The sequence below is a fragment of the Thamnophis elegans genome, chromosome 1 (assembly GCF_009769535.1).
Source record: "Thamnophis elegans isolate rThaEle1 chromosome 1, rThaEle1.pri, whole genome shotgun sequence".
Lineage (NCBI taxonomy): Eukaryota > Metazoa > Chordata > Lepidosauria > Squamata > Colubridae > Thamnophis > Thamnophis elegans.
This window is the reverse complement of record NC_045541.1, coordinates 31,062,917-31,546,382: the sequence shown is the minus strand read 5'-3', so window position 1 is coordinate 31,546,382 and position 483,466 is coordinate 31,062,917. Positions and strand designations below refer to the sequence as shown.

General features: G+C 40.1%; 3 protein-coding genes across 5 annotated transcripts; 2 read left to right on the top strand and 1 right to left on the bottom strand.

Moving 5' to 3' along the window:
- Positions 1-3,684: 3,684 nt before the first annotated feature.
- On the top strand, positions 3,685-23,702 carry GCA (grancalcin). Of its 2 annotated transcripts, none has more exons than XM_032215540.1 (8): positions 3,685-3,882; positions 8,847-9,023; positions 13,897-13,966; positions 16,116-16,159; positions 17,916-18,063; positions 18,420-18,533; positions 19,093-19,151; positions 21,799-23,697. In XM_032215540.1, the coding sequence occupies exons 1-8, from the start codon at positions 3,859-3,861 to the stop codon at positions 21,823-21,825; spliced, it is 663 nt and encodes a 220-aa protein (XP_032071431.1). In that variant the 5' UTR covers positions 3,685-3,858; the 3' UTR covers positions 21,826-23,697. The 2 variants fall into 2 exon arrangements, with proteins under 2 accessions (XP_032071431.1, XP_032071440.1); XM_032215549.1 differs by lacking the exon at positions 3,685-3,882 and adding an exon at positions 9,817-9,918 and having other exon boundaries at positions 8,936-9,023; positions 21,799-23,702.
- Positions 23,703-31,098: 7,396 nt separating this feature from the next.
- Positions 31,099-386,206, bottom strand: KCNH7 (potassium voltage-gated channel subfamily H member 7). The gene is made up of 16 exons (XM_032225757.1): positions 386,131-386,206; positions 382,616-382,846; positions 196,581-196,736; positions 173,699-174,127; positions 171,118-171,138; positions 167,539-167,753; positions 124,846-125,271; positions 107,754-108,153; positions 90,541-90,740; positions 74,475-74,727; positions 73,140-73,345; positions 68,117-68,216; positions 59,907-60,155; positions 54,224-54,392; positions 34,495-34,684; positions 31,099-31,365 (listed from the first exon to the last, which is right to left on the bottom strand). The coding sequence occupies exons 1-16, from the start codon at positions 386,204-386,206 to the stop codon at positions 31,099-31,101; spliced, it is 3,588 nt and encodes a 1,195-aa protein (XP_032081648.1).
- Positions 386,207-469,372: 83,166 nt separating this feature from the next.
- LOC116503991 lies at positions 469,373-476,585 on the top strand. 2 transcript variants are annotated; one of them, XM_032210831.1, is made up of 3 exons: positions 469,373-470,667; positions 472,596-472,863; positions 476,292-476,585. In XM_032210831.1, exons 1-3 carry the CDS (start codon positions 470,331-470,333, stop codon positions 476,311-476,313), a joined length of 627 nt encoding a protein of 208 aa, XP_032066722.1. In that variant the 5' UTR covers positions 469,373-470,330; the 3' UTR covers positions 476,314-476,585. The 2 variants fall into 2 exon arrangements, 1 of the variants encoding a protein (XP_032066722.1); XR_004254765.1 differs by lacking the exon at positions 469,373-470,667 and having other exon boundaries at positions 471,805-473,257.
- Positions 476,586-483,466: the final 6,881 nt, after the last annotated feature.

Sequence of the window (483,466 nt, the reverse complement as noted above, 5' to 3'; positions counted from 1 at the left end):
AAGGAGAGGAGCAACTTAGAACTGAGGAGAAATTTCCTAACGGAACAATTAATCAGTGGAACAACTTGCCTCCAGAAGCTGTGAATGCTCCAACACTTGACATTTTTAAGAAGATGTTGGATAACCATTTGTCTGAAGTGATGTAGGGTTTCCTGCTTAAGCAGGGGGTTGGACTAGAAGACCTCTAAGGTCCCTTTCAACTCTTTTATTCTATTCCATTCCATTCCATTCTATAGTTGGTTAACAATAACTCCAGATATTGCCTCCATCAGATGTTTTAGTCTTAACCTTTCCCAGAATCCACAGCTGGGATCATCTTGGAGGCATCGTTCAAGTCTCTTGGAGGCTAGTGATGAGGGAAACTTTGCTCAATATATTTGATTTGTAAGCCAAGGTTCAGAACAACGTTTAATACTGAAATCATGAGCGAGGCAACCACCCGCCCATCATGTTTGACATTTGAGTACTTTAGGAAGTTTATTGCAATTGTGGTTTTTTTTAAAAATTACTCTTTATATCTTTTTAATTATACTGAAGAGGGTTTTGTAAGCCACTCGGAATCTTAATTGATTACAGCAAAATATACCGTACACCCAAATATCTACTGCTTACAGTTGTAAGTAAACATCCCAATTTGTTAATAGTAACTACTGTACCCAAGAAATTGCAGTTGTGCAGATATTCAGATAGTTTTATGACAGCAATACAGCTTTCACTGGATTCCTAGGATGTAGGAATCTGGTGTAGTCTGATGTACAGAGACTGGCTTCCTCTTGATTCATAGTTTCATTTCATGTCCTCCCTCCTCGCCCCACACTTTTTTTAAGCCAAGGAAATCAATAGAAATCTTTGTGAGAAAGGCATCTTTAAAAATAGGAAATGTGTTTGGGAAGAAGTCATGAAATATTCAAGCTGTGTTCTAGATTTCCAGGTTTAGATTTAGATTTTTTATTATTAGTGAAATATAAATTAATACACTACCACTACCATTACCAATAAAATGAAACAGTGGCTATGTTATTTAAAAACCCAATAGTGAATAAAATAAAGGAAATGGAATAAGAAATAGAATTAAGAAAAAAGGAAGGGATAGATAAAACTAACTATAGCAGGGTGTCAAACTCGATTTCATTGAGGGCCACATCAGGTTGTGTTTGACCCCAGAGAACTGGAGATGGGGCACTGGGCATGACCATAGTGGGCACGTCATGGAACTTGTGCTGGGGGCACCTGTGCAGGACTTCCCTGAGACTCTCCCTCACTCTTATTATATTCTCCTTCCTTCTCTTCTTTTTCCTTCCCTCTTCATTCATTTTTCTTCCTTCCCCTTTCCTTATTTTTCCTTCCTTGCTCTCTTCCCATCTTTCCCTTTTTCTTTCTTTCCTCTTTCCCTTCCTCCTTTCCTCTCCCTTCTTGCATGCTCAAATACAAAAGGAGAAACATTTCTCCTTTTGTTTTGTTTTTAGTTTGATAGCCCTCTGCCAGTGAAAACTGAGCTTTGGAGGGGGGCACGCATGGCTCTTCCATGCCCCTTATTGGCCTGGACAGTCTCTTGCAGCCCTCTGCCAGCAGAAATGGAGCTTGGGTGTAAGGGTGCGCTCCCCACCCCAACTCCATTTTCTCTGGCAGAGGCTTTGCTGTTTCCCGCCCAGCCCCACAGCCAGATCTAAGCACCTTGAGTTTGACACCCCTGATTCTACAGTATATCTAGAGACTGTATCAGTTATAATGCTCAGAGTCATTGACATGTGTGCAGTATACAAGTTCCATAATTTATTATTATATATCCCCAGCATATTTTTCTTGTGTAGTGTGAGTCTGTCATTATTAGTGTTCTGGCTGCTTGCTTCTTAGGGAAAATTGGTACAGGGTAAAGTGGAAAACAATTATATTACATTCACTATTCAGAGTTTTTTCAGAGGCCACATCTTACATTTGTAGCACCCAGAAAAAAAATTAAAATTATTCCTTAAAATAATAAACAACGAAAAGGAAATGGGGGGGGGGGGGGAGGAAATGTGCCTCCAACACTGAGATGGATATTAACCATATTCAGGTAGTCCTTGAGTTACGACCTTTCATTTAACAATAGTTCCAAGTTATAGTAGCACTGAACAAATGGTACTTATGTGGGTCCCCAAAGTTATGGCCATTTCAGTACACGGCCATAAAATACAAGGAATGATAAACCAGTTTCAGAAAAGGCAGTGGAGACTGGTTAACACAATTTTAATAATGGTGAGACTTAAGGGCCTTTGTTTTGTGGAATACAACAAAATCTTTGATTGTATTGTTGGAAGAAATGTGCTTCTCGGTTCAGTTCCAAATGGGGAAAAAGACACTGGAAACATGGAGGCTGTTTGAAAAGATGGTTTAATGGTGGACAGGATCACATGCCTTGAACTCCTAAACAGAAAAGGGGGATTACATACTTCCAGATGTTGGATGAAGAAGAAAAGAGGGCCGAGATGCTGAAAGTCCCTGGTTTTATGCCCTCTCTGGTCTTTGATCTTGAGGTTGTATGCTGATTGTCAGACTTCCATTGGGTCATGCAGGGGCAACTCTGTGGGCTGTGCTTTGAATCCAAGTTTGGTTGCTTTGCTGGCTGATGTAATTTTACCAGGAGCCTTGTGGTCAGTTTCTGTAGAGGGTTAATCATACTTCGTTATGTAGAGTATCTCAGGCTTTAATGACTCATTGACAAAGGTGGGGGCTATTAAGAGTGAGTCTGTTTCCTGTCTAAAAACATGTTCCTCCATTTCTTATCCAGGGAAATATAATATTCTGCCTTTTCAATATTTCCCAGATTTCATTTTTCTAGGAGAGGGGTGGGTTTTAACTTCCTACAGTATGATTCAAACTAGTTAATCAGTGTGCAAGTATACTGATTTTTAAAAAAGAATCTTTACAGTGAACAAGAGCATCAAAGTCCTTACAGCAATAACCAAAAGTGGCGAAACAGTGGTTGATAATACAAAAAAGAACTAGGCACGGATCTATATCATCTCAGTATTTGGTTTGACTTTCAAAAGTGCACGTATTACATGAATTGAAGCAATGAAACAAAATCAAAATGGAAGAATAAAATTTTTGAGATATCAAGAGTAATACTTTGTTGGCCGAACGTAAAGTGGACTTTTCAGTTCATCATAAACATTTTTTAAAAAAGGATCCATCCATCCATTTTCAGATAGAGAATACTCAGGAAACTCCTGCAAGGAAACTATTCCCCCAATAGAGGAACGATTATTTATAGGAACGATTATTTATTTATTTTTTTGATTTGTCAATCGTTTACAAAATAATAGGCACAACACAAGCAATACTATTGTCAAAAAAACTGACATCCGTCATTCATCTCTTTCGTTGGTATCATTGATTTCGATAGCCGACTTAACTTTCTCGCATAATCTCTTTATCAAGGAAATACACACTGCGCCGCTGCCTTATAAGGAGAATACGGCCACGCTGACTTCCGCTCTTTTCCGAAACTACAACCGCGCCTTCCTCTTTTTCCTCAACGATCATTTCCGGAGCAGGCGGGACTTCCTTCTTAACTCCTTCCCCCTCCCCCACCATATACACCTCTTCCGCTCTCCCCGCTTCCTCATCTTGCGAAACGGCCCCGAGCAGGAAGTGGGTGACGGCCTTATCCAATAGAGGAAGGCGATACAAGAGGGCTATCGGGGGGAAAGGAAGTCCCGCCTCTTCGTAGAGCGACTCAAGGAAAGAGAAGGCGGCGACTGCGGCCTTTTGGGGGGGAAACTTAAGAGGCGTTTGTGGCGGATTTAGAACCCCCGCCGAGCTTCGAAGTCGGCTGTGACCGTTTTTTAACGGTTCGTCTCTCGCAGATTCGGCATGACGTATCCGGCGTTTGGAGCGGTGAGTAAGGCAAACGGGAAGGCGCGGAGCCCGCCGAGCTGCTGCTGCTGCTGCTGCTTCTTTCCGTACTTAGTTTGGAAGGCTGGTTGCCCGTCTTTGGTTTTCAAAAGCCATTTTCGCTTTCTCGCCTTTTGTTGGTGGGTCTCCTCGCTTGGGTTCCCTCGCCCTCAGAGACTCCAGGTTCTATAAAATGTCTTCCTTCTTCCCCACAAACCCGACCGGTGCTTCTTTTCTCCCCTCCCCCCCCCCCCCCCCCCGTCTTTGACTGGGAAATGTTATGGCGGCCTACGAAGGGAATGGACTTACAATATCATTTTCCACCCAGTAGGGTTGCAGGAGGTGACTAGGTTGGGAGTAAATTGCAGATACCGTATATACATAGGCTGCACAGGTGGTCCTCGATTTATAACGGTTTTGCTGAGTGGCCAAACTTAACAAAAAAGGATGTTCTTTTTTGTATTTTAATTGAAAAGACAGTGACATGTCAGGATAATAATTACATATAAAGCAAAGCCAATGAAAAGTTAGTAGTAAATCATAACACACAAACTAGTAACTATAACAATAATATAATAGTAATTATTGTAGTATGACCAAAAAGAGTAAAGAAAAAGATCTTTAACTAAATTTCTACTTACATTAGCCGATTTACAATTTTTCCCTTACTATAGTCATAGTTTTATGCATCTTTATTTTCCATGCTAACAATTATTGACATTTGTAAACTTATTTTCTCTCTCATTTCTTCTACCCCTTGTCTCTATCCATTCATAAAATTTATTCCACGTCCAGTAACATTTTGAGTCTTCTTTATCTTTAATTTTTAAGGTTAATCTATCCATTTCGGCACAGTCCCAAATTTTCATAATTATATCCTCATCCAATGGTCCTCAACTTATAACGGTTCGCTTAGCGACCAAACTTAACAATGAAGAATGTTCAAACGTGTATCTTCCTCCATTACAGTGTAAAAGGTAATGGAGTTAAGCAAGTTAAGGAGTTCTCTGGGTAGTACCTTGACTTAACAACAATTCATTTAGTGACCATTCAAAGTTACGACAGCACTGGAAAAAAGTGACTTACAACCTGTTTTTCACGCGGGCACGTGATTTACATTTGGAGGCTGGACGACTGACTCACATTTATGATGGTTGCAGCATTCCAGGGTCATGTGAGATTGCCTTTTGACACTTTCTGATAAGCAAAGTTGATGGTGAAGCCAGATTCACTTAATAACTGTGGTGAATTCACTTAACAACTATGGCAAGAAAGATCGTAACATGGGGCAAAACCCCCTTAACTAATTTCTCACTTAGTAACATAAATTTTGGACTCCATTATGGTCATAAGAGTACCTGCATGAGCCTCTTCATTTTTATCCTAGGAAATAACCTTTTAAAAAACGCTTCTGTGCCTATTAGAATATTCTTTATTGGCCCAGCGTGTACCCACAAGGAATTTGTCTGCAAAGCATAAGCTTCAGTATACATACAAGCAACGAAGTGATAAATCATAAGATACAGGTAGCCCTCAACTTAAAACAGTTTGTTTAGTGAATGTTCAAAATTACAACGGCACTGAAAAACATGATGTACAACCATTTTTCATAGTTAACTACCTTTGCAGCATCCCCATCATTATGTGATCAAAATTCAGATGCTTGGTAACTGGTCCATACTTATGACCATTGTTGTGTCCCAAGGTCACGTGATCCCCTTTTGTGACCTCACAAGCAAAGTCAATGGGGAAGCCAGATTCATTTAACAACCAGATTATTAACTTAACAGCTGCAATGATTCACTTAATTGTGGCAAGAAAGGTCATAACATGGGGCAAAACTGACTTAAATGTTTCACTTAACAATTTTGGGCTCAATTGTGGTCCTACGTCAAGGACTACCTGTATAACCAACAAATTTATAGTCATACCGATAGAAGTAGAAAGGTGAGAAGGTGAGGTGATGTGTTTCTACAATATTCCAAACAATTTTCCTGCCTCATTTCTAAGGCTTCTAACAAACCCATTTTGAGTTTGTCAACATATCTGTGTTGTTCCCTTGACACCAGCAATATGGAAGCAATTTGCCATTTACCAAAATTATTTGGTGGTACGGAACTCTTAATTTAACGAAGAAAGTAATAATATAGGAAACTGATTATATACTAAGGAAAACAATGGAAGTATTTTTGAGTCAAGGTAACAAATCCATGCAGTTTTCTTGGTAGGAGAACGATAGGATTTGTAGTTATTATTTTCTGAGATATTTTATCAAGTTCCCAATCTAGCTTATAACTCTGGGATTTCTGAGTGGTCTTCTATCCAAGCATTTACTTGATATGGCCCTGTTCAGCTTTTTTTATAGTTATGTTGGTAATTTGCTGCCACATGTTGTATCCTCTGGGTATTGATCTAATGTTAAATGAAGGAACAGGGTTAGTACAGTTTTATTTGTATATTTTAAACATATTTTAACGTATTATTCTTAATATATTAAATACATTAAGACTTGTTTCCTGAAACAGGGAAACCAGGTTTTATCCTACATTGAAATGGGAAGAAAATTTGTTGTTATTACACTGATCATTTAAGAGTTTTAATATTTAAGATTTTTTTAATAATACAAAGATACAAAATATAAACAAGAAAAAAAAAGAAAATGCAAAAAGGAAAAAAAAGAGAAGGATAGCAAAAGGGGGAAAATACAGTGCATTCAGAAAGTATTCAGATACCTTTCACTTTTGTCAATTTTGTTATGCTGCAGCCTGATTCTACAGTTGTTGAAATTCATTTTTTCTCATTAATCTATACTCACTATCCCATAATGACAAAGTGAAAACAGAATTTTAGAAATTTCTGAAAGTTTCTTAAAAAGAAAAAAACCTGAAATATCACATTGGCATAAGTATTCAGACTCTTCACTCAGTACTTTGTTGAAGCACCTTTGGCAGCAATTACAGTCTCAAGAATTTTTGAATATGATGCAACAAGCTTTGCACATCTGGATTGGGGGATTTTCTGCAATTCTGCCTTGCACATCCTTGCAAGCTCAGTCAGGTTGGATGGTGAACATCGGTGGACAGCCATTTTCAGGTCCTTCGAGATATATTCACTAGGGTTCAAGTCAGGGTTCTGGCTGGACCACTCTAGCACATTCACAGAATTGTCTTTCAGACACTCCTGTGTTATCTTGGCTGTGTGCTTAGGATTGTTGTCATGTTGGAAAGTGAACCTTTGGCCCAGTATGAGTTTCTGAGTGCCATAAAACAAGTTTTCATTGGGGATATCCTTGTACTTTGCTGTATTCAGCTTTCCCTCAACCCTGACCAGTCTCCCAGTAACTGCTTCTGAAAAGTGCCCCATGGCATGGTGCTGCCACCATCATGCTTCACTATTGGGATGATATTCGGCAGGTTTCCTCCAGACATAAAATTTAGAATTGAGGCCAAACAGTTCAATGTTGGTTTCATCAGACCAGAGAATCTTGTTTCTCACAGTCTGGGAGTCCTGAGGTGCTTTTTTTTTTTTTTTGCAAACTCCAAGTGGGCTTTCATGTGTATTGCACTGAGAAGAGGCTTCCCTCGAGCCACTCTGCCCAAATTGGTGGAGGGCCGCAGTGATGGTTGTCCTTCTGGAACTCTGTCTCATCTCCACACAGGATCTTGGGAGCTCAGTCAGAGTGACCATCGGATTCTTGGTCATCTCTTTTATTAAGGCCCTTCTCCCCCAATTGCTCAGTTTGACAGGGCAACCAGCTCTTGGAAGAGTCCTGGTTGTGCCAAACCTCTTCCATTTGAGAATTATGGAGGCCACTGTGCTCTTAGGAAACTTCAGTGCAGCAGAAATTTTATTGTAGCCTTCCCCAGATCTGTGGCTTGCAATAATCTTGTCTCTGAAGCAGGCAGTTCCTTTGGCCTCATGGTTTTTGCCCTGCTACAGTCTGCCTTTGTCAGATGTGAGGCCTTCTATAGAGAGATGTGTGTGTGCCTTTTCAAATCATGTCCAATCAATTTAATTTATAGCTAGACTCCAATCAAGGTGTAGAAACATGTTCAACAATGACCAAGAGAACTGTGAAGCAAACAGTCTGAATTCTTATGCCAATGTGATATTTCAGTTCCTTTTGATAAATTTACAGAGATTTCTAAAATTCTGTTTTCACTTTGTCATTGTGGGGTACTGAGTGTAGAATATTGAGGGGGAAATGAATTTCAAAAACTGTAGAATCAGGCTGTAGCATAACATAATTGACAAAAGTGAAGGAAGTCTAGATACTTTCCGAATGTGCTGTATATAAAGAAAAAAATAGAAATATTCACTCTCCCTTTCTTCAAGACAAGTATAAGCATTTTCAATAGCCTAACACCTTCTCTAATATTTAAAAGATATGGAATAAAGAGTCTTTGGTTTTATCTATTGGCAAATATGGGTAGTCCTTGACTTACGACCGCAATTGAGCTCAAAATTTCCATTGCTAAGCAAGGCAGCTGTTAAATGAACTCAGTTTCCCCCATTGACTTTGCTTGTTGCAAGCTGGTTGTGAAATACACAAATGTGAACATGTGACTATAGGACACTGCAACAGTTGTAAATATCTGCTGGTTATGAAATGTTCAAATCTCAATAGCATGACTGCAGAAATTTTGCAATGATTGTAAGTACCTGTAAAGTTACTTTTTCAGTGTTGTCCTAATTTAGAATGATTGATAAACAGGAATATCATTAAGTGAGGACTAACTGTATTGTGAAAGCTATGTTTTATTATTATGTAACCAATATAATATATTAGTTACATAGTAATGAAACATAGCTTTCAAGCATGCTTCACTGGATTTTGAATATTTAAAAACTGATATTTTTATGTTATATTTGAGAGGGTGTTTTTGCACAGTTGGGGTATGTGTGCATACATGCTTTGTGCTAGGCTGATGAACATAGTAAAATATATCTCTTCTTTTTGTTAAAAGTATGGTGCTTACCATGGTCAGATGCCAATGCAAATGGCAGTGGGACAACCGGTCCCTAGAGGGGTACAAACTGCTGTAGCCCATGATGGATCTACTGGATATTCTGTTTATTCTGGTGCTTATGCTGGTGCTGCTGTTGATCCCTTGTGGGCATTCTTCAGTGCTACTGCTGGACAGGTAGGTCAGTTTAAGTAATTCTAAAGTTTTGAAAGACAGTCACTTTTTTTTCCTGCTGATCAGGGTTAGAAATATCCCATCATCTCAAGAGTTTTGTTTGGCAATGGATATATTGACAGTATTATTGGTATTGCACCCTTATAGATGACCCTATAGAATTGCTTGCCTGTAATTTTTTAATATGACTGGCCATAGAGCACAAGATAGCTTTTCATCTACAGCTACTACCATGTAGATTGCTAGCTTTTTAGGCTTGTTTCTAAAGTTTTATAGGTATTAAACAGCTCAATAGCAGAAAAGGAAATAACTTTTTCCCCATTTGTGACCAACATAATATCCAGCTGGACTGAGAGGAAGAATGGAGAAATTCACCTTCAACTAATCTTTTTTTTTGCATGGAATCCATAATCTACTTTTAAATGTAGATAAAGGCAGGCAATATAAAGCTACCTTCCTATGGTAACATTGTACTTTCTGTGTAAGAGGAATGGGGGGGGCTACTGTAAATTTGATTTTTGACCTCATTAATTGGACTATGATCTTCAGCCAATTTTATTTGTAGGGCTATCTGGCAACCTAGAATAGCTACAGTACATCAAAGTTTATATAATAAAAACTTAGTGAATCGGTTTTTAAGTGAATGTCCATCCAGTTTCAGTTTGGAAGAGGTCTGTACATTATATGTGATTAGGTATTGAGAAATACAGAAGCCATATCTGTATAATCTGGGCGAAAGGACTGGTTAAAAGGTTATAGTAAAGATTCATCAAAGGGCATATGCATGGCCCCACAGGTCATTGGTCTCTAGAGCGTTTTGGGAGTTATGATGCCAATTTGCATTCTCTCAAGAGTGTGGAACTGCAAAAGCAATATTCATGAAGAACTCCAGTTTCAGGTGAGTAGCTTTTCATTACATTTATTCTTCTGCTTGCATTTTATTTTTTATACTCTTTACAAAGAATGCCTTACAGTAGTAGTAAGGCATTTTCTTAACAAATCAGTTAGCGCCTCCACAATAAAAGCAATAGTAATATTGTATTTCTAGCAGTAAAAGAATTCATATCTCTGGCACAACCCATTTGATGCTATATTCCATTGGAGGAGTTGATAAGAGAGAAATTACCTGTGACCTGAGGCAGGGACCGTGTAAGAACTGCCTTCTTAAATAGTCTCCTTTGACCCTGAACGTTTTATCACCCGCAGAGAGTTTTTTTAATACTGAGCTAATTTGAACGGATTTAATGGTACTTTCTATTAAAATAGATTTTTTTTGTGTAGGATATTCTTTGATCCATTTTAGTTGCTTATTGACAAGAACAGTAAGCATTCATTTCAGCCAGTTCTAAATTCTGTTTGCTCTCTGATAGTCAGGGAGCTTATGGAGGTAAAGTTATTTATTGCCAGAATGGTGACAGTTATTTAAGTCTCTAAGCTTATGTGAATGTGATTCTAAGCTTATGCTGGCAAAGTAAATTTATATTGTAGAAAGCTGGAAAATACATGCAGTTCAACAATTGAGTATGACGCTTTTGGAAGCTAGGATTGTCTCTTACTTGTGATTAAATTGTGAAAGGAAATAGATGCCAGGATATTCTCTAACCTAAAAATAGATTCTGTTGATGAGTGCCTAAAGATAAAAAGAGTGGCCACATTGGATATTCATTCTCAGATAAACGCCTAATTTCAATTGTAAAATGCTGTCCTTACTAACATTTTCATGGAAGAAGAAATTAGTTTTAACTGTGAAAGTATGGCACAGTATTTGCTTTCCCTGTAGACTGCCTTCTGATACAGGACAGGAATAACAAGAAAGGCATTTCAGAACAACATTTGTTTCATTAGAGCAGCAACTGCTTGAAATAGTATCCAGTACAAGTGTGGGTCAATTAATTGCTTCTTTTCTCTACAGGCAGGGAATGAACCACACATTTTGTCTAGAAAGGTGACCAACTACTTCCTAAAGCAGATTTCTTTGTTATAGTTGTAAATGAAATGCAGTAATTTTTTTAATGTTCTCATTCTCAGCATTTCGCTAAATTCCACTAAACTCTTTTGGGCATGGTTCAAAATTCAATCTTGTGACTTTCATTTGAAGTTGTTAAGACAGACTTAGCAAAGAATAGCCAAAATGGAGTTGATAGTGTGAGCTACTAAGACCCCAAGAAGAATAGGGTTTTGGGTGGAAAAGATAATTTTCCAAGCAGTATAATTTCTTGGAATTATAAGGAATAGCGTATACATGTTTTTAAAAAGATTACTACCCAAAATAAGTTAGTATAGGCAGGTAGTATAATAATAGTTGTAAAAATATATATCTAAAAATAGATACAAAACAGTTTACATAGTGCACAGTTCTTAATCATATTTAGTACTTTTTCATCTCAAATATTGACTGCAACTAAAATCTACATGTAATCCTCGACTTACGGCCACAAACAAGCTCAAAATTTCTGTTGTTAAGTGAGACATTGGTTAAGTGAGTTTTGCCCCATTTTACAAACTTTCTTGCCATAGTTGTTAAATGAATTGGTGCAATTGTTAAATTGGTAACCTAGTTGTTAAGTGAGTCTGGTTTCCCCATTGACTCTGCTTGTCAGAAGGTTGCAAAAGGTTACATGACCCCGAGACACTGCAACCGTCATAAGTATGAACCAATTGCCAAGCATCTGAATTTTGATCACATGATCTTGGGGATGCTGCAAAGGTTGTGACTATGAAAAATGGTCATAAGTCACTCTTTTCGTTGCCGTTGTAACTTTGAACGGTCGCTAAATGAATGATTGTACGTCGAGGACTACCTGTACTAGGTGATCAATTTTTGCAAGTGAGGAAAACATGAAATACCATTGCTTTTTCATTTTTTTTCATTGCTTTACAGCAGGGTTTTCAAGCTCTGTATCTTGAGAGAAGTTTTTCTTTGCTGAACATGCTATATATCGGCTGTAGAATTCAACTGCATAGCAAAGGATTGTGCAGTGTGTTCTGGAATAACATATTCTCAGGATCAACCTATATGGTTTTGAATAAATGGGCTGGCATTCTAAGCACAATTGCAAGATCTGTTTAATGTAGCCTAACATCCTCAGATGTAAAATGCTGACAATTGAACAGAGCATAGCCTAGAGAATAACCCCAGCGTTCTATTGCAACTTCTTCTACAGTTCTAGAGGAGAAGTTTAATAGCATAGATAGTACAGTAACCTATATTTTTTTTGGGGGGGGGGGTTCGTGGAAGGAATAATGTGACTGATTATATTGAAGATTACATGATCAGTTTCTAAGGAATTCGGGAGTTTTCCAGAACATAGTTTGAAAACCACTGCTCTAAAGTAGCTATCTGGAACAGGGAGTTTTTCTGTGTTTTTAGTTTTTCATAAGTAGGATCGTCATTGCTGACTTCCATATTTTTCTTAATTCTCAACTGTAATATTTTAGTAAATTTAGTTTTTTATAGGAGGAATAAACATTCACTCCTGAAGTACCAGTCAAATAAGCACAATGTCATCTGCCATATAGCAAGACCAGTGGGGTGATGGAAGCGTGGGCCTTTGACACTCAAAAGAACTGATCAGGTAGAAACTTGCAGTAACATGGGCATTGTTTTTGGAGGGGAGGGTAAAGAAAGGCAGTGAAACAGTTTCTGAGTGTTCTTGCATTATGAACTGACGATGAGACTCAGAAATGTCGAAATCAAGATTCATTTAATCTTTTCCTTGTGCCCTGTGAACTTATCCAGTGAAAATCCTTTTGCTTTGGTGGTAAATGCAAAAGTATGTTTGTGTTTTGTACAATCATTATGAACAATACCCTTAATTACATAGGTCTAGTAGAAAATATGTACTGAATACGTACTGAATTTTTGTCAATATGAGTAATATTTTCTTTCTTTCTATGGAGAACTTTATATCAGCATGATCCTATTTTTTTTAACTAGCCGGGAAAATGATATGCCCGTTCAGTTTGGAAAAACACTTCTGGGAAACCTCTGAGAAGTCTATACATGATTCCCATGTTAGATTAAGGAATTTTGCTTAAGGCCAAATCAAGCAACAGGATTTTCAATATCCACCATTCCTTATGCTTTCATTGGCAAAGCTCACAATTTTTTTTTAAATCATTGCTGCAAAATTAACTTGGAGGTTAATAAGATATATTTAGATTGCTCACTTTTATGTTGTAATATATTTTAAGAAGCCTTTTTTGTCATTTTAGCAAGATAATGCATCATAATGCAATGGCACGGTAGCTGAAAGGCTGCATTTCATGTCTTTTTGAATGAATATTCTCCCATGTGAGAATTTGCAGTTGCTCAAACAGATAGCAAATTGACATGGATATCGAGGTAGCTTGACAAATTAATTTAAAGGCTTTCATTATAGAGATTATTTTGTTTGGATGAGCTTTATGTTTGTATTTTATAATTGGATATGGATTTAACTTTAAGCTTATGAATTGTTGGATTTGTATATTTTTGTATAGAGCTGGATTTGAACTAACCTGAGAAACTCTGTAGGATGTGCCTGGAATGAAGAAATAGGGAGAGAAGTTTTTTGTTTATTTTAAATGGTTTGTCTCATAATTTGCAAAGCTTGCACATAAAACAGTTTTTTTTTAAGTTCAACATTTGTGAAAACTAATTTTTATGATCTGTCCTATTTGTAAGATGTCACAAATGACGAAGTTATAGTTTATTTTGTGATTTTGAAAACATGTCCCTTGTGATTTACTTATGTAAAATAACTAGTATAGCAAATATATAGTTGAGGTACATTTGTGAAGTATGTTAATTGTATAGAATGCATGAATACTTGATTTTCTATTACCAGTTTTGCTAATCCCTTGAACCTCAAATTTGTACGCATTCATTTTACAGAATGGTGAAGTGGATGCAGAAGAACTCCAGAGATGTCTAACACAATCTGGAATCAGTGGAACATATTCTCGTAAGATTGTCATTACATTTATTATTCTGTACCTGTAATTGTTTTGTCTGGACACAGTGGCTCAGACGCTGAGCTTGTCCATCAGAAAGGTCAGCAGTTCAGCAGTTTTAATCCCTATTGTCACGTAACGGAATGAACTCCCATTACTTGTCCTAGCTTCTGCCAACCTAGTAGTTCCAAAGCATGTAAAAATGTAAGTAGAAAAATAGGAACCACCTTTGGTGAGAAGTTAACAGCACTCCATGTGCCTTCGGCGTTTAGTCATGCCAGCCACGTGACCACAGAGACGTCTTCGGACATTGCTGGCTCTTCAGTTTAGAAACAGAGATAAGCACTGCCCCCTAGAGTCAGGAATGACTAGCACGCATATCCGGGGGAACCTTTACCTTCACTGATCCTTTTTTCATCTGTAATGGAGAACTCAATTTTTGTCTCCAGAGACCATATTTGGGGATAATTTGATGGATTTACCTTCAGATGTTTTGCCAGTGACAACTCAATGATGTCCCCAAGTCAAGCAGGATCCAAATAGTGGAATAATTTCCCCCTAGTTTTGAAATGCATTGAAGAGAGAAGGTGCACACATATTTTTAACCTCTGTTGAAAATAAATTAGTATGCTTATTTATAAAGGCAGGTGGAGGATCCTTTCAAAGTTATAAAAATTAATCTAAGTTCTCTATGTAATCTGTGTTGCTCATTCCTCATTTTTTTACATATTGCCTCTTAGTTCATTTGCTGTTTACTGACTGCATGTAGTAAAAGAAAGATGATAGTGAATTCAAGTTGAACTTTCCCATCAAAAGGAAAACAAACAAGCAAAAAAAAATACTGGTTTTGTTCCTTTGCTAATCTAAGATTACCAGCAATAATTGAAATTATTCTTGAACATGGCCTCTTAATTAGGTCATATGATACACTTATATATGTGCGCATGTATCTATATAGATAGTCCTTGATCTGTGACCACAATGGAGCACAAAATTTCTGTTGCTAAGCAAGTCAGTTGTTAAGTGGGTTTTACCCCATTTTATGACCTTTCTTGCCACAGTTGTTAAGAGAAAATCACTGCAGTTGTTAATAACATGGTTCTTAAGTGAATCTGGCTTCCCCATTGACTTTGCTTATCATAAGGTCGCAAAAGGGGATCACATGACCCCGGGACATTGCAGCCATCATAAATATGAGTCAGTTGCCAAGCGGCTGAATTTTGATCACATGACCATGGGGATGTGGCAACTGTCCTAAGTGTGAAACATGGTCATTGGTCACTTTTTTCAGTACCGTTGCAACTTTGAAGGGTCACTAAATGAACTGTTGAAAGTTGATAACTACCTGTATAAGTTAACATTTATCTCTGTCGGAAGCCACATTCTTAAAAAAAGGAAGGTTCAGAACAAAAGCGATATTTGTTATGCTACCCAACTTCCAATGACTTTGGCAGCAGTACTTATGGTTAATTCAATTAATATTAAACATTTTCCTTACATTCATTTTCCTGTAATTACATTACAAGATCTTTAAACTAATATAAAATTAATCTTCCACTTGCACATACCAAACATGCTGTTATGTATACCAACTTTTATGCATAGAAACACATATCCCTTCTCCACTCCTTTAAACAGAAAGAGCAAATGAAAAGCAAAGCACAGCATGATAGATATAGGGTGAATGGAAGGAACAGGGAAGAGAAAAAAAACTAGGCTGATTATGTGCAATGTGATCAAGGAGGGATGTCTAGCATAGGGAAAAGATAGAAGCCATATTCAGACATTATAAGTGTTATTTCTTGAGCAACAGAATACCTCACCTCTCTGTTAATACTTCTAGTGAATTTTAATCTCTTTGTATAATACATGAAGGGTAACTGGCTCTCCTTGTAGTAGTATTCTTGACTTGGCTTCCAAATGTCACCTTTCCCCTCTTAACTACCATTCCATCTAGGAAAACTGTGTGAACAGAGCCTTAAGTCCAGCTGAGAAATCAGATTTCAATTGGTGCTCTGTTCTCAACAAGTTGATTGCTACATTCAGAAGGTTTTAATGGTAATCCTTTAAATGAGATTTGCTGTTCCTGTTTTGAGCACTAACGGTTACAACTGAAATGGATGCGATGCTTTAGAATTAATACTTTGTTTGCAATTTCAGCATTCAGCTTGGAGACCTGCAGAATTATGATATCGATGTTAGATGTATCCTTTTAAATTCAGCTAAATATGTAGCTGAATTGTCTGTTTCCAGATGTCTTTTTTTAAAGTAAGTTCCACTGAATTTAATGGAGCTTATTTCTCCAGTTCCATAATCAGTGTCTCTTGAAAAACATCAGTATGTAATGCAGATGAGAGTATGTATTAAGAAAGTTTGAATCACAGAGCAAGTGGAATAATATCAAACGAGGAACAAGCATCAGGCTTCCTTCCAAAGTCTCTTCCTTGTCTTCATCCTGCTTAGCTGGAAACACAATTGCTAGTTTTAGAAATTTATCAAGATTTACAGGTGACAAAGTATGTCTGATGCCAGTCTTCAAATTGAGTTCTAAGTTGGGCAGTGTGTCATGGAATTTAAAACAATAACTTTGGGTTAAATAATTTAGGATACATTTTTATTTGTTGCCTGAGGTGCAGGTCACCTGATGGAGACTGTAATTCTGTACATAAAGGAATAGAAATGGCAGGATCCATCTGATTTTACTAAAGAACATGTAAGAAATTTAATTGGTTCATTTAATGATTAAAATATATGCAACTAGCTTTTCTGGTTGCATATATTCTTAACCGGTCCCATTAAAGATTCATTTGTACTTGTCCTATTTTAGATTACGATCAGTCTTTTATTTGCAGCCCACTGACAACAATGCAGAAAGCAGCTTAGAAGGAATGTCATGTTACAGTGCAATCATGAAACAGTTATCAGTTGTCAAAAGAGCTAAACAAAGTAGGAAAATGTGTCTTAGTGTTTTTACACATTAATGATACAGGGATACAGAGAGGTCAGGCTAGAAATTATGACCCCTTCTAATTTTGCGGGACTACGGCTTTTACCAAATGGATGCATGAAGTTTACAGGGGGCTCACTTGTTTTTCTTATTTTATCAAAACAAATGGAAATTATGTTACACATTCAGTCAAGTTTTTCAACTAAACTTCAGTGGCACAATAGGCTGCAAAAAGGGCTTAGGTTCACATTGAAAGCTATATGTTGTCTATCCTGATTTTAGGGACTCTGTAAAATGTTAGAAGTTACATAATTAAATACATTTCTGCATATGTGAAATGTGAGATCTGAGCTACCTCACATTGATTTTAAAATAAATATGTAGGAAATCTCTTTTCCAATTCAGATTGCTTCCAGCTTCATAAATAATAGATTCCCAGGGTGGTGTTGTTGTTGTTGTTGTTGTTACAATTCCTCTTTTAAAGGAAGGACTTATATATGTCATCAATTGAAGTCCAAGTAGGAACCCCAAATAATTTTTGTACTGTATTTATATATGCCCAGCAGGTGGCAACAGTAAGCTATCCTTTGATGCTTTCAAGAATGGTTAGTACTTAAATGCATGACTGTAACAGACTGTAAGTGAAATTCCAGAATTGAAAAATACATCCTAAGGGAAGACAGTGGCAAACTGCTTTCATAATATTGCTTAAGAAAATTAGAGGTATTGCTATTGGCACCAAAGTCAAGCTTAATTTGAAAATTGCTTAGATACCAATGTTAAAAGGTGTAGATTGATAAGGTATTGTTTTCTAAAAGAGCAAAGTAAGAAGAAAATGGGGTGTGGTTTTTTGGGCTAAATAATTTTTATGACTTATCTGTTTAAAACATGAGCAAAATTGGAGCACAAGTGTGCAGAACAGTAACAGAATGCATACAAGTAAAACATTTATCTTTTTTGTTCTTTTAATCACCTGTCCACAAGCTGGTATGCTTCTTAACACATAACGCTAGAGACAGAATACTGGAAAAATGGGCTATAATGAATTTAAAGAACTTTGGACAGCTCTCAGTGCTTGGAAACACAATTTCATGTTGGTTGATCAAGACCGAAGTGGAACTGTGGAATTTCATGTGCTGACTCAAGTTATTGTAGCTATGGGTAAGTAAAACTGATTTAGAAATCTAACTTACACAGGTAAGCCAGAGTTTTCTGCATTCAAATCTAGTGCTAGTTATCTAATTTAGGTTAGAAATTTATGGATTGTATTCCTTTTCCTACATCTGGGAAAGTTAGACTTTTGTAATTGCACAATAGAGCAATATAGTACTCTTCTTAAGGGGTAGTCTTAACAAATTACCTTAACTTGCTCCATTTTATTCACTGTATCTTTGTTGAACTTCTATCTCAGATTGGTTATGACTACTGTAAATGATTTATGAATACCCAAATATTGGCAAAATTCTCCTAAGCTTTCTCTCCTGAAAGTGTGTTTTTCTTTCTAACTACTTATCTAGGATACAGACTAAGTCCACAGACTTTAATTGCTATTGTAAAACGTTACAGCAAGAATGGCAGAATTTCTTTTGATGACTATGTGGCTTGCTGTGTGAAGCTTCGTGCTTTAACAGGTAAGTGTTGGATTTGTATAATATATTCTGATTTTACAAAGCAAGCATTCACTGCTTGGATATAGACCAGTTTGCATAAGTAGAACATATTTGCTTAGAAGAAGCTTTGAAAATTTCTTCTATTTTTTCTTCTTGCAACAAATTTCTTTAGCCATTATGTGTAATTCCAAAGGCTTTTTTCTTACTGAAAGTGGGAGTACTCTCAAACAGTTGTCAACTTAAAAATCAAGCCTCATTTCAAAGTCCCAATGCTTTGATTTGTACTATTGACAAGATGGCAAACATTATTCTTTAAATTACTTTAGCCTTACAGTACAGTGAACATGGCAAAATATTTTACAGAGTGGCCTTATCTGGAGTCTGGTGTAATTCCATTGTATTGCTGGCGATTTTATAGAATGTGCTATTGTCTGATGACTGTAAAAATAAATGGATAATGGACATTATGTATTATGGTTGTGCTTTACTATTTTAAAATATACCACATAGATATTTTGTGTGTATATCTAAACAAGTTCAGAATTTTTATAATATAAATCTGCAAATCTTTTTTTTAAAGATTTCTTCAGAAGAAGAGACAGCATGCAACAGGGCATTGTGAATCTTCTGTATGATGATGTAAGTAACAATACTGTTAATTGGTAATAAAAATGTTTTTAACTAGAATTGTCTTTCTTACATTTCCTTTTATAATCCCACTCCCATTATACTCGAGAATATTTTAGGAAATGACATCTCAAGATAGTGCTGTACCTCCTCTTGAGATCTCAAACAGATGGCAGTTCCTTTAATTCTTCACTGGGTTCTTGATTTTTCATGTTCATTATTTATTTGCTTATGCAGGATTTCATTTGATACCTTCCACAGCTTACAGATTGTTTTGGTCCCCATTTGTACCACATGGTGTGACTCCCATCTCATTTTTCCATTGGTTTTCAGTCCTTGTTTTTTTTTTCCTTTTATCATAGTTGTTTATTTTTTCCCTTTATTTATTAATCTCCTTAACTTGCAGTTGTTAGCTTGGTTTCAGAAAACCTAACCTGAACCTAAGGGCCCCATTTGATGAATACCAGTCTTGTGGGTGCAAACCTAGCTCTTGACTAGGCATAAATGCAGTTTGTTTGCTTTGCCATCATTCTTCTAGTTGGCAGGCCACTCTCCTAGAAGAATTGGGAGGCAGCTTTTTAGAGGTGGCAAACTAGCTGCTTCATTTCTCCCATTCCTCCTAATGTGTTCCAGAAATTGTCTGATGACTGTCCTGTCTTTGAGAAATCAATCAAATTCTCCATGTTGACAGAAGATTCATACATATCTGCTATCCCATTAATGGCCTTTCCCCCTCATTTATTCAGACAATGCAGTAGTGGTTTGCAAAGAATTTGCTGTTACTCAGGAGTTCTTTGCACCTCTTGGAAAATTATATGCCTTGCTCCAGCTGATTTTATTTGTTTTGGACAATATAGAGCCGAGGTGGCGCAGTGGTTAAATGCAGCACTGCAGGCTACTTCAGCTGACTGCAGTTCTGCAGTTCAGCTGTTCAAATCTCACCGGCTCAGGGTTGACTCAGCCTTCCATCCTTCCGAGGTGGGTAAATGAGGACCCGGATTGTTGTTGGGGGCGATATGCTGACTCTGTAAACCGCTTAGAGAGGGCTGAAAGCCCTATGAAGCGGTATATAAGTCTAACTGTAAAAATTGATTCTGGGAAGAGTAGCAATGTTAATTGGATTTTCTCCATTTATATACCATCTGCCTATCCATGGACTGATGGACCCTAAAACCCTTAGCAACAGATTTGTAGCCTTGTCTTGCAGAGATTGTTAAATCAGGGCATGATTCACTTTCACTAATGTCATGAAGAACAGACTCCAGAGATGGAAATCAGTGTGTCTGTTCTTAGAGGAAGCATCAGCCTCATACCCTTAAGTGAACTAGTTATCCTAGGCTTTAGATAGTTTCAGCTAACAATTACTGTCTTTATTAAGCACACGTACAATATGGATATTGTACTATATCAAGTGATGGCAAACCTTTTCGGGACCAAGTGCCCAAACTGGAAAGCGCATGCATGTGCGCCCACCAGAGCACTGGAAACCCAAAGACCACCTGACTGGCATGTGCATGCCTGTTTTTCGGCTGTTTTCAGGGCCACTTTTTGGGCCATTTTCAGGCTGGTTTTGGGCTAGAAATGGCCAGAAAAACGTCTGGAAAATGACCCTGAACACGGACTTGGTTTTTCAGCCATTTTCAGGCTGTTTTCCAGTGCTCCGGAAATGGAAACCAGAAGAGCAGCTGGTGGCAGTGTGCATGCCCATAGAGAGGGCTCTGTGTGCCACTTCTGGTACGCATGCCATAGGTTTGCCATCACGATACTATATTGTTTTGTGTGCTGTTTAATCAGATTTCCATTAATAGAACAAAGACGAAGCTGTGATCACACTACTGTAAAACTAAAAGGTTTATGAACTTAAAATTTCTCATCATGCCTTGTAGCCAGCTTTTCCTTTTCTCTTTTCTTGGGTGGTATTCATTTTTGCTGTAACCAGTTGATAAAGCGCTATGAAAGGCCTACTGCTTTGGACTTAGAGCATCTCTTTTGTTCTTTTTGATAAAATCAACAGACTTTGAACCTATAACTACTTCCATGTCGTGGAAACCGCTCTGTTTTCTCTGTCTGAGTTCGGCTTTTGTAGAAAGATAAAGTGCACTGAAACAGAAAATGTTACGTGCGACTGTCAAGATCAAAGTTTTTTTTTCCCTCTTGGTAGTGATCTGTCAGCTTCCCAGTTGTAGGCACTTTAAGAGAAAGGGAAAAACAGCTTAAAACTCCGTAGAATCACCTGCGATCTGGCACATAGGTTTCAAAAGAAAGAAGTAGAAAAGAAACCACAGAAAGGTGATGGGATGGGGAGTGGTTTCTCCAGGTCGGCAGGCGAATCCACAGTAAAGAAGAACCAGGAAGGAGCTTGAGGCAGCTGAAAACAAAAAAGAACCTGCAGAATAGAGCCAGCAGAAAGAAAATACAACCCTGGACTCTAGACAGTGGCAATTTACTTTGAAACATATAATCAAAATAGTCATGAGTAAAACTTGCATTTATACAAAATTATTTTTTCTCTGAAACATTTAGCACAAGCTTCAGAATTTCTTTCAATTCTTAATTATTTGATAGATACATTTTGGATCATATGCAAATAATAGGAATGAGGGGATTAGGATGGTAAGTACCCCCCACCAACTCTATTAAATTTGTTTTTGTTTTTCAGTTCTTGCAGTGCACCATGACTATCTGAGTGCCGGCTGTGGATGAAAAGTCCCATGCTTAACTTCACCTACGTAGAATTGCTGTGAAAGCAAGGCTGTCATTGATTTTCCATATTTCTGCCTGCTAATGTACCATTTTTGACCTTTAATGTGTAGTTTGAAATAAATAAGTATACAGGTTGTACAGTAATTGTTAGAGGTGTCATTCTTTTACATGTGGATGATAGTCTTTTTTTTTCTATTTGGGGTTACGGTCTTAGGATGGATAAAAGGAAACAATCACCTTTCATGTAATGATTACAAACAGGGCAGGCTGCATCTTGTGAAATTGTAAATGCCTAAGAAAACAGGAAGCCATGAATTGGTGGCTGTCAAAAAGTATGTATAAACATTTGTATATTTCTTCTGAAGTTTGATAAATAATTTGAATGCAAACTAGAAGAATGTGTTCATAGTAAAGATTATACTCTATGGTAATAAAACATAATCTTCTGAGTGGTTTATCCTCTTGACCAGGGGTCCCCAACCCTCAGGCATACTGGTCCGTGGACGGTTAAGAACTGGTCCGTGCAAGCGGGTGAGAGAAGCTTTATTTGTGCATGCGTGGGATCTAGGTTGTGTGCGAAACCACCACCCCGCCCACCCCGGTCCGTGGAAAAATTGACTTTCATGAAACTGGTTCCAGAAAGATTGGGGACCACTGCTCTTGATGTAATCTTCAAAAGAATACAGGTGACTTTATGGAGTTGACATTTTCCAGATGAAGCGTTGATCGTCTAGAAAGGTAAAAGAATGGGGGCATTTGCAACTGGCTCATAATTATCACCTAGAATGCCAAGAGCAGGTGAAGAATCCATGAAACACATGCCTATGTTGATGCTTTCTCTGCTTTACTGCACTGTGGTTACTGCCTGAAAATAGAATTGTAGATGTGGTGGGAAGCTGTTAAAATAACACAGCTTCTCATATTGTAATAATTACATGCCAGTTGAATAGCATCAGCAGATCTCTTGCTCTCCTCCAACTCTCTGCAAGTGGTATTAGATAAACAGGGCCTGTGGCAAACCATTCCTTTATATGTTTTTTTAAATACAGCGGCTGCTGTTTTCTATCCATTTATAATTTGTACATTGTAAGGAAATGTCAAGGTTAGAATTTGTAGATAATGGTCTTGGTTTACCGGCTTGGTTATTGCCATGTTTTGCAGATTTAAACATTTTCTTTCTGCGTAGACATCTCATTATACATTGTGGATGAATCATAAAAGCCTTGCTTATAGTGAGCTGTTGGATATGTTCTGCTGCCAAAGGAAATAGAATTAAGTCCAGGTAGTGTTTCACGATTAACCTAGCAAGTGGGTGCATTTGTTGCAATATTCCCCCGTGTTGCCATTTCTTGGTATATCGAATAGCATGATGCAGCTGTGTGATCTGAGCACTTGGTAAGAGGAAGATATATTTGCATCACATCAGAGTTCGGTCTCACAACTAAAATGTAAGAAGTCATTTTGTTGAATATTGCAGTAAGCTGTACTCTTGCTAAGAAAGATAGTTTTTAGCCTGGAGACAACAATGCATCTGTGAAACATTTCAGTTATTTGTGTCATCCTGCACCTCCCTCTATAATTATGCCATTATATTTATCTCCTTTAAAATGGCTTTTACGTTATATTTGAATTTCTGTAACAGTGGTGATATCAAATCAAAAGTTTTTGAAATCATTGACACTATTCACGTGGAAATTTTGTGTTCACCATTGTCAAGTAATAGCTGTAGATTATTTGCAATCTTCTATAGAGATTTTGTACCTTTTGAAATGGATGCTGTTCTAACTGTAAAAATGTTCTTGTTCTATTTTCAGTGCCATTCCAGGCAATTGTTTGAAAATAAAGTTAGAGCTTGCTTTGTATTTTTTTCTTTCCTAAAATAAGTACATATGAGCTCATATTCGTGAGTGCTACAGTAATTTTACGGGTTCTCTAGTATTTCATATTCCAACCTCTAAGGTGAGATGTGGGTGTGGATGCGTGCAATAGATTCGATAAGGGTGAGAGAAACCCTGCTGTGGCAGTGCTCTTTGAATCTTGCATGTTCCAACCACGGGTGTAGAATTTTAGCATATGCAGAGAGAAAATGGGCCATCTTTCTCACAATTCTTAGTTATAAACGTTCACACTTCTTCCCTTAAATGTAATGCTGCCTTGATGACTGAGGCATCTTTTAACAATAGGCCTATCCCCAGTGAAAAGCGAGGTGGTTTGCAGGGGCCATCCGGTATACCTAACAGTATTTATAGTTCCTGAGGTAATTGTAAGGATTAAATTGTCAACGCTGCAAACCATACAACATAGTATAAGATTGAAAGGTTTAGGTTTAGGTAGTTTATTTATATGCCGCCCTTTTCCCTGGGGGGACTCAGGGCAGCTCACAGTTCAGACGGAAGGGAAAACAAACAGATTAAACACATAAAACAGTACATTGTTAAAAGCACAACATTCATACAATTCGGGTGGGGTTTAGGTCTTTAGCCCCAGGCCTGTCGGGACAGCCAGGTTTTAAGGGCTATGCGGAAGGTCTGGAGGGTGATGAGGGTATGAATCTCCACGGGGAGTTCGTTCCATAGGGTCGGAGCTGCCACCGAGAAGGCTCTCCTCCGCGTGGTTGCCAGTCGGCATTGACTGGCTGATGGAACTCGGAGGAGGCCTAATCTATGGGATCTAATTGGTCGAGTGGAGGTAATTGGCAGTAGGCGGTCTCTCAAGTACCCAGATCCACTACCATGAAGGGCTTTGTAGGTGACAAGTAGCACCTTGAAGCATACCCGGAGATCGACAGGTAGCCAGCGCAGCTCGCGGAGGAGAGGTGTTATGTGGGTGAAACGAGGTGCATCCACAATCGCTCGCGCAGCCGCATTCTGGACTAGCTGAAGTCGCCGAATACTCTTCAAAGAATTTATGGGAGAGAAGGGGGAAAACTAAAAATTGATAAGTTGGGGAGGGCATGACATTCTGGGTATGAGATAGTGTGATTACACGAATCCCATCACTTCCCTGCACTTTTGGAGATTTCTGTTGTTTTGCCACTGGAGGATGGTATTTGCCAGTTCTGCCTCCTCTTGTGCCCTTGGTTCTCTGTACCACCTGCCACACTGTTTGATATATTCAAGGTTTGGTGTATAAGTTACAATGCTTAGGTTTAAATTGGGACCACCTGTGCACTATAGTGATGATGTTCACTCAACATATAAGCCAGAATTAAAACTTTTCTCTTTAGGGTAATACTATGAACTCTGTCAGTCTTCTATGCTGTTATGGGCCACTTAAAGGTCAAAACTTTACAACTCCATAAAAAAAAAGTAACCTTCCAATATTGTTGGATTGTAGCTCCCACTGTTCTCACAATAGAAATGCTTGCTGGAATTGATCACAATTGAGTTCCACAATTTTTCCTGGATTCCTAATGACTTACCTTGTCCATCACCAACTCTTCTATAACCATATGTGTTTTAAAACCTTGTTCATTACACTGATAATCCCAATGCCTTTGAACTGCAACAACTCAAAGCATTTCTTTACCATAGCCACACAGGTTGGATGTTCCTAATAAAACAATGTTTGGAAGGTCTATGGCAGGCGGTACACCCCGGTATGGGCATATCAGAGCCTACCCGGAGCACTGGGTACCGTTTCAGTATGGTGCTCTCCGGAGGGCCCACCCACCTGCCCATGTTCCTTACCTGTCTTTAAACTCTTCGATGCTTACGCGCACAGCACGTACAGCACCTGCGTGACGCTCTGTCAAGCAGCTGGAGCTTCATGGAGGTGTCGCTGGACGGTAAGATGCATACGCGCACTGCGCGCGTTCATGTGGAGGATGCCAGGCCCCATTGCAACCATACCGATTGCAATGGGATCCAGAACCCACCATTGCTCTATGGTACCTATTGCATTTTAAAGAATGTATTTAAAGCATAACATACTGTAGAGTTGTCAAAGAGTTGCCGATAGCAGGAGAGTTAGGATATTTGCTTAATGTTGCCAGGCTAATTACTCAACTAAATATTGTAATGAGACAAGCTGATGAATAAAGAAATTGACAGGAGGGAATCACTCATGTTTGTTTTAGGATCTGCTACTTCAATCACAGGGTGCAGCAGAAATCACAAGCTCAGAAAACACACCAAACTAAATGGATGGTCAAATAACAGACTAAGGACCTACTGGATTGATAATCACCAGGACAAAGCAAAGCAGAAAAATTGTTCCCAGCAATCTGGTTTGGTTTAAATACTCCACGCAGCCGATGTGTTCTCCTGCTAAGACTTAACAGCTATCTGAGACGTCATGGCAACACTGCATTGTGCAATCTCCTGACCTTGTATTTGGAGTGCATTTTTCCCAAAGGGTGCCCTAATTCCAAAATCAGGATCTGGGTAACGATTCAAACTGCAGGGTACCTAGGGTGGAAGTTTCTGGCAAGGCAAAACTTGGTCTCTTAGGGTTGGGACTGCTGTAGCTCAAAACCTTTAGGGAGACTTGCCTCCCACTTTTTTTCCATGTTTGAAGATTTGTCTTCTTCCAGTGGCATGGTAATTCTTGACAAAGTCCATCCACAATGTTCATGGCCATTTGGAACAAAGTCTAAGTTCTGTTTAACAGATAGAGAAAGTTTAATATCAACTCTTAAAAAAAGATGAGGAAAGCCTGCAGCAATTTCTGTAGAGGCTCTATTAAAAGCTGCTGAATAATTTCTGCGTTGCAAACACAGCTTGGAAGAAGTATAAATTAGAGGGCCTCATAAAACAAAGGTTGATATGGTACTGCAATTCAAATTGGGGAGGGCTTAATTCATAAAGAATCCCATTGTTAAGAGGATGCATCCATTCACTTGGCAACAATGATCTAGATTTCATTATGACTCAATAGTATCACGTAAAGCAAATTGACCCCATACTCCAAGGTCTGAATAGCTTCAATTAATTATGTTTCCCCAAGCAACTTCTTTTACGCAATGGCACATTTAGAGGGGAAAAAAAATCTAGTCAGCGCTCTCGTCATTCTACCAGTAGATCATTATGAAAGTAAGTTCAGCTTACTTTTCTAGTTAAAACACTTCTAAGTTGTTAGTGAGACTCATGATGTTAGGAATGAAATACTTCGTTGGACAAAGAAACATTCTGCTTTAGTTAAGGTTGCAAGAATTGGATATGTCTAGTTTAATGAAAAGTCGTCCAAGGGGCAACATGATAGCAGCATTCCAATATCTAAGAGGTTGCCACAAGGAAGATGGTGTTGACTGTTCTCCAAAACCCCTGAAGACAGGACAAGAAACAATGGAAGGAAGCAAGGAGAGAAGCAACCTAGAACTAATAAATTTCCTGACAGAATAATTAATCAGTGGAACCACTTGCCTCCAGAAGTTGTGGGTTCTCTAGCATAGGGGGTTTTAAAAGAAGAAATTGGACAACCGTTTTTCCGAAATGGTATAGTTCTCTGAAATGCTTGAGCAGGAGGGTTGGACTAGAAGACCTCCCAGGTCCCTTCCAACTCTGTTATTCACCCTAGCCAGTTTCAATCTATCATACTTACCTTTATTAGGAAACATCTAATACACTGCCACTCCTAATTTGTAACAAATGGTACTGAAAGAATACGTTTATGAAGGCTGTGGTTTGCTGGTTACTTACACCATTTTCTGTCTCCTAAAAAATACCAAGCTAATAAGCCAAGCAGCTCTGATGATATGTCAAACACCAACTATAGGTTGCTATCAAGTTTATTACTTTGCTTCAGAATAATTCTACAGGCTAGCCGAAAAGGTACTTAAAAGGGGAAATGAACAAAAGTATAAATGTAAGATTTATTTTGTTCAACTGGAAAACTATTATATTTTTCTTCTAAACAGAAACCATGGAAAACCAGAGCAAAATGGAAGGCTGTAGGGTTCAATATAAGTTGGAGGTTGGCGATGAAACTGCTATCAATCACTTGATTATTATATAAGGCCTTTGAGGTGATATATTAGGTGAGGGAGCCAGGTGCCTGTTTTTCACATCAATTAAAAATTACATTAAATAGAGTTGATATGCTTAAGTGCCACATATTTAAAAATCTGTTTTAGATCACAGCAAGTCACAATTTCCTGGAAATCGTTTGCTGCATTTTAGAGAATTCCTAAAACTCTTTTAAGCAGGGCTTCAGCCCTGAGCTCTGTTTTCACTGGCAGCAGGCTGTTGCAGCCGAAAACGGAGCTCAGTGGCCCATTTTCGTTGGTGCAGCGCTCGGGCCTACAGGCACCCCCCCGACACAAGCAACATCAAACTGGCCATGTCCACCCCAGTCCTCCGAGGTCAAACTGATGTGGCCCTCAATGAAATCGAGTTTGACACCCTTGTTCTAGTGAGTCAGACATATCATAGCCTTATCCTTTGCTGATCCTGTTTGAAAGAGCAGCAGAGATTCTTATGGCGATACAAGTGAAGTGGTACTTTTTTATGTTTAAATTTAAACATTTTGGAGCACAATTTTCAAATCAATGTACGTTTAAACTGTGTAAACAAAAGACCCACTCATCAGGCTCCTTTGAGAATCTAAAGTGATTTGGGGTTTTGTTCCTGGGGATGGGCAATTTTTTTTGTGATTATAAAAGCATCATCCATCTATGAAATTGAGAGCAACTCTGTGAACTATGGTGTTCGTTTTCTGTTGCAGTCTTTCATAAATCTCGGGCCTGATCGTCAGATGATGTGGCACACTGATATGTGTCTAAGTAACCGCAGAAGAACATTGTGGAGAATGTCATCACTTTATGGTGACATTTCCATCACACTGATTCTTTTAAACTCTCCCAAGTTGAGCAAAGGTTGTCTTTAGAGATATAAGAATTCAAAGGGCTTGAAATAAGAAATCTTTTTTTAAATTGACATCAGAACAGCTGAAGAAAATAAAAGTCAAATGTTTCAGTTTAAAACTTTTTTATTTTTGCTTCATTAGTCAATCTGTTCAGTTGTTTCAATTTCCCCCTTTTTTCCTATAAACAGCCACAGCCATGCAAATGCTCAGAATTAGGGAGGTTGTTTTGAATGTAGAGGGGGAACTCTATATTCTTTGCCTGCCTGCCTCTATCTATCGTCTGCCTGCCGATATCCATCCATCCATCCATCCATCCATCCATCCATCCATCCATCCATCCATCCATCCATCCATCTAGTCTGTCTATCATCCATCTATAATCTATCATCTTTCTATCATCTCTAATCTACAGTATGTTCATCCATCTATCTTGTCTATCATCCATCTATATCTAATCTAATCTAGAGCCGAGGTGGCGCAGTGGTTAAATGCAGCACTGCAGGCTACTGCTAGATCAGCAGTTCAGCGGTTCAAATCTCACCGGCTCAGGGTTGACTCAGCCTTCCATCCTTCCGAGGTGGGTAAAATGAGGACCCAGATTGTTGGGGGCAATATGCTGACTCTCTGTAAACCGCTTAGAGAGGGCTGAAAGCCCTATGAAGCGGTATATAAGTCTACTGCTATTGCTATTGCTATCAGCTTTCTATTATCTCTAATCTACAGTATATCCATCCATCTATCTAGTCTATCTATCATCCATCTATATCTAATCTATCAGCTTTCTATCATCCATCTAATCTACAGTATATCCATCCATCCATCCATCCATCCATTCATCCATTGTCTAAACATGTATCCAAACATAAACATTTATAGTTTATCCCCTCCCCCTAACTCAAACAGTGCATCTTGAGAGAACCTCTTTTCAAGAGCTGCAATGTTTCTGGATTACGGTAATTTGAGGGGGGAGAGGGGGAATCTGCTTTGGATGCATATCTTCCCATTACAAATTTAGAATCTGATACCGGACCACTCTAGAAAGAAGGAAGTATACGTTTAACAGAAATCTGTTTTTCCTACCATCAATGTCTACATACTCTGTCTTGCTGGATCTTTTGTTACAAAATGGGCAGAAAGCTGGCTGGCTAATATTCATTTATAATTCTGCATATGCTGCCTCCCCTAAGGAACTGTAGGTAAAATATGGCAGCTATATCTGGATTTTCTTATTTCTGCAATGACCCAGATTGCTGTACATGGATGATGTGTAGTCGATAGACCAGGCAACCATAGAAAATTGATCAACCCCTTCAGTTCAATGTTACTTATTGAAATAATTGTAGACACCAGAAATGTTATATGAAAGGATTCTCTAGTGTACTTATATTGGATATGCACTCAAGCTTACAGTTCTGTGTTCATGCATATTGGGGGCTAGAAAGGGAGCAAGAGAGGTATCAACGGATTACAATGAATTTTTTTTAGTACTCAGGTTTTTTTTTTAATGCTTCCATTCAACTAAAAAAAGACAACATTTTCCAGTTTATGTAGAAATTATGTTTATTGCATTGTTTGTATTTGAGTGTCTTGACAGCTAGCTGCCTTTGAGGGTGGCAATTTATAGCAACGATAAAATTTCAGTAAAGAAAAATAAATTAGAACATTAAATGATTCAACTATTGTAAACTGAAGTCACAAATGTGGCTTTCCATTATGCAGCCGAGTTACAGGTTTTTTTTTTCTTTTCTTTTTTCCAAAATGTATTTGTGTTTTGCTAATTGGGTTTTTACATGAATGATGTTCAAACTACAAAGTTTCCGTAGAAAAATCTATGTTTTCCTTATGTTCAAAGCTAAAGGAGGTTGCTTTGACTGCAAAATGCTCAATCCTAGAAGGGTAATTGTAGTGTTTTCCCAAAAAATAAAATAAAAAATAAATAAAATTAGAAGAGAAAATTGTTGGAAGGTAAAGTCGTTCAAGAAAAGCAAGTCGTTTTTGTTTTTGGGTCATTCTCATCTTTTTTTTTTTTTTGAAGGCATGTCCGCAATAAAATAGTTTTTAATTGAAAACAGTAAACAGGAACCTCCATGCAACAGAACCATTATCATTTCCAAGCATGCAAGGTGCTTTTTAAAAAATTAAAAAATAGAAGGTGCCTCGAGAATGCTGGCAGTTTTATATTTGCAACATACCGTTTTTGTTTGTTTGTTTATATATGTATATATCTATATATTTATATATTTACATTTGTTACTGATCAACTTTCCTTACAAGCTTCAAAGATAGGAAAATATACAGTACTTTTGCATATAATGGTATATCCTTGTAGCCCCTGAGTCAAGTATTGAGATTTTGATAGAAAAAATAATAGTAAAGGAAGAAAGAAAAAAGAAAAAAAAAACCAGACGTTAAAAGCACTTACATTTTTAGGTGATGTAATAATGCAAAAGGGTCATTTCCCAGGAAGACCAGGATCAGAGACATGCCTATGGAGACCCAACATTCCTGTCGTGCTTAGGGGAGATTCGGGCAAGGATGGGTGCCTATTTGGGTGGAGGTAGGTCTTACGGAGTGATGGGACTGGCTCTACAGAGCAGTCGTGCTCCTGTTCCAAAAGGGAAGCCAGGTTATCTTCCGAGGCCAGGTGAAGATGCTCTCCACTTGAGAGGGATTCTTTGGATTTCTCTTTCAATTTGTCAAGATCCAAGAATTTGGGACCCTGAGAAGACACAACAACAAAAACATGGCTCCGTGGTGTTTATTGGCATTAAAAAGCAGCGCAGAACATTTGTGGGTTGTTTTTTTTTAACGAGTTTACACTACTGGAGAATTTATTTAAAAATCATCAGTGCTGAAATCAGAAGCTTAATAAAGGTGCTTCATCTATAAGACCCATGGTGGCCCAGTGGTTAGAAGGCAATAGAATAGAATAGAATAGAATAGAATTACAGAGTTATAAGCGACCTTGGAGGTCTTCTAGTCCAACCCCCTGCTTAGGCAGGAAACCCTACACCACTTCAGACAAATGGTTATCCAACATCATCTTAAAAACTTCCAGTGTTAGAGCATTCACAGCTTCTGGAGGCAAGTTGTTCCATTGATTAATTGTTCTAACTGTCAAGTGTGGCCTTAACAAGGCATTATAAAGTGGCATTAACACTTCACGTGATCTTGATTCTATCCCTCTGTTTATGCAAACTAGAACCATGTTGGCTTTTTTGGCAGCTGCTGCACACGGCTGGCTCATATTTAAATGGTTGTCCATTAGGACTCCAAGAACCCTTTCACAGTTACTACTATTGAGCAAGGTACCACCTATACTGTACCTGTGCATTTCGTTTTTCTTGCCTAAATGTAGAACCTTACTCTTTTCACCATTGAATTTCATTTTGTTAGATAGCATTTGTCAAGATCCTTCTGTATCTTAAGCCTATCCGTATTGCAGGCTGACTGCTCCTTCCAGCAGTTCGATCCTAACAGCTCCCATCTTCCTAAGGATGACTCAGCCCTCCATTTTTCTAAGGTTGGTTAAATGAGGACCCCTATTGTTGGGAGCAATATGCTGACTCTGTAAAACCTCTTAGAGAGGGCTGTGAAGCGGTATATGTCTAAGTGCTATTGCTATTAAGTAATCCGCTATGTTTCTGAGCAACAGATTAATGCAATCGAAATGCAGATAGTCCGTGACTTACATCCACAATCGAGCCCAAAATTTATGTTGCTACGTGAAACAGTTGTTAAGTGAATTTTGTCCCATTTTATGACCTTTCTTGACATAGTTACTAAGTGAATCACTGCAGATCTTAATTTAGTAACATGGGTGTTAAGTGAATCTGACTTCTTCCCACTTACTTTGTCAGAAGGTTGCAAAAGGTGATCATGTACATGGCAACCATTTTTGATCACATGACCATGCCGGGAATGTTGCAATGGTTGTGTGAAAAACATTTGTGTCGCTTTTTTCAGTGATGTTGTAACTTTGAACAGTCACTAAGTGAACTGTTGTAAGTCGAAGACTACGCTACCTGTAATACAGTGGTGGGTTTCAAAAAATTTCGAACCTACTCTGTGGGTGTGGCCTCCTTTGTGGGAGTGGCTTGCTGGCCATGTGACCTGGTGGGAGTGGCTTGCCAGCCATGTGTTCTCTCTCTCTCTCTCTCTCTCTCCTTCCTTTTGTCTCTCTGTCCCTTTTTCCTTTTTTTCTTTCACCTCTCACTTTTTCTTTCTTTTTTCTTTTTTATTTCTTTCTTTCTTCCTTTCTTTCTCTTTTTCTTTCTCTCTCTGTGTGAGTCTGTGTGTGTGTGTCTGTCTGTCTGTCTGTCTGTGTCATCAAAGAATTTTGGGACCCTTTCTGTAGGTGTGGCCTGCTCTCCGGGTCCACTGGTGGAACCTCTTCTAACCGGTTCAGTAGATTTGACGAACCGGTTCTACCGAACTGGTGCGAACTGGTAGGAACCCACCTCTGCTGTAATACTTAAGACATTTAGGTGGATTTCTTCCCCTTTACAGCTTTTGGAATGCAGATGCCACTTTTGTAGTTGAAGGAAGAACTTCTTCTCCCAGGTCACATGCAGGCGAGCAAAGCAGAGAGACAGGAAGGAGGCCTCCCTGAGTTCAGCCTTCAAAGGCCAATGAAGGAATTCAAACAATTCAATGAATTCAAACAACTGCAGGGATGAAAATGCTACTTGAAGTCTGCTTATCAAAGTAGCCTTTATTTGGGCTCTATTTCTTTTACAACCAAGGCATGACTCTTGCCTTCAAGTCAGTGGTGAAATTCAATTTTTTTTACGACTGGTTCTGTGGGCATGGCTTGGTGGGCGTGGCAAGGGAAGGATACTGAAAAATCTACATTCCGACCCCACTGTGGGGCCAGCCAGATATGGTATTTGCCAGTTCTCCAAACTACTCAAAATTTCCGCTACAGGCTCTCCAGAACCTGTCAGAACTTCCTGAATTTCACCATTGCTTCAAGTCCAGCTAGTCCACCTCCTGGATGAATTTGCCAATCCAGGAAACAGGCTCCTGTCAAGCTCAGGGAAATCAAGATATTCAGGCAGTTCAAATGTGTATAAAGATGTATTGTGAGCTTAAGCGTTGTACAAGAATCTGAACTATTCACAGTCAACGGAAATTAGCGGGAGTTAGGAATAGAAGGAATTCAAGATGGGCTGGTCATAGCTCTCTCATGGGCACAAAGGGACTCCGGGCTGATGACATGTTTTATCCCTCCCTTGAGCTCAGCCTGATCATCTTATACAGCTGGGGTGTATAAGGGTTGTGTTTGACCTGAGCGCTGCATCAGGGTTGTGTTTGACCTCAGGGGGGCTGGGAGGGTGTGGCCAGGGTGGACATGGTCGGCTCAATGTCACTCATCGAAGGCCTGTTTTCTCCACGACGGCCTCCTGAAGCCCTCTGCCAGCGAAAACGGAGCCTGCGTGTGGTTTCCTCGAGGTCTGTTTTCACTGGCAGAGGGCTCCAGGAAGTCATCGCAGCTGAACACAGAGCATGGGTGGGTTGTGCGGGGCCTCCCTGAGCTCCATTTTCACTAGCAAAAGGTTGCAGGAGGCTATTGTGACCCAGTGGCCCTCCCAAGCTCCATTTTTGCTGGTAGAGGCACCGTGGGCTGGTCCTTCGCTGTTTCCTGGGTGGGCACACAGGCCAGATCTAAGCACTCCACAGGCCGGATCTGTCTGGGGGCCATGAGTTTGACACCTCTGTCCTACAGCATCTGGTCCAATCCACTTGTGCTGCTTTTCCCATACGGATTTCTATGAAGAACATTTTGTTTCCCACGAGAGGATAAAGCTTTAAATGATGTAAAACTATCCCTTTGGAAATGCCTTACCTGTGAAGGACTGAAGCTTCGATCTGTTTTAATTGATGCGATGGGATGAAGACGTCGCAATAGCCGGACAGCTGGTTTCTGGTAATCTGCATTTGCCATCACCATGCTATAAGCAGGTGGGATGAGGGCTGACTGTCTCTGCAACAGCTGTAAGATGGTTTGAATGTCAGCTGTCATTTGGGATTCAAGCCTGGAAAATAGCAGGAAATAAGCAGTCTATCAGAATATATATACACTCCCATTTTCCCTCAAGCTCTCAGAGCAGAGCGCTATAGATGGTATGCATTAGGTCATGCCCCTTTGAACAGGGTTTCACATGACTTTCCCCTTCTTAGTGGCAGGAGAGAGTTTCTCAATTTTTACACAGCTTATATAATGTGTATTGGTTACATTTTCATTGCCCACTAGAGGCTCCATGGGACTGTTTTTATCCTATTGGGACTGATAGCAATAGCGCTTAAACTTATATACTGCTTCACAGTGCTTTACAATCCTCTCTAAGCGGTTTACAGAGTCAGCATCTTGCCCCCAACAATCTGGGTCCTCCTTTTACCGACTTCAGAAGGATGGAAGACTGAGTCAACCTTGAGCCAGTGAGAATCGAACTGCTGGCAGTCAGCAGAATTAGCCTGCAATACTGCAAAACAATTAAGGAATTCACATAATTTGAACCCACGACCTAGCAGTATTTAGAACACGGGTGTCAAACTCGCTGCGTCACGTTGCTGTCATGCTGACAAATCATGACGTTTTTCCCCTTCACGGAGCTGGGGTGGGGGTGGCCTGCATGTGATGTCGCCAGTTTGACACCCATGATAGAGGAAGAAAAAAGAGAAAGTTCATTTTTTTATGGGGGACATAAAGACGTGTGAAACAAAAGCTCATAGCAAAGTCAGCCCTGCAAATTAGCTACCATAAAGATTTCATGTAGCGTTTGAAAGGTTAAGAAAGACTCACGGAACAGTATTTTTAAAATTACAGCCGCCCAAAGTAGCTCTTGTGATATCGGCATTGCATGACTTAGCTCATTAAGCTCACTAAGAAGAAATGATAGGGACGGGTTTTCTAAAAATAAGCTGGGGAAAAATTGGAATTGATGCTTCAACTTCTCGCCGGGAGCTTTTTAGCAACAGAAAAACTAAATTGGCATCAGAAATAATGATAGTGATTGGGAAGAAACTCTAACCATACATTTTTTGGCAGAGTGGAAAAATGGAAGCTTTATGGATTTCCGAAAAAGAAATTCTCCTAAATACATTTCCCCTAAGGTTGGTTTTCAAGGAAACATGCTAAACTGTGCAGCTTTCCGTTAAGTTCCAGCGTTTGATCTGATTACAGTTGATATGTGAAAAATTGCTTCCTTTAAGTAACCACTGGGATGTAGCAGTGGGAGAAGAACAGAGATGAGCTCTTTATTTAGGCTTATCATGCTTGCTTTTCTCATATCCCTCTAGCCTCACCTCTACGGGACCTGTGGGATAACAAGACAAAACCATTTCTGGAGAATTCCCTGACATGACATGAAGAACACGCTTTGAATTTTCATTCTGAGTTTAGGAAGTTGCCTCTGTAACTGAGCCTTGCAATTTATCACATCAGCCATCAACTTGGATCGCAGCTGCTCTCTGGCATGAGATTCCTGTGAGACATTGCCTGCGTAAGACAGTTTCACTGGGAAAATCAGAAATCTTCAACAAATTGTACCTGGGCCCCCAGAGCAATGGTTTCCTCTCCCAAATGTTTTCTAACTGGTGAATGGGATTCCAAAATGCAGATTATGAAGTTCTACCTACTATTTATTCTGATCTATTTCAAGGATGTAAATTCTTTTTATCTATATAGGTGGTCTTCAATGAACAACTGCCGTTGGGATTGGCAATTCCATTGCTAAATGACATGGCCGTTAAATAAAAACCACATGATCATGTGAGCGTGCCCAACTTATAGAAATAGCAATAGAATTTAGACTTATATACTGCTTCACAGTGCTTCAGAGCCCTCTCTAAGCGGTTTACAGAGTCAGCCTGTTGCCCTCAACAATCTGGGTCATTTTACTGACCTTGGAAGGATGAAGGCTGAGTCAACCTTGAGCGCGTGAGAATCGAACTACCAAACTGCAGTCAGTCGGAAGTAGCCTGCAGTACTGCATTCTAGCCATTGTGCCACTACGGCTCTGATGTCAGAGCTTATGATGTCAGCTCTGCTGTGGTCGCTAAGTGAATTATCCATGGTCATAAATCATGTCACGTGATTCCAACGTGTGACTTCCTGCTGACTTTTCCTTTAATTTTGCTGCCATCCAGGGGGACCCTCTCCATCACCATGCCCGCTCAGCCATGCTTACACGCCACTAACGCTGCCACGTTGATGTTGCCTCTCTGATGTCGATTGAGCCTGTAGCTGCATGTGGCTCTTCTACTCGGGTGCAACTGCCTACTCTGATGTAACTCTTTTGCTCAGATGCGGCTAACCAGGAAAGAGGCTACGATGACACTGAGTGGGGGTGTGGCTGTGGGTGGGGGTCATGGTGATTGGTGATGGTGGGTGGGTGTCATCTGGGTAGAGTTGTGGGTGGAGCTGGGTGGGGTAATGGTATATATATATATCCCAGTAAGGGTATGGCTAGCTGATGAGAGCTAAATAGCTTGAAATAGATCTATACTAGTCTCCCTTTATTTATTTATCAGCACAAATACACACACACACACACACACACATATGGATGATGGTGTTAACATGGTTAGAACTGACTTGGATTTGATTACAAAGCAACCGTGAGACTGTAGGAGCAACCACTGCCTATGTGTATTGGTTGTCAAGGGCCTGAATTGCAATCACATGACTGCTGCGACAAGTACAACTTGTGTGTAAAAGAATCGGTGCTAAGCCTACCTTTGCAGTGTGACCCTTAACAGCTGTTAAACCGGATGGCCGTTACCCAAGGACTACCTATAAATTATGGTATTTTTTGGAGTATAAGACATTCCGAAGTATAAGACGCACCTAGGTTTGGGGGAGGAAAACAAGGGGGAGGAAATCTGCTTCTGCCTCCCAGCAATTTGCCTCCTTGCAACAAACAGCAAACAGTACAGACGATATACACTGTTTTTGGTGTTACATTTTAGACTATACTTGTACAGATGCTGTTAAAATTGATGTGGTTTTCTGGAAGCATAGTTATTCTCTGCTATTTAAAAGGAGATACAATAGCACTGGGCCTCTTCAGATCAAGCATTTATTTTAAAAAGTTTCTTCATTTTGTTAAGTTGTCTAGAACAATAATAAAGCAGTCTAATAATTCTATAGGCATTTATAGTTATTGACTTACCTCCTTGCAGCAAACAGCAAACAACCTGATTAGCACAAGAAAAAAAATCTGCCTCTGCCTCCCAGCAATTTGCCTCTTGCCAGCAAACAGCAAGTTTCACTTTCAATTTCAGCATGGGCCTCCCTATTATCAGGGATTGCCATAGCCTATTGCTGCCTCCCCAAGCCCCATTTTCCCCACTTGCTGCAAGGAGGTAAATTGCTGGGAGGCAGAGGCCAAAGGGTGTGAGCTAGTGGGTGGGTGGGGCTACATTCAGTGTATAAGACGCACCCAAATTTTCACCCTCTTTTAGGGGGGGAAAAGGCATATTTTATACTCTGAAAAATACAGTAAACTTTATCACAGGTCTTTTCCAAAATCAGTATCGTCATCTGCAGGTTTTTTTTTTTGATGGAGGGCTGAGTCTAAGAAAAGAGTGTTTGATGAAAGCAAATTTCCTCTTCTCAAAGGGTTGGGATTGCTAATTCCTGGGATTACTAGATGGATCCATGGCCACCTAAAAAAGGTTCTTCTTCTGGATCCCGACAGATGGATCCAGATTCTTTGACCGATGGGATCCGAAGTAGACCCTCCTTGTTGGCACGAGTAGGACGGCCATAAATCTTGAGTTGAGCCCCTCACTGTTAATGATTACTGGAAGCCTATGTAAACATTATCAATCTATGGAAAGCTGGGATATCTGCATGCATTGTGTTACCTGCTGTAACTGCTGTAATATATGTTTTAATGCAGTATTTTATTTTTCCTGGAAATTAGGCCATTGCGATTCAGGCTTTATTGGCTCGTAGACTGCAAGACAAGTGGCTTGCCCTTATATTGGCTTCAAATTGCTTGTTAAAATGTAGAGAGAACATGCCCAGGAGCACTTACTATCTAATATGGACTGAATTTGTCAATTCAGGATTAAATTGGCCATTTGTCAGGACAAAAGTGATGACTGTAGTAGAATACCGGGGAGATGATGATGATGATTTTTTTTTTTGAAAAAGGTTACAGGCCTGAATAAAAGCCAATTTCCAATTAGATGCAGCTTTGCCTGCCGGCAAGTCCTTTTTTTATCTTTGTGCAGAATTTATTCTGGTGGTTTACGGGGTATGATCCTATAAATACCACCGGAGCAATGGTAAAGGGCAGTGCCAAAGGCTGCCCTTTTGATATCCCTTTGGGACTCTTTTTGAATTTGGGAAAGCAAGTATGATTTTCTACTCTGTTGAGAGGTCTGTCTTTAGTAACTAGCTCAGACTGTAATCGAACCCCATATTTCTGTTGTGAAGTGAGACGTTTGTTAAGTGAGTTTTGCCCCGTTTTACAACTTTTCTGGACACAGTTGTTAAGTGAATCACTGCAGTTGATATGTTAGTAAGCCAGTTGTTAAGTGAATCTGGCTTCCCCTTGGACTTTGCTTGTCAGAAGCTTGCAAAATGGGATCACATGACCCTGTTAGGACACTGCAATTAATGTGAGTCCGTTTCCAAGCCTCTGAATTTTGATCATGGGGATACTACAAAGGTTGTAACTGCAGAAAACAGTCATAAGTCATATTTTTCAGTGACATTGTAACTTTGAACAGTCAGTAAAGGAACTGTTGTAAGTCAAGGACTACCTGTAGTTCTATTATTCAATTGATACCAAACCAGTCATTTTAGTTACAAAAAATCTAAATCATGTCTGCAGACACAATAGGAATTTCCTTCCCTCTCCCCCCATCTGCACCTTTCTCTCTAGAACACGGGTGACAAACTTGCGGCGTCGTGTTGCCGTCACATGACGTATCGTGACATTTCCCTCCTTCACTGAGCTGGGATGGGTGTGGCCTTCATCCAGTTTGACACCCCTGCTCTAGCATCTCCCAATTTTAGGACTAATATTTTTGGTAGCAAACATCTGGATGACCATGAGATGCATCTGTCAGGCCTGCAGTTATATCCCTTTTAGGATCTTTGGCCTGCCACACTCTCTCTTATTTCATTATGCTGTTTCATTAGTGTAGTAGTTGGGAGGGGGGAATAGAAAGGAGTAGAATGGTGGAATGTGTTGTTGTCATTCTTTTCTAGAAGCCCAAGGTCATCTTTTGTCTCCGCACCTCTGCACCTGACCAGAAGCAGCTGGGTGGAGATGCCAGCATGGAAGAAGAAGATTGGACCATGTGATGGATTTGTGGGTGTGGGGACAAGATCATGAACTTTCAATTGGGTGGGAATCCGATGTAACGTCCAGAATTGGGATTCCACAGCACGATGCCAACATGTCTGTCTTATTAAATTGGAACTTTAAGGATAGCTCTGCCTTGGACTCTGATTTAATTCTGCATGATATTTGGAACGCTGACAGTATCTTTTTACTGCAGTCCTATGCTGGTAGCTTCACCCAATCTCAAGAGAAAATTGGGAAGGGGTGCACAATAAATGAAAGTTTCTTTATTTAGAGTTTGATAGTATACATGTGTGTGAAATGTTCCATGCATCAACAAATCTGGATGGACTAATCTGGATGGCCCATGTCTGAATTAAATTAGATAATTATTATTCCTTCCTAAAGGGAGACTCTGATTTTTTCCCCCTGTTTAAAACAGACCTATTTTTTTCTAGTGATTTTTCAAACAAATGTAAGTTACATTTTTTACTTGTTAGAATTTGTTGTAGGGAATAAAATGGTACAAATAGTTTTAAAATGAACCTTTTCCTTCTAATCTACAGTAATGAGTGGGGATTTTTCTAATTATTGGAATGTTATTACAACATCTTGCTCTATTGGACCATTTCAGATTTGTTTTGACAGTGTGCATGGAATTTAGAATATTTTTTTTCTCACAGACCAGTGATAAGTTTTAACCAAGGTTATTAGAGCAAGTAATTTATTTCTTTTGGCTGATAACAGTTTTCCCTAATGGCATGGCTGCCTATTAAGTTAAATGTTATAAATGTCCCAGCAACTCAGTTCCTTTGAATCGACATTTAGATTCAAAAATTACTTCATGAATTTAAGCAGATAAGGTTTAATTTTATTTTGCAATCTAACTGCATTGCAGTAGGATCAACCATCTGATCTGTCCTGAAGGATTATACAATTTTTTTAAGCTTCCGACATTTCCCCTCCTAACAACTGACTAAAAGTAGTCTCACCTGGACATCACCTTAATGATGAAATAATTCTCTCTCTCTAAACCCATTTAAATGCCTTTTCTATATTAACACAAAATGCAACTAGTCCAAGAATTCTAGTTGTGAAACAGAGGTCTTGGACGGTGGCTTAAATTATGCAGCCAAAGCAGCCTCAAACTCTACTTCTGATTCCTAAAAATTTAAGCAGATGAAATCCACTTCTCAGAATTTCAAGAACAGTAGCTAAAGGTGATTATTACAATGACAGAGTAAATCTATTCAAGAAGGGGTGGGTGGATAAAATAAAAAGTTGAGATAGAATCCACAACCTCCTGACTGAAGGCTGAAGGTTCAATTGTGTGGCTGCAACCAGCATCTTGACTTTTGGATCCTACTGCTAATACAAACCAAAAAGTTTTGAGAACAATCTTTGGATACCACCTTTATACACATAGGAGAAACTTCCATTGAAATCTGGGGGACGTATATATAAACAGACATACAAAATGCAAACAAATGGAGAATCTCACACAGTTTGAAAGCAGAACAGATATTTAAAAACAATGTTATACTTAATAAACAATCTTTTTAATAAGGGAATTCATTTATATGTTGATGTACTGCAGTGGTGGGATTCAAATTTTTTAACTACTGGTTTTGTGGGCATGGCTTTGTGGACGTGGTGTGGCTTTGTGGGCATGGCAGGGAAAGGATACTGCAAAATCCCAATTTCCTCCCGACTCCGGGGGGAAGGTTACTGCAAAATCCCCATTCCCTCCCCACCCCATTAACCTGCTTTCCAGCTCCGTTCTCCTGTTCAAGGAAGATCGGCTGGGAGGCAGCAGGGGCAGGGGCAGCTTATTTGCTGGTTCTCCGAACTACTCAAAATTTCTGCTACCGGTTCTCCAGAACCTGTCAGAACTGGCTGAATACCACTTCTGATGTACTGTAGATAATAACCATCCTGATAGTTTTGGAGTCACATATTAATTCTATGCCATCTAAAAAGGAAGAATCACAGCAGATAATTCTCATTACTATCTAATGGAAACCCTACTAGATGGAATAAGTAGATGAAGTTTTCCTGTTATTTCTTGGAATGTTGCTAGCTAGAACACTGGTTTCCTTGGGGAATGAATGAATGAAAAAAAGTACTTAGGGCACACAATATTACCTGCTTACCTAAAATTTGGACTGCCACTATTGGATCAGATGAATATTTTTCCCAGGATAAAAAGCTAATATATTGGCCGAAAAAGAGGACATTGCCCTCTTGTTAATAATGATCCTAACATTGAAAAGTGAAAAATAAACTTGAACACCATTTTCCATAATGATTAGTACAAAGGTTAAGTGTGTTTTTTCTCTTTTAATAGTTAGCATGTATATTATTTCACCACCACTGAACCTTAAATTCTATATCAAATTGTCTTGAAACAAACTGTACTAGATGGGCAGTACAGAATTCCATGCTTGAACAGAAAAACTGGTGTTGATTGCATATCAATATCAAAATCACCCCTTAAACGGATTTGCCCAGGTTTGCTAAACAGGTTCCCTTAAGTGCCTTATTTTGCTGGCAAAAAAACTTTGTTTTGCAACAAAAGGGAGAGAGATAAGTGAGAGCTGAAAGGAATCTGATTGCCTGCAAGAGATTGGAGGAAGAAGATCTGGGAAAAGGAGAGAGATTGCTGGAAAGGAAGAGACAAGACAGAAATCGGAAACAGTCTTGTGATCTAGGAGAAGCACAGGCTAATCTACACAGGTGGAAGGAACTATGATGAGAGCAAAGCTGAACAAAGCTACTCCCACAATGAGGAGGTGAAGAAGAGTTGCACTTGGAAACAAAACAACTGCCTGGATGGCGAGAAAAAGGAATCTTAGGTAGGGATAAGTCAAAGACTCTAGGCCGATACAATAAAACTTGACTCCATAGAAAGGAGCTGAGGATCTCTGGGTGGGATGAGAGAAAAGACCCAGAATCATGTCCCAGAAATCTCCAGGGAATCAACTGGAGTTAAGAGTGGCTCCTAAAGCTTCAAGCAAAGTTTGCAGTCTATATGAATCAAGGATTAATCATCTATTTGTTGGAGAAGTGAGCTTAGAGGAAATTCCTCCTTTCAGAAGTAAAGTGAGGTTTTTATGCTAAGATCTATGTTCAGATTACATTATTTTTAGGTATGCTAGTCTGCCGCTTGGAAACAGTCTGTGACTATCTCATGGTAATTACCTCTGATTTTTCTATCAAAATGAGATTATCTTTCAGAAAACTTCAATCTTATGTGTTTTATCCTATCTATCTATATGTTACTTGAAATCCCACATCTCTTCCCATATCATTCTATTTAAGAACGTTGTTTCAAATGCTATTTATACTTTTATTAGTGCTAAATGCTTTATATCATCCACATGTTTGATATTTTGGTAAGCTAAAAGGAAATTTTCTTTTTCCTTAAATTCAGTAGAATTGATTTTTAAAATGATGCTTTACTTCTTACAAGGGAAAAGGCTGTTGCTCAAAGGCCACATACCTTAAAACAATTATGGCCAGGATATGATGCTGCTGGGTTTGTTTGCTTTTATTCTTATTATTAGTATTACTATTAACTATCCTCACCATCACCATTGTGCCCAGTTTATGGATAAGTTGCTTTGGCTGTGAGAATCCTCTCTCTATCACAATGTAGTGTCAAGAAGGAAGAGCCTAACAAGGACATCTCAAGCCAACTCACTTCTAGGCTGCATAAACAGAGGGACAGAATCAAGATCATGTGAAGTGTTAAATACCACTTTATAATGCCTTGGTAAGGCCACTCTTGGAACACTGCATCCAGTTTTGGTCGTCATGATGTAAAAAATGATGTTGAGACTCTAGAAAGAGAGCAGAGAAGAGCAACACAGATGATTAGGGGACTGGAGGCTAAAACATATGAAGAACAGTTACAGGAACTGGGTATGTCTAGTGTCAGGCCTGCAGCCAGTTCCTTTTGGAAATCTTTGGCCTGCCACACTAATGTTTTATTCTACTATGCTGTTTCATTAGTGGGGAATTGGGAGGGGGAATAGTAAGGAGTAGAATGTGATGTTGCCAAAATAAAATTCCTTTCTAGAATCCAAGGTCATCCTTTGTCTTTACACCTCTGCACCTGACTGGAACTGGATGGGTGGAACTGCCAGCATGGCAGTGGAAGATTGGACCATGTGATGGACTTGTTGGTGTGGGGCAAGATCATGAACTTTCAACTGGGTGGGGAAAACTCAGGAAGCTCAGATTTGGGTTTCCACAGAGGTGCCAACATGACTCTCTTAATAAATTGGAACTTTGAGCAATACTTTGCCTTCGACTCTGATTTAATTTTGGATGTTATTTGGAACCATGACATTAACCTGAATCTCCCTTAAAATATGTCACCAGCTACCCTTGCACGGGGTGCTGGGAGGGGTGCTGACTCCCATCACTGACCCGACCCGGGTCAGTATCAGTGAAGATGAAGATAGAGTCCATGTAATAGAAGCAGATGACTGGTCACTTTTCTGCAAACCTTCCAAAGTTGCAAAGGAATCTGTGGAGGAGGAAAACTGGACATTTATGGCTTCTGGAGACATGCGGTCAGAGCTGGGTGGGTGTTGAAAAGGCTATTTCAACACGGCTGGAGAGGACAAAAGCAATCACCCAGTAGCCGACCTGATGATTGGAGCCTCCCAGACCAACGTGTGCAGCCAAACGTGAATGAACCCACCCTCCTTCCCTAGCAAAGGCTCTGCACCATACTGGAGTGGAGATTTTTACTCCTTCCACACAGCGATAAGTGAAATGACCCATTATCCTGCAGCTGAGCCACAGACAGATCCCCCATCAACATGGGGAAATCAATCTAGCCAGCAGAAAGAGGCTTGGGCAACATGTCTCCCTAGCCAGCCACCGATGTTTGGGCTGCAGCCTGTGAATCAAGCACCACCGGGATGGGCTTTCTTCCCAGGTCATGGATGGGAAAAATACCAGTGGGCGTCTCCCTTCCCTCAGCAGATGGCACCATGTCAAATAATTGGGCAGGGGACAACCCAGAGATTGACCCCCCCAATTGAGTCCAGTCCCACCTGCAATGCCCCAACAGGCTCTTACTCCACCTTCCAACAGAGAAATGTTCTCGACAAAGACAGAAGGGATGAATGAGGAGGAAGCTGCAGGATGGATAGCGGAACAACATGACAAGGCGGTTCCTAAGTTTAGAGATACAAATGGGTTCCTTCCCTCAAGGGGGGGAGGGGCAATAAATGCCACCATTGCTGTCAACTTGGCCACAGAGTGTCAGAGTGTCTGGCTCCACCCCCAATCTCACAAACGCATGCACCAACTGCCAGTGCAGTAAAGAGAAGGCCCCAGAAGCCACCAGAAAAGAGTCATCTGGGTCAACAACCTCTGAAAGCTGATCCCCAACCTAAGGTGATGAAAAGTCCAACCAATGGAGAAACCTCAGAGGAAAAGAATAGTGTAGATGACCCGATGGTGAGTGCACCCATCTATCCCTTTGCCATCCAAGCCAAGCTCCAAGTACCCGAAATGGGGGTGAAAGGGGAAGTTGAAGCAGTCGTGGACACCTGATGCTAAATCAGTATGTTGAATGTAAAGCAACTAGGCATACGCACAAGACCTCTAGCCCATCCCATTTGGGTTGAGCAGGTAGATGGAACACTAGTTGGGGGGACCCCGGCCACGCTAATGACCAAACTGGTAAAGTTACAAGTAGGCTGCCACTATGAGCTCCTCAGATTCATCAAAGATGCCAGAATTAATTATCTTGGGGCTTGCATGGCTTGACAAGTGAACACCTATGATAAAGTGGGAAGACGGTGGTAGGAAATTGATTATCACATTTGGGCCGCTACCACCTGTGGAGCCAAAGGGCCAACCAGGGATGATTGAATCCAAGAGCCCAGAACCTGCAGCACCTGCAGCAGAGACAAAAGTATCCAACAAGCAAAAAAATTGGTGGTGGATGTTTTGTCGAGAAAACCGCAGTACGACAGTAAAAAGGAAGAAGTTGTTCACCCCATCCTTTCATCCTCCCACTTGGTGGCCCAAGTGACCACCCGAAGCCAGGATAAGCTGATGACAGTGATGAAATTGGCGCTCACAGAAGACCTGTGCCTCAACAATAACAAGGATATCCTAACAATGAAAGATGGCTTAGCCTGGAAGGGGTCCAAACTGTACGTCCCTGCGGGGTTGAGGCTGGAAGTTCTACAGTGAAGCCATGATGCAAAACTAGGAGGCCACTTTGGATTCCTAAAAACACTCCACTTCGCCAGGCATCAATTTTGGTGGCCAAAGATGAAATTGGAGGTGGAAGATTATGTAAAAAGCTGTGTGACTTGCACAATGATGAAAACACGGCCGGGGAAGCCCCATGGGCTACTACAACGAGTGGCCAGCCCTAGCCGACCATGGGAAGAGATCACAATGGACTTCATCATCAAGCTCCCAGACAGCAGCGGGAATAGAGTAATCTGGGGTTATTGATTTGGTTTCCAAGCAGGCACATTGGATGTTATTTGGAACCCTGACAACTAGTTTGATAAAAAGGACATTGTAGGAGGGGGGGGGGAGACATATCTCACTGTAGGAGTATTCCAGTATCTCAGGGACTGCTACAAAGAAGAGGGAATTAAACCATTTTCAAAAGCACCTGAGGGCAGGACAAGAAGCAATGGGTGGAAACTAGTCAAGAAGAGAAGCAAGTTAGAACTGACAGTTAGAACAATTAATCAGTGGAGCAACTTGTCTCCAGAAGTTGTGAATGCTCCAACACTGGCAGTTTTAAAGAATATGTTGGATAACATCTGAAGCGGTGTAGGGTTTCTGCCTAGGCAGGGGGTTGGACTAGAAGACCTCCAAGATCCCTTCCATCTCTGTTATTCTATTCTGTTCTTTCTTCCAGGAACATTGATCATGTCAGCTAGAAAGTAGTACATAACATATAACCAGAAGTTAGGGGTAGGTAGGGTTGAAGAGCATGATAGGGAAAACCAAGACCCTTTCCATCTACAGTACATTGTTACCCCTCCCTTGACAGCCATTCATTACAAATATAATTACTGGTAAATCTATATTGCATCAAATCTTCTAATAGTTTTATTTGAAGTGGAATGTTTTGATTACAGCAACTGCCAACTAGTCAACTAGGTTCAAAGTGGTATATCCATATGTGTACAAACCACAATTGCAAAAAATGATACAACATTCAATTGCAGTATCATGATCCAATTCCTGGCCTTCTGTACTTATGTCCCACTGGACACAAGTTCATAATTCATGTAGCTTGCAGAAATGTTGGCATATACATTTCATCATTTCCCCCATTCCCAGGGATGCCTATGAAATCATCATGCCATTGGAAAAAAGGAAAAGACTTCCAGAATATTTGCAAACACAATTCAATGTGAAGTTGAAACCATCAAAACATTCTTCCCCCCTTTGCAAATGGACGTGGATTAAATTTAATGTTTTTGCCTCCTTATTTTATTCCTGGTAAACAACTCGGTTCTGTGTTTCACCTAGCTTCAGTTTTTCAAAGTTTCTTTTGATCAAATGAAATGCATGGTTGGCATACTGAAAAAAAAGGTGTCATCTTCCAGGGTCACCTCATTTCAAAGCATACCTCTAGACCTCTACAGCTTTTTACCCAATTTTAAGGATGAGGTATTGTGGAAGAAACTTTCAGAATGAATACTGCCAATTTTCTTTTCTTAGTAAATATGCCATGTATGAATAAAAACAGCAGCATTCTTCTGAAGGCTGTTCTAGACCATCAGATTTTCCATTTTGAGGCTGTCAGAGAGCAATTGTATACCAACTTACTACAATTTTAACATACGCTCTTTGCTACTTGTGTATCTATTCTGACAATAAAACATATACAGCTTCTTTATAAATTGTACATTCTGGTAGGGCCATTGCTTACTTGGACTTTAAGACAAAGGCATTGGATTAAATAGCACAGATCTGATCAGTTTTTATCATTGCTCAGTAACAAATCTTATTGAAATAATCTGATTTGTCTTGAGGCAGGATCCAAATAACCATTTTAGGAGCAGAAAAAGAGTTTAAAACTTGAGTGGGGGGAGTGTATCCATCATAATCTGCTTTTGAGAAGTTCCCTTTGGTCAAAAAAAGTGAAATGTGTTAAGGAGTTGGGTAAAGACTCCGAAGATGAGGCTGCATTAGGCACGTACAGCTCTTTACAGAACTTTGCATTCCAGCCAATCTGTGCCCTAAGGAAAGCTTTTTCCATGGTTGTAAGAAAATGATCTCTCTATATAGTAGCTTTCATTCTTCAGGCCATGATGGCATTGCAGTCAGATGGATGCTGGCAGCCTGTAGCATTCCTCTATAATTTATATCCAGATAATTGCTAGGTTAATGCTATTACTAGAACTGGGAGCAGGTGATTACAGGATCTTTGATTATCAGGAGGACTTTCTTGGTTACCTGCCTGGAGTGTGGCCAAGAACATTTTTGCACTTTCGCTGAGAGGCATGTCGGCAGTTGCCAAGACAGATGTGATGACTGTCCTTCTCAAGAGCATAGAATATAGAAAGACTATTAAGGGCACTATTATTAATGTTATACATTCTGATGAAGCCAAGAACAGAATATCTTGACCAGGTGGCCCAGAGGAATGCAGCATTCCCTAACTGACTTGCTAAAGATACTTAAGGATAAAATGTTTCTGGGATCTCACTTTTGCTAGGTGAACATATTGATTGTAGGAATTCTGGAGGAAACTTGAGAAAGGCCAGACAGTTTGTTTTGATCTGGAAAGCATTGACTCTCCTATAAGATTATAACTACCATACTTTTTGGAGTATAAGACACACTCCTCCCCCCTAAAAGAGGGTGGAAAGGTTGATGCATCTTATACACCCGAAACCCACCCCATGAGTCCCATTTTAGCCAAAACAGGTAGGGTGTGCAGAGGGTTTGGGAGGCCTGCAGGGTGCTCCTGGGGGCTGGGGATAGCAAAAACGGGATGAGTGGCAGGTTTGGGAGGCCAAAAATGGGCCCATTTTTTTGCAAAAACGGGGGTATACAGAGGATTTGGGAGGCCTGCAGAGTGCTCCCGGGGGCCAGGGAGGACAAAAACCAGATGCACGGAGGTAAAAAAGTATTGTTTTTCCTTGTTTTCCTCTTCAAAATCTTGGTGCGTCTTATACTCCAGTGTGTCTTATAGTCTGAAAAATATGATAACCACAGAGGTTCACTACAAACAATGAAATGAAATATGGCCGATATTCATGCATAGTCACATGTGCAGGGGACAAAAATATTATGATATTTTGTTTCCTAATTTTATTAAGGACATGATGATGTAATCCATTAAAGTCATGTCTGACTCTTGGCAATTCTAGGGGCCCGATCTTGAAATCTTTCTTTCTCTTCTTTTTTTCTATGCACTGGCTGATGTGAACTTTAATGGTGTCCAACTATCGTGTTCTTTGGTGGCCTGGTTTCCTTTTACCACTAACTCTAGACAACATAATTGCTTTCTCCAGTGATATTAAGGACAATACACGGGGAAAAATAGTGTGAAAAATATGGCTTGACAGGAAAATCCTGATCCCGTCATCAAGTTTCTGTATTTTCTATTATGAGTTTCTGTATTCTGAAATTAATCAATTTTGTTTAAAAATCATTTCATAATAATGAGGCAATTGAAAAATATTTTACATCTTTATGTTCCTGTCGAAAAAAGGCACTTTCAAATAGAACAAATATCAATTGTCTCCAAGCAAGAATTGGTAGGATATAACATAGACAAAATAATGGAAAACGAAGAAGCTAAAGTGTTCTAGGACTTTAAAGTTTGGACAGATAAACACCTACCACATAAAACCCTGAATTTAATAAATGTTGAAAGGAAAGAGAAAAAAAGTTTGGATAGTGGATGGGGCAGTACCTGAAAACAACAGATGAGAAGATAAAGAAGTGGAGAAAAATAAAAAAATATATATAATGACCTATAAATAGAAGTAGAATGATTATGGCAAAAGAAAGCAACGGTAGTACCAATAGTAAAAGGTGCCTTGAGTGCAATCCCAAAATTTCTGGACCACCACCTATATGGCATTGACAAAATCATAATTATTAGTCTATTACAAAAGGCAGCGTTACTTGGAACAGCTTACTGCCAGCCATTCCAGCAGCTGAATCAGATGAGGAGGAGGCATGGGGGTCAGGATAAACATCAAGGCAACCTGAGAGCTCTGAGAGGAAGGAGGGAATGGAGGGCGGAGCCTGGGCCATCCACCAGCCCTCAGATGGAGAGTCAACAGCACCCAGGTATGGAGGTGGCTGATGAGGAAGAGGAGGAATAGCTGGGTCCAGTGCCTGATGCACGGATGCGCAGAAGGCAAAGGAAAGGAAAGCAGTGGAAATCTATGGACCGATCCTTGGGATGGAAGAGCCACCACTGCTACAAAGCCCCACCCTAGCTCTGGCGATAAAAGGCGGGGGGGGGGAGATGAATAGATGTGGCAGACAACTATTCATCTCCCTGCCAGACAGACCTGTGGTGAGAGAGAAACATTTTGCTGGGGCTGCTGGGGCTCCTAATAAAGGAATCTTTGAGTTAACTTCAGGTTGGTCATGTTTGGGGAGCTGGGTCAGAACAGCTACTTCTGAAGCTCCACAAAGGCTGTGCAGAGAATTTCTCTAGTTTCCAAGTGAATAACTTTCTTAATAAATAGTTAATGCAGCTGATATTAGCTGTTTACATGAGCTTGAATGTCCTGTTCTAATAAATCAGTAGAAGCTCAAATTAAACAAAGTGTACGTAATTAAGTTAATACAACCAACTTCTTCTTTTTTTGTGCATACGGGACAATTTTTTACTCAGGCACATTTTTTCCCTTTCTTTTTCCTGTTTAATTTTTTACTGCTAGCTTATTAACTTTGTGGTTATGCTAATCTGCATTAATGCATTTATAGCTTTCAATTAATTGTGCCAATTAATATAAATTATAATTAAATCAGTTTCAAAGAATGCTATCTTCTGTATTAATTGACTGCATAAAAGAGTTCCAAATAACTTCAGATACTTTGCTTATGCTGAGAAAGCAACAAAACATTACCGTATTTATTTACCAGAAAGATGTAGATTGGTAAAAAAAATGTTTCCAAATATTTTTTGTATAGTTCTTGGGTATATTTGATTTGGATGCTATGAAACATAGACAAAATATGCTAGATACTCATGCAATTGGTAGTAAGCTGAGAATAAACATATTTTAACATGCCTCATACTTTCCTGGAGATTGTTCCATATTATTATTTTGACCATAATAGCCATTAAAAAAAAACAATAATGCTATTGGATGAAACAGATATGTGCTGAATTCTCTGAAGCAGATGCAAGTACACATTGGACTAGGCTACATGAGCATTCAGCATCTCTTAATCTTACTTAACAGAAATATTTAGCAGAACAATAAGAGTTGGAAGGGACCTTGGAAGTCTTCCAGTCCAACCCCTGCTTGACCAGGCAACCATTTCAGACAAGTTATTCAGATTTGAATAATGTCAAATGCATGGTCCTTAACCAACACAGCCTTAGAGTAATGTATTAGACCAGGGGTGTCAAACTCAAGGCTCGCAGGCTGAATCCGCCCCACAGGGTGCTTAGATCTGGCCCATGAGGCCACCCTGGAAGCAGTGAAGAACCATCCCGTGGTGCTTCTGTCAGTGAAAATGGAGCTCAGGAGGGCTGCGGGCGGCCACTTTTGCTGGCAGAGGGTTGCAGGAGGCTGTCACAGCTGGAAACAGAGCTCAGGAGCCCGTTTTCACTGGCAGAGTGCTTGGGCCACCACAGGTGCCCCAGACACGAGTGATGTCGAGCTCACCACACCCATCCTGGCCATGCCTACCCACACACCCCTGTCCCCCTAGGTCAAACACAACCCTGATGCGCCCCTCAATGAAATCGAGTTTGACACCCCTGCATTAGACAAAGAGAGACGATGGAAAGTAGAAATTATATAGAAAAGAAATCTAATCTAGGGAATATAAAGCCCTTCATGGTACAGTATAGGTCCGGGCCTTGTAAAGTACTTGTCACTTATTGATTCTATCCATCCCATGAGATCCAAGAGGGTGGACATAGCCTGAATCCCCTCTATAAAACAATCATGTGGTGGACCCAGGAGATATGCTCTTGTAGTAGTACCTACCCACTGGAATACTGTAGTCTTCCCGTTAAGATTTGGATGGTCCTGATGGCATTGGTCATTGGTCTTGAAGGCCTTGATTTTTCCCCAGAGAGGGGCCACATGCCAGATGAGCCCATCTATGGTGATTTTAAACTTGATTTGACTGTGAGGTCAGTCTTTGTTATGTTACTTTTCTTTTGTGTTGTTTTTAATCTGTTGGTTTTAATACTCAAATGTGTACATTGGGTGTCATATAAATTGATTGTAAATGCAAGCACTTAAAGTTCTATTCTGCTCTTCTGCTTCATGGCACTCAGGGCAGCTTTCAAGAATAAAATTACAATTGAAACAATAGTGTTAATAATCAATAAAACATGATTGATCCGATTGCACGTAAGATACTGCTTGACAAAAATTTTCAAGAGTTGAATTCTCCTTGGTAAGCATTCGAAGGGACATCCCAGTGAGGGGCAGGTACAACAGCAAAATGGCAGGATGAACAAACCTTATTTATGTTGACAGCAGCGGTGGGTTTCACATTGTGTTACCACCGGTTCCCGCTCACTTCATGGGTCCATGTGCCACTTCCACACATGCACTCGGTTTTCCACGCATGAGCTTTGCTCTCTCTTGTACCTTCCGGGCATGCTCAAAAACGTACCTAAATAGGATGGCATAGAGCCGGGGCAGGTGAGCAGGCCCACCCATGATTTCCACTACTGGTTTGGCCGAACTGGTCCGAATTGACTGAATACCACCTCTGGTTGACAGGAATATTTTCTAACCACTCCCTCCCATTCTGTCTTCTCCTGATATGCCTGTGACTTTTTTTTCTTTGAAGGATTTTTTTAAACAATCTGCTGAACAGATGTTATTGATGTACACTCACAATCACGTTGCTCTACTCTTTTGGATTCGCTGTCATTTTATACTGCCAAGAATGAATTTATGCTGGTCAATAGGGTTTCTTCCTCAATAACCCTGTCAACCAATGTAGCAAAAAACAGCTTTAATTTCATTCATTTGTAACAGTTTAATTTACGTATTCCCTGACTTCCCCTAATAAGTCTTTGAGTGCACTGCTGCTAACTTGGAAAATCTGCTTTGTTGTCTTTTCCTAGATGCATTTGCCACAACCTTTATTTCAAATGTTTTTTTTTAAAAGTGAAAGCATCCAAATTTGACACCAGAGCCCAATTAGAGATCTCCACTACAATGTTAGATCACCAAACCATTCAACTGAAGCATGGAACTGTTCTTACTTTCCATAAAAATGTTTATTTAATTCCTCTATAAATGGAACAGCTTTGGTATATTTCCTCAACTCAGCCAAGAATCCTTCAGAATAATGAACTAAACTTTACTTTCTAATTCAGGATCTTTCAGAAGCTCCTTCAGCTAGCAGCTGTCCAAGTTTTGTCCTAGTTTTGATGAAGTTAATATGTGAGATCACTGTGGATATGCTATTTTTTTATTCCCAAGGAATGTGGGTAAAGTGGGACTTCAACTGAGAAAAATTTAACTAGGACACAAGTGTTGCTCCTTGCTGATAGATCTGGAAACAAATCAAGAGTTACAAAAAGTGCCAAAGGATCTTCGACAGCTTACCAAACAGTAGAGGAATTCCATGGAATACTGAAGACCTAAAAAGCACACCATAAAAATGTTCAGGAAGGTAATACCAACCAGACACATCATGGCTTGGGAAGATGCTTAACAAGAAAAATAGGCAAATGTGTGTGTGTGTGTGTGTGTGTTTATCAGTGAGAACAATAGATTGATTGCTGGGAAAACTCTACCCATGACAAGCCAGGTTAAACTACAGTACGTGCTGATACAGAGCTAAAATTTTCACACTATAAAGAAAGAAGTCCCCAGTTCAAATATGATGTATGCGCAAAACTACATTATCTACTGGTAGTCACAAGAGGATGTTTCCTATCTTCATCCTCAGGCGCATTTTGATTCTACATAACAGTGTTATATTATTCAGTGGAATGGATCTAGTTTGAAAAAAGAGAAATGCCAACATTGCTGTCACGTTCAAAGCTATTGAAAACCCAGTTCTGCTTTTTCCTTCATGCTCTTGAGTTACCTGCTGAGTTGCTCTTGAAGTAGATCTAGCCTCTGCTCCACTTCGCCATAGTTGATTTCACTTTCTGTTTCAGAGATCCCCCAGGTGACAGGAGGTAATGCGGATGGACAAGAGGATTCTTGGTGACTTCTGCTCTGCTCTTCCTCCCAGGTTCTCCTGTCCCTGATATCTGCCAGTCAAATGAGAGTGAAGGTTAGCCTAACACAGATAGCCTATTTTATGCCTGTTTCTTATAGTTCTCATCCATGCGATATGAAGAGGTTGCTTATCTGTTACTGTAGTCTTTCATTTGCCACCAGCACACTCCCCCATAAGGCTAATTTCCCGGTGCAGAAGCCACTCTTAGAATTTTGCAGAGCTAAAGCGAGTTTTGAAAAGGAAAACACAATCCTTTATCCATATACTCCTGGGTTTATTATCCTGCCTTGCTCCCTCTGAATGGTTGAGATTCTCACAACATCTCAGATTACTTGCCATGGTAGGCATTTGATGTGGGGAAGGTGCATGGATTGTGTGAATGCACAGACTACCACACAACGAACTATAGTTACAGGAGAATAATTTTATTTCATGATCTCTGGGCATCAGGCATTCTCAGTGAATCTGAGCAAGTTTATTGATAGAGATGCTGGGGCTAATTAAGGATGACAGACAACAACAGCCAGAATAGCTGGCTTGGGATTAAATATCCAGATATTAGCGGCTAATTGAGGTGGCAGTCTGAATCAGATTATTATCCTACAGTGTTTCTGTATAGAGGGGCCTGCACAAAGCAGCTGATGCTAGAACCACCTGAGCCGAGAGTGCCTGAATAACCACAGTTTAGGATAAACCCAGATAATATTGAGCAATGCTGCTACTAGAACTTTTGAATACATTTGCAAGTAAAGGGAATAAGGCAGGGGTGTCAAACTTGCATCATCACAGTGGCATCACGTGACATATCACAACTTTTCCTGCCTTCACTAAACCGGGCATGAGTGTGGCCAGCGTCTGATGAGTTTGACAGCCTTGGAATAAGGAATGGCTGTGAAGGACAATCATCTCGACCAAGACAATAATTAGATAAACAGGAATTGAGCTGGTTCCAAGAAACTAATTTGGGAAAACGTCTCAGACAAACTCCTTCTTAGTTCAGATGAAGATAAAGTGAGGGACGGGGGAACATTCAGACTTGCCAAATTTTATAACAGTAAAAGTAATCTTGACCTATATGGCATTTGTTTGTTAGTCCGGTCTACTTTGTAGGGTGACAGTACTACAGAAGAAGCACCTACAGAAATAACAGGAAGCAGGGCACACTGTGTGTTGATTGGGGGAAATCTGGAAAAAAATAGTCAGATACTCACTGATTTGTCTTCCTAGGTTATTGATCGATCAACAGCAGTTGCCCAACAATGCAATTTTCAGCCTCAAGAAACAGATGTAAAATAATAGCTTTTCTCTATTTATCTTTTTGCTCTGAATCAATTCCTTTGCATTATTTTCATTTCCAGGAAGGAAAAGGAGTAGTACAAGGAAGGAAAATTTGAAATTCCCCAAACAAAATCCAACCATACTCTTTAGGTGTATGGCAGGTGGTTAGAGTGCAGTACTGCAGACTATTTCAGCTGAATGCTAGCTGCAGTTTGGCAGTTCAAATCTCATCAGGCTCAAGGTTGATTCAGCTTTCCATCCTTCTGAGGTGGGTAAAACGAGGACCCAAATTGTTGGGGGCAATATGCTGACTCTGTAAACCACCTAGAGAGAGCTATAAAGCAATATGATGCGGTATAGAAGTCTAAGTGCTAAGTGCCATTGCTATTAGTTATACTCTTTTCCACAGACTGTAATTTCCTAGGGTTGCGCTTGCTTTTATTCAGTAAAAGCACTTTATTTATACTTTTTTTTAAAAAAAAACTGGTTTCTTTATATAAATATTTGCACATTGAGCTCTCAAAGTGCAGAGCCTTTTCCTTCTGTTCTCTTCACACCTTAAAAATATCATCAGAAAACAAATGAAAAACAAGATTGAAATAAAAATGCTCAACAAGATTAACATCATCAAGAGCTGATCCTATCTGACCTGCAAATACCTGAATAACTCCTAGATAGCAGCAAAAGGTACAAAAAATTCTCTGCTGCCATCTATGGTCAAGAAGTAGAAGTCAGGTCATCAAAAAACCCGTTAGCTTCATGGACTGTTCTAAACCAAGTAAAATAACTGTAAGCTACCAGGCCTTTCAGACCTTTTAAAAAGCAATTACGAAGAGTCTTAGGTACACATATCAAAAACAGGCCCTTCTATAATAGTAGCAGTAGTCAGGATATTACCTCCAACAATCTGGATCCTCATTTTACCCACCTCGGAAGGATGGAAGGCTGAGTCAACCTTGAGCCTGGAGAGATTTGAATTGCCAAATTGCAGTCAGCTGGCAGTCAGCAGAAGTATCCTGCAGTACTGCACTTTAACCACTGCGCCACCATGACTCATCTCAAAATAGCCCTTGGGATTAAGTTTATCACATTTTAGTAGTTAATTTCTTCCAGCCTTAGAGTATTTCAACAGATTCAGTATTCTCTTCAATTGAACTGCCAAATTGCAGCTAGCAGTCAGTACTGCACTCTAACCACTGCGCCATCTCAGCTCTTCTAATAGAGCTGGAACTATGGCAGAAGCTCACTCGTCCGATTCATTTTTCTGGAAGGATTTTTTATTTTTTTTGCAAAGGCTCCTGAAACTGTTCAGCGAGTTCAAGCAAGGTCACATTAATGCAGGTGGTTTTCCTTCACGAGGAGAAGATTTTCACTGTAATGCCAATATTCCTCATTACATTGGATATTAACAATGAGATATCATATCTTTAGGCTCCCCCCCCCCTCCTCACAATCACTAACACTGATAAACCTCTCGGTATCATATCTCCTAGCACACGTATATATTGTCACACACTGTACACCTGTATGTTTAGAAAACATCCACATTTTGTTAATTAATTCAGTTAACAAGAACAAAGAAGAAGGCTGCTGGTTAGATGGAACATTATTAAAAGCAGGCAGATAGAAAAAGGATGATTACTTCTCCAGCGCCCCAAACAAAGAACAAGGACATTTTATTTGGGTTTGTGTGTGACCACAGTGAGAACACTCCTGAAAGAAGCTAAATATAGCCCAGAGAAGATTGTTTGGCTAGGTTGCCTTGGAAAAGGTTTCCATAGCTGCGAGATATATTTCTAGCAACCAAAAGGGAAAAGGTGACCTTCCAAATTGCAAATATATATTGTAGTATTTATAAAGTTCTGAGTCAATGGGAATTTATGGGTAGATGAATGACATTATTCTCTCTCTCTCTCTGTCTCTGTCTCTCCCTCCCTCCCTCCTTCCCTCCCTCTCTCCCTCTCTCTGTGTAGCTCAGGGGAGGGCAATTAATTTTCCCAAGGAACCACATGAGAAACTGACACTGCTGTGGAGGACCAAACCAATATGGGTGTGAAGGTGTGCAGCACAGACACACAAAAATTTGCGGGGGAAATAACAGTTGCCTTCAAAATAAAAGCAATCCACGCAGGCTGGACAGACATAGACAAAGGTCCAGACGTGACCCGAGAGCCATAAAATGCCCTGACGTAACCTGATATTTGATGAAGAGATATGGGAATAAAAACTGTTCTGCATTTCCTTATGCAGAAATAGGAGAGAAATCAACAAAACACATATCAATTGTGAGGTGTAGAAATATTCCAGTGATAGAACTCTTGATGTTTTGCATATCCTTATGCATTTCATTTATTCCTAATCGACAGTCATAAAGTTCTGGCAATAAAACGCCATAGTGAGATGGCTAGGAGATGATTTATATATCTGATTAATAGCGAGGCAAAATTTATTCAGTACTTATCTTACGTGGTAAACGTTTGTTACATACTAACATTTGGAATGCTGTCTGAAACCTAAATTCCAATATTTGAGTATCTCCTGCTTAATTCAGAGTGAACCCCCAAACCCCCACAATAACTACTTATAACTCTACTATTTCTTAAAACAACAGCAACACAATATCTAGTTTATACAACGGGATGGTAGCATGATTCCTTCCCAACAGGTGGAGCAATACAACTGTCATTAATTTGGGTCAGAGCTATCAAGATTTCAGGCTTCACAGGAACAGGCTAATTTCAGAAACCGAAGACTCAGCACCAAATGAAACAAGACATGAGACTTCTGTGAACAGATCATTCATTAGTCTAATCTTAGTTTCTTGAACAAAACTCACCAGTGTAATACCAGGAAGGTTTGAGAAACTGCATAATATAGGAAGTTCCAAACTTTGTACTGCATTATACTTTATGGGCAGATGGTTTCCTGTGGTCTCTTATCTCATGTGGTTCAGCTCCAATCCAATGATAGAAAAGCTGGCTTTGAATAGCAACAGCACTAGCACTTAGACTTATATACAGCTTCACAGGGCTTTACAGCCCTAAGCGGTATAAAGAGTAAAGCATATTGCCCCCAACAATCTGGGACCTCATTTTATCCACCATGGAAGGATACGGAATATTAAATATCATGTCTTGGTTCAAATAAGCTTTTTTTATATGGCAGATTTGTTAAGACAGGATAGTTTTCTTCTCTTTTTTTTGCCTGCTCTACAGCTTTTGGGCAATTTCTGAATATTTTGTAGATATAAATAACTCAGTGGTGGGTTGCACTTACCTTCATTACCGGTTCACTGATCGCACATGTTCCGTTCGCGCGCATGCCTGATTCGCGTTGCATGTGTGCCTGCAATCCACTACCCCTGCAGCAACCAGCTGATTATTGGTGCTCGCGCAGGTGTCGCACGATGTGCACATGTGCACAATTTGCCTTTTGCCATAAAAACAGGTATGGGGTCCGGATGGGCGGGCCAAAAGAGCCACAGTACCAGTTCACTCTCAGCTGCTCCGGGCCAGTTGAACCGGGCCAAACCAGCAGCAACCCACCTCTGAAATAACTCCTTTGACTGGATGAAGCTGAGCATTTACTGGCTGGATTCCCTTCCTTATGCCTATGCAGAGTTCACAGTGGATTATTTTTTCTTTGTGCCCTTGGAGAGAAACATCAACTACCAACTAGGATTGAACTCTCACTGGGAGGTGAGTATTTTCACCCCTAGACCACTACGCTGGTCATCTTTTGTAGATAACAAAGAGATTAAAAACCCCAGCTCTTTGCTGTTGGGAGTTATATGGTCAGCTTAAGGATGACCATTCTGCCATTCTCTATTGAAGAGAATACCGAATCTGTTGAAATACTCTAAGGCTGGAAGAAATTAACTACTAAAATATGATAAACTTAATCTCAAGGGCTATTTTGAGATGAGCCATGGTGGTGCAGTGGTTAGAGTGCAGTACTGCAGGCTACTTCTGCTGACTGCCAGCTGCCTGCAACTTGACAGTTCAAATCTCACCAGGCTCAAGGTTGACTCAGCCTTCCATCCTTCCGAGGTGGGTAAAATGAGGATCCAAATTGTTGGGGGAAATAGGCTAACTCTGTAAACCACTTAGAGAGGGCTGTAAAGCACTGTGGAGCAGTATATAAGTCAAAGTGCTATTGCTATTTTCAAGGAGATGTTTGATTAGAAGGTTAAAACTCTGACTGCTCTGACCATGTCCGGTGACTTCTTAAATCTGAATACCTTTGGCAAAGACTTTGTTGGGTTTACCTTTACAGGAGTGACTTCGTCGATCACTTTGGAGTCTTTCTGTTGCATTCACCATTTCCTCAAAATCCAATACTGCAGCCTTGCCTAGTCCAGCTGGGTAGCCTATGATCTCAGAAAAAAAAGGTTTCTGCTCATCATCTGTCGATGACACAGAAGATGATGACCTGCTTCTCTTTTCCACATAATGTTTCTCGATGGCCTGACAATGCTGGTTGTTGTCCATGGAATTCTCATCTTCTTTGTCATAATCTGTTAGAAAAGAAATTATTAGATTGATGCTATTTATTCTTGTCCTTGGGGAAGTGGGGAATACTGTACATTATGATGGCATTCAGAAAGTTTGTTCTGTTCAGAGAATAACGCTCCTTCAGTGCCTTTTTATAGAACTTGCCAGTAGGATTTACATCTATTTCCTCAAGCAGATCCTGCGATTCATATTTCTAGTCCCGAGGGGCATGGCTGAATTTTTTTTAAATAATGGTGAGTACAAATAAATACATTAAATGAGAACAAATTTTATTTGCATACAGGATTACTCATCTTTTTCCGCAGCACTTAATACATTCTGATTTTTTTAAAAAAAATCTAAATATTCCTAGGACAGAAACACATGACATTTTTTAAATAGACCTATTTTGAATGTCTATTGCAGTTTGATAATGGTATACCTGTACTCAAATTGTTTCTGCTTCGCACAGGTCGCTTTTGGACAGTGAGGGGAGGTGAATGTCAACCCATAAAGTTGCCATGGTGAGGAAAGGCGGGGAGCGCATTCCATTCATACTTTCAGCTAGAGTCGGATCTCAGACTACAGCAAGCTTGTGAGGCATGCCCCTCATTGGAGAATGTGATTTATGACACAGACTGAGGGGAGGGAAGAAACAGGGGCAAAGTTCAGCCATAATTAAAATGAAGTCAGATCTGACTGCAATGGAGTATTGCAGAAATGACTGGATTTCTTTTGAAACTTGGCTTGAGGCTTATGAATTAATTAGGGCATCTTTCGGAAACCTGACAGATACCTTATCCATTTTAATTAGGAAAAAAATGCAGGATCTAGATTGAAATTGGGAAACTAATGTATTGGGCTGATTTTTTTTTCCTCTTAACTTCCTTGGGCTCAGAATCTTTGTTTACCTCCTCATACACAATTATGTAAATTTTCAAAACAACTCTGTTGTTGAAAGTGAAGAGATTTTTTTTTTGAAACAAACTTCTGAGTCTAGGAATAATGGTATCTAGAGCCTAGAGGAGTATTTAATGCAAATATGGATAATATTCCCAATCCATGGCGTATCCTCTTCCTCTAATTAAAATAACATGAATCAGCTTCATGTGATATATATATATATAGTAATTCCTAAACACAAATAGACAACCCTGAAAATATGAATAAGAAGTCAGCCTTAAAATCTCCAATTTATAATCAGTTTTTATCCACAAACATAAACAAATCATTTCTCCCTTATTTATTAAAATGGCTATTTTATAATATACTAAGCAATCAGTAGCTAATTTTGTCAATTTCTGTGCAGCTGAGGACTGAAGCAAATAACTCAAGCTGGATGGTTATAGCTTACATTTGTGATCTCACAAGTCTTATTCCCATGTTTAATAGAATAATCTTCATCTAATAATTCCACGAATTCCAATTGGATGATCCAGGATATTTTGTTCCAACTTGTAATTGCTACAAGGACTTCTACTATATAGCCCTGATACTAAAAATGTAGTTATTAATTCATTTAATAAATAACCATTACCAACCTTTTATTATCCCTCAATTTTACTACTTGAGCTATCAACCTCATTCTGCCTAGCCGTATGGCCAGCCCTGCTGGAAAAGGATTATCACAGTCACTTTGGGATCAAGACAATACCTGACCTACATTTTCCTCCTTAATCATGGCCACCAGGTATGCGATAGGAAATGATTGCACTTTCTGCTCTGAAATGCCTACCTTAATTAGTTTTGTATGGGCAGGTTTAAATAGCTATGTTTCCACTTTATCATTGCTGTTTAAGCATGTAGATGACGCTCTACAGCTTTGCCCTTCGTCACTGGTAAACTTAGAATACTACCATTGGTTGCCTACTTATCTACCCAACGTTTAAGCACCAGTTCTACAATATGTTTAGGACAAAATATTTTATGGCAACTCATATTTATCTTATGTATAAGTCCTGATTCATTCCAATCAAAGGAGACTGGATGCGGACTATGTTAAAGATCATCAATGTCCATTCATTCATTCGTTCGTTCATTCGTTCGTTCGTCCATTCATTCATTCATTCATGTAGCTGTACACCTTACACAATATGAATATGGGTGGTGTAAAAACCAACTATTAATACAATTCTATGAAGAAGATCACCAATTGGGATTACTACTACCAAAGTAGCAGAGAAAGGTATGATTATAGGCCAGTGATGGGGAACCTTTCCTTATGGAGTGCCAAAATTGTGCGCACGTGTGCTATTGCACATGCATGCATTCTCACACAAATTCAATCCTCCCCATCCACCTGCACATGTGCGCATGACCCTCCCCAGCTCCGGAAGCTTTCCTGAAGCAGGGGGGGGGGGGAATGGCCTCCCCTGGCCCCCCCCGAAGCCGGAAATGGATGATTTCCAAACTTATGATTGGCCCGTTGGGGACATTTTTCACCCTCCCCAGGCTTCAAGAAAGCCTCCGGAGGCTGTGGAGGGCGAAAAATGGGCCCAAGGAGCCAACTGGAATTTTGGAAACAAACTTCTAGTTGGCCCGTTGGCCATGTTTTTCACACTCCCAAGCCTTCGGAGGCTTTCCTGAATCTTGGGGAGGGCAAAAACGGCCTCCCTTGGCCCTCCAGAAGGTTGAAAATCAGCTGACCGGTGCATGTATGCACACTGGAGCTGACTGCTGGCGTGCCACCTGTGGCATGCGTGCCAAGGATTCGCCATCTTGGTTATAGGCAATAATATTATAGCGTTTTCTCTAATTCACTATTTCCTTGAAATCCTCTTTTACTTTCTGTTCTTCAGTACTCAGTACTCACCCTAGAACCATATATAAAGGAACTGATTGACTGATTATATACCAATGAAGCTGGTTTTGACTTTTAGTAACCTTATAAATATTCTTTCGGAAGATCAGTCCCTAACCTGGTTCTTCAAGTTCTGTATCAAGAAATAGGAAGTTTGTTTTTTGAAATGACGCTATCTGAGATAAACTGCAGGATAAAACATCCAAAACAAATAAAATCCCTTTAATGAAAAGTTAGAATAATTTAATTAAGAACAAGCTGAAGGGTACATGAAATACGAGAAATTATACTATTGCTAATATAAGAAACAATATTTCTTTTGTGAAAGATGTTTGATTAAGATTTTTTTATACCCTTCTTTTAATGCTGAACAAACATTTCTTATGAAGAAAATCCGCAATGCTGAATTAATTGTCTTGCTTGGAAAATTTAGTGGCCAAGATACCAGAGGTAAAGGATAAAAGGAAGTATGCATTATCAATGTTTTATATGAAGCCAATGTAGAAACAGTTGCTATAGAAACTACCGCAGTGAGAAAAAAAGCTAAGATCTCAAAGAGATACTACCCCTATTCAACTTCTGATACTTAAAAAGAAAAGAAAAAGACCTCATAACAAGGGTATCACAGGAATGGAAGAAAAACACCTATATCTGTTTTAACTAATTAAATCTAAATGTTGTTCATTGACACAATCACAAAGTCTCCCTTTCTGGGTAATTCCCTATTTTTGTGGTCTCCTTTATGCCATTTTTTTTAACAATTTAAAAGTTAATGACCCTCTTGGGTCAAGGATCTATTCCATTGTAAAGTTAAAAATGACTGATTGGCTCAATAATATTACATGATATCTGAGATTCAGATGTCCCCCATTGTCTGGAAGATTAACACCTGGCTTTTCCCTCAGGCCTTGAGGCCAGGATGGGAGATACAGCCAGCATTGTGATTTGGGAGGATAGTGATATAAAGTTGGTGGAGCATGATATATAACCTTGTATATTTTATTATTTCCGTATCTGATGGTTCACTACCTAGGATCATTTTACCCTAATATAGGCAGCAGTATACCTTACTACGTGATGGCAACATGAATTGAACAAATAAATCATTTCCCTCAGGATTACAAGGTCACTTAAAAGGGGGAAATGCACCCTTTTAGCTTTCTGTTAAGTCAAGAGTGTTCTCTTCCAAGGGAGAAGCATTTTATTTAGCCAAGTATATTTTACTTTTAATATGATGTTTGCTTTTTCTTGTGGACTGGATTCATTGATGGACTAATTGATTTAATTCCATGCGGCAATCAAAAAGACTCTTGGTGGCTTATGTATGAAAGTTACAAATTAAACCATCCACAGTTGAAAAATAAACAGAATTATAATATGTTCATGCAAAGTTAAAACCGTGTAAAATAAGACAGGAATAAAGATAAAGAAGAGCTGAAATGGCAACATCAAATCAGGTGAAAGCTCTATGGAACAACTCAGTTTACAATAAACAGGGAGCTAGCCTGACCTCTAGGTAAAGGTAAAGCTTCCCCTTGTACTTATGTGCTAGTAGTTCCCAACTCTAGGGGAAGAAACACTGTTCCCTTCCCACCAAAGGCAGTTCCGATTTTTCTACTTGCATTTTTACATGCTTTCAAACTGCTAGGTTGGCAGAAGCTGGGACACATAATGGGAACTCACCCTGTTATGTGACACTAGGGATTTGAACTACCGAACTGCCGACCTTTCGATCGACAAGCTCAGCGTCTTAGCCACTGAGCCACTGCATGTCTACAAGATGGCTATTTCACCATGCTGCCTTGTTTCGTCCCCCAAAACCTTTTTAGAGTCCTGAATGCCTTGCTTTTTCCTGGCTGATCTAATCAGGCTGGTCAATATTGAATGGAGGAGAAAGTCCTACATGTATCTGAGTATCAAACTATAAAGGGCTTTTATAGGTTAAAACCAATATCTGATTATGTTATGTAGTACCCCACTCTGATAGGATCTAAAGTGATGAGAATTGGTCTAGATGTGAAATACTTCACTTTGCAGTTTACACGCCTTGTAGACAAAAACCAACATGAGAATAGTAAGACTGAACTTCCTGGAGGCAGAAGACAGCAAGAGCAGTTTTGGTATTTATTTGTTCTCTGAAAAGAAAGTGAAGGATTGCTCCCCAAAATAGTGGACATATAGTTCTTGTTCCAACAGAGTCTTCATGGTTTCATATTGTTTATTTGTTTGTTTTACAAATGAAACGTGTCTTTGCTTTTACAGATGGGAAAGCCTATCAGAGAGATAATTTTTGCTGACTTCCAGTGTTCTTAGTAGATCAGCAGGGGTGTAGCACTTGGAGAAGTGAAGTCATAGCAGTAATTTATGTGGCATCCTGAAAAAAAATTCTATTAAAAATTCATAATGGATACAGGCCAGAAAGTTAGTTTTTCTTTTTCAGCATGCTTTAATATTTATTTCATTACTGGGAAGAAGGCGGGGCTTAGCAGTGAGAAGATGGAGTTTCAGGCTACTCCTGAAATTCCTCTATACCAAAGGATTTTTGGACGGGTTCTTTGAACTCTAGCTGTCCCGGAGACGACAGTGAAGGTGGGGAGGGACCCAGGACCCCAGAGATATCCGCAAATCTCTGGGGGGGTGGTATTAACTCCTCGTGCCAATTCCTTTTTGGATTAGCTGCGTGCTAACTGAAACTGCAGGTTGCCCCTAAGAATGGAAGAAGTGATGTCATCTGGTAAGCTGATTTTATTATCCAAGAGAGACTGTTCGTGTTAAAAAATTAAGCTAACTGAAACCAAAGAACAGGAAGATTTAGCGGCGAATTGGCTTTTTCTAATGGATTTATGACTGGTGGTTACTTTACTTCTTAAATGCTTCAAGAAACTCCGCGACATCCTCCCCCCTCTGAATCTCCCTAAGTGGATCGTAAAACTTATCTCCTACTAATTAGCCCGTCACGATTCGACATTTTTATTACTTTACTACCTAGTTCTGTTTACAACTAGATAAGATTGACAGCCTGTAAGAGACTAAAAAAAAAGTGCTTTGAAGCCTGTGGGGAAAAAAAAAGAGAGCTTCTAATTTTTAACTACGACACATCATGGCGTCCCAAAATACCTCTAAGATTTCATTTCAGACTCTTTTCTCTGCGTGTAGAGGACTCTTTGATTCTTACCAAAAACTGGAAAGAAAACTGGATCAACTGATTCTAAAATATGAAGTTAAAACTGAGATCGTTGAATGCTTAAATGTTCCTGAAACACAAATGGAAAATGTGAGAAATGGTGTCTGGTCTATCTCAGAGGAAGAAAGGAGGGGGGAAGCTATAAAGACGACTCATTTAAAGAGACAGTGTGCAGGAGGAATGGAGAATCCACCCTTGAGAATTAAAGTTAATTTGGGAAATTTTATAAGCCTAGGACAACATTATTATTTCATCACCGACATTCAGAATCCAAAGGTGCCGAAATATTTTTGTTTGGATTTGCTTATGGAAACATTTGGTAAATTTATCCAACGAATGGCTATTGGACTGAGGAAATCTCGTTGTTGGAGGGACACAGGCTGACAGATGGGACAATACAACCTAAAATTAGCCAAATCGGATTACTTCAATTTGTAATAGATATAGCTGAATAATGACTGATATGGATAGCAATATATATAATTTGGAACTGGCTGATAGATTGATGAATACAATTGAAAACTAGTTAAACCTAATTGCTTTTTCTTGTAACAGATATTGCTGAATAATAATTGATATTGATAGTAATGTATATAATGTGGAGTTGATATGATAACTAACAATTGGATATGAGAAAACACCTTTAGATTATACATAAAGAGTATTAACTATAATAATTAGCACTATTAAAAAACTAAATAAAATTCATACAATCAAATGTTAATCAATACTGGGAAAATGTTATGATATATGATATAATTGAATATTATGGATGTTTAGCTAAAATAGGATATGAGGATTTGATGATAATAGAGGATTTTACAAATAAGTAAATGAATTGCCAGCATGTGTTATGGACTAATTCTTTAGCATAGCTAAGGATGAAGGATGTTTAAATAACCATAATAATTAAAACTGGAGGTATAATGATGTTGATATGGTAAATATTTGAGTTAAGATATCTGAATTAATATGAACTAACGGAAGAGAAGCACCAAAACATGTTGTAACCAGTTGATATACTTCTTTTTTTTTCATAATAGACACCTGTGTTTTGTTTTGTTTCCCTGATTGTCGTTTTTGTCTTTTTTTGTATTATCTACTATCTTTTATTTTAATTTTTATTTTCTATTTGTCCTTTTTTCTTTTTTCTTTTTTCTTTTTGATTTTTCTCCCTTCCCATCGGTGTGGGTAGGTATTGTTTAAGATTATTACTCCTACCAATATTTCTAAATAATAATTACAGTTAAATGAAAATGGATATATAATAATGCTTGAGTTAATATGAGTTATGTTGGTTGACTGTGGAGGAGATGTACCAAAACATATCTGTAATTGATTGATATATTAAGAAAGATGCTGTACCCGTTTTAAACTAAAACTAAAAAACATTTAATAAAAAAAAAATATTTATTTCATTACTGAAGGTCACCTAGGGACATAATCTCAGTCGACAATTTCTCAATGGAGAAAGGGCAGGGAAGAGCCGTGTAAATAGTTTATGAAGGCATTTTCTTGACAGATTTTGTTGCCTCTTTTCTTTTGGCTTCATGCTTTAGAGAGGCCCTTTGATGAAACAGATAGCACAGTACTTATCAACAATAAGATCCTGAGCTAAAAGTTTCTTGTAGGATACAAGCCACTTGGAAAACATGTTTTTTTACTGTATCAACCTTTTAGAAATACATCAAATTAGATTATAGGGCAATAAGGGGAAATCCCTAATTGTTTAATTTCATTAACCTTGAAATTGCACATAATGTCTACTTAGCTATAATCACCACTGAATCCAATGGGAGTTATTCCCAAGTAAACGTGTCTGGAAATGCAGTAAAAGAAATCTAAGTCAAATAGGCATTTTGGTCAGATGAAAAGATATTGGTTCTATCTGTGTACTAAGAGCAGACTGCGATGATCTCTGAGTCTTAGGACAAATTTAGCATAGGTTTATGTGTTTATCTTTTCAACAAATATCATTTAGTATATAAAGGCACCCTTACCTTTATCCATGTCACTTTCAAAAGACAATTTCCTTCTTCGGAGTTTACCACTGTCTCCATTCGAATCATTTGTGGTCTGTCGCCTTATTGCAAGATCAGCCTTGAAAAAGAAGACGTTCATACATTATATGATAGATTTAGAGACTTTATTTATACAACTCTTCATTAGTTTACTTTGAGATGGATTTTGTCCATAGATGGAAGAGTTCCTTCTACAGCTTTTGAACCATGAAGAGCTATTGATCCTAGAAAGTGGGGAAGGAAAATTAATCTTTCTTCTTGGCCCCAAGTATAGTTCTACTCCAGGAGTGGGTTCCGGAAGTCACTATTGTTAGTCTGCTTGTGGGTGCGCCATGCACGCACGCATGCACAGAAGCAAAAAACAAGATGGCGGCGCCTATGCCACCGCCAGAACTGGTTTGGGGGCATGGCAGACCTGGGTCGCTGCTGGTTCCACCAACCCAGGGCACCAAATTACTACCGGTTCAGCTGAACCAGTGGGACCCCACCATTGTTCTACACTGTTGGAGGGTCATGTTAACCCTAGCCTCCACAAAGAAGTCTCCACATAGCAGTGGTGGGTTCCGGATCCTGTTCCAACCGGTATGGTTTGAATGGGCCCGGTGTTGCCTATGTGGACGTACGTGGTGTGTGCATAAGTTGTGCCTGCCAGCGACGCTTCCACAAGCCTCCACGGTGCTCCAGCTGCTTGTCAGAGTGTCGCACAGGTGCTATACGTGCCATGTGCATGCGCATAAGTGCCAAAGGCTTTAAAGGACAGGTAAGGAGCTCGGGTGTGTGTGTGAGCCTTCCAGAGCACCGTACCAGAACGGTACCCAGTGATCTGGGCAGGTTCCGGTACGCCCGTACCAGGGTGTACCGCCTACAACCCACCACTGCCACATAGGGTATGGAGGATTCAGAGGGCTGGTGAAATGTTTTCTCTTCTACTTCTCTTAAAAAGAATAGAACATTCCAATGCCCAGGATTTTGTCTATATGCAAAAAAACCCCAAACCAATAGTAGTAATTCCTTTTCTGAGTAAGACTCACAATTTATAGATGTGTGGGTGATATTGAAGAGTTGTCTCTTTAAAAAAAGAATGTTGATATAAGCACTAGAATGTTAATTAAAGTTCCCTTTACATCTTGTTCTCTGAATTACTATTTAAAGTTGTTTATCCTTTTTAAAACAGTGTGTTCTCAGAAATAAGCTAGGGAAGAAAAAATGGAAAACAATCTCTTATGGATTGTTTATTACTTCAGACAGTAATGTAGTAGTAAATTATAATTAGCTATGATGTTTAATTACACAATAACAGTAATAAAAGTTGATCTACATAACAATAAAGCAAACAAATTATATGCTCTTTTATCTCTCTCTAATTTTTCCTTCTAACATTGAGCCAATGACAGAGATGTGACTTTCATAGCTGAAAAAGCAGCTTTTATTTGGGTAAGTGCTGTTTCTTCTAATAATTATTTCTGCTCTTTGTCAAGAATTTCCGAGATATACATAGTCATTTTTCACTAAACAGAAACAGAACAAAACAAGAAAACAAAGGAGAATAGAAGATAGAAAGCAAAAAACTGATCACATCTGTCTTCTCAATACAGGAAAGACGTAGGCTTTAGAGAAGGTCTTAAAGATGTTCTTAGAGAAGTTTAGCATGGTTTGCCCTTGCCTCCTTTCTAGGGCTGAGGGAGAATGACTGGCCCAGGTCACCAGCTGCCTTTTGTGCAAGGTAAGTCTCCCAGTTCCCAACCACTATATTATACTAGCTTGGTAGATCACTGGTGGGATTCCAAATCTTTTCCTACCGATTCTATGAGAGAGTGCTTTGCACACGTGCACAGCACTCAAAGACATCCCTTGGTGTCAGCGCTGGTGAACTGAGCTGTTTTTTTTTAGCTCAGCTACGGTGCGGCAATCCATTCTGCCACACAAATCACCTGAGCTAAAAAACAAGGGAATATAGGACCGGAGGCGGGAGGGCTGGCTCAACCAGAGTTGATATTTATGGGTTATCCGAACTACTCAAACTTTTCACTATCAGTATTTTTCAAACTTGACAACTTTTAATATGTGTGGATTTTTAAGATGAACTCCCAGAATTCCCCACCCATCTCCAGATGTAAGGACTTCAGCTTCTAAAATTCCCTAGCCAACTAGGAAATGCTGAGAATTTTAGAAACTTTTGTTTAAAGATATGGACAGAAACCCACATTGGAGAAAGCTGATGTACAAAATGGTTCTTGAAACTAACTTTTTTGTCTGACACTTCAAAGTGCTCCTCAATAATGGGTTTTTTAAAAAGATATATAATTTAGCTCTCACTTTATGAGACCTTCATTCAACATGTCATTTGCATTTATATTGTAAATTCACTCTACTTCCTTTTTGGATTGACATGAACCTTATAATTCTTTATATTCTTCCCCTTGTTTGGAGACTAAAAGGAAAGTTAGCCCCTTTTTCCTCCCTAGAATCTTTGTGCGATTTGTAGAATTAGAAGAGGCCTTTTAGATTCTCAAGGATCTAAACACACCCTAACCCTAACCCACACACCCTAACCTAACTCATACAGGATGCATCCTCAATACATGGTTGACTAGTATCTGCCTAAATGAATCTAATGACGGGGAGATTACCTATTTCTAGGTTATTGGTTCCACTGTCAGCCTGCTTTTACTGCTAGGTACCATTTTCTATAAGTCTTCTGGAATCTGCTTTTTTGTAATGCAAATTAAATGTTTTTGCATGCTGCATGCTGAAATAAAAAAGTCTTGATCTTCTATATGACATTACATTAGAAGAGGACTATCATACCTCCTCTCAATTGGCTTTTCTATAGCTAAACACAGCAAGTTCCTTCAATTACTCTCATAATTTCTAGGCTAATTGCCTTCAGTACCCTTCTCCTATTCCAGGGCTGTCAAACTCCCAGCCTGGGGGCCGGATGCGTCATGTGCTGGCCACGCCCCTGCCCGGTTTAGCGAAGGGGAGAACACTCCCAATACGTCACATGACACCGCTCTGACAACGGGAGTTTGACATCCCTGTCCTATTCCAAATTCCACTGAATTCTGCTTAAATGTGTGATGCCAAGAACTGGACACAGAGCCTAAAATGGGGCTTTCCTCAGGAGCTGGTCACAGATGGAACTATAAGCAGCTTTTCTTTTGCATTCCCACTTAATTGATTACCAATGGGCATTAAAAATGTATCTGTCTTCCTTTTTTTCTTTCTGCTTTCAAGTAGCAGGGGAAAAAGTTGGGAAATGGGGCTATGACAGGATGTTGAAAGGAGAAACAACCTCATTCAGAAGAGGAAGTTCTATCCAACTGGACTCCAAGGGCTGATAAAAGTAAAGCTGGCAGGGAGCAAGGAACAATGCCCCCCCCCATTATATATGAGCAGAAGGTGTTTAAATTGTGGGTGTCTAAGGAAAAACAGCCAAATACCGCTTAACAAGAGTAATATTTTGCTACTACCATATTTTTCGGACTATAAGACACACCAGCGTATAAGACACACCAAGATTTTGAAGAGGTAAGTAAGAAAAAAAAGTTTTTGCCTTCCCTCAGCTCCCAGCAGCACTCTGCAGGCTTTAGCAGGGCTGGGGCAAGGCAAAAAACAAACAAACAACCAAACCCATTTCTGAAGCCTGCAGAGTGCTGCTAGGGGCTGAGAGAAGGCAAAAAAGTCTCAGTTTTTGCCAAAAACGGCCTGTTTTTCGCAAAAATGGAATGTGGGGGTGGGGCTTTGGGAGGCCAAAAATGGCTGTATTTGGTGTATAAGACACACCAACATTTCCACGCTCTTTGGGGGGGGGGAGTTGTATCTTATACTCTGAGAAATACGGCAATTGCAATCCAAATTTGACCACCTAAAACATCTAAGGTACTATGCTGCATGGATAGAAGCGTTGGGGATACATCTAGCCTGTATTGGGGCTAGAAACTGAGATGATGGAAACAGAAAAGAAGGAGAAATGTACTATACGCAAACTGAAGCAGAGACTACAAGCAATGAGAAAAAATATGGCTACTAGGATAATTTAGGTAGTAATCTAGCACTATTACATTATAGATAAATTAGAGAGGGAGACAGCCATTGTCTTTACTGAGATTGAATTTTAGATTGTGGATACATTATTTCAAAAAATTGAGGCATGGAAAATCTTATTTATGATGTGCTTAGTTTCTAAATATGTCATGTAATAGAATTGCCGTTATTTTCTCTGCTGGATATTAATATACTGTATAACTGCTTTTTCCTACATGTATCTATGTATCAATCTATGTATGTATCTATGATCAATATATCTGTGATCAAGCAGCTGTCCTTCATACTCTAGTTCCGATCACGAAAATAAACAAGCAATGCAAAAGGAGAGAATTTTACTAGAGTTTTTTTCTTTGCTAATATTTATCTTTCATCATCAATTTTTATTATGGTGATGGAACACATTTTTCTTTCTTTTACCTTTCTAGACCAGGGATGTCAATCTCAAGGCCCAGGGGCCGGATCTGGCCCGCGGGGTGCTTATATCTCAGATCCTGGAAACAGTGAAGGACTGGCCCACAGTGCTTCTGCCAGCAAAAATGAAGCTTGCACGCGGGCCTCCTGAGCTCCGTTTTCATTGGCAGGGGATGCAGGAGGATCCCCCCAGCCCTGCCCGGACCACCACAGGTGCCACCAACACAAGTGATATTGAGCTGGCCATGCCCACCCTGGCCATGCTCCCCTCGCCCCTTCAGTTCAAACACAACCCTCATGCAGCCCTCAATGAAATCAAGTTTGACACCCTGTTCTAGGCAATTTGTAGATGTTGTTTTTGCTCTAATTTCATCCAGCTAGGAAGGAGGGAATGACAAACCACTTCTGAAAACCTTGTCAAGAAAACTGCAGGGACTTGTCCAGGCAGTCTCTGAGATTGGACAGGACTGAACAGAATAAAAAGAAAAACCTCATTTTTATTGGGAAATGAAAAGATAGCCAAACACTGTAATTAACATACTTTTGCGTTTTCATGTCTCAAGTTGAAAGTGAGTTCTAAATTGGTGAGAAACAGGTCTGAAAATTCAGGATACATATCCAAAACTTCTAACAAGTCTTCTCGCTGGATTTTATGTAAGTCACAGTAGGTTAGTGCTCTCACATCTGCATTTGATTTTCCTGGTTTTGCATAAAGATGGACCATTTCTCCAAAAATATCATTTTTGCCTGTAACAATAATGGCACAGAAAAGCATGGTAAATACAAGAATTCACATTTCTCTCTCTCTCTCTCCCTCCCTCCCCCCCTCTCTCTTTCTCTTCTTAAACAAGAAGGCATAAATGTCTAAAAATGATTGTTTAACCACCAGTTATTTATTTTTCCTGTTAAAAAAATAATTTTCCTCTCTGGAAATCTCACTAACAAAACAGAATAACACAATCCTCTGTCATTATAGTCTTTCCCATATTGACTTAATGGATGCCGTTTTCTGCCTAAACAGAATTCATTGGGCTTTTACTTCTAGAGATAAAGCTGCAATTATTTATGATCCTCATAAAAGAACCTTGTAAAACTTTGCAAGGAGCATATGATGATTTAAACCCTTGAAAGTAAGGATGGTTGAGTTCTGAGGAAGTTGAGGTGTGTGCTGGAAACAAGTTCCTACCATCAGGCATTCATCAGGTTCTTGTGGGAAATTATGGCAATAATTGTTGGCAATCCCTAAAGGATGAGCACTGAAGTTTCATCACTGCTATGCTTTTTCTCTATTTTTGTTATTTAGAATATCTAGACAGTGGAGATATATTATTCTACTATCATAGTTGTACTGCACATCTGAATCTAATATAATTTAAGATTAATTCTCTTTTTGCCAAATTACAGTAGTTGCTTTTCTAAGAGTCAGCATCTAGCGTTGCTTTAACTGCTTAATGTAAGACAAAAGCAGGCATAGTGGGGGGAGTTAAATGTGTCATAAGCTCAGAGTACTTACACTGCCACATTCCAAGTCCAACCTCTCTTAAATTCTATTGACTCTGATCTGGTGCCAAATGAGGAACAAGGGAATTCAAGGGAAGTTGGACTTAGATCGTTTGTGACAATGTAAGGACTCTAAGCTGATGACATGCTTAACTCCACCCCTCTGCTCTGTCTGCTTTTCTGCACTTGATGACATATTCCTTTTCTCTAAATTTTGCAGAATTTACATTTTATGAAAAGAAAAAAGGGTTCACATTGGATCCAGTATGACATTGATTCATTCTAATATGCAATACAAATTCTGCTCTTAGAAAGGAACAATTGCTGATCAAACCATTAAACATTTCCAGAATTAATGGCATTTCTGAATGCTTACCAAGAATTGCTACAACCATGTCATTCTTGAGGATTTCAATGGAGCCTCGGGAAAGGAAGTAAAGTGCAGTCAGGACATCCCCACAATGGACTAGTGTGTCCCCAGGAGGTGCATGCGTAGTTTTAAACTTCATAGCCAGAGCCCGGAGACACCCTTTACTCGCCCCCTCGAAAGCTTTGCAATTTTGAAGTAAACTTTGGTTGAGGTGGAGACATATATCAGCTTGCAAACATTCTGGAAACCCCTTTAGGACCTGATGAAGATAATGTAAGAGTTTAGTACAACCAAGCTGCTTGGCCTATGGTTTGGGAATATCATTTCCTTGATCAATCAGGTGCCAAATAAATTGGCACTAGATCTGTAATACAACAGAGATCAAAATATAATCAGAAATGTGATTGGCAGCATTGGCATGGGTAAAGGCATTCATGTTTGATATAGGTCACCGGAGGTTCTTTTATTTAGCTAGATGGATCAAAATCATCAGAATTGGATCTCTAACTACATACTAGAGCTCATTAGAAAGTGATTATGTCCAGAGTTGGATTCCTAATTTGATACATCAGTGGCAATAGGCTTATCTTTTGGAGGGTAAGACATGAGTTCTGGTTATGCTGAGATGGAAAGTCTATGCTCCCCAAGGACATTGGAAAGAGAGAAGACTGAACCTTATGGGGTGCGATGTGAGAGGAGTGGGATGAATCATGAGTCATGTGAAGGGAGTAGGATGAAAAAAGATGTATGTTTCAGTGACTCAAAGACATGAAGCCAGCTTGTGTTGGAAGAAAGATTCCTCTAGTCTTATTAAAGGAAACCAGCTAATGATGCTGAAGCCATTCCTCAAAAAGTCTGTCTTACTTTTGCATTGGCTTCTGAGGAAATCCTCCCATTATGTCCCTCTTTCTCCCGGGTAACACTGATTCAGGCCAGGTCCAGGAAAAGCTTCCATTTGAGGTTGTGAGGGAGTTTTTTCCTCCTCTGATGTAGGCAAAATGTGCAGATGGGGAAGGTCCAGCATTGACTTCGCTTAATTGGAAGGTTTATGGAAGCAGTGGGACACCTGTCATTTGCCACAAAGAACCTACATTGATGTAGGTTAAACATCTCGGCTTTTAGTAGAAGCAAAGAATGCTTTGGCTTGTGGTGGAGGTGGATCTTGATTAATGGAACAGCGGCAGGTAGGATCAAGGAATCTGGTTCTTCCTTCCCTTGCAACCTTGGCACCAGCAGTTCCTTTGATGCTGCTAACCTGCACTGAGACACTTCCTTTGATTGCTAATGATCGCTTAACATGAATTATTTTGCTAGGTCTGCTTCAAGGGAAGAACCTCCCCCCCCCCCCACACACACACAACCTGCCTTCTCTGATTATGAAAATGATCGATCCCTCTCTGGTAACAACTCTTCGATGTCTCTGAAACCTGGTAGAGTCAAAGAGAAGATTCTACCAGTCATTCCCTTCCTTTGCATATCCTGTTAAAAAGTATGCTTGCTGCTGGTTGTGAAGTTTTGAGGGCAGCTGAAAACCCTTTTCGGTTGTTTTACCAGTGGTTTGCTTTTTTTCTTTTTGATTTTTGATATTCAAAGTTCTCAAACCCCATTGCGGGCTCTCCAAAGGCAGAGCTGTGTTCCTGAGCCCAGAAGAGAGGGATTGCAATTCCCTCTCAAACAATAGCTGAACGATCTAAACCTTGTTCCTCTTCCTTTCTTGCCTATATCACCTGTGTATTACAAAGGAGAGCTCAATTGAAGCACAAAAGCTGAGAAGTACTTTTCAGCTTGTGACCTAAATAGAATGAGATTTTACGTACATCTGTCTATCTGTCTGTCTGTCTGTCTATCATATCTCTCTATCTCTCTATCTCTCTATCTCTCTATCTCTATCTCTATCTCTATCTCTATCTCTATCTCTATCTATCTATCTATCTATCTATCTATCTATCTATCTATCTATCTATCTATCTATCTATCATCTACCTACCTACCTCCTATTTATCACTTTAAAGGAATTTGATACCTTCGTATATTCACATATTATATTAAAATGCATATTAATTAAATAATATTATTCCACTGTTTAAATATTTAGGTTTTTGTTCCATTTCAGCACAACAAAGTTCTGTGCAGCCATTTATAGATTCAGAACCAAAACATTGATCCTATTCCTCCAGTTTTAACAAGCACGATATGGATGGTTTTTACTTTTGATAGGAGAACATCATTCCATCGACGCAAAGCTATGAAGTAAGAAATGACTTTACATAAATTAGACTTGTGCTGCAAAAGAACAAAAAAATAATCATATATAAGTTGCAGAATTTAAAGTCTTATGGCCAGGAATGCCATTTCAATGTTCAGGAACATGACGCTAAGAGATTTCTATAGGTTTAGTGTAAATCAGGATTACATTTTTAAAAAATGCACTGTTTTTGGAGACAGATAGTCCTCGACTTACAACCATCCATTTAACAACCATTCGAAGTTATGACGGTACTGAAAAAAGTGACTGTTGACGATCCTCGTACTTATGACTATTATGCAATGGCAGTAGACCATGTCATCAAAATTGGGGGTGCTTCACAAACAGCATGTATTGATCATGGTCATAGTATGAGTATAGAGCCAAGGTGGCGCAGTGGTTAAATGCAGCACTGCAGGCTACTGCTAGATCAGCAGTTCAGCGGTTCAAATCTCACCGGCTCAGGGTTGACTCAGCCTTCCATCCTTCCGAGGTGGGTAAAATGAGGACCCAGATTGTTGGGGGCAATATGCTGACTCTCTGTAAACCGCTTAGAGAGGGCTGAAAGCCCTATGAAGCGGTATATAAGTCTACTGCTATTGCTATTGCTATCTCAGGGTCATGTGATTGCCCTGACAACTTCCCCAGGGGGCTTTTGACAAGCAAAGTCAATGGAGGAAGTAAGGTTCACTGAACAGCAGCACAATTCACCTCATAACTGTGTCAAAAAGGGTGTCAAATCAGTCCTGACTGACTTAATGATGGCATCACTGAGAAACAGAGGTTCCCGTTTCAATTGTGGTCATAAGTTGAGGACTACATGTATGTGCTGCAATAACTGAGTTCTGACTTTGGAACCTGAAGGGCAAAAAGCTCTTCCTCTTTCTCTCCCCTCCTCCTTTCCTGCTGAAGGATGGACTGTGATGCTTTCCCCAGTAGCTCTTTCCTCCTTAAGTCTCTAGCACCAAGTCTTGCACTATTCAAAAGGCAAGCGCAATACAGATTTTCAGGAGACGTAAGGGCTATAAAGTGGAGCGAAAAAAACAGTTAAAATGATCTTCCACCTGCAGAAGACAGTCTGATTCCGGTCCAGAGAAATTTGGATCCAATTCAATGAGTTTTGTATTTTTAGAGTTCAGGCACCCTTTAAAACATAAAAGGGTGTTCGATTCATTCAACTGTTTATGACAAACTCCTAAGGATTTTTTAAAAATCCTTTTCTATCCTAAGGATAAAGAACCAATGAAATAATCCAAAGCATGAGCACTCCAATGAAGTTATAAAATGGGGCCTGAGGCAGAGTTCCTTTCAATTTCTCATCTTTGCAAAAACTGGTTTATCTTACTTTTCCTTAAATTTTAGATCTGCTCCTTAACTTGAAAATTCACTTAATTTTCCTGCAACTTTTTTCTTGATACTTGGAATATATGAATGGGAAACTATTACATATGTAATTATTTTGCTAATAGTTTTATTAAATGCAAAATCTTTATATTTGTTTTAGTAACAAACAGACTTTTTTTCTGTGTATTTTATACTGGATGCTAGATTTGCTATGATTTTTGTAATCTTTTTACACATTGCTCTTCAAAAAGAGAATTGCATTGCCAAATTCAGGGAAAGGCAACTTTCTTTGAAAGCAATGTTAAGTAATCTCACTTTCAAATCCAAAAGAAACAAATGCGATTCCCCACCCCCATAATTTCTTCCTTCTCATCTCGTCTGCCCTCAATGGCAATTCCTGCTCAGAACATTATCACCAAGCACAAATCAGCAAAAGGGAAGAAATAGCTTCAAGCTAGGAGAGGCAACGAGGAGTCAGTTATATCTAATAAACAACAGATGTAATTAACTTGGTTCGGCTTCTCTAAGCAATTAATCTGCGCTTTTTTTAATAGTTTAATCCTAAAAAATGATAATAAAGGCTCAGCATTTGGGATTATAAACTTCTCCAGCAACATAATCTTATTTATTCTTTATTCAATTGTAGACATCCAGACCAATTCTAGCAGCATAACAGTTTTTTTAAAAACCTTTGCTCAGTTGTCATCACTTGTTTCAACTGAATGTATGGATGTTTGGAATTGATCCCACAAATGACATATAAAACACTGGACATTTTGCAAAGTTATCTTTCCCATTAAAAGACCTTTTTCCTTATAGAGTATTTGGATGTATTTATCACATCGATATACCACTAAATCTTGTGTTTTAAGATGGGGTTTCTTTTGTAATAAAACACAAGGCATAATATAATTACAAAAACATATCAAATTATTGCAGCTAAAATGATAATCCTACCCAATTCCAGGTGACATCATCCCTCAAAAGCTCTCTGGAGCAGTTCTCTTTTCATTGCTTTTCAAATAAGGGTCAGGAGAAGGCTGTTTTATCAAGTGGGACTTGATCATCGAGAAACACTGGCTACGGATCACTAATGATTTATTTTTTTTTAAAAAAAGGGGGATACACAGCATTCCTAACTAGGAGGACCATATTGACTGGATCCAGGCTACCTGGAGAAGGAAATCATATACTGTAGGTATCTGGGAGTGAAAACGTTCAAGGTTAAAGCCATCACTTTTACAGTATGCAGAAAAATCTCTTGAAAGCCAATGCAGTGCCTGCAGTTTGGATGATATATGGCTGCAAAAGGTCTCTCTAGCCAGCACAGACAGCTGTATTCTGACTTACTCAGAATTACACTTTCTGAGTGGTCTTCAGGGGGATTCCCATGCAGAGAACACTACAGTAGTCTATTCTGATGGTGATTGAGGCATGAGTTACAGCTTCTTCTCTCTCAGAATAGGGATGACCGAGTCTTTCAGGGAGTGTGTATTTGCAAATTTTAAATGGCAAAAGATGAGTAAGGAAGACTGTAGTCTTAAGCATTTTATAAGAGAGTAAATTGCATTGATTGTAATGGTTCTGCCATTACCAAAAGCCATACTTTTGTGGTCCTTCCTTCCTCTCCCTTTTTCTCTCTCTCTCTCCCTCCCTCCCTCTATCCATCTATCCACCCATCCATAAATATTTCATTCACTTTCCCTTCCCTCTTTCTCCCTTCCCTCCCTTCCTATGAAGAACCCCAGAAGGCCTTTGGTAGGAGGAAGTAAAGCCAGATGTTTTGAAACTGAGAACAAGCCCATTGATCATCTGGCATTCTTAGAGCTCCATGATTGATTAGCTTAGCCTGAGCAAGGATAACTAGCAGCACTTTCAATAAGCTCTCAACTCAAGCTCCATGCACTTGTGGATCCCCAAACAGTGAGGATTTCTTTCTTTCTCCCTTGAAGCCCCCCCCCCCAGCCCATTTTTGTTTCCAGGAGGCTGCAGTGAGGTTTGCTAGGCATCCCCACATCCTGTTTTGGGCCTAGCAGGCTCTCTGAAGCCCCCTGGGAGCCAAACGGGCTCGTGGAGACTCCTGGAAGGGGCAGGGGAAGGTAAATTTTTGAGCCTGTTGGGGACAGTGGTGGTGGTGGTGCAGCATGCTCAGAGGTGGGTTCCTACCAGTTTGCACCTATTCGGTAGAACCGGTTCGTCAAATCTACTGAACCGGTTAGAAGAGGTTCCACCAGTGGACCCGGAAAGCAGACCACACCTACAGAAGAGGTTCCAAAACTTTTTGAAACCCCTCACAGGTCCTTGGATATGATTATTATACACTATCATGCTCATATTTATAAAACTCAGTGCCTCTGTGAAAGGTAAGGATGACTACTGCGTTTGTGGTGCAATCAGAACATTGCGTGTGTTGAAGTTGTTTTAACGCAAACCAAAGATGCCTTTTAAAAAACAAGTTTACATCATATTCTTATGCATGCCAGTGCTGTGTGTGAGGTAATTTAAGGTGGTTCTGACAAGTGTCGTCGGCATCTTCATATCCGGTCACATGGGCGGCAAGCCACTCCCATCCAGTCACATGGGCAGCAAGCCACTCCCACAAAGGAGGCCACACCCACAGAGTAGGTTCGAACAATTTTTGAAACCCACCACTGAGCATGCTCCAGGAGGGCGGGGGGGGGGCTAGCGAGACTTACCTGTAGGCAGGAGGAGGCAGCTCAGTTGGGGCGCAGGGCAGGCACCATATGGCAGCTAAGGCAGGCAAGGCAGCTTAAGAAAGCAGGCTGCGTGGGAGATGAGGAGTGACTGGGTGGGGGGGGGGCAAGCCACAAGGGAACCAGTTCAGAGGTGTGGCAGACCTGGGTCACTGCCAGTTCCAGGGACCCAGGCCACCAAACCATTACTGGTTTGGGCTGAACCGGTGGGAACCCACCACTGATTAAAAATTACATTTGGTCTGGACATTTTCTCCCTATAAATAAATACCCTGGTAACACCGAGTTATCAGCTAGTGTGTGTGTGTGTGTGTGTGTGTGTGTGTGTGTGTGTGTGTGTGTGTGTTTGTGTAATCAGATCAGACTTGTATTCATAATTAACTGCTGTAGTGATGTTGGGGATAGGGGAAATAGCAAGAGATTCAGGCACTGAAAAAGGTAAAGGAAAACCTACATCCGTCAATCCAAATAAAGCCATAGAGAAATCCACCAAGAATAAATCCCTAAAGAAAACCTCAAGGTAGTGGCAGATATTTCTCTCTGGGTGCGAAAAGAGAACATAATTTTCAGCTCCATTCAGTCACCCCTACTTCACCCCAATGCAAGGGATTGCAGGGTAATTAAAAGGAAAAAATATTTATTTATTCATATTTTCCCTCAGAGAGGGGCTCTGGGGAGTAACTTATTTCATGGACTGCTATTGGAGTTGGGGAATTTCATTCTGTGTTTGTTTATGAAACATTCTGGCTATGGGCATGGAGGATGAAACCACCCTCTTCCAAAATCATTTCTTTCCTGCCTCTCAACTTCCTTCTATAGTTCTTTTGTTAGTCTTGATGAGCACGATCAAGGCTTGAATGCTTAATGAATCAGTGGCTTTCACTTGGGAGGGAGAAAGGAAGAATAGCCTTTAGTGCACATGTATTCCCTCCCAGTTATAGTTTCCAAGTTACTGTTGGAAAGAGAATTGCCACTTGCCCCCTTCCAAGTAAACAGGGCAGAGAGGGATTTTTATTGGGAAAGGGTTGGCAGTAGCATCTTCCTCTGAGTTGTTCCAACACCAAGGGTTGTGGAAAAGAGTTGGAGGTCCCCTTATAGGAACCCAAAGGATCCAGCCTGCCACATTCCATGGATACGTACTCAAGGTCAACTTGCAAAACATCCCTGGTCTGCTCTTGAGTTGCCGCAGGGAGGAGAGGGGAAACAGGGTCATAGTTGGGCTGTAAATTACATAGGGGCAGATCTGGCTTCACTTGGGTATGTGCCAACATGTTGCTCCTAATAACTGGATTTCTTTTGAAGCTTGGCTAGAGGCTCATGATTTAATTAGGGCATTCGTCGTAACCATGACACTCAGATGCACCCCATTACAAATGGTCATTCCAGATTGCTTATGTTCAATGTATACAACAGTGTATCTTCCTGCCCTTCCCAAGCAAAATAAATCGTTCAAAGCGACTAAGAAATTGATTTTTGACTCTGTGTGTGTGTGTGTGTATAAAAGTTATCATAATTAGCACAAGATTGTCAGATGAAAAAGAGTATAGCAGGGAAAAGACAATTTAGATTACAGCGACGCTAATGTTTTTAAAAAAAATGGTATATAGAAATGTTTTTCTGAGAAGACTTCACAGAGGAAAGGTAGAAATGGAAGAAGAAATCCTAACTTCTTGGGGCAGAGAGTTCTTTCTTTAGGGCTCTGCAGAGAGCACTTGCCATTGACATTGTATATAGACTGATTTTATGAGAAATATATTGCAAGGATCAATAGAGGTGATTTGGAGAGAGGAAAGCAGAACTTTTGTGCTATATTTTAGCACTCCTTAGAACAGTTCGTTGTTTTTTTTATACAAATAAGGATTGTATCACTGCTATTAAGTTCAATACAATCGTATTTCTCAGTTGCAATAACGCTGCACTGCAGAGGAAATTGATTTTTTCGGTCTGTCTGTCTGCCAGAATTTAGAAGGCTAATTCAGTGACCAAATTGAAAACACCAGAGGTAATAATAGCTGACTCTTCATTCCATCTGAATCTGATTCTATAAAACTGGAAGATGGCATATAGAAGGTGATGATGGAGATGAAGACAGATGTCCATAATGCTCAAAGGATGAAAATTCGGTTATACATTGAGGTAGAAAAATGGCTTACTTTATAAGTTAATAAAAAGGAAAGGAAGAATTGTTAAAAGGGAACTCTCATAAGGAATTACATTTACTTTGAATTTTATTTCAGTGTTCTTCTACTGCCTTCCAGTAGTGACACCCATAGAAACAGTGAAGGCTGGAAGAAAGGGCTTGAATCTTAAACAGTGTACTATCTACCAGAACTGTCACAATATATTTGCATTTTGATCATAAAATAAATCTTGGGGTTTTTATAAAGTTTTCTTCATAAACATTTCTATAAATCAAATCGTCTGTTTTTCAAATTACATTGATTTGATTGTGGTATTTGAAGTAAACACTCATAAAGGTAAAGGTTCCCCTTGCATATAATGTGCTAGTCGTTCCCGACTCTAGGGGGTGGTGCTCATCTCTGTTTCAAAGCCGAAGAGCCAGCGCTGTCCGAAGACGTCTCCATGGTCATGTGGCCAGCATGACTAAACGCTGAAGGCGCATGGAACGCTGTTACCTTCCCACCAAAAGTGATTCCTATTTTTCTACTTGCATTTTTTTTTGTGCTTTCAAACTGCTACGTTGGCAGAAGCTGGGACAAGTAATGGGAGCTTACTCTGTTACACGGCACTAGGGATTCGAACCACCGAACTGCCGACCTTTCTGATCGACAAGCTTAGCGTCGTAGCCATTGAGCCACATATAAACACTCATATTTACTTGTTAATAAGCCTTATCCAATCTCTATGGATTTACACTCAGAATAGAATTTAGGAGTGCAGCCTTAGGTAGCAAGGTGAAAATTTTCATCTATTTATTTAGTGGTTTAGCTGTAAAATTCAATGTTTATCAGTTCTTTTTAACAGAGAAGATACTTTTGTTACTGTTAAAGAGTCATATGCTATTTGCCTTCAAAATCTGGATGATGTGGCACAGTCATAAGGGTATAAATGCAAGCATTCCAATGACCATAATTTTTTTCTCCACTTATCATTTCAATTGTTACCCAATATGGTTTTTCTGTTCGATATTTGTGAGAGGTTCACTGGTTTGACCATATTAAACTTTACAATATCTTATTATTCTTAGTTATTTTTGCATTATACCATACCAGAGAGCCTTTTGGCATCAAAAGATGGTTATCTAAGCCTTTTGAAAGATAAATATCATTTTATAGGAATATATTCAGAAAATCAGACAGGTCTAAAATGGGTTATGTAAAATTGTGCTATTGTTGTATATCATTCAGCACATAGGTAAGTGTAAAAAGGGATTTCTAGGTAGTAAAGGTGGGTCAAAATTATGAATTATAATAGATATTGCTGTATCTGTTATATAAAACAATTCACAAACCAGCATGACGAAGGCATTTCACTAACATTTAAAAAAAACTAAAACATGTTCAGAATCTGCTAAAGGGTATTTTACATTTTAATCTTCCTAAAAAGATTAAATATCAGTAATATCAGTTTGGTTGACTTGATGTATGGAAGACCATGGAAGCATGAAAATTAGGAAAGGAAACACACATGTGACTCTCCTCCAGATTGTGTCTTTATAATGCACAGCATGCAAACTAATCAATGATGAATGAATACAGCAAAGTAGACAAGATGAAACGGAGTGAATTGGAATTATAATAAACTCAATCTGATATACCGACAGAGAATTAGAAGGAGAAGGGCAAACATATTTGCATTTCTTTGATTTAGGCCCACCTGACTCCAAATGCAGCTCACAATTTGACAAAGAAAATAAAATACAATGCCATTCAAAAATGGTACAACAGTTAAAGAAAACCTATATCAGTAACAGCAGATAAAAAGCAAGATGGTGCATCCAGCCAACACAGTATGCGTAAGAGGCTCCAACCACTTTACCTTAAGGCCTGGGAGAAAGGTCAAGTCCTCTAGAAAGTTATCAGTATGGGAGGATAGTTTGTCCTTGGTGTTCTCTGAGCTTGGTTATTTTCTTGTAGATGTTTCATTAACAAAATAGGTTAGCGTCATCAGGCACTGATGATATCTAGTTTGGTAATGAAATGTACATCTGTTTTTAAAGTTTTTGAAGAATGGTATCATTTCCTCCCTTCGTTTCCTCAGTCTTTCTTCATAGGAATTAACTTGTAGTTTCCTGATCAAGCCCATTGCCCTTCTCAGAACTTGTTCTGGTTTGTCGGAATCCTTCTTTAATCTTTTTAAAAAATATGACATGTAAATGGGGTCTAATCAGTGTTGAACAAAGTGGAAATATTTCTTCTGGTGTTTTGGAAAGTCTGTTTCTATGGTTCTCTGTTCTTCACGCTATTGGTTCACCTTCTGTTTGCAGTCAATCACTGTTCCAAAATGAATTTTACAGGTGCTGTTATCAGACAGGCATTCCTCAGCTTATATTTGTGTGCATTAGTCCCTTTTCATATATATATATATATATATATATATATATATATATATATATATATATATATATATATATATATATATATATATATATATATAGTTTTGTTTGTGTCTGTGTTATTTCCCCTCCCCCCTTGATCATGTCTCTAATCTATTCCAAATTTCACTTGTCTTCCAGAGTACTTGATAATTTTATGTCATCCGAGAAGCATTTTTCATTAAAATACTAAATAGTGCAGAATGTAAGATTGAAAAAAAATGCACCTCATTAAATATCTCACTTTATTTTTTATGAGAAATTTCTGATGAGAAACTATTAAGAATGACTTTTATGCCAGCTATTTATTCACTTTAATTGGCATGCCATTCAAGTCATGATTAAATAGCTTGTTAATTATAATATTGTGGGATACTTTATCAAATGTTTTGGTGAAATCAAGGTATGTATACAGCATGCCCACGGTCTGTTAAATAAGGCCAGTCTGTGAAGGCTTTTCCATGATAAAATTTTGTGTGATGAATTTTAATGTTTGCCTTGTTTTCTATGAACAAACCAATTTTTAATTATCTGCTCTACAGTTTCTCAGGTATTTTGGTAGACTGAATAATTCTAGTTTCCTGCATTCTCTCTTCATTTTGAAGATGGGGACACTTGTTTTCCATTGGTCATCTGGTAGCAGGTCATCTACTCACTAGTGGTCCTCCAAATGAAAACCTAAAAAATCTGTTATTGTTTGGAATTTGGACTGTGATTAAAGTAAATCCCAAATCCTGTTCATCCAAACATATGCACATAATGTTATTGGTAGCACAAACTTTGAAAAGTGCCTTCTACATTGAGATATATAACAAAAGAAAAGGAGAGATGAAGTAAAATAAAAGGTGTTTAAAAATAATGAATTATATTCTATGCCTAGCTCAGTTTGAAGATACCATTCTTTCGATCAATCAGTCATTTGGAATAAAGTAAGGAAAAAGCATTAACTTCTCTATTTACAATAAATATGTCATAAAGCTTTATTTTCATAAACCTGTTGTACCTAATCCAGTATTTTATTCCTTTTTAATTTTTTTATTCCAATGTAATAATATTAACACGTTAAAAAGCATTTTGAATAACCTTTCATAATATTAACAGTGAATATAATCACAAAAAGCATGCATTAACTTTTCACCGCAGGAACTAATCTTTCTTTAGACTAGACTAGATTCCATTTTCATAATTCATCCTGGCCACAGACATCTTGGGAGATCCCTTTTGAATCTCAGAAAGTCTGCTAATTGCTACTGATGAGAGGTGAGAGATTCTTCATGATTAATTACAATGCATGCTCAAATGATTGAAAGAACACGTGAGTTTAACTCATCTGCAAATGGATCGAAGAGAAAGAATTTAAAAAAATGTTTGCTACTAACATGCACATAGTGGGAGTGGGGAAAAAACAGTAACACAACCAAAAAGCATAGAGTGATAGGCATGATGGCTTTATTCAGAACTGTGGGGCTAAACCATAGACCATGAGTATGACACCTTCAAAATATTTTTCAATTTAGATTTCAGGTTGGGGTTCTTTTTTGGGTTGCCCAAACCTGATTTTGCCCTTCAATTTATCAATCACATTGCTAAATAAGAAAAAAAGCTATTTGAAAGAGAAATCATTGAAATAAATTTAATCTCAACAGTTAACATGGGAGATTCAATTTTACACTGGAATTAAATTGGATATAAATACCTCCTGCTCTTACCAGTGAGTGGTGTTATTCCATGTATTAAGGTATGAAGCAGACAAGAAAAAGATAAATCTTTCATAAGTACAACATATAAAAGACAGTTGGTACAACAACCTTGCATTAAAATTTAATTGGTTATTTTCCCTAAATATATGGAATTTCATGGGCGTAAGAAGTACCATATTACAAAATGCTGCTGAATTATGTTTAGTGCTGCATTTGGATTTGAAGCAGGAATCTCATACCTGTTCACGTACATGCAATAGCAACTAGATTGGTTAACTGACATACCACCCAGCATACTGATGAATATGAGATGAGAAGCCATTTAAGATTGCTTTTCGATACACCAAATCTTACACCTTGTACTATTCAGCTGAACAAATATTAAGCAATTTAGCAATGTTAATTGGAGTAACTGGATGTCACTTCTTTTAAATGTATACTAAACATGGCTTTGACAGAGACAAATCAGTTATTTAATAACCTCACAAATAATAGGATGGTTTCAAACCAAGTCAAATAACATCTTGTTGTCTCCAACCATTTCGTGAGAGCTTTGACAGTTCATTTGATAGTTCAATTATACAGATAGTTCTCGACTTACAAAAATTACATATATACAGGTAGTCCTTTATTTACAATTATTCATTCAGTGACTGTTTGAAGTTACAAATGAACTGAAAAAAGCGATGTATGTCTATTTTTTACACTTATGACCATTGCAGCATTCCCCATGGTCATGTGATCAAAATTCAAACACTTGGCAACTGAACCATATTGATGACAGTTGCAGTGTCTTGGGGTCATGTGATCATCTTTTGCAACCTTCTGACAAGCAAAGTCAATGGGGAAGCCAGATTCACTTAACAACTGTGTTACTAACTTAACAGTTGAAGTGATTCACTTAACAACTGTGGCAAGAAAGATCCTAAAATGGGGCAAAATCCATTTAACAACTTTCTTGCTCAGCAACAGAAATTTTGGGCTCAGTTGTGGTCTCCTCGTAAGTTGAGGACTAACTGTATTCTTTTAATAATTCTCATCATGTGAATGTTGGTACTAACAGTGAATTCTGCCATTTTAGACATTGGCATAGAAGTAAATTTCACTGTTTTCTATACACCTTCTCTCAAGTATAAACTAGGTATATTAACTGTTGCAGAAACTAGACTAAATTAGGATGTTTACTGACAAAAGGTGTTTTTGATGTTAAGTTTTCCTGATTTGGCATATTTATTGTTGCTTTCATATTGACAGCACAACTTAAAAAAGACACTGTAGGTTGAAAAAAAACCCTTTTGATATTTTTTTTCCCTTTTCAAATTTTAAGCCCATCGCACAAAATCAGCCATTCCATTAACTGCCTTGGGGAGTCCAAATTCAAGCATAGGGAATGAAACACAACACCTCCCTGAAAGTAATTTGTATACCTGCTGCTGAATTCAACCCCCCCCCCCCGCCCCCCAGCTTACTGGTCAATCTTCTAAAATATTTTATTTTCTTGAATGGTACCTGCAGAGGAAGATGTTGGTTGTGCAGTATTTTAGTTCTGATTCCCAGAAAAACAGCACCTCTGGGTGGCTCCTTAATCTTGCAGGGACTCGGGATGGCACATCAGCCTTTTGCACTTCCCGGGCAATCCCAGGTAATAGTGCAGATGCATTGAAGGCTTGCAGGCACTAATTGTATGCTCCCGGGCCTTCTAAAGAACCTTTTGGAATCAGATATGAAACACTGCACGGTTCCAAATAGCTATTTCTGTTTATGGCTCACGATAACATACAGCTTCAATATCTTCCATGTGATCTTGTTTAAACTGATTTTTTTGTTGCAGTATTTATAGCTTCAAAGGCAGGAGTCAGTACTGTAGTCTGACATGGAAGGCCTTGTGGGATATTGGGTTTTTCTTGAAGAAAGTGAATTGTGAGCCTGCCTTCCCACAATGATGGAAACAGTGGCTCTGTTTAGAATCGTAGTTGATTAGATTGACTGTGAGAACAGGGCCGTTAAAACACATTTCAGCCATGGCTTTATATCAACAACAATGTAATAATTGTGGTTTAAAAGGTGATTTTCAACGCACCCAAGGATTTAGTGGGTTTGCCTGAAAGTCTCATGTGCTGTATGGCAAACAGCTTTGGAGACCTACTTCAACTTCGGAAATGGATGGTTGTTTTAAAAAAGTAACTTATGACTCCGCTTTGAGAAAAATACGGGCATGGCTTCCCTCATTCATTCATTCACCCATGGACTAGATGACCTACAAGGTCCCTTCCAGCTTTGTTAATCTGTTAATTTACTTTTTATTTAAACCAGAATACAGTTATTTTATCAGGGTTTTTGGTGCTCTCTGAGCTTGTTTGTTTACTTGCAGACTTTTCATTTCATTAGGTAACATCATCAGTACTGGACTACCAAGCTCAGAGGGCACCAAGGACCCCTCATTTCAACCCTGAGCTACAAATATTATTCTTTATTGGTAACTATTTTATCACCTTGTTGGATCCAAATCTTGATCAGATGGATCGATTTTACCTCAGCAAAGTCCTTTAGTATTGGTGGCATTTGGATCAGACTTAAAGCCTCTTAATTTAGAATTAAACTGTATATTTTATGAATATGTAGGCTCCTCTTCTCTGTGGGAATATTTGACTGTACTGAAATACACACTTGGATGGGACTAGATGACCTCCAAGGTTCCTTCCAAGTCTGTTACTGTTAATATGTGAATATGGTTAAAAAGGAAGAACACCAGAGCATGATAGATATTTTTCTGCCTGTTTTTTTTTAAAATTAAAAAATATTGCAAGCACATATTTTTGTGTATGTATACACCCCTAGAGGCTACTCTGGAAAAACAGCTGTGTGTACTATGGCCTGGAATGAGCAAAAAGGAAGAATTATCTCCTTTGGGATTTGGGATTCATCTTTCAATTGCTGCTTTTGAGCTGGCTTTCCATTGAAAAAAAGAAAAGGTAATACGTAATTACAAATTATATGGTATAATTTGATCTTCCTTAAGGCATGTGGAGAATGGTATTTCCATTATCCATGGAATATATTTTGGCACTTACTATGTATGAAGTTGTGTTACTTTCAGCAAAACAACAACAACAACAACCCGGCCCTTATCATTTTATGGAGCAAGGCTTGATTTTTAAGCAATTCTAGAATAATTGCTCATGCAATCTTTGTCAAGAGATTTTGTATACAGCTCACATTTAAATATCTACAAGTTACTTCCTCCAGTCAAAATTGGCTGTTTTTCAAAGTATTATGCTACAGTGTCTTGATATTTATTTATTAAAACAATGCATACGGCTGTCCATCTTCCAATACAATTCAGGGGCAGTGGCTAAGAAAACATAAAACCACAGAAAACAACATTAACGAAGAGTTAAGTGTGGCTATGGTTGGAAATAAAGCCTTCTACTACCATCCAGCTTGGTTTTCTTTCTTTTCTAGTTGGGTTTGTACATGTTTGAGTGCAATGGGTGCTATAAGCAAATGTACATACCATGTTCATGTCAATGCCATTGGTGTACGTCCACGCATGCTGGAAATATTCTTCGAGCCTCTGCCTCAGTGGGTTGGGAATCTGATGAAAGCGAATGAACTCTTTCACACGTAGCATCTGCATGTGATACCGTGCCGTTCCAGAATATAGCCTTTGGATTATTGCAGATACGTTTCCAAAAATGCTTGCATACATTAATGCTGGGGTTAAAATAAAACCAGAAAACAAGCGGTTGGCTAAGATCATTGTACCCATACAAAATGACTTACATAGCTTAAAATATGAGTAATACAACAGTATTTTTTTTAAAAAAAACTCACATTTTACAGAGGAGGTCACTGAAAGGGACACATGCCTCTTGCCACTTACCGTATTTTATGGACCATAAGATGCACAGGTGTATAAGATGCACCAAGATTTCGAAGAGGTAAGTAAGAAAAAAAAAGTTTTTGTCTTCCCTGTGGAGCACTCCACAGGCTTCAGCAGAGCTAGGGGAAGGCAGAAACATCCCCATTTTTCACCAAAATGTGGGCATTTTTCCCTTCCCCCAGCCCTGCTGAAGCCTGCAGAGTGCTTCTGGGGGGTGGGGGAAGGCAAAAATACCCCCGTTTTAGTGAAAAATGGCCTGTTTTTGTCCCATTTTTCACATAAATGGGATGTGGGGGTGGGCCTTCGGGGGCCAAAAATGGCTGTATTCGGTGTATAAGATGCACCAACATTTCCACACTCTTTTAGGGAGGGGAAAGATGCATCTTGTATTCCGGAAAATATAGTACATAAATTGCAAAAACTAGGAAACAAGGATTGTCCCAATTAAGTACGCAGCCATGGCCACTTCTCCAGGCGCCACTTAGAGGCACTGGATCAGACATCATGGAATGACAATCTAATGCTCCATTTCTAAAAATAGGCCAGGTATAAGGAGTACCCAAAGTTGTTTACAATTACTGGATGAATCACTCTGCCTAAAGCCAATGGGACAATTCCTACAAAGCTGCAATTTACAGGACTTCTAACGTGTTCTAACATGCATCGGTAACAAAAATTCAGATATGCTATTAGATATTGGATCAAGTTGTTTTTTTTCAACAACACTGTGAGAGAAAAAAATATTTTTTCCTCCAGATATGTGCCAAAGAGTATCTTTATTTGGATGTCTTATGTCAAGAATGCTGTTCTGCATCCCCCCCCCCTTGCTCCTGGCATGGACCTGCTCAATTATGCCAACTACTCAGATCAAGGTTGGCTAACCTCTCTCACCAGTCAACGATGATGGGCTGTGATATTACCCTGGCTTGGTTTGTAATAGTTTAATGATGAAATAAATCATATGAGAGGCCAAACAATATTAAGTATTTAAAACAGTTGGTCAGAAGAAAAGTTCTGCTTTTCATTGGACTGCATCCAACAGAGTTCTGGCTGTGGATTTTTCTTTAGTTGCTCTCAACTCTGCTTCAGAGGAATCTCCTAAATGGAGTGGAGACAGGGCAAGATGAATCCGTTATAACCAGTCCCCAATAGATACAAATTGCTGAAATGCCATGTTTCCCTGAAAATAAGACAGGGTCTTATTTTCTTTTGGCTCACAAAATAAGTGCTTGGCCTTATTTTCGGGGAGGTCTTATTATTTTTGAGGTGCAAGAGGCAGCAAGCGTGGTCACCTCATGGCTGCTGCTGTGTTGCAATATTTTTGGGGAGAGCTTATTTTCGGGGGAGGGTTTATTTTAGCGCATGCCCTCAAAAGCCCGACTTGGCTTATTATCCCAGGAGGTCTTATTTTTGGGGAAATAAGAAAATTGGAGCAGGTTATTTCTAGTCTCATGATATACACTTTACCTACAAAATATTTTGGGTTCAGTTCTTGCCATCAAATATACCTGATAGCCTGGAGATTCTTACATGCTAATCAAATAAATGTAACCACTATTTATTCCAATCACCTAGTTGCCCAAGTCTGCATGACCACAAACAGCAAGACATATGCCTGGCTCAAGAAATTGTTTCCTGATTGCTTATTTGTACCCTATGATTATCATTGTTGTACCTTATATCTTGTCTTTTTATGTCCACTGAGAGCATATGCACCAAAGAAAAATTCCTTGTGGGTCCAATCACACTTGGCCAATAAAGAATTCTATTCTGTTCTGTTCTGTTCTATTCTATTCTATTCTAAAATATACAGTAGATGACCTCATTTATGATCTTATGATTGTTCTGCAAACAATTGCACTGACTTTGTGGATTGGAACACATACTTGGAACACATACCCATTTGCACTGAGTTTAGTTTCACCAGACTGACATCTACCTTTAAAGCACTTAATGTTGCTTGGAATTAAAATGCCCCAAAAGAGCTAAACAGAAAAGGATATAAAGGGGGCATGAATCACAAAGAAAGCATTTAGTGCTGTGATTGTGGAAAGTTCTTTTTTTTAAAGCCTCCTGTGGAACTTCTCCACAATTGGTTTGGATAAAGGCAATGGAAGAAAAGGTGGCAAGCATACATGAAACAGCACACCACTTTGCAATATTACAACAGTTGTATGATGTGTCACCGCTGAGACAACACATTTTAGGACTGAACCATTTGTGTCATCTTTTTAAAACACATTCTAGTTCCATTGATATTTGTAACTGCCCGCCTTTTTTTTTAGATCAGGGTGAGCAATTTATTTTTGGTTTGCCTGCCCTGGTTAAGGGCAGTTGTGGTATAACCAAACTTTTTATAAAATTACTTAATGTCAATTCCCTAAAACAGAGACTGGTATAACAGTAATATTGGTCAGCTTAATTTGCCTCTAAATTCTCACAAGTAGCGAAAAATATTTAGGGAGTTCAAGGGGTGTCACAAGTCCTTTTAAACTACCTTCCAAGCACCCCTGCCACGCTTGAACCACAAGATCTACATGTAGAGTTGAAACTAGCTACTTTATTATCCTATGCCCTATTCACAGGAATCTTCCCAGGCTGGCAATTTGTCCCTGGGAAAGGCTAGATAAAGTTTGGTGGAGGATGTGTGTATGTTAGACCTTGCCTTCTTGTGCTTATGTAATGATTACAGACTAATTCCCTGTTTGACACTTTCTCCCAACTGGGACAGTTGTTCTCCAACGCTTCCCAATGCAAAAAAATAAATAAATTTGAATAATTCCTTTTTTTTTTGGAGGGACGGGTGTTGTTATTGTTCTTGAGAAATAGAATTAGGGTGCTAGGAGGTCACATGTGGCATAGGGACCATTTTAAATTTTAGAGATATAGGCAATGAATATAGGGGTGTCTCCTCTAAGACAGTCATGATGTAAATATTGTGGCATAGAATTATCATTCTATAGGATATAAGTGCACATACATGATCTATGCAAGGCACCAAGGCCTTTTTTGCATTTTCTAGTCTCCTCCCTTCGACTCTTAGTTAAAGTTAGTGGATTTACATCTGAATAATATGAGTGGGTAGAAGAAGTAAAGACTCAATTTAAAGGGGAAAATGGATGAAGTGTAATGTGATCACTTCCCCCATGCACAACCCTTTTCAGTCTTGATCACACCTATTTCCTGATTCCTCCCAGAAAACCTCCTCCCTAAGTCCTGCTGAATTGTGGTGGGAAGGTGGGATCCATTTCTGTTTTCTTTCTCTCTTCTTTCAACTGTCAGGTTCCGGGAAATAAAAAACAGGACACCAATGCTGTATCTAATCCTTGTTTATGTAACTAGTACTCACTGACCACCCACTGTGATTACAATGGAAAAAATTGTTGGCGCTAAAGTTCCGTGCTCCCCACTATTTTATGAACCTTTCCCCTGGCCCCACACAGGCTCCTTGTGTGAAACCCCTTGCCCAGCACTCAACTAGTTATTCCACCCAATTACTAAGCTGCAGGCCTTCTAATGTCCCTAGAAAACCCCTTTCCCCCTTGTTAAGTCCTCCCATCAATCATGATTGCTCCAGGCTCCACTGCCTCCATTAGCCGGCTTCTGCCCCCCTCCCCTTTGTGTGTCGGTTAAGGCTGTTGGTAATGGCTGCTGCTCCCAGCAGAGAAGAGCTGGGGGGTGAGTCACCACCCTCCTGTTGGCAGCCTGAATGCCCAGGCTGACATCAACAAGAGGCAGTTATATGATCACATCTAAGGCTGGCCTAATTCCCATCTGTGTTTGGAGGTATGCCAGAAGTATGAGGAGTCTTGAATTTGCAAATCTTTAGCCATTTCTACATGTCCCAGGCTCATCCCATTTTGGGGTTTCTCCTCTGGAGAGGCCTCTTGTCCCTCTCAGAGATTTTTTTTCTTTGTCCATTAAAGGATACACCCATAGTATTCAAGACCTTTTGATATTAGAGAGTGCAGGATTACGTTATTTATTTCAGTTTACAAAATTTGATAGACTAAATAAGCAATAGCTGTAATATTATTTTATAATTCTTGTATGTGGGTACAATTTTGGACACAATGGTATAAACAATTCTTGTATTTTCAAAGAGTAAGGTGGAGGGAGCTACTGTTCTGCAATATTGTGTTCAAGCCAGAATATTTCAGTGAAAGATTACCTTAATTACAGATACCTAATTTTACTATTATTAAAATGTACAAGGATTGCATAGGAGCTATAGGGCAATGCTTAGAAAATATCAACCACTTAGAAAAGTTGCTTCAAATTCTTCAATGGAAAGCTATAAAATGTGGGGTATATTATATAATGATCATTTGTAATCTATGGTATCTAATATAACAAAATGAGAGGATACTATTTTTATTGCCTTGCAGAAATGAAAAAGACAGAGGAATGCAGAAAATAGATTCAAGTTGTGTCAAGTTTAGAGACGTCATTGACTCAGAGTTATTCTTGAGGGTTATTTATTTATTTATTAAATTAATAATAAAATTAAATAACAGGCTTATTTATTTAATTCTTTTAATTTATTTGCTACCTACCTCACCCGCAGGGCAACTCTGGGAGACTTACAATTAAGACTCATTGTGTTAGAAGGGTCTATTAGTCCATTGAGATCAATTTCACTGTAGATTTTCAATTTAAAGCATCTACCCAATAGATGGCCATCTAGGTTCTGCATGGACACATCTACTGAAAAGAATTTCATCAGTGGACTTCAGTGTTGAACATTTTTACCAACATTAAATTGAAATCTGTCCTTTATTCTGTGTTATACATACAGTTACCTTGATTTCATTTCTGTGTGACACCATTTTGGGTATTTGCACACTGCTATTACATCACCCTTTATTCTTCTCTTTCCTAGGCTAAACATGACTAGGTGAAGCTAGGCAAATTCACATCAGACACCTGTACAATTAGCACAGGAGCCCTCCAGGGCTGTGTGCTCCTCCACTTCTCTATATACCAATCACTGGTTTGGTTCTGCAACCCAAAAAGACAGGCAGAGACTTCAGAGGATAATCAGAACTGCAGAAACAACAATTACTGCCAACCTGCCTTCCATTGAGGACCTGTACACTGCACAATTCAAAAAGAGGGCTGTGAAAATATTTACAGACCTCTCGCATCCTGGATATAAATTGTTTGAACTCCTACCCTCAAAATGATGCCATAGAGCATTGCACACTAAGACAGCTAGACACAACAGTTTTCCCCCTGAATGCCACCACTCTGCTAAACAAATATTTCCCTCACCACTGTCAAACTGTTCACTAAGGTTGTATTACTATTACTATTAGTCTTCTCATCATTCCTATCACCCATCTCCTCCCACTTATGACTGCAGGACTGTAACTTTGTTGCTTGTATCCTTATGATTTATATTTATATTTATTGATGATTTCCTGATTGCTTATTTCTACCCTATGACTATCATTAAGTGCTGTACCTTATGATTCTTAACGAATGTATCTTGTCTTATTATGTACACTGAGACCATATGCACCAAAGACAAATTCCTTGAGTGTCCAATCACACTTGGCCAATAAAGAATTCTATTCTGTCCTGTCCTGTCCTGTCCTGACTTATGGAATGTAGAATGTTTTCTTCCAATGTTCCAGACATAACAACGATAAGGCTCCTGAGAACCAAGGCCAAATCAGGGTGCCCTAGCAACAGCAGGAGGAAGTGCTGAGAAGTTCATCACCTGCTTGGTTGGCTAATGTGACCTTTGACACATGGGGCTGGACAATATCTATTCTTTAATTACACCAAAAATGTGGAAATTATTCAGTGTTGGCTTCACCTTTGACAGTGCCAATATGATGTACCCAATAAACAGGATTTTTGAGGAAGCTAAGGCCTCAGAGTCTTGAATTGGTTGGGAGCATGACTCGGAACAATGGCATTGTTGTGGCCCAGCAGTGACCGGCTGAGCTGTTGGTGGAATCTGACAGTGATGAACACTATGGGACTGCCCTGGAGGCTGAGGATGACTCTGGGAGGTGTTCAGAGTCAGAGCAGGGACTAGAGAGGCCTGTTGGCCACCATGTGGCATCTGAGTCAGGGAGCAGTGAGGAGGAACAGAGGGAGGTTGTCCCTGACGTGCAGATGCATAGAGCTGATAGGAGGAGGGAGCAGCTTTGGAAACAGACTCACAGGAGGAAATAGGAAACAGGTGGTTACTGAGTGGCCCCTCCCAGAGAGCTTATAGGTGGAGTGATGGGAGGGGAATTTTGCAGGAAACAACAGGTATTTATCCAGGTGTAGCGAACGTTTGAAGAAATTTGTGAGTTCAGGCCTTGTTTTCCTAAGAGATAATTTTCTGGGCTCCCAGTCAAGGGGTTGCCTATCTCCCTCCTTAGTCATGGCAGACTGCCAAGCCAGCATCAGTATAAGTTAGAGGATTGGGACAGAACAGGCATTAACCTTTTTTCTAAGCTAGGGAAAACGTGTTTTTTTACAGTCCCAGAAATTAATGCTGTGATATCCCAGTTGATACATAGCTCTCCATTAATGAGTACCCTTTGAATAAACATTAAGCCACCATATTCATCCATTTTATCATGCCATCCAGTCCACAATTAATTGGTTTGTTAATAGGTCAGGGTATTTTATCAAATGTTCAGGCAACGGGTTTCTTGTGAGGCAGTTTGGAAGTGAAAGTGATTTTTAAGAAATGGGATAGAAAGTGTCTTGATGCTTTTGGACTGTAGTGCTACAGAAGACTTCTGAGAAGGTCATGGATAGCCAAGAAAACAATAATTGAACAAATTAATCAGGTTTCTCACTCAAGGTATAGATAACAGTCTCAATTATTATACTTCAGACACATCACACAAAGAACTAGCTCTCTCAAGAAGTCTATACCGAAAGGTGAAAGAAAAGAGCAGAAGAGGACAACTAGCAAGGTGGATGGATTCAATTACAGCAATATTGCATGTCTATTGGAAGATCTGAAAAACTAGGTTAGGGGATAGATCATCCTGGAGAAAAGAATGTGGTCGTTAGACATCAACGCTAACTCGATGGCATAATCATTTTATTAACTGCTTTGATGAAATCAAGCTCTATTGCATTTATCACACTCCCAACAATTTATTAATAAATAGTTAATCAAAAAGTCAATGTCAGCAGTTGCCTTAAGTTTTTGATAAATTTATGCTGTCATCTGGGAAGTAATACATTGTTTTCAGAGTTTTTAAAGATTATTTTTATGATTCGTTGCAAATTTTTTAGGCGTCCATGTCAGAGTAACTGACCTCTGTTTCCTTGGGTCTTCCTTTTCTCTCTTTTTAAGATGGGGGACAGTATTTGGCACCTCAAATTTCATTATTTGTTCTCCAGGATTTCTCAAAGGTAATGGAGAAAAATCCAGCCAACTCACACAAACAGGCTTTCAAAGTTCTGTTACTGTAGCCTATTTCAATAAAGTAAAATCTCCAGCGAAACTCTACAACCTGATTTGGCCTAGTTTGAGCAGTGGCTGCAGGCTGAGACATAACAGTCATAATGAACAAGGCCTATGTTACATTGGAGGGTCTCATTTTTCCAATAGAAATGAGCAAAATTACTGGAAAAGCTGGAGAGAGAGAGATGCCTCCTACCTATGGCATGGTGCTTCTGACATTACCTTGTGTTTCTGCAGCTTCCCTACTGCCAAAAGAGCAGAAGGTCTAAACTTTTATCTTCCCTTCACTAATCAGGGGAGGGATGCTTGAAGCAGAGTAATTAACTGCAGGGATATAAAGAGATTTTCCATTAAGCTCATCTAATCCTTCAACCTTGCTGGGGAATAAGGTCAGTAAGTCTCACAAGTTGCCAAAGAGTTCTTTGCACTCGGCAATGTCCTTAAGAGGAAAGCCACGGAAGCTTTGAAGACTGCTACCCCAGTAGCCAAAAAGAGGCCAGCAAGGTTCGGTCTCCATAGGAAGGCTGATCTTGAGGGACGTAAAAGTAACAGCAGGTGCAATGAATTGGAGAAGAGCAGGAAGGGTTAAAGATTCCAATTTCCTTAGGTTTTTATTTTTCTTACCTACCTACCTACCTACCTACCTACCTACCTACATACCTACCTAAAATGGCTATGGGTGCGTACGTTCCAGCATAACTCTGGAACGCCTTGAACAATTTCAACCAAACATGGTACACAACAGAGGTGGATTGCTGCCGGTTCGGTCCAGTTTGGCTGAAACGGTAGTGGAATTAAGACCTGGGTCACAGAACCAGCAGTGACCCAAGCCTGACACCCCCACGAACCAGTTCTCTGGTGCCTTCTGCCGTTGCCGGCATGGTTCTGCGCACACGCAGAGCAATTTTTAATCAAATATGCATGCGCAAGCAATGAGCGGCTGGCGCGTGCAGCAAACCAGTACTAACTGGTTCAGGAACCCATCCCTGGTACACAGATGACTTACTCTCTGGAAAAAAAAGTAATGTGGAGATAAGACACCCCTAACACCCCACCGTGTGTGTGTTCTGTTAAAATACAGCCTGTTGGGCCTTAAAATGGCTTCTACTGTACTGCTGTAAAATGGCTTCTACTGTACAGCGCAGTGGAGTAGCCATGGTAATGGCCTCACAGTACTCCACAAGGGGGCTCCCAATGGTAATGGGGAAAATCCAACCTTAGAATTTATGTTTGGTCCAGCCATTTTGTCCCTATAAATAAATACTGGGGAACACTGAGTTATCAGCTAGTATCCAATAAATGTGGACTCTTGCCTAGAAGAGCAATATCTTGCTACTTGAGAAGAGAAAAGCAGCAAGGTTCTTTTCTTCTCTAGCAAGTCTTCATACATCCTGGAGAGGAAAAAAACAAAACAGGGAGATGGGGATAACCTGAATGGAACCAGCAGCAAGGTTAGCGGTAGGCACAGCAACTCTTTTTTGGGAGTCAGTTTTGATTCTTGGTGAATACTTGGACTAGTTAGTCCCCGTAGTTTTCTTGTCAAGATTTCAGAAGTGTCCTTGCCTCTTTCCTAAGCAGAGATTGACTGGTCCAAGGTCAGTCAATGGGTTTGTGCTTAAGGTAAGACTAGAAGTCACAAGTTGTTAGCTTGGTGCTTTCACCACTATATCAAACAGGCTTTCCGGAACAGCAACTTTCTTAATAGGACTTTCTATGACTTAGTGACTTGCATACACTTAGGAGCACATTCTCTAAAAAGGACTCTTGTTGAGCTGAAATCCCCAACAACTTTAGAGCCAGTTTTCTGAGGAGGGTGAAGGTTCATTCTCCAAGCTTGTGGGTTGGTTTCCTAACGTTTCATTACCAGGCTAGGCAACATGAAAGCAGCTACCAGGCTAGCAGAGTTTAGGGTCTGTCCTTGTTAGTGTTCTGTTTATAAGGTCTTTAGGTGTGGATATGTCAAATGAGGGTCTTGTGATGGGTCAGGTGTGAGTCTTCAGTGAGTCTTGTGATGGGTCTTCTGATAAGGAGTTTACATCAGGTCAGGGTCATTGGGAGGTGAACTGCTGGTCAGGGTCTGTGTGTATTGTGTGGTTTGGTTTTGATCCTACCCATCACAAGATCCTCACTTGACACACCCACACCTGAAGCCCCTATAAACAGAAGAACACTAAACTCCAATGAAGATGTTACCTAGCCTGGTAACTAAACATTTGGAAACCAGCCTATAAGCTTGGAGAATGAACCTTCACCCTCATCTTACACCCAAGCTACAGATATTTGCCACTAGAATACTGACTATTCTTTGTTGTCTATCTTGTCAACAGCTTAATTAGCTGTATTTCACTCATGAAGCTTCTGTTGTTAGCTAGTTACTGAATGAAGGGTTGAGTTTCTGGAGAGGTGAAATGTATTGCTGTGCTTGATGTGAAGTCTGACATAAAAGACTGCATTTGCCAATTCTCATAAATGTGCATGTTTCATAAATGAAATTAACACCAATATAACGGTATAACGATAGTGGATTATGAGAGGATTTTCTCTTGTCATATTCCTAGCATTTCAGAGACAAACAATCAAACTGATTGTCAGGAAATTCAGTGAAAAATATATAAATAAGTATATCCTGAAGCAATATGTACCTTCAACCCTATCTTATGGAATTGCAAATAGAGTTTGCATTTGTTGTTGTTAGTTGAGAAGTTGTGTTCGACCCATCGTGACCCCATGGACAACGTTCCTCCAAGCTTATCCTCTGGAGTCCATTTAAGCTCACACCTACTGTTTTGGTGACACCATCCAGCCACCTCATTCTCTGTCGTCCCCTTGTTCTTTTGCCCTCAATCTTTCCCAGCATGAGGCTCTTCTCCAATGAGTCCTCCTTGACTCAAATACTGTATTACTGGAATACCTTTTGCTATGGAAAGGGGCAAATTCAGATATGAAACCTGTTTGTATAAACTACCCCTACAAGTCTAGCTAGTCACTTTTGGAAACATAATATAGGATTAAACAGACCTTGGTCTGACCCAGAGAGATCCTGTTTACCCAGGGCTTTATCTTGAGGTACAGTTATTATATTACTCAGAATGGCTTATTGCCACTTTATTGCCTCTCTGAACATTATAAGGCACAAACTTACAGGATCTATCTCCTGTACCTGATCATTACATTTCAGAACTTAAACCTACACCTGAACTTTGTTATGGAGAATGAACAATTGAGAGCTCCAATTTTGGGCTGATTCTTAATTCCCCTTTGATCATTGAGAGGTACTTCCAAGATGGAGGGCTTTTGAAGTTACCAATCAAAATGCATACTGTTATGTAGTTACTCACTTTTACCCCTCCTGGGCAAATTTTAACACATAATGTATGGTGATTGAAAAAAAAAATAGGGTTACAAGAAGAAGAAATTTTATGAATCAGATAAGGTGACTGAACAAGTGCCTGATCTGGAAGTTGGCTACACTGGCAATGGTATCATTAATGTTTCAGTCCATACATTTAGTAAGTTGTTCTTCCTAAATTACAGTTTCATTTCATCCCAGCTTCTAATACGGTTGCCTTAAATATGCTAATTTAAAAAAAGTTATTTCTGCAGTCTACCAAATTTCTCACTTGTTTATACCACGGATATAAGACTGAGCATCAACTTGAAAACCTAAGCTACAGAAAATAAATTTCCTCTCCTGCACAAATAGCCTTTCATCCTTTACAAAGTGTAATGGAGATGGCATTTTTACTATTGGTAGTATTACTAACAATATAAATGAATAACAATAATATTCAGATAGAACATTAAAGTTTTAATTTGGCTTAAAAATAAATTTGAAGGTCCTGAGAGTTTTAGAACTTGCATCTTAAAATATCCAGGGTTTTGGGCGGTGATTGTGGAGATTCAATCAGTCAATTATCACGGCAGAGAAAGCGTTCCCTTACATAAACAGGGATAACTGATAAGTAATTTATTCTATGGAATTACAGAATTGATACAAATTCTGTGTCATTGGTGGGCCTGTCATTCTTAGCTGTAACTTCCGTGTAATTTTATCAGTGATGAAGATAGCTGGTCACAACTATGTACATATGTCTCTTCTTCTCCAGATTATAAATTGGAAACAAGGAATTAACTAATAAAGTTAGCTGATAATTCACTTATTCTGCATACAGTATAGACAATTAGGGTTAGCAAAAGAAATCTGTGGGTTAGTTTTTCATTTTGCCCATTTTTGTACATTCACATGTACTTTTGCAGCAACTCTTTTGAGAAGGTTTTCCAGAAAAAGTCTTCCATGGGCTTCATAAGGAAAAACTTTTGTTTTTGTCAGTAGGCAAAGGAGCAACTTAGAAGAAACGATTGTAATTTTTCATTCTTACGAGTATTTTAACTGGTAAGACATACCCACACAATTAATTGTCCTGCCTTGACAAGGAAATTCACAAAAGGCTTTATCTAATAGTGCTTGATGGATTAAAGGTGCTAAAAGGGTTTATGAATAAGGATGAATTAAAGCGAAACGAAACAATTTCTTAATCAGCTATTCAACAGGTACACATTTCCCCCTTCAATATCTATAGTGGTTGGAATTCAGAAAAATAAAGTGAAGTCAAAGATAGGACACAAGCTGTCTTCTGCTACATATCAAGCACGCCAAGCCTGCCCTACTTTTCCTGCATTTTTTCCAGTAGAGCAGGGTTGATACACAGAAGAACTAAAGGACACTATAGGACTGTAATAGTGTGTCCTCTTTAAAGCTTTTGAGACTCAGAGTACTGGCTTGCCGTCTTTATGTACCTCTTTCAGGGATTCTTGAAATGAATGAACTATTGTCCCCAAGCAAAAACATTTTGCATGCTTTTTAAATAGGTTTCCCAAAGCAAGTCTTGTGGTTTGCATCATCTGTGTGCACAATGTGACTGGGAGTTGCTTACTGTCCCAAAGCATTACTTTTAAGATGTTTTTCCTAATTAGTGTTTTTTAAAAAAATCAAATGGTTTCCTTCCTCCGGTGGCATGGATATCACAAAGCCAGCTGATGGTGTCAGATCTTACAAGTTGATTTTTCTCTCATACATGCTTAAATGGTTTAAAATAATACAAGAAAATCCTACTTTAGAAGTTCTCTCCTTCATCCTTTATGGGTATGGTAAGACATTTTATTAAGGAAACAGTTTATTTAATGAGTTCTTGCCTTCCTAATAGGATCCATGTGGATGGCTGCAGTGCCAAGAATGCCCACCTATTTCTTAAACACAGTTTAAGAAGGGCTCCACACAAGAGAAAAGGTTGTTATTTCCAAGCACTGAATAAGTTTGGTTGGATTTTGGGAGGAGGTGGAGAAACAGGAGGAGGAGGAGGAGAGGAAGTGGAAGGGCAAGAGGAAGAAGAGGAGGAGGAGGAGGAGGAGGAGGAGAAAGAGGAGGAAGAAGAAAAAGAAGGAGGAGGATGTCTTCTTCTTCTTTATTTAGTTGTCCATTCAGTTGTGTCCAACTCGGTGGATTGGATCAGATCAGATGGATAAGGGAAACAAAAGCCAGAAGTAATAACTAGACGTGGCAACATCCTGCATTAGAAGAATACAATGGAGCCCTCTTCATTTTATGTCTGCATGATAGTCTGAAATAGGTTGGATTGAAAGATCATGACTAGTTTAGAGCCACCCAGAGAGTTTTCATGGTTAAAAGAGTCGATGTGGCTCTGATTCTTTTCAGGACTGAGCTGCACTTCCTTTCTTAACCCAGAGCGAAGGTCGCCACCTACTATTTTAGAAGGACAGGGGAAATGACATAATCTTCAGCCTGTTCCTAGGGAAAATAAACATTATGTCTTTTTGCTCTGCCTCCTTTCTCTCACCACTGGTGCAAACATGGCCTTTTTCTTCTACCTTACAACAAATGCCTCTGTTTCAATTAGCTAGTGTGTGCTCTCTTGGGCATCCCTCAACTCCCTCAGTTTCTGCATTGCCAGACATTTCCTACTGGGCTGGTGGCTTATTTCGTATGAAAGGATGAGAGTTTGGGATTTTATGCTCAAGGGGAGGAACAGTTTAAAATTAAGGAACAGGATAAAATTAAGAGTTCTTCTACATTTTTTCTTCAACTCCTTTAACAGGAAGGATTGTAAAAAAATGCTATATTTTCTTCACCAGTACTCAAATCCTTGTCCACATAAGGGAAAGTAAGTAATACTACTTCCCTGGCATGGAAGGGAGAGGGAGAGGAGGAGAAGCAGGAACTGTGGCAGGGGTGGGTTTCAAAAATTTCAGCAATGAGTTCTCTGCCCGGTTTCTGAGTGGGTGTAGGGGGTGCTTTTACCTTTCCCAGACTCCGGAGGCTTTCATCGAGCCTCTGGGAGGGAGAAAACTTCCTCCCCTGGGCTCTGGAGCCCTCCGGAGGCCGCTGGAAGGCCCATTCCCCCCCCTTCCTGAGCCTCCGCATGGGCCCTGTACTTACATCCAAAACAGGCCATGTGGAGACTCCTGGAAGGAGTGGTGCAGGGTGGTATTTGGAGGTTCTCTGAAGCAGCTATAATGTTAGCTATGGGTTCTCTCAAACCCGTAGCAGCCCACCCCTGGGCTGTGGTAACTCTAGTCTGGACAGAATACCTGACCAGTCCTGTGGCCAAAAGGGAAGAAAGGACTGAAATCTGGAAGTACTTCTATTAACATCATTTCTCAGTTAATTTACATGGAAGATAAGGAATTGAAGGCTGAGGTGCAGAAAAGCCCTATATCCTAGTCCTTCATCTCAACCACAACACCACACTAATTCTCTCATTTTGAATTTACCTCCTAGTGACTATGCAGACCCATCCATGAGATTTTCTTTACAAGTATTTAGAGGCCTGATTTGCTATTGCCTTCCAACCTACTGCTCTGTTACTTCCTGATGTTCCTCTGCTTCCGATTCTAACCAGCTTAGCTTATCGAGATCAGCCAAGGTTGGATAGAAGTTATAACTACTGTAGATACTGCATATATGAAAGCAAAAATAGAAATTACAATAGTTTCAGTAGATATGAAACACTTCCCACTTGGGAAGACTTATGACAAGGTGACCTAAGTGTTGCTATGTAACTCTTACAGTTAATGGGTAACTTCAAGCTCCCTGTTCTTTCTTATGTCCTTGAAACTGGATTTTGTTTGAACAACACTTCAAAGGGAGGATGGCACAGATTGAAGATATCCTCTGCAAAGAAGGTCTCCTTGCCATGCCCAAGATAGACCTAGTTAACATAAACTTTTGCAGAGTAGTGGTTTTTCAATACACTGCACATATCTGAGCCATTCACAAAGAACGTCTTAAAGGCCCAAGAATGTCAGTGCAGAGGAATGGTCTTACTTTCTTCTATAGGGTCTTATAAAATAGATAAGGAATAAGTGAAATTCATTTGGTAAATTGTTTAAAGCTGAAATCTTGAAAAGTTTAAGAAAAGACAAGGGGCAGAGGTTATCCTGCATATTTTATACTAATTTTATATTGGTGACTTATATTTATGTCATTGGAGTTTTAATTATTGGCTCTGTTAATACTTTTATGATGATAATTATTTCTTATTGAATGTTATTGTTATTACCATTGTATTTACATATTATTATTAATAATTTTTGACCACAGAGGAAGGAGGTGAACCATCATAATACTAGATCTCCTACTCCTAAACCCTCTAGGTGGTCCCGAAGGATGCCATGCTTGATGGTATTGAAAGATCAAAGAGAGTAAAAATGGATGCACTATCATCACAGCTCTACCAGAGATCACCAGCAACCACAACCAATGCTGATTCAGTGTTAGGTTTCAGTCTGAAACGTGATTGGAAAGGGTCTAGTTCCGTGATGACGAACCTATGGCATGCGTGCCTCAAGTGGCACCCGAAGCCATGTTGCCTGGCACGCATGGCGTCGCCTGTTCCTCTTCCAGGTTTTTGGTGCACATGCGCACACACCAATCAGCTGGTCTTTGTGCATGTCGTAGTGCCAGAAACCAGAAGAGCTGGTCTTCCATTTTCTGGTGTGAGTATGCATGCTGGCCAGCTGATCAGTGTGTGTGCATGCACTACAGTAACCGGAAGACTTGCAGAAACAGGAAGTTCATTTTCTGGCATGCGCATGCCCCCTGGGCAGCTCCTCTTCCTGATCGCGGCCCAGATGATAAACCTCCCCGAAAATAAGGCCAAATGCTTATTTCGGGGGTCAAAAGAAAATAAGACCCTGTCTTATTTTCGGGAAAACATGGTACACAAGTCCTTACTGTTTTCTTGACAAGGGTTTTCAGAAGTGGTTTGTCATTGCTTCCTTCCTAGGCTGAGGACCAAGGTTACCCAACTGGGTTTGTGCTTAGTAAGGGACTAGAATTCAGTCTCCTGCTTTCTACCTGATTCCTTTACCACTGCACCAAATTGGCACTCTCACTGATAATAATAGATTCAGCTAAATATCTACTAAATTAACTTGAGCTATACAAAGATCAACAGGGTCTATACATTTAACATTGTGCCACAAGATTCCAAGTTGACCTTTAAAATGATTCCGTGAACAGTTCCTTAAGAGATACTATAAATAACCTGAAAACAGTGGCTAATTTTTAAAAAGAAAAGTGCTACTGAATCTCATCTGGAATACAAATTGTGCTGGAGGCGTTGATTCCTGGTTTAATGTACAGAAATTTGTGATTATTTTGTAATTAGGCAAATGCATCCTACAGTATATTATTTTTCCCTTTGAAATGTCCCAAGTCCTTCATGTCAGTAGATTACAAATAGCCAAGAAGAACAATTCTTCTTTAATATACAATGATCAATTTAGAAAACACAAACCAATAAAAGAACAAGTCTAAACTATATGAATTAACATTCCAAAGTTGAATCTCTAAAGTGATTGCAATCAATTCTTATGAAACATTCTTTAAGCAGTAATCTTTTTTAAAGCAATAGTAAACCAGTTTCATACATTGTGATGCAAACCTTCCATTTTCATATGTTGTAAACCAACCCTACCAAGATTGGACCTTCAAGCTCAATAGTCCATAGAGTGCATAAATAACTAATATTAATTTCATAATTTTTACTATAAAAAAGAATAGGCTACTGACTTAGGAGCAGAAGTAAATTTGCCTTAAAATTCTAATGATTGTGAAACTTCAGAATGAAAAACATCCAGAATTTTGGATGAGATTTTTTTCAGAACCAGATAATTTTGCAAGGTGAAGTTTGAAATGAACAGTAGCAAAACCTTGGAGTGAAAATACACTTAAGAGTGCATATCTTACAGAACTTTTGCCCAGTCTTCACTTTGCAAAAACTCTCTTTGAATTTTTTGAAGGTTTCAAGTACTTAACAAGCCAAACAGTTCAGAAATTCATCAGTAAATTAGTGAGGAAGTAAAAAATTGCAAAAAAAAAACCCTGCTTACTTACAGCCAATCAGCATGACGCAAATAGAAAAGATTTTCTCTGAGTTGGTATTTGGAGACACATTTCCAAATCCTACACTGGTCAGGCTGCTGAAGGTAAAATAAAGTGCGGTGACGTATTTGTCTTTGATGGATGGTCCTGAGCTGCCGTCACTCCGATTGTAATGTTTTCCCAGCTGCTGTCCGAGGGAATCCAACCAACCGATTTTACGAGACAAGTAATGCCTTTCAACATTCCCAATGGCATACCAAATGCAAGCCAGCCAGTGAGCAATGAGTGCAAATATGCACATCAGTAGCATCAAGACAGCCGCACCATATTCCGAGTATCTGTCCAGTTTGCGGGCAACCCTCACTAAACGCAGTAGACGGGCTGTCTTCAGAAGGCCAATGAGAGTTGTTGTCTGCAGAAACAGAAACCACAGTGCGTATTAGGCATTAGCTCACATGCGAAAGAGGAGAATAAGGAAAACAGCTTAGGTGGACTTACTATTTATAACAGGGGTTCCCAACCTTTTCTATATCCCACAAACCTAGAACGTTTCTGATATATTCTTGCAGTCCTTACAAAAGTAAACAATTATATGCATATAATTATGCATATATGCTATAATTTTGAAACTTCTAAACCCAAATTTTTGCACCCGCTAGAATATCGTCTCACACCCCCGATTGGGACCCCCTGGTTTATAAGTATGGTCTCATACCAAAGGGTCTTGTAAAGAATAGCAATAGCACTTAAGACTTATATACCGCTTCACAGTGCTTTATAGCCCTCCCTAAGTGGTTTACAGAGTCAGCATATTGCCCCAACAATCTAGGTCTTCATGATGCCTACTAAGAAGATTTAAGTTCTTAGGAACCATTAGAACCTCATTAGATATGCTGAATTTTACTTTGGTACAGAAATACACATGTCTTTCATTTATTAGAGTTACTGCTTCTTTCATACAGTACAAAGCTAGCATGTATTAGATTCCTTAAAGAGCTAAGAAATGATCAGACCCAAGCTTACCGTGGGAGTTGCATCACACATCTTTAGACCAGAATGCAGCACATACTTCATGGATGGTCAGTCAAGGATGCAGTAACTCCCATCACTGATCTCTGGGGGTCTCTTTCCCTACTTTTTGAGTCATGGTGACACAGTAGTTAGAGTGCAGTACTGCAAGCTACTTCTGCTGACTGCCAGCTGACTGCAATTTGGCAGATTGAATCTCACCAGGCTCAAGGTTGACTCAGCCTTCCATCCTTCTGAGGTGGGTAAAATGAGGATCCAAATTGTTGGGGGCAATAGGCTGACTTTGTAAACCGCTTAAAGAGAACTGCAAAGCACTGTAAAATGGTATCTAAGTCTAAGTGCTATTGCTATTGCTATTTTTCCTACTTGGATCTAGGAAAGGTGCCTTCTCCATTAATTTTCTCTGCTCTGTGGAACACTTTTTTTCAGAGACCCGGCAGAAACCCAGTTCCCCTGCTTTCCAGAATGCCTTGAAGAACTAGCATTGGGGTAGGATGAAACCAACATAGGGGAGAATGTTGCTTAATGCTTTGATGGTTGCTGTTTTTTGTGGTTTTAATTGTTTTGAGAGCCATCCAGGATTACAGTTCAGAATACAGATAGCCCTCGATTTACAATCATTTTTAACAAGAGTTTAAAGTTACAAGAGCACTGAAAACTGACATGATCATTTTTCACACTTACGACCATTGCAGCATCCCCACTGTCACTTGATCAAAATTCAAAATAAAGTGGCCAAAAATTGGCCACTTTATATAGTTATGATGGTTCCAGTGCCTGGGGTCATGTGATCACCAACAAGCAAAGTCAATGGGGTAAGCTGGATTTGTTTAATGACCGCCTGATTCACTTAACAACTGCAGTGATTTGCTTAACAAGTGTGGCAAAAAGGTTGTAAAATGGCGTGTCAACTGTCTTGCTTAGTAACAGAAATTTGGGACTCAATTGTAATTTAAGTCGAGGACTATTTGTATGGGCAGCTACATAAGTTTGATTAACTAACTAGCTAGCTAACTAACTAGCTAGCTAGCTAGCTTGCTTGCTCACTCACTCTCTTTAAAAATCAGTTGCCAAATGAGCCTTGGAATGAAGGAAACTACTAAGCTAGGAAACACAACAACACAATAAGTGCTTCATAAGGTACATATAAACTTTGGGAGAATCTCTGGTGTCTTGAGCATTATCTATGGCCAGGGGTGGGTTCCTGCCAGTTCTAACCTCTTCTATAGAAGAGGTTCCACAAATCTACAGTGCCATTTAGAACCGGTTCCAGCTCCCTCTCCCTGCCCATCTGCACATCATCAAGAGGAGGAATTCTGGGAGTTGAAGTCCACAAGTCTTAAAGTTGTCAAGTTTGAACACCCCAAGGGCTTTATTTTCTAAAGGGTTAGGGGTGCAAGAGTCTTGTAACTTGACAGCTTTAAGACTTGCACACTTCAATGCCAGAGTTTCTGAGCCAACATTTTGGTTGTTAAGCAAGAGTGTTGTTAAGTGAGTTTCACCACATTTTACAAGTTGGCCACTCCCACCCGGTCACATGGCTGGCAAGCCACTCCCATCCAGTCACATGGCTGGCAAGCCACTCCCACAAAGTAGGACATACCTACAGAAGAGGTTCTAAATTTTTTTGAAACCCATCACTATCTACGGCCATTGTGTAGGCTGTAGAAAATGCTCAAGGCAGTCCAGAGAATTAACCATAGTAACTGTCCCATTATAATCTATTGTTTACACTATAATAAGTGTAATACAACAACTGCCCTTTTCACTGGTGAAAACGTGTCAAAATAAATAGCATATAGTAAATAGTACATTTGGTACAGAGTAAATAGCTGTAAATCCGAAGCACATACTTTATGCTCGAATTTAAATTGTCTCTCTCCAAAGAACCATTGAATTGGATTTAATTTCTAAATGAAACCCAAGATTTGGGGCTTTATGCAAGAGGCATTTAAGGTAGAATTCTTAGGAAGTATTTCTAAATATTCCCACACTTAGGAATCAGCATATCTGAAGCTCCCTTATTCTGAGCCAGGCATTTGGCTGAATAATGTCTGTAATGATTGGAAGCTTTGTCTATCACAGGTCTTTCCAGTCATTCATTGCCAGAGATTGAATTGGAATTTTCTGCTTTACTACTAGTACTGCTGCTGCTGCTGCTGCTGCTGCTGCTGCTGCTGCTGCTGCTGCTGCTGCTGCTGCTACTACTACTACTACTACTACTACTACTACTACTACTACTACTACAAACACATATCCTGCCTTTCCCTTCAGGGGTTTATGTGGGGAATACCCTTCAAATTATTTATTTGCCAAGACATTTCTCTATAATTGAGTGACAGTTTTTTTCTTAAAAACTTCAAGACCTTTCAGAGAAATGGAATTGAATGGGGAATTATAATTGAATGGAGAGCAAGGTTGGTGTAGTGGTTGTGGCATCAGACTAGAAACCAGGAGATTGTGAGTTTTAGTCTCGTCTTCGACAGGAAACTAGCTGGGTCAATGACTGTCAGGTGCAAATAATCAGATTTATGTGTGACGGGTTTAAGTTGACTAATTTATTGTATTCTACCAGTCATACATGACTGTTTACTTTCTCTTGGGAACAAACAAATAAGGTCCCATGGAACTTAGGGGGGCGGGATTATCCCTAGGTCACTTGCATCTGTGCAATGACTCATTGGGAAGAAAGATGACCAGCATTTTGTTATCCCTCTCCAAACAAGGAAAGGATTTGAGATCATTCACAATAGCTCTAGACCAGTGATGATGAAACTTTTTCGCCTCTGGTACCAAAAGCACGCACGTGCATGCTATCACACATGCTCATGTACCCACTCCCATAATTTAATGCCCCCCCGTGCTGTGCACTGCGCATGCGGGCGTGACCCCCCTGCTGCCCCCACATGCGTGCACAGCTTTCTTGGAGCCCAGGGATGGCGAAAATGGCCTCACCCACCTCCTGGAGGCAGAAACAGCCTGTTTTCTGACTTCTGGTGGGCCCGGTAGGTCTGTTTTTCACCCTCCCCAGGCTCCAGAGGCTTTCTAGGAGCCTGGGGAGGGTGAAAAATGGCCCAACACACAAACCAGAAGTTCAGAAACAGACTTCCGGGTTGCCCATTGGGCTGTTGTTCTCCCTCTGGAAGCTTCAGGAGGCTTCCCTGAAGCCTCTGGAGGGCGAAAAACAGCCCAATGTGCAAACTGGAAGTCTGTTCCCGAAAAATAGCTTAAAATCAAGGCTGAAAATTAGCTGGTCAGCATGCACATGCGCACAGGACCTGACAGGAAAATGCCTCACATGCCCTCAGAAATGGCTCCATATGCCATCTGTGGCATGTGTGCTATAGATTCGCCATCACGGCTCTAAACAGTTGCTCCTTGTGAGGAGATCACAAACACCAGTCTCCAGTGGATTTAGAGTTCTGGGAGATCAGGAAAAAGCCATCTTTCTCAAACCATTGGATACTGGATCCACATATTTTCTTTTAAAATCACTCTTGGAAATTACCTGTTAACTAGTGGTTTTTGTTGTTGTTGTTATTAGGTATCCTGGATGAACAAATCTAATAGCTGAATTTCCTTCAATTTCCTTTAGTGAAAAGAGTTTTAAGTACAGATTTGACTTAATTTTTTTTTAAATAAGCAGAAAACAAGAACTTTGTTTTTGCAAAGTTACAAATTGACGAAGAGTCCAGATGGGTTTGAAATAAGATTCTAGAATTTATTTTAAGAAGCCTTCCCATAAGAAAATGCTTTTGTTTTGAATTATTTTTGGGGAAAAAATCGTGATAGTTTGAGACATTGATAGTTGGACACGAGGGAACCAGAAACAATAAAAGATTACATTAAAGAAGAACAAAATATAAATTTGACTTGCTAATACAAAATGAAGCAAAGTATTTTAACATTGGATGTATCAAAGGATGTATTTGAACAAATAGTCCCAATAGTAAATTTTGAGAATGTCTCGCTTTAAAGACAGATTGTGTTTAAAAGGTGTTACAGAAGAGGAATGTGTTTTATCTGACACGATTGAGGCTGATCTGAAAGTGGATTAAAAAATAACAGGCTTAATAATTAAATATTAAATTATTTAAGAATTAAATTCTTAATAATTAAAAGGGATATACAAGTGATAAACCGAGACAGTGACCTGGATAATTTTTCTATATGGGATTTACTGTACAAAAGAGGCTTGTTAAAGCTTTGAAGAATTTTGTGTGAAGGGACAAAGAAAAAATGGGGGAAAAACAAGTTCTATTACATTATTTGATGGGACAAAAGATCAAGATTGTTAAAAACAAAAGGAAGGAATATAAATTTGGTTCACTTGATAAAGGTTAACATCGATATCTTTGGTAACCCTTAATGGATTTTGGAAATGACAGAAGCTTTATGAATTTCTTTATAAATAAAAGATGGGATATGGGAACACGAGATCATTTGTTCTTTTTTAAGAGAAGGTGATAAGTTACTCAAATTGTTTATTCTTGTTGTAGTGAAGGAGGATGTCATTTATTTATATATTTCTTTTGCTTTTCTTTACTATATTCTAATTTTTCTTTCTTTTCTATTTTTCTTTCTATTTTTTATTTTTTCCACCTATTTTTCTTTTTCTCGTTTTCTTTTGCACTAGTTTTTATCTTTACTATTGTAATTTTTAATAAAATTACTGTTCAACAATGCAGCCTCCCACAACTATCCCTTCTATTTTCAAGATGGCATATATAATGCATAAAGTTTAACAGCTGAAAACATGTGCAGTTTTAATGAGAGAAGCCATTTCATCCTGCTAAGTGCAATTATAATGTTTTATTAAAACACTGCATGTTTTATACATAGATCATAGGAGCAGCAATTTGGAAATAAGTGTACCCTTCTTTTAAAGTAACTTGAACATAGCTTACTCGATTTATACCAGTCTTGTAACTTTCTCCCTGCAACAATGCAAGATGCTAACAATGTATTGTACCACTGCTACATCAGGGCAGTGCCATAAATTAAGATAGAGGAAGTGAAGTCAGCTGTCTGTATTAAAAAAGATTGCTACGTTTCATTTAGGTTTTTATCCTTTAGAAAAGGGCTTTCCAAACCTGAGAAAATTACCCAAAATTGAGTAAAAGTGATTTTATTTTTGGTAAGGACACATGTTGTAGCCATTGCCAATTACAACAGAGGTATTTAAATTGACTTAAAGATAGCCTTGTGTACTAAAATATATTGACAAAAATTCCCAAAGTATTCCTATAAGACAAAAATGGAAGAAATTACCAATATTAATTGGTTGACACAACATAAAGATCATTTAGTAATGAACACGGATATATATAATACATATACATCATATACGTATATATTCATATACATATAGAGCGGTGATGGTGAACCTTTTTGGCACTGAGTGCCAAAAAAGGAGTGTGTGTGCGCTCATCTGGGCTGCGACCGAGAAGTGGAGCTGCTCAGGGGACATCCGCCATGCATGTGCGCAGGCCAGCAAGTCTTTTGGTTACTGGCGTGCATGCGCACATGCCGATCAGCTGGCCGCGCGCATGTTCACACCAGAAAATGACTTAAATTGACTTAAAGATAGCCTTGTGTACTAAAATATATTGACAAAAATTCCCAAAGTATTCCTATAAGACAAAAATGGAAGAAATTACCAATATTAATTGGTTGACACAACATAAAGATCATTTAGTAATGAACACGGATATATATAATACATATACATCATATACGTATATATTCATATACATATAGAGCGGTGATGGTGAACCTTTTTGGCACTGAGTGCCAAAAAAGGAGTGTGTGTGCGCTCATCTGGGCTGCGACCGAGAAGTGGAGCTGCTCAGGGGACATCCGCCATGCATGTGCGCAGGCCAGCAAGTCTTTTGGTTACTGGCGTGCATGCGCACATGCCGATCAGCTGGCCGCGCGCATGTTCACACCAGAAAATGGAAGACCAGCTCTTCCAGTTTCCGGCACTGCTGCACACACGAAGGCTAGCTGATCGTCATGTGCACATGTGGGCCAGAAACCCGGAAGAGGTACGGGCGATGCTGTGCGTGCCAGGTGACATGGCTCTATGTGCCACTTTGGGGATGCACACATAAGTTTACCATCACGGATATAGAGGATTCCTTCTATCAGTAATTGAGATGAGGGAGAAGACACCATTATAAATTACAAGTAAAGTTGAGAGAAAAAGAGAGAGAAAAAAACAAGTAGGTTAAGACTTGATATATTTCTTGATATATTGATATATTTCTTACATAATTCTGTACCTATTTGGAAATGCATACCAGTTTGGTAAATATTTTCACTTGTATATATTATTAGAACAAGCTATTGGCTCTGGGTGTGTCTGCATTGACTCCTACGCTGACACTTTCTTCAAGAGGCTTACTACTATTTTACTATTAAGTACTATATACGGTAATATAGTTTTAAACCAGGGGTTGCATTTAAATTTTTATCTTTTGTAAAGGAAGTTGGAAGTCACTTTCTTTTTGTACTTTTCTCCTATAGTTCTTGTGTCCTGCACTATCACATACCTTTCTTTTTATTCTGCCCTCAGGTGCTGGACAAGAAGCAATGGGTGGAAACTAATGAAGGAGAGAAGCAACCTAGAACTAAGGAGAAATTTCCTGACAGTTAGAACAATTAATCAGTGGGACAACTTGCCTCCAGAAGTTGTGAATGCCCCAACACTGGAAGTTTTTAAGAAGATATTGTATAGCCATTTATCTGAAGTGATGTAGGGTTTTCTGCCTAAGCAGGGGGTGGAATTAGAAGACCTCCAAGGTCCCTTCCAACTCTGTTATTCTGTTTTCTATTCTTTTATATATTTTTAGTTTTTATCCTTATGTTCTGTAAAAACTGAATAAAGTTATATTTAAAAAAACAGAAATAAAATACACCTTCCTTTCACTGTCTGTTTGCTTACCTTCTTGCCTATGGGCAACTTCCCCCTTCTTATAGGTCTTAATCTTTATATCAAGACTGGGCAGGAAGGCCTTTTGAAAAGGAGCTTCCTCTGAAAGGAAGGAACTTTGTCTGAAAACTATTTATGCACCTGCAAAGAAAATGGCTATTCAGCACTGCTAATATATCTAGCTATGTCTATGTCTATGTCTATGTCTATGTCTATGTCTATGTCTATGTCTATGTCTCTGTCTGTCTGTCTGTCTGTCTGTCTGTCTGTCTGTCTGTCTGTCTGTCTATCTATCTATCTATCTATCTATCTATCTATCTATCTATCTATCTATCTATCTATGTTTGTGTGTGCGCATGCATAACTCTGGAAAGCCTTGAGCAATTTCAACCAAACTTGGCACACAAATGACTTACTCTCTGGAAACAAATACTGTGGGGGTAAGACACACTTAACACCTCTCGGGGTGTGTGTTCTGTTAAGATACATCCTGTTGTGCCTTAAAATGGCTTCTACTGTACTGCCATAAAATGGCTTCTACTGTACAGCACAGTGGAGTTGCCTTGGTAATGGTTTCACAGTACTCCACAAGGGGCTCCCTCTGCTAAGGGGGAAAATCCAACATTATAAGTTACGTTTGGTCCAGGATTATTTTTGAGAACAAACGTATGGATTAGGATAAATAAATACCTGGGCAACACTGGGTTATCAGCTAGTATATAAATAAAACTGGATTAAAATTCTCCTTATTGAAACTTGGACACTGAGAATTCAATATTCCGCAAAGACTCTGTCGAATATAAGAGGGATCTTTCCCAGAGATCTAGAATCCAGGTCTATAGTAAAGTTACTTCTGACGGGAGGTAGGTAATTATTTGTGAATGTGTGACAGAAATCAGTGACTGCTAATAAGCTAAGTACATCTAAATTAATTTGGTCCCAATTTTTTTCAGACTCTTTCTTGCTTAATAAAGTTGTGTCCTCGTTAATTACATCGTTCTGTTTTCTCGTTCTTCAACGAAGTGGGGGTGGGGGAAAGCAGATTTCTCCTCTTTCTTTGGAAGATAAATGTCTTATATAACAAACTGAAGACCTTTCACCCCAATGTAATTAAGTTTATTAAAAGTTTCCTTATAATGCTCCTAACCAAATAAATAACAGCACCAGAAATGATCTGTAACTCTGGGTCTTTTGAATTCATTTTATGCTAACAAATATGCCCACTTTGAAAGCTTTGTATTGTCTATAATGAAATTTCACCTATCCCCAGGGATTCTTACATGTTTGTCATGGAGAAATAAAAATCATCTTTGTGAGTCACATAACTTAATCTTATTTTTGTAAAGCTTCCTAATGTCTAAATCTAGTTAGTTTAAAAGTGATTACAGATTCTGGATATTTGAATACTATTTCCCCATCCTTGGAAACCCCATTCATGTTTCCATCTTACACAATAGGGATTAAAAAAAACATTATATATAAAGAAGGCCAGATCCTGAAGATGAAACTCAAATACTTTGGCCACCAAATGAGAAGGAAGGACTCACTGGAGAAGACCCTAATGCTGGGATTGATGGAGGGCAAAAGAAGAAAGGGACAATAGATAATGAGGTGGCTGGATAGAGTCACGGAAGCTGTAGGCGTGAGCTTAAATGGACTCCAGAGGATGGTAGCGGACAGGAAGGCCTGGAGGAACGTTATCCATGGGGTTGCGATGGGTCAGACGTGACTTCGCAACTAACAACAACATATAAATATTTATCCATCTTGACTTTATTATTTTTACAAATAACTCAAGGTGGATAACAAATCAGACACCCCTCCCTCTTTCTATTTTCCCTGAACAGCAAACTCATGCAGTGGGTTGAGCTAAGAGAGTGACCGTCCCAAAGTCATCCGGATGGCTTTCGTGGCTAAAGTGGGCATCCTTCTCTGTTGCCCCTTTTATGCAAAGATGCAAGAAAAGTCAGTGACTTACGTTGCTTGGGGACAAGTTTTTAGTGCAGGGTTTTTCAATTTAAACAATTCTATTTTTAATCAGAATTGAAATATTGTGTCTATCACATCTTTAAAGTATAAATGATGTTATGCATAAGATAGATTTTATATTTTTGAATTGTACCTATACAGCAACTCACTGGCCTAAATAATAGGTTATACTAGCTGATAACCTGGCATTGCCCGGGTATTTATTTATCCTAATGATGAAAAGGAATGTATTATATCTATAGTGTCACTATAGATATAATTGATTCCTTTTCATTTCAGCAGCCCAGGCATTCCAGAGTTATGCTGGAACACACACACACACACACACACACACACACACACACACACGAGAGGGGTGTTAGGGGTGTCTTACCCCCACAGTATTTGTTTCCAGAGAGTAAGTCATCTGTGTACCAAGTTTGGTTGAAATTGCTTGAGGCGTTCCAGAGTTGTGCTGGAATATATATATATATTTCTGCTTCATTTAAAAGATATAGTAGGTATATATATATCTCTAGATATATACAGTACATGCAATGACACTATTAACACTCCTTTCTTCTACGTATTGCTTCTATTGTTGCTGTGCCAGGCTGCTGACTACCAAACAGCTGATCACTGTAGCAGGGACCCAACTCCAGACTCACTCCCAACTCTCCACATAGACTCTTTGTCATCCTCCAGTCATTTGCCTGTGCCCCATTATTGACTACAATTTGCATGTACAGATCGTTATCACCTCCAAAGTTACGTCTGTACTTTCTTTGATACCCAAAAGATGATCATAGATGCTGGACTTCAGTCTGAAAGTCCAGCATCTATGATCTGAAAGACAAGAGTTGAAGGATTCTGCCTGGTGGAACTTTATTTCTTATGAACTTTTGAAGAAGTTCTCCAGTTCATTTCCAGGATTTTGGCTTACTTGGTTGTACGTATTGTTTCTATCGAATTGTCTTAGCCGCCTTAAATCAGAGGACAAATTCTATGACTTTCTATTCTATAGTTTATTTGAAAACCTGAGGCTTATATTTTGGAAACCTTATCAAATTGGTTAATATTTCTAATGGATTAGCACAATGACAGGTGCGCACTCTCAGCTTCTCTACTTTATTTTATTGGGAGTTTTTTAAAAAAACATTCAGAAGTACTTAGCAGTGTACAATAATCGGTAAACTTGCATCAAGGTTATGAATAAAATGAACCATTTTAAGAAAAAAATATTTAAAAAAAGATTGTTATTTACTTCAGTTTAAGGTATGTTGGAACTTTCATGCTGGTATAATTGCATTTCTGTTTTTAATGGTTTTACATTAAATCGGAAGGAGCCCCAAGATTTTGCGATATTTAAATAAGCAAATGAAAAAATGAAAAAGTTAGTCTGTTGGTTAAAGAACTAATTCAAAAGGCAAGAATCCTTCTTAGCTAGATAGAGTCCATGCACAAGTTCCCGGTGGATATCTAGTGCCCAAATAACTTTTTAAGAATCTATCTGGATATTTCTACCTACTACGGGTAGTCCCCGGCTTATAATCATTCTAAGTTACTGAAAAACCTAGGACTGTTTTCTACACTTATAACCATTGCAGAATCCCTATGGTCACATGATCAAAATTCAGATGCTTAGTGGCTGGCATGTATTTATGACGGTTGCAGTGTCCCAGGGTCATGTGATCACCTTTTGCGACTTTCTGACAAGTAAAATCAATGGGGAAGTTGGATTCACTTAACAACTGTGTTACTAACTTAACAATAGCAGTGATTCACTTAGCAACTGTGTCAAGAAAGCTCATAAAATGCGGCAAAACCCACTTAACATCTTGCAATGGAAATTTGGGGGTTAATTGTGGTCATAGGTCAAGGATTACCACTACATGCCCTGGCCAACTCATTAAAGTTATATGGAACACAACTGCATGTAACTATGTGGGTCCCTTTTTGACTATGCTTTCTCTGAGAGCAGAAAATGCTTCTGCATGTTTGCATTAGGAAGGATTTAGTCAGGAGCCTGTTGAACGAAAATGACTGCTTGGAGGAGACTGATCAGGGCTACCCTCCAGTGGTGGGATTCATTTTTTTTTACTACTGGTTCTGTGGGTGTGGCTTGGTGGACATGGCTTGGTGGGCATGGCAGGGATACTGCAAAATCTCCATTCCCTCCCCACTCCAGGGGAAGATTACTGCAAAATCCCCATTTCCTCCCAATCAGCTGGGACTTGGGAGGCAGAGAATAGATGGGGGTGGGGCCAGTCAGAGGTGGTATTTACCAGTTCTCCAAGCTACTCAACATTTCCACTACCCGTTCTGCAGAACTGGTCAGAACCTGCTGAAAACAACCTATGTTACCCCTGCTCTTTCCATATATCTTCTTCTCAGTTCTGATTATTGAAGCTTTCAGGAGTGTTAATACTATTCAACTTTCAATTTCCAAAATAAAGATGTTACTTTGATTTATAATGATGGCTGCTAGATTGAAGGGTAGCATATATTAGGCGATGCTAATGCTGTAGTCTGATTGTGAAACTTATTTTTAAAGTATTTGCATTTGGAGAAATGCATTTAATTTTTTAATGTAGAGTCTAAATCATTTTTTTATTTACAAAGCTTATTTTTTAATAAAAATATCTATTTTAATTAGCTGATTTTTATTGCTTTGCATGTTTGTATTGATGTAATATAGGGACACGGTGGCTCAATGGCTTAGACGCTGAGCTGATAAACTTATTGAATTTCACAGCTAAACCACTAAATAAATAGATGAAAATGTTCACCTTGCTACCTAAGGCTGCACTCTTAAGCATTCTATTCTGAGTGTAAACCCATAGAGATTGGATAGGGCTTGTTAACAAGTAAATATGAGTGTTTATAGGTGGCTCAGTGGTTACGACGCTGAGCTTGTCGATCAGAAAGGTTAGCAGTTCGGTGGTTCAAATCCCTAGTGCTGTGTAACCAAGTGAGCTCCCTTTACTTGTCCCAGCTTCTGCCAACCTAGCAGTTTGAAAGCATGTAAAAATGCAAGTAGAAAAATAGGGACCTCCTTTGGTGGGAAGGTAACAGCATTCCGTGCCCCTTTGGCATTCAGTCATACTGACCACATGACCACGGAGATGTCTTTGGACAGCACTGGCTCTTTGGCTTTGAAATAGAGATGAACATTGCCCCCTAGAGACAGGAACAACTAGCACATATGTGCAAAGGGAACCTTCACTTTTACCTTACTGGTGTAAAGCTGGGTTTTTATGATTGCCGGAAACTGTCCTAAGAGCCAGATGAAGTTTTGGTTTTCTAATCCAAGGATAAAAAAGGAAGATCCAACTTCAAAAATTCTCCCTTCCAATTACTGTAGATATTTCAGTGGCGCAAATTATTATAATGCCGTTTCTGTTAAAAACATGCTCTTATGTGAGCATGTCAGGAAGGAATCCAGAGAAGAAATGGAAAAATGTAGCCCCTTCCTTTCTACCTGGTAAATGTTATTTAACATTGCTAAATTGTTAGATAAATATGCTCCCAGGTCAAGCTTGACTCCTGATTTTTTTTTTCAATCTCAGTGTAATCTATAGTCAGAGTATTCCCTTAGCTGTCTCCGATCCAAGTACTAATTCAGTCTAAACCTATTTTAGTCTATCATCCCACAAACTCAGCCAGGCGCTTAATTATTAGGAAACAACAGTTCTTGCTGAGCTATGCACAATCAAGTTGATATTTATTACTAATTACTGATATCCCTTAGCCATCCTGTTCTATAAGTGCCTCTACATTCTCCAAAATGTATAGCTCTGTACTTAATATGTACTAGAAACTGTTCCTTGTAGGTAAAAAGTGGGTCAAGTTATGTCTACATCTGGGTCATGCTTGGTTCATGTGCTGTGCTCAAAATTATTTTCCATGTTGATTAACAACTATCCATGTTAATGTTCCACTCTATATTATTATTTTTTTAAAAAAATATGCATTTGTGTTCTTTGAGGCTGATGATACTGACTTATCACACAATACAATTTGCATCCCAAAATTATTATGTGGGATCTCTGATTTGGTATCTTATTGTTAAGTAAAAGCAGATTTTGGTGCGAACGAAGTGAGATCTTCCACCAAATGAACTGTCAACCCTGAAGCTGACCTGACTGAAGCCATTTTTGATCGCTCCAGTGTTGCCACACTGGAGCTGCGGGATAGGGAGGGGGGAATTGAGACAGAGGGAAATCTGTAGCCACAACAACATATTTTTGCGGGGGGAACCAAGGACATTCTCAAACCTGGTCGAAGGAAGGCGGAATGATGCTACCCAGTTGTCTGTCTGCACTGTGATTGGACAATGTAACTGATTGTTTGGAGAAAGGAGAAAAAGTTTTACTTTTAATGAGTTGAAAACCATGGGAGACTTCAGAGTCGGTTTTCATCAGATATGTGCCAATATGATCATTCCAATAAATGTATTCTTTGACGAATCTGCATCGAAGTATTACTTGCTTGCTTCATTACTTGGAAGCCTGATATGAACTTTGCTGAATCACAGATGGGTAGCAATGAAGAAGCTGAGAGAAGACTCTCAGTGGGAAAGCTGCTTTAGGATGGAGCATCCATTTGGAAAACCAGTGTTTAAAAAAGGAGATATTAGGGCAGCTGACTTTTTAGCAAAACTATGCCATATATTAGGAGCACCTCAGTTTTTTTTAAAAAAAAACTATGTTTAGGAGTATTGGGTAGTAAACTGTTTATATCAAGGAAAGTAGTGAATATTAGGAATATGATTTTCCAGTCTCTTTTTAACTAGTTATTATAAAATGGAATAATTAGCGTATTCCTAAAAAAACTGAGATAGAGCAAATTAAGACTGATTCATACATTCTTACAGAAAGATACTGCACAGCCACAGGGAAAACAAGCATTATCCTTTGAAAATGTCTATTTAATATCTTTGCCATAAATCTCATAATTTAACAGTTGTATGTTAGCACTAATATTTTAAAATTAGAGGTTTTAAATGAATCCACAGGAGCCTACCACCACTCTGCCAAGAATTACAATCGGTCATCTTATTTTTTCTCTCCCCCTCCAGCATGCTGATATTACAAACAGAATTATACACATAGTGTGGCTGGTAGCATTCAGCTTATTATCTTGTGGCCTTTCTAAAAACAGCTTGAGGTCAAGACTTTCTGAGTCTTGGAGAACCTCCTGGTGAAGCCTCTGAAAGCGATGCCATTTCACAAAAAAAGACTGGTTGACAAAGTTGTTAGCAGGGGTCTTCACTCCATGGAGACCTTGTGACAATAGGGATTTCAAAAAAAGACTCAATGACTAAGGTGGTAATTAGAGTAAGAGATAATACTGCTGACCTACATCCACAATCATTCTCATGATAGAGGCATCATGAGACTATTAAGCTGATCAAGAACAACATAAGAAGCAGCATCCCTGAAAAGGAATAATTCAGAAAGTCGCCAAAGCAGTAGAATAGCTATACTAATAGTAGTAGTAGTAGTAGTAGTAGTAGTAGTAGTAGTAGTAGTACCGTGTTCCCCTGAAAATTAGACAGGGTCTTATAAGATCTCCCCGGATAATAAGCCCAATAAGATAGGGTCTTATTTTCCTTTGATCCCTGAAATAAACGCTTGGCCTTATTTTCAGGGAGGTCTTATTGTTTTTGAGGTGTAGGAGGCGGCAAGCATGGTCACCTCTTGGATGTTGCAATATTTTCACAGAGGGCTTATTTTGGGGGGAGGGTTTATTTTAGCTCATGGGCTCAAAAGCCCAATTGGGATTATTATCCGGGGAAGTCTTACTTTCGGGGAAACAAGGTAGTAGTAGTAGTAGCAGCAGCAGCACCAGCAGCAGTAATAATTTGAGGAGGAGGAGGAGGAGGAGGAGGAGCAACAGTAATAACTGGACATGCATTTTACAAGGAAAGAGGGAAGACTTTCCAGACCGTGTAAGCTGAATCGGACCCAGATAATGTACTAACTTTCTTCAGGGATGTTGCTTACATAGGAAGGGGAAACACAAGAAAGGATTCTTTTCCCTACCTTTGCCTATACTCTAAAATTTAATTCTGGAAATAAACAGTGGAGGTCCAGGCCCCGTCTGACATTGTTCTGAGGATTCTCCTACCTCTTGCTTGCCAAAACCAGAAGAAGACCAAACATCCTTGTTGTTTGGTGAGCTATGAGGGTGAAGGTCTTCTCCAGCAATGTTCAACAAAGCTAGAAAATGGATAGGTGCTATGCTGGACAAGCAACCATGTCACTTAGAGACGTGGTGGCGCAGTGGTTAGAGTGCAATACTGCAGGCTACTTATGCTGATCACCGGCTGCCAGCAGTTTGGGAGATCGAATCTCACCAGGCTCAAAGTTGACTCAGCCTTCCATCCTTCCAAGATTGATAAAATAAGGACCCAGATTTTGGGGGGCAATGTGCTGACTCTGTAAACTGCTCAGAGAGGGCTGTACAGCAATGTGAAGCGGTATATAAGCTTAAGTGCCATTTAGCTGTTAGCTTTAGCTTTACTAAATAGCTAAAGCTATTAGCTTTAATAGCTTTAGCTATTAAAGAAGTAGCTTGGGAGAGTGGGGAATGAGCATTGGAGGGACATGTGTCCATTTAGAGTGGACAAGGCTGCTTCTGCAACTTGCTTTTCCTCTGAGGAGTTGAGGTCATTTGTCACAGTCCAAGTCTTTTAATGCAGTTCTTCATTATGGATAGACACTGATGAAGGCTTGAACCTGAATCTCTCCAGTCAACATCCAACACATAGTAGACATTCTTACACAGACACAGTGGTCACACACATGCATACTCCACATTGTTGGTGTGGCAGAAAAATATTTTGTGCATATTGGGGTTTGTGGCACTTGTATAAAATGGGAAACTATGATTTGCTGTGAGCTAAGTGTACACAGTTCTCTTCCTTGTGCTTGCCAACGAAGTGGGGAAAGTGACGAACAATCATGTGTTGGGATTAGGTCTGAACCAAAGGTGGGTTGCTCCCAGTTTTACTACTGGTTCGCTTCGCACGTGCTTCGGGCGAACCGGGACTGAACCGGGAGCAACCCACCTCTGGTCTGAACTGAGATGAAGCATATGGCATGTACATATGGGATGACACATACATTAAAAAGCAAGCGAGTTGCGTGCGTGCTTCGTTTGGCTTACCTCATCCGAGCCCGATCCAAAGATCAGCAGGTCAAAAGGTATTGCAGCAACCATGTCAATTAGGAACCAGCCTTTGAAGTAGTGAATGGCTATTCTCGCCGGGTCACTTACCACTTCTTCATTCTGGTTGACATATGTCGTTCGGAAGTTTATGAGAATGTCAATGATAAACATAATATCCACAATTAAGTCTACCATGTTCAAGGGGTTGCAGGAATAGCCACACACCCGCCTCTTCTGTTCTTCGCTGTCGTTGAGAAGGAAGGCAGCCGAGTAAGGGGTGAAGATGGCAGTGTAGATCACAAGCAGTAAAATGAGCCAATCCCAGACGGCTTTGAAAGGACTGTAGTGCAATATCGTAAACTTGTTGATGCGGGGTGTTTGGAGCTTGTATTCTGGCAGGACGTCAGCACCCAAAGAGAGGACCTTGGGAAGTAAGAAACGAAACAACCAACCCATCCAGTGAGTCAAGTAGAAATGGAACAAACATATTGGGAAAAATTACAATTATCTTTGTTGGGAAGAATAGCAGCAGTGAAAATGAATGTTCTACCTAAATTTTTATTTCTTTTTCAAATGATACCAATACTTTAAAAAGATGCAAATTTGCTAGAATGGCAGGAGGGCATTAATAAATTTGTATGGGCAGGGAAGAAGCCAAGAATAAAACTAAAAATAATGCAAGATGTGCGTGGGAGAGGAGGTTTGAAATTATATTATGAAGCAGTAGTTTTATCGGTAATTAGTGACTGGATTAATTAAATTAATTAATTAATTAATTAAACAGATGATAGAATACTTAATATCAAAGGGCATGATTTGGTATATGGTTGGCATGCTTACTTGCTATATGACAAAAAGGTAGATAAGAATTTTAAAAGTCATATTTTAAGGAATGCTCTATTGCAGGTTTGGAAAAAATATCAATACAAACTAAATGATAAGATACCCATGTGGGCAATTTCTAGACACGCAATAGAAAAAATAAATATAGTACAAAAACAGGATGTAATTAAATACCGACAGCTTCTTACCTTAGAAAGAGGTGTATTACAATTAAAACCCTTGAATGTACTACAAGAGGAAAAGGCAATTCAAACATGGTTTCGGTATGGGCAGTTACAGGCCAGATGGAAAAAAGGTGGGGTGGGGAGGGTAGGGGGAGGAAGTAAACATTTGTAAAAGTTGTTTTTTTTTTCAAAATTTTCAATAATAAAAAAAAAAGAAATGGAACAAACAAACTATCAAGCAACTACCTCTCTTTCTGAACAAGGTTGCCAAAAAAGCAACGCAAGATAATTGTGCTGAATTTAGAAAGGGCAATGTGACTTTCAAAATATTACAGGTAGTCCTCGGCTTACAACAGTTCATTTAGTGACCGTTCAAAGTTCAGCAGCACTGAAAAATGTGGCAATTTTTACAGTTATGACCTTTATAGCATCCCCATGATCACATGATCAAAATTCAGATGCTTGGCAACTGGTACTTATGACCATTGCTCTGTCCCAGGGTTGTCTGATCCCCTTTTGTGAACTGCCTAGAACAGTGTTTCTCAACCTTGGCGACTTTAAGTCCTGTGGACTTCCCCAGCTAGCTGAGAAACACTGGCCTAGAAGCAAAGTCAAGGGGCGGGGGGGGGGAGCCAGATTTGCTTGCCAAATGGGCTACTAATTTATCAACTGCAATGATTTGCTTAACAATTGTGGCAAGAAAGGCCGTAAAATGGAGCAAAACTCATGTAACAAATGATTCACTTAGCAACAGAAAATTTGGGTCCATAGAACTCGAGAACTACCTGCATTGTTATTTATTACTAGTATTTATATTAGAGAGAGACAGTGCTAAAATTCCTGAGTCTAGAAAGCAAATGAGATTAGGAATAGAAAAAAAAACCCCATTCTGTATAATTCTCCTGCTGTCTAAAAATCAACAACCACTTATTCTCTTTTCTGAGGAGCATTTCTGAAATGATAGATGGATAATGAACCTAGGTCAGAGATGGCTCCTGGAGACAGCCAAAAATCTAGTTTGCACTCATAAAGGATCTTCTCATGTCAACTATCCCAGTGCTAACTCCTAATTTCCTTGGGAAACAAATATTTTCCTCTTGATTATATATTCCAACTGCCAACTAATCAGTAGAGTCCCACTTCCTGTTCATAGTTGATTCAATGGCTTGGTCTACATGGAGCACTAATAGTAATATTTTTCTGTGGCATATTGAGCAACCAGAATGGTTTGGTTCATAAACTATACTATGCTATACTATGCTATAATGATTAGCTACTACTACACCTTACACCAGTGGTAGGCAATCTGGTCCCTATCGCTCACTAGTGGGCATTCCAGCTTTCATGGTGGGCGGTAGGGGTTTTGTCCGATACTGAAGCACTTTCCTTTTTTTAAATTTAATTGACTTTTTAAAAAAAATCATAGCATTTTTTTTTTTTAAATCATTAGGTTTTTATAAAATCACCATTACTGTGCAACTGGTGGGCGGTTAGAAAATTTTACTACTAACAGAGATACCAAAGTAGGCTGTAGGTATAAAAAGGTTGACTATCCCTGCCTTACACCATGATGCAAACTGCACTCTCCTTATCTTTATATGTAAGCCAGGCTAAAATGTGATGCATTTTATAAATAGATAAGCTAGATAAGTACAAGATGTTTTAATATCTGAGGCAAGGACAAGACAGTGTCATCCTCTTCAGGGTCAAAGCTTTTGGAAGCCTCCCTCCCCCAGACCAGGGGTGGGATTCAGCCGATTTGGATCTGTTCGGGTGACCCAGTAGTTCTGGTGACCATTTGGCCCCGCCCACCTGCCCCTGCGCTTTCATGTCTTATATTTCTCTGTTTTTTTAGCTCAGCTGATTTGTGCGGCAGTGGATTGCCGGGCATCAGCGGTTTCACTCACAGGGACTGACGTAGAAGGTAAGTTTTGAAGCTTAAAAAGGTCATTTTTTGAATGCAATGGGCGTGCACTCACCGGTTGTTAAACCGGTTGCATCCCACCACTGCCCCAGACTACCCTGCAATATTAGCCATCAGTTAAAATGTGAGTGGCTACTTTTGAGGGGAAGCAGACCTGTTTAAATGCTGGGGCTCAGGCACACAAGCTGGGAGGAACAAAATGCGCATGGCAATCAGAGCATGAGTATTATGAGCTCCTAGAGTCGCAAGAGTCTGAATGACCATTAGAGAATTAGATTGCACTGAATCTCTGCCATCTAGTGGTCAATCTCAGTACATTCTGTTTGTGAGGCTGGCCTGCTTCCACCTGTTGCTCAGACTTCACCCACCCTGCCACTTCCAAACGCCTAGGCCGGGGGATGGTGAATCTGTGGCACGCGTGCCACCCGTGGCACGCGGAGCCATTTGTCAGGGTACGCGAGGCGTTGCCCTGTCAACTGGCCAGCACGTATGTGTGCGCTGGCCAGCTGAGTTCAGCCTTTTTTAAAGCCATTTTTCACCCTCCCCAGGCTCCAGAAGCTTTATAGGAGCCTGGGGAGGGTGAAAAGAGCCTCTCGTGCCCCCACACGGAGACCCTGAAGCTTCCCTAAAGCCTCGGGAGCATAAAAAAAACGGCCCTATGAGAAAACCAGAAGTTCGGGAACAGACTTCCGGTTTGCTCGTAGGGTCAGTTTAAGCCCTACGGAGGCTTCAGGGACCTTCAGGAGGCTTTTCTGAAGGCTCCGGGGGACTAAAAATGGCCTTATGAGCAAACCAGAAGTCACCTCCTGAAGGTCCCTGAAGCCTCCGGAGGGCCTCCAGGAGGGGCAGGGGAAGCTGTTTTCGCCTTCCCCAGGCTCCTATAAAGCCTCTGGAGCCTGGGGAAAGTGAAAAAAGCATGCAAAAATGGGGGGGAGGGGGTCGCACCTCTCATGAGCACTGGGCGGGGGTGTGTGTCGCGCATTGCATTATGGGTGCGGCACGCCTGCGTACGACCTCCCTGTGCTCCCCCCTTATGGCACGCAAGCCAAAAAAGGTTTGCCATCACTGCCCTAGGCTCACATTTAATCCTGTGGGAAACTGGGATGGGGGAATTATATGGAGTATGGCAGATATATAGTCAAAATAACATTCCTTTCTCAGAGAGTCAAGGACATCTTGCCCTGCACCTGGAGAGGTGACTGGGAGGCATCTACAGTTTTGGATGGTGCTTGACTGGGCCATATGATGGACATGTTGGTGCTGGGCAGAAACTTGGACTTCTTTTGGGTGGGGAAAACCTGGAAGCTTTCAGATTCGGGTTTTCCCAGACGTGTCAATATGACATCTCTAATAAAATGGAACTTTGAGGAACTTCAAGCCTCGGGGTTTTCTTTCGCTGGGAGTGTAGCTTGGAAACCTGACACTAATCTTCGGACCACTGAAGGAACTGGAATCAAAAGAATCAGTCCTAACAGATCAGAAGAATCTATTTTGGGGGGGCGGGTCGTCTGTTGCTTTGAATGGTTGCTAAACAACCAGTCACAAGTCAAGGACTACCTGTGTTTTATGTAAACATACATAAAAAATCTCATGTTCAGGTGTTTTCAAAAAAAGGCTCCAAAGACTCATTTTCTTCTGCTTATCTTTAAACGACAGCATCTTGGATAATTGCTTTTACATTTTTTTTAAAAAAAACCCTCTATATTTAAGTAACATTTTTTCTCCAAAATTATTTACTTTATGGTGCATTTGTTGGGAAATTGTAATCAGGATACCTAAATACTATGAATAATTTTTATTAAAATCAGGCTTGACAAAGATTTTTTTAAAAAATTAAAGACGCATAGAAGAAACAGAAAAAGATCATAAAGGGTTCAAAGGGGGGGGGGAAAGCAAAGAATAATAAAAAAGCAGGAAACAGAAAGGTAATTAAAGAAGCAACTTCCAATCTTTGCAGCAGTTTCAAACGTAGTTACCATCTCCATCCTCCCACATATTGTAGCTACCTTCCTCCCATAAATAAACCTTTAAAATCAATCAATCCCCAAATCAGCAATTCAATTTTGTCTACTTTCAGCAAAAAAAAAAAAAGTGAGTCAGTGTACCTAAATACTAGAAGGCTACATGCATTGAGGGTAACACAGAGTAGCTACCCATTATAGGAAAAACTAGGGAAAATGCACCAGTAAAAACAAAAGAAGATAGATGGATACACATGCACTCATTTGAAAAGTGTAATTAAAACCAATACATTTTGTGATAGTACTGTAGGTTGGATTGTATTGACCTTCCCACTTTGACACTGTTTCGAAGGCCCTGAAGACCTAGTTTTACCAACAGACCTGGGCTCTAAAGTGGGATGGAGCTCATCAAGTGGTCTATTTTATTGATTGTTGTCACTAGGGAGTGGAGGTGGGACATTGGAATTGGAATTGGAAAGTTTATTTATAGGCTGCCCTTTTCCCTGGGGGGACTCAGGGCGGCTTACAATTCATGGGGAGGGGAATACAAATAGTGAGACATAAAACAATACATAATTAAAAATAGAACACAACATTCATCATTCGGGTGGGGACGGATTACAATCTAACCCCAGGCCTGACGGGATAGCCAGATCTTAAGGGCTGTGCGGAAGGTCTGGAGGGTGGTGAGGGTACGGATCTCCACGGGGAGATCGTTCCAAAGGGTCGGAGCTACTACCGAGAAGGCTCTCCTCCGCGTAGTCGCCAGTCGACACTGACTGGCAGATGGGATTCGGAGGAGGCCTAATCTGTGTGATCTAATTGGTCGCGAGGAGGTGATTGGCAGGAGGCGGTCTCTCAAGTACCCAGATCCACTACCATGAAGGGCTTTATAGGTGGTAAGTAGCACCTTGAAGCGCACCCGGAGATCAGCAGGTAGCCAGCGCAGCTCGCGGAGGATAGGTGTTATGTGGGTGAACCGAGGTGCACCCACAATTGCTCGCGCGGCCGCATTCTGGACTAGCTGAAGTCGCCGGATGCTCTTCAAGGGCAGCCCCATGTAGAGCACGTTGCAGTATTCCAGCCTTGAGGTCACAAGGGCACGAGTGACTGTTGTGAGAGCCTCCCGGTTCAGGTAGGGTCGCAACTGGTGCACCAGGCGAACCTGGGCAAATGCCCCCCTGGTCACAGCCGACAGGTGGTAATCAAAGGTCAGCTGTGGGTCCAGGAGGACTCCCAAGTTGTGAACCCTGTCTGAGGGGTATAATGTTTGACCCCCCAGCCTGAGTGATGGAACACTTGCCAAATTATTGGGAGGGAAACACAACAGCCACTCGGTCTTATCCGGGTTGAGTACCAGTTTGTTAGCCCTCATCCAGTCCCTAACGGCTTCAAGGCCCTGGCTCATCACGTCCACCGCTTCATTGAGTTGGCACGGGGCGGACAGATACAACTGGGTATTGTCCGCGTATTGATGGTATCTTATCCCGTGCCTCCGAATGATCTCGCCCAGCGGTTTCATGTAGATGTTGAATAGTAGGGGGGATAAGACCGAACCCTGTGGCACCCCATATGTTAGGGGCCTAGGGGTCGATCTCTGCCCTCCAACTAACACCGACTGCGACCTGTCCGAGAGGTAGGAGAAGAACCACTGCAAAACAGTGCCTCCCACCCCCACCTCCCGCAGTCGTCGCAGAAGGATACCATGGTCGATGGTATCGAAAGCCGCCGAGAGGTCAAGGAGAACCAGGATGGAGGCATGGCCTCCATCCCTGGCTCTCTAGAGGTCATCGGTCAATGCGACCAAAGCGGTTTCTGTGCTGTAACCAGGCCTGAAGCCGGACTGAAATGGGTCAAGGTAACTAGTTTCCTCCAAGGTGCGCTGGAGCTGGGAGGCCACCACCTTCTCAACAACCTTCCCCACAAAGGGGAGGTTGGAGACTGGACGATAATTGTTGAGAACGGCTGGATCCAAGGATGGTTTCTTCAGGAGGGGTCTCACCACCGCCGCTTTAAGTGCGGAGGGGAAGAGTCCCTCCCGAAGAGAGGCGGTAACAACCGCCTGGATCCAGCCCCGTGTCACCTCTCTGCTGTTGGCAACCAGCCAGGAGGGGCACAGGTCCAGTACACAAGTGGAGGCACTCACAGCTCTCATGGCCTTGTCCACATCCCCAGGGGCAACATCCTGAAACTCAACCCAGCGATGGTCTGCCAGATTATCCTCCTGTGCCTCGGCTGGATCTGCAAATGCGATAATACAGAAGTTCTACAATAACAGGCTGCGAATCGATGGACAGGACTTGATTGTTTTTAAAGAAATACCATCTCAAATATTAAGAGCAAGGAGAGACTACACTTTCTTAACTGAAAAACTCAGAGATTCTCAGATACAATATAAATGGAAAGTGCCATCTGGTATCACAGTCACATTTGAGAACCAAAAATATCGTCTCAATTCTGTTTGCGAAGCCCAAGATTTTTACTACAAAACTCTGAAGGCGGGACTTCCTGATTCACCCGGACTTGGAGAAAGACAAGGAGAAGGAGAAGATAAGCAGCGGGACACGTGGCTACAAGGCGGAGGGTGTTGCTTTCCCCTTCCGGAAGGGCAGAAGAGTAAAGAATAAAGATCCAGCTATGCCTTTAAAATACTTCTTAAATTTTTAATTTGATGTACGATCTTTTTGTTGTCCTAAGTGCCCTGATATACTCCTTGGTGCAAGATGTTAAGAGTGTTTGGTTCAATTCGGATTTATCGGACCTCCATAGGTGCTCTAGGCGTCTCCTCCGGCGCTTCTTCTCCTGGAGCTCCTCGGTAAACCAAGGAGGCCTCCGGGATCCACCGCCTCGGAGCGGCCGTAGTGGCGCAATCCGGTCAAGAGACTCCGATGCTGCCGAGTTCCAGGCAGCAACCAGAGTCTCCACCGGACTGTGGGCGAGGGTATCAGGAATAACCCCAAGCTCCGTCTGGAACCTCAAGGGGTCCATAAGTCGCCTGGGGTGGAACCACCTGGTCGGTTCCTCCTCCCTACAGTGGGGGTTTGGCCTCTGAAAGTCGAGCCTCAGTAGGCAGTGGTCTGACCACGACAGGGGTATGATCTCATTACCCCTCAGACCAAGATCATAAATCCACTGCTCTGAGAGGAATACGAGGTCGAGTGTGTGACCCGCTGAGTGGGTTGGACCCCGAATTACTTGGGTCAAGCCCATGGCTGTCATGGAAGCCATGAACTCCTGCGCCCCATCAGAGTGTTCACTGAGCGAAGGCAAATTGAAATCCCCCAGGACCATAAGCCTGGGGAACTCAATTGCTAGCTCAGCTACCGACTCGAGGAGCGAGGGGAGGGCTGCTGCAATGCTGTTGGGAGGCAGGTACGTTAACAGCAAACCCACTTGACCCTTGAGGTCCAACTTCACCAGTAGGGACTCACACCCGACAAGCTCCGGAGCAGGGATCCTACGAGGTGCTAGAGACTCCCGGATAACAATAGCCACACCCCCACCCCTTCCCTGGGCTCTCGGCTGATGAAGCACCTGAAATCCTTCTGGGCACATCTCTACGAGGGGGACTCCTCCCTCCGGGGCCAGCCAGGTTTCAGTAATACATGCCAGGTCTGCCCTCTCGTCTAAAATTAAGTCCCGGACGAGGGGAGCCTTGTGAACTACAGACCTGGCATTTAGCGACAACAGCCTGAGACCAGGGTCCTGATTACTCGCGCCATCTGGCCTCAGAGTGGAACTCATAGGGCCGGAAGGAGGGATCTCTGTGACGTAGCAAGCCCTCCTTCCCCGGTAATGGCCAGCCCTAAAGTCCCCGCCATATCTGCCCCTCCCCGTTACGACCGTAATGCTCCGGCCCACTCCCGTGTCCATGGTCCCCCCGACCACCCCAGTGACCCCCACATTCCCCGGCAGGTCCTCCGAATCAAACATACTCATTCACTCACACAAGCAGTCCCCACGTAATAATTAAAAAACACAGAAAATACAGCGGTAATAGCAATAAAAAGTGGGATCATTCACTCAATCACATGCAATCCCATGCACTCACCATACCAGATTAAAAATTGGGCGGGCGCGCAAAGTCCATACAAGGCTTATATTTTCTTTCTTCTTTCTCTTAACGACCCTGTAATTCCTAGAGTTAGGGTAGAGTTGAGGCAACTGAATGGAGCTGAGCATTTACTGTCTGGATGCCTTTCCTGATCCCTATGCAGAGGTTGCAGCAGACAATAACCCAGAGCAATACCTGCGGCTACCTAGAAGTGAACTCATGGCCTCCTGATGGTGAGGCAAGAGCTTCCCCTCTAGGGCACCGCGCTGCTTGCTTTTTTATTTTGTATATTGGGGTTTTTTATTTTTGTAAGACGCCTAGAGGGTAGGCCATATACATTTACTCAAATAAATAACAGGACAGCGATCAGGTGAGCTCTCTACCTGCCCAATCTGCTGCCGCTTCAAGATCCTTACACAGCATTCTTCTCCCTTTTGGTGTCACAAAGTCCTTGCTCTGGGTAGCAGAACTAGGCCAAGCACTTCAAAGAAGGGCTTTTGATGAGTGTGGGTTTAGTCCAAATAAAGAAACTCTTTTTCAAAACTTTAAAGCGCTCACATCCTTCCAAAGGGTGAACTTTGTTGCAGTAAGTTCATGTTTTGTTGTGGAATAACTTGCAATTAGGCTACACTGATAATAGCGCCCCAGCCTTGTTTGATGGCCCACAAGAGATCTTTCTTTAGGTCAGAAGTATATTTTAAGGGTTTCTTTCAGATTAACAGAGTCGGAAGGGACCTTATAGGTCATCTAGTCCAACCCCCTGCTCAAGCAGGAGACCCTACACCATTTCTGACAAATGGCAATTCCGTCTCTTCTTGAAAGTCTCAAGTGATGATGCTCCCACAACTTCTGAAGGTAACTTCTGTTTCACTGGTTGATTGTTCTCACTGTTAGAAAGTTCTTCCTTATTTCCAGGTTGAACCTCTACTTGGCCAGTTTCCATCCATCGTTCCTTGTCTGGTCCTCAGGTGCTTTGGAAAATAGCTTGACCCCTTCCTCTCTGTGGCAACCCCTCAAATATTAAAACACTGCTACCATGTCTCCCCTGGTCCTTCTCTTCACTAGACTAGCCATGCCCAGTACCTGAAATCGTTCTTCATTTGTTTTAGCTTCCAGTCTCCTAATCATCCTAGTTGTTCTTCTCTGCACTTTTTCTATAGTCTCGACATCTTTTTCATAGTGTGGTGACCAAAACTGGATACAGTACTCTAAGTGTGGTCTTACCACGGTTTTATAGAGTGGTATAGTACCTCACTTGATCTTGATTGAATCCCTCTGTCAATGCAATTTAGGATTGCATTGGCATTTTTGGCTGCCACTGCACACTGCTGGCTCTGTGAGAAGGCTTCTGATAGTTGCAGGCTGATATTGGGTACTAAAAGCCGCAGCAGGTAGGCTGATGAAGCAAAATGGAAAGACCTTTCTATGGATAGACCAGGCCTTTCACTCTTTTCCCCTTGATTTTCTTAGGGATCTTTTTTTTTTCATTTTATACATTATGTTAAACATGTTTTATTGCTTACAATCTACATTTAAATATTTTAGTCTCTTCCAAAATCTACTAGTTTTCAGCCACTCTGATCATATCTGGCTTCTTGCACAAAAGTACTGAAGGATTTCAGCTTCAGAATGGGTTTTCTAGAATTGGAGGGGGAAAAATGGAAAAAATGCCACCATAATTACTTTTAAAAAGAAATTCTTTAAGCTGAAAAACAGGTTGATCTTCTGCTGTTGTTTTTGTTCAAAGGTGAAGATTTTGAATTGAACTCAACTCCTGGTGATTTTCGTTTCTTGGCCACAATGCAGAAGTTTTTCAATTGTTGCCTTCTGAAATGTTTTTGTGATTTTTCAATCTAGCCAGATTCAATTTTAGTCTCCAGCCAAGCAGTAACCAAGCACAATGCTGGTTGGCTTTTAAGTCCAGGTTGAGCTACTTGCTGCTGCCTCATGCTGAGCTTACCATTTTCATTAGGACCTGTTTTCTTTGGATCAGCTGATTGTCTTACACAAATCAAGAGAAGCCACAATTATTTTCCACTTTGCCTCCACTAAAATCATCAAGACTCCTCAGCCAGGCCAATTGTTATTTTTTTCTGTCAAAAGAACATGATTAATAGCTGCACTCACCCTATGTCCTGCAGGAAAGCCTGATGTGCAAATTCTGTTGCTAAATGTATAACAAATTCCGGTGCATACGTGAAAATTAAGCTAACAGTAGCTTCCACACACACACACACAGTGATTGAGGCAGGGGAGAACTTTAAGATTATATTAACTTTAAAGAAAATAATTTCGATCTTTATTGTATTTTACTTGAACTCCAGCCTTTTTCCAATACAAAACACATTTAAATTTATATATAGAACTGCAAAATATGCCCAACAGTATTTTAATAGTAGCCATCCCTTGTTTAGCTGCTTAGCTGCATTCGCACACAAAACCACAAGGCAAATCTGTTGTAACTCATGTTCCAGTTCCAAAACAAAATAGTTCCAGCTATACTGAAAATACCATGAGATCCATTACAGTAACACTGACTATATTTAAGATATTGAATTTCTTATAGACTCAACTAATGAATCTGCTGACAAAATAGCAATAGCACTTAGAGCAGTGGTTCTCAACCTGTTGGGTCGGGACCCCTTTGGGGGTCGAATGACCCATTTGCAGGGGTTGCCTAAGACCATCGGAAAACACATTTTTTTTAAAAAAATATGGAAAACATAAAATAATTTTATGGTTGGGGGTCACCACAACATGAGGAACTGTATTAAAGGGTCGCGGCATTAGGAAGGTTGAGACCCACTGACTTAGAGTCATATGCTGCTTTATAGTGCTTTACAGCCCTCTCTAAGCAGTTTACAGAGTCAGCATATTGGGTCCTGATTTTACCCACCTTGGAAGGATGGGAGGCTGAGTCAAACTTGAGCCTTGTGAGATTCAAACTGCCAAGTTGCAGGCAGCCAGCAGGCAGCAAAAATAACCTGCAGTACTGCATTCTAACCACTGCACCACTGTGGCTTATACAAATTTACAGATGTGTAAATATGCAATTTGCAAAAAAAACCCATACATTCAAATACGTACATCTCTTTTGTTAACTCCTAAAAACAATGGCATTCTAATGCTTTGATGGCGAATCTATGGCATGTATGCCAGAAGTGGCATGCAGAACCCCCTCTGTGGGCACGTGCACCATTGCCAGCTTCTCTTCTGGTTTCCAGCACACACGTGTGCCCCAGCCAGCTGGTCTTTGTGAGCACCAGAAAACAGCCTGAAAATGGCCAGAAGAACAGCCTCAAAAATGGCCAAAAACAGACATGCGTGTGACAGCCAGCTTAGTCTTCGGGTTTCCGGTGCACGGTGGGCACGGTGCCAAAAAGGTTCGCCATCACTGTTCTAATGAATTAAAGCCAAATGGATGACTAGAAGACCATTAATTTAGATTCCCATGAGACAGTTTCAATCCCACCAAATATAAGTACATTTCACACCTGTAATAATAGGTAGAAATACAGAGGGGGGGGGGCTTGGATTAAATTAGATGTGGTATAGATAGATTAGATATAGATATGACTAACCTGCCTCAAAATGATTTCAATGGAATTACAGCATTAACAATTAATCTGGATCCAACCAATATTTTGATGTGATTGCCATAATCCTTCATTCAGCTTCCAAAAGCATTACTTACATGTATTATGGCAGAATATAATCACGTTTTGCAATCAAAAGAGTTCATACATTTCATTTTTCTACCTGCCCCCAAATCAAGCTTGTGATATATCAAACAGCAGAATGAATTAGTTTGTATGTATTAAATGAACAGTGTTTAGCTACTTCAGAGAAGATATGGTAGTGGTCCAAAGGAGGTGAGACATTCTGATCAATCTGACTAAGAGCACACATCCTTTTTTTCCCCAATCTTCCTTGCCACATGGGACTCAATGAACAATACTGGCAAGCGCAAATAATCAGGTCCAATTCATAAAGTTGAAACAGATTATTTATTAGTCAACTAACAACACTAAATTGATACTAGATAAAGGTCAATTGAATTTGCAGGGGGATAGACTTGGATCACTTGTGGTAATGTAAGGACTCTAAACTTATGACATGTTTAACCCCCCCCCCCCAGCTCTACCTGCTCTTCTACAAATGCCTACTTTTATCACCTGGGATTCTGGGGATGTTCCTTGAATTCAGAGTATACCAATTCTAAGATGTTGCCCTTGGAGAGTATAATCATGGCTTTAGTTTAGTTTTCTTTTTTTCCTAGTCTAGTTTACTAGTTACCATAAGCCCAAGCAGGTACCAGAAGGAGCCACCTCTTCATTCTAATTACGTTATGAATTCCTGTTCTACTAAATGTTTAGAGGATGTATTAAAAGCATTATTTAAAAAGTTCATTCAAACGTAGGACTGATTCCAGTATTATTAGAAATGTACTATTATAATTACTGGGAATCTCAAACACCCTTAATGTGCATCTTATTATCTCCATATAAAAAAAAAGTTCAAAGAAGTCTCATATTAGCATTTTTGGGAAGAGACTAAACCGCATGTCAATAGTACTGTACTCTTTACATGAAATTCCTTTGGGTCAAGAAAGAGTAGGACATAAACTGATACTCCAGAATTTATTACATTCTCAGTAGTGGAGTTAATTAGCTAGTATAACCTTTTGGGGGAGAGGGATGAGGTCGGGGAGCAATGGCAAAGCTGCAGGAGAAAAAGACTCTCATTATTGATCAGATAATGTTCCCAACTTCCCAATTAAACTGCTATTTTGTAGAGAAACTGCATTTAAGATTTTCTCTGTAATTGCACGGGGCTTAGCTTTCAAATTGGAGCACTGGGTAATGGGGAATGATGTAAAGCCAAAGACATGAGCAGCATGAAGCGTGTTTTCCCAACATGCTTTGCTTGGAGCAGAGAGACTGCCCCAGATCTCTGCAACTGTCCTTTCATTGAGAGTTCATATGCATTACTAGGGAGGGTTTTATTCAGTTAGCTAGTTTGTTGAACTTCAACAGCTTTCAAATAACAAAAAAAGGCCCAAGGTGGAGTTAGATGAAAATTCAGTAAAAATACCAGATTGCAAAATTGCACCATAGGATGGGAAAGTTCATAAAATGTTCAGCGTGAACATCTTGGGCCTAGACCAGGGATGAAATTCAGCAGGTTCTGAAGAACCAATAGCGGAAATTTTGAGTAGTTCAGAGAACTGGCAAATGCCACTACTGGCTGGCTCCAGAGTGGGGTGGGAATGGAGATTTTGCAGTATTCTTCCCCTGCCAGCCATGCCCACCAAGCCACACCACGCCCACCAAGCCACGCCTACACAATCGGTAGTAAAAAAAAAATGAATTTCACTTGCTTGAAAGCCCAGCTTTCAGTGGATTTTTAAAACGGAATAGGGATAGGGCTTTTAATAGCTATCATGGAAGCGTTATCCCTTAAATTCTTATTTAGCCTCTTGGTGCCTATGTATGCAGTCATTTTCAATATTTATGCTGCTGGAATTAGCACAGAGAATGAAATGGGAGGATTATGACAGACTGATCATAGCCCTGGCAGTTACGTTTGGGTGACCCCTTAGAAATATAGCATAACCCCCTGGGGATCCTATGGCCCACATTGTGAATCACTATTGTACAGCATGGTTTACATGCAGGCAGACTATGGTTTAGCACAGTGATGGTGAACCTTTTCAGCCGAAAAGGGAGCATGTGTGTATGCTTGCGTGGCACCGAGTGCCGAAAAGGGAGCATTTGGTGCATGCTTCATGGGACTCCAAATGCATTGAGGAGATGCAGTCATCTATTTAATTGCATGTAGATACTTATTTTTTTTAAAAAAAGCAGCAGCCTGTATTACTTATTCCTTACCAATGTTCAACAAAAAACATCTATTTGGGAAATGAGAGCAGTATCACAATGGCAGCTATCATCTCAGCATAGGATGTTATACGACAATGATGGTGAACCTTTTTTGGCTCCCATGCCAAAAGCAGGGGAGTCGTGTGCGGGCATGCCACATCCATAATGCTATGCGTGCAAGCCCCTTCCGTGAGTGCGCACGCGACCAGCGCCGACACCCCCCACATTTGCCATGGGTTTTTTTTTGCCATCCCCAGGCTCCAGAGGCTTTTAGGAGCCTGGGGAGGGTGAAAACAGCCTCCCTTGCTCCATGGATGCCCTCCGGAGGCCTCAGGAGCTTTCCTGAAGCCCCCGGAGGGCAAAAAAAAGGACCTATGGGGAAACTAGAAGTTTGGGAATGGTGACTTCCAGATTGTCTGTAGGACCAATTTTCAACCACCTAAGCCTTCAGGAGGCTACCCTGAATGCTCTGGAGGGCAAAAAATGGACCAAGTCACTTCTGGTTTGTTCATAGGGCTGGTTTTTGCCCTCCGGAGCCTTCAGAAAAGCCTCCTGAAGGCCCCTGAAGGCTCCGGAGGGCAAAAAATGGACCTACAGAGAATCTGGAAGTTCAGGAATGGTGTCTTCCGGTTTGACTGTAGGGCTGATTTTCGTCTTCTGGAGCCTTCAGTGGGCCTTCCTTAAATGTTTGGGAGGGCGAAAAACAGCCCTACGAACAAAGTGGAAGTCCGTTCCTGAAGTTCTGGTTTGCCCATAGGGCTCAGTTTTTCGCGCAAAACAGCCTCAAAAGAAAGCCGAAGTTAGCTGGCCAGTGCGCGTATGTATGCGCACTGGCCAGCTGACAGGACAACGCCTCATGTGCCCTTAAAAATGGCTCCTTGTGCCACCTGTGGCACGTGTGCCATAGGTTCACCATCACGGTTGTACGATATACTCAGAAATGTCGCCCGTACGGGTGCTCGTCATGGCCACAATCTGGAAAAACTGACCTTCTGGGTTCTAGCAAGCATGCATGCCTGCTGATCAGCTGGCTGGCACGCATGTGTCCACTGGTTTTCAGCACTGCTGTGCGAGCAAAGGGATCATGCTCTAGAAAATCCGACGTTTGGGGTTCTGGTGCACATATGCACCTGACAATCAGCTGGCCTGTGCGCATGTGCACACCAATTTTCGGCACTGCCACAAGCGTAAATGGATTGCACTCTGGAAAATTCGAACTTCCAGGTTCTGGCACGCATGCGCATCCAACAATCAGAGGGTCGACATGCACACGAACATTGGTTTTTGGCATGGCCGCATGTGCGAAGGACAGCTGTTGTTGCACGCATGTGTGCCCAAAACCCAGAAGGCAAACAGGCAAGGCTGCATGTACCAGGCAACATGGATTCATGTGCCATAGTTTCGCCATCAGGGCGATATACAAACCTCAGAAAAGGTTTACACCCAGGACCTTGATCCACATTTGTGCAGAGAGTCTCTACAATGCATCACGAAGGAAGCAAAACCTGCTGTTGCAGTGCCCTATTGCTTGCACATTCGCTTTATGCAGACTGAATAATGCAGAGATTTTGTGTGGGCGCATTTTAATTTTTCATACAGTGTTCCCTTTATTAGCCATTTATCGATTTTAATAAACCTCAAAAAGCAAAATACATTTACTGCTCATAATTTTCCTTGCTCTTCGGATGGTTTTTTCTTCTTCACAATTTTACTTTGGATAATTATCTCTTTTGTACTAATTCCAATGGTAGCTGAGGTTACACTCCGTTGTGAGTCTATTGTTCCAGACCATTTCATAATAGAAAAGTTCCGTTTCTCAGTTTAACAAGCTGTCTGTCTTCCTACCTAGTTATATTCATGCTCCTGTTTAACACACTTCTCTAAAAATGAAAATTGTCATGTTTTTGCACAAAGATGTGGGTGTATAACATCACATAACAATTTACTTCTTCTAAATAAATGGTTCAATTTAGGGATTTGATTTTTTTTTTGTTACAATTGGCCGTGTTTGCAAATATGGAGAAGGCTGCAATTTTGCACGTTTATCTTTTAGTAAGCTCTTGACAGTGAATCTTTTACATAAACATGTACAAACTCTGTTAAATTCTATGAGACGTAATCCTCCCTGAAGTAGCTGCATTTAATCTCGGTTAAGCAAAGGCAGGATTGTCGCCTTGAAACATATTACCAGCTGCACGTTTGAAATTTCATTATCTCTAAATAACATGCAAGTAGACCTCGACTTACAATCGTTCATTTAGTGACCGTTTGAAGTTACAATGGCACTGAAAACAGTGACTTGCAACCAGGCCTTGCACTGACGACGCTTGCACCATCCTGACAGTTAAAATTTGGGAGCTTGGCAACTGGCATGTATTTCTAATGGTTGAAACATTCTGGGATCATGTGGTCACCATTTGTGAACTTTCCAGCTCGATTACAAGTGAAGCCAATGGGGAAAGCAGTGGTGGATTCCGGATCCCGTTCCAACCGATACAGTTGGAACGGGCCTGGTGGCATCCGCATGGACATGTGCAGCACATGCATGCATCTTACCGCCTCCGCGATGCTCCAGTTGCTCAGCGGAGCATCACACAGGTGCTCTACGCACCATGTGCATGCACGGAAGTGAGGAAGCCTTAAAAGACGGTAAGGAGCTCAAGCGGGTGGGCCGGCCTCCGGAGCACTGTACCGGAACAGTATCCGGTGCTCCAGGCAGGCTCCGGTACGCCTGTACTGGGGTGTACCTCCTGCAACTCACCACTGTGGGGAAGCCATATTCACTGAGCAACTGGGTGGCTCCCTTAACAACTGCAGTGATTTGCTGAACAACAGTAGCAAAAGAGGTTGCTACTCACTTAATAATTGTCTTGCTTAGCCATGGAAATTCTCATCCAATCGTGGCCTTACGTCAAGGACTACCTGTATCTCTTATATCTAGTGAAGCTGTAATGTATCTTTGCACAATCTCAACTCACAGCAACATTTCTAGCTGAAGCGTTTATATGCAGCTGGAAATATCCAGTGATTTGGATTAAAAGATCAGTACTGAACTACAGGAGTTGTTCTTGGGCTGATCTAAAATCACTTTACTGCTGGTGGGTAAATGCCATTCAAGCAATGGCTTTAAGAAAGTACTGCTCTGGATCCCTGATGGTGAACCTATGGCACGTGTGCCCAAAATGACATGGAAAGCCATGTTGCCTGGCACACACGGCCTTGCCTGTTTGTCTTCTAGGTTTCTGGCACACATGTGCATGCAATGATCAGCTGTCCTTTGCTCGCGTGGCAGTGCCAGCTGTTGGGTGCGCATGCATGCCGGAACACAGAAGTTGGGCTTTTCCAGAACATTATCCCTTCGCCCGCAGGGCAGTGCTGAAAACCAGCTTGCACATGAGTGCCGGCAAGCTGATCGTCGGGAATTCATGTGCACTAGAACCTGGAAGTTCAGCTTTTCCAGAGTGCGGCCCCCAACAAGTGCCTGCATGTTGTTTCTGCATGACCAAGGATTGTCATCACTGTTCTAGATAGTATCACAAATGACAAGCTGTATTCTAGAGGCTTCCATAGCAAACTTCAATGATCTAAAATGATAGCACATGTGATGATGACACCATATAAAATGCCACGTTTGCATACCTACATTAAACAACCTTTTTCTTAGAATTTGCCTGATGATGTCACCAAGCATGTCTTCATTTTGGCTCTGTCATAGTTTGCTGTGGATACTAGTACTGCGATCATTCCCTGGGAGATTTTCCTGACTGCCTTGGATTCTCCATCTTCTGTTTACTATGATGTAGCTAATTTAATTCAATTATTCCCCAACTTGATGCATCTTTCATCTTTCATGTTTGAAGCAGGTGTTGGCAGTGAAGAAACTTTCACAATGTTTATCTGTCTCTTCATTATTGCATTTGCCTAATTCAATCCTGTAATTTTAGGTTCATCCATTTCTCCAATCATTGTATTGCAACTCTCTTATTAATAATAGTATTGTGTCCCTTCAAGATACTACATTTTGCTATAGAATTCCTGTCTTCCATCCCTGCGTGTACAGTCAGGACGTACAACTGTTGTAACACTGATGTTTTACTGAATATTCACTAATTCCAGTAAAACTATATTACTTGGACTGTCATTCCAAAGCACTTTGAGTATTACCACCTTTATATTCTTCTGCAGTCTAATAGAATTATTAATTATCTGATTTACAGTGACTCATTCCACTAAGTTCACTCATTCATAAAACATGCATTACAATACACTTCATTTCTGTTTTGTTTGTATCCTGTCTTTCCTTCAAGAGCTCAATGTAGACTTCCTTCCTGCTTTTTCTTGTAATCATCATCATGTGAGATAGAGAGTATATTGTCCTAAGAAGCATCAGAGGTTCTACTGATGAGGTTGGGTTTGAACCTAGGTCTCTCTTCATCACTATACCATATTGGTTCTGAGAGTGTCAATTTTTCCTTGATTTGTGCATGTTCAACTGCACATATCCTTGTCAAGTGAGAAACTTTTCTTCCAATCCTGGCAGCAACCTCCGCGATTTCCACTACCGGTTCGGGTGAACTGGTGCGAACTGGCTGTATACCACCTCTAACTGAAATACATATGAACCATTGTTCTTGGCCAAAGAACAATTATGGTTTGTTACCACTTTCTTTCAAATTTTACTGATTTCCACTTTTTATCTGAACTGGCTTTCCTCAACAGAGACCATTACTTTTTGGATTTCCCCTCATTTCACCACTTCCATTTTGACCTTCCCAGCAAGAGTGACTTGCCAGGAATTCTAGGTACACATTGTTTTTTTCCCCTTCATAATTATTGAAGCTATTGGGCCCTCCTATCACTGCAATCTGAAAACCTTCTGCTAGTTGGATAATTAATCTAGCTCTGTTTCAAGTGACAGTTAAATATAAAAGCTTCCTCTTTATCCAATTATCCAATCAATTGTTCATTTATTTATTAATTTTATTCATACTAATTTGCTGTTCAATTCACACAATTTTAGATGCTTTATAAGATTAAAAATGGGGGGAGAAATCAATTATTTAATCATGCAAAGCATTTAAAAGCCTGCATTCTGGTATAATTCTGTATATTGGTAATGTAATTAGTATAATTTCAGCACACTTTTGAATAATTATAGTGTGTAGTTAGAAGCAGAGGGACACGGTGGCTCAGTGGCTAAGACGCTGAGCTTGTCAATCAGAAAGGTCGGCAGCTGGGCTGTTTGAATCTCTAGTGCCGCATAACAGAGTGAGCTCCTGGCTTCTGCCAACCTAGCAGTTTGAAAACATGTAAAAATGCAAGTAGAAATATAGGGACCACTTTGGCGGGAAGGTAACAGTGCTCCGTGCGCCTTTGGCATTTAGTCATGCTGGCCACATGACCATGGAGACATCTTCGGACAGCACTGACTCTTCGGGTTTGAAATGGAGATGAGAACCTCACCCTGGAGTCAGGAACGACTAGCACCTATGTGAGAGGGGAACCTTTACCTTTAGTTAGAAGCAAAACAAAACTGCCTTGAAGTTATGAGAATTGTAATCTCAATATAATGTACTGAAGTCCTTCTAAGATTAAAGCACCAGATGGCTCATAATTTCTTAGATTTTTGTTTGTTCTTTATCGTATCAGTAAATGGCATGATTTGCTTAACGATTGTGGGGAAAAAAAGTCATAAAAATCAGGCATGATTCACTTAACTGCATTGCTTAACAGTTTAAGTTGCAGTCTCAATTGTAGTTGTAAAATGAGGACTATCTGAATATAGTTCAGGAAGCTCAGCAAGGCCTGAGTCAAGTACTAAAAGGTTATATTAACTAATTAATAAAAATTGCTCAGGTACCTTGATCCCTTTGCTGAAAGTATATATGGCAAAAATAGTCCCAATGTTAACTTATGATGCAGAAATGTGGGGTCTTACAAAACCTATCTCACTTGAACAGGTGTGGTATTCACCTACTTTCACAAATGTGAGCGTCCACGCAGGCGCACACCTTGTGTTTTGCCTAAAAAAAAGTGCATAAATGGGGCAGGTGGGCCAACCGCGATTTCCGCTACTGGTTCGGGCAAACGGGCCACAACCAGCAGAATACCACTTCTGCACTTGAATGAGTTCAGACCCGTTCTTTAAGAAGTATACTAAGAACTGGTAAAAACCTATATTCAGAGCAGAAACAGGTATCCCTTCCAGACTTAGCCAAAGCAATCCTGAAAGTTTTCACTTACCAGCACAGAATCCATTCAATGGACCCAGGTGGACTCTCCAAAATATGACAGGTATGAAAATAGCTGTCAGTGAGTTTGATGCAATTCTTAAGAAGGGCCTGCTCTAGAGGAAGATCTGTGTTGTTGTATTCCATGGACAAATATGGGTACTTCCAGCATTTGACACAAAGCAATTGCAATTTGCACTTAGACTTATATACCGCTTCATAGTGCTTTACAGCCCATTCTACGTGGTTTGCAAATATCAGCATATTGCCCCCAACAATCTGGGTCCTGATTTTACCGTCCATGGAAGGATGGAAGACTGAGTTAACCTTGAGCCTGTCAGGATCGAACTGCTATCAGTTGGCTGAATTAGCCTACAATACTGCATTCTAACCACTGCGCCACCCCACTTATATCATGAGAGGATATGTGCTGCCCCAGCCATTGAAGATTTTGCTCATGTTTTGTTTGATTGTTAACTCTGTGCCCTCTTAGGCTAACAGTAAATATTTGATATCCCTACGTGAAAGAATAGCCCACTGTGATCTGAATCACAAATTGCCTATTTCCTCCTGGGCTTTGGTATATGCAGTGTAAGCAGAACTAAGTTTATAATTATGGCAGTTCAGCTAAGAACCCGTTATATCAAACAGGATGGGGTATCATGCAAAGGCAATGTATTTATCTTTTCTTTGTAATTATTGCATATGGTTTTTTAATACTGTATCTTTTTTCTCTATTTTATCCTAGAGTTAGATTCCCCTATTTTATTTTTATTTTCTTTGATATGGTTGTAAAATTAATCAATTAATAAAGCAGTATATCGTTTGCGTCTCTATTTTTGCTTTTACGGTTTTTGCAAAGAATATAGGAATGATCTATTCAAAAGCTTTAAAGTTTTCGATAAATTTCCCTGTATGGATACAAGGAAGGCAAATATAGTATTTGGAGAGAAAAACAAGAGGACGCCTAATGTTGTGTGAGACATTAATAGAGCAAACAAAATACACCCTCAAGGATCTTTTTCAGACCATTGTTTTCAAATAGTATACGTGCTGGGGAACAGACAGACAGGTAGACAGATAGACAAACACACACTTATTTCTACTTCTTACCAAGAGATTAAAGAAATTTGCTCATAGCAAGAACCAGAGGTAGTATTTAGCCGGTTTGGACCGGTTCAGGTGAACCAGTAGCAGTGAGCCGTGGCTCTATGCCATCCTATTTAGCCACATTTTCAAAGCCATGCACATGCGTGCAAGCCACACACATGAGCAAATTGCATGCATGGAAGGCTACACACATGTGTGGAAGGTGTGCACGCTCACGAAGCAAACGTGCGCACCAGTGGTGGGTTTCAAATTTTTTTTGAACCTACTCTGTGGGTGTGGCCTCCTTTGTGGGAGTGCCTTGCTGGCCATGTGACCTGGTGGGAGTGGCTTGCCGGCCATGTGTTCTCTCTCTCTCTCTCTCTCTCTCTCTCTCTCTCTCTCCTTCCTTTTGTCTCTCTGTCCCTTTTTCCTTTTTTTCCTTTCATCTCTCTCTCACTTTTTCTTTCTTTTTTTCTTTTTTTTCTTTATTTCTTCCTTTCTTTCTCTTTCTCTCTCTGTGTGAGTCTGTGTGTGTGTGTGTGTGTGTGTGTGTGTGTGTCAGTGGTGGGTTTCAAATTTTTTTGGAACCTATTCTGTAGGTGTGGCCTGCTTTCCGTGTCCACTGGTAGAACCTCTTCTAACCGGTTCGGTAGATTTGACGAACCAGTTCTACCAAACTGGTGCAAACTGGTAGGAACCCACCTCTGGTGCGCGCATGTGGTGAACAGGTGGTAGACTTCTGTAACACTCACCTCTGGCAAGAACCCACATTTTGACCAACTCTGTTATCCCACCTTGCTATCCCACAATTATTACTTTGTAAGTAATTCAAGGTAGCAAACCTATTGAGCACCTCTTTCTCCTCCTATTTTGCCCGGAGAAAGCAACAGGGCTGAGAGAAAGAGAGAGCAGCCCAAAGTCACCCAGCCAGCTTTCATGCTTGAGGTGAGACCAGAAGGTACAGTTCCCTTGTTTTCTAGGCCAACACCTCCACCACTACACTAAACTGGTTCTCTAATATATCCAAATGTCCAAATCTGGAATTTCTATTGATGTTTTGTTCAAAATATATGTGAACAAAGTGTCAGTTTTGCTAAAGTTGTCTCACGGCTGGGAGTGGGCCATATACATCCACATTAATTTTGGTTCTGTAAAAACATCAAAGGAAGATTTGCACTTATGGATCAGTACTCACACATTCTTTGTTGTGAGGCAGAACTTTTGTACAATGAAATACCAATGCCATATTTTTTCAAAGGGAATTGCTCATACACCAGGCTGAGAATGATTAATCGTGACTCAGTTATGAGTCACAATTTAGTTAGTCGGATTGAATCCAGATCGAGTGAAATTTATGCAACTGAATATTGCCTTGGCTAACTGCTTCAGTGAATCTTAAAGCACAACAAAGTCTGGGTTCAATCTGTAGTAATTCACACTGTTATCTCCTCCCCTTCCTATATGCCTCAAAGCAGCTGACAGGGTGAGGAGTGATACATAATAAAAATTAACTAGAAAATCTGAGTTACAACCTCATACATTCTATAAGGCAAATCCAATAACCACTATTCAAAACAAATGGCAGAAACAGTAAAAAATGTTCAAACATGAAATTAGTACCAGAAGCCTTCATGGGACAACAAATTCTAAGACAACTGTAGACATGTATGTATTTTTTTTTTTAGAAGTATAGTGAAATTTATTGTAATTTCTCAGTTATCACACTTTCCTGACATTGAGATTTTTTTCCATGCACATAAGCACACTTTTTTTTAACAAGGCTATTTAAAATACAGCGTGAATGAATGTCTTTATATGCATTTTAATTGCATCACAACATTTAGATATCCTTCCTTCCTCCCTCCCTCCCTTGGGGACTGGGTAGCAAGATAGCTATCTTGTCTAAAAATATATGATTCACCTACTTATTTGTTGACTCCTGCTTATTGGGTTCACCATTGGAAAAAGGTAGCATTTTATTTAAAATCACTGCAAACTTTCACTTCTTCATTAAAATTGTAGACAGATATAACTATTTAAAAAAATACAAATAGAGGTGATTTCTGACTTTTTTTCCTGATGTAGATTTTTTGTTCTTCTTAAAGGTTTTTTTTTTTTAAAAAAACCTAATACAAAACCTCAAAATAGATGACAATCGCTCCTAATTAATCTTCAAAGCAGATCAGATTTTTTTTCTTTAACTTAATCCATGAATTTAATTTGAATTAATTCATGAATTAAATTCCTTTTCAATAATCTCCAATCTATAGTTAATTTTGTTTGTTTAATGCACGCATATATTAATTCCGCTTCACAACAGATCCATTTTTTCCCCCTTAACTCACTGTTCATGAATTAAATTCCTTTCGATAATTTCTAATTTCTAGGAAATTTTGTTTGCTTAATGCACATATATATGAATCCCACTTTACAAGTTATAATTCAACAGCAATGTTGAGAGTGATGTGAAGATCATAGCCAAGATGTTGTGGAGTGGGGAGAACAGAATAAACATCTTTATTGACCAAGTGTGACTAGGACACACAAGGAATTTGTCTCCAGTGCATAAACTCTCAGTGCACACACATACAACCACAAAGTGATAGAGCATAGCTTCCACATCTCAAGCAACCTGTTTTCACCTAGCGGATGTTGAAGGACAATCCAGCGCTAGCAAGCAGATTGTCCCAAAGATGCTTTTCTCAGGAGGCAATCAGACTCTCTTGTTTTTTTTCTTTTGAAGACATTTCACTTCTAAATCCAAGAACCTTCTTCAGCTCTGACAGGATAGTTGTCAGATTACCAGCTGCCTGCAAGGAATATAAATCCTCCCACTCCCCGCCATCCTGTCAGAGCTGAAGAAGCTTCTTGGATGAGAAATGAAATGTCTTCAAAAGAAAAAGAAAAAGTCCAGTTGCCTCCTGAAAAAAAAGCATCTTTGGGACAACCATGACCTGGATGACTGAGAATCTCTACAGGCTTCTAGAAAGCAGGTTGCCTTCTCAGAATTGTGGGATCACTTTGTCTGGAGAATGGAAAAGCTACAGCTGCATCAGCAACCCAGAATTTAGGATTTGGCAACATGTCTAATCCTAGTTGCCATTATGAAGAAAGAATTGTAATAGGTCCCCATCTTTTTTCTCAAAAGGAAAAAAGTAAGTTCTAATTAGGCCAATCTTCCACTTCCTTATCCCTGACATTGGCTTTTCTCTGCACACCTTTGTGGCTTGTTCATATTTGATTTCCTTTAATGACAGCACAGATGTGAGGCAGTAAAGGAATCATCCCATTGATCTTGACAGCTGGTCCCATCATGGTAACCCCCCCCCCCCTTTGTTCCAACAATCCAGCTGTTTTGCCACATTTACTTTATGTAAATTACACTTTGGAAATGATCATGTAATTAGCGACACTTAAATCATTACTATAATTAGGACTGGGGTCGATGTAAAATATCTACATACATTTTACTGAAAGTAATCACAGATAAGTTTCCTGGATGGTAGATCCATTAGTTTTCTATTAGGCAAAAGAAGACATGGTAGGGGAAAGAGAAACTACAACCAGAGCACACTAAATAAACACTAGCATAAAATAATATGAAGTTGCGTTGTCCTAGTAGAATCAAGATTATGTATTTCCCTGATTTAGACTAATGATAAAGAATTAACATCAGATGCAATTGAGAAGTTGAGAACTATTCACAAGTGTCTTATAATATGACGGGGATTGTTTCCTCCAAATTTTGCTATAATTTTTTCCAAAGAATTTGTCGAGACTGCTGTAGGTAGAATCCAGTAATTTTTCAAGAGCCACAGGAATGGGACTCTGCCTGTATTGCACAATACACAATACACTTACGTAATAGTTGTGGCTATATTGTACAACATGCTAAGTTTGAATAATAGGGTGACCTTGACTAAGTTTCTGTAGCTTAGTAGGTTAAAATGGGTTTAATTCAGAAACCAGATAAAGAATGTAGGATAAATGTAGCCCATGATTGTTGGCTGACATTGTTACCAATACAACATAGCTGCTATTTCCAAGCCTTTCCCTAGTATAGGGGAGTCAAACTGGTGGCCCATAAGCTGGCCACGCCCACCCCCAGTTTAGCGAAGGGGGGAAAAGTTGTGATGCATCTTATGATGACATGTCATCACAAGTTTGACACTCCAGTAGTCTGAGTCTAAAAATTCTCTAAAGAGAGAAAAAGTCAGAACTTAAAGCTCACAAATCATCTCCTTCCATTCTTACTCTTCTCCTTTATATTAAAAAGACCATATTAGAACAGAAGGATTTCCCAAAAAAACCCAAGTAGTCTCTCTCTGTCATGTTTTTTTCCCCATTTTGTCATTTTCTCCTGTAAAGACAATCACTTGTCAGTGTGATAAAAATGTCCTACACGAGATTCATATCTTTTTTCCTTTATCCCAGTCTTTCCCCCCGCCTGTTAATAGATAACAGATTGTTCTATTTATTGCTAAATTGTAAAGACAAATCCCAGGCAACCCCAGGCTCTTAGGACGAAAGATGACCTCTCAGTTCACAATAGATTTGTTGAGAAGGAGCCCCCTCTATTCTTCACTGCCCTACTATCAGCAGCAGAAAAAAAATCTTAGCCATTTCTCCCGTCTCAGGATGATCTTTCACCATCTCCTCCCAGAGGACGTAGACTGAATATTGAACTATCTGCCAGCATAAAATAATAAAGGTGGGATACAAATCAATAAAACAAGTGATGCACAATGGAGCTATAGAGATGGTAAATTCCATTCTGAATATTACGGTAAATAAAAAGAGAAGGAAGTATAATTAGAAGTCCTCTTTAACAATTCCTTCTTTCACAAGTTTTTTTTTCCCCTTTGGAAATGGGAGAATACTGAGAAAGCTTGGCTCAAATAAAGTCTTAGAGACTCATCCACAAAAACCTCTTGGGAAAACTTTCTTCACACCCTCTGAACACATTTAAGTAGAGGAAAAGGATTTAGGGCAGTCTATAAGCAGTCAGAGATCTGAATAAATGGATTATTTTTAGGTTTTCTACAAGCCCTGCTTGTCCTAGATGTGATTGCTATCTTGCTTTGGTTTAGATGGAAAAGTTAAGATAAAGACTATTTTATCTTTCTGTATCTACTGGGCTTTGGTAAATAGTTGGGTAGAGATACTTAAGCCTCTGGGGCAACATGGTTTACTTTAACTAGCACTTCTTCCTTTAGTGCTTTAGGTAACAGTTGTTCACATTGCCTGTAATGTGATCGTCCTTCTAACTCAGGGATTGAAGCAAAGACATTTTTCATTCAAATCAGAAGACATGCAACTCAGGAGTAGAAGATCAATGGCTGTATTTCTTATGGCTCCAGAAAGACAAGACAGTAACACTATCAGAGGTGGTATTCTACCGATTCGCACCAGTTTGGACAAACCGGTAGCAGAAATTGCACGGAAGGCTGTGTGCATTCGTAGAGGTGGTCGCGCTCACATTTGCGAACTGGTAGGGAAGGTAAGTGTACACCACCCCTGAACACTACATATTACTTGGATATCTGGAAATGATTAATATTGTACCCATAGAGAAGTTGCAATGCTCCCGAGAATAAGACATGAAATGTCTACCTAGTTTAGAAAAAGAGGATGCCAAAGGCTGTTCATGATTTTGTTAGGAGAATCAGGACCAGATCAAAGCGCCAATTCAGATATCAAAACCATCTTGCATTTGTGTAGGTTGGTCATCTCCACTGAATTCAAAATGAATGCATGAATCTGAAATGAGGTAAATTAGGAGCATGGCCAGTGGTGAGGCTCAGCCAGTTTGCACCACTTCAGGAGAACCAGCTGTTAAGTTTCTGAGCAGTTTGGTGAACTGGTTGTTGGACAAAATCATTAGGGCATAGAATCGGTTGTTAAATTATTTGAATCCATCCACTGCGCATGGCAGAGGGTAAAGGGTTAAGTTTCCAGTGCTGTTGTGACCCAGTGGAATCAAACTTGTTTCTGTGGTTATTGGGGGGGCGGGAGAAAACCCTTAATTTTGGCATCATTTCAGATTTTCCTATGATTGTAAAAAACCATGATCATGGTCAAATAATTAATATATTTTTCTTCCAAGCCATAACCCTATGCTCGCTCAGTTAACCATGTCTTTCCTTGCTTTGTTCCAAAGAAATACCAAGACTAAATGCTAACCTAGGAGAGACATGATAGCAGTGTTCCAATATCTCCGGGGTTGCCACAAAGAAGAGGGAGTCAAACTATTCTCCAAAGCACCTGAGGATAGGATAAGAAGCAATGGGTGGAAACTAATCAAGGAGAGAAGCAATTTAGAACTGATGAGAAATTTCGTGACAGTTAGAACAATTAATCAGTGGAACAGCTTGCCTCCAGAAGTTATGAATGCCCCAACACTGGAAATCTTTAAGATGATGTTGGATAGCCATTTGTCTGAAACGGTATAGGGTTTCCTGCCTAGGCAGGGGGTTGGACTAGAAGACCTCCAAGGTTCCTTCCAACTCTGCTATTGTACTGTATTGTATAAACCAATTCACAGTATGAATATCATGTCTTTAATTTTTTTAAAAAATGGTTTTCTGCCTTGATGATGCCAGTACAGTGAAATTAGACTCAATATAAATTCATGTGAAAAAGAACATTGCCATTGTGTGGAAAAACTGGCAAAATGCTTCAAACCATATATTTAAGCCAGCATCCAACAACCCCTTTTAAAAAGCTAATAATGCTGTGTCTCCTCCTTAGAGGAGAATCCTCTTACACAGAAATTGAAATGTAAGCTTTTCTTCAGCAATTAGAAGGTTTATAGTAATTACTCTGCCCTTTTCATTTATTGAAACAGAGAAGAATTGGTCAAGTCAATGAAAGGCCACAGACAGAAATAGTCTTCCCTTCTGTTTGCATTGCAAACAGAGAAAGTTTCTGTCCTTCCGATTAGCTTCTGCCTACACCACTGCTACAAAACAGATCCTACCAGTGGTGAAATTCAATTTTTTTTACTAGTGGTTTTATGGGCGTGGCTTGGTGGGCATGACAGGGGAAGGATACTGCAAAATCTTCATTCCCTCCCCACACTGGGGCCAGGCAGTGGTGGCATTTGCTGGTTATCCGAACTACTCAAAATTTCTGCTACTGGTTCTCTAGAATCTGTCAGAACCTGCTGAATTTCACCCCTGGATCCTATCCCAGTTCTGTGTCTGAGACTACAGTGAAGAATTAGGTTGACATGAAGATTTCCCCTATTTAATAGCTTTTTATAGATGAGGGATTTTTTTTCACTTGATTCGAAGTTTTGAACCTTTTGAAAAGCACTGATTACACTCTCCTGGTTCTGAGAAATTCTTGTTGGGTTTGAGGAATCATGAAATGTTCCAAGCTATTCTTAAGATACTCTCATTTTTCATTCTGATCAGTAACAATAAGCTAAAAAAAGGAAGGAAGGACGAAAATTTGATATGAGTCCTGCCTCTACTGCATCCTTACATGTGAACAAGTTTTAGTTGCTTGCTCAATCAATCTAGTCAAGGCAGATTTAGCAATTATTTTCTGTAGTTGGACTATCTGAGTTTGGGCTAACTTCATGAAGCTGACCTGGTCTGAATGGAGTGACCTGAGACCATCCAAAACTATTTTTTCCTTGAACTTCTCAAAAGAAAAGTGGCTAGGGAAACTGTTGGGACAGAATGCAAAATGTAATTTCTAAGAAGGCTTTTGCCTTGGAGCAGAGCTGTCAAACCTGCAGCCCACGGGCCAGATGCTTCATGCGTTGGCCATGCCCATGCCCAGTTTAGCAAAGGGGGGGAAGTCCCGATATGTGATGTGATGCCGCCATGACGACGTGAGTTTGACACCCCTGCCTTAGAGACAAATAGGGGTGAATTCCGGCTGCTGCTATTGCCAATTCACTCAGGGACGTGCTGCGCGCATGCGCAGTACAGAAGCCAAAAACAAGATGGCAGCACCTACAGCGCCACTGAGAAAACCAATTCTGACATGCCCTAGAGAGAACTCGGGGGCATGGCAGGCCTGGGTCGCTGCTGGTTCCAGCGACCCAGGCCACCAAGTTACTACCTATTTAGCCGAACTGGTCCAAACTGGTAGGAACCCACCCCTGGAGAGAACCCCTGCTAGAACCTCTGCTTCAAGGGAGAAATCCTTCTTTTCAGTAAACCGAAAGTGACTTCTGCTCACCCAACTGCCATTTTCTTGAATCATTATGGTAGTGCATCTCTGCTTAGTCTCAACAGGATAGTGAAAACCCACAAACCAGGGACCTCTGGATGAACTATGGAAAATCCTGCCAAGGACACAGAGCAGGCAGGCATAAAATCCCCTGATTTCGGATGTAATGCTCTGAGATAACTTTTAAAGTAGAAATGTTCCCCCCTCTCTATCTGATGCTACCACAACCATCATGTAAGAGGAAAAATATAGCTGCATTGAATTTCACAGTGCCCATTTCAATAGGGCACTGCTCTTCTTGAAACTTGCAGTAGCTCCCATATTCATTAAAAAGACATCTAGTGAGAAATTCATGTAAAGGTAATATGAGAAAATTAACTTCACAAAGCATCTGTATATCATACTGCTAATTTAAATTGTTATCTTGCATGATCCGGGCGAGACCAATATTTCCAGTTTCTTAATCATCATAATAAACTGGAAGCTGCCTTGAGATTTCAAATCCATGTATTTCTTATGTAAATTATCCCATCTTCTTGTTACCAGAACTAGTCTTTGTGCAGTTTTAATCCAGTCACCATGGCTAGTTTTATGCCACAAAATAGAACAACTGGTATTTAATGTTAAATGCAATGGGGCAGAGCAAGCTTCCTTGCTTTGCTTTATTAATTATTATAAGCAGCTTACAATACAGAGAGCTAAAACCATCCATAAAAGCAACTGAAGTTTAAAGTAAAAGCCAGTGCCATCCTAATTCAAATTTTACTGTCTGAATGTTCTTAGGAACAAAGCTATGTTCACTAGTTTCCAGAAGAATAAAGAAGAGGCATCAAATTCATCACACGTTGCATATTTCAGAGATAAGAGACTGCTTTAAGAATATCAGCCTCCAACTCCCTACAAGGGAAGGGATAGACATAGTACCTTCCCTGCTAGGCTGGGTAGGGCAGATTTTATCTGGAGAAAATGCCCCAAAAGTAACACCTCCCCCCCCCCCTGCTGTATAAGGCTTTATAGGTTACCACAACGTGTACTAGGCCCGGTAGGCTATTGGCAACTTTTGCATCTTGGAGCGAAGGGAAGGGGACGCGACAAGCGGGTATGCAACAGCAACCTTTATTGAGAACAGAGTGACTACGATTCAACGTGGCGTGTTTCGCGCCAAACATTTATACCCCCGGGTTTGAATGAGGAGCCAATGGGGCGTCGAATTAGCTCGACCAATCGGGGCGAGGATTGAACCGGCTTCGCCCGGGAACCAATCAGAAAGGGAGTCCTTTATCCCCGCGCTTGTATTTCCCGCGCTAGTATTCAACACCCCTCCCCCCCCTAGTCAAAGAGTTCCCTTAGGAAGGGCAAACATAGTCTTGTAAATAGGTGGGACGGCGACGCTCTCGTCCCGACCTTCGTAGCTCCCCGGCGGTTGTCGTCGGGGGGGGGGCGCCGGCGGAGGTGTGTCTGTGGCGGGGCGGTGAATCTGCGATGCGGCCTCGTGAGATGGCGCTGGCCCCCAGCCCCGTGCCCAATGTCCATTTGTTCGGGGTGGCGTCTCCGTGGCAACAGGAGTGTCCGACAGCGGCCCCGCGCAGTCTGGTTGGGGTGTAGGTTCCGAGTCTCGATAAGGGCTTCGAGGAAGGGAGTAGCCGGGTGAGGCGCGTCTGTCCGAAAGGTTCGTATCGGCTGGTCCCCCGTTCCCCGGGTGGAGGCGGTCCGTTGGGGGGAAGGTCATCGAGGGTGGCTCGTGCTGAGAGTGGGTGTCTGAGGGGCTCGGGCCGTCTGTTTCCGTGGGGAGGCGTCGCCTTAATTGGTCCACGTGGCGCCTCCATTGTGTTCCGTCGGCCAGACCGACCCTGAAGGAACAGGGGCCGGTCAGAGCTGTGATGGTTGCGGGAACCCACCGTGGATCCCCGGAAAAGGAGCGGGCCCATACAGGATCCCCTAACTTAAACGCGTGGGAAGGGAGGGCCCCCAGGTTGCTCGGCAGATCCCCTGCGTAAAGTGGATGGAGCCTGTCTAGGGAGGTACGCAATCTCCTACCCATCAAGAGCTCCGCGGGACTTTTATTAGTCGTTGGGCAGGGTATGGAGTGCTGGCTCAAGAGGTAAGCTGCCACTCTTTCTTGCCAGTCGCCCTGGTCCATGCGGCCCAAGGCTTCTTTGGCTGAGCGAACTGCGCGCTCCGCCCGGCCGTTACTAGCTGGGTGATAAGGGGCTGTGGCTGCGTGTCTGATTCCTTGTTCGGCCAGGAATTCTTGGAACGTGGTGGAGGTAAACTGGGGCCCATTATCTGAGACTATCACATCCGGTAACCCATGGGTGGCGAACATCTTACGAAGGGCCCTCACTGTACTCTCTGCTGTGGTGGAGGTCATGATTACCAGCTCCACCCACTTGGAGTAAGCATCGACTACTATCATGAAGTTTCGGCCGTGGAAGGGGCCGGCGAAGTCAATGTGTAAACGGGACCATGGGCCTCTAGGGATTTCCCACTCCCGGGGGGGGGCTGTGGGGGAATTCGGCCTAGAGTTTTGGCAGATCCTGCAGCGGCCTACGTAGTCTGCAATTTCTGAATCTAGCAAGGGCCACCACACATAGCTACGGGCTAAGGCTTTCATTCGCGCTATGCCTGGGTGGTTTTTGTGGAGTGCGGGCAGGATTCGTGCCCGCAGGGCTGTGGGGATCACTACTCTGTCCCCCCAGACAAGACAACCCCCGTGTAGGGCGAGTTCTGCTTGTCGTGCTTTAAATGGTCGGAATCCTTCCGCTACCTTTTCCGTGGGCCAACCCCTCAAGACCCATGAAGCTACTTGGGATAGGACGGGGTCGGCCTTTGTGCAAGCTGCGACGTCCGCGGCTGAGACGGGGAGGTCGGATTCGGCGATGGACAAAATAGAGAGAGCGGGCACGTGGGCTGTGTCCGTCTCTGGCAAGGGGCAACGGCTCAGGGCATCTGCGTGCCCTAGCTGCTTACCCGGACGGTATAACAGCGTATACGAATACGCCGTTAGGAACTCCGTCCAGCGTGTCATGCGGGGAGACAAAATGGGGGGGGGGTTGGCTTGTCGCCTGCCAGTAGCCCCAGGAGTGGCTTGTGATCCGTGACAAGGGTGAAATTCCTACCATAGAGGTAGTCATGGAATCGCTTAATGCCGGACACTGCAGCCAGGGCTTCTTTATCGATTTGGCTGTAGTTCCGCTCCGTGGAGGAGAGTGTCCGGGAATAAAAGGCTATGGGGGCCTCTGAGCCGTTCGGGAGGGCATGGCTCAGGACCGCCCCTATGCCATAGGGAGAGGCGTCGCAAGTCAGAACTAGGGGCATCCTGTCGCTATATTGAATTAGGACTGCCGACGAGGTCAAAATGTCTTTTATAGCCGCGAACGCGTGCGCTTCACGGCTACCCCATTGCCAGGCCGCTGACCGGTCAAGCAGTCGGTGTAGCGGCTCAGCTAGCGACGCCTTGTGGGGAATAAACGGGGCGTAGAAATTTAAAAGCCCCAGGAACGCCTGCAATTCCGCCCTAGAGGTGGGTGCAGGTGCGTTTTTGATGGCGGCAACTTTGGAAGGAGTGGGGTGGATGCCTTGGGCATCAATGAGGAAACCCAAGAATTCTACTTTGGGAACAGCAATTTCGCATTTGCTGCGCTTTAGTTTCAGTCCTGCCTCCCTAAAACGTGTGAGGACCTCCCGCAGTATTTTCAGGAGTTCCGAGTGGCTGGGGGCTGCGACCAGGACGTCGTCGAAGTAGGGAACGACGCCTGGGAGCCCGTGGAGCAACCGCTCCATGAGGCTCTGAAAAATCCCCGGGGCAACCGAAACGCCGAACTGGAGGCGGCGGCAACGGAAGGCCCCGCGGTGGGTGACGATGGTCTGGGCTGTAGCCGCATCGTCGTCTACGGGAAGCTGCTGGTAGGCCTGTGCCATATCTAGCTTGGCGAAAATGCGGCCTTGCCCTAAGGAGTGGAGTAGGTGTTGCACTACGGGGACCGGATATGGATTTGCCTGCAGGGCCAAATTGATGGTCGACTTATAGTCGGCACATATTCTCACCGATCCGTCGGGTTTGACCGGGAGGACTATGGGGGTTTCCCAACGGGCGTGATCTACGGGCTCGATTACCCCCTGCTCTATAAGCTTATCAAGTTCAGCGTCTACCTTTGCTCTCAATGCGAAGGGGACCCTGCGTGCCTTCAGCCTAATGGGAGCGACCTGGGGATCGAGGCAGAGGGAAATGGGGGTGCCCTTATAACAGCCCAATTTCCCATCGAACACATCTGCGAACTCGTCTAGAACGCTATCTACGGTGAGGGGAACTACCCTGTGCACCCCCTCTATGGTGAGGCCCAAGGCGGGAAACCAATCCAACCCAAGGAGAGCGGGCAGATCGTTCCTGACGATTAGAACTGGGAGTTTCCCCTTAAAGTCTCCGTATTCCACTCGGATGTGGAATATTCCTGCCGTGGGAATCCCCTTCCCCTGGTAGTCTAGGAGGGAGACCCCGACGGGGCGCAATTTGCTCTGGGGAACCCCGGGACAAAGGCGGGAAAACAGGGCCCAAGATAGGAGAGAACGGGAAGACCCGGAGTCCACCTCCATTCGACAAAGCTGACCTTCGAGACGGACGGCGGTGCTGATTTTGCGATCGCCGGCGGGAACGTGGGAAGCCTGGTAGACCACGCAGTCGGCGCTGGAGGGCTGGTAGATTGAGTGGCAGTCCTCAGCTCGCCTCGCAGGACGTGGCTGTTGGCGGCGTTGCGGTGCCTGGCGCTGGTCGCTGGGCTGCATGAACGATGGGGCTGGCACGAGAGCCCGGCAGACCCTGGCGAGGTGTCCTTCTCCTCGGCAGCGGCGGCAGACGGCAGAACGGAACGGGCAGGATGTGCGGCTGTGGCGGCCGCCGCATCCGCGGCAAGGTGCGTTTGAGGCTGGCTGAGCTGGCGTCGGTGGTTGCTGGTGTGGCCTCCGCTTCGGCTGCGTCCTCATTTGTCCGACGGTTTCCTCCTCCTCGTCTTCAGCAGGAGAGAGGTCGTCGACGAGGTTCGTCTGGGTGGAAGGCCCCGCGGCGGTTTGCGCGGGGGGTTTCAGCTGGAGGCGTTCGATGTCGGCTGTGGATTGTTCGGAGAGCTCCGCTGCTCGCGCGGTCTCCACGGCTTGCACCAAGGTGATTTTGTGGTTCCGGAGCATTCGGCTGCGCAAATGCGCGTCGCGGACCCCGCATACAAACTGCTCTACGAGGTTCTCCTCCAGGTCTGCAAAATCGCACTGGGCGGCCACGGTGCGCAAAGCCTCTAGAAACTGGCTGATGGATTCGTTGGGCTTCTGCACTCGGCGGCGGAAGGTGAAGCGGCGTGCGATCAGAGAGGGTGAGGGAGCGTAGTGGTTCCTCAGCCTGGACATCAGCTCGTCCCACCCGAGTTTGTAGGCTGGCCTCAGGGCGGCCAGGGCTCTCGCAGAGGCGAACATGGAAGGCTCACAGCAGGACAAGAAGAAACTGCATTTCTCCTTGTCGGTCTGTGCCTGATTCCTCGATGCGATTAAGTAGCACTCGAAACGCTCCATGAAGCCGTCCCATGATTCTCCGGCGGATCCGAATGGCGCGAAGGGAGGAAGCGCTGATGCCATCGTGGTGTGGAGCCAGAGAGGGGGAGGAAGAGGGCGGAGAAAATTTTGCGTTCGCTGCCGGAGTTCTCAGCCTGAGGTAACGTTCGTGCTGATTCAGGCGCGGTGGCAGCTGGCTTGTTCTACTCCGTGGTCGCGGGAATCGGTATCCCACCTTCGTCGCCAGTTTTGCATCTTGGAGCGAAGGGAAGGGGACGCGACAAGCGGGTATGCAACAGCAACCTTTATTGAGAACAGAGTGACTACGATTCAACGTGGCGTGTTTCGCGCCAAACATTTATACCCCCGGGTTTGAATGAGGAGCCAATGGGGCGTCGAATTAGCTCGACCAATCGGGGCGAGGATTGAACCGGCTTCGCCCGGGAACCAATCAGAAAGGGAGTCCTTTATCCCCGCGCTTGTATTTCCCGCGCTAGTATTCAACAGCAACCATTATAGATTCCACAAAATTTGTGTGATTCTGCTAAACTCTGGTCAAGAAGCAAGCAGCTGCAGCTTCTGAGGCATCTTCACAGGTAACACTTTGTAAATTAAAATAGAGGTGTTTATTATACTCTACAAATAGAAAGGAGCTCTACTCAGATCCTGCTATGTTGCTTCATCCTGGTCGTGGTAATAGTGAATGTGTTCCTGAGTAGAATTAGGGAAGAACCATGGGAATATTTGCCAAGAGTATCTAGTATCTACAGTACTTCCAGAAGATCCACCCAAAATGTAAAGGTCATCCCAGCTAAAGCTATCAGGCCAGCAATGATATAGGAAGATGCTGGGTGAGGAAGATTACTTTACTGATATCACTGGGAAATCTGAAAGGCCAAGTTAGCCAAGATCAAACTGGAAAAAGTCTGCCTATGTGGTTGCAAAGAGCTGAGATGGACATGATGGCACACAATCAGGTAAGGGAGACAAGCATATCCTCAATACCTCTAGCTGCAGATGGAATATCCATGGAACCAGAATTAACTGCCACTCTATTTTGCTGGGATTCAGACTCAATATGCTTTGTCTCTCATAATTCACATCCAAGACCTTCTATAGTAGTAATAGAACCATAGTTATGGTTCTCAAGAAATCAATATGTTTGAAATTCAACTTCCACATTTATTTCTATGTTCTCTTGGCCTGTTTTTATACCTTATATTAGGAATGAGGAGGACAAAGAGAAGATCTGAAGAAATCTGGAGGAAAGACTTGGTGTTTTTCAGCAGACTTGTAATACGTGCAGGTGTTCTTTGAAGATGTGTTCTACAACAGCCTGAGATTAATGTAAGACCAATTAAATTAATACATTTATTCTTCTGTAAAAGAAAATGGACCTAATTAAATGCATGAGGTTTACACAGTCATGGGATTTACTAAAATTCAAGATTAAATTTATTTTTGATCCTGGCTTTGTTCTTTTCTTTGTCCTCCTAAGTGTGTCTACTTTTGAGTGGCATGCTAAAAGCTATGCAAACCTAGATCTGAATAAAGCAACCTTTACTATAAATGAAGATGTACACAAAAGGAACATTCAAGGAAATGGCAAAATGAAAATAAATGAAAAGCAAAAAAAAACAAAACCCTTTCATCTCGATCATAGTTTCAAGGGGATCTGCTAATCAGGAAAATAAGGTAATTTTCAGAGCATGAAACTACTTTTTTATGCTTTGTAAAGTTCCATGCAAACTGATCTCTCTGTTTTTATGTATGTGTAAGGGGGTCAGATGTTTATGTTTAGGAAATGATAGATAAGAAATTATAATGGGAAGGAAATACAGAGAATTGATTTTCTTCTCATTAAAAATGGTGAACTTGTAAAAGCTATTCCTGCAAATTGTTCAGGAGTTTATTAAACCATTAAGAGAACAGAAATACAAAGAAATGTCAACATTCATTGGAAGCATTCTGTAAAGAGTTCTTGACCCCCCCTGGCAAACACTTCAAATTTAATTTTGAATGCAGAGAGCTGTAGAGTTCCTGGCATGTTAAACTACAGATTGTACCTGGAACTCTATGTAAATGTGTATAAAAGTGTAAACGTTATGCCTATTAATTTTTAAAATATGCAATTTTATTTTGTATATTTCTCCCTAATATAGAGTCACTAATAAATATAAATGACATCTTGTGGCATTAAATTATCTTTAACGCCTTCAGAAAACAGAATGGAGCTGGACTTACGCTATTGTAAGTTGCACAAGGATTTGAAAATACTAAAATAATTTCCTTGTTAAACACAATTTAATATGTTGACCCAGATTTATAAAAACAGCTATCAGATAAAGTACAGTTATACTAATATACACACATCTACATGAATAGAAATACTAGCTATTTTGTTTGAGGGGAAAAGTCTCTTTTTTCTTGCTTTCTGATAGGTTGTTGAACTAGGTAGGTACTTGAGAGACCGCCTTCTGCCAATTACCTCCCACAGACCTGTTAGATCGCACAGGGTCGGCCTCCTCCGTGTTCCGTCTACCAGCCAATGCCATCTGGCTACCACACGGGGGAGGGCCTTCTCTGTTGCAGCTCCGGCCCTTTGGAATGAACTCCCCGCGGAGATTCGGACCCTCACCCCTCTCCAGGCCTTCCGGAAAGCCGTCAAAACCTGGCTGTGCCGGCAGGCCTGGGGTTGATGAGTTCCCCTCCCCTCTCGACTTGTATGGCTGTATGACTCTTGTGTATTTTAATTATATGTATTGTGTTTGTATCCCCTTTCCCCTTTTGAGTTGTTCGCTGCCCTGCGTCCCTCCCGGAGAAGGGCGGCATACAAATAAATTAAATCTTAAATCTTAATCTTAATCTTAATGTATTTCTTGAAACTGAAGAGAAATTTAGCAATAATATTATAACGTGACTGGAGAACCATTAATGGAGTAGAATATTTGTGCACATGTGTAAATCATATGTGTTCCTGTTCCGAATTAGACTCTTGTAGAACAATGGTTGTACAATCATTTGCCAATGGAGCCTCCATAAAAGAAGAAAAGCAGTAGAATAAGAAAAAGAGAGAGGAAAAAAAATCAGACTCTTAAGCAAGCTCACTAACTAGCTTCTAAACATAATAGCAATGGGACGATCGCCATTGCACATAACAGGGGTGTCGTCACGTGATGTACCACAACTCCCCCCCCCCTTGCTAAACCTGGCATGGACATGGCCAGTGTGTGACATATCTGGCCTGTGGGTTTGATATCCATGGTAATAGAAATCTTTCAGCAAAAGTTAGCCTCACCCCATTTCTTCCTTGTGGAAAATGTAAAGCACCTTTCAATTTTGCTGCTGAAAATTTAAAGGACCTTTGAAAGGTTCCTTCAATTGAAGCTCCAACAAATAAAGAGACCCTTTGAAGATCTGCCAAGCCCTAATACTCACACGTTGGCAAAAAGAACAAAAACCTGAACTGTAATAATGGAAAAGAGAGCTGAACAACCAGAAAATATTAGTATAATTTCAATAGAAATGCAGTCTATTATACTGGAGAAGAAAAACCGAGAGGAGGAAACTTCAAAGACTAGCATACCATATATTGTATAATAAACTACAATCAAGCAGACAAACATAAATAAAATATGAAAATAAAATCGATAAACTAACCCAAATGACTAAGCCTATAGCTCTATAAAAGGCTAATAACCTATAAAAATGATCAGAATCTGAGATCTATTAAAACTAAAGTACGAGACAAAAGACTGGCCAGCTAAGCTCATGGTTTGCTTAGTCTGCTGCTCGGATATTCACAACTGCTGAACAACTTCAAGGCCGCTTTTCTTAAAATGGACTTGAATTGGTCAAAATAATCACTTAACTTAGGAACATTCTCCTCTGAGTGTCTTCTGAGATCTAAGACTATGCTATGATCCATAAAAGAGATAATTTCTTCTGCTATGTTTGTTCATTTAAATTTATCAGACTCAACGCACACACATTGCTTTTTAGATGATGATGCTCACAAAATGATGTAGGAACAATAAAAGGCTTTTATCTTTTAAAGCTCTTATAAAAACCTTACTAAGCAAAGATATCGGAGGATTTTAGAGACGCTATTTATCAAAGGGGGAAACCCAGAGATGAATAATTCAGAGTGAAAAATATCACAGTAGCATCTCTGAATTTCAGTTTTACGGTAGGCACGTCTGAAGGATATTAAAATAATAAACCAAAGCTTTTATTGAGGATGAGGAAGAGAATGAGAAAGAAGAGTTAAAAACACAGCATCCATAGCAGATAGTGTGCCTACCTCTGAGATAGCATCTGAGACAGAAGAGAGGAATCAACCAACCCCTTGCCCCCCCCCCAAATAATAATAGAAGCAGAGCATCTGTAGCCATAACTCCTACAGAAACAAGTTCAGACCAGTACTCGGAAGAATCATTAGCAATAGCACTTAGACTTATAGACCACTTTACAATGCTTTACAGTCCTCTCTAAGCAGTTTACAGAGTCAGCATATTGTCCTCAACAATTTGGGTCCTCATTTTACTGACCTCGGAAGGATGGAAGGATGAGTCAACATGGTTTTGACTGCCAAATTGCAGGCAGCCAATAGTCAGCAGAAGTACTGCACTCTAACCACTGCGCAGTACTGCACTCTAACCACTGCACTCTAACCACTGTGCCACCGAGGCTCCATATGAAGGAGCCATATTGTACTAAGTGACACAGGAATTAGAGTAGAAAAGCAGAAAGATCTGTTTACTTGACTGACCAACTTTAACAACTAGGAAATAGTTATGACCATGTGACTTGCCTGGAAATTGAATCTACAAGAAATATAAGTATAGTAAGATCTCCCTGATGGTGTACTGGAATCAGTGCTCAAGTCACCAGCCTGAACTTCATGTCTTGATTTTGTTGTCAGGCCTGCAGTCATATTCCTTTTAGGATCTTTGGCCTGCCACACTTTCTATTATTTTTTCTATGCTGTTTCATTAGTGGGGAATAGGGAGGGGGAATAGTCAGGAGCAGAATGCGTTGTTGTATAATAAGACATTCCTTTCCAGAAGCCCAAGGTCATCTTTTGTCTCCGCACCTCTGTACCTGACCGGAACTAAATGGGTGGAAATGCCAGTGTGGCAGAGGAACATTGGACCATGTGATGAACTTGTGGGTATGGGGGCAAGATCTTGAACTTTCAACTGGGTGGAAACCCAGGAAGCTTTCAGATTCGGGTTTCCAAAGTTTGTACCAACATGTCTCTCTTTTTAAATTAGAACTTTGATGAAAGCTATGCCTTGAATTCTGATTTAATTCTGGATGATATTTGGAACGCTGACATTTGTCTTTCTTAAATAGTCCGACTCTTGTAATGTGATGTGCATATACTTCTTATAGTCTATGTAACATATGACAACTTGGATATTTGGACTGGAAGAAAGTGCTAAATTTCACTCGTTAATTTGACTTCTGTATATTATTCACAGTCAGGTAGGTAAATAGAATGAATCAAGGCCATCATAGAATAGTATCTGTACTACTATATCAGATATACCTGATTTATTTTATCAATGGCTAACTAGTAGAAACAGAATCTAGAAATGTAGAAGCATAAGAGAATGATTAATTATATATGGAAGGTTTATTGAAATAGATAAACAAATATTATTAAGTGATTAATATGAAAGTTACTGTATATACTCAAGTATAAGCCTAGTTTTTCAGCCCACTTTTTGAGCTGAAAAAAGCCGCCTCGGCTTATACTCGAGTCAGTGAAAAAATTGCCCGAAATGGAGGAGAAAAAGGGGCGGGGCCATGCTGCTGGGTGACGCTCGTGAATGGCCCAGCGCCCCTGAGTTTCCCCTCCCTCTGTGTCAGTTTGCCACGCAGCGTGCACCGCACCATCCCCCCTCCTCACGTTCTAATGTAATGCAGGGCTATCTTACGATTCCCCTTCCTCCCCCTCCTGCCGCTCTGCAACGATGTCCCACCTCCTCCTTGTTATGGCAAGCAGCCACATAGCGATGTCCCACCTCCTCTGGTACAGTGATCCAATGATAGGAATCACTGTGCCGTGTGTCATAGGAGGCGGGACATCATCATCACAGCGGGACATCAGCATCATGAGGTGAGTGAAGTATTTCATTGAATACACCAGTATTGTGTGATAATAATTTGTTATGCAGAGCAAATTTTTACAATGGCTACTGTATATTTAATGGGCACAGGCAGGCTGTATATGTTATTCAATGGGCAATGGCATTATTGGTATCTATTTTTATTTTTGAAATTTATCGGTAGCTGCTGCATTTCCCACCCTAGGCTTATACTCGAGTCAATAACTTTTCCAGTTTTTTTGTGGTAAAATTAGGTGCCTCGGCTTATATTCGGGTCGGCCTATACTCGAGTATATACGGGTATGAATATTATTGTTATAATTGCTATTTCTAAAAATTAATTGTACTCAGACAACACACTGTTCATATGAGAATGGAACGTTTTATGTTAAATAAAAACTTTTTAAAACATGAAGAAAAAAAAGATATAACCGAGTTAAACAGATAAGTCTGTGATCTTCCACAGAATTCACTTACAATAACATAATGCACTTTCCCTCAGAGAGCCCTTTCTCTGAATAATTATAGGTGTAATCTACATTAATTTTCCTCTGTGTATGTTGCTAGAAGAATTGTGGTCATTCTATTTCATCCAGAAGAATCAAATTGCACAAGTCTAACAAAAGCATGCAGACATGAAGAGAAGGATTGGAGCATTCACAGAAATTAGAGAAGAGGCACAATTACATATGAAAAATCTCTCACCTGGGTAACCTTTTCAGTGACATTGTGTGTTCTTTCTTTCACTTTGGGTGCAATAATTGTTTTCTCTGATGATGGAGGTGATGATGCCTTTTTTTCATTTTTGATATCAGAAAAGTTTAGAGTGAGCTGGGGAATCTTATTGATGGTGCTGTATTTGTTGAGGTTTGAATCAGATGTCGATCCTAACAGACTTGACTTGATATGGTTAAAAGGACCTAGAAGAAAAAGAAGGTATCAGCTGATATAATGTCTTGAGCCACTTTCCAGATAACTAAAAAAGTAAATTACCTTTATTGTTATTTTTGTTTTTCAACCAGACTTGATAACTGTCTAGCTTAGAATCTGCCAACACTTCAATTGTGGAAGAAGGGCAGAATATACCATGTTTCCCTGAAAATAAGTGAGGGTCTTATTTTCTTTTGACCCCTGAAATAAGTCCTTGGGCTTATTTTCGGGGAGGTCTTATTATTTTTGAGGTGCAGGAGGCGGCGAGCGTGGTCATCTCATGGTTGCTGCTGTATTGCAATATTTTCAGGAAGGGCTTATTTTAGCCCATGCGCTCAAAAGCCTGATTGGGCTTATTATCCCGGGGAGGTCTTATTTTCAGGGAAACAGGGTAGTGCCTGGAAGTAGTAAATAATTCAGTGGGAGGTAGGGGTGTGTGTGTGTGTGTGTGCGTCCTGTGTGTGTGTGTGTCCATTGCACACACCATTCTTGAATCAGGACTTCTCATGCTTTCTACTGCTGTAAATGATTCTGTTACCCAGTCTTTGTAGGGTCCTTCAACTACTGCTATTGCTATTGCTAGAGGAAATTTTAAAAAGAGAGAAATTATAGAGAAAGCGGGAATCTATTTCTTCAGAGTTTACAGATGTCTGAGCTGGTTGAGTGAACACAAGTGGAAGCAGAAATCCATTAGTGGAGTAATATCTTGGATTTAATCTAGACACTCTTAGCCCTGAAAGCTTTATTTCACGCTAGATTGAGAACGATGGGCTTTTAAAGTCTGGAGCCCATGAACTTTTTAAATTATGAATTTAGAAGAAATCTATAGTTATTATTGTATGAGAATTCCAGATTCAAAGGCAGTGTACTTGTAAATAGCATATGCTGAAGGAGTGCAAGTAAAAAAAAATCTGGTTTCTTGGATTCCTGAAGATTTTAGATTCTGGATTCTTTCTGTGGACAGCAGATTTTTTTCATTATATTCTAAAATACGCAACTTTCCCCAAATAGTATGTTGCTTCTGTTTAAGGTGCATATATCTGTGCTGAAGGGGCAAATAAGATGTTATTTATTTACCTTTCCTAATCCACTGAAAAGGATCCAAAAATTTTAGGCCCACCTTCTCTGATGTCACATTGCCAGCCTTGTCTCCTGGTGCCTTCAGGCAGGCAGAAGGGCAGCTCTAAGGCTGAAAAAGGATCCTTGAGCATATTACCTTCTGCCAGCTTCTGAGAGTTGTTGCGACAATAGAAGAAAGATGGACCACAATTGTATCCCATACATAAATACTTCCTGAATAGCTAAATGTCCAAATTAGGGAGAAAAAAAGATTGCTTAATTTCAGTGACACATGTGCTCCTGAATTACTCCAAAACCTGGATAATCCTGGGTGTCTTTTGAGCCATTGTTGCTTGTTTTCCATCTGTGATTTCAAAAATGGAAGAGCAGCACGAGTTAGTGCTCTGCTCTATACCTGCTTTTCTTATGTTCATTATTCATGCAGATTTAAGTCTTACTTTGCTGAAGCAAGTTAACTTCTAAGGCTTCTAAGATCAGCTCTGGAGGCCCTTTTCAAGAGCTTATTCACAAGAACTACTAGGCTGGCAGGCACAAGAAACAGAATATTTCTTTATGGAAAGCTTGTTCCTATGGAATAGGCTTCTACCAGAAATATGTTCATTTCCCTCTGAGAATCTTAAATTGGCTTTAAAGATTATGGAACACTGATGTGGATCTATAGCAGGGGTGTCAAATACGATTTCTTTGAGGGCCGCATCAGGGGTGTGTTTGATCTCGGGGGGAGATGGGGGGCACGGCCAGCTCAACACCACTTGTATTGGGGGTGCCTTTGGTGGCCTGAGCGCTCTGCCAGTAAAAATGGTCTCCCAGCTCCATTTTCAGCTGCGATGGCCTCCTGTAACCCTCTGCCATGGAAAACAGAGCATGGGAGGGTCATACTGGCCCACCAGAGCTCCGTTTTTTCTGGCAGAGGCACTGCAGGCTGGTCCTTTGCTGTTTCCAGGGTGGCCCCATGGGCTGGATCTAAGCACCCCACCCGGATCCCTCCACAAGGCCTTGAGTTTGACACCCCTGATCTATAGTTACGATAAATAGAGAAATAGACAGAGTCTTAAGTACTTTGAGCCAGCAGCAAGTTCATTTACAGACACTTGTTCACTTACAACATGGTGCCACACAATATCAAAACCACCGCTGATGGAGACAAGAAGCAAATGAAGACTTCCTAGGAATGGGTCACTTGTGGGCATTAGCTCATGCACATCATGCAGCTTTGATGGAGACATTTCATCAAGTATATTCAATGACACATTGAAGAGGAGCAAAAATGAAAGCTCTTCCTTCATCCTGCCTTCCTCTTAAATTTAGGCTATAAACACAAATTTATAAGTTTGTTACGGGGAAAAGATATATATGTGAAAAGGATTCTACTGTACTTAGCTAGAGAAAGGAATGTCTCCATTTGGCTAACTTTGCTTTACATTGTTGTCCCAGTGAAAAGGACCAATACTAGCATGTAATCAATATGAACAAGCATGTTTTCCACATGAAATTGCAAATGGAATTCATGCAAGCACACCTGAAGACTACAGTAAGCTTAAACCATACCCCCTGCCATCCAGGAGCGCGAAACTAGTTTTAAGGAGACAAAAGAGGAATACGTGAAGGGTCCAGATTATTTACTGATTGCCTTGGTGTCAGAATGATAAAACTGAATTGGATTTAAAATGAATCAAGGGCGGCTAGTTTCAATCATGCAAAGCTCAATTTGTAATACTTTTTTTACAACATGGTATTATCTTGAAAACGTCAAGTTATGGTATCTGCGTCGGATTGGCAGCATCCACAGTCTACCTTCTTCAACAAGTTGACATAAGTACAATCCAGCCAAAGTTCAAACTTTTAAGCCCTCCTGGGGGATTTGATGGGAGAGAATTAAGCAGATGCTCAACTCTCCCACTCAAATCAAAGGGGCTTGGCAGGATGTGCTGCTCGAATCAGTGACCAAGGAAAAAGCCCCAGAGAAAGGATGGGAAGTTTCCTTTGGATAGACAAGTAGAGGATTGCATTGTGACTAAGTGAAGCCAATGGCTTTGAAAGAACATACTGTGCATCCCTTCACAGCTTCCTCTGAATAGCCATCTATCATCACTCCCAATTGAGAGCAAAGAGAATTGTGATGCATCCATCAAGCAAAAAGAACAGTAATTCCTATAATGTGCCCAGCTTCATAAAGGTTAGCATGAGTATGATGCATTTGTACAGTTTATATAGCATGCCAAATAATGTGTCTCTCAAAAGCACCGAACAATAGAGGTGATAAATTTACATTACCTTTGACATTGCGACCATTGTCTGTTATTCAGCAGAATAAAGAAAAGCAAAAGGGGGGAAATAAACTGTGTATCCAAAGACTCCAAACTGATGATATTTTCCCCCCTTCTTGGTTCCCCAATACATTTTGAGGGAGCCAACATTAAATTTGGGTGAATCAGCTAATGTAGTGAACGGGAGACTAATTTTCTCTTTTTAGAATTTACAACCAAAAGTTGTCCTCATTCAACTGCTCTTCAACATTTCCCAGAGTGCTCAAAAGTGTTTTCAAATTAGCTGGAACAGCCATTTAAATGGATGTGATCTATCTCAGGAGGGGCTGTTCTTTAAATTTGGAGGCTAATTTGACTTAAGAAATTGTAATTGATTATGCAATTTTCCTGGATTAATCAATAATAGAATGCAGTCAACCAACTGCTCAATTAGTCAAATACGCATTCTAATCAATCAGTTGCATGAAGATGAACAAGGGTTTTATTTGTGAAGCAAGGAATATCTTTCTCTTGAAACAATATGCATACATGTTGCTGATTCAGACTGCCAGGTTGGGCAGGCAACTACTGTATCTTTTGGAGTATAAGACGCACTGGAATATAAGACACACCAAGGTTTTGAAGAGGCAAATTTTAAAAAGTACGTAGGTAGATAGAGGGATAGAGAGGAGAGAAAGAGAGAGAAATACAGTAGGTACGTAGGGAGAGAGAGAGAGAATAGGTAGGTAGATAGGTAGATAAAGGGATAGAGAGAAATTGAGATAGAGATAGATAAAGAGATAGATAGATAGATAGATAGATAGATAGATAGATAGATAGATAGATAAACACAGTAGATAGATAGGGAGAGAGAGTGTGTAGGTAGGTAGGTAGATAGAGGGGGGAGAGAGAGAGAGAGAGAGAGAGAGAGAGAGAGAGAGAGAGAGAGAGAGAGAGAGAGAGAGAGAGAGAAAGAAATACAGTAGGTAGGGAGGGAGAGAGAAAGAGTAGGTAGGTAGATGTTTCCAGGTGTATTTATCCATGTGCTGGAGAAGGAAATCGCTGACAATCTGAAGCACGTAAGACTTTGTTCCTGCTGGCACAGCACTTGATCAATGTAATTCTCATCAATCAATTAAAGAGCTTTCCAAAAGGAAAAAAAAGTTTTTGCACTATGCAAACCTCCCCAAAACAGCCCATTTTTCGCAAAAACGGGCCTGTTTTTTTCAAATAAAAGGCATGAATAGCCTTGCGGGGGGGGGGGTTGCAGAGTGCTCCTGGGGGGTGGGGCAAAAATGAGCCAGAAAGGCCCATTTTTTGCAAAAATGAGCCTGTTTTTGTCAAACAAATTGCATGCATAGCCTTATGGAGGCTTATAGAGTGCTGTTGGGGGCTGGGGAAGCCCGTTTTTTGCTTATTTCTGCCCTCCCCAGCCCCCAGGAGCTCTCTGAAACCTCCATAAGGGTATGCACGGCCATTTTGGTGAAGGGGACGGGGCTTCAGGAGGCAAAAAATGCTGTATTCGATGTATAAGACGCACCCAGATTTTCAGCCTCTTTTTTGAGGAAAAAAAGTGTGTCTTATACTCTGAAAAATATGGTAGTCCCTTCAGTTAATGCAGTGTCACCTTTCAGATTCAGGAATCACACCTTTATGGCACCTGCTCTCTGGGATGCAATTCTCTATGAAATCTGGGTGGTTTCTACCCTGTCATGGAATGTAAGAGTAATCTTGATGGACAAAAGGAAGACATGCTACCCATGAAACAATCAGATAAGAGAGGGGGGATCCTCCAATCCACTAATGGTCAAAGGAAGAAACTTGGGAAAGATCACCCTCATTCATCAGGCAGCTTAAAGTGGGAAATTTGTTAAGGTAGCCTTACAATAAGGTAGAATTAGCTCATCTAGTCATGTTTCCTATTTGGTTTACCCTTGGTGGCTTTCTGGAAAACCTTAAAGACCTGGCCGTGCTCTCAGGCTCTAGGCTAAGATGGTTGGAGCCAGTGATGGGAGTATAATATTTTTTTTAATGTGTTGAGCATATCTGCATCCATCTTCTGTTCGGTGTGTTATTAGGTATTTATGTCACCATCTATGAACCCCTTCCCCAAGTCAGTCTGAAAACAGGTGGTACCTACATTGATTAAATGAATGAGTGAGTGAGTGAGTGAGTGAGTGAGTGAGTGAAGCATTTTCTGGAGGAAGGATTCTTGGATGCTCTGGATGAAGACCTTCTGAATATGAAAGTGGCCATAACAGTCAAGAACCATTCTTGTATTAATACCACTTTACAATAAACAGCTACCCAAATAATGAGAGAACCTTTATTAGAACTTACTATCAAATTAATGCACCGAGACTTATAACACAATATGAAGCATATTGATTTGGAAATAAGTTTCCCTTTGCATAGGGTCACAAATGATGAACCACAGAGGGCTTAATGTCATGCTAGAATTTCCTCTTAACTCTTAAAGATAAAGAGACTTCAAAAGATCTTGTCCTAGTTGGATTAAAAATGGCATGCACATATCCCATTTTATTCCCAGCCATTCAGTTGACATAATTCATGAATATTGATCACCCTCCCCTTGCCCAATACTATACCTTCACTAGCATGCCGATCTCTAAACATGTTCTTCGGATGGATGGTAAATCCTTCTATGTTGTGCACTGAAGATGCCCTCCTTATACTACTGATGCTCTCTTTTGATTGAGCAAGAGTCAATGCTGCGCTGGAATGCAGCATATCCGGGTACAGTCGATCCCACTGCTGTTTTGGTGATGAATGATCTAGAGGCCCAGATATATTCACTGGAGGCGAACACGTCCTTGGTTGAATGAGTGCCTTGGTGTCATCTCCTTCAGAGGGGCTGCAGCTTTCTTTCGTAGGATATTTAAAATGCTTCATGGCCATGGAGTTGTCGCTGTGCTTTGATGAATCAACAATCACTGCATCAGGATCTTCTTGTGGCAAAGATTGCTTTCTGTAGGAAAAAAGACTCCATCCAGGTAGCCTGAATCCAAAAAGTTTGCCTAAGTAGGAAAGATCAGATTTCAGAAAAGAAACCAATCAGTTAACTATGAAATCATAAGCTGTTGTTCTCATGCTATTCTGTTGACAGTGGCCAGAAATTAATGATTCAAAACATGATTCTCAGGCTGCTTCAGATTTGAAGGTAAAATGCTACTTTAGATGTTCCAAACACTGGGGCAGCAATGACAAGTCTAAATAGTTATCTAAATAGGGAACAGACATCCCTCACTTCCAATTTTGCAATGGAGTATAAATTTGGAAGCTCACACATTAGGGAATGGTAGCAATTAAAGAGGTTAACCAGAACCAAGGCAGGCATCCCTTTCTGATTTCTCCTGTCACTCTTTCTAAGTGTGTGTCCAAAATATAATATAATACCTATTTCTTGAGAAAAGCACTGATAACTGATATTCGTTCGGATACAAAATGCAGCAAATTTTGGTTCATGGGGAAAATCTATCCTTGTGGGCTGCCCTCTCCCCTTTTCTCTGATTTTAATGGATTAAAAAAATAAATAAATTTAAAGCCTCATATTTACTTAAAATTTATTATCTCTAGATTTCTTTTTATTTTGAAGATTTTCATGGCCACTAGGTGTACTACTATGGCTCATATCAGATTTTTTTAAAAAAATTTTTATTTGTTTTCTCTTTACATACAATATGTGCATAGTGAACAACGTACTGTCTGGGTCAATTCATTTACATAGTAAGTAAAGATAAAGGTTCTCCTTGCACACATGTGCTACTTGTTCCCAACTCTAGGGGGTGGAACGCATCTCCGTTTCAAAGCCGAAGAGTCAGCACTGTCCAAAAATGTCTCCGTGGTCATGTAGCCGGTATGTCTAAACATTGAAGGCACATGGAACTCTGTTACCTTCCCACCAAAGGTGATTCCTATTTTTTTACTTGCATTTTGACATGCTTTCAAACTGCTAGGTTGGCAGAAACTAGGACAAGTAACGGGAGCTCACTCTGTTACATGGCGCTAGGGATTTGAACCGCCGAACTGCTGACCTTCCTGATTGACAAGCTCAGCATCTTAGCCACTGAACCACTGCATCACTTTCCGTTTACATAGTAATACTTATTAAATTCCTAATTCCTATCCCTTTTGTCCAACCATTGATAAAACATATCATAGTTTTGAAACACTGAAGAAAGAATCGCACAATTATCCCAAAGTTATTCAGAAAAAGTCACCTTTTCAGAGGATGAGCAAAGAGAGCACTATTGTTGATTTGGTTTATATTTATATTCATCAATTCTTTTAACGTTGAACCTATCTTTAGGGCAGGGAATTATCTGCTGACAACTTGATTCAAGGGTACAATAGAACCGTTTGGAAATATTATGCTTTCAATTTGAAACACCTTAGAATAGTTAATTTGGGAAAAATGGCTTGCTAACTAAAGGTAAAGGTTTCCCTCGCACATATGTGCTAGTCGTTCCCAACTCTAGGGGGCAGTGCTCATCTCCGTTTCAAAGCCAAAGAGCCAGTGGTGTCTGAAGACGTCTCTGTGGTCATGTGGCCGGCATGATTAAACCCCAAAGGTGCACAGAGCACTGTTACCTTCCCACCAAATATGGTCCCTATTTTTCTACTTGCATTTCTACATGCATTCGAACTGCTAGGCTGGCAGAAACTGGGACAAGTAATGGGAGCTTACTCTGTTATGCGGTGCTAGGGATTCAAACCACCGAACTGCCGACCTTTCTGTTCAACAAGCTCAGCGTCTTAGCCACTGAGCCACCGCATCCCTTGCTCACTAATAGCAACATCCAAAAGCCTTAAAACACTAGATTTAAACCCAATGCATAAATTAGGTGTTACTATTTTATCTCGATGAAACCTGGAGGGAGCCATGTATTAGATTTCCAGGCACCACCACCTGTATATTCAATAATGAGGGAGGGGAAAGGAGAGGATGGCTACTTGCTATTATGTCCCAAAAGAGAAAGGATTTCTGATGTTCCTCCAAGGTTTTGGATTGCCTTACTGAGAGTTTTCAAAACAATAAGCCTGCAACATTCTATCGCTCTCCAGCTCAGCTCCCTGAATCCTCTTCTCTCCTATTTCCATGGACAAATCCAGGCAAAGAGAGTTAATCCAATGACAGCCAAACACTTATGGCTCTCTCTGGTGAAAATGATTCATGCATGAGTGATTTGGGAGGGTAGGAGGAGAAAAAAGTGCTAAAGATAGCAGTGCTTGAAAATTGACATTTGTTAATTCAAGTCCAGATTGGCTTCCAACATAAACTTATTGCACGCCTTGGAACAACGTATCAACTGAAACAAGTTACATATTTAACTTTACACACAACTATAACTTTGTTAATAGTTTTCATATATTCAGCTCAAACAAGATCTCATTATCTGTCTGTCTATCATCTATCATCCATCCATCCATCCATCCATCCATCCATCCATCCATCCATCCATCCATCCATCTATCTCTAATTTATATAGCCGCCTATCTCACCCAAAGTGACACTGAGCAGCATATAACAAAGATAAGAACAATGAATAAATATATAAAATAGCTTATCGCTATAAATTATAATAAAAACATTAAACATTATAAACAGGATAAACAAGAAAATAACAGACATGGGGGATGTTTACAATAAGCGGCAGTGGCTAGAGTGCAGTACTGCAAGCTACTTCTGCTGATCACCGGCTGCCAGCAGTTTGGCAGATCGAATCTCACCAAGCTCAAGGTTGTCTCAGCCTTCCATCTTTCCGAGGTGGGTAAAATGAGGACCCAGATTGTTGGGGGCAATAGGCTGACTCTGTAAACCACTTAGAGAAGGCTGCACTGTGAAGTGGTATATAAGTCTAAGTGCTATTGCTATAATGGAGGACATTGTAAGTTTATCATCTTTTGGGGTCCCTAGGTTTGTGGATACAACCAGATCTTAATAATATTTTAAAAAATATGTGTTGAGAGGAAATAGACGTATAAATATACATTTTGGAAAGGAAAAAAACTACAGTTATATTTGCATTGCGATACCAACTTATGAAATGTTCTCCATCTGGAAGCTTGGCTGGTACTTACATGGGTTTTAAGCCTTTAGTCAAGGATTTAATTGATTGCAACTTAATGAAGTTTTATCTGTTGGTTTAATAGTACAACTCTGCATTAATAATAGTTTGATAGATTGCCACAGTTTGGTGTTTTATGATTTATGGTAGTTTGTTTTATTAACTGTAGCCAGCCTTGGGATCTGTTAATCCATTGATATCTCGGCTTCTTAAATCTGGCATCTTCCAGATAAGTTGGATCTATAACTCCTAGAAGTTGCTGATAGTTAAATTGTAATCCCAGCACATTCGGAAGGCTCCAGGCTAGTAAAGATTGCTCTGGATCCAAATACATGTTTTAAAGGGGTATTAAACTTCCATACTTGAAAAATATATTTTGGATAAAGTCCTAAATTCACTTTCACAAACGTAAGTTAATATTAATGTGGCCTGAATAGATTATCAAAATGCATGTGTGTAAGCTATATAAATGCTTAAAAATAAGTGGAAAAATAGAGCAAAAAAATAGAAATATAAAATATAGTATACTGTTACAACTGCATAACATAAATGGTTTCTCTGTTTCCTATAGCTAAAAAGACTGACATTGGAACATTGGAAAGATAAATGTGTGACCCGATTTATTCAATGGATTGAAGATCTGGTTACACTTGCTGACTATAAGCAGTTTGCTTGTAAATGTAAACTTTGTATGAATAAATATAATGAAATATGGAACACATCTAAACAAAACACAGATTTTAAAAAAGCAGATGGTAATATAACTATCATGTAATCCTTTCAAGTATCATGTAATACATTTCTAAGTGTTTTACAAATATATGTATTTCTAAATACATTATACACACTTACATAATGTTTGTGCTAGATAAGTATATATAGAATTATAACTTTTCACTGTTGTAACAAGATATTTATTTATTTATTATGAGTAACTCAAAGTGGCAAGCATCTGGTTTTACATATACTAACTGCAATTGTATTTGCACAACAATGGAAAAATGATGAGATCCCATCAGATGAGAGTGTAGTTAAGAAAATACTAGAATGCGCAGAAATGGACAGATTAACACTTATTATTAAGGATAAAGAAGAAACTGAATATTTTGTATGTATTTTACCAATGGTTAGACAATAGAAACAGAAGATAGAAAGGAGGAGATATAAAAGAGAGGAAATGTTAATGTGGAGAGAATTTGATGATGAAGATGTTACGTATTATTGTAATTATATTGATATATAATTATATTATTAATATTATTGTGAATAATATAATAACAAATATGTGGATTATGACTGCTTAAATAACTGTACTCAGATCACACACTGTTTGGTGGAAATGGAAAGTAATATAAATTAAATAAATGAAACATTTTTAAAAAGTGTCAAACATCTTTTTTTTTTTTTTAACAGAACTTTTTTATTTTTCTTTAAAAAAAACACAAATATGTCATCATTTGTCAATCATTAAGACATTGAAGTACAATTTTTGTTGTTGTGTGTACCCCTCCCTCCCTCCACCCCCCCACCCCCCTCCTCCTTCCCCCCCCCCCGACTTCCCAGAACCCGTACACGGTATGGATTTTTAACTAACACAGTCTAAAATCTATTGAGAAAAAAGAAATAAAGAAATTAATGACATTCTAGATTGACCTTAGCTTCTTCTTACTGAACTGACTTTTAACAGTTTAAATCATTTCTGATCTTAAGCATAGGCTAACTGGAATTTCTTAGTCCCGTATTTATTTTGTATATAGTCAATCCATTTTTTCCAGTCTCGTTTATATCTCTCATTTGAATGATCTTTGAGATATGCCGATATTTTAGCCATTTCAGCTAAGTTTGTTACTTTCAATGTCCATTCTTGAATTGTAGGCAAGTCTTCCTTCTTCCAATATTGCGCCACCAACAGTCTTGCTGCAGTTATCAGGTGCAGAATCAAATTGGTCTCTACCACTGTAAAGTCAGTACATATACCTAGTAAAAATAACTGAGGACTAAACTTTATCCTTCTTTTAAAAACATTTTGCATGACCCACCATATTTTTATCCAAATGCCTTAACCTTTTGGCAGGTCCACCATATATGATAATATGTAGCATCGAGAGAACCACACCTCCAACATTTAGGCTGTACATTCGGATACATAGAAGCCAACTTTTTAGGATCTAAATGCCATCTATAGAACATCTTGTAAAAATTTTCTCTCAGATTTTGAGCTTGTGTAAATTTCACATTTCTTACCCAGATTCTTTCCCATGTATCCAACATTATTGGTTCCTCAATATTTTGAGCCCATTTTATCATACAATCTTTAACTAATTCTGTTTCCGAATCCATCTGTATTAATACATTATATATCCTCTTTATATGCATTAAGCTTTGATCTCTTATTTGTTTAAGCAGATTATCCTCAACTTGAATAAAACCAATTTTTTGATCTAATTTCCACCTAGCCTGTAATTGCCCATACTGGAACCATGTTTGAACTACCTTCTCCTCTTTTAATACCTCTAAAGATTTTAATTGTAATACCCCCCTTTCCGAGGTAAGAAGCTGTCTGTAGGTAATTCTGTCCTGTTTTTGTGCTGTATTCATATTTTCAATTGCGTGTCTAGGAATTGCCCACATGGGTATCTTGTCATTTAATTTATATTGGTATTTCTTCCAGACCCGCAATAAAGCATTTCTTAAAATATGACTTTTAAAGTTCTTATCCAATTTTTTGTTGAATAACAGGTAAGCATGCCAACCAAATACCAGATCATGTCCCTCAATGTTCAATATTCTATCATTGGTTAAGTGAATCCAATCACTAATTACAGATAATACCACTGCATCATAATATAGTTTTAAATTAGGTAGTTTCAATCCTCCTCTCTCACGTACATCTTGCATTATTTTCATCTTTACCCTCGGCTTCTTTCCTGCCCACACAAATTTGTTGATACCCTTCTGCCATTCTAAAAGGTTCGCATCTTTTTTAAGTATAGGTAACATTTGGAAGAGAAATAAAAATTTTGGTAAAATGTTCATTTTCACTGCTGCTATCCTACCCAGCAAAGATAAGTGCAATTTCTCCCATTTTTTCATCTCTGTCTGTATGCTATGCCAAAGTGGTTCATAATTATGCTTATATAATTTCCCATTTGAAGTTAAAATGTTAACTCCAAGATATTTGACTTTTTTAACTACCTCACATCCTAGCATCACTCCTAATTCTTCCTTTTGTTTAATATTCATATTTATAGCTAATATTTTGGTTTTTCCTAAGTTTATTTTAAAGCCCGACACTTGACCATATTGATTAATCATATTCATTAAAACCATACTAGATTCCTGCGGTTGTTCCAATATTATGACCAAATCATCCGCAAAAGCGCGGACTCTATATTCTTGCTGCCTAATCTTGATCCCTTTTAAACCATCCAAGCCCCGTATTTTATTCAACAATACTTCCAAAGTTATAATAAACAATAATGGGGACAAAGGACAGCCCTGTCTTGTACTTTTTCCAATTTGAAAAGAGTCTGTTAGACTTCCATTGACTATGATTTGTGCTGTTTGCTGTTGGTATATTGCTTTAATTGACTGTAAAAATTATCTCCTATCTGCATTTTTTGCAGTATCTTCAACAGAAATTGCCAGTTAACTCGATCAAAGGCCTTCTCAGCATCCAAAAATATAAACGCAGCAGGGATCTGGTTGTTCTTTCCCAAATATTCTAATGCATTAATAATTAATCTAACATTACTTTTCATCTGCCTCCCTTGTATAAAACCTGTTTGGTCCGTATGTATCAATTGTTGAGTGACCAACATTAACCTATTTGCTAATATTTTAGTAAAAATTTTATAATCTACATTCAGTAATGAAATAGGTCTATAATTTTTGGGTTGAGTAGTATCTTGATCTTCTTTGGGTATCAAAGATATAAACGCTGTCTTCCAAGATGGAGGGACTTTACCTTCCGTTTGAATCATATTAAATAATTCTCTAAGAGGTTCTACCATTTCTAACTGTAAGTTTTTATAGTAAACCGCTGTCAAGCCATCTGTACCTGGTGCTTTCCCTGACTTTAATTGCTTAATTACCTGCAGGATTTCCCCCGAGGTTATTGGTTGATTCAATTTTTGCCTGTGTTCTTCTCTAACTGAAGGTATTTCTCTTTGTCTAAATATTTGTCTATGTCTAAACCATTAATTTTATCCCCTTTATACAGTTCTGTAAAAAATTCCCAGAAAGCCTTTTGAATCTCTTCCTGTTGAAATACCTCCTTCCCTCTGTAAATCAGTTTAGATATATTTCGAGTTTTCCTTTTTTTCCTAATCTGATAAGCTAACCATCTGCCAGGTTTGTTTGCATTACAAAAAGTATTGTGTTTTGCATATAATAGATTAGTAGCCACCTGGTCAGAGATCAACATGTCAAATTGAGATTTTAATATGTTAATAGCTTCCTTAACCTTTGTATCGTCTGGGTTCATTGTTAACTCCAGCTCTTTTCTCTTAATTTCCTCTTCCAGTTCTGTTCGTTTTAACCCTTGCTTATTTCTATGTGTTTTATTTATATTCATCAAAACTCCTCTCATATACGCTTTGCTTGCATCCCATACAAATTCCATAGATGTACCCTTATTCATATTCAAAACAAAATATTCAGATAGTAATTTTTACAATCATTAATATACTTTTCATATCTAAATAAGTTTTCATTCAATCTCCAAGACCTTCTTGCCTGCACTACCCTTCCCAACTCCATCCAAACTGGGTTGTGGTCCGAAAGGACCCTAGCTGCAATCTTTGTTTTCTTGACCCTAGAAAGCAAATCATTAGTGGTTAGAATAAAATCAATCCTTGAGAGGGATTGATGCCTGTCCGAGAAGAAAGTGAAGTCACATTCCTCTGCATTTCTTTCTCGCCAAATATCTCTCAATTCAAATCATCCATAATGTCAAAAGATGTCATAAACATCTTTAATACTCCTCTCTCTTCTATTTTGCTCACAACAGTGAGGTAGGCTGGCTACGAGAGAGGGACTGGCCCAAAGTTACCCAGCTGGTTTTTATGCTAAGGGTGGGACAATATTTTTTTTATTATACTAGCATAACCAATTAATGCTTTGATTTCTTTTCTCATCCTGAAATATGATGACATATAAATATGTACTGATGTATCTGTACGTCTAAAGTACATCTTCCAAGAGCTTACTTGCTCAGGAGGCGTTATTGGATAGAAGAGATTCTCTATTTCAGTTACCTTGGAAAGAAGGACGAGAAGTTTGAGAATAATGATTCTCTCTTTTTCCCTGCTCCCCTATTGTTAAAAGTTTTCAAATTGTAGAAGGGGGGCCTATGTCTACATAGTGCTCTCTCTCTGTCTGTCTGTCTCTCTCTCTCACACCATACACACACACTAAACTGAATATTCTGTAATTAGCTGTTGTTAAGAATGCTTTTTTTTTGTTGCACGCTTTTCAATCTAATCACATGCAACCATAGATTTTACTGACATTAGCTGTAGATAATAATGAGTCAAATATATTAAAATATTCTATAGCTTTTATAGTGCCTTTGAAAGTGAGTTAAAAAGTACTCCATTGCTAGCTAATGACATTGAAGTCTGAACTATGATAGCTCATCCCAACCTCTCTTTCCCATCAAAGGGGGTCTTTCGCCGCTTTCCTCACATTCTTGCATAGAAAAAGAAAGTAGACATCTCCACATGCTCTTGTTCTATTTTAGAAATATTCATGGTAGAACAGATGGTATTTTCTGCTTCACTGGTTTAAAACAGTCATGTTAGAGTCTGTTGCTGATCAAGTTGTCTCTTAATTCAGCTGGAAAGGATATGCTTGGAAAACATCCCTCATTGCTGATATTTTCAGGCACGAAATAAAATAACAGCAGCGGCAACATATGACTATCTTTTCCAGCTTTTTTTTTAAAAAAAAACAACAAGACAAGACATAAATTGTTCCAAACTTTTGGTTGCCTATTTTATTTTAAAGGAACAATTTTTTTGAAAACAAATTATGCATGTGCGATGTGACAATTAGCAACTGGACTGGTTTCCTGGCTTTTCATTCAATAGGAACGGTATTTCGTATCACGGGAAATGAAGTTGACGAAACACAGATTGCAAAGATAGTCTCGCATGTTACTGGATTCCCTATGCCTGTGTGCATGTATGCATGAGAAAAAGAGGTAATGAGAAACTTTTTGCTTAGAACAATTCCCATGGTTTGCACAAAGAACAGCAAAAACAATCCTATTCCAAGTCCCATTTAGTTAGCCTTTTAATTTCCTCTTCTTCTTTTTATATATTTGTTCTAGAGCAGGGGTGTCAAACTCAAGGCCTGGGGGGAGGGTACTTAGATCTGGCCCACAGGGCCACCCTGGAAACAGTGAAGGACTGATCTGCAGTGCTTCTGCCAGTGAAAACAGGCTCCCAAGCTCCATTTTTGGCTGCCACGACCTCCTGCAACCCTCTGCCAGTGAAAATGGAGCTCCATTTTCACTGGCAGAGGGTTGCAGGAGGCCGTGGCAGCCAGAAATGGAGTTCGGGAGCCTGTTTTTGCAGGCAGAGCACATGGGCCACCACAGGTGCCCCCGACAGTAGTGACATTGAGATGGCCAGGCCCACTTTGGCCACACCCACCCCATCCCCGCAGAGGTCAAACACAACCCTGATGTGGTCCTCAATGAAATCAAGTTTGATACCCCTGTTCTAGAGGGTTCTGCCTGCGGTTAGCAATGATGCTGGGTTGATAAACTGATGAAAAAATTGATAGCAATTAGGACTAAATGGCATTTTCATATTCACAGAGAATGTGACTCTTAAAACCATTTGCTGGAATGTAAAAGGATAAACAGCTTCCATGCAACAGGAAGCACAGCAAATGGTGATGGGTGCTGGGAGATGTAGTTCAGGATCAGCTAGAAGGGCACAAAGAAGCATCTGGTTGGCCACAGTGGAAATACAGATGTGGTTGCATCTTCATCCATTGCTGATTTTTCAGAAGTTTTTCATAATACCTGGTATCTATCTTAATGTATTTTGCAGGTTTTTCTCTGCTAACTTAATGCAACATTTACCATCTTGCAATACTGCATAAAAATGTTACTTCTGAATCTGATAAAATCTACTGGGAAGAGCAGGTATCTGCATAAGTCAGAAGAAGCAAAGTGTCATAAACAAATTTAGGATTTTTTTAAAATACGTTCATTTAGAACAAAGATCAGGGAATCAAAGGAATTATTTTCTTCTGTTTGCTTCTTCTGTTATTCCCTCCTGTGCCATCCCTACAGAGTGAGGGAGATGAATATTTCCCCAATTCTTCAAACGATAAAGTATGAAATATGCCTAAAAGGAATATTGTTTCTCAGCTGGATATGTTCAACACTTCAAAAATGATAAACCTGTCGTCACATTTTTTGATGTTTTGCAGATGGAAAGTAAATAGGAATATCTTTTCAACCCGTTTGCTGCATTTGTTTTGCAAAGGATTGCACCTATTTTGCAATTATTATTTTTTAAATTAATATCTTTTCATTTATATCCAGAAAACTTTTTATTATAGGTTGATCAGTATGATATATAGTTAAAGTAACTAAACTAAACCCCTATACAATATGGTTTGTGATGAAGTAATTACTGAATAAGGAATATTCAGGAATCTATGGAGTACTATCCTCCAAATTTTGAGAGAGAGAGAGAGGGGGGGGAGGGAGGGAGAGAAGGGAGGGAGGGAGGGAGAGAGAGAGAGAGAGAGGAAGAGAGAGAGAGAGAGAGAGACTGTGACTATATTAGGACAGTTGTCTGCTGCTTGAAATAAAACTTTTCATGTCCTTGGGTAACCGAGTATGTTGATATAACTTCTACACTATGGAGGATCTCTATGGAGATTCTCAGTCTTTCAGGTCATGGTTTTGTAGGAAGGTAGCACCCACTCTTCTCTTAGAAGAATGAAATATTCTAGGAAATATTAAAAAGGCAGAATATTATATTTCCCTAGATGAGAAATGGAGAAACATGTTTTTTTAAAGGCAGGAAGCAGACTCACTCTTAATAGCCCACATCCTCCTCAAGAGCCCACAGCAGATGTCAGCACTTAAGAGATAAAGATATAGCTAGGTCTATTCGTAAGCAAATACCCTAACCCAAGATCCAACAGAAGTAGGATTAGCCCTCAGCCATAATAGGAAATGCCCAAAGCCCCTTCATTACATCACCCAGCAAGATTCAACCAAGCCTAGGACTCAAGACTACCTACAAAGTTACCCTTGCATGACCTTATAGGAGTCTGACAACCAATCAGAATACATTTCTTTTACAGGAATGGGAAGCAAGTTTCTATGCCCAAGAGAGGGTGCGTACACACACACACACACACACACACACACACACACACACACACAACACACACACACCTACCTACCTCACCCATGTACTCGATTGCCCAAGACCTCAAACCATGTGGTCCTGTCCACCATTAAACCATCTTCCCAAACAGCTTCCATTGTTTCTAGTCTTTATTCCCACTTGGAACTGAACCCAGATGGACATTTCTTCCAACAGTTGTCCCAAAGGTGCTTCCCCCTCCCACCTCCCAACAGCAACTGGAATTTCTTTATTTTTCTTGCAGACATTTTGCTTCTCCTCTAAGAAGCTTCTATAGTTCTGACTAACTGGTGAGGAAGAAAAGATTTATTATTCTTTTCAGTCAGCCAGTCCCTAACTCTCAAAATATTAACGATTGACTGCTTGACTGACTGATTGACTGACTGACTGACTGACTGACTGACTGACTGACTGACTGCAAAGGGTATAATCTTCCCTTCCTTCTTAGAACTGTAGAAACTTCTAGGAGGAGAATTGAATGTCTTCAAGAAAAATCAAGAAAGCCAGTTGCCATTTGGGAAAAAAAGCACCTTTGGGACAACTTCTATACTTGGATCGCTGTTATACAATCAATACATTATTATGAACTGAAAAAAAATATTTGATTTTTTAAAAATTCTGCGTTTATTATCTTATAAATAATTCAAGGTGAACATACTTAATATTCCTTTCTCCTGCTGTCCACCCCATAATAGCAACCTTGTGAGGTTGGATGAACTGATAAAAAATGAATTTTATGCCCAAACCTGGATTAGAACTCACAGCCTCCTGGTTTCTAGGCCAGCACCTCTGGTTAAGGAAACATTGGCCACAGTGGGGTTTTTTTCCAGGAAACATTGGAACATTCTGCACAGTTTTATTTCAAACTTTACCAATCTGCCCTTCTGAAGGCAGTAAATCTGCAAAAGGAGATTAGTATCACGGTACATTGGATGTAATCTGGCCTTTTTTTCTGGGAAAAGTGCTGAAACATCTATCAACATGGACTGGAAGGAAACAGAACACTCTGGTGTTTTCCAGAACATTCCATCTCGCAATGATAACTGAGCACACCCTTACTTCTTTCGCATATTTTCTTTTAATCAGAATTGCTAAGGTTTGATCTTCAACGTAATGTTGTACATTGAAAAGTAAGGATTGACCCTGGTCCAATCTCCTAATTTGAAAAAAAAAAATGGTATATTTTAAAATATACATTTTCATTATACACATACTAAATAAAATCATTTATGGAAATCTTAGAATATGATTTTGCCTGCAATTATCACCAATGAAAATACAATATGAGTAAATACTAAATAGAAAATCCCATTAATATACTACAAGCACTTAACATCGTGTATAGAAGTATTACGTGATGAAATGTGCCAAATTCAAAATTGATCTTTATAGTTCTGATAGTATCAGTTGCAATTAAAATAGCAAAATAATTGGATCCTCACATATCTGGCACTAAAAAGGCAGATTGCATATATACTGTAGAAAGTGTTGCTGAACCCATTTTTAAACATTATAATCTTGCCTCAAGTGTGTAAAACACTCTTCCACATGTAGTATATGTGCATTTCAGACAGCCCCACACTGCTTGCGCGTTATACAGCTCTTCTGCAACTGCGTTGATTACCTTCTGACTCAGCTTCAGTCAAGAAGAAAAATGCTAAGATAACACTTTGGTGACCACATTTTGTTGGAGCTGCAAAACAGGCAGCTTCCCACTGATAAAGAACTTTCATTTCATCCCATTTCCCTAGCCCATCACTTTCCTTTTGCCTTCCTGAATCAAGGGCCTATGGCACTTAGAACTTTCACCAGGCATTTTTTTTCCCCTGCTGTAAAAAAATAGTGCTATGAAGTAACATAAGAATGGGTGGAGCACTGGCTGGAACCTGGTTTTTAATGCTAAGAATATTGCATTGGTTGATGTCAGAATATTCATGAACTGGCAGAGACATGGTAACAAGGTCAGCCAATGTATAGGCATGGCAACTGTGTCAGCCAATGGGAACTATTTGGTGACTGAGAGCCATGCCAGATGGCTCAGAGCCTGGGCGTGGTTTAGGCTTAGCTTAACTGCCCTGTATAGAGGAGGTTCTCTTTGTCTGTATTAAGCTCTGAACTGAAACCAAGCCTGTAACTACTACCACGTTGTGGAATCCACTATTGGTATTGTATATTACTCATGTGTTATTATGTACATATATGAAGAAGTTAATGAATTCTGCTGAATCAGTTATCTGTCGGTGCTTTTTGGATACGATTTCTGCAACAAATGCTGACAGTTGACCTATAGAGAAAATGGGCCATTGTAAGGAAGATAATATGAAGAATACTTGTGAGAAGCTTCTAAGGACTTCTGGGGAAATGATCACCAACACATTTCCACTACGACACCGTCTATTCTGCTTGGGAGCCTTGAAAATGGACCTGCTGAACCATTGGGTTTATCACTGAACATGTCCACTGACAAACCAAATCTAAATTTTCTGCTAGATTGTCCTAGAATTATATTTGTTCTTTCTGATGAACTGACAACATTTTTCGTGATAAAATGGAATCTGTGAACTTTTCCTGTGAAGTTTAATTGGATTGATGTCTTGTAAGTGACAGGTTCATGTTGTGTTACGAATCAACAGGATGCAAGAAAGTGTGTAAAATCTTGTCAATGTAATTTATTCACTAACAATAGATATGCTTGTGAATATGGAACACATCAATTGTGCCCATCCCACTTGATCAGTGTCTTGTTGGGAAAATGCGAAACAGATGGAGAAAATCATAGTGATTCTGCCTGTGTCACCGTACCCATTACTCATGCAGAGAGAACGGTCCGTAGAAAAATATTGCTGGAAAAAATCCCTCACACATGCACAAAAGGGGAGCACACATATGGTTTAATGAAAATGTGCAGAGACAGTTAAATAAAAGCAGGTTAGGAAGCTATTTCTAGCATAAGTGAACCATCAAACAGCATCTCTAGTGGGTGGGTATTTAATTCATCATTGTAATTCTAACTGATGGTGTGATGAGATAGAAGGATAGTCCCAATAATTGTTGCCTGTGAAGAAATAGCTTTTTACTAAGCCACGTCAAATAGCTTCTGATGGCACTTTTGAGGGATAAAATGAATACAGGATGTCTAATCTGAGTACAAAGTCAGGCATAGGAGAAATTGAAGGTAGAAGGATTGTGACTGGAAAAATTGAGCCATGTAACAGTCCTTATAGCTTTAAAGGATTAGAAAGAAATGGAGAAATCACTCAGAACCATGAGTGTAGGCAGATGATCCAACCACTTTAGATTTTACTTAACTAGTCACATAAAAAGAGCTTGCAGTATTTATGGAATCATTGCATCTTCACGTTAACCTGAGATAAAGGCTACATGGACACATACAGAGTGGGTTCTGGCAGGCACTACTGCCGGTTTGCTCATGTGCACGCTGCACACATGCACTTGATGTACAACTAAAATTGTTCTGCGCCTGCACAGAGCCGGAAACAAGATGGTGGTGCCTATGGCGCCACCCAGAGAATTGGTTCAGGGGCGTGGCAGGTCTGGGTCATTGCCGGTTCCAGCAACCCAGGCTGCCAAACCATAATCTTTTTGGCCGAACCAGTCCGAACCAGTATGAACCCACCACTGGACACATACTATAAAGCTAGGATTTTATTATGGTTTGCTAATTTGTTCCGCAGATAATTTGTTTTCTCCCTTTCTTCTACCAGGACCCAGATTCTGGACAGCACAAAAATCAAATAAAGAGTGAACTAGAAATAAGATGCAACAATAAAGTCTGTTGACACTATATCATAGATCATAAACCCGAAAGCCAGGGTTCAAAATGGCAGGAAGGCTAACTAGAACTCTGAGCCCCCAAAATACATTATAACTTTGAGTTATGAGAAAACCAGATTCAAATATATATCAGGCTAAGCTCCATGTTTCCTCTCGTGATACTGTACATAGTAGTTAACATTCAATGAATAATTGTAGTGATTCTGATGCACAGATCAATTGAGTGAAGTTATATTGAGACTGATAGTTCAGATTAGTGCATCGATGATGTTTTTATTAGTTCAGCAAGCAAGCAAGGCTTTTTTTTGATTTATGACCCACAACATTGAAGGAAGCTCTGCCTAAATCAGTGTTTCTCAACCTTGGCAGATTAAAAATGTGTGGACTCTTAACTCCCAGAATTCCTTCAGCTGGCATAGGATAAGGAAACCCTTACTTTGGGGTTTTTGTTGCTGAATTTCAGGAATGAGGTCTATTAAATATCAACAAAAGAGAATATTAAACATCAATTAATCCTCTCCCCATTGTGGGTGAGGGATAATTTGATGAGGGAATCACTCAGCACTGATGCTTGAGATGACAATAGAAAGGTCTTCAGATCCAATCAATGTTTTGAAACAATACTCAGAAATCTGAATATTTATGTAGCCTGCTCTATTAGCAGCGTTCCCTGGATGGATGGATGAATGGATGGATGGATGGATGGATGGGGCCTTACACCTGGAAATGGGGATAGGAAGAGCCCCTGAGGGAAGTTTGATTTTCCTGGGAGATATAGTCCCCAGGAGAGGGAGTAAGAGGAAGTTTCAGGGAGCTGAGGTAAAACAGGATTGAGAGGGAGGGGAAAGGAAAAACTGCTAGGAGAGACTGCCCTCCTTCAGAAAGAGACAGAGATTATGATATTACCACTCCAGGGAAAGAGTCTGCATCCTGCACCCTGGCTGCCATGAGAGGGAAACTGGATAGGCCTCTCACTGTGCCTGATGTTAACAATAGCATGTAGACATATATACCGCTTCACCCTCTCTAAGTGGTTTACAGAGTCAGCATCTTGCCCCCAACAATCTGTGTCCTCATTTTAGTGACCTCAGAAGGATGGAAGGCTGAGCCAACCTTGAGCTGCTCAGGATTGAACTCCTGGCAGTGGGCAGAGTCAGCCTGTAATACTGCATTCTAACCACTGCGCCACTATGGCTCATAATGAGACTTAGGGTTAATGAGACAACTGGATTGGTGAGGGGCCATTTGGCCAGAAAGGACAATTGTTGGGACATCTTGCTCACCGGTTCAATGTTTAATATTATTGTGATGCTTAATTTGATTTGATTTTTATCTTAACAGTCATTATTTTAATTAAAGCCTCCAAGGGGGGGATGTTGCTATGCCTGTACGAGGTAGGTTGATCACCTGGGAAAGGGCTTAGAAGGGCCCGATTGCCAGTGGGGGAAGTGCCACACATAGGATATCAGGAAGTTGAACTCTGCAACTCAAGTACCATAAAAAAAAATGAAGGAAACAAGTGCAAACCGTATTTCAGTAGACAGAATTACCTGATGAAGCTCCTCTTGAAAGGTTGTTACTATCTGAAATAAAAGTAAAACTACACTTACAGAGAGCATTTGATCACTTCTTTTAAATCATTAGGTTATTAAGATGACAGTTTGAGGTTAGTCTTTAAGGCATGAAACAGCAGAATACACACACAAGAACATCTGTCTCAATATGGCTATAGATCCACCAAATAGTGGCGTATTAGGTTGTTTTCAAAATCAAACAGCTGAGTGCTTTGCCAATTTCAGTGGGATGTAGAAATCCTCTGGACAGAAGAGAATGGTTGACAATGAAAGCCAAGTCATTTTGCCCAACCCCTTTCGCGCTGCTAGATCCAGAATCCAGATTGTACAGATCAGAAAAACTCTTGTTGCTAGGAATTATGTGTGAAAACAGTCACCATCATTATTTTGATTCAAACAAAGCTTTCTAAAAACTCTGTTGCTCAGAAGGGATGGCAAAATGACTCGAGATGAACTGGGAGAATAGCAGTATAGCAGAAATAAACATTGGGGTTGTCGAGGGGATGTAATTTCACTCAATTAATCTATGCGTCTGAATCACTGCAAATCATTTATTTGATGAGTGTTAACTAATAAGCCGCACTAGACTAGAACTGGGAGACTTAGTTTCAAATCGTCGGTCACATATTAAAATCAGTAGGTGATCAGTGTCACATAATTTCTCACACTAAACCATATGCAGCACTTGTATTATCTAAGGAAGAGGAGAAGGAGGTCTTTCAAACTGATAGCATATTTTGCACATTGGATAAGATTTAAGACTGTAGGATATCTAAGGATCACTTCTAGATTGTGTGGTAGAATCAGTAGATTTGGTGAGAGTTGAGCCATTCTTTTGCCCATCTCTTTAGGGCAAGAGTGTCAAACTCGTATAACACATTGTTGTCACGTGATATATCACAACTTTTTCCCCATTGCTCAAACGGGAGTGGGCTGGCCAGCATGATGTACACGGCCCACAAGTTTGAACACATCTGCTTTAGGACATATGGCCAGAGCCATGGTGAAAGGATGAAGGGTGACCTGTGATACTAGTTTGGGGCTCCAACAATGGGTCATGGCAGAGATTTAAGGCCCAGTCCAGCTCCATTGACAGTACTATGGTATGGCCTTAGTTCATGCTATGCAGGGAGATTATTTTTTTCTCCCCAGCTGGCTGGTGAATGATTAAAAGTAAAGGTAAAGGTTCCCCTCACACATAAGCGCTAGTAATTCCCAACTCTATGGGGCGGTGCTCATCTCAGTTTCAAAGCCGGAGAGCTAGCGCTGTCCAAAGACGTCTCTGTGGTCATGTGGCTGGCATCACTAAATACAAAAGGCACAGGGAACACTGTTACCTTTCCACCAAAGGTAATTCCTATTTTTCTACTTGCATTTTTACATGCTTTCGAACAGCTAGGTTGGCAGAAGCTGGGACAAGTAACAGGAGCATTAAAAAGGCATAAGTACTGTGGAAGAGATGCACAAAAGCCTTTTTGTAACCACTTTCTACAGTATATAAAGAAGGAAGATTTTATGTGTTGTGTTTGTTTTGAAAATAAAAAAAATATTTTAAAAAGGCATAAGTGAATGATAATGCAGCCACTAATAAAGTTGTCCCTGTAAAGAATTTGGATGCAGATCTTATCTTCTGTAACCAATAAAATTGGGGCCAATATTTTCACACTTGCTAGGAACTGTTTTATTTGCTGTAACCTTCTTTTGCTTCTGCTTCTTGGTCTAGTTTACAATATTCAACAGCACGGGATAAAAAGGGTTGGTGGAGATAGACAATCAATACATATCCAAAGGGTAACACCCGTCACATTACACTTACGGGTGGAGAACTGAGAACCTGAGGCATTCCTAACCAGACAGGCCTTTGAAACCAGATATACATTCCATTTTAGAATCAATCATAATATGAAGTGGAGGCAGATTAATTATTTACAGGTTATTTTGATGTAAAGCTTAGATCTGTAAGGTCAAGTCCTATGCTAAATAATAAAACAGACTAAGTAAGCAGAATATTAATAATATAATATTTTGCCACGTAAGGCTCACAAACGTTTTACAATATTCTGTTCTACACTTTTACATAACTTTTGAAGTAACTAATATTTTTTTTATTGTTCAAGTGTAATAGATTATAATGGCTGTTTAACACGGTTGTTTATGAATATGTTAACTGTATCATTGCAACACATTTCCCACACTTTTTTTTCTCTTCCAGAATTCTCTTTCTTACACAACGTATTCATAAGCTCTATATTCAAAAGTGAACAATACTTGAATTTAGAGGAGTTTTTTTTTCTGAGCAGGATTTGTGACTAAATAAACAAAGCAAAGATAGGAAGGAGCTAATCATGACTTCAGAAACATGTATCACTTGGCAATTGCCTTCCATCTTTCTCCAAGATTCTCCAGGAGTCGGTGTTTACTGCAGAGCATATGACTAAATAATTAATCACGTTCACTTTTTCAATCTGCAAATGGTAAATTTGAATATCTAAACACAGGTTTATCAAAATAAAGAATGTGATGAACTTCTGGAAAAGGAAATCCTTTTTTGTAATTTTGAGCCACAATTAAAGCAGCTCATCTAGGTACAGGCATCTGTACAGCGCTGCACAGTTTTGCGTGAGCCATGTGTAAATGTTGAAAAAAGAGGTGAAGCAAAAATAAATACATAAATAAAAGTAAATATATAGACAAAACCAAGACTGTAAATGGTGATATTATGAAGTAGTTTTCATGAAATTGTCAAAGGTTCATATTTTTGGTGAAAAACTATGATTTTTCTCTCAGTGACTTTTTGGTCTGGCATCCATTTTTAGTACATGGGTTATCTGGTTATAATTGCTTTTTGAGTTGTCAGACATTCTCCCTCCCCCAACTCTGCTTGGGAAACTTTCATTTGATATTTTTTGCAAGATCAAAGAATTATTGATCTGTGTTTATATATTACACAGGATACCAGTTAGTCTCTGCTTTCCTATACGTTTCACTAATGTTTTCCTCAAATATTGTCCCCCAACTGTATATTCAAAAGGAAGATATCATAATCAAGGTAGTCAGGGACAAAATTGACAGCAAGATTGGCCAGGCCATTTAATGACCATATCCTGACTAGCTGAAACTCTAGATCAGGGGTGTCCAACCATGGCAACTTTAACACTTGCGGACTTCAACTCCCAGAATTCCAGGAGATGAAGCCACAAGTCTTAATGTTTTCAATGTTGGACACTCTCCTCTAGATGGTTTAATAACTCTATTAGCTCATTGACTAGTAATCAGTGTTCTGGACTGTTGATTTTGGTGTCAGAGTAGTGCCTGAGGTTTTGTATAGCAACAGAAAAGTTAACTAGATAATTAAAAGCTAGTAAGGAAGTAGAGAATCTCCAAGATATGTTCCAGCTAGGAAATCTGGGGAACAAGAGAGCTTAAAAGGTTCAGATTTTATTACTGTATCAAATATGTGTCCTTGTATTCCTGCTCAAAGTTAAGAATCCAAAGGCTCATAAAACTGTTTCTATACTTTCGGACAAAAAAACCCAGGGCCAGAAATGTACAAGCTGAAAGCTATATTTAATGCTGCATATTTTAAGGGTGGCAAGACTGGGTTTTGCACAAAAATGGAAAAAATAAGGAGATTCCCCCCCGAAACAAGAAATAATAAATAAGATACTGACGTGTGCAGAGATGGACAGACTGACTCTAGAGCTCAAAGACAAGGGTGAGACAGAATATTACGAAATCTGGGACAAATGGTACAATGGTTAGAAATGAGGGAAAAAAAAAGGCCCAGGACAAGTTAAGATTGGAAAATATGGTATAAGAATGTGCGAAAGGTAGGAATTGAATATGTATGCTTAGTAATTACATAAAGAAAGGATCAATGGACAGGTAATCAGACTGTCTACATATACCTATATAATGGATATAAAATATAATTGTTGTAAGATCTAATTACTATATAGAAATGTTGCACTATCTCCAATGTTTTAATGTTGATCTAATAAAAAGCTTACAGTCCCCAGTTTCCTTTGGTCATCATCTGACTGTGGTCACTGAAAACTGATGGAACGGCTTTTGTCCATTTTGTTGCCATTTCCCCTAAATTAATGTATTTGTTGAAAGGTATGATTTTCCACACTCCCCCCATTTTTGTCTTAAAAGTAGTGATCTCCAGGTTCAGGCTACACCGAAGGGAATTCTAAATTGTATAAGATGTTTTGCTATACTCTAAATTTCTTGGTTCGCTAAGCTAAGACATTTATGTAATCCACACTATAGAGACCTGCTCCAGTAAGCAGAACAATGGAATTGCTATTTTAATTTCCTATTCCTGTCCCATAGCTCGTTCCAAATAGGTCTAGTACCTGATACACGGATATGTAATTCTGCTCCTTTTCTGTTCAAGGCAAAAGTCTTGAAATGTAGCCCTTATGGCACCTTACTTCCTTTTGGCTGGTTTCTTTTTCCTCCCTTTGTTCGTAATTTTTTTTAATCGGTTAACCTTTTATCACTTACTACCTCACTCCTTAAAAAAAAAAAAACACCATCTCCCACTGGAATCTGTGGAAATGCCAGTACACATTAATTCATTAGAAGGCATCAAGCTGCCTGTTTCTGGAATGGAGGATAGGAGGGAGATTCAGGATGCTAGGGGCTTTTTATTCTTTCCTTCCGAGTAGAACAGCAGCTCCAGGCAGATGGAAAATCTTTCCCGCTGATCCTCCCAAGTGAAAGATAAAACTGCGGTTATTTGAATCACATAATGAATGAATCTCTAGCAACAGAAGCCCACAGTCGGCAGTGCCTAGCCAGAAGCATAATATCTTGTGTTCCCAGAGGCTGGGTAGCAAAGAAGGCTTGTGACTGTTCTGGAATCACACAGAAATCAAATAGCACAACTAATATGATTGATTATAGACCAGGATATACCAAAGCATTATATCCCTAGGATAAGATATTTGGAGGGTTGTTCTTGCTTATATCAGTCACAAACTCCAGCTCTTCGCTCCCTCTTTTCACCCTGTCATATAGAATTTGGATATGAAAAAAAAAAAAACCTAGCTCTTTGGATGTTATGGCCATGCCTCTATCCCTCTGAATTGCATTTGGCAATTCAGTTGGGCTCTAATTTGGATTTTGTTTAATTTGGAGGCAAAGCTTCCCCCATTCTGAACTGGTTGGCACACATTTATCCCTGAATGGAATTCATTAAGCTATCATAAAAATGAACGCTGAAGCTTAAAATTACTGTATATGAATCTGTATGAAGGCATGTTTAATACTATTAAGATATTGGCAGTCATTTATATGTCAGTATAGACCATTAGGTCACAAAGAACAGCAACGGCTGAGCAATTAAACAATAATCGTTTTGAATTTATGGCACATATTTTTGAAGCGGAAATATAATAATTGAAGCTAGGAATTGTTAAGAAAAGTATCTGCTTCTCCATAAGCTATGCTCATTCCATTCCATAGATTTTCTTTCCAATGAACGTGCTATGATCATTACTCAATTCTAAAAGAATAACAAGAGTTGCAAGCCACCTTAGAGGTCTTCTAGTCCAACCCCCTGCTCAAGAATTCCACTTCTCTTACCCCAGCGATGCCCCTAATAAAGATACATATACTTACGGTTTGTAACTTTGGCTGTTAGTATCTGGCTGAATTTCTCTGGAGACTCCACATTTTCTTCATCAGTTACATATTCAAAGCTAATAATAAACATCATAGCCACTCCTTCTTGGTTTTTCACTGGGATGATGTGGGTGTTACAAATGAAGGTAGACCCTAGAAAGAAGAGGGAAAAACATCAACAAAAGTTTCTATGGAAATAATTCAGTTCCAATTACTTCCCTACAAGTGATTCCAAAATGGTCACCAATCGGAGAAATACAGGCACGCTTGTATATTTGTTTAGATGTGGGTCCCCTCTGACAATTCAAGCACAGTGAATTGGAGCACACATTCCAGAACATTTGCATTGTGGCTTCTCGCTCAATTGTGTTTTGTGCATCACAAAAGCTTTGGACCCGTGTAGAATCCCTCCAGGGAAGAAACTCAGCATCAACAACCAAGTGAAATGTATTCTATCTTTAGACCCATGCAAATGATTGAGAACTTTATTTATGGCAATGCCACAAATAAAGCCCTTTTGGTCCCTAAAGTACTGAGGCAGACATGGTTTTCCAAAGGATCATATGCGGTCATATGAAAGGTTTTTCCTGGTCATTTACACACAGATGTATATATGCACAGAACCTTCTGGGATTGCTGCCAAAATAAACCATGTTAGGAACTGGGTGTTGGATCCTGATAACCCTTCAGCCAAAGCCAGGATGGTCAAAATGTAAAACTGTATTCAATTAGATAGGTTAGGTTAGGTTTATTAGATTTATATGCTGTCCTTCTCCCAAGGACTCAGGGCGGCATACAACATTAAAAGAAACACATAAAACAAAAGTTAAAAAAATTAAATAGAATATCCCAAACCCAATTAAAATTGACAATGAAATATAAAGATAAAAGACAAGATAAAAACTGAAGTATTTGTTTGACAAGTATGCTCAATCCCAGGTGGTCATTCTCTTTCTCTGTGCAGACTCTAGAAAGAGTGCAGAGAAGAGCAACAAAGATGGTTAGGGGACTGGAGGCTAAAACTTATGAGGCACAGTTGCAGGAACTGGGTATGTCTAGTTTAATGAAAAGAAGGACTAGGGGAGACATGATAGCAGTGTTCAGTATCTCAGAGGTTGCCACAAAGAGGGAGTCAAACTATTCTCCAAAGCACCTGAGGGCAGAACAAGAAGCAATGGGTGGAAACTAATCAAGGAGAGAAGCAACTTAGAACTAATGATAAATTTCCTGACAGTTAGAACAATTAATCAGTGGAACAACTTGCCTCCAGAAGTTGTGAATGCTCCAGCACTGGAAGTTTTTAAGAAGACGTAACCATTTGTCTGAAGTGTTGTAGGGATTCCTGTCTAGGCAGGGGGTTGGACTAGAAAACCCCTCTCTCTCTCTCTCTCTCTCTCTCTCTCTCCTCTCTCTCTCCTCTCTCTCTCTCTCTCTCTCTCTCTCTCTCTCTCTCTCTCTCTCTCTCTCTCTCTCTCTCCTCTCCTCTCTCTCTCTCTCTCTCCCCACCCTCCCTCTCCCTCCCTCCCTCCCTCCCTCCCTCCCTCCATATAACGTAGACTGTTCTGGCTAGAAGCAGAAATGTAGGAACTTACAAATGCTGATTTATCTTCCATAAACTTCAGGCAAGTCCTAACTGAAGTTACTTAGCCCCCCCGACACCCCCCCTCTAAAAAAAACCCAGGCAGCAATCTTCCCAATGGCTCAGCAATCCGGTTTAAGTTGAGCTTTTGTTGGTGCAGCCTATGAAAGCAATGCCAGAGTTCCTGCCAGCGCATTCACTTCTCTCACACGGAAAACATGCAGAAAGCATCACAAAAATAGATGTAGGAAAATGCCCTTTGGTTTTCGAAGTCCAGCGCATACACTGAAGTCAGCAAAAAGGGCACTTTTCTGTACCATTTATATTTAGCTTGCTTTTTTTATATTTAGCTTTTAAAAATAGATACATAATCGACTGAAATCTGGTCCTCACCCCCCCCCCCCAGAATCTTCTACTTATTTAATTTACAGTACAGTAAATTTTAGGACTCCTCCTCTGTCTGGGAGTCTAGGTTGATTCTCGGAGTAAAAAACCAAACAGCTGTAAAGCCTAGGAATTACTATCATCAGAATAAACCTTAAAGCACTGCAACAAAACGAGCCAGATAGGCTGCTGTATGATGACATCCCATTAACCGCACTGGGAATCATCTACACTGTTGACTTGACCACTTTGTGCACTCAATCTACAGGACTGGGTTGGGTTCCAAAAGAACTACCTGCATTGTGGTGACCCATCCTGGATGTTAATTCCTCCAGGGGAGTCCTTTCTAATGATAGCTCCCAACGCCGTAGCCTGCTGGTTAGTCATCTGGCCAAAGGTCTTTTTCTGTGTGGTTCCTGAAATGTCAAGGGACCCTCTTTGGATCTGTAGTTGCTTTGACATTTCTCTGCTTTTAGGAAAGGGGTCAAGATAGACCTTTATTTTTAGCCTTTCAACCTGTCCTTCTTGGCTACTGCTCCTTGTCAATATTGGATTAGGCTCATACAGTATAATGGTCCTAAATGAATTTTTCATCCTTTTGTTTATGTTGCTCTTCCTATATTTAGTCATCTTGAGTGCCATACTTTGATGGGAGTTATAGTTCAATATATCTGCATGGTGTCAACTTGGGAAGACTGTGGCCCTCTTGCATACATCACAAAATGAAATTTATATTGTTTCTCCTGTTGTGTGTCATTTTACGACTGCCCAAGCCAACACATAAAGACTGACAGGTCTTGCCTCTCAAATGTTGTAGCTGCGGCTTCAATCCATTTAATAAAACAGTTAAGCGGTGACACTTGCCACGGTTTCCATGGGAACAAACAGGATGACTTTAGTAAACAGAAAATAAGCAATTTAAGACTCTTCCATCTGGGGTAAAAATAGAAGTGCTGCAGGCTGTGCGCTGAAATTGAGCCTGGTTAATCAGAGTATTGGAGAAGAGACTAGACAGATCCATTATGCTTTCAGTTAATTAAGAAAAATAAATATTGACTTGAAAGCGCAATTCCCTGATTTATTGGAAAAGGCAGTTGCACCACGTAGTTTGGAAATGTTTGACATCTTTTGCATCAGGTTTATAACATAGCGACATGCAGATTGCTTGGCCTCTGATGTCAGGGAGGGAGAGAGGGAGGGGAAAGGAAATGAAATACAGACCCAGAGCACAATGTAAACTCAGTTGCAATAGGCTTTGGAAATGGAGGACTTTGCACAAGCGTTCCAAGATTGGCACTATTTTGGCAGAAAGCCATTTTGGAAGCCTGGAGTTTTCCTCTTGGTTTTTAAATCCATGGCTAAATTTGGAAGGCAAAGCCACTCAAGCATGTTCTAATGTTTCTTCATCCCAGGGCTGATCTTTAGCTTCCTTCTGGACTATGCTATATGACTTCTGGAGTGTTGTTTATTGCAGCTGGTTATAGTTCAACACATCGGCCAGGTGTCAACTTGGAAAGGCTTATGCACAATCAAAAAAAGAGGAGAAAAGTTTGCATGAAAATTGTATATATTGACTCATCTGGCTTGATGTAAATGTAGGTTTGATGGCCATCACTGAAACGGGAAAACCAGATGGGCCTAAGACACTAGAAACACTGTGATCAATTATCCCATGTGTCTATATAGGCAACTTTAAGACTACTTTTGAACTAGGCACAGCATATCTGGCCTTTGAATTGAAGCCTTTGAACTATGGTGCAGGAGAAGACTCCTGCAGGTCCTTTGGACTGACGATCAAACCGGTTAGTCCTAGAGGAGATCAACCCTGACTGCTCTTTAGAAGGCCAGATCCTGAGGATGAAACTCAAGTACTTTGGCCACCTAATGAGAAGGAAGGACCCACTGGAGAAGAGCCTCATGCTGGGAAAGATTGAGGACAAAAGAAGAATGGGACGACAGAGAATGAGGTGGCTGGATGGAGTCACCAAAGCAGTAGGTGAGAGCTTAAATGGACTCCAGAGGATGGTAGAGGACAGGAAGGCCTGGAGGAATGTTGTCCATGGGTCAGACATGACTTCGCAACTAACAATAATACGCATATCTGGGTTGCAAAATCCCAAGTGGCTCCCAGAAGGCTTACACGTTTCTGATGGAATGTTATCCCTTGAGTTGGGCTGGAAAGAACTATTTCCTCAAAGGGACAGAATTATCCTTTGGCACAGGCTACGGCCCCACCTAGCGTCCACAGTTCTGCAAATGGGATGTTTTAAAGCAGTGATGGGCAACCTTTTTGGCGTGGTGTGTCAAAATCGGCAAAAAATCGAGCATAACTCGCGTTGTGTGTCACTTCGACAAAAACATAATTTTGCGCAATTTATAGTTTAAACTACAAAATATATAATTGCAATATAATTGTATTTAATAAACCAAAAACAAATTATTTAACATAGCTGCTTAGTAACTTCTTTGTTCATCAGTCGATTTCGTATGTTGCCCTTGATATTATTATCAGTATCACTTACCAACGGTCCTGCTTAGCAACCAAAATGTTGGCTCAGAAACTCTGGCATTGAAGCGTGCAGTCTTAAAGCTGTCAGTTACAAGAACCTTGCACCCCTAACCCTTTAGGAAAAAAAAACCCCAGGGGTCTTCAAACCTGACAGCTTTAAGCCTTGTGGACTTCAACTCTTCAACTAAAAGAGAGACTGATAAATATTAAAAAAAATAAAACCAAAAAGCAGCTACTGCAGTGGCTTAGAATTTTACTCAATTACTGTTGAGCCCATGGAAAGTTCTGCAGCCCCAGGAGCAAAGGAAGGGGGATGGAGAGAGAGAGATTGGCTGTTTGGGGTGCTTGAAACCACCTGGCCCTCCCCAAAGGAAACCCTCATTTGCAGGATGAGCCTCGACTGGCTCTGCCCAGCGGGGTTACCCCAAGCGCCATTGGGCAGCGACGGATGCTTATCCTTTTTCCTTCGGCTGCTTCAGCTGGGACTTCAGACACCCCAAGGGAGGGACTTTATCGGGCCTCCCCCTCCCCACCCTTTGAATGAAGGTGTGATATGGCTCCTCCATCCCTGCTCTTTAACCCAGCCAGAATTACAGGAGGGCTGCCCCCGTTCTGCTTTCCGGGGTGGATCTTAGCCGAGGGACACCAAGACCCCAGAATGGGTGGGGGGTGGGGGAAGAGCTTCTTGACGGAGGCCACGATCGACTTTTGGAAGTTGTGTTTTCGTAAAATAAGATTAACCTTTGGATGTGTTTGTTCGCCTCGGCCAGCGGCGTTTTCTCCCACTTAATCCCGGCGGATCCTGATATCTGAGCTGGAAAACTGCAACCCCCCGGAAATGATGACGCCCCGCTGAGTAGCTGGGACTTGCAGAAAAAGGCTGCAGAGAGAGAAACGTTCGATCCGTAATCCGTCTGTGGGGGGCGCTGGGGACAGGCCGGGCCCCTTCTTCCCACCTCTATCCCCCCCCACTCTTGAGGGACAAGCCCTTTCCCCTGTCCCAACGGTGGAATTTGAGGCTACCTCTGCTTTCCCTCTCCCTCCCTCAGTTGTGCGGCAGCGGCAGCTCTCAGCCTGGGCGGCAGCGTCACGCAGGCTGTGGAAGGAGGAGGAGGAGGAGGAGGAGGAGGGAACCAACCAAAGAGAGGCTTTTACCGAGTCTGCGCCCCACAGCCAGGACCGTCCTGGCGCCTCAAGCCGCGTTTCTTCCTGCAAAGCCCTTCTGGCGTCAAGCGAACTCTCGGGTTGCCCGAAGGGCTTTGCAGGAAGAAACGTGGCTTGAGGCGCAAGGACGATCCTGGCTGTGGGGCGCAGACCCGGTAAAAGCCTCTCTTTGGTTGGTTCCCTCCTCCTCCTCCTCCTCCTCCTCCTTCCACAGCCTGCGTGACGCTGCCGCCCAGGCTGAGAGCTGCCGCTGAAACAAGTTTGGGGAGCATGTGCGTGTCACCCGAAATGGCTACGCGTGTCAGCACTGACACGCGTGTCATAGGTTCGCCATCACTGTTTTAAAGTAATGGAAGGGAAAAATGAATTAATATATGAATTTGGCATCAGCATGTTACCTATATGGAATTCATTATGTAGAAATCCTGCAGTTAAAGTAATGCACTGCTTACATTCCTCCTTGTTTTCCTTCTCATGATTTGAACATTTTAAGGATTTCAATGTCCACTTCTAAAGTTAAAGCTTTTAACTAAAGTCTGAATTACCCTTGGCTTATCTTGCATTATGCTATATAACCTTAAATACATTCTTCCAAATTATTTCATCAAACCACAGATTTGCTAAAAAAAATAGCATTTTCAGCTTGCCACTATCTACATGACGGTCTAATGTCACAGCAATTTGTCTATGTTCCAACAGATGGTTTTATATGTGAAAATGAAAACGTTTTTTATAGTACAAGACCTTCAGGGTACCATAACTCCATTAATTTGAAACTGAACATGAATAATCCAGATTTACAGTTATCTAACTAACCAGGCACATGCAGAACTTTTAAAATTCAAATCAAACATCTGATTATGAGTATGAAACATCCTGTTTTGGGTAGTGTGCTTGGCACTCAAAAGAGGCTTTTGCATTCAGATTGGGCCATTGACCTCAGAACATGTTGCTTTTGGATTTGAAATAGTTTGAATACAAAACAATTTGCATGTCTGGATTATCTATGAAGAACTTCTGCTTGATGTCAGGCTTAGAGTCAAGCTCAGGATGTTTTGAAAAGATTCCAAAACACAATGAAAAATAAACCCATTGATCACCAGGGGTAGAATTCAGATGTAGGCATCATCAGAAATTATCTTCTTCTTAAGCCCAATACTGAAAAGGGGTTGACCATGGACTTTCTGATAATATCCCATACAAATACTAACCTGGGTTGAATGACTTAGCTTTTAGCAGATCATGAATAGCTGATTAGATGTAACCACATACTATGGCAAGATGTAGCAATGGCAAGAGCATTTAGGCTTATATTCAGCTTCATAATGCTTTACAGCCTTCTCTAATTGATTTACATAGTCAACCTATTACCCATAACAATCTGGGTCCTCATTTTACCATCCATGGATGGGTGAAAGGCTGAGTCAACCTTGAGCAGGTGAGAATCAAACTGCTGGCAGTTGGCAGAATTAGCCTGCAATGCTGCATTCTAACCACGACTCTTTTGTAAAAGTAAGTCCTATCTAATTTAGTGGAGTTTATTCTCAAGTAGAATTATGTATGAATGCCCTGACTGCAAAACTGGAATATATTCAGGGTCAAAAGGCAATGATGGAAAACTTGGATAAATGAATATTCTTTCCTTGTGACCAGAAAAAAGAGGATTTAATTATTTAAAAGTACACTCTGTAGGTAACAGAACCAGGACAAAGCAAACCTGTGTGCATGCAATGTGATAGAAACTGAGAATTGATTCCTGCTAAATAAGCTCATAAGTTCATAGTTTGCTTCATTATTGTTGTAGAAAGGAGGTGTTAGCTTGATACCGCAGATGTGCATTAAAAGTGGCATTTAGCACTTTGGTGCTTCAAACACTTGAAATATAATGTGAACAGACATTATAAAAATGTTTTTAAAATCCCAAGCTTTTACAAGAATGTGAGGTTTTGTATCATCAGAGATGGATAAATCCTCCCCATCCCAGCGGGCTTTCTAAAGAATGAAAAGAGAACATCAACAGTTTATTATATAGCCAATACCAACTTGAAATAAGGTATGGAAGCATCTTTAGAAGACTGAAGAATAAATAGGCAAAAACAGGCAAGATTGAAGCCCACAGTGATTTCCTCTTCAGCATCACATATTCTCTGTCATTTCCTACTACCCATCAGAGCCGAGGTGGCACAGTGGTTAGAGTGCAACACTGCAGGCTTCTTCAGCTGACTGCTAGCTGCAGTTCAGCAGTTCAAATATCACCGGCTCAAGGTTGACTCAGCCTTCCATCCTTCTGAGATGGGTAAAATGAGGACCCAGATTATTGGGGGCAAGATGCTGACTCTGTAAACCTCTTAAAGTGGGCTGTAAAAGCACTATGAAGCATATAATATAAGTCTAAATATTATTGCTAAGTGCTATAAAGAAGCAGATGATGAACAATAACAACAACACTTCTTCAAACCATCCCCTTTCTTCAAACCTATCCAACAAATCATTTCTACTAATCTGGCCTATGGGCATCATTGAGAACATTCTGTCATTTTCCAATTATCGCCTATACTGAGGTTTAATTTCAATAACGTAAGCGGATTTCATGAGCACATTCCCATTTAAGGTTGTTGATTAGTATTGATTGAAAGGGCCCCCAAAGCTGAGTCTTGCACAAACTTCACTAACAATTTGCTCTGTATCGCATTGTTCAATAAAGTACGGTGCTTTCTTTCTTTTCCTCTTAAACTTTCTTCATTAATGTTGCTCTCTTGTTCAATTCCCCAAATGGCATCTATCAAATCCATTGCTGAAATACTAGGTTATTTTCCTATAAACAGATATCAGACTTTGAATGGAGTTAAACTCAACTGAATCAAATATGGTACTGTAATCTTGCAACATTAAAGACTGGCAGCTCAAGAAAGGCATTATTCAAGTTCTGTAAGTAATGATGTCTGTCTGCTAACATAGCTTCTCAAGTCAAGGAATTTATCTTCCCACTTGCACTTCTTGTGCATCACAAAATGAGGTCAGTTTAGAGTCTATTAAATACTGTATATGGGGATGAAATTATGAGAAGAATGAAAGAAATTTGAAGTGTCTGAGCAATGGTCCAGATAATGAATGTGGGCTCCTTGATGTGCTCTGAGTTTGGTAGGTTTTTTTTTTGCAGATGTTTCATTACCAAACTAGGTAACATCATCAGTCCAAGGACTCCATTGTTGAACTCTAAGCTATAAATATTCTCTTTTATCAATACATTGAATGTTCCTTGTAATTAGAGAAACTATCCAAGAAATAATGGACATGGTAATAATAACATGTTTATAAACATGTTCAAATTAAGATCTTCCCATCATTGGCCCCTTTTATTTACAATATTAAGGCAAGTTTTGCGTGCATGAAACCATGTCTAAACACCTGCAAAGATTCAAATAATTTTTTTCTAGAATTTGCAAGAAAAAAAAAGTAAAAACAAAGCTCACAGTTAATTTATCCATTGTGAAAATCTGAAGAACCCTAAATCAACCGATTCAGAAAAATGGATAAAGATGAAAAAAAATGAATTTGTGCTATGATTATTTGTCCATTTAGTCTTTGCTGAACAGATTGCGAAGGGAGGAAACATATTTAGGAAAAAGAAAGGACAATAAAAGGATAGTGAGTTGTATATTAAAAATACCCATCCAACCAAGTCTATAAATAAATAGAAATAAGTACTTGCTTTATTTCAGTAATGATGTGGTCCAGTGCTTGGTCTTCCAAAGAAAAAAGGCCCTGCTTTTCCTTGTGATGCATCTTTAATACTGGAGATAGGCTATATAGCCTTTCAAGTAGGACAAGGAAGCTCAACCAATGACCCTAAGGTTCTGCTTTTCCAAATGAAGAGCACTGGCCTAATTTTCTGGTAAAGTTAGGTGAGACACATGTATGCTTTCTGTTCTGAGAAGGAACAGTCAGATAGCTCTGGATTAATTCAAACTCTTGTTGGTTTTGTGGCATTACAATTCACCTAACAAGCTGGGACTATTTTTTTTAATGCAATTTCTGAATCTTGCCAATGCCAACAATTAATTCATTCAATTCAATCTTTATTGATTAGCCCTTGGGCAGTGCAGAATGCCAGAAACAAATGACTAAAATTTGATAAAAATGGAATTGGAATAAAATACAATTTAAAATGGAATTGGAATAAAATGCAGTCTAAAATGAAATTGGAATAAGATACAATAATTTAAGATATAGAAAAAATATGATAAAAATTATATTTCAGTGTCACTCCTGCAATCTACCCCAATCAGTCCCACATATGCAGATCCCAGCCAAACAATTTTGCTTAAGTACTGTGCTGTGTTAAATGTTATTTTCAGATTCTGTCCACACATAAGGTAAGTTGTTCTGATATGGGAATCCCAATGGGTCATTCGTTTGGTATATAGACCGCCAACAATTAAGATAAAGAGCCTTTGGTCCAGAACCACTGCACTGCTTTGCAAAAGTCCTCATTATTTTCTCTAATCCATTTTAGGGGTCCAGCAGTTAACCTTTTAGTAATACATTGTATTCCCTTCTGCAGATTCTGCAGACTGGCATCAATATACTGCTTAATAAATATGGTATATGAGCTGTGCAATCTTAAAAAAAACATGTATGCCTTAAAATGAGTTAAATATATTGCAGGAGAGGAGGAGGAGGAGAATTCCTTCTATATAGGAATGCTTAAATTGTAAAGGGCATGCCTTGATGTAAATCTAAGGTAGGTTTTAATACTAATTAGAAATGATATAGATTTGTGCTGCATCCAAAATTTGGGTTTATCTCTAGAACTATATTTTATGAATTGATAGCACCTATACTGACCCTTGCATGGTTTATAGCAGGGGTCCCAAACTTGGGAACTTTAAGACTTGTGGACTTCAACTCCCAGAAAATAGCTATGCTGGCTGGAGAATTCTGGGAGTTGAAGTCCACAAGTCTTAAAGTTGCCAAGTTTGAAGACCTCTGGTTTATAGTTTTGACTTTTGTTCTGTACTGTCTTGATCAAATATTTTCATCTTAAAATTCAACATTAATATTTGAGTTTTCTTTAGAGAAAGGATATGAAATATTGCATACAGTAAGAGCCTAAGTTCTTAATTATATATTAGATATACAAGATTTTACAGTACTTGAGACCCATTGTTTACCCACTCGTACTGTTGTTATTATTATTTCTACTTTACTTCTTACTTTTTTAAATTTATACTCTTTTTATAGGTGCCAATCTCAGACATGCACAAAGAGCCTAATACAAATCCACCCACAGGAAATTCATGAAAAATGAAATAGAATCAACCGCTTAATCATGTCCATCAGAATAACCTGGGAAAGTACCTGCAAATATATCCGTAAAACAAAGTCCATTTAAAAAAGAAGAAGGAAGAATGGGGAGGCCGATTTGAATACCAATTTGAATGCATCTTAATTCACGTGCAATGGCTATAATAGGCAATCAGTTCCATTCAGGAATAATAACCTGAAAGAAAGTAATTGGTATAAAGAGTGATGAGGTCAGTGCTAGTAGTTATTTGCCTTTCTGTTTTTCAGCATACAGTTTGTCCCTCTGGAATCAATTATTTCTCCATCAATTAAATGAAAGTACTGGAGTTAAATAATGTAATGTAATGTAATAATGTAATTGAAACCAGTACTCCAGACCTAACATATTTATGGATCACTTCACTCATCCTTAAAGTAGTGGACTGTTTAGGCTGTATAGGTGAAATAAATTTTCCTATCTTGGTTCCATCATAATGTAAATATTACATCCAGGGCTGCAATATTAATCCCTTTCAAGGCTCTGAAATGTGATGTTAGTCATCATCATCATTTAATGGCCCCATAATCCTTTGCAGGGTAGAGTCTGGGCAACTGAATGGAGCTAGCAGAGCATTTAATGGCCGGATGCCCTTCCTGTCACCTGAAATGTGATGTTAGTATATACTACAATAGCTAGATCACCCATTAACATCTGTTTTCTAATTCAGATTGTTGGTTTGTTTGTTTTTATCATTGTAAACTACCTAGACATTCAATGTTCAAGCCATATACAGTACGTTATATAAAGGAATAAAATGCATGCCTTCATCGATCAGGCACAATCCTAATTTCTGGTTATTTTTTTTGCAATTTTTTTTTATTTTTAAACATAAAAAACAACATAAAAAATTCTCATCCATTACATACAGCTTTGGTTTGGTTACAAGTGTTTTTGCATCCATATTCTCAATTACATATACAATCACAGATTTCCCATCTAATATAACTAGATACTTCATTTTCATTGTACAACATATATTCAATTACAATTAATATTTCTTTCTTTTCAATAAACCTAATTCCTTGTTGTGGCCCGGCAGGAGCCGTTGGAGCTGCCACCAGATTCCGACAGCGAGGGGTCTTATGAGTCGGCCCTGTAGGAGGTGGAGGACCCTGGACAGGGTTCCGACTCCAAGCAGGGCACAGAGAGATTGGTTGGCCACCAGGTGGCGCCTGAGCCTTGGATCAGTGGGGAGGAGACAAGAGTGAGTGATCCAGAAACCACCTGTGAGTTGTTCCGGGATGCACGCCATCGAAGGGCTACTCAGCATCAAGAACAACTACGTAATTACAGGAGGTAATTACCCTCAGCTGATGCTCATTAAGATCCTCTCCTGATTATAAAAGAGACTGCTTGCGCCACACCCTTCTTGCAGAAGTCAACGTTAAGGACTAATGAGAAACAAACTTGGCAGGCTGGATTGCTGCCAGAGTTTGTTTGCATTGCTGCCAAGCTTTGTAGGACTTGCTGCCAGAGTGCTTATCTCTTTGTTTATGTGGCTTTCAGCCAATGAGAGTCTGGACTGATTACAAAACATCCTCATTTACGTTTGTTTTTGGCTTTCGTTCCTGGACGGAGAAGGGGGGTCAGAACATTCCCTTACATTCTTGATTGTCTGTTTAATAACAATATACCTTTATGTAATCACTTATCTCATATTGAATATTTTTACAGTATAAAAGAATTTACCAACTGTTTATGTTTATATATCACTATTTTCAATTATGTATAATCCCACCAATCATCCATCGAGTATTCTTATGTTCATTATTGTCCTTGTACATCAAAAATTCAAACAAAAATTTTATTCCTTCATTTTTCAACAAGGTATTCTAAATACTCACTTCATATATATATACCAATTTTTTATTACTTTCTTATTAAAATTATTTATCAACAACAGGATATCTTTATAATATACACTTAAGGTTATACATTATATCACCAATCCTCTATCAAATGTACATAGATTCATTATTATCCTTCATTTTAAAACAAAAAATTCTAAATTATTCTATACACACACACACACACACATATATATATATATATCAGTCTTTCATTGTATCATTATTAATCTATTTAACAACGTAATTTATTAATCTATTTAACAACGTAATTGTATTAATTTCTGGTTATTTATATATTTGTATCTTAACTCGTTCATTATTTACATGATAGGCTTAGATTGTATATAATTGTCTTTTTTTTTTTCAAATTTTGTCACACTATGTTGATATAACGGGCAGTGAAAATAACCTTGATGAACAGTAGGAAAATCCACAACCAAGGTAAGGGTCCGATAAGAGAAATGTGAGTCCAAAGCAGGAATGAAATTTGAGGAAAAACGCTCAATTTTGCATCCAGTTCACCGAACCGGTTGTTGCAAGGACTGGCTGGCCACGCCCACCACACCCCACCCCTCCCAGGAGTCTCTACGTGGCCCGTTCATCATGCCAGGTAAGTGCAGTGCTAACATGGAGGCTCTCGGAGGGTGAAAAACGGGCCTCCAGGAAGTCCGGAAATGGATCCGTTTCCAGCCTCCAAAGGGACTCTGGAGCCTGGGGGAGGCCGTTTTCAACTTCCTGGAGCTCAGGGAAGCCTCCGGAGGGCAAAAAATGGCCCTACCAGAAGTCTGAATAAGGCCTGTTTCCAGCCTCCAGAGGACCTCCGTAGCCTGGAGAAGGCCATTTTCACCCTCCAGGAGGCTCAGGGAAAGCCTGGGGAGGGCAAAAACGCCTCCCCCCAATAGTGCAGGAGGCCAAGTAGGCCATGCCAACCATGGCTATGCCCACCATGGCCACAGCAACCTGGCAGAGAAAACAGTTGCTAACATTTTTTAATCCCACCACTGCCTATAATGGAAATAGTCTTAGCATTCAGAACTTGGGTGTTCAAGTCTGGTCTCCTTCAAAGAGCTGACAGATATGACCATATAACACCACTGCCATCCAAGCTATACTTATACTTATCCCAACTGATTTCCAATAAAATTCAAGGTGCTGGTTATCACCTAAAAACGCTACGTGGTACAGGACCTATCCCACGTTAACTATAATCCATTGCTCCCTTTGGGAAGGCTCTATTTTGTTATTTATATTTATTGAGGATTTTACATAGGTACAAAGCGAATCTAAAGAAAAAGAGAGAAAAAAAGGGAAGAGAAAAAGTGCAAAAAAATAAAACGCATGAAAGAAATTAAATCAAATATAATTACTTCTGATTGTCTCTTCAACAGATACTAACAAACCTATTGTCTCCCTTCCCTCTTAACTCTTCAGAAATCCCTTCAACTGCCTATTTAATTTTCATCTGATTAAGTGATTAAATCCATAAACCATCATTTTGGGGTTTTTTTCTTCTTTTAGCAAAACGTCTATCAAAGGTTTCCAGATTTTTTTAAAAAAAGGTCAATTTTGCCATTTCTGCTAGTTCTGATATTTTTACAATCCATTTTTTAAAATTGAATTTCCTGAATTTTTGATTAAAAAAAGTTTGGCCATATTTTGATTTGATTATATTTTTTCTTTATTAACCTCTGGGTTTTATTTTTTAATTAATTTTCATTTAATATTTTTAAAGAAATAGACTGACTTGTACAGGGGAATTCTTGGATAGGAGAGAACCTAATAAAGAGTTTCCATGAGTGAGAGGCATGCATCTATTTTTCACCCTGCAGCTCAAAATATGCTGCAAATCCTCCCACCCAGACAAAGCAGATTTTGAAAGAATCTAGAAGGCTGCAGGAAGAAAATAAAGGGAAAATCTCAGTGCAAAAGCCCAATAAATGTGGGTTTCATCACTTGCTCTGAGTGTTTGTCTTATTTCTACACAGAGAGAACTGTCTTGTAAATGCTTAGGCTGTGAAGAATGGGATATAAATATATCATTCACTAAATAATTTAAACCTTTAATAACATAGTGAAAACTGGAAAAGTACAAGGTTGCTTCTATTTTTATCTGTGAAATATTAGAGGGTAAATATTTTATATCCTGATAGGTCTCCGAAATAATTTTTCTAACAATGCTGCAGAGATGGAATATGTTCCTTGCTGCAATAAATATTATTTTTCAAGCTTTCGTTTCAAGAAAATGAAAAATAAAGTCTTAGAAGTCTTTTAAATACAGCCAACCCTTCATTTATTCTAAACCACTGCAAAACCATGATGGCACAGTGGTTAGAATGCAGTATTGCAGGCTAACTCTGTCCACTGCCAGGAGTTCGATCCTGACCGGCTCAAGGTTGACTCAAAGTTGACTCACCTCCTTCCAAGGTGGGTAAAATGAGGACCCAGACTGGTGGGGATAATATGCTGACTCTATAAACCGCTTAGAGAGTGCGGTAAAGCACTGTGAAGCGGTATATAAGTCTACTGCTATTGCTATTGCTATTGCTAAGTGCTATTGCTATTATCAATTGGTCTATACCCCATTTTTTGTCCCATTGATATATCAGCAGAAATTTCTCAGAACAAATTTCTGAATCACAGCTTACCAATAGGAGTATATTTAGTTGTACAGGTAGTCCTTAACTTACGACCACAACTGGGACCAGAATTTCAATTGCTAAGCAAGGCAGTCATAAGAGCCAAGGTGGCGCAGTGGTTAAATGCAGCACTGCAGGCTACTGCTAGATCAGCAGGTCAGCGGTTCAAATCTCACCGGCTCAGGGTTGACTCAGCCTTCCATCCTTCCAAGGTGGGTAAAATGAGGACCCAGATTGTTGGGGGCAATATGCTGACTCTCTGTAAATCGCTTAGAGAGGCCTGAAAGGCCTATGAAGCGGTATATAAGTCTACTGCTATTGCTATTGCTATTGCTTATGATCTTGTTGCCATGATTATTAAGCAAATCACTGAAGTTTTTGACGGAATCATGAGGCCATATGTGAATCTGGCTTTCCGCATTACTTGTTAGGAGCTGGCTGGGAAGGTTGCAATGGTGATCATGTAATCCTGGGATGCTGCAACCATTGTAAATACATTGACAGTTGTCAAATACCTGAATTTGGATTATGTAACTGGGAACAGTTGACATTTGTAAGTGTGAAGACTAGTTGGAAGTCACTTTTTTCAGTGCCACTGTAACTTTGAATGGCCATTAAACAAATGGTTCTAAGTTGAGGACTTCCGATAACTATTACTTATTTTCAATAAATTACTATGTCTTACCGGGCATAATGTCAAAGGTAATATCAAAAGTCTCTCTATTAAATTGACTTACATCAGGGGTGTCAAACTCAAGGCCTGGCCCACTGGGTTCTTAGATCTATCCCGCAGGGCCACCCTGGAAACAAGGAAGGACTGGCCTGTGGTGCTTCTGCCAGTGAAAATGGGCTCCCAAGCTCCATATTCAGCAGCCACGGGCTCCTGCAACCCTCTGTCAGTGAAAATGGAGCCCAGGAGGGCTACATGGCCTGTTTTCGCTGTCAGAATGTTCAGGATACTACAGACGCCCCCTACAGGAGTGACATCAAGCTGGTCACTCCCACTCTGGCCCCGCCACCCGACCCTCCTGAAGTCAAACACAACCCTAATGAGATCCTCCATGAAATCAAGTTTTACATCCCTGGCTTACATGGATCTCCCAAGTCTATTTATCCCTTTAAAGATTCATTGTCAAGGAACTACTGGAAGTAGCCTGCATGTTGAAATGTGCTCTGTCTCCTTTTATATCCCAATGTAGTTCCTTGAGGAGTAGAAATGTTAGTTGAGGATACAAAGGAAGAATAAAGAAGAGCAATGACTGCATTTGGTTAGGTATTTATTCGGAATTTAGCTTACGGTGATTAAATGGGAGCTCTTTCCCTTGACATTTCCTCCCCATCCCAACCCTGCATCGAATAGACATTTATCCTGTCACTATAGCTGCTGCTGTTACTCATCCACTTGATTTACTCAGTGGCTGGAGGGCTTCCAGGGCATTTCCTTGCCTCATTAGAAGAAAGAAGAGCAACTCCATAAAATAAAACCAACAATAATAAAAAAAGAACTCTCCGAGAGAATAAGCACAAATATATATACCATGTGTCCATTAGCTTGAAAATGACTTAAATGTGAATTTTCTGCTCAACCTTTTCTCTGCCTACCTTTCCAGACAACTGGAAATAAAAATCATTGACCCACGCTTACTTCTTTTTAAAAAAATATCTACTACATGGATCCTGGGACTACTCAGCTCTTTGTCAGATTTTAATGATTATAAAGGTAAATGTTCTCCCTTGCACATATGTGCTAATCGTTCCCGACTCTAGGGGGCAGTGCTCATTGCAGTTTCAAAGCTGAAGAGCCAGTGCTGTCCGAAGACATCTCCGTGGTCATGTTGTAGCAGAAAATGAGACAAGACCAGTTCTTTGTCAGAGGGAGAGGTTTATTTGCGCAAAAGTTCAGTAGCAATTGGTCAAGCAAAATCTGAACCCCGAAGGGCAGTTGTTTACAGTCTTTTATACTCTTAGACAACTTATCGATCATCCCAAAGTACCTGGCTTTCCTGTGTCATGTAGACCCCCTTCCTGTGTCATGTAAACCTTGTACACAATCTCCCAAAACAGAGACATGACATTCATTACTCATTTACCTCCCCACAGGGGGTATTGGTACCAATATCCTGTTTCATTTGTTTTAGTTAGGTGAAGCAAACAGAACAACTAATCTTAAGGGTAATTATTCCTTTTTCCCATTCCACATGGTAAAGAAACTTAATACCCAAATAATCTGTCTAGTTATCAAATTCTCTTTTAATGTGGCCGGCATGACTAAACGCCAAAGGCACATGGAACGCTGTTACCTTCCCAACAAAGGTGGTTCTATTTTTTCTACTCATATTTTTTACATGCTTTCGAACTGCTAATTCGGCAGAAGCTGGGACAAGTAACAGGAGCTCACTCCGTTACGCGGTGCTAGGGATTTAAACTGCAGAACTGCTGACCTTTCTTATCCCCAAGCTCAGTGTCTTAGCCACTGAGACACCATGACCCTTGTTTTAATGATTATATACACATGTACTGCATATTTAGAGAATTTGTCATGAATGATCTCATGAATCCTTGTGAAGGTTCAATTGTAGATCAATCTTAGTATCCCCATATTTCTATGTTGTATTTCAGCTGGGATCTGATGAAACTAGAAGCATTACCATTTATTTGTGTAACTCACAAGAATCAAATTATGAAAAAGAACAAGTCTTAAAAATAATGTTGCAGATTTAGGGCTGAAGCTCAAAAAAAGGACCAGCAAGTATTGCTGGCCTATATATACTCAGGCAATCATGCCCTCTATCTCTTTCCTGCTGAAGTGCCCAGCTCTTGTATAAGTCACCACTAGTTTGTTTCATGTTTTAATTCTTATCTATTTTAACTTTGAGAACCATAGAAATAAACCTAAATTAGTCCCAGATATTAACAGATTAACAGATTTGGAAGAGACCCTGTAAGTCATCTAGTACAACCTTCTGCCCAAGCAGGAGACCCTATACCATTTCTGACAGATGGCAGTCTAGTCTCTTTTTGAAAGCCTCCAGTGATGAAGCTTCCACAACTTCTGAAGGCAACTTCTGTTCCATTGGTTGATTGCTCTCACTGTTAGAAAATTTCTCCTTATTTCCAGGCTGGATCTCCCCTTGTTAAGTTTCCATCTATTATTCCTTATCTGGCCTTCAGGTGCTTTGGAAAATAGCTTTACTCTCTGTGGCAGCCCCTCAAATCCTGGAAGACTGCTATCATGTGTCCCCTAATCCTTCTTTTCATGAGACTAGCCATACCCAGTTCCTGCAACCATTCATTGTATGTTTTAGCCTCCAATTCCGTAATCATCATAGTTGCTCTTCTCTGCGTTCTTTCTAGAGTCTCAACATCTTTTTTATAGTGTGGTGATAATAATAAAGAAGCTTGTAGTTCAAGAAGCATGCAAGATAGAAAGAAGCTAACTACCCTGTTTCCCTGAAAATAAGGCCTGCCCAGATAATAAGCCCAATTGGGCTTTTGAGCACATGTGTTAAAATAAGTCCTCCCCTAAAATATTTAAACGTATGCGCAGCCAATCCCCACGATTTCCTGGGTGGAAAGGTGGGAACATGCCCCATATGAACCTGCCATTTATGTGGCAAGGCCTCGTGGAGGCCGCTCCCGCAAACCCTAGGTACCACGCTCCTTCTCTTACAATAGCAGTTAGACTTATATACCGCTTCATAGGGCTTTCAGCCCTCTCTAAGCGGTTTACAGAGTCAGCATATTGCCCCCAACAATCCGGGTCCTCATTTTACCCACCTCGGAAGGATGGAAGGCTGAGTCAACCCTGAGCCGGTGAGATTTGAACCACCGAACTGCCGAACTAGCAGTCAGCTGAAATGGCCTGCAGTACTGCACTCTACCCACTGCGCCACCTTTTAGTGACAGCCATAAAAAGAGCAGCAGGCCCAGTGACACTAGGGTTGGCAAGAGTGTGCCAGAAACAGTGACAGAACCTCCGCCCCTGTCTTGAGCAGCTGATCCGTGGGCTGTGGCTGAAGTTAAGGGCGGCCCTGTTCCTTAAAAATAATAAGATTTTCTCCAAAATAAGGCCAAGCGCTTATTTCAGGGAGGGGGGAGTCAAAAGAAAATAAGACCCTGTGTTATTTTTAGGGAAACACAGTAGTAATAAAGTTATGTTTGATGTTTTATCCAAACATGGTTGTAATTACTTGCCTGTTATGAGTAACATGAATATTTTATGCTATGATTACTATTTTTCAATATTAAATATGCTACAGGTACTCAATAACAACATATGCTTTACCTATGATGGGACATCTTCTGTTTTCTGATGAGAACAGAACAAGGAAATGGGTGGACACAGCTGCGTACATCACTGTTGAAAAGTATGAATACCTTTGAAGATTAGCTTGGCAATTAAGAGTTATTTTGGACAGGATGATTTCCAGCTGATTTAAAATGTCATTTTTTCCAATGGCCAAAAATAGTTTCTCTCCCTCTCTGTCCTCATCTTCATTTAGTTTCATTCATTCCTTTTCTTTCCTGTAGCCAGTGTGTTGTGTGTATGTGTGTGACTGGTACATAGAGATGAGAGATTGATTAATTAATTATATACATGGAACAAACTTTTTTTACAGGCAATTGATTTTAATTAATAGTTATTAATTCAACTGTGTTATTTTTAAACCTGCCTTTCCTTTATCTGGTGTCCTGACTTTTGACAAAGAGATGGGTACACTGCAGACAGTCTTCACGCCTAGCTATTACCCCCACAAGTTGTCAAAGATTTTCAGAAGGCGTTTGCCCTTGCCTTCTTCCTAGGGCTGAGAGAGAGTGACTGGCCCAAAGTCACCCAGTTAGCTTTGTACCCAAGGCAAGATTAGAACTCCCAGTTTCTAGCTTGATGCACAGCAGCACCAAACTGACTCTCTGAACAGAAGATAGAAGCAAACATTTGACCAATTTTCCTGGGAGCTGCATGGCCCAGCAAAACTGGTTCACTCCCAGGTTCCAGCAAAACAAGAGATGTGTCTTTCAGTCAACACTTAGGGTGTTCTGAAATGAACAACAAGAAATGAACTAATGCTTTATGGTGCCATTTTTCACTTCTATTTCTATTGTCCGTATTCTCGTGTTTGGCCGGTGTTATTTTAATGTTATAAGGAAAGTCTGGACACTTTGATTGGTTTATATATCGCTTATATGACATAAGCTGCCAAGAAACTTTAAGTTGCAATAGGATGAAAACATATTAAATAAACACATCAGCATATAGTTTCTTGTAAAATATGAGGCATAAGGTAGTACGTTTATGTACTATTTTATATTAAAAAATGAAAAGTAGAACTAAAAGTAGTTCATTCTCCTTAGATTATGAACTGAATTTTCAAATGCTATCTATAATTGGAATTATAATTTTAGCATTTTAGATGGCATTATTTTAATGCCATTTAAAATATTAAAAGGAATGAAATTGTTTTTCCCCCTTTAATAGCTCTATTGTTGATGTCTTTATGAAAAAACTTGAGAATATCACATTCTGTTTGCAAATGTTTGGCTAGAGTATTAACTGCCAACAATGTATGCTTGATTAAGGATAAAATGGAAGTAATTATGCTGCCTTCTAATACCAAATTTAGATGGGGGATGTTGCCAATATTGTAACTCAAAGGCCATGGAAGACAAGGAAGAGGTCTTTGAATGCTCATCAGAATATAAAAATGCAGCAGGAGGTGTCCTGCTGGATCAACTCAACCCAATAGCTCAGTGTTTCTCAACCTTAGCAACTTGAAGATGTCTGGACTTCAACTCCCAGAATTCCCCAGCCAGTGAATGCTGGCTGGGGAATTCTAGGAGTTGAAGTCCGGACATCTTCAAGTTGCCAAGGTTGAGAAACATTGCGAATAGCTCATCTAGTCCAACATTCTGTGCTATGGTTAAAAGTTTCTGGTGCTCTGTGCGCCTTCAGTATTTAGTCATGCCAGCCACATGACCACGAAGATGTCTTTGGACAGCGCTGGCTCTTCTGCTTTGAAATGGAGATGAGCACCAGGGTCGGGAATGACTAGCATATATGTGCGGTGGAATCTTTACCTTTACCAGCTTCTTAGTGCTTTTGCTTGCTACATCTCATACATCATGTGGAAGAAATACAGCTCTTGGGAGAAAAACAGCTGTCCATTCTTCTTCTAAGAAACTGATCAAGATTTGTAGATGAAATCAGGCATCTCATACCAGTGTGGACAATCAGTGTGATCTAGTGTTTAATTTCTAGACTAAGACAGGACAGGGGAAACCAAGGTTCAAGTCACTCGTTCACTATTGAGCTAACTTGATAACTGTGGGCCAGGCACCATTTCGCAACTTAATTTATCTTACAAGGGTGTTGTAGAGATAAAATGAGGACAGTGCCTTGAGTTCCCAATGAAACTGTGTTACATAAATGCAGTCCACCCTTCCCTCCCTCCCTTTATCTGGCATAGGGATTGGAGGTTTAGAATGCAATGCTTTTCATCCGGTATGGATCAGTCACCTCTATATTATTGTAAATGTAATAATAACAATATTTCATTTAAAGATCTCTGCTTTGATCTAAGATGAAAATTAAAACGTGGAGTAAAGAGAACCATTCTTCTCCCTTGCAAAATAGCCTGGGCGCAAAAGTGCACATTGTACTCTCTTACATCTGAAGAACATCTTCTGTGTTTTATGTGACTCCTGTAGAAATATTTCATGCAAAATTCTATTACAAGGGGAGATTCAGCTAACCGAACAAAAGACTAAATATGCTTGAAACAATTTATTCATTCTTTGATCTATAAAAGGAAAAGAGAGTTTTGAGCATTCATAATGCCCGAATCCCTTTTTTTCCTTGACATTCATAAGGGCTTCTGGTAACTGATTGAGAATCAGAAATTCAAAAGAAGTCCCATAGGATTAAGTAAAATGTTTTTGTCAGTAGTAGCATTTGTTGAATTTCTGCCTGCTATCTAACAATTACTGGAACAATATTGATGTCAAGAAGAAAACTTTAGTTTATATAAATTAATTTACCTGCAAATACCAAAGGGTAGGAACTGGCTCCATGTTCAATATGCTTTCTCTTCACCTACCAGATCCCAGATTATACTCAATGATGAGATTTGAGATAAGGTAGCCTGGAAAAATAGTATCCTCAAAACCCAGGCAGCTGCCACCGCCCAGGGGAAACAGACCTTAATTACTGAGCTAATTTAATGATTGGCTTGATTTGAGAGAAAGCAGCTCTTTATAAGGATGACTTCACAGTTATTGACATTTGATGGAGACAAATAGAATTATTAGTGAGGAATGAAGGGTGGATGAGTAAATACATTCTCAGTGGATCTCAGTCAACCTCCTACTTCTCAAGTCAACTCTAGGATCTGAGTACTACTGCTCACCCAATCCCAACATTCAAGGATTCTAGACCTGCCCTGCATGGAATTATTTTATGCATTCTTCCCAAGTTACCAGTATGGAAAATCAAAGTACTCTTCATTTTTAACATTTAGTTCTTCCAATTCCTCTGAGTCATAATTTATATCCACCGTGCTGTTCTCCATCTCTATGGGTTTGTATTTTAGAGAGCGATTTTGGGTGCTTTGTGCATTCGATGAGCTAGTAAAATTTTGAAAGACTAATATAAACACAATTTCATTGTTTTATACAATTTGCTTCAGTAACAGAAATGTACTTTGTTAAATTTTGGGGGGTAAATGTCATGATTTTCAAATATCTTTGACATCTTTTGTTGTAACGCAAGTCTTATTATTTCTGATCAATTTAAGAACACTTTCTTGTTGAAAGATCACTTCCACAGCCACAAATTAGGATCTATTGTATTTATTTTTGGAAAGTTTACAAAGGGATTTCAAGTGGCCAACCTCCTTAACTTGCACAAAATGATTGGGTGTGAGCCGCCTTTCTATGATGTCATAAATATACCATATGAACTGAATGCAAATTTATCAGATTGATTTCCCTCCTTGGGAATGTTAACCTTCTCAATGATTATAAGGAATATGAATATGGGGTTTCAAACTGGAGGCCCCTGAGCCGGATGTGTCCTACATAGGTCATGCCCACTCCAGCTCCATTAATGGAAAAAACATCACGAAACATCACATGACGGCAACAGCACTTGGCACTTAGACTTATATACCACTTCATAGTGCTTTACAGCCCTCTCTAAGTGGTTTACAGAATCAGCCTATTGCCCCCAACAATCTAGGTCCTCATTTTACCCACTTCGGAAGAATGGAAGGCTGAGTCAACCTTGAGCTGGTGAGATTTCAACTGCTGAACTGCAGCCAGCAGTTAGCTGAAGCAGCCTGCAGTGCTGCACTCTAACCACTGCGCCACCTCGACTCAATGTGACGGTGTGACTTTGACATAGATGGAGCATTTGTCTAGCTCAATAAAAAACACTCTTCTGTTCTTAGCAGGACATCTCAGATGCTTGCTTTCTTGTGCTACGAAATTGCCGAACAAAAAAGAACAAAAATACCAGTGGCTTTTCTTAAAATCACCACAGGTCTTTTCATGTTAAAATAGGTAAATACTTCCATTAAGAGAAAAAGAGTAAAGTAAGTTGTGTTTTGGGTATCTCTGGAAATCCCCAAATAATAGACTTTTCTAGAGGACTTAGATTGCAATTCCTCTGTTTGTGGGAAAGAAAGGAAGATGATTGCAACACACATCTATAGTCTACCAGGGCTGAGGAAAGTTGCCATAAAGTTGTCAACTTTAATTCTGGCTGGGAAGGAGGAATGAGGTGGCCACATGTCATTGCTGCCAAACATTTTCCTTTAAAGCAAATTTAGACATTGGAGAATCATCTAGAGCTTTTCCAAAAACTGCCACAGGACCTCCTCATTTACTGTGAAGACAACTTAGCCTTTAACAAACACTAGTACAGCACTAAGCCGAAGGACTCTTTTGAGCCCTACATTTTGCTGGGTTTATTGTGGCAAAATAATGTCACTTTAATGAAGCATTTTGAGATTTGTTTCCCATTAAAAAGAAACTCGGGCTGTGGAAGTAGAGCACAACGGACCATGGCAACATGTTTGTTATGATCGCTTACCGGAGCTCTAGAAATGACTTTTAAATGGATATTATTAACCTAATGAGCAGTAATGGCTGCTCTGAAATTATCGAAAAGCAATGGGCAATTTCTTTATTTAGTTGTTGGATACTATGTACTTTCAGATTTCCCACTGCAAAATGTCATACTAAATATAGTTTTCAGGGTAACGGCACTTCTACTTCACACTTATTTTTGTCACTATTTAAAGGAATGTCCCTGGGAAATTAACACAAGCCTTATTTAAGGATGTTGGGAAGGGTTGAAAATTATGGTGAAAAGAACCTTTTGTTAGTATTGTAACCTTTACATTTATAGGTAGGCATGTAAGAGTTTGCCCTGGTTAATATGGAAATAGGATGGGGAAGGAAGATTGATGGCCGGGGAGGGGAAAGGGATTACCTCCTGACTTTAAGTGACAAATGACAAGGTTGCTGATAATGCCCTGGTTTCTTCCCTTCATTGCCGCAAGGAATGAGATGGTTCAGGTCTTCTTTATTATACAGTGTGTATGGAGTGTTCAGGGAGGGGTAGCACTTCTGGTGTAGCGGCATGTCATGTCCTTTTAGGGCAGCTCATTTTAGGGCAGCTTTAGGGGCAGCTCTTCCACCTTTGGTCCCTACCTGTCACTCAGCTCTCACCTGTGGCTCCTAGTAGCTGTAGCATGCACAGCGGCCACACCCTGGGCAACAGCTTCGACGGGCTGGCCAAAACAGGTTGAGAGTAGCCTTTGGTTCATTGAACTTCAGTGAGTTAGGGACTTTTCTATCCCAAGCATGTGAAGACAGATTCCAGCAGATTGAGCGGATGAAACCTACTAGAATAGGACAACGGTCATGAAGGCAGTCTCTGCAAGCGATGTGGTACGCTAAGAGCATGGCAAGATACGAAAGATGCCCTGGTCAACCACTGTGCCCAGTCCATCTCCAAATGTCTTGACTCTTGTCCTGCTATTGGAACAAGATGGAATCTGAGAAGAGAGAGTGAGGCTAACTCTGCACATCTCTCCCTCTCTTTAATCCAATTCACATGCAGGTCTTGACATCCCAGATGCCAAGGTCCTATTCAAATATGATGGACAAACTTCCTTATACAGTATCATCTTGTTGGACGCAGGAGTTCTACCTTCTCTGTTGCAACACCTGCCTTGAGCAACATATCTGTACAACCCAGACCATACTAGCCTAGTGTAAGGTCTGAACATCTGTATGTTTCCCCAGGAAGTTAGGCAAGCTCTGTTGCTTATTTTTTGGGTGGGGAGGTGGCTTGGAATGTATTGTTGACCATAGGTGTCATAGCTATTGTACTGAATTTAAAGGGAAATGGGTGGCTTAATATATGTAAATGCTAAGTCATCCCTTAAGATTCCTCCAAGTATACTTAAACACAACAGGCTTGGTTTTGAAAAGTATGTGTGCACATGTGTATGTGTGTACCAATTCTATTAGGCATCCTTTGTTAGCTAGTGTTTAAAAGAGCTTCTGGCTCTTTTATGAACTCGGTATAGTGTGCATGTTTTCCATTGAAAAGAAACTCGAGCTGTGGAAGTAGGGCACTATAGTCCATGGCAACATGGAGATAGTGTCAGTGTATATTCGTGAACTGGAATAGGGCTTAGTAACAAGGTCAGCCAATGGGAGCTGAAACAGTTTGGAGCCCGGGCATGGCTTAGCTCTGTAGCTCTGAGTCTCAAAACTAGTCTGCTGCTCTGAAACTGAAAACTGTTCTCTGCCTGTGTTTTGCTCGTATTTGCTATCATGTTGGAAAAACCTGTTCGGGTATTGTATACTTATTTCATGTGTAATATTATATATAAAGAGAAGTTAATGAATCCTGCTGAATCAGTTACCTGTGTGTGCTTTCTGGATTGATTGCTGCAACAAACTCTGACAGATAGCAATAGCACTTAGACATATATAGCCCTCTCTAAGCAGTTTTAAAGAGTCAGCTTATTGCCCCAACAATCTGGGTCCTCATTTTACCCACCTCGGAAGGATGGAAGGCTGAGTCAACCTTGAGCCTGGTGAGACTTGAACTGCCGAATTGCTGGCAGCTAGCTGTCAGCAGAAGTAGCCTGCAGTACTGCATTCAAACCACTGCGCCATCACAGCTCCTGTGGATACTGAGATGGTGGATACTGTTGCACATCCCGGCATGTGCACCTTTCCTTTTGCATATGCCGGGATGAAAAAGGTTTATATGATCTGAAGATTAATGTTTTACTCACAAGAACAGATGTAACTTTGTTGTTGCCCAGCTGGAGAGATGAAGTCATCACACATTTTCCTTTGCATACTATTTTAATAATGCCCTTGTCATTTAACAATCCCAGTAGGTTGTGTGAGGAAAATATTCTTTTTCTACTAACAGATTTAACCTTGGAAATTTTCAGGAGGGTTCTGTTCATATTCTGTCCCATTGCCACTATTGTTTGGAGGCTCTTAGTATAGTTCTATGATCTGAATTTTGTATACTTATTACATGTTTATTTATTTTTAATTTATTTACCATGTTTAGAAACTGCCGATCTGCCTCACAGATCAATTTTGTGTTCTGTGGAAATCTATCATTCAAAGCATGATTTCATTTAAGCTTTTTGTATATTCTTTTTTGTTATCACATCTGTCTATCAGAGGTAGACCACCTCTGGTAGAATAACAGAATACTAGAGGTGGTATTCAGCAGGTTCTGACCAGTTCTGGAGAATTGGTAGGAAATTTTTTAAATAGTTCTAGAATGGATATTTTACAGTATTTTTTCCCTGCCATGCCCACAGAACCGGTAGTAAAACATTTTTAATCCCACCATTACTGTCTACCATATCTATAGTACCTCTATCCATCTTTCATTGTTACCTACCTACCTACCTACCTACCTACCTACCTACCTACCTACCTACCTACCTACCTACCTACTTACCTAGCTAGCTAGCTAGCTAGCTAGCTAGTCCTCTCTCCCACCCTCCCTCCCTCCCTCCCTCCCTCCCTTCCTATTATATGTAAAGTATAAAGAACTTCTTGTCTTAGATTCTAAATAAAGGAAATTATTAGCTATGTATGTTTCATGCCTACACTAAACTTAAATTTTAAGAAAAAATCATTAAGCATGTGTAAGTATGTGTATGTGCTTCAGCTCAACTATATTGAAGATAATACAATAAATGGAATTGAAGAATGGACCAGAAAGCTGAAACATATTTAACACCTTGTTGACTTTGTTGTATATCACAGCTGTAAAAGATCTACTACATATCATAATTCCCTAAAGTGGCATCCACCAAGTCTGACCGCAACAGCTGTTTCTGTGCAAAAGATTATCTGAACAAAGTGTATGAAAAATACCCAGTCTCCCAGCTTAGCACTTTAAAGATGTGTTGGGTTATGTGCAGCCCACAGAAAATGGGATGTGTAGCCCAATACATCATAGAGGAAAATGGTTTGAAAAGACTGACACTATTTAAAGCAAATTTCATTACTAAATTAGGAACCAGCATGACGGCTGAGATGGCTGAGATGGAAGTAATCTAATGTTAAATTCAGAGCACAAGGCCATGCTTGTATTCTAATAGTCTTTGGCTTACTATAACTAGCAGAAAAAAGGCTTATCTAATGCCTTAGCTTACTTTTTTTATGAACTAATTTTTTTCATTGCATCCCATATATTTTTCTGCCTTTCCAACTGTATAAAATGCATTTCTTAAATACTGCAGATGTTCGGCTTAGTTGTGGTGTCTTCCACCTTCTATGGAGATAGAAATAGTCTTCTACAGTCTAGATCAGGTCAACTTCACCACCATACATGTACACTGGAGGAATTCTAGTATTATCATTGTAATTGATATACTATGATGGAATTACTGATCTAGGCGGTATATACAAAAACCATGTACCCAATGGGGGGCGGGAAGGCCTTGCTACCATTTCTTCTTCTTTGACTACCATCCAAAATTCCCTTTTTGCAAGCCTTGGAGACCTTTCTGACTATGATTTCTACACATGGATAGAAGAGCTTTCTACCATTTTGAAACAGAAATTGCATTTATAGCCCTAAAGGGGGAATGTGTGGTTAAACATCAGAGGAAAGCTCCAAAATTCATCTTGATTATCCAAAGAGTATCCAGAATAGCAGAGTTGGAATGGACTTTGGGGAGGTCTTCTAGTCCAACTCAAGCAGGAGACCCTGTACTATTCCAAAAAAGCAGCTGTCCAGGTTCTCCTTAAAAGCCTCCGGTGATGGAGCACCCCACAACTTCTGAAGGCAAGCCGTTCCACTGGTTTCTGCCTTGATTTACTTACCTATTTCAGAGGACAATTCTGTACAGTCTAACAGAGAGCTTTAGTATTAAATGGAAATGCTCTTTTGCCCATAAAAGCCACATGTATAAAGACATAAAGGAGGCATTCTTGATGGTTATCATGTTCTGGTTCATAAAAGGGTCCTGGAAATCTATCAAAGTATGAGCCTGCATTTCTTTAGAAATACTGAGAGTGTGTCAAGGGAGTCAGAGAAGATAAAAGAGACTGTAAACAAAGACTGATGCCATCCCTTCAAGATAGCCCAGGTCAGAAAACAGACTCCACAAGGACTCTTAGATTCTGACTTAGGGTCAGAATCTTGAAAGTGGCTCTTGAAAGCTTGGCATAGTTTCTTTCTCTCTAATACCATGCAGAATTACGGCAGGGTTATGTTAAATCTCTTTCTTACGCTTACTACTTTCCTAGGCCTGAGATTTTGTTTACAATCGCTTTTCTCTATTGGTGGCTCTTTCATTTCTTTGCCTAAGTTACCTTTTCCTTCAGGGTAAAAAGCTCTGACAGCTAGGTAGAAAGACAGCTAAGGTGAAACCATAGTCATGAACATCTAGATCAAGGGTGAAATCCAGCAGGTTCTGACAGATTCAGGAGAACCGGTAGTGGAAATTTTGAGTAGTTCGGAGAACCGGCATATACCACTTCTGGCTAGCCCCAGAGTGGGGTGGGGATGGGAATTTTGCAGTATCCTTCCCCTGCCACATCCACCAAGCCACACCCACAGAACCGGTAATTAAAAAAATGAATTTCACCACTGATCCAGATATCTAGTTTGCTCGCACAACTTCCTAAACCAACAAGCTCTAGCCATTTCTGGATTGGACTACTGTAATGCGTTTTGCATGGAGCTGCCCTTGAAGAATATTTGGAAGCTTCAGCCAGTGCAGAATGCAGCAGCCTGGGCCTCTATGTGTATTCCTAGGGCAGTACATACTATACTTCTCCTCTACAGGCTCCAGTGGTTGTCAGTTTGCTTCTGGGTCCAATTCAAGGTGCTGCTTTTATCCTGTGCAGGATTCCTGCACAGGATAGGGGGTTGGATTAGAAGACCTCCAAGATTCCTTCCAAATATATAATTCTACAGGCATTTTCACTCTTTGTCCAGAAGGCAAGGTAAATACATCTCAAGGTTCCAAAGGTGAGGACCATCTCAATATTCATTCACTGATAATGATCTCATTTTTCTTTAAGAAATGAATACATTAAAAATAAGATAGATGATGCTCCTTTGTTCCATTCAGTGCATCCCTCGCTACTTTTGATTGTCAGCACATTCTGAACTCTCATTAGTCATTATTCTAGCTATGCTGCAATTACTGGTTGGCATGAATAATGGCGGTGGAAACTTGTATTTTGATTATCATGATTATTTTCTCCAAGGACAAATCATATGCAACTTGCGGGTTAATTGGAAGGTCCCAAGGGGAAAGCAGGGGAAAAAAAATCAGATGAAAACAGGATTGAAAGATGCATGCACCCTTTTATATGACAAAAAGTGGCAAAACCAGAGGCACAAATGGTTTTGGAGAGCAATCCATGAGTCGGTGGAAACAACACGATATATTGATTTCATTTCGCCAAAGACTGAAAATGGGACTGGACCTCAGAAGGGAATTGGACATTGGATACCCTTTTCCTATCTTCTAACCAACACTTGAGGCTTTTTTGAGCTCCAAAGTCACAACAAAATCAGGTGTTCTGGGAGCTGCAGCAGGGATACAGAAAGAAGCGTTCAGATTCAATAAGGAGATGGAATTTGGACAAATGAGGAACAGGTGCAAGACAAGACAATTTGCACAAGGTTCCACTCTATTGAAATATATTGCTTTCTGAGCAGGTCTGTTTGTTCCTCTCAATTCCTATGGCAAGATAAAAGGCAAAAGCAGAACTGCTGTAACACAGACATTTCTCTCTCTACCTGAGAATCTATGCTAATAAATTTTCTGCAAGTACTCTTTTTTGGTTATTTAAAATATTTCATTTCTGAAGATTCTCTTACATAGTCTCTATTACTTTCAGCATATCTATCTATCTATCTATCTATCTATCTATCTATCTATCTATCTATCTATCTATCTATCTATCTATCTATCTATCTATCTCTGTGTGTGTGTGTGAGTGTGTGTGTGTGTATGTTCCAGCATAATTCTGGAACACCTTGAGCAATTTCAACCAAACTTGGTACACAGATTACTTACTCTCTGGAAAAAAAAATACTGTGCGGGTAACACACCCCTAACATCCCTCCGGATATGTGTTCTCTTAAGATACAGCCTGTTGTGCCTTAAAATGGCTTCTACTGTACAGCACAATGGAGTTGCCATGGTAACAGCTTCACAGTACTCCACAAAGGGGGCTCCCTCTGGTTAGGGGGAAAATGCAACATTAGAAATTACGTTTGGTCTGGACATTTCACCCCTATAAATAAATACCCAGCCAATGCCAGGTTATCAACTAGTATTTTATAAAGCGCAAGTGTTTTTTGTATGAAACACACATATACGAAGCCATCAGTCAGTGAGACTTCAGCCAGAATTATAGTTTTAAAAAGCATTTTCTTGTCTCTACATAAGACACAAGCTTGAAAGAACTACAACTCCTTCAACCGGGAATCTTTGGAAAAAAATCCTGTTTACCCATAGGAGACTATTTATGGTTATGCTTCTTTAAGGTCTTAATGATTCCTGAATGCCTTTGTTACTTCATGAGACTTCTAAGTGTCTGTTAGCAAACCAGAAACACATATAGGATCATACTCTATGGACCTTGCTATGAATATGAGTTCTCTATTCAGCTGGATTGTTCTATCTTTTCTCCTCTTTTCTCTCTCATATTCATCTGATCCACCAGCATCACAAGATGCTCATAAGTAGGTTCGGTCACTGCCCTTAGAATCCTCTCTGGGGAGAGAACTGGAAGCGGTAAAGTATTGATCTATTTTTCTCAATGAAGAAAAAAATAGCTTCCTCCAGGCATATTCTTGGAGGCTTTGAGTATATCAACAGCAATAGCTCTTCCATAAATCCTTAATCTGTCCTGTTTAAAAGATATTTAAATTTAGTAGCTGGAGCAGTGGGGTTCTCCAGTGAGCCAGAACATACAATTGTGTTTGTTTGTGTGGAGAAATTTGGCTCCTGCATGAGATAATCTGCGCTGTGATTGGTTGCTGTAAGCGTGGAGGGGGAGTTTGCTTGCTTGTCTTGTTTAGTGTATATATAGATGCAAAATTTATTTATTTATATAAAACTACAACTTGGTGTCTGTGTCTCTGACTTCATTTGGACGCCTGCTGCACAACTCTCTGGCATGTCCATTGAGGGAGGGAGAGGGAGAGCGAGAGAGAGCAAGAGAGAATTTTGCATTCCCCATCTTCAATCCAAATTAGATCCCACATCTCTGCCCTAAATAGAGATTAGGTTGCCATGGCAATTTTCTGATAATGGGCTGTATATTCAATCTCTGGAAGCCATACAGGGGAAAAAATCCCTTCTGATAATCTAGTAGCATGAACCTAGTAAAACCCTGTATATGGGGACATGACATAATGTAATATCCATATCCCCCTGCTCTGAGAATTTAAGGAAGTGTGGACTGTGTATATCATTCTCATTGATTCTTTCTGATAACTTTTTCCCATATGGAACTAGGATCTCTGGCATCCACAGCAGGGATGGCTTCTGCCAGGCACTACTGCCGTTTCACTTGTGGGCTCGCTACACACGCTGTGTGCTTGATGCATGCTGTGCATGCATGATAAGTGCAATAAAAATTGTTCTGCACATGCGCAGAAGCAAAAACCAAGATAGCGGCATCTATGGCGCGTCCCGGAGAACCAGTTCGGGGACGTGGCAGGCCTGGGTCGCTGCCGGTCCAGCGACCCAGGCCGCCAAACCACTACTGGTTCAGCCAAACTGGTCCAAACTGGTAGGAACCCAACACTGATCTACAGCCATTTTTATCTGCAGGGGGAAAAATTGTGATGAGCTGGGTTTAAATGTCCACCATAGCAATGTATCACTGAGTAGAACCTCCCAACAGATCTTTTCGTTCAACTGTTTCCTAGATTATTGATACCTCTTGATAAAAGAGTGTGAAAGTTAAGGTACAAGGCCAAATTCTATACAAAGAATGTACAGTTCTTGGGATGGACCCAAGACTAAACTATCCTCACTTCTCCCTTAACACTCCAATTTAACATCACAGTTTACTTGTTAATTTCATCCCTTTATAGGAACCATGCCTGCATTTTTTTAATTAACTCTAAGCACTCCCAGAGTAGTTGGCATACAGCAGCTTAATTACAGAAGCATTTTTTTTTAAAGGGAATAATAGAAGGTGCTGGAAGATTAGCACAGCAGGGCTATAATAAGGCAAAAAGCCAGAATGATATTGTACACTTGAAAAACACAGGGCTATAGAAAGGCTTTCACCTGGCACCTGTAAAAGGAAAATGAAGATGGAGTCAGAGACAACCTGTTGAATGAAGAATGGGTTGCCACAAAAGAGAAGGGCTTTTCTCATTGCTGGTCAGCCTCCTAGGTAAACCACACAGAAAACATGACTAGATGGGCTAATTCTACTTTATTGTAAGGTAAGAGTAACAGAGTCTGAGAGTGCAAACTTTTCACCACCGGTTTTAACTGTTTCACCCATTAAGGTGAGCCCTTCCTAAGTTTCTTTCTCTGATCATTAAGCCACTGGGGACTCCTGCTTCACTTGTATGATTGCTTCCTAGGCAGCATCTGTTTCCCTCATTTCACCAGGTTATCCGCACATTTTTTACATTGACTTCAGTGGTGGTGTTCAGCCAGTTCGGACTGGTTCAAGCGAACCAGTAGTGGCGACCTGCAGGTGGACCCAGGCCCATCCACCCACCAGCCCCAGCTCTATGCCATCCTATTTAGCCATGTTTTCTAAGCAGTGCACATGCATGCAAGCTGCGCGTGCAAGCAAAGTGCATGCATAGAAGGCACATGTGCTCCTGAAGCTCACAATTTCGGTGCATGGCGAACCCGTGATAAAATTATGTGAAACCCACCTCTGATTGACTTTCTCACCTCAAAGGAGAGTGGGAACATTGGAAGCTTACCTGGAATGTGTGTTCCTAACTTAATGCAAATGTTCAGGTTTACACAGTTCTTATAACTGGATTTGGAAGTAGGCCTGGAGCCATTGTTTCAGCTGGAAGAACTTACAGAATGCATTCCTTGCATCTGGTTCCAATTAAAACCCTGTACAAGCAACAGTCCTTAAATGCAAGGAAGTGTAGCATTTGTTATACTCATGAAGTGGCAAGTCACCAAGACATGTTGAAAGCACTCACTGGGGATTTTAATTCTACTCTTTCTGCAATTAATCCATTCAGACTGATATTTTCCTCCTGTCAAAGCCACTGTTTGAATCTTGAACTTATGAGCAATGAATGATTTCCAGTTGCCAGGAAACCAATGAATCTTTTTTCAGCGTTTCATTTTAGAGTACCTTTGTGTTGAAATTCATCATACTTAGAAGACACAACTTACTTTAACATTAAAATGTACCCAAACTATAGTCTTTTTTTTCCTGAAGAGAATTTCTGTAAATCTCCTTTCACTTCCTCTTTATTGGTTGATTGTTTCTTTCATTTACAGGTAGTCCTTGACTTACAACAGTTCATTTAGTCACCGGTAAAAGTTACTATGGTGCCCCCAAAAAGTGACTTATGACTATTTTTCACATTTATGACTGTTGCAGCATCCACATAGTCATGCAATCAAAATTCAGGTGCTTGGCAACTGATTCATATTTATGATGGTTGTCATGGCCTGGGGTCATGTAGCCACCTTTTGACAAGAAAAATCAATGGGGAAGCAAGCCACTGAGTTTAAGACTTAAGAACTGCAATGATTCACTTAACAACTATGGCAAGAAAGGCTGTAAAATGGGGTAAAATCACTTAATGACTGTCTCATTTAGCAACAGAAATGTGGGGCTGAATTGTGGTCACAGGCTGAGGATTACCTGCATCAAAAATTTCCAGAAACATATCAAACATTTTTTATTAAGTTATAAAGTATTATAAATGCAAAATACAAAAGTAAATAAAAGAGCAGTGAAAGGGGAAGGAAGGGAGAGAGAAGGGAGGAAAGGTAGAGAAAAGAAAAGACTTCCAACTCTCTGTTGCAGGAGAATAGGGCATTAATATCAAATCACAGCTTTTTGTTTTTCCATAATAATTAGAACAAACCCGCCATCCTGGGCCCAACGTTTGGGAAGCCAGGCTATGCCTGTCACAAGCCAGGACAAAGGGTGAGTGATGGAGGAGTAACACCTCCTTAAAAAACCTTGGTTCAGCTGGCTCAGCTTGTAGTACCTCATAAGCGTTCCTTTCCAGGGTTACAGGAGAAAACAATCACTGGTTTTGAAGGCGGAAGAGGGCTTTACGCCACAACAGTAGATAAAGCAACAGAACCCTCTTCTAGGAGAAGGGAAACTCTGATTACAAACCTCCACCGCCTTGTGGCTATATCCACTACTGGAAAAGGCTTCAGGAGTCAACCTCGAGGCAAAATCTGGAGCCGGAGTCCCAGAAGCAGTTCGTGACTGTAACTCCTGTAACCAATCGTATCAACTCTGCCATTCCATTGGACTATTTCAGCGATATGGAGAGGGGGGAATCTGCTGCTTGGGTAACAGTCTATCCTCCATATTAATCTACCCAGGCCTCACGCTCTGGAGAGGAGACTCCAGCTTTGACCTCATTCCAGAGCATGATACCATAGTCTTTGAGACTAAATGATGCCAATGCAATGTAGAACAAGTCATTTCTGTAAAGATCTATCAATCCAATCTGTAAAACCCAAAGTCTAAATTACATTCTTTTCCACATCACGCACGGACTTCAGAAGTGATTTCCGTGTGGAAACAAAAGTACTTATTTTCTTTTCTTTAATTAGAGTAGCCAGTTTTGCCATTTCAGCCAACTCCATTTCTAGAAACAATATGATAATGGTCCTGATTCTTGCCACATAACAAGATCTGATGAACTTGCCTCGGAGGAGACTTAGCACCAAAAAGACCCAAAGACAAGTTAAACAGCAATGCTGCAGCTGAATCGGAGACAAAGAATCAATTGAGGAAGAGGAAACCATGAAGATAAGGTTCAGCAACTAGACTAGCATATTGATCAGTTGGACATTCTGCATTTAAAAACTGTTTTTCAAGAACATTGAGAAGATGTTCTTCAAGAACGTCAAGAACATCTTCTCAATTCGTAAAGGAAGAAGACCCCAGATTTCCACATTCCTGAGGATGGTCAGACCCTATTTTCCCCTAAATTACACTACACAGAATTATCCCCTTTGGCTTTGCTCTACACTGACAGTTGAGGAGGATGGGTTAGGTTAGCTGACTGGGAGACAGGCTAACACCATACAGGATGAAGGCAAAACAAAATACTTGGCTGGATTAATTTATTATAATTAAAGATTTTTCAATGACTCTCAGAAGACGGCAGCACCTAGCTGACCCTGAAAGATGTTGGATTTTAATCAAGGTCAATTCAGTTTAATTCCTGGTTGAGGCAACCACACTCAAGAATTCCCAGAGTGTTGGATTGACTGGGAAGTTGTATTGAAAATGGGATAGTAGTCTTGATCTCATGCCCCTCCCACTTTTTGCACCTATAAGATTTAAATCAGCTCAGGCATTATGTGCGTAACTTAACAAACCAGTACTGTAAGTTTCTCCAAACACAAACCTAGAAAAAATTACTTACTATAGCAAGCTTTGCGGGTCCTATTATTTGAATTATAAATCAGTTCACCGACAAAAGCACGCCTGATGAAACCGCGGCAAGAAAACCGCGAGTTCTAAACTGCACCGATGAATGAGTGCAGAAGCGCGCCGACAACAGCGCGCCAACAGAAGTGCGCTCTAAACCTAACCCTAAACCTGAACCTAACCCTGAACCTAACCCTTACCTTAACTTAAATAGCACTTCTGTCGGCGCGCTGTTGTGGATGCGTTGATGATGTCGCGGTTTTCACGCCACGGTTTTGTCAGTGCGCTTTTGCCGTGCGTGCATTTGTCAGGTCATGTTATAAATCATGTATAAATCCCAAGTCTTTTACTTTTTTTACTTTTTACTTTTTTTTTTTTAACTTTTGCCTTTATTTGTATGCCGCCCTTTTCCCTAAGGGGACTCAGGGCGGCTCACAATTCAAAAGGGAGGGGGAAACAACAAACAATAAACAATACAGCATATTAAAAGAGAAAAACGCAACAATCACACAATATGTGTATTCCTATTTGTAATAGCTAAGATTAAGAGGGCAACCTGAAAAACTTAATCTAACAGCGACTAAGAGTAGGCAGAGCAACTGTCATACACTAGAATCAATGTTTCCCATATCTATATAGCCAAAACTCTATACGATAAAATGGCAGCTCTATGGAGGCTGCAGTTGTCATTTGGTGGCTGCTGCTAAACTGAAGACATATGGGTTGGTATATTTTCTCTCTAGATCTTCTCATATTTATTCAGTAAAATCCTTTTGGCATTCCACACTGGATGTTTTGGAGTCCTCAAGAATCAGCTGTTTTCTGGCTGTATGCTGGGGGCAACACAGTAAATGTGCTGGAATTCATCACACATTTACACATTGAGGTAAAAAAAGACTATGGAAGAAGCTGGTAGCAAACCATCTCTAGCCTCTTCCGAGCATCTTTATCTTTAGAAACACAATAAATTGGTCAATCTATGATGCTACTAGCCTAATGATGCCTTCTACAATTTCTGACATGATGTTGTTTTGTCCCACTTAGGGACCCCAAGGACTGAGTATGCAGAGTACACACTTTATACTTGAGCAAACTTCCTCTTGCCTCTTTTATTGCTGCTTTTAAAAAAAAATTAGCTCCCTTACAAGATCAGAATATTTGGAGTTCTGCAGCCTTTCAGTCTACTGGGGTGGAAAACACAAGCCTGCATTATTAAAGAGTCAGTATTTAGAAAGTGTTTTAAGAGGCTGTTGAAATGTCACTATGATGATGGCTGAAATGTGCTGCAGTCAGTATATTATATATCAAGTCCCTGAAAATGAGAAGAAGTCCCGATCAATTATGATCTGTCACATTGCAAGCACAGTGTCTGATAAGCATTTACTATATTTACTGTCTGAAAATAAGCTAGACAGAATGTAGCTATTATAGTAAGAGAATAAGCTAGATGGAATCTAAGTGAGACATAGCACATTGAATTAAAGTACTAGGCCAGGGGTGTCAAACTTGGGGTAGTTAGATATGGCCTGTGGGGCCACCCTGGAAACAGCGAAGGACCTGCTGCTGATAAGCAATTTTAATAAGTGAACAAATGAAAACTGGTACATACATGCAGCGACGTCTTGTTGAAAAATGAAGGAATAAGATCTCTGTTTGAAGGTATGAAATGCAAGGACAATAATGAATATAAGTATACTTTCTGGGGAAAATAATGCTAATGTTAACTGAATATATATTGTAGAATGAAAATGAGGCTTTTAGTTATACTAGATGAAACATTTGAGACGGTAAATATTATTTGAAGATGTAGATGTTAAAACACTTGTAACCAAACGACATGCTGCATGTGATGATGGTTTTTTTTTTTAATCCTAGGTTATTGTGGTGTCTATCAAATATATAACAGAGAGATACGGGGTGTGTGTATGGGGGGAAACGTAGTAGGAATGGATTGCTACAGGCAGGGGAATAAGAAACGATACGAAATTATAATCTATTAAATGAAACAATGACTGTATAAGAATGATAAAGGTTAAAACACCTGTAATCCAATAATCCATCCTTTTTTTTCTCTGCCTTTCTTTTTCTATTGTTATGTGATTATAACAACAATAACAATAACAAAACAAAACAACAATAACAACAATAAAAAAAATTCTATTAAAAAAAAAAAGAAACAGCGAAGGACCGGTCCTCGGTGCTTCTGTGAGCAAAAACGGGGTCCCGAGCTCTTTTTTTGCTGGAAGAGTGCTTGGGCCATTACAAGTGCCCTCAACAGGAGTGACATTGAGCTGGACAAGCCCAATCTGGCCATGCCCTCCAACCCCTTCCCCCAAGATCAAACACAACCCTGATGCAGCCCTCAATGAAATCAAGTTTGACAAAAACTGTTCTAGACAGTTTTTGTTTTTCATTTAATTTTAATTATATATGAGTGTTCTTTGTTTTGCATCCCTTTTAAGTGTCTTGCATTGAATATTTTAATGGTTGGGATATTATTCTTAGGCTTTGTATTTAATGGTATTGTTGTTATTTTATTTGTATAGCAGCAGGGATTGTTATTTTCAGTATCTTCAAAATTAATTTCAACATTATCCTTAACCAGCCTATAAAGGTCTTTGATTTAACATAGATAAAAATATAATAAAATACTGCAAGGAAAACCATCTAACTCAACGGTAACATTATTATTAAAAGTGATATAAAGAGATGTTTGATATGCACATGGACCTTTATATATACAAGATGATTCAAGTTACTTGTGACTAGGAAATAAATAAAGAACACCAGAGCTTGGTGTTGCTCAGATAAAATAACTGTGATATTTATTTAACATAAGAAATAACTGTGGGACAAAACATTGTTGGCCACTCAATCCATCTGTGTGTGTGTGTGTGTCTGTGTGTGTGTGTGTGTGCGCGCGCACATGCGCATGTGTGTGTCTGTCTGTCTCCCCCCTCTCTCTGTGTATTTGTCTTCTATTAGAGACAGAGTCTGTTTCCTCACTGAAAAAAACTCACATTCTTCACAGCCATGTTTGATTCCTTCCCATCTTCTGCTTCAAAGCATAAAGTCATTGCCTATAATTATGAGACATCATGGGACCAATATAACTTGTCCTTTTGCTTACTTTTCCTCCTGCTGTCTTTCCCATTTCTAATCAATTTAGTAGCTTTGCTTTTCTCCCATATAGTTCCAATGTCATTTGGGCCAGGAATAGTTTTATGGCAACAGCTATTAGTACAGAATCTTGCAGGTCAGGTGCACCTTCCACTCCCTTGCTTTATATTTCTGTGAACTAAGAAGGGGCTGAAGAAGATGTTTCTCAAAATTAATTTTTTGGAATGGGCTCAAGCCCCGTTTATCTGATTGCTGCCTTAGTAACGCTCCTTGTCCTTCAAGGCCATTCCCAACATCTCACAGCCGCAGTATACAGATAGATCTGGTCTCCCCTGACAATTCTTTCCTTGATGAGCAGGCCTAATGTTCTAAAGCCCTTTCACCTATCAAGTAGGCATTTTATAACACTTCAGGGATCCATTCAACAACTTGCAAGATCAGTTTGCATTACCCTTCCAAGTGTGTGTGTGTGGGGGTTGCTCACTGAGATTAGGCCCTAGGCATATTTATCTGAGAGGGAGATTTGGTCAGATTTTCTATATCGCAGTTCAGATGCTTTAGGCACTACGCTAAACTAAACGGATAGTGATACCGGAGGGTTCAGAATAAAAGAGAAGGAATATCACATTTAATTTATGTTCTATAAGCTTACTCTAAACTCTTCCTGCTGGTTGGAATAACCTTCTGGAATGGAGCCTCAAGAATCAAAGGGATTTTTATTCCTAAAAATGAAACATGTAGAATCTCATTATGAAGCATGTGAGTCATGCTTCTCCCCTTCCTCCGCCAAAGTGTCACGCTTTTTGTCTGAAACGAAAAGTTTATTTTATCTATAGGTCTAGTATTAGAAGCAGGTCAATAGCTATTTCCATCTTGTTTTCCATCAAACTGTCAGTGGCGATTAAACATATCTAATCGCATTATGCAATCTAACTGCTGCTCTGATCAGGTTACTTACTACTGTATTTTAATGGAAGCATTCCTGTTTCCAACCACTGGCATGGCAATTTTACCAATGCCAAGGTCATGAGTTCAACTGGGTTAGAAATGGGAGCAAAAGTTTATGTTGTTTCCCTATTATGGCGATAATATGATTGCTCCTTTTGCCTGTCTTTTTTCAATAAATCAATCAATCAGCATTTTTCAATCTTTATGTGCCAAGGGGCTAACAGAACCTGAAGTCTAGGACTATAGCAGTGGTGGGATTGACTTACCTTCCCTACCAGTTTCCAAATGTGAGCACACGTGTGCGCACATTTTGCTCACACGCACCACATCTATGCATGCACACCATCTTCTGAGCATGCACAGTGCATTATGTTGGAGCGGATGGGTGGAGCCTCTCGCTGTCGCCGCTACTGGTTTGCCTGAACCGCACAGAACCAGCTGAATATCTCCTCTGGACTGTAGTCTAAATCCAGATTTCTATCCTATTGCACATGAGATAATAAATCTATATGTTGGCTCCACAATTTTCCTCTACATCTGAAAGGCTGCACAGCTGACTACTTTCTGTTTACCCATACATTCATACCAATGGTGGGTTCCAGATCCCGTTCCAACCAGTACGGTTGGAACGGCCCCCAGTGTCAACCACATGGACGCACACGACGCGCGCATGCATTGTACTTGCCTGTGACACTTCCACAAGCCTTCGTGACACTCCAGCTGTTGGCGGAGCATCGCGCAGGCACCGTACATGCCATGTCTGTGCACAGAAGCGCCAAAAGCTTAAAGGACAGGTAAGGAGGTCAGGCGGATGGGTGGGGCCTCCAGAGCACCATACTGGAATGGTACTCGGTGCTCAGGGGAGGCTCCAGTAGGCCCGTACCTGGACGTACTGCCTGCAACCCACCATTGATTCATACACATTATCAGATACAGTACTAGGATATACTGTAATTTTCAAACAGCTAATGGTCTGTCTTAAAGATGAAGAATGTTCAAGCATGCATCTTCTCCATTAGGACTTACAGTGTAAGGTAATGGAGTAATTCATTTAGTAACCATTCAAAGTTACAATGGCACTGAAAAAAGTGACTTAGGATCATGTTTCACACTTACGGCCATTGCAGTCATGTGATTTACATTTGGATGCTTGACAAATGGTTCAAAATGAACGACAGTTGCAGTGTCATGGAAACTATCTGACAAGCAAAGTCAATGGGGGAGCAGGATTCATTTAACAACCATGTTACTAAGTTAACAACTGCAGTGATTCATTTAAAAAACACGGCAAGAAAAGTTGTAAAATAACAAACTTCTCACTTAGCAACATAAATGTTGGGCCTGATTGTGAAATCGGTACAGTCTGGGCCTCCGTTTTAGGGAGATGTGGGTTTTCATATCCACCTTTTTCATGATGACATACGTAAAAGATAAATGTGAGATGGAATTGAAATAGTTTTGGCAACTTTTGGATCGTTCCTGAGCAGATCCAATAGTGTTTTAAATTGAAGATTCAAAAATCCTGTTTATTTTTCCACCAATTCTCCCACTCTCTCTCTCTCTCAGTCCAACTCACCTCACAGGGTTGTTGCTGTGGGAAAAATAGGAGTAGGAGGGTATGTTGAGTTATTTGTAAAAATAATGAATGAATGAATATAAACATAAACAAGATAACTGACTTCTTGACAGCAGTGATGGATGCACCACTGGAAACCTGAAAGGTTAAAGTTGGGACATATTATCCTGAAGGAGGTTGAGTTATGGGTCTGTTAAGCTATTAAGATTCAACACTAATTGATGTCACCTAAAGAATTAATGAAAATTATACATGGTCTGGGAAGGGGGGTGGAGAGAGATCTTATTATATGCTGCTACAAGTCCTTTGGATGAAGTATCCTTTCCTTCCATTCATTGCATGAAGCATCCTATTGTAAGTATAAGATCACTGTTCTTACCGTTTGATGCCCTGACCCTTTTTTACACTGCCATTAAATATAGATAACTCTCGGGATTCAATTGATGAGTTGAAGACTTGCTGGGATTTGCCCTAATGGCAAGTTAGCTTTGGCAGTCGCCCTCCCCCCCCCGCCTTTTTTTTTTTTCAGTGAATAATTTACGAAGGCTCTCAATGCTTTCAAGCACTTCAATATAAAATTGCAGCTGACTACTAAGGAGAATCATATAACGGCTTTGCCTGCGGTTGCATGGCAGCTTAGAATTAAAAAGCACTTACGGTTGGTTAATCAATGTTGTAATGTTATAAAACGCAGCTTGGTTTTTAAAAGAATTCCCACATGATTGGGCTGAAAATGTGATTACAGACTCAGAATTAAATGTGTAAAGAAGGGCTCTTGAAACGGCACCCAAAACACCCAAGGAATGATTACTCTGCAGATGCATTTTACCTCTTGAGTTGAATAGCAATAGCACTTAGACTTATATACCGCTTCGCAGTGCTTTACAGCCCTCTCTAAGTGGTTTAGAGAGTCCACCTATTGCCCCCAACAATTTGGGTCTTCATTTTACCCACCTTGGAAGGATGAAAGGCTGAGTCAACCTTGAGCCGGTGACATTCGAACTGCCAAACTTCTGGTGGCTGGCAATCAGCAGAAGTAGCCTGTAGTACTGCATTCTAACCACTGCACCACCGCAGCTCTGAATCCTACATGCATAGCTGCTATCACAACAGCAGTAAACATTTCCTAAATGAATAGCATTATGAAGACCACATTTTTACATCTTGTCACCCTCGCTAAATTGCAATGCTCAATGCACACATTTGTTTCTGAGCAGCAAATGCATCGCAGGCAGGGCGGTTTATTGAGAAAACAGCTGATGTGGATACATCTTTGTAGGTGAGCTTATCTTTCATATTCATCTGCCAATCAAGAGTCAGGAGGAGGAGGGTTTGCTTTCATTTGTCTAAAGACTTCAATAACTTAGCACTTGATGGATTCCACTTCCATAACCCTACCAAGCATGATAATTATGAGTGTTATGGTCCAACAACTGGAGAGTAACTAGACAACAGAAAGTTGAGTCAATGATTAGAGGTTCTAGCTATGGCAACAGAATTAAGGACTGTCTTTGTTGTGAGGCTGTTTTTAGTGCCTTTTTTGAAAGTTGGGAAAAATTATACAAATTTAGGCAGTTGTTCTATTGGAAGGCTCCCCACCCCAACTCTTTATGTTCCAGAGTGAGATTTCACTTGGTTCCTGATCGTAGATTTCTATATCCTTTATTGTTTTACTCATCTATTTCATTGCACGTATTTGGGGGAAGGGCATCCACCTAATAACAACATTTAAATAAAGATGTAAAGGTGAGTGTAATTCAGTACTGCAGCAGGTTTCAGCCCTTTACAAGAAGCTAAATCAAGAAGCTAGCTTTGCCATGTTATAAGCCGCGCAAGCGATATCGGGTGTACCTAGATACACCCATGTTACACCTATCCTCCGCGAGTTGCACTGGCTTCCTATCGGTCTCCGGACGCGCTTCAAGGTGCTGGGTATTACCTTTAAAGCCCTACATGTCCTAGGACCTGGCTATCTGCAAAACCGCCTCCTGCCACATACCTCCCAATGGCCGATAGATCTTATAGGCTGGGCCTCCTCCGGGTACCGTCGACCAGGCAATGCTGGCTGGCGACTCCCTGGGGGAGGGCCTTCTCTGTAGCTGCTCCGGCCCTGTGGAACGATCTACCCGCAGAGATCGGACCCTTCCCACTCTCTCGGCCTTCCGAAAAGCCACCAAAACCTGGCTGTTCCGGCAGGCCTGGGGCTGCTGACCCCATAAACGAGGTCCAGCCCCATCTAGATTTGAGTGCATGGTGTGGTTGTTTTTAAATCTGTTTTTCTCTTTTCCCTATATTTTAGTTTTATTTTATTCTTGTATTTGTAAGCCGCCTGGAGTCCTACGGGATTGGGCGGCATATAAATTTATTAAATTACAATTAATTACAATTACAATAAGGAACATCCTTTATTGTTGTAGGGAAGAATAACAGAATCCTGAACGCTCAACCAAATTTCTTTCAGCTGCATCTTATATGAAACACAATCAAGATCGAGTTGAGTTTTCTTTCTCTCACTTCTCTCTAATCCCCCTTTAGTAGCTCTTTCATATCTTCCATAATCAGCATTCTACATTTTATTTTATTTTATTATAATCTATAATATTTATAATATTTATTATTATATATCTTATAATATTTATTATTATAAATATTTATATTTATTATAATCTCATCTTTTTTTAAATAACTCAAGGCGAACAAATCCACCATACCTCCCTCCTCCTATTTTCCTCACAACACCCCTCTGAGTGAGTTGAGCTGAGAGAAAGTGATTCGCCTAAGGTCACCCAGCTGGCTTTCATGGCTAAATGGGACTTGAACTCATAACATCTTGCTTTCTAACTTGGTACCTTAACCATTAGACCAAGCTCACTCTAACATTTAGGAGTGTGAATACAATCTCTTTAATCTGGGATTGGCCAATGGAATGCATGATTCTTGCCATGTATTATGCAATTTGAGCTTAATCTCAGTCAGAAAAGCTGGAGACAAGATTCAGCATTTTGTCTGGGCTTTTGTAGCCTAGATGTTCTCAGGAATGTGCTGGATTCCCTAGCAGTGCTCATTAACAGTTGTGTTATGGATTAGCCAGAATTTTCCTGCTCTTCGCCCCAGCAGACTGTCTGGGAGAACGAATTTGCTGAAACCAAGTCAGTTATCATGCTACCAGGGCAAGAATGGCAGAGAATATACCTATACTCACTTCTTCTTACTAGTTCAAAACCATTTGCCATTGCTGTTGAATTCAGCTATTGCTGAATATACCATCTGCAAAAAGAAAAAGAAAAAAAAAGAACACAAACTCCAGGGACCAAAGGAATGTATTTTATTAGATATATTCTAATAAGAACATATCTAATCTAATAAAATAAGAGACATGGTGGCACAGTGGTTAGAATGCAGTATTGCAGGCTAATTCTGCTGACTGCCAGCAGTTCAATTCCCATCAGCTCAAGGTTGACTCAGCCTTCCATCCTCTTCCAGGGTTGGTAAAATGAGGACCTAGACTGTTGGGGGGCACTATGCTGACTCTGTAAACCACTTAGAGAGGGCTGTAAAGCACTGTGAAGCGGTATATAACGTATTTTCCCGGAATATAAGATGCTCCGGAGTATAAGACACTAGGGGAAGAAAATAAGAAAAACAAATTCTGCCTCTGCTTACCAGTATCCATGGTATTCATCTGGCTAGCGGCCTGACAGTGTGTGAGAGAGTTGAGGGCTGTTTGGAAACAAACAGTATTTCATGTGTGAGCAACAAGGAAAGAGACAGCAAGGAACCTGGGCATGGCTTGTCTGTACTAAAGCTGCATGCCTGTGCTGATATCTTAAACTAAAACTGAAAGTGAAACTTCTCTCCTCTGCTGAACTATGTTGAAAAAACCTGCTTTTGGTATTGTATATTTACTTAACGTGTTATATATATAAAAAGAGAAGTTATTGAATCCTGCTGAATCATTATTTGTGTGTGCTTTCTGAATGTGATCGCTGCCTACAAACTCTGACATGTCCTTGCAGCAAATAGCAAACAGCCAGGTCAGTTCCAGCACATTATGCAGCCTGATTCAGTATGAGCAGCTGATTGGCAGGTGGATTGGCCTTCAAGAACACCCCAATCAGCTGTTCCAGGCTGCAGGGATTGCCACAGACAATGCTTGTTGTTTTTGGCTATATTCGTTGTAGGAGACTCACCCTCTTTTAGGGGGGGAGTGCGTCTTATACTCTGAAATACGGTAAGTCTAAGTGCTATTGATATTAGAAATCCTACATTAAAACCACCTTTTCTTCAAAACTCCTGCAAATTTGGCATCACATTCTATGCATTGTAATAATAATGTTTAAGAAACAAGGGACCTTGAAGAAGGATATGTATTTAGATATGTAATGGGTTATATAATAAAATATTTTTTCATAGCACCTGGACTTTTATCCTCTTCCTCTACGTTTAGGCTAATCCTTCTTTATTGTTTTTCTTTTCTTTGATTTATTTTCTTGACCTGTAATCCAGCAACCTTTTTATAGCTAATATATGGGATACAGCATGAGTCTTCCTTAGTTGCAATGGCCTTTATTCAATGTTATTTTTATGTTGCCTTTTTGTTTAATCTGCTGTTTTATGCCTTTAGCCTTAGTCTAATCCTAACTTTATTCCATCAGCAATAAATTATTTTTGTTTGATTCAACATAATTTTGATTTTCTTGTTGCTTGTGTATGTACCTATGTATCTGATTTGCTTATTTGTATCCTATGACTATCATTAAGTGTTGTTCCTTATAATTCTTGACAAATGTAGTTGTCTTTTTATGTACACTGAAAGCATATGCACCAAAGATAAATTCCTTGTGTGTTCAATCACCCTTGGCCAATAAAGAATTGTATTGTTTTGTATTGTATGTATTGTATTGTATTGTATTGTATTGTATTCTATTCTATTCTATTCTATTCTATTCTATTCTATTCTATTTCAATCAATGCTATCCTGGCACAAAATCTTTGTCCCGAAACTTAATATGGAAGAGTTAAAAAAGAAGAATAGCAAAATAACTGGTTTCAACTGAAGGTTCCCTTTAAGTAGCTCCCTTTTGCTCTTTATCACTCATTATTTGTTAAGCAATTAATTGTCACATTCATTCATTTATCAGATTAATATATTTCTGCATACAAAGGATGAACAGCAAATAAGGATTAGCACAAATGAAGAGCAAACATGCTGATTTAAACTCTGTCACTTTTCTCACCTGTAAAAAAAATGTCCTCTTATCCTAGGCAGTCATTTGCCAAACATTTACCTTGGTATCAAAAAGGCATTTGTGCAAATGCCAAGAAGGGTGAAGGGAAAGGGGCATTGACATAGTTAAATGTTCTCAAAAGAGATCACCTGTTCACCTGGCTTCAGGATTCATGGGAGAGATGGTACTAGAGTTGACTTTGTCCCCTTTGAAAGACTGGAGAAGGGGTGAGCGCTTTCCGAGGTAATAGGTAGTGCTCGATTTATAACAGTTCATTTAGTGACCTTCAAAAGTTACAACGACACTGAAAAAAGTGACATAGGACCATTTTTCAGAGTTACACATTTGCAGCATCCCCATGGTCATGTGATCAAAATTCAGACGCTTGGCAATTGGTTCTTACTTATGACAGTTGCTGTGTCCCAAGGGTCATGTGATCACCTTTGGTGATCTTCTGAGAAGGAAAGTCCACGGGGAAGCCAGATTCGCTGAACAACTGTGTTACTAACTTATCAATTGCAGCAATTGACTTAGCAACTGAGGCAAGAAAGGTCGCAAAATGGGGCAAAACCAGGGATGAAATTCAACAGCTTCTGACAGGTGTTCTGGAGAGACCGGTAGTGGAAATTTTGAGTAGTTTGGAGAATCAGCAAATACCACCTCTGGCTGGTCCTGAGAGTGAGATGGTAATGGAGATTTTATAATATCCTTCCTCCAGGAGTGGGGAGGGAATGGAAATTTTGCAGTATCCTTCCCCTGCCACCCCCACCAAGCCATGCACACCAAACCACACCCAAAGAGCCGAGGTGGCGCAGTGGTTAAATGCAGCACCGCAGGCTACTTCAGCTGACTGCAGTTCTGCAGTTCGGCTGTTCAAATCTCACTGGCTCAGGGTTGATTCAGCCTTCCATCCTTCCGAGGTGGGTAAAATGAGGACCCGGATTGTTGTTGGGGGCAATATGCTGATTCTGTAAACCACTTAGAGAGGGCTGAAAGCCCTATGAAGCGGTATATAAGTCTAACTGCTATTGCTAACTGCTATCATGCCATGCCATGCCCACCAAGCCATGCCCACCAAACCACACCATCATGCCCACCAAGCCACACCCACAGAACCGGTAGCAAAAAAAAATGAATTTCACCACTGGGAAAACTCACTTAACAATGTCTCACTTAACCACAGAAATATTGGACTCAATCGTGGTTGTAAGATTATCAGTACCAGTGCTGAGAATTACAATGAGAAGTGGCTCTGCCCACCCGATCACTCGCTTGCCCACCCCCTGGCTCCCCGCAGTGAATTGGCTGTGTTGAATTGGCGATGGTGTGTTGATAGAGGTGACTTGGCGGTGGCGAACTGAGCACACCAAACTGGCAGCGCCAGAGTCATCCTAGACACAACCCCCTCTCTGGTTACATTTACTGTCCCATAAGGTCTGGCAGAGAAAGCCCATCATGGGTCTTGTCCATTAAGGGATGACATCTGATGGGATACGGGAGGAGAGACTTTTTGTACCGCAGTGCTGTTTTGGAACATTAGCCTGATCCCTCACTCCAAGAGACTAGATGCTTGCCTTCCGAAAGGCTCTAATAGTTATATCAATGTGCCTGGGGATTTTTGGAGCCTGCCAGATGGCTTTACTGATTGATTCATGACTTTCACTTGCCTGTCTTTTATGCTATTAGGTTTTATTTTTTTTTTAAAAAAGGCGCTGGGGCATTGTGTCTGTTACCGATTTCTGTATTTTATAACTTCTTTGATTTAAGATATTAGCTGCTTCCGAGCCTGTTTTTGTAGCAAAATACAAGGCTAAACTATCCTTAATAAATGCATAACACGAAATGGAATTTTGGAATATCACATTCCCAATGGCAGACTGGGCAAAAGTCCAAAGAGGAGGTGGGCGTGAGGGTGTTGCAAATGCTGCCATGTATACCTTGCGTCAGACATCAAGAAGTGCGTAAAGGTGTGTTTGCATCATGACAGCCTTATGTACATGTCACCATTTCGGCATTGTGGTGATTGATTATGCAGGCTGCTGACTCAAGATTATTATCTCAATCTAGTGACAACCTAAGGGACACGGTGGATCAGTGGCTAAGATGCTGAGCTTGTCGATCAGAAAGGTCAGCAGTTTGGTGGTTCGAATCCCTAGCGCCATGTAACAGAGCGAGCTCCTGTTACTTGTCCCAACTTCTGCCAATCTAGGAGTTTGAAGGTATGTAAAAATGCAAGTAGAAAAAATAGGAACCACCCTTGGTGGGAAGGTAACAGTGTTCCGTACGCCTTTGTCATTTAGTCATGCTGGCCATATGACCACGGAGATGTCTTCGGACAGCGCTGGCTTTTTGGCTTTGAAACGGAGATGAGCACTAGAGTCAGGAATGACTAGCACATATGTGCAAGGGGAACCTTTACCTTTACCTTATATCATTGAGATACACTAATAGGAAAATGCTCAATGAAAGGAAATTTTATTTCTTTTTTCCCAAGGAAGTTTTATTTTGCAAAGGGAAGCATATTATAGGATGTACTCATGTTTATTCTGATTTTGGAAAAGATTTAAACTCCATCAATATTTCTTCCTGGAGAGAAGAAAGAGAAGAAAGGGGGGTAGGAAGGAGGGAGGGAAGGAGGGAGGGAAGCAAGGAGGGAAAGAAGGAGGGAAGGAAGGAGAGAAGGAGAGAAAGGAGGGAAGGAAGGAGGGAAGGAAGGAGATAAGAAAGGAGGGAAGGAAGGAGGGAATGTAGGAGAGAAGGAAGGGGGAAGGAAGGAGGAAAGGAAGGGGGAAAGGAAGGAGAGAAAGAAAGGAGGGAAGGAAGGAAGTAGGGAAGGAGAGAAGGGGGAAGGGGAAGGAGGGAGGGAAGGAAGGAGGGAAGGAAGGGGAGTAGGAGAGAAGAAACAAGGGAAGGAAAGAGGGAGAGGGAAGAAGAAGTAGGACCGTTGTAAGATAAGATGGATATGGGATGTTAAAAAAGCAATCTTCAAGTATATTGTCAACTGTAGGGAAAAATTGTTTAAATACATTATTAATAACAGTTATGAGATCATATAATTGTGAATGTATATATGAAATTGATAAAATAAATAAATAAATAAATAAACAAACAAAAAAAATAAATAAATAATAAATATTCCTTCCTTTTAGAACAAAGAGGGGGAAGTGGTTTCCTGCAATAGAAATCTCCCTTTGCATCAGTTACATATGAGGTTTTTAATTTTAGCATCAGTTGATTTGGTTTCAAACGTCACCTTCAGTCGTTGCTTTCGTTTTCGTATTTTTCCACAGTGAGAGCAAGGCAAATATACACATATTGATCTGTTTTCACAATGACATTAGCTTTCACATTTTCCTATAAGGATCATGAGTCACAGCTTTAGGGTTCAGCAATTCGCTTGGTCATGTAGTCCTCTGCGTCAAGAGCTGGGGACTGCCCTCCCTCCCCCACCACTATATTTGTAAGTGTAAAAAGTGAATCTTCTTTTACAAATTGCTGCTGTCCTTTCACATGAAAGCATGTCCTTGCCAGTTATTTACAGCCTCACATTTGTTTGCCATTGGAAGGATCCTTCTTTTTTCCTGTCGGTATTTTTATAGAATTGCAGTACTGATATTGAATTATTATTCAGTTGCTCCTCTATTCAAACATCTACTTGCCTTTCTTCTTTTCCATCAATAAAACTGGGTTCTTTTCTTCTTCTTTTCATGCAGGGATGATAAATGTGAATAAATAAACTGCAATAGGTTGTTCCTACTTCTCTGCCTTCGTTGATGAAGAATCTCTACACTAGACTAGATCCTTAAGTGCTGTCTAAAAAATCAACAAATCAGAAACTCACTCGACAGAAATTTGAGTTAGGATTTGCAGAATTCTTTTGTCCTTTACTTCTCCTTATCAGCAAAGTTTTGGGATGGCTGTAAACTTAATATTGTCTGCTCCTGTTGATCTCTTTTTGAGACCAGACAATCAGACATAACTAGCTAGGATTGCTACTCCATCCATTTATAAATCATAGTAAAATAAGTGCAGAGGAAAGGCAACCATTGGCGGGAGAGTGCAAGACTTAATACAGGTAGTCCTCATCTTACAAACACAATTGAGCCCGACATTTATGTTGTTAAGTGAGACCTTTGCTGAGTAAGTCTTGCTTCATATTATGACTTTCCTTGCCACATTCGTTAAGTGAATCACTGCAGTTGTTAAGTAGTAACCTGGTTGTTAAGTGAATCTGGTTTCCCCATTGACTTTGCTTGTCAGAAGGTTGCAAAAGGGGATCACTGCAACTGTCATAAATGTGAGTCAGTTGTTAAGCCTTTGAATTTTCATGACATAATCACGGGGATGATGCAATGGTCGTAAGTGTGAAAAATGGTAATAAATCACCTTTTTTGCTGTTATAACTTTGAACAGTCACTAAATGAACTGTTATAAGTTGAGGACTGCCTGTATATGTGGATATGTTTCACAATGTAATGGTTATGGCAGGGGTGGGTTTCAGGCGGTTCGCAGTGGTCCCCGCGAACCGGTTGGTCGGCGAACCCGGAAGTAAGTAACTTCCAGGAATGCCGAAGGGTCCTCCCGCCTGCCCGCATTTCTTACCCGGTTTTGACGAGTTGTGCGCTTCCATGCATGCGCAGGACGCATACAGCGCCTGCGCGATCCTCCAGGAGCAGCTGGAGCGTCACACAGGCGCTAGTACGCATGCGTGCACTGAGCGTGTGCACGAGGACGCCGCTGTCCCCGTTCCAACCAAACCGGTTGGAGCGGGGCGAGAAACCCCTGGGTTATGGACTATGCAATTTCAAGTTGACCTTCAAACTCATTGTCACTATGTAAGCGTCCCATTTATCAGCTTTTTCTAGTAGCATGATGGTGTGCACGGTTAGGATAATGCAGGGGTGTCAAACTCAAGGCCTGGGGGCCAGATCTGACCCATCTTGGTAATTAGATCTGGCCCGTGGGGCCGTCCTGGAAACAGCAAAGGACTGGCCCACAATGTTTCTGCCAGAAAAAAGAGCTCCGTTTTCACTGGCACAGGGTTGCAGGAGGCCGTGGCAGCCGAAAACGGAGCTCAGTATCCTGTTTTTGCTGGCAGAGCACTCGGGCCACCACATGCACCCCTGACATGAGTGATGTTGAGCTGGCCACACCCACCCCAGCCCCCTAAGGTGAAACACTACCCTGATGTGGTCCTCAATGACATTGAGTTTGACAACCCTGGGATAATGGGTTGGAGGTTAGCAAGCTTGTGTTTGAGACCCAGTGCTGCCATGGGGTGGGATGAGCTCCTGTCTTTCACTCCAGCTCCTGCTGTGGACATGGAAGGAGCCCCCAACTGGGTGTCCCTGGGGCAATGGTGATGTCACCAGCTAATCCTTTCAACCTGGAAGTATGTCAATGCTTCCAACATGAGTGCGATGCAATCAGATTTTGCTTTCTATCACAATAGCACAAAAATAGGATGCCAAGAATGATAATGGGATTAAAAAATCACCCATCCTGGATTGAAGGAGAAGATGCTTCAAAGAAAAATCAAGTTAATCACTCCTAGGGTTTGATGATTGCATTCACAGTGTTCCCTTCTTTTGTTGAGATTCATCATTCCTTGATCGAAGTTCAAAGTCAGGTTTCAAATTATGTAAAACTGACTGAAATGGAGGTTCAAATGTTTTATAGTGAAAGAAACATTTTTTTTTAAAAAAACAATCCTTTTCATCAAGATGGAACAAACAAAAATTAAAAACCTTTTCACAAAAATATTATCAACAGCCTTTCCTATTCTTTTTTTCCTGCAGTAAAATGTATTTAGTGTTAAATAAATTCTTCCTCTGTCATGTTGGTAAGAATTAACTGCAACTTCCTAAAGATGGATTTTTTTTTACTTGACAAATATTATATAGCTATATACATATATAATGGTTGTTTATAGCTGTGGCACGGTTCCATTAATTGCAATGCCAAGGAAACATTGGTGGCAGATTTCTTTATTATTCTGTATCTGCTCCTTCATTCCTGGTTACACTTTTCTTCATCAACACGAAATCAAGCTCATTCAAACTCTCTTCTCTTCTGTTATTTGAATCCAAGGTGGTTAAGAAGATAGCTTAATCTTACATTTAAAAGTTGGTGACAATATTTTAAAATGCTCCATCGGCTATTCAAAATAATCCATCTCAATGATGAATTACCATGAGGAACAGTGTTCACACATAAACACACACGTGCCTGCACTCATTTCTCTCTCTCACACACACACACATGCACACACACATGCGCGTGCACACACACGTGCGCGCGCACACACACACACACACACACAAAGCTTTCTTCACCTTTGCAGTAGGCAAGGTTGGAAAAACTGTCCTATTCTTGTATATATTCAGTGGTTTTCACTACACTATTGTATAGAATAGAAGTGGAAATGAAGCCATACAATTATCATGTGTGATTTAGAGAACCATTTAGATTCTACATCTTGCCCTGCTTTGGTCGAAACTTTTGCATTTCTTGCTTCAGTCATTAATTATTTAAATGCATTGCCCATCCAACTCCAGTGGATGCCAGCAGTCATTAGGATGTGTTGATTATCTCAGGTCAAGGCAGTAATGTTTCCTTCAAACTCTTTATTTTTCTTTCTTAGTTCAGTTTTTTTGTCAAAAATATAACAATACTGTTACAGTTCCTTCCTTCAAATACTGTGTAGGCTTCCTTCCTTCCTCTTTCCCCTCCCGATTTTACAAATTTCAAAAACATTAAAAAATGTGTAAAAAATCTAACTAAGCAATAATTTTAAAAAAAAGAATTACAAAACACATCCCATATCCATCATCAAAATCAATTATTTTAAAAAATTCTTAGATTAAACAGAATGAATTATAATTATTGTAAAATGCAACGAAAGCTATGGCAAAAGAAAACATATTGCATCTTTTTTTAATTGTCTTTTCAATAAACATCTTCTAAATTCATTTCTTTGACTGCTTCTTTAAGATTGCTTGTCTCCTGGCCTAGACAAGATGCAGCCTTGTTTTCAAGCGACTGTTTTAGTTTTAAAAATCTATGCAGGGAAATCGGGTGTCTTTTCAACCTCAATTTTTGTTGCATTATGTCAGATATTTGTTTCTTTCATGTATAAAGTGGGTAAGTGCATATTTATTACTTTGATATCAAAGAGATGCAAAAGTGTCATCTCCTTAACTTTTGCAGTCCATCATTTAATTCCTTTTTACCACAGCTTGACTTTATTGTTGGCACTAAACCAAATTAGGAGGAAAACACAATGAAATACAGAGAGCATGTTGATGAAGGGACTGGTTTCCATTGTGATGTATCGCTTTATTATTTGAAACATCTACACCCTTTTTCTCTAGGAACAATTTCATCATGCAATGTTTGACTGATAGATAGACTGACTGGCCCACAATACATGTTTTATGGACTCCAGGTGGGGCTATCTCCCAAACAGTGGTTCTAGGTGACATCCTTACAGTACTAGGCAACAGATAGAAGAACAAGTAAACATGGAATTGTCTATTTTAGTTTTCTCTTGTAAGGAGACTATTAGAGAGCTTTTAATCTCTTTCCTTTTCACGCTCTTCACTCACAAAAAAGAAAAAACCCCTCCTGCTTTCTACTGCTCTAAACATTGAAAGGTGACTCAGTGGCTAAGATGCTGAGCTTGTCGATCAGAAAGGTTGGCAGTTCAGCAGTTCGAATCCCTAGCGCCGCATAATGGAGTGAGCTCCCGTTACTTGTCTCTGCTTCTGCCAACCTAGCAGTTCGAAAGCAGGTACAAAATGCAAATAGAAAAATAGGAATCACTTTTGGTGGGAAGGTAACAGCGTTCTGTGCGACTTCGCCATTTAGTCATGCTGGCCACATGACCACGGAGAGGTCTTTGGACAACGTTGGCTCTTTGGCTTTGAAACGGAGATGAGCACTGCCCCTAGAGTTGGGAATGACTAGACCATAATATGTGCGAGGGGAACCTTTACCTTAAACGTTGATGGATCCTGCCTCAGCCGGGAATTCACCAAAGCTGCTGAAGTCATACGTTGAGCAGATAAATAAAGGTTGATAAATATAGAGTTCATGTTTCTGGATGGGAAATTTCATTAGAGTCTATTTCCATGATCAATTATTAAATACATTCACCCGAGTCTTTTCCCTTCTGGCCTATCCAGGACTAATATACACTAATCTCTTGAAATGCATGAGCAAATTGTGAACAAAGAGCATTATATTACTCTCATGTCCTGAAGATTTCTGAGAATGCTTTCCTGAAATATTGTGTGTTGCAAGCACTTTGGGGGCTCTGGTTCCTAAGTGATCCTAATCCAGCACAAAGAAACATTAAGTAGAGTTTATCTGAGTGGAAGTGGAGGTAATTCTTTCTCTCCTTTAAAAAAAAAACCCTGTAAAGGAGAGCTCATCAGTCGACATTAGTGCAATACAACCCACCTTTTTGGATCATACTTAGCCCACATAAATTTGATTTGCATTAACACTACACTGGGATGTAAATTACAACAAACTAATGGCCCTGAACTTAGCCTGAATAATTTAGCTTTAGCTTTGTGGTTTGGAGAATGCTGCAACACAAATTCTTACAGCTTTTCTAGTCTACAAGAAAAACGATGCACATGTGGTCCAATAGGCTTTCAACTCAATGCCTCAAGTCATGTGACATTCAGTCTGGAAACATGAAACACCTCAGTAATGTGCAATTCTCCAACAGCCTGAGATATGTTGACAGAATGATTAAGAAACAAGTGAATAGTACTTTAAAATAAAGCCTGAACGTTCCTTGGTCTTTGATCTGTGTCTGTATGTACATTGGAAGGAGGGAAGGTAGGACTAAGATCGATCAGCTTCAGAATACATCGGCATTTTGGTATCTGACAAACCTGTGAAGAAGTATTCTTCCCACTTTGCAATATATATATTGTAGCTTTGCCACTGAATGTTGTCAGAGGTTCATGTGAGCCTTTACTGGCTCATAGGAAGGATTCTGAATGAAGAAATAACCTTGAAGTCTGGTGCTTGTTTAATTTATTTCATAAACAAAGGACAACATGTCAGTGGGGGGAAAAACAACCTCCCATTGATTCAGTTGCATTATCTTTGCTGTAATAATGAAAATAAGCTGTTTCCTGTAATTGGGGTTTGCAGTGTTTTTGCCATCAGGACAATGTAATTAGTTATTGGGCAGTCTCTTTGGATGTTCTAAAGTATCTTCTCTTGTTATCTCCATTTACACTATTGGTTCTGATTCCTCCCTGAGAAAGTCAATATGGGCTCAAGCATTTGTCATATAGTTCTGTAGTAATGTTTCCTACAAACATTCTATCCTCCTCCATATCATGATATTCAGCCAGTTCTAACCAGTTCTGGAGAACTGGTAGTGGAAATTTTGAGTAGTTTGGAGAACTGGCAAATACCACCTCTGGCTGGCCCTGCCCCAATCTATTGGCTGGGTCTTTTTTGTTGCCCTGCACAGGAGAACGAACCTGGAAAGCAGGTTAGTGGGTGGGGAGGGAATTGGGATTTTGCAGTAACCTTCCCCTGGCGTGGGGTCGGAATAGATATTTTGCAGTATCCGTCCCCTGAATTGGGGAGGGAATGGGGATTTTGCAGTATCCTTCCCCTGGAGTGGGGTGTGAATGGATATTTTGCAGTATCTTTCCCCCAGGAGTGGGGAGGAAATGGGGATTTTGCACTATCCTTCCCCTGCTATGCCTACCAAGCCACGCCCACAGAACCGGTAGTAAAGTATTTGAATCCATCACTGTTCCATATCCATATATTCATGAACCAGGATGATTCCTCTGAACAAATAACTATCATTTGGAGCTAACTTTTTGTTTCTATTAAAGATCTTCTCTTATTTTTATCAGTCTGCTCCTATCAAATAACCCGACTTAGTAATATTTGCTAACCAAATATGACATCACCATCGCAGTACCCAAATAGAAGAATTAGCTATGTTCAGAAACCATTACAAAAGCCCTCAACATCCAACAACAATCCATTTTAATTCCTTAAAAGCTGACAAAATCCTTTTTCCTCCTTTGCTTTTGGCACTTTCCACTCTGTAACCTAGGGTCAGCTTGCATTGCTACGCAGCAGCCAGAGAAAAATCAATTCATTCCCAAGAGATAGAAATGCTATCGCGAAAGGTCACCATACCATTACAATGCTTGCCATTCGGCACTGAAACCTTGAAATGGTGCGCCTGTATCAGGTTCATCCAGACAGAGTTAGCTGATTAAGATAAGCCTTGCTTTGTTTCTGTCTTCTGTGCTGTTTTGTGCTAGTACGATAATTTTGTTTGTCTAGCAAAACATGGATATCCATTATACTTTAGGTCACCAGGCTGGGTAAACATGATCACTTTCCCTTTACTTCAGCTAAGGAGAGCTGGGACTGCCTGATCTTGACATTTCCACTATATTAGTTGGTTTGTATTTTTTCAGCAGACCTCCAAGCAGTGTTCATCCATGGGAATGAAGCTATGAAGAACTTCCTTATTCAATATTCTGTGGTGTGGTAATCATCCCCATCCCTACTTTTATGTCTCCCATTCCTCAGACTGGTTAGAATTCCTCTCCATCTCTGAAGAACTTTAGCATGCCTGGAGATTCTATGATAGACACCTTATCATTTATTGCCCTAACAAAGCTAAGAGGGAGAAAACATGTCCTTTTCATTCAAGGACTCGGGCTTATGTTTCTGATTTAGAAATACTTGCATCATGGAACCTCAAAAGGTCTTTCCCAGGCATTTAGGTTGTTGATGTGCAACTACCCGTAGGAAGATAAATGATGTGGGTCTAAAAATAAGCTCCACCAAATTGTCCACGACTCAGTTCTTGATTTTGCCATGTTGGTGGGAGAAGGCTGACTGAAGCTTCCAACTTTGTTCAAAAGTTGCTTTGAGAGTAGGATTTGCCAAAGTCCCTCCTCATTTAGAGACAATGGTGCTTCTACAGAAAATACTAGCTAAAGAGACATCTGAAAATGGCAGGCGATAAGGACAGGGGCAATGAGGCCAAGATTTGGGGTGTGGACTGACAGAGATTTGACAGGACACATCATCTCAGCATCATTTCTTTCTTAATTTTTTAAAAATGCCCAGCAAATATATATCTGTTGTGTCAGCAAAGGGAATCAGTGAACACATTGTCTCAGCATTATTTCTTTCTTAATTTTTGAAAGATGCCCACAACAGCAACAGAACTTAGACTTATATACCACCTCACAGTACTTTACAGCCGTCTCTAAGCGGTTTACAGAGTCAGCATATTGCCCTCAACAATCTAGGTCCTCATATTACTGACCTCAGAAGGATGGAAGGCTGAGTAAACCATGAGCCAGTCAGGATCGAACTGTTGGCAATTGGCAGAATTAGCCTGCAATACAGCATTCTAACTACCATGCCACTATGGCTCTTGCAAATATATATGTGTTGTGTAAGCAAAGGGAATCAGTGAATGAACAAAACAATCCTTTGCTATTATGTCACAAAGCCAAATTATCATTTTTTTCTGCTCCTTCATCGTAAATGAGTAGTTTGAACTTTGCCTTTAAGGCAACTTACTTGGCAGGAAGCCTTCCTCTTTACCACATAGGAAAATAAAACAACAGTACCTTCCAGCTGTTCCATGTGCTGTCCTATATTTAGTGGGGGAGGGAAACTGCTCAAGGATAGTTGGGCAACCAATTGAGAGAAGAAAGAGATAACTGAAGAAACAAATCAAAAGGTGTTTTTTTCACGTTTGATGCATAAAGTACAAAACAAGTCCAGCCAGCCCAACATTCAATAAAGTGAACTGTGTTAAAAAAAATGGAATGGATTACAAACAAAAGAGTTTGTGATAATGAAGAAAACCAGAGCTGCTGAATAGTGTGTGGTGTTGAGACATTACTGAACAACATGTGCTAGTTGAAGGTTGTTTCTAAATTTAGTTCAATGCATTATTTTAATCTTCAGAACCACAAACAATTGTAAAGGGCCACCTGTTTTGTTAAAAAACTTTATGGGGTACCCTCTTGATACTGACTTTATGATGGAAGAGAAAATGTTTCACACCTAGAGTTGCTTGTTGAGTTTTCAAAATGCACTTTGAATAGTGTACACTATTGCCCTTATTTACTATTTCATAATAGAATAACACAGAAGAAAAGAAACATTATTTTCAAAGATAGCTCTATCAAGCGGGCAGTGCAAACTAATGGGCATGGTTCAGATGGACTTCCATGGGACTTGTTTTATGTCTGTCCCCAGACTGCCCAGTATACTTGGAAAAATATGTTTTAGATGGTTGAGTTTGTGCCTCAACCCCTTCAAGGTTTGTTGTTCCATGAAACTTTCTACCAAAGTTTTTTTTATCTCAAATCTGTTAACTTTTGTTTAAAGAGATGCATAGGATAAGACCTAAGATTCCTCCACTATGCATTTATCCTAAATCTCAGGTCACTTTTTGTATTGATCATACATAATGTTTAATAAATGAGATCCTCCTCTGAATCCAGAACAGAAAGGTGAAGTCCTTGACCAAGGAAACGGCTTATCTGAACAAGGAAGCGAATATTACACAGGGATCTGCTCATATCATATGATCATTGCCAAGAGCTACGTCATTCCTGTGCTTGTTAATAATTTATAGTGATCAAATATAGCATTTGATGTCCCCATGCCCTCTAGGTTATGGATTTGTTTCTTTGGATGAGCTTTTTACCTTCAAAACTCTAGGGTTCGATGTCAGATTTCCCTTACTTGGCCTATGATATTCTCAAAATTTGGGGAGAAAAGCAGCGGTGCTCATGGATAGCCTTTTCAAGATGTTTAGGATGGAACACAAAATTGCTGAAGTCTTGAAGGAAACTCTCTTAGATTCAAAGAGATTTAGAGCGATTTACAAAGTAATAAAGAAGTAAAACATGTGTTTGCTAACCATTGCAAACAATTACATTTAAAAGTGGATCCCAGGTTGCATCATCAAGAAAGGGGATGAAATTTGACATTAAGGAAAAAGAAGTGGTTGGAAATGATTAAAAACAATTACATCATGTGGTATTGCTGTGGAAAAGATGATTAAAAATATAATCCATTTTTATTAGGATAAGTTTCTGAGAACATTCTAGTTAACTGTTGCAATATTTTGCCTAAGCATAATGATAGTCTAAATCAGGGGTCTCCAACCACAGGGCCACTCATCCACTACTGGGCCATAGCCTATATGGAATTGGGCTGCATGTGCAGCTCAATGTGCGTGAGTGGCACGCTTGCGGGCACTTACACGTGTGTGCACTGGCCCACTGCTTGTATAAGTCGAACTGCACCTCTGCGTATCAACCCTGTTTTCCCCTCCCCCCTGCTAGCCGGACCACGAAGCCACAAAAGTTGGGAGGGCTGGTCTAAAGCACATGTATCATTTTTCTATTCAACTATCTAAATGAGTATTCTCGTATTTTGTGAGAGTACATGAAGATGGGGAGACAACTGAAGTTGAGAGTACACATACTGGCACTTCCTAGAGTCTGAAGGTGCCGATTAGTGTTTATCCTAGTTTACATTATCTTATGTCATTCTTTTGATCCAAAATTGGTCTACCTGTTTTAATCTATGATTTATTCCTAGTCTTATACCTGGGACTAGAACACTTACTCTTTAAAAAACGATATTATCTGAAGAGTGTGTCATACCTGAGTGACTACAGTATTAGCTATCTTTTGTTTACTCTTTTATTATTGCAATTTCTAGTCTCCTACAATTGGCTTTGACTTTTTGAGTAGGGAAAGTGTTTATTGTTAGTTGCTCTCCAAATTCAGTTCAGCTTCCTGAGGTCTAGGTCAAATGATAGATCATGGTCCAATTCTAATATATCACCTTTCAACTCACATAAACACGTTTCTTCCAAACCTGTCTAGTGAAGGAGTTCAAAGGAGGAAAACATGTATTAATCCAACTTCAAGGACGATGTGGTTCAGGCCAATTAATGCTTTGAGAAGAGTACAAGAAGCGAATCTAGAATGCAGCCAAGAATCTTACCACTTTGTCAAAGGAATGACACTTGGTTTGCCCTTACTATTATGGGAAGTTATCATCCAGCCATCTCCCAGAAAAATGAAATATCCTAGGAAATATTGAAAAGGCAGAATATTTCTCTAGATGTGAAAAGAAAGAAAGATGTTTTAAAAGGCAGAATAGTTGCCTGTAGCTTCCTGCCCATCCCCACCTTGTTTAATGGGCCACTAAGAAGGCCACGCTAGTCCACTTTACATAATAAAGACTTCACCAGCAGCTATAGGAAAGCATGATATTGGCCTTTACTCAACTGACCACATGGCATCTGAGAACTCATCCATACCTGGATTCAAAACAGCTTAGAGAGTAGCCCCTGCATGGCCCTATGGGAGTCTGACAACCAATCAGAATACATTTCTTACACAGGAAACAGAGAGGTGTGACTAAACAGGTTATAAAAAGCCTAGCAAGCCCCTCCTTCAGCCCTTCTCTTCTTCTCCACCAACATTGAAGCATGTGATCACCTTTTCTGTTCAGGGCTCAAGCCATGTGGCCCTGTCCACCAAAACCATCTTTCCAAGCAGCCTCCATGTCTCCAGTGTCCTTTTCCCCACTTGGAGGTGAACCCAGAAGGACATTTCTTTCATCACTATTCTCAGAGTAGGGTGAAATAATGCAATTAGAGTTTAAAAACCAGTAACAACTAAGTATTTAGATATATTTAATCTCTGAGAAAGCCACTTGGGGAGAGATTTAACAGGTTGCTAAAAAGATAGCCATAAAGAAGGGAGAGGTAAATTACTCCCTAAAGGCAAGGAGAGGCTAAGCAAAGGCAAAAGGTCAACATTAGTAGTGTAGTTTTCAGTGTCACTTTTAACATACATACATAAAAAAGGTGACGGACTTCAAGTGAGTTCAGTCCAAATTAGACATTAGAAACAGGGGCAATTGTTTCAGCCTTAAGAAAAGATGAAGTTTCTGGAAATATTAAGCGGAAATATCCTCCCCTTAAAAGCTTTGCTATTTTCATCCTCAAAATTCAAATAAGAACATTTTGCTCTGCTGTATTCAGAATTCTTTTTTTTTTCTCAGTATGTTCTGCTGAAGTTGGACTTTCCGGTATCTGGAACAGGGACATTGAAATTCATGCAGAAAGACATTTATAGGATTATGACGTGCTTTTGTATCACCTTCGCCTAGTTACAAATCATTATTATTCTAGCGCATAATATGAATGTGCCTGATGGATTACTGCCAAGAGCTACCAGTTGCTATTTTTCTATAAGTATAGCTCGACATACTGTCAGCCAGGTGTTTAGACTGGATTTATCATTTTTGTCCACCTATTGAATCCTTCCCCAAGATCTGGGATAGGCAGGTATTGTTGTTTAATACAATCAAAGTTATTAGATGATGTAAGTTGTTCCAAACAAAGCTGCCTTTTGCAATTGGCTGGTGGGAATTTTTTCAGTGTCAATGGTATTCCAGTGGTGCTCCAGATGTTTTGGGACTACACCCAAGGTGCCTATTACTAGTACATCATTGCTTTCTTTTGCCACAGTTGCTCTACATTTATTTGCAGATCTTTATATTTGTGATTTTCTCTATTTTTTTCTCTTCTACTCTGCTATTTCCAGGTGCTATCACATCCATTATCCAAACTTTTTTTTTTTTTTTGCTAAGGCTTGCATATTATGCAGCAGGTGCTTGTCTATTTGAATTCTAAAGTGCCAGAGTTACTTTTCTATTACTTCCTCTATTTTGTGCTCCCCCACACCCAGTTCTTTCATGCAAACAAATGGTATTTGTTTATATTCCAATGCACCATTGTTGCTACATTGTTATGCCATGGTTGGAGGTCAGCGTGTGTGAATTTCTTGCTAACTAAGTGGGCTACTGTTTCATCAGCTTCTTTGCAGTCATCATTTGCTATCCGTTGCTGTTTTCTCAATTCTGTTTTTTATGTATTTGTTCTTAAGGCTTGGTCTTGTGCTGGCAGTTAAGGATGGTGCAACCAGATTATTATTATATTAATAAATTTGTATTATTCTTTGAGATTTAATCTGCAATTCAATTCACAGTCTGGGACTGGAAAAAACTTACCAGTTCAACTCCTAACCAAGGACCTAAGAGTTGTTAAGGTAATGTCTGAGTACTTAGGCATTTCTGAGTAAGGTGTTGTTGTGTTGTTGTTGTTGTTGTTGTTTTGCTATTTTACAGTATAAAAATTGGCTTTTAATGTTTTAAAACGTCCATAGAACAAAAGCTTTTGCTCCTTATTCTATACAAATTATAGGAATGTGTAAAGAATGTGTTAGATTCAAAGTTCTGATCTGATGCTCTAAAGACTGGAGTGCTGACAAGTATTTCATATTGGGTTTTTTTTTTCTTTACTTTACTTTCTTCAAGCATGATTATTGAAATTTTAGACAAAACTGGTTTGTCAAATACTGTGGTTTTTTTTGTTGTTCCAAACAGTCTCAGCAGACTGTTAATAATATTTTTGAATCTTAAGGTAACTCCCCTTAAATGCATATCGGTTTTTTTTTTTAGTTCCTTAAGTGAAACTGATTGTGCCAAGATGTCCTCATGTTCTGGAAATAAATTATTCCAATAGGTTCTAACCCAGAGAGTGTAACTCTATATTAACTAGAAATTGAGTTACTTAAAGCAGACAAATGGGTATAGCAGATTAGCAAGAGTAGGGCACCAAGGTTACTACAGAAGCAAAGTGGTAGACTGAATCAATATCCTATTCTTTGCAAAATTGAAACATTCACAATACTTTACCATTCAACTGTTGTTTCAACATGTCAGTAAAGAGGAGGCTGTTAGCATTCTAGATAAATGTTGATTAATTTTTTTACTGTTATGAAATGCTTCCTAACATTCAGCTGGAAACTGTCTTCAAACAGCTTAAATCTAATATCTCAGAGATTGCCACAAAGAAGAGGGAGTCAAGCTATTCTCCAAAGCAGCTGAGTGCAGGACAAGAAGATTAGTGGAAACTAATCAAGGAGAGAAGCAACTTAGAACTGAGGAGAAATTTCCTGACAGTTAGAACAATTAATCAGTGGAACAACTTGCCTCAGAAGTTGTGAATGATCCAACACTGGAAGTTTTTAAGAAGATGTTGGATAACCATTTGTCTGAAGTGGTGTAGGGTTTCCTGTCTAGGCAGAGGTGGTGCTAGAAGACCTTCAAGGTCCCTTCCAATTCTGTTATTCTATCATTCTATCATTGTAATCTGCATTCTGCACTCTGTTGTGAAAGTAAACTATTTGTGATATCCTTTCAGATATTTAAAGAGTCTATCCCTTCAATGTTCAACAATACCGGTTCCTTCAACCTCTCTTTGTTAGACTAAGTTTCTAGTTCCCCAATCATCCTCATGACTTCTTTCTGTATCCATTCAGATTTATCCAATCCTTCTAAAGGAGGAGCATGCAGAACTACACATAATACCTGTGACAGAGTCTGACCAATGTGCAATTAAGAGAGAACATTTATTAAAAAAAATCACCCTCACAATTTTTAGAAGTGATGTAACTCATTGGTATTAATGACACTTGTAAGAAATCTTAAGTATATCAGATTGTCAGGCCTGCAGTTATATTCCTTTTAGGATCTTTGGCCTGTCCCACACTCTATTATTTTACTATGCTGTTTCATTAGTGTAGTAATTGGGAGGGGGAATAGTAAGGAGTAGAATTATAGAATGTGTTGTTGTCATAATCGAACATTCCTTTCTAGAAGCCTAAGATCATCTTTTGTCTCCGCACCTCTGCATCTGACCAGAACTAGATGGGTGGAGATGCCAGAGTGGCAGAAGAAGGTTGGACCATGTGATGAACTTGTGGGTGTGGGGGCAAGATATTGAACTTTCAACTGGGTGGGAACCCAGGAAGCTTTCAGATTCGGGATGCCACTGATGTACCAACATGTCTCTCTTATTAAATTGGAAGTTTAAGGATAGTTCTGCCTTGGACTCTGATTTATTTCTGGATGATATTTGGAACACTGACAGAGATTATATGAACAGAACAAAGAGGATGATATAACTTGTTAACCACCCCACAAATCAGTTTTGAGAAGTAATGATTAAATGTGATGTGAAATCCAAACTTTATTATAAAAATAGTTGTACTTGTTAAAAATAGTTTGAAACACATGTAAGAATCAGATCTGGGCTAGCAGTTGTATGATGTGAGCCTTCTGAAGGTCTAAAGAGTTCTCACTTATTCAGTTCACAAATTATACTTTAGGATTTTATGTCACTGGCATTTAATCCCTATGAGAATCTCCAATATAATGTATTTTACTCTATGAAGTGCTGAATATACATATTAACTCTAATCTTTGGCAGCAATGAAATTTATTTGACACGTATTTACAATCTGCCCCAGGGTCATGTGATCATCATATGTGATGTTCCCAGCTGGCTTTTGACAAGCAAAGTCAATGGGGGAAGTCAGATTCACTTAACAACATCATGATTCCCTTAATAACTGCAGTGATTCATTTAACAACGGTGGCTAAAAAGATAGGAAAATTGGGTATGACTCAACAGCCACCTTGCTTAGAAATGGAATTTCTGGTCCTAATGATTGTAATCCAAAGATTATATATACAAAGGTCTATAGGTCTATATCTATACAAAGAAATTGCATGATAATAAAAATGCCAGCAGTACCATATCTGCAGAAGAGAATTTCTACCTGTTTTCATGGTTTATCAAGAATTAAATATTTTCAAAAGCCAACTGAGGATATGAAATCAGGACTGATCTTTTTTATTGGCTGTTGAAAAGGAGATCATAAAAATAACAAGGGGATGGAAGCAGATGGAAGCATGCAATGATACCTCCGCCAGTTGCGTATTATTTCCTAACCATTGTAATCCCATGGACTCAGCCCAGAGTTCATTTTTGTAAGGGCAAAGATACAGCAAAAAGATAAAGTTCTTGTTATATCTGATCTATTCTCATCTTCCTTTATTTTCTAGTCAAATCCAGGCTTGTGGACGTAGAAAGGGGATATTACCGTCAGACTTGTGTGTTACATTTTAAAAAGGAAGAAAGAAGCAGAACTATTTTTTGAGCAGTAGGGTGTGAAGAGCTTTTTAAAAAAACCAATCTATTCAGAAGCTAAGCATAATAACTATCAGTTTATCACTGCCAAGAACTGCATCTACAAGACAAGCAATTAATGAGCTTAAGGTCAAGATTAGATTTTATAGATTTTTGGATTAAGATAGGGAGACATTTATTATTTTTACAGAAGAAGATGGCATAGCCCACTAATGTTTGGATTTGATAGCTTGTGTCTTCAGTGAGTTAGTTTGCTTTATCAACAAGTTGGGCATGCTTTCACTACCAAGAACATCTATTAAATCGAAAAGCAAACTAAAACTTACTGAATATTCAACTATACAGTCGAGAGAGAAAAGCACCATTCAAATCCCAAGGTTTGGTTTTTATTTATATATATATATATATTATTTATATTATATATATATAACATCAATATATGCAGTGTGGCTCTGAGTATGGTTCATGTTAATACATATAAAAAAGTCACTTGTTACATTAATCAAATTTATATAATCCTAATATTAATGTATTTGATTATTTTAAAATAGTTACTCAATTTTAACGTTCCATTCTAATGTCAATAATCTTCTTGAACATACATAATACCATCTTTCAACCTGTCATCTTCCATGTAATTATTACTTATATTCAAATTATAAAAATTCTAACTACTAATACCATCCCCAATTCTTATTTCTACCTCTATTTTGGCTTCTAGTCAGGCCACTCTTACTAATTCTAATGTAATACACATACTTATGTTATATAGTCCTTCAAAGAAATTCTTATTTCTACCCTTTTTAATCAGGCCATCATTATATTAAAAAAGAAGAAAGAAAAAAAAAGAGAAAATAGCTCTATTCTATCCACCATCTCTTGCCCATTTTAATACTTCAATTCTTATTTGTTTTTGGCTTTCTTCCCAGTTTCTCTTGCATCTTTGTCTCTGTCGGCATCTGTATCTTTTTATTCCATCTAAAATTTTTCCCATCTCTTTCCTCCAAAACTGCCAAGTCTCCAGAATATCCACCCATACTCCTATGTCCCTTTCAAAAACATCTTCCAGATTATGCAATTTCAATTCCATTTTTATAGCTCTCAAAAAGTTTTTCCTTATCCTCTTGTTTTATTTGGTGATTTGTCTGTTCTATCTTTTCCTCCATTCTTTTTGCCGCCTCCTCTCTTTCCTGGACTCTTTGATCTTCATTCATTGCCACTTGTATCATATTTTCTACTTTGTCACTTATGTCTTGGATTAAATCTTTTATCTCTCTTTGATTCTTTGTCATGGTATCCCTAATGCTTTGAAACATCCACACAGTTTCTCTTGAAATCTGATTCATTTCCCTCTGGAAGGGCATCTGTCTTAGTTTAATAAGTCCACTTTTAGTCAGGGCCACAAACAATATATTCAGTTCCAGTTTTGCTCATCAAATAGTTCAATAATCATAGCTCTTTACATCTCAGGTTTATTGATCAATTACACTTAAATAGTCCAGACAGTTTCTGCACAACAAAAATCACTTTACTTCACTTAAAAGTCTCTTTATTCTCATAATAGTAAAGTAATTAATTATAGGACAGTTAGTATCACAATCCTTCAAAAAGATGTTGCTTATTTCTTCTGTCAAAGTTGTCCTAGATTGTAGGGGTGTAGTATATTCCATTTACCAGTAGATGGCAGCATCAACACAGGTTTCAGCGTTGTTTCAAACGTGGTAAATTAAAATCCAAATTTAATTCACTTTATAGAGACAAAATTAAATACTTGAATCAATTCAAGTACATAGTTCCAGCATATTATAATGCCTTTCTATAACAACACCTAACCAGTTTAAAATCCATTTTTTATTAAAAGGTATTTAGCTTTTCTCCCATCAGTTCAATTCATTCAGGTCTAGGATTTTTCTATGATGTTCACTGCTTTAAAAAAGAGTCTGTTTTCTTCTATGGGTTTTCTTCTTTTTTCCTTTAAGTTTAGGAACTATATGAAAAAAAAAAAAAACCTTCTCACCCAGTTCCAATCACTGTTCGCTAACTCCACTCCAGCACCAGTCTTAGGTGTTCCTCGGCTGTCCCAGCTTTGTGGCAGCCTCTTCTCCTCATCATGGCTGAGAGGGAAAGAAAAACCCCCGGTCAGGCAGGAGAGTTGCGGCTCTCTGCGACCTCACAGGATGCCCCTCTTTGCTTCATCACCCCTACATAGCGGCTTTGGCTTTTTTCAGAGCCCAACGATGGAGAGAACCCCGCATAGGAGTGTGGAGACCTGTTCCATATGTCCGATCCCGCCGCAATGTCAACCGGAAGTCTCACCATGCAATAATCTTGTGGGATTATGTCACAATAGTAGCATGAAATCCATTTAATTCTTTTTGGAATGAACTAAACTTATGTGAAGGTGAGTGAGATTCTGTTAGCAAGGATTACCATCTTTTTCAGGACCTGGATATTTTTGAGGCAGAAAGCTTCCCCTGTTTAGGGTAGTGATTGCTCTCTAACTATTTAGAAGATGCATAATTAGGATTTAGAACTACTCTTTCACTTCTGGCGTCTACTTTATTGGAAGGGTTGCAAATATGGAGAACATGATTTCTCAAATTTTACCTGTCTGTCTGTTTTCTATTACTACTTAGAACAAACAAATAAGGCCAATAGAGAGCTAGTGATTAGACATTATTCCACCAAATGACAGCCTAGAACTGAAGGGTTTTCAAACTTGAATACTGAAACCAATTCCATTCAATTGTCATTGGAGTAAAGTCTCCCTTGAGTTGATTTTCACTTCTGGAAAACTCATAGACATTATCATTTTGTTTGGCAACAAGTATACTTTGACTGCTTTTTTTGGGTTCTTCCCCCCCCCCCCTAATCTAACCTGGATTTCGGGGATGTGGCCATCCACACCAGAGGGCAAGGGCAGTGAGTAAAGAGATGAAAAGTCCGCCCTTTATGTACATGTGTGAGAATGTGTAAGCTATGAAGAAGAAGGAGTTTCGAATCCTAAAATGCTCCTTGCTTTCGAGTAAACTATTTGAATGCATGCCCTTTCTTTAGGACTTATAATCAGAGCCATTGTATGAGCTGCAAAATTAGAAATGAACTTTCTACAAAATAGGCAAAGGCCATACAATGCTGGCTGACTTTCACATTATTGGGTATCTGACATGAGAACTCAGACATGCACTTTGGTGAGATGCATTTCTGTTCCATCTGTAGAGATCCTGTATTCAAAATAAACCAATCACAGGTGGTCAAATGTACCTTTTTTTTAAACAAAAAGCTTGTGTTTGTAGAAGCAATGGTATTTTAGACAAAGTTTTATATAGGTACAGATCATCTAAATACACCAATATCATCCAATTACTCCATTACATACAGTATTTATTAAAATATCAGAAAATATTTCAATCATGAACCCTGAAGAAGACTGTCTCACAGTTAGCCAACCCATAAGGCATCACTGTGTATCATAGCCCTCTTTTATGCTGATGGAATTCATTATGCCTTTCAAATCCAACTTTATGAAAATGCATGACTTTTGAAGATGGTCCCATTCCATGCTCTCACTGAATCTCTGGATTATGGGTTTGCAACCAGTCAATCGCCAGGACCATTGGTACAAGCAACATAGAACTGCAAGATTCCTGTATGCTCCTTTACTGTCAGCTGTAAAGATGTTGTGCATTGCAAAACAGGACTGGCATGAGGTACCTGCCATACATCATTTCCACAAACATAGGTTCTGCTAGCAAATCTGTGGGCAATTTAAACTGTTGTTGCACTGTGTTCTCATCTATGAAATTGTTAGTGGAACCTGAGTATAACCTATAAGAGTTATATTCAGAACCTGCGGAACTAAGAAGAAAAAGAATATAGTATAATATACTCACCTCTTGCTGGCTGAGTTCTTTTTAATTGTCTGAATTTCCCCCAAATTCTCAGAGGTCAAGGTTGCAAAGTTTCCCTGAACACATGGCTTTGAAACAACTTGGGCACTTATTTGCTGTATGGCCTATACTTTGACAGGTGCAGGGTTTGTGGCTGACTCAGAAGCCTATACTTCAGCAGGGTAAAATTACTCCCTTTAAAGTAGCAGAGAACAAGTTTAAATTGAAATGTGTTTGAATATTAGTAGCTCCGGTTGGTAATTAGGCTGTTGGTTTGAGCTCCAAGCTTGGCAATTTGGTTGCAAACATTTTGTCACCATTTGAGGAGACATCATGTGTTCTGAGTTGTGCTTATCTGTCAGAACACAGGCCTTTTAAAAAAATGTTTTGACAGACTAGCACAACTAAAAATGCACTGACGATGTCTCCTTGAATGTTGACGACCCATTTGCAACCAAATTGCCAAGCTCACAGCTCAAACAACAGCCTAAGAAGTTCAAATTGACCATAGAGTTATCAGTGGAACCCATGATTGAGGAAATGAAAGATAGAAAGCACTTAAAGTTGCTACTGGTAACTGTTGGACCTCTGAGGTGGTCACAGGTGGAGGCAGGTGTGAATAGAACTGTAGAGTCTCCTCAGCTCTTCCAATCATCTTTCTACTATTAGACAAAGTTGGAACAGTTTTCCCTGAATTCTTTGGTGTGCCTCATCCCACTAATTCATCTCCCAGTTTATCAATAAGACTTTCATCAACCAGAGCAAAATCATTCCAACTATCTGTAGCAAATAATTGGAAATTTTATAGATATGCATGGAACCTCTTGTTTCAACTTGTAAATCTCGTAGTTTGCCATTGCCATTCATGACTAGCTGAGTCATGAAACGCAGCTCTAAATCTTTGCCTGAAATTCTGGTAATTGTCCTGTAACAAATCATTGCCCTCAGTGAGGGATATGGCTGCCCCTTCCTTCACCAGAATCAGAACAAATGTCACCTTAAGGTAATCTGCGGGGAACTCTGTTGGCTGATACACGATGAACCATTCACAATGAATTGTAAAAATCAGAAGTTTTTACTGAACTCCTTCAAGCTTCTTTTTAGTTTTATTTTAAAAAGTCTTTAGTGGTAAATAAAAAATGCCCCTAAAAACATCCATAGAGAAGCACCATGCCTATTAAGAGCTAAAAGGCCTAGTTGTTTATGTAGTTCCTGACTGTACAGATAGTCCTTGACTTATAACAGTTCATTTAGTGATGTTTCAACGTTACAACGGCACTGAAAAAAGTGACTTCCGACTGTTTTGCAAACTTACAACCTTTGTAGTATCCCCATGATCATGTGTTCAAAATTCAGATGCTTGCCAATTGATTCATACTTATGACCGTTACTGTGTCCCAAGGTCATGCAATTACCTTTTGCAACCTTTTGATGGGCAAAATCAATGGGGAAGCCAGAGTCACTTAACGACTATGTTAATAACTTATCAACTTCAATGGTTCACTTAACAATGGTAGCAAGAAAGGTCATAAAATGGGGCAAAGCTCACTTAACAACTGTTTCACTGTACAACAGAAATCGGGGCTCAATTGAGATTGTAAGTCAAGGACTACCTGCAATCTGCATCTGTGCTTTACATAACTCTCAAACCTATTGTGATTTGCTAACTACAAAAAGTTTTTTTTTTAATTGCCTTGCTGACTTGCTAACGGTGAGCATTGCCAAGCTCTTGCTGTGCCCAATCTGCTTATTCAGGCACTTTGCTAGCAAACAAGAATTATGAGCTGCAGAACTCATCTCAAAGAAGAAACATTTTGAAAAATAGGGATGCCTTGCTAAAAACTGAGCAAAAAATATTACTGAGAGGCATTTTTGCCCTAATCGCTTCTCCATTGAGAAAAGACTTTGATGTATGTTTGTAACTCCACCATAAGTGGAGTCAAACTTAATGATAGGTTTTATTGCATGTTTAAAGTACAGTGGATGGTGCCATTTGCAAGAATTCCACATGGCAAAACAGATGCAGTGATGATTTGGAAGAGAAATGAATGGACAAGTTCTTGCTGTTATTTCCCATCCCAAAGCAGTCTTTTCAGCAAGTATTTCTCAGTTCCCCAGTATGCAAGGGAGACTTTTGTTTTAAAAGGGTATAAAAAGGCTACCTGTGAAATGGTGATGAATTATGCAGTTACAATAAGTCCCCCACCCCAAATGAATGAAAGGAGGCTCACAGGAGATTACTACTCTACAGAACTGACAACGGATCCTGAAGGATGCACGAAAAATGGTTTTCAAGTCCTTTCTAACACTTAAATTGGAATAGTGAGAAAAAGGAATCTGGGTTTACTGGGCAAAGATGGTGAAGGAAGTTCAAAGATTGTTGAAAGCAGAAAAGGATACACGGAGACTGGGGTAAAAGGGAACAGAAAGCAGGATAAGCACAAAGTATGATTCCCATTCAGCTACCATATTTTTCGGACTATAAGATGCCCCAAGATTTTAAAGAGGTAAATTTAAAAAAAGAGGTTTTGCACTCTGTAGACCTCCTAAACCCTCTGCATGCCCTGTTTTTTCATGCAGAGAATTTGAGAGGCCTGAAAAGTGCTCCTCCTTTTTCCAGGAGGCGGAAAAACAAGCAAAAAAACCCCCTTTTTACAAAAATGGGCCCTTTTTTTTGCAAAAAACAGGGCATGCATAGGCTTTGGGAGGCTTGCAGAGTGCTCCTGGGGGCTGGGGGGGGGCAAAAAGGAGCAAAACATGACCCGCTTTTCACTTGTTTTTGCCCTCTCCAGCCCCAGGAGCACTTTGCAGGCCTCACAAACCCTCTGCACGTCCATTTTTGTGAAGGAGGCGTGATTTCCGGAGGCCAAAAATGGTGTATTCAGTGTATAAGATGCACCCAGATTTTCACCCTCTTTTGGGAGAGGAAAAGGTGCGTCTTATACTCTGAAAATATGGCAATCCCAGATTTACAGCCTGAGTGAGGCGAAGTAATAACTGACATCATTATTTAAGAATAGTGCTAACATATGGGAGAAGACAACACCATATTAAACCAGTTATGCTAGCTATTCATCTGCACATTTGTAACCCTGGGTTAGAGTTAGGAGTTGGTAGTGAACTGTCTGCAACTTTGCTAGCCCTAAATCCTAACCCTAATCCTACAATGACGCTGAGCGCATCAAAGCTTTATCATGTACAATCGCAACAGAAAACAGAAAAAGCTGTAAGGTACTAAATTGTCTCAGTCGTTCATACCTTCTATCACTAGGATTCTGAGTGAGAAGTCATCCTGGTTCAGAACGTGTTCAATTTGGAAGTATCGTTTGCATATCAGAGAGAGAATAACAAATTCATCTAGATCAAGGCACTCATATTATGGAATGACTGGGAAGTGGGATTTCAGTCATCACATCTTTGTTATTTCCCCCAGGGCTTTCATTGACTCTGAAAATCATAATCATAGGAATGTAATATACTACGTTTTCAGCTGTAGAGCTAAACCATGCCCTTCCCTAGCTCAGCACATTAACAGAGAGTAAGGTCTGTCTCACCACATCACGAAATCAGGGGGCCAAGAGTCAGACTTTCAAGGGAAATGATTTATTTGAACAATGCTTTATTTATAGTTGTCCTCTATTTCGGGAAAAGTTCATAATCCACAGAGCTGCAATGAGTCCATTCAGGCTGCAATGAGTCCCATTCAGGCAGGCACAGAGGAGATCTCTGATTTCTTACCGCTTTTAGCAGTAATTTTGAACAGGGAGGAAAAAGGAACAAGGCTACACACCTCCCCTTATTCTGCTGGGTTTTACTGGGAGGGGAAAGGGCTGGGTACCCTTCTCTGTCCCCATTACCATGCCTGACATTGTTGGGCTCCAGAGAAAAGTACCACAAAAATCACAGAGGAAGATCTGCCTCTTTTCAATCTCTGCTACAATCTTTTTAAGGTTGCTAGGGGGGAGGGAGACAAGCAAAGAAAAAAAATTAAATAAAGGTGCTATCTGTGTGATGTGTAAATTGTTTCTGCACATATGTATTCGTAGATAATTTGTAAAAATGAAAATTAAGTGAAAGCAGTATCCCAGATGGAAGCAGGAATGATGGATTGGAAAGTTTAAGTGGATGGCATGAAAAATCCTCAAATACTTAACTCTACCCAAAAATGAAATGAATATCTAAGGGAAATGGAAGGAAAAGGTTTGGGAAATTGCAATCGTGGCCTCTGTCTTTCTTTCAGTTCATTGCCAAGAAAATGTGTTCTCTTTTGTCCTTGTTCTTCCTATGTCTTTTTTTCTCCCCTGGGTTTATATTATGCTTTGTAGCTTACTGTCCCTGATATAGAGCATCCTGCTCTTTCCTTTAGGCAGTCGGGAGTTTTCATCCATGAACCTCTCACACAAAGACATCTTTCAAATCCAATAATTACGCTTGGCTCCCAGACACAAGGCAACAAGGATTTTTATTAGTTTACCAATGCATTGTGCATTGTGAAAAGACTTTTCACTGTGTAACTGGAGAATTACAAGTTACGTGGTTATGGGAGAAGGGATTAAGAACACTCTCATAGAAAAATTCTGCATTGGTTTGAAATTCACTTTGAACTTTTCTTATGCCGCAAAGCCGAATGGATTTCTGGCCTAGCTACAGCGTATTTAAAATGAGTAAAACATGTTTTCCTATTTACAACAATGGCATTCTGTAGAACTTCTTAAGTCATCATTTTTCTACTGGTGATCCTTTGTGCCTGCTGCCCCCTTCCAGTTCCCTAGCTTTAGCTGACCTAGCAGGCCTTTTTAAGGGGATTATATACAGCTATGCATTCAAACACTTTGATTTGGGGAGGGGGAGAGCATACTGCCAAATAAATATATATCACATGAAGGTTGAGGGATTTTGCTTATTTTGTTCCAAAGTGGGGTTGCGGTTAGTTTAGAATCTGTATACAGCTGGGAGGGGCAGTGATTGATAATGCCATTTGTTTTCCCTTCTCATCTGCTGGTAAAAGTGAAGAGGATAATAGGTTATCTCCAAATGGCTTTTAAGAGTTTGGCAAGTGGAAACGAGAGTAGTAACAGAAGGTTAAATTCTCCAGTGTGTTTTGAATATGGCCCAATAATCTAGAATTGTGGATTCACACACAGACAAAAAAAGTAAAATATGGCAAATCACTTTAATTGTTTAAGATGTATCAGGTGCCGATTAACAGCAAACTGGAGTCTGTTTTCTAGGCTTTTTGACTGTTTAAGAGTGCTTTACCTGTTAGAGCAGGGGTGTCAAACTCACGTCGTCATGGCTGTGTCACGTGATGTATCACAACTTTTTTCTTCCTTCATTAAACTGGGCATGGGCGTGGCCAGCACATGACGCAGGTTTGACAGCCCTGTGTTAAAGGGTATGAAAACTTTTAAATGTAGTCTTTCTTCTCTTCATCGTTTGGATCCAACTGAGCCATAGAACAATTCCCTAAAGCAAAAGAAAATTGTGTTATTTGGTACTAAATTAAGTACCATGGATTTTAATACATGATTAGATCTTAATCTATTCCGATGAGTAACCACTATGATTTGTCTAATTATAAGCAGTTCAATTTAATTAAGCTGAATTAATTATTGAACCTTTTATTTCATTCCATGTATTGGGGGGGGGATCCAAGAATCCAAGTATATATTCCTTCTGAATTGCTACACTCTTGAGAACATAGCACCCACATCAATTTTATACATGTATGTTATTTTAGGGATAAAGCAGTGGTGGGATACGACTGGTACATCTCCGGTATGAGCGTACCGGTGCCTGCTGGGAGCACCGGCACAGTTCTGATACGGTGCTCCGGAAGGCCCACCCACCACGCCCGCTCTCCTTACCGCTATTGAGCCGCTCGGGGCTTTTGCGCACACACACGGAGCATACAGTGCAGGGGTGGGTTTTTTCCCTGCGAACCGGTTGGTCGCTGAACCCGGAAGTAAGTACCTTCCGGGAACGGCGAAGGGCGTGCCCGCCCGCCCCGCGGTCCTTACCCCAGTTTTGATGAGTTCTGTACTTCCACGCATGCGCAGGACGCATACAGCGCCTGTGCGATCGTCCAGGAGCAGCTGGAGCATCGTGCAAACGCTAGTACGCATGTGTGCACCGCGCACGTGCACAAGGACGCCGCCGGCCCCGTTCCAACCGAACCGGTTGGAACGGGGCGAGAAACCCACTCCTGATACAGTGCCTGTGCGATGCTCCACCAAGCAGCTGGAGTGGGGGGTGGTAAGTACGCATGCACGCACTGTGTGCATGCTGCACTGTTCATGTGGGAGACACCAGGCCCTGTTGCAGCGTACCAGTTGAAACAGGATCCAGAACCCACAACTGGATTAAAGGGTTGGTCTAGGAGCGGGAAAACTCAAGTTTAACTCTACCCTCAGCCATGGAAATTAATTAGTGATCTTGGGTTACTTTCTTTCTCCCTTTCAGCTCACTCCATTTCATAGGATGGTTGTAGTAGGAAGAATCTTAAGGAAATTCCTGTATAAGCTATCTGGAGCTCCTGAAGATATGGCGGGTTTTGTGACTCAGCAGTTCTGCTGAAAGTCTTTTCGGGATACAAAATTCAGTATGCAGCTGGGGCTTGTGGGAGGCAGGTTTGGAGATAAAAGGACGAAAGCACTTTCTTCCTAGCTTAGGAGCAAAATTTGATCAATTTAATGCTGTATGTGGGTATACACCTCCCATTTCAATGGGGTGATAATTAGCTTATTATATGTATTCAAACATCCAAGGCTCTTCTTTCTTTCTTTCTTTCTTTCTTTCTTTCTTTCTTTCTTTCTTTCTTTCTTTCTTTCCTTCATTTGCCCAATTTTCTTAAATCTCTACATAAAATTGGCATTTATTTATTTATTTCCCATTTTTATTATTTTTACAAATAACTCATGGTTGTAACCAACACATTTTCCTCCTCCTATTTTCCCCACAACAACAAGTCAGCTGAATTGCATTGAGAGTGTGACTGATCCAAAGTCACCCAGCTGGATGTCATCACTAAGATGGGACTAGAACTCACAGTCTCCTATTTTCTAGCTGGATGCCTTGATCAATAGACCAAATTGGTGTTTATCTTTTCTATAAACTTTATCCTTGAACCTAAATCTCCATTTTTTTATTTTTTGTCTATTTCCCTTCTTATAGTTGTTATGAGAAGACAGCTGGTCAAGACAAACATTCAAATGTTATTTTTGATGTTTTATGGCTTGTCTTAATTATTTCTACAGATTTCCAGAACATGACTTTTATTTTCTTTTTATACAGAGAAATGGAATATTCTGGATTGTAGAAGAAAGGTCTTTTTCTTACCCAGAAACTGTCCATCACCATTAGTTATTCTGGTCTCTTGAAAGCTCACCATTGGAACTGAGTGTAATCTATTATGAAACATGCTGTTAAAAATAAAATGTTAGAAATAGCATGTTTCTACCTAACACCGAACAAGATTGATCACTGCAGTAAGAGGGGGGGAAAGGAATGAAAGGAATGAAATATAACTTGGCAAATTTGTGGAATTAGAAACGTGTGTTAATTATGGTCTGCTTGTTATATAAGGGTACACATTGGAGTATATATTAATAGCACAATTTCACATGGATTATTTTAATTAATGATATATTTGTGATATATGCTGCAATGCAACCTCTAATTTTACACAATTTCACGGTGCAGATAACTCAGCAAAAATTCTGAGCCTTTTTAAGGCGTATTGCATAACATCAAACAAGATGTTTATCGTACTTGTGTCTCAATTCCTTCCCTGGAGTCTCTGGCTAAAATATATTCTAACTTGTCACATTTATCTAACTTGTTTTGCAAATTCTTCTTTATTTAGAAGAGAGAGAAGAAAAGATGGTTTACCTATATGAAACCAGAGATTTGTCCTAGAACTCCTGGAACTTTGAGTGTTTTGCTTTGAAAAGGTGACAGAGAGAGAAAATGAAATTTTTATTGGTGTACTGGGGCAGTTATTATGGGTTCAGAAAGTACAAAACTATGATGTTCTTTCTTCATACATAGCTGTATCTACAATCTTCAGTTAAGACCAACTCCACTGTGCCTTGTTGAAGTTCATACTTGGGTTAAGAAGACCAGATTTCTACTACCATTATTACATTAGTGACACCGAAGGAGTGTGTAAATAGATGAGCTTTGTTGCCAAACTAAGTGAGATGTTGTTCCAAGACCCGTTTGGAATTTTGCCGCTTTGTGAAAGAAAGAGAGAAAGCTGTAATGCCTTCTTTAACATCTCAGTTATTTTTGTATGATGCAGCCAAGCAGGGTGGTGGTGCACAGTTAGTTTAGCACATAACAATCCCAATTATTAATTAACTAGTTTAGGCTGTCCAAGCAGGAAACGTCAATCCCTCAATCATGTTGTATGAGAGAGAAAAAGATTGGAAGAATTTAGAGCTGAAATGGTATTCAGCCAGTTCTGACAGGTTCTGGAGAACCGGTAGCAGAAATTTTGAGTAGTTTGGTGAACTGACCCCATGTTGTCTCCCAGCCGATCTTCTTTTGTTGTCCTGAACAGGAGAACGGACCTGGAAAGCAGGTTAGTGGGTTGAGAGGGAATGGGGATTTTGCAGTATCCTTCCCCTGCCATGCCCACAAAGCGACACTCACAAAGCCACACCATAGCCATAAAAGCCATGTCCACAGAACCAGTACCTCTGTGTGGAATAGCAGCGCTCCAGGATATGGACAACGAATTGGTAGCATCAATTCAATTCACACCTTTATTGTCAGAGTACAACATGTGTACTATGAGATTGGCTGAGCCTACCTTCATTCACCCCCCTCCCATCACAATACAACTCACAGTGAAGGACAGAAAATCCCTAGCCCAGTGAATTCTGCTAAAGAAACACCCAGTCCTATTGCACCATGTGAACTTATTGCACATTGTGCAGGCCCTGCAAGTCAATCATACTATGTTGTTGTAGGGTTATTTTTCATTCAGGAGTCTGACAGCCTACGGATAGAAACTGTTCTTCAGCCTGTTTGTGCAGCTGCCTATGCTTCTATATCTCCTTCCTGATGGTAGGAGAATAAAGGGCTGACCAGGGTGTGAGTTATCCCTGAGGATTTTCCTCACTCTTCTAAGGCAGCGGGCCCTAGCGATGTCATCTAGTCATGTCAGGGAACAGCCCACAATGTCTTGTGCTGGGCTCACCACCCTCTGTAGTGTCTTTCTATCCATGGCTATCAGAGCAACATCAGAGAATCAGGCTGCCTATGGGGAACAAACTTTGGCTTTCTTGGAACATGAAACACCCAGACCCAAACTGCAATTTTGTCAAACCCCAATCAAAGACTTGGACTTCATCCTAGGACTACGAACTAAATAGTTAGACCCCAGAAGAGTTTAAGATGGTGAAACTTTGATATTGGCAATCTCCATAAGAAGCCTCCAGTCTTTCTTGGTTTCCACTGATTTTGTGGGCACAGCTTGAGAGGGTCTTACAAGAACTCCTACACAGAATTGCAATGGATCCTGGGATCCCATCAAGCTTAAGAAGCTTCAGAAGGCCTTGCTATCGGAAGTCAATTTTAGTCAGGTTCAGCTTTAGGACTGATGAACTATAGCAAAGGTATTTCAGCTTGTATTGCCATGAGGAAGAGAAGATACAAAAGGACCCTAAAACATGACTTGGTCACCAGACCTGTGAGGTATTTGCCTTATAAGATGAACCATGTGGTAGAACCCTTGTGGAAGTAGCCTTGCTCCATGCTACAGTGGCCTAATGCAGGGGTGTCAAACTCGATTTCATTGAGGGCTGCATCAGGGTTGTGTTTGATCTTAGGTAGGCATAACCAGCTTGATGTACTTGTGTCGAAGGACCGGCCTGTGGTGCTTTGGCAGGCCCACTGGGCACTGATCTACAACCTTGTGGCAGCTGGCAGCATGCTGGAGGAGGCTATGGAAACCAAAAATGGAGCTCAGGGTGCCGCCCACCAGGTGGCAAGATCTAAGTACCCCGGGCTGGATCTGGCCCGCGGGCCTTGAGTTTGACACCCCTGGCCTAATGTCATAACCTCATTGGCTGCCCATATGTACAGACGGCATGCAGAGTTTTACTTCCTGCTCTTTAAGGCCCCATGTACTATTAACAGAGTAGTTCTCCATTCAATCCAGCACTCTTCTCCCTCTCAAAGGGAAGTGAAGAGCCTCATGATGAGAAAGGCTTTTGTAACCTGGCCTTGCAGCTTCAAACCCAAGATGTGAACATTCAAGAGACTCCTGCTATCAAATGCTAAATCAGAGTTGCCAACAGATGGGTCCTCTTATGTGACACAAAAAGAGACCAGAGTTGTCAAATTATGCTGTGACCACAGAATGCTCAGTGCTGGAGAGCGAGAAGCTGCTCTCAACTTCATCATCACAGATGGCAGAAGTTTTTTTTGCTTCTGTGAGCAAGTTAAGTTGCCAGTTAACTGGGAGGATAAGTAACATTAAAGGATAGCACAATATGCTTTTGGAGCAAACATAATTTTGGACGAACAGAGAGGCTTTTTCTCTCTGTTAGGAAGGAACTCCTATATCAAGCATAAAGTAAAGGATGAAGCATGCTCGTAAAGGATGCATTTGGGGCAGGGGTGAAATCAACTTACCTTCACTACCGGTTCACAAATGTGAGTGCACGCACTACATCTGCACATGCACAAAGTGGGCAGAGCATCCCACCACCATTACTACCGGTTCCCCCAAAACTGGATAGAACTGGCTGATTGCACCACTGATTTGGGGCCATTCTCTTCAACATAATTAGCTATTGTTAAATTGAGGTTCATCCTTGAATGCAAGGGGATGAAAAGCCTGATGGTGAAGCATCTCTGCTGGGAACTGACCTGCCACAATTATTGAGATGGACTCAATGGGGATTAGACACTTTCAGGTCAGGAGATTCTGATTTATCGTTCAGGATGTGAAAATGAAGGAGGAATGATGATTTTTTAATAGTTGCTTTTATAGCAGGAGCAGTATCTGGTTACAATTCAATTGGTAACTAAAGTGATATAAAATGAAAGTTTTGGGACAACCCTTTCAGGTAACAATCATTCAAATAATCACTAACGCACAAAAAAGGCCATTGATGAATTTTGTGATCAAGCTCAATATGAAATCAACAGAACATGCAAGTGGTTACAAGCATTGCTTGAAATTGGAGGTTGGAATGCCAAAACTGGAAATATTAAGGAGGAAAATATAGTTGGATTTTCTATGGCTTAGGAAATTGAAATGAAGTATCTTCGAACAACCAAAAGATGCCCGTATACATGGACATCATCAGAAAACAATATATTGGACTATATTGCTAAAAGTCTGTGGATTCTCAGTCGTCCCTGTCATAGTTGACCTCAAAGGTGTTTTTTTTTCTTCTTCAAAAGGCAATTGACCTGTTTTTTTCCTTGAGAAGGAAGAAGAAAAGGTTTCACTACATACCAAAGAAGCTTCATCAGTTCTGATGGTGAGGGGATGCATTAAGGCACCGACAATCGAGCCTAATGGTGGGGGAATGTAAGGATTGCATTTCTTTGCAGTCATCTGGTCATAGCACTTTCTGAGAGCTGCTGAGACTGCTTGGGGGGTTTATCTGTGACCTCAGGGTCACCTGAATTGGGTGAAATTGGCTTGTGGACTATCCTTGGAACTGCTGCAAGGACTGCATTATAAACTGGAAATAGGTGTATCTTACTCTTCCCCTCTGTGAGGGAAGGGTGTTCAATTCTAACATACATGGATCCTTCACCCCTCTTTCAATTCTTAATTTTACTTCTAATTTTTAATATGATAAAAGGAAGTGGAAGATGTCAGTTACAGCAATAAAAACCCAGCCAGCTTCTCGCTGTGGAAATAGATCACGAACTGCTCACACATAGGGTCCCAAATTAAACTAAAGAAGATTATGGAAAAGCAAAGCCACAATACAATCTCCATTTTCAAGGAGAACACTGGAAGTGCTGAACCAGAGTAAATATGGAATGAACTTTTAAAAGATGTTAAGGATGGATATGACAAAAACAACCACCAAAGATGAAGAAATGTAAGAAAGCAACTAGATGTCAGAACAAACCATGGAAATCACTGAGAAGCCAAGAAAATAAAAATCCCAGAAAGAAATTTAACAGGGTTCAGACAGCTGTTGGAAAAGATAAAAAATAGTATTACATCAACATCTCTAAAAGCACAGATGAAAACCGGAGCAGGAAAACAAGGAAAACATTGTAAGAGTTCTTGGAACTCTAAATGAGGTTTCAACCTTGAACTGGGACGTTGTGTGTTGTTGCTGGTTGTGAAGTTGTGTCTGACCCATCGTACTCCATGGACAACATCTTCCAGCCTTCCTGTCCTCTACCATCCTCCGGAGTCCATTTAAGTTCATGCCGATTGCTTCAGTGACTCGATCCAAACTGGGACATTAAAGGATGCCAATGAAACAGGTAGTAACCAACTCAAAGGTGATCAAACAAAGATAGAAGGAGTACACTGAAGCACTGCACAGTAGAGATGTGATCATCCAAGACACCTTAGAAATATTCCCTACTTCCTGACTTACAAGAACCTCTAGTACTAGACGATGTAGTTACATCAGCATGCCTGTCATTACCCAAGTTGGAAGGCTAGAAGAAACAGATAGAATATCCACAGAACTATGACAAGTTTAGAAGGAGTTTGTACAGTTTCTTTGAAGTTGCTAGTGGCCAGCATCAGATGTTTTCTGAGCAGTAATGGGGTGATGGTTGGGAAATAACGATTTCTTCAATATAGAGATGAGAAGTATAGAGCAAGTTATGATGGTTGTTTTGAATCAATCCTTTGAAAATATATTACAGTATTGAAGTTCTGATGCCTATCGGTCCCACTGGCTGGATGCTCCCTCTTCAAATTGCCTTTGAATGTAAAAGCATTCAACACTTTACCTTAGAATTATGTGAAATTCTTTTAGCTAGAGAAATATGTGAGTTTCCCTTTAATGTTTTATTACGGCACTAAAAATGGAAAAAGCATGAGTAATTTAAAGCACCTTTTCCTCTCTTGCTAGAATATTGGGAACAGTCTTAGAGAAATAAAGGAAGTTTGACAATAATCAACAAAATGAGGACTTGCTGTATGGGCAGTACCATTCCAAGTATCATGGTTGGAATCCAAACACCACCATAATGGAAGAAGATCTGTGGAAATCCTCAATCATCTAGCTCATGGCTGTCCCCAAGGTGCTTTTTCCAACTGATCCTTCTTGTTTTTTTCCCTTTGAAACAATTTGCTTCTCATCCAAGAAGCTTCTTTAGAAGCTAAACATTTCCAAAGGAGGCGTCTATGGAGATTCCCAGCCATCAGGTTATGCTGTCCCAAAGACAGTTTTCTCCCCAAATGCCATCATTCTGCTAAACAATTAATTCCTACAACCAGTCATATTACCTACTAAGGACTGTATTACTATTATTCTTCTCTTCCTCCTAGTACCTATCTCTTCCCACTTATGACTATAACCATGTCGCTTGTATCTTTACAATTTATATTGTTTTGTTTCCTAGTATAATTTGATTGTTTAGTAGTAACCTATGACTATCACAAGTGTTGTATCTTATGATTCTTGATGAATGTACAATATTTTATTTTTCTTTATATACACTGAGAGTATATGCACCAAAGACAAATTCCTTGTGTGGCAAATCACACTTGGCTAATAAAGCATTTTTCTATTCTATTCTCTTTATTCTATTCTACTCTACTCTACTCTACTTACAAGAGAGGCTTAAGAAAGGGGCATAGACTTGCTGCTAACAGCTATATTCTTTTTCCATGTTTGAAGGCCTAAAAAAGCAATGCCTAAAATAATACCTTTTAGCATTAAAGCAAGCTAAAAGGCTTCAGGAAGACTTAGTGGGAAGGAGACGCAGTAAACCAGTACTGGAGGCATCAGCTGAATGTAACTTAAGCCAGTCAAGATTTCCTACTTCTGTTAAGAAATGTTTCAACAACACTCCACCTAGGTCTCTCTATGCATCATTTGTTTCGCTGTACTTAGGATTATAAATATTGATTTAGAACTTAATTATATATTGCCCTTGGTCATGAGCAACCTTTCTCTACAGATTGTTCTGATCGTAACAAAATGCAAGCATTTAGTGTGGACGGCTTATGTGGAAAGAGGGAATGTGGTGAATTTAGAGAATAATCCTTCAGGGTTTTTTAAATATTAGAAGTAGGCATAATTAAAGGACATCACTACAAGCTGCATCATTCCCCCTCCCCTTCTGGACTGAGTCCCTAAAGTGTATGAGTGGGTGGAGTGATTAGAAAAGTAATGAGATAGCTGCTAACTCTGCCTTTAAGATAGCAATGGTCATCAGTCATTCCCACTGAGCAAATCCCTCGGGTTCCATGGAGAGAAATGTCTATTAAGACAGATAAACCTGTTGTGGAACTATACCCTAAAGATCTTTAGCATTATTCTGAACCCCTTAGGTGTTTTTTTTTTTGTTTTTTTACTCTTCTGAGCAATTCTACTGAGATAATTTTCTCTTTCACACATTTTGCGTCAGGGATCAAACGTTTGACTGGAGGTATTTCTGGAATCTTACTGCAGGAGATGCTAAGCTTAGATGTGTATGCATTCTGTGCACAGTCTTCATTTTCAATGACTTTGAAATTTAGGATGCCTATGTAGTCAATATGCTGTTTTTAAGGCATTCCAAAATTTCTATAATCAGTGCAATGCATGTTTAGAAGGAGCTACAGTTGTTTTTTAAATCTGAGAAATACAATCATAAACTGTGATGAAAATGATAAATGGGCATTGATGTAAAATTGAGGTTTTTCATGTTATTAAATATAGATATTTAAGCAATGTTTAGAAGATTGATACATGTCCCAAAAGTGCTTATTCTGGAGGCAACTGGACTTCTGGTTTTTTCTTTGAAGATGTTTCACTTCTCATCCAAGAAACTTCTTCACTTTTGGGACAACCATGACCTGGATGACTTTTTACAGAATCTTTACAGAAGATTGATACATATTTTTTGTCCTCAAACTTTATACTGTTAAGCTGGCCTGACCATTGCATTCTTGATTATTATTGAAGTTCCCCTTCCAATGCTGAATTCATCCAAAATATTCTTTAATACCCCTTATAAAGTTTCAGTCAACATTGAATTTCCTAATTTTTAATACATATTTAAAATTCCTGCATCATGTCTATGCTCATGAATTCCACAACAATCATGTACAATTTTCTTGTGAATATGGTATCTATTCTTCAATGTCTTTGTGATTACAAAGATCGTACCTCTTAGAACCTTCTTTGCAGGTTAGCCTAAATACATTTAGTTCGGAGGTGGTATTCAGCAGAGATGGTATTCTGGAGAACTGGTAGTGGAAATTTGAGTAGTTTGGAGAACCAGTAAATACCACCTCTGACTGGCCCCACCCCCATCTATTCTCTGCCTCCTGAGTCCCCGCTGATCGGGAGAGAATGGGGATTTTGCAGTAACCTTCCCCTGGAGTGGGGAGGGAATAGCGATTTTACAGTATACTTCCCCTGGTGTAGGTGGAATGGAGATTTTATGGCACCCTTCCCTGCCACGCCCACAAAGCCACATCCACAGAACCAGTAATTTTTTTTGAATCCCACATTGATCTAGTTGTTCTTTCTACACCAGTCCTTTTCCATGAAGATATTACATTAATAAACTGGCAAATATGATATATGTGTAAGAGAGAGAGGCAGATTGGCCCAATCTCCCTCTGTGGGATATTTATTGAAAAACAGCATAATGTGCACAAAGAGTCTTTTCTAAGAGAACCAGTAAAAGGACCAGTTGTATGAGACCAGTATGCATCTGAATATCTCTCAGCAGACCCTGATCGAATTCTTTTGGACTGAAACATGTTGGGTTCTCAGAAATATTCTGAAGCATTAGCAATAGCACTTAGACTTATATATCACTTTGCAGTGCTCTACAGCCCTCTCTAAGCAGTTTACAGAGTTAGCATGTGCCACCAACAATTTGGGTCTTCATTTTACCCACCTTGGAAGGATGGAGGATGAGTCAACCTGAGCCTGGTGAGATTCCAACTCCCAAATTGCAGGCAGCCAGCAGTCAGCAGAAGTAGCCTGCAGTACTGCACTCTGACCACTGCATTACCCCGGCTCATTAGGGAAGACTAAACCCTGCTCTATTAGATTTTGTGTGTTTTATGGGTTGTAAAAGAAAACAGGGCATGGCTTTTAATGGAGGAGAAATTGAGACACATAATTGCACTGGGGTGATGCTAAGGAGTGCGTCAAGGATATTGGTGAGAATCCTGGAGTAACAAGAGGTAGGAAGAGAAATACCAATATAAATCATAAGGGTCACACAAAGACTGTCCGGAAACAACTAGACAAATTGCAGTTGCTTATTGGATATAATTTAAAAGCACTGTACATACGTTTAAGTCCCAAACACGCTTGGACTCTAGTTTTAAAGGACATCTCACTCTCCTCTGAACCTGTCCAATCGTTAAGATCTGAAGGAAGAATTCTTTTGAAGATATCTTTGCTGTAAGAGGTCCAGGTGAGAAAGGACTTTCTTCTCTTTTGTTCCCAGGTTATGGAACACTCTCCCCTGGGAACAGTTTTAGGCACGTCTACTGCCACACTTTCAGCATTTTAAAAATCTGAATGATGCATATCTTTTACTTGACTTCTCACATTTATTTATTTATTATTTGTTGTTTGTTTATTTATTTAAGGATTAATTATAGTGGAAGCCTCTTTTGGATTCTGTTTCATGTTTTTTTACCTTTTTCTTAGCTGTCTTAATGGTCACGAGAACAGAATATAAATCAAATAAATAAACATTGTAGAAAGAGGCATACAATTATTGCATCCCTTAACCTCACTGAATGATACAGCACATGAGAATACAACTGTTCAAGCCTCATTGCATTGATGTTTTCTTTTATTCCTAACTTTATCAAATTAAAAATATACAGCAGAAAGTTATGTCTGACAACTGATTTGAGGGTTTTTTCCTTACTGTCTTGAGCAAGAGCAACTACATTTTCTCCTCACCTTTCAACTCAACTCAAACAAAAAATAGAAAGGTTGAGCACTTGTCAAATATACCCGCTCACTTTCATTAGTGAATATACAGTGGCTGCACTGTACATTCAGATATCGCTAGTATCAATTTAACGATACAAACCATCACTATCCTTTCCATTCATGCAATTGTTACTAATTATTAGGAAATATTGCAGAGGTTAGGAAACTGAAATCTCAGCTTCTAAGATTCAAAGTAAAATTACATTATCCGTTTAACATTTTTATTGAGTTATAAAATATGATAAGATACAAAATACAAAAGTAAACAGAAAACAGTGGGAGGAAGAGGGGGAAGAGAAGTGAGGAAGGATAGGAAAATAAAAAGAAGCATTGACTTCCTACTCTCTTTCTCGCAGTAAAATAAGACATTATCATCAAATCACAATTGGTATTGTAAGTTCTGAATAGTGGCATTAGACAAGATGATAAAATAATAGGTATAATTATTAAGAAAGAAATCTATAAATTGAGGGCTTTCGCTGATGATCTGGTTATATTTTTACAGAAGCCAAACAACAATATAGAATAGTTCGATGAGGAAATTGAATGAGTATGGGGCTTGGCAGGTTTCAAAATAAATAACAGAAAACAACAATGGTGATCAAGAATATGCTTCTCAGGATAGTGATATATTGAACAAAAGTTGGGGTTTAGGGTTGAGAAAAAGGTGAAATACATAGGGGTTATATTGACAAATACAAGAATAAAACCATTTCAAAACAACTATGTCCCTCTTTGGAGGGATGTTAAACAGGATAATTTACAAAGGATTACAAAGATGGGATAAACTGCATTTATCCTTTGGGTATAATTTCTGTAATCAAGATGAATATTTTACCAACATGGTTTTTTTTTTAAATTTCAGATGTTACCAATACTTACAACTGACAATCCATTTAAACAATGGCTGAAGGATATTTCTAAGTTCATATGGCAAGGGGAAAAAAAAAACAAGGACTAGATATGAGCTACTGCAAGATGCCAGGGAAAGAAAATTACATCCCAAGGACTGCATATTTGATATGAACAACTACTCAATGAGAAATCAATAATATATAAAAATTATGAATGCCTATTGGGAAAAGGAGAAAAGAGTAGAGAAGGTGCATCACTCACACACATCATTTGCAACTAGTCTTTCAGAGTACTGGTATTTTTGACTGAGGGATCATAGACATTTCATTATCCAAGGTAGGTAATATAATCAGTGCACTCAAAGAGCATCCCCATTTCATCCTTGAGCTACAAATATTCTCCTCTACTGATATTTTTAACTATTTGGCACTTATAAAGCTGTTACCACAAAATTACATGAAGGGTATGTTTTACCAAACGATCTCACTTGTATTTCCAAAGCAAGCTTTTAAACCTTAGCATGGAATCTGTTCCCCTTTTACTCAAATATTTCTCCAGCCATGAAGCTGGAAATGGAACCTATGCAGAAAGAATTAATTATATTTCCCTATCTGTTTTAATGTCATTGTGTCTTTCTGTTTACTAGTATTAATACTGAAAGAACAGGAAAGGGGGCTATTTATTCACTTTATCATGCTCATTTATTTATTTTGATGTCCATGGAGGCCTCATTTCTAGCATATTAAAGACCAAGAAGTAAGAATCTCCAAAACACAACTGAATTCACGATCCTTCATGGTTTGTAATGCAATCCACTAGATATGATAAAACTTTTCATCATCTTATTTTTGGGGGGAAACTGTCAGAATATATCTCTGGGAAAGGGAGAAAGTATTTTGGTTTTTTCATTGCTTTAAAATATCAGAACCTCTTTTTAAGTTTTCAAATTTCAGTGCAAACAGCTTAATTCTCCATCTACATGGCTTGCTTAATTTAAGCGCATACAGCCCCATGCAGCCCTGTTCTATAGGTTGTTTCTAAAAACATTTGGGTGATACAGAACCACTGTTTGCTTCCAAGAAAATCCTGCTAGAATTTAAATTAACCTCACTGCTGATCCTCCTGAACACTGGGTGGTGGAGTCTTTGGGCACACAGACAGTATAAACCAGTTACATATCAGCAGAGACGAAGGCAAGGCTAGCTAAGGGGCAAATAAGGTGAAAGGGAGGCATGGTTGCATAGTTTTATTGACAAGAGCTGCTCTCTCACTTATAGCCAAATATTTATAGTGCTGGAGATCCATTCTTGCGTGCACTGCCTTGTTCCATCCTTTCATTCTACTGGATGCAGCAATTGTTATGGTCATGTATAGGAATTCCCCTTTCTGAGCTGTTTTACGTTTCTTTTGACACTATTTTTGAATTGGCTGGACTGATATTCATAGTCTGTCATCACATCTATTTGTCTTTGCATAAACTATCTTTGCTAATGGACTTGATATCGTGCTGGGTTTCACTGCATGGCTTTTAATTTTTTTAACTGGATTACAGCTACCATATGTCAGGTATGCAGGTCTTCTCTCTCAATATAGTTTCTTAATAATTGTTTTCTTTTTTTTAAGGAGAGATGGAAGTATCCATTTCCAGAACCCCTTTTGTGAGTTACTTTTTTCTCTGCACACATATTTTCCTGCATAAAGCTACTTGTACTAATCATTGCCCAAAGTGAACAGTCAGAGACCCAGTGTGAATGAAAGAACCTGTAGGAAGGATATTCATGAAGATGATGATGATCAATGATGACATAGAAAAGTTATAATCACACCCTAAGCAGCCATTGAATGGAGTGGGAGTGGGAAGTGAGAAAACATCTGATGCAGTGGTGAGATTCCAAAACGTTTACTACCGGTTCTGTGGGTATGGCTTGGATTGGTGGGCATGACTTGGTGGGCGTGGCATGGGAAGGATACTGTAAAATCTCCATTCCCTCCCAACTCCAGGGGAAGGTTACTGCAAAATCCCCATTTTCTCCTGATTAGCTGGGACTCGGGATACAGAGAATAGATGGGGGTGGGGTCAGTCAGAGGTGGTATTTACCAGTTCTCCGAACTACTCAAAATTTCCTCTACCAGAACTGGTCAGAAATTGCTGAATACCACCTTTGATCTGATGTTATAACATATATATTTGAGTCCCAGCATACAAAAAGCTGACATTTGTGCTGTGGCATCACAACACACTGAATCATTTGCCTGAGGCTACAACTGGAACGGGACAATAGAACTATTACCACTTTCTTTACACCGTCTGTATAGAATTCCCTTAGTCTAAATTATTTTATAATGCAACAAAGGATTGTACCTTAAGCTTTACAGCTCCCCTGCATTGTAAGTTGCTAGGCATATTATAGTTTATAGTTTTATAGTTTTGTTGACATTTATAGGCCGCCCTTTTCCCTGAGGGGACTCAGGGCGGCTTACAATCAATGGGAAGGGAGTGTAAGACAAAACACAAGAAAGAAAAAAAAATGTGAATAAAAAAAATAAACCGATAAAACACAACATTCATTCAGCATTCGGGTGGGGCGAGGTTCGGATCTTATCCCCAGGCCTGACGGGATAGCCAGATCTTGAGGGCTGTGCGGAAGGCCTGGACGGTGGTGAGGGTGCGGATCTCCACGGGGAGATCGTTCCAAAGCGTCGGAGCTGCAACTGAGAAGGCTCTCCTCTGCGTAGTCGCCAGTCGGCACTGACTGGCGGATGGAATTCGGAGGAGGCCTACTCTATGCGATCTGATGGGACGGAGGGAGGCAATTGGCAGAAGGCGGTCTCTCAGATAGTCACATCCACTACCATGGAGGGCTTTGTGAATGGTGAGTAGCACCTTGAAGCGCACCCGGAGATCAACAGGTAGCCAGCGCAGCTCACGGAGGATCGGTGTTATGTGGGCGAACCGTGGTGCGCCCACGATCACTCGCGCGGCCGCATTCTGGACTAGCTGAAGTCGCCGGATGCTCTTCAAGGGCAGCCCCATGTAGAGCACATTGCAGTATTCCAGTCTAGAGATCACAAGGGCTCGAGTGACTGTTGTGAGGGCCTCCCGATTCAGGTAGGGCCGCAACTGGCGTACCAGGCGAAGCTGGGCAAATGCCCCCCTGGTCACAGCTGACAAATGGTGGTCAAAAGTCAGCTGTGGGTCCAGGAGGACTCCCAAGTTGCGGACCCTGTCTGAGGGGTATAAATTTTGACCCACCAGCCTGAGTGATGGAATATTGGCCAAATTGTTGGGAGGGAAGCACAACAGCCACTCGGTCTTGTCCGGGTTGAGTACCAGTTTGTTAGCTCTCATCCAGTCCTTAACGGCCTCAAGACCCCGGTTCATCACGTCCACCGCTTCATTGAGTTGGCACGGGGCGGACAGATACAACTGTGTATCGTCCGCATATTGATGGTATTTTATCCCGTGCCTCCGAATGATCTCACCCAGCGGTTTCATGTATATGTTGAATAGTAGGGGGGATAAGACCAAGCCCTGCGGCACCCCATAAGTTAGGGGCCTCGGGGACGATCTCTGCCCCCCCACCAACACCGACTGCGACCTGTCCGAGAGGTAGGAGGAGAACCACTGCAAGACAGTGCCTCCCACTCCCACCTCCCGCAGTCGTCGCAGAAGGATACCATGGTTGATGGTATCGAAAGCCGCTGAGAGGTCGAGGAGAACTAGGATGGACGCATGGCCTCCATCTCTGGCTCTCCAGAGATCATCGGTCAATGCGACCAAAGCGGTTTCTGTGCTGTAACCGGGCCTGAAGCCGGACTGGAAGGGGTCAAGATAGCTAGCTTCCTCCAAGGTACGCTGAAGCTGGAAGGCCACCACCTTCTCAACAACCTTCCCAACAAAGGGAAGGTTGGAGACTGGACGATAGTTATTAAGAACGGCTGGATCCAAGGATGGTTTCTTCAGGAGGGGTCTCACCACCGCCGCTTTAAGTGCGGCGGGGAAGTGCCCCTCCCAAAGGGAGGCGGTAACAACCGCCTGGATCCAGCCTCGTGTCACCTCACTGCTGTTGGCAACCAGCCAGGAGGGACACGGGTCCAGTATACAGGTGGAGGCGCTCACAGCTCGCATAGCCTTGTCCACATCCCCGGAGGCAACATCCTGAAACTCAACCCAGAGATGGTCTGCCAAGTTATTCCCCTGTGTCTCGGCTGGATCTGCGGGGGTGGAGTCCAAGTCCAACCGAAACCGAGCAACTTTGTCCGCCAAGAACTGGACATAATCCTCAGCCTTACCCTGTAAGGGGTCCCCTGCCTCCCTCCTATTAGAAAAACATAACAAAAAACCCTGATCACACACAGTAAATATTTAGTCATTTTTAAGACTGCCTGATTTAGACTATAAATCTAGTTTGTTACTAAGTGCAAGATGGATGCTTTTAATATAGAAATTATTCTTCTGTGCATTCTTTGGTATAAACGCCTTGGAAAAGTATCTCTTTGGAAAAATACTAGGATAAATAAGTATAAGAGGCCTTGTATTTTGATATTATTGTTAGGCAATCTCAAATGTGCCTGCCTTGCTGTATCATTGCAGCTTACAGAATGCAAAGTTATCAGTTTCCTAGTACAGAGCTTTGTTCTCTCTCCATCTTGCACAATTTATTGTGAATATTTAATAAGAGAGTACATGTTTTTCTAAACCAGGCATCTACTCAAATAGGGGGCTATAATAAATTTAAATAAACAATAAACTCCCACATAGAATCTCTGTAAAAAAAATAATGCACTTCTGAAAAGTGCTAATATTGAAGATGACAATACTGCCTACTAAAAGAACACAAGCCCTCTAGGCAAACGCATGGCCTATTTGCTTGGCTCTAAGCAATTGTGGTTACAGGTAATACATACATTAATCTATAATCAATTGTGTTTATCGCCCCAGTGAATAGAATGGAATTATAGTCCAGGATTGAATGATCTTTGAGGTCAGTTTAGAAGTAAGTAAAATGATTTTCAAGTCCAGCCTGACTTCTGGTAACAACGCAAGTGGTTTTCTTGGCAGGGTTTGGAAATGGTTTGGTAATGCTTTTTTCTAGGTTGATTTTTCAACTTCCTGATTTGTAGTGCTAATCCAGATGAACATTGTCCAAGCTCTAACTAAGACCGAATGTATATTGCTTTTTAAATTACATAAGTTTGGTGAGCCATTGCTGCCTAACTGAATGGGACATTCTTAAAGTGGGGCAAGAGGCTTACTTATGTGATCACTCCAGCTATCAGCGAATCGGAATAAATGAATTAGAACAGTGTTGATTCTGCCTCCAGAGTTGCAGATTTCCTTTTTAATAGTTGACACCTAGGTTTATACCTAGTTCTTTATGAATGCAAAAAATAATAATAAGGATTCCATTACTTTATCAGCAAACATCTGCATGAAGGATAACCATTAGAATTGTTTTGCCAGAGTAGGCAAGATATATCAGTAGGTGCACATTTAAAAACCATTACTTGTCAGAAGCTGTTCTGATATTTTGTTAAAATTGGGAAGGGAACAAGTATGTTTTCTCCAGTGAGATGGCACTTCAACAGCCATATACAATTCTACCAGCATTCTATTTGTGCTCACAGTGCTTAGAGTCCGGTACTTCAGGCTACTTCTGCTGACTGCCGGCTGCCTGCAATTTGGCAGTTCAAATCTTACCAGGCTCAAGGTTGACTCAGCCTACCATCCTTCCAAGGTTGGTAAAATGAGGACCCAATTTGTTGGGGTCAATATGCTGACTCTGTAAACTGCTTAAAGAGAGCTGTAAAGCACTGTAAAGCGTTATATAAGTCTAAGTGCTATTTGGTCACATAATTTCCTCCTCTTTTTTCAACATTCCACATGAAATTGGAGAGAAGACACCTGAAAGTACCATGGGCAGCCAAGAAAAAAAAAGTCAGTGACAACATCAACCCAGAGTTCTCACTGAAGGCCCAAAGGACCAAGCTCATATTATCATATTCTGGACACATTAGGCAAAGATCTAGTTCTCTGGACTCTAGTGCTCCAAAAAGTGGAGAGAAAGAAAAAAAGAGGACAACCAGCAGCAAAATAGATGTGCTCAGTTACAGTGGCAATTAATATACTATTGAGAAACCTAAAAGACCAGATTAGGAACAGATCATCATGGAGCAAATCTATGTATGTGATTGCTAAGAATCAGCAATGACTTGTTGGCATCTAATCATCAATCAGGAATGAGATAATTCTGAGAGGCAAATCATCTCCTTTTGGAACCGTTAACTCCTTCACAAACCACAAGATAAAGCATGAGAAAAGTTGTCCCTTCTCCTTCTGTTGACTTCCTTTGATCACTGGATGGCTCTTTGCAACCAAAAGGCAATTGTTCAAGGGCACTTCCCTTTAGAAGATGTCCATTCTAAATTAAAATAATCCAGATACAAAAAAAAATTGACCTGCTGAACCAGGCTAAAAGAGTATAATATCTTTTTTTCCTTCTTAGTGGTCACCCTTCGGTGGCCCCCAAAGTCACAAGCAGACTGCTGATATGGAAGCCATACCCCTCTATTTCTTCTGCTCCTCCCCAGCTGGAATTCAGAGGCATGAAGGCTGTGATCCTGGTGATAGCATATCCCACTGAGTCATCACAATTAGGGGATATATAATGAGATATACAATTAAAGCAAGTACCAGTGATATGTACTTTCTAGTGCTTTTCCCTCTAATGCAGCACCCTGGGAGTTATTAGACAAGCACCATCACTAACTCTAAACAAATCAGCATGAATTCAAGAGAAGGGAAGGAAGCATAAGGAAAATAAGAAGCAGGGGGAAAAAAGAGGAAAGAGAGAAACAAGATTTGTGTGCTTTTCCAGTGCTTTTTATTTCCGTGCTCTAAATGATCTTGCAATACCAAATGGCAATGCCATTATTTCTACACTGTACGTGTGCTTTAGAAAAGTACATATTATATATTACATGCAAGCAATCCAGCAACATTATTAGAGACACTGTTCCCATATATACAGTAGCACAGACTTATGAACAAATATTTTTTTACTACTCACTAGAGTGATAAATAAGTATTCAAAACTGGCGACGAAGACAAGTAACATCTACTTTTAAACAAGTGTCAGATCTGTAAGAGTTTTTAGCAGCAATCACATCCAGAAAGCACACATAGGTAACTGATTCAGCAGGATTCATTAATTTCTCTTTATATATAATATAACATATGAAAGAAGTATACAATACCCAAACAGGTTTTTCCAACTTGATAGCAAATACAAGCACACATAGGCAGAGGATAGAACAGTTTCAGTTCAGAGCAGCAGACTAGTTTAGAGTTCAGCACAGACTCAGAGCTTTAATACAGAAGTTAAGCTAAGACACGCCCAGGCTCCTTGCTGTCTGAATCAGCAAACAGCCCCCATTGCCTGATCTTGTTGCCATGTCTATTCCAGTCCATGAACATATTCTGACAAGATCATGGTCTTGACCATACATTATCAAAAGGAAAGATTTACAACAATAGATTGGAGGTGAGGACAGATGGTTTGGAGTTCTGATTCCACAGAAATCCAGAACTTCTGTTGACATTGGCTATGTTGGCTGAGGCTAACACAGCATTTCTCAACCTAAGAAACTTTAAGATGGGTGGACTTCAATTCCCAGAATTCTAGAAGTTACAGCGCACCCATTTTAAACTTGAGAAACACTGGGCTAACAGGAGTTGAAGTTCTTGTCAGAGGGTGAGTCAGGACAGGATTCTATACAGGCACACCTACAGTCAGTACATAAATGAGATATACTTTATTCTGTATACCAAGATACTTATGCTAATAAAGTGTGAGCTATCATTATGTACAAGTGACAGTGTAATTTACAAAAGGCAGCCTGAATAAGATAGTACTTATAGATGTAGAATTTAAGAAATAATCTACTTAAATTCCTCCCTCTCAATTCTCTTTCCCTCACTTTCTGCTTATGCTTTATTTCGGGTTCTTTTCACTCCTTCTTGTTGTTCAGTTACTAAGTCGTGTCCGACTCTTCTGATATGAGAATGTCTTTCTGTTATCTCCTGGCTGCTTACTGCCAAACAAAGCCTTTAACTCATAATTCAATTCAATTCAATTTATTGAGTTTGTATGCCGCCCTATTCCCGAGAGACTCAGGGCAGCTCACAATAAAAAAGGGAGGGGATACAAAAAATAAAATAAAAACAATAATTTAAACTTCTACAACAGCCATAACCTCGGATGGGCTGAATAGTTCACCAGCCCCAGGCCTGCCGGAACAGCCAGGTCTTAACCGCTTTGCGGAAGGCTGGAAGGGTAGTAAGGGTCCGGATCTCCACGGGGAGATTGTTCCAGAGGGCTGGAGCAGCCACAGAGAAGGCTCTCCCCCGAGGAGTCGCCAGCCGACATTGGCCGGCAGATGGAATTCAGAGGAGGCCTAATCTGTGGGATCTAATAGGTCTTTGGGAGGTAACTGGTTCTACTTAAATAAAAGTTCTACTGTCCAGAATCTGAATCTCCATTAACTCAACACAATGTGTTCTCCTGGTCTTTCTACTTTTTCTTTACAGTCTTCCTCCTTTTCTCGTGGATTTGACAGGATTTCACATTTATCAGGTGATGTCCTCTCCAGCAGCATGTCTTGCAGCTCAGTTGAACCAGTAATGGAAATCCTGGGTGGGCCTGCCTACCTGCCCAGGCTCTATGCAGTCCTATTCAGGCGTACACACAAGCAAAGTGCATGCATAGAAGACTGGGTGTATGCGCAGAAGGGGCGCCTGCACCTGCAAAGTGTGTGCCTGCATGGCAAACCAGTGGTAACAAAATGAAACCCACCACTGGACATATTATATATATTACACAGATACCTTCTAGCATTTTCACCTCCTCTGATTTATTTATTAAATTTGTTTGCCATCAATGTCACCGCTAGTTGACTCTTGATCTTCTGCTGAGTCATCTATCATAAGTAAGTAAGTAAGTAAGTAAGTAAGTAAGTAAGTAAGTAAGTAAGTAAGTAAGTAAATGGATAAATAAGTGAATGAATGAATGAATGAATATTATGACCATGTCTCAGACCCAACAATTTCTTTCAGACAGATGATTCAACCTGCAACAGTCCCAATCACCTGAAGCACACTAGATGACTTACACGAACTTTGTATGGAGAAAGACCCAGATTTAATCTGTGTTATTTATTTCCAGACAGGACTCCAAGAACTTTCTGTTTGAAACTCTGTACCTCTTTTTGGTGGTCTGTTTAGAAATGAGGGCTCTGCATGCTTTTTAAAGGTTCAGAATTGGTATTCAATGAGCAAAGCAAACAAAAATCTTTGCAAAAAAGATTTGCAAATCTTTTTTGTGTTTCAGATCTCCCTTGCCATAACCAGATGGAACCACTGAGTCAATTAGTACGTAGGTATCTGGAGTTTATTTCCATCTTAGTTTGATCACAATTGATCACAATACAAAAAAAAATACATTATTGGCAAAGACCCAAACCAGAAACTTAGATTCTCACCAACTAGAAAAGGGCTCAGAAATACCTTGGGTCACAAATACTTTGTTTTAAAAACAGCCTGTCCCCTGCTCTATGTTGATTTGTCTGGATTCAAATTAAGTTGGGTCTCCCAATCTGCATGGAAACTTACTTCATGTTATTTTTCCATTAGGAGGCAGAATGGTGGATTTGTTGAATTTCCACTGTATCTTTTTTAGAATGCATTACAACACAGAAATAGTCAACACACCTCTTTGTTAGAATATTTTTCTTCATATGGAAGAGACAGCATTATGGAAGGCTGAATTCATAAAGAAAAAAATTAACAGCGCCTAAAATAATGAAATGGAACTACGAATGAAGCTAAATTTGGTGCTGATTGATTGATCGATACGAGATTGATATGAGATGATGTATACCAGTGGTTCCCAAACTTTTTCAGTTCACCGCCCCCTTGGTGCTACAAACTGATCCTCAGTGCCCCCCCACCCAGTGGTGGAATTCAAATTTTTTACTACCAGTTCTGTGGGCGTGGTGATGTTTACCATAATCACTTCTTTTCATTTTCCTCTTTAAATTAGATTCTGGGAGAACCTAAATCGTTTTTAATCACAAAACATCACCGAAAATGCAATAAAGAGATTGGCACAAACTGAGGACTATTATCACACAGGAAAATTCAGTTTTCCACTTAATATTAACTTCCTTTCCAGCCTTCAAAAATATTTGCTCTTTTTTATTCAGTAGCATAATGCCAACTGTCTAGATGGCAACACATATAATATTTTAATATTTATATTCTGTCTTTTTGCTTGACCTGGGCCTATAAAAGCTGCACACTAAAACAAGCAAAATGCTAATGGACCTGAGCAGCTTTTGATTATGCTCTATATTTTCCACATTCATTCTAACGTCAATAGACCCAACTGCTGGAAAATACACACATTTACTCTGCTTTAGCATTAGAGATTACAGAATGTATTGTAACAGAAGAAAGGGATTGGGAGGGACCGTGTAGGTCTTCTAATCCAACCCCACTCAAGCAGGAAACACTGTAACATTTCAGACAAATGGTTGTCCAATCTCTTCCTAAAAACTTTCAGCATTGGAGCATTCAGAGTTTCTTGAGGCAAGTTGTTCCACTGATTAATTGTTCTAACAATCAGGAAATTTCTCCTTACTTCTAGGTTGCTTCTTTCCTTGATCAATTTCCACCCATTGCTTCTTGTCCTACCCTCAGGTGCTTTGGAGAATAGCTTGACCACCACTTCTTTGTGGCAACCCCTGAGATATTGGAACACAGCTATCATGTCTCCCCTAGTCCTTCTTTTCATTAAATTAAACATACCCAATTTCTTCAACCATTCTTTATATGTTTTAATCTCCATTCTGCTAATAATCTTTGTTGCTGTTCTCTGCACTCTTTCTGGAGTCTCGACATCTTTTTTATATTGTGGTGACCAAAATTGGATTCAGTACTCCAAGTGTGGGTTTACCAAGGCATTATAAAGTGGTAGTATCACTTCTCGTGATCTTGATTCTATCCCTCTGTTATTGCAGCCTAGGATTGCATTGGCTTTTTGGCAGCTGCAGTACACTGCTGGCTCATATATAAGTGATTGTTGTTTACATCTCCTAGATCCTTCGCGCAGTTACTATTATTGAGCCAGTTCCACCTAGTCAGTAGCTATGCATTTGTTTTTTCTTGCCTAAATGTAGAACCTTATCTACATACACATCCGAGTTAACAAGTCCCACCCCTCCACCATTTTTAAAAAAGTAAAAATTGTATTTTTCCAAGAAGCACCAAAATTACGTCTCATCTTTATATGTTCCTGATGAATTATACCATCATAAAACCTAATAATGGTCTTGTGTTGAGATATACAATTCACCGTGAGCCACCCTAACCATTCTCTTGCATTCACTGTCCTCTTAATGCCATGCCAAGCAACCAACGACTCGCATTTTCCCCACAGAAACTCAGTTGCAATAAGCTATCCTCTGGATGGTATAACCTTCTGTGCTATTTTTAAGCAACTCTATTAGAAGAATATCAGAATTAAGGAAAGGATGAGGAAGATAATAGACTAATTATTTCAAACCACTCCAAGTTAATAGCGAAAACAATCCAGTGGCTTGCTTCCCAGGAGGACCTGTGCGATGAAAGTGACGATAACAAAGCTTGCATTTCAAACAGAACATCATCTAAATGCATAAATAGCACAGAACAGAACCATTTAGCTATGCCCTTTTTGTTAACTAAAAGGGCTGTTCCTGCCTCATCTCCATGTACATATAGGAAATAACAAACGTCTGACTAGCACAGCTTTGGACATGCACTGATATCTTCTGTGGGGAACTATGAACAACATGTGACCCTTGACCAATCCCTCTGCCCTATTTCCCAAAGCCCACCTGCCCATAAATTAGCAGGAGAAATAGAGAAATATTCTTCTTGGTGCTATTAGGATCTAGGACCATGATGGTGAACCTATGGCACGCATGCCAGAGGTGGCACGCAGAGCCCTCTCTGTGGGCATGTGAGCCTTCGTCAGCTGGTCTTTGCGGGTGCTGGAGTGCCAGAAAATGGCTGGAAAATGGGCAAAATACAGCCTGAAAAATGGCCCCGAAACAGGCTAGTTTTTGCCCTGAAAATGGCCCAAAACAGGCCATTTTTTCAGGTTGATTTTAGGGCCAAAAACAATCTGGAAAACACCCTGGAAATGGCCTGAAAAATGGCTTGTTTTCAGCCGTTTTTCAGGCCATATTCAGGCATGTTGAAAATGGCCTGAAATGGGAAAAAAAAAAAAAAAAACCCGGCCCAAAAACAGGCAGGTGTCTGCCGGCCAGCTGGTCTTCGGGTTTCCAGTCCTCTGGTGCACACACATGCATGCAGGTTCTAGGAAATCTAAAGGAAGATGGGTAGGAGGGGAGTGAAAAGTATAAAATCTCTCAATGAACTTGACCAAGAATTTTTTCCACCAATAGCAGCAAAGAACTGGTGATCTGATATGACTGCCAAAGAAGGACAAATTCAAAACCCTTCCCCTCTTAATGATTGGGCCCATTATCATTGTTTTTTTCTGTGTCTTCTGAATGTATAGTATTACCTCTTAAGGAGATAAATGTTTCCTTTTCTTTGAACATGTTGCCTGCATTATCAGTTAATCAACCTAGATTAATATATAGGGTCCTCTTCTAGGACCGAAACTTAAATTGATCATTTTCTGCCTTTTCTCTCTCAGTTAGTTTACCCCTGGATAAGTAAATGGGCTTCTCGCTGCCAAATTAGTCTCTTAAACTCTTCACCTCATGAGGTTAGGTAGATAATTTGGCTCCCTTTTATGGCATCTTCAACTATCCTGTTTGCAATATAGTGATACATGTAAACAGAGCACAATAATTAAACTACTTTATGGACTAGTTTAATGGATTTTAATAAGCTAACTCTGGTACTAAGAATTTTGAAGTCGATTATAAACTGGGAAAACAACACCATTTCTTTCACTGTGCTTGGAAAATGCTTGGAAAGAGGGGGGGCAGGGGACTTTCTTTGTGTAGAAAAAAATCCCAAGGTATAATATGGATGTCATGGTTTTCTACCAAAGGGATTCTACAATTTGTTTTTTTCCCCCACATTCCTGCTTGTGTAAATGGATGTATTTCCAATAAGAACATGAATATGATTGGAGGGTATGTTTCCCCGATCTTAAATGGGCTGGCAATGACTTATTGCTTGAGGAATTGCACTAGCAGCATCACAGGGGAGACTATAAGGGAATTAACTTAGCTTTCAAGCTTCAAAGGGATATAATAATACAGCTAATGCCTGCACTTTGTAGGCAAATGAGATTGGTGAAACAATGAGACACCAGCCATTTATGGATAATGGATTCATTTATTCCCCCCCCCCCAACCCTATAAAGAGTATACACATTAAAACAACACATATCATGAACAAAACAACTTGGGTCACAAAAAAGTAGTCACCTGAAGATTTGTTAACAGTAAAATATAATCTCAAATTCCCAGCAATGGGCTGAAATCTAATTTTTTCCATGAAATGCTGACGCCATTACCGAAGCAGCTTCTATAACTTAGGTGGGCTCACCACCAAAACCAAAAATCTGGCTCCTTTACATGCTATTAGCACTTAGTGTTAAGCAGGATTTAACTCAAGAGATTTGGGGGATTCAGCAAAGCACTCTCTAATGAATCTTCCCTTATAATAATGCTGATCCCACCAGGTTTAATGGGAAACAGCAGAAACAGTTGTTGTATTAAACTGTTGGTTCACCGCTTAGCACAAAATAAAATTGAATGAATATACATCATGGCACTGCAGGCCATTAAGATGAAATAGCCTAGGATACATGTATCCCTTCAATTGTGTAGATACTACATATAAAAGCAGACCTGGATTAAGTAATGTGTAAAGACAAAGTGATGTGCTGGATATATTAAACTTCTCTATAGAGGAAGCTGATAATTTTCACACTGCAGGTTCTAAAATATTCTCCATTTTTTTGGCAGTTGATCAGAAATTTCTTAACCAGAAAATCATTAATTAACTTCTCAGAGAGGTCAATAGCTTGCAATTGCTACCTTCTGCCTGCAGAATGGTTTGGGCATGTTAGTACTTTTAAGATTATTCCACTATTTTTAAGACGCAGAAGCCTGGCCAACAAATCCTTTATCATTTGAGATTGAAGACCAGCATTTTGTCTGCCATACTGGTTTTCTATTTATTTATTTTATTTTATTTATTCGGTTTGTCAAACACGTACAAAATAACAGGTATAAGTATAAACATGGACATGAACAAAGGAAATGAGTATAAATAAATGGGGACAGTAGGACAGGGACGGTAGACCCGCTGGTGTGTTAATGCACACCCCTTTTTGGACCTCTTAGGAATGGGGTGAGGTCCACGATAGACAGTTTGAGGTTGAAGCTGTTTGGGTTAGAGGATGTAACAACTGAATCAGGTAGAGAATTCCAGGCATTGAAACAGAAGAAACAGCCTGTTTCTCTCTAGATTTTCAGACCTATTTGCCCTAGCCACAATCACTAACAGCAAAGAATTGCCTGAATTTTCATCCAAATTATCTGGAGAATGCTGCATCTTCTGTCTCTGATCAAAACGATTGAGCAGCCATTGGAATGTGTTCAATCCATTTCTATCACTTCCGCGTCTGTTACTTCACTCTGGTGCTGCTCAGGTCATATATTGACAAGGCTGACACCATTACTGTAATTATCAACTCTGGCTTGGTTGAAGAACCTCCCCAGGGCTCCTGGCAGAGTCTTCTGGCTCCAGAATTTGTTATTCAGCACAGACAAATCCAGGAAGGGGTATCAGCTCATCTCCCCAGCTTTTCTGAGCTCTGCACTGCTGCTGCTCCCAAAAGAGTGTGAGATAACTGTTTCTCTCCTCCCAAAAATCGAGGGCCAGCCTGGCAAACTTTCTAATAGCCCTGGGTCATCATAATTATACTGAAGTGTCTATCATCAATGATACAATTCTTTTCCCACTCGGTGTTTATCGAATACAAAAAGTATTCCTTTAGGTCTATATCTTTCCTTTATATATTTATATGGCTGCTCATTTACCAAAGCACTCGGTACAGTGCAACAAATGCAACCATGGTAATCGTAATCCATCACATTTAAAAGTGCATAAAAAGAAATATTTATAGTAGTCCAGGCTTTTTTAAAAAAAGGTCAGAATAACAATAGATAGACCTGCCTTCTCCCTAAGTTAACATCCTAACCCCAATGCCTGGAAGAATAGTCAGGTTAGTATCTTGTGGGGAGGTTATTCCACATATGAGACACTATGGCACAGTGGTTAGAGTGCAGTACTGCAGGCTACTTCTGCTGACTGCTGGCTGACTGCAGTTTGGCAGTTCAAATCTCAACAGGCTCAAGGTTGACTCAGCCTTCCATCCTTCCAAGTCAGTAAAATGAGGACCCAGATTGTGGGGGGCAATATGCTGAGACTGTAAATCACTTAGAGAGGGCTGTAAAGCACTGTGAAGCAGTATATAAGTCTAAGTGCTATTGCTATATAAAAGATGTGACACAGAAGGCAAACTCTGGGGGATCCATCAAGGGACATTATTTCAACAATGGGACTCAGAACCAGATCTCCTTAATCTGCTGGGAGGGAGAGGTAGAAATAATCAATGAGAGGCATTACCAAACCTATGGTAATGTGACCCCCATGCCAAGTGGGACTTTAAAGTTGGCAACGTCTTGAACTGCACCTGAAGAACTAATGGGAACCAGTGCAACTGACAAAAGAGCCATACGGCCTTTTAGGGTTGAGTTGAAGCTCTCCATCATAGGGCTTTGGGGAACTGGGAAAGTACCTCAACCGCATCACTTGGACAGTCTAAGAACAACATAGAACTCTTAAGCTGGCTATGGTGATGTCTATTAAGAAAAGGCTTGAAGGGACAAGAGATGGATATTATTTTGGGATCCTGATGGTCAGAATCTTTCCTAAGATTGAGACTCAGGTGCACAAATGCACTCATGTAAAAGAAAAGTCATTTTATAAAACAAATTAAAGTATCAAGGACTCTTCTGTATTTTGGAAGGTATAAGAAGGTATTGTATTTATTTACTTTTAGTAAATGAGCTGTGATGGTGCAGTGGTTAGAATGCAGTACTGCAAGCTACTTCTACTGGCTGCTGGCAGTTTGAGTCTCACCGACTCAAGGTTGACTCAGACTTCTATCCTTCCAAAGTTGGTAAAATCAGGACCCAGATTGTTGGGGGGCAATAGGCTGACTCTGTAAACCACTTAGAGAGGGCTGTCAAGCTCTGTAAGTGATATATAAGCACAAGTGCTATTGCTATTTCGATCTTCTCTCTGAAGCCCAGACACGTTTGTCACCCCAGTACAATCTCAGTGCATTTGAAACACACAGAAGTGGATAGGTTGGCTATGAAAATGCCATGATTTTGCTACCAGATACTAGCAGGCTGTACATATCACATGTATCTGTGCTCAGGTGGCATTTCTGCTTATTCCTTCCCTTGTTAATAGCCTTGAAATCATAGCATGGGCAGGTGGACAGAAAGAAGAGGATCCAAAGTGAAATATTATTTGCCTCTTTACCATCATTTATTGTCGTATCTGCTGCAAACACCACATGGCATCAGAAAGGGCATTCGGCTGGTAAATGCTCAGCTTCGTCCAGTCACTGCAACTCTACCCCCAATTACAGGGTCATGAAAAAGGATTTTTATTGTCAGGTTTCAGTTGTTATTAATTTCTTCAGGCTAACCATAAAGTGCCACATTTTAAATTTCAGGGCTCTAAATCTGGCTTAAACATACATTTAAGCAAAACAATTTGTGCCCTCTGAACTCAGCCACAAGATAACTACCAGTAAAGATTGCTGCATCACAGTGTCTTTTTATAACTTGCAGAGTTAAAAAAGGGGGGGAACAGTTGGTGAAGAGTGGGAAAAGAAAAGGAGGGAGGAGAGACAGTCTGAGCTATAAATAGATTCCACTAGCAAACAAGATTGAACAACTCCAGCAAAATTCATTGCTTTGTTCTGCTTGCATATGCATGCTTTACAACATTTCATTTGTGTGGGCAGATGTGTGACAAGAAGAGGGAGCCGGAGTGAATGGCACACTCAGAAGACCAAAGCTGGATTTCCAAATGAAAATGCTCATAAACAACTTCAGTGGCAGCACAGCTGGTCTCAAGAGTGGGCGGGCGTCTGTAAAACAAGTAAAATTTCTAGGCCAGATGGAAATGGGGGAAGATTTGTCTTGGTACTTATGAAGCATGCAAGGAACTGGCTGTTGCGCAGTGCACAACTTCCCAAGAGGGAAGGCACAACTCTGGGGTCTGCTGTTGAAAGAGGGAGTAAATGTCACCCAAATAAAACCATCTGTGTGGTAAAGAAGACCCTAAGTTGCAGCCAAAACCCCTTTTATGAAAAACATGTGGGGTTTTTAGTCAGACCTCAACAATCTGAAAGTCTACGATAAGTCCAAATATTGAAGCTCCCCATACCTCACCATGCATAAAGCAAGTTGAGTTCTCTTCCCTAGATTCTTCCCTTTCTCTTAGTTATCTGGTACTAGCCCAATTAACTACTAACTCCAACAGTGGAAGCTTTAAAGAAGAAATTGGATCACCATTTGTCTATAATCATTTGGGGTTTCCTTCCTAAGCAGTAGAAGACCTCCAAGGTCCCTTCCAACTCTGTTATTCTGTTCTGTTCTGTTCTGTTCTGCTCTGCTCTGCTCTGCTCTGCTTTACTCAACTCCAACTATACTTGAAACTTCAGTTGTTTTGTCCCAATTTAAACGAGGAATTTTCTCCTCAATCAGCAAATGGAAATGCTTTTACCATTTGACTCTCTGGGTAGGGTTTACAAAAGAACAGAATAGGTCTTCGAGAGGCAATTTAGCAAGGAACTAGCCTTCAAAGAGCCGGTAAATAAAATAACCTTTATTGTCATTTTTTTTTTCCTGTGGGCACACTGGCACACATTAAAAATGAAATTCTGTTGCCTGCTCTCAAAAGTGTACACATACATAACACACACATAGATATGCCATATATATATATGTATGTATGTATGTATGTATGTATGTATGTATGTATGTATGTATGTATGTACCTACATCCTAACATATAAATATCAATCAAGCACTGTAAAATTTATTTTTATTTGCAAAATGTGTATCTTCAGACCTGAATAATGTTTTGCAAAAATGATTGTTTATGAGAAATCTAAGATGCTCAATAAAAGATAAAAGATCCTCCATAGAAGCATTCCTAGTCCTATTCAATTTTCTCCTTCTTCTCCCAGTCATCAACTCTCCCAGTAACCTGTCCCATTCTTCCAGTGTCTTCAAGGTAAAGAGAAATAATAAACTCCCTTCAGTATTATAATCTGAACCAATAAAAAAAAATCCTGAAGCAGCATAGTAGATTGCTTTATTGGAAGCAGAAAAGGATATATGGGTAGCCCTCAACTTATGACCACAATTGAACCAAAAATTTATGTCGCTAAGTAATACAGTTAAAGAGTTTTTCCCCATTTTAAGACCTGTCTTGCCACAGTTGTTAAGTGAATCACTGCAGTTGTTAAGGTAGCAATATGGTTATGAAGTGAATCTGGTTTCCCCACTGACTTTGCTTGTCAAAAATTCGGAAAAAGTGATGATCACGTGATTCTGGGACAAGTCTCTTTTTCATGCCATTGTAACTTTAATCACTAAACAAAAGGTTGTAAGTCAAACACTACCTGTTAAGTACTAAATAACTAACTGAAGGGAACTTCTGCACTCCCCCATACATTAACCCACCTTTCTCCAACCAAGCATCTTCTAAATGGATTGGGCTTCGACTTGACAAGCCACTCTGGCGAAGGAAAATGGGAATTAATGTCCAAGACATCTGGAAAGCTGGGATGGTTGCCCTGGTTTTTAAAAGCAGCCATATGTCCATTAATTAATTAACTTATCTTTTTAGAATATTTCTTCACAGCTTTTCTGAAAAGCATCCAGATGGTGTAGATGAATTCAACAATAAAAGAAATCCACAACATTAAGCATTAAACCAGTGAGCATTAAAGACCATTAAACAATGAAAACTACCTTATAGTAAAGTAGAGCAAAATACTACCTAACCCACATCTTTATCGCTAAAAGTAGTTAGCCTTGGAAAAACCATAAACAGGATAAGTGTAGCTATCCTTAATGTTTCTCCAGAGCAGCTTGCAGATTGAATAATTCATATTGCGTAAGTAGTCTTAATATTTGCAGATTGCCATGGAATCTGCTCAGGAAATTAGTCTTCAGTCAGCTGTTCTTTTCTAAGTCCCTTATTGTTTGACCCATAAAGATGCAGGAATCTAATGTATAAAAGTAGGGGAAGGAAATTTCAACCTGTTATAAGGCTTACAACCACAAATAAGTAAATACTATGTATTATTTAAGGGACATGGTAGTTCAGTGGCTGAGGCACTGAGCTTGTCGATCAGAAATGTCAGCAGTTCAGAGGTTTGAATCCCCAGTGCTGCATAATGGAGTGAGCTCCCATTACTTGTCCCAGCTTCTGCCAACCTAGCAGTCCAAAAGCATGTAAAAATGCAAGTAGAAAAATAGGAACCATCTTTGGGGGGAAGGTAACAGCATTCCGTGCATCTTTGGCATTTAGTTATGCCGGCCACATGACCACGGAGACGTCTTCTGACAGTGATGGCTCTGTGCTGGATCCACAAAAGGATCCAGTAGGAACACCCTCACCACAGACAGAGCAGAAGAGAACAACAAACGGAGCAAAAAGAGTTCATTTGGTGACTGCAGTTCAAAATTACAACGGCACTGAAAAAAGTCACTTATGACATTTTTCACAATTACGAGCTTTGTAGCATCCCCATGGGTCATGTGATCAAAATTCAGATGCTTGGCAACTAGTCCATACTTATGACGGTTGCTGTGTCCTGAAGTCATGAGGTCGCCTTTTGCGATCTTCAGACAAGCAAAGTCAATGGGGAAGCCAGATTCACTTAACAACTGTGTTACCACATTAATAGCTGCAGTGATTCACTTAACAACCATGGTAAGAAAGGTCATAAAATGGGGCAAAACTCACTGAACAAATGTCTCACTTAACAACCAAAAATTTGGGCTCAATTGTGATCATAAGTCAAGGACTACCTATATTCCAGTATTTGAGGGCCTGCCACAAAAGGGCCAACCAAATTCTCCAAAGCACCAGAAGGTGTAGAAGACCAGAAACAATGGTTGGAAACTAATTAAGGAGAGAATCAACCTAGAATTAAAGAGGAACTTCCTAACAGTGAGAACAATTAACCAGTGGAACAGCTGGCCTGTAGGTGCTTCATCACTGGAGGTTTTTAAGAAAAGACAGTACAAATGGTATAGGGTCTCCTGATTGAGCAGGAGGTTGGACTAGAAGACCTCCAAGGCCCCTTCCAGCTCTATTCCGATTGAACATACAGTACATGCATGCTTTAAACCTAATAATACATTAAGACAGAAGCTTGTTTTGTCCTCAAGGACAAAACACCTAGACAAAAACAGAGCAATGTTGTATATGAGTGCAATGCAGCGGACATGTGCAGATCTCTACAATGGGGGTGGGGGGACAACCACTTCACAAACACATGCTACAACACAGGAGAACAAACTCATCAGGACAGGATTCAGCAGTCTATCTGAATCCAAAAGACAGGGGTCACTCTTTCAAAGACAGCAAGCTTCACATTCTAGACAGAGAGGACCACTGATTTGAAAGAGGGGGTCAAAGAGGCATTCTATGTTAAAATTGAAAATCCCTCTCTCAGCAGGGAGAGAGGGATATGACAGCACCTATCTCCTGTTTACAATGCAGTCCTTTCAACAAACCCAAGAAGGTTCCACACCTGTTTGCCCTCTGATTCAGGTGACTGAGTCTGAGAAAAACAGATTAACCCCACAAATGGCCCTAAAGATTGTCAAAGTGCTAACAACAGAACGTCAGAGCACATCTGAAGCCAGAATCCAGTCTTTTGTTTCTTTGCCCCTATCTCTATCCTTCTAAAAAGTTTAAAGCCAGATGGGCCAGGAAGTGTCAAATTGAGATAACCACAAACTAAAATATAAACACAATTCTCGATAAACTGTCAAATTCCAAAGCTTTAATAAACAGGTACTGAATTATTCAACATTATATCAACCCAATTAACATTTAAAGATGTTTCCCATAATCCTACTGTTGCAGTCGGCTATGAATTTAGATTGGATTTGGCATTATTATGCACCTATCAAGTCTTTCCTAATTATTTATTATTATTAACTAGCTGATAACCTAGTGCTGCCCAGATATTTATTTATCCCAACCCTCCTTCCATGAACGTCGCCGCAATTTCTAATGTTGGATTTTCTACCTTCCCGGAGGGAACCCCCTTGTGGAGTACTGTGAAGCCATTACCATGGCAACTCTACAGCGCTGTACAGTAGAAGCCATTTAAGGCAGTATGGTAGAAGCCATTTTAAGGCACAACAGGCTGTATCTTAACAGAACACACACTCCAAGGGATTTTAGGGGTGCCTTACAGTATTTGTTTTCAGAGAGTAAATCATCTGTGCACCATGTTTGGTTGAAATTGCTTGAGGTGTTCCAGAGTTATGCTGGCACATACACACACACACACACACACACACACAGAGCCATTTTTATAGGTATACTATACTGAAAAGATAATGAATGATCACATGACCATATCATATGGGTCAGTGAACCCTCATACTTCTAACACCAAACTGTTTCTTGGTTTATCTAGCCATTCTCATTGCCAAGGTTCACAAATGGCACTAAGCCAACTGGCATCAAACAACAACAAAAATATTGCTCAAGTGGTTGATGCAGCTGCAGACAGAGTGTCTTGTGGGAACTTAGTACACACACACACCTCATTGTGGAAATTGAAATTGATGTAAGATTCTTACTGTGAATCTATTATAAGAAGTTTAATCCCATGTCATCACAGGTTGCAAATGACAAATGCTTTAAATTATGCACAACTGATATCAGCACAGGAAATGATATGCCTTGTACATTGCTTAAGTGTTTATCTTGGATTGGATTCAAATTACTGTCAGCCAAATGGTAGATTTGAATGCACCTCTGTCAGCTGTATTCTGACAAGGTAGCGATCTATCACCAGAGTGTGTGTATTGTGATTTCTAATCCACTACATTGTAATTGTTGTTCTGGGTTTAACTACTTACTTAGAGACAGTGCGTAGCTGCTGGCATCTCAAGCAAAGTTAAGCTTCAAGTCTATAATGGAACACTTAAAAGTATAGCTTCAAGTATGTTTCCTTGAAATGATATGCCAATATAAGTAGAGAAAATTACTTTCAGGTAAATGGACTTTGGGCTAAGAAAGCTTACTAAACTCAGTCTGAATCAACTTGGAACTACCATATTTTTCGGAGTATAATATGCACCAGAGTATAAAACGCCCCAAGGTTTTGAAGAGGCAAATAAAAAAAAGTAGGCAGGTAGAGGGATAGAGAGGGAGAGAAAGAGAGAGAAATACAGTAGGGAGACAGAGAGAGTGTGTAGGTAGATAGGTAGAGGGATAGAGAGAGAGAAATATATATATAGAGAAATACAGTAGATAGGTAGGGAGAGAGAGAGAGAGAGTAGGTAGATTGGTAGGTAGAGGGATAGAGAGAGAAATAAGGAGAGAGAGGGAGAAATACAGTAGATAGGTAGGGAGAGAGAGAGTAGGTAGGTAGGTAGGTGGGTAGGTAGGTAGGTAGGTAGGTAGGTAGGTAGGTAGGTGGAGGGAGAAATACAGTAGGTAGGTAGGGAGAGGGAGGGAGAGAGCAAGTAGGTAGTAGATGTTTCCAGGTGTATTTATCCATGTGCTGGAGAAGGAAATCGCTGACAATCTGCAGTACCTAAGACTTTGTTTCTGCTGGCACAGCACGTGATCAATCTAATTCTCATCAATCAGTTAAAGAGCTTTCAAAAGGAAAAAAAAGTTTTTGCACTCTGCAAACCTTCCAAAAACGGCCCGTTTTTCGCAAAAACTGGCCTGTTTTTTTTAAAAAGCATGAATAACCGGGGGGGGGGCTTGCAGAGTGCTCGGGGGGGGGGGCAAAACAAGCAAAAAATGGCCATTTTTTGCAAAAAGGGGCCCATTTTTGTCAAAAAAATATGTATGCATAGCCTTATGGAGGGTTATAGTGTGTTGCTGGGGGCTGGAGGGGACAAAAATGGCCCATTTTTTGCTCATTTCTGCCCTCCTCAACCCCCAGGAGCTCTCTGAAAGCCTCCATAAGGCTAGGCAAGGCCATTTTTGTGAAGAGGCGGGGCTTCAAGAGGCAAAAATGCTGTATTCGGTGTATAAGACGCACGCAGATTTTCAGCCTCTTTTTTGAGGAAAAAAGATGCATCTTATACTCCAAAAATATGGTATATGGAGGCTTGTGCTACAAGAATTCACATTTTCTTTGGAATATATTCTTATTTAACCATGAACCTTAGCTGAATGAGATACTATATGCTTAAATTCCTTGGGATCTCTGAATTGTATTAGGAAGGACTTCTATTTGGAATTCATATGATCAAATGATAACATTCTTGACACTTCCTCATTCTATGTCTGTTTTTAACATATTATAAATTACGTGAATGCAGGATTTTTACAATACGGTATTATTGTATGAATGCAATTCTGTATCTACAAGCCCCATTTAGCACAAAGGAGTTGATTTCCCAGTTGTACAAAGTTGCTTACAAAGATTGATTTATTAGGTTAAACTATCAGAAATATAGTTATTTACATTCATATATTTGTTCTGCATTTGATAAAAGTAACTTAGCTGCTATACTGGATTTTAATATTTTTTTAAAAAAAATCCATCCAAAAGTGTATTTTCTACTTTATATTAGGATGGACAATGGTGTTACTTATGAAACATGTCTTCTCACAACTGTTCAGATATCCTGAAATGAAATGCTCCATAAAGTAGTATTAATTTTCCAGTCAACATTTTATCCTTCATCCTAACAACTTAAATGAAAGGTTTAAATTAAAGCATTGTACACCTAAGCAACAAAAAATTGATCTTGAGATACAAAATACCAGATCCTTCATTCTGATCTAATCTTGAAAAATTGTATCCAACATGTCTTAATGTACCAGCTTGGGGATACAAGATATTTATTACTGCAGTGATAGCAAAAGAATGATTAAGTATGGTCCTTTCTATAACTGGCAAAAGAAATATTATTTGATGCTGGTTTGAGAAAAAAAATGTTTTTCAAAGGTTTATGAACTTTGGGGGGGGGGGAAATAAAATATTAAAACTTTACTGTAACTGCAGTCTTTCCATGAGAAAGGAAGTTTATTTGAATAGACGAGGTAATTCACACAATAACATTCAATTAAACTTCACTCTACTTATTTGGATTTTTTTTAAAAAGCACCTTATTGTTTTTGTTTCAATTACTCTACTGATTTTGATTTTCTGTCCTGAGAGCCTTTATTATTTTTCTCAGAAATAAGGTATCTTTTTTATGTATATAATTATGACATATTTATGATGACAGAATCAGACATAGATTATTATGTTTCTCTTGTGATTCTCCTGAAAGGTCTCTGATATGATTATAACATCATGGTAACTTAAGGCTATGGCAGAAATAGTTTGCTTTGAATGGAAATGTCTATTTTATTTTTCCCTCTATCATGGATATGAAAAATGACTGGAGATTCTCTTGAATTTAATTAATCTTCTAAGAAAAACATGAATATGGAAATGGTTACTCACTTCCTCTTCTAGGAAGTTTTCAACTCACCAGTCTATCCCAGAGCCCTGTAACTCCATGATATTCCCTCCAAGTACCAACTTGGCCCAAACCTTCTTAGCTTCCTATACTAGACAAGAATTCTCAACCCATAAATCAATCATATTTGCCAAAGAAACCACACATTGTATATATGGATACAGAGTAGTAACATGTCTTTTGCAAAACAGGTTCCACATATTCTTTCATAAGCAGGCCAAATAAAACTTTTGATTTTAAGTTGATGAAGCAGAAATATCGATCACGAAAAACAACAGAAAGCGCAGCAGATGTATTAGGGTAGCCTCAATAGATATTGTTTCCTGCACAGTGCTGTATATTTCAAAATAAATCCAGTAAGCTATCTTAGCTACGTCCCAGAGGAATCGACACAATTATTTTCCTGCTAAAAGCAAGCAGAAATTGAAATTATTAGGTACACGCTGCACAAGCCCGGCTGTAATGCATTCAGTTTTGATAACGAAGAGATCATCAGCATCCATTTGGGATAATGATGCAAAAATAAATGGAAATATAAACATAGTTCACTCTGGATATTGTCCATGAGGATTTCAGAACACCGTGTTTGAAACAAGTAGAAACAGGGAGCATAATATTTCCATGAGTCAGACATCATTTATGACTGAGTGAAACTGAGATTCCATTTGATGGAAATTGCTGTAACCTCTGCTGGACCTTACAGATTGTCTTCCGATAATTGGCCAGAAATTACTTCATGTATTGAGAAATGCAATACACTAAAATTGAATGTGTGGACTTATTTAGAATATTAGTACCAAAATTAATTTATTACAAAATTCATCTCAATTTTCTTCTTAGCTAATACGCTCGCTTTGCATACTAGCTGAATTTTTTGAATATATCCACATACAGGCAGTCCTAGACTTACAACAGTTCATTTAGCAACCATTCAAAGTTACAACAGCACTGTAAAAAGTGACTTATGACAGTCTTTGCAGCATCCCCATGGTCACGTGATCAAAATTCAAACACTTGGCAACTGACTCATATTTATAACGATTGCCGTGTCCTAGGATCATGTCATCAACTTTTGTGACTTTCCGACAAGCAAAATCAATGGGGAAGCCGGATTCACTTAACAATTGTGTTACTAATAACTACAGTGATTCATTTAACAACTGTGACAAGAAAGGTCGTAAAATGGGACAAAATTCACTTAACAAATGTTTCACTTAGAAACAGAAATTTGAGGCTCAGTTGTGGTCGCAAGTCGAGGACTAATACCTGTATTGTGGTTTTCACATTGTCATGGTGGGACTGAATTGTGATGACTTTGGAATTACATCAGAGAGAATAATCAGCAAATACAAAAAGCAGCCACTCAGCAAACGAAAATTAATTTACAGTCATTTTTATTTTTTAGCCATCATTTATATATATATATATTTATCTCACCTATTGAGGACTACCTGTATTTATTTTTCAGAGCTTTTGAGAGTAAACCACTCTGTGTGAAATTTGATTTTACAATTATTAGATTTACAAAAATGATTTATATTTTGAACTATAATTATGTTTAAAATGTACTTTTTAAAACTTTGCATATTTTCAGTTTAGCTTTAGTTTAATCAGATTAATGCATTATTTCTATGCACTCATGCACGCACACATACACACATTATAGTTTTATATATATACAGTATATATAAAGCTGTATATAAATAAAAACATATTGTCTGCTCACTCATTACAAGTAAATTAAATAATTAATCAGAATTGGGTTTTGCAAACCTATGTCTAATTTCTTTTTAAGCCAGAGCTGATATTTTAATGGGACTATACATTATTCTGGTTATGGGGCATCCATAAGGATGGGGCTGTCACAATCTGCAAAATGGTGGGCGTAGTCTGGCAATTTTAGCCCTGGTCCTTTTGTTCAGTCCTGTGACATCAACACACATATATTAAACAGGCAGGGTATGGATCATCATTTCGTGTTTGCCATCTTCCAGATTTTTGTTGTCCTTGAGGACACTGCTGTTTCCATTGGAGACGAAGATTGTGCCAACCAAAATGACAATTGTGTAATCAACAAGTAGATGTTGTTCCTCTATACTTACTTACAATATAGCACAATCCAATCTTGTATTCTCAGAAGTATATCTCCTCAAGTTCGGTATGGTTTTTTTCCCCAAGAGAAGGGCTATAGGAGCCCAGGCGTGCTTTCCTCGCTTTTTTGGCATTATTGTTCCAAAATAGATATTGTATGCACAAGACAATGAGAATTCATGTGCAGCTCTATATTAAATTCCCCGCACATACAAAATGCTAACACAGCAATAGAAAGCCTACCTTAGAAAACGTTTCCCTGGCGTGCTAGCTCATACATTCAGCTTTAATACGAAGCATATGTCTATTTCACGGTAAAGAATATGGAACAGAAAGTAATCTTAAGCAATGCGTCCATGGCCATGATATAAAATCAGAATTCCTACATACAATTTGACAATGGGATACTTATGACTGTATGACCAAAGTTGTATTTTAACAAGCATCAATCGTCAAGACAGCTCAAGCAAAAAGACAACTTTTTGCTGAGTGGTTAGCTGCTATTCTTCATTTTAAAAGTGAAAAAAAAATGGGTCTGTGACTCTTTTAAGAAAACCGGACATTCTTTATATTTTGAATCAAGAGCTCAACATTTCTCTGTTGCAAGGCATTCTTCGCTTATTTCCAATCTGTCAGCAAAGATCTATGTTGCATTCTAGTTCATCAGCCAAGCTGAACTGTCCAAGAGGCATTAGGATGGGAGAAAAAGTGCACTTTAATCTTTAGCCATAGTCTGCAATTTCACACTGCACAACTAAAGGAAAAGCACTAGTATAAGAGTGCAGTGTGTGTGTGTGTGTGTGTGTGTGTGTGTGTGTAGTGCAAACTTCACTACATGGACAACCCCCTGCATTTTTCTTGGCAACATTTTCAGAAGTGGCTTGCCACTATCTTCATCTATGGTGGCCCAAGTACACCCAGCAGGCTTTTGCAACTAAGGCAGGACCAGAACATGTGTTTCTAAATCCAACACCTATAGCTACATCAAAAAAGGAGAATATTTGAAGCTCAGAGTTGAACTGTGGAAATCCTTGATGCTCTCTGACTTGGTTGTTTGCTTGGAGACATGTCATTACCCAGCAAGGTAGCGTTACCGGTGCAAGTAAATATGGGTTTGCTGATTTGTCTACAAATACTCTAATCAAAGAAACAGTAGAGAGGAAAAGGAGGGAAATCACAACCCCACCAAAACTGCCAGGGCAAGTTACTACACAGTATATAAACAGGCAGCAAAGACCACACTTACTCACATAAATATGAATGACTCATCATGGTAAGAAGTGTGGGTGTGCGTCTGCGTGCCCCTGGAATGGATGAGTGAAGAATAATGGGAGTGTACTCCAAGAGGATTGTATGATAACCCTGTCAGGGTCACCCAAGGTGAGAAGGACATCCTATCTGCCAACTAAAACAAGCACCTATATTGCCAGCAGCAAAATCAAAATATGCTAGAGGCAAGTATTCACTTTAGTAACAACAGCAAAGACGCCATTTCATACTGTGTGGGAGAAAACAATGATAAATTTATCTTGAATTTTACTAAGAGACTGCATGGATTGTCAGTCCAAATTAGAAGATATAACAGTACTTCCCTAACCAGGGTAATCAAGCCCCCCAAATGTTTAGGTTTGCAGAGCATGTGTAGCAAAAGCCCTTCAAAATCTTCCTTCATCTGTTCAATAAAAAGTGGATCCTTTATAATAATGATGTGTTTAAATACCACCTTGGATAAATAATGACTTTTTCTTATTGTAATTGACACGACTACTAAAGCATGATTAGATATTTGCATGACATTGTCTAGCAGTCAAGAGTAAGGATCAAGATTCCAAAATATAATAAAATTGGGAGCATGTTTGATGTAGAGGTGGGAAAAATACATTCTTACAGATAGGATATTAAAAAGTTGCCAATTTACACTCTATTATATAAATTTTTAACACTTCCATATATTAAATCTAGCCGGAACTGAATTGCAGTCTAGCAAAGGATCTAAAATCTCCAGCCTTAATTATGCACATGTATACATCCAAACTAGACTGTGTTGTTTCTCTGTGTCATATAGTATATATGGGTATATGCATATTTATTTATTTATATTTTTGTCATATTTATGCAGTATATACAGTAGGTGGTGGTGACTCTTTGAGAACTGTATGCAACAAAATTTCATTTTAATGTATGCCGATTAGTGCACATTTAAAGCAGTGGTGAGATTCATTTTTTTAACTACCAGTTCTGTGGACTTGGCTTTGTGGGCATGGTGTGGGTTTGTGGGTGTGGCAGGGGAAGGATACTACAAAATCCCCATTCCCTCCCCACCCCACTAACCTGCTTTCCAGCTCCATTCTGCTGTTCAGGGCAACAAAAGAAGATCAGCTGGGAGGTGGAGCAGCTTATTTGCCGGTTCTCCAAACTACTCAAAATTTCCGCTACCAGTTCTCCAGAACCTGTCAGAACTGGCTGAATACCACTTCTGATTTAAAGTGACAATAAAGTTTATTCTATTCTGCTTTGTTCTGTTCTATTCTATTTCAAATTCTATTCTATCCCCATCTCAAATAAAATGCAAAGCGTTTGGATGGTTCTTAGAAGGAACATATAAATTAATACATACAATTCAATCTCTAAACATATAATTATTACTTATCCTTCTGAATTACTTAATTCTTGATCCCTACAAATTGTGGAATACTTTCAAAATGTTTAGTTGAAAAAGATGACCATAACTACAGTAGATCCAACCTCTAAAGTTTGTCAGCCTTTCTCAGGCAGTTAATCTTGTGAAATTTGCTCTTCTGGTCTGGATTGGAAAGGACATAACCATGTTTTCTTGCCCATAATGGTCAAGACAAAGTCCTGGTAAATCTCTGGTTAGATGTCCTTATATGGCTTGGTCCGCAGTGAAGATTCCCATTTCTGCTTTTTACCCAAGTAATTTATTATTCACAGCACATACTTCATCCTTTGAGATGCATGTTGCATGATGAATTGCATGAGCTTCAGGCTGCAAGATGTAGGGTTAGGGGATAAATATAAGAGACAAGCAAGTAACACAGCCACTTACTTGCAGAACAGGCTGGCAGTTAAAAGCACAGATGTAACACCAAAAGAGAAAGAAGCTCAAACTATAGCACATGAAAGTGCTTGGTTCTAAAATATACAAATAAGTGCCAAAAGAAAAAGGGAGTGAGGAGTAAGCCGAACTGCAAATGTGAGGAAGGAGTGACAATTGCAAGGATATAGGTTCAATATTCTTGATATTGCAAGGAAAATAGGATCCTAAATCCGACCAGCACACCAGAGGTAGGTTGCTACCGGTTTGGCCTGGTTTGGCCGAACCGATAGTGGAATGTTGGCCTGGATCGCAGAACCGGTAGCAACACAGGCTTGCCACGCCCCTGAACAGTTCCCTCGCCACTGCTGATGTTGTTTTCTAGTAACTGTGCATGCGCAGTTCACTGTAAATTGTTCTGTGCATGCGCGAAGAACAATTTACATAGAACTGTGCATGTATGCGCAGCGCACATCTGGCGAGAAGCGAACCAGTAGCAAAACCGGCAGCAACCCACCACTGTGACACACTATTAAAATATTCAACATTACTTGTTTGGATGAAAGAGAAAAAGAATGCATGAGGTGTCAGATTTTATTGCTCATGTCCAAGCAAACTACAAGCAAACAGCGCATGTTATAAAGGAGGTCTTCATTCCTTGCCACTCTAGCAGACAAAGTAAATCTAAAGAAGACAACATCGAAATGAGTACCATCATGTGCAAGATGCTCAAGAAAAGGAATTCATTAAACTGAAATAATGCTTACCAGAAAATATACTGGCAGTTCTACTCACTAAAACTTTAACCAGAGACTGACCCGGAACAAGAATCATGAGAGTTGCAGATTGGATATGAACCAATAAGAAGGGCTGCTGGATGTGTCAAACCAATGATATTAACATTTCAGCACCTGGTGTAAAAGAGGGAAGTATGTTTTAATAGGATTTACCGGTACTCCTATTATGCCACACTTGGAATACTGCATCCAGTTTTGGTCACCACGATGTAAAAAAGAGGTTGAGAAGAGGAGCAACAAAGGTGATTAGGGGACTGGAGGCTAAAACATATGAAAAATGGTTGGGTATGTCTAGTTTGATGAAAAGAAGGACAAGGGGTGACATGATAGCAGTGCTTCAATATCTCAAGGGTTGCCACAAGGAAGCGGGAGTTAAGCTATTCTCTAAAGCCCCTGAGGGTAGGACAAGAAGCAATGGATGGAAACTAATCAAAGAGAGATGCTTAGAACTAAGGAGAGATTTAGAACAATTAATCAGTGGAACAATTTGCCTCCAGAAGTTGTAAATGCTCCCGCACTGGAAGTTTTTAAGAGATTGAATAACCATTTATCTGAAGTTGTGTAGAATTTTCTGCCTAAGCAGAGTGTTGGACTAGAAGACCTCCAAGGTCCCTTCCAACTCTGTTATTCTACTCTACTCTATTCTACTCTACTCTACTCTACTCTACTCTACCCGATCCTATCCCATTCCATTCTCTATATCCCACCTTTATTAAAGAGATTGCTAATCTTAAATTACTTTGTTCTGCCTTTCTTCCTACAGAGTACTTGCTCTTAGACTCTCCTTTTGGTAGAAAGTAGCTTGTTATGTATCAGTCTTTCTGCAATATATTTTCTACAAATAGATCTATTTTTCACATTGCAGCTATAAAATCTATTTCAGTGATAATTTGCTCCTGTTTGATTCCTACTTAGATATATGCACAGAATGCTTTGACATAAATAAGCAAACAAACAAGAATCCCAATTTACCATAGGATAGAGGTGGATTTTTTTTAATCCACTGCCATCCAGAAATATCATATTTGTGGATTCTATACTATCAGATTTATACCGTAAATCTGTGCAAGAATAGTAAGTTTGTGGCCCTACATACGTTGCTGCAAGTCAGCCTGTCTGCCAAAGGCTGTTGAAAGTTTTTAAAGCAACATTTGAAGGAGTCCAACTTGCTTCCTCCTGATATATAACTTTGTTTGAGAACCACTTCTAGTTAATGTGCTCTGAGTAGACCTATAATGTTGTATTTATCAGGCAAAATTTCCTACATAAGAATACTCAATCAGTATCCTAAAGCCTATACAACTACACACATTGTGAATCCCAAGTCATATAACTGAATTTGGATGGAAATTAGTAAGAAACAAGTATGTTTCCTGTTTTTTTATCCAATGGAAAACAGTTTAAACATGACAGCTTTCATTTAGATTGAATTGCCCAGAAATCCCAATTTCACCTACTGTTATCTTGACCTTGATCACTCTATCCAACAATCATTCCTACCCTTTTGCACTCTCTATGACTTTTGGGCCAACTGAGAAGGACAGAGAGAAGCATTGCTTCATCGCAAAACCTGAATTTAAGTACATCCACCCACCTGCTTCACTGCGCTTCCCTTTCATTCTTCAATCTTACTGCTTCCAAGTTACATCCTAACCCTGTCCCTAGAACAGCTATGTGCTGTTCTGCTCTGCAAACAGGTAGTCTATGCAACTTTGCAACTTTAATAAGATTTGTATGCCGCCCACTCCCCAGGGACTCTGGGTGGCTCACAACAAAAGCAAAGACATAAAAAAATTAAAAATACAATTATTTAAAATAAGATATCATCCATTCAATCACGTGGGGCTAGATTTCAATCAACAGCCCCAGGCCTGCCGGAACAGCCAGGTCTTGGTTGCTTTATGGAAGGCCGGGAGAGTGGTAAGGGTCCGGATCTCTGCGGGTAGCTCGTTCCATAAGGCCGGTGCAGCTACAGAGAAGGCCCTCCCTCGGGGAGCCGCCAGCTGGCATTGTCCAGTCGACGGCACCCGGAGGAGGCCATCCTGTGCAATCTTATTGGTCGTTGGGAGGTGAACGGCAGGAGGCGGTCTCTCAGGTAGCCAGGTCCAATACCATGTAGGGCTTTAAAAGTAACGACTAGCACCTTGAAGCGGGTCCGGAGACCAATGGGAAGCCAGTGCAGCTCGCAGAGGATAGGTGTAACATGGGTGTATCTAGGTACACCCATTATCGCTCGCGCGGCTGCATTCTGGACCAACTGCAGTCTTCGAACACTCTTCAAGGGCAGCCCCATGTAGAGTGCGTTACAGTAATCCAGTCTTGAGGTGACGAGGGTGTGAGTCCCCAATTTATGACCAGAATTCAGCCCAACAAATTTTGTTGTTAAATGAGTCTTTTGTTAAATGAGTTGTCCTCATTTTATGACCTTTCTTGCTGCAGTTATTAAGCGAATCACTGAAGTTATTAGGTTAGTAACCTTGTTGTTAAGCAAATCTGGCTTCCCCATTGATTTTGCTGGTCAGAAGGACACAAAAGGGAAATCACATGACCCCGGGACACAGCAACCGTCATAAATATGTGTCAGTTGCCAAGCCTCTGAATTTTGACACGATCATGAGGATGCTACGAATGTCATAACTTTGAAAAATGGCCCTAAGTCACGTTTTTCAGTGCTGTTGTAACTTTGAACGGTCACAAAAATGAACTGTTGAAAGTCGAGGATTACTAATACACCTTTAGCATACAACATTCTAAGAACTGGGATTGATGTGTCCCTGGATGGAAGTTCAGACTCTGCTCAACATAATCCAGATTTAAAAAAAAATATCTTCCAATTGTAAAAGAAGTTCTAGCTGTCACATATGCTATTTCCTCCTTATTCTGGTTGACCATCTGAATTTTTTTAATTCCTTGAAACTATGGTTCAACTGGTCATTCTTTCAACCACTAGATAGCAGCAGAGTTATAAGGTTTTTTTTAAATATATATACTTCTTGCCATTTAGTTCAAAGTAATCACAATTAGGATCACAACATCATGACTGTAAACTCAGAACAATTGTTTCACTGAATCAGGATGACTAAGGTTTTCACTGAGCGTATAGAATTCACTAGCCCTGTTGAAGAGAGGGGGAACAGATCTCACACGGCATTTCCACTATACCTGTTATTATGTCCACAATCACAACAGAACAATTTTCTATTCTTTTTTTCCCCACCCCTCCATTAGTAACGTAGCATTTTTATGTGTGATTTTTGATAAGCTGCCCTTATACTTTGTACTCATTTCCCCCCTTTTTTTCCTATTTCTTGTTTTTTTTTCTTTATCTCCTTCTCACCGTGCTTTGTTCCTGATTCAGCCACAAATAATTCATTTTCTGAATAAGTGTGATAATGAGGGTTGTCTCATTATTACAGTAATTATTATTTTTCTCTTCACTAAATATTTCTTTATAAGCCTTAAACTGCAAGACAAAAAGCATTTGCTGAACTGCCAGCCAACAAAAGTAAAACAATCAATGGGCAGCTTTTTAATTATTATAATTGTACAAGTCTCTGAATTGAATGTTGTAGAGTCCTTTTAGTGTCTACTATACTGTCATTACTAAGCAGGACTTCAGTGAATACTTCTGATGCAGGAAGGGAGCTGGAATTTAGTTACCAAATGTAAGGCCACTATTCTTGATTACTGGAATGCATTCATTCATTTTTATGAAACTTGGTTTACTAAATACATGTTACAGGAATTATGTATTGATCATGTTTACAATATTTGCTAAATACTCTGAAAGAAGTCACTTGGAATCAGTGGCATATGGATTATTCATTATTATTTGCAACAACAGAATTGTATTACAGCTGCCAGTTATTTTGCCGGATTTGGCATTGATTACTAGTCGGGCACCACCCAGGGGCCTAGGACGTCGTAACGTATTTTCGTAATATCTATGCGGATCCAAGCAGTGTGGCTTTTTGCATTTGACTGATGGTGATTTTGTCAATTTTTAACTGTTTTAAATGTAATTCCAGTGCTTTTGGAATAGCACCCAGTGTGCTGATTACCACTGGAATTACCACTGCTGGTTTGTGCCATAATCGTTGAATTTTGATTTTTAAGTCCTGGTATTTCGTGATTTTTTCATGTTCCTTCTCGGCGACCCTGCTATCACCTGGTATTGCGATGTCTATGATTGTAACCTTATTTTTCTCAACCAGTGTGATGTATTATGCACCAATATTTTGTCCGTTTGTATACGGAAATCCCACAAGATCTTGACCATCTGATTTTCGGTGACTTTTTCAGGCTGATGTTCCCACCAGTTTGTTGCTGTTTTAATATTATAATTTTTGCACAAATTCCAATGGATCATTTGTGCTACTGAATTGTGCCGCAATTTATAATCAGTCTGCGCGATTTTTTTACAGCAGCTGAGTATGTGATCAACAGTTTCATCAGCTTCTTTGCAAAGTCTGCATTTGGCATCATCAGAGGATTTTTTGATTTTGGCCTTAATGGCATTTGTGTGCATAGCTTGTTCTTGCGCAACCAGGATTAGTGACTCTGTTCCAGGATTAGTGACTCTGTTGTTGTTGTTGTTGTTTCGTCGGATTTGGCATTGGTTACTAGTCGGGCCCCACCCAGGGGCCTAGGATGTCGTAACGTATTTTCGTAATATGCGTGTTAATTATCATCATCATCATCATCATCATCATCATCATCATCATCATCATTCCATGGCATGCAGAGCCATTTCTTAGGACACACAAGGTGTTGCCCTATCAGCTCCAGAGCGCATACATGCAATGGCTAACTGATTTTCAGTCTTGATTTGTGGCCGTTTTTCACCCTCCAGAGGCACCCAAGGCTTCGTCATCACTGTGATAATAGATAGAGACTATAAGAAATCCCTCACACATCCTGCTAACTATAGGGTTCATTCTCTCTCTCTATCTCCCTCCCTCTCTCTATCTCTCTTTCCCTCCCTCCCCCCTTCTCTCTTTTTGCTGGATCATGTCTTCAGGGCATATGCACTAAACCATCCTTTCATCAAGATGGAAAAATACAAATTGTATAATCCCAATTCTGTACTATACGGATGACGGTATCACAGTATTACAAATCACATTTCATACTTGCTCCCATCAATGTCCAATTCATAACCTTATGATCTCTGCCTGACTTTATCACTGTGATATATCATAGACTCTACTGCCCATATTTAAGCGTATTGCTGTTTTAGATGGCTATTAGAATCTGTTTTATTTCCAAGTCATTCTGAAACCTTCTTCTATATATCAATGCTATTTCCAGTTCATATGGGCACTACCTCTCTGGATGTTGCCAAATCCTGCGATGCTTCTCAGCAAGATAAGATCCAAGTTGACTCACTCCACATCTTTCAACTTCAGCACATCTGTAGCTAAGCCTTGAATAACTATGAATAGCAATCCACAAGGCCTCTAAAATGGTAATGACACAGCCTGAGGCCCAACTTCTATTGTTCATCTGTGAGCATGCTCCTTCGCTTCAGCTCCTTCAACTCTGATGTCTATGGCTATTCTGTTTTTGGAAGTAGGAGTGTGTTTCTTTTAAATCAGGTTCTCCCCCATATCAAAGATCCGTGGCTTAAAGGGATGGGGGTGGGACAGGAGGAAGCATTCTTTAGGTATCAGTTTCCCAAATGCAAGGAGATGATCTGCAGCCAATATGGGAGAACTGACAGTTAAAGACTTGCCACCCAAGTTTCTATCCCCAACTCTGGGAACTTCTGCCACTTCTCTGTTGAAAGAGGGGCTGATCAGTGGGTCTGGTACCTTTCAAGCAAGGAAAACATATCAAGAGAAGCTGGAGGAAATAAAACTGGAGGGAATGGTTCTTTAGCCACTCACCTTCTAATTTCATGCAGGAGAAGAGGAACCCTAACTTGTTTCTCTTGTCAGACCAGATGAGGTGGAAAAGAAGAATTCTTTTTCCAGTGAATCTGCAATTACTTGGAGCCTCTTCTGGTTTACCGGGAAATGTCAATCACACATTAAATTGGGGTTTGACAATTGTTGGCCGCATCCATGTGAGTTTCTTCCCATTTCAATGCCATACTCTTGTCTGTCTTACCCATCTGGAAGATGGGCTATTTTTTGGACTCAAGTCTTAGTGAAAGGCCCATCACCAAAAATAATCCAAGAAATGGGTCACCAGAGCAATGCCAGCAATCTGTCACTTGGTCAACTGAAGAAAAAAATACCAGCTAAAGTTTCTATTGGTGGGAACTGGTTCTCCATCTGTTAAGACGTTTAGTAACCATTTCTAGAACAATCAGCCGGGGCAGTCTGCCTCTCTTTTACACAAGAACTTTATACAAGTTCTCAGCCTGTACATTAAAAAAAGCCTGCTATATTTTGCCTATGTTGTTGTTGTTAGTTGGGAAGTCGTGTCCAACCCATCCTGACCCCATTGACAACGTTCCTCCAGGCCTTCTGTCCTCTACTATCCTCTGGAGTCCATTGACGCTCATGCCTACTGCTTCGGTGACTCCATCCAGCTACCTCATTCTCTGTCGTCCCTCAATCTCTTCTTTTGCCCTCAATCATTCTTTTGCCCTCAATCATTCCCAGCATTAGGCTCTTCTCCAGGGAGTCCTTCCTTCTCATTAGGTGGCCAAAGTATTTGAGTTTCATCTTCAGGAACTGGCCTTCAGGATTTTGCCTATATATAATTCTTATTTGAATGCACCACATTCCCCAATATTCTTATGTAGAAATGTAATCATTTTTTAAAAATGTACTAAGCTTTGAGATATTTATCCTGGCAATGAACTGCTGCAAGAGAAGTCTGATACCATGCTGGACACCAGCCCAGGACAGCCCATCACAGCAGTTGGTGGTGTTTGCCCCACTGATGGGTCACAGTGGGTGGAGGAATGATGACATTGAGGAAATCCACTAAATGTAGACCTTGGGTTGCCTCACATTAAAAATGTCAGGACAGTACCAATTCTTGGTCTCATCGCTGAAGCAGAATAGGACCTGGCAAAGAATGTGCCACAAAGTAGAACAGCATAGTTGTTGACCAAGGGAAGACACGATAGCACTGTTCTGATATTTGAAGGGCTGCCACAAAAAAGAGGGAGTCTTTTTTTACATAGACCAGAAGGTAAGGCAAGAAACAATAGATGGAAACTAATCCAGGAGCGAAGCAACCTAGAACTAAGGAGAAATTTTCTGACACTGAGAACAGTTAACCAATGAAACAGCTTGCCTTCAGAGGTTGTGGGTGCTCCATCACTGGAGGGTTTTAAGAAGAGACTGGATGGTCACTTGTCTAGAATGCTTTAAAGTATCTTGCTTGAGCAAGGGGCTGGACTAGAAGACCTCCAAGGTCCCTTCCAACTCTGTTAATCTGTTATCAACTGGATGACATTAATCTGGCCATGAGCGAGAACCTTAAGTAGACAGAGGTAGCCCTTAGCGTTGCCCAATTTTACAACCTTTCTTTCCACGGTAGTTAAGTAAATCACTGCAGTGATGTGGCTGTTAAATGAATCTGTTTTCCCCCTTGACTTGTTTATCAGAAGATCACAAAAAATGATCTCATATAGGAAAGTGCAATTGTCCTAAATGCATGCCTGCCGCCAAGCATTCAAATTTTGATCACATGACCATGGAGATCCTGTAGTGGTCAGAAGGGCAAAAATGGTCATAAGTCACTTTCTTCGGTGCTGTTGTAACTTCAAGCAGTCACTACAAGAATGGCAGCAAGTCAAGGGCTACCTATACTGATGCATATGTATAATGTGTGTCCTCAGTTAAAGTGGAATTGCAAACACATTCATTAGTATCTGGCTAAGCCCGTCCCCCACTAACCAAACACGTAGAAAACTGAAGCCCTTTGGCGATGAGAAGGAAATGCTGCTCTAAATAGCTTATTTCTCTTGGGAAAACTATGTAAGACTACTTCTCTTCCAAATCATTTAAGCAGTTTAAAATATTAGAGGTTTATAGCATGTTATCTAACTGCTGTCGCATCTCCCTATGATCTGAGGGGGGTGGGAAATCCACAGTGCATACATTTGTTTATTAACAACATGGCTATAGAAACGAACCAGCAACTGGGGAATAGGCATATGCTAGGATTTGCATTTCACTGCACAGCAAACTCGGTCTCTTTTGAGGAGAAAGCATTAGGGCAGCAGTATAATCAACGCTTATTCTCAGAGGTAGCCAAAGGATTTAGAAGAAGTTTTTGTTCTTGTGAGTGGAATCTGTTCAACCACACCAACATGTCTGAAATTTGTAAAATCTGTCAAACTCCAAGTTGTAAACATGGCTGGATTTAGGGCATTTTAGAAACAACCAAAACATGAATCTAATATATAAATTCTGTCTTACTGCCCACTTCTATGCCCACTAAGGATTAGAGAATTTTTCTGAGAAACATAGAATTTGATTCAAGGAGCTGAACTGGAGAACAGTTTTTAAATGAGAGAAAATAAAGTTGTATCATGTGGGGTGCTTGAAAAACAGGTCTGGTAATCTAATCCAAAGGACTTTATAATGGATATGAAGCCCGCTTTAGTAAAAGAGAGCTTTAACATCTACAACAGAGTAAATGCCAAAGTAATAAACAAATGAAAACTAAAAATACTAAGAATATTTGAAATCCATGGCAATCATAAATGGTCACTGGTGGACCATTATTTTATTTACAATGATTTAAGCCGTCCTCATCCTTCCAGCAAGAAAAACCAAGGAAATATGCAACCAAGAAAATGATCCACGCAACCGATGCCTATATATATATATTGATTTCTTTTGCTTCAGATTTAAAGTTCAAAATTGTATTTTTGAATTTCTGTCCAGCTAAACAATTCCTTCACTTATTATTTATTTATTTATTTATTTATTTATTTATTTATTTATTTATTTATTTATTTATTAGACTTATAAACAGCTTCATAGGGCCTTCAGCCCTCTCTAAGCGGTTTACAATTTTTTTAGCAAATTGAGTCAGCAACTTGCCCCCACAGTCCAGGTCCTCATTTCACCCACCTCGGAAGGATGGAAGGCTGAGTCGACCTTGAGCCGGTGAGATCTGAACCGCTAAATTGCAGATCACAGTCAGCTAAAGTGGCCTGCAGTATTGCACCCTAACCACTGTGCCACCTTGGCTCTTAGTAAAATAGTTGTTTAGGGAAAGAACTAGGCTAACTTAGATATTGTTTATATGATGGAAGTTATTATTTCTTTGGTTCTCATTTATAAAGGTAGGAAACTCACAAGGCAGGGACCAATATTGCATCCATATAAATGTGGAACTTCCAAAAAAAAAGTGGGGATTGGATAGAATGTTTGCAAATGCTTATTAAATCAGGGAAGAAATGGGGAGAAATGGAGTAGGGGGGAATGGAGCCCAACATATATAAATTAAACCCAAGTTAAATGCAGAGACAAGGGTCACAGTGAATGCCTGAGTAATGTCTTCCCCAAGTGCCAATCAACATCAACAACAGTAAATACCACTGAACCCTTCGATGGAGGAAGGAGTACCATGATACAGGCTGAAAAGAGAAAGACTGTTCAGAAGAATCCTTGGTACGATTAACATTTGTACCAAAGGTGCTTTTTCAACAGGCAACTGGACTTTCTGGTTTTTCTTTGAAGATGAGTGCAAATGACCAGGAGTATAAATCCTTCCATTCCCAACCATACAGTCAGAGCTGAAAAAGCTTCCTGGATGAGAAGTGAAATTTCATCAAAGAAAAACCAAAAAATCCAGTTGCCTTTTGAAAAAGTACAGTACCTTTGGGACAACTATGACCTGGATGACTGAGAATCTCCATAGACAATCAACATTTGTAGTTTCTGTCTTAAACAAGGAACACTGGAACAATTAACCACACTGTCCTTATCTAACTCCCATCACAACCCCCCCATCCCAAAAAAACCTAGGATGAATCACAATTTGGTTGGAAAATTCAATCACAAAACTAGAATGAATCACAATATGGTGATTTAGGACCAAATCACAAATAATGCTGGATTATAAATGAAAATAAAGCATTCATATAGATTTAAACCATGCAACCCTAAACCATATAAGGAACATTTAATGGAAGAGAAGGAATGTATATTTCAAATGTACTGTGACAATTTTTTTTTTAAAAAAATAAGGAATGATGAGAGGAAGAAAAAGGAAAAAATGAAATGTCTTAAGACTTATTCTAGTTCTTTGCGAGTGACACTTTAATAAGAATAACTGAAACACTCTGAAAAATTATCATTCCTTTTTAAAAGAGAAAAATGAGAAAACACTCAACAGACCATGGAAATGAAAAGAAAGAAATATGGCGTAAAAATGTTTTACTTTAAATTGTTCTAATTTGTTGTTAAGATTTTTTTCCTCTATGTTTCTTATTAACCGCAAAAACAATTACTGTATATTTTTGTTCCATTATTTTGATATTTCTTTTATGTAAATTAATCATTGAAAAGACTACTTATATGAATCTCAATTTCCCTAAAGAATAGGAATATTCTATAATATCCTATAAATTGTTTTCTTTTCTCAGAGGATTGAAACTCTGGAATATAAAATATGTGCACTGTAACCTTTTCTTTCTATGTCTTTGCATCTCCCCACCCCCCTAATATTCTACTGTATGAGAGCACAGCAGACAATCCAAAACTTTAACTCAGTCCCTTTCAACTCTACTTTAAAATGCCTGTTGTATTTCAACTAATTGGAAGGTGCATCCTTAGGGTTTTCTATCAACAGGAAGAAGGTGGAGGGATTAGTCTGGGTAATTTTTCATTATCTCGTCCTATCCTATGTAGATTTTTTTTTAAAGGTTGAAAGAGGGCTGTTTATCACAATTTTGCAAGTTTGTAAATTTTGCTGTTGCTTACATTTGGCATAATTCGTGAAAAAGGTTCTGTCCCCATATAATCTCTGGCAGATTATTCTGAACCCATATAAAGAGATCATATAAATGATCACATAAAATGATATAAATGAGAGAATCATCTGGTCTAAACAGTTTGAACCACGCTCAAATCTACTTAAATAATTGGGTATTAAGCAGGCTCACTCATTCCTTTAAGAGAGACTAAATTGTCACTGAATTGGTAGATTATTAATGCATAGTTTTATTTTATTACCTTTTTATTACCAGGAATAATACAGAAAGTTCTCTGTATCACCACTCACATTACAAATGCAAGATATGAAAAATCATTGGGGGGAGGGGATTTGCTACAGTTCCCATTCTTCCTTGTTGCATATATGTGTAATAAAGCAAATGTGTTAATAACTATGGAAAAGGATAAATAACCACAACTGGGACCTAGAACATCCGTAGCAGTCATTAAGCGACTCACATCCAATTGTATAATCTTTTCTTTTTGCTGTGGTTATTAAGCCAATCAGACATCCTTAAGGGAATCACATGGTCATAAAGCAAATCCGGCTTCACCCATTGACTCTGCTTGTTGGAAGCCCCCTGGGAAGATCACAAAAGGCAATCATGTGACCCCACCACACTGCAACCATCATAAATACTTGCCAGTTGCCCGTGACCCGACAAATGCGCGAATGGCAAAAGCGCACCGACAAAACCGCGGCGCTAAAACCACGATGTCAAAAGCGTGCCAACAACAGCGCGCCGACAAAACCGTGCCGACAGAAGCACGATTTAACTTAAGGTAAGGTTTAGGGTTAGGTTTAGGGTTAGGTTTAGGATTAGGTTTAGGATTAGGTTTAGGGTTAGGGTTACAGCGCGCTTCTGTTGGCGCGCTGTTGTCGGCGCGCTTCAGCGCTCATTCGGCGGCACGGTTTTGTCACTGCGGTTTTGTCACCGCGGTTTAGCCAGGTGCGCTTTTGTCGTTCGTGCATTTGTGGGTGAACCCCAGTTGCCAAGGGCCTGAATTTTGAACATGTGTCTGTGTGGATACTGTAACTGTTGTAAGTGTGAAGACCGATTGTAAGTGAAATTTTTCAGTGCCATTGTAATTTTGAATGGTTGCTAAACACATAATTATCAGTCAAAGAATATCTATATCAAACTCAATTTCATTGAGGGCCACATCAGGGTTGTTTTGAACTGAAGTGGTGGGGGAGGCCAGCTCAACTTAAAAGCTCCGTTTTTGCTGGCAGAGGCACCATGGGCCAGTCCTTTGCGGTTTCCAGGGTGGCCCCATGGGCCACCTCTAAGCACCCCATGATCCGGATCCAGCCCATGGGCCTTGAGTGTGACACCCCTGATCTATATCATCGTAAGAGTTCTCCAAAATACCTGGAAATAGAGGCACTACGAAGTCCCTGAAGAGGTTTTCTAATAGACTCATAAAAAAGTAAAAGTTCTCAGGAATCCTTAGTCAAGAGTCAGTTTTTTTCATTTTCTAAGCGAAAATATCTCCATATGGAAAATGTTTCTTCAAAAGATCTCATATACCCAAAAACAGAGAGATTTAAAAATCAGTCTCACAATAGTTTGCTTATAGATTTTTTTCAGATTCCAGTAACTCTTCAGTCAACCGTATTACAGGGTTTATTTGCAATGCTTGGAGTTATGAGAACTAAGAAACCTATTATTTGAGAACAAATAATAGGTGCTTCACGTTAAGGATGCAGAAGGTAAAAGCACTAATGTACGTACAAAGATTTGCAAAGGGTCCCTGATACACAATCAGTTGCTCATATACAGGGGTTCCACCACGTGACTAGAGCCATCAGATAACCTTGTCATGCTGAGAGCCTATTCATGTGCAGCTGCTCACACACTAGAGTTCCTTGGCAAACAGTTGATGGCCAATGGCCAGATGGAGGATACTGAAAAGGTGACACTGGAGATGGAACTGAGTGTGCAGTATAAATACTTTTTTGCCTAGTGTGGTTGAAAACATGACAAAGCTACTGTTTCCAATCTTAAAAGCGCAGAATCAAGAGGCAGCAGCAGTGTTAAACCCTCACATTTAGAATACGAAAAACAAATTTGGTTGCTCGTTACAACAAGAACAAATTTGAAATCTAAAGATGAATTTCTGCATGACAGACTAAAATTAGACAAAATGCAAACTAGAGCCTTTGGGGATTTCCTGAATGTTAACTTAATTGAATATTTCCTAAATATTAAGGAAGGAGCTAATTTTACATTCTGAACGTATGGGGGAGTTGGTGAGAAAGCTCCACATATCACATCAAAAGTGTCAGTAGCAGAAGGCGATATCCCCCAGGCCTAACAATCTATTTTGTCCTAAGGTAAGGATGATCACCCTGTCAATAAAAGTGCATATAGTCAAGACTATGGTTTTCCCAGTTGCAATGTATGGCTGTGAAAATTAGACCATAAGAAAGGCTGAGTGCCAAAGAATTGAGGCCTTTGAACTCTGGTGCTGGAGGAGACTCCTGCAAGTCCCTTGGACTGCAAGGCAATCAAACCAGTCAGTCCTACAGGAGATCAATCCTCACTGTTCTTTAGAAGGCCAGATCCTGAAGATGAAACTCAAATACTTTGGCCACCTAATGAGAAGGAAGGACTCACTGGAGAAGAGCTTCATGCTGGGAAAGATTGAAGGAAAAAGAAGAAGGGAACGACAGAGAATGAGGTGGCTGGATGGAGTCACCGAAGCAGTAGGCATGAGCTTAAATGGACTCCAGAGGATGGTAGAGGACAGGAAGACCTGGAGGAACATTGTCCGTGGGGTTGTGATGGGTCCGATACAACTTCGCAATTAACATCAACAACAAGGATGATCTGTGTATATTGGATTTGCAGAAACATAGGGCTGCAAGAAACTAACATATACTAAACCAGATAATTGGCTTATCTTGACCAGTTCTGTTCGTATCGGTTGCAGAGCTTCGCCAACATTTCACATCAGGGATATTTCTGTACTGGAAAGCCTTTGGTCTTCCAATGAACTATGGTATTGGATTAACAGAGTTGGAAGGCACCTTGTAGGTCATCTAGTCCAACCCCCTGCCCAAGCAGGAGACCCTACACCATTTCTGACAGACTGCAGTCCAGTGTGTTCTTGAAAGCCTCCAGAGATGAAGCTTCCATAACACCTGAAGGCAATCAACACAACTCTTCATTGAAGAGTTTAGTTTGGTACATAAAGTCTAAAAGAAAAGTTTCCTAGACAGAGATTTTTTTAAAAGCCTCGCTTGTGTTTGCTTTAATCTATACTCTCTAAAATCTGGTGAGTTTGACTTCAAAATTATCATACGCATGATGTTCTATCTACAGTCTGCCAGCTCAGTCAGCTCAGTTTATTCTGTGAGCTTTGAAAAGATGACAGGCTAGGGTGAATAATTTGTGCAATCATTTCCTAAGGAATAGGGATTTATTTTGTCCTTCAAATTTGAAAGAACTAATGGGAGAAACCTTGGCATCATTTCTCTGTATAAATTAAAGGAGCTACCTATGATGTCTGAGCATGATATTCAAATAACAAATATCATCTACACTCAAGTATGATTTGTATTAGACCATGTTGTGCATTTTGGATGGAATGATCCAGGTTTCATGGGGTTAGAGAGTCTTTTTACAAAGACATCACATTGAAAGTTATACTTTTTGATGCTTGTGCTATCGGTGCCCTGCTGGTAACACTGACAAGGAATGCAGCTGCACAAGCCCCATTGCAAGGACAGGCAAAGATGCTCTGGACAGCATCACAGAAGTCAGAGATCAGACGTGCAAAGGGTCCCATGGCTTTGCAAATCTCCCAGGAATTGGATACTTTTGCATTTTGCCTGGATTCAGGAATATGCAAAATGCTATATGCAAAATGGCAAAATCCACTGTGAACTGCTGGCCTCCTGTTCTTTCTGTTTCTCCGTTGCCTGCATTACATGTAACAAAGTGCTGGATGTATGGAAACGTGTGGTACAAATGTAACCATAAAGGTAAAGGTTCCCCTCGCACATATGTGCTAGTCGTTCCTGACTCTAGGGGGCACTGCTCATCGGCGTTTCAAAGCTCAACCGCCAGTGCTGTCTGAAGACGTCGCTGTGGTCATGTGGCCGGCATAACTAATAGCAATAGCAATAGCAATAGCAGTTAGACTTATATACCGCTTCATAGGGCTTTCAGCTCTCTCTAAGCGGTTTACAGAGTCAGCATATTGCCCCCACAGTCTGGGTCCTCACTTCACCCACCTCGGAAGGATGGAAGGCTGAGTCAACCTTGAGCCGGTGAGATTTGAACCACTGAACTGCAGATAACAGTCAGCTGAAGTGGCCTGCAGTACTGCACCCTAACCACTGCGCCACCTCGGCTAAACACCGAAGGTGCACGGAACACTGTTAACTTCTCACCAAAGGTGGTTCCTATTTTTCTACTTGCATTTTTACATGCTTTCGAACTGCTAGGTTGGCAGAAGCTGGGACAAGTAACGGGAGCTCACTCTGTTACCCGGTGCTAGGGATTAAAAACCGCCAAACTGCTGACCTTTCTGATCAAACTCAGTGTCTTAGCCACTGAGCCACCGTGCTCCTAATGTAACCATACATCTATCAAAATCACCTTACTTAGGAGGATAATCCTAGAGAAGTGACTGAAGTTGTTGTTAACATTACCCTTGTTTTTTAAAAAATCTGGCTTCAATACATGTCATGGTAGATCTTACATCGTAGCCTTTGTCCTGTCTGATAATATTGCAGACAAGAGAAAATGGAAGCCTCGGCCGTACCAATCACGTTTACTGCTGGACACGGGGGTCTTGCTGCTTTTGTTGCTGGTTGCCTTCCTGTACCATCTGCTTTTCTTGTAGGATGCTGGGGCTTGTGAGAGGGCGAGCAGTGGCTGAGTTTGGCAGGGGAGATTACCACAGAGTGCCAGGCTATTGCCGATACTGCTTTCCTTCCAGAGACCACTTTTCCTTCCCTCTGACTAGCCCTGTGAAGGAAGAAGGGGATGCGACTCCAGTGGTTGAGTTTCTCATTGTAGGTTGAAGACCGATTCCTCTCTCTGAGCAACAGCCAGAGAAAGAGGGAGGTGACTGAAAAAGGGGCCCTATACTAGTCGGTGGAGGCGGCAGTGGAGGGTGAGGGTATTAGTGTGTATGTGTGTGTTGTGGCGAGAGTCGTAGTAGAGTGTGGTGATGGAGTGGGAGGTGGTGGCTGGGTACCTTGATGACAGTGAGAGTTAGCAGCAGTAAAGTGATTTAGGGTGCCCAGCTTCTGCTCCCAGGGATGGTTGTAAGAGGGAGTGCATTTTTGGGAATGGGGACCTACATTTGGGGCTGCTGCTAAGGAGGTTGGAGTATATAGAAAAGTGGAGATATGGAGGGAGACAGGGAGAGGGTTGGCCTCAGGTAATGCAGGACTATGTCTTACACTAGTGTTTCATTGCAGCCACTTGATCTCAGCCTTGGTCAGCAGGCCTTCAGTGTCCCTTGCCTTCAGCTGCTGCTTTTAAATACCAGATTGGTCTATAACTGTGATGGCGAACCTGTAGCACGTAGAGCCCTCTCTGTGGGCATATGCACTGCTGCCAGCTGCTCTTCTGGTTTCCAGGTTTGCCAGCTGATTTTCGTGAGTGTGGGAGCGACGGAAACCCGAAGACCAGTAGACTGGTACGAATACACAAACTGGCTACCTGGTCTTTGGGTTTCTGGTGCTCCAGCATGCATGAAGACCAGCTGCACAGTGTGCATGCATGTGCCATAACCAAAGGACCAGGGGGCTGGCACATGCATTTCCAGAGCTCCAGCGCCCGCAAAGACCAGTTGGCTGCGCAGACCAGCTGGTCTTCTCGTTTCTGGGGTTCTGGCATGCATGCATGTTCCAGTTTGGGCACTGGGTGCCAAAAAGGGTGACCATCAATGGTCTATAATAAGACCTCCTTCGTTAGTGATTTATACATTGATGAGAGGGCCAACCTGGCATGGTGACTGTCATTTGGGAATTTCTTACTCATTTCAGGTTGCCAGATGAGCTTTTGTTCATTAAGTTAAGTTGATGATCCTGATCAAAGTGCAAGAGAGTGACAGATACTGGCCCAAGCTCATCAGCAACGTAGAATTTGTCCATTTGTCCATTCCTGGTTCATATTATCATACCATAGCCTCTCTCTTTGGCACACATGCATGTGTTATGCACATCCTAAACCACTTCCTTTCTTTTAGATAAATAAATATTACACATTGCAGGTCCAATTTTGAATCTATTCTGTCTCCAGTCTGAATAAAAACATGTCATTGCATAAAAGTCTGGGAAGTTTTTAAAAAAAGAAATCTTGGATGAAAGCAATGGACAACTGCTTCCCTGCTGTTGCCAGGAAAATTGCATGGACATGGCCAGGAAGTGGCCAGGACTTTACTGAATAGATAGTAGATAAATTGTCACATGAAAGCTCTCTTGCGCTCTTCCTTTCATCTGGTTCCATGGTTGCTATAGAAACTGTTCCTTTTGTTTGCATTTATTCAAAGTAGCCTGATCTTTAGGCTAAATAGCACGGAGTTTTTTTTATATGTGAACAGAAAAGAAATACTATCCCGATTCAAGCCTTTCAATGCTATTCTCTGTATATGCCCTTTCTCTATGTACGCCAACTCTCTTTTGGTACTTCTCTTGCTCCTTTGTTGAATTCATGAAAATGAGAGTGAGGATTATACTAATATCATTATGTCACCACTCCTGGGCAACAATCCCAAATGTCACGTGACCTTAAGAAAAGGAGAAAAAAAAACCCATAAGGGGTATGAAACAGGAAGGGTCTCAGAGCTTGCAATTTTGGAGCATAATATTTTAATGACAGATCTAGTTAGGTCACCAAGCCAGGGCATTGAAAGTGGCAGGTATGCTCCAAGCATATCTTCCCAATCTGTTTCAGCTGTTTAAAAGGGCAAATGAATCAAAACATCCAGTTCATATGCATTGCTTAAACCTTCCAAAACCTGTTGCTTGCTCTTCTTCAATACTGACTGTCAGCAGATGGAGTAATAAGCAATTGTGCATACAATGCTGGGGGTTTTTTTTCCCTGTTGGAGGACAAGCTGTTAGGAAAGGAGAAAATAATCCCAGATTTCCTGAAGATCAGATGGGGATATTAACATTATTATTATTACTGTGATGGGTCACACAGAGAGCCAGATGTTTGAGAGATTGGATTTGGTATTTCTGTCCACCTACCGAGTCTTTCCTATGGACAGGGACAGGCAAATATTATTGTCTAACAATATTAAAGCTATCGTCTCAGGACTGTTAAAAAAAATGCTTTTCCAATTGACTGGTGATAATTTTAAGAATGCCAGTAGTATTCAAATGGTGCTCTAGATGTTATGAAATTGTATCCAAGGAAACCCATTACTATTATTATGATTTGTGCCAGATGTTTAGACTAATTTGGCATTTTTATCCACCTATCAAGTCCTCCCCAAGGATCTGGGTTAGGCAGATGTTGTTTGATGGTGTTAGAGGTATTGTCATGGGATTGTTATTATTAAAGTAATGCTGATTGTATGCATAACAGATTCACCCAGCTGCAGATGTTCAAAGACCACTGAAGAGGCAGAAACACATAGAAAGTGTTTTCCTTCACAAGCAAAACAAAATGTGTTACTTTTGGCAGGGTTAATTCCCTTTTATGACAATTTAACATGATCATCTTCTTTACGCAAAAATGCAAGGCTTGTTTGTCATAAATAGGGTATATGAATGGTTTTTTAAAGCAATGATTTATGTTCCCCATCCTAAAAAGGAGTCAAATGGATCTTTAAACAACTCTTTATATATGTGAGGATTATTTTTATTTATATATTAATTAAGTTTATATACCACCCATTTTATTCCTCAAAGCAACTAATGATATAAATGATACAGGCAGGATAAAAGAAGTCTTACCCATTGATTGTTCTGGTACCTGTCTTGATAAGGGAAAGGTGCCCTCATGTTTGAACCAGCCCTTCCTCTCAGGGCCTTCATTTCTGAGGTAACCAATGCTTGGAGATAACCAATGAGTGGAATTGAGGTTCTTCATTTCTGGGGTAACCAATGCTTGGAGATAACCAATGAGTGGAATATGAGACATTCTTGCTACCGCACCCCTTCATTAGAAACTGGTTTTTTCCACCCCACCAGCTTTCTGGAGGACCAGGAGAGGATGAAAGGAGAGAGTCTACTCTCCCAAGTCTGGTTAAATATGGAAAGCAAAACAGAAACTTAGAGAGTCTATAGCAGTGTTGGTGAACCTTTTTGGCACTGAGTGTGCCGGAAACCGGAAGAGCAGGCACCCAGTGCACATGTCCTGGGAAGATGATCTTCTGGTTTTCAACACATGCATGTGCACTGGCCACCTGGTTTCTGTCATGCATGTGTGCAAGAAGACCAGCTGGCTTGTGCGCATGCACTTGCCAGAAACTAGAAGATCATCTTCCTGCTGCACGCATTTGCACTGGGCAGCTGCTCTTCCGGTTTCCAGCACTTCCACGCACATGAAGACCAGCTGGCTGGAACCCAGAAGATCAACAGGCAACAGCTTGCCCAAAAAGATGGCTCTGCATGCCACTTCCATCAGTTCTGAGGTGTGTGGTAAAAGGCAATTGAAACAAAAATTCAACTTTAGAAAAGGCACAAAAGGAAAATAATACACACAACACACAGTTCAAACACAAAAAGGCCCAACGCAACTCTAACTATAGTTAAATAACTTTCTACTTTGCCTGAGGGTCATCCCTCATCCAGGACTCCAGACAAATCCCTCCTCAAAGACACCCAAAAATTTTCTTGCCCCAAATTCCTAGTCTTTTCCTCTGGAAAACATGACAGAACCACCTTCTTTTCCACTGTTGGCTATCAGAGTCAGGTAACTCCTTCTGGGCACATCGGGCTGGCTTTTGATTTAAAAGTCCAGCTGCTTTAGAGAGAATGCATAGACACTCAACTCCTTCCCACTCCTTCCTCTTAGATAATTTGAAGATGAAGAGAAACCATGATTTAGTTAAGGAAATGCAGGAATTGAAGCTTATGAATTTTGTTACATACTTGATCTTGGGTATCTTAACTGCAACTAGAATTGTATTTGCGCAACAATAGAAAGATGACGAGATTTCATCTGAGGGGAATGTGATCAAGAAAATTTTAGTCTGCGCAGAAATGAATAGATTAATATTTGCTATTAAGGATAAAGAAGAAACGAAATACTTTTTGATATGGGATATATTTTATCAATGGCTAAATAATAGAAGTTAGAAAGGAGGAGATTCAATTGGAGGAAATGGCAAAGAGGAGAGTTCTTAAAGATGATGTCAAATGTTAAATATTTATGTTACTATAGTATTATGTTATCATATTATTAATATGATGGTGAGGAATTATAATAACAAAAATGTATGATTACTTAAGCACAATTGTATCCAGAACAAACATTGTTTGATGAAAATTTGATGTTACATAAATAAAACAAATAAAACTTGAAAAAAAGAAGTGTGTGAATTTTGTTAATAATTTCCATAGCAAGTGCTGATCCGGGGCTACTTTTCTGAAAAGTTGATAAACTCAGAGAGGGGGGGGAACTACTGGCCCTCAAGTAGTTGCTGTTAGAGGTTTCTTGCCATCAGCTCCAGTCACCACAACTAACAATTAAAGACAACTGGGAGCTGCTATCCAGAACTTCTCTTGTAATCCAATGTGATTAGAGTTTTTCTGTTTACCTATTATTACAACTTGAGCTAAGTCTCTTATACGAACCACTAACAAAGCTTGAAAGGAAGAATAAGTTGCTCTTTCTGCTTCACTGGGCTCATGTCCAGCAAAGCAGAAACAACTAACTTTAATTTGTTTATCTGCAAGAAGCCCACCAGTCCTGAAGGAAGTTATTCTCTCTCTCGCACACCCCTTCTGTAAGCCGGCCGGAGTCCTTCGGGATTGGGCGACCTATAAATAAAATTAAACTTACAAACTTACACACACACCATACTCCTCCTCTCTTCCTCATGGTACAGCCCTTTGAATAAAAATGTTAATCTACCGTTGAAATACTTTATAATAAAAATCTGGATGCAATGTAGACTTCTGCAGAGGTCTACATTTTAGCCACATCTGCTGTTTTGCAGGACTTCTCAATTTGCATTGGGTTTTTACCTTCACTGGCTCAAATGTGCTGCTGTACATTATTAAAATGTGACAGCATATGACCTAGACTGAACTATCCTCACCACTCTGAGAGGAACATGTAGATTTATTATAATAACATTTAAAAACAACAACCGCCAAATCCTGCATTTACCTTCAACTAGCATAGAATCAGATAAAGGGATGGGGGAAGAGAGAAGGAAGGTCAGGAAAAAAAAAGAGGAATTAAATATTTCTGAACTATCTTTAGATCACAGATGCTAATATTACAATCCGATTAACTTTTGTGTCAGTATTTTTTACTGGACTGTAGAAAACGAGAGGGAATGCAAAACCTCTGAGAGAGAGAATGAAGAAAAACTAGCAAAATAAATTAATGGAGAGAACAGAAGGCAAGGGAATCCCCCGCCTCTCATTGGGAAAACAACAGAACAGCAGGGGAGGGAATTCCTGGGTATTCATTGGGGGGTGGGGGGGGATCACTCCCAGTGCTGAACAGAAGGGAGAAGGGATTCCTTCCTTGTAATGAAACCCTTTGGGGAGAGCAAATTGATGGAAAGGAACAAAAGGGAACTGTAAACATTTAGGAGAGCACAGGCAGCGGGATCAGTCTCTGCACTGTCTCTTCTTATCCCCTTGGAGGTAATCAGTCTTGAAAGGTTTCCACTAATTACATCAAAGCAACTCTGTGTGTCAGCTAAAAGCTTCGCTCCTTTGACTGCATCATGAAATCACATTTATTATTATTTTAAATTTATTACAGCCACTCATTCCCATAGACTCTGGGATGCTGTGATCCTTGTGAGTCAAAGGTCCTGGCAGGGTTTTTTTTGTTAAGACATTGCCATCCTATTATATGCCTGTATGCTTTTTCCAATCTGATGATGGCAATCACTTCAAGCTTCCAGGTTGGTTGGTTTTTGTTTATTCAAAAAAGAATTGTTATAGATCCATGATGGCAAATCTATGGCACGTGTGCCAGAGGTGGCACATAGAGCTCTCTGTGTGTGCATACGTGGTGTTGTCAAATTTCTGAGGCGGCATGCATGCCAGCCAGCTGGTTATTGGGTTTCTGAGGTGTGCATGCGTGCTGCCAGTTGGTCATCAGGTTTTCAAGGCGCGCATGTGCGCCAACCAGCTGGTTGTTGGGTTTCTGGAGCTCTGGCACACCCGCACATGGGCCACCTTCCAGTTTGGGTGCTCTGTGCCTAAAAGGTTCACCATCACTGTTATAGATCCTTTCGCACCACTGTAGAGATGGTAGATAGGGAAATTGCTGAGAGGGCAGCCAGAGTGCCCAGTAGAAGAGGTTGCATATATTTCTCTTTAAAGAAGCTGCTGGGATGAGAAGTGATATGTCTTCAAGCAAAAAACAAAGCGAGTCCAGTTGCTCTTTGGGGGGGAAAAAACACTTTTGGGATAAACATGATCTGGATGACTGAAAATCTCCATAGATGTTTCTCTTTGAAATAAAAATAATATTACTTTCAGTATTCATGTTACTTATTTACAATTGCCTGAAGCAGAAAGAATCTATTTAATCGTTTTGTAATCAGACTATCAAAGGTAGTAAAGTTCTAACAGGGTGATTTTATTACCATAGTTTACAGTTTGCAGAAAAGAACATGGTTCATTCATGGTTTTGATTTACAACTTAAACACCACACACACACACACACACCCCTCTTCCAGTTTTATCTCTAAATTAAGCTAGGCTTCAGAATCAATTTCGGTGGCTGAATGTGAATTGAAACCGGTTTCTCAATCAGCTCGTTGCTATGCCATTCTGTCTTGTCAGTTTCTCTTTCTGCAATAAAAAATGCATTCTACTGAGGTTTAAATTCAATGTTTATTTAAAACCCTTATTAGTGGCCTTTAAATATTACTAGCGCATTGTCCAAGTGGAAACTTGTTTTCTTTTGGTCCCTTTCCCAAAAGTTAGTTTTTGTTTCAATTGACTGGATAGCTTTCTTCCACCTGCCTCAGGTAGGCTGAGCTACTGATTCCACAAAGTTTTTGCTTGTTTTCCTTTCTGTATATTAGCCAGATCTGGATTTCCCTTCCATCATCTCCTGGGCTCCTATATTGAAAGGATGGTATCAGGAAGACTTCATATTCCAGTAACTGGTCACCCATAGAAGTGGTTGCTTCAAAATCAAAGTACAGGTGGTCCTTGATCTACTACAGTTCATTTAGTGACTGTTGGAAGTTACAACCACAGTGAAAAAAGTGGCATGATCATTTTCCACACTTATGACCATTGCAGCATTCCCATGGTCATATGATCAAAATACAGTCGCTTGGCAACTGGCTCATTTATGACGTTGCAGCATCCTGGTGTCATGTAATCATCTTTTGTGACCTTCTGACAAACAAAGTCAATGATCCACTTAACAACCATGCTACTAATTTAACAACTGCAGTGATTCACTTAACAACTGCGGCAAGAAAGCTCATAAAATGGGGCAAAACTCAACAACTGTTTCACTTAGTGACAGAAATTTTGGGCTCAACTGTGGTCCAACGTCAAGGACTACCTATACTTCAGACAGGGGCTGGTTTGATTCTGAGAGCACCTTCCCCCCCGCCCCATTATATAGAATAATAGTCATCAAAAGTGAGAAAAGATGGCACAAATTTACACCAATTTTGCTGATAACTGGCAAGTGCAAAATTTAATATATCAATACTTAAATAGAAATGCTGTAATAAGAACACATGTGCAAACTTTCACTCTCCTGTCTATGTCCATTCGCAGCTGATGGGCAACTTCAAAAGCTCTGTTATATCCTGAGTTTTTGGTCTTTAAGTGAGAATACCATGACATCACATTTCACTTTAACTTTCTTTCTTTCACTTTCTTGAGAAAGATTATCTTCTGTAAAGGAGAATACCTGGCCACCCTAACCTATTTTCACAAACTCTTTACAAATAGAAAGGATGTTCAGATGTAAGATATTGTCAGATGACAGGTGAGCATCTGACAAGAGAAGCCACCTGCTCACACTGTCATTCAGCAGAGCAAAAACTTTACCTGGGATGCCAAATTAATTCTGGGCCTTCTGGTGATCTGTCACAGCATGCTTTCCACTGACTTAACAATCAAAAAGAGTTTTGTGTCACCAGAAGCGATTTTTCAGGGGTCAGAAGAATAAATTTCTTACAACTAATATGCATGCTATACTTTGCAATAATTGCATTTTCCTCTGTACCATATGGAAATGTTTATATTCCTCTCTTCCCAATGATTATGGCGGAATGGGGAGAAAATGAATACCATGATATCAATTTTGCAAATACATTATAATAGATGTTATAGAACTAGACAAGTGATTGCTTCTCAGTCACAGTCAAATATATTTTGTACAAATATATAGATGCAAGAGAAAAGCATGTCCTGTAAAAACGCTAGTTGGGAAGATCTGAGATTCAGAACTCCAGTCAGTCATTAAATTTATTAAATGACCTTGAATCCATTCCTCTTACCCTACCCAAAAGGTCAATAGAAATTCTAAACTTCCTGTATTATTTCTGAGGCAAAATCCTGGCATCCCAAAAGAGGCCTGGACTGATATTTTCATTCATGGCAGCTAAATTAATTAGAATAGAATACAATTGAGTTGGAAGGGACCTTGGAGGTCTTCTAGTCCAACCCCCTGCTTAGGCAGGAAACCCTACACCACTTCAGGCAAATTGTTATCCAACATCTTCTTAAAAACTTCCAGTGTTGGAGCATTCAAAATGTCTGGAGGCAAATTCTTCCACTGATTAATTGTTCTGTCAGGAAATTTCTCCTTAGTTCTAAGTTGCTCCTCTCCTTGATTAGTTTCCACCCATTGCTTCTTGTTCTATCCTCAGGCGCTTTGTAGAATAGCTTCTCTTCTTTGTGGCAACCCCTGAGATATTGGAACACTGCTATCATGTCTCTCCTAGTCATTCTTTTCATTAGACTAGACATACCCAGTTCCTGCAACCATTCTTCATATGTTTTAACCTTCAGTCCCCTAATCATCTTTGTTGAAATCAAGGATGATTTCAGCATTTATTTTTCCTGACATACTTATCTAGACTCTTTGGTAGACAAAGTCATCTATGACTTTTTATGTAGTGAGGAAAAAATGGTAGTGGGTAGGGAGTGGGAGAAGGAAATCAAAGTATCTTCCTGATTCTCCTCACCTTTCAAAATTTAAAAAAGGCCTGGGTTTTATTTTATTGCATCAGAAGCAAAATCCAAGAAGAAAAATATTTAGTATTTAGTATTTTATTAAGATTTATAGGCCGCCCTTTTCCCTGAGGGGACTCAGGGCGGCTTACAATCATTAGGGAGGGGGTGCAATACAAAATAAACAATATGTAAACAAAATAAAGTAATAAAAACACAACTTGCATTCAACATTCAACACTCGGGTGGGGCAAATTAAAGACTTATCCCCAGGCCTGTTGGGAGAGCCAGGTCTTGAGGGCTGCGCGGAAGGCCTGGACGGTGGTGAGGGTGCGTATCTCGACGGGGAGATCGTTCCACAGGGTCGGAGCTGCAACAGAAAAGGCTCTCCTCCGTGTAGTCGCCAGTCGACATTGACTGGTGGATGGGATTCGGAGGAGGCCCAGTCTGTGCGATCTTATCGGTTGGAGGGAGGTAATCGGCAGAAGGCGGTCTCTCATGTACTCAGATCCACTACCATGAAGGGCTTTAAAGGTGGTCAACAGCACCCTGAAGCGCACCCGGAGATCAACAGGTAGCCAGTGCAGCTTGCGGAGGATGGGTGTTATGTGGGCGAACCGCGGTGCGCCCACTATCACTCGCGCAGCCGCATTCTGAACTAACTGCAGTCGCCGGATGCACTTCAGGGGCAGCCCCATGTAGAGCACATTGCAGTATTCCAGCCTAGAGGTCACAAGGGCTTGAGTGACTGTTGTGAGAGCCTCCCGATTCAGGTAGGGTCGTAACTGGCGGACCAGGCAGACCTGGGCAAATGCCCCCCTGGTCACAGCCGACAGATGATGATCAAGAGTCAGCTGTGGATCCAGGAGGACTCCTAAGTTACAAACCCTATCTGAGGGGCATAAAATTTGACCCCCCAGCCTGATAGATGGAACATTGGCCATATTTTCCAGTATGCCTACAATTTCCTTAAGAATGCAGGAATTCTCGATTCCAAATTACATTACGTATAAATATGTCAGAATCTTCCATGCTACAGTAGAAATCAGCGACTCAGGAAAATGAGATCTGCTTCAAACACCTTCCTACTACTGTTATTCAGAGAAGAAAGAAACATCATCAGTTAAGCAAATGAAGAAACTAGATGAAAGTTCTGGCATGGATGGATGGATGGATGGATGGATGGATGGATGGATGGATGGAAGGAAGGAAGGAAGGAATCTGCATACAATATAAAATATCTTACTTGCTCCCTTTAGTGCTTGCAAATACAAAAATAAAAAAAAATACAAAAATCATCAACTGCTGAGTCAGATTTAGCTTTATTCCACATATGGAAGATAGGCCCAGGATATAGTTTTAAACCAAGGGGCTGGAGTTCAGAGGTTCAAATGAGACTTTAAGTATTTGCAAGGCTAAAGACACCTGTGATGCCTAAACATCCTTCTTCTGCTATAGGAAGTGGGGAAATGGGCCTACTCAGAGAAAAGGTGAAAGGGAAATAGAATGGGTGGAGTAAAAAGGAAATGTTTTTTTTAAAGATTATTGTTCAGTTTCCTAGCTCAAACCATAAGGAAAATGCATTATAAAGTAGCCACACTGGATAAGCACTGTTGTGTATTTCCATGACAACTAGAACCTGTCCATAAGTACAGGTGTTGTTTAGTATGGAGAGAGTGTGATATTTTCTTCTCTAGCCACAATGAATTCCTGGACTGGATTGTGTTTTGTTTTTCTCAGCCCATAATCTTCTCCAGCATTTAAGTGAAGTGAAATAAAATCGCACTTCTCTCCAGGTAAACCTTTCGGATTCCTAACCCAGAAGCACAAAGCAGCCATGATGAGAACAGATGTGGTTCTGCTGCTCGCCACCTTTATTCAACAGTTGTCTGAATGCTGGGATGAAAATTCAAACAGCTCTTATGCAAGTTATGTTTGCAAGGAAACAGTTATGCCATGACAGCTTGTATCCAGCCTTGTCACGCCTACTCCAAAGTGCTATTTGCAAGCATTTCACCCACTGCAATATGGTTGTTTGACTGTAGTACAGAAGCATAATCTGGATTTGTGTAGAGATAGGAAATAAGAAATCGAAATTCATAGAGCCAATTTCCCAACTGTAGAAAACTGAGGGTATCCTATGGATGACACTAGGTATATGAATGCATCTATGTACCGCATTTTTCAGAGTATAAGATGCACCGGAGTATAAGACACATCAAGGTTTTGAAGAGGCACATTTTTTAAAAAAAGTTTTTGTACTCTGCAAACCTCCCAAAAACGAGGCATGAATAGCCTTTAGTAGGCTTGTAGAGTGCTCCTGGGGAGTGGGGAGGCAAAAACGAACAAAAAAGGGCATGGATAGCCTTTAGGAGGCTTATAGAGTGCTCCTGGAGGGCAAAATTGAGCAAAAAACATGCTGTTTTCTGCTCATTTCTGCCCTCCCCAGCTGCCAGGAGCTCTCTGAAAGCCTCCATAAGGCTATACACGGCCATTTTGGTGAAGGGATAGGGTTTCAGGAGGCAAAAAATGCTGTATTCAGTGTATAAGATGCATCCAGATTTTCATCCTCTTTTTTGAGGGAAAAAGCTGCATTTTATACTCTGAAAAATATGGTATGTATGTATGCATATACACATTTTTATATAGGTGCAATAGTGAAGGTACCAGACTAGGACCCAAGAAACTGAGTTCTAGTTTCCCCTTTGGCATAAAAGCCAGCTAAGTGACTTTGGACCAGTTCCTCTGTCTCGGCCCAACCCACCTCATAGATGGGTTATTGTTATTGAGGAAATAGGAAGAGAAGGAAGTACTATGTATGTTCTCCACCTTAAATTAGTTATAAAGTAATAACAGTGGAATAAAAATATATAAACATGATTAAAAAATAAATATGACACTGACTCTGTAAATTCATTTTTGTTTGCTGAGTGGCTGCTTTTTGTATTTGCTGGTTATTCTCTCTGATATAATTCCCCACAACTCAATACTACTGTGACAATGTGAAAACCACAATACAAGTATAGTCCTCGACTTGAGACCACAACTGGGCCCAAAATTTCTGTAAATTAAATATTCAGTTGTTTAAGTGAATCACTGCAATTGATAAGTTAGTAACCCAGTCCTTAAGTGAATCATGCTTGCCAGAAGGTTGCAAAAGGGAATCACATGACCCTGGGACACAGCAATGGTCATAAATGTGAACCAATTGCCAAGCATTTGAATTTTGATCACTTGATCATGGGGATGCTGCAAAAGTTATAACCGTGAAAAATTGTCGTATATCACTTTTTTCAGTGCCACTGTAACTTTGAATGGTCACTAAATGAACTGTTGTATTGTTGTAAGTCAAGGACATGTAATCTCTGGAATCCTGCAGCCTCCTTGACCTTTCATGCTTTAAATTACAAGGTAGGATGAAAGACTTCACAAAGATTTCCCCCCTCCTTTAATTATGGTACTAATATTTCCACTAAAATGGGGGGATTGTCCTTGAGAAAATGTTGATAATTTTTTCCTTCTGGACAAATTAGGGGTGTCCATCAGTTTTATTACATTGGTAGGAAATGTATAATGCTGTAATGCTATTTTTTTTACCTGCCTCTCTATCTGAAACTGAAATATTATCCATATTTCAATAGATAGTATTGTGTTTGAATTGGGCTACACAGCCTTTTTTATCTTACAAAGTTATTACAAAGATTAAAATGAGACCTTCTATTTATTTTTTTGTATTTCTTAGTAGAGGATTGCTCTAAACATTTATCTAAAATATAGTAGGTGAATAATCAAATACAATTGGTTGCTTGTAAAACCTGCGATCCCAAAAGCTGTGACTAGATTCAACAACTCTAAAAAGATTGTTTTGCACACCTTCATTTATAAAACCTGGTACATTTCGAATATTCATGTGATAAGGACACATTCTACCTTGCTTCAGGAAATGAGAGCAAAAAGTTGAAAGGATCCACATAGTTACCTAGTACAAATATTACTGCAAAAGGCAAATTATCCAGCTGGATCTTTTGGATCAACTGATTAATAATCATATTCTGAAGACTGTCCTTGACTTCATTCTGTCATTAGAGGCACAGGTGATTCAGGCTCATGCCCCATTAAGTAATCTAAGTTTGCATATCAAACAGTTGCAGTTAAAATATAAGGTGCAATGCAAAGGCAAAGTGCAATTTTTATCGAATTGAATGTCTGACTCTCTGAAAAGAGTCCTGAAGAACTAACTTATATTCTAATCATTCATGAATTAAATATATGATGAGCCCATTTTAAATCACATGATGGTGAGCCATTTGTGAATGGTGGTTCATTAAACGTCCTTTAATGTGCTTTGGCCTATGCCAGGGGGTGGGTGAGGCAAGCGCATAATGCATCCAGCCCTGGACCGAGAGTTTGACACAGTGGTGGGTTCTGGGAAGTACGGCCCAGTAGGGGCATACCAATGGCAGCTGGGAGCAGCGGCCACTGTACCAGAACAGTGTTTTGGTGGACCCACCTGCCCGCCCATGTTCCTTACATCTTTTTGAGGGAAATGGGCCAATTGCACCTGTCCTCGGAGAATACGGCTCCTGCGCGATCTCGCCGAGCAGCTGGGGCATCGCAGGGCAGTAGCGTGCCCTACATGGACGGACAGCCCCATCACAGCATACCAGTTGCTACAGGATCCGGAAGCCACCACTGGTTTGACACCCCTAGCCTATGCCATTGGGTATATCCATCTAAACAAATGGGGTGATTAAAAATGACCTCCAATCAATGACCAAAAGAGGGACATGGTGACTCAGTGGCTAAGACGCTGAGCTTGTCGATCAGAAAGGTCAGCAGTTCAAATCCCTAGCACTGCCTGCTGTTCTGTTGTTTTCCCAATGAGAGTTACTTGTCCCAGCTTCTGCCAACCTAGCAGTTCAAAAGCATGTAATAATGCAAGTAGGAAAATAGGAGCCACCTTTGGTGGAAAGGTAACAGCGTTCCATGCGCCTTTGGTGTTTAGTCATGCCAGCCACATGACCACTGAGGCGTCTATGAACAGCACTTTGGACAGCGTCTTTGGCTTTGAAATGAAGATGATCACCACCCGCTAGTCGGGAATGACTAGCACATATGTACAAGGGAAACCTTTAGCTTTACTGTGACCAAAAATATACATTAGTCTGGAACAAATCTTCACTAACATACATTAGCTCCTTAATAGCATATTTACCATAATCTCAAATATTTTCCAGTTCTTTAGAGACGAACAACTACTCATTCAATTTGATACCTGGGTTTTATTTAGTTTGTTTTACTTGCTTGATCATACAATTATGACAAATCATGGCTTGAACTATCTTGCTTTGCATGTAATGAGTCTTATCTCATATATCAGTTTTTAAGTTGCATTACTGAAATAAATGAACTTTTGCACAATATTCTAATTTTTCAAGTTTTACCTGTACATACACACACAAATGATGCTTATATTTCCTATGGATTTTTAATGTTGTTCATACTTTAGAAAACCAAACAGCTGGAACTCTTAACGTTAACTCAAACTTCTTCATGTCGTTTCCCTCCATAAATGTTGGATTACAACTCCCAGAGGTCCAAATCATCATACTTTCTACTCTGGAGTAGGTAAGCCGGTGACAATCATATGAGCAGTTTGTTAGGTTGGAGTCAATTAACATCAAATTTATATTTACTGGCAAGCTAAACTGGCTTCCACATATAAGAAACTCTAATTTTCCTGCCTGCAAGATTTGTTCCTTGATATAATAATCATATCCTTTTAAAGCCATAGCAAGAGCCATTCGTCTTTTTCTATTCCTTGGGGTAGCATTTCACATGTTGACATAGCTGTTGGTTCCTTGCTCATAAAACTGAACAATTAGCTCCAAGAAAAAAATCTATATATTGAACCATGCTATTTTATGTGTGTGTAGCTGCATTAATTAGGGAAAGGATTAATTGTGTTTTGTTGCAGTATTACATAGGATTAACCATAATGTAACTTAATCACTATGCTGTAATTGGAAAGCATTTTTCCTTAACTCATCTCTGAGAAGAACTAGATGAATATGTTGCTATTGCAACCAAAATAATTTTTAAATAAGACTGTTAGAAGGAGAACTATTAGTATTTTAAAACATCAAAGATTTGGAACTATCCTCTACTTTCTTGTGATCTTAACCAACATTTTTCCCACTTTTGCTTTACTAAGGAGCTTAGATATTTAATTCTCTCCATTCTATGTCCTTCCTTAAATCCTTATTTTAAAAAAACGTTAAGCCCAATTTAGGACGGTAATACATTACATACAGAAAAGGCATCGTTACATTAGTATCTTATTGCCAACTAAAGCAGCAAATTCTAAACAAAATTGCTTATCATTTTAGAAACTAAGTAGTTCTTTGAAAGTTATTGTCACATGTGTGACCACAGATCCCATGCTTCTCCACAGCATTGTGAACTAGTGTAGCTGCATTTTCAAAATAAAATTATGGTACATTGCTTGCCATGAAAGAGCAAATATTTCAGAAACTTGGAACAGAAATTTAAACTGGAAAAAAAAAATCATAGCAAACGATAACTATTCAATTTAGATAAATTCTTCAAAGGGGTTCAACCTACTGTTGCCAAATAGCTTAGACTCGAAATCCTATAAGCCTTAGGCAGTAATCAGGAATTATGGGAATGGTGATCCAAAATCCCCAAAGAGTAAGTTTGGCTAGCTTGCCTCTGTGAGAGTTAGCATCAGTTGTTAATTGCAATGTAAAGACCTTACTTGGTCAAGTTAATCAAAATCTTTCCACTAATAATACTCTAGTTTTAAACCAAGCTGGCTAAAAATCTGCCTTATGGTAGATCAGACTACTAGCCTGTAATTATCAGCTATGATTGACAGCTACTCTCAGGCAGAGGCTTTCACATCATCTGACCTTTTCTTAAACTGAGATGGTAAGGATCGAAACTGATACATTCTACTCACAAAGTGTGTGCTTTTGTATCACTGAGCCATAGTGCCTTTGCAACAACTAAATTGCTTGCATCGTTACAAAGGAAATCCATATTAGCAAGAAAAGGTACTTGCAGAAGGAAGTCAATCTCGTTGGTGCACAGAATATCAAGGTAAGCAAGACAGTAATTCACAACTTACAAACAAGAAGTGAGAAGTTATTGTTAAGGTAAAGAAAATTAGAATGAATATATCTAACATAGAGGATTTTTGGCTGTCTGATAAGTCTGCCTTCTAAATTCCATTTGTTGATGAGCACCTTCAAGCAACTCTTCTTTCTTCTGATTGTTTTTATCTTTAACGAGGACTTGAAATGGGCATTCCTTCAAATAGAAAAATATCCTCTGAAAACTACTCTGCATTTGATTACAAGTTGCAGTGCTGTTTTTCTAAAAAGCTCCTTGCATCATGATCATGATGATGAATGCAATAGCACTTAGACTTATATACCGCTTTACAGTGCTTTACAACCCTCTCTAAACGATTTACACAGCCAGCCTATTGCCCCCAACAATCTGGGTCCTCATTTTTACCAACCTTGGAAGGATGGAAGGCAGCCGGCAGTCACCAGAAGTACCCTGCAGTACTGCACTCTAACCACTGCACCATCGTGGCTCATAACAATGACAATAATAATAATGATCAGGGAGAACCTTCTTTTTGCAATTCTAGTCTTCTACTTTAAGGACTGCTTTTAAAAAACATTGGAAGAACTGGCCAATATGTTACACATTTTCACCCTAGGATTCTACCAGGTTTCCGCTGTATTAAACCAGCCCAAAAGGTTAGTTTTGATGGTAATGGTCAGTTTTGATAGTAAGAGATACTGAAATCTCTCTTCATGCAGATCCTGACCAATACTGGCCCAACCCTTGATGATGGCAAGAACAAATATTTACCTACATGATCAGAAGAAGGCCCATTGCCTTAACAGTGCTGTGTGGAATATTCAAATGTTTTAACAAAGTAACACTTCCTTTGAACCCCACTCAACTTCATAAGTACTGTATGTCAGACAGCTTTTGTAGCAGTAATGCAGAAGTCTTCCCTGCCTTCTTCTAGATTTTTTCTTTTCTTTTTTTTTAGTATCCCAGTCTACCCTACAGGCTGGAGATTTCCTGGCAGTCTCCCTCAAGACCTAAACAGGTCCAACCTTGCTTAACTGGTCAAACAAGTACTGCCACCTACTGAAAACATTCAGGACTTGTCCTTGGAGAATCTGCTGTTTGAATGCTTTGCACTTCCCTGACAACCTACAAAAATGCACCAGACACATCTGATCTAAGAACATGAAGGATTCTTAGATCAGAGTCTTAATCAGGCCCCTTGCAGGCAAGACTGAAATAGTTTTTCTTCTGATAATAGTTTCTAGAACCCCCAGCATGAGTTTATGTGAGGGAGTGGATGGACTTTTTTTTCCCCGAGCTTCAGTGGATTGCCTTCTTTTTCAATTTCTACCCGTGTGAAAACCTAGTTCTTACTCTATTTGATTTTCTTGATATTGGTGGTACTTAAAAGACAATCTCATGAGAACTTCGAACATAAAGTGGTTACAGTCTTCTCTGGCAGAAGTGAAAGTATATTATCTTCTGAGGAAAAAATTTGAGAACAGCATTTCCCATCCACATGCTAGGTGGAAGTAAAATGAATTCTTCAGATTTTTGTTAGTTTTTTGATGCCACACTTAATGATAGCCTTATATTTAAGCAGTGATTCCTGTCAAGATGGACTGTATAAAAAAATTAATTATCTTTTATCTCAAACAGAGCAATAACTATGGTACCAGTTGTGGGGGGAAAGTGGGCCATATGCTTTCTGTAGTCTTCCATCTATCCAGCTGAGTAAACTCTTTAAATGAAATAATGAAAATAAAGCCGCACAGATGGCAGGCTGACGACTAAATGGGACAAATTCTCACCACAGAATTGTGTTCATTCAAACAGAGCAAAATGGCTGAGGACAATCTTTTTATTATCAAAGGCCACCTACAAATAGTTGGCATGGCTGAGTGGCCTTATTCTTTCTTCTTTTTGCCACAAACATTTGAATACTTCACACATCGCCCCCATATTATCTTGTATGAACAGGAAGGAAGGTTCACATTCACCCCACCCTACCCCAGCTGACAAAAGTACAACTGCATTTCCCCAATTTTCTCTGCTATCCTGCTGATTAGAACTGGAACTGGCCAACTAGCATATTGATCAATGTCCTCTCAAGTGTTACCAACATAAATCAGCTGAACAGCATGCAAGAATGAAAGACACACAATGACAGGGGAGTTTGTGTGTCAACATTCAAATTGGCAAAGGCCAAATGTTACATATGATTTTTGGGTTGCCCGTATGTAAAGGAAATGTGATGTGGTAACTAACCCCTAAAACTCAGGAGAAAGGTCCTAACAGTGAGAACAATTAACCAGTGGAACAGCTTGTCTTCAGGAGTTGTGGGTACTCCATCACTGGGGCTTTTTAAGAAAAAGACTGGACAGCCACTTGACAGCTATACACTTGACATGTATAGGGTCTCTGTTTGAGAAGGTGGCTGGACTAGAAGACTTACAAGGTCCCTTCCAACTTTGTTATTCTGTTACCATCTGTTACTTTATCCAGTATATTGCCAATGTGATTCCACACATTTTTACCATGATGAGACAAATGTTATTCCAGTGGTGGGGCTTTGTTCGGGCAAACCAGTAATTGGGACCTGGGCACAATCCAGTGGTGGGTTATGACTGGTACGCCCTGGTACAGGTGTACCAGTGTCTGCTGGGAGCACCAGGTACCATTCCGGTACGGTGCTCCAGAGGCCCCACCTGCCCCCTATCTCTCATTACCTCTATTTGAGCCAACCGGGGCATTTGCACATGTGCCCAGAGCATACAGCACCTGCACAACACTCCGGCAAGCAGCAGGGGACTTCGTGGGCAGTGGGTAAGCACATGCATGCATGTGGTGGATGCCCAGCCTCATTGCAGTGTATTGGTTGCAATGGGATCTGGAACCCACCACTGGCACAATCCCATCCTATATTACTGCGTTTCTTGATGCTGCATGCATACGCAGGTGACGCGTGCAAGCGAATTGCCATGTTGTGTGATGCCACACACATGTGTGGACAGCACACGCTCACATTTCCAGTCAATGTTCCCTCTAAGCTGTGCGGCCGCGTGACAACAAAACACCGCACAGCAATTTCCAACTGCTACGCAGTGGTTTTTGTGAGACGCCTTCCCCGATAATAGGAGAGGAGAGCCAGCCTGGAGACAGCAATCAGTTCTAGGTCCACAAGGCAGAAAATAGCTGAGAGAAGAGATGTGGGGGTTGGGAGAAGGCATGGGACGGGCTCCCAGCAGCGGCTGCTCGGATTTGCCATTTGAGAGAGAGAGAGAGAGGGAGGGAGGGAGGGAGGGAGGGAGGGAGGGAGGGAGGGAGGGAAGGAGGGAGCGCAAGCGAGTCATTCAATGGGAAACTTGCCTCTTGGAAGGAATGATCCGGCTTGGCTCCTGGTTCATCTCTCCTGCCTCGTCTCTCCTGCCTCTTCGCTTCTCCATTCAGTCGTTGGGCAGCAGATCAAAAGAGGCAAGTTTCCCATCGAATGACTCACTGCCCTAGACTTGGGGAGACCCTCTGCAGTCCCTCTCGTCTGGCGGGGATGCCAGAGAGAGTGTTGGGCTGAAGGAAGGAGGGATACTCCCTCTCTCTTTCCCTCTCTCCCTCTCTCTCTCTCAGTCAGTCAGTCAGTCAGTCAGTTAGTTAGTTAGTTAGTTAGTTAGTGGTCAGACTTAGCATTTTGTTAAGTCTGTTTCTCTGTGTGTTGTGTATATATACATGTCTCCATGGATGCAATTGTACAACCATTTTTTTCCTCTTTAAAAGAATTTTTGGATTTCTCCTCACCAAACCTTTAAGATTGAAAGAGTCAGACTTGAAATATAAAGAGATTGTCAATCGCCATACTGTTAGATTGATAGGCAATTATGGACTATCTTGATTATATCCTCCTTAGAAAGAATATGCTACTGTATGGTTGAGAAAAAGATCAAACTTCATTCCATGGAAACCCAGCAAAGTTCATAGGGAGGGTTTCTTTCTCCAATGGGCTTCTTGGGTCAACAGTGAATATCAGTTATCAAAAATGTAGGTAGAAAATTAAGCAGACAATAGGCAATTACAAAAAGGGAAGCCAACTTTCTGAATTCTGTTTCTTTGCACTTAGTGACATAAATAGACTAATGTTCTGAAAACCTGACCTAAATTATTATATTTTAAATAGCTGTAAAGCTATGCTGAAAAAGTTGTTCTCAAGGTATTGTGATAAATTCAATAAAAAGAAGGGAATTCTTGATGAACTTAAGGAGAAATGAGAGTATTGGATAGTAAATGGACAAATAAAATTACTAATCAAAGAGAATATTTGCACCTCAGGATTGAAATGAGATGTTTTCTTTTACTCTTTCCTCTTCCTCTCTTCTCTCTCTGTCTCTCATCCTCTTTCTCTTTGTCTCTCTTCTTTTTCTCCTTTTCCATTCTTCTGTCACTTTCTCTCTCTTTCTCCCTTCTCTCTCCTCTTTATCTCTTTCTATCTCTCTCACCCTCTTTCTCTTTGTCTCTCTTTCTCGCTCCTTTCCCACTCTTCTGTCACTCTCTCTCCTTCTCTGTCTCTTTCTGTCTCTCTTCCCTCTTTTTTCTTCCTCTCTTCCACTCTTTTATCACTTTCTCTCTAACGCCCCACCTGTCCCCATACTTATCTTCGACTGATCATGTTTGCAATAATTTACCTTTTCTAAATAGGCGTTGTTCCCTTACCAGATCCCTCACTCACTCAAAACACACACACACACACACACACACACACACACACATTTTTCTCCATTCCAATTCGGATCCTATAAATCAATTGCTCTGTGAAACATCTATGAAAAAAATTCAGGTGCTCAGGCATGAAAATGTGCTGCTGAAACACTATACTTTTCTGCACACACTGAAAAAAAATTCGAGGGAACATTGTTTCCGGTGCTGGGTGAACTGGTTGTTACAGTATGTGAGGCCCACCTCTGGTTATATCATCTATCACATATGCATTTGCTTTACAGATGTTCCAGATCAAGTGCTGGACCAAGAGTAGAGAGAACTAGGTCCAAGTCTATTGTCCACCGTGGAGATTCACTGGGTGAGTTTGGACCAGACTCCTAGTGTGAGCACAATCTACCTCATACATTGTGGTTGTTGTTATAGGAAAAATTAGAGGAAGGAATTCTGTATTTGATATCCTGAACTCCTAAAGAAAAGGTGAGATACAAATGTAAGTAAATAGATAATTCTACTAGATCTGCTATCAAAATATTGCAGTGTCAATTCATACTTTTCAGATGGGCTGATGCTTTAAAATTCCAGAGCTTTCTTTTCTACAGGAAATGTCAGGATGTCATTAAAAATCCATGGTTACTAGCTAGATGTATTCGTCTTACAAGAAAGGCCCACCTCAGCTCCTTGTTAATGACCTTTTAAATGCGCCAAGAGTTCCTTTTTTAGGAACACATTTAATATGCCATTGATGTCTTTTGAATATTTTAAACCTTTTAACTTCCCTTGTAGTTTTATCACCTAGTTCTAGCCTTGCATTTCAATGTTTGGTGAGCTTTGTATTAAACTGTACTTTAATTGTGAATTTAATCTATCAAATTAAAAGTGTTTCGATTGTGGACTACAAAGGGCTTTCAATATACATAAATAAAAATAATGGACAATTTACCCAATACTTCTTCAGCGATGTATTTCTCTCTCAATTTTGTCTTTCCCGGTATTACTTATATTTGTACTTATAAATAATATAAGTTTAAAAAAATGTGATTTTACTGTCTAGTTGCTTGCACATGAAAAGGAATACTTTTTATTGCTGACTTTAATAGTCATGAAAAAGCTAGATCTTTGTCCTTCCTGTTCCCAATTTTAGAATAATTAGAATAATTTATTTAAAACGAAAATGTAAATGGTTGAAGAGAAAATTCTAAAATAGAAAAGGATGAAAACATCCAAGAGCATATATTCACAGAAATAATCATCCTAGTTTTGCAAAAAGAAATGAACATTTAGTAGAACATTTAATTCCAGGAATTGCCTGAGACAACTGAATTTATGCTAAAATAACAACCAAGTTGAGATTTGCTAATCACGGGAGAATTTCTGAGCATGCTAAGGTACATTTTTTAAAAAGCAAGTAAAACAGAATTTAAACTCATCCCCCCCCCCCCTTTCTGGGTATTTATTTTGGTCTCTGTGTTTACTGTATACTTTCTTCTCTGTTCTCCATTATTTGTCCTTAAAGTACCTTATATCACAAAAACAGAACTGAGATCTCGATAGGCTCTACAAAAGTATACAGCTGGCAAACATTCCCCAAAAAATCTTTAGCTGAAAGAAACCCTAAAGATTACAGAAGCCTCCCAAAATAGCCCAATGAGTATTGAGCAGGCTAGGTAGCCATATTGAAAAAAGAAAGATGAAATCTGGAGAAAGGGGAAAAGATCACATTTCAATGTTTTTGATTCCATTCAATTGCATGCTACACATGCATACAAAAAGGATTTGTATGACACTACTGAGCAGTGATCGACTATAAGCTACCGTACTTGGGGGGAAATGGATCAAAATTGTCTAGATCTGATAATGAAATAGCTGCACTTATCTCAGATCATAACAAGCACTAGTTAGCTGGTGCAACAACAATGATAAAGTCAATACCAACTTCTGTTTCAGTAATTCTGATTTTCCAATTATGTCATGTTTCTGATGTCTGGCCTGCCCACCCACCTAAAGCCTAGTGTAGCCACAGGAGTTTGAACCCATTTTATTTTCTGTAATAACTTATTTGGCTCTATTTTTTCTTACTTCTTCATTTCCTAGGAAAAATTGCTGAAGACATTAGTCTAAGGTACTCCTCATCTATTCAATCAGTTAAACTCTACTGACTTCCTAATAAAATCTAAAAACGTATTCACTTGCATGAGGAGAATTAAAACATCATGGATTTATTAAAAGAGAAATTAGAAGAGAAATAATTGTGGTGTGGATTAGATTTGATCTATATCTGCTTAGAAATTGGGACAGTGACTATGACTATTGGGACTTTATTGCTCTTTTTAGTTCAAAGTTCTTAATCTTCTTTTACTAGATCAAATGGATAGGATACACACATTGGGGCTATCAAAGATTTTAAGGTAGAAGCAGTGGACATATCTAAATATTGGTATCTAGAAATATTTTGGCTCATCATTTTGCCAAATAAAAGAGCATATACTATGCAAAAGAGAAGTCTATTGATACCTAAATTTTTAGCATGCACTTGAGCTAGACCCCAGAATCAAATTTACTCCATCAGTATCTCTAGCTGTTTTTGCAAATGTTTTGCAAATAACATTTTGCAAATGTTATCTTATAAATGTTTTCTTATCCATATAGTTAGTATGGATAAGAAAACATTTATAAAATCAGATGTAAATTGGGCCTATGCAAATTTTGTTGTCAGATATAGATACGTAAATCTAGATTGCCCTTAAGTCTGATAGTAAAACAACTTAATGTAAATTGTATTTGCATCTGGTTGTCATTGTAGTTGTGATTCATTTAATTCTTTGGAGACAAATTCTTAAGTATATTAACCAAAGCACTGCCATTTGAAAGAGTAATCAAGACACACACACACACACATACATACACACACACACACACACACACACAAATACACACACTCACACACAAGCCTCTGGGAGGGCAAAAATTACCTCCCCTGATTTCCGGAGGCCCTACAGAGGCCAGAAATGGGCCCGTTTCCGGCTTTCCGGAACTTCCAGAAGGCCCGTTTTTCCCCCTCCCTGAGCCTCTGCATGGCCCCTGTATTTACCTCGCATCCAAAATAGGCTGGGTGGAGACCCCTGGGAGGGGCGGGGTGGCAGGGGAAGGGCTAGCCAGGGGTGGAGGTTCTACGAACTGGCCATAACGTAAGCTACAGGTTCTCCTGAACCCGGGCGATCCCATAGCAACCCACCCCTGGGTAAGCTACTTCACAAAAATAAAAACTGAATCCTTTTAACACTGCATTAAACCACTGTAAACAATGGATTGATCAAATCATAGATGGGACTGTAAAAAGAAGGTATTTCAAAAGCACTGCAGCTGAAGAGGTCCTCCCTTAGGCTTTCCGTGTGGATGGGACCATAACCAAGATCTTCTCGAAGCCTTGCAAAGCTTGGGATAGGCTGATTATGTGAAGACATTCCAGCAGCTCCTTGAATCTTAATCCATTTAGGGTTTTTAAATAAAAATTGTACACTTCAACATGAACAGGCAGCTCTCTCCATTCAGAGTTGAGATGTGATTTCAGTTATGTCCAAGATTCAAACATTGGGCTTCAGTTTTATTTGAAAGCCTTTTTCTTGTGTTCCTGTGGCCAAAAATAGCAACTATTTTTTTTTCTTATGAAGCTTTGTATAGGATGAAAGAAGGGTTCAATCTGGTCCTCCAGAGACATGCACTTTACTCCCACACTGGAGGAACAGGGTTAAACCTTCCCTATTCAGCAATTCAAACGCAACCAAAATCTCAGTGTTTGTGTGTGAATAGGAACATGGGGTTCAGCAGAGAGACAGATGTGTGCTTTCATTTGCATATGTGTACATTCAAGGACATTAGGGTTGTGATCCCTGACACATCAATAGCTATAAGAACTGATTGTCACTTAGTAACATGAGACGAAACCTGTTTTATGTAAATCATGTATGAGAAACGGAAGCCATCAGTCTAACTATAAATACAAAACCATTCCTAAGATTTGATTGCAGGAAAATGAAGCTGGCATGAAAATTGATTCGATCCTGATTGGTGTACTATAGTTACAAATATGGCCACCTCTCCCCAAAGGGAAGCCATGGACTTTGTTCTTACTGCCACAAATGTTTGAAAGCCATGTCAGGTATCTAAGACAGGACAATGTTTTTCCTGTTGCCAGTCAAGACGTGGGTGTGAGCAAAATCCCAAAAATTCCAAGTCTAATTCATTGTATCAGCAATTTAACTGTTACAAACATTTGGAATCTCATCTAGTTGAAACTGAAGAGTTCTTTTAATTCCTCATACATGTTCGTAGTATTCATAGAATCATATTGAGAATGAATTGGGAAGGACCTTAGGGACCACTTATTTTATTTTCCTGCTCAGTAAATCATCTAGATGAGGGGTGTCAAATTCAAGGCCCGGTGGCCGGATCCAGCCCGTGGAGTGCTTATATCTGGCCCTTGGGGCTACCCTGGAAACAGCAAAAGACCAGCCCGCAGTGTCTCTGCCAGCAAAACCACTGCTCCCAAGTGCTGTTTTTGCTGGCAGAGGGTTGCAGGAAGTCATGGCAGCCAAAAATGGAGCTTGGGGAGACCATTTTCACTGGCAGCACTCTCAGGGCACCACAGACACCCCCAACATGAGTGATGTCAACCTGGCCATGCCCACTCTGGACACACCCACCCTGGCCCACTGAGGTCAAACACAACCCTGATGCAGCCCTCAATGAAATTGAGTTTGACACCCCTGCTCTAGATTATCCAGATTCTTCTTGAAATCTACTGTAGGATTCTGTTCTGCACAAGGAAGATTTTCTTCTGCATGCATGATATTATTGTTGTTGTTGCACAAGAATTATTGTTATTGCTACTACAATACATCGTTGTTGTCATTGTTATCCTACCCTCTCTCCAAGTCAATGGCTTATAGGAAGAATAATCAGTCTGATGAGGTTGTTGACTCGAAGGAGTGTGATTATCCAGAAACGTCTAATAAAGTGGTGATTTGAGTCTTCCTGGTTTCATTATGACACCTTAATTGTGGCACTACATACTCTTAGATCAAATATAACGTATACAGTTTTATGTATCTAGTATGTGTGTGTATGCGTGTATATATGTATATGTATGTATATACACATACTTACACACAAGACATTTTACCGTTCAAAGTAAAGCAGCTACTGTATTTTTGTCTTTCTATTGCTTGAGCTAAAATCGTTCATATCCAATCTAGAAGTAGGATATGCTTCCACATTGCCTGCTGTATATTAAGTTGTTTTTCTTTTTTAGTATTCGTTTTCAGCATCGGTCTTATCTTCCTTATTTGTGAACACTGTGGAACCTGGAATTAAGAGACATAAGAACTGTCTTTCAAATACGTTCCTGGCATCTCATCAGATAAACCAATGCTTCAAAGAAGCTGAGAATCTCCAAGCGTGAGGGGGTGTTGAGTGATTTTGTGAACGAAAGAAATAAGCAGATGCTAAATAAGGGATAAGCGCTTCCTAGCTCTATTCTCATCTGAGCAGAAGGAAGACGGACAGAGAAAAGCGCCTAAGTCCTTTAGACGGTGGGAAGATGCATGAAGGTAGCCTGTGATGAACACCAGGGAAAGGCTGGGTGGTCTGTAGGCGTGAGGACATGCAAGGCAGAGGCATGGCTCAATAACATTTTGCTGTGTAACATGAAAGTAATGACAGAAGACGTGGAATGGATGGGGGGGGTCAAAAATCCTCCCTCCTCCTTTTGAGCCAGATAAGGGAACCAAGGCAATGAACTTTTTCTCCTAATGTACAAAAGAAAAGTGATTTGGTGGGTTATCTCAAGCCACTCTCCCTGACACTCCAAAAAAGAATGCCGCCCTGCATGAAATACATTCCTGCTCATTAAAGACTTGCTCTGTAGATCTTCAGCAATAGGGATGGAGTGCTGAGTAGATGGACAGAAGACATACTGTGATTGTATGACAGCAGCTCCAGGGCTGGTTATCTCTCGCTTTGGGGGAGCTATTGATTAATTTTGTCAAAGAAAGGGTTTTTTTTAAAAAAAAAGAGGGTGGGAGGGAGGGAGGAAAGAAAAGGAGGAAGGAGGCAAAGAAGGAAGGAAGGATGGATAGATATACGGGAGGGAGGGAGGTAAGAAGAAAGGAAGAGAGGGAGGAAGGGGGGGAGGGAGGGATGAAGGAAGGAAAGATAGATGTATGGAAGGGAGGGAGGGAGGAAGAAAGGATTGCTTTGACATTATTTAACTCATTTTCCAAGATTCATACAAATGTCATTCAAATTTTCTACAAGACCCAGAGTTTCAAGTAATTAAAAGTTTCAGCCTTTCTCAATTTGGTGTCCTTTACATATGGCATGGCATCCCCATGATATATGTAATACTTTTGCTCTTCCAAAATCATATTACAAATAGATGATGCATAGGGATAATTGTTCTCCCTTAACTGAGTCCTTTCATTTTCTTTATTGCTACAGTATAATTAAAATCTAATTTCTTGTTTATATTTAATTGATACCAGGTTCATGAGGAACAACATGTCTTTGTTTTCAATGATATATTTTTAGTTCTGTTATAAATTATTTTTATATTGGTTATTCTTAAGACCCAATTTTCCAGCTAAAAAACTGGAATAAAGAGACTCACTTCATCCTTACTTTTTAAATAAGAGTTCTGCATGGGATAAGATGCTATTTCCGTTTATTACATTTCTAAATCTTGTAAACTAATAGAATTCCCAGTCAGCTTCTATCATTTTTCAATGTAGACAAGCATGAAATAATTTCCAACTATTTCCATTTTTCTCTATTACAATCAAAGCAATTAAATTGTTACTGTTACTTCCCTCAGTTTTCCTTCCCTTACTGTCTAAAGGTATACATTGTTTTATACATTGCAATAAATTTTCAAAATTTTGGAGAGATTTTTTAACAAAATAATTGCAATAACTAATAAAGAATTGAATTGTTGTGAAAATCGGGCTTATTACCTATAGAAGAAATAAACATTTACAAACCAAACAATGTTTATCTGCATTTAGTGACACAGTCTATCATTCCCCCAATTTAATTATTGGATAATCACTTGAAAAATGATTCAGTGAGATTTGCTCCATTGCTCTGCTTAATCTCTGATAAAAATTCACATGCTTAAAAAAAATGAGGTGGGACATTACTACTGCATTCTATCAGAAATGACAGAATTTCATCTGTTTTATAAATAAAACAAAATGAATAACCATAAAGATGTGTAAAAAAATTAAATGGCCTGTTGTATGCAATGTAGGTTGATGATGATGATGATGGTGATAGTGATGATCATGATGATTTTCACTTTGGATAAACTAATTGTTTATAAATAATTTATTTCCATGAAAGAGGCAAGTGCGTGACTCACTAATGTTCTGAAAATAACTGCTTTGCTTTGGCAAGAATATGCCTGATAATCTTGTATTAAATACCCTTAATGGGAATGACTAATGTGGTAAAGAGGGCACAGCAGCACCTGAATTTTTGGTGTCACATAAGAAAAGTACATCTTCCTTCCCCTGTCCTTACCACTTTCTGTAGTGGGACGATCAAGAGCATCCTGTCATAATGTATTACTGTCTGATTTGGAAGCATTACTGCTTCGGACAGGAAGGCAATACAGAGAGTGGTGAGGACAGCAGAAAAGATTATTGGTAGTTCACTTTCTTCTATTCAGGACATGGAATATAAGCACTACTTGAGGAGGGTATGCAGGATTGTCTGGGATGTTACACATCCTCTTCAAGATCTGTTTCCCCTGTTACCTTCTAGGAGGAAGCTTTGTGGGATCCGAAACAGGACATCCAGATTCAGTCACAGTTTTGTCCCATGTAGCATCAATCCTGTGTACTCTCAAGTTTCCTCTTCCCGCTAGGTATTCAAAATGCACAGTGATTAATGTGTGTATATATGTGCATGTGTATGTTGTGTGTAGATGTATGTGTATGGGTAGATATATACTTTCTTTTGAGAGCAGGCAACAAAATTTCATTTTTAATGTGGGCCAGTGTGGTCACAGTAGAAAAATGACAATAAAGGTTATCTTATCTTATCTAATGAAAGAGCTTCATTATGTATCTGTCTAGGCTACTTTATTTATTTATTAATTAGACTTATATACCACTTCATAGGGCTTTCAGCCCTCTCTAAGCGGTTCCTGTCTTGTCCTCCATTACTTTTAAAGGCTGGATGTTCCTGCAACATTTGCTCAGTCCTTGTTTCCCACTTTGTCCCAACAACTGTAGAATTTTCTCAGAACAGAAATCAGACTATTCCTCCCTGTGCTAAATGGTTCCCTTCAAGGCTCCCTAATCTTTCCAAATAATCCACCATCTTTGAAACATATGCCTATAAAGAAGCAACAACAAAACACCCCTTTTTCTGAAAGGCCATTTATTGGGCATTGGGCAAACTGTCATAATTTAATGAGTGCAAAAAAAAGGAGTGCAGAGAAGAGCAACAAAGATGATTAGGGGGCTGCAGGCTAAAACATATGAAGAATGGTTACAGGAACTGGGTATGTCTAGTCTGGTGAAAAGAAGGACTAGGAGTGATACGATAGTAGTATTCCAATATTTGAGGGGCTGCCACAAAGAAGTGGAAGTCAACCTATTTTCCAAAGCACCTCTAGGCAGAAAAAGAAGCAATAGATGGAAATTAATGAAGAAGAGAAATAACCTAGAACTAAGTTAGAACAATTGATCAGTGGAACAACTTGCCTCCAGAAATTGTGAATGCTGCATCAGTGGAAGTTCTTAAGAAGAGATTGGACAATCTCTTGATGTCATTATCTTATTCTACTGCAACAAAGGGACTCAGAAGTCAACACCTTCTCTTTCTTTTCCCCCTCTCCTCTACACTTTTCCCTTTCCCTCCCCTAGTTTTTCTATTATTTGTTTTTTTATTAATAAATGTTTTTTAATTTTAGTTTAAAACAGGTACAGCATCTTTCTTTACATCTGTAGAAAATGTATCAATCAATTACAGATAAGTTTTGGTACATCTTCTCCACAGTCAACCAATATAACTCATATTAACTAAAGCATTATTATATATCCATTTTCATTTAACTGTAATTATTATTTAGAAATATTGATGAAAGTAATAATCTTGAACAATCCCTGCCCACACCGGTGGGAGAGGAAAAAAAAAAAAAAAGAAAGGACAGATAAAAAATAAAAATTAAAATAAAAAATAAAAAATAAAAGTAATACAAAAAAAGACAAAAACGACAAGAGACAAGGCAGGAAAACAAAACAAAACACAGGTGTCTATCATGAGAAAAAAAAGAAGTATATCAACTGGTTACAACATGCTTTGGTGCTTCTCTTCCATTAACACATATTAATTCAAATATCTTAACTCGAATATTTACCATATCAACATCATTATACCTCCAGTTTTAATTACCTATGGTTATTTAAACATCCTTCATCCTTAGCTATGCATTACATAATTAATCCATAACACATGCTGACAATTCATTTACTTATTTGTAAAATCCTCTATTATCATCAAATCCTCATATCCTATTTTAGCTGGACATCCATAGTATTTAATTATATCATATATCATAACATTTTCCCAGTATTGATTAACATTTGATTGTATGTATTTTATTTAGTTTTTTAATAGTGATAATTATTGTAGTTAATACTCTTTATGTATAGTCTTCCAATTGTTAGTTATCATATCAACTCCACATTATATACATTACTATCAATATCAATTATTATTCAACTATATCTGTTACAAGAAAAGGCGATTAGGTTTAACTAGTTTTCAATTGTATTCTTCAATCTATCAGCCAGTTCCAAATTATATATATTACTATCCATATCAGTCATTATTCAGCTATATCTATTACACATTAAGGTAATCAGATTTAGCTAAATTACGTTTTTCCATCTATCAGCCAGTGTCTCTCCAATAGCAAGATCTTCTCCAGCCAATTGCCACGCGTTGGATAAATTTACCAAATGTTTTCATAAGCAAATCCAGACAAAGATATTTTGGCACCTTTGGACTCTGAATGTCAGTGATGAAATAATAATGTTGTCCTGGGCTTCTAAAATTTTCCAAATTAACTTTAATTCTCAAGGGTGGATTTTCCATTCCTCCTGCACTCTGTCTTTTTAAATGAGTCTTCTTTATAGCTCCCCCCCTCCTTTCTTCCTCTGAGATAGACCAGACACCATTTCTCACATTTTCCGTTTGTATTTCAGGAGCATTTAAACATTCAACGATCTCAGTTTTTACTTCATATTTTAAAATCAGATGATCCAATTTTCTTTCCAGCCTTTGATAAGAATCAAAGAGTCCTCTGCATGCGGAAAAAAGAATCTGAAATGAAATCTTAGAGGTATTTTGGGACGCCATGATGTGTCGCAGTTAAAAATTGCAAGCTCTTTTTTTTTTTCCACAGACTTCTTAGTCTCTTACAAGCTGTGCAATCTTATCTGATCGTAAACAAAGCCAAGTAATAAAGTAATAAAAGTGTCGAATCGTGACGGGCTAATTAGTAGAAAATAAATTTTACGATCCACTTAGGGAGATTCAGAGGGGGGAGGATGTCGAGGAGTTTCTTGAAGCATTTAAGAAGTAAAGTAACCACCAGCCATAAATCCATTAAAAAAAGCCAATTCGCCGCTAAATTTTCCTGTTCTTTGGTTTCAGTTATCTTAAGTTTTTAACGCGAACAATCTCTCTTGGATAATAAAATCAGCTTACCAGATGACATCACTTCTACCATTCTTAGGGGCAACCTGCAGTTTCAGTTAGCACGCAGCTAATCCAAAAAGGAATTGGCACGAGGAGTTAATACCCCCCCCCCCAGAGACTTGCGGGTGTCTCTGAGGTCCTGGGTCTCTCCTCACCTTCACTGTCGTCTACGGGACAGCTAGAGTTCAAAGAACCCATCCAAAAATCCTTCGGTATAGAGGAATTTCAGGAGTAGCCTGAAACTCCATCTTCTCACTGCTAAGCCCCGCTTTCTTCTCCTCTATTATTTGTTTTTATATTTTTGTATTTTATATTATAAACTAAAAAAAGGAAAACTAAAAAAAAAAAAAGAGACTGGACAGTCATTTGAAATAATATAGGTAGTATATTAATGTTTGGATCATAGTATAATCCAAATACAATTAATTTTTTTAAAACATTTGGCATTATTGCTAACAACAATAAAAACAACATCACCAAATCACTCTGTCTAAACATTTAAAATAGCTTCTTCAGCTTGCGCAAACATAATCATTGATATACTTAACAATTAGTGGCTATTAACTAGTAGAAACACCCATTCTCCTTGGATTTAATCTTGATAAAACCACCTGGCAATTATAAAGCAGCCAACAGAAGAAGAATACTAAAGACTAAGTTCAAGATTAAAAAGTACACAAAATGCTTTCAGGGACCTGGAAAAAATGAGAATGGGTCAATCTACATACATAGCCTGGGTCTGCAATGTACTATGTGTGTGCTTCATTCAGGGCAAGCAACATGATGTCTCTCGGATATCTGAAATATACTGAACTTCTATCAGATATATTGAACGTCTATCAATAAACATAATCAAGGGGTAAATGTGGATGCTATAGCATAGTGATGATGAACCTTTTTCTTACGGCATGCCAAAATTGTGTGCATGTGCACTATCATATGTGCATGCCCACTCAATCTCCCTGCCCACCTGCACATGCATGCACATGTGTGTGACCCCTTGCACATGCACACGTAACCCCTCCCCAGCCTCTGGTGGCTTTCCTGAAGCCTGGGCAGGGCAAAAACAGCCTCCCCCGGAAGCTGGAAATAGATCGTTTCCGAACTTCCGGTTGGCCTGTTGGGGCTGTTTTTCACCCTCCCCGGCTTCAGGAAAGCCTCCGGAGGCTGGGGAGGGTAAAAACAGCCCCAATGGGCTAACCGGAAGAGTAAAAAATCAGCTGACAGCTGGCATGCCACCAAATATATCTCCATGTGCCACAGGTTCGCCATCACGACTATAGCACAAAACAACTGAAGAACATTAGATTGCCTACATCATAACTTAATCCTTTTACTCCCCCATGAACTCCATTACCAGTTTCACTACTCTTGTTCATAAAAAAAACATATGTGCTTAAGTCAGCTGTATCCTTGTGGCAGAACTTTAAAGTAATGGAGATATATTGGTGTGTGGATTCTGTTTTGATCCTATAGCCAGAAATGAATCTTAGGTAACTCCAAGAATTGCCTTGGGGAAGAGTAGGATTAAGCTACTTGAAACAATATTATTTGAGAAATTAGCATGGATATAATGTACAATTTGGACAATACACATGCCCTCCCCACACATACACCCAAAAAGTAGACACTATCCCCATAAAACAGATACCACCAAAAACCTCTATACTTTCATATTGTCATTTCATAGACCTCTGTTTTAGGAAATTGTCTTTCAGTTGGGAAAGAATATATACAGTCATGTATATAGCTTGGAGATCCAGATAGGACATAGTGCAGTATGCAGTGCTTCTCCAAGGTGATCAAAATACCTAGTCAAACTGCAGGTGAGCAGGAAATGAGAGTAGTAGCAGCAGCAGCGAGGAAAGCTGCTTAGTTTCAAATCTAGCTCAGTCTGGAACCTTGGAGGATGAAATTACAGAATAGGAACAGCGCTGAAATTCAGCTTCTTTAGGAATGCATCTGATAACCCTCAAGTGATGCCCTGAGGTTTGAGCACTAAATTTATAATCAGAACAGTGTATTTTTTGGGGGGAATACACAAGCTGGTTTGCTGCTAGACAGTTTTAAAAAGGAGCATCTAATGGCATCAACAGATCTCAGATACCACTTCATTTGGCATCATATTAATGCATCCAGAAAGCCATGGGGGCCACTAGCCACTTATCCCTCTTGAACTCATATGAGGTTAAAAAACAGCTATGTATAGAGTAAAATAGAGACCCAACAGAATATATCAATAATGGGTAGGAAACTGGGTTTTTTCCTTCAAGCAATAAACCTTCAATTTGGAATTGCTTCTGTCCTTCAAACTGAGTGTCCTGGGAGTGTGTCCACTGAATTGCTGTGGCATTTTCAGTGCCTGGTAATTATTCATATGTATCATGGACAACCGGATTGCCCATGGTGCTGTCTATAGTACAAACACTTTTTTTGGTTTCCACAGAGCTATTCTATGTTTTGACTTTCTAACCATTGCCTTTGTGCATTATGGATGGAGAGAAGGGAAAGAAGGAAGAAGTATTATCAGACATTTGTTTGGGAACTAAATATAACCCATTCTGAGCTGCCCAGATGAAGAATGGTGGAACACAACTAATAAAAGGAATCTGAGTTGGCAGGTGGCCCTACAGTAATCAATTTTATCACCTCCGGAGCACAAGGTCTGGCCTTCAAACTTTCATATATTAAGTACAAGATGTAAGGAGCCTCAGTGTCAAATCTCAGCATTTGTTACAGGGGTGAGAGAGAAAGTGTGAAAATTTGATAGGTGACACCACCACCGAAGTGGAATCTTAATAATAACTATCTCCTTCAGCTGGGAGGAAGAGATTGTAGTAACGTCTCCCATCCTCCGATGAAAATACTAGAATCGCCACTCACTCCACTGGCAATTAACCTCTGAAGAAAGTTGGCTTCATTACAAATATAATGAACTCATAGTATAGAATATTTGAGTTAATTGAAATCTCGTTCGCTCTATTCATTCTGCAGTTCAAAATCTTATAGCAGCATTAGAAACAAATGCAACATATTCTATCTCCAATTTCTTTCTTTATATATAACACATATATTTTACATGTTCTCAGTGAGAAAACTGGTGGTGTCTTATCTGTGTGGTTTGTGATGCTATTAGTAATCGCTGTTGAAAAACAAAGCATATATTTACAAGGGCAAAAGGGATTTACATTGGTGACCTTTAAAAGTTTTTTAGTGAACTGGGTAATAAACAGGGGCAGGGAGGGGGGTAGGAGACAGAGGAAACAGACCTATTCTTGATATTAAAAATCAACATGTGAAAATGAAAGTGCTGGGTTCTGTCAAATATTATGTGATTGCAAGTTTCTTATAAGATGTAAGAAAAACAGCTAGCTATTTTTATTCCATCTTTGCCTATGGTTTGTTTCTCTGTTTTTATAATATTTACTGTTTTTATAATATTATACGTCTGTCTGTCTGTCTGTCTGTCCATCCGTCCGTCCGTCCATCCATCCATCCATCCATCCATCCATCCATCCATCCATCCATCCATCCATCCATCCATCCATATTTAAATTGAAAACAGATTGATTGTTTGAAGGAACCAGAGTGGTTAACATTTCAAAGACCATCATACTGAAGCCCTGAAGTAGGGTAATTGAGCTAGCAAAAAATATGATTAATGAGATAGTGTATTTATACACATATACACACATATAAACACACACACATACTACATTGTGTTTGTGTGTGTGAATTTCAGTATTTTTGATGAGATACTACAGCTGACAATAGCACTTGGTAACTTTTAATCTGATGACTCACAGTTTGTCAATACTTCAGGAGGTTTTTAGAATGAGATTTGTTACGGACTGTTAACTTTTGTAGAGAGTTTGACTGATGCACCTTGCACCAATTATTAAAAACAAAATAAATATGACAGGCAGAAATGAAACTACGGTTCCACTTGTTGAGGTTGCTCTATCACAAGAGAGGGATTCTTGTAATTATAATTGTTTAATAACACTCTGAGGGCACTGTTAGGAATTTTGGTTTCCATTCCAAGAGACCTTTTAAAAAATCTTAGGACTGGGGTAAACAATCCTTTACTAACAAAAACTACATTTGGGGGACTAAAAACCATGCAGTGTGTGATCCCAAGCCTTTGTAGTAGGGCTGGGTTTGAGGAACGTTCTTTTATCATGAAATGCCTACAATTTTCATGTGTCTCCCATTCCCAAATGGAAAAATATTAGGCCACCATTTTCAGTAATAGCCAGAGAGCTTCCAAAAGGAAACCCAGGATTCCTATGCAGTCGAAAATAGGTGTTGGCTTACCTGAGATGCCCTTAGGACAGGCAGAGACAGTCTCCATGCATGGGTAATACTCGTGCACTATTCAATAGGACTGAGTCTGATATCTTTAAGACATGCCTTCTCCTGCAGCCACACCCGGCTTTTTAACGAAGACGAATATGATAACAGACTGACATGTGAAACTCTAGGATGAATTAAACAGTCTCTCCTATACTGGACTGGGCAGATGAAAATAACATCAGAGCGGGGCTGGAGTCTGTCTCCACCTGTCCTGAGGAAGGGCGTCTCAGGTAAGCCAACGCCCATTCTCCATGGTTGGTGGAGACAGCCTCCATTCATGGGATGAAGATGTCTGAGCTGGAAGAATCCGACTCTCCGCAACCTGTTGTAGCACCCGCTTACCACATGTGGCCTTGGTCGATGCATATTGGTCAATTTTGTAATGCCGAATAAAAGGAGAGGGTGAAGCCCATGTGACAGCTCTATACACCTCCTCCAAAGAGGCCTGAGTAGCCCAGGCCGCTGAAGTAGCTGCGCTACGTGTGGAATGGGCCATGATCTGCACTGGTGGATCTTGTGATTGCACAGAATAAGCTTTTGCAATACATGCCCGGATCCAGCGCCCCATGGTTATCAACGATGCTTTGCGTCCTAACAACTATGGATGGAAAGAGGTGAACAATGCCTCTGTGCATTGAAAGAGAGCGGTTCTATGGATGTAGATATGTAGAGCTCTACACACATCTAGAGTGTGCCACTTGCGTTCTCTGGGATGATATGGGTCCAGGCAGAAATTAGGTAGAATGAGTTCTTGGGAACGATGAAAAAACAAGTTTACTTTTGGGATGAACAATGGTTTAAGACTCAGAACCACCCTATCCATGTGAAAAACACACAAGTCCTGTCTGATAGACAGAGAGGCCAACCCCAACACCCTTCTGGCCAAAGTGATGGCTATCAGGAAGACCATCTTGAATGACATGTAATGGAGTGATGTCTCGAATGGTGGCTCTGTGAGTGCTTGGAGCACCATGGGGAGATCCCAGATCGGATCCCAGGTGCACTACCGGAGGGCGAAGGTTGGTGGCCCCCCTTAGAAATCTTTTAATGAGGAGATCGTATGCCAATGACGTGGGCATCCCACAGCAAAGAACTGATGAAAGAGCAGCCAACCCTAAATCCAGACCCCCCTGCAGAAATTCCAATACCTGTGGTGTGAGAGCCCGTGATGGAGTGATGTTCTTGAATGGCACCAACTGCAGAAGGCCTTCCAGGCCTTGACACCTGGATGGTCTCGATGACTGCTGGAGACAGGCCCATCGAAGTCATGGTTTGCCGCTCAGCCGCCAAGCAGTCAGTTTGATCTACTGGGGGGTCTGGATGGGTGAAGGATCCCTGGGTTAGAGACAAGGCTTGAGCTGGGAGATGCCATGGGGAAGCCATGGAGAGAGCCTTGAGGCCCCCAAACCAGGGGCGACGTGGCCAAAAGGGAACTAGGAGAATTAGCTCTGCTTCTTTCTCTAGCATCTTCTGAATGACCCGCTGAATGAGTGGGAGGGGGAGAAAGGCATAAAGCAGGCATTTAGGCTATGGGCATCCGAGTGCATCTACGCCCTCTGCCCCCGGGGTCTCGTACCTTGTGAAGAAGTGTGGAACTTTTTTGTTGTCTCTGCTGGTGAAGAGGTCAGTTGTGGGTGGGCCAAAGCGTCTGACAAGTGACCGGAACAGGTGAGGATAGAGGGCCCATTCTGACTGGTCCAGGTGAGTTCGACTCAGCCAATCAGCCATGGTGTTGGCCTTGCCGAAGATGTGCTTGGCCCGTAGAGATAGGAGATTGGTCTCTGCCCAGAGACCCAGGCACATGGCCTCCTGCATCAAAAGTTTGGACCGTGTCCCATCCTGTCAATTCACACGGGCCTTGGCGGTGATGTTGTCTATTAGGACTAGCACATGCCTGTTGACCACTGCATCCTGTAGGTGGAGGAGTCCCAGCCAAATCGCTTGAAGCTCCAACCAATTGATGGTGTTGCACTGTTCCAACTGAGACCAAAGACCTTGGGCCACTTCCGATCTCAGGTGTGTGCCCCACCTGGACAGGCTGGTGTCGATGGTGATTGTCACCCGTGGGGGTTCTGGGAATAATGATCCCTGCTGGAGAACCGGGAAACCCCACCATGCTAGAGACTTCAGGACCTCTGAGGAAATGTGAATTGACTTGGTTGAGCAACTGGTGTTGTCTTTTTGGTACATCAGCAGGAACCCTTGGAGAGGCCTGCTGTGGAGTCTGGCCCATGGTATTATTGAAAAGGAAGACACCATCTTGCCCAGCAGCTGAGAGAGTACAATTAGCTGGGTCCAATGGTGTGCCCTGACCTGCCTGACGCTCCTCAGATAGAAAGACCCTGCATTGGCACCTATCTATGATGGTTCCTAGGTGGAGCAGTCATTTTGTTGGTGTCAGATGGCTCTTCCCAAGGTTAATGGAGAATCCATGGTCCCTCAGGGTCTGGAGAGTCATCTCCAGATGCCGCGAGGCCTGGATTGGGGACCTGGGCGGTCAGAAGGATGTCATCTAGGTAACACAAAATCCTGATCAGGTAGGCCCTTAGATGAGCCATGATTGCCAACAAGATCTTGGTAAGCACCCTCAGGGCTGAGGAGAGACCAAAGGGGAGAGCCTGGTATTGGAAATGTCTCTTCCGATAGCAGAACCTCAGGAACTGCCGGTAGTCTGGGAGAATGGGGACATGGAGGTAGGCCTCTGTAAGATCCACCGAGGTCAGGTAATCGTCCCTCCGGACACCCTCCAAGATAGTCAGGAGAGAGTGCATCTTGAACCGTCTGTAGATAATGTGATAGTTCAAGGCTTTCAGGTCCAGAATTGCTCTCCAACCCCCCGAGGCCTTGGGGATGATGAACAAAAGGGAAAAATACCATTGTACCCATTGATCCTCTGGTATTGGTTGAATGGCCTGGATGTCCAGCAGGTGCTGGATGGCCTGATCCACAAAGTGTCTCTTTCCTCCGTCCTGCGATATGGGGCAGAGGAGGAAATGCCTCGGGGGGTGGGGGAGGAGAAAATTTTTAGGGAGAGGGCGTGTTTTACCGTCTCCCTGACCCAGGCGCCCATTGTGACCTCCTCCCACCGGTCGGCAAAGAAGGCTAATCGGCCGCCGATGGAAAGCTTGTCCTGGTAGTCATTTTTGATGACGGAAGGGCCAATTGGATGCAGTTCCTCAGTAGGAGCACTTGGGCTGGTAACATTGCCCTCCTCTGACTGACCTGTCCTGTTGCTGATTCTGTCTGCCATAATATTGTCATGATGGACAGGGGAAAGTGAATTCCCCATCCGAGCCACAAAAGGGCGGCTTATGATGGTAGGGCGAGGCCCTGGACTCCGGTTTACAGAATTGGGAAGTAAGGATCTTTCTCTTGTCTTTGGACTTTGTCAACATGGGCTCCAAGGGAGCAATGAACATCTTATCCTTGGCAAACAGGGTGGAGGCCAGGCGCCACTTGTGTTTGGCATCTGCCTGCCATTGTCTGAGCCAAAGCATTCTCCTAGCAGAGATAGAGAGAGCTATGGATTTCGATGCAAATCTGGCCGCACACAAAGAGGCATTGGCAGAAAATTGCAGGGCTGCCTTAATTTTGTTAAGGTCTTGGTGTGCCCTGGAATCCAATGCGGGGATCTGTTCCTGCAGTTGCTTTAACCATTGGAGGGCAGCCCTATCAAAAAAAGAAGAGGCCGTAGAGGCCTTGATGGCCCAGGCACTGCGCTCCGGAGGCTTGATCTGGTATCCTCTGATCTCTCCGGAGCCACACTGCGCCTCACGGCTATAGGAGGCTATAGGAGCCTTTGGGGATGAAACCAAGTAAAAGAAGGTAAATTAGTCGAATCTGCAAAGAAAGAAACAATTTGAAGGATGATTTGTGGAATAAATATAGGAGAGAGAGTTTCACATGTCTGTCCTTGGAAATTTACTGAGTCACAAAGCTGGGTCTGGCTGCAGGAGAAGGCGTGTCTTAAAGATATCAGTCCTATTGGATACTGCATGAGTATTGCCCATGTATGGAGGCTGTCTCCACCAACCATGGAGAAGGATATGGTCTGTAGGCCTTAAGATCTGCTTTAGAACTGTTTTATAAAAATGGTGCCACACATCTTTGCTTTTGCTTTTTGTCACCAATGACCATGTTACACTAGCATAGGCTAGTCGATTTCAACATTCCAGCAAAAAAGAAAGAAAGAAGCAGAAGCAGAATCTAAAGTCTATGTCAGCAGTATGGGTAGTCCTACCAGGCCTACAGGTAGCCCTTACAAACATTCATTTAGGGGCCCCTCAAAGTTACAACGGCACTGGAAGAAGTGACTTATGGCCATTTTTCACACTTACAACCAATGCAGCATCGTTATGATCATGGGATCAAAATTCAGATGCTTGGCAACTGACCTATATTTATGATAGTTGTGATGTCCCAGGGTCATGTGGGCACCTTTTGTAACCTTCTGACAAGCAAAGATGATGGGGAAGCCAGATTCACTCTACAACCATGTTACTAACTCAACAATTGCAGGGATTCACTTAACAACTGTGGCAAGGAAGGTCATAAATGGGGCAAAACTCACTTAACTAATGTCTCAATAAGCAACATAAATGTTGAGGTTGTAATTTGAGGACTACCTGTACAGGAATATTGCAAGAAAAGAGAGCCAAGTTTGTTCTTGGGACAGGTCCATGTTCTCTGTAGGAATCCAAGTGTATCCAATGCCAGCAATACTAATTGGTAGGTCATGAACCAACAGAAAATCAATGAACTTGTCAGTTTCCATTTTAGATGAGAAATATGCAAATCATACAGTCAGGCTATGCTCCATGGAAAATACAGACTCATGTCCTACTACATTGGTAATAGGCATCTAACACTTAAGTTTTTTTTTTTAACTTAATAATAGCAGATAATTTAATAACTTAAAAACCAACTTCCTCTACCAGATCATATTGGCTGCCCTGAAAGGATTGGCTTTTTTATTGCAAACTGTCAATATACTTATTAAATTACAAATTGTTTGAGAGCCTACAGTAGTTATCAGTATATCAATCCAGGAAAAGAAGCAAGCTAGCTAACAGGCTACAAGCCTATGCTGCAGAAATCCAGATGACCACTAGAAGGCAGTAATTTTGCTGCCATCCGGTGGCCATCCAGTTTTTCTTTACCACATTGATTTTGAAAGGCCATAGAAAAACAAGTTGTTGGTTATTTAATCACTATTGTTGGAGAAAGGAAGAAAAATATCAGTATGACTTTCTGCCCCAAACGCCAACATGACTTGGCCAGATTTACAAACACTTCACTTCTAGGACACTTTTCTGCTTCAGGCAACAGAATGCCTTGAACAACCCCTACTGAAATCCATCACATGGAGTCAAATGACACTGTAGAATAATATCCTATAGACAACTGCATGTTTGTTCACCCAGCCTAGCATTGCTCAGTGCCACTTACTTTCCAAGGGTCAATTTCTTGAATCTTCAGATAGAGCCAGAAGAAAAGTCTAAGTGAAACCCTGGACAGTTGGTTAGAGTCAGAACAGATCATATCAAGCAAGATGGACCAAAGGTTTGGGACAGTAAGATTCTGCAACTTCTTCAGTCTTTATTTACTCTTTTCATCATAAAGTCCTAAGTTATCATGTGTAATATCCATTGACAAAAACATATTAATGACTTACCTCGCTGGGTGATAGCAAGGCTGTATAAGATGAACATTTCACTAAGGGTTATGGAAAATGGTAACAACAATATGTATTTTTTTTCTGAGTGCATACATTAAGTCATCTTTAAAACTAGGGGTTGGGAAATCTATTGATTGATCAGTTCAACACTAGTTCATCAGTTCAACACTGACATTCACCAATGTGCTCTACATGGGGCTGCCCCTGAAGTGCATCCGGCGACTGCAGTTAGTTCAGAATGCGGCCGCGCGAGTGATAGTGGGCGCACCGCGGTTCGCCCTCATAACACCCATCCTCCGCGAGCTGCACTGGCTACCTGTTGATCTCCGGGTGCGCTTCAGGGCGCTGTTGACCACCTTTAAAGCCCTTCATGGTAGTGGATCTGAGTACTTGAGAGACCGCCTTCTGCCGATTACCTCCCTCCGACCGATAAGATCGCACAGACTGGGCCTCCTCCGAATCCCATCCGCCAGTCAATGTCGACTGGCGACTACACGGAGGAGAGCCTTTTCTGTTGCAGCTCCGACCCTGTGGAACGATCTCCCCGTTGAGATACGCACCCTCACCACCGTCCAGGCCTTCCGCGCAGCCCTCAAGACCTGGCTCTCCCAACAGGCCTGGGGATAAGTCCTTAATTTGCCCCACCCGAGTGTTGAATGTAGAATGCATGTTGTGTTTTTACTACTTATTTTGTTTATATATTGTTTATTTTGTATTGTATCCCCTTCCTAATGGTTGTAAGCCGCCCTGAGTCCCCTCAGGGAAAAGGGCGGCCTATAAATCTTAATAAATACCAAATACCAAAATACCAAATCAGTCAGGAGTAATGCTATTTCTCTCTGGAAAAACAAAATGAATTCATTGGAGTCATGATTTCCAGTTTTCATTTTAACTGTGTCCACCTCCTGCCTTTGCGCTTCTCTGAACATTTCTCCACCAACATGGTAGCAGGACACAAGTTCACGCTCCTGTCAATAATCCATCTTCACAGGACCTACTCGTTCTTAGATGTTTCCGAGTTTGAAAGCCTTGTTGTGTACCTATTACACCAAAAGGATCAACAGACTACAATATCCCTCAATTGAATATGCCATGCCATCCTAAATCCTTCTACAATTATAGCTTTTATGTCAAAGCTTTACAGCTTTATCACCTCAAGCAATATTTTACAGCTGTCAAGAGTGATTTATGCAATAATGACTTCAATGGCAAAATGAAGTCCTCAAAGGAAGTGCTGTCACATATTTCCATGGTAAATAACTTTATTGAAAGAAAAATATTGACGTGCTATGCAAATACTGTTTTACCTCCAAAGATACCTAATCAGATCAGTCCTTAAGAATAAAATACGAAGATTGTATACTACAACAGGTTATGAAGCTTATGTGAAAAAAAATCCATGAACAGTACCAATTGTTATTCAGAATTTAAATACTTTCTGGTTTAGTAATTTTGGGCAGCATTTTATTTTGATGCAATTGGACATACGATTCACATATATTTCTATATTTTAACCTTTCCTCTACTATGAATAGGATAGCTTCAAGAGTCAAAAAGAATGTAGACTTTGCTTTTAGGCCAGAATAATCCCATTGCAATGTATCTCCAAGAATATTTTGCTTCTTTTTGACTCTTTTATAATAAGTCACTGAGTAATAGCTTGTATGTGGCATAAGATTCAAAACCTTGGCTAAATGACTTTATCAGATAAACAGAAAGGAATGCAGCTTAAGGACGATGCTATAATGGAAGTAGCGGTAACAATTACATGCATAATTCCATATAGTAATTTTTTTAAAGACCATGGAAGTGTTGCCGTGCTTAGCTTCCCACAAAGGTAATGAATCCAGGAACATTTCAAGGTTGCTATGCAAGAAAACCAAGATTAATTGCTGTGGCAATGAAAATTAAAGTTTTTAACCTGCAATTGTATATCTCAGTACTGAGCAACAGATAGAGCTCCAGATATCATGAAACCCCACCTTCCAAACTTCCCTAACCAACATGGCCAATAACAAGGGACTGAAGACATTGTGGTACTCTATTTTGTGCTCTACACCTGCTCTATTTAGTACAAAGGAACGTCTTCTCATTTGGATATAAGCAAATATATGCTTGTTGTTGTTACGACAGTCACTATCCTAAGAACAGAGAACTTAGGTAATATCTCATTTTCAGGAACAAAGAAACTGAAACATGTTTGCTTTAATCCAATGAATGCATAATCAACTGCAAGGAATGATTATGTGCATGTACATATATAATCACAAAGGTGTGATTACAACCTTTGAAGGCTCTGCACACAACTCCTAATACATTTTAAAGGTCAATAAGCAGTTCCTGCAAAGCCCAAGCCTTCCCTTTTAATCTGCACATCAGTATTGTTTTAACCACTTCCATTCCAGTTGCTTGTAGTTACTCTGAGTTCTGTTTTGACCGAGTCTTCCCAACTAAAAAGCTGCTTAATTATTTTAATCTAATTTCCATGTATTTTGGTGTGCTGAAAACAAATAAAATATTGAAAGAACTCCTAGGCGTCATGATTTGCCACAACATGCAAAATTGTCTTCAAATTTATCATTTTTTTAATTTTTGGTATTTTTTATATTATGGGTTTTTAACCAAATTTAAAGTCCAAATTACTATTAATTAATTCACATAAGTGCATTTAAGATATAAAATGCCAAAAAAACCTTAAAGGGTTTGTCTGAGTTATGTAAAAAAAAAATATAGCACTGTAAATCTGATGGTCAGCAATATATACATAAGCTAAGCAAGTTTTAAGTCCGTGCTTTTAATGGTAGAAGGGGTTAATCTTTCCTGAAAAATCCAGTAGGAGGAAGACACAGGGCAGATAGCAGCATCTCCGGTCAGTGCAGGGGGCGTGGCCAGCACTGTGACGTCTCGTGTACAGACACAGAGCTGCTCTCTCCTGCATGCCACACTTGTGCACGAATCATCATCAGGTTCTTGGTTCTGGGCTGTTCACACTTTTTCATCGCAATTCATGTTAGTTCGTCATTCTTCAACCGTTACGTTATGGCTCTGCGAAAGTGTATTAATTTGCCAGTCAGTTTCTGTTTCATCTGTGGTGAATATACAGTGTTGAAGCAACAGCAGAATATTACAGACTTTGTGAAAAAGTATACTTTGTATTCTTTGGACTAAAAATTGGAGATCAAGATAAAGTTTGGACGCCTCATAAAGTGTGCAAACGGTGTGTTGAGGACCTCCGAAACTGGTTCAAGGGTAAGAAAAAATCTTTCCATTATGGGATTCCTATGGTATGGCGAGAGCAAAAGAACCATAGTGATAACTGTTACTTTTGTTCATGCAATATGAAAGGGCTTAATTCCAAATGGAAGCATTCCATTTCAAACCCCAATCTTCACTCAGCAATTCGTCTCATCCCCCATGGCACAAATATACCAGTACTCAAGCCTCCTGCTACCTTGGAAGAGATACCTAGCTCTGATGAAGGTGAAGTCATACCTGAACCAGATGATGAATCAAGTTCTGACTTTGAAGATGATACAAGACCAAAATTGTTTTCTCAGGAGGAGATGAATGATTTGGTAAGAGACTTGAATCTTCCCAAAGATGCCGCTGAGTTACTCGGATCAAGGCTGAAAAGCAGGAATTTATTGTTGCCAGGAATGTCATCTTCATGGTTCAGACATCGTGAAAAGGAGTTCATTCCTTACTTCGCCCAGGAAGACAAGTTGGTTTATTGCATTGATGTCGAAGGTCTGATGGGTCAATTTAAAATCCAATATGATTCAGAGCAATGGTGTCTTTTTAAAGATTCTTCAAAAAGAAGTCTCAAAGCAGTTTTACTCCACAACCGTTTTTACACTTCCATACCTCTAGGTCGTTCTGTACACTTGAAGGAAACCTACGAGAACTTAGAATTGGTTCTTTGTAAACTTAAATATGAAGACCATGGTTGGCAAGTGCGTGGGGACTTGAAGGTCTTGTGCATGCTGCTTGGGCAACAAGCTGGGTATACCAAATACCTTTGTTTTCTGTGTCTATGGGACAGTCGAGACCGACAAAATCACTGGACCAAGAAGAGTTGGCAGCCGAGGGTGATAACAGTCGGTGAAAAAAATATCCTCCGAGAAACTTTGGCATCTTCCCATAAAGTTCTTCTACCACCTCTCCACATAAAATTGGGATTGATGAAGCAATTTGTAAAATCACTTCCAAGAGATGGAGAATGCTTCAAATACTTGGTCACCAAGTTTCCATGCCTGTTGGAGGCAAAATTGAAGGAAGGTGTGTTCATCGGACCAGACATTAGAAGGCTTATAGTTGATCAAGAGTTTGTCAATACCATGATGGATCCTCAAAAAGAAGGGAGGGTTGCATTTAAAGAAGTCGTACAGAAATTTTTAGGCAATAACAAAGATCCTCACTACAAAAAGATCATCGGAAGAATGCTGAAAGCATTTCAAGCTTTAGATTGCCTGATGAGTTTGAAAGTGCATTTTCTCCAGTCCCACCTTGACTACTTTCCTGAAAATTTGGGAGCTGTGAGCGAGGAACAAGGTGAAATGGAGCATTACAATGATGGCAGATTACTGTTGGATGCTTCAGAGAGACATTCCAGATGCTACTCTCAAGCATAAATGCACCATGTTCTCCCCAACCTCCTCACTGTCCGAATCTGGTGCCACTAACTTCCCATTAATTGGAAATCTATCAGTTTTGTCATTTCCGTGGTTAGTGGCTGAAGTTAAACAATAGGCTGGTATTCACACAACACACGGGCCCACAAAAGTATAATTTAGACTGAAGCTATCCAAGTTTTGTATTCCATTTAGATGTAGAAAGACTGATAGGTAGTCCTCCACTCATGACCATAATTGAGCTTGAATTAAAGTTGTAAGCCATGAAAGTCATTAAGCAGGTCATCACATATTTGCATTCAATTTTACAATCTTTTCCATGGCAGTCATGAAATGAATAACCATGGTCATTAAGCAAACCCCAAGGCTGCTAAGTGAATATCAGAGTCATTAAGTGAACCCATGACTGCAATGGATTTTTTTTTACCAGAAACCAGAATCAAACATCAGTTTCTGATTTAAAAAACCATTGTAAACCATAGTCACATCACCGCAATATGCTTCAAATAGCTTTAAATGCAGGCCAGAGTAACTAATAGCAATAGAACGTAGACTCATATACCACTTCATAGTGCTTTTACAACCCTTTCTAAGTGGTTTACAGTCAGCCTATTTCCCCCAACAATCTGACTCCTTATTTTACCCACCTTGGAAGGCTGAGTCAACCTTAATCCAGTCAGGATCGAACTGCTGGCAATCAGCAGAATTAGCCTGCAATACCTCCTTCTAACCACTGCACCACCCTGGCTACAATCATGTGACTGGGGAGGCATCAAAACTTTAAATTTAAGATTGTAAATAGCCACAGGGAGCTCTGTTGTAGCTTCATCATAAATTGAGGACTGCCTGATGTGATGGAATATAATGCAGTGTCACAGGAGGGAGGAGCCCTTTTCCAGAGAGTAAATAGAGAACATAACTTGGAATCCTTTATGCAGAAAAAGAACAAAGGCCAACATCTCCCCCCCCCCCCCGCCAAGCACTCCAATGTGTATATCTAATAATTATGCAGGTACATCTGCCAAGATTTCTGTCCACAGCTGAACAATAATAAACCACTCTGAAGTCATCCTCAGTTCCTTGGGCCTGGCACTGTATACAAAAAAGCTAGAATTCGTTAGAAGCATTAAAAAGACAAATAATTCATGTCGCACAATAAGAAGAGTCAAGAATTCACTGGTGTGCCTTCCCTATTCAGTCACGCCGCTTTCTAAATAATCTTTTGCCAATCATATAAATAGTATTTGTGCTACCAACCTATTTGGTTTTGCCAGAGTTACTAGGCTGCAAAAAGCCAGTTGATCACTATAAGGCAGCAAAATGTTACGGTTTTCTGCCTCTCTTCACCGTAAGCTAGTGGCTGCCAAATCTTTCATGTGTGTTTAAAAGCCAACGTTTCTTCAAGAGGTCCTGAGAATTGCAATACGGTAACGGTGCTAGGAATCTCTGTGAGAGACCGACACTGTCTGTTACCGAAACAACTAGCTTCATCATAAATTGAGGACTACCTGATGTGATGGAATATAAGCTAAAATTCCGAATAGATGATCTATTTCTGAATACAAAGGAAGACATAAAATTGTGGGGATTCTCTATTGCATAGACAATAGAGGCCAATGTCTTAATCTTTGTCCTAGAAAATCCAGCAAGATTGGTAGTTGCAGCTTCTTGATCCTAGGCCAACTCTTTTGTGTATATATGTGAGACTGATGTATGTACCAGTACAAAGAAAGAGGGGCTTGCATTCCTCTGTCTAGTTCCTTTTGACCTCTCCCATCTGTGAAAGCTGAAGTAGGAGAGTTACTGAGAAAATAGCTACTAGGGTCCTAAAAGAAGGGCACCACAGAAATTTGACAAAATAAATGAAGAACATAAATAATATTCACCACCACATTTGCGATAATAGACATGAATGGTGCGGTGCCCTAGAGGTGGCGCTCTCACCTCACAATCAGGAAGCTGTGAGTTTGATTCTGGGTAGAGGCAGATATTTCTCTCTCTGGGCACACTGAGAATATATCTGCTGAAACAAACTCCGCATTAGCAACAGGAAGGGCATCTGGCCAGTAAACACTCAGTTCCATTCAGTTGCCCAGACTCCACCCCGCAAGTGATTATGGGGTTATTAAAAGAGGATGATTTGCAAGAATAGACATACTTTTTCCCTGATCTGGAGGCATTGTTTTAAGGAAATGTGCTCATTCGAGCTTTTTAAAATTTGTGCTTGTTTTGTTTCCAGGAATTACATTTATGAGTGAATGGAATCCTTCAGCAATACCAGTCCACCAATGTCACCATAACCATTGAAGAGATACAGAATTCACAGTTTCTTTAAAGTTCAATTGTCACTTTATGATCCCTTTCACTGTCACAATTCTCAAATGAATGTAAACAGCACACAGGTGGGTCTCTGAAGCTTAATTAAAGCTCACAATTTGAATATATTACAAATTTGCATTTGTCCTTCAAACAGATACACAGTGCAAACAGCAATAGAAGAACAACAACCTACTAATGTATTACTGCAACTGAATAATCAGAAACTAAAATAAACGAAGTCCTGAGAAATAAGTAGTATTGTTACTCCCTTATCTGGATACATTTTGACCAATAAATACCCATTAAGTTCATAAGCAAATACATATTATATGATTCCTACTAAAACTAATGATTCATTGTGCAAATCTAAATCAGTTAAAAATTCTGGTAGTTAATGACCACAATAAAGTTATTTCAATTTGAAATCAGTTATACCTTAAAAATATGTGATTTGACCTCTTTGAAACAGGTATTTTTTTTAAAAAAAAATTCCCCACAGTTATTACTCAGTATTTGAAACAATAGATGAGCGTTTAAACACAAGTATACTGTAAGGCAGCAAGCATCTTAGTCTATCAAGTCAAATTCACCACTTATTTTAAATATATCACCACATAGGTTTTTTTTATTCCACAATGTGAAGCAGCAATTAGTATAGATTAACACAGCCTATGGTAGAAAATACTTATTAGTCCTTCATTTGTTTGAGGTTTACATATGTGTAAGGGATAAAGCGATAAAAATTGCCTTTAGAATGACAATCACATTTTGTATACAATGTGATTGGATTTTTAATATCAATCCAGTATTTAAAATCTGATTCAACAATTGGGTACATTCTCCACTGTTCTCAGACTGTCAACAGCCCTGTGCAATGTTTTGGATGTAATTCCCAAAAGATCCTCTGGACCATACAGGGGCACGAACATAGCACCTACCTCAAATTCCTTTTCTGGGAACAGTGGTAGAACACATTGTTGGAATAAAATCCAGTATACTAAGCAACCCAAATTTTCAAGAACATTCATTGTTAAATTTATAATAATGAAAAAAAAACGTGGAGAAAGCTATCCTTACTCATTATACAATTACAGGTGCATATATCCCAAACCATATTATTTTGAAATGCTTATAATGCTGTATTTTGACATTGGGACAATTCATTCACAATCTTAACTGTAAAAGAGAATGTAGAAAATAGAGGGAATGCCAACAACTTCTTTGAATGAACTTAGCGAAAAGTAATAAATATATAAGGAGGGAAGAGATATGAATCATAATTCACTGGAAATAGTAAAATGTGCATATTCAGCACACATTCTTACATATAGCACTTGAGTTTTAAACTTGAAAACAATCACAATCACAGACATACAATTTGCCCAGAAATAGAATCCTTTCCTCCTTCCTTCCTGTTGTGTACTAAATTGAAAACTTAAGCCATAAACAAGATCTCTTTGGAAACTCCTGCATTGACATCACTTCAGCCATTCAAGTAATTTAGCAATATGAAAAACGCAAACCTGCTTACACACCAATCAACACACCTTACACAGAGCTGTATTTAAATGAAAGTAAAGTGGGTTGCTGGTGTGGAAGGGGCTATTCCTCTATTGCAGTGTTTCTCAACCTTGACAACTGGAAGGTGCGTCATCTTCACTTCCAGGAACACCACAGCCAGCAAGCATCTTCGAGTTGTGAAGGTTGAGAAACACTGCTTTAATTTGTGGCTAGGATAACAGTCCCTTGTGTCCTATCTTAATTTCCTAGAATGGGTAGACTGTCCAGGGGAAAAAAAGAACCACACATTTCATAGGCACTCAAGAGCCAATGAGCATCTCAACCATCATGGGAAGCTGGCTTTCCAAACTTCTTTTGAAAGAAATGCCCAAAAAAAAAAGGGAAACTACTTTACCATCTTTATGATAATAGGTAACTTCCACTTTTCTCTCCTCCGATCCAAGCAATGCCTGGGCAATTTGGGCAATGTGGTGCCTTTTGGTTTCTGGTCCATGAAGGAAGTCGCAGGTGCAGGGTTTTTGCATGACATCTGGCCGGGAGAACCCCGTCATCTCGCAGAAGCTATCATTGCAGTAGATGATCGCACAATTCTGCACTCTGGCATTAGCAATGATGAATTTTTTATCTGCAATAAAACAAGGCATTTTTTTTTAAAAAAAGGTTTTTAATTTGATAAACTTTAATAATGTTGGACATAGTGTGACATTTCTGGCCTAGTCATTTCCATAGAGTTCTTAGATCTTACAATAACAGTTTATATCCATTACATAGGATGTACATCAGTACATATACATATCCAATTCCTATCATACAATATTAATACCATATTTCCAATTCTTAACTTATCCACATTTTTCTGTCCTGACTTTTTCCCCTTATTTCTAACCATCAATACCATTCATTCCAGATTTCATGGTATTCCGTCTCACCAACAAGGCATTTTTTTTAAAGACTCTTATGATATCTCAAAAGCCTCAGGTGTCTGTCTAGAGAAGGGCTGTCCCTGCATCAAATTTCTACATACGTTGAGCTTTAGTAAAGGCCCTAAATACCACCCTGGTGTACCAAAGCTCTTTAAAAGTGACTCAATGGGAGGCAGAAGAATTAAAACTCAAAATCAGATGACTTCGTGGGAAGGGAAATCCATTCTAGGAAGCCGCTCACAAAACTTAGTCTGGGTGAAAAGCTTAATACTGGCTTACTGTTCTATTGAAAATAGCTTTTTTTCTTTGTGCTGAGAACTGCTCGTCCAAACTATTGAAAGAGGCTTCATTTCTGAGGGTCTGAACTCTAATGAAAGCTTTGTAGTAGGCTTTTGGATGGGGGGGGGGTAGGAAAGTTAAGATAATATCACTGGGCTTGCAAACAATTCTGCAAACGCATTTAAATAGATTATAAAACTAGTTTTCCCACCATCATGGTAGACATTAGTTTTGCTAAATATTTGAAGAACCCTATTCGAATGAAAAAGGCTAGCAGGTATCCTGCCTATGAAAAGGTTCTCAAAAACAAGAATCTACTCATTTAAAAATGACTTATTTTTGTAGGACTGTTGGCCATCTAGCCCCAGAACTCTCCAGTGCATACATATGACTTGAGCCCATCCAAAGGACATTGCAGCATTATAGTTCTTAATGTAACAGAAGGGGGGAATGATGAGATAGTACAGCAAAACCAAGCTGCCTTTTATTAGACTGTAGTAAAATGAAATGAAAATGCAGTGTTTTCCACTGATTCCCCCTTGTTTCTTTTTCTTTTTTGTGCTCTTATCAAATTTGGGAAATCTAGCACCTTTCTAGTTCTTGTCTAAATAGGTAGCCCATCTATTTTCTAAGGTCTTTATCTTTCCTATCGCTTACTATTTGGTTATTTTAACAGGAGATGCCATAGATAAGAGAACCTTTGCATGCACTAGGTGTTCTGAATATGAAACTTATTTGGCACAGGAATGCCTTTTTGTATTTGCCCTACCTGAGGTGCTAAGCAGAGAGAAACCTGAGAGCAGAGGTTAATCTAGGGCAGTATATAGTGAGAAGGAAAACAATTTTGGGGGAAGGGGGCTACCTGAGGCATCTCCAGCACTCTTTTGCAAGAGCAGGTTGATTTGAATGCTCTCGGCCGCCCTGTAAGATGATCTTCTAAACACGACTATGGGCTCCTTGTTTTCACAGAACCCAAGTGAAAGAAATTTAATTATACCACACATCTAATCCTGACTGTATAAAGCAAGATACTTTGACTGGGCCGATTTTCCTTCTCATATGCAGAAGTAATCCAACAGAATTGCAGAAACATATGGTTTTATGTGATTATAAGAGAGTAGGAGGGAGAAACTTATAGCCTCAATTATTAATTTGCGGCTCAAAGATATTAATGTACTCTAATGGAGGATTTTGCTTGAAATTTTACTCACCCGTGTATTCTCTCTACAGAATCTGCACTGCCTACTCAGTTTTGCTGAGCTTGTTGTTTTCAATGACAGGCACAACCTTGAAGCCACATCTGTCACAACATTAAGGATCAAGGCGCAAGATATTTGCCTCACTTCTTTTCCAAGCTTCATCGGAGCTATCCCATGGCAGAAGTGCACATGAGCTATCTCCAAAGGCTAAAACATATTTACACTTGAAGACACAGCGAGAAGTCTGCAAGGCAAGGCGCATCTGTTTTGATTTCTCTCAAGCTCATTCACATATTTTGTGAAATATTTCTCAGGCATGTCATCTTCCGAAGAAAAGACCCTGATTACTGACAAGTTCTCTTCGCAGCAGCCTAATGTATGTCGCTCAATGGCCTCGTGATGTATTTCCTTATGAAGAGATAATTAAGTCCACTAACTTTAGTAGCTTCCTTCCATCTAGAAAAGTTGCACTATCTGACTTTCACAGGGTAGGAATCTGTTAGCTGGATATCCATGGCATCGTGAATTGTTAGCGATCTACCTATACTCTTCCTTGGCTAATTTCAATGTATCTAGAATTTATTATCTCATTGTAGTCCAATGAAATACTTTTCCATTTTCCTGTTTTCAGGAATTGAGACAGACAGACAGGCATAATTGAAAGACTGAATTTGCAATCCTGCACACACTTATCTAAAAGTAAATCCTTATTTATTACAGAAACACAGCATTGCATTTAACCCACCTTGCAGCTCTAACCCTATTTTCAGAGCAAACTTTTTTTAAACACTTAAAATGAAAGCTCATGAGAGCCAGCCATATACTTCATGCTCATGGTTAGACAACTTTCCAAAGGGACTCATCATTTATTGCAGTTTCACAACAGTTTTAATGTTTCATCATGACAGCTCACAAAAGGTTCTACTATGGTAAAATGTTGAGTCTTTATGATCCCACAGAGCTTTTGATGCCTTCAGACTTTAACCATCAGATCTGACAGGGATCTTATGGCTCCCCCCAGAAAAACCCTAATTCATCCTAGTTCAGCCCCGTTTTGAAAGGGCCTGCAAGAAACTTTTTTCACAAAGTCAAGTCAAACAAATATCTTTCGGGCAACCAAAGGTCAAGTTTTCAGGCAGAAAAACTGCACACAACTTTCTGGCTGTCTTCCATAGGACTTTAGGCCATCCAAAGCACATACCCCTCCCCCCACTTGCAAAAAAAGATGGGCAACAATGCATAGATAGTTTTCTCTCGGCCCGTTTGTGCCCAGGAAAGAAAGGAGAACAATTTGCCAAACTAAATTTGCCAATTTGCCAAAGCGAGCCGCCCTAAGGACGGGAAGGAAAGCTACCCCGATCGCCGTCTTGGAGAGGACTCAGCCACCCAAGGATGCCAGGGACAGCCCTTGCCAAGCCCGATCGCTTGGCGTTTCAACTTGTCTCCGTTTTCCCTTCGTTCCCCGACGCCGCCACCAGCCCCCTTCCTCCCACACACTCCGAACGTACTTTGCCCTTCGAATTTCCGGATGATGGTCCCCAAAAAGGTGTTTTGTGGCGCCACGTGACCTCTGCGAACTGGCATGTTGCACGACCTCCAACTCCCCGGGGCGCGATGCCTCCTCCTCAGGGCTTCGGCTCGGTCCTCCTCCTCCGGCTGGCTCTGCCTCTCCCTCCGGCTACCCTTTGCGAGATCTCATCTCCTCGGGGGGCCGCCGGACAAGGCTCGTTTTCCGATCCTAGTAGTAGCAGCAGCGCCGCCGAGCAGAGGCAGCCTCCCGCCCTCCCGGCGCCTGCTCCATGTTCAGCCTCTGCATCGGGGCCAACCTGACCCGCTCGTTTTCACCTTCCCCCCCTCCCAGAGAGAGAGAGAGAAGGGGGGGGGGCAAAAAAACGTTGGCCTGAGGCGGCGTGGGGGGGGGGGGTGACCTGGCTGAGGAATCCGCCCGAGGTGAGGGGCTTGCCGCGCCCCCGCTTCTCCTCACGCGAAACGCAAGACCTCGCCCAGTTCCCCCCCTCTCCGCCACTCCTGGCGCGAGTGATGGTCGGGCGCCGAGGCGGGAAGGCAGAGGCGCTGCCGGCTGCTCCGCTAGCGAGAGGGAGTGACGTCCCTCCCCGCGCGGTTACGGCAGCTCAGTTACTCAAGCGTGGCTCGGCGGCGAGTCAGCCCGCCCGTAAATCTTCCCCTCCACCACCACCCACCCTCCCGGAGCCGGCGACAGAGCAGCTCCGCGGCCGCGAGGAGCTACGATCGTGCCGCGCGCGGCTGCATCCCGAGGACGCCGTCGCTGTTGCTGCGACGAGGAGAAGCCGAGCAAAAGGAAGGGAGGAGCAAAAAAAGTGCCAAACTAACACAGGTCGCTTCGTCGGGGGGAGCCACGCGGCCGAAGGCCGGGGTGGCGGCTGCGGGAGTGGGCAAAGCCTTATTTTATTTTATTTTATTATTTTGCTTTTTCCCAGCGCTGAGAAGATGAGCCCAGGAAAAATCGAAGGCAGCCTTGCCAAAACGGGCGTGCCTCCCGTGAAATGAATTAAGAAAAGACGGTCGAGTCTCTCTCTGCATGTCTGTGTGTGTGTGTGTGTGTGTGTGTGTGTGTGTGTGTGTGTGTGTGTATGTATGTATGTATGTATGTATACACACATATACATACATATATAGTTTAGTATAGTTTTGTGTGTGTGTGTGTGTGTGTGTGTGTGTGCTGTCTTGTGGTATTCGGGGGTCTTTTCCCATGTAAGATTGAGATTGTCTTGGCAATGTTTCGGTGAGTGAGATCTCGCCAAAACATTGCCAAGACAATCTCAATCTTACAGGGGAAAAGACCGGAATACAACAAGACCAGCATACCTATACCCATGAAAATCTACGAAAACACACACAAACACACACACACACACATCACAGAAGTTAGTACACCCCCTCACATTTTGTAAATATTTAAGTATATCTTTTCATGTGAAGAATTGACACTGAAGAATTGACACTTGGCTACAATGTAAAGTAGTGAGTATAAAGCTTATAGAACATTGTAAATGTGCTGTCCCCTCAAAATAACACACAATACAGCCATTAATGTCTGAACTGCTGATAATATCTACTTAAATATTTACAAAATGTGAGGGGTGTACTCACTACTGTGATATACTTCATTCAGATTCATCTGTCCCGCTTAAGTTTTCTGATCTTCACAAAGCTCGCTCTCTTTCTCTCTCTCTCTCTCTCCCCCTCCCTCTCTCCCTCCCTCTCTCTCTCTCTCTCTCTCTCCCTCCCTCCCACTCTCCTCTTCCTCCCTCCCTCCCCCTCATCTGGAGTTTTACCCTGAGCCATAGTTAGTCTAAACCCTCAGCGAGGAGGCCAACAGGCCCTGATTCTGTTCAGAGAGTCAATTTGGTTCAAGGATCTTTTCCAGTGTAGAAAAAGCACAGCTCTTCTTAAGAAGGGACAAGAATGAGGAAAGCTTTGGCCTGCTGAACTTGGGGGGCAGGGGAGGGGGAGCAGTCATTGGGGAGAGGGAGGACAGTAAAATAATGATGGAGAATAAAAGCTTGGTTTTGCCTGCCGGTCAGGGCAGAAGGCTTGACCAAGAAGTTTAAAGTTGGGCCTCTTGTTTTTCTGGTCTTTCCCCACTGAGGCCACACTTAGTGAATATCCTGAAGTGTAGAACAGCGGTCCGCAACCTTTTGGGGACCCAGGGACCGGTTTTGTGGAAAACTGGGGCGGGTGTGGGGAGGATGGTTTCATACCCTACCCAAATCCCACATATGCACAGATAAAGCTTTTCTTACTTGCACTGACCAGTTCTTAACAAGCCACAACTGGGGGTTGGGGACCCCTGGTGTAGAAGACACATGGCTGCCACTACTATGGCAGCCATGTGGCTTCTATGATGTCAAAGACACATGGATGCCACTACTATACTGAAGGATATTGGGAGCTGTAGTTCCGTAATTTCAGACTCAAGTTACCTCAAGTGGAATTGAAATGAATGCTATAATGTTATTGTTAAACTGAGAAGAAAAACAGAAAGTGAAATGTATTCTTCATATGTCTTCATATTTTTTACAGTTGCCCATCTCATGGAACTTGATTGTGTGAGAATGATTTAAAAAAAAAAAAAAAACCAAAAGGCTGCAGTATAATTATATAATGATATAATTAGAGAAAACTTGAAACATGGTTGTAATTTACTTATGGAGTAGTGGCTTGGCAAGTTGCTAATTACGTAAATATTTCATGTGTAGTTGATGATTGGATGTAGTCCTTTATTGTTCCGTTACAGAAAGGCAAATATAGCAGCAATGATTGCAAAAACTATACAGGAGTTAGTGTAAGTGTGGAAAGTTGCTTGACCAAGTTTAGATTGGAAGGGTACAAGAGATAACAAGGAGAAAAAAATTAACAAGTGCAGTGTGGTTTTATAGGCAGATGTTTATTTAATTTAATTTATTTTTATCCCATCTTTATTTTTATAAGTAACTCAAGGTGAGGAGCTTACCTATTTCTTCCTCCTATTTCCCCCCCTAACAACAACCCTGTGAGGTGAGTTGGACTAAAAGAATATGACTGACCCAGTGGTGGGATTCAAAAATTGTTACTATCGGCTCTGTGGGTGTAGCTTGGTGGGTGTGGTAGGGGAAAAATACTATAAAATCTCTATTCCCTTCCCACTCCAGGGGAAGGATACTGCAAAATCCCCATTTCCTCCCAATCAGCTGGGACTCAGGAGGCAGATAATAGATGAGGGTAGGCCCAATCAGAGGTAGTATTTACCGCTTCTCCGAACTACTCAAAATTTCCACTACCGGTTCTCCAGAACTGCTGAATACCACCTCTGGACTGACCTAATGTTATCCAGGTGACTTTCAAGCATAAGTGCAGGCCAAATTGTTATTCTTCAGTAGCTCATTGATTAAGGCAGCTTATAAGCCTAAGCAACCAATTATTCAATACACTGAGAAATGTAAGTATGTTAAAAAAAGTTTATTGTACTGTACATATGTTGATTTAGGAGAATAAAACCTTAGGATAACATGACTATACTGAATTATTGAATTTTTCAAGAACGTTTGAAGTTGAAGGATGATTGCTGAATGTGAAAAATAATAATATGAAATAGACATAAAGTACACGTAGGACATAAATTGATTCCTTAGTGAATAATTCAACATTGTACAAGGAGTAAGAGATATATAACACCTGTTGTGATATTAGACATATGTTGATTAGAGATATGAATGCCTGTGCCCACTTTTGACACCTGGGAGCTACATGGACTAGTTCCTGCAGTTTTCTTGGCAAGGTTTTTCAAAGGTGGTTTGTCATTGTCTACTTCCTAGGGCTGAGAGAGAGTGACTGGCCAAAGGTCATCCAGTTGGCTTTGTGCTTAAGGTGGGTTATAGAACTCCTTTCAGCCTGATGCTTTAATCATTGCACCAAAGTAACTATATTTAGAAGTAAATAGAATTAAAATGATTGTAAGAATTGCAACCATGCAATTTAATCCGAGACATGAAGTGGGCCCTACTATATTTAACCACAATCATTATTTTTTAAAAAAGAATTCTAAATATTTCTGGCCCAATTGGGATGAAGGATGAAATATTTGTGTTTGTGCAGACATACTTTTTCATTTCCATGTTATTTTTTTTATCATAACAGGCTGTAGAGTCCTTAATGTGCCTTTTTAAAATATGGCACCAAGTGAATTTATGACAGACGGAGCTGCTACTTGGAAGTGGACTTACTGTTATTATTATTATGTGGTTAATCTTTGGTGAGATTTGCAGCCTTAGGGGCTGGTTGGTAACTCAACAGTTCGAGTCCTAACCAAGGACCTAGGAACTGTTAAGGTAATGTCGGAGGATATAAGCTGTCTCAAGTAGGGTGGCTTTTTGTAGAGTCAGAATGTTCAAGTCAGGTAAATTTAGAATTTTCAAATAGTGAGGTAGCCCTTTAGGTATTGCTCCAGCGCTCCAATAACAATTGGAACAACACATGATTTCTTTTTCCACAGTCGTTCAACCTCAAGTTGCAAGTATTTTATGATTTTTTTCTTGCTGTTTATCTTCAATTCGTGCATCACCTGGTATTGCAATGTCAATGAACCATCCTTTTTTTTTTCAATTATTGTTATGTCAGGTATGTTGTAGGCCAAGTGCCTGTCAGTCTGGATTCTGAAGTCCCACAAGATCTTGACTTTCTTATTCTCTAAAACCTTCTCAACCTGATGGTCCCAGTGGTTTTTGCTGTACTCAAATCCAAACTTTTGGCATAATTTCCAGTGAATGATCTTAGCAATGCGGTCATGGCGTTGTAGGTAGTCAGTTTGTGAAATTTTGCTGTACCCACTGATCAAGTGGTCGACTGTCTCATCTTTCTCATTACAGAGGCAACATTTGCTGTTGGTGGTAACATGTTGAATTTTCATGCAGTTTGTGGCTAAGGCTTGTTCTTGAGCTGCCAAAATAAAGCCTTCTGTTTCTTTTTTTCAGTGCTCCTGATCTTAACCAAAAGTTAGCTTTTGGTCAGCTTTGCCTTCAATACTTTTCAAGTATTGGCCATGCATAGCTTTGCTTTTCCAATTTTCAGCTCACTTCTTTATTATTATTATTATCATCATCATCATCATCATCATCATCATCATCATCATCATCATCATCAGATGTGAGCTTTATATACTATTTTGTTTTTGGGGGAGGGAAGGGGAACCTGAAGAGACAATCTCTTTCATTTCAAAATAGCAGAATGTATTTTGCAACTAGCTAGATTCATTTTTTGTGGTAATGAGCAAAAAAGCTTATAGAAGAGCTCTGGGAATAGGAATGATTGAAGAAGCTATAGTGACATTCCAGAATAGTGAAAGGGTTTTAGAGGAGGAAAGAGAAGGAAAGGAGAGGAAAGGAAAGGAAAACTCTATGACTCTCTAGATAAAAGCAGAGACTCCTAAGCTGCTTTAAATTCAAATCAGCATGTTGTATATTTCAGAAATTATCTTGCTAGTTGAAAGACATACATATTCAGTTGCCACCTCTGTGTGTGCATGTGTGAGAGTGAGTGAGAAAGAGAGAGATTGAGGAATGAGATCATGAAGCCAGATTCTGTAGATGCATGAATATTTAGTAACTGGGTGCTGAGGAAACATTGACTGGTTGAGACCTTGGGAAAGAGACAATAAAGCAAAGATAGGAGAGAGCCCCAAAACAAATGGATGTATGGGAGAACTGCCAAGCCCAGTCTCTTCGTTTAACTGCCCTGTATTTGGGGACTTTCAGCTATTATTATTATTTTTACTAAAAGAAGAGCTTTCACAAGCTCTTTCACAACAAATAGTCCACCTCCAAATAGCAGTAGCATGGAAGGAAATAGGTAATATGGGTAGTTGGTGCAAGAGCCAAGTTCCTTCCTTTAATTTTCAGGTATGCACAATCACACGCCCCCTCCCCACTGCCCCAGGACATCCTTTGCCGTTCGTGTCAATCTGGCATCATTTTCTGCTCGTTGCTTTTGCAATCGTCTGTCGTTCCTTCGGATTGGAGTCCTGATGTGACGCTGCGAAATGCAACGAAGGAGAGAACCCGCTCTTGGGCGGGCTCGCGTTCAGGTTCCACAGCCGGGAAAGGAGCGCTTTGGAGAATCGCGCGGCAAGCTTGGAGTTGTCCATGGTGCTGATGCAGGACTCTAAGCAACCAGCGTACGACTTCGTAACAGAACGAAAGGAATTCCTACTGATGGATACCTTTCTCCTTCTATTTAATCCGGGAGAGCGAGTACTGTGACAGAAAGAGGATTAGGAAGATGCCCGACACTTTCTAGCTATCTTTAAAGCTTCCTAAAGTACAGCAATGGATTGCTTCGGCAATCAGTCTCATAGGGTCTTGTATTGACCCTCGTGCTGATCTAAGGCAGGAATCCAGCAGGCATCTCTGTATTGAGCCAAGAGCTCTGTCCTGCCTTCCAGCTGGAAGAGTGAGACATGCAGTTACAGTTCTGAGTCAGATGCTTCTGCTTTCCACCTGCCCTTTAACACAACCAGCAGGCTGTTTCTTTACTCCAGCAGCCTTTCTTAAAAACTGCTGGAATTCCTCATTTATGTTGCATTTTATCCAGCAAATTGGGCAGCTGAGATCTGTATTTCTGCAATAGGTAATTGTGGGACCAATTTCCTCAGGGTGTTATTCTGAAATTTGGAATAGCCCTGGTGTGTTGGAAAATAGATTGAATTTAAAAATAATAATAAGGGAGGCATGGAGAGACAGCTTTAAATAGGAATAAAGGAAGCTTAAAAATACCTACCATAAGAATAGTTTCTGGTTCATAGGCTACTATTCTTTTATGTCTACATTTTTAACAGAAAGTGTCCTTGGCTTTTTTTCCCTATCCCCCCCCCCCATCACATTTGGGAATTATTAGCAAAAGATGTAGTCTGCAACTTATTAATGTAGCTGTGTCTTTTTCTTGGGAATGTATGGCATCTCTGCAGCTAATCTGGGAGAGAATGTGGCCACAAAGCATCTTTTTGGAGTTGAAATCTATCCATTGCACATTTATAATACATGCACTGATTATCATGTCTCCATAAGTAAGACGCCACGTACCCACATTTTGCCTTAATCTTTCCCATCAGTTCTGGACTTGGGGAAAATCCTTTCAGGTATTTAACACCTTCCATAATCACTTAATATTTAATACAATTTAGGGGCTGCCCAATTCCAGGCTAAGACTCTGAATGGTTTACATTAAAAAAGTAGAAACAGTACAACACCACTGATTTCTATAATAACATTTATTAATACAGCACAAATAAAGTGAGTCCAGGTTAAGCATGAACTTGCTAGCTTTTGAAAACAGGACTTGCATTTGAGGATGAAAACTGTTCTCACTTCTGATTAAGATGTTTGACTGAACTAAGGAAAGTAAACTTCAGGTCTCTGCTCAATGGAATGGGGCAGGCTAGGAGGAAGTGCTTTTCTCTTGCTGTCTTTAGAACAGGGACAATATATTTATGAAAGGCTGTCCTCTCAATAACCCAGCTGAAGAGTTTTTCAGTAGATGCAGCTTCTGATACAATCCCTATGGTTGGTTGTGTCCCTTCAAGTTGGTGATGACTTTTAGTGAACACATTGATAGGTTTTCTCTAAAAATCTCAAGGGTAGTCCCACATGACATATTTAGTATTAAGATTCCTACATTGCAGGACCAGATTTTTCTGACAGGGAATTACTGCAGCTGGTTGTATAAAAAAATAGAAACTAAAGAAATAGAAATGGAAGACCATGTAGTAGTTCATTATCTATTCTGCACAGGCCTTGCAATACTGTAGTATACAGGTGTCAAAGTCGTCACATCATGTTGCCATCAGGTGACATATCATGACATTTTTTCTCTTTGCGGAGCTGGGTTGGGTGTGGCCTGCATATGACTCATCTGACCAGCAGGCAGCCAGTTTGACACCCCTGCTCTAGTACTAGCACTAATTGCTCATACCCAGATAAGTCTGAATGAATATTTAAATGTATTACTGGTTGATTACTATCATCAATAAGATCATAAATGTCTGATCAATCATCATCCATACTACATATTTGTTAAAAAATTCTGAAAAAAAATCATATTTTTAAGTTGATCTTTGATGGTGGAGGGAAAAAAAATGATAACTTGCATAAATTAGTGAAGTAAAGTGTCAAGCCCCACTCCATTACATAATTAGGAAAGAAAACTAAGAGACTCCATGGGTTGGAAATCAAAAGTACTTTTACTAATTATAAATGGTAAGTGAGCAGTAGCAAAGCAAAGTCTGATTAATATGGCGCGAAAGCAATTGATATATAGAATAGCCCGTTCCCCCCCCCCCCCTAGGATCAAAGCTCCAGTCCAATCATAAGTCCTTCAAATGTCAGGTGTGAGATAACTTCAAAAAGACAGGCCGGACGATGGAATGTCGAGGCCGTTGATGCAGGCGGGAAACACATACGCATGCGCAATCCCAACGACTGGTACATCCTAGAACATTCCTCCAGCACATCAATTAATCCCTCCCAAATACAAGCCCCCCCCCTTCCCGTTTCATGGCAGCTGAAGCAACAGCAAGGCAGAAGCTGACATCCGGCCGTCCCCCGGAAAAAAGGCTGTCAGGCCTGGAAGAAAAACAAACAAAACATACAAACGACAAAACACAAAAAGAAGAGGGAGGGGAGAAAAGTCAAGGCTTGTCGGGATAAGAAGCATAAAATTTCTGTAGCAGGCGGGGAGCACGAACGTGGGATTTATCAACCCATTCCGTGTGGGATGGGGGGAAGTGTTTCCAAGCCACCAGGTATTGGATGCGATTACGGTGCCTGCGGGAATCAAGAATTTCACGAACTTCAAAATGATGTTCCCCATCAATCAGCAACGGAGCAGGCGGAGGGTCATCCGGTGGCCGTAAGTGGGACACCCGAACCGGCTTGATGAGGTTGATGTGGAACACCGGGTGGATTCGGTTGAGATGTTTGGGCAATTGTAAACGAACAGAAACAGGATTGATGACTTTCACAATAGGGAAAGGGCCAACATACTTGGGTCCCAATTTCTTTGATTTCTGTGTAGTGTGCAAGAATTTTGTGGACAAATACACCAAATCCCCAATGTGGTATTCATAGGGCTGAGAGCGTTTCCTATCGGCTTGCTTCTTATGGGCTTTATGGGCAGCGTCCAAAGTGGAAAGAGTCAGAGGCCAAATGCGACTGAGACGCTCACTCCAGTCCGCAACTGAAGGAACCTGAGGTTGGGCCGTAGGCAATTCGGGAATAGGAACAAAATCCTGGCCGTAAACGACCCGAAAAGGGGTGAACCCCGTGCTGGAGTGGACCGAGTTGTTATAGGCCACCTCAGCATGTGGTAACAAGTCAACCCAATCGTCCTGTTGATAATTGATGAAACAACGTAAATATTGTTCAAGGACGGAATTAGTACGTTCACAGCCGCCATTAGTCTGAGGATGGTAGGCGGAGCTAAGGCCCTGGGCGGAGCCAATGCGTTTGAGAAACTCTTTCCAAAAAGTAGATGTGAATTGGACCCCACGATCGGAGATAATATGGTCGGGAACCCCATGCAAACCGTAGATGTGTGAAAGGAACAGTTTAGCCAATGCCTTGGCGGAAGGAATTTTGTGACAAGGCACGAAATGAACTTGCTTGGAAAACAAATCAGTGACCACCCAGATTACGGTATGCCCCTGGCTCTCGGGAAGCTCAACAATAAAGTCCATAGAAATCTCCTTCCAAGGGGCAACCGGGCGAGCGACGGACTGGAGAAGCCCCTGCGGTTTCCCCGGCGGTTTTTTGGCGGTAGCGCAAACAGGGCAACTGGCCACATAAAGTTCAATGTCCTTTTTTAAAGAGGGCCACCAGAACTGTCTCTTCACGAGGTGCAAAGTTTTTACGAAACCGAAATGACCCGCCAATCTGGAGTCATGAGCGCGACGAAGGACGACAAGTCGTAGGGAAGCGGGGATGTATAATTTAGCACCAATCCACGGTAGATCGTCCCTCATGGTGCATTCGTCCCGATGGTTTAGAAACCAGTCGTCTTGAGGAAGAGCTTTTTTAAGGCCAGAAAGTAGATCTTGAGGCACTTCCTTCTGAGCGTGGGTCTGTTGACGTGTGAGTACCGGAGCTGCCAGGAGCGGTTGGACGATACTCAGTTTAGAGCAATTATATTGAGGTAATCGGGACAAAGCATCTGCCATGAAGTTCTTTCCGCCCGGGATATACTTTAGAGTGAAATTGAAACGGTTGAAATATTGGGCCCATCGCATTTGTTTGGGGGAGAGACGACGAGGCGTTCGCAACGCTTCCAAGTTCTTGTGGTCAGTCCAAACCTGAAATGGGTGTTTAGCGCCTTCCAGGAAATGGCGCCAAGTAGCGAGGGCCCAACGGACCGCAAAAGCCTCCTTCTCCCAAACTGCCCAACGCCGCTCTGTGTCAGTGAGTTTACGGGAAGTGTATGCGCAAGGCTGCAAGTTACCTTGGTCGTTAGCTTGCAGCAGAACGGCCCCTACGGCGACATCACTGGCATCAGCCTGGACGACGAAAGGCTGGTCGAGATCAGGGTGCTTAAGAACTGGTTCAGCGGCAAAAAGGCATTTAAGCTTCTCGAATGCCGCCTGGCATTCCATGTTCCAGTCCAACGGCTTATTGGGTTTAGGCTTCGGGTCGCCTTTCGTCTTGAGCAAATTAGTAATAGGGAGAGCAATGTTAGCAAAAGAGGGAATGAATTGACAGTAGAAATTGGCGAACCCCAAAAATTTTTGCAATTGTTTACGAGTTCTGGGCGCGTCCCATTCAGTGACCGCCTTCACCTTTTCAGGGTCCATTTCAATGCCATCAGGGGAGATGCGGTAGCCCAGATAGTCAATTTTAGTTTGGTGAAACTCACACTTAGACAATTTGGCATAAAGGTCAGCGGCACGGAGTTTTTTCAAAACAGTGCGTACCAGATTGACGTGGTGGTCGTAACTGCGGGTATAAATGAGGATATCGTCCAGGTAGACGATAACGCCCTTGTACAGATGATCGTGCAAGACCTCATTAATAAATTGCATGAACACGGCAGGAGCCCCCTGGAGGCCAAAAGGCATAACCCGAAACTGGAAACAACCAAGAGGGCAGTTGAAAGCAGTCTTCCATTCGTCCCCTTCCTTAATGCGTATCCTATAGTAAGCTTCTCGCAGGTCCAATTTCGTGAAGATGCGGCCTTTCCCTAGTTGCGCCAACAAGTCTTTCATCAATGGGAGTGGGTAGAGGTTCTGAGTAGAGACCGCGTTAAGGTTTCTAAAGTCACAGCATAAGCGAAGAGAACCATCTTTCTTTTCACGAAACAGTACAGGGGCAGCCACTTTGGGTCGGGCTGGTTCAATGAAACCACGTTTCAAATTTTTGTCAATGAAAGAACGCATCTCCTCCATTTCCCTGGGCGACATGGAGTAAATCCGGGGTTTAGGGAGGTTAACCCCGGGTAAAATGTCTATGGAGCAATCAGTAGGCCTGGGGGGGGGCAGAATGTCCGAAGATTGTTCGCTGAAGACTTCCTTAAGATCCAGATATTCTTTCGGAATTTTCTCCTCTCCTGCAATCCTCTCCTGCCCTCTAGCGGCTACTTCAGGAACGTCAGTGACGGCAGGTTGGTCCGGAGAGCCCTCCCCCACTGGAGGCACCTTCGAGCGAACGCGTAAGCGGCCTGTCCGCCAATTTATGTGAGGGTTCCACTTTCGAAGCCATGGGATGCCCAAAATGAGTGGCCTGTCCATGCCCGGTGCGACCACAAAAGAGATTAATTCAGTATGGGTACCCATCCTCATTTCCAAAGGCTCCGTAAAAAAATGGGCGCCCCCCCCCCCCCCCGCAATGGAGCCGTCTATTTGGCAAAATACAATTGGGGTTTTCAAAGTGCGCAATTTGAGGCCTAATTTCTCCACCATGGCTGGATTGATCATGGACCGGGAACAGCCTGAATCAAGTAAAGCCAAGAGGGTGGCAGGTATCCCCTCAGGAGGAACTTTTAATTCAATAGGGATTAGCAGGGGCCCCTTGTTTGAACTCACCCAGTGAGGCGATGTGTCGTCATCGGAGTCCTCCGAAGAAGAGGAGTTAGCGTCCGCGTCTCCCTCTAATGGCTGGGCAAAAGGAGGGGGGTTGGATTCCCCAGCGAAAGCTGTTTCCTTCTTCTTCTTTTCAGGGCCTCTGGCAGACTTTTCCTCACATTTGGGAGGGGGTTGGGCAGAGAGGGGTAATTTAGCACGACATTCGGGGGCGATGTGCCCGAGTTTGCCACAGCGAAAGCATGTTACAGGCCTGGAGAAGCCAGAAGGGGGCCCCCTTGCTTCACCTCGTCGTTTGAAGAGCGATTGAGTGGTTGGAGGGGGGAGGGATTTGGCAGCCCTCTCTTTCCGCTTCCTTCTTTCCTCTTTAGCATAACGGAGACGGGTTAAGTCGAGTTCAGCGTCCGCTGCATGCTCAAACCAAGTGATTAAACGTCTCGGCAGGTTACGATTGACACATTGCTGATAAATGTCTTCATTCAATCCTTCAGCAAATCTATCCAGAAGGGCGTCCTCCCCCCAGCCTCTCATGTATTGGGAAAGACACTGAAATTCCTGGATGTATTGGGCGACAGGTTTATCGTCTTGTTCAAAGGTTAAAAACTTCAATTTGTTCCGCTTCTCAGTTAACGGGTCATCAAAACGTTGGCGGAAAGCCTCCATAAAGCGGTTGAAATTCCCCAAGAGGGGAGAGCCAGACATATGCAACGCAGTTGACCATGTAGCCGCCTCACCATCTAAGGACAAAAGAATCATCCTGACTCTCATAGTGTCAGTTTCAAAGTCCCGGCCATAAATCTCCATGTAGTTAAACACTTGCATAAGAAACGAGGGCAGGCTAGCAGAACCACCATTATAACGTACAGGCAAGGGAGGGATTTTAGCCATCCGATGTCTTCGGGGGGGAGGGCCTCCTTGATCAGCAACACCTCTAGCCGCAGGGGGCGAAGCAGGCCGAGGGGGAGGGGGAGATGTCGGGCGTGGGTAACGTTGCCAATTTCTCCAGTCTCTTTCCTCCTCCCCCCTTCTCTCCCCCAAATATGTTTGACCCCAATAATCAGGTAATTCACTCCGCTGGGGTTTTCTCATGGGCCCCTGGTGCTGGTAGCTTCTCCATTCTCCTTCATCGCCCCCCCTTCTTTCCTCAAAGTACCTTTGGCTCCAATAGTCAGGGAACTCACTCGTCTGGGGTTTTCTCACGGCACCCAGGTCCAGCGAAGTTTGTTGGGGTGGTCTTTGGGTGAGTCCAGCATTCCAGCTTGTCTCTGTCTCTCTTTGTCCCACCGAAGTTGACCATCGGGGTGGGGGGGAAGGTTCAGGCTGGCTGGAAATTTGCAGTTGAAATAAATCTTCGTGCAAGGATCGGTCAGGCGGGCTGGGCTCGTGTAAAGAAAGGTCGGGAGGTCCTAGTTCACTGGAATCCGCCCCTCCAACGGCCCCCTCCTCCTCTCTGCTCGGAGAAGACATTATTTCCCTTCTCGGTAGACGTAAATCTCCTGGAAAGGGGTTTTATTTTCAGACTTTGCTTCTTGTCAAGCCCCACTCCATTACATAATTAGGAAAGAAAACTAAGAGACTCCATGGGTTGGAAATCAAAAGTACTTTTACTAATTATAAATGGTAAGTGAGCAGTAGCAAAGCAAAGTCTGATTAATATGGCGCGAAAGCAATTGATATATAGAATAGCCCGTTCCCCCCCCCCCTAGGATCAAAGCTCCAGTCCAATCATAAGTCCTTCAAATGTCAGGTGTGAGATAACTTCAAAAAGACAGGCCGGACGATGGAATGTCGAGGCCGTTGATGCAGGCGGGAAACACATACGCATGCGCAATCCCAACGACTGGTACATCCTAGAACATTCCTCCAGCACATCAATTAACCCCTCCCAAATACAAGCCCCCCCCCTTCCCGTTTCATGGCAGCTGAAGCAACAGCAAGGCAGAAGCTGACATAAAGAATTTGACCTGATTCCTTGTGTGAGTGACTTTGGGTATTTTATTTCCAGTAATGCATGGCAACTTGAATGTTAACCATCAATGTAGCCCACTTATTGTTCAAACTTACCCTTAAAATATATGCAGTGATGTACTCTTACTTGGTTAAGAGGATATTGATTGTATGCAGATAACGTTTTAGAGAAATCACATAAGCAGCATTGTGAAAGGCGGCAACCTTTGTTGAAGAGCCTCTTATACCTGGGAGCAGAAAAATATTAAAAATGTTCCAGGAACTCCACCACCATTACCTCCTCAGTTAGTCAATAAGGGAAGACTTATCTACTAAGGTGATCTTTTTCAGCATTTTTATTCCAGAGTTTTAAGGAGTAATCAAAAAGAGAAAAAAACCCATTAGAATAGATGCCATACTACTTTGCTACTCTATCTCCTTTTTCCATATAACTTAATAGACATTTTCCAACTTGAGAGCTCTTAGACCTGTAAAATTGAAGCTACTTTACTAAATAGTTGCTTATTTTTGTTTTCTTTAAAAAATGCAGCTCATTCTTTCTAATTCATAAACTAATCTTGAAATGTTTTTAAATGAAAAAGTAGGGTATTAAATGCAGATTGATTGAAGACTGTTGAAAAATAGTATTATTATTTGAGATGGAAATATTTTCTATTCCTGAGATTTTTATTAGCTCTGAGGTATTTTCTTTGACCCCACTTCGGTTAAATCGTAGAATACATTTTACATGTCACTATGGCTGCAGCAACTAGTTTAATGTCATAAAAGATTAGTTATGAATGAATAGGCTATAATTATTTTACTTCCTTTTGTTCATTCCAGCTCTGAGAATTCAAAATAAATGTACTCTTGTAGACTGGGCAAGCTAATTCTTTTGAAAATTTTAGCAGGGATTAAAGTCCTCCTCCTCTTCTTCTTCTTCCTCCTCCTCCTCCCTTTTTACCTTCATATCATTTGTGGCTAAGGTTAGAAAGTTAAAAAAAGAAAGCTACTTTGGTGTAGAGACTAAGGTTTTGGCCTTGCAAACAGAAGGCAGGGACTTCTATGCCTGCCAGAGGTATGGAAGCCAATTGGATGACTTTGAGCCAGTCCCTCTCTCTCAGCTCAACTCACCTCATAGATTTGGTGTGGGGAAAATAGGAGGCAGGAGCATTAGATATTTTGCTGCCTTGAGTTATTTATAAAAAAGGCAAGAAGTGGGTTTTTTAAAAAACAATACTGCTCTATCCACTCAAATCTACAGACATTTGTTGGAATGATGATAGACGCTTTCGCAGGCAGTTTCTGAAATGCCCTCCCTTGGTAGTCAGCATCATCCTCGCTCTTTTAAAAACACAATAAGTCATTAGCATTGAATTCCCCATGTCATAGCTGGAGAGGGTTAGAAAAAGATGAAGGCATCTTTTTTGACAGTTCCATTGGCAGTAACGTATCATTGCCAAAAAAGCCATTCAGAGTTGTCAACCTTATTTTACATAGTTTTCTCTCTGGTAACGCTATGCTGCTAACTAGGGCATACAAAACCATTGCCAGACCTATACTTGAATACTGCTCACCTGCCTGGAACCCCCACTGCATTTTGGACATTAAAACATTACAGAGGGTCCAGAGGTATTTTACAAGAAGAGTACTCAACTCCTCTGCTCGTAATAACATTCCGTATACCACATTGAAATTTTAGGCCAGTATATCCTTGAACTACACCTACATTCTGACCTGAGCTTAGTGCACAAGATAATCTGCCATAACGTCCTACCTCTTAATGACTACTTTTACTTCAACTGCAATAACACAAGGGCTATCAATAGATACAAACTAAATGTAATCCGTTCTAATCTTGATTGCAGGAAAAACTATTTCCTCAGTAGGGTAGTAAATGTGTGGAATATCCTACCTGATCCTGTTGTTAGTTCCTCTAACCCCCATACCATTTACCTTAAGCTCTCTACCATTTCTTAAGAGGTCCCTAAGGGGGCATGCCTAAGCACATCAGCATGCCTACTGTCCCCATCCTACTGTCCCCATTTATATGTACTCTTTTTATGTGTTTATGGCTATGTTTTGCTTATTTATATCCATTTATTTGTGCGCCATTTTTCATGTATTTTCATACTTGTTTCCTTGTACTTGTTTACAGATAAACAAACAACTGAACAAACCTCGCTGGGCCCTGTTATTGCAAGCCTTACACTCATTACCATTGAGGCTTGCTGGCAAACCAGAGGCAGCCTGAACTATGAACTAACTTAACACCGTAACTATCTTCTATGACCTATACCTATAACCTTTTAGTGCTATCCATGCAATTCATGTGTATGTGTGTAAAAACAACTATGACCATGCAAGCGAAGCTCATTTTTGCATGCATCAACATGTGGGAATGCATGTGGGGAAAAAATGGTGACACTTTGATCATACAGTTGCAATCACCATCTTTACTTTTTTGACTTTTCCCTTTTTTCCCCTCACTTACCTGGCGCTCTTAATTTTTCCATTCCCCACTAGCACTGATGATATTACAGTACCTAGTTTAGTAATGTAACGTCTGTGAGAAAACAACCAAACTCAAAGAGCACCAAGCACCCCTCAGTTCAACTCTGTTCTACAAATATTTTTCTCCATTGGTAGCAGATCGGATATATTTCACAAAGGTAAAAAGGAACAAAACATTCAAATCTCTCTCTCTCTCTCTCTCTCTCTGTTTATATATAAATTTTATTTTGTTTGTACAAACTTCACATCTTTGCAACACATTACATTTTTGTACCTATCTGTTGTGTATGTTTTATCTATACCAATAAATCTTTTATGACTATAATTTCATATATTGGTGCATTTACATTATTTCATACATTTTTTTCATTCTATATATAATATTCTATATGTTCTATGTATAGCAGTTTTTATTACATTTATGTCATTTTGTATAATATATAATATATTAAATCTTTTATAACTATGACTTTATATATTTGTGCATTTACATTATTCCATACATTTTTTTCATTCTATATGTAATATTCTATATATTCTATGTGTAACAGTTTTTACTACATTTACGTCATTTTGTGTAATATTTATTTGCTATAGTCTATCTCATATTTCAATCTTTTGATCCCTTTCCAGTTTTGTAGTTGTCTATTGTTTTGTTGATCTTTCTTCCTTTCTTTTTTGCTTTCCTGCTTTTTCTCTCCTTTCCTCTAGCCAATTGTACAATAAATCCCATACGGAGTAGTATTCAGATTCGTCTTTCTATTTTTATTCTTTTTCTTTTAGCAATACTCAACCATTCCAATAGCCAATTTTCTTCTCCAGAGCTTTTTTTTTTTTTTTTTTTTTGCTTTTCTTGCCCAGGGAAAAGAATTTAGCTTTTCAGAATGAGAATTTTGCCCTTAGATCAAATCAGCTGTCATAGAAACCAGTAAGGGGGAAAAAACCCACAGAGTGCCACGGCTGCATAACCAAGGGGATAGACATCTTAACCTTGTGCAATGACTGTCATAAACTGGCAAGATTCTGAAGTGGCAGATTAGTCTCTCACTTAATCACACCTTTAAATTTTTATTGTTTCTTCAAACAACCCAGAAACATGTTGTCTCTCAGTTATTTATTTTCATTTATAGTTCTGAAGTATCGATTGTCTTATCTTTCTGCAGACATTTATCTGCTAGTGATTTACAGTAACTTCATAGCATCATCAGCCATCAAATATCATATGAAACGATGTGAAATGATATAAAATGTGTTCTCATTAGTGTTATTTTGGCACAGAGATCGTTGAACTACTGCAAAAATGCTATAAATTAGTAGTGGGAAGATTGCCCAACCCGATGGATTACTATTTTTTCCCCATTTCACAGATGTTACTTGATGAACCAAAGAAAGGAAAGGCGTAGATATTTAAAATACAATAAATGGTCATTACTAAAAGACTAACTATGAATTATACAGAATAAGGAACGAAAAGGAGGGAGAACTCTATTTTTCAGTATTCTGTGTCTGAGTACCTTGTATATAGCACTCAATCTCACTCAAGGAATGGAATGAATACTCGTTTTTTCCCCCACTTAGGTATAAATTTTCTAAATGCAAGATATCATTTAACACATTTCTCACATACAGACTGAAGGTAAACATATAGGGTGGTCTTCATGTCTAGTTAAACAATCCATGAAATCATCCAATATTCTGAAAGGCAATTTAATCAATTAATGCCTAGCTATGTGGTTCTTATACATTTCACAGAATGCAATCTACCAATGGTTAGGGATGTAGTTTGGGTTGCATAACTAAAAGGTAAAAAGTTTCCTTGTCCAGCTGTGTCCAACTCTAGAACATGATGTTCATCTCCATTTCTTGGCCGAGGGAACCAGTGGTTGTCTGAAGACATTTTCTGTGGTCATGCAATGCTGTTAGTTATGGAACTCATAACTCTCCCTTTTTACGACTTTCTAACCCCTTATTTTGGGGTAGAGTCAGGGCAACTGGATAGAGCTGAGCATTGTTCTGACCGAGGCTTCCCAAGAACATGAAGCAAACTCTTGATCCTGACAAAAATCCCTTTTACTATGAATCCTGCTCATTCACATACAGCAAAGTCTTTCAAGGGAAGATTTACAGTCACAGACATTCTCTGGCATGGAGAGCTGCCAGGCTGATATCTGCAAAACTTGGCAAGGAGTAACCTTCTCAGAGAATCATGAGCCAGTTAAGTGAACTAATTGTCTCTTGCAAATTCCACTCCCTTTTCGCTCCTCTTTTATTTCCTCTGGGAGGGGCTATTCCTCGTCCACCTGGCCTTACTCCCAAGTCCACCCCTGTTCTTTAGCTGTTCCCTTCATCTGGCAACTCTGCACATGCATACGCTGGGAACAGGCCCCAGCTGTTTCTTTGCCTCACTGATGTCTGACTCTGAAGGCAGTGGATAACTGGCTCTGGCCTCCTCTCTGCCTCTGACACAGACCCCTCATCAGAGACTTCCTTAGACTCTAGGACTGGTCCATGTTCCTCCCCAACCTCCTCACTATCCGAATCTGCTGCCAGCTCCGCTGGTGGGCCATAACAAGCATTTACTGGCCGGATGCCCTTCCTAACACCATTTGAAGTTCACAGCAAATTTTTTTTCTTTGCGCCCTAGGAGAAAAATATCTGCCACTACCTAGGATTGAATTCTCAACCTTCTGAGGGGGAGGCGAGCATCTTCACCACTACACTACCATGCTGCTCTATGGAATGCATTACTAACATCCCAGAAACTTGTGCTTTAATAGTGCCTCCCCAAACGCTTGACAGTACCCTGAATAGTCATGGTTTCTCATATAGAATATGCTTATTTAGGAATCAGTGGTTAACATTTTATTATTATTGAAAGCAAATGACTTTTGCTTAGATTTTTCCCTTTCAGGGAAAAACAGCTGCAAAAAAGCCATTTCTGAGCCTCTGAAGCCATTGCAAAGAGGCCATAAAGAAAGGCAAGTTGACAACTAAATGCTTTTCCACAACCCAGTGATGTAGCCCAGGAGAATAATAAAATGCCTTCAGCAAGAGATTGAGATACTAGTGTAATACTAGAAACAGATTTAGCTCCTCCTTTAATGAAGAGTTCAGTGCCCCCGTTTGCACTAGTCTTGTTTACACGTATTTTGGCCCTGTAGACAATTACGTTCATTTCTTCTCTTGTATATAAAGAAGTTGATGTAGTCACGTAGCCCAAATACATACAAACATTTCTACTTTATACCCTGTTGGATAGAGTTAAAAATGATACAAAAAGCTTTTTTTAAAGCTAAGTTCTACAAGTTTCCTTTCCTATAGTCTTACTGTTTAAATGAGTAATGCTGCCTGAAAATAATTATTTACCATCCCATCAGTAATTCTATCAGAAGCAGCATTTATCACTGTCATTGCTCATACTGACAGTAATCTACTACATTTACAGTAGGTCAGATTCTTCTCTATTAGTATTTTTTTTTCATGTCGTTCCAAATAACGCAGTTTAAAAACAACCTTGGGTGTATTTTTATTCATTACGGTGGACACCGAGAGGTATCCTGTTCGCCTTCAAGCAGGCGTGGAGAACTTGTAACCTTCTTGCAATAGCTGGATTGCAACACTCATTAGCGCTGAGTACTTCACACACTTGTTCGAGCTGAAATCAATACCATCAGGAAGGCCACAGTTTTCCCCACCAGTATTTTTATATTTCTCTCCTAAAGTAGGTTAAATAAGCTGTGATTTGGTAAAGGTAAAGATGTAGTTTAGTTTGTGTGATTGTCTTGGTGAAAATATGGAGGTAGTTTCTATCGGGGTGAAATCCAGCAGGTTCTGACAGGTTCTGGAGAACTGGTAGCAGAAATTTTGAGTAGTTCGGAGAACTGGCAAATGCCACTTCTCGCTGACCCCAGAGTGGGGTGGGAATGGGGATTTTGCAATAACCTTCCCCTGGAGTGGAGTGGGAATGGAGATTTTTCAGTATTCTTACCAAGCTATGCCCACCAAGCCACACTACACCACCAAGCCACACCCACAGAACCAGTAATAAAAAAAATTGAATTTCACCACTGGTTTCTATACATCCTATAATCACCAGAAACTGAGCTAAATCCTTACCTTTACCAACCACTGCCTTTTTCCAGGAATTTTTTTAAAAAAAAATCTTTATAATATAGTCCCTATCCCTGTAATTTCCTGATCATCACCCATTGAAGTACCACTGAATCCATAACCCTGCTAAACATTTTGGGATCAGTCATGGTTATCTAGGTCCTAATTCCAAGTATAGGATCATAAACTTGTCTAGTACAGGACTTTAACATTTCTATCCTGCGTCAACTTAGCAAGAGAAATTCTTCTGAATGCAAGAAGGGGTGATGTTTGAATCAACATCTTAAATACTGTGTTTCCCCCAAAATAAGACAAGGTCTTATTTTCCTTTGAGCCCCCCGAAATAAGCCCTTGGCCTTATTATTATCTTTATTAATTTTTTATTTTTTATTTTCAAAACAAACACAACACATAAATCTTCCTTCTTTACATACTGTAGAAAGTGTATCAGTTGGTTACAAAAGGCTTTTGTGCATCTCTTCCACAGTCATCAAGCATAATTCATATTAACTCAAGTATTTTAACTCAGATATTTACGTGGCATGACAAAACCGCGCTTGTCAAAATAGCGGTGATAAAACCGTGTCGCTAGAGCCGCGACGTCATCACCGTGCATCATCACCGCCGCGACAACAGCGCGGCGACTGAAGGCCACTTTAAAACAGCACGGCGGCAGAAAGCCGATTTAAATTAAGGTAAGGGTTAGGATTAGGTTTAGGGGTTTGCTTTAGGGTTAGGTTTAGGTTTAGGTTTAGGTTTAGGTTTAGGGTTAGGGTTAGGGTTAGGGTTAGGGTTAGGGTTAGGGTTAGGAAGGCACGGATTTGCCCTCCGCGGTTATGTCATCGCGGTAGGGTCGCGTTTTTCCTTAGCGCTTCGGGTGGCGCGGATTTGCCCTCCGCACTTATGTCGGCGCGGATAAGGGCTTCGCGGTTTTGTGGTGGAACCGATATTTATACATGTTACCCTTATCATACCTCCATTTTTATTTGACTATAATTGTTTAAATGTCCTTCATAAAATATACCAAGATTTAATACATAACCACATATTAGCATTGCATTTAATATTTCTAAAATCCTCCAATAACACTGAATCCTTATGTCCTATTCTAGCTAAACATCTATAATATTTAATAACAAAATTTTCTAATCCTCCTTTCCAAATCACCGTTTGCAATTTTCATCCAGTTTCCTTATGTTGTACCCATACGTATATATAGGTTGATATCATTATCCCTCCTTTATTTGACTATATCCTGTATCATAACATTTTCCCCCTAATAATCAAAATTTAACTTTATCTAACTTAGTTCTTTTTTATTAACCTTAGTATATAATCCAAAAGGATTTTTAATCTTCCTTTCATGGGTACCATTCAATATTCATATCCAATTATTACTTATCATAACACTACACATTGTATACATTGTTATCATTATCAATTATTTAACTGTATTATCACTAAATTTCACGAAGTTTAACTAGTTTTAAGTTATATTCTTCCATCTATCAACCTGTATCTTTCCAATAACAAAACAATCTAATATCTTCTGCCATTTGTGGTGCCAATCCTCTAATCATCTTCTTGTTCAGCTTTGTATGGACTTCTCTTAGCAACTCCTTGCTTATAAGATCTCTCATATAATCTTGATGCTCTCTTTCTGTTTCCTTATTCAGCTTGTCTTTAATTGTCAGCAGTGTTATCAATGCTTTTGCTATTAGAATTTCTTTCTTTAAGTCCATAGATCCTTTAATTTTATCTTCTTCTATATCTTTACCTTTGGAATAGATTTTCTCTCCATTTAATTCCTCTTTCAGTATTCCATTCTTTCCATTTTCAGGAATAAACCAATTACCATAGATATCAGCAGGTTTAATCTCTTTATATTCATTTTCCACTTCATTTTTTTGAGTTTCAATCACCCCATTTTGCATTTGATGAACATCCTTAATTTTTTCATCATATATTCTTTTTATGTGCTCTAGGTATTCCAGTTTTTTCTCTACTATATTTGATAATTTCTGTAGTTCTGAAAATATATTTTGCAAAGTTAAGACCTCTATTTTCTCTTGACATTGTGCCATAACAAACACAGCTGCTCTAGCTTGGAAGGTTAATAAAATTAAAGCATAGATTCACAAGGAATGTTGTTTTCACTTTTCTCTGATTGAAAATATACTTGAAAGGGACATTTGTGTGTTTCCCTTCTTATCACTCTGTAGCCAAACAGTAAAACCTTGTGGTGCTAAGTCAAAACAATCCATGAATAAAAAAAACATTCTGTTTTGAATACACAAAGCTCTGATCAACAAAACCTCCCAGCCTCCGAGTGGAAACACTGTTAAAGAGTTTCTTTTTATATCTTCCTTTGTATTTAAAGTTAGAAAAAGAGGTCCAATCTTTAAATGAATTAGAAAAATACCCACAGCAATAAAAGAGGAAAACTTTAGTCTATAGATTACAGAGTAAAGAGAAGGTTAAAGAAGAAAACTTAATCCATCCATTTCAAAAGGTTTGCATAGATTCAATCCATAAAAATAGCATTTAAAAAATAAGATAACCACTGTCTAAAACCATTCCAAATTTAATTCTGCCGCTTGATTCTTCTATTCTTCAATTTAAATTGATTTTTAAGTTTTTATGAGCAGTCTCTTTTTTAAAACAATAAAAATTCCTCACCAGCTGGAAACACTTTCTCTTTCTGTATTCTTCCATTTTGGAGCCATCCCGACTTCGTCAGCCTTGACTGGATTTTTGTCACCATCTTGAAGAACTTCTCTTGCTTCTTTCAGGGATTTTGCAATATCCCCGAGATCAGCAAAACATATTCTTCTTGTTCACCATCTCTTCGGGATGGTTTAAGTCTGTTTGGACCACCCAGTGGCAAAAGTGTTGGCTGTGGTCTCAGACCATTGAGACCACACAACCATATCGTTGCGACATTGGCTCCTCCTCCCAAAGGGAAGTCTTATTATTTTTGAAGTGCAGGAGGCAGCAAGTGTAGTCACCTCATAGCTGCTGCTGCATTGCAATATTTTTAGGGAAAGCTTATTTTCAGGGGAGGGCTTATTTTAGCACATGTGCTCCCAAATGGGGCTTATTATCTGGGAGCTCTTATTTTTGGGGAAACAGGGTAGCTGTGCCCTTTTAAATTCTGTGCTCATTTTTCTGTGTGTAAACCTGGTGGATTCCTACTGACTGAGCAAGTAGGAATACAGCAGACTATCAAAACTGCATTTTAAATGGAATGAAAACATGAATTTCTGAGTAGCCTTGTTTAGGACTATATCACATATCAAGCCAAATACATGATTTATTTAGACATGGCTATAGAGAGAAACTTTTATTTCAGAACTGCCACAAATTTAACTCACCTCAAGGCTTTGTTAATACTTATCAGACTGATTCTGTCTTTAACTGGACCTATCTATAAGTTTTTTTCTTTTACTTAAGCATAGGGCTAACCTAGAAAATATCAAACATAGGAACACATTTAACACATTTTCTTTTTCTTATTTTTGTTCAAGGACCGTTAAAGCAACCTGAATGCGACTGGCTCCATTATTAAGAAAGGTGAAAATTTCTTTTTTACAGGTTCCCTCTTGTTTAAAGTAAGAGGTAATATGAACCCTGCTGATGTGGAGGGGGGACCCTTTCCTTGATTAGGGAAAGTTCTAAGCCAGCCTGAGACATCAATTTCTGGGAAAGGAAATTAAGGCACTATATCAGAGATGGATTGCTCCCAGTTTTACTACCGGTTCACTTCATGCAACTTACAGTGAACTGTGCACACACATGCACTACTAAACAACATGCTGGTAGCAGCAGGCAGGGAATCGGTTCGGGGACGTGGCCAGCCGGTTCTGCAACCCAAGCCAGAATATCACTACCGATTCAACTGAACCAGGCCGAATTGGTGGCAACCCACCTCTGCACTATATGTAGAATCAGAGAACTGAAAATGACCGCAAGGCTTATCTAGACCAATCCTCTATAACACGGATGTCAAACTCACTGCGTCTTGTTGCCATCACGTGATGTATCATGACATTTTTCCCTTTGTGGAGCTGGGGTGGGCGTGGCCTGCATGTGACACATCCGGCCCATGTGCCAGTTTGACACCCCTGCAGTCTACAAATGTTTAGGAAACCATTATGCCATTCAATGTATGGGTTGTGGCCTAACATCTCCAGATAGCTGAAGGTTAACAATTATCCAGAATTACACCAACTGGGACTTCTGGCAGGGACATGGTACTGAAATGGCTTTGATCACTCTTTGTAGAAAAATGCTGGAAAATGGGTGGGAGAAACCTGCTTCTTCCAATTTTACACTTCTAGGCTGCTTTCAATGGTAACAGTCATGGCATCTGGAGTGCCATACCATCTGGAGTGCCAAGTTACGATTTCGGACACACTGTTTTGCAGTGATTCTGGTCCTTCTGGTTGGGCCATGTCTAAAAGGTGGAGTGCAGGGACTCTCGATGAAATTCTGGACTGCTGATTATTGCTATTGCATCCATAATATATGACTCTATTGGGGTAAGTCATCCAGAGCTTTGGAGTGGTGTGTTATTAATGTTCTGATGATGCTCAGCAAAATTGGTCCTTAATCTCCAATCCCAGAGAAGCAACTGTACCCTTGCATGCTACTTAAATATGACAATGGACTGAGCCAGAGAAAACAAACTGGAATTTAATTCATACAAGATGCAGATACTGCTGGAAAATAGGATGCTGTAAGTGACGTTCAGTTTGTTTTGAATGGGATATGTTTTCCCCATAAAAACAAATTCACAGACTGGAAGTACTTCTTATTCCAAATATTTGTCAAATTAGGGTTTTTTATTTGAAAGCAAAAGAACAAGGCTTGAGTAACATTCCATCTTCCTACATGTACAGGATGTAATCAGCCCACATCGAATAGAGAAACGTATGTTGCAGAATTTGGCTGCCATCCTATGCACAGTCGTATGTGAGCAAAAGCCGTTTCCAATTCAGCTGGAGTGATACTTTAATGATGAATATCTCAAAGGTTTGTCATCCAAAGGCTCACTGTAAACATTTCCTTTCCCATGTGGTACATTTTGCATCATAAAATGTGGCGTTTCCTCATCTAAGAACGTAGGCGCATTAGTTAATTGGTCTGATTATTAAGCCACTTGGTAGGCTTTTTCCCTACAGAGACTCTGGAATAATACAGTTTCCTGCATTATGCAACTAAGCTGGCATTTTGCTTTCCATCCCAAAAAGAGAACTGCCCATAGCTGTTGTACCCTTCCCAAACCCATTCACAGAAAATATACTCCGTATTTTTTGGAGTATAAGATGCACCTTCCCCCCCACCCCTAAAAAAAGGGGTGAAATTTTGGGTGTGTCTTATACACTGAATACAGCATTTTTGGCCTCCTGAAACCCCACCCCTTCACAAAAATGGATGTGCAGAGGGTTTGGGAGGCCTGCAAAGTGCTCCTGGGGGCTGGGGAGGGCAAAAATGAGTGAAAAACAAGCCTTTTTTGCTCATTTTGGGGAGGGAGGCAGCCCTCAGGAACACTCTACAAGCCTCCTAAAGGCTATGCATACCCCTTCTTTTGGCAAAAAACAGACTGTTTTTTGCTCATTTTTGCCCCCCCAACCTCCAGGAGCACTTTGCAGGCCTCTCAAACTCTCTGCATGCCCTGTTTTTCACCAAAAATGAAGACTGAAGAGGGTTTGGGAGGCTTGCAGAATGCAAAAACTTTTTAAAAAAAATTTACCTCTTCAAAATCTTGGTGCGTCTTATACTCCCATGCGACTTATACTCTGAAAAATATGGTATATGAAAGTGTATGACGACAGGAAAGGGCATTCAGCTATTATACACACTGCTAACTCAATTCAGTTGCCCAGACTTCACCCCGCACGGGATTATGGGGTCATTAAAAGATGACGATGAAGATTTATTTTTATTTATTTATCATTAAATTTATATTGCCACCTATTCAAGGTGGCTTACAGAATATAAAAAAGCCACATCTAAAAACAGTAAAACTAATAAAATATCAAATACATTAATGTAATAAAATCATCTCCCACCCCCCACCCCCACCCCCAGCGACAGCCGATTATACGGGCCATTTAATGGGCTCCCTTCCTCTCTGGGTTCCCCAGGCCTGCTGGCAGAAACAGGTCTTTAGTGCCTTCCAGAAGAGGGTTGAATGGGGGCCATTTTAATCTCTGGGGGAAAAGATGTTCCAGAGAGGGGGGGACACCATGGAGAAGGCCCTTCTTGTTGGTCCCACCAGGTATATCTCCCTTAGGGATGGGACCCACAACATTCCTGTCTTCCCCATTCTGATGGGTTGGGTAGATTGACAGGCAAGAGATGGTGCCTCAAATAACCTGGTCCCAAGCCATGATGATGATGATGATGATGATGATGATGATGATGATGTATATAAAAGTGTATATGCTGCCTTTCTTAGGCCTATGCATAACTCATTTGTTTTCCTGTTTAGCCACTTACTCCAGAATCATCACTTTTACTCTCATTTTTGGTGGTTACATTCGGGATAGACAATCTCCAAAGCTTGACTTATTTCTCCCATTCAGGATCAAATGTATGATATCAAAAACCTGATTTTTACTTTTGGAGGACATCCAGATTAGGGAAAATTGTTTTGAGGAATGCTGGAATCTAAACTGAGCATTAAGAGCTTGTCAGACTTCGGCTAGTCAATTCATGCTCTTATGTCCACAAACATTGCAGAGTTGAAAACTGCATTCCCAAAAAATCTTGTTTTTTATTTATTCATGAGAAGGTGATGAGGCCTGGTGGTTACAGAGAACAGCACTTTCCATATGGAGAAAGATATACTTGGAAACTCAGGAGCAAAGGAGCAAAAATGTAGGTTTCTTTTACCTGTCAAATCCCACCGAGGGCTTCTTTTATCTTCTTTTACTTTTCAAATTATCCTACTTTTACAAATCCATAATCCTGCCCCTGATCCTTTCTCATGTTTGTGCAGTCTGTTTCACTAATGACCTGGGCAGTTATGCTTTCTCTCTCCCACGCACCCGCCAACATATCTTTAATTCAATTTTATTTTAATTTCGTTTTGTGAGAACGTAATTCGAGAGTGAGACATGGCATCATGCTGCAGATGGCAAGTGTTAGGCAGATCTTATTACCTGCCTCAATTGAATCACCTCTGCCTTCTGCAATCATAATTGGTCTGCCTTGTCTTCAAGGGAAAAAAAACCCATTATAGCATAGCTCGGGATGACTACTGATGGGGGGGCGGGGGAATTGAGTTGTATGTTCTTGATTTAATGTTCCATGGTGCTGAGAGTATAAAAAACAAAAAAAAAACTTTTGGGAGGAATAATATGCTGTCATGTATTGGAAATGGTGCTGTTCCTAAAGGCAGAATCTAGGAAAAAACAGCATGCTTTCAAAACCATAATCTTATAAATAATGCATGGGAACAATAGCAATAGCACCCGTCATTATATATACAGAAAACTGACAAATAAATAGAATGTTGACTTAAAAAAAAAAATTAAAGGTGTAACTTCTGATATACAGTATGTGCAGGATATATAACAGGAACATTTTTCATGTATTTTAGTACCTACATGCATCCATAGGTATTCATTTTCCATTGAAGTAGGATATTTTGGGGGTTTGTAAGGCGCCCTGGTGACGTAGGTATTAAACTGCAGTACTGCAGTTTGACTCTGCCCATAACCTGGAGTTCAATCCTGACAGGATCAAGGTTGACTCAGCCTTCCATCTTTTGTGAGGTGGGTAAAATGAGGTCCCAGATTGTTGGGGCAATATGCTGACTCTGTAAACCCCCAGAGAGTGCTGTAAAATACTATGGGGTGGTATATAAGTACTATAGTGCTATTGCTATTGCTGTTATTTTCTCTTTGTCTCTCTAGTTCTCTTTCTCTGTCTCCCTTCCCTCACTCCCTCATTGCTTCTCTCCGTCTACTGAAGAGCTATTAAGTAATTAGCTGATAGGGGAAATAGTTGCACAAATATTACTTCTGATAATTTGTGCATATTTCTTCAACTGTACAGATTTCTATTTGTTTTCCCCGGTTCACATTCCTTTTGCTATGTAGTTTTCCCTACTAACCTGAGATTTTGTGTATATCTTTCTTAAATATACATATTTATGTCCATTTTATTAATTATAAATGATACTGCAATATTCTGAAAAGTTTCTGTATATATGCTTACATGCATTTTAGCATTAAACAGACAGACTTAGGAATGGATTTTTGTATATAAAAATTATCATACAACCTATTTCTTAATACAGCCCAATCTCCTAAGGATGTTCCATTTTAAGGAACTGGAAATACATAGAACTGAGAGTATGGAAAATATTGCTAGGCTTAGGCCTTGATTTTCTTCATGTAAATAATAAAATGCACATGTAATTGTTTATCTGCTTGCATATGCTTTGGAAAAATGGTTAATTTTTATGAAATGAGAACAAATTGGCTACTCCTGAAATCTTAATTAACCAAAGTGGCATCTGCTTATAGAATTTAGCTGGAAAATAATTAACCTGTTTCCACATCTTACTTTAATGCATTTAACTGAAGAAGCGATATGAAATTATTCCAATCCTATGATACTCAAATCAGTTGCAGATTACATTTGTGTTTAATGAACAATGTATTATGAAACTTACATATGTTTTTCCCATTTGAATCATGGGATTATACAATATAAACTATAAACATAAACTACTGTATATATTTATGCAGCTATATTATCTACACTAAAAATGATAACTTGTTAAGAACCATTTTCCAAATCCAATAATAATAATAAAATATAGATGATGCGATAAAGAAATATTTCTTCTTTTCTAATTACAGTTACAGGAAAATAAGAAAGACATTTTGCATTGGGATGAGAAAGATCAAATTGGAAGGCATGGTTCTATAACTGCATTTCTATATTGACACAATCTGGATGCTATCCCAAAAGTGAGGTTGATGGCAATTTAGCAATTTATACAAATTGGAATTTCCCCAATATTTGCCACTCCATAATTTTTCGCAGATTAACCTCCCACTTCGCAAATTTCTCTGGACCTTGTTGATTTATTGGATCAACTAGCTACAGAATGGTAGCAATTAGTGAAATTGAACAAGCCCAAGTGTTTCCGCTCAGACAAAAACACACTGATACAACCCACAAATATTGATCTGTCAGTTGATATTTAGGCTACAAAAATATTTCATTTATTTGGAAGAAAAATGTCTCTGGAGATAAGTCATTCGAAGTTAATAGTCTAGGAAGAGAAAGTTAATTCCATTTTACATAGTCTGTTTGTCAATTGTCTTTATTTGCTTCCTTTTCTCTGAGAGTAAAAGCATTATATATAGAAGTCTCCTTTATTTTATTTCCATACAAATCCTTTAAACGCACACCAGGGCACTTGAAAAGAAAATGAATTGAAAGAGAGTGACTGTCCCAAAACCATCCAATGAATATGGGTGAATAGGTTTAATAGGAACCTTCAAATATAATCACTTAACTACTGATGTACACTTATTATTTTGCTGTACAAAACAGGGGTACGCAGTCAGAAATATAATCTGTTTTCAGCAAACCATTCACCAAAGGGTACTGGAATAAGCATCGTATCAACTTCATTCAAACTCCTTTGAGAAGCGTCAACTACTAGAAATGCCTGAAATAAATATGGTGGCACAATTTCAACTAAAACCCAGCTACTGCCGGGAAAGTTAACCATCAGGGGAAGAATGAAGCCAGGATAAGAGGTTAAAAAAATGTATGGAAGAAGAAGGAGCAGATGGAGATCCAGAAGGATCTAAAAGCAGGATGGAGCAATAGCTGGGAAGAGACGTCTGATGATCTACAGCAAGAGAAAGGTAATACGTCAATAGCCCTGCAATTTTCTTGGCAATATTTCAGAAATGGTTTGCCATGTGCCTGCTCCTTAGGACTGACACAGAGGGACAGTGATGGATGAATTAGTCCGGATTCCCTGAAAGGAGGAGATGCATTTCAGAAGAATAAGAGGCAGTTCAGTGCAGATAGTTTTTGTCAGAGAAAGAGGGTGAAGATAACCCTTTTCCTAATAGTTCTCTGAGTTTACGTTTGGTGTAAATAGCAAAGTGCTTCAGTTTGGCAAGATTATGTCTTTAGGTAGTATGAAACAATAAAGAAATATGCTTGGAAAAAATCATGTCTTTCTTGGTTTTGGGGCCCTGAATGGGACTGGCTTAATGTCACTCAACTGCTTTTGTACTTAAGGCAGGACTAGAACTAGCTTGATCACTAATACACTAAACTGCCTGTCTTAATAGGTCTAACATATGATATATGTATCAACTGCATCTATTTCTGTAGGAATTCTCTCTTGTTTTATATACGTATACTGATTTTCTGCGTACTTTGCTGTCTTGTGAACAAAAGAACCTCTTTGTCATCTGAAGTCACTTGAGAAGGTCCTTAGACCCATGGGGCAGACTACTTAGTACTTTTAGTTCCAAACTAGGAAGGAATTTTTCAGGGGAAAAAAAGCTTATTTTGGAACACATCCGATTCAGTGGTGGGATTCAAAAATTTTTACTACCAGTTCTGTGGGTGTGGTTTTGTGGGTGTGGTGTGACTTGGTGGGCGTGGCTTGGTGGGAGTGGCAGGGGAAGATTATGGCAAAATCCCCATTTCCTTCTGATCAGCTGGGATTTGGGAGGCAGAGAATAGATGCGGGTGGGGCCAGTCAGAGATAGTATTTACCGGTTCTCTGAACTACTCAAAATTTTCGATACTGGTTCAGAACCTACTGAATACCACCTCTGATCTGATTGCACAAGTACATATTCTGAGGCTGAATATGGAAGATTTTTCATGTACCCAATAATGCTTGTTTTCTGGAAAGAATGGTGCAACAGAAGGCTGCCCAATTCATGTTAAAAGTTGACTCGATCCATAAAGGAGAAAGTTCTCCATGAAGACAGGCTACAACTTTTGGCGCCTCAGGAGAAAGACGGGTAATAAAAATATGATAACCTAGATTTTCCATTAGACTTTCATATCGCTTGGAACAGAAAAAAAATGTTTTCTTGCTTGCTATGGCAAAGATGCCTGTCAGCAAGAAAGCCAGTGGGCAGAAATTTAAGCCCTCTATCTTTTATCTAACTAATGGTGGAAATCTTTTTTTTTCTTTTTTTGACAGCATCATTATCATTGCAATTCCGAACCGCCTGTAAATAGATAGCCACTTAACATCCCAGCATAATTATGAAAAAGTATTTGCTTTTTAAAATGCCCTCATTAAAAGATCGAGTTAATGGCAAACTTGCAGAGTAATTAATCTTTGGACTACTTAGAAACTTCAGATATGATTATGGGGCCTAATAATCCGCTATGATGTAATTATTCTAAGGCTGTGCTGATCAGGGATGAGCCATAAAAGCCAGTGGCAGCCACTGTGAGTCATGGTGCCCATACCCTGGTATGGACCAGCCAAACGATTTCACTGAAACTTGGCCTGTTTTTTTGTTTTGATTTTGATAATGTGGATCAGCAACTCAAATCCATTATGGGGATTTATTTCTTCTTCCCTTAACTTTTTGCTAAATTCTATTCAGACTAATTCTTATTGAGTATTATCCATCTTCAGGATGGGTTAAATTGGGTTCCGGCTTCTGGTACTGCCGATTCGGTCAGGGACACGCTTCAGGTGCTTCAGGCGCACTACATGTGCATGTGCAGAAGTTTTTTAAAAAACAAGATGGTGACACATGCAACACTATGGAGTTACTACCTACTCAGCCGAACCAGTAGGAACCCCTGTCTGGTTAAATGCTTGCTACAAATGTCTTTAGCTGAAGATATTTCCTTCCTGCCAAATGGCCTTTGTTTCTTTTGTTTTGCTTCACATTAGATACAGCAGGGATAGCTAAGGTGGTGTTCTCCAGAACTCTTAGCAGAGGTGGCATTCAGCAGGTTCTGAACCAGTTCTGGAGAGCCGGTAGCGGAAATTTTGAGTAGTTTGGTAAATGCCACCTCTGATTGGCCCCGCCCCCATCTATTCTCTGCCTCCTGAGTCCCAACTGATCAGGAGGAAATGGAGATTTTACACTGTCCTTCCCCTGGAGTGGGGAGGGAATGGAGATTTTATACTATCTTCCCCTGTCATGGCCACCAAACCATGCCACCCATGCCCACCAAGCCACAGCCACAGAACAGTAATAACAAAATTTGAATCTTAGATTTCAACCCTGATAAATATGATTAAGATTTCAACTTCCCGGGGTACAAGCCAATGTTACTGAGCAAAGGACTGAGGAGTTTGTAGTCAAAGTATTAGGGGGGAAAACGCAGATTGAGAGAAGCACCAGAAATAGCAATAAATGAAAGTTCCCACTTCATTTATTTACCATGCAAGATGGCTTGATTTTCTTTTTGCTCATCTGCCTGGGGCCACTGTGACATAGAGAACGCAGTAATCTAGAACCTCATAACTTGCTACAAAGTCTGAGAGAGGTCCTTTGCAATGGAAAGGATTTATGATTTCAAGGATTTTTATCCTTTCATCAGAGTTGCTATGTTCCAAATAGTTCTCTATAAAAAAAACATGTCAATGTCAATTGTTTGTGTATTTAAGCGGAAAAGGATGACCTGTTCTTTGAAGTCCTTCACCGGGGAGGTCAATGTATGCCTTATCCCAATTGTCAATCAGGAAATCCATAGGACCCTCATGTGGTCCATGCAGAGTTAAGAACCACAGAAGGAGAAAGTAGGAGGGAGAAGGGAGAAGAACCATTTGCGATGGATTATATTCTTTTTTTAAAAAAATAAAATGAATGTGTTCTGCCCCCCCTTTTCGGCTCGATAACAGACGACAGGCAAACAACTTAAAAGGAACTCTCTTTATCAGTTCTCGGTTCAGACTGGCTGCGAGCCCAAAAATAACATAAATAAAGTATCTGACTAGATAACAAAATACTAAACAAAAACTCTTACAAGCAATGCACTTCTCCAAGTGTAGCCTTGAATCAGGATTACAGGAAACAAAGCACTTCTCCAAGTGTATCTTACAGAAACCACGACCGATGATCAATCAATGTTAAATGAACCAAGGAACGTTGACTCCTTCAACTAGGGCGTGGCACCATCCACCCTTTTATCCCCAGAATATGCCCCTAACGAGCCCCAGCTGCATAATTAATCTTGCATCCCGAAAAGACTCACAGAAGACTGCTGCTGAGTCACAACAGGATGCATACCTGTTGCAAACAGCTCATTCATACTCCCTGGCTTTTAAAACAAACAAACAAACAAACAAACATGCGCTCCTGGAAGAATTGTTACTGAAACTCTTCACTGTCTTCTTAACTGGCCAAGGACACAGCATGTCCTCATGAGCAGGATTCAGTGGCAAGCCACTAAGCAACAACAGGAAACAAAAAGTTACACAATGAAAAAGTAGTATTTGAAACTTTAGATAGGACCTACACCCCTAGAAAATTGGGGGAAGGGGGAATTATATGGAGTATGGGAGATATATAGTCTAAATAAAATTCCTTTCTCAGAGAGTCAAGGTCATCCTGTCCTGCATCTCGAGGGGTGTGACAGGGAGTTATCTCCAGTTGTGATGGTGCCTGATTGGATCATGTGATGGACATGTGGGTGCTGGGTAGGGACTTGAACTTTTGTTTGGGTGGGAAAAACCTGGAAACTTTTAGATTTGGGGTTTCGCAGATGTGCCAATATACCTCTAATAAAATGGAACTCTGAAACTCAAGCCTCAGAGTCTTCTTTCATTGGGGGTGCTACCTGGAACCTTGACGTTAGGAAGAACATGAGTTGTGAGATTTCATGATAAAGGACTGCTACAAAGTCACATTAGGTAAACAAGAATACATCCTGGATTTGTGTGGTTTTGAGACTTGCCTGGGCTAATGCTCAGTGATGAAAAGGAATAAATATCTTGCAGATCTATGGCCTTCTGCAACATGCTCCCAGCAAAATCTGCAATGCCCTAGTTTAGGCTCTCTTGCAGTAGATATGCCGCCATGCTGTCTTCTCCTGCAGCAGAACTATTTATTAGCCATATCTGATGCGGTATTCCCAGCATTCTTTTCTAGGAAACATAGATTTGCTCGGTTAATATCTCAATCCTACAGATAATTTTACAGGGAAGTGGTTAGGAGAGGGTAGTTATGACCTCCATCTATTTTTAAAGCATTTTTGGCACACTTTGATTCATTGGGATAAAGAGGGGGAGGCATCTAAATTCGTTTCTTGACAGAATGAAAGAAAGAATTATTTGTGTCTCTGTGAGAAAAACTGCAGACATCGGTGTTACCGATCTGCCATATAATCAGGAACACCCTAACATAGGACAAAGATAGACAAGCTGCTACTTTATCTAGAGGTTTTTGGGCTCTCGTAAGATTTAATATCTTAAATGTCAAGATTTTGAAGAATTGCAGCCCAAAATCTCAGCAGAACTTGAAAATCACCTAACCTTTATGCAGGAGGTGGGAAAACATAATATAAGTGCATAAAAAAAACAAAATTTGGAAATTCCAATGCCCCAGTTTGCTTTATCAAATAGACAAAATACAGTATAATTTTGAGAGAAATAAATTCATTTCAATGAAACCAATCAAAAGGATTTATATACCAGAAACCTGAAAAAGGATAAAGTACTGATTATTACATCTATAATTCAGAAGTCCATAAACAGTTCATTAATGAGTAGGAGGAATATTCTTACAAGTGGCATTTTCTAATATTTTTCTCCAAAGGGATGGGATAGGAGAAACCTAGCTGAACCTTCAATAGTAAAGAAAGTAAAGAAAGCAGTAATGGCTGTTCTTGGTGCATACTGACACCTTTAATTGGAATACAGATCAAAGGAACAAATTGTGTGTGTGTGTGTGTGTGTGTGTGTGTGTGTGTGTATTATTTTTTATTTTTTATTTGTGCTGATAAATAAATAAAGGGAGACTAGTATAGATCTATTTCAAGCTATTTAGCTCTCATCAGCTAGCCATACCCTTACTGGGATTTGAACCTGGGCTATATTACATACTAGGCAGACTTCTTAGCCATTAGGCCACAGGCTCATATATATATATATATATATAGTCTCAACCTCATTTTGTTCATTCAGTATTTGATTCGTAAGAATGTGGTATCATGACTATGCTGGTGAAAATAGTTGTTTATGAGGGTGAGGGTTCGTTCTCCAAGCTTGTGGGTTGGTTTCTGAACATTTCATTACCAGGCTAGGTAACATCTTCAGTGGAGTTTAGGGGAGTTTCCCCCTGCCCCCCTATACTCCATTGAAATTGTTACCTAGCCTGCTAACGAAATGTTCGGAAACCAACTCACAGAGAACAAACCCTCACAATCATCCTACACCTGAGCTACATATATTTGCCACTATTGCATAGTCATTTTGTTCTAAGCAAGCAACCATGAGAAAAAAGTTCTTGAGAACTTACCAATTTTGGTAACTGGTAACAATTTTTGTAACTTATCAGTTTTGGTAACTGCTTATAGTTTTGACTAGTGTTAGACTGAACCAAGGAAGTCTTTTTCTTTGGTGGCACTTTTTTGTTGCACAGGTAGTCCTCCCTAATTTATTCCCTTGGGACTACAGGAACTATTGGTTATGATGGTGATAAAAAAGTAACTTTGTGAGCAATGCCCACGATTATCATCTTTATGATCTTCAAGAAAAAAAAGAAAAAGCTAAAATAAGATTGTAAGCACAATTGCAATTTCACTTAGTGACCATTTCACTAAGTTATAGGTCTCAATTATGCTCTCCAAATGAGGACTACCTGTATAGGATTTTGCCATTGACAAGGCAATCAATTTTTCAATCTCTGAAGTTGAACTGAGTATGAATCATCTTTTATTTGGTAAATGAGCTGCAGGTATCCTGGACACAGTATTGTAGAAATATATAACTTCTTTGCTCTTCAGTAGAGGTACAAGTCCTCTAATGATGCTGTAGCTGGATAGGAAGAAGACCGTAGATCTAAATTAACAGTCCTCATTATGGTGGGTTTGCCAGACCCCATTGGAACTAGTGCGTATACATCATCTAGAGTTAATGGTGAGCAATAAGGTGTTCCAATTTGTTGATGCGGTCAATTATCAATAGAGTTGCTTAAGAATGTGATGGTGGAAAGTTATAAACAAAGTGATTCTTGGTGATCCACAAGAGGATTGTAGGTGAATAATCAGTGTGTAAGTGAGGGAAAACTGATGTCGACCACTTATTTCACTTCACTTTCGAAAGTGAGGGGAGCTGAATGTCAACTTGTAAAGCATTTCCATGTCTGTTGTCAAGTTGACATTGGAGGAAAGTGGGAGAGAATTCCACACATATCTTTGGCTAGTGTCAGATCTCAGATTACTACAGTAGACTTGTGAGGTGCACAATTTTACAACCTGCTGCAGCACCTCATTGGTGAATGTGATTTATGAAACAGTCTGAGGAGAGGGGAGAAACAGGGGTAAAGTTTAGTCATAATTTAACTGAGGTTAAATCTGACTCCACGCGGGTATTGCTGAGATGTTGTTCCTAATAAATGAATGGATTTCTTTGGAAACTTGGCTCAAGGCTCTTAAGTTAATTAGGGTATTTTTCGGAAGCCTGACAGTATCATATTGGACTTTAGATTATTCACAGTGTATTTTTTCACAAATACCTTGTGTAAATACAACATTCTCTGAATGTATGGCAATTAATGGTGCTTTTGCACGATGGGATGAGAATGTGTACTTTTGTATGTTTAGTTGACAAGATGTGATTAAGTAACAGATTATGTTCTGTCTAGTCATTTCACATAGGTTTTCTCTGTGACAATACATCCCCAACCTGATAGTCCATATCTTCCAATAGTGCCCACCACTCTAATAGAATCCATCCACCTTGCTGCTGGTTCTTTCTTCCTATCTTTTCCCTCTTCATAGATCTTTTCAAGAGAGCTAGGTCTTCACATAAAGTGCCAAGAGTATAACTTTGAGCCTGGGTATGCCTGGAATGAGACTCTGGATTGATTTGTTCTCTGGTCCATTTTTTCTTGGGTATCTATAGTATTCTTAGGACTCTTTTCCAACCCCAAAGTCTAAAGCCATCAATCCTCTTTACTATTTTGCTTTGAAATCCAACTTTTGCTTCCATAGAGTGTCACAAAGAATACCATAGCCTATAGGTGTGATGATGAACCTATGACATGTGTGCCATGTTGCCTGTCATGCATGACATCACCCGTTCCTCTTCCAGGTTTCTGGTGTGCATTCCGTATGACAATCAGGTGGCCTTCATGCATGTAGAGTGCCAGAATCTGGAAGAGCTGGTTTTCCATTTTCCAGTGTGAGCATGTGCACCAGCCAGCTGATTGTAATGCTTGCATGCATGCCAGTAACCAGAAGACTAACTGGCCATAGAAACTGGAAGTTCATTTTTTCAGTGTGTACATGCACCCTGGGCAGCTCCTCTTCCAGGTTGCAGCCCCTATGAGCGTGCGCACATGCCCTTTTCAGTACTCGGTGGTGAAAAGGTTCACCATCACTGGCCTATAGGAAAGAAAAATTGGGCTTTCGAGCAAAATAGTAAAGAGGACTAATGACTTTGGACTTTGGGTTTGGAAAAGACTCCTTGGTCTTGGTGAAGATGTAGAAATTCCAAAATGAGGCATGTGGGAGTCCCAAAATGAGGCAAGTTTTTAATCTTGTGTTTTTGACTTGGTGTATGTACTATATTATTATTCTTTAAAAAAAAACATCCTCAGGTAGTGTTCAATTCTTTTGATAATGTCATCCATATAAAGACAAATTTGGGAACTGTTACTCTTCAAAAAACCTCTCCAGATTGGAAAATGACATAAATATGTTAAAAATAATTGAATTTAAAAAATGAAAGCATACATAATCTGAATTGGCACAGACCGAAAAAGAAAGAGACTTTGGGGCCATTCAGTGGAGACATTATCTCATTCAGTAGCAGATAGGAGAGTGGTCAGGAAAGGGAGGCAATTCTCCAATACATTTTATTAGAAAATGGATTGAAGATAAAAGTGGCCGTATAGTATTGTAATGCATTTATGCTAAATTTCTGGTACAACCTTCCTCTGAATTCTTAAATAGTTCTGTTCCCTGTATTTTCAAAATGGATATTGCAGATCTGAGAAAGATGCCAGAAAAGAGAATTATCAAATTGGTGGAGCATCTCATTTGGAGAAAATTGACTGCACTTTTTAGCTTATGGAGAAAAATGGGAACTAATGGTGGGAAGACATGTCAGAAGTAGATGCCATTCTTGGGATACAGAAAAGTTGAAAGCATTTTACTCTCACAATGGGAATTCAGAGCCATGAAGCCTGATAGTCACTGAATCAGGACAAATATAATATGTACTCCTTCGAATTGCACATAATTAAATTATAAAACTTTCAGAGCAATTCATGTAAAGATTGATGGCTCTGATTAAGCAAAGGGTTTAGGATTGTCATCTTCTCTTCAACATCCATCACTGACAAAATTACAGTTTGGATCTATGGCAAGTTATCAAAGCAGTGTGTGCGATTAACATTTTCTATTCCCTCCTCCACCCTCAGGTAATCTATATCCTCAAATGAATCTTCTAGATAGTCAGGGGCTCCTCCTGAACTATGCAGAATGTAGCTTAGGTTGCTAATAGATGAAGGGATGAAATAACCAACCTCATATTTGGAATATTGGGTTCCAATTAAAAAAAAATCCCTTAGCTAGCTTCTTTCTAAATGTATTTGTATTTCTATTATTTTTATTTGTTATACTTGTATGCCGCCCTATTCCCGGGGGGACTCAGGGCCGCGAACAAACACATGGGGAAGGGGGCAATACAAAAACAAACGAGACAAACAGGATACAAAGACAAATTAAAAACTACACAACAATCAACAATTCGAGTGGGCTGGGAACTCATCAGCCCCAGGCCTGCCGGAACAGCCAGGTCTTGATGGCTTTGCGGAAAGCCTGAAGGGTGGTGAGGGTCCGAATCTCCATGGGGAGATCGTTCCAGAGGGCCGGAGCAGCCACAGAAAAGGCCCTCCCCCGGGGGGTCAACAGTCGACATTGGCCTAATCTGTGGGATCTGATTGGTCGAAGGGAGGTAATTGGCAGGAGGCGGTCTCTCAAGTACCCAGGTCCAATACCATGTAGGTATGAATGCTCTGGAAGGAGATTTACAATGCATTTTATTCAGCAATGGGTTTCACATTTATTACCACCGGTTTGTCAAACTAAATTTATCTTATGTTTTCTCAAGTAACTTCATTAGTAGACTGTGGGAATGCTAAGAACATAATTACAGTGGTTTTAGCAAAGCATTTGGCAAAATACTTTCTGAGTAGCAAGTTAGTTAAATGTCATCTGCTATTATATTTAAGTGGATACCTACTTGGATCAAAAATCTTATTCAAAAAATGCCCGTCATTGGTTTCTCACCAGACACATTGTGTGGGATATAACCAGATTTAATCCTAGACCTGTACTTTTAAATGTTTCTATTAATGACTTGAATGAGGAGGTTGAAAGTGTGCTAAGTCACGTTTATAAATGACTCAAGATTGAGTAGACAGAAGTAAAATTAAAAACAATTTTGACAAGTTACCGAAATGAACTGAAAAAAAAAACCAGAATGGAATTTAACAATGACAAGTGAAAAGTTCCACCCGGAGGAAACAAAATTCAAATGCACACGTATATAGGATGGAGTATGCTTACTGTGTTTGAGTGTAAACTTGTGAAAATAAACCTTGGTACAATAATATTAAAAAGTGAATACGAATTAGTAGTGTGGTCAGGCAGAACAAAAAAGAAAAATGTAATTTCTAGATCACAGAAAGTGAGAGCTCCATGATTCAGCAGAGCTGAAATCCAGATGTTTGGCATCTGGTTCATATTTTTGATACTGTGTTCATTTCTCAGCATCATCTTTTACAAAAGATTCAAGTAAATGGAACAGGTTCATAGAAGGGCAATAAATAAGGCCTGGGGAGGAGGGAGGGGGAGAGAGAGACAAAGAGACATAGAGAGACAGAGAAACAGAAAGAGAGACAGAGAAAGACACACAGAGAGAGACAGAGAGACAGAGACAGAAAGACACAGAGAGAGACAGAAAGACACAGAAAGAGAGAGACAGACAGACAGAGACATACAGGCAGGCAGAGAGAAAGACACACACACAGAGACAGAGACACACACAGAGAGAGAAATATAGGTTTTGGAAATGTTTAGCTTTGAAAAGAGGAGACTGCAGCGGAGGTGGGATAGAATATGATAAAATTGAGGGAAGATATTCTAGGCAGCAAGGTGCAGAATAATGGATGTAAGTTACAGGAAGGTGGATTCTGACTGAAATGTTCAAAGATACATTGTTACCCAGATTTCAACAACATAATAAAAAAGCAGTGATAATGAGGAGAGAAGGAAGATAACAAGAAGAATAAAATGAGCATAAGGTGACATTCATTTTAACAGCTAATGCTACTGGTGCTAGCCGGAAACCTTGTTAGAAGCAACTACCTTTCTGCCATGTTTCTGCAAAGGTCTAGTGTTACACAACCTTAAATTATGCTGAAAAATTATATGGAGTACAGCATGAAAGAAAACTAACACTGTTTTTCTTTTTGATTTACTAGTAGAATTCTTTTATTAAAAAATAAAAGAGCATCACCGCACCTACTCAGCCCCGAGGCGGTTCTAGTTTTTATTCCTAACAATTTGCTGGTCACTAAATCCGGTTTGGTGAAAAGGTTCATTTTCCAAAATACACCCAAAACAGGAAACTAATTCACACTCCTCACTTCCATTCCAACAGATTCAACTTTGGGTACAATGTGTATATACTGTATATGCTAATACACTTGGTCTCCTGTTGTAATAAGAGGAGGAAGATGCTGGTAATTTTTTTATTTTCTCCCTAATGTTTTAGTTTTTGGAAAAGAGCAGACCAGATTCTTTCATCTAATGTGTATGTCAGAGAGACAGAAAACATCTAACCTCTGAGTTAGTCTTCTACATGCAGAGATTATGGTTGAGGAGGTGAGTTGTTCATTTTAGAAGGAGACAATGATACCAGAGGAGGAGTGACTCAACATTATTAAAACCAGCTTGGCCCGAACCTTGAAATGGAACAAATATCTTCTTTCCTTCCCTCCCTCCTTCCCCCCTTCTCTCCCTTCCTCTCTCTCTCTCTCTCCCCTTTCCCTTCCTTCCTTCCTTCTTTTCCTCCTTCCATCCCTCCCTCCTTTCCTTTCAATCCTTCCTTCCCTCTCTCCTTCTCCTCTCCTTTCTCTCCCTTCCTCTCCCCTTTCCCTTCCCTCCCTCCTTCCTTCCTTTCCTCCTTTCCTCCCTCCCTTCTCTCCCTTCCTCTGTCCCTCTCCCCTTTCCCTTCATTCCTTCCCTCCGTCCTTCCTTCCTTTTCTCCTTCCCTCCCTCCCTTCTTGCCCTCCTTTCCTTCCCTCCCTCTTCCTCCCTCCCTACTCTCCCTCCTTCCCTTCTTTCCTTTCCTTCCTTCCTTTCCCTCCCTTCCTACTTTCCTTTCCTCCTTCTCTACTTCTCCCTTTCCCTTCCTTCTTTCCCTCCCTCCTCTCTCTTCCTTCCTTCCCCCTCCCTCCTTCCCCTTCCTTCCCCCTCCCTTCTTCCCTCATCTCTCATCCTTCCTACCCCCCTCCCACAATCCCTCCTTTCCCTTCTTTCCCTCCCTCCCCACTTCCTTCTTTCCCTCCCTCCGTCCCTCCCTGGAACGCAGATATCATCTTGCAGACAACATAACATTGCTCCCCATATCCTTCCCAATGATAATTGCCAACTTCCTCATAGCGAGAGCAGCTTTGGGTGACTTACTGTTTGATTTTGGGAGACCAAAAGATGAAGCAAGGGGATTGTTTATCCAAAATGATCAGGGCTGCATTGCACAAGTGCATAGAACTGACCCACTTTTTTCTCTTGGATTTCTTTTGGGGAGGGCAGTTGGGATGTTTCTTTCTTTCTATTTTTTGCTTTTCTGTGTCTTCAACATTATACAGCTGGAATTCAGTGGCATAGTTAAAGGAACGCTGTGGGCTCCTTGATCCACTAGTAATGTACATAATCCCTTTCCCTTCTACTATATCTTGAGGGGATGGAGAAGAAATTAGGTTTGCATGTAATATAAACTTACCCCATTTATATTTCCGGAATGTATATTCCAGTTGGACTGCATTCAAGGCATTCTCAAAATTTACCTTCTCAATTAAAAAAGTAAACACATAGAATATTACAGAAACTGGTTAATTACTGATAGTATAATTACAATTATATCAAAAAAATGGCTCCCAAAATATTATACAGTATTACAAAAATGAACTGAAAAAATATAATGGCAGAAATAAGTCAAAAATGTGTGTGTGTGTGTGTGTATGTATGTATATGTGTGTATACACACACACAGACACACACACAAACACTTTTAAAGTCATGCACCATATGGGGATGAGCATTTTGGGTTACAATAATGTTATTTGAGAGCCTCAAAATCTTAGTGTCTTCACACTTTCTCCTAAAATAGAAGTGCCTGCAGTTTTCATCTGGATTCCCTTCTTCCATACATCATTGCAATAATGACTCCCCCCCCCTTTGCTTTGCATTGGTTTTAGATAAAAAATAGCTGATTTAAATGTACTTCTCCCTGTGAAAAACTGTACGAGGTTGATGGATAGTGGAGGCCAGTTTGTTAATGGGAGCTCACCAGCTATAGATATGGGGGTGGGGTGGGGTGGAGGAAGGATATTACTTGGTAGTTCAAAAACCTTAAGACATCCTTTTTCCATTGCATTTATCTTTCCTGAAGTTCCTGAAATACCAAGTTGTTGGGAGAGATGAGCATGATTAATGCCATCAGACAGCAACACGTGATCCCATCATTGCTTGGGTCTTTCTCAAGAACTTTGGCCCTTGTCGATATGGCCATTGTATTATTATTGTGTTGTTGCGTTGTTGCGTTGTTGCGTTATTCTGAGCAGAACTTTCTTCAAGGCTTCTTTCTACATTTAACAATGCTGTAATCTATGGCCACATAATTACATTTTTTTAATTAAAAAAATCTCTTTTAATAAGGGGGTTCTGTTAACTGTCCCAAATTTAACAGAGAACTCAACATGGCTTCTTCAGCACAGCTTGTTTTTTGAGGGAGGGGGGAATAAAACAAAATTGTTTACATGCGCACACTTCCATGGCCTGGTTACGAACAGGCTGTGGCCCAGGGGTTGGGGATCCTTGGTATAGGATCAAGCTATTAGCTTATAGGTGTGTATTTGGAGTGAATCCTTTCTCTCTCTCTCTGTCTCACTCTGTGTGTGCACGTGTGCTGTATTTACTATTATGTTATTGTATTGCTGTATTGTTGTATTGTTGTACTGTTGTACTGTTGCACTGTTGCACTGTTGCATTATTGCATTATTGCATTATTGCATTATTGCATTATTGCATTATTGTTCCGTTGTTCCGTTGTTGCATTATTGCATTATTGCAATATTGCATTATTGCATTATTGCATTATTATTGTACTATTGTACTATTGTACTATTGTACTATTGTACTATTGTACTATTGTACTATTGTACTATTGTACTAATGTACTATTGTACTATTGTAATATTGTACTATTGTACTATTACTGTATTATTGTATTACTGTATTACTGTATTACTGTATTACTGTATTACTGTATTACTGTACTACTGTACTATTGTACTATTGTACTATTGCACTATTGTACTATTATTGAATTATTGAATTAGTTTTATATTATTGTATTATTTTATTTTATTTTATTTTATTATATTATATTTTATTATTTCATTATTTCATTCCTTTATTCTTTTATTATTTATTTTATTATATCATTCATTCATTCATTCATTCATTCATTCATTCATTCATTCATTCATTCACTCACTTACAGGGTTGGGCTTAGACAGAGTAACAGGTGCAAAGTGTAGCCTAAGGAATTATTCTGCCTTATTCTAAACTTTAATAAAAAAACTTTATTTTTTTGAATGCATCTCCTTCTATTAAGGTTGAAATAGCTTATATTTCTGCTAATATAAGGCAGAGGAGATGCTGTTACATTGCAGATGGGTCGGAGTGCGGGGGAGATACGACAAATGGCAAAATGAGTTTGCCCCTTTGCAATATCAGTCCTGTTCTTTCTATCTAGGCATCATGACATTGCACGCACATACGAACAAGGTGCTGCTTGTGTCACAATGGTAAGATCACTAATTTGGTAATTTTGACAAAACGGTCAGATTTTTGCAAACACCTCCGGTGAGATTCATCCAGCATAAATGTAAAAGTCTGTAGCAGTCTGGAAAAGCACTATAAAATCTGGAAATGGATTGCCTTCAAAATATTTTTGACTGGTTAACCTTAACAGTGAATTAATCATAGGGTGGAGCCTTATCTGAAGTGGCATAAACCCTACTTCCAGAAAGGATGTTCAGTCACTTGTGCCAAATTTGTCTACATATAAATACCCACCCACACCTACTATTTTGGGGGAAGTGTCATGTCAGACTTGTTCCATATGTTGTGTCCAGGGATGGCATTCCATTGACTGAAGGGCATCTGCCAGAAAGAAAATTTCAGCTCTTGTTCCATCTCACCTAGACAACCAGAATATCCTTCTGCAGTGTTAGACAGAATTTTTTCTGGGCTTCTGGAGCCGAGCTCCAGGCTAAATCTGCTGGAAGGAATCAGGTAACTAGAAATGTCATATTATGGAAGGAAAAAAATAGCCAAGCTAATTAATTTATATAGGCATATACCATATACCACCTAACTCACGGGTGTCCAAACTTTTTGCAAGGAGGGCCAGATTTGGTGAGGTGAAAATGTGTGGGGTTGACCATTCAGCCTGACATTCTTTGAACCATTAACATGAAATGCAAATGAATTATTTTATGAAAGACTAAAGAAATAACTCCTGTGGAGATAGGCTGCGGGCCACTTAAAATTTGAAAATGGGCCACAATTGGCCCCGGGGCCAGACTTTGGACATGTCTGGCCTAACTACTTTCTTAATGTTTCATTAAAGATTTTACAGAATTAACTTGAAGAGTGTCCCAAAGGTGCATCTTCCAAAAGGCAACTGGACTTGCTTCCTCCCCTCCCCCCTTGAAACTGTCTCACTTCTCATCCAAGAAGCTTCTTCAGTTCTGGAACTATATCTTGAGAATGCTCTTCTCTGCTAAAATCTTTTTTTTTCCGGTTGAAAACTGTTTTATTTCATTTTCATTTTCATTTTATACAATCACTTATACACTGTGCATTTAAAAAAAGCAATAAACACAAGTCATCTTCCACCATGGAAAACCAACATAACACTTCAATCCTCCATACACCCTTTCTTCTCCCCCTCCAACTTTCATTTCTCCCCTCCAACATTCCCCTCTTCTACTTCCCTTCCCCCTCAGACATTCCTTTCTCCCCTTCCCTCCATCTCACCCTCCTTACATTCCCCTCTCACTCCCTCTTTACTTCTCCCTCTTCTTTCCCTCTACTCCTCACTTTGGTGTATTTCTACTATTCATTAATCTATTCAATTTATATTTTACACTCAAATTGAAAAAAAAGAAAAAAAAAGGAAAATAAAAGGAAAAAAGAAAAAAAAGAAAAAAGAGCAACAGTATACAAGTGCGTTCTTATTGTTCTGAAAATTGAAACTATACTTCCACCCTCCCCCCTCCCCCCCATAAACCCCCCTCCCTAACCCCCTTCCGACTTCCCAGGTCCCATACCCGGCATAACTCTTTATCAAGCACAGTCTGGAGTATATTAAAACCAAATAGATTAGAAATTAAAAGATAAAAGATAAAGGAAAAAAAAGGGAATAAAAACAAAAAACAAAAAAAGAAAAACGAGAAAATCAATAAACTCTCTACATTGAGCTCAGCTTCCCATCATTATTAAAACTTAAACAATGTACATCATTCCTAATCTCAGTTAATTTATTACTTGCAGGATTTCAAACTATGTTGAAACCAAGTAAGTTAATCAAATGGAATTCTCTAGCTCGGGGCCTTATCTCTTTATCTAAATATCCAAACCTTTAATTTGTCCCTTTTACCTCCTTCTCTATAAAGCAATTTAAACACATCTCAAATGCTTCTCTCGGTTTCCTTTTCCAACTCCTCTCATCCTGCCTCTACCCGTGTCCATATATATATTTTATTTTCATCCGTACTCCTCTCATATTTGCTCCGCCTTCCTGCAGACTCTCTGGGTATATCCTTCCAAACATTATATTCAAATAACAGTTTATACAAAAATCAACTTACTTTCTGGCTCAAAATAAGCTCTAATTAAACCTTCACTACCCTCCCATCTACACCCCACTTCCCAACTCCATTCATCCTAAACCACAATCCAAGAACATCACGATCTCCGCCCTCCTCACCCTAGAGAATAAATCATAAACAATTTAAATAAAAGTTCAAAGTTATCCATCAAGTCTTTTTTAAGTCCCATACAATATATTTTCTGAGGAAATCAGCATCACTTCTTTCAGCCTTAATGTCTCTTCATCAGTATACAACTATACCATTTTAAAGTATTATTCAAGTTAAAAATTAAGCAAATGTTTTGGAAGCATAGCTAAATCCTTGTTCTCTGCTCTTCTGCCCTTCCGGAGGGGGAAAGCGATACCTCCCGCCTTGTAGTTGTGTGTTCTGTTGTTTCTCTTCTACTTCTCCTTGTCTTTCTCCAAGTCCAGGTGATTCAGGAAGTCCCACCTTCAGGATCTTGTAATAAAAATCTCGGGCTTCCCAAACAGAGTTGAGGCGATGTTTTTGGTCATCAAATGTAACTGTAATACCAAATGGCACTTCCCATCTATACTGTATCTGAGAATTTCTGAGTTCTTTAGTTAGAAAAGCATAGTCTCTCCTGGCTCTTAACATTTGAGGTGGTATTTCTTTGAAAACAATCAGGTCCTGTCCATCAATTCGCAGCCTGTTATTATAAAACTCTTGTATTATCGCGTTTCTGGATTCTCTTGTAGCAAAATATATAATTATATCTCTCGGAAGCTGTCTCTGTTTTGCTACGCACGAATTATGGTGGTAAATTTTTTGGATCTGCCAATCAAAGTTGAGTCCCGGACTTCCCACCGAACGACTAAAAGCCTCAAAAAAGGTCTGTTTCAAATTCTCCTGTTCATTTTCACGCAATCCCCTAACTCTTATTGCAAACGCAGTCTTCTTATAATTTGTCATAACAAGTTGTTTTTGTGCGTTTTCAACTTCCTGTTGTAACATTTCAATTTTAGATGTCAGGTTAGAATTAGCTTCTTCCAAAATCTCAAGTTTATCCTCAATTCCAGCAATATAATTTGTCATTACAGTTATAACCCTGATCATATCCTCCTTTGTTTGAGCAATCTTGGCATCAAGTTTGTCACATAAGTCCGAAATAAGTTGCTTCATTTCCTCTCTAAATTCTTTAAGGGTTTCAAAAAGAAATTCTTTCGTTAACAAATCTCCAGTAGAGGGCGTAGAAGGCAAGAGCTGCGGCTTTATAGCAATTGCTTGGGATGTATTGTTAAAAAAACGTTTAGATTGCTTTGACTTCAGAGCCATTATAAAAAGGAAACAAACAAAGTCTCTGCTCACCTTGATTTAGGATAAGATACTTTCAATAAGCTTTGGCAGTTCGTAAAAAGAAGTCTTCAAGAAAACAAGGCTGGTTAAATATATCATATATCAAATGCGGAAGCTATAAAATCGCCATTTTGAAAAGCAGTTAGACAAAGGAGTTTTTTATAAAATTGAAGCTGGTATTTTGAATAATAATAAAAAAGGGTTCTCAGGAATGGTCGCTGCTCGGATTGATTTTAAATAGCTTAGTTTTGTCCTGAGGGGGGGGGGGCGACCTGCCTTGAGCTGAAAAAAAAACAGCTGAGAAGACCTGGCTGGAGTAAAAAAAACTCGTCTTTTGTTGAACCTCTTCTCCGTTCACAGTGAAAAACAAAAAGCTGTGAACTACAAAGAGGGTTCTAATGACTGAGTTCCTCCCTGCTCCTTTCTTGCCTGAAAGGAGAGATATCTATAGATCTTTTAGATATACAGACCAGAACTCTGAGGGCAGCTCCGTTGAGCCACCGGTGACGGCAGGCCCCTCCCCCGGAAGCCCTTCTCTGCTAAAATCTTGTCCCCAATGAATGTTCATGTTGGAACCTTTGGGTACTTTGATGTTTTGGTGATGTCTTGGGGATTACCTGTCTTGGGAATTCCCTGTCTTGGGAATTTATGAAGGTCATAGAATCATTAACTTATCTGATTAAAAAATGAATAAATGGAAGAGTGGACAGAATTGCCTTCGCCATTCCCAAATGAAGCCTCCTTATGAAGACACAAACCAATTATATGGAGGAAACAGCATGGGCCTAGGACAGAGGTTTCTATCGGTTCGGACCGGTTTGGCCAAGTAGGTAGTAACTCAGCCAGTCATGCCCCTGAACCGGTTCTATCATTGGCACCGTAGGTGGCACCATCTTGGTTTTTGCTTCTGTGCATGCACAGAAGTCATTTTTTATCACTGTTCATGCACATGCACAGTGCACAGCACGCCCCTGAGCAAACTGGCAGTAACAGAAGCTGGAACCTAACCCTGGCCTAAAAGGCATGTTTCTATCCCATCATCACCATCTCTGCCTAGTTTCTTATAGCAGTGATGGCTAATCTTTTTGTTGTTCTGAAAGCATGCATGTGCATACATCCATAATGCAATGCACACATGCCCCATGTGCCCTGCCCCCCCATGCACACATGCCCCCATATGCACCCTGCCCCCATGCATGTGTGTGTGATTCCCATGCACTTCCCCTACCAATGCTCCTCCACCATGCATATGCACACATGACTTCTGCATGCACCCTGCTCTCTTGCATGTGTGCTTGACCTCCCACACATACATCCCATGCATGCATGCATGCATGTCTCCCACACGCACTGTGTGCATGCGTGTCAGAGACCTGAAAATCAGGTGGCCAGCAGGAGGCTTGTGCGTATGAGTGGGGGGAGCTGAGCTGGGGCAATTGCCATCACAGTCCTATAGCTATTAGATGGCATGAATTGTCTTTTGGATGGCACGAAGTGCTTGGGTTGGCATTGAGAAAACATTAAAGGGATAGGAATAAAAAATATTGTAAAAAATCGAGTGTTGTTATAATGTAAAGGCAGAAGGAACTGAGAAAAGTTCTTTGATTTTGTAAACTTACCATAATTGGTTTTTTTTTGTTTCAAATGGGAGTTGTATGATCAATAATCCCTCATATAAACAAAGCAGATTTGCTTCTCATTCCCTTGCAGTAAAGGAGAACATCATCGAATTGGAATCATCTATGAAGCTGGTGCTTCCCAAACAGCATCTCACACATCAGTAGGTGGAGAGGTGGAGAGACTCTGGGGTTCTGCACCAATTGCAGCTTGGAGTAGCCCTCAACATTAGCCATCAAGTGCATTTCACTAATCCATCTGTTAGATTGGCGAGAAGCAGCAGGTGAGAGTCGCGAGTGAGTTTCAGCACTTTTTACTGTAAGGAGCCCTGGCAGCCCAGCTGGCCAATGAGAGGTGTTTAAACTTCCCGGGGTTTGGGCAACCAATCCCCAGTGAGCATGTGAAAACATGTAAATTTAACAACGTCCGTCCGTCCGTAACACCATCCATGAAGTGATGGGGATATGAATGGGCATTGCCAAGACATCAGACTCCAGAAAAAGCCATTGATGGAGCCCCTCCCAAAGCTAGGCAAAGGATCCTCTGTAAGTAGTATGATTCTCAAATCATGAGATGCTGCATCCTCAAATGCTCCATCCTCAAATCATGAGATGCTCCATCAGGTAAAGTATCTCCATAGTAAGTGTGTTCACAGGAAGGCAAATTCTCAAGTGTTTGCTCCACAAAGAGCATCTTCATCTTGTAGGGATTCTACCTAAGCTTGTTCCTTCCCATCTTCTCATTCCGACCTTAATAGGGCTGCATGGAATCAATCTGAATCCATCAGGTTCTTGGACAGACAATCTTAATTGATCATCCCACTCTAAAAAAGCTCTTGGCAGCAGTGAGCAAGAACCAGGAAGTGATAGGACTATGGCAGATGGTAAAATGGTGAATTAAAAAGGAAAAGTCTTAAAATATCTAATTTCCCTTCCTCAGGACCTCCAACTAATCCTATGATTCCTGCAATACCCTGAAGGAGCCATAGAACTTCATTCCAGAATCTGCATTTAGGTATGTATTTTCCCTATACATTCTTGGTTTATGGTTTATGTTTTTATTTTATTTTATGTATGTATGTATGTATGTATGTATGTATGTGCATTTGTGTCTATACACACACACTTGTCTTTAGTTAAAATCTGGTTTGCAAAATTCTGAAAAAAGTGATTTTCAGAACACATATGTTTTCAGTTCTCTTAGTAATGGAAGGTTGGAAATGGGCATATTGGTTCAAAATCGGTTTGTATTTCTCAACAGTTCATTGATGACAGAATCCTCAGTGCATTTCCTTGAGGTTTATAACAGGAGAACCATGGAATGAGAATGCCATAAATCTAAGGGGCTCACATGGTTGAGATTTTGGTTGCTCTTAATGATAGCATTGTTTCATTGTCGCCGTATTCCCAATGAGCCAAGGAAACTACTTTGACTTTTAGCTGCAATATTAACAGTGGCAAAGTGTTCACTTCAAAGTGTTTTTCCACTCTCGTTCATTTGTGCACTGATAAGCAAGGTGCTATCGTTCTCCATTGGGTTACTGTCTTCAGGGCTATTTTCATCCTGCACAGGAGGCAACACATGATGAGATGTCAGCATGTGTGAGCAGAGATAGTGTGTCTTGTCATATGCTGATAGGCTGAACTCAGCTGTAAAAATGATGCCTTTGTCTTTATCACTGTCACAGTCTTATTTAACAAGCAGTGACTCTGCTTCATCACAAAAGAAGCTGTCATCTCCAGGTCCTCAGTGTCCTTTCATCATTGGTGAAAGACGGCACCGAGCAGAAATTAACTCTAGATGGACTGTAATCTTCCATATATATTCACGTACCTACCAGGGTGCTTGCATACAACTTTTAGGGTGCTTTGTTTTGACAGCTTAGAGCAAAACAATGTTTAAAGCGACTTCATAAAACCATTGTCTCCCCAATTTCTAAACAAACAAACAAACAAAACTTTTGCATTTATTTTGTTTTGTACTTCTTGGTGTACTTTCTAGCATATCTAATATCATTGCAGGCTATTCAGTGAGTTGGAAGGCTTGGTTTTTTTTTTTTACATGTCCACCACATGTGGTAAAATGTTCCTTCTGTGTCCTTGGCATTTCTCACATTTGTGATTGTATGATTTATCAACATGCCCTTTCTTCAGTTATTAAATAACTGTGGTTTGCTGCATTGCGGCCTCACCTGGGATCTGCTGAATTCTTGGTTTCTAGGAAAGAAATGGAAGAAATCAGGAACAAATTCTTCCCGTGGAGCTTTTCAAAACATATGCAGACAGTCAAGAAACCAGAGGAGCAATGAAATCATAATCATTATCTATTATCTTATCTACTGTCTCTCATCAAAAAAGCAAACTCAAATTACATTACAAGCTATTACATTACAGACAAAAAATGCTATGAGCCGTGGTGGCGCAGTGGTTAGAATGCAGTACTGCAGGCTATTTCTGCTGACTGCCAGCTGCCTGCAATTTGACAGTTCAAATCTCACCAGGCTCAAGGTTCATTCAGTCTTCCAACCTTCTGAGGTAGGTAAAATGAGGAGCCATTTTGCTCCCTCCATCTCCATTCTGCTTAGTTTTATTTTAATTGAATTTTTAAATTTATGACCTTTATTTATTGTTTAAATGTTTTGTAGTGCATTTTAATTGCATGTCTGTAAGCTGATTAGAACTGCCTTTGGTGAGATGGGTGGCATACAAGTTTGATTAAAAAAATAATAATTTCTGATGCACTTTGTGGTGTAGAAAAATAAAACTCACTTAGAAAGAGTACTTTTATTTTTTTTAAAAAAATATAATTATTTCTATTTGTCAATTTACTATTATAGTTAAATTAGGAAAAGAATATAATATGAATATATATGTTTTACAATGTTTATTACAATGTTTAGGATTTTAAGATTGTTCAAATGTTGAGTATTCATTTAACTTAGAGAGAGGTTGCTGTTGTATTATCTCTGAACTGAAATAAATCACCTTTGTTTTATATTCATTAGATCTATTTTTGTCACTTTTTAACCTGTTCTGTTATTTCCCTCAACTTTCTCCCCTTTATGCTGGTTTGTATTTTAATGTTTGTTTTAGAAATTTCATAAAGATGTTTATAAATATACAGAAAGGAAATTGATTGACAGTGCTGGCACTAGATTAATTCAGATCGTTTGCAACTTTCAATGGTGGCTATGTTTTAACAAAAATAGTTGCTTCTGCAGAAGGGGGGGGCAACCTCCCGTGTCTCTGAAAATCTGGCTAACATACATATTTTCTTTTCAATATGTAGCATGAAATGTGTGACTGTTCACTTCCTCTTATTAAGAAAGGGGAATAACTGAGGCAGAGATGATATTCAGCAGGTTCTAACCAGTTCTGGAGAACTGGTAGCAGAAATTTTGAGTAGTTCAGAGAACCAGTAAATACCACCTCTGACTGGCCCCACCCCCATCTATTCTCTGCCTCCCAGCTGATTGGGAAGAAATTGAGATTTTACAGTATCCTTCCCCTGCCACGCCCATCAAACCACACTCACAGAACCAGTAGTAAAAATCTTTGAATCTCACCACTGAACTGAGGCTTTACGGTTAGGAATAGAAAGCTTAGAAAACAAGTCTCCTCTTCATGGGAATGTCCTTCACTCATGAGAGCTTTTTTAAAAAAAATACATAAATGCAAAATGCCATAATGCAATTTGGAACAACAGGAAGAAAATTTGAGGCTCAAAGGAAAATACGACAGTACAGAATATGGAGTATAATGCGAAAGGCTTTGGAAGGAAAGTAGATTGTCAAAAAGGCTTGCATGAATAGTGTTATTTTTGGCAAGGCCACAAAACTGACATCTTAGATTCAGTTGTAAAGCTGCGAAGGAACACACAACATTGTACAATATCCTGATATGTTATTAAATATGACAAGAAAAGAAAAAGGCAGGAATCACTAGTGTTAGATGATGAGTGATTTATTTGGGGTTTTACCCCAGGAATAAATTAATTATGGCATTAATGAAAAGGAAATAAAAGATGTCAGTGCCATTTTTTGATGTCTAGGCTAATGCAACTAGATGGGATTAAAAAATAGATCTTTTTAAATCTGTTCCATGGCCATCATTGTAATAGATTTATTCAAGAAGTACAATATGTATTCATGCTTTGACACAATTAACACTATTATGACAAGAGCAAAAAGAAAGGAAAGATAAATATAAGAAAAGAAATACATAAAGAAATGACTTCCAACATTCATTACAACACATATAGACAAATTTACCCTCATTAAGGTTATCAACAAATACAGATTTCTCTCACATCCCATTACTTGTCTATAACTAAATCCATAAAATATCAACTTTCAATCCTGGTGTTAGCAAAAAGTTGCTAGAAGTTACTAAGACTGTACAAACAAAAGTCTTATTTTAACCTTGATCAAATTAGCCAACTTTATATTCCTTCCTTTTACTTCTAATAGTCTTATTCTTTAGTTAATTCAAATATTGATTTCTCTTCAATTCTTCTTTATTCTATCGCACAGATTCTTTTCAAGCCTCTTGTGTAGTTCCAATACAAAATCATTGTTCTTTTGATTTGTCATTTGCATTTTAATTTTAAAAACTGCAACCACCTTTTTTTCCTATATACAATATTTAGCTTATTCCCGTTTATTTCAAGTACTTTAAGTTCTAAGTTTATAATTAATTTTTCTTTTGTTCAGGGTTGAAGCTAAACTCAGCTGGCCACTTTTCAGCCTTATCATTCCCAAAGGCTCTAATAACTTCAAGATGATTAATAGGCAATTTTTGAAAGTGATTAGAAAGTGAAATTTGTGAGCATAGGATCCCTTGAAAAGCTCTGTTGCCTCTGTGAGCAAGATAGCTTATGGGAGGGCTGACAATGATTAATCCCTTCATCTCCCAGTGCTTAAACCCATAGAAAACCATCATCCTGCAATCTCCTTCTTTGGAACAACCATTTGGGGCACATATGGGCAATCTCCCATCATCTCCTTATATGGAGAGGTTCCAAGGAATTGGAGTACACATTGATTCCTTGGTCTTTGCTTGGTCATCAGTGCTGCTTTTGCAGAGACCTCTTCAATTCACCATGTTTTTCTTGAAAATCTCAATTTTTCTTCTAAGACTTTTTAGAGCAGCTAAACGCATGGAGCCAGACCTAAATCTACTTCCATTGATAAGTATCTCAGTGAGTAGAAAACAGTAGAGGGAAAACAAAGGGCAGTGCAGGGAGGATTTAGGTTTTCATCCAGTTTTTAAAACATTAAGACAAGAAAACTATCCAGCCAACATTTAAGGGAAAGTTATTTCTGTATTTATTTTTGTGAACTGCCCAGAGTTGTTTTAAGATGGGTGACAATAAAGATATTTTTAAATAAGATAAAATGTAATGAAACAAAAAAAAAATCAGTTTTCTTCACATAACCGGATTATTGAGATATTGACTTCAATAGACAAAAAATCCAAACAAATAACCAATGAAGTTAAACCTGGACATAGGTTGATATGTCAGGAATAAGAACATCTCTCCCTCTCTCTTCCTCCATTTCTCTCCCTACCTCTCCCCTCCCTCTCTCTGTCTCTTTCCCCTTCTCTCTCCTTTCTCTCTCTCATATTCCAACATTTGCCCATATTAATTGCATATAGAAAGTTAGTTCTGCAAATACTTTTTGAAAAGTATATACAGGTGTGCTTGTTTGTACCTGTTTCTGACATAGGTTGAACATCTGTGTGTGTGTGTGTGTGTGTGTGTTCAAATGTTCAAATTGAGATCCCATCTCAGTTTCTCAGAACAAAGCTCTGGGAAAGTGCTTTGAACCAATGTATATAGCCAATTTAGAAGAATTTGACCTTCCAGAGTTGGCTTTATTTTGCATTTTGGGTGGACACATAATATATCATTCAGTTGATGGCTTGTGCACGTGAAATTGAGCTCTCTTTGGGGGGCATTAAAATAGCACCACTTTGCATACATTTTTCCTGGGCTTGACTATGAATTGACTATGACTATGAATTTTACCACTCAACATCATTTGGAGGCTTCCTGTATGTTGTGATTTTAAGTCTGATATCTTTCAGGTTTCTGCTACTCCCAAGGTATCCATTTAAATTGTATTAATTGCTCAGGTCACAAAGATCACCCACTGAAAGGTGGAAGATTACTAGGCAAGGTACAGGAAATGAGGTGGTACTTTTCCAATTTCCTGTACCTTGCCTTTGTAATCTTAATGATCTCATTGTGGTACGGCTGATTTCCTTGACAAAGAGGTGGTATATGGAATGTCATGGAAAGAATATTAGCTAGAAGAGAGGCATATGGAAAGAGATATGGTGTATAAGGGTTTTGTTAGGATCCACGCTGTTTCATTTTATCAGAAAGGATTGGTTCAACTTCAAGGTAAATTACAGGTGTCCACAAGAAGGGAGAAATGAAAGAGAAAATGATTGTATGTATGTGATGGTATCCACATGCTTGGTCATCATTTTGCATTAATTGGAATTGTTCTGGATACCAGTTGGCCATATAATATTGCCATCTATTATACCCGGGAACCCACATGTGGTTTAATGTTAAGGAACTCTAAGAAAGGAGAGATAGACTTTTAAGTTGCCTATTCATAAATGTTTAGGGAACTGTTTCCGTGACTTTTCATAAAACACTTTACAAGGAAACTGGGATTTATGGCTGGTCTGCGAATGCAGTGTTCATATTTGGTTGTTGGACATGAGCAAGTTTCTTCCTAATGTAGGCTAGGTAAGGCAGTCCCTGGCCTTTTAAGCTTTTCTGGCTCTACTCCAATTCATTGACACTCATCTTCTCACCCTTCCTAAGGATTCAACTGTGCCAGATGTTGAAAGGCAAAGGGAGAGGAACTTTTTTTCTCCCAGATCTTAAACACAAAATGAGTTTGGTTAGCATGCTCCATAATGTAATCACAATGCTAATGTCTCTTTTGCTTGTCCTAGATCCGTGATTGTGAATGGAGGTGGCACACGGATGGCAAATGGAGGCGGCATGTGGAAGCTTCTCTGCTGGCACACGAGATATCGCCTCATATGAGCTCCACCGCTCATGCGCACGCGTGTGCCTCCCACCAGCCAGCTGGTTTTGGGGTCTCTGCAGTGGGTGTTGTTTAATCAAAATGCAGTTAAAACACTATACAAGCCATCGAGAATATAACAATATACATCCAACAGAAACAAGAAGTGCCTCATAGGAGCAGATAGAGGTAAATCCTAGAGAAGCAGAAGATACATTGCTGAACAATGGAGATGAATGCTAGAGAGGAATAAAGCTGCATCCAAGGCAGACATAACACCTGCAATAGCATATCCATGCACAGGAGGGAGCGTAGGGGGGTGCGGTGTGCCCGCCCACATCCCATTTTTGGTCCCATGAGCCTTTAGGGAGGCCTGCTAGCCCCCAAATGGGGTGCGGTGGGTAATGGTGCATGCGTGAGGGGTGGGGCACGCAGGGTGTGTGCATGCATTGTATTATGGGTGTGGACATGCACAGGTGCGCTGTCATGCGCATGTGCACAGTTTCAGCACGCAAGGACAAAAAGATTACCCATCACTGTTCTAGAGGGTGAAGTTTTTGGTACGGATCAAAAAAAGAAATTGTCACATAAACTATTTTGGAAGTGAATGTTGGTGTCCTACTCCCAGCATCATTTAAAGTCTGCTATCTCTCATCAAAACCCATTTAAAAATGGGGGGAGTTTACTGGTAAAACTTAATGTGAACGTTTATTTCAGGGCAAGATCCATTTATAAAGCCTACCTAACAGCATTTATATGTCAATGATCAAAAGGGTGATTTGCCTTACTAAAATGTTTATGTACAATTTCTGTCAATAGTTATGTAAATGAAGAAAGCAATGCATGAATGAGTGAATTATGAATTTATTGCAGCCCTTTGAGCATCAATCATAAAGCAAAAGGAAAAAAGAATGACCCAGATTATACAACATTATACAAATTCCCTCAGTATCAGAAGTATCCATCATTTACCTAAGGTTTCAAGATCTAAAGACAACCATTCTCCATTCTATTGTTTTTTTATAATCATTCCCCACATCAAAAAATATTACAGGGTATCATAGTCATGTTCCTAAAACACAGCAATGCAATTATTTTGAAAGCTTCTGAGAATGCTCCCCATGTGTTTATGAAACATTATCTAATAGAGTTGAAATCACATGCAATTTATGCACCTTTAATCATACATTGAACTGTGATTGTTTTACTGATTGGAACACTGGTGGGATTTTAATTTTTTTTTTACTAGTGGTTCTGTCGGTGTGGCTTGGTGGGCATGGCGGGGAAGGATACTGAAAAAACCCCATTTCCTCCTGATCAACTGGGACTCGGGGAGGCAGAGAATAGATGGGGGCGGGGCCAGTCAGAGGTGGTATTTACCGGTTCTCTACTCAAAATTTCCGCTGCCGGTTCTCCAGAACTGGTCAGAACCTGCTGAATACCCCCTCTGGATTGGAATCATAGAATTAACCCCCACCCTGGTTTGCTGCATTTTTAATAAGAGTGGCACAAGAAACCGAACTTCGCCCTTCCTAAATGGAGGAGTGAAGCAGAGCAGATTTTGCTATCTCAGTTGTTTTTCTCAGGGTTCCAAGTAATACGCCGATAGCAAACAGAACTCGGAGGCAGGTAGGTTCCTCAAATAATAGTTTTATTGGACATATCATATTGGGACAGGCTGAAGAAAACTGACTCTGAGTGTTCCTGCGGTTTTCACCTAATTAAAGGTTTCCCCCCTTTCCCAAACAATCAGTCACATGATCCAATCAAGGTGCCGTCCAGTTGCCTGGTAGCTTCACTCTTCCTCCTTTCTCCAACCATCTGTGGCGACGTCCTTGGTTCCTAGGAGAAAGTATTTTGTTTTGGCTACAAAACCCCAGCTATCTCTATTCTCCCCCCCCTCCCTATCCCTCAGTTCAAGTGTGGCAACACTGAAGCCTCAAAATGGCCTTGGTCAGGTCAGCTTCAGGGTTGACAGTTTTCTGATTTTAAGCATGGTCACAGCTCATATATAATTTTCTGGAAACTGCCCACTCACACTTGCATTTTTTTTTAAATATAAGCAGCAAGAGGCTTTGGGAGTTAGTGGTACACAGCCAAACAAATACTCATACAAATGTAGCTGTTTTAGTAGAAGAGTCCTAAATAAGCGGTAGTATCACAAGCATCCATAGCAGAGCTGTGGTGTTCAGGCTAGGGAAGGGAACCTTGCGGAAGCCTGAATGGATCCAACAATAACTGGATCTAAAAGATGATGACTCAAGAGGGCCTCTTCAGCAAACAAAGGGACAACATTAGTATATTTACTTATTTTCTTCTACATCTTTTTCACTCTTTGAATCTTCTTGAAATAGAGGAAGATGGGAAGACGACCTCAAATGTATCCTAGTTACTATTTTTATGTGACACATCCTGGTGAAGTCATTTCATATTGAATTCACACTGGAGGTAACTTTTTTTTTAACTTTTCTGGTTTTAAAATGACACTATCCTTTTTTCCCCACCCTGACATGAATTGTATCATTATTTTCATCCATGAATAGTATTAGGATCTGTCTTGCCTTGGCTATCTCTGTCTCTGTCTCTGTCTGTCTGTCCGTCTGTCTATCTATCATCCATCCATCCATCCATCCATCCATCCATCCATCCATCCATCCTTGTCTTAAGCTGCAGAAAAGTCTGGACACCTGACTTTCCTGAAGATATCAGCATAAATAAGTGTCTGAATTGCACTTTCCACAGCGTTTGTCAGTTTTTGCATTGCTTCTTTTTATAAGTGGGTTTAACACTTCTTTGAAAGAATACTAGGCCTATTTTTGTTACACGCTCTTGCCTTTACAAAGTAAGATTACTACTTTCTTCATATAGAGCTCCTCCTGTGGCGTTTAGAAAGTCAATCTAAACTAAGAAAGACAGTTGGATTCTGCCAGCTATGCATTAAACAAGTGCATTGCATGTTTTCTTATTACTGTATATACTCGAGTATAAGCCTAGTTTTTCAGCCCACTTTTTGGGCTGAAAAAAGCCGCCTCGGCTTATACTCGAGTCAGTGAAAAATTTGCCCGAAATGGAGGAGAAAAAGGGGCGGGGCCATGCCGCTGGGTGACACTCGTGAATGGCCCAGTGCCCCTGTGAGTTTCCCCTCCCTCTGTGTCAGTTTGCCGCGCAGCGCGCACCGCACCATCCCCCCTCCTCACGTTCTAATGTAATGCAGGGCTGTCTTACGATTCCCCTTCCTCCCCCTCCTGCCGCTCTGCAACGATGTCCCACCTCCTCCTTGTTATGGCAAGCAGCCACATAGCGATGTCCCACCTCCTCTGGTACAGTGATCCAATGATAGGAATCACTGTGCCGTGTGTCATAGGAGGCGGGACATCGCTCCCGCGGCTGCACGGGACATCATCATCACAGCGGGACATCAGCATCATGAGGTGAGTGAAGTATTTCATTGAATACACTGCTAGTTTACTGTTTTTCTTTGAAATAAATATTCAAAAACATTATTGGTATCTATTTTTATTTTTGAAATTTACCGGTAGCTGCTGCATTTCCCACTCTAGGCTTATACTCGAGTCAATAACTTTTCCAGTTTTTTGTGGTAAAATTAGGTGCCTCGGCTTATATTCGGGTCGGCCTATACTCGAGTATATACGGTACTTCAACCAGCAAGGGTTGAAGGTTGACAATACCATTTACTGTTTTGATTACTTCGTGGAATGGTGGAACCATTTTATTTATTTCTAGGGCATTTTGTTTATTCCATGGAATATTTTTCAGAATCAGAATAGAGTTAGAAGGGACCTTGGAAGTCTTCTAGTCCAACTCCCTGCCCAAGCAGGAGACCATATATAATTTTAGACAAGTGGCTGTCCAGTCTCTTCTTAAAAACCTCCGGTGATGAAGCACCCACAACCTCTGAAGTCAAGCTGTTCCATCGGTTAATTGTCCTCACTGTTAGGAAATTTCTCCTTAATTCTAGGTTGCTTCTCTCCTTGATTAGTTTCCATCCATTGTTTCTTCTGGTTCTTTGGAAAATAAGGTCACCCCCTCTTCTTTGTGGCAGCCCCTCAACTGGAACATTGCTGTAATTTTATTTACTCCTGGACTTGGTCACTTTCTGCACAGGATGACAGGGGCAGCCTTGAAGAAGGTATGTCACAACCATTACAAAGCATCAACTCAGCCTGAAAAGATGTGAGGAAGGGACGAAAAACTCAAGATTGCCTGCTTTGACTGTCTTTGGCAAAAGAGGAGAGAGGAGAGAATCTCTGCCAGGTTTTTAGGATTCTATCCAGAGGTGGAATTCAGCCGGTTTGGACTGACTCGGGCGAACTGGTAGTGCTGACCATCAGTTGGCCCCGCCCACCTGCCCCCGCTCTATTCTATCCTTTATTTCCTGCTTTCTAGCTCATCTCAATCACCCGGCACAGCTGATTCCCCCCCCCCACTGTTCTACTTACCATTGCTGACTTGGAAGGTAAGCAGCTGAGCTTCTAAATTCTCCATTCTCAGTGCTGCGCACAAACACTTTAAGCATGCAAAGTTCTCTCTCACTGAACCAGTTGTTAAACCAGCAGCATCCCACCACTGATTCTATCGTTCAGGGACGTGCAGTCACTAGAGGCAAGGGAAGCGGGGCTTCACCGGTCTCCTGAGGGAAAGGAAAGAGTTTTAATGAATTTTTTTTAAATAATTAAAGCCAGGATAGTTGCTACCATATTTCAAGTCACAGTGGCTTGGTGTCTGCTCTCAGTGTTAACTAGGAGGAGGCCAGAGAACTCGGGGCCTCCTTTGCATAAGGAATTTTTTGCCTTTTAAAAGTTAAGAAGGAGTTAAAAAGCAAATAATTTAATATGCAAAAGAGGCACTGATTCTCCCGCCTCCTGATCTGGGAGCAGCGAATCATGTCTTGCACTTGAGCGACTGCGCAAGTGCAATGGTGATTCTGGAGAGGTTTTTCTTTGGCCACCAGCCGCCATTTCTTCAGCAGCAATTTCTTCTCAGCCCAGCATTTTCTACTGGGCGGCTTGCCCCGGTCTGCAGCCAGCCCAGCACCGAGCGGGGAGGACAAGGAGGAGGAGAAGAGCGGTGAGTCCTTGTGGCTGGCTGGGGAGGGACTCACCGCTGTTCTCCTCCCAGCCAGCCACCCATCCACCCCTGCCTGACCTGCTCCCATGAATGTCAGCAGGGACAGAGGAGGCAGGGGGCGAGGCGGCAGAGCGCAGCAGCGGCGAGAAGCAACACCCCTGCCGCTGTGTCCGACAGGCATCTCACATTTATGTCCATCCTAAATGTGATATGCTTGTCTGACCCAGCGGCGGGGACGTTGCTTCTCGCTGCTGCTGCACTCTTGCCTCACCAACAGTAACCCTCACCGCACGTCACTGGTATCGTTCCAGTTAACTGTAGTTCTTATGGTTTCTGATTCTGACCTTCCAGCAAATAAGAGCAAATAATATGTTGTTCTCATTCCAATTGAAGACTGTTCTTATATGTGCATTCATTTATTCTTTGCTGCCCTGCTATCCTCTATGCCCAGTGGTGGGATTCATTTTTTTTTACTACCAGTTCTGTGGGCGTGGCTTGGTGGGTGTGGCATGGCTTGATGGGCATGGCTTGGTGGGCATGGCAGGGGAAAGTTACTGCAAAATCACCATTTCTTCCCGATTAGCTGGTACTCTGGAGTCAGAGAATAGATGGGGGCGGAGCCAGTCAGAGGTGGCATTTACTGGTTCTCCGAACTACACAAAAATTCTGCTACCGGTTCTCCAGAACTGGTCAGAAGCTGCTGAATACCACCTCTGTCTATGCCCGTTAAGCTGACTGCCACATCTCAAGTCAGGTGGGCTATTTCTGAACACATGCTAGTGATCTTTTGAAAAAATGCTAAATCTGTGTAAATATAGCAGCTGGTTGAATGCAAACACAGAAGAAGTAAGAAGGAGAACTTTCAATTCAGGAGAGCTCCACCATCTCACCCTGTGCTCATGCCTAAGTCATTAGACAACATGACAACTGCTTAAATCAACCGAAGCACTTGCTTGTCCAACCCCATCATATTACATATTAAGGAGAACAATTAGGGATTGGCATGTCGTATTTGGCAGGAAGAGAAACAAAACAAGGAAAATTCTCAGAGGGATTTTGGCTGACCCTTTTCTGTCATGGCTCCTGCCCTTTAGAACATCATACCCACCCTGAGGTGAGATCTGCACCTGCCCATTTGTCTTTCTGTAAGGGTCTTCCTGACTCTGCCAGTTGGCCTGGTGTCCCAATGGGGGTCTACCATTCTGGCTATTAGATTAGGAAAGATCTCATTTTTCCCCATGTACTTCATGTTCTCCCCCCATCTTTTAATGGTTTTTATTTATTATTGTTGGTATTTGTTGTTTTATCACTTTAATGTGTAGTAGTTTTAAAGTTTGTAAGCCACCAGAATCATCTCTGGATGAGACAGGTGGCAGATTAATTTAATAAACAAATAAATAAAATCCACCATTTCCTTTCCCTAACTTGGCTCCCCAAGGACATCATCCCTCATTGGCCCCATTATTAAAGTGGAGTAGGGCTAGTCAGAGAAGGCAGTGCAAAACATACTGGCCTATCTTTCTATTGGACTTGAAGGAAAGACATCAATGCGGCCATCTGGCTGGCTTCAAGGGCTAGAATAGTCTCATGACCCCCAGGAAATGGATGATGGGGGGTTGGTTATATATGGGGGTCATATATGGATCTCATTGTACAATTGTTATGCCTCTTAAATAAAGAAAAATCAATGTTCCATCAGGGGTGGAATTCAGCAGGTTCTGACCAGTTCTGGAGAACCGGTAGTGGAAATTTTGAGTAGTTGGGAGAACCGATAAATTCCACCTCTGACTGGCCCTGCCCGCATCTATTCTCTGCCTCCTGAGTCCCAGATGATCGGGAGGGAATGGGGATTTTGCAGTAACCTTCCCCCACCATGCCCACCAATCCACGCCCACAGAACCGGTAGTAAAAAAATTGAATCCCACCACTGCGTTCCATGGTAATTGAAACCCTGCCCCAGACAAAGAATTCATAATTTTCAAAAAGCAGAAGAACAACAGGTGCAGGTTACAAATTATTGTGAAGCTAATTCTTGGGGTGTTTTCAACAGTTTTCTCTAAACAGCAGGAGACAAAAGGAGGGCGATGTATAGAAGAAATATCCTTGCCAATTTCGTTCTTGTCCAAAATTGCTCCAAAGAAGATTGCTCAATAATAAAACAACTGTGAAAACAGCATTCTGCTGTGGTTGGTTCTTTGCAGAGTAATCAGCCACCTACATTCCAAATAGCAGCTGCCCTGTGAACAAATCTTTCACCACTGAACCATTGTTCTCTATTTGTGGCTATTGAACAGGTCCCCTTTATACTCGGGCAACTTTGAAAGAAATATTGCAGATGAGAAATAGGTGCCCCTAAATGTTCTCCCTTTTGAAGAATTGGCACACTTAAAATAGGTTAGGAACAATCCCAAATGTCCCATCTTTCCACAAAACCCCACCCCGAAACGATACCTATTCTGAACAGATGTCTAGGAGATCACACTGCTTACTTTTTATATCCATTGTTTTTGATCTTCTGTTACAGCTTTCACTCCTCCAAGTTCAATTGTGAAAAGAATTGAGAAAGTGGAGGAGGAGAAAGGGGTTTTCAAGAGCTTTTCTTAGGGATGTGATGTTATGGGTTTGGGTGAAGGATTGTGTTTTATCTGAGTCATCAGTTGCACATTTTGGTAGTTCTAATACTCTCTTTTGACTCTGGAAATCAAGTTAACTTAACATATAGAAGACAGGTCAACAAGTTGCAAATAGTTTTAGTAGTTTAACATTTTTTGGGAGGGTTTGTTTTGCAAGGGGTGGGAATGGATGTTGGTTGTCAGTAAAAGATTATTAAGAATTTATTGTCATTGTACACCATGTATACAACAAAATTGGTTTTAGCCTCACTGGGACAATCCATGCCAACAAATACAAACAACATAAATAGTATAAAGAATAATCCATATGCAAGTGATTAGGAAGAAGAATGTCATTTGTTGATATGGTGTGTATAAATTCCATAGGTTGATTAAGGAAAAAAAGATTTTAAATGCAATGATTTAACTAAATTAATAGCAGGTTTCCTAGAGATCTGGGCCAAAATACCTACCGCTTTGTAGGTAGTTCTGATTAAGACAGAATTCACCCAAATGTCCTGGAAATTTTTTCAGAAGAGAAGGTATCATTTTTCTTAGGGAGCAGAAATGGCAATATAAAAACATATAGCCAGTAAATTTAGCAGCATCCACACAAGGACATTGACATGGAGTATATAGGCCATTTAAACAAAACTTCCTTCAAAACAGCTGGAGCATCAACTCTTGCTAATAAAAATGTTCTCCTGTTGTTGTTTTTCTTCCTAGCATTTTTTCCCAACATGATCGCCAGTGTCTGATGATTGATATGGAAGAAGAAGAAGAAGAAGAAGAAGAAGAAGAAGAAGAAGAAGAAGAAGAAGAAGAAGAAGAAGAAGAAGAAACAACAACAATAATAATAATAATATTTTTTTTGCATAAGTGCAAGGTTCCATTTTTCAGATCAACTCAAAGTTTAACCATTGGTTGTGGTAGGAATGGACTGATCTGGTTATTACCTGAGCCTAATGCTGGGAGAGAGAGAGACTGGCCCAAGGTCAACCAGCCAGCTTTCAGGCTTAATAAAGAAGTAGAACTTATACTCTCCTGATTTCTAGCCTGGTGCCTTAATCACTAGACCAAACTGGCTCTTTAAAATGCTCTCCCGTGTGGAAGAATCAAATGATCGCTCAACTATTGGTCAGCTGAGAAACTGATCTCCAGCTTTCTGGAAGCCGGAACTAAATCTTTCCATCCATCAATACAGTTAAGAGATGTTTAATCCCTTAGAGGCAATGCCAAGAGAAATTGGCACTGAGAGGGAATGCCAGTCCAATGCCAGGGGAATTTCCTCTCTAAGGCTTTTCCCCATAATTAATTAAATTTTCTGTTAATATCAGAGAGAGATCAACCCCACAGAATCTGTTCATATTTTGAATTGCTTCTGAAACAAAGCCATGTTTGCATATCTATTTTGCAGTGTCTCATCCCATTTAGAACTGAAAAGAGGAGATGGATAGGACACTTGATAGCAGTTTTGCCTACATAAATGTTGTTTAAACTGCTTAAAAAGAGATGGAAGTGCAGCATGATACAAGCAACCTGTTTTTATGTTAAATGCCGAAAAGGCATTTTCTGTCTTTAACATAAATGCAGTCCATCTGATCGACAACATTAATAGGAAAGTATTCTACTGCACTGCGTTTTGTTTTTATTTTAGAGATCCAATAAACATCCACCTCCATTTGTATTTACAATTCTTCTTTATATATAGACCTTCTGTTGGCAGAAATCCTACGTGCGCATTGTCCTTAATGTGCATTTCTTGAGAAATAATGTTGATGAATCTTGCAAGTCAACTCCCACAGGAATTTCCAACCAGAACACTTTAAAGACCTAATGCTGAATCTTGTCAGCAGATGGGTATAGAGGTCTGAGGAAAAAAAATATTTCTTTCTGGTGTACAGTATTTGCCTAGATCTTCTTGTAGTTAGGTAGTTATTTTTTTTTGTTGCTTTCAATATATCTCCAGATTTTAGCTCATATTTACCTGTTTTGTAGATTTCATTATTTGCATTTTGATCTTGCCTTCTTGTCTTCTCCCTCCTTGACAAGCTGCTATTAAAAGGGTAGGATTTAGATCTAAGTCTATGGACAAATAAAACAATGGATGATGGATTGTAACACAAGATTTCTGGGGAGCATCAGGATGGGGAAGATTGGCAATACAACACACTGGCAATGGCTCCCCAGATTCTTCAAATAGGAATCCACCCAACCCCACTAAAGATGACAATTGCCAAACCTGCAACTCAAGAACATTTTTTACCCATGAGCTATGGGTACTGCCATCCTTTTCACAATTGAAGATTAATTGAAGTTGGCACTACAGCAGATCCTTCGGCTTGCAGCTGTCATCCCCCTTTCCCCCCTCAAAAAACTTTTTTTTCTCTTCATAAGAAAATAATGAAATGTTCCTGCAAAGAATCAGTGTTGTTCTTCTAGGAATAGCTGTCCTTTTCCTTTAGTTCCATAGTTTGACTGACATAGCAAATGAGAACTTGCAAAAGAACAATTGCCAAGTAGGGAAGCACTGTGTTGCCATATCCTGGTGGTAGCAACAGGCTGGAGATATATCATTTTTCTCTCCTGTTTTCTGCACTGTAAGGATAAACCCAGTGAAGGTCCCCAGTGACCGTTGTGCATCAAATTTCATAGACTAATTCTTTGACTAGCTATCAACAGCTGAAGTGGGCAGAGTTCTCTAGGGAGGAAAAGGACACTGGCACAGATGAGTCTTTTGCACTGCCCCTTCCCCTAAGGAGCGTATCCAAGTAAACTGTGTCCCCACACTGTGTGTCAAAATGAACAAGATAGTGGCATTCTCGTGATGTATGTGAAGAAGATGCATAACTCTTAGAAATTAGCGGAAGTTGCCACTGTTCCACTCTACGTGTGCTTCAGATGTCTAAGCCACCCAGAGTCATTTGGAGTGGATGGGCTGAATAAATTGTGTGTTGTTGTTGTTGTTGTTGTTGTTGTTGTTGTTGTTGTTGTTGTTAACCCTGACATTATGCACCAAAGACAAATTTCTTGTGTGCCCAATCACACTCGGCCAAAAAAGAATTCTATTCTATTCTATTCTATTCTATTCTATTCTATTCTATTATCAAAGAGTTTAACTTCAAGATTTCTGTCAGTTCAAAATTGGGCATTCTTTCAAAGAACAGTCAGGTGAAACCTGCGGTGTGCATCTCATTCCCTAAAACCAATGCAGCATTAACTTTCTAAATCTGTGGTTGTTTCTGGGAAAGGTGTCCTTCTCTTTCTAGAATCTATTTATGTGTATCAGTTCTGAACTAGAAAATGATTCATATCCTCTCTCTCTCTCTCTCCCTCTCTCCCTCCCTCCCTCCTTTCTCTCTCCTTTCTCTCTCTCATATTCCAACATTTGGCCATATCAATTGCATATAGAAAGTTAGTCCTGCAAGTCATTTTTGAAAAGTGTATACATGTGTGCATTTCTCTACCTGTTTCTGTTCAAAATGTATCCCATGTTACAAAACACCAGCATTGTTTGGGTTGCTATAAGATTCCATCTTGAATGGAAAAAAACAACCCCTAGGTATAGTGTTGCAAAATGTTGCTAGCAAAGCTGAACAAAATCTTTTAAAAAGACAGTTGAGGCTAGATGTAGGTATGTTGGTTAATTATTGAAATGTTATACAAAATGTAATGTGTAAAATATTTGTATATAAATAGGATGGGATAAATAAGGTGGGTTATATTTGTATATAAATAGGATGATGAAGCAAGAATTGATCCCTTTATAACAAGCAAAAAAACCCATTCTAATTATTGATACTCTTCAGAGTTTATTTATAGAAATCTAATTTATCTTATTTACGTTATAATTCATTTTTTTCCTTTCATGCAGTTTATTCATTACCTGACATTTCTGCATTTTATGAGCACAGCTGCAGCCGGAGTCAAGGTAACATGCAATATTAAGCAGTGATATTGACAAACTTGGCCTGAAATCATGAACTGTTTCTCAATGAGAGCAAATAATAAGAGGTCAGCTGGGCATTTAGAGAGAGAGCTAACTGCTGCTGGGTGATGTGAATTACATTGAGTTATCTGTATTTAACCTCCAGGATTTTAATGTTTAATTAAAAATAAAAACATGTAATGAGTTGAATGAAAGGAAAGCATATAAACTAGAACATTATTTCAAGAAAGGCAAATGGATTATTTCACCACTCATGGGGCATAGACACTGAAGAGCATACAAAACATAGCACTTTGCTCCAATAAAAGTCAGCAGAAAACTAGGTTAGTTAGAACGATTGATCAGTGGAACAACTTGCCTCCAGAAGTTGTAAATGCTCCAATACTGGAAGTATTTAAGAACAGATTGGATAACCATTTGTCTGAAATGGTATAGGATTTCCTGCCTAAGCAGGGGGTTGGACTAGAAGACCTCCAAGGTCCCTTCCAACCAGGGTTGGGTTTCAAATTTTTTTACTACCTATTCTGTGGGTGTGGCCTATTTTGTGGGTGTGACTTGGCAGTCATGTGACCAGGTGGGCATGGCCGTATTGTAAAATGTGGTGAAGCTCACTTAACAACTCTCTTGCTTAGCAACCAAAATTTTGGTCTCAATTGTAGTCAAAGACTATCTCTGCCTTCTTCTGCATGGCAGCCTTCTCCTAGTAAATTCCTTCTCCTTTCTGGCAATTTTCCTCTCTGTTAGAGGCACCAAAATAATTCAGCCAATGTAAGATTTCCTGCTGCAGCAGGGGGTTGGACTAGATGACCTTTGAGTAGCCTTCTAGCCCTAAATTACTGTGCTGTCTTTCTTTCCTTCCTTCCTTCTTTCTTTCCTTCTTTCTTTCTTTCTTTCTTTCTTTCTTTCTTTCTTTCTTTCTTTCTTTCTCTCTCTCTCTCTCTCTCTCTCTCTCTCTCTCTCTCTTTCTTTCTTTCTTTCTTTCTTTCTTTCTTTCTCTCTCTCTCTCCTCTGTGGGAAGCAACCCAAATAAAACATTACTCATAAGAAAAGGCTCCCAGAAAAGGAAAAATTAAGCTGCTAACAAAGAAACCTGCCTGAGACTCATTCCACATTCCTGCCAGATAGAGATAATGAGATAATGAGCCTATAGAAAGTTTGGCTCACACAAGCAGGGAATCATCCAAACACAAAGCCCATATTGCACAAACCCCAAAACTTCAAAAACATAGAACCACATAAGAATCCTTCCTTTTATCCAGTTTGTTGTTCAGCTGACCCAGAAATGAATTGCTGAATATCACTTTGCAAACTTCCTTCCTAGTAGCTTTTCAATTTAAAGCAGGTGTCTCCAAAGTTTGCAGCATTAAGACCTGTGGATTCAACTCCCAGAATTCCACAGCCAGGCATGCTCAGTTCGGAGACTTAAAGCAACAGCATTTGTTTTTCTCCTTTGCTGAATCTCCCGACTGAAAAGTGAGTTTCATTCTAACACCCCCCTCTTTCTTTCTTTTTCTTTCTCTTTCTTTCTCCCTTTCTTCCTCCCCCCCTCTCTCTTTAAAGCCTTTTTTCTCTTGCCTGAACTGGCAGGGAAAAAAGGCTTTTTAAAAAAAAAAAAGCTTCTAATGAAGCTTCCGATGGGAGAACTACCATTACTACCAGTCCAGTTTGCCAGATTTTTCACTACCTCTTCTAGCGTACCGTACCGTACAGTGAGAAACCTACCTCTGCCCTCCACTATCCTGTCAGTACCTATCTTTCCACCACCACCACTGTCATCACAACTGATGAAGCTTCTTGGATGAGAAGCAAAACATTTTCTTCTTCTTCCTCAAGGAAAAAATAGTCCAGTTGCCTTTTGAAAAAGCACCTTTGAGACTTCCTTGTTTGTTGTTTTGAGTGTAGGGCATGAAATAATGTTTTCAAGCGGTGGTGAAATTCATTTTTTTTTTACTATTGGTTCTGTGGGCGTGGCTTGATGGCATGGCAGGGGAAGGATACTGCAAAATCTCCATTCCCACCACACTCTGGGGCAACCAGAGGTGGTATTTGCCAGTTTTCCAAACTACTCAAAATTTCCACTACCAGTTCTCCAGAACCTGTTAGAACATGCAGAATTTCACCCCTGGATTCAAGTAACAAGATTCAAGTAACTGGGTGGTGTTTTTTTAAAAAATCAGATTCTGGTAAAATATTAGGGAGGGAGAGGAAAAAAACTTTCTAACACCAAGAGCAATTTGACCCAATTATGAGCAAGTTACCTACACATAGGCTTCCTCTTACTGGATATGTTCAAGAGGCTAGTTTGCTAGCTGCCTGTGGTGATTTAATTTAGATTCCTGCATTAAGCAGAATGTTAGAATGTTAGACTTAGAAGGCTCCATTTAGGTCAATAGGCCTAAAAGACTAATTAAATTGTGTGTTAAGGGTCAGATAAAACCAGCATCGTATGATCAGTGGAGAATACTGGGTTTGCTGGAATCTGCTAATGCTGTCATGTAACTGCAAATGAGAAAACAAAGTAACAAAAAGAAACAGATTTTCTGTTGATGATTTTTTTTTTTAAATCATCAACAGGAATATCAAATTAAATCAAGAGAGCAATTAAAGAAGGCACAAGAATATTGTCAGTGGTTTTCTCATTAACAGTTATTACAAAAATTCGAAATAGAGAAAGAGATGTATGAAATGGAGCAAAGTAAGAGAATTTGAGGTATGAATTTGAAGTACCGATGAAGAACATGTAATTGCTAAAATATATAGCGGTTTTAGCTTGAATGTATATAACAATTTTAGTTAGATTTTGATTTTGCAACTTGAAACAGGAAGAACAGATTAAAGAATGTATGAAAAAAATGGGCTAAGAATGTTGGTTATAATATACAGATGGATCAATGGAAAAATATATTGTTAAAAAGATTTAGATTTACATTTTGTTATGATCTTAAAGAGAATTTTTTATAAAACAATGCATTGTTGATACATGAATGATGCCAGAGAAATGAGCAAAAATATATAAAGGCATTTCAAATATATGCTGGAAATATGAACAATATGGAGAAATCCTTTATTATGCTTAGTGGACATGTGAAAAGCTTAAAAAATGGATTCAAATACATACATTGATTCAGAAGATTTTAAAGTTTAATATTCAACTGAAGCCAGAATTTCTTCTTTTAGGATTTCTAAAAAAAGCCATGGAAAATTATTTCAATACAGGTAATCCTCACTTTAAATGACTGTTCAAAGCAACAATGGATTCCCCAAAAGTTAGGACCCATCTTCAAAGTTGCAACATACACCCCAGTCATTGGGAACTTGGAAATGGCTTGCATTTATGACCAGTTGCATTGTTCACATCACCATGATTTGTGTCTTTTTGGCCCAGTTTCCAGCAAAAAAAGGGGCTCATTTGGAAGAATAAATGAATAGACTTCATGAAAACGTGGTTCACTTAATGACCACATGACTTGCTTAATGACCGTGGTAATCACTTCACAACTGTCATAAAAACCTTTGCAAAATCTAGTTCAATGGACATAGTGACCCACGTAATGACCACAACAATTTATGACCACATTTCCAGGTCAGTTGTAATTGTTATTTGAGGACTATCTGTGTATGATTACTGTGGCGAGATTACTGTATGCACAAAAATGAAAAGCTTCAGCAATTTTCATAATGGAGGAATGATTTGGTGCAGGGGTGTCAAACCTGTGTCATCATGGCATTGCCATATGACATATCACGACTTTTTCCCCCCTTCGCTAAATCTGGCATGGCTATGGCCAGCACGTGATGCATGCAGCCCACGGACTGCAAATTTCACACGCCTGATTTGGTGAAATTTACAGAACTTGCTGAGTTGAACAAACTGAATTATTGGATTAGCAAAAGGATCATATCTACATGTATTGGTGACTGGAAACCATGGATTTCTTTTGCATAAAAGTGAACAAAATAAATTTTTGACTTATAGTTTTTATGATTAGACCAGATAGATTCTAGAAAGAAGATTGTTATTATATACTTTTAGAGAAGTTAAAATATAATTATATTACAACTGCTGTGAAGAATATTGGAAGCTACTTCTTTTTATCTTTCTCTTTCTTTCTATTTTCTTCCCCTTCCCCCCCTCTAATTGCACTTTTAGCTTTTTCTGTTATTTCTCTTTTGCTTTCTCTGTTCTGTTTTAATTTGAATTAGTTTTTATTATTCCTGTGTATATTTTTAATAAAAAATGATAAATAGGAAAAAATATGTAATCCCCCCACTGAACATGGAGTTCAAGGAAGCACTAAGCCCATAAAGTAAGTCAGATGCAAAACTTTGAAATGTGCTTTGTAGTGCTCCATTCAGAACAGTGATGGCTAACCTTTTTTGGATCACATACTAAAAGCGGGGGGAGCGCAGGGGGGTCATGCACGTGCATGCCACACCCATAATGCTATGCCCACGACCCCAGCATGCATGCTCATGTGATCCCCCCTGTGCGCATGTGCACACGACCAGCACTGCACCCCGCTTTTGATGTGCTTTTTTCCCCCTCCTCAGGTTCCAGAGGCCCCCCCGGGAGACTTCAGGAGGCTTCTCTGAAGCTTCCGGAGGACGAAAAATGTACGGGCAACTCAAAAGTTCGGGAACAGTGACTTCTGGTTTGCTCGTAGTAGTGCCTTTTTTCACCCTCCAGAGGCTTCAGGAGGCTTCCCTGAAGCCTCCGGAGCATGAAACATGGCTCAGTGCGCAAACTGGAAGTCCAATTTATGCGTTGGGTGGTTTTTCACCCTCTGGAGGATGAAAAACGGCCAAAAAAGAAGGCCAAAGTCAGCTGGACAGCACACGCATGCACGCTACAGCTGACAGGGCAATGCCTGGTGTGCCCTAACAAAAGGCTCTGCCTTTTGCCTATATGCCATAGGTTTGCCATCACAGATTTAGAATAACAGATTTTGGGTTAGACAGCCAATTTGGTCTTCAGTGTTAACTTTCCCTGTCATCAACTTGGAGCTGAGCATGATTCACATGTCAAAATAGGCCAGAATATTTGTACTATCTGCATTTTTTTTTCCCTGCTGACTTTTTAAGAGCAGATATGGATGTCAAATCTGGATTGTCCACAGTGAATTAAAGTAGGCACCTGTTTAGCCATTTGCCATAATTCATTTTGATGTACTTGAAGACTCAGAGCCCAAAAGTGAGACAGCTCAGCAAAAAAAATATGCTTGCTTGAGGTCATAATGATTCTTTCCCCTTAGCATCTGTTTTATTTCGCATGCAACTTTGGGAATTGCACTGATAGAATAAGTGATACTTAGTGGGGTTGCTCAAAGTTCCTAGAAGAAATAAATACCCTTTCCCAAAACTCTTCTGTGGAGGGGCTGAATTAGCCATTATAATCAAAAGTACTAAATCATTTTGCTGATACCCAGAGGTCCTGATAATTATTATAAATTGCTGAGGAGAAGCAGCTCCCTTTCAAAAGTCATTTTGGGCTAGAAGAGGAAATAGAATGTCATGCAGTATATATTAAATTAATAGCATGACTGCTCTGGTGAATGGGGTAGAGATTATAAATTAGGAGACAGTAATTTAAAATCATTCACTTGCTTGTCTTTCAACATAATGGTCTAATTACATGTAAATGCAAAAGTAATGCATTAGTTGAGCTTTTGCTAAAAAAGCATTTCTCCCCCCTCCCTCTATTCTTTCCCTAAATGAATTTTGTTTTTTTCTTTAATGCCTAAATGCGTTTGCTTATTAGTGCCATTGATCAATGTTTCAAACATCTGCTATGTGGGATAGTTCCACATCTTGGCCTCCAGATAGAATGTAAAATCATGAAAATAGGATAATTGATTTCAGGTTGTTGTTAATACACCCACAATGCTGTGTTATGCTTCAGATCCAATTTGGAAAATATGCTTTGGAATGTATAGAAGTGTGAAGCATCCCTTCCATGTGACACATTGAAACAGTGGCATTTTTTCCAGGATTATACAGCTGTGGGAAGGCTTACATTAATGTAGCTGCTTTAATGAGTCATAGAGAAGTAGTACATTTGTCTTTCCATGAGCTCTAAATACTGCTGCCAAACTGAAGCTGAAGCTGAAGCTGAAGCTGAAGAACTGCATGAAAGAGGGAGAGGGAGGGAGGGAGGGAGGGAGGGAGGGAGGGAGGGAGGGAGAGAGAGAGAGAGAGAGAGAGAGAGAGAGAGAGAGAGAGAGAGAGAGAGAGAGAGAGATATGCAGGGGAATCCAGAGCATTGTATTACCATTGTATCAATTGTTTGGTCTTGTGATGGATCCATCTGATAAAAATGCTTAGAATTACATAATTACATAATTCTATCCCAAACCCTTAAAGAGATGAACTTTGGCAAAGGCATGCTGTTAAAACAAAGAGACACTTGTATGGAAACAAGAGAAAGAATGAAAAAGAAATCAAAAAGATATTCAGAAGAAAGAGGAAAAGAAAACAGCAGGTAGCTCCCCAAAGTCATACAACAGACTGATTCTGTTCTTGGACCTTATTCTCAGTCCTTATCTGCATAGGATATTCAATCTTCACATATCTCTACATTGGAATTTCTTGATGTTTCTCTAGATATAGATATTCCCCTTACATTAAGGCTTCAGCTACCAATACCTTTTGTTTCCCTACTTTAGATGTTATAATGAAAGTTTCAGCTCGTAGAAGGAAAATAATACAGTAATAATAAGGATATTTTTAAAAAAAAATCAGTTATAAAAATGGACAGATTTGTATGAATGCATAGTGCAGAGAGAAATAAAAAGGAACATTTAAATGTTCTTTTTGGATGCTTGGTAAAGCATTAAAGGTAAATGTAAAGGTTCCCCTTGCACATTTGTGCTAGTCGTTCCCATCTCTAGGAGGCAGTGCTCATCTCCGTTTCAAAGCTGAAGAGCCAGCGCTGTCCGAAGACATCTCTGTGGTCATGTGACCAGCATGACTAAGTGCCGAAGGTGCACAGAACGCTGTTACCTTCCCACCAAAGGTGGTTCCTATTTTTCTACTTGCATTTTTACATGCTTTTGAACTGCTAGGTTGGCAGAATCTGGGACAAGTAATGGGACCTCACTCTGTTACGCGGTGCTAGGGATTCAAACCACCAAACTGCTGACCTTTCTGAACAAGCTCAGCGTCTTAGGCACTAAGCTACTGCGTCCCATTATTTTATAACAAAAGTACAATATTTTTTAAAAGTAAATAAATGGATAATGAAATTTTAATAGCTTTACATTATTGGCTCATTTTAATTTTTTGACTGTTTTAATAACAAGCTCCCTAATTTGAACAGATTGTTTCAAAGAAACTACAAAAATTGGTAGAAAAGATGCATAATTCTGCTGAATCACAAAATGAAAAAAAAATCCTGTACTATTGTTAGAATAGTCATCTGCCGCATTATCTTGTAATCTTTGTGATCTTAATTATATCATCCATTTTCCATCTTTTGTTATCAAGAGTCCCGCTTAGAAGACTATTTAGACATTTTGACTGCACCTCCTGTTTTCTTCTCACTTTCCTGAAAGGAGGAGTTTTTACAAGAGGCGCTAGGCCAAAAAGAGTGAAAAGCAGGACCAGGCCATTGGCATAAATTGGGCAGAATAGTGACAACAGTAACTTGTTTCTGAGAGGCTTTTTAAAATGAAATCTAAGAATGTGAACATTATAGCTTGTTCAAACTCGGAAATTTCTCTCTCTTCTCCTCCACTGTGGCTGTTATTTATGCAAAGCTATTTAAAATACTATACACTAATTTAAAATAAAATATAGCAAAACCGTGGTGGCACAGTGGTTAGAATGCAGTATTGCAGGTTAATTCTGCTGATTGCTGCTTACCAGCAGTTTGATTCTCACCAGGCTCAAGGTTGACTCAGCCTTCCATCCTTCTGAGGTGGGTAAAATGAGGACCCAGATTGTTGAGGGCAAAATGCTAACTCTGTAAACTGTTTAGAGAGGGCTGTGAAGGGCTGTGTAGCAGTACATAAGTCTAAGTGTTAATGTTATCAGAAGGAAGCAATGCTAACCTGTTGCACCAAAAGAATGTTGCAATCTTGAATTTTCTTGAAAATAAATGTCCTTGTTGGCATAATTCATTATTCTATATTATGTAAAGCAAAGATGGCTGCTCTTTAGAAGAAATTTGCCAACATTGTCCTATTTAAGATGCAGTTTACTATCCACAACCCATATGATGTAGAGATTGTGTTCAGGTTTTTTTTTTTTTAATGTTACAATGGCTTTACAGATCAGATGCATCATCTTAGCTCTTTAAACCAAGCTGGAAAGAAAGGTATCCGGGCAGACATTCAGGTTTTTAAAAATAGGAATCCCTTATAGAATACATTTTTTTAAAAAAAAATTATATTACCTATAAAGAAGAAATGAAAAAGTTAAAGAATAAATAAACTAAAGTATTATTTATATTTAGTTTATTACATTTATGTTGTTCATTAAATGACAATCACAATAATATTTTATTGTATCAACAGCTTATAAACAGAGTGTAAATACACATGCAAATTATCTTTCTATATCTGAATAATTATAATTTTTGTTCCCTCATACATAATAAATCCTTAGCTTTTCCTCTGCTAAATTTCAAATATTTGATTAAGATTTAAAAGAACATCCATACCCACGAAGAACAAAGATCTTGGTAACACAATATTAACTATTTTGTAAATATCAAGCCAGTATGAAATTTAATTGAACATCATAAGGATATTTTCTCATTGAAGTATGACAGCTCCAAATTGAAATGAAACTGGTAGCATCTTTTCTAAGACTTTTTAAAAAAGATTGCTATAAATTAATACACACATGATTTGATTTTAATAAAACTTGTTAATCAGAAAAGGGCTACCAGGATCCTTCTGATTTTGGACTATCAAATGAGTGGTTTTTTTTAATCCATTCTAACACATTAGAGATAGGTAAGCAATCCTTTTTGTATATTTATCAATGGGTCCAATGAATATTCAAAAGAATGTTTTGCCAATCCACTGCCTGGAGCTATACTTCGCAATTTTGTGTTTTAGGCAGTTTATATTTCTTTGCAATAACTAATTCTGTATAAACCAATGCCTTCAAAATGGGTCTTTTGGGAAATATGACAGAGCTGACATTAAAAATTGGGGTAAAATTCCGCCATTTCTTTAGAAATATTACACTTTTCCATAGAAAAATCAAAACTGGAAAACCAGCCTTAAAGATTCAGCTAAAATTCTGGAAAATTATTTGTTTTCATGAAATTACTGTAGTTTTGCTAAGAAAATCATTGAATCTAGAGTTTGTTCTTGCCAAAGGTAAAGGTAAAGGTAAAGGTTTCCCTTGCAGATATGTGGTAGTTGTTCCCGACTCCAGGGGGCGGTGCTCATTTCTGTTACAAAGCCAAAGAGCCAGTGCTGTCCGAAGACGTCTCCGTGGTCTTGTGGCTGGCATGACTAAACACCGAAGGTGCATGGAACGCTGTTACCTTCCCACCAAAGGTGGTTCCTATTTTTCTACTTGCATTTTTGCATGCTTTCGTACTGCTAGGTTGGCAGAAGCTGGGACAAGTAACGGGAGCTCAGTTCATTACATGGCGCTAGGGATTCGAACCGCTGAACTGCCGACCTTCTGATCAACAAACTCAGCATCTTAGCCACTGAGCCACCGCGTCCCTAGTTCTTGCCATAGAAGGTCCTTAATCAATACTGTTCAAAATATTTTAGAGGTATTAATATAGGCATACCTTTATGCCAATCTAACACTTTTAAGTAATATTCTATGTCTGTCTGTCTGTCTGTCTGTCTGCCCAATTTCTATACCATCAGATTCACAATGGACTCCCAACAATTTCTGTTGCAAATATCGGGTTCAGAATCAATTTAAATGTAAAACTCAAATGCTAACTAATTCAAGTTATTTTGAGATTCAGTTCTGAAAGAAAATAAATCATGGGGAAAGCTCAAATCTCTTAAAGCTGCATCATTTTTTTGGCAACTGCGACAAAAGTTATTTTCTGTGCCCAGGATAGCTGGCTGCCAGAAGGCAAGCTACCAAAACTGCTCTAGGCCAGAGATAATCAGACTTGGTTGCAGATACCTGGAGGAGAGCAGACTTTGCAAAAGTCCTCTTGCCATACCTTTGAGGGTCCAGTTTGGTCAGATAAGTAAGCAGGGATCAAGGCCAGTGCCCAATCAGACCCAATAAATCAATCAGACATCAGCTCCAAAGGAGAAGCAAGAGACAATGTCAAAAGGAATCCAAGGTCCAATGCAGTGACATTGGCAACACAAGACAACAGGCTAGTCTTAGATAAGTTGCTTTCAATGTATGAAAGGAGTATGAATGGACCTTTGAACCTCCACCCATTTTATTTTTATTATTTTTTAAAGCCATGCCGCCTCGGCGCACCATAGAGCGAAACATGTCCTGGTTTGTGGCCGGGTGGCATGTACTTCAAAGTGCAAGCGTGCCGCCAGGCCACAAACAAGGACATGTTTTGCTGAATGGCGGCCGAGCTCTAAAGTGCCAGTATGCCTTTAAAGTGCCGGCTTGCCTTCCGGGACGGCCGGCGCAAAGGCTTGCCGGCACTTTAGACCTCAGCCACCATTCAGCGAAACATGTTTTGCTGAATGGCGGCCGAGCTCTAAAGTGCCGGCATGCCTTTAAAGTGCTGGCTTGGCTTCCGGGCTGGCCAGCGCGGATGGCAAGCCGGCACTTTAAAGGCATGCCGGCACTTTAGAGCTCGGCCGCCATTCAGCAAAACATGTTTCGCTTAATGGCAGCCGAGCCCTGCCTGCCGGCACTCTAAAATGCCGGCATGCCTTTAAAGTGCCGGCTTGCCATCCGCGCTGGCCTTCTTCGGTTTAAATATATAAATGTTTAAAACTGTTTGCTGCATTTCCAGTTGGTCTTCTGGGTTGCTTTTCATGACACTGAAGAAAGACCCCCATTACTTCCTCGTCTAGGTTGGCTGTCTCTTATCATTTTGGTTCCTTGGGATGCCATGAGGTTGGCATAGGTGACTGGCATTATTGGAAAGAACTCTCATGTCACTAGCATTATTAAGTTGTCCAGCTGAGAAGGGTATATTGGCAGGATAGGAAGAATAACCATTCCCCTTCACCTCTTTATAGGGTAGAGTCCTGATGTTGAGTTTTCTGCGATGCAAGAAGTTGGCAAGCTTGGCCACTTTTGAGAAACCTTCAATTTGATCCAGTCATGCAGAATTTAAATGTTTGTCTTGAGCTCAGCTTCCAAATGCTGATTCATGAGCTGCAAGGTGCAGGACCTACCTAGTAGTGTAACATTCGATTAGCATCAAAACGAACACATGAGGGCTAATGGCTGGGCCCATTAAGAGAGCTAACAGCTGAAAAAGTGAATGAAGCCCAAAGCAGTGTTAATCTTGACCCACCCCCCCTAAAAAGCCCTGATAAGCAGAGAGTTTAATGAAGTGAACAAATTTATTGGCTGGCTACTCGGGGCAATGTTAGAAAGTCAAACATACCACTCAATTCTCTCCAGCCTTCTGCGCATATGGAAGTAAAATTGCAACCTTGTGTATTGCTGCCACAACCCCAGAATAGCCCTTGAGTGAAATAGATGCTTGCAAAGACCATCAGGTCATCCAATTCAATTTACTGCCGTGAAGCAGGTCTCCCCTTCAATGTCCCAATCTGTTTCGATGGGACAATTCCATCAAATGGAAGTCTGCTGTCAACAATTTGCCAATCATTCATGCGCTGCACCAAGACAAAACTCATGTTCTATTTTGTCTACAGGGTTATGGAAAAGTACTCTTAATTCAACGTAAATTTTAAGAATATTAAGTTTTAAGGCAGGGGTGGGCTGCTGGGGGTTCGCAGGGGTTCAGGAGAACCTCTAGCTAAGATTCTGTGCAGTTCAGAGAACCCCCAAATTCACTCCTGGCTGGCCCTGACCACCCCTCCCCTCCCAGGAGTCTCCATGCGGCCTGTTTTGGATACAGGTAAGTGCAGGACGAGCACTGGTGCTTGGGGAGGGCGACAACGCCCCCCCCCATGGTGCAGGAGGCTGACTAGGCCATGCCCACCAGAGCCATGCCCACCCAGCAACTGGACAGAGAACCTCTTGCTAACATTTTTGAAGCCCACCCTTGGTTTAAGGTATTTTAAGGCCACAATTTGTCAAATAGGTGGGAAAAAAAGCTTTGCATCACAATTTTTTTTTTTTTAGTCATTTATTTGACATTTATAGGCCGCCCTTTTCCCTGAGGGGACTCAGGGCGGCTTACAATTAATAGGGAGGGAGTGCAGGACAGAACACGAGAAAAAAAAAAGAAAAATGTGAATAAAAAAATAAACCAGTAAAACACAACATTCATTCAGCATTCGGGTGGGGCGAAGTTAGGATCTTATCCCCAGGCCTGACGGGATAGCCAGATCTTGAGGGCTGTGTGGAAGGTCTGGACGGTGGTGAGGGTGCGAATCTCCACGGGGAGATCGTTCCAAAGCGTCGGAGCTGCAACTGAGAAGGCTCTCCTCCGCGTAGTCGCCAGTCGGCACTGACTGGCGGATGGAATTCGGAGGAGGCCTACTCTATGCGATCTGATGGGACGCAGGGAGGTAATTGGCAGAAGGCGGTCTCTCAAATAGTCAGGTCCACTACCATGGAGGGCTTTATGAATGGTAAGTAGCAGCTTGAAGCGCACCAGCAGCTCACGGAGGATTGGTGTTATGTGGGCGAACCGTGGTGCGCCCACGATCACTCGCGCAGCCGCATTCTGGACTAGCTGAAGTCGCCGGATGCTCTTCAAGGGCAGCCCCATGTAGAGCACATTGCAGTATTCCAGCCTAGAGATCACAAGGGCTCTGAAGATATTGAAGGCTGAGATTCAACTAGAACGGCTGGCTTATGTTATCTTGGTAATGATAATACCTTGTATCAATGAAGAAGACTCCTGCAGAATACATGATTATAAGACATTTGCTATTTTCTCATTTTTTAATGACAGTGGTTCCCAACCTGTGGTCCGCAGAGACAGGGGGGAGGGTGTTTACGAAGACTTGAATAAATGTTGTGATTTAAATTTTGAGTTACAGAAAGTCTTGATGGTCTGTGACCATGGTCCATACAAAAGGTATTTAAAGGTGATGTGTGGTGAAAAAAAATGTGAGAACCCTGATCTATGATAAAATACAAAGCATTTTGCTTTCTGGAATGCCGTACGATACTTAGAAAGATATTTTCTTTTTTGAATTACAGGTAGTCCTCAGGTTATGATAACAATTGAGGCTGGGATTTCCAATACTAAGTAGTGCAGTCGTAAAGTATAACATATCACATGACTATATCATTTAGCAATGGAAATTCCAGTCCCAATTGCCTTTATAACTGAAGGACCATGCTGGTTGTTGAGCAAGGGCCTCATATGGTTGTGACTTCCAACTTCCTGCCATCTTCCTCATTGACTGCTTGTGGGAAGCTGGCAAGGGATATTGGAAATTGTGATCACATGATTGCAACTCTCTGAAATGTCATAACTGGTAGCTGAGCACCGACTGCTGAGCTGGCAACCACATCATTGTGGGGACACATGCTAAAGCCAAGGATTAGCGGTAAGTATCATTTTGTACAAAGAATACAGTAGAGGCAGATAAGAGCAGAGCGGAGCAGAACAGAGCGGAGCAGAACAGAACAGAATAACAGGGTTGGAAGGTTTCTAGTCCAACCCCCCAGTTCAGGCAGGAAACCCTATACCGTTTCAGAAAAATGGTTGTCCAATCTTTTCTTTAAAACTTCCAGTGTTGCACAATTCACAACTTCTGGAGGCACGTTGCTCCACTGTTTAATTGTTCTAACTGTCAGGAAATTTTTTCTTAGTTCTAGGTTGCCTCCAGGCATGAAATCATCTTACCTTTGCATACGCAGAGCATCTCTGATTATGTCTGGGCAGGTGAGCAGAGTCTAACTGCCGCCACTACCGGTTCGCCTGAACCAGGGTGAACTGGCAGAGTACGACCTCTGGTTGCTTTTCTCCTTCATTGCTTTCCACCCATTGCTTCTTGTCCTGCCCTCAGGTGCTATGGAGAATAGCTTGAATCTCTCTTCTTTGTGGCACCCTTGAGATATTGAAAGACTGCTATCATGTCACCCCTAGTCAATGGGGGGTTCCGGATCCCATTGCAAGCGGTATGGTGCAACGGAGCCTGGCATCCACCACATGAACGCGCACACACACACGCAGTATGCGTGAACACACATGCAGCATGCGTATGTGTCCTTACTTCCTGCAATGCCTCCACGATGCTCCAGCTGCTCAGCAGAGCATCGTGCAGGTGCCATATGCTCCGTGAGCATGCACGGAAGTGCCAAAGAGCTCAAATACAGGTAAGAAGGGTGGGCGGGTGGGTCCTTCAGAACACTGTACTGGAACGGTACCCAGTGCTCCTGGCAGGCACTGGTATGCCCATACCGGGGCATACCGCCTACAACTCACCACTACTCCATGTCCTTCTTTTCATTAAACTAGACATACCCAGTTCCTGCAATCATTCTTCATATGTTTTAGCCTCCAGTTTTAGCCTCCAGACATCTTTGTTGTCTTTGCACTCTTTCTAGAGTCTTAACATCTTTTTTACATCTGTAATTTTAAATCTGTAATTGTATGGGCATAAATCATTTTAAATCTGTAACCATTGGGCATATATATGATGGGGAATGCAAATTTTGCACTTCCACACTCACAACCCCTCCAGAATCAGTCCAAAATATGCATTTTTCTGTTTGGGTATTCATCATAGTAATGGGGTCATATCCAGTGGAATATTTGCATTTAGCAATGAACACTTTAGGGCTTTTAAACTGGGGCAGCAGATTGTCATCAATTCCTTTTTCCTATTTAAGGTCCTGTCCCACAGTACAGATTCTGAATGGCAGAGGCTGATTCTCTGGAACAGAACATAGCAAGGAGAATTCTTTTAGGCAGTGATCAGCAAAAACTGGGCATCGCAGTTGCAAGCAAAAGCACTTTCCACCCTTAAAAAAACCACCCACCGAACACAACCCGTTGAGTTTTCCAAGCAACTGCAGGAAGAAAATTAAACCGGGGGTGGGGGGTATTTATTTTTGAATCCCTTTCTTTGTGATTGACCACTTGATTAAAGAAATACATGGCACATTTCCTCGGGTTCCTAAAAGTTAAGTTGGGGACAGCGTTAATTTTAGTTTTGCCTCACTGCAGTCCTAGAGAATTTAATCCTTTTATTTCAACCATCTGTTCCCTTTGCTATGTTAGGTGGGGAGAGTTGGGGGGGGGATGTAGTTATGCTCTTTTAAGGCTTCTTTCGTTGGCTGGTTGGTTGGTTTTCATCACTGTGGGAGTTTAGCAAGAGAAAAAAGAATCTGTTGAGGTCCAAATTTACATTTGAGGCAATAAGGATCTGGGGAAAAAAAAGAGTTCATACATCTAGAAGAAATATGCAGGCAGAAAGCAAAGCACAGTGAGCCTCAAACAAACAAGTGGTCTTGGGAATTTAGAACAGTGTTGTTGAATCTATGATGTGTGTCAAAGGTGATAATGCCACGTTTTTGGGTGAGAAGCCAACTCTTCCCCTAAGCCCAACAACAGCTATTCACCAAAGCACATCGTGTTCTTGCCTGATTTTCAGAGGCTGCGTGAGAATGGGTGTGCTCTCACACAGCCTCCAGACTCTTTGGAAGTTGTGCGAGACGGCTGTGGTCTCGTGCACAGCCTCCCAAAAATTGTGTGAGAACCAGACAAGGGTTTTGGGGGCTGCAGAAGCCACTTCAAGAAAGAAAACCTCCCGCAACCTGGAGCTGCCTTGGTTTAGGACGCAGAGCCCTGTTAACAGAAAGGGAACACCGCCTGAAGGTAAGTGGTTTGTGGCAAATCCTGAAGAATCACACATGTATTTTTTTTTAAAAAAATGAATATGTAAAGAATTGTTACATGTGTACGTGTGTGCATGTGTGTGTGTGTGTTTAAAACATGCTAGCAGAATCAGCTTAGGCACTTTCTGATTTTCTGACACGCTGATCCCAAAATGTTCACCATCACTGATCTAGAGCAGGGGTGCCAAACTCGATTTCATTGAGGGCCACATCAGGCTTATGTTTGACCTCGGTGGCCTGGGGGTGGGCATGGCTGGGATGGGCATGGCCAGCTTGACACCACTCGTTTGGGGGCACCTGTGGTAGCCCGAGTACTTCTGCCAGAGAAAATGGGCTCCCAAGCTCCGTTTTCGGCTGCCACGTCCTCCTGCAATCTTCTGTCAGTGAAAACGGAAATTGGGAGGGCCATGTGCAAGCTCTGTTTTCACTGGCAGGAGGACGTAGCAGCAGGAGGACGTGGCAGCCGAAAACGGCGCTCAGGAGCCCGTTTTCTCTGGCAGAAGCACCACACTCTGGTCCTTTGCTGTTTCCAGGGTGGCCCTGTGGGTCAAATCTAAGTACCTGTGGGCCAGATCTGGCCCCTGAGCCTTGAGTTTGACACCCCTGATGTAGAGTATCTGAAAAAGCAGCAACAACTATGTCACAAGTTTACAACTAATAACGAGCATTTCTATGTTAAATGTGAGAAAACTAACAAGTGGGGAAGAATGTGAGGTAGATATATGAACTTAACTGTATTCCCTGATGAATAACTTCAAAGTTCCTGAACGCCATCACTCTGCTAAATAAATAATTCCCTCACCACTATCAAACCATTCATTAAGGTTAGTAATTACTAAGGTAAGGTAGTAATTACTACTACTATTTGTCTTCTCATTGTTCCTATCACCCATCTCCTCCCACTTATGACTGCAGCACTGTAACTTTGTTGCTTGAATCCTTACGATTTGTATTGATATTGATGGTTTCCTGATTGCTTACTTGTACCCTATGACTATCATTACGTGTTGTACCTTATGATTTTTAACGAATGTATCTTGTCTTTTAATGTCCACTGAGAGCATTTGCACCAAAGACAAATTCCTTGTGTGTCCAATCACACTTGGCCAATAAAAAATTCAATTCAATTCAATTCAATTCAATTCTATTCTATTCTATTCTATTCTATTCTATTCTAAGCTCCTGTTTTTCCTGACCTTTAAACTTGACTTGAAATGACATTCAAATGGAGCATTGGAAGGCACCCTGAGATGCCCAAGGATATCTGAAACCTCTGGAAGCCTTCCATCAGTTGACCACAAATAATTTTCAACTGGAAAGAAACAATGCTGAAACATACAACAAGGAACTGTGCAAAGTTTTACCTAGTTTAATTTCATTTAATTAAACATAAATCAAGTTACGTTTTGGACTATGGGATCTCCTTTGGGAAGGCAGTTCATGCCAGACTTCTCATGGATGACAGGATGGAAAATTGCAATAATAGAGTTCCAAAGACCCAAAAACCTGAAATAATGGGCTAATTGTAGAAAAGCTAAAGAAATGATGACAAAAGAATTCCAGCAAGCACTATGCGTCAAATGCCAGGCCTATTTATACTTAAATCAAACTCTTTGCCTCTTTTTCCTGCCTGCATGATATAATGGGGTTAAGGCAGTTCTCTTTTGCTCAGTGTCAGTGTTCTTGTCTTCCTCCATCTTTCCTGAGTCTTTGCAGATTTGGGTCGACGTTTGGGGCTCAGAACCCCAGATAGCACCCCAGAGTTCGGGGGAGCTGGTAGAGTTGTTAAAGGGGATTCAGTTAATGTCAGGGTTCCAAATAAGACCCCCAATGAAAGAAGACTCTGAGGCTTGAGAACTGTAATTTTCACTCATATAGCATTCGCTCATTCTTCCATCTCTGCTTAAGAAGTGCGTATCCTTGTGAATTCCCGTGATTCCGTGATGGCTACACTAATCATCTGGAATGGAGAGGAAAATCCAGGAGTTTCAGTGGTGGGTTCCAGATCCCGTGACAACCGGTACACTGCAATGGGGCCGGGCGTCAACCACGTGCATGCGCACTGCACACACATGGGCACCACCACCCTGCGATGCTCCAGCTGCTCGGTGGAGCATCACGCAGGTGCCGTACGCTGCATACGCGTGTTCAAATGGCCCGGTAGGGTCAAATACAGGTAAGGAGGGCAGGCGGGTGGGCTCTCCGCAGCACCATACAAGAATGGTACCTGCTGCTCCCAGCAGGCACCGGTACGCCCGTACTGGGGCATACCAGCTATAACCCACCACTGAGGAGCTTTTGCAGTACAAGGCAGACCTTCCACCAAAGTATATGAACTTCCTGACAGTGGCTCTGCACATACCTATCAGAGTACTTTATGTAACTGTACTTATGACTACTCAAAGAATCACAGTTACAGGTCAGCAATTGTTCTTTTCTTGTGTTATCTTGTTCTTTTTATAGATAACAGCACCCGATCCTATTGCATAAGAATTAGAAGTGTTACAAGCATAGCCATGTACAGGGCACATAAACTGTTCAGATGTTCCCCTTAATTCTTGATTGTTGAGGTAAATCCACCAAATTCCTTACTTACGAATTTATCTACCTTTATATCCTACCTTTTTTAACAGCAGCGAAGAATATGATTGCTTCCTCCTATTTTTCTTTATGAACAAATTACACAGGGTAATTTAGATCCTGAGGTGACTCAAACAGCTTTTATGGCTGAGGATAGATCTGAACCTCAGTGTCCCTGATCCCATTCATAAATAATAACCCCAAAACTAATTAGCATAATGACGAAGCTAGTATGAATCCATTCATAAAGGTAAAGGTAAAGTTTCCCTCACACATATATGCTAGTCATTCCTGATTCTAGGGGACAGTGCTCATCTCCATTTCAAGGCCAAAGAGCCAGTGCTGTCCGAAGACGTCTCTGTGGTCGTGTGGCTGGCATGACTAAACGTCGAAGGCGCACGGAACGCTGTTACCTGCCCACCAAAGGTGGTTCCTATTTTTCTACTTGCATTTTTTACATGCTTCCGAACTGCTAGGTTGGCAAAAGCTGGGACAAGTAACAGAAGCTCTCTCCATTACACGGCGCTAGGGATTTGAACTGCCAAGCTGCCAACCTTTCTGATTGACAAGTTCAGTGTCTTAGCCACTGAGTCACTGCGTCCCTAAAAAAAAATCCACTCATATAGCACTATTATAATTTCCTAGAAAAAGCTGGGTAGTTTTTGTTTCTTCTTTAGCTGAAAGGTTATTTCCTGGGAACCAGGCATATATCACAAAACAAGGAAGACGTGTGTAAACAAACCACTTTACGAAAAACACCCAGCAAATATTCCCTAGGGGTGACAGTGGTACCCGCACCAAGTAAGAGAGACTAAATCATTGTAGAGACCCCCGTTACAGTCTAGTAGTTGACAGGCCTGTCTGTCTATGTGTCTATTGATCTCTCTCTCTTTCTCCCCTGCGAATGCAGCCTGCCCCTGTGCATGCGTGTGTTATACTTCCCACATGCCCCTCCACCCATACACATGTATGCGACTGCCCCCTCATGTGCCCCACTGCCTGCACATGTGCACCCCGTCATGCACCCCTCCCTCCATGCATGCTGGGGAGCGAGACACATGCAGGCGAGTCACTACTTTGCTAAATACCCATGAAGTCACTGTTTCAACCTCTGTGTCAATATCTGCAATTATTAAGTGAATCGCATGCCCATTAAGCAAATTCTCCTTTTCCCCTTCATGGGACATCTTTGAGCTCCATGTGCATCAGAACATAGGAAGGAAACACTACAGGCAATAATGAGGTGGCATCTAATGTATGCGTCTCCCCCCACCTCCTATCTATCTCTCACATCTAGGTAGATCCTACAGTAGATTCTGTTTCTAGATACAATGAATACAATTAGATACTATATTGATCTATATTTTATAATAGATGCTATATCTCTATCGGCAATTATACATATGCACACAAGTCAATACAGTACTCAGTGGAGACAGCATTTGCAGCAGCTTATTATGTAATCAATACGCTTCATTGTACACCACCCAAAACTGCCAACAAGCAAACAAACAGATAACTGCCTGTTTTTAATGTTAAGGTGCTATATCTGAGCTGTACAAATCCAGTATTTTGCCAGATGTCATCAGAGAGGATCAAAGCTACTGCTGCCATCTAGGTATTGCCTGAAATTTGGCAGTCCAGACATGGCAGCCCTACTATCCATTCCTCCTTATATTTGCAAAAAAGCCCCCTTGGTAAGAGCAGAAAAGAATGTTCTCCTGCCATCTAGTGTTGCTTTTTTTTCAGGACGGTGCATATTTCAAAAACCGGTATCTTTTTTCTATCGTCCATATATTGGCTTTCTCTTTGGGTCTTCTCAACTCCTTATATTTATTATTACAAAGTGTAAATAATGAATTCTTGTAATGGAAAGGTACGACTCAGTTGATGCCATGCTAAATAAAAACAGTTTCTGCTTTTATGTAGCACCTGGACAACGAAGGAAAATTCACATTACAAACCCTCTCAACATTATAGGGATAAGAGTTGATTTCTCCTATTAAGATAAAGCCTTATTTCTTTAAATTATTACGAAAAAGAGCGTTCTTCTCTTTCCAAGCAGTTAGTTACACAGAAGACCACCCCATACCACATATTTACTTTCTCTTTGGATTATGGCTGCTATAAGGAATGAAAAAAAAAAGATCTCAAAAACTCACTAGATGGCAGCAAAGAACTGTGGATAACTCTCCTGCAGTCAGTTGTTCAGATTTTTGCAGCACAAATGTTTATTTTTATTTTTATTTATTTAGTTTGTTGAACAAGTACAAGATAATAGGTATAAGTATAAACATGGACATGAACACAGGAAATGAGTATATCTAAATGGGGACAGTAGGACAGGGATGGTAGGCACACTGGTGCACTTATGCATGCCCCCTTTATGGACCTCTTAGGAATGGGGTGAGGTCCATGGTAGACAGCTTGAGGTTCAAGCTGTGGAGGTTAGAGGATGTAACAACGGAGTCAGGTAGCATTCCAGGCACTGACCACTCTGTTGCTGAAATCATATTTTCTGCATTCGAGTTTGGAGCGGCTTATCTTGAGTTTGTATCTATTGTTTGCCCATGTATTATTGAGGTTGAAGCTGGAGTAATCATTGACAGGTAGGATATTGTAGCAGATAACATCAGGTCCTGTCCTATGATAACCCTAATCAAATACCTAGGAAAGCAGATGCTTGTCTAAAAAAGAGATTCATGCAACAGGCCAATTCTTGATCTTATTAGCCTTCTTGGGGACCTTGTTCTGGGAACTTTTAAGGAATAAAAAGTGATCCTTCCATATAGAGGGACAATTGAGAGCATCCTGTCATATAGTATTACTGTCTGGTTTGGAAGCATTACTTTGGACAGGAAGGCAGTGTAGAGAGTGGTGAGGATGACAGAAAAGATTATTGGTAGTTCATTCCCTTCTATCCAGGACATAGGACATACTGTAGCATTGCTGGAGCAGGGTCTGCAGGATTGTCTGGAAAACTACACCTCCTCTTCACAACCTCTTTTTCTTGTTACCTTCTAGGAGGAGGCTTTGCGGCATCTGAAGGAAAACATCCAGATTCAGCCACAGTTTTGTCCCAAACAGCATCAACCCTGTGTGCTCTCAAGTTTCCTCTTTCAGATATGCATTCAAGATGGACAGTGATTAATATTTATATGTATTTTATATGTAAGGGTGTAGGTATATACATAATAGTGTATACAACATGTGTATATATGTGCTATGGGTGTGTACACTTTTGAGAATAGGCAACAGAATTTCATTTTTAATGTGTGTGCCCACAGTAAAAAATGACAATAAAAGTTATTGTATGTATGTCTGTATGTCTGTATGTCTGTATGTGTGTATCTATCTATCTATCTATCTATCTATCTATCTATCTATCTATCTATCTATCTATCTATCTATCTATTATCTATCTATCTATCTATCTATCTATCTATCTATCTATCTATCAATCATCTATCATCTATCATCTATCATCTATCATCTATCTATCTATCTATCTATCTATCTATCTATCTATCTATCTATCTATCTATCTATCTATCTATCTACCTACCTACCTACCTACCTACCTACCTACCTATCTATCATCTATCTATCTCAGTGTTTCTCAACCTCGCCCCCTTTAAGACATGTGGACTTCAACTTCCAGAATTCCCCAGCCAGCTGGGGAATTCTGGGAGTTGAAGTCCACATGTCTTAAAGGGGCTGAGGTTGAGAAACTCTGATCGATCTATCTATCTATCTATCTATCTATCTATCTATCTATCTATCTATCTATCTCTATCTATCTATCTATCTATCTATCTATCTATCTATCTATCTATCTATCATCTACCTACCACCTACCTACCTACCTACCTACCTACCTACCTACCTACCTATCTATCTATCTCTCTATCTATCATCTATCTATCTCAGTGTTTCTCAATCTCGCCCCCTTTAAGACATGTGGACTTCAACTTCCAGAATTCCCCAGCCAGCTGGGGAATTCTGGGAGTTGAAGTCCACATGTCTTAAAGGGGCTGAGGTTGAGAAACTCTGATCTATCTATCTATCTATCTATCTATCTATCTATCTATCTATCTATCTATCTATCATCTACCTACCTACCTACCTACCTACCTACCTACCTACCTATCTATCTATCTCTCTATCTATCATCTATCTATCTCAGTGTTTCTCAATCTCGCCCCCTTTAAGACATGTGGACTTCAACTCCCAGAATTCCCCAGCTGGCTGGGGAATTCTGGGAGTTGAAGTCCACATGTCTTAAAGGGGCTGAGGTTGAGAAACTCTGATCTATCTATCTATCTATCATCTATCTATCTATCTATCTATCTATCTATCTATCTATCTATCATCCATCATCTATCTATCTATCTATCTATCTATCTATCTATCTATCTATCATCTACCTACCTACCTACCTACCTACCTACCTATCTATCTATCTCTCTATCTATCATCTATCTATCTCAGTGTTTCTCAATCTCGCCCCCTTTAAGACATGTGGACTTCAACTTCCAGAATTCCCCAGCCAGCTGGGGAATTCTGGGAGTTGAAGTCCACATGTCTTAAAGGGGCTGAGGTTGAGAAACTCTGATCTATCTATCTATCTATCTATCTATCTATCTATCTATCTATCTATCAATCAATCATCCATCTATCTATCTATCTATCTATCTATCTATCTATCTATCATCCATCATCCATCTGTGCATCCATCTATCTATCTATCTATCTATCTATCTATTATCTATCTATCTATCTATCTATCTATCTATCTATCTATCTATCTATCGCCAGAAAATCCACAAAGTCCTCCTTCTTATCCCTGATAATCAAGATAAAATCATGGCCATATAATCCTTCTGTCTACTCTTGCTTGAAATCCTGGACGCTTCAGTCCTTAAAAGCTGGAGAGCTGCAGATTTGAGAAAGTCAACAAAAGCTGTTCAGAGGTTTAATTTACCAGGATCTGCAAAAGACTTTGCTGTGGTGATACCCACTTGGGAAATGTCCTCCCTGCCACCCCAGTTGGAATCAACTGTCCGTCCCTTTTAACACTTTTTTTGGTGATTCAATGAGAATTGATTTCACAGTGGGGAGGTTGTTGAAATATCCTGTCCCTGCTGAATAATCAACCATTCAACCAATATGCTGCGACTCCGACATGTTTCCCCATCTGTCTGTCTCGCGCTTTCATTTTACTGGTTGCTCCCATGCAAGCTAAAGTCAGAGCTGATTTATGAATCCACAAAGTCTAAATAAGAGAATCAAAGAGAATAAAGATGGAGATCATAAATAAAAAGGCTTTTTAAAAAAATGAAACAAAAGCAGGAAAACATGAGGAAATAATTATCTCAGAGTAGAACAGCTGACCCATATCAGCAAGCCTTCAGCAGCTCAGAAACACTACCAGGGAACCAAATCAGATCACAAATCTCAAGCTTATCTCATTTGTTTCAATGACCTTTCTTCCTTCCACTGATAAGAGAGAGAGAGAGCTCAGTGGGACGGCCACTCTTGAATTGATAGCATGTGTGAAGATTTCAACCCAAACAATATTACTAGGGAAGAAAATGTTGCAGCTTTAAGTTTGAGACAGTCCCAGGCCCATGATGTATCTGCAATGGCTCTGTCAGGCTGGAATGTGACAACAGAAGTCTTGAGTTCTACTCAACGTAATGACTAGGAGGTTTCTGTAGAGCAGGGGTCTCCAACCTGGGCAACATTAAGACTTGTGGATTTCAACTCGCAGACGTCCACACATCTTAATATTGGTCCACAAGCTGGCTGAGGAATTCTGGGAGTTGAAGTTCACAAGTCTCAATCTTGCCAAAGTTAGATTTCTGCTGTAGAGCATCAGAATTAATGTTCTACATTTTTCTCTCTGTATAAATGCTCGGCAATTGCTTGCCATGATATCTAATGGGGTCAGTCATACATATCTATGGGAATATTGAGGAAAATAGAGTAAGTCATGAAATGTGCATTATGACCTCAGAGTGAAAACTCTGCTCCTTATGCCCTTTTGTTTGACATTATGGTGCGAGTTCCAAAGAACAGCAGTTATGTGTTCTGATCTAGGCTTCACAACATCATGAAGCAGACTCCCAGGCCGAATCGATAGTAACTTGGTGGCCTGGCAGTGACACAGGCTTGCCACACCCCCAAACCAGTTCTCCAATGGTGCCGCCATCTTGATTTTTGGTTCTGTGCGTGCCCAGAACAATTTTCATTGCAGAAATGTAATTTTTCCCCTTTTTAAACATTTTGCGCATGCGCAGACCTTTTTAGATGCAAATACGCACGCACACACACAAAAAATGTGGTTCAAACCAGCAGTAATGCTGGCAGCAACCCACCCCGGATAAGTTGATATAAATGCAAGTTTCATTGATTCTATATCTCAGCCTTCCTTAACCGAATGCTCTGAGACTACAATGTCCAAAGTTCAAGATGGCAGAGATTCTCCCAACAGACAGAATAAAGTCGTCTATTTTGTGAGATATTGCAATGATTTGCATTTCTATAAACTTTAATCTCTTTGAATACCTTCCTGCTAGCCCCTGGTTTTGACAAGAACCACAGAGTAAAGTGTATTAATTTCATATCATGATGGAAAAACAAGAGCTTGGGTCAATTATGGCTTCTCGTGCATTTCAGAATCTCTTTTGGCATGGGGAGTAACAGATGGAGGAGTCTAATTCCTCACAGTGGTTCAAGCTTTGATTTCTAAAAAGAAGGAAACTGGAAAGCATTCCAGCTTCTGCATCTGCATCTCTAATTTGCGTTATTGAAAAACAAAGCAAACCAGAATTAAAAATGAAAGAGCTGGGTGAACTATCAGAGACCTTCACTGTGTACTTGAGGTGGGAAATTATGGTTCATGCACAGGTGTCCACAGCAGAATCCCTGGACATCCAGAGACAAAACTAGACTTCAGTTGACCATGAATTATTGAATTCACAGCAGTATATATGCACCGTATTTTTGGAGTATAAGATGCACCTTTTTCCCTCAAAAAAGAGGCTGAAAATCTGGGTGCGTCTTATACATGGAATACAGCATTTTTTGCCTCCTGAAACCCCACCCACTTAATCAAAATGGCCATGCAGAGCCTTTAGGAGCTTTGCAGAGTGCTCCTAGGGGCTGGGGAGGTCAGAAATGACTGAAAATGGGCCATTTTATTCTCAATTTGCCCCTCACCAGACCCCAGGAGCACTCTATAAGTCTCCTAAAGGCTCTGCATGCCCTTTTGGGGGGCCCATTTTCATGAAAAATGGGCCATTTTTGGGAAGTCTGCAGAGTACAAAAACTTTTTTTTAATTTGCCTCTTCAAAACTTTGGTGTGTCTTATACTCTGAAAAATACACTATGTATGTATACATTGTATGTGGCTTATAACTACTGTGATCAAAAGATTCATGGAGGTTTACAAGCTATACAACATATAAGAAAGAATTCATAGTAAAACAGTAATATAAACGACAATAAAATTAAAAGTTAATAAAATATTAAAAATGCTGCAATTCACTAAATCAAGAAACATTTCAGTTTTTAATAACTTCCTGAAGGTGAGCAAGGGGTGGGGGGAGGCCATTCCACAACTGTGTTGCTGGCAAAGAGCACCATTGGCATCTGATCTGGACGTCCAAAAGTATGGGATTACAAACTGTTATGATCATACTGGACTCCTTCTCTTCCTCCTCTTCTTTCCCTCTTCTTCCTCTTCCTCTTCCTTTTCCTCCTCCTCCTCCCCTCCTCCTCCTTAAATATCAGAAAAATATAAAATGCAAAAAAAAATATGATAGGGAAACAGCAAAATCGGGGAATGCAGACATCAAAGAAAAAAGCTGTAGAAAAATTAATTTCTGACTTTCTTCAATAGAGATGGTGGTGCAATTTGCTGGTTCTCTGAACTGTGCAGAATCATTATTACCGATTCGATAGAACTGGTCCGAACTGGCTGAAAACCATCTCTGGCTTCCCTCCATGAAAAAAAAAACACCAAGAACAACTATTTAAGTCTCAACTGTGTCATCTTTACCTTGCCATGCTTTGAACTCCAGACTTCAACTCAACATTTCTTGGGTCTTTTCTCTTGGATTTGTCATTTGTTTATTGGATTCCTGTGCCAAGCCTTTGACTATGTTACAGTAGACATCTTTAGCTATAGGTAAAAAAGGAATCTTAGCTTCTAAAACTTCTGCCTGAATGTTGCATACCGTTGAACCATGGCAGGCATCCAGCATGCCATCTTGTTGGCCACCAGCCAATGGATGCTGGCACTGAAAACTAGCAGCTGTTCCTGACAAGAGCTATTAGAGCCGATTCTGCTTGGAGAAAGCAGTCCTGCGGATACCCGGGTGCCAAGTCATGAAGTCCTTGATATGTCAACATCAGAACCTTAAAAGTATATAGAAATCAACCGACAACCGCTACAGAGCATTCAGGATTGGCGTTTTATGCTCCCAACTCTGAGAAGCATTAGCAATAGCACTTAGACTTATATACCGCTACACAGTGGTCTACAGCCCTCTCTAGGCGGTTTACAGAGTCAGCCTATTGCCCCCAACAATCTGGGCCCCCATTTTACCCACTTCGGAAGGAAGGATGGAAGGCTGAGACAACCTTGAGCCTGGTGAGATTTGAACTGCCAAATTGCAGGCAGCCGGCAGGCAGCAGAAATAGACTGCAGTACTGCACTCTAACCACTGCGCCACTGCGACTCTTGCAGTATATGCAGAGGCTGCTGCACTCTGGACCAGTTGCAGTTTCTCCCAGTCTTATAAGGACAGATTCATGCCAAAGGCACAGCAGTAGCTCAGCCGGATGGCATGAGTCACTGTAGCCAGGTCCTCCTGTGCTAGGTGCAGTTGCAATTGGCATACCAGGCACAGCTTGGTGAAGGCTTTTTAAGCTACAGCCTCCACAGGTTCTTGTAAGCCAGGGGTGTCAAATCCATGTCATCATGACATCATCACATGATGTATCGGTAAACTGGGCATGGGTGTGGCCAGCATATGATGCATCCAGCCCTTGGGCCATGAATTTGACACCCTTGTTCTAAGCTATTAAGTTTAAGACACAGGTGTCAAACTTGCCACCTCACATGGCCGTCAACATGACATATTGCAAGATTTTCCCCTTTGCGGAGCTGGGTTGGGCGTGGTCTGCATGTAATGCATCTGACCCATGGGCCACTAGTTTGACACCCCTGTTTTAGGGTCTCCTGGTCACAAACCTAGTCTTTCACTGCTTATGCCTGCTGGGATGGGATGGTTATAACTGGAAGGTCTCACTTATCAATAAAGTTTATGAACATAGTGGAGGAATTTCACAATTCATCTGGAAGATCCCACCATCGCATGAACCCTGTCAAGGCAGCTTCCCTCAGCAACCAAGAAAGAAAGCACGTAACTCCCTTTCGCAGAATTAAGAGTACTTTTACTGGTTATGAAAAGATAGCAGCTAAGCAAAGCAAGATCTGAGGCCAAAGCGCGCGAAATCATAGATATCAATATGTGACCCAACCCACTCCCCCATCCCTAGTCCAATCTGCAAATCCCTCAGGTGTCATGTGAGTTCCCTCTTCAAAAAGCATCATCAGGTATGTAGGACAGTTGGCCTTGGTGGCTCCCATCACTATCACCAGCATGCGCAGTAGAACAAAACTCCCTTTACACCATCTCTCCTGTAATTTAAAACTTCCCTTCCCAAATACCAGGTCTCCCCCTCCCCATTTCAATGGCAGCCGGAAGCAAGTAGCGAAACAGAGGCTGACAGGTTCATTCTGAAGTGGTATGATTTGAAATGGATTTACTTCCTTCTCCTATCATTGATATAATAAGATTACCAAATCAAGGTGGTTTGCAGTGAAAAAAAATCAAAACAAACACAGAAAACAAACAATACTTTTTTGGAAAGTGCGTAAAAACAATTTCATCAGTTATTACATCCCTATTTTCTACAGAACATACATCCTGTGATCTGAGAGGGAGGGGGAGCAAAAGAGGGGGGAGGGAGAGGGGGGAGGGAGGGAGAGAGAGAGAAAGAGGGAGGGGGAGAGAAAGGGGAGAGAGAGAGGGAGGGAAGGAGAGAGAGAGAGAGAGATTAGATGCCACCTCATTATTGCGTTTAGTGTTTTCTTCCTATGTTCCGGGGCCCATGGAGCTCAAAGG

What these genes read in the sequence shown, in the direction of transcription:
- GCA (XM_032215540.1), top strand. Translation starts at nt 3,859, where the DNA reads ATGACGTATCCGGCGTTTGGAGCG. An exon ending in TCAGTGCTACTGCTGGACAG is followed by an intron (nt 9,024 to 13,896) that starts GTAGGTCAGTTT and finishes TTCATTTTACAG; the next exon opens with AATGGTGAAGTGGATGCAGA. An exon ending in TCAAGTTATTGTAGCTATGG is followed by an intron (nt 18,064 to 18,419) that starts GTAAGTAAAACT and finishes CTACTTATCTAG; the next exon opens with GATACAGACTAAGTCCACAG.
- LOC116503991 (XM_032210831.1), top strand. Translation starts at nt 470,331, where the DNA reads ATGATGTGTGTCAAAGGTGATAATGCCACGTTTTTGGGTGAGAAGCCA. An exon ending in AAAGGGAACACCGCCTGAAG is followed by an intron (nt 470,668 to 472,595) that starts GTAAGTGGTTTG and finishes TCTCTGCTTAAG; the next exon opens with AAGTGCGTATCCTTGTGAAT. An exon ending in CCCGGTAGGGTCAAATACAG is followed by an intron (nt 472,864 to 476,291) that starts GTAAGGAGGGCA and finishes GTTACCTTCTAG; the next exon opens with GAGGAGGCTTTGCGGCATCT.
- KCNH7 (XM_032225757.1), bottom strand. Translation starts at nt 386,206, where the DNA reads ATGCCAGTTCGCAGAGGTCACGTGGCGCCACAAAACACCTTTTTGGGG. An exon ending in TACCTATTATCATAAAGATG is followed by an intron (nt 196,737 to 382,615) that starts GTAAAGTAGTTT and finishes TCTTCTTTCTAG; the next exon opens with GGTCTACCTTCATTTGTAAC. An exon ending in TTGCGTCATGCTGATTGGCT is followed by an intron (nt 90,741 to 107,753) that starts GTAAGTAAGCAG and finishes TTTTAACCCCAG; the next exon opens with CATTAATGTATGCAAGCATT.